Source organism: Ovis canadensis, chromosome 14 (assembly GCF_042477335.2).
Source record: "Ovis canadensis isolate MfBH-ARS-UI-01 breed Bighorn chromosome 14, ARS-UI_OviCan_v2, whole genome shotgun sequence".
NCBI classification, from domain to species: domain Eukaryota; kingdom Metazoa; phylum Chordata; class Mammalia; order Artiodactyla; family Bovidae; genus Ovis; species Ovis canadensis.
In genome coordinates this window covers 60,333,315-60,765,890 of record NC_091258.1, presented here as the reverse complement: position 1 = coordinate 60,765,890, position 432,576 = coordinate 60,333,315, and the positions used below count along the sequence as shown (strand labels likewise).

General features: G+C 39.6%; 13 protein-coding genes, 3 long non-coding RNA genes and 4 pseudogenes across 43 annotated transcripts; 8 read left to right on the top strand and 12 right to left on the bottom strand.

The window, feature by feature from the left end:
* The first annotated feature begins 21,582 nt into the window (after positions 1–21,582).
* On the top strand, positions 21,583–39,615 carry LOC138419531 (WD repeat-containing protein 87-like). Its single transcript, XM_069552408.1, has 5 exons — positions 21,583–21,690; positions 28,195–31,070; positions 32,534–32,796; positions 33,476–38,582; positions 38,844–39,615. Exons 1-5 carry the CDS (start codon positions 21,583–21,585, stop codon positions 39,613–39,615), a joined length of 9,126 nt encoding a protein of 3,041 aa, XP_069408509.1.
* Positions 39,616–48,350: 8,735 nt separating this feature from the next.
* Positions 48,351–52,526, bottom strand: LOC138419529 (zinc finger protein 345-like). Its single transcript, XM_069552407.1, is given in 2 exon segments — positions 48,351–48,522; positions 51,928–52,526. Coding segments are annotated over 2 exon segments (771 nt in total).
* Positions 52,527–57,471: 4,945 nt separating this feature from the next.
* LOC138418795 (large ribosomal subunit protein uL11-like) lies at positions 57,472–83,073 on the bottom strand. 2 transcript variants are annotated; one of them, XM_070289291.1, is made up of 4 exons: positions 83,029–83,073; positions 62,507–62,589; positions 59,389–59,526; positions 57,472–58,310 (listed from the first exon to the last, which is right to left on the bottom strand). In XM_070289291.1, the coding sequence occupies exon 4, from the start codon at positions 57,984–57,986 to the stop codon at positions 57,489–57,491; it is 498 nt and encodes a 165-aa protein (XP_070145392.1). In that variant the 5' UTR covers positions 57,987–58,310; positions 59,389–59,526; positions 62,507–62,589; positions 83,029–83,073; the 3' UTR covers positions 57,472–57,488. The 2 variants fall into 2 exon arrangements, with proteins under 2 accessions (XP_070145392.1, XP_069406775.1); XM_069550674.1 differs by lacking the exon at positions 83,029–83,073 and having other exon boundaries at positions 59,389–59,512; positions 62,507–62,584.
* On the bottom strand, positions 61,222–62,398 carry LOC138418762 (superkiller complex protein 8 pseudogene; annotated as a pseudogene).
* On the bottom strand, positions 70,005–102,874 carry LOC138418756 (zinc finger protein 607-like). 3 transcript variants are annotated; one of them, XM_069550582.1, is made up of 6 exons: positions 102,539–102,874; positions 97,370–97,452; positions 93,376–93,502; positions 92,208–92,303; positions 83,029–83,205; positions 70,005–71,390 (listed from the first exon to the last, which is right to left on the bottom strand). In XM_069550582.1, the coding sequence occupies exons 2-6, from the start codon at positions 97,376–97,378 to the stop codon at positions 70,747–70,749; spliced, it is 1,053 nt and encodes a 350-aa protein (XP_069406683.1). In that variant the 5' UTR covers positions 97,379–97,452; positions 102,539–102,874; the 3' UTR covers positions 70,005–70,746. The 3 variants fall into 3 exon arrangements, with proteins under 3 accessions (XP_069406683.1, XP_069406680.1, XP_069406681.1); XM_069550579.1 differs by lacking the exon at positions 70,005–71,390 and having other exon boundaries at positions 81,630–83,205; positions 92,208–92,306; XM_069550580.1 differs by lacking the exon at positions 70,005–71,390 and having other exon boundaries at positions 81,630–83,205.
* Positions 75,895–79,777, bottom strand: LOC138418772 (nucleophosmin pseudogene; annotated as a pseudogene).
* A 4,920-nt stretch (positions 102,875–107,794) lies between the features above and the next one.
* LOC138418787 (zinc finger protein 607-like) lies at positions 107,795–200,225 on the bottom strand. 8 transcript variants are annotated; one of them, XM_069550658.1, is made up of 12 exons: positions 199,953–200,215; positions 199,740–199,865; positions 186,077–186,203; positions 185,734–185,820; positions 157,117–157,159; positions 123,890–123,971; positions 122,631–122,757; positions 121,775–121,870; positions 114,206–114,376; positions 110,745–110,888; positions 110,039–110,152; positions 107,795–109,067 (listed from the first exon to the last, which is right to left on the bottom strand). In XM_069550658.1, coding segments are annotated over exons 6-12 (663 nt in total). In that variant the 5' UTR covers positions 123,899–123,971; positions 157,117–157,159; positions 185,734–185,820; positions 186,077–186,203; positions 199,740–199,865; positions 199,953–200,215; the 3' UTR covers positions 107,795–109,065. The 8 variants fall into 8 exon arrangements, 4 of the variants coding, with proteins under 4 accessions (XP_069406759.1, XP_069406757.1, XP_069406760.1 ...); XM_069550656.1 differs by lacking the exons at positions 157,117–157,159; positions 186,077–186,203 and having other exon boundaries at positions 121,775–121,873; XM_069550659.1 differs by lacking the exons at positions 186,077–186,203; positions 199,740–199,865.
* ZFP30 (ZFP30 zinc finger protein) lies at positions 147,055–169,369 on the top strand. 3 transcript variants are annotated; one of them, XM_069550491.1, is made up of 7 exons: positions 147,055–147,206; positions 147,516–147,681; positions 152,729–152,809; positions 154,285–154,376; positions 156,245–156,371; positions 158,119–158,217; positions 165,630–169,369. In XM_069550491.1, exons 4-7 carry the CDS (start codon positions 154,368–154,370, stop codon positions 166,997–166,999), a joined length of 1,605 nt encoding a protein of 534 aa, XP_069406592.1. In that variant the 5' UTR covers positions 147,055–147,206; positions 147,516–147,681; positions 152,729–152,809; positions 154,285–154,367; the 3' UTR covers positions 167,000–169,369. The 3 variants fall into 3 exon arrangements, with proteins under 3 accessions (XP_069406592.1, XP_069406591.1, XP_069406593.1); XM_069550490.1 differs by having other exon boundaries at positions 147,084–147,206; positions 147,519–147,681; XM_069550492.1 differs by lacking the exons at positions 147,055–147,206; positions 147,516–147,681; positions 152,729–152,809; ... (1 more) ...; positions 156,245–156,371; positions 158,119–158,217 and adding an exon at positions 160,994–161,081.
* Positions 179,426–182,094, bottom strand: LOC138419528 (zinc finger protein 790-like; the record flags this gene model as incomplete). The annotated part of the gene is given in 1 exon segment (XM_069552406.1): positions 179,426–182,094. A coding segment is annotated over 1 exon segment (969 nt), but the record flags the coding sequence as incomplete, so codon positions are not given.
* A 38-nt stretch (positions 200,226–200,263) lies between the features above and the next one.
* Positions 200,264–212,331, top strand: LOC138418820 (uncharacterized). Of its 2 annotated transcripts, none has more exons than XR_011248730.1 (3): positions 200,264–200,391; positions 201,190–201,262; positions 210,368–211,642. It is a non-coding gene; the product is annotated as an uncharacterized lncRNA (long non-coding RNA). The 2 variants fall into 2 exon arrangements; XR_011248729.1 differs by having other exon boundaries at positions 200,266–200,391; positions 210,365–212,331.
* On the bottom strand, positions 207,232–224,726 carry LOC138418825 (uncharacterized). Its single transcript, XR_011248735.1, has 2 exons — positions 224,131–224,726; positions 207,232–208,767 (listed from the first exon to the last, which is right to left on the bottom strand). It is a non-coding gene; the product is annotated as an uncharacterized lncRNA (long non-coding RNA).
* On the top strand, positions 215,472–218,276 carry LOC138418747 (zinc finger protein 345). Its single transcript, XM_069550537.1, has one exon. It carries the CDS (start codon positions 215,546–215,548, stop codon positions 217,007–217,009), a length of 1,464 nt encoding a protein of 487 aa, XP_069406638.1. The 5' UTR covers positions 215,472–215,545; the 3' UTR covers positions 217,010–218,276.
* A 56-nt stretch (positions 224,727–224,782) lies between the features above and the next one.
* Positions 224,783–242,943, top strand: LOC138418720 (zinc finger protein 420-like). Of its 2 annotated transcripts, XM_069550391.1 has the most exons (7): positions 224,783–224,858; positions 226,076–226,130; positions 234,242–234,311; positions 236,269–236,395; positions 236,661–236,756; positions 236,902–236,964; positions 240,513–242,943. In XM_069550391.1, the coding sequence occupies exons 3-6, from the start codon at positions 234,303–234,305 to the stop codon at positions 236,907–236,909; spliced, it is 240 nt and encodes a 79-aa protein (XP_069406492.1). In that variant the 5' UTR covers positions 224,783–224,858; positions 226,076–226,130; positions 234,242–234,302; the 3' UTR covers positions 236,910–236,964; positions 240,513–242,943. The 2 variants fall into 2 exon arrangements, with proteins under 2 accessions (XP_069406492.1, XP_069406491.1); XM_069550390.1 differs by lacking the exon at positions 236,902–236,964.
* Positions 242,944–254,966: 12,023 nt separating this feature from the next.
* LOC138418823 (uncharacterized) lies at positions 254,967–263,479 on the bottom strand. The gene is made up of 3 exons (XR_011248733.1): positions 263,153–263,479; positions 260,838–261,193; positions 254,967–256,318 (listed from the first exon to the last, which is right to left on the bottom strand). It is a non-coding gene; the product is annotated as an uncharacterized lncRNA (long non-coding RNA).
* Positions 263,392–291,021, top strand: LOC138418727 (zinc finger protein 420-like). The gene is given in 6 exon segments (XM_069550413.1): positions 263,392–263,680; positions 265,276–265,326; positions 275,038–275,124; positions 276,425–276,551; positions 289,098–290,794; positions 290,796–291,021. Coding segments are annotated over 4 exon segments (1,971 nt in total). The 5' UTR covers positions 263,392–263,680; positions 265,276–265,326; positions 275,038–275,115; the 3' UTR covers positions 290,934–291,021.
* On the top strand, positions 263,683–269,983 carry LOC138419527 (L-xylulose reductase-like; annotated as a pseudogene).
* Positions 291,022–310,415: 19,394 nt separating the features above from the next.
* On the bottom strand, positions 310,416–336,596 carry ZNF570 (zinc finger protein 570). 7 transcript variants are annotated; one of them, XM_070289290.1, is made up of 7 exons: positions 336,129–336,401; positions 335,101–335,174; positions 332,840–332,975; positions 330,701–330,827; positions 330,289–330,384; positions 316,109–316,248; positions 310,416–312,602 (listed from the first exon to the last, which is right to left on the bottom strand). In XM_070289290.1, exon 7 carries the CDS (start codon positions 312,589–312,591, stop codon positions 311,248–311,250), a length of 1,344 nt encoding a protein of 447 aa, XP_070145391.1. In that variant the 5' UTR covers positions 312,592–312,602; positions 316,109–316,248; positions 330,289–330,384; positions 330,701–330,827; positions 332,840–332,975; positions 335,101–335,174; positions 336,129–336,401; the 3' UTR covers positions 310,416–311,247. The 7 variants fall into 7 exon arrangements, with proteins under 7 accessions (XP_070145391.1, XP_070145389.1, XP_069406590.1 ...); XM_070289288.1 differs by lacking the exon at positions 316,109–316,248 and having other exon boundaries at positions 336,129–336,596; XM_069550489.1 differs by lacking the exon at positions 332,840–332,975 and having other exon boundaries at positions 336,129–336,465.
* Positions 336,135–371,735, top strand: ZNF569 (zinc finger protein 569). 2 transcript variants are annotated; one of them, XM_069550395.1, is made up of 8 exons: positions 336,135–336,540; positions 343,716–344,584; positions 346,013–346,171; positions 349,212–349,340; positions 349,642–349,699; positions 361,829–361,955; positions 362,263–362,358; positions 368,518–371,735. In XM_069550395.1, exons 5-8 carry the CDS (start codon positions 349,685–349,687, stop codon positions 370,335–370,337), a joined length of 2,058 nt encoding a protein of 685 aa, XP_069406496.1. In that variant the 5' UTR covers positions 336,135–336,540; positions 343,716–344,584; positions 346,013–346,171; positions 349,212–349,340; positions 349,642–349,684; the 3' UTR covers positions 370,338–371,735. The 2 variants fall into 2 exon arrangements, with proteins under 2 accessions (XP_069406496.1, XP_069406495.1); XM_069550394.1 differs by having other exon boundaries at positions 336,338–336,733; positions 361,790–361,955.
* A 26,967-nt stretch (positions 371,736–398,702) lies between these two features.
* On the bottom strand, positions 398,703–410,660 carry ZNF527 (zinc finger protein 527). 7 transcript variants are annotated; one of them, XM_069550457.1, is made up of 7 exons: positions 410,431–410,660; positions 408,679–408,799; positions 408,277–408,357; positions 407,203–407,276; positions 405,212–405,338; positions 404,495–404,590; positions 398,703–400,889 (listed from the first exon to the last, which is right to left on the bottom strand). In XM_069550457.1, the coding sequence occupies exons 4-7, from the start codon at positions 407,233–407,235 to the stop codon at positions 399,316–399,318; spliced, it is 1,830 nt and encodes a 609-aa protein (XP_069406558.1). In that variant the 5' UTR covers positions 407,236–407,276; positions 408,277–408,357; positions 408,679–408,799; positions 410,431–410,660; the 3' UTR covers positions 398,703–399,315. The 7 variants fall into 7 exon arrangements, with proteins under 7 accessions (XP_069406558.1, XP_069406562.1, XP_069406556.1 ...); XM_069550461.1 differs by having other exon boundaries at positions 405,222–405,338; XM_069550455.1 differs by lacking the exon at positions 408,277–408,357.
* Positions 410,661–418,052: 7,392 nt separating this feature from the next.
* LOC138418812 (zinc finger protein 875-like) lies at positions 418,053–431,819 on the bottom strand (annotated as a pseudogene).
* Positions 431,820–432,576: the final 757 nt, after the last annotated feature.

The following is a 432,576-nucleotide window of genomic DNA, read 5'->3' as shown; positions in this document are numbered from 1 at the left end:
TGAAAGATTAGGTGTAAACTCTAATAGGCCCTAGACATTCTAGGGACTTATGATCCTTCCCTCTAGTGATTAAGGAGACAAGAGGGGCTTCTCTGGTGGTCTGGAGTTAAGAATCCTTTTGCAATGCAAAGGACACTGGCTTGATCCCTGGGCTAGGAGGATTCCACATGCCATGGAGCAACTAAGCCCATGTGCCACAACAAAAGAACACACCACAAGAAGCCCGTGCTGACTGCAGCTAGAGAAAGCCTGTGCATAGCAATGAAGACCCACCACAGCCATAAATAAGTAAACCTAAAAAAAAAAAAAAAAAAGACAAGTTAAAGGGAAAGCATTAATAAAGTGGAGGAAGTTGTCACTGCCAGTAATGGTGAGCCTCCCTGATCTCCTCTTCCCACTATGAAGACTTCAAAACTGCCCCTTTCCAGGTAAGCCAAACCAACAGATTCTAGCAAGTAGCCCATCTATGCTATTTGCCACCCTCCATCCCAACCTCTCCTTTATTCTACTCCCTCCACCTGAGTTTGCTTTTGTGGGGAATCCAAGAATAGAGGACAACAGAACATTTTGAGAAGTTGGATTCACCTTGGAGGGCAAGGGTAACAAGAACCCTGAGTATGTAGTTGAGTTCTTCCATGTCAGATTACATACTAGGCCTGGAGTATGGAGTATATGCAAGCTGGGGGCTGAGGATACGGAGTCTCAAAAAGGATGATCAACCCAATAGCCAGGCAAGGTAGCAGAAGTAAGGATGGTCCAGCTGGCTCTGCAGCCCTGACCTGAATCATTTCTCCTTTCTGGCATCTGTTTACTTATCTGTGTCAAAAAGAAGACTATATATATTACAAATACAAGGCATGAGAGAGGAGACATCACTACAGACCCTACAGATATTAATAGGGTAAAGACTAATATGAACAACTCTATGCCCATAAATGTGACAATACAGATGAAAAGGACAAATTCCTAGAAAGATCCAGAAAGGGAATAGTAATACTTATCAAATCTATTTTGCAGGATTTCAGTGGGTCTTCTGGTCAACAAACAACAAATAAAACACTGTGACAAGAAATAGTCTTAACTGTTGCCCCAGAGTCAGGAAGTCTATATATGGCTCTTAAATTCTATGGATGGTACTGGCTATGGCTATGATGACCTGGATATCCTTTTGCCTCTACCAGAATGGCAGAGACCAGGGCTTGTTTGTATTTTCTCTTTATTATGGAAAATTTCAATCACTAAAGTAGAAGCACTATCACAAACCCCCAGATCCCTATCACACCATCACTTAATTATAAACATCTTGCAAAAACTGCTTCATCTATTTTTTCCTTAATTGAAATATTTTAAAATAAATCCCAGACATCATGATGTCTTTAATATCAAAGGACCCTAAGTCCTTTGATACTCATCTCTAAAAAATAAAATTTTGCTATATAAAAATTTTCACAGCTAACAAAATAATAATCCCTTACTATTATCCAATACTCTATGCAAATTTCCCTGGTTGTTCCCAAAAGTGACCTTTTATGCTTAATTTGTTTGAATCAGAATTCAAACAAGGGCTACATACTGGATTTTATTGTTACGCTCCCTAAAAATTTGGCTTAAAGCTCAACAATCAAAACACTAAGATCAAAGCATCTAGTCCTATCACTTCATGGGAAAAAATGGGGAAACAGTGACTGACTTTATTTCTGGGGACTCAAAAATCACTGCAGATGGTGACTGCAGCCATGAAATTAAAGGACGCTTACTTCTTGGATGGAAAGTTGTGACCAACCTAGACAGCATATTAGAAAGCAGAGACATTACTTTGCCAACAAAGGTCCATCTAGTCAAGGCTATGGTTTTTCCAGTAGTCGTGTATGGATGTGAGAGTTGGACTATAAAGAAAGCTGAGCACTGAAGAATTGATGCTTTTGAACTGTGGTGTTGGAGAAGACTCTTGATAGTCCATTGGACTGTAAGGAGATCCAGCCAGTCCATTCTAAAGGAGATCAGTCCTGAGTGTTCATTAGAAGTACTGATGTTAAAGCTGAAACTCCAATACTCTGGCCACCTGATGCAAAGAGCTGACTCATTTGAGAAGACCCTGATGCTGGGAAAGATTGAGGGCAGGAGGAGAAGGAGACGACAGAGGATGGTTGGATGGTATCACTGACTCAATGGAGATGAGTTTAAGTGAACTCCAGGAGTTGGTAATGGACACAGAGGCCTGGCATGCTGCAGTCCAGGGGGTCTCGACTGAATGACAGAGCTGAACTGAACTGAAGACTTAATCTTAAATATTTACACTCCTCTCTCTCTAGTTTTTTTTCACACTATTGATTTGTTGAAGACACTGAATCAGTTATCCTTTAGGTTTCTTCCATGTAGTTTTCTAATTGAGCAGAGTTTTGCTAAATGAGATCTGGTTGTGCTTCAGGGGTGCATGAAACTTCTGAAATTAAATTACTATGTGCAAGATATTCCTCCACCACCTTGGAATGGGAGAATTCTTCCAAATTTGTTCTTCTCCAGGTATTCTTTCTCAGTTCTGGGGTATCCTACAGATTGTTCATATATCTTATAACAACTTTGGGGGCGTTTTAAGGCCTTTGGCTTTTACCCTGCATTTGATGGAAACCATAGGAGGGTTCTGAGAAGATGAGTGATAAAAAAATCTAATTTACATGGAATTTCCTGGCGGTCCAGTGGTTAGAACTCTGCACTTTCACTGCCGAGGGCAAGGGTTCAATCTTGGGTTGTGGAACTAACATCCCGCAAGCCGCACACATCTTGACCAAAAAACCCACATCAATTTTCTTATTCAAAAAGCATCCTATCTGTGGCGAATAGACTGTGGTAAGGGAGTCAGAGGCTGGGGGCAGGAATGGAAACAGGGAGATTAATGACGAGGTTACTACAACAATTTGGAGGAAAGAGGGCAGTGGGTCTGAACCAGGGAGAAAGAGGCAGTAGAAATGAGTATTGGGCAGTTTTGGACCCTTCTATAGGTGGAGCCACTGGAATTTGCTGACAGAATGGATGTCAACAGGAGAGAAAGAAGGAGTCAAAGATGACCCCAAGGTTTGGGGCTTGACCAGTTGGAAAGCTGGAGGCACCATCAAGTTAGTTGAAGATTAACAAAGAGTTGGTACTAGGAAGAAGATTAGGAGTTCATGAATTCAGTTTTGGACAAATTGAGATTGATGTTCCTATGAGACAGTTAAGAGGAGATGTCCAGAAGGCCACTGGATATAAGTCTGGAGTTTAAGAGACAGGTTTGTAGTGGGGTCATAAGTTTGGCACTTGCTGGTATATAGATGATACTTAAAAATGTCCAAGAGACTGGATGAGATGACCAAGCAAGTGGTTGTGGATAAGGAAAGAGAAACAAGGATTGTAGCCTGAGGAGCTCTAACATTACAAGGGCAGGGAGAAGTCAGCCTAGGAAACTGAGGAATGCTAATGAATAGAAAAATCAAGAAACCTCTCACCAGAAACTAAGTGAAGAAAGTGTACCAAGGAGGAAGGAGTGATCAAGTGTGTCAAGTGCTGCTAACAGGTCAAGCAGAAAATAATTGAAAGTCAGTGATTATATTTAGCAAGATGAAGATTATTAGTAACCCTGACAAGAGCAGTTTTGGTAGAGTGATGAGTGCAAAAGTCTGATTAGACTGCTTTAAAGACAGAACAAGAGAAAAGAAATTGGAAGCGAAATACAGATATTTTCTAGTAGCTTTGCTAGAAATGTGACTGTAGTTGATGAGAGAAAGGAAATAAAAGTCACGTGTGTGTATGTGTTTTTCAAGGTAAGGGAATTGCTGGAGTCAAGAACTTGACAGAGAATTCCCTGGTGGTCCAATGGTTAGGACTTGGTGGCTTTCACTGCAGGCCAGGGTTCAATCCCTGGTGGGGAAACTGAGATCCCACAAGCCACTTGGCCAAAAAAAAAAAGAGAGAGAGAGAGAAATTGATAAACAAAAATAGGTGAGATTGGACTTCCCTGGTGGTCCGGTGGCTAAGATTCTGTGCTCCCAATGCAGGGGCCCTGGGTTCAATCCCTGGTTAGGGAACTAGATTCCACAAGCTGCAGCTAAGACTTGGTGCAACCAAATAAATTTAAAATTTTAAAATAAAAAAAGGGTAAGATCTAGTGCCCAAGTGGAGAGACTAGAGTTAGATCAAATCGTGGTTTAGTTGTGGGATGAGCACTAGAGGAGCATTCATACATAGACACAGATGTAGATTAGTAGGTAGGTGGGTGAGTCTGGAGATTCTCTTCTGATAGCTTACATTTTCCCAGTGAAGTGAGAAGCAGGGTTATTAGTTGAGGGAAAGGGAATGGAAGTATGTGTTTGAAAAGTTGGGTATGGCAGTGAATGGACTTAGGGAAAAAAAAGTGCTGGGAAGCATCAAGAATGATTTGATACTGTATCCACTTATACCTAGAGATACTTCAGTTCAGTTCAGTTCAGTCGCTCAGTCGTGTCCGACTCTTTGCGACCCCATGAATCACAGCACGCCAGGCCTCCCTGTCCATCACCAACTCCCGGAGTTCACTCAGACTCACGCCCATCGAGTCCGTGATGCCATCCAGCCATCTCATCCTCTGTCCTCCCCTTCTCCTCCTGCCCCCAATCCCTCCCAGCATCAGAGTCTTTTCCAATGAGTCAACTCTTCTCATGAGGTGGCCCAAGTACTGGAGTTTCAGCTCCAGCATCATTCCTTCCAAAGAAATGCCAGGGCTGATCTCCTTCAGAATGGACTGGTTGGATCTCCTTGCAGTCCAAGGGACTCTCAAGAGTCTTCTCCAACACCACGGTTCAAAAGCATCAATTCTTCGGTGCTCAGCCTTCTTCACAGTCCAACTCTCACATCCGTACATGACCACAGGAAAAACCATAGCCTTGACTAGATGAAGAGTCAAATTCATAGAGTCAGAAAGTACATTGGCAGATGCCAGCAGCTGGGGGTAGGAGATGGGGTAGGGTGGGAAGGGGGAATCAGGAGTTAGTGTTTAATGGGGACAGAGTTTCAGTTTAGGAAGGTGAAAAATTGGGGAGATGGATGATGGTGAGAGCTGCGCAACAATGTGAATGTACTTAGTGCCACTGAACTATACAGTTAAATATGGTTAAAATAGTATGTTTTATGTGACTTTGACCACAATAAAAAAAAAAATTTTTTTAATGATTTGAGTTTGGGTCGGGTCCAGTTGAACTACTTAAGGAGAGAGGTGACCCCGTCGGGCCTCCTGGGAAAGCTCCCTCTCTCCCCAGGGTCTCCAGAGAGCTGTAATTCCCTGGCCGTCTCCAAGAAACACAAGAAGCCAGGCAAGCAGCACACTGGAACTAGTTTCCCAACATTGTGTAGGTCAGGGGTTATGGGTCCCATCCACTCCCAACACCGCCTTCACAGCTACCTACTTATGGCAGGCAACACTAGGCAGGTGGATTGGCCTGATGGCAAGGTAAACCCCAAGGAGCTTCCCCACGAGCATCGCATCCCGGGAGCTGCAGCCGCACCTTCCCACCGCCCCCGCCCCCCACGCCCCCGCGCCGTCCTTTCCCTATTTTCATACGGCCTGGGGTCCCTAGGGAACAAGCTAAGACTGAAGTGAAAGGCGGAACTTAACGAAACTTGGGACGGATGGTATTGGAAACTGCATGATTCAGCAGCACACTGGAAAAATCCAAACTTCTACCCGTCACGTCCCCAGGAGACGGAGAAAGACTTGGCCTAAAGAGCGCTGCATAGACGCTGGGAAATGTCCCGCCTCCGCGGCCCAAACCGGAGTCGTAGTTCACTCGCCGTCGTGGGTGTTGTTCCAAGTCTCCTGCCTGGAGGGACGAAATCTCCCGCCCAGAGAGAGATCGCGTATGACTAGCCACCCTTTCACGCGGGTCTCTCTGTCCCTCCCTTCTGGTGTCTCCGAACTGAAGAGCGGGAAAACCGCGAGACCCGTGGAGAAAAGAGGCAGAAGAGCGCGAGAGGCCAAAAAAGGGCGCCACCGAGCGGGAGAAGGCGAAGCAAGCCTCGAGAAGCCTCAGGTGTGGGAAGCGCGGCGCCGGGTGGAGCAGGGCCTGTGCGTGGGCGCCAGCTCCGCCCCCCGTGCCCGCCCCCTTGCTCACGTGCTCTCCCGCCAAATACTGTGGCCGCGCCTCCCGGCCCAAGCAAGGCGGGGGCGAGGTCCTCTCAGAGGGCCGGCCGGACGCGGAAGGGAGTGTTGGAGTGACTCATTCGCGCGTCCCTCCTCCGACCAACCTGCACAGGGACGGAGCGGGGCCACTCTCTCTAGTTCGCCCTCCAGTTGCCGCGCTGCCTGTTTGCCTGTGAGGGTTAGCGCAGAAAGAGGAATGCTTGGATAATGTTGCTCCACCTTCTACCACTGGTGTTTTTATAAAAGGTTTTGCTTTGTGGCTTCATCTGGCCTGGTGGGGCTCGGGCGCAGGCATCGTACAAGGCGCGAGAAGCCCCTTTATAATCACAAAGGGGCAGCGGCCCCCGCGGCCGCTGATGCCCGGCCTCTGTCATAAAGGCCAGAGCCTCAAATGCGCATCCCCGCAGATCCGGTGACATGGCATAATAGCTAAGAACATGCCTGGACTCTGCCTCAGGCTCTGCAACGTTCTAGCTGTGTGGCCGGACCAGGGCATCACAGTACCTTCTGTGGGGCTGCAGTCAGCAAATGAAAATGTGGAACCTCCAGTTAAGTTTGAATTTCAGTTAAAAGACGGACAATTTTTTCTTTCTTTCTTTCTTTTTTTTTTTTTTAAGCGCATGTCCCAAATACCGTTTATCTGAAATTCGAATTTAACTGGGAATCAAATTAAAGTATAATTGTGTTTTATCTGGCAACCCTGATTTAAGGTATTGTTGGAGCAGTGCATAAACACTTCCTAAAATAGTGCCTGGCATATGTAAACATACATTGAAATTTATATAAAATGGCAAAGCTCCTCTAACTACATCACATCCCAACACAGTGTCTGTAGTCATCTGGCTGTGCTACCTGAAATGGTCACCCTCCGGAAAGCCACTCTGTCGAGCAAGTCCAGTTTACATGCCCTCTCCATCCTACTGCCATATTTTCAAAGGGCCAGATTCTCCCTGCTCCCAGTGCTCCTCAAACTCATGTGGGAATTTTGAGGTTCTCAACAGTGCTGGTGCTGTGCCCCACTGGACATAGTGTGTGGGGGGCGGGGGTTGGGAGATCTGAACCATTATGATGGAGCTAGTGACACTCTTTCTATAGGAAGCTGTGATACAGTCTGTCTCTTCTAGAATTAGGGGCATATTATCTTCTGTGGAGTATGAGCTAGGAGCGAACAAGGAGGGGATGGGAAACCTGTGATGGATGATGTTAGTAAAAATTTACCAACTTGGAGAATGTATATTGAGGGGCATTGAGGTATTTGAGCCACTTAATGAGCCACTGAGCTCATTAAGGTATCTGATATATGTGAGAGAAGACTTTGTTCAGTCTGAGAAACCTAAAGGGAAAAAAGAAGAAACTGAAGTGGCAGAACCTAGGATTATACATGTAAGTCTATTTCATTCTCAAGCGTCATTTTTCATCTTTCCTATTCTCCCTCAATCACAACATGCCCCTTCACTTCTCTCACAATAATAGCCTCCTGAATTTTACTGTATTTTTTTTCTTTTGCAAAATCTCTTGAATTTCGGTATCTCACTTTATTTTTTAAAAGGTTTTCATAGGGAGAAAGAGAGGGGCATTCCTCCTTGAGGCCAAGAGGGGTTAAACTGAAATGCCTCTCACTGCAAACCTGGTGAAATGGAGTGTCAACCTAGGATTTTTTTTTTTTTTTTTCCCCTGAGAGGTTTACAGGATCTTAGCTCCACCACCAGAGGTTGAACCCTGGGCCTATGCAGTGAAAGCATCAAGTCCTAACCACTGGACCACCAGGGAATTCCCTAGCCCAGGATTTGGACAGAAGTATCAGACGTGTTCCGTTTTTTTTAAGCCAGAGCTCCAAGTCTTAAATTACCAGAGAAAACTTCAGGGAGCCTCTGGGATTGTGGGAACCAACCCTCATTTCTCTTCATATCAGCCCAATGTAGCAGCCCATTCTCTCCTGTGTTTGCACTCTCCCTCCTTTGTGGCATCCCCCTCCTGACATTTGTTGTTGTTCAGTCGCTAAGTCGTGTCTGACTCTTTGTGACCCCAGGGACTGCAGCACACTAGACGTCCCTGTTCTTCACCAACTCCCGGAGTCTGCTCAAACTCATGTCCATTGAGTCGATGATGCCATCCAACCATCTCATCCTCTTTTGCCCCCTTCTTCTTCTGCCCTCAGTCTTTCCCAGCATTTGGGTCTTTTCCAATGAGTCAGCTCTTCTCTTAAGCTGGCCAAAGTATCAGACCTTCAGCATCAGTCTTTACAATGAATATTCAGGGTTTATTTCCATTAGGGTTGATTGGTTTGATCTCCTTGCTGTCCAAGGGACTATCAAGCGTCTTCTCCAACACCATTTAACCGTATTTAATTATCTCATTTAAAACAATCCTTTTTTTAAAAAACAGGGTATAGTTCTCTACAATGTTGTGTTAGTTTCTTCTGTACAAAGAAGTGAATCAGCTATATCTATATACACATATCCCCTCCCTTTGGACTTCCCTCATCCTCCCGCCCCCTGCCCCATCCCATCCATCTACACCACCACAGAGCAGTGAGCTAGCTCCCTGCGCTATACAGCAAGTTCCCACTAACTGTCTGTTTCATATATGGCAGTGTACATACACCAGTCCCAATTTCCCAATTCATCTCTGGATTGCCTCATGTCCACATAGCCATTCCCTACATCTAGGTCTCTATTCCTGCCCTGCAAATTGGTTCATCTGTACCGGTTAGGGACCAATCATTTGGTCTTCGGGCTTCCCAAGTGGCCCAGTGGTAAAAGAATCCACCTGCCAACAAAGGAAATGCAGATTTCATCTCTGGGTTGGGAAGATCCCCTGGAGGAGGAAATTCTTGCCTGGGAAATCCCATGGACAGAGGAACCAGCTGGGCTACAGTCTATAGGGTCGCAAAGAGTCTGACGAGACTGAGTGACCGAGCACGCAGGCATTTGGTCTTCCCATGCATGTCCTAGACAGACATATGCAAGATTTCGGAAGGTTTAAAGTTTCCTGGTGGTAGAAACTGAAGTGAGGTAGTAAGAGAGGTTGCTAGGTGGGAGAGAAATGCCTGAAATTGTAGGAATCCCTAAGGCAGTCCCCCTTAGTAATGGCAGCCAGGAACTGTTTGCTCCAGTCCTCAACAAGTACAGAAATTCAGAGAAAGTATTTCAGGACTTTTATAGCAATTTGACAGGAATCATATCTATTGAATTTAATAATGAAAAATAGAGTTAAAAAAAAAACTTTCCTTGACCCTATATACTCTTCTACTTCTCTCTCTCTCTCTCTCGATTTCTCCCCTCCTCCCTCTCTCCCCTTCATCTCCAAGCTTTTGAAAAGCTGCACTTAAGTTTCTTCAGTTCAGTTCAGTTCAGTTCAGTCACTCAGTCATGTCCGACTCTTTGCGACCCCATGAACCACAGGACACCAGGCTTCCCTGTCCATCACCAACTCCTGGAGTCCATGGACCAAACCCATGTCCATCATGTCGGTGATGTCATCCAACGGTCTCATCCTCTGTTGTCCCCTTCTCCTCCTGACCTCAGTCTTTCCCAGCATCAGGGTCTTTTCAAATGAGTCAGCTCTCCACATCAGGTGGCCAAAGTATTGGAGTTTCAGCTTTAGCATCATTCCTTCCAATGAACACCCAGGACTGATCTCCTTTAAGATGGACTGGTTGGATCTCCTTGCAGTCCAAGGGACTATCAAGAGTCTTCTCCAACACCACAGTTCAAAGCATCAATTCTTCAGCGCTCAGCTTTCTTTATAGTCCAACTCTCACATCCATACATGACCACTGGAAAAACCATAGCCTTGACTAGACAGATCTTTGTTGGCAAAGTAATGTCTCTGCTTTTTAATATGCTGTCTAGGTTGGTCATAACTTCCTTCCAAGGATCAAGCGTCTTTTAATTTCATGGCTGCAATCACCATCTGCAGTGATTTTTGAGCCCCCCCAAATAAAGTCAGCCACTGTTTCCACTGTTTCCCCATCTAATTGCCACAAAGTGATGGGACCAGGTGCCGTGATCTTAGTTTTCTGAATTGAGCTTTAAGCCAATTTTTTCACTCTCCTCTTGCACTTTCATCAAGAAGCTCTTTAGTTCTTCTTCACTTTCTTCCATAAGGGTGGTGTCATCTGCATATCTGAGGTTATTGATATTTCTCCTGGCAATCTTGATTCCAGCTTGTGCTTCCTCCAGCCCAGCGTTTCTCATGATGTACTCTTACTTTTCATTTGCTCCTCAGCTCCCTCCAATCTGACTTTAAGAATCACTCTTCTGTGATACTGTTCTCATTAAAGATGCCAGTAGCATTTGCCAATCCACTCTTCAGTTCATCTCACTTGACATCTCTGTTACAGTTGATCTACCTTCACGAAACTCTCCTCCTCTGGTTTCTGGGAGAACATCCTATCTTCCTATAGTTGTTCTTTCTCAGTGTGCTTCCCCAGTTATCTGCTTATCAAGTCCCCTCTCATGCTGCATATTCCCTTGTGAGCACACTCCTCTGGGTGCCTGGCTTCAGGTCTCCCTATGGGTTGATCATTTTCATATTTGTTTCAATTCAGACCTTTTTCCTGATCTCCAGACCCACATATCCAGTTGTCTTCATTTAGATATTCCATAACCATCTCAACAAATCCAAAATCAAACTGATCTTTCTTCCATACCTGCTCTTACTTCTTTAGTCCATCTGAATGCACCAAATTTCATTCACAGCCAACTCAGAAACCCAGGAACCATTATAGATTTCTCCTTTCCTGACCCTCCCCACCAACTAATTTTCAAGATCATAGATTCTGTGTGCATGCATGCAAAGTTCCTTCAGTCATGTCCAACTCTTTGCTACCCTATGGACAGTAGCCTGCCAGGCTCCTCTGTCCATGGGATTCTCCTGGCAAGAATACTGGAGTGGGTTGCCTCCAGGAGAAGCAATGCTTTCCTCCATGGGATCTCCCTGACCCAGGGATAGAACCTTTGTCTCTTACATCTTTTGCACTGGCAGGCAGGTTCTTTACCACTAGCACCATCGAGGAAGCCCATAGTTTCTAACCCCTAAATCTCTTATATTGCTCTCATAATTTGATTTTCCTTTCCCACTGCTCTAAATCAGATAATACATTAATAAAATTGTTTTGAAGTATTTTTCTAACAACTACACAAGATAAAAATTGAATTCCTGGGACTTCAGTGGTCCAGTGGTTAAGAATCCACCTGCCAATGTAGGGGACACAGATCTGATCCCTGCTCCAGGAAGGTCCCACATGCAGTGGAGCAACAAAGCCTGCGTGCTGCAACTACTGACCCTGAGCGCTGCAGCCCGTGCTCTGCAACAGGAGAAGCCACTGCAGTGAGAAGCCCACACACCACAGCTAGAGAGTAGCCCCTGCTCGCTGCAACCAGAAAGCCTGCATGCAGCAATGAAGACCCAGTGAAGCGCCCCCCCCCCATACAATAAAATAAATTTTAAAAATTAAAAAAATGGTAACTCCTATGCAGTTTTGGGCACAAATCATACTTTCAGTGTCTGTACCATACTCTCCTCCTGGAATGCATTATCTGCATGAGCAGCCCCCCTCATACTCCTCTTGCGCTGAGAACCTATGTTTTCCCTCTAGAATCTTCTGTGGCATAGCATGCAGCTTCACGTGCTCCATTACAGCAATCACTGAATTTTAACCACTTAAGTTCCTTGAGGACAGAGACTGCTTTTGATCTTAGGATAACCAGTGGATAGCAAAGTACATGTTATAAAGTAAAATGTCAACAAGTAGTTGTTGACTATTTTGGAACTAGCTTTTTTCTTTTTTGGCTGAGCAGTGCATGGCTTTCAGGATCTTAGTTCCTTGACCAAGGACTGAACCCAGACCACGGCAGGGAAAATGCCAAGTCCTAACTACAGGACTGCCAAGGAATTCCTTTTTTACAATTAGATAAACTGCAGGAAAGTATAAATAACAGAGCCAATACTCATAACCCCACAGCTCAGAATTTCACACTTGAAATTCATTATGATTAGTTTTTCATGTTATTATCCAGTGTCCAGATGCTTTCATGCAGTTATGTAATATTTTAGAATAATACAGTATTTTCAAGTTTCATCCATTTTGCAGCATGTTCCAGTACTCTCCTTCATGTGGATGAAAAAAACAAATTTAATTCATTCACCAGTGATGGAAATTTAGATTGTTTATACTTTGGGGCTATTATGAATAATGCTACTGTGAATACTTCTATACAAGTTTTTAAGTGAAGATTTTTTAAAATCTTTTTTTAACTGGAGGAAAATTGCCTAACAGTTGTATTGGTTTCTGTCATACAAAAAGCAAATCAGTCATAAAGATATTTTTAAAAATATTCTTAGAGCACTTTCAGTTTTATAACAAAATTGAGAGGAAAATACAGAGATTTTCCATATATTCCCTGCCTGCACATATGCATTACCTCTCCTTCAGTATCATCATTCACCAGCATGGTGCATTTTTCATCAAGGATGAACCTACATTGATAGAGTATAATCATCCAAGTCCATGCCTTATCATTCTTGGTGTGCATCTTACAGGTTTGGGCAAAGGTGTATATATATAAATATATTTGGCATCACCGACCTGATGGACATGAGTTTGAGCAGGCTCTGGGAGTTGGTTATTGATATTTCTCCCAGCAATCTTGATTCCAGCTTGTGTTTCTTCCAGTCCAGCGTTTCTCATGATGTACTCTGCATAGAAGTGAAATAAGCAGGGTGACAATATACAGCCTTGACATACTCCTTTTCCTATTTGGAACCAGTCTGTTGTTCCATGTCCAGTTCTAACTGTTGCTTCCTGGCCTGCATACAGATTTCTCAAGAGGCAGGTTAGGTGGTCTGGTATTCCCATCTCTTTCAAAATTTTCCACAGTTTATTGTGATCCACACAGTCAAAGGCTTTGGCATAGTCAATAAAGCAGAAATAGATGTTTTTCTGGAACTCTCTTGCTTTTTCCATGATCCAGCGGATGTTGGCAATTTGATCTCTGGTTCCTCTGCGTTTTCTAAATCCAGCTTGAACATTAGGAAGTTCACGGTTCACGTATTGCTGAAGCCTGGGTTGGAGAATTGTGAGCATTACTTTACTAGCATGTGAGATGAGTGCAATTGTGCAGTAGTTTGAGCATTCTTTGACATTGCTTTTCTTTGAGATTGGAATGAAAACTGACCTTTTCCAGTCCTGTGGCCACTGCTGAGTTTTCCAAATTTGCTGGCATATTGAGTGCAGCACTTTCACAGCATCATCTTTCAGGATTTGAAACAGCTCAACTGGAATTCCATCACCTCCACTAGCTTTGTTCGTAGTGATGCTTTCTAAGGCCCTCTTGACTTCACATTCCAGGATGTCTGGCTCTAGATGAGTGATCACATCATTGTGATTATCTGGGTCGTGAAGATCCTTTTTGTACAGTTCTTCCGTGTATTCTTGCCATCTCTTCTTAATATCTTCTGCTTCCTCTCATTGGAGAAGACTTTGATGCTGGGAGGGACTGGGGGCAGGAGGAGAAAGGGACGACAGAGGATGAGATGGCTGGATGGCATTACTGACTCGATGGATGCGACTCTGAGTGAACTCCGGGAATTGGTGATGGACAGGGAGGCCTGGCGTGCTGCGATTCATGGGGTCGCAAAGAGTCGGACACAACTGAGAGACTGAACTGAACTGAACTGGGAGTTGGTGATGGACAGGAAAGCCTGGCGTGCTGCAGTACATGGGGTCACAAAGAGTCGGACACGACTGAGCGACTAAACTGAACTGATAATGATATATATCCATCACTTTAATATCATATTTTTTAAAAAATATTTATTTATTGGGGCTTCTCTGATAGCTCATTTGGTAAAGAATCCGCCTGCAATGCAGGAGACCCCAGTTTGACTCCTGGGTCAGGAAGATCCACTGGAGAAGGGATAGGCTACACACTCTAGTATTCTTGGGCTTCCCTTGTGGCTCAGCTGGTAAAGAATCTGCCCACAATGTGGGAGACCTGGGTTCAATCCCTGGGGTGGGAAGAGAAAAGGATACCCATTCCAGTATTCTAGCCTGCAGAATTCGCAGAGAGTCAGATATGACTGAGCAAATTTCACTTTTCACTTTCTTTCATTTAGTTACTTGGCTGCTCTGGGGCTTAGTTGTGGGATCTTTAGTTGTGGCATGTGGGATGTAGTTCCCTGATCAGGGATCAAACCTGGGCCATGTGAATTGGGAGCTTAGTCTTAGCCACTGGACTACCAGGGAAGTCCCATCATAGAGTGTTTTTTATGCCATAAAAATCGTCTCTGAGAGACTTCCCTGGTGGCTCAGTGGTTAAGACTTCACCTTTCAGCGTAAGGGGTATGGGTTTAAGCCCTGGTCAGGGAGCTAAGATCCCACGTGCCTCGTGGCCAAAACAAAACAAAAAACCAGAAGAAAAATTCTCTCTGCTCTGCCTATTCTTCTCTAAATTCATCCCATCCAACCCTGACAATGAATCTTTTTATTGTCTCCATTGTTTTACCTTTCCAAGAATGTCATATAGTTGGAATTATACAGTATGTCACCTTTTCAGATTGGCTTCCTTCACTTAATAATAAGCATTTAATGTTCCTCCATGTCTTCTCATGTCTTAATAGCTCACTTCTTTTTAGAACTGAATAATGTTCCATTGTCTAGAGGTATTGCAATTTATTTGTTCACTTACCTATCAAGGATAGCCTTCCAAGTTTTGACAATTTGATTCCAATTTCTCCACATCCTTGCCAACCCCTGTTATTTCCCATTTTTAAAAAGTATAGCTGTTGTAGTGGATATTTGGTGGTATTTTGTTGATTTGCATTTCTTTAAAGACTTATGATGTTGAGCATCTTTTCTTGTGGATATTAGCCATTTGCATTTTTTGTTTGGGGAAATGTCATTTCAAATCCTTAGCCTAGTTTTAATTTGGGTTATTTGTCTTTTTATTCAATTCTAACTGTTCTTTATATATTCTAGATATTATACCCTCACTATACAGATGACTTGCAGATATTTCCTCCCATTCTGTGGGTTGTCTTTTTATTTTTTTGATAGTGTCCTGCCATTGAGTTGGTGATGACATCCAACCACCTCATTCTCTGTCTTCCCCTTATCCTCTGCCCTCAATCTTTCTCAGCATCAGGGCCTTTTGCAGTGAGTTGGCTCTTTGCATCAGGTAGCCAAAGTACTGGAGCTTCACCTTTAGCATCAGTCCTTCCAGTGAATATTCAGGGTTGTTTTTCTTTAGGATTGACTGGTTTGATCTCCTTGCTGTCCAAGGGATTTTCATGAGTCTTCTCTAATACCACAGTTCAAAAGCATCAATTCTTCAGCACACAGCCTACTTTATGGTCCAACTCTCACATCCATACATGACCACTGGAAAAACCATAGCTTTGACTATGTGGACCTTTGTCAGAAAAGTGATGTCTCTTTTTAATATGCTGTCTAGGTTGGTTGTAGCTTTTCTTCCAAGGAGCAAGCCTCCCTTCCATTAGGAAGCTTGCACAAGCTCTTATCCTCATCCATCAGAGATCAAACAGGAGAAGCAAGTACTACAATCCCACAGTATCCAGAATGAAAACCACAACTACAGAAAGCTAACCAAAATGATCACATGGATCACAATGAAGCTATAAGCTATGCAGTGCAGGGCCACCCAAGAAGGACGGGTCATGGAGAATTCTGACAAAACGTGGGCCACTGGAAAAGGGAATGGCAAACCACTTCAGTATTCTTGCCTCAAGAACATATGAACAGTTCATTTCGTAGCTTTGGATTAATATTATACTCATTCTTTTCTTCTTACACATCATTGTCTGAGTTTTCTCAGACTAGTTCTTTGCAAGAGGTTCCTGGGTATGTTGAAGGAGTCTGAGTAGAGTTCCAAGTTAGCTGGTTTTCATAACATTAAAGCTTACTTCTTGGGAGTTGCCTGGTGGTCTAGTGGTTAAGATTTCAGGCTTATACTGCTGTGGCCTGTGTTCAATCCCTGGTCACACATGCATGCATGCTTGTTAAGTTGCTTCAGTTACTTCTGGCTTTTTGAGAACCCATGGACTGTAGCCCACTGGGCTCCTCTGTCTGTGGGATTCTCCAGGCAAGAATACTTTAGTGGGTTGCAGTGCCCTCCTCCAGGAGATCTTTCCAACCCTGGGATCAAACGAGTCTCTTACGTCTCCTGCATTGCAGGTGGATTTTTTACCACTGAACCACCAGGAAAACCCCCACAGCACAGCCCAAACAAACAAAAACAAAACCAAAACTAAAGCTCCCTTCTTGTCTCCCATCATAAACGTGACTTTTATAAAAGATTGAGCAGCCCTCCTTCCCAGTTTCTTGCAGCCGTAGTTACAAGTAGGAAGACCCAAATGACGAGACCCTCACCTTTGGGAAATGTAATTTTCCTCATATTTTTTACATCTGCCTCTGCTTGTCTCTCTTTATGCTCAAATGTTCCTCCATAGTTTCTATTATTATTTTTTAAATTAATTGATTATTTATTTTTGGCTGCCCTGGATCTTCGTTTTTTCCCCTCAGGCTTTTTCTAGTTGCGGTGAGAGGGGGCTCCTCTCTAGTTGCAGTGGGTGGGCTTCTCACTGCAGTGGCTTGTCTTTTGCAAGGCACAGGCTGTAGGGCATGTGGGCTCAGTGCACGAGCTTAGTTGCTCTATGGCATGTGAGATCTTCCAGGATCAGGGGTCGAACCCTTATTCCTTGTGTTGGCAGGCGGATTCTTAACCACTGCTGCTGCTAAGTCGCTTCAGTCGTGTCCGACTCTGTGCGACTCCATAGACGGCAGTCCACCAGGCTCCTCCATCCCTGGGATTCTCCAGGCTAGAACACTGGAGTGGGTTGCCATTTCCTTCTCCAATGCATGAAAGTGAAAAGTGAAAGTGAAGTCGCTCAGTCGTGTCCGGCTCGTAGCGACCCCATGGACTGCAGCCTACCAGGCTCCTCCCTCCATGGGATTCTCCAGGCAAGAATACCAGAGTGGGTTGCCATTGCCTACTCCACTTAACCACTAGGGAAGCCTTTTTTTTTTTCATACTTTCTTGTTTCCAGTTCCTATTTCATTATTGCCCCCAATTTCAGCTGCTTTTCTCAGTCCTTACATGTAATCTAGTCTCTTCCAATTATACTCATCTCCTGGTTTTGCTGAATGTGGAGTTTGCAAAGATCTTTTCATTCTTTTTCTTGTTTTCAGATGATTTTCAGAATAGAAGACCATAGTAATAATGATACTTTAAAGCTTCGATGTTTTTAAATATTTGATTTGTTTCTTACTAACAGCATACAACTATACGTTATTCATTTTTGAAAAAATATAATCTGAAAGGTTGTCTTTAAAAAAAATTATTTATTTTTAATTGGAGGATAGTTGCCTTACCATGTTGTGTTGATTTCTGCCATATATCAAAATGAATCAGCCATATGTATACATATGTCCCCTCCCCTCTTGAACCTCCCTCCCACCTTCCACTCTATCCCACTCTTCTAGATTGTCACAGAGCGTGGGGTTGAGTTCCCTGTGTCATACAGCCAAAAAAAAAAAAAAAGAAAGAAAGAAAGAAAGAAAGAAATCTGTTTTACATATGATAATGTAAAGGTTTCCATGCTACTCTCTCCATTCACCCCACCCTCTCCTTCCCACAGTGTGTCTGCAAGTCTGTTCTCCACGTCTGTGTCTCGACTGCCCCCTTACAAACAGGCTCATCAGTACCATTTTCCTAGATTCCATATATATGCATTAATATCTGTATGCAGGTCAGGAAGCAACAGTTAGAACTGGACATGGAACAACAGACTGGTTCCAAATAGGAAAAGGAGTACATCAAGGCTGTATACTGTCACCCTGCTTATTTAACTTCTATGCAGAGTACATCATGAGAAACACTGGACTGGAAGAAGCACAAGCTGGAATCAAGATTGCTGGGAGAAATATCAGTAACCTCAGATATGCAGATGACACCACCCTTATGGCAGAAAGTGAAGAGGAACTAAAAAGAATCTTGATGAACGTGAAAGAGGAGAGTGAAAAAGTTGGCTTAAAGCTCAACATTCAGAAAACGAAGATCATGGCATCTGGTCCCATCACTTCATGGGAAATAGATGGGGAAACAGTAGAAACAGTGTCAGACTTTATTTTTGGGGGCTCCAAAATCACTGCAGATGGTGACTGCAGCCATGAAATTAAAAGACACTTACTCCTTGGAAGAAAAGTTATGACCAACCTAGATAGTATATTCAAAAGCAGAAACATTACTTTGCCGACTAAGGTCCGTCTAGTCAAGGCTATGGTTTTTCCTGTGGTCATGTATGGATGTGAGAGTTGGACTGTGAAGAAGGCTGAGCGCCAAAGAATTGATGCTTTTGAACTGTGGTGTTGGTGAAGACTCTTGAGAGTCCCTTGGACTGCAAGGAGATCCAACCAGTCCATTCTGAAGGAGATCAACCCTGGGATTTCTTTGGAAGGAATGATGCTAAAGCTGAAACTCCAGTACTTTGGCCACCTCATGAGAAGAGTTGACCTATTGGAAAAGACCCTGATGCTGGGAGGGATTGGGGGCAGGAGGAGAAGGGGACGGCCCAGGATGAGATGGCTGGATGGCATCACGGACTCAATGGACGTGAGTCTGAGTGAACTCCGGGAGTTGGTGATGGACAGGGAGGCCTGGAGTGCTGCGATTCATGGGGTCGCAAAGAGTCGGACATGACTGAACGACTGAACTGAACTGAACTGATACAATATTTGTTTGAAAATTTGTCTTTTACCTAAAGAGTTTAGTCTGTACTTATTATGATGATAACATATTTAGATTTGTTTCTATCACCTTATTTCTATTTACATGACATCTTTTTTCCTTCTTATGTTTTGTCTTATATTTCCCCTATTGGATTGATTTATATTTCTTTTATTTCCTATTCCCTTCCCCCTGGTTAAATCATACAGTCTATTTGCTTCTTTGTTTTTGGTGGCTTCCTTAGATTTTTTAATATACACCTATAACATAATATTAAATATGGCTCAATGTTCTGGGAATTTCATTTGAGAACAGCAGATGTCAGATAACCTCTGCAGAGAATGCTAAGACCTTGTAAAGGAGATTTTTGTTACCCATGTAGCTCATTACCCTCTCAGGTGCAAATTTTAAATAATTTCTTTAGAAAGGATTATTCGTATGCTCTGTGGTATTTCTCCTTCCTTCTCTTCTTTGGGAGATAATGTGTCAGAGAATTATTTGGAGCTTGATGATACCCATTTAGTTATCTCCTGAATATGGAGGTGTGTACATTCTCAACTCATGCATGGAAAAAAGATTTAAAGGTGTGTAAGCTTTCATGAAGCTGGTCATAAGCCAGCTCTGTCTGTGGAAGTATCACTCTCTAAGGTAATGGAGGAGTCTCAGTTCTGGGTCCCTAGCTCTCTTTTCTCTTTATTTATCTATTTAGTTTTGTCTGTGCTGGGTCTTTGTTGCTGCACACTGGCTTTCTCTAATCATGGTGAACGGGGGCTACTCTTCATTGAGGTGTACAGGCTTCTCATTGTGATGACTTCTCTTATTGCAGAGCATGGGCCCTAGGCACACGGGCTTCAGTAGTTGCATCTTGTGGGCTTAGTTGTGGGATCTTCCTGAACCACGGATTGAACCTGTGTCCCCTACCTAGGGCAGGCAGATTCTTAACCACTGGACCACCAGCGAAGCCCTGGGTCCCTCTCTCTCATGGCCCAAGTCCTCTCTCCTCTCTTAGCCAAGGCAGTACTACCCTAATTCCCAGTCATTAGGGTCAGTTTGAGGCCCTGAAAACTACACCTCCTCAGGAGCATCACAGAAGCAGTTTGCACTTATTGTTGTGTCCTTCTCCCTAACCCTTTCTTCATTTCTGGCTCCTGGAATTGAGCTACTTGTTATTCTACCCAGCATCTCTAAGGAGTGTGTAGTAGGAGACTTTCAGCTTATTTCAGTCTGGCATCTTGTTCAGCGTCTGCCTTCTGTGTTGGGTAGTAAACTCGGTGCAGGCAGATAGACATTCCTGTTCACTGCTTTGTCTCTAGCCCTCAGCACAGAGCCTGGCATATACTGAACGCTGAGTGAATCTATGTGGAACAGATGAGTGACTTTCACATACATGAAGGCTTCAGTTGTGATGAGGAAAGAGACAGTTGTGTCTACAAAATTATGTCTTAAGAAATGAGCATGCCAATGAAGAGAGTTACCGGAGGGCTGGAAAGCCGGGCTCCTGTGTTGTTTCACCTGTGCTACAACTGACTCACTTAAGCTCACCTAACAGCTTGCTTTTGCTACATTTTTTCCTATTGCAGATTTCATAAAAACCCCTACTTCATTCCTATCTTTTTTTAGAAACCATATTTAGGTATAATTTGCATGTACTAAAGTATACCCATTTAAGTGTATGTTTCGGTGAGTTTTGACGAATTTATATACCCATGTGACAACTACCAAAGACATGATATAGAATATTTCCATCACTGCAAGATGTTCCCTTTTACCCCTGGCTAGCTGCTGCTGCTGCTGCTAAGTCCCTTCAGTCGTGTCCAACTCTGTGCGACCCCATAGACGTCAGCCCACCAGGCTCCCCCGTCCCTGGGATTCTCCAGGCCATAACACTGGAGTGGGTTGCCATTTCCTTCTCCAATGCATGAAAGTGAAAAGTAAAATTGAAGTCGCTCAGTCGTGTCTGACCCTCAGCGACCCCATGGACTGCAGCCTTCTAGGCTCCTCCATCCATGGGATTTTCCAGGCAAGAGTACTGGAGTGGGGTGCCATTGCCTTCTCCAACCCCTGCGTAGGCAATCCTCCAAATTCTTAGCCCCAAGTAGTCACTCATTTGCTCTCTGTCCCTATAGGTTCAATGATTCCTTTCTAGAATTTCATATAATAGATGGAATCAAATAGTATATGTTCTATAACGTTTTGGGGATTCATCCATGTTGCAAGTATCAGTAGTTCACTCTGACCCCTATTTGTTTTGTTTTGTTTTGTTTTGTTTTGCTTCACTGGGTCTTCACTGCTGCACTCAGGCTTTCGCTAGTTGAAGCAAGCAGGGGCTATTCTTCCTTGCAGTGTGCGGGCTTTTAATTGCAGCAGCTTCTCATTGCGGAGCGTGGGCTCAATAGTTATGGCACATGGGCTTTGTTGCTCCTTAGCTTGTGAAATCTTGGAGCACGGATGGAATCTGTGTCCCCTGCACTGGCAGGCAGATTCTTATCCACTGTACCACCAGGGAAGTCCTGGCCCCTATCTTTCTGAAATAAGAGCTTCTTCTGTTTCTAAAGGACTAATTTTGCTTCTGCCCTTCTCTAAGTTTCCCTGTTGCTCTTCTCTCTCTCAGTTTCCTTATTTTCCAGTCTCACATCAGACATTGTAATTCAGTCATTTTTGCTCCCACAGATTCTATAATCCAAGATGTCTTTTAAGTGCTGGGATATCACAAGAACGTCAACATCACCCAGACTTATTCCTGAGTGGAAGGACTTGAAACCCCTCTTAAAGGGCATCCTGAAGGATAAACAGGTGACGTATATGAGAGATACACGCATGGTGGGCTTCGACTAATTCTCTATCCCTGCCAGGGCAGCCTGTGGCAGAAGCAACATGTGATCCACTTTGGAAGGGCCCTCTCACAGCCCTAAACAACTCCCAAGTCTAGATTAATATGATAACATTAGTTATAATTAGAACATGTGCTGCAAAAACTAAACGAAAACCAGAAAATGGCCTTAAATGGATTAAACAAGCAGGAGGCATCTTTGTCTTACATGGTGTCAAAGAATCGTGTTCCTTTTTACTCCCTTTTTTACCTGTTTAGTATTCAGCTTAGTATCATAAGGGTACAAGATAGTTGCCACATTTCCAGCTTTAAATTAAAAGTAGGTAAAAGAGAGAAGGTCAGAGAGCACAGGGTTGTGCCAGCCTTGGTACCATGGTGCTACTCTGTTGTCACTGTTGTTCAAGTGCTCAGTCATGTCCAACTCTTTGTGGCCCCGTGGACTGTGTAGCACACCGGGCTTCCCTGTCCTTCACTATCTCCTGGGGTTTGCTCAAACTCACGCCCATTGAGTCAGTGATGCTATCTTACCATCTCATCCTCTGTCACCCACTTCTCCTTTTGCCTCAATCTTTCCCAGCATCAGGGTCTTTTCCAGTGAGTCAGCCCTTTACACCAGGTGGCCGAAGTGTTGGAGTGTCAGCGTCAGTACCGCTCTCCAGAATATCTGAGTCCATGATCACCTTAATCAAGTTCCAAGTTTTATTGAGATGGAAGGAGGAGGAAGAGCAAGGAGTGGGGATTGACACAGAGTAGGTAACAGTAGTGCCAGGTACAGACACACTGCTTGGGCTTAAGATATCCTTTTCTTTTAGAGTTCTTCTGTAGATGAGCAGTGACAGTGCTGAATGAGTGAGTAAATTATATTTGTACATGAAGTCTGGAAAGGAGGAGAGGAATGGTGATTAACTAAGGCATAAAGGGTGTGCTGCCGTCTATGGGGTCGCAGAGTCGGACATGACTGAAGCAACTTAGCAGCAGCAGCAGCAGCAAAGGGTGTGTAAATGAGGCTTCTGGTTCAATGAAGAGGGAATATCATGATCAGACACCATGATCCTCTCAACTCTGTGGCTGTCCCTGAATCATGCTTGAAGTTCTCCAGCTCTCTGTATTCTCTGAGAATATACAAAAATCTGACAGTGGGAATTTTAAGGAGGATAGAGATTCTGAGTTATGGATAATGGCTTCAGCACCGTTTCAAAGCCTCTGTGGATGTAGGCAGCAGGCATGATGGGCATTTTGAGTAAAGAAGTATTAATACTTGGAGTATAAAATGAAGCAGGGCAAAGGCTAACAGAGCTCTCCCAAGAGAATGCACTGGTCATAGCAAACACCCTCTTCCAACAACACAAGAGTTGAATCTACCCATGGACTTCATCAGATGGCCATACCAAAATCAGATTGATTATATTCTTTGCAGCCGAAGATGGAGAAGCTGTATACAGTCAGCAAAAACAAGACTGGGAGCAGACTGTGGCTCAGATCATGAACTCCTCATTGCAAAATTCAGACTTAAATTGAAGAAAGGGAAAACCATTTGATCATTCAGGTCATTTGAACATCCAGGTCATCATGACCTAAATCAAATCCCTTATGATTATACAGTGGAAGTGAGGAATAGATTCAAGGGATTAGATCTGATAGAGTGCCTGAAGAACTATGGACAGAGGTTCGTGACACTGTACCATCCCCAAGAAAAAGAAATGCAAAAAGGCAAAATGGTTGTCTGAGGAGGCCTTAAAAATAGCTGAGAAAAGAAGAGAAGCTAAAGGCAAAGAGAAAAGGAAAGATATACCCATCTGAATGCAGAGTTCCAAAGAATAGCAAGGAGAGGTAAGCAAGACTTCCTCAGTGATCAGTGCAAAGAAATAGAGGAAAACGATGGAATGGGAAAGACTAGAGATTTCTTCAAGAAAATTAGAGATACCAAGGGAATATTTCATGCAAATTTGGGCACAATAAAGGACAGGAACAGTATGGACCTAACAGAAGCAGAAGATATTAAGAAGAGGTGGCAAGAATACACAGAAGAACTATACCCAAAAAAAAAAAAAATCTTAATGACCCAGATAACCATGATGGTGTGATCACTCACCTAGAGCCAGACATCCTGGAATGTGAAGTCAAGAGGGCCTTAGGAACCATCATTATGAACAAAGCTAGTGGACATGATGGAATTCATGATGAATTCCGGCTGAGCTCTTTCAAATCCTAAAAGATGATGCTGTTAAAGTGCTGCACTCAGTATGCCAGCAAATTTGGAAAACTCAGCAGTGGCCACAGGACTGGAAAAGGTCAGTTTTCATTCCAATCCCAAAGAAAGGCAACGCCAAAGAATGTTCAAACTACCACACAATTGCACTTATTTCACACGCTAACAAAGTAATGCTCAAAATTCTCTAAGCCAGGCTTCAACAGTACATGAACTGAAAACTTCCAGATGTTCAAGCTGGATTTAGAAAAGGCAGAGGAACCAGAGATCAAATTGCCAACATCAGCTGGATTATAGAAAAAGCAAGAGAGTTCCAGAAAAATATCTATTTCTGCTTTATTGACTATGCCAAAGCCTTTGACTGTGTGGATCACAACAAACTGTGGGAAATTCTTCAAGAGATGGGAATACCAGACCGCCTTCCCTACCTCCTGAGAAATCTGTATGCAGTCAAGAAACAACAGTTAGAACTGGACATGGCACAACAGACTGGTTCTAAATTGGGAAAGGAGTACGTCAAGGCTGTATACTGTCACCCTGCTTATTTAACTTATATGCAGAGTACATCATGAGAAATGCTGGGTTGGATGAAGCACAAGCTGGAATCACGACTGCCAGGAGAAATATCAGTAACCTCAGATATGCAGATTACACCACCCTTATGGCAGAAAGTGAAGAGGCACTAAAGAACGTCTTGAAGAAAGAGAAAGAGCAGAGTGAAAAAGCTGGCTTAAAACTCAACATTCATAAAACTAAGATCCTGGCATCTGGTCCCATCACTTCATGGCAAATAGATGGGGAAACAGTGGAAACAGTGAGAGACTTTCTTTTCTTGGGCTCTAAAATCACTGCAGATGGTGAGTGCAATCATGAAATTAAAAGATGCTTGCTCCTTGAAAGAAAAGCTGTGACCAACCTAGACAGCATATTAAAAAGCAGAGACATTACTTTGCCAAGAAAAGTCCATCTAGTCAAAGCTATGGTTTTTCCAGTAGTCATGTATGGATGTAAGAATTGGACCATAAAGAAAGCTAAACAGTGAAGAATTGATGCTTTTGAACTGTGGTGTTGACAAAGACGCTTGAGAGTCCCTTGGACTGCAAGGAGATCCAACCAGTCCATCCTAAAGGAAATCAATCCTGAATATTCATTGGAAGGACTGATGCTGAAGCTGAAACTCCAATACTTTGGCCACCTGATGTGAAGATCTAACTCACTGGAAAAGACCCTGATGCTGGGAAAGACAGAGAAGGCAATGGCACCCCACTCCAGTACTCTTGCCTGGGAAATCCCATAGATGGAGGAGTCTGGTAGGCTACAGTCCATGGGGTCTTGAAGAGTCAGACACGACTGAGCAACTTCACTTTCACTTTTCACTTTCATGCACTGGAGAAGGAAATGGCAACCCACTCCAGTATTCTTGCCTGGAGAATCTCAGGGACAGGAGCCTGGTGGGCTGCCATCTATGGGGTCGCACAGAGTCAGACATGACTGATATGACTTAGCAGCAGCAGCTGGGAAAGATTGGAGGCAGGGGGAGAAGGAGACGACAGAGGATGAGATAGTTAGATGGCATCACCAACTCAATGGCCATGTGCTTGAGCAAGCTCCAGGAGTTGGTGATGGACAGGGAGGCCTGGCGTGCTGCAGTCCATGAGGTTGCAGAGTTGGACATGACTGAGTGGCTGAGCTGAACTGAACTGAACTTGAGTATTTCACTTGCCAGCCTAGGTGGTCATAGTCCACATTCTAATACAGAGAGACTTGGAGAGTTAAATTCATGGACGATTGTTCAAGAGGCAGGTATAGCATGAGTGTCTGCTAAGAGGGACTTCCAAAGTAAAGTTATTGAGCCTCAGCTTTGGTTAGAATGAGGAGTTCACATATGCTTGTTATAAGGATATCCTTATATAAATAAGGATATATATCCTAGGAAGATGCTACAGTCACTAGAAGGTAGTGTGTATTGTACCAGTAACATGTTGAAAAGAAACAAACTTCTCTTGAGAGATGCATGTGTGTGAAGTGTGTGCACATGTGCACACACACACACTCCACTGGGTCAGAATTCAGAATATTGGAGCTGAAGCACAGCTAACTCTGTGTTGTCAACAACATGTTTTCCATGGATGCCCATGAGAATAGTGAAGGAGGTGCATGCCACAAGGGTCTAGTTGTCACACATGGTGGGCATTCCACGTGTGTGAAGCATGAGTTTCCCAGAGGCTACATATCATGTCTGTGATTGTGACAGGAGTGGTCCTTTGGGTGCAGGCGGGAACTTAAAAGTTTTGGTCCAACTGTGACAGGGAGAGATATTTACCAAGGTTGAGTTCCTTTGTCATTCTCATATAGGATTGTATTTCTTTTGAAGATTTTGTTTTGTATAGTCATTTGTTAGAAGGCTCAGTAGTAAAGAATCTGCCTGTCAATGCAGGAGACAAGGAAGACATGGGTTCGATCCCTGGGTTGGGAAGATCCCCTGGAGGAGGAAATGACACCCCACTTCAGTATTGTTGCCAGGAAAATCCCATGGACAGAGGAGCCAGGCAGGCTACAGTCCATGGGGTTGCAATGAGTAGGACACAACTGAGCAACTGAGCATACGTACATACAAACATATAGTCATGTGTTAGTTGTTTGCTTAGCACCTGTTCCACTGGACTCTTATCTTTTAAGAGCTTAGCCCGTAACTCTTTTGCTTAGCATCATATCCCCAGTGTCTGTCACAAACATACCACCAGCCTTTCTCAAAGGTGGTACCTCATCTGACCCATAGGACACAGACAATGATTTGAGGGGCTATTTTCTCAGTTCTCTTAAGGATGGTACATAACTAGTAGCATTCCTGATGCATAGGGAAGAATTAATACCTATTATATAGAATAGATATGTTGGGGTGTTGGGGCTTACGTCTCTCACAGAACTTTGGTGAAGAAGGCTGGCAGATACTGTGATGAATTAGGATGCATTCTGAGGGTGAGGGAGGAGAGGATAGCTCCCCCAGTTGTGCTTTCTAGGAGGGTGAATAAATGTTGGTTAGTGAAAGAACAGATTACCACTAATCCCTCAATAAATATTCATTAAATGAATGAGTATGTGGGGATTCAACCCTCTTAGCTCAGGTCACTCCTCTCTCTCAGGTTGGTGAAAAGACAGAGGGTGATGTGAAAATGCTGAGTGACTGGACTGAGATTCTATGCCAAGAGTCTCACCATCCTGAGAGCAAACCTTTCATCTGCTTCTACTCCACTGATGACAACTATTTTGTTTCCTTAAACTGGGTGGAACTGTATTCAAAGCAAATGCAGGTAAAGTGACCTCATCCTTTTCCCTCTCATTTAAAAAAAAATTGTATTTATTTATTTGGCTGCACTGGGTCTTTGTTGCTGGGCTCAGCCTCTCTCCAGTTGTGATGAATGGGGGCTACTCTCCAGTTGCAGTGAGCGGCTTTCTCATTGAAGTGGCTTCTTTTGTCATGGAGCATGCACTCTAGTGCACGCACGTTTCAGTAGTCACGCTGCATAGGCCTACTAGTTGTGGCTTGTGGGCTCTATAGCACAGACTCAATATTTGTGGCACACAGGCTTAGCTGCCCCACGGCATGTGAATATTCCCAGGCCATGGAATGAACCCATGTCCCCTACATTGGTAGGCAAATTCTTAATCTCTGGACCCCCAGGGAAGGTCCCCTACCTCGTTCCTAATCCACTTTACATGCATCGTACTTAAACTGCCCTCATCTCAGGATGCTGAGGGTGATTCTAAGCTAGCTCATTGTAATACCCATCTCCGTATACCAATCTGACCTGGATGCAGTGATCCGTCTTCCTCTCTAGTCATCAGGTTGACAGAATTCACATTCTCCATAAAGTAGGCTAAAGGTCAAGAAAAGAGCCTTAAGAATAGTGCTTCTATCACACACCTGACTTCTAGCAACAGGAAACTCCCAAAGTCAAGCTATTCAGTCTTTTCTTAGACCCACAAGAGGGAAAAGGGATCTAAACATTCAACTTTTTTCTACCCCTCATTTAAAATTTTTATTTATTCAGCTGTGCCAGGTCTTAGCTGCAGCATGCAATCTTTGATCTTTGCTGGGGCATGTGGGATCTGGTTCCGTGACCAGGGATCAAATTCAGGCCCTCTGCATTGGGAGCACAAGCCTTAGCCACTGGCCCACCAGGGAGATCCATTTACCCTTCACATTGGGGAGTAGCCTTCCTCCATGGTGAAGCTTTCATCTCTCATCCTATTCTAGGCAGTACTCTGGATACAGAAGAAAGCTGCAGAAATGGAAGGAGTGATAAAAAAGATAAAGTTCCATGTGATGGCTCAGGTGCCACCCATCCAAGCAATGGTCCACATAGCTCCCTATCACATGTTAATTGCTTACTGTGATGACATGTGCCTGTGGCTCTTTGGGGATCACCATCAAGGGTTCATATCTCTGGGTATGGTCCCCTGTCGTTTCTCCATCAGCTGCCTCAGCTATGACTCAGAAACTGAGATGCTTCTCTCTGGTACCCTGGGGGCTGTGGTCACCTGGTTTATCTTGCCAAATGGCAGGGGCCTGCAAATGGCCCAAACTGTGCCTATGCCTGGTGGTGAGCTTGTTCAGGGCTTTTCCCTGAATGGCCCCCCAGGCTTCCTGGTGGCTCATTGTGAGAATAAGCTGAGAGTCTTCACCCACCAAGGTCAGGGCCAGCTGGAAGAGGTGAAGAAGTTCACTCCTATCAACAGTGGCTCCACCATCACCTGCTCCTTCACTTGTTTATCTCAGGGCTACTTCTATGTTGGAAACAAGGATGGAGAAATCCATGCCTGGGGTCTAGACAGAGGAAACTTCCTCCACAGCTTCCAGGCTCATTCCTCATCAGTGATATGTATCCAAAGCCGGTCAGAGACCTATACCTTACTAACAGCGGGTGGTGAAGGTGTAGTGAAGGAATGGAACCTTGCCTTTGGGAACTTGCTGCGGCAGCTGGACATTGACAAGAACATGCAGAGACTGCAGTTCATTGATAATAGCACCTTTTTCTGCCAGACTAACCACAATTTCTCATTGTATCACCTGCGCTGCTTTTATAGCCTCTTCAATGTCTGTGGTTCTGCTCCCCAGGAGGTGCGGCGGGTCTGCTGTGGCCATAATTGGACTCGGATCCTATGTGCCACTAAGGACGGTCTGTTGCGATTCTTATCTCCAGTAACGGGAGATCTCCTGGTTATCACCTGGCCTCTACTTATCATGGATAAGGCTGTGGCTTGGGCCTATGACTCACACAGAGAGGAGCTCTTTGTGGCAACAGATGGTTCAGAGGTGCTGGTGTTTGACGCAACACGCTCTCCTTGCACAGCCAAGTATCTTATGTGTCCTTCAGTAAACCCTGGGGATAGAGTCAGATGCCTGGCCTATGGGCACTACCATTTGGGTAAGGGCCTTGTAGGACTGATGTTCAGTGGGCATGACAGCGGCACTGTGAGAATCCTCTCCCACTACAGTTGTGCCCGAGTAGCAAAGATTCTTCACTCTGGGGCAGTCCTGGCATTGTCTACCCTGGAGGGTCCCCAGGAGTACTCCTTGGTCTGTTCTTATGGCATGGATAATATTGTATACCTCACAGAAGCTGTGCTGCAGGGGAACAGGGTAGTCCTGCAGCCTGTCAGCAAAATTATCTGTGTTTGGCCCCTAAAACACGTGATACTCTTGCCAGGTTCTGTGGGTGCCATCACTGAGAACCACCACTGGCATCTCTGGAGTTATCAGAACTTCCTGACATCTCCAGGATCAAAGCAGAGATCTGACTTTAAAGAGACAGAATGCCTGCACCGGTGTGCCATCACTTCATTTGATGTCTGCCTTTCCCTGAAACTTTTTGTCACAGGGGACACTGGCGGCTTAGTCCGGATCTGGGACTTCCATGGGAAACTCATAAGTGAGTTGGACTCTGCGTTACATTTTGGCCCACTCTGCTTTGCCAATGACCGGGGTGACCTGCTTTTGACTTTCAACCAGAGTCTTTACCTGGTATCCTGCTTAAAACTGCTCCCTCCAGCCCAGCTGATTCACCTTACTCTCCTGAACAATGCAGATGACATACAAGAAGCCCCAAAACCCTTCCTGCCTAGCTTCTTCTTTTCATTCGAAAAAGTATTTGTACCCAAATTTGTCTACTTTGGTCAAGGGTTGCAGGAATTACGGGGGCTAGAGGCCCTTGTTAACAAGCGGATGATTGCCTTTGACCATACTGTGCCCCATGTTGTGGAGGAAGAGAGGCCTAAGTCCTCTGTGATGCAGGAGGGACCCACATTGCATTTTTTGGAAGATAAGTATATTGATTTTCCTATTCTTACTCCCAAGCGTGATCGTCCCCCATTCGTGGTTCCTCCTCAGTTGCGACTGGGTGGCTGGGATGGGTTGAAACCTTACCAGATATTACGGTGTTTCTTTGGTCAAGGGCGGCCTTGGCCCTTTCCTCCAGATGGCTACATCCCCAACTCAGTGATCCGTGCCCGTCTTTGGCCTGAAGGTACCCCCGTCTTCTTGCATTGTGATCTCCACTCATCCTACCAAGATAAGGACTGGGACATGACTGGACTGAGCAGAAGTCAGGCACTGTCACCTGTGACTTCAATAAAACAGAAAATCTCAAAGAGGAAACCAGACCGAAAACCCACGCTGGGAAAACAAACTTTCTTTGATATTCTTGTAAACTTGGCCAGTCAAAATTGGATGGGAAGAAAACTGGATGAAGGACTTATCAATACTATAATTGAGACCATCCTCAACCTCACAGTTTACTGTTCTATAGAGCAATACAAGACGTATATCAGTATCCTGGCACAGATTTTTGCCTCCCATCAAGTATCTCCAAGGTGGCATTCTGAAACTGCTTGTCGCCTCATGGAAGACACAACTCATTCCAATCCAGAGGTCCGGGAGACAGCCTGGGAGGGACTGGAGAAGCTAGGCTTCATGAGCCGTCTCTTTGCGATTCCCCTGGCTGTGGGATTGATGGACAGTGATAAAAATGTGCGGGCTAAGGCCTTATACCTTATGGTAAGAGTCACAGGCATCCAAACTAAGAGCATGCTGATAGCTCTACTGAAGAGACGAGACACTCTCCAGGAAATGCAGTAAGTCAGTAACCTTATCCCCTTCTGTTCCTTCTGGCTCCTAACCTTCAAAATCTGACGCTTCTTTTCCTTTTCCCACAACTTTTTCTGTTCTTTTCCTCTGCCTGTGTTCTTTGTTTCTCTTTGCTTTCCCCCCACACACTGTCTATCCCTTACTGACTTTAAAAAAAAAAAAAGCACAACATGAGAGTCAGGAGTTAAGTTTTATTTGGGCAAAATGAGGATCATAGCTCAGGCTATGACCGCATTTCAGATATTTCTGAGAAAATGCTCCAAAGAGATGGGGGTGGGGGGGAGGTGTGCAGGGGGAGGTCAATATATATGTGATTTTGGTGAAGGCGGAGTTCATACAATCAAGTGCCTATTTTTGCAGAAGGTTTCTGCTAGTCACAAGGAGCAAATGTCACCATGAAGGAATCTGGTGCTTTTCTAGATATGAGGAGATGCAAGAATTGGGCTCATACATTAAAAAGAATGAAATAATGCCATCTGCAGCAATATTGATGGACCTAGCGAGTGTCACACTGAATGAAGTAAATCAGACAGAGAAGGAGAAATATCATATGACATCCCTTATATGTGGAATCTAAAAAGAAATGATACAAATGATCTTACAAAACAGAAAGAGACTCACAGACTTAGAAAATGAACTTACGGTTGCCAGGTGGAAAAGATAGTTAGGGAGTTTGGGATGGTCATGTACACACTGCTGTATTTAAAATGGATAACTAAAGAGGACCTATTGTATAGCACATGGAACTCTGCTCAATGTTATGTGGCAGTCTGAATGGGAGGGGGTTTGGGGAAGAATGGATACATGTATATGTATGACTGAGTCCCTTTGCTGTTCACCTGAAACTATCACAACATTGTTAATTGGCTATATCCCAATAAAAAATTAAAAGTTCAAAAAAGAAAAAAAAAAAAAAGGAATTGGGCACATAAAATCAGTTCCTGAAAATATCTAACCATCTAAAGGTCTGTTCTGCCAGTTTTTCCAGAGCAGACTGCCTTATTCCTGATCTCCACCTCCTGAACACAGTTCAGGGTGTGTTGATGGTCAACAACCACATTTGCACATGACTTAATCCTTGTAGAGGCAGATGGCAAATGTCCTTGGCAAGTGGCAATTTGTAGCTGAAACCCTCTTTTTCTGTCCATTGAGTAGCCTGCTCTTCCATCATTTCCTTAAGATTCTTCGAGACTCAAGTCCCCAAATCACCCAACTAAAGAAGCATCTTGGGTCACTCTGACTACTCTATTCCTTACTGTTGTAGATTTTTACCTCTTTATCCATCTTTTACCTTGAACTACTCTGTCCTAGATGGTTACTTTAGCCCTGCCTCTTCCACTATCCTTAAGCCACTACCTCCTTTTCTCTTCTTCCTTCTTCTCCTCCTTTTCCTCTAATTTGGTTTTATTGATGGCTGGGTATAATCCTTGTTTTACCTTGACTTTTGTAGGGAAGACTTTATTGGAGAAATCTCTCTGGACCAGCTGCTAGGAATTCAACCTAGTGGTATCCAGTACCTGCTTACTCAGGTGGAACAGCGGTTAAATGAGAACCTGACCTTGTCACACAGAGAGGAGAAACCTCCTTTGCTTTTAGTTATATCAAGGGATCGTGAACTTGATGAAAAAACACTCAAAATTTGGTCAGAACCTGCAAAGATCGCCAAACCAGATCAAAGAATGACACGTGTTACAGCAAAGAGCAAAAATCTCAGTATGTATGGGGTAACATATTGGGTATATTTGGGGCCCACTTTAGGGCACCAAAAGGCAGGGTCAATAAGCCCAAGTTATATAAAAAGACACCAGTGGTGACAGACTTAAGAAAGGACTCTTTCACAGAAAGTAACCTTTCTGGGAAAGACCTACGCCATAACAAATTTGTTTTTATTGTTTAGTCACTAAGTTGTGTGTGACTCTTTTGCGACCCCATAGACTATAGCCTGCCAAGGTCTTCTGTCCATGGGATCTCCCAGGCAAGAATACTGGAGTGGGTTGCCATTTCCTTCTCCAGGAGATCTTCCCACAACAAATATCAAGGTCTCATTTCTTTGTGCTGTGCTGTCCTAACTCACTTCAGTCCTGTCCAACTCTTTGGGACCCTATGGACTGTAGCTTGCCAGGCTCCTCTGTCCATGGGATTTCCCAAGCAAGAATACTGGAGTGAGCTGCCATTTCCTTCTTTGGGGGTCTTCCCACAACAAATACCAAGTCTTATTTCTTTAGGGATATGGAAATTGGGATAAAAGAGCAGGCACTTCTGGGCCATAAAGCTTTTGTCGTCTGTACTTTTTGTTACCTTTTACAGTAGTTCATTGAACTAGGTGTGTCAGAGGATCTCACTCAGGACTTCTGTGTTTTTCTCAATTACTTTTCTCCCAATATCTCTGCAGTTAAAAAGGACATGAAAATTTCCAGGAAGCAGGGAGAGACAGAATTGAGCCCTGTGTTGGTGACTTTAGAGCATGAAGGTGAACAGAGAGAAGCCAAGGAATCAGATCAAATTGACATTCAGGATGTTGCCTCAGAGCCAGAGCTGTCGCTAAGTACTCTCAGCCCAGTCACATCCAAAGAGGATGCTGAATCAAAGGAGGTTGTGTTGGAGGCCAAAAAAGTCACAGAACTCACAAAAGCCTTGGAGATCAAAAAAGCAGTGAAGGCCAGAGAGGCAGTGGAGGCCATGGGAGTTATGAAGGCTATAGATCAACAGTACATGAGAGATTATGGAAAAGTGATCCCTGAAGCACAGAGACAAGAACACCTGAAAAAGCTCTGGGAAAGAGCAATGAAAAAAACCCATCACAAAGTAAGTGTGAAGTTGAAAGAGAAGAGAAAATTGAAGGAAATTCCAGAAACAACTGCAGAAGAGCCCAAGAAAGAAGTTATACAGGTTGCTGAGCAAGAAGATGATGCAACAAAGGTATTTAGAAAGGATGGTCGTGGTTTGTCTGGGATCCCTGGCCGCATGACCAGATCAGAAACCAGATCTTGGCGGGATGACATTTGCAATCTTGTGACCTCAAGGATAGCAAGTTCCAATCCAGGAATGTTAAGGGATCTGAGTCAAGAGTTGGTGAACTGGGCTCAGGCAATCCTTGCTCCCCAAGAGCCCAGCTGGGATCTCTTCCAGGAGATTTGTCCTCTTTTAAAGGACTCATCAGAACTGGATGACATGGAGATGGAAGAAACACCTATTGTAACAGAAGGGGTTACAGAGGTTGTCAAGGAAGAAAAGACAGTAGGACTCGGAGAACAAGAACAAAGAGCTAAAAAAATGTTAAAGAAAGGCAAGGTGTCTTCTAAAGTCAAGAAAAAGAAAGTTGCTTACTTAGATGATCACCAAGTATCAGACAAAATGAGATTCCAAAAAGTAAAGATACTAGCTATGCAAAAAGGGAAAATAATTGGGGAAGCAAGAAAACTGAGTAAGCAGGATTTGAAATTAATGCAGGGAAAAGAGAAACTGACCAAGGACAAGAAATCGATCCTTCAAAAAGAAAAAAGAGCTGAGGAGGAAGAAATATCACCCATCTCACAAAAGAAGTTAACCAAGGCAGAGCAGAAGTTAGTCCAAGGAGAAAAGAAGGGAACTGGGAAAGAAGAGGAACTGCTAGGAAAAGGAAAGAGGGTGAACTGGGAGAGGGGAAAGGTCACCCGGGGACAAAGGACATGGTACTCGGAGAAGGTTACGCTGGACCACAAAGAAGGTAGGCAGGCCCAGGAAGAAGGGTTGCCTGCCTGGGAGGAGAGGAAGTTGCTCCATGAAGAGGAGGAGCTGATGGAGGAAGAGGAGGAGCTGATGGAGGAAGAGGAGGAGCTGATGGAGGAAGAGGAGGAGCTGATGGAGGAAGAGGAGGAGCTGATGGAGGAAGAGGAGGAGCTGATGGAAGAAGAGGAGGAGCTGATGGAGGAAGAGGAGGAGTTGAGTGAGGAAGATGAAGAGCTGAGAAAGGAATTGGAGGTGCTGGGTGAGGAACTGGAGAAGCTAGTTGAGGCACTGGGGGACCTCAATGAGGAACTAGAGGAACTGGGTGAGGAAGAGGAGGCGCTGACCCAGAAGGAGGAAATAATCCAGAACCTAGAGAAACAAATTGAAAAAATGATGAAAAGCTATCGCAAAATGAAGAAACAAATGGGGGAAACGGAGAAATATGATAAGGAAGAGGCATGGGAAAGGGAAAAATTGGCCCAGGAAGAGGAACATTTGTCTAAAGAAGAGGAAAGACTGTCTGGGGAAGAGGGAAAATGGACATTAAAAAGACACAGCTTGGTAAAGCAAGAGATGAAATTGATCCGAGAAAAGAAGAAATCGTTCATGATAGAGAAGAAAGAGGCCCGTAAAAAGAAACAAATCCAAGAAAAGGAAAAGCAAGTTGAGAAACCGGAGAACGTAGACCAGGAGAGGCAGGCTAAGGAAAAGGAGGAAGATGCCAAGGACAAGCAATTAGCCAGGAAAAGACAGAAACTAAGCCAAAAAGAGGAGGAAATGTTTGGAGAAAAGGAAAAACTGTCACAACAAGAAGTTAAACAGATCCAGAAAAAGGCAAGCAAAGCTTGGGAAAAGGAGGGAGGGACCCAGAAAGTGGAGAAAATAACTAAGAAAAAGAGACGACAGATCTCAGGGAAAAACTTGGATCTAGGAGAGAAGGGAGAGGCTAGGGAAATGGAGAAACTGTCACTGAAAGAAGAGAAACAGGCCCAGGAAGGAAAGAGACAGGATCAGAAAAAGGAAAAATTGACTCCCAAAGTAGAGGAAGCAGCTGAGGAAAAAACCCAACTAGTCAGAGAAAAAATGAAACTGGTCTCAAAAGAGAAAAGTAGAGAGAAAATTGAGAAAGTGTCCCCCAAAGAAGAGAAATGGGTCATGGAAAAAGAGGACAAAACCAGCAAGGAAAAAAAACAATGGGCCCAAGAAAGAAAACTAGCCCTACCAGAGGAGAAACAGGCCCAGAAAGAGAGAATATGGGGTCAGAAAGAGAGTGAGCGAATAAAACAATGGGCCTGGAGAAAAGAGAAATTGTCCCAAGAAGAGAAGAAACAAGCCGGTGAAATGGACAAAAAGTCCCAGCAAAGACAGGCAAGGGCTTTAGAGAAAAGACTGACTCAGGAAGACAGTATTATGGGCAAGGAAGAGAGGCACATTGCCAAGAAAGAAAGGGCAATAGCCAGGGAAGGAATTGGTGTAACTAAGAGAAAGGAAAAAGCAACTCAAGAAGAGAAAGAAACTATTGAAGAAGAGGGGAAACTGGCCTATGACGTTAGGGCCAAGGAGATGGGTGTTGCTAAGGAAGAAAATAAAAGAATCCAAGAGGAGAGTATACAGGGAATGAGGAAACTGGATATGGGGATGGGGATTAGTTCTGAAGGAAGAGAGACTAGTTCCAGAGAAAAAGATATAAGGAAGAAAGAGAGTCACCTGATGCGGATCCTGGTTAAAATAATTAGAGAAATGAATAAAGTGCCATTGAAAGAAACAGGAATACCTGAGGAAGATCAATTGTTTTCTATGGGAATGAGTGAAACTGATGGCCAGAGGTGGGAATTTTCTAAAGAACCAGAGGAAATAACCAGAGAAGAGAAGCAGCTGGTTCAGAGAGAGAGAAAACTAGAAGACGACAGACTAGCTACTGAAGAGAGAATACTGACTGATGAAGAGGGCTTGGAGGAAGACCAAAGGTTATTAGAGAAGGTCCAGGAAAATATACTATTAGATAAAACCCAGGTAGACAGTATGTTGAAAGAGGCTCAGCAGCAAAATCTGTTAGGAGAAAAGCAGCTGAAGAAGCTTCTAAAGATAATCAAGGAGAAGAAACCAGAAAAGACCCAGGTAAAGTGGTTATTAGAGAATATCAGAGACATACTATTCGAAGGCTTATCAGAGAGTTTGTTAGAGAAGGAAGTGGAAGCTCCAACTAAGAAGAGGATAGATGAGGAGAGGCTCATTGAAGGAGAGGAGGAGGAGGAGATTCTGCCCAAGAAAGAGAAAAGGAAACACCTGATGAAGAAGAAGGAAAAGAAAGTAAGCCTGAGTGAAGAGGAATTGGAGGAGAGTTTGGCTGGGAAGCATAAGAAAAAGAGTTCAACCCAAATAAGGAAAAAGGAAAAGAAACTGACTCAGGAGAAAGAGAAGCTGCATAAGAAGGTAAAAGAGGGCCCACATGAGGAAGAGATGGAGCTCTTCAGCAAGGAGGAAGGTGGGGACCCACACATGGAGGAGGAGGAGGACCTCAGTGAGGAGGAGGAGAGCCAAAGTGAGGAGAATCTGAGTGAAGAGGAAGAGGGCCTGAGTGAGGAGGAGAGTCTGAGTGAAGAGGAAGAGGAGGGCCTGAGTGAAGGAGAGGAGGGCCTGAGTGAGGAGGAAGAGGGCCTGAGTGAGGAGGAGAAGAGCCCGAGTGAGAAAGAGAAGAGTCTGAGTAAGAAAGAGAAGGCTCTGCGTGAGAAGAAGAGTCTGAGTGAGAAAGAGGAGAAAGAAGAAAAAATGGAGAAGGCAGAGAAAAAAGAGGAGGAAAAGAAGGCAAGACAGAAGGATGAGGAGAGTATGAGTAAAGAGAAGGAACAGCCAAGAAAACTTACAGAGGCAATGCTCCCAATAAAGCAGAGAGTATGGAAAACAGAGCTCCCAAAGGAAGGAGTGAACTTATCGAAGCCAGCGACAGTAAGTGAGGTTCTTGCTGAGAAAAGGGAAGACACAGCTAAAGAAGAAATGGCTCCTAAAAGAGACAGATTGCTTTATGGACAGGTAAGTCCCACAGTTAGGGATAAGACTATGTGGCCAACAATTATGAAGAGCCCTCTCGAAACACCATTTCCTGTAGCCCTGGGAAAAGAAAAGGGAATGGTCCTGAAAGTGTTAGGGCATCATTTCGATTTGGAAGGACAGGAAAGTCAACTTCTTAAAGCATACCCTGTGACAACATCATGGGGAAGACAAGAGGATGTGCTCTTGGAGAAAGGCAGGGGCATGTTTTTACAAGTCATGGGAATGGAGACACAGACCCCAAAAGGCCTCCACAAGCCAAAGTCTCACTTACTTGAAATTATCAGAGAATCACAGAAACCTAAACGCAGGCCCAAAGATGGCACCTTGAAGTGGTTCTTAAAGTCTCAGGATTCTCAAAAGGGCAAGACTGAGGGCCAGGCCCCTGCCCCTGCCCCAACCACAGCCCTGTACCCATCCCTTACCTCTATGCCAGCTAAAAGGCTTGATTCCCCAGATGAGGACTGGATTAGTAATGTCTTAGTAAGACTGGAAGCAGGAGAACAACTTTCAAGGGACAGTTTCCATAGACTGAGCCAACTCCTCAAGCACCTCACTTCAAAGGGATATTTGAAACAAACACATCTGTACAGTCTTAAAGCTGTGGCTAAACGCCTCCAGCAGAACCTACAGGGAGGTCACAGAGATATATCACGATGCTATAAAGATGCTTTGAGCCCAGTATACATAAAAGCGATCCCTCCAATCAGAAGGAAAGAAATGGAGAGTTGGGGAGAGCCATTCCCTATCCATGAGCCAGTGTTACTGTCAGCTACTAACAGGACTCAGACCACACAGGATCTCAGCTGGCATCCCTTAGCTGAGTCTTATAGGAAGGAGCAGGAACAGCAGTTATCCACTGCTGTCAAGAAGGTAAAGCACCTTTATCAAACCAGAAAGGGTGTTCCTACAGCCTTCTATCCCTCTATGGATAAAGAGTCCTTGGACATCCGAGCCTTGGGGAGAAGAAGTGAGCTCCCCACATTTCACAAAGCAAAGTCCCGGCCCATCCCTACATCAGCGTTACCATCAATGACCTACAGGGTTCAAGATCCAAAGGCTCTAACTTGGCTTCTTTTAGGAGAGCCTTACAGGAGTGCACGGGCACAGCAGTTATCCCATGTTCTCCAAGAGATGGGAATGCAACACTTTCATGCTGCCACAAGAGATATTTTCACAGGTGCCCATGCTTCTGTGGGAAAACAAACTCTGGCACTGATGTTTCAGAATGATCTCAGGGCTCTGAAGGGTGAAGGTAGGGCCCTCAAGCTGCCCCAGCTGGAAAAGAAGGCACAGCCTGTCTCTAAAGACAAGGAAGAGCTCCCCCAATGGGAGACGTTTGTGGCCTTGTACCATGTTCTGCGGATGTTGCAGAAGCGATATGCGAGAGACAGTGCTGCGTGGATGGAACAGTTTAAACGTCTCATGGACTTGTACCAGCTCAAGTCCCCCCGAATCCAGAGGCTGCTACTGGAGTTGCTATGGGGAAAGAGACTCCAACCACAACAGATCATCTACGAAGACACTGCAAGGATCAAGGAGTTGGTGCCTGGTGAACGGTTACTCTCTGACCTGTTGTGTGGTAGTTCTCGTACCCCTGCAGGTCCCCTTGGGTTCCAGAATGTTGTACCCTTGCCTGGGCAAAACAGAGTGCATACTATTCAACCAACGGGCATTGCCCAGTATGGATTCTTAGAACTTGCCTGGAAAAGGCTACCAAGGGTCAATCCTTACCGTAGGGAGAGGCTGCCCAACATCCCTACCCCCACTCTCTGATTTGGTTGACTATTAAGATTCTGGGGTCTTACTGGAAAATAAGACCCAGCCACAAGTTTTAAGCCTCCTTACCTGGTACCCACTTTAAGGTGAGGATAGACATGGACTCCTTTTCATTCAGCTCCAGAAACCTATTAACACATACTAAATAAAATGACATTTCTCATTTGTAACAAATTTGTTATTCAGTCGCTAAGTTGTGTCCAACTCTTTGAGACCCCATGGACTGCAGCACTCCAGGCCTCCTTGTCCATCACTATCTCCTGGAGTTTGCTTAAACTCATGTCCATTGGGTCAGTGATGCTATCTACCCATCGCATCCTCTGCTGCCTTCTCCTTCTCTTGCCTTCGATCTTTCCCAGCATCAGTGTCTTTTCCAATGAGTTGTCTCTTTGCATCAGCTGGCCAAAGGATTGGAGCTTCAGCTTCAGCATCAGACCTTGCAATAAATATTCAAGGTTCATTTCTTTAGGATTGACTGGTTTATTCTCCTTGCAGTCCAAGGGACTCTCAAGAGTCTTCTCCAGTACTACAATTTGAAAGCATCAGTTCTTCAGCACTCAGCCTTCTTTATGGTCCAACTCTCATATCCATTCATGACCACTGGAAAAACCATAGCTTTGACCATATGGAACTTTGTCAGCAAAGTTATGTCTTTGCTTTTTAATATGGTGTCTAGGTTTGTCATAGCTTTCTTTCCAAGGAGCATCTTTTAATTTCATGGCTGCAGTCACTGTCCACAATGGTTTTGAAACCCAAGAAAATAAAATCTAACAAATACTTTGGCTTATTTCTGTTCCTCCCCACGCTTAGAATCCCCTAAAAAGTAGACAGGGGAAAAAAAAAAAAAAAAACCACCTTTGTCCTAAGAGAAGTAAAAGGCAAAGGAGAAAAGGAAAGATACACCCATTTGATTGCAGAGTTCCAAAGAATAGCAAGGAGAGATAAGAAAGCCTTGCTCAGTGATCAATGCAAAGAAATACAGGAAAACAACTGAATGGGAAAGATTAGAGATCTCTTCAAGAAAATTAGAGATATCAAGGGAACTTTTCATGTAAAGATGGGCACAATAAAGGACAGAAATGGTATGGACCTAACAGAAGCAGGCGATATTAAGAAGAGGTGACAAGAATACACAGAAGATCTGTACAAAAAAGATCTCACAACCCAGATAATCATGATGGTGTGATCACTCACCTAGAGCCAGACATCCTGGAATGTGAAGTCAAGAGGGCCTTAGGAACCATCATTATGAACAAAGCTAGGGGAAGTGATGGAATTCCAGATGAGCTATTTCAAATCCTAAATAATGATGCTATTAAAGTGCTGCACTCAATATGCCTGCAAATTTGGAAAACTCAGCAGTGGCCACAGGACTGGAAAAGGTCAGTTTTCATTCCAACCCCAAAGAAAGGCAATGCCAAAGAATGCTCAAACTACCGCACAATTGTACTCCTCTCACATGCTAGCAAAGTAATGCTTCAAATTCTCCAAGCCAGGCTTCAACAGTATGTGAACCATGAACTTCCAGATGTTCAAGCTGGATTTAGATAAGACAGAAGAACCAGAGATCAAATTGCCAACATCTGCTGGATCATCAAAAAAGCAAGAGAGTTCCAGAAAAAATCTACTTCTGCTTTATTGACTATGCCAAAGCCTTTGACTGTGTGGATCACAACAAACTGTGGGAAACTCTTCAAGAGATGGGAATACCAGACCACCTTACCTGCCTCCCAAGAAATCTGTATACAGGTCAAGAAACAACAGTTAGAACTGGACATGGAACAACAGACTGGTTCTAAGTCAGGAAAGGAGTATGTCAAGGCTGTATATTGTCACCCTGCTTATTTAACTTATATGCAGAGTACATCATGAGAAATGCTGAGCTGGATGAAGCACAAGCTGGAATCAAGACTGCTGGGGAAAATATCAATAACCTCAGATATGCAGATGACACCAGTCTTATGGCAGAAAGTGAAGAACTAAAGAGCCTCTTGATGAAAGTGAAAGAGGAGAGTGAAAAGTTGACTTAAAACTCAACATTCAAAAAACTAAGATGATGGCATCTGGTCCCATCACTTCATGGGAAATAGATGGGGAAACAGTGGAAACAGCAAGAGATTTTCTTTTCTTGGGCTCCAAAACCACCACAGATGGTGGGCGCAATCATGAAATTAAAAGATGCTTGCTCCTTGAAAGAAAAACTATGACCAACCTAGACAGCATATGAAAAAGCAGAGACATTACTTTGTCAAGAAAGGTCCGTCTAGTCAAAGCTATGGTTTTTCCAGTAGTCATGTATAGATGTGAGAGGTGGACTATAAAGAAAGCTGAGCGCCAAAGAATTGATGTTTTTGGACTGTGGTGTTGGACAAGACTCTTGAGAGTCCCTTGGACTGCGAGGAGATCCATCCAGTCCATCCTAAAGGAATATTTATTGGAAGGGCTGATGCTGACGCTGGAACTCCAAACTCTGGCCACCTGATGTGAAGAACTAACTAATTGGAAAAGACCCTGAAGCTGGGAAAGATTGAAGACAGGAGGAGAAGGGGATGACAGAGGATGAGATGGTTGGATGGCATCACCGACTCAACAGAGATGAGTTTGAGTAAACTCCAGGAGTTGGTGATGGACAGGAAGGGCTGGCATGCTGCAGTCTATGAGGTCACAAAGAGTTGGACACAACTGAGCAACTGAACTGAAGAGGGATCAGTTTTCCATTCAGTGGGATACATCCCTTGGAGGGCAGGGGCCAGTGTTTGATCACTTTTTGACAGGAAAGCCTGTCCTTCACTCAAATTCTTTGGTTGTAATTTCCTTTCCTCAAGGGATCTTGGAGGGAGTGTTTGGTACAGGTGGACTTTTATTTAGTGTTAATATGAGAGGAAGGAAAGAAGACCCACAGTTTTGTCCCTTTATAAATGTTGTTTTTAAAAGATTTATGGATGTTCTGGGTCTTCATTGCTGCACGTGGGTTTTCGCAAGTTGCAGCGAGTGGGGGCTACTCTCTAGTTTTGATATGTGGGCTTCTCTTTCTGTGGAGCACGGGTTTTTGGCACGCTGGTTTCAGTATATGCAGCAGGACTCAGTAGTTGTGGCTTAGTTGCTCCACAGCACATGGGATCTTCCCAGACCAGGGATCGAACCTGTGTCTCCTGCATTGGCAGGCAGATTCTTTACCACTGAGCCACCAGGGAAGTCTAAGCTTTGTTCTTAAGTTCTTCAACATTTCTGATTCAGTGTTCTCATGTACATCACAGGGATAAAGAGTGAAATAATGGCTGTGTATCAATTTGAATTCAGAAGAATTCTAGCCCTTGCTTTGCCATTTATTAGTTCTTTAATCTTAGTTTTTTATTTTCTCAAAGTAAAATGGTGACAATAATGTCTACCTAAGTGAAACGCTTAATTCAGTTCCAGGAATTCAGTCCTTTTCCTCTAATGGATAGCTATTTTTAATGAGATATAGTGTGGGGATAAAAATGTAGGTTCTAGATTCAAACCAGGATTTGAATCCCTGCCTTTCAATTTAAAATGTAATCTCAAGTCAACGATTTCATTTCTCTAATCCTCAGTTTTATCATATGCAAAAATGGGGCTCATTATGAGGTTCAAATGAGATCCTCCCTATGCCCATTTTAGCATACTGGGAGCACAGGAAAGGAATTGTAGGCTAGATGAGGGGCCTGAAACCTCAAGAGAGATTGGAGGTACCTTGAGAAAAGGGACAGAGCTCAAGGAGAGGGCCAGCAAGAGCAAAGAAGATGCCAGAGCATGAAGATGCTTAGAGGCTCAGGAGAAAATCTTGGGTGTAGGAATTATCAGAGTTCTCTGGAATATGACAGAATCTAAGCAAAAGCTTGGAAGCCCAGGCGATCAGAATCTTGGGAGCTTTGGGAAGAGACCCTGGAGCAGGAGTCAGATATCATGGGAGAGGTCTGGGAGTCCAAGATTTCTGGATATTGATTTCGCATCTTTTAACTTTACTGAATTCATTTATCAATTCTTTTTTTGTTTTTTGGTGGTGTTTTATATAATGCCTTACCATCTACAAGGAGGCACAGTTTTATTTCTCTTCCAACTTCTCACATTTTATTACTTTTTCCTGCTTAATTGCTCTGGCTAAGACTCCCAGTACTCTATTTAACAAAAGTGGTGGGAGTAGGCATCCTTGTCTTGTTTTGATCTTAACAGGAAAAGCTTTCAGTCTCTCATCATTGAGTACAATGTTAGCTGCAGGCTTCTGATACATATCCTTTATCATGTTGAGCTATGTCTCATCTATACCCACATTGTTTTTATCATAAATAGATGTTGAATTTTGTCAAATGCTTTTCTTTTGCATCTACTGAGATGATCATATGATTTTTATTTTTTATGTTGTTAATGTGGTACATCACATTAATTGATTTCTGGATGTTGAACCATCCTCTTGTTCCTGGAATAAATCTCACTTGATCATGGTGTATACTTTGAATGTATTATATTCAGTTTGTTAACATTTTGTTGAGGATTTTTACATATATGACCATCAAGGATACTGACCTGTAATTTTCTTTTCTTGTAATGTCTTTGTCTGGTTTTGGTATCAAAACACTGGCTTCATAAAATGAGTGTGGAAGTGTTCTCTCCTTTTCTATTTTTGAAGAATTTGGGAAGGATTTGTGTTACTTCCTCTTTAAATGTTTGGTAGAGGAATTAAAGAGCCTATTGATAAAGGTGAAAGAGGAGAGTGAAAAAGCTGGCTTAAAACTCAGCATTCAAAAAACTAAGATGATGGCATCTGGTTTCATCACTTCATGGCAAATAGATGGGGAAACAATGAAAATACTGACAGACTTTATTCTCTCAGGCTCCAAAATCACTGCAGGCAGTGACTGCAGCCATGGAATTAAAAGACATTTGCTTCGTGGAAGAAAATTTATAACCAACCTAGACAGCATATTACAAAGCAGAGACATCATTTTGCTGACAAAGGTCTGTCTAGCCAAAGACATGGTTTTTCTAGTAGTCATGTATGTATGTGAGCTGCTGCTGCTGCTAAGTCGCTTCAGTCGTGTCTGACTCTGTGCAACCCCATAGACAGCACCCCACCAGGCTCCTCTGTCCCTGAGATTCTCCAGGCAAGAATACTGGAGTGGGTTGCCATATCCTCCTCCAATGCATACATGCATGCTAAGTCACTTCACTCATGTCCGACTCTGTGCAACCCTATGGACAGCAGCCCACCAGGCTCCTCTGTCCACGGGATTCTCTAGGCAAGAATACTGGAGTGGGCGTCACTTCCTTCTCCAATGTATGTGACAGTTGGGACCATAAAGAAGGCTGACTGCTGAAGAATTAATGCTTTTGAATTGTGGTACTGGAGAAGACCCTTGAGAGTCCCTTGGGCTGCAAGATCAAACCAGTCAATCCTAAAGGAAATAAATCCTGAATATTCATTGGAAGGACTGATGCTGAAGCTGAAGCTCCAGTCCTTTGGCCACCTGGTGCGAAGAGCTGATTCACTGGAAAAGACCCTGATGCTGGGAAAGATTGAGGGCAGGAGGAGAAAGGGGCAACAGAGAATGATAGTTGGATGGCATCATTGACTCAATGAACATGAGTCTGAGCAAAATTCGAGAGATAAGGAAGGACAGGAAAGCCTGGAGTGCTACAGTTCATGGGGTCGCAAAGAGTTGGAAGTGACTGAGTGACTTAACAACAACAATATATAATAATAGATGTATTATATACTATGTATATAGTAACTTGGAGAAGTACCATGCTGACCTATTGCAGGCTTATTCTATTACAGAACTCAAGTTATTCTGTCTTGTATTATATTTAATTCTAAAACCTAAACATGGAGATGGTGAAGAACAGGCAAGTCTGGCGTGATGCAGTCCATGGGGTCGCAAAGAGTCAGACACTACTGAGTGACTGAACAACAAAACATGTATGGGACAATGATGTTAACCATCAGATGGTGAACAACTGAATAGGGTAGTGGATTCCCCAACTGCAACAAGTGGTTAGAGAGGTATAGGTTATAAGGGACAATCACACTGACATCATAGATGGTGGGCTGACAATGCATAACTTGTAATTTCCATGAATCATTCTTATTTGACAGATAACAATTCTGTTATATGGTTGAATACCAACTATGCAAAAATACACAATATTTTATCAAAACCAATATGATTTGCTGTTGGCACTTCTTTGACATTGCCCGAAAAAAAAAGTGAAAGGTATTTCAAATGACTCATTTCTGACATTTATCTGGTTGGAAGTGTTTGAAAGTAGGTATCCTGATTTTAAAAATGGTCAGGTAGGTGTGTTGAGAGGGTGGAAGAGACGTTCCTTTTAGTATTAATATTAGAAAAACTAATGAATCTAGATCACAGATCAGGAAACTTGTTCTTAAAGGTCAAGAGTAAATATTTTAGGCTTATGGGGTATACATTTTCTGTTATAGCTTTAGATAATATGTAAGTGAATGAATACGGCTGTGTTCCAATAAAACTTTAGAAAACAGGTGGCTGGCCCACAGGGCAATCATTTGCTAACCTTTAACAGTAGAAAGTATCAGACTGGAGACATAAACACACTACCATGTGTAAAACAGATAGCTTAGTGGAAATCTGCAGTGCAGCACAGGGAGCTCAGCTCAGTAATCTGTGATGGTCTAGATGGGTGTGATGGGTGGTGGGGGTGAAAGAGAGGCCCAAGAGGGAGGGGATACATGTACACACAGAGCTGATTCACTTTGCTGTATAGCAGAACCACAATAATTAAACAAATAAATAGAAAGTATTAGATCAATTGCTTCAAACTGGATCATTCAAGATTTAAAATCAAATAAGAATAGTGAAGTTTTGAATATTCTAGATAAATGATTTTTAATTACATAATTCTTTTGGTAGATTCTCAGTTTTAGTTGGCAGGTAATATATTTGGATTTTCTATGCTCAATTTATAAGGAAACTTCATTTAGCTTTTGACTTTTAGGACCTATTATTCTAACAGATTTGTTATAATTATGTAATCCATACAGCAATGAGCTAGAAAGACTGTTAGAAATAATTTCCTTCTTTAAGCCTTACCTGACTATGTGCCATAGTGCTGCCTTTTAAGAGTTGTTTTCCTTTGATTCTTTTTTCTTCCATATTTATGGCTAAATCCCCTTTCTTACTAACAATGCTATAATGTAACATTTATAATTTTTCTTGGCCAGATTCACCAACATTTATTTGATGTTAACATTTTTAAAGAAAAAATTTAAAGTTAAAAAACAGTTTCAAGATTACTGTTACATTTCTAAATTAAAATATATTTTTATATATATTCATTACTTTTCACAGAAAAAAACCCAAACTTTTATTAGAGTATCATTTTGGTTAATAATCAATAAACTGTAATAATTTTAGTTGTATTGATTGCTTCTTATAAGTTTCCAGGTCGCTCAGTGGTACACAACCTGCCTTTCAATGCAAGATACTCGATCCCTGGGTAGAGAAGATCCTCTGGAGAAGGAAAAGGCAACCTGCTTCAGTATTCTTACTTGGGAAATCCCATGGACAGAGAACCAGTCCATGAGGTCACAAGAGTCAGACATGACTTAGCAACTAAAAACACACACACACCACACCCTTACTGAATAAATATTATTATCTTAAATGATAGCTTTCTATGTTCTTTATACTCCAATAACAGCACTATAATATAGGTACTATTACGATCACTTACAAAAGACTCCCACAGGGATAGATTTTTGCACGCAGGTTCTAAAAATCAAATGGCAATCAGGATTTTTTTTTTTCAGATTTGTTAGGTCAACAAGGATTTTCTTTGGCATTAGTTTTTTTCAAATGTAACACGAATTGACTAGGGCTATAGAGCTTTTATAAACAGCATACAAAGCAAGGTCATTTCTACATTCTCTGAATTTTTCTCCATTATAAATATTCTGGTAATCCATAAATAGAGAAATGCTAGTAAAGGCCTTCTGAGTTACAAAAACATAAACTGTAAATTTCTGAATTTGAACATTTGGGTCGTAACTAAAAAATCTGAAACATTATTTACATTCTGAGGGCTTCTCACCAGTATAAATTATTTAACGCCTTAAGAATTGAATCATATCTAAAAGCTTTCCCATGTTCTTTTCATTCAAAATTTTTCTGTGTTATAAATACAATGACTTACTATACATTCTCTACTGCATATATATGCTTTTCCACAGTCCTTACATTCATGTTTCTCTCCAGTACGAATTTTCTGATACACTTTAAGGCTTGAACTAAGCCTAAATGATTTTCCACATTTGTTACATTCTAAAGCTCTCTCAGAGGGAATGATGCTGAAGCTGAAACTCCAGTACTTTGGCCACCTCATGCGAAGAGTTGACTTATTGGAAAATACTCTGATGCTGGGAGGGATTAGGGGCAGGAGACGGGGACGACAGAGGATGAGATGGCTGGATGGCATCACTGACTCGATGGACATGAGTCTGACTGAACTCCGGGAGTTGGTGATGGACAGGGAGGCCTGGCGTGCTGCGATTCATGGGGTTGCAAAGAGTCGGACACGACTGAGTGACTGAACTGAACTGAACTGAAAGCTCTCTCACCACTGTGAATACTCTGAGGTCAAGTAAGTTGTTCATACACACTAAAGGCTTCCCACATGCCTTACATTCATAGGGTTTCTCTCCAGTATGAAATCTACATTGTATAATTAGTTGATGTCCACTACTCACACTCTTTACATTGATGGGGTTTCTCACCAGTGTGAATTCTGTGATGCATTCTAAGGCTTTCAACGTGACTAAAGGCCTTCCAACATTCTTTACACTGATATGGTTTCTCTAAAGTATGAATTCTCTTATGCCTAACAAGGTTTGAGGGGTGATAAAGGCCTTTTCTAGAGGAGCTATCCCACATTGAAGGTCAGGAATGGTGGCGGTAAGGAGATACCCCTCGTCCAAGGTAAGGAGCAGCAGCTGTACTTTGCTGGAACAGCTGTGAAGAGATACCCCACGCCCAAGGTAAGAGAAACCCAAGTAAGATGGTAGGTGTTGCAAGAGGGCATCAGAGGGCAGACACACTGAAACCATACTCACAGAAAACTAGTTAATCTAATCACCCTAGGACCACAGCCTCGTCTAACTCAATGAAACCAAGCCATGCCCGTGGGGCAACCCAAGACGGGCGGGTCATGGTGGAGAGGTCTGACAGAATGCGGTCCACTGGAGAAGAGAATGGCAAGCCACTTCAGTATTCTTGCCTTGAGAACCCCATGAACAGTATGAAAAGGCAAAATGATAGGTTACCGAAAGAGGAACTCCCCAGGTCATTAGGTGCCCAATATGCTACAGTGGAGAAATAACTCCAGAAAGAATGAAGGGATGGAACCGAAGCAAAAACAATACCCAGCTGTGGATGTGACTGGTGATGGAAGCAAGATACGATGCTATAAAGAGCAATATTGCATAGGAACCTGGAATGTCAGGCCCATGAATCAAGGCAAATTGGAAGTGGTCAAACAAGAGATGGCAAGGGTGAACGTCGACATTCTAGGAATCAGCGAACTAAAATGGACTGGAATGGGTGAATTTAACTCTGATGACCATTATGTCTACTACTGCGGGAAGGAATCCCTCAGAAGAAATGGAGTAGCCATCATGGTCAACAAAAGAGTCCAAAATGCAGTACTTGGATGCAATCTCAAAAACGACAGAATGATCTCTTTTCGTTTCCAAGGCAAACCATTCAATATCATGGTAATCCAAGTCTATGCCCCAACCAGTAACGCTGAAAAAACTGAAGTTGAATGGTTTTATGAAGACCTACAAGACCTTTTAGAACTGACACCCAAAAAAGATGTCCTTTTCATTATAGGGGACTGGAATGCAAAAGTAGGAAGTCAAGAAACACCTGGAGTAACAGGCAAATTTGGCCTTGGAATGCAGAATGAAGCAGGGCAAAGACTAATAGAGTTTTGCCAAGAAAATGCACTGGTCACAGCAAACATACTCTTCCAACAACACAAGAGAAGACTCTACACATGGACATCACCAGATGGTCAACACTAAAATCAGATTGATTATATTCTTTGCAGCCAAAGATGGAGAAGCTCTATACAGTCAACAAAAACAAGACCAGGAGCTGACTGTGGCTCAGATCATGAACTCCTTATTGCCAAATTCAGACTTATATTGAAGAAAGTAGGGAAAACTGCTAGACCATTCAGTTATGACCTAAATCAAATCCCTTATGATTATACAGTGGAAGTGAGAAATAGATTTAAGGGCCTAGATCTGATAGATAGAGTGCCTAATGAACTATGGAATGAGGTTCGTGACATTGTACAGGAGAGAGGGATCAAGACCATCCCCATGGAAAAGAAATGCAAAAAAGCAAAATGGCTGGGGAGGTCTTACAAATAGCTGTGAAAAGAAGAGAGGAGAAAAGCAAAGGAGAAAAGGAAAGATATAAGCATCTGAATGCAGAGTTCCAAAGAATAGCAAGAAGAAATAAGAAAGCCTTCTTCAGCAATCAATGCAAAGAAATAGAGGAAAACAACAGAATGGGAAAGACTAGAGATCTCTTCAAGAAAATTAGAGATACCAAGGGAACATTTCATGCAAGGATGGGCTCGATAAAGGACAGAAATGGTATGGACCTAACAGAAGCAGAAGATAGTAAGAAGAGGTGGCAAGAATACACGGAAGAACTGTACAAAAAAGATCTTCACGACCCAGATAATCATGATGATGTGATCACTCATCTAGAGCCAGACATCTTGGAATGTGAAGTCAAGTGGGCCTTAGAAAGCATCACTACGAACAAAGCTAGTGGAGGTGATGGAATTCCAGTAGAGTTATTTCAAATCCTGAAAGATGATGCTGTGAAAGTGCTGCACTCAATATGCCAGCAAATTTGGAAAACTCAGCAGTGGCCACAGGACTGGAAAAGGTCAGTTTTCATTCCAATCTCAAAGAAAGGCAATGCCAAAGAATGCTCAAACTACCGCACAATTGCACTCATCTCACACACTAGTAAAGTAATGGTCAAAATTCTCCAAGCCAGGCTTCAGCAATACATGAACCGTGAACTCCCTGATGTTCAAGCTGGTTTTAGAAAAGGCAGAGGAACCAGAGATCAAATTGTCAACATCTGCTGGATCATGGAAAAAGCAAGAGAGTTCCAGAAAAACATTCATTTCTGCTTTATTGACTATGCCAAAGCCTTTGACTGTGTGGATCACAAGAAACTGTGGAAAATTCTGAAAGAGATGGGAATACCAGACCACCTAACCTGCCTCGTGAGAAATCTGTATGCAGGTCAGGCAGCAACAGTTAGAACTGGACATGGAACAACAGATTGGTTCCAAATAGGAAAAGGAGTACGTCAAGTCTGTATATTGTCACCCTGCTTATTTCACTTCTATGCAGAGTACATCATAAGAAACACTGGACTGGAAGAAACACAAGCTGGAATCAAGATTGCCGGGAGAAATATCAAAAACCTCAGATATGCAGATGACACCACCCTTATGGCAGAAAGTGAAGAGGAGCTAAAAAGCCTCTTGATGAAAGTGAAAGAGGAGAGTGAAAAAGTTGGCTTAAAGCTCAACATTCAGAAAACGAAGATCATGGCATCTTGTCCCATCACTTCCTGGGAAATAGATGGGGAAACAGTAGAAACAGTGTCAGACTTTATTTTTTTGGGCTCCAAGATCACTGCAGATGGTGACTGCAGCCATGAAATTCAAAGACGCTTACTCCTTGGAAGAAAAGTTATGACCAACCTAGATAGTATATTCAAAAGCAGAGACATTACTTTGCGGACTAACGTCCATCTAGTCAAGGCTATGGTTTTTCCTGTGGTCATGTATGGATGTGAGAGTTGGACTGTGAAGAAGGCTGAGCGCCAAAGAATTGATGCTTTTGAATTGTGGTGTTGGAGAAGACTCTTGAGAGACCCTTGGACTGCAAGGAGATCCAACCAGTGCGTTCTGAAGGAGATCAACCCTGGGATTTCTTTGGAAGGAATGATTTTAAAGCTGAAGCTCCAGTACTTTGGCCACCTCATGCAAAGAGCTGACTCATTGGAAAAAACTCTGATGGTGGGAGGGATTGGGGACAGGAGGAGAAGGGGACGACAGAGGATGGATGGCTGGATGGCATCACAGACTCGATGGACATGAGTCTGAGTGAAATCCGGGAAATGGTGATGGACAGGGAGGCCTGGCGTGCTGCGATTTATGGGGTCGCAAAGAGTCGGACACGACTGAGCAGCTGAACTGAACTGAGCTGAAGTGAACTGAAAGGCCTTTCCACATTCTTTACATTCATAGGATTTCTCACCAGTATGAATTATGTGATGCATTCTTAGCTTTCCACCATTAATAAAGGCCTTCCCACATTCTTCACATTTATAGGGTTTCTCACCAGTACGAATTCTCTCATGTTGAATAAGTGCTGAAGCATGACTAAAGGGCTTCTCACATTCACGACATTCAAAGGGTTTTATACCGATATGCATTTACTGAAGCGGAATGAGTTGATAGCCATGACTAAATGTCATCCCACATTCCTTACACTTATAGGCCTTCTCCCCAGAATGAATTCTCTCATGTTGAACAAGGTGTGAGGCACGACTAAAGGCCTTTCCACATTCCTTACATTTGTAGGGTTTCTCCCCAGTATGAATTCTATGATGTTCCCTAAGACCTATACTAAGACTAAAGATCATCTCACATTCATGGCATTCATAGGGTTTTTCACCACTATGAATTAGTTGATGTTCCAGAAAGTTGGATGAACCACTGAAGGCCTTTCCACACTGCTTACATTCATAGGGTTTCTCACCAGTTTGAATTTTCTGACGCACAGTAAGAATGTTTTTAATAAATATGTACATTTTCACAGCTGAGTATTTTATATTTTGAATTCAAATCTAAAAGTGAAAAACATTTTATTTTCCTTGACAAAGAACAGTAAATATTCTACACTACTACTACTACTACTAAGTCGCTTCAGTCGTGTCCGACTCTGTGAGACCCCATAGATGGCAGCCCACCAGGCTCCGCCGTCCCTGGGATTCTCCAGGCAAGAATACTGGAGTGGGTTGCCATTTCCTTCTCCAATGCATGAAAGTGAAGTCAAAGTGAAGTCGCTCAATTGTCTCCAACTCTTAGCGACCCCATGGACTGCAGCCCACCAGGCTCCTCCATCCATGGGATTTTCTAGGCAAGAGTACTGGAGTGGGGTGCCACTGCCTTCTCCAATATTCTACACTACATTCTTTTAAATTAAAAATATCACTCATCAGAGTGAATTACTTTAGATAACTCTAAAATCAGCTATACACTGTGTAATATTAATGACAGTTTCCATAACTCATTTATCATACTTTACTAGAGTGATTTAATATACTCTTTCTTGTATCAGTTTCCATCAAAGACTTACAGAGGTGTTACTGGCCAAAACTGTGAAAACAGCAGCATAAAAATGATTGTGATAGGATGTAACAATATGATAAAAGGCAATGAGAGATTTCCCTGGTGGCTAAGACTCTGGGCTCCTAACGCAGGGGTCATGGGTTTGATCATTGGTCAGGGAACTAGATCCCATATGGCACAACTCATACCCAGTGCAGCTAAATAAATAAATACATATATACTAAAAACCAGCAAATAAGAAAAAAAGCAATGAGTCCACAATGATACAAGAGAAAATAAATTTAAAAAACCATTTTCACATTAAATAACTCCTTAACTGAATATGTTCTAGTACCATCATGGTGATGTAAACCCTTTCAAGATCATCTCCCTCTCTGACTGATTATCAACTAAAAATGTTTGACAAAATAAAAAAATCGAACACTTGAGGTCTGTAAATTAAATGGAAAAGGATTGTGGAGGGAAGTAAAAACCTTAAAAAATGACCTACACTAGACTGAGTTTCTTGCCACTTTCTCTATCACTCACAGCTTTGCAATATGGGTTGGCCTCAAGTATACTGGGGCAAAACTGAGTCACAAAGAAACCCCAGCATATTTCCTACCACAAGAATCACAGTAAGGAATACTACCGAAGAGGAAAGTGAGGGAGGAACCCTAGAAAGGAAACGCTGAGAGAAGGTTCCCTAATCTGGGGAGGAAACATGTACAACTCTTAGCCTAAACATGAATCGTGTATGCATGAAACGGACACAAACCAGTATAGCTAAGCCCAGAACCAGAGAATTATACTACTGCCCCCAAACAGCAGGACAGAACATGTAGCCTAAATTTTATTGCTTCAATTACTTGCTAAAACAAAAATATCAACATGTAAACATTTCAACACAACACAGCACTCCCAATGTCCAAAAAACAACTTAAAAATCATTAATTGTAAAAAGAACAACAACAAAAAATGTGATCCCCTCTCAAGGTAAAAGATAAACCACAGATGCTGAGACAACACAGAAAAAAAGAAACCACATAAAGGAAAACGTTAAAACTATAAAACTGAAATAAGTAACTTCTAAAATGTTGGGGAGAACGGATACATGTATATGTATGGCTGAATTCCTTTGCTCAGCCAGGGCAAAACTACCACAACACTGTTGAAACTACCACAACATTGTTTACTAGCTATACTTCAATACAAAATAAAAAGTTTAAAGTTTGAGGAAAAAAAATGCTGGGGAGCTTGCGGCAGAATGGAAATGACAGAGGAAAAAGTAAATATGACAGATGTATAGAAGTTATTGCAGTAATATATGTAAAGATACACATAGAATCTGAAAAGGAAAGGAGACAGATTGAGGCAAAAAACTGATTGAAAAAAAATTACTACAGGAAGCTATCTCCACTGATAGAATCTTTAGGAATGAAAGATGGCAACATGAAAGTTAAATATCTAGGTAAATATATTAAGGTCATTTATTCCCCTATTAAGTTATTTCAGATATATTTGACTGGAAAGCAAAGCTTTTAACAGTCTGGTGGTGTTTTCAATATATGTAAATGTGATAAACATGACAATTATAATATAAAGTGAAAGGTAAGTATAAACGTATTGAAGCTATAGTTTTTTTCATTTTACAAGAAATGCTACAATATTTGAAAAAATAGACTGTGAAAGCTTAGGTATATTTTATACTGCAACCCCCATAACATACACTAAAAACAAATATTCAAAGAGAAATAGTCAAAATACCAAGAGAAAAACTAAAATGAATACTAAAGAAATATTTCAATACTCCAGTACAAAGCAGGAAATGGAAACAGAAGACCTAAAACAAAAACAGACAGGACATTAGGAAGCGTGAACTATAAAGATACAGCCCCTTGTTCTCCCCAAGAGATACTGAATCAACAGGGTTACATGTACCAAAATATCTTTACTCTAAAAACTAGTTAAGGGGCTCTAGCACTCAGATAAATACATAAACAAAAGAAAAGACAGGCAAGAAATTTGCTTGTTTACAGTTTGTTTGCCCGAGTCCCTCCTGCCACCCAGTATAATGAGGTGTGATGGGAAGAATATGTGCCATGCTCAGTTGTTCAGTCGTGTCCTACTTTTTGTGACCCTAGGAATGGCATCCCACCAGGCTCCTCTGTCCATGGGATTTCCCAGGCAAGAATACTGGAGTGGGCTGCCATTTCCTCCTTCAGGGAATCTTCCCAACCCAGGGATCGAACCTGAGTCTGTTGCATCTTCTGCACTAGCAGGTGGATGCTTTTTCAACTGAGCCACCTAGGAAGCCCACCTACCCCTAATTTCTGGCTCCTTCCTCAAAACAGGAAAAACGTGGAACTTGTGTCCAACGTTCTGACTTCCCTGGGGGCTGCCCAAGGGGCTGGTTTTTGTCTTATCTGGCTTGGTTTGCCAATGGGAATGGTGGCATAGTTTGTACATCACATTGGAGGCTACTGAAAACACAGTTGAGTATTGCAGCATGTTAGGGTGGCAAAGAATATGCATTTCCGCAGGCAGGCAACAGGAGAAGCAAAAGATTAAGCGAAGAGGAATACAAGAGAAACTAAAAGGTCCTCAGAAGAAACAGGAAATTAAGATGTCAAAAGCAGCCATTTATACTAAAATAAAAGCATACACACAACCCCAAAGATGCTTCCCAAGAAAAGGTGGTTGATAGGTTCCAGGACCCCTGGTTGGGCTTACTGGTGAAGGTAGTAAGGCAGTCTCTAAAGACTGTAAGAAGTGGCTGTTTCCACAAAGCCAAAGTCTCAGTGAAAAATCACAAGGGATACAGAGAAACAAAGAAATCAAAGGATCAATACAAAGCGCCAGAAACCAACTCTAAAGAAAAGCAGATATATGAAGTTCCTGAAAAAGAATTTTAAAATTATGGTTTAAAGAGTCTTCCCTGGTGCCTCAGTGGTAAAGAATCTGCCTACCAATGCAAGAGACGCTGGTTCAGTCCCTGGGTCAGGAAGTTCCCCTGGAGAAGGAAATGGCAACCTACTCCAGTATTCTTGCTTGGAGAATCCCATGGACAGAGAAGCCTGGCAGGCTACAGTCCATATGGTCACAAAGAGTCAGACACAACTAAGCAACTGAGCAACAGAATTTGGGATAGTGTTGCCATCTTAACAGTATTAAGTGTTCTGAATTTTCTGATATGCTGTAAGAGCTGAAAGAACAACATAAATCAGAATTAGAAAAACTCAGAAATGAAGTGATAGAGCTCAGCAACATAGTAGAGATAAAAGAAAAAATAATTTCAGAATATTAACCTAGAAAGAAATAAGAAAAACTCTAATATATTAATATTAGGACAAAAATTTTTAATAAAAAATTTCAAATATGTAAAAAGTATATGAGAAAGTAAATAAACAAATAAATTTATATTTATTTTATCTAGACTTCTAAGTCTCATTAATAATAAGGTTTTTGAAATAATGTATTAAAATATATATTAAAAATTTAATCAGATCATGGCTCTTAAATAATCTTAGAAAACAATTTTAATTCTTCTTAATAACACCTTAAGTTACCTGAACTGCCATAATATATTGACTTCATGTTTTGTAAGTTAACCCTCAATAACTCTATTCCGATCTGCCACATACTCCTTAACATACAACATTCATGTTCATCTTCAGGCCTTTGTACGTGTCGTTTATTCTTCTTGTAATGGACTTCCTCATATACTCAAATGCCTCAGGCCCTTACTCTCCATGTCTCAGCTCAAATACCACTTCCTCAGAAAAGGGTTCCTGACCATCTTACCTCATTATCTAAATTTGCCTTATCCTTGGTAGTCTCCTTCAAACTATGTTTCACTATGTGATGTTATTTATCTACTTATTTGCTATTTATCTACTGTTTGTCTTCCCTAATATAATACAAACTCCATTTATTAACCAGATATAGTAATAAATATATTTTTAGTTAATGAAGCCATATTACAAATCTAAGTGCCCTGGAGGTTCTAGAAAATATTTGAGTCCAAAATACATATTAAAAAGTGCATAAGGGGACTTCCCTGCTGGTCCAGTGGCTAAGATTCCATGCTCTCAACGCAAGGGACCCAGGTTCAATCCCTGGTCAGGGAACTGGACTCCACATGCATAAGAGTTCACATGCCTCAACTAAAGATTCCACATGCTGCAACTAAAAAAAAGATCCTTCATGCCAGAACTAACACCTGGTGCAGCCAAATAAATAAATAAATAAGAAGTGCATGAAGGAGGAGGACACTGCCCATCACTGAACTGGGAGGAAAATGTAAGAAGAATAACAAAGGGAGTGTTTAATGAAGTAAAGATAAAATTCACTGGGTAGTTCATGCAAAGCATTTATTTCCACTTTATTTATTTTTTTTGGTTGTCAAATGATCCTTTATTCTCCTTTTTCCTTTGCAGTTCTTAACTAGCAGGGCACTCCACTGCGCCACTGTTGATATCATCTATGATGTCATGAGGGTGGCGGCCATCAACATTGCAGCCCACAGACTGGGCGGTCCCCAGGATCTCTTTAATGGTTCCAGAAAGCTCTCTAGCTAGAGACCGATGCCGCATCTGCCGGGCAATGTTGACGATCTCATCAAAAGTGATGTTTCCACTGTGCTTAATGTTTTTCTGCTTCTTTCTGTCCCTTGGTGGTTCCTTGAGGGCTTTGATGATCAGGGCAGAAGCAGAAGGTACCACCTCAGTCTGGGCTTGTCTGTTCTGAATGGTCAGTTTCACTGTAATCCGCAGACCCTTCCAATCACCAGTTGCCTTGGCAATGTCATCACCGACCTTTTTTGGAGACAGACCCAGAGGGCCGATCTTGGGGGCCAGGGCAGACGTGGCACCGACTTCCCCACCGGTACACCTCAAGTACACGACTTTGATCTCGTTGGGGTCGAACTTAGGCGGCATGGTGGAGGCGGCTGGTGTCGGATGAACCCGGATTCAGGACGACCGAAGAAAGTTGCACCTTTGCCTCCTCCGAGCCGAAAGCCGAAAGCTATTTCCACTTTAGATCAAAGGTATTTTCTCCACCGTGAATGAAGCTTTCCAAGCCAATATTTCAAGTGTGTGTCTCCTTGACAACTGGGCTTTTACTTACATGGATGTGGCCCCATAATTTGACTTGCTCATACTGACCTGTACATCATCTTCTTGTTTCTTCTCTCACAATCATCCATGGCTCTTTTCCTTGTTTCAATAATGTAATCACATCTGGCTTAGAAATGGAATGTCCTGATTACAAAGAAAAAAATGGCACATGATGTAGAAGAAAACATCGCTCAGTTAAAAGGTCAAAATAACATTGAATAAGATTTTCTAGAAGAGACAGCAAGGGAATGAAATACAAGAAATCAGGAAGGGTCAGTTTAAGATATATATATAGATAGATAGATAGATATAGATATATATGAATACATACATATAGACTCACATATTCTCTTTTTATTGAACGCATGTATTAATATCTTAGTTGGAAATACAGATCCTGGAAACTTAGTTTACTTCCTGCTTTTGTACCTTCCAGTTGCGTCTGACCTTGGGAAAGTCACTTAAACCCATCGTGTCTCAGTACTCACTTATAAAATGGGAATAATAAGGAGGAAAAAACAAGTTGATATATGTATGTATATAAAATGCTTAGAGCCTTGCCTATTAAATACTTAGCACAATGTTAGCTATTAACACTATTATCGATATTGTTGTTTTACAAACAGTACACAAGAAGACCTGTCTGTAGGATATTAAATCCATTTAAAATGCAATGTTCATTGATTATAACTTTCAACCACAAAACAGAAGAAACTTCTCCAAAATAGAATGCATGTTCTTCAGTTTTCAATGAATTCCATTTATTTAACCCACTGCTATATACATTGTAGGGGTTCATTTAGAGCAAGTAGGGAAATTTAACACCATGTCCACACGATCTCTCCGCAAGAGGATCAGATAATAAAATGGAACATCTATAGAAATTCCGAGCATAAATAAATAGGAAATTTGGATTCTTTGACAATGATATATAACAAATGCCAAAGACTTCTAAACTACACCCTATTCATAAAGGAAGAGAAGCAACTGTAATTAAGAACAGAGGAGGTATGAATGTAACTGAAGGAGAGGGAGGATAAAGATATTTAATGCAGATATGATTTCCAGCCTGACAAAGCTGAAACCACTTTTTAGTAAAAAAGAACAAGAAAGTGTTAACTAGTTTCCTAAAGGCAGCCCTAAAAATTACAGTGGAAAAAAATACATATCTTAAAGAGCAGATTCTAAATTATTCTAAATCACTTGAGGCTGATTAACATACCCAGTGAGACCAAGTTATCATAGTTCTCCATCATCACATCCCGGTACAAGTTCTTCTGAACAGGGTTGAGACATTTCCACTCCTGCTGGGAGAAGTGTATGGCCACATCCCTGAATGTCGATGTCTGAAACAGCAAACCTATGTATTAATGGGGAAATGAAAGGAATATTTTGAACACAGAAGGAGAGAAGATAAGGATTGTACTGTAGGAAGAGAGCAATATGGCAAGTACATAGGCTAAAAATCTATAATATATGAGGGGACTGAAGCAGAATATATAGGTATTTTTGAAGAAGCTTGCTGAAGTAGACAAAATTTCCTGGTTTGTTCTTAAGTATCTGAACCATTTAACAACAGATAAAATAGTAACATTTGGTTATTAAATAGTGAACATGAGGATAATGCCTGATTGGTATCCGTCATGTAAATTCTCAGTAAACATGAGCTGTCAAGGAAAATGTTTGCCTTTTAAAGAAGGGAAAATTTAATCAGTTTTTTTTTAATGCAGTATAAAGTCCCAATTTAGAAAATACAGTTTATATAAAATTGAGAATTTCCTCAATTATTAAATGCTTCACTATGTCAGATCTCATAGTTTTTTTAAAAAAGAAATCCACCTAATTTTTGGCACATATACATCAGATTTAAGTGAACAACATTTAGGAGGCACAGCATTTGTAAGGTCTTCTCCAATCCTATGATTCTGTATTCACTTACTACTTATGATGATACATTTTCTTTTTAGTGCCTTCTAACGTCTATCACTGAACACTTGGCTTGTGCTGAGTGATTACTTAGGTTACCAATGATCATCTTCTGGTATTTATGCCCTTATGTACTCTCCTTCACATGTGTATGAGCTGAATTGAATGACCTGTTTTTAATAAACACAATATGATTAAAGTGGTGAAATGTTATTTGTGATGGCAGATTGCAGAATAAGACTTTTATGTTGTTTGCCTCTTTTGATGTCTCACTTGCTCAGCCAGGGGTGGCCTCCAATCCTCCCATGAGAAACTGGATCTTGGAACCATCTGAGTGAGCTCAGAAGAGGATACACCCAATATTGGCCTTAAGATGACTGCAACTCTACCCAACAACTTAATAGTCTTGCAAGAGAACTAGTGTAAAGAGATCTAGAGCCAAACTAAGCCATGTCCAGATTTCTGAACCAGTGAAATCATGAGATAAATGTTTACTGCTTTAAGCTACTAAGTGTCAGAGTAATGTTATGCAACAGTAGATAACTAATAAGTAGAGTTAAAGAATATTGAGGAAGGATGCTGAAATATGTCACCCAAATTTAGTATGTTCCATTCAACAACAGAATAGTCTTGATATTTAGCTTTCAGGGATTTCCTGCCAAGATCCATGACCTCCAAGTTTGCAAATCTCAATCATGTATATACACTAATTCACATAAACTATGAGACACTACTATTCACTGAGATTTAAGTCACTCAATACCAAATTTCTGTCTTATCTACCTGGAATCTTACATCTAGAAAATTTCAAAGTCTTCTCTTGAGCAGTCAAATACAACCAAACAAAATTTTGTCTCCATCTCAAACAAAATCCAGACCTGACTCATATAACAAATCTTTAATGGACTTATCTCCTTCACTCCTTCAACACTGCCCTTGATAGATGAATGGGCATGTAAGACATGTTGGGTAATTTCTTAGTAATAACATTAACACTAGTTTTTTTTTTTTTGCATTAAGAACACTTTATGTTAAAGTATGAATGGCATTTACAATAAAACATGAAGAGATTTATATGTATCTACAAGTTTTTGCTAAAATAAATGCAATTTCTTTTAAACAAGCCAGAAAAGTAAGGGATGTCATGCTCAATCTATACATTCTCTTTGCAGCATTAGTCTGGAAGACTTTGACCTTTAAACCAGACAATCATAGACGTGAATTTCCTAGTTGTTTCTCTAACAAACACAATTTTTGAGCCATTTCCATTGTATTTTACTCCCCAGACTTTATCCTGATGATCAAAGAAGGTGTGAACACAAGTCCTCATTCCAACACCCCAAACTTTCACACTTTTGTCAGATCAACTGGAAACCAATTGTGTGTCACCAGGACAAAATGCAACGGTCAGCACCCAGGATGCATGGACACTCAATGTGCCAGCCAAGCTGGCATGTTGTTGGTCACAGATCTTGACGGAGCCATCATCCAAAGCAGTTACAAGGATCTGTGACTCCAGGGAAAAACTCAAGGAGCGAATGGGCATATCATGACCTTCTAGCATATGCAGAAGTTTCCCAGTTGTGATATCAAAAATACTGATGATTCCACCTATAGCTCTACTGGCCAGAAACTTCCTATCAGGACAATATGCAATACTAAGAATGAATTTTCTCTTGTGTCCAAAGAACACTCCTTTTTCCCACTTTCCGCATCAAAAACGTTCACTTTCCCCACATGAGTTCTTGTGGCCAGATACTGGGAATCGGGAGAAAAGGCCAAAGTCCATGCATCCACAGGTCCTGCATCTACAGACTTTATTTATTCGCTCTTTTCCAACTGCCAGAGAAGAATATGAGCATCAGGATAATGGGATGCAGCAATAGGGAGGGTGTGGCTGAAGTCTACAAACAACACACTCAGCTGATGGCTCTCCAGATTCCACTGTAGGTCCAGCTTCTCATCATGCCATTTCCAGACCTTCACTTGGTCATCCAGGGATCCTGTGACCACTGTCTCAGAGTCTTCTTTGTTTGACCCTCAGGCAACTGATCAGATGGCATCATCATGGGTGTGCTCTTGTCTGAAGAGAACACTGTACTGGTTGGTCATTTCCTTAACCAAGGAGGAAGGGTTAAAGGCCAGACAGCTTACCTTACTGCCCGGCTGCACTGCCCTGCAGCTCATCTGACACCCAGCTTTGTGTGACAGCGACATCAACACTAGTTAGTTTAGACTGAGGCACACTGACAGGATGCTGGGTAATTATGTATCACATTTCACTAGAACAAAAGCTGGGAGGCAGGTTATCTCAGGAACCTCTTTGGGTAGTAAACTTTAGAAAAATTAATGAAAATACTCAAATGATCTAAAAAAATACACATATTCGAAGAAGGAGAGAAACATCAACTTACATGAACAATGGTTTTAGACCTGCAAGACTGGATTAGTCCTCAAGGTTTCTCTAACAGAAAAGCACATGTCCAGAAAGCCAGAGCTGGTAGAAGAGAAAGACCTTGAGATCAGTTTGGTGTTCCCAACAGAACATAAGTTAATAACATTATAATCTTCCATTCCAGGTTCCAAACTATTTACCATCACACATGATTTGGGTAGATTAGGATTCTAGATAAACCCACTTCCTCTGCCAAATCCCAGGGGTCTAGGAGGAACAAAGTCATAGAACAGAGGCCTTTCTGCCAGACCCAGATATGTCAGCAGGAAGTTTTCTGGCACTGTATCATTTTGGTGAGGGAGATACAGACCTAGGAGTAGGCAATGCAGTTTTACTCAGAGCAGATCCTCTTCCTTCTATTCCCATCTTCCAAGACTACCATCCTAATAAGGACCTCTTTTGTGGCTTTATAATTATATGAAGTAGGTTAAGACATTGAAGATAGAAAGTCAGTGTTCAGGACTTTGAGTCTAGCAAGACTTACTAGTTAAATATATGACAAACCATCACTATGCTATAAATCAAAGTAGATACCAAATGTGAAGTTGGGAAAATATTTAAGGATATGGGAAATATTCCAGATACACTGTCAGCAAAAGAATCAGATTGACCAATATAAGTATTTCTGAACAATATCTGAATATATCAAGCAACACAGAGAAGCAGAGTCAGAGAAAGAGACCACTGAAATTAGTAGATAATAAAAGTCTGGAAGGTTATATGACCATCTAAAAGCAGTGCTTATTTTTTAATTCTGATCTTGATTTTTCTTTTTAAACTTTATTCAATGATTATTTTAACAATTACCACTTTGGCCATGTGATGTGAAGAACGTACTCACTGGAAAAGACTTGGATGCTGGGAAAGACTGAGGGCAAGAGAAGGGGGCAAGAGAGGATGAGATGGTTGGATGGCATCACCGACTCAATGCACATGAGTCTGAGCAAACTCAGGGAGATAGTGAAGGACAGGGAAGCCTGGCATGCTGCAGTCCATGGGGTCACAAAGAGTCAAAAACAACTTAGTGACTAAACAACAAACTTGAAATAAATGTGAATTATTTTTTTAAAAATTGTTAACAGAAAGATGTTGTCCAAAAAGGAGGAACATTCAAGAAAATTCTTTGTTATCTAAATTTAGATTGTTTTACTGAGCGGCTTATCTTTTGTCTGTTTCTTTGGATCCCAGTATCTACATTCACTCTACCACTTCTTCTCAGGTATGATGGAGTTCTGTCTAGACAAAATAGAGAGCAGTCTTTGTGTAATCTCTTGTATGAAATGATGATGATTTTAATATAGCTTTATTTCAGGTTTTCTTGACAGAAAGGTTTACCTGGTTTCTAAACCTGTCAACTAAGCCATGTCTCCCAGACAGCTGCTGAATTATGATATCCTACTAGGTTCACTTTGTGCCCAACAAAATTAGAAGGAAACTGTAAAGTACAAAAGTCACAGCAAAAAAATCCATTTATTATCACTGATATTTCACAGAATCTGTGCATTCTGCTCAGGTCCTATCTATTGCTACACAGACATTCCTGTGAATTCACAAGGTAGGTCACCTTTGTCTCTCATTTCACACCACCTTACTCCTACTCAGATTTTACCTCATTTTAGATAATAAGCATTTTAAAGGAAGCAACTATGGCTTTCTAGTGATTGTATTACCCCAAGTCTTACAACTTCTAGGTCTAGAATATTGTAGACACTTAATAGCATGTGTACAAGGATGTTCATCTCTCAGGCAACAGGTTAAAAATATGACAGCTTGCAATACGGTGATACATTCAGTTCAGTTCAGTCACTCAGTCGTGTCCGACTCTTTGCAACCCCATGAACTGCACCACGCCAGGCATCCCTGTCCACCACCAACTCCTGGAGTCCACCCAAACCCATGTCCATTGAGTGGGTGATGTCATCCAACCATTTTATCCTCTGTCGTCCCCTTCTCCTCCTGCCCTCAATCTTTCCCAGCATCAGGGTCTTTTCCAATGAGTCAGCTCTTCGCATCAGGTGGCCAAATCAGTCCTTTCAATGAACACCCAGGACTGATCTCCTTTAGGATGGACTGGTTGGATCTACTTGCAGTTCAAGGGACTCTCAAGAGTCTTTTCCAACACCACAGTTCAAAAGCATCAATTCTTCAGCACTCAGCTTTCTTCACAGTCCAACTCTCACATCCATACATAACCACTAGAAAAACCATAGCCTTGACTAGACAGACCTTTGTTGGCAAAGTAATGGCTCTGCTTTTTAATATGCTCTCTAGGTTGGTCATAACTTTCCTTCCAAGGAGTAAGCATCTTTTAATTTCATGGCTGCAATCACCATCTGTAGTGATTTTGGAGCCCAGAAAAATAGTCAGCCACTGTTTCCACTGTTTCCCCATCTATTTGCCATGAAGTGATGGGACCAGATGCCATGATCTTCATTTTCTGAATGTTGAGCTTTAAGCCAACTTTTCCGCTCTCCTCTTTCACTTTCATCAAGAGGCTTTTTAGTTTCGATTCACTTTCTGCCATAATGGTGGTGTCATCTGCATATCTGAGGTTATTGATATTTCTCCCGGCAATCTCGATTCCAGCTTGTGCTTCATCCAGCCCAGCGTTTCTCACAATGTACTCTGCATAGAAGTTAAATAAGCAGGGTGACAATATACAGCCTTGACGTACTCTTTTTCCTATTTGGAACCAGTCTGTTGTTTCATGTCCAGTTCTAACTGTTGCTTCCTGACCTGCATATAGGTTTCTCAAGAGGCAGGTCAGGTGCTCCGGTATTCCCATCTCTTTCAGAATTGTCCACAGTTTATTGTGATCCACACAGTCAAAGGCTTCGGCATAGTCAATAAAGCAAAAATAGATATTTTTCTGGAAGTCTCTTGCTTTTTTGATGATCCAGCCAAAGGCGGCAATTTGATCTCTGGTTCTTCTGCCTTTTCTGAAACTAGCTTGAACATTTGGAAGTTCACGGTTCACGTATTGCTGAAGCCTGGCTTGGAGAATTTTAAGCATAACTTTACTAGCATGTGAGATGACTGCAATTGTGCAGCAGTTTGAGCATTCTTTGGCATTGCCTTTCTTAAGATTTCCTTAATAATTAATCCATATGAAATGATGGAAAACAATATTGACTCAGTGAAGACCAAGGCAGGTTTCAAAAGTATGCAGTCAAATGCTCTACCACTGAGCTATACCCACAGTGTACTAAACAACAAGCAAACAAAAAACCCCAAACAAACAAAAAGCAGATTTGTTGTATACTGTTAAAGTTAGGCTGGTATTAATTCAAACTAGGCTGTCATAAATTTAAGATGCTCATTATAATCCTCAAGATAACCATTAAGAAAAAAACTAAAATATAGAGAAAAATGAGAAAGGATAATCAAACAGGACAGCACAATCAATTAAACACAAAAGTAAGGCAGGAATGGAGGGATCAAGGAACAAAAAAGACAAACAGAAAACAAATGGCAAAATGGCATCAGTTCCTCCTAATCAGTAAGTACTTCAAATTTAAATGGATTAAACTGTTCACTTAAAAGAGATTGGCATAATGGATTAAAAAAAGAAGAAAAGGCACGCATAATATATAATATAATATACTGTTGAAATTAAGACACAAGCTATGTTGCCGGAATTTCAGGAATTGAAAACGAACTTTAAGCTGTGAGAGTTAAAAATTTCTAAGTGCCTATGTTACCTATAACATCAGCAAAAAAGGGATAAGAATACCACCTACAAAAGAGGGCTGTTTTGAAGACTATAAACCATCTAAATGTTGCAGGAAAGGGGATCCTTTGGCAAGGATTATCCCCTATTTTAAAAAATTAATGCCATATTTAATTTTAAATTTTCTTGGGTATCATTATCTACAACTATGAAGATGATTTTTTAAAATATTTATTTGTATTCAGCAGGTCTTCATTGCAGCATATGGGATCTAGTTTCCCAACCAGGGATGTAAAGGGGGTTGGGGGGCTCCTGCATTGAGAGCTAGGAGTCTTGGCCACTGAACTATCAAGAAAGTCCCATATGAAGATGATTTAACATTAGATCATGGCCATTTTTCCTTATCACGACTAACTTTTATAAACAGAAATTTTATTATCTACATAATATCATCTCATGGATGTCATGGGAGTTTCTTAATCATTCTCATTATCTTGATCACTAATTTTGTACAAAACTGTCCCAAGATATAACAAACTTTTATTCTAGATAAAAACCCAGGTCTAAATCTTTTGAATTGTGTATACCTTTGGAAAATGGAAATTACAAATATATATAGTGATTATCTATGAAACTTGGGGGGGTTATGGTTCCCTCTATACCCATAAATTCAATCAAAAGAACTTTGGTTAAGAACTAGACAACTGAATTCTGGCTCAGTCACTTAACTTGCAAACACAAGTCATAATTAACCTGACATTTTTCTTGCTTCTTAGCTACAGAAATCTGCAGGGAAATAATCAGAGTCGCCACACGCTGAGTATTTATTATTTATTACAGTACACCCTCTGTGGCTCCATCGGTTGCGAGCTCATACAGAAAACCAAAATGAAATAAGAAGAGGGTGCTCACAGTAGGTTCACCCAGAAACAACTTTCCCAGGAAGGAACCCCATTCTTCAGTTCAGTTCAGATCAGTCGCTCAGCCGTGTCTGACTCTTTGCGATCCCATGAACCGCAGCACTCCAGGCCTCCCTGTCCATCACTAACTCCCGGAGTTCACTCAGACTCACGTCCATCGAGTCCGTGATGCCATCCAGCCATCCATCCTCTGTCGTCCCCTTCTCCTCCTGCCCCCAATCCCTCCCAGTATCAGAGTCTTTTCCAATGAGTCAACTCTTCGCATGAGGTGGCCAAAGTGCTGGAGCTTCAGCTTTAGCATCATTCCTTCCAAAGAAATCCCAGGGCTGATCTCCTTCAGAACGCTCTGGTTGGATCTCCTTGCAGTCCAAGGGACTCTCAAGAGTCTTCTCCAACACCACAGTTCAAAAGCATCAATTCTTCGCGCTCAGCCTTCTTCACAGTCCAACTCTCACATCCATACATGCCCACAGGAAAAACCATAGCCTTGACTAGACGGACCTTAGTCGGCAAAGTAATGTCTCTGCTTTTGAATATACTAGAGTCTCTCTATCCATTCCTTCCTAGAATCGTGACTCGGGGACAATCCCTAATTTAAAATTCCCATATAAAAGCCAGTCTGTACCTTCTTACCAAAACCCTTCATCGAGGGCTTAGCATCTGGTTTCCCACTTGGAGTGATTTCTCCAAGTAGGTGCTGAAAAGAGAGGAAGCAGCAGGGAGCTCTCAGAGCCATGGGTCACTGAGATATTCACCAGGAGGCTACCGCAATTCACGTTCAGACAAAGGACGTGCACCTTTGATCCCCGTCAGGCAAGGATAACCAGGCACCTCGTCGGGTCTCAAAATGGCACCCACCGCCGCTGAACTGTCCCGCGGCCCTCCGCACGGAGCAAGGCCTCTCACAACCACGCAGCCGTCCAGACTTTCTCTCAGGGCTGCAACCACCCTCCCCGCTGCTCAAGTGCCCACAGGACTGAGGGGGCTGGGGGATTCCCACGACGGCGCTCGGAGCGCCCACGCTTTGAGCGCCTCCGGAAATTCCACTCACCTCCACTCACCGCCTTCCTCGGGCTCGGGCTACCTCACAGTCGTTTCTGGCGACCCATGCCGGATTCTTCCTTGGAAGGGCGCCACTCGCGCGCAGCGCGCCACAGGGACACGGGAAAAATACCTGAGGTCGAAAACACCTCGTCGACTGTGGGAGCTACGGTCTTGCCTAGGAAGTCCCAAAGCTAAGCCGCGGCTCCCAGCCTGCCCGGAGAATTCTGAGACCACCGGACTGCGCGTGCGCACCGCTTATCTCTGCCCGCAGATCTCAGTCCGACCTGAGGCCGAGGCCAAGCTGAGTGGTTCCCAGGGTTACGAAGAGGCGACCCCCGGTGGCGTGGCACGGCACCGGAGAATTTTGAAGAGATGACTTCAGACATCATATTTTACGAGGGCTCAGGACTATGTGTGAGGGTCCACCCTGTTGAGTCAGTGATGGGATGTCCAAGGTCATGGAGTGCCTGACAGGTGAGCACCCGAACTTGGGTTCATAATCTACCCATGCTGTACGTTTGTGTATTTGTGTGTGTATGCATGTTCGGGTGTACATATCTTTCCTAAAATTCCAGTTACACCTAAAATGTTACAGATGCTTAGCATATTTCCATCTTGTTTTTAATCATTTAGTTCACTTTTGGCTGTGTTAGGTCTTCTTCATTGCTTCGCACCTTCATTGTTGCCCACGAGGCTTTTTCTAGTTGCTGTGCTTCGGCTTCTCATTGTGGTGGCTTCTCTTGCCGCTAGTGGGTTCTAGGGCACCCTGGCTTCAGTAGTTGTGGTGCAGGGACTTAGTTTCCCCGTGTCATGTGGTATCTTCCCCCAACCAGGGATTGAACCCGTGTTTCTGCATTGGCAGGTGGATTCTCAACTACTGAACCACCAGGGAAGTCCCTGTATTTCCATTTTAGACCTGAAGCTTCTGAGATCAAAACAGATACAAGTTACACTGTTTAGTAGCAAAGCCATGTTTCCAGGTCTTATTGGATAAAGTGAGATTACCTTTTAGTGTATTCTCATTGTAGACAAGACAGAGTAGCTTTGGGTCCTTTTCCAGATCACTGACTTCAGGAATTGCTGTCTACAGTAATTCTCTTTTCTGGAAGGGGCATACATCATCACGTCATGTTAAACACCAAGAGAACCAGATCGCATCAAAATCACATTCAGTTAGTTAATTTAGTCCTTCCTTCCTTGAGAGCCAGGTAATCTAAGACTCAGGGGCCCCAGTAATATCTGGAATTGGAAGAAAGTACCCAGGACTAAAAGAGGATATTGGGTAAGTTTCACATTTTCTATCTTAAGCGCAGAAAAATGAACAAGAGGACAGATATAGAAGCATTAAGTTGAAGTTATTTTCTCAACACAAGTTTCCACCACGTCTCAAGCATAGAAATTCCTGATACTCCTAAATAATTTTTGAAAACCTATTACTTATTTTGAAGGAGCCAGAATCAGAAATGTGGAACTGTAGATTTTTAGGCAGTTTGCTGGGGAAAACTCTTTCTCCAGACCTCAAAAAAGAGTTCAGTAAGGTTCAAAGCTGCAAGGAAACTCAATTTTCTTGTGAACGTGTCCACATCTATTAGAAATATAGTTTTCTTTGATCAAAAAGTTGGATTGGGGATTTCCCAGGTGGTGGTCAAGTGATTAAGACTCCTCACTCCTAGAGCAGTGGCGGGGTAGGGGGTGTGGGTAAGGGAGAGGGGGTGGGATGCATGGGTTGGATCCCTGGTCTGGGGAACTAGGATCCTGTATGCCAGCAAAGTGCCCCCTACCCCCACCCCTCCAAAAAAAAAGAACAAACCGAAAAGGTTGGATTGGATCTTCTGGAAATTTTTAAATGAGAAGTAAGGTAAACAGTGATTCATGTCAGAAAAACACAAAGAAGCAAAAAATATACTAAAGTAGTTACACACGTGTCATTTCCCTGGGTGTGCTGAGTTCTCTACTTTAATCTGAAGTGCAGAGCTCATGCTGAGAAATCACATACCATCTCCTTCTGTATGCCTATTACATCTTCTAGAGTTTTAAGTTACCCAAAATATGGAAAAACCAAAACATAATTATTTCTGAAGAGTTCACCTAAAATCTTCTATTGCACTTATCTCTATTATTAGTTACAAAAATATTATCATCCTAAGTTAATATTTCTTGCTGATAAATTGAGACATATTATGAATTAACTGACTTTCAGTAATATACATTCAATGTATTATACTTCATACTGATGACTCTAAAGACATGTCTGTATTAATTAAACCAACAAATTTTAGATGTTTTCACTCATAAAATTTAAAAAAAAATTAGTCCTGGGTCATGTGATCCTTCAAACTTTAGGTTCAGTTCAGTTCAGTTCAATCGCTCAGTCGTGTCTGACTCTTTGTGACCCCATGAATTGCAGCACGCCAGGCCTCCCCGTCCATCACCAACTCCCGGAGTTCACTCAGACTCATGTCCATAGAGTCCATGATGCCATCCAGCCATCTCATCCTGTTGTCCCCTTCTCCTCCTGCCCCCAGTCCCTCCCAGCATCAGAGTCTTTTCCAATGAGTCAACTCTTCACATGAGGTGGCCAAAGTACCGGAGCTTCAGCTTTAGCATCATTCCTTCCAATGAACACCCAGGACTGATCTCCTGTAGAATGGACTGGTTGGATCTCCTTGCAGTCCAAGGGACTCTTAAGAGTCTTCTCCAACACCACAGTTCAAAAGCATCAATTCTTCGGTGCTCAGCTTTCTTCACAGTCCAACTCTCACATCCATACATGACTACTGGAAAAACCATAGCCTTGACTAGACAGACCTTTGTTGGCAAAGTAATGTCTCTGCTTTTGAATCTGCTATCTAGGTTGGTCATAACTTTCCTTCCAAAGAGTAAGCGTCTTTTAATTTCATGGCTGCAATCACCATCTGCAGTGATTTTGGAGCCTAGAAAAATAAAGTCAGCCACTGTTTCCACTGTTTCCCCATCTATTTGCCATGAAGTGATGGGACCAGATGCCATGATCTTAGTTTTCTGAATGTTGAGCTTTAAGCCAACTTTTCCACTCTCCTCTTTGATGTTCATCAAGAGGCTCTTTAGTTCTTCTTCACTTTCTGCCATAAGGGTGGTGTCATCTGCATATCTGAGGTTATTGATATTTCTCCTGGCAATCTTGATTCCATCTTGTGCTTCTTCCAGCCCAACGTTTCTCATGATGTACTCTGCATAAAAGTTAAATAAGCAGGGTGACAATATACAGCCTTGACGTACTCCTTTTCCTATTTGGAACCAGTCTGTTGTTCCATGTCCAGTTCTAACTGTTGCTTCCTGACCTGCATATAGGTTTCTCAAGAGCCACGTCAGGCACAATGCAAAGAAATAGAGGAAAACAACAGAATGGGAAAGACTAGAGATCTGAAGAAAATTAGAGATACCAAGGGAACATTTCATGCAAAGATGGGCTCAATAAAGGACAGAAATGGTATGGACCTAACAGAAGCAGAAGATATTAAGAAGAGGTGGCAAGAATACACGGAAGAACTGTACAAAAAAGATCTTCATGACCAAGATAATCACGATGGTGTGATCACTCACCTAGAGCCAGACATCCTGGAATGTGAAGTCAAATGGGCCTTAGGAACCATCACTATAAACAAAGCTAGTGGAGGTGATGGAATTCCAGTTGAGGTATTTCAAATCCTGAAAGATGATGCTGTGAAAGTGCTGCACTCAGTATTATTGTCAGCAAATTTGGAAAACTGAGCAGTGGCCACAGGACTGGAAAAGGTCAGTTTTCATTCCAATCCCAAAGAAAGGCAATGCCAAAGAATGCTCAAACTACCACACAATTGCACTCATCTCACACGCTAGTAAAGTAATGCTCACAATTCTCCAAGCCAGGCTTCAGCAATACGTAAACTGTGAACTTCCAGATGTTCAAGCTGGTTTTAGAAAAGGCAGAGGAACCAGAGATCAAATTGCCAACTTTAGGTTAGCTTCTGTTGTATTTAGAAATGTCTGAATTGTAAGTAGTTACTTTGCTTTCAGTTCAGTTCAGTCACTCAGTTGTGTCTGACTCTTTGCAAGCCCATGGACTGCAGCATGCCAGGATTCCCTGTCCATCACCAGCTCCAGGAGCTTGCTCAAACTCAAGTCCTTCAAGTCAGTGATGCCATCCTCTGTCATCCCCTTCTCCTCCTGCCTTCAATCTTTTCCAGCATGAGGGTCTTTTCCAATGAATAAGTACAGCTCATTTACAAATTAATTTTTGCATAAAGATAGAATCAGATATCTCAGTTTCATTTTAAAACCTAGTCATGAATCAAGTATTTCAATATAAAACTTATTAGCTTATAAATAACAATTGGAATAAGTTTACTCACTTGAGTTTAAAAAGGCCTCTTTTCCCTTTTTTTTCTTACAGTTTCAGGTTCTATTAATTGAGCCAAGGCCAATCTCAGGCAATGTGGGTTGGGTTTGTATTTCAAAACTCTTTTCTGATTAAAAATAAATTTCTTTAATAAGAATAAATGCACTCTCCCACTTAACTACTAAATTGGGGTGGATGTTATTAGCTCTATAAGAAATAGCAAGCATGAGAAACAAATTTTATTAATAGTATAACAACAGTACTATTAAGACTCTTTTATATTTGAGGACATGTAACATCTTCATATCAGTAAAACCAGCTAATTTACACTAATATAATGGGATAAAATACTATTAGGTATTTTATAGAGTATCTTTTTTCACAATACTCATAAGTAGTAGGTGATATTCTACATTTATCAATGAAAAAACAAGGCATTAAGATGTCATAAACACTATGAACTCAGTTTCATATTTTAAAAATCTGACAAGAGACCCTATGATCTAAATTTCAACAAGATACCATCTCCAAATTATGTATGTTTATTTTAAACCTACTAATTCTTCAGCAATTAATGCAGACTAAAATCATTATGACTAACAATAGTATACTTATCTTCATATAGCAGAACCAAATTAATTAATCTGTTGCCTATTGTTAGAATTTTGTTTTTAATGTTTAGTTATCCAAAATATATGTTGAATGTCCTTTCATGTCATATATTTCTACAGATATTTCCCTAACTTGACTGCTAGAAATAGAATTTGGGACAAAACAATTAGACCTTTACTATATTACCTACAGCATACCAGATCCTGCAATTAAAGTATTTGAGGTGACAGACTAAATTGACATAGTTTTTAAAGTGTCTTATAATATAGTAAGATAAGCTCTCAATAGGAATAAATGTATTAAGGATTAGGGGCTGCTAACAAGACATGACCTGGAAATTTGATGTAGTGATGTTAATTCTGATTACAGTTACCATGATCAGATCTTAATTAAATTAAGCCTAACTGATGAGATGAAGGGAAGGAATTTATGCTGTAAATTATACCTTACATTTTTTATTCTAATGATGTTGGATGCAAAGTGAGAGTAATGGGCTAATTTAGCAGATATCTGGAGTGTATCATGACTAACACAGAGAGAAATATTTCTGTAAAGAAGATCTGAAAAAGGATGTAGAAATGAGTCCAGCATCAGTTTTTATTTGACTCTACTCAAGGACATCCCCATTTTATAGACAGAAATCCACATGCATGAACATAATGGTTTAATAAATGAACTTTTTTTTTGGAGGATAGCTTTCTCTTAAAACATAAAAAATGTTCACATTGGAAAAGACTCTGATGCTGGGAGGGATTGGGGACAGGAGGAGAAAGGGATGACAGAGGATAAGATGGCTGGATGGCATCACCGACTCGATGGACGTGAGTCTGAGTGAACTCCGGGAGTTGGTGATGGACAGGGAGGCTTGGCATGCTGCAATTCATGGGGTTGCAAAGAGTCGGACACGACTGAGCAACTGAACAGAGCTGAACACTGGAAAAATCCAACATTGTATGCTTTCTAATGTATACAACGTCACCTAATAATACTTTGGCAACAAGCATTCTTTCTAAAAATGATCAATCAGAACCCAATAAAACATCTTGGTGTAACTTCAAATTTAATGGAACTATGAGTAATTGGATAAACTAAAATAAGGCAAAATAACTCGAGGGTGAGCACCTTTTCATGTTTTGGGGTCTCCTGGATCTACCTTTTGTGAAGTACAGTTCATGCCTTTTCCTCATTTTCATATTGATTTGGAACTCTTCATTCTGGATAGGAAGTCTTCATCAGATATATGCACTACAAGTATCTTTCCCCACTCTGTGGGTGTGCCACCCTCTTGTGTATTATTTATAGTGCCTTTTGACAAATACAAGTTCTTAAGTTCAATGTGATCAGATCATCAATTTTCCCCTCAGTGGCATTGTATTTTTTATATTCTATTTAAGAAATTACTAAATCAACTATATACCAATATAAAAAAAAAAACTTTATCACTACTTGAGAAAAAATTTACTACCTACAATCATAATCTATTTTTTCCCCTACAGATTTAAGTTTATCTCAGATTTAGTCTTTCAAGTCATATGAATGAGGGGGTATGGTTATGAGAAAAGGGTAATGTAGGCATCAAAATTTTTCTCCATAATATATTCAATTCACCCAGCAATACTTACAAGAAAGAATCTTTTCCCAACTTATAACAAAGTGTTAACTCTGTCTTACATGTGTGAGTCTGTTTCTGTACTCTACAGTTCCACTGATCTGTCTATCCTTGACCAAGGCCGCAGGGGAAATTCCAAGGCCACAATGGATAGTAAGAGTTGATGCCTGCTAGTACTTGTCCTCCAGTTTTGTTGTTGCTCTTATCCCTCCCCTCTTCCTCCTCCTGGTTCTTGAAATTTGTCTTAGTTATTCTTCCTCCTTTGCAATCCGAAGTATATTTTAGAATCAGCTTGTCCATTATACACACACAGAGCCTGATGGTATTTTGGGGTGAGTAGTATGCAATAAATATACAACTCAGATCACAGAGAACTGAAATTATTTCAACAATTTCCCAATCTACAAAGTATATATTCTTTAATTTCTTTAAGTATTACTTCATCTCAATTTAGTTCGTAATTTTATGTGTGGAAGTTTTGCATGTCTTCTGTTAATTTATTACTAGGTATTTGATTTTAATACTTATAAACTGTAATTAAAAACAACATTTTAAAGTGTTTGTTGTTGGTACATATATACAATTTAAAAATATTGACATTACAGCCAGTACCCTTACTGATTTCATACATTCCCTCTAAGCTACCTGAAATCCTTTTAGATACCCTATGTACACATAATAAAATTTTAGTTTTTCCTTTCCAACCTTTAAGTCTTTTCTACTTGCCTTCTGCAATGGCTAAATTCTACAATACAATATTGAGTAGTAGTGGTGACCATGGATATCTTGTCTTTCTTTAAGTCTCGGAGGAAAGTTTTCAATATTTCAACATTAAAAATTTTTTTTTCTAGACAAAACTCTGGATCCCTTCTACTCTGAGGACATGATCTGAACAATCCTAATTTTTAAAAATGCATTGAAACTTATGGCTCAACCAAAAATTATGATCAACTTTTATATATTGTTCCATATGCATGGGAAAATAGGTGTGTATTCAGTCATTACTGGGTATGGTATTCTATATATGTGAAATTCATTCATCATGTTACTCAGATATTCATTGACTCTTTTGTCTACTTATTCTCTATGTGTGCATTAAGAGAGGTGCATTAAAGTCCTCCACTATAATTGCCAATTTTTCTATTTCTTTTTTTTGTTATCATTTTTACTTCATATATTTTAAAGTTATGTTATTCGGTTTACACAAAATTTTAAATTGCTGCGTGTTTCTGATGAGTTCACCTTTTTATTCCTCTTTATCTCCGGTTATCTTTATTTTCTTAATTAGCTTTGAGTTAGTGCTTGCATAGCTTGTAGTAAAGGGTTAATACCTCAGCCTTGGTTTGCTCCAATCCTACACATTCTAAGAAGGGATTGATCTTGAGCAGTTTCTGGGAATAACTGGAATATCCCTTGGAATATCTTGCCTTAAAAGTTTTTTGTATGCCTGAGACCTCGTTTTATCAGTTTGACCAGTGTTATGAACCAGTGTTATGTGCCTCCCCCAAGTTGATCTATTGAAATCCTAACCCTCAGGACCTTAAAATGTGACTGTATCTGGCGATAAGTTTTAAAAGAAGTAACTAAAATAAGGCTATTTGGGTGGGCCCTAATCCACTCTTATTAATACTAATGTCACTACAGCAAGATTAGGACATACAGAGAGACCACAGAGATGCGCACACACAGACAAAAGGCCACATGAGGACACAGTGAGAAGGCAGTAATCTGCAAGCCAAAGAGGCTGGCCTCAGAAGAAACCAAACTTGATGACATCTTGTCTCCAGAACTGTAAGAAGATAAATTAAAGCTATCAAGTCTGTGAATTTTTGTTGTTGTATTTTTCAAAAATACATATATCATAAATTTACCATCTTAACCATTTTTAAATATACATTTCAGTGACATTATATGTAGTCATAACTACCATTGAACCCTATAACTTCACTTTTTAACACTAAAACTTTATACTTATCAATCATAATCAATAATTCCCCACTCTCCCCAGGCACTGGCAACCACCATTACAAGCTCAGTGATTTTTGACCAAGTACTTCACGTAAGTGGAATCATTCAATATGCGCCTTTTGTGACAATTTACTTCATTCACCAAAATATCCCCACAGTTCATCTTTGTTTGGCATATTACTGAATTTCCTTCTTTTAAAAGGCTGAGGAATATTCCATTGTATATATATACCACATTTAGCTTACAGACTCTTGGATTTCCTCTATGTTAGAGCTAATGTGAACAATGCTGGTATGAACAGTATATAACTAGCTCTTAAAAGACCCTGACCTCAATTATACCCACAGCTGGATCATACATACTTCTCTTTTTAACCTTTTGAGGAAACTACATACGTTTCCTACAATGGTTGTACCATTTTACATTCCCACCAGTAGTGCAGATAGGTTCCAATTTCTCTATATCCTTTCCAACACTGTTCTTTTTCTGTTTTTTTTTTTTTCCCCAATGTAGTGATCTTAATAGATGTCAGATGGCACCTCACAGTAGTTTTGACTTGTATTTCCTTAATGATTAGTGATGTTAAGCATATTTTCATGTGCTTATTTGCCATGCATATATCTTCTTTGGAGAAATGTCTATTTAAGTTTTTTACCCATTTTTAAAAAATTGTTGTTGAGTTTTAGAAGCTTCTCTACATTCTGGATATGCTTATCATATTTGCAAATATTTCCCCCCATTCTGTGGACTGCCTTTTTACTCTGTGGATAGTGTCTGTCTTTTCTTTATTCCTTCAGGTGACAATGATCTACACATTCTCATCTAATGAAAAAGATACACAGTTATAGAAAAGTAATTTCCAAAAATTACCTATTGAAAATGATACTCCATTAGTTTCAATGATATTGTTTGAATGGACACTGTCTTTTGATACAAATTTTTTTAAAAAATTTCATCAAGTCCAATTCTTTTGCTGTGTCTTTGATGTCATATCCAAGAAAACACTGCCAAATCCAATGTCATGAAGGATTTTTCCTGTTTCATTCTAAAGGTTCTAAGTCTTGTGTTTAGGTCCTCAGTCTATTTTGAGATAGTTGTTGTACATGACATTAGGTAAGGGTCCAGCTTCATTCTTTTCAGTGTAGACAACCAGTTTTCCCAGCTGTATTTGTTGAAAAAGGGTACTTTCTTCATTGAATGGTCTTGGCAGCTTTGTCAAAATCATTTGACTATATATGTAAGGGTTTACTTATGGGCTCTCTATTCTATTCCACTTGTGGATATGTCTGTCTTTATGCAAATGCCACCCTGTTTTGATTACTAAAGTTTCATAGTAAGTTTTGAAATCAGGAAATGTGAGTCCTCTAGATTTGTTCAAGATTATTTTGGCTACTAGAGGTCCTTTTGAGATTCCATTTGAATTTCAGGGTGGGTTTCTGTATTTCTGCAAAAAGCATCATTGGGGTTTTGATTGGGATTGCTTTGAATCTGTAGATAGCTTTGGGTAGCACTGGCATTTTAATAACATTGTCTTCTAATCTATGAACATGGGATGTTTCTTCATTTATTTATGTCTTCTGTAATTGATTTTGTAGCTTTCATTGTACTTTTACTTCCTTGGTTAATTTCACTATTTCATCCTTTTTGATGCTATTATAAATGGACTTGTTTTTGAAATTCCTTTTGTTGTTAATGTACAGAAATGCAACTGATTTCTACATGTTGACTTTGCATCCTGAAACTTTGCTGAGTTCATTTACCAAATCTAACAGATTTCTTTTGTAGTCTTAAGGGTTTTCTTTTTTTTATTAAAATACTGAGTTTATTTCACATGTATATTTGTCTCCCCAGCATTCCCACCTGTCTGACCACCACTACTACTATTCCTATCATAACATTCCATACATACTTAAAACCAAGCAAAGGGTGGAGTTCCATCTTTAAAAACTAAACAGGCATTTTGGACAACATATTCTTGGCAATGGAACGTGGACAACATTTATCAGACACGGTAGGGAAAGTTCTCACTCTGCATTATAAAAAGGACAGCCAGATATCAACTGTTACAGAAATGAAATAAGACGGAAAATTTTTAACAAACTGTTTAAACTATTTTCTTAAAGAGACTTCCTCCACTGCCAGAGATCTTGAATAGTCCTGGTCAGTCATCCGGAAACAATTCTTCACATAATTGAAAAACTTGGCTTCCACTTTGGGAAGGGAACCACCTTTTTCTATACTTGCTTGCATTTTTGCTTTAATGTCTTCTACAGAGCTAGGTCCTTTTGGTGTTTTAGGTGTTTTTTCCTGTTTTTTGAAGGATTCTTGACCTTTTGATCCTGGTGTTGACGGTTTTGAGTCTTTTCCATTTTGGTTTGATTTTTGTGCATTTTTGGCTGGAGTATCTCATACAGATTTCTTTACTGGAGCTTCTTCAACTTCCTCATCAAAATCGTCATCATCATCATCTTCTTCATCATCACTGTCATCGTTATCATCATCTTCATCAGCAGCAAGCTTTACTTTTTTCTGGGGAACCTTGCTACCACTTCCAGGGGCAGAACGCTTTCCAGATATACTTAGGAGTTTCACCTCCTCCTCCTCCTCTTCTTCTGACTCTGCATCTTCCTCCACAGCTACTAAGTGCTGTCCACTGATATGCACAGGCCCTGAACCACACTTCAACCGTAAGACCACAGGTGGTGTAATTTCAAAGCCCCCAAGAGAAACCGTTGGCTGTACAGACATTTTCAAAGTTGCCAGTGTTACTTTAATTGGACTGCCTTCATAATTCATCGCCTCTGTTTCAACAATGTGTAACTCATCCTTTGCTCCAGCCCCTAAACTGACCGTTCTTAAAGATAACTGGTGCTCATTTTCATCATTATCCACCTTGAAGTGATAATCTCTGTCAGCCTTTAGTTCACAACCGAAAAGATAGTTCTGGGGCCTCAAGGGGCTCATGTCCATGTCCATTGAATCCTCCATGGGTTGGCGGCACGCACTTATGTGGGAGAGAAGCCAGACGGAATTAGATGACTACTATTCAAACCAGCAGCGGCACAGGACGGAATCACACCAGGGAAAAAGCAAGGGTTTTCTACATATAATATCATGTCACCTATTAACAGAGATCGTTTTACTTTTTCCTCTCCAATTTGGATGCCTTTGTTTTTCTTGCATAATGATCTGCTGTGACCTTTCAGTGCTGTTTTGAGTAGAAGTGGTACAAGCAGACATGCTTGTCTTGTTTCTTGATGTTAGATAAAAATCTTTTATCAAGTATTATGCTAAAAATTCTCCAAGTCAGGCTTCAGCAATATGTGAACCATGAACTTCCAGATGCTCAAGCTGGTTTTAGAAAAGGCAGAAGAACCAGAGATCAAATTGCCAACATCTGCTGGATCATTGAAAAAGCAAGAGAGTTCCAGAAAAACATCCACTTCTGCTTTATTGACTATGTCAAAGCCTTTGACTGTGTGAATCACAATAAACTGTGGAAAATTCTGAAAGAGATGGGAATTCCAAACCACCTGACCTGCTTCTTGAGAAACCTATATGCAGGTCAGGAAGCAACAGTTAGAAGTGGACATGGAACAACAGACTGGTTCCAAATAGGAAAAGAAGTACATCAAGGCTGTATATTGTCACCCTGCTTATTTAACTTATATGCAGAGTAGTACATCATGAGAAACGCTGGGCTGGAAGAAGTACAAGCTGGAATCAAGACTGACAGGAGAAATATCAATAACCTCAGATATGCATATGACACCACCCTTATGGCAGAAAGTGAAGAGGAACTTAAAAGCCTCTTGATGAAAGAGGAGAGTGAAAAAGTTGGTTTAAAGCTCAACATTCAGAAAACTAAGATCATGGCATCTGGCCCCATCACTTCATGGGAAATAGATGGAGAAACAGTGGAAACAGCGTCAGACTTTATTTTTCTAGGCTCCAAAATCACTGCAGATGGTAACTGTAGCCATGAAACTAAAAGACACTTACTCCTTGGAAGGAAAGTTATAACCAACCTAGATAGCAGATTCTAAAGCAGAGACATTATTTTGCCAACAAAGGTCTGTCTACTCAAGGCTACGGTTTTTCCAGTGGTCATGTATGGATGTGAGAGTTGGACTGTGAAGAAAGCCGAGCACCAAAGAACTAATGCTTTTGAACTGTGGTGTGGTGTTGGAGAAGACTCTTGAGAGTCCCTTGGACTGCAAGGAGATCCAACTAGTCCATTCTGAAGATCAGCCCTGGGATTTCTTTGGAAGGAATGATGCTAAAGCTGAAACTCCAGCACTTTGGCCACCTCATGTGAAGAGCTGACTCATTGGAAAAGACTCTGATGCTGGGAGGGATTGGGGGCAGGAGGAGAAGGGGACGACAGAGGATGAGATGGCTGGATGGTATCACCGACTTGATGGACATGAGTTTGGGTGAACTCCGGGAATTGGTGATGGACAGATGAACAGGGAGGCCTGGCGTGCTGTGATTCATGGGGTCGCAAAGAGTTGGACACGACTGAGCGACTGAACTGAACTGATGCTTCCTATTGGTCTTTCATATAGCTTTTACTATGTGGAGATAATTTCATATATACCTTTTGTTACAATGGAGATGATTTCCTTCTATTCCTATTTTGTTGAGTGTTTTTATTATAAAGGGGTGTTGAATTTTGTCAAATCCTTTTTTTGTATCAGTTGACATGATCATGTTTTTTCCCTTCATTTTGCTGATGTGCCATATTACATTGGTGAACTTTCACATGATGAACCATGCTTGCATTCTAGGAATAAATTCATTTGGTGATTGTGTATAATCCTTTTAATATGCTGCAGAATTCTGTTTGCTAGTACTTTGTTGAGGATTTTTGAATTATGAATAAATGATCATAAGAGACATTGTTCTGTAGTTTTCTTTACTGTAGTGGTTTTTTAGTTTTGTTAACAGGGTTGTGCTGGTCTCACAGAATCAGTTAGGAAGTATTCCCTCCTCTTCAACTTTTTTGAAAAGTTTGAGAAAGACTGGTATTAGTTCTTGTTTAAATTCACCAGTGAAGCCACCAGGCCCAGGACTTTTCTTTGTTGGAAGGTTATTTTTCCTTTTTCCTTTTTTGGCCATGCTGTGTGGCTTGCTGGATCTTAATTCCCCAACCAGGGAACTGGAGGCACTTATCTGCTTTGCAACCTTGGCCAAAGAGCTTGGTCACTCAGTGAATAGTAACAAAAGGGAAATGCCATAAAAGACTTGTTAATATAAAGTACAATATAAATTCTCTAGAGGTGAACAGTATTTGGGTCATAACTGAAAAACATCAAACATTGCTTGAATTCCCAGGAGTTCCTAAATTATTTGATGCCTTATAAGAACTGAACCATATAAAATCCTTCTCACATTCTCTTCATTACAAGTTGTATAATTCCACTGTCTACTATACATATATCCCACAAAGTCTCTCTCCAGTGTGAATTCTGTGATGTACCTTAAGCATTGAACTAAGCCTAAAGGACTTCCCACATTTGTGGCATCTAAAGGGTTTCTCACCAGTATGAATACTCTGGTGTACTTTAAGGCTTGAACTGAGCCTAAAGCACTTCCCACATTTGTTACATTCAAAAGGTCTCTCACCACTGTGAATACTCTGATGTCGAGTAAGTCGTCCATACACACTAAAGGCCTTCCCACATGCCTCACATTCATACGGTTTCTCACCAGTATGAAATCTATGGTGTATAGTAAGTTGATGGCTACTCCTAAAAGCCTTCCCACACTCCTTACATTCATAGGGTTTCTTACCAGTATGAATTCTCTCATGTCTAACAAGATGTGAAGCATGACTAAAGGCCTTCCTGCAGTCTTTACATTCATAGGGTTTTTCACCAGTATGAATCCTGTCATGTTGTATGAGGTTTGAGGCTTGACTAAAGGCCTTCCCACATTCCTTACATTCATACGGTTTCTCACCAGTATGAATTCTCTGATGTATTTTAAGTGTTCCAACATCACTAAAGGCTTTCCCACATTCCTTACATTCATAGGATTTCTCACCAGTATGAACTCTGGCATGTTGAGCAAGGTTGGAGGCACGACTAAAAGCCTTCCCACACTGTTCACATTCATAGGGTTTCTCACCAGTATGAATTCTCTTATGTACTTTAAAGTCTGTAAGACGACTAAAAGCCTTCCCACATTCCTCACATTCATACGGTTTCTCACCAGTATGAATTACTTGATGTACTTTTAAATCTGTAGAACGACTAAAGGCCTTCCCACATTCCTTACATTCATATGGTTTCTCACCAGTATGAATTACTTGATGTACTTTTAGGTCTGTATGACGACTAAAGGCCTTCCCACATTCCTTACATTCATATGGTTTCTCTCCATTATCAATTCTGTGAGGTAGAGTAAGAGATGAACGTTTTTTATAAATATATGCTTTTCCATTGCTGGTTATTTCATATCTTGAGTCCAAATCTAAAACAAATAAGAAAAAAGTTCCTTTGACCACAAAACAAAACATTTTCTAGAATTAAGAGAAAAACTGAAAATTTCACCCAGTAAAGATGGTTTAAAGAACTCTAAAATAGTTATAAAACTTGAAAATTTAAAAGGAGGGCTCAGAAAAAGTAAGTTTATGCAGTACAGTACTGGTAAATGTTTAACAACCAGCTCTACAAAGACACACACCTAACACATCCAGCCCTGATTTATAGTGTTTGCCAGTGTCTATGGTATAAACAGTCCCACCACAGGCAATTTCAAGCTATCAGTGTAATGTAACTGAAATTTGACTTAGGATGATATGCAAAATCTTTTCCCTAGAGAGGCAGTATCAGCCATCTCTAAATAGTATTTCCATCTAAAATATAAATATGTACATATATAAAATTTCAAAAAGCAATTATTTATACCTGATCAGTCTTCAATTACAATTCCCCTAAAAATATGCATTTCCACCACTGTGACACTTTCCCTCTGCGCATAGCCACATTGCTTTTTATTCTTCATATATATAATAATTAAGATACTGAGGGTCTTTGCTTAGTTACTCCTCCCCTGACACTTTATTATTTATCATCCTTATAGATGTTCAATCTCATTCATTCCTTCATAGCTTTTCCCAGGTCCTCTCGAGCTTTCCTTTTTAACCAAGGCCAACCATTCTGGTCAAGGCTTTACCCTGATGGTAAAGTATGTGCCTACCAATGCAGGAGACATGGATTCGATCCTTTATTTGGGAAGATCTTCTGGAGATGGAAATAGCAACCCATTCCAGTATTCTTGCCTGGGAAATCCCAGGGACAGAAGAGCCTGGCAGGCTACCGTAGATGAGGGTAACAAGAGTTGGACACAACTTAGCGACTAAACATCACATCATCATCATCAACCATTCTGGTCATCCCCAGAAAAGTTTGTCCATCAGTTCTCTGATATATACCAGGTATACATACAAGTCATGTAGTATTTTGAACATTTAGGGACTCTGGGCAAAAGAGGGAACTTGAATTATACAAAAGAGTCTAGAAGAGCACCAAGAATTATATGAAAAACAATCAGCAGTTGGAGGCTGAATGATAAAAGTCTCTGTGAAGTATCTTGATCAAAATACAAAGTGTTTAATGAGGAGGCTATGAGTTGAGGGCAAAAAATATTTTCTTGTAACTAGCGTACAGTGTGGTATGTGTATAAAAAATTGAAAGAATATTAACATGTTTCAAAATTGATAACAATGGTAATTAATAAATACTAGAAACCAAAAGCACTTTCATGTGGAAATGAAAATGCCTTCTTGAAAAATGCTAGATCACTACGGGAAGAAAAAACTAAAATAAAAGAATTCTAATAAGTGGACCACACAGAAAACAAACCCATATCTGAATCTTGGGCATTGTTTCACCAGGCAGAGAACTGAAAACCTAAAATAATATCTCTACAAAAAAGTGATTTGAAACTCGAAGCCTAATATGTAAAAAATAAACAACAAACAACAAAGTAGAGGGAGGAAGTAAAATAAAGATAAAAGTAGAACATAATGAGTTAGAAAACAGTAGCATTAATAAATAAAGAGATGGTGCTTTAAAAAAAATCATTATAAGAAGTGTTACATAAATCAATTAAAAAAGACAATTAAAAACAAATAATAATATGAGGAAAACAAGAACCATCAGAGGAATTAAAAGAAACAGGAATTTACATAAACTGTAAGGTACAATTTGTATAAATTTACTACATGACTATTTTTGAAAGTATGGATTACTTTCTAGGAAAATTTATCAAAACTGACCACAGAAGAGAAAGCCTAAACCAATCAGATGCTACAGAAGAAACAAAAAAAAAAAGCTGCCAGAAAAAAAAAAAGTAATAAACATATTTTAACACCTGTATTGTAATTTCTCAATATCTAGATCTAAAAAAATGGATACAGCATAGCTGGACAAAGGGAAAATTTAGGCTCTTATGCCAAAAAGATAGGAAGAATTCAAAGGCTTAGAAAGTTTAACCTGGCCAAAAAATTTAAAAAATAGTGGCATAAAAATGATTATGACAGGTAAAAACCATGCAACAAAAAGCAATGAATCAGCAGTGATACAAGAGAAAAAAACTGTTTCTCATCATTAAATAACTCTAATTGAAGAAGTTCTAGTACCAGTATGGCAGCATGAAGTTCCTATGGCCTGCCCCCTTTCTGACTGATTTCAACAATTAACACTTGACAAAACACAAAAACTAACTACATTAAGGCTGTAAATAAATCAGGAGGGCTTTGGAAAGGAGTCAAGACTTTACAAAACAGCCGAGACTGAGCTGAGTTTCTTGCTTAACTCACTCTCATGTCCGTGTTTCAAGGACAGGTCCCAGCTATTGTGAGGTAAGCATGGGCTACAAAACTTCCAACAGAAAAGCCACAATATTTCTGGCTATAAGAACAATGAGAGGGAGCACTGCCAAACTAGAAAGCAAGGGGGGAATGCTGGGACAAAAATAGCCAGAAAAGGAGATTTCTTAATTTGGTATTTGGGTATGTGAAAGTGAAAGGCGCTCAGTTGTGTCCAACTTGTTGTGACCCCATGGACTATATACAGTGCATGGAATATACCCATGGAATGGGTAGCCTTTCCCTTCTCCAGGAGATCTTCCCAACCCAGGGATCGAACCTGGATCTCCTGCATTGCAGGCAGATTCTTTACCAACTGAGCTATCAGGGAAGCCCATTTGGGTATGGATCAGTACAACATTTACCCTTATCAACAATAACATGTGCATGAGGATATAAATCAGTGTGGCAACACTATACCTACAAACAATTTGAAAACCTCTCCATGAAGAAAATTACAAGCACAAGTGATTTCACTGGTGAACTGTTTCAAATACTTAGTGAAGAAGTACTACCAATTCTAAACAAACTCTTTCAGAAAATTGAGGAGTGAATCACTCTAGGTAGCTAGTTACTGTGATACCAAACAGGAGAAAAACACTGTCAGAAGTGAAAATTACACAGTATAAAATCTTGTAAACATATCTGTGTACATGCTTAGTCGATCAGTCATGTCCAACTCTGTGACCCTATGGACTGTAGCTTACTGGGCTCCTCTGTCCAGGGAATTACCCAGCAAGAATAATGGAGTGGGTTGCCATTTTCTTCTCCAGGGAATCTTCTCGATCAAAGAATAGAACCTGCTTGGCAGGTGGATTATCACTGAGCCATCTGGGAAGTCTTTGTAAACATATATGCAAATACTAAACACTATCTTAACAGAATTGATCAACATATAAAAAAGATACATTATGCCTGTCTTAGTCCATTTAGGCTACTGTAACAAAAAATACCCTGGGTAGCTCATAAACACAGAAATTTATTTCTCACAGTTCCAAAGGCTGAGAAGTCCAAGATCAAGGGACCAGTATGATCATATTCTGGGAAAGGCCTTCTTCCTAGTTCATAGCCAGTACCCTCTCAATGCATTCTCATACAATGTGAGAGGTTTATGAATCTTTGTGGGAACTCTTAATAAGAACACTAATTCTACTCATGAGGGCTCTACCTTCATGCCCTAATCAAATCCCAAGGGCTTTTCCTCCAAATGCCATTATCTTTGGGAGTTAGGATTTCAATATGTGCATACTGGGGTATATAAACATTCAGACCATATCAATGATCAATCTCAGGAATACAAGACTGGTTTAATATTTGAAAATTCCATCAATATAATTAACTATAAAACCCATATGGATCATGTCTAAAAAAAATTTTTTTAAGCATTTAATAAAAGTCATATCTGTCCCTCATAAAAACTCACAGCAAGGACTTTCTTGGTGATCCAATGGTTAAGAATTTGCCTTCCAATGGAGGGGGTGTGGGTTCAACTCCTGGTCGGGAAGCTAAGATCCCACACGTATTGCAGCCAAAAAACCGTAACATAAATAACAGAAACAATACTGTAACAAATTCAATAAAGACTTTAAAAAATAGTTCATATTAAAGAAAATCTAAAAAACAATTACAGCAAACTAGAAAAAAAGAACTTATCCTAATAAAGATCATCTGCCAAAAACCCACAGCTAACATCATATCCAATGGTGAGATAATTATGCCTACCACATATGATCAGGAACAATAAAAAGTTATGCCCTCAGCACTTCTATCCAACACTGGACTAGAAGTTCCAGGCAGTGTAATAAGTCAAGAAAATAGGCAAAAGGCATGCAGGAGAAAAGCTAAGGCACAAAAATGTCATTAATCAAGATTACTTAATCATACATGTAGAAAGTCAAATGTAATTTACAAAACAGCTACTAGAAGATAATAACTAAGTTTAACAAGCCTGAAGCATATACAACCAATGTGTACAATAAATATGAGAGAACACTCAGGAATTCAAACTTTAAAAACTTTAGTATCAAAAATAGGATATCATGAGGAATATATCTCAAAAAAGATGTATAAGACATTTACTCCTTGGAAGGAAAGTTATGACCAACCTAGAGAGCAGATTCAAAAGCAGAGACATTACTTTGCCAACAAAGGTCTGTCTAGTCAAGGCTATGGTTTTTCCAGTGGTCACGTATGGATGTGAGAGTTGGACTGTGAAGAAAGCTGAGCACCGAAGAATTGATACTTTTGAACTGTGGTGTTGGAGAAGACTCTTGAGAGTCTCTTGGACTACAAGGAGATCCAGCCAGTCCATTCTAAAGGAGATCGATCCTGGGTGTTCTTTGGAAGGACTGATGCTAAAGCTGAAACTCCAGTACTTTGGCCACCTCATGTGAAGAGTTGACTCATTGGAAAAGACTCTGATGCTGGGAGGGATTGGGCGCAGAAAGTGAAGAGGACAACAGAGGATGAGATGGCTGCATGGCATCACCGACTCGATGGATGTGAGGCTGAGTGAACTCCAGGAGCTGGTGATAGATGGGGAGGCCTGGCGTGCTGCAGTTCATGGGGTCGCAAAGAGTCGGACACAACTGAGCGACTGAACTGAACTGAAGACCTGTACACTATAAACTAAAAAATACAGCTGAGAAATATAAATAAATAAATAAATGGAGAGATATATCATGTTCATGGGATGTAAAACTTGGTATTATTAAGATGTCAATAATTATTGCTGAATTGATTTATAGATTTAATGTAATTTCATTAAAAAGTCCTAGCAGACATTTTTGTTGCCTATGATGAAACTGACAAGCTGATCCTAAAATTTATAAGGAAACGCAAAGGATCTAGAATAGTTAAACTTTGAAAAGACTGTAATGCAAGGACCAAATAATACTACTTAATTATAAGACTTATGAAGATACAGTAATCAGCAAGACACATCAAACTGACATATAACCAATGGAACAGATTATCAGAAATAGATCCATACATATGTGAAAATTTTACTTTCATCATTTCAAAGGCAATAGTGAAGAAAGAAATGATGCAGGAACAACTGGGATAGCCATATGCCGAAAAAGAAAAAAAGAATCCAGACTTTTATTTAAAAAAATGAAATAAAAAATGGATCACAGACCTGAACGTTAAAACTGTGTAACTTCCAGAAGAAAACAGGAAAAAAATGTGTGATCTTGGGCTAAGCAAAGAATTCTTAAGTTCAGTTGCTCAGTCATATCCGACTCTTTGTGATCCCATGGACTGCAGCATGCCAAGCCTGCCTGTCCATCACCAACTCCTGGAGTTTACTCAAACTCATGTACATTGAGTCGGTGATGCCATCCAACCATCTCATCCTCTGTTGTCCCCTTCTCCTCCCGCCTTCAATCTTTCCCAGCTTCAGGGTCTTTTCAAATGAGTCAGTTCTTTGCATCAGGTGGCCAAAGTATCAGAGTTTTAGCTTCAGCATCAGTCCTTCCAATGAATATTCAGGACCAATTTCCTTTAGATGGACTGGTTGGAATACCAGACCACCTGACCTCCTGAGAAATCTGTACACAGGTCTAGAAGCAACAGTTAGAACTGAACATGGAACAACAGACTGGTTCCAAATCAGGAAAGGAGTATGTCAAGGCTGTATATTGTCACCCTACTTATTTAACTTATATGCAGAGTACATCATGAGAAATGCTGGGCTGGATGAAGCACAAGCTGGAATCAAGACTGCTGGGAGAAATAACTATAACCTCAGATATTCAGATGACACCACCCTTATGGCAGAAAGTGAAGAAGAACTAAAGAACCTCTTGATGAAAGTGAAAGAGGAGAGTGAAAAGTTGGTTTAAAACTCAACATTCAGAAAACTAAGATCATGGCATCTGGTCCCATCACTTCATGGCAAATAGATTTGGAACCAGTGGAAACAGTGACAGACTTTATTTTTGGGGGCTTCAAAATCACTGCAGATGGTGACTGCTGCCACGAAATTTAAAGACGCTTGCTCCTTGGAAGAAAAGTTATGGCCAACCTAGACAGTATATTAAAAAGCAGAGACATTACTTTGCCAACAAAGGTCAGTCTAGTCAAAGCTATGGTTTTTCCAGTAGTCATGTATGGATGTGAGAGTTGGACTATAAAGAAAGCCTGAGTGCCAAAGAATTGATGCTTTTGAATTGTGGTATTGGAAAAGACTCTTAAGAGTCCCTTGGACAGCAAGAGAATTCTTAGATACACCAAAAGTCATGATTCATAAAGAATAAACAGGTAAACTCAATTTTGTGAAAGTTAAAAACTTCTGTTCTCTAAACATTCTGCTACAAGAATGAAAGGAAAAATCACAATAAAAAAGAGAATATTAAGAAAGACTATATTTTAATGTAAAATATGAAAAGTGACTTAGAAGTTCAATAAGAAAACAGAGAAAAGATTTACTGCACCAAAGAAACAGTAAAGAAGATACTCAATATCATTAGCCATTACAGAGAATCAGATTTAAGCCACAAGAAAATGCCACTATATACTTATTTGAAAGGCCAAAATTAAAAAGACTGATCAGACCAATTGTTCACAAGATACGGAGGATCCACCCTTCTCTTAAGAGCTGGTGGAGATGTGAAATGGTATAAAAACTCTAAAAAAGTTTCTTACAAATTTAAATTTATAATCTTATTTATCTAAATTTAAAATCTTGGACTTCCTTGGTGATCCAGTGGTTAAGAATCCACCTGCCAAAGCAGGGGACACAGGTACGATCCCTGATCCAGGAAGATTCCACATGCCACCAGGCAACTAAGCCTGTGAGTCACAACTACTGAAACCCGCACCCCAGAGCCCATGCTCTGCAACAAGAGAAGCCACTACAATGAGAAGCCACACACTGCAACTAGAGAGTAGCCCCCACTTGCTGCAACTAGAGAAAGCCCTTGAGCCTCAACGAGGACCCAGCAATGGCCAAAAATAAATGAATTTTAAGTCTTACATATTTAATCATACATGTCCCATATAATCCAGGCATTCAACTGCTCAGTATTTATCCTAAAGAAACGAAAGCACATGTCCATTCAAAAACTTGTAAACAAATATCTACAGCATCTTAATTTGTCATTGCTAACACCCAAAAATGTCCATCAACAAATAATGAAGAAACAAACTGTGGTATAATCAAATACTTGTATAGTACTGAGTAATACACAGTAAAATACAAATAACAACATGATGAACTTCAACATAATTATGCTGACTAAAGGAAGATGAAAAACTTCACACTATCATGTTTATATAAAACTATAGAAAATGCAATCAACTCAATTGTGATAGAAAGTAGAAAGTAGATCAGTGCTTACCTAGGGAAGTCAGAAGGAGACAGAAAAGGAAGGATTATGAGGGGACACAGGAAATGTCAAGTTTTGAAAAAAAATTTTAATAGACTCAGATAAAACATTTGGCAAAATTGAACGCCCATTCATAGCAAAAACAAACAACAACAAAAAAGAAAGCAGCAAACTAGGAACAAAAGAAAACTACCTCAATTCAACAAAGGTCACAAATTTAAAAATCTTCCTCAAGATTCTCACTTTCTATGCCAACATGAAGAACACAATAGAGACCAGAAATAGACACACACACATATAACCCAACGGGGTGCCAAAGCAATCCAAAGGGGAAAGGAAATTCCTTTTTAAGAAATGGTGCTAGAATAACTGTATCCATAGGAAAACCATTAGTCCTGAACCCTACTCACACTGTAATAAAAAATTAATTCAAAATGAATACAGAACTAAATGTAAAAGCAAAACTTAAAAAAGGTCAAGAAAAAATAGGGACAAACTTTGCCACCTTGGGGCAGACAAAGATTTCTTTTATAGTATACCCCTCAAAAAATCATAAAAGAGGAATTTGATAAATTGGAATATATAAAAATTTTAAAACTCCTTTTAAGATATTAATAAAATAGGTAAGACAAATTGTGGGGAAAATATTTTTAATGTTCCAAAACAACTTCCTTCTGTTGCAAAATAAAGAACAGTTACCCCTCAAGTGTAAGAAAATAATGATTTCAAATGGGTAAAGATTTGAACAAATACTCCTAAAAATATGAATGATCAGTAAATGAAAGAAACTCAGGATTAGTCATCATGGTGTAAATTAAAACCACTAAGATACTACTACATACCAAGTATAGTATCTAGAATTTAAGGGTCTGACAAGATCAAGTGTTGAAAAGGATATGGAGTAAGTGGAATGGAGCAATGTAAACTTTCTAAGATTGTTAAACATGCAGTTACTGGGTTTCCCTGGTGGCTCAGTCGGTAAAGAATCCGCCTGCAATGCAGGAGACTCAGGTTTGATCCCTGGGTCAGGAAGATCCCCTGGAGAAGGATATGGTAACCCACTCCAGTAATCTTGGCTCAGAAATGCCATGGACAGAGGATCCTGGTGAGCTACAGTTCACGGGGTCGCAAAGAGTTGGACATGACTGAAGCAACTTAGCACACATCACTGAGAGGGGGGCTTTCAACTAATGTTTCAGGGATATGTTTACCAAGTACATACCGCCTGGGCTACCACTTACACAAATGACTTCTGCCTGACTGGCTCTTACCTGTACACCAACTTCTTGTTTCTTCTCTCACAACTATCCAGGGCTCTTTTCCTTGCTCCAGTAAGGTAATTACATTTGGCTTAGAAATGGAATGGCCTGCTTTAAAGAAAAAAGAATGCCACAGGATGGAGAAATAAATTGTGACTAGTCTAGATTAAAATTATAATTAAGATTATAAAAGATCATAATAATATCAACTATTTTAGAGAAGAATGAGGGAATTAAAGAACAAGAGATCAGTTGGTAAGGTAAAGTTTTTGTTTTGCTGTGTTTAAAATTCAAACTCATATGTCTTCTAACTCTAGAGATCAAGCATAATGTGGTTAAAAAGATACTCTGAAGCCTGGAATCAATTCCTGCCTTTGGCATAACCTTGAACAATTCATTTAAACCCAATGCACCTCAGTATTCTCCTTTATAAAATGGGGATAACAGTACTGTTGGGGGAATTAAATCAGTTAATACTCAAGTTATTTTAATAAGTTAAATCACATAATGTACCTAGAATAATGATTACTGCACAGTAATCAAAATGTTAACTATTAACTTTATTCTTATGCTCTAGTATCACTAGAGGACACAAGAAAAGACAGCTATAAGATAATCATTCCATTTTGAATGTAATTTTCACCAATCATAACTTTCAACAGCAAATCAGATGAAGACTTTTGTTTTAGGAAATGAACTGCGTTTGGTACAATTTTAAATAAATCCCAATTATCCAACCCATTATCATACAAACTGTGGAGGCTCTGAGAGCAATTCAGGGCCCTGTGATAAGCTAATATCCCTAAAACTGTTTCAAATCATAAAATGAAGTATTAGAGCAATTTGGAACACAAATGAACAAAAAAACTTCAATCCTTTGACCATGTCGTACAATATATGCCACAAATTTCTAATTTAGCTGCTTGGTCATTATGGAAGAGATGCAAATACAAAAAGAGAACACATGGAGATATAAATATGATTGAAGGATAGAAAAGATTAAGGTATTTAATGGTGCTGCCATTTCTAACCTGATAAAGCTCAGCCACTTTTTGGGGAAGAGGAAAAACAAATTTAGTTAGTTTCTTGAAAGGCAGCCTGCAAATCACAGTGGAAAAAATACATAGCCTATAGAGCAGATTCTAAATTAACCTAAATTATTTGAGGTTGATGAACGTACCCAATGAGACCAAGTTACCATAGTTCTCCATCATCACATCCCGGTACAAGGTCTTCTGAACAGGGTCCAGGCATTCCCACTCCTGCTGAGAGAATCCTATGGCCACATCACTGAATGTCAACGATCCCTGAAACCATAAATACATGTGTCACTGAAGAAATTAAAGAAAATACATTGAAAGTAGAAGCAGAGGAATTGATGGACTTCTCTGCAGGAAAAGAGAAAATGAAAGCATGCAGACTGGCAATCTAGAATGTGGAAGGAGACTGAAGCACAATGTATATGTATTTTTTAAGAAGCCTGCTGACACAGGTCGAATGTCTTCCATACTCTGGATACTTCTAAATATCTGAACCATTTGGAAATGGACAAAATAATAATGTTTCCCTCCTAAATTAAAAAGCCTACACAAGAATAATGTTCAAATAGTATCTGCCTCAAAAATTCTCAATAAATATTTCTTCAAATTTTAGAAAACTGGGTAAAATTAAAGATTTCCTTCAAGCATTGTTGTTCAGTCACTCAGTCATGTCCAGCTCTTTGTGATCCCACGGACCGCAGCACGCCAGGCTTCTCTCTCCTTCACCATCTCCCGGAGTTTGCTCAAAGTCATGTCCACTGAGTCGGTGATGCGATCCAACCATCTCATCCTCTGTCACCCCCTTCTCCTTCTGCCTTCAGTCTTTCCCAGCATCAGGGTCTTTTCCAATGAATCAGCTCTTCACATCAGGTAGCCAAAGTACTGGAGCTTCAGCTTCAGCATCATTCCTTCCAATTAATATTCGGGGTTGATTTCCTTTAGGATTGACAGGTTTGATCTCCTTGCAGTCCAAGGGACTCTCAAGAGTCTTCACCAGCACCACAGTTTGAAGGTTGTCAATTCTTTGTCACTCAGCCTTTTTTATTGTCCAGCTCTCACATTCACACATGACTACTGGAAAAACCATAGCTTTGATTAGATGGACATTTGTCAGCAAAGTAATGTCTCTGCTTTTTAATATGCTGTGTAAGTTTGTCATTGCTTTTCTTCCAAAGAACAAGTATCTTTTAATTTCATGACTGTTGTCACCATCTACAGTGATCCTGTAGCCCACAAAAATAAAGTCTGTCACTACTTCCATTGTTCCTCCATCTATTTGCCATGAAGTGATGGCACTGGATGCCACAATCTTTTTTTTTTTAATGCTGAGTTTTAAGCCAGCTTTTTCACTCTCCTCTTTCCCCTTCATCAAGAGGCTCTTTATTTCTTCTTCACTTTCTGCCATAAAGGTGGTGTCATCTGCATATCTGAAGTTACCGGTATTTCTTCTGGCAATCTTGATTCCATCTTGTGCTTCACCTAGCCTGACATTTCTCATGATGTACTCTGTATATAAGTTAAGTAAGCAGGGTGACAATATACAGTCTTGTCATACTCCTTTCCCAATTTTGAAGCAGTCCATTGTTCCATGTCTAGTTCTAACTGTTATTGCTTCTTGACCTGAATACAGGTTTTGCAGGAGGCAGGTAAGGTGGTCTGGTATTTCCATCTCTTTAAAAATTTTGCACAGTTTATTGTGATCTATACAAAATCTTTCAGAGAAGGCAATGGCATCCCACTCCAGTACTCTTGCCTGGCAAATCCCATGGACGGAAGAGCCTGGTAGGCTGCAGTCCATGGGGTCACCAAGAGTCAGACATGACTGAGCAACTTCACTTTCACTTTTCACTTTCACACATTGGAGAAGGAAATGGCAATCCACTCCAGTGTTCTTGCCTGGAGAATACCAGGGACAGGGAAGCCTGGTGGGCTACCGTCTATGCGGTCACAGAGTCAGACACGACTGAAGTGACTTGGCAGCAGCAGCAGCATACAAAATCTTTAGCGTAGTCAATGAAGAAGTAGATGTTTTTCTAGATTCTCTAGCTTTTGCTATGATCCAATGGATGGCAATTTGATCTTTGGTTCCTCTGCATTTTCTAAATCCAGCTTGTATATCCGGAAGTTCTCGGTTCACATATCGTTGAAGCCTAGCTTGGAGGATTTTGAGCATTACTTTGTTAGCATGTGAAACGAGTGCAATTTTGCGGTAGTTTGAACATTCTCTGGCATTGCCCTTCTCTGGGATTGAAATGAAAACTGACCTTTTCCAGTCCTATGGCCACTGCTGAGTTTTCCAGATTTGCTGGCATATTGACTGCAGCACTTTAACAGCATCATCTTTTAGGATTTGAAATATGCATGAAGCACTTCATTATGTCAGATATTGCCATAAGCATTTTTGCTTTGTTCAAGAAATCCATGTATTATTTTGGTATACAACATTGTATTTTATAAGCAAATCAGATTTAATCATTTACACAATTAGATACACAACATTCGGAAAGTTTTCCACAATTCTAAGGTCCTCTTTTCACCAACTACATATAATGATATGCATTGTTGCTGTCATCTACCATTTCTCACTGAATGTTTTCCTTATTCTGAGTGGCAGGTAACTTTATTGATTACCAATAATCTCCATTTCCTGGAATTTATGTCCTCATGTAATCCTCTCCTTTTGAATGTGGGCTGAACCCAGTGAGAGAATTATTTCTGATAGAATAGAATAGAGAAAAGTGATGGAATGTCATGTTCAACGTTAGCTTTTAAAAAACTATGATTTCCACACTGCTTATTCTCTCTTGCAGTCTCACTTGCTCACTCTGTGGAAGCCAGCTACCATGTTGTGAGCTGCTCTAAGGAGAGGCCCATATAACAATAAACCAAGAACAGCTGCCAGTCAACAGCTACTGAGGAAGTGAGGCCCTCAATCCAACAGCCATGAGAACTGCATCAAGTCACAACCACACCAGTGAGCTTGGATGCAGATCCACTCAAAGAGGGGCTTTAAAATGACTGGAAACCTGACCAACACATTGATAACCCTATAATAGACCCAGAGCAGAAGGGTCAAGCTAAGCCACATCCAAATATTTGAATGACTGAAACTGTGAGATAAATGTTTGCTGCTTTAAGATACAGATGAATTAATTATGCAGTAAAAGATAACTCATTTGACTTAAATGATACTGAAGAAGGCTGGTCAATTATACAGATGTTACACAAACACAGCATGTCTCATTCAACAACAAACTAGCCTTAGTATTTATGTCTCATGGCTTTCCTAGCAAATCCATGACTGCCATCTTAAAAGCCCCAATCATAACCTAATCCACAGAAAGCAAGAATTTCATACCACATTAAGATTCAGGTCATTCAACGATAAATTCCACCGCCTCTACCTGGAAATCTCACATCTGTGGAAAACATCAAAGTCTTACCATGGATAGTTAAATGGAACCACTATCTCTATCTCCTAAAGGAAATCAGTCCTGAATATCCATTAGAAGGAGTGATGCTGAAGCTGAAACTCCAATACTTTTGCCACCTGATGTGAAGAACTGACTCATTTGAAAAGACCCTGAAGCTGGGAAAGATTAAAGACAGGAGAAGGGGCAACAGAGGATGAGATGGTTGGATGGCATCACCGACTTGATGGACATGAGTTTGAGCAGGCTCCAGGACTTGGTGATGGTGATGGACAGGGAGGTCTGGCATGCTGCAGTCCACAGGGTCGCAAAGAGTCGGACACGAGTGAGCGACTGAACTGAACTGTCTCTATTTCCAAACTACAAATCTGACCTGCACAGCATAAATCTTTACTTCAAAGAACTTTAAGCCCCATTATTCCATCACTGGCCTTAACTGAAAAATGGGCACTTAAAATATACTGAATAATCTGGGAAATAATTATATGAATGCTAGTTTCGAATGGGCCAAACAGAGACAATGCTAAGTCATCTGACCTCATATTTCTCTGGAACAATAGTTAGGAAACAGGTTATTTGTTTTTTAGGGAACAGGTTATTTGAGCAAACTTTCTCTTACAAAACTTCAGGAAAATTAACGACAATGCTTACATGACCTAAAAAACACACACATATTTCAACAAGAAGAGAAATATTAACTTACCTGGGCCATGGTTTTAGACCTGTAAGAGCTGATCAGTCCTCTGGGCTTCTCTATCAGAAAAGCCGAGTCCAGAAAACCCGGACCTGGGAGAAGAGAAAGACTTTCAGATGTGCTTTAGTTTCCACACTGGGCGTCAGTTAATATCACCATTTATGCTCTTCTATTCCAGATTCCTAATCACTTCCCATCACACACAACTTGGGTAAGTTAGGATTCTGGACAAATGCATTCCTCACTCATTTCCCAGAGGCCTCAGCTGCAGAGTCATTTCTGCACTGAAACCCAGACCCAGACACTTAAGTAGAAAATTTTCTGACCAATGTACCATTGTGATCAGATTGATATGAACCTGAGATGGGGCAGCTGTGTCCTGCTCTAAGTAGATCTTCCTCTTTCTATTGCGAACTTCAAGACATAAAAAAGGCTATGTAATCCAAATTAAAACCTCTTTTGTGGCCTTGAAAGTGGTTGCAGTTGATCAAAATATTAGAGATGGACAAGAAATGTTCAGCATTCTAAGTCCAGCAGAGCTTATTAGTTAAATATATGACAGACCAACAATATGCTAGAATACAAAGTAGTCATTAAATGTTAAATTGCGAAGAATATTTAACGAAGTGGAAAATGTTTCATTTACATCAATAGAAAAGTCAATTTAACTAATATATTTCTATTTATAAAATATAGCAGCAATTAACCAATACAGAGAAAAGAATGACAGATAATAGTTAGGAAACAGGTTATTTGTTTTTTAGGGAACAGGTTATTTGAGCAAACTTTCTCTTAGGAAACTAAGAGAAAGAAGATAGAAATGTCCAGAAATTTGTATGTCTACATACTAAGAGCTCTTATATTTTTGGTTGTTTTGCATTGTTTGTTTTTGTGGGGATGTCTTTAGAAATGAATCACTGTGTATTCAACTGTTTTTAGTCCATACATGAAACAATCAAATAAGACTACTGAAGACATAAAATACACCTTTGCCATGATCAGAATTTGACATGAGCAATCCCTATCTTTTTGCTTAGATCTTGTTTTTTTTTTAAAAGGTTACTTCATAATCATTGTAACAACTGACATAGGAATTTGAAAGATTTTTTTTAACTTAAGGTGAAGACTTCCCAAAAGTTCTTTGTTCTTTAAATTCACATTATTTTACTAAATGGCTTTTGTTACCTTTGGATCCTAATCTCTCATTTTATACTTTTTTCTCAGTTATGTTGGAATTTTGGCTACAAAAAACTTGGAAACAGTCCCTGAGTAATCTCTTTTGTGAACTGATGACAGTCTCAATGCATCTTTATTTCAGATTTTTTGACAAAAGAATTTTTGTTTCTGAACCAGTCAGTTTTGTCATGATACCCTCCAGAAAGCTGCTGTATTATTTTACCTATAATTTTGCTATACATCTCATACTAGAATGAAGTCTACAAGATAAAAATATCCACTTATATTGCTATACAGATCCCATGTGCTCAGTATTACTTGTTTATATTCTTACTGTCACTACAGTCACCCAGATGTCTCCTTTAGGCAGGTCACTTAACTCTCACCAGTGGCCTTTATCACATACTACCTTATAATTATCCCTATTCAGATTTATTCAGATTGGGTTTTTTTATTATTATTAATTTATTTATTTGTTTTTGGCTGTGCTGAGTCTTCGCTGTGGCACTGGCTTTTCTCTAGTTGCAGCAAGCACGGGCTATTCTCTAGTTGTGATGTGCAGGCTTCTCATTGCAATGGCTTCTCTTGTTGTGGAGCCTGGGCTCTAGAGTGCACCGGCTTCAGTAGCTGTGGCTTGCGAAGCCCTAGAGCACAGGCTCAGTAGTTGTGGCATGTGGGCTTAGTTGCTCCGAGGCATGTGGGAATCTTCTTAGACCAGGGATTGAACCTATGTCTCTTGTATTGCCAGGTGGATTCTTAACCACTGAATCACCAGGGAAGCCCTATTCCTATTCAGATTTTAAATTCCTTCACAGATATAAGTACCCTGAAGGAAGCAATTATGTCTTTTTAGTAATTGCATTACCTCAAATATTATACTTTCCAGGTCTGGCATATTTTAAACAATTAAAAGAAGTATGATTTGTTTTTACTACAAAACACCACTTTTCAAAAAATTTTAAAGGAAATAACTATATAAATTTACAAAGTATATACACAAGGATGTTCATCAGAGAGTAATTTTTGATGGTCCACAATTAAAAACATGAAAATCTCACTGCAAGCAAACAGGTTAAATATATTATAGTCTGCTATATTGTGACGTTTATGCCATGCTATTCTTAATAAGGATGATATTAAACCACATAATTGATGGAAAACAATATTAAAAGAATTGCTCAGTGAAGAAGGCACGCATAATTTAGGAGGTGGCATCCCACTGAAATTAGGAAAAACATTTCAATGCCGATTTCCTCATCAGCAAAGGATAAAAAATCACACAAAACTATTTTGAAGACTAGGCAAAATAATCCATATACACACTAAACTGTACATCATGATGACTAATGTAAAATTTCTATCATTACTGAAGAAGAAAATCATTCCATATTCCTTAATCTTTCATTATAAAAAGTTAATTCTGATGCTTCCTGGTTTTATTAAAACTTGTGCTTCTTGAGCTTCCTCTTTCTTATAATTCTAATATTTAATAAAATTTTAGGAGCTACATTTGAGAAAATAGATTTCTGCTTTATAAAATCATTATTTCAAAAAAGAGAGATTTTTAGACAAGAAAAGAGAAACTATGCCTTTCCTCAGTCCCCAGCAGCTATAGAGAGTAAGAAAAACTTTTCAGAATCATAAATCAGTTCAAAGAATAGTATGATAAAATTGAGAATACAACTGGAAAATCAATTTTATTCTTCACATATTTACATAAATATTTATAAATATTATCTTTATTTTCTAGCATAACAACTATGTTTGTAAAAATTGCTTGTACTTGCAAGACACCTGGAAATTAGAGATTAGTGTTATTTTTTCAGAAAGTAAGCTCAAACTTCTAAGTTATTAACTTAGACGAAAAGATGTCTCCCTTAGTAATACGGTGCCCTGGTAATTGTTTCAAATAACATTTGTAATAAATAAAAGGCATAACTGTTTGTAATGCTTTTCACACAAGATTCTCTGCCATTCCCTCTTCTCCTTACATATACAGGGTATAATATCTATTATTGGATTAGATTAGATTTTTTGAACTATGAGTTGGGACTCTTTTGTCTCCTTTACTTGATCAATTTTATTCTGCCAAAACAAAGCCACACAAAAATGGAATAATATATATACACATCAAAATGTTAAAGTGATTATCTCTAGGGAGATTATGGGTTATCCTTGCTTTCTTCTCAATGAATTCCTTAAGGAAATGAACACAGGCTTATTTTTTGGCAGTAAACCTGTATTAATTCCATTATCATAAATAAAATATAGAGGTATTGCAAAGTATTAAAATATTTATAGACATGACTTTGGAAAGAGGTTTTATTTTCCTTATTAAAAAGATCTGTTAATATCAGACCTACGATGAAAAACTCAACATGATTAAAATACCACTTAAGTATATTCATTTCCTGAATACCCTTTAGCTGTATTGCACTGATGATAGAGACATTTCACCATGAGCACTCTAACATCAACGGAAAGGGAAACTGCCTTCACAAATTAATGTGAACATGTATACCAAGTAGATAGAAAAGTTCTGTGTACATAGAAAATGCTCAGTAAATGTAGCTGAACACTCATTCTTCTCTAAAAAACCAATTAAATTATCATTTAGTCTACAATCCTTGCAAAAGTTTTTACAAAATTCTTTTTAAAATGAGCTGCTGATTTCAAATTTTCTTGACTACTGTTTCATAACTATAATATATTAAGATTGCTCAACATTAGATCATAGCCATTTTTTTTCTTGTAATGACTAATTCTTATGAACAGGAATTTTATTATCTATATAATATTTTAATTCATGGATGTCCTGTGATTTTCTTAACCATTCCATTTGTATAATCATTAATTTTGTGAAAAATCATCCAAAAGTATAAATATCTTTCATTGCAGATCAGTTACCCAAGTCTAATCTTTTAAGGTTATGTACACCTTTGAAAAATGCATTTTTACAAATATATGCAGTAATTCTAGACAATTACAAAGACTTTCTGGTCCCTTGTAAGCCCCCAAATACAAAGGACCCCTGGATCAAAACACTCTGGAAAATTAGCTCCATCTAGCCCTTTGATATAGAAGCACTCATCACATTAACTTCATATTTTCGTCATTGATTTATAGAAATCTGAAGGGTGAATGACACCACAATAAAGACAATGTTGAGCATTTATTGTGTTCCATCTTTCAAAGCTACTAAATCAGCCGTGATCTCATACATAAAACCAGAATTAAGTAGGACTGTGGAATCTGTATCAAGGCTCACAGCAGGTTTCTGCCATCAGAGCTCAAGAAATAATTTCATTCTCAAAAGTGTAAATGAGCCCCAGAGAACTTCCAGGAAGGGTAATCCGAGGAAGGATCGGGGTAGGAACCTGTCTCAGGAGCAATTCTTTTTTTTTTTTTTTTCTCCCAATAACAGCCTTTTGACGGCTGGACATTATTTAATTATTAATACAACTTTTGGGAGCCACATAGTGTGCTGGAGGCTATTTAAAGTTCTGGACGGCAGGAGGAAAAATGGGGGAATTTACAATTTAGGGTGGGCAGCGACCAGGACAGACTCTCAGGCCCCTCGCTACAAAGTGGGCTCTCTCAGAACCCTGGCCTCAGGGACAATTCTAGATTTTAAAATTCCGATCTCAGCAGCCGGTAGGTACTTTCTTGCTGGAAGGTGTCTTGCAGGACTCAAAAACAGATTTCCCAACAGCGTCCACATTTTTTGGGAGACACACATGTTTGAGAGAAGCCTGGAAGCAGCGGCGGGGACAAAGAGCTCTGTGTAATCCACGTTCACAGAAAGGACACACACTCGGTGTCTCCGTCACACAAACGAATGACACCTCTCTTAAGTCTCACAGTCGCACTCACCCTAAAAGAGAAAACCAGCGCCCCCCCAACCCCGCTGCTGAACCGTCCACAGCCCCGAGGGGACGCGCGGGCGCTCGGGAGGTCCACGCTTTGAGCTACTCTCGCAACCTCACTCCCACCGCCACTCACCGTCCCTCGCGGGCTCTGGCTAAGTCTGCATAGTCATCTCCGCGGCGACCCACGCTGGATTCCTCCTCAGACGGTGCCACTCACGCGCAGTTTGCAACAAGGGATACGGAAAAAGAACCAGAGGCCAAAGTCACCGGGTCGTCTGAGGGACATGAGGATCCACGTCGTAAAACTCCTAAAGCAAAGTAGCCGCCGGGTGGGGCCGGGAGACTTCTGGGAATGACCGCCGGACTGCGCTTGCACAGCGCATACTTCTCAAAGACGGGAGGCGGGACGTGAGATAGGGGGCGTGTCCAGCGCGTCCCTGGGCCGGGAGGAGGCGTGTCCTAATGGGACCTGATCAGAGAACTGGGAGGAGTGGACTGAGGGGCTCTTCTTTTCCCAGGCTTCAAGCCTGCTAGTGAGAGGTCTGCACAATTAAATCGGTAATATGACCCTCAGGGCCATGAGTGGAAGATCTGGAAGGTGGGTTCATAATCCAAACAAACTCTCCCTTTCCTACAAGGCTCATTCCATCAAAGTGCCACAGATTCCTGTGGTTTTTACAGCTGAAGCCTCTGAGGTTACAAAAGGTGTATAACATTATATTGTTGATTAGCAAAGACGTGTTTCCAGGTGAGAAAAGCTGGATAAAGTGCGTGTGTGTGTGTTTGCTCAGTCGACCGACTCTTTGCGACTCCATGGACTTGTAGCCTGCCAGGCTTGCTGTCCGTGGAATTCTCCAGGAAAGAATAATGGAGTGGGTTGCCATTTCCTCCTCCAGGGAATCTTCCTGACCCAGGGATAGAAGTCTTGAATCTACTGCATTAGCAGGCAGATTCTTTACCACTGAGTCACCTGGGAAGCCCGGATAAAGTGAGACTTTGCTATTAATATATAACATTTTCCCACTGTAGAAAAAGGCAGAATGAATGTTGGTCCCTTTTTCTAGACTACTGACTGCAGTTCTCTGAAAACTAGAACAAAAAGAAAAGCAATACCTTCTTTGCATTTTACAATACTATGTCCACCTGAAATTGTGTTAAGGGATTGTTTTCATCCCTCTCTACTCTATTATGAACTGATGGGCTTGACTGCATTTTAAAAGCCCACAAGCTGAGAAACATCTTTTAATTCCTAATGCCCGGTCATGACATCTCATTGAAAAATATTTTGCTTCTCTTTTGTGTGGACAGTAAAGATAAATCAGGCTCAGAATCTAAGAGGAAAAATCTTCTGGGCTATCAGAAGAATCAAAGTTGCATTTATATAAATTTAGATTAATGAGTAAGACCGGCAAGTGGGAAATGTAAAGTTCTCATCAAAGGATACCTATATGTCAGTTATCATCATTACAACATATTTTAAATATGCAAACCATGAATAGATTAACATTTAAAAGGATATAAAGTTTAATTAAAATGTGATCAACTTCTTTTGCCATATATTGCAGACATACAGTAGCTAATATTAGTATGCACACCATTTTGATTTTAGTGTTTAACCTTACAGATTTTTTTCTCTTCTCATAAAAATAATTTATCTTGACATCTTTTAAAATTTTATTGACATATAGTTGATTTCTAATATTAATTTCTGCTGTATAGCAAAGTGACATTATACTTAGATATAATTATACATAGATATAATTTTTCATATTCTTTTACATTATGGTTTATCACAGGATATTGAACGTAGTTCCCTGTGCTATACAGTAGGACCTTGTTTCAGATGTTATTTTAAAATAAAATATACAGATATTTACACATACACGAATACAAAATATATATGTAATTTCAAATACTATGTGTTATATGCATATGAAAGTATATATTTTTCTTCACACAAATGTGTTTCCTTATCAGTACACAGAAGTGTTATCATTTTCAGCATCTGCAAAGTAGGCCACAGTATGTGTAGCTGAACCTTTTTCTAAGAAATGAAACTCTACAAATAAATATTATAAATTTTCCTACTTTTTCATATCAGTTCAGTTCAGTTCAGTCGCTCAGTCGTGTCCGACTCTTTGCGACCCCATGAATCGCAGCACGCCAGGCCTCCCTGTCCATCAACAACTCCCAGATTTCACTCAAATTCACATCCATCGAGTCGGTGATGCCATCCAGCCATCTCATCCTCTGTCCTCCCCTTTTCCTCCTGCCCCCAATCCCTCCCAGCATCAGAGTCTTTTCCAATGAGTCAACTCTTCGCATGAGGTGGCCAAAGTATTGGAGTTTCAGCTTTAGCATCATTCCTTCCAATGAACACCCAGGACTGATCTCCTTTAGAATGGATTGGTTGGATGTCCTTGCAGGCCAAGGGACTCTCAAGAGTCTTCTCCAACACCACAGTTCAAAAGTATCAATTCTTCGGCGCTCAGCTTTCTTCACAGTCCAACTCTCACATCCATACATGACCACTGGAAAAACCGTAGCCTTGACTAGACGGATCTTTGTTGGCAAAGTAATGTCTCTGCTTTTGAATATGGTATCTAGGTTGGTCATAACTTTCCTTCCAAGGAGTAAGCGTCTTTTAATTTCATGGCTGCAATCACCATCTGCAGTGATTTTGGAGCCCTCAAAAATAAAGTCTGACATTGTTTCCACTGTTTCCCCATCTATTTCCCATGAAGTGATGGGACCAGATGCCATGATCTTAGTTTTCTGAATGTTGAGCTTTAAGCCAACTTTTTCACTCCTCTTTCATCAAGAGGCTTTGTAGTCCCTCTTCACTTTCTGCCATAAGGGTGGTGTCATCTGCATATCTGAGGTAACTGATATTTCTCCTGGCAATCTTGATTCCAGCTTGTGCTTCTTCCAGTCCAGAGTTTCTCATGACGTACTGTGCATATAAGTTAAATAAGCAGGGTGACAATATACAGCCTTGACGTACTCCTTTTCCTATTTGAAACCAGTCTGTTGTTCCATGTCCACTTCTAACTGTTGCTGCCTGACCTGCATATAGGTTTCTCAAGAGGCAGGTTAGGTGGTCTGGTATTCCCATCTCTTTCAGAATTTTCCACAGTTTCTTGTGATCCACACAGTCAAAGGCTTTGGCATAGTCAATAAAGCAGAAATGGATGTTTTTCTGGAACTCTCTTGCTTTTTCCACGATCCAGCAGATGTTGGCAATTTGATCTCTGGTTCTTCTGCCTTTTCTAAAACCAGCTTGAACATCTGGAAGTTCATGGTTCACGTATTGCTGAAGCCTGGGTTGGAGAATTTTGAGCATTATTTTACTAGCGTGTGAGATGAGTGCAATTGTGCGGTAGTTTGAGCATTCTTTGGCATTGCCTTTGTTTGGGATTGGAATGAAAACTGACCTTTTCCAGTCCTGTGGCCACTGCTGAGTTTTCCAAATTTGCTGGCATATTGAGTGCAGCACTTTCACAGCATCATCTTTTAGGATTTTAAATAGCTTAGCTGGAATTCCATCACCTCCTCTAGCTTTGTTCGTAGTGATGCTTTCTAAGACCCGCTTGACTTCACATTCCAAGATGTCTGGTTCTAGGTGAGTGATCACACCATCGTGATTACCTGGATTGTGAAGATCTTTTTTGTACAGTTCTTCTGTGTATTCTTGCCACCTTTTCTCAATATCTTCTGCTTCTGTTAGGTCCATACCATTTCTTTCCTTTATCAAGCCCATCTTTGCATGAAATGTTCCCTTGGTATCTCTAATTTTCTTGAAGAGATCTCTAGACTTTTTCTTATAATGCTCAATTAATATCCCTCCATAAACTTCAGTTTTGCACATATATATAAGGCTTATATGTGAGTTAACTTCAAAAGTAGACTTGCTTTTTGCATGTTAACTTGTGTTATTGACAAATTTCTCATTGTGATTATACCATTTTACATTCTCACAGCAGTACAAGAATGTGTTTCTGCTACCATTTTCCCATTTTAACTCTCAGTTCTTTTTTTTCGCCTCACCCCCTTTAACTTGCAGTTCTTTTATTCTAATGCTCCACTTGCACCCAACCTGAAGAAATAATCTAAAAACGTCCTTTTCTATTTGATTCCAAGCTTAAGGAGGAATCTTTATCTATGATACCTACATTAATTTTAGCCTTATCTGTCTTACAAATAGGGCAAAAGTGTAATATTAGTTTGTAGGCTCAGCAAAATAAAATTTCAATCGCAGACATGTAAGTTGACAACATGATCTAGCATTCCTATTTGAAGGTTAATTGAGCTTCAGAAAAATCTTTCTTGAGACTTTCCTGGTGGTCCAGTGGTTAAGGATCCACTTTACAATGCAGGGGACATGGGTTCAATCCCTGGTTGGGGAACTAGGATCCCACGTGTCAGAGCAACTAAGCCTGCAGAGCCTCAACTACTGAACCTGCACATGCCACAACCTGAAGGCCCATGTGCCACAACTAGAGAGCCCATGCTACAGTGAAGGATCCCACATGATGCAATGAAGATCCCATGTGCCACAACTAAGGCTCAAGGCAGCCAAATTAAAAAAAATTTTTTTCTCAGTGTAGATGCTGACAACTCATGGAGTAACAGTAAAAATGAGTAGGCAGCTTTTGTTTCAGCTAGCAACAATGGAGGGAGTCCTGCCTCAGAGTTCTGGAGATATCTGAATATACACCTAGATACCAGATAGATGAGACTGACAGAAGTCTATGAGTCGAGTATCCTCAAGTCCTAGGGGAGATGCACACAACAGGTCACAGGCTGGTGTCACTCAGGAGCAGAGTAAAACAATAGGAGCAGTGGAAGACAGGAGCTCTGCTAACAAGAAGTTAGTAGATGAGGTGCTTGATCCCTGGTTGTTGTGGAAGGATGGGATTGGCTTCTTTGATTAACTTTGTGACTGACAGGGAGATACGCCCCAACAGGTTGAAGGCCAGGAAGGGTACAGAAGGTTTGGCAGATATGGGAACTAATCAGCTGAAAGCCTTTCCCACTGGGTGGTGGGCATATCTGGTGAGAAGAGGGGAACTCTTGGTTAGACTGTTGAGCCCTGTGAGGTTCAACGATGTTAAGATAACACATGAAAGTTTTAGGCCTTACACTACAAGAGGCTCTCTTCTGCTTTTATTACACAAATTTTAGTAAAATTATCTAAGATATTTTGGGGGAAAAAACATAAAGGAGAATCAAATCATGCATAATATAGTTCTTATAGTAAAACCAGTATGAACATTTCAAAATGTTTGTTACAAGGATTCTTTGATGTACATTTTAATGTACTACTACTCAGTATGTAATATCTTCTGCCTTTGGCACTAAGTATCATAATAAAACAATTTCCACAGTAGATTTTAAAAACTTTTATTTTCTATTAGAATATAGTTGATCTATAATCTACAATATATTTTTTAAAAACCCTTATACAACTTAACAGAAAAGCAAACAACCCAATTTAAAAATGAGAGGCTCTGAATAGACATTTTTCCAAAGAAGACAAACAAATGGCCAACAAGTTCAGGAAAAGGTGCTCGACATCACTAATCATCAGGGAAATACAAATCAAAATTACAATAAAATATCACCTCATACGTGTAAGAATGGCTATTAAAACGAGAAATAACAAATGTTGGCAAGAACGTAGAGAAAAGGGAGCCCTTGTGTACTGCTGGCGTACGTGTGTGTTAGTTGCTCAGTAGTGTCTGACTCTTTGCAACCCCACTGATTGTAGCCCGCTAGGGTACTTTGTCCATGAAATTTTCTAGGTAAGAACACTGGACTGGGTAGCCATTCCCTTCTCCAGGGGATCTTGCCAACCCAGGGATCGAACCCAGGTCTCCCGCACTGCAGGCAGATTCTTTACCATCTGAGAGCCACCAGGGAAGCTCTACACTGCTGAGAGAATGTCAACTAGTTCAGATATTATGAAAAACAGTATGGAGTGTCCTCAAAAAATTAAAACTAGAAACTACCATCTAACCCAACAGTTCCACTTCTTGGTATTTATCCAAAGGAACCAAAATCACTATTTTGAAATATATCTACACTCCAGTGTTCAATGCAGCATTTTTTACAGTTGCCAAGACATGGAAACAAGAGATCATCAAGAGATTTTTCTTTAAATGCGGCATGTATACAATTGAATATTATCCAATAATAAAAAAAGGAAATCCTGCCATTAGTGACAACATGGATGGATGAGGGCATTATACTAAGTGAAGTCAGACAGAGAAAGACATATACCCATACTGTATGACCTCATTTATATATGGACTCTGGAAAAAAAATCAAAAACAAAAAGATGGAACCGAAGTCACAGATACAGAGAACAAACTAATGGCTGCCAGAGGCAGTGGCTGAAAAGTGTGAAGAAGGCCAAAAGCCACAAATTTCCAATTATAAAGTAAATAACTCATGGGGATGTAATATACAGAGTGGTGATTATAATTCATATTACTTGATTTGAAAGTTGCTAAGAGAGATTTTTTTTTAAAACCAGTCATCTTTAATTGGATGTTAATTCTCCATTAGGCTATGAAAGGATTCAGGGGTGCCTGGCAAAGATGATGGTCAGGAATGCAGAATGTGCCCTCTTCAGTGGGACTTGCTTGGCTGCTCTTGTTCTGAAGTTAGAAAGGCAAAATGATCAATTTCTTCAAAAGTATAGTGAAAGCACAGGATGACAGGGAGGGCAGCAGGCTAAGATCACTTGAAACCATCTCGAGAATTCCTTTCAGGAGATGACCCACAACCTGTTTGAGGAATTAGGAGCTAATCTGCCACCTAGGGAGCCTCTTCCTTCCCTAAAGGAACACCCACTCAGAAAAACAGCACCTAAGAGCCCATCCTTCATTGCTCTGGGTGCCAGACTGGCAAGGGTGCAGCCAGAAATGGTCCATGAAACCCAGTCAGTGGCTAGAAGGGAAACAGTTCCTGACCAGGTGTCTCCTATCAGACACACTCCCCTCAAGTCTCAGAAGCAGCCATGCTTTTCCAGAGACTACCAATACTTGATTGTAGCATTCAACCTATTTCCTTATTCACAATGGCTGCTAGGAAGATAAGGAGAAGGTAATGGCAACCCACTCCAGGACTCTTGCCTGGAAAATCCCATGGATGGAGGAGCCTGGTAGGCTGCAGTCCACAGGGCCGCTAAGAGTTGGACACGACTGAGCGACTTGACTTTCTCTTTTCACTTTCATGCATTGGAGAAGGAAATGGCAACTCACTCCAGTGTTCTTGCCTGGAGAATCCCAGGGACAGAGGGAGCCCAGTGGGCTGCCGTCTATGGGGTCACACAGAGTCCGACACAACTGAAGCAACTTAGCCACAGCAGCAGCTAGAAGATAAAGCCAAGTTTTCTACCAACCTTTGCCTGCGGTAACTTAGAGAAAGCTGCCTAAGTATTACCTTTACCCCATCCTCATCTCATTTTCCTGTCTTTGCCACAATTTTCTCACTTATGGGCTATATTCTGATAAGTCCTTTTAGTTCTTCAGCTGTCGGCAGAATAATGGACTTCTTAATTTGACAGAAAACCAATACCACCCTGTCACAGGAAACCCCACGGAAGGCAAAACAATGCGAGACTTACAAAGCTCCTTGTTAGATTGGCAACAGTTGATAAGCATGTAAGCTGCCAGCACCATAGAAAGCCCAGCGACACTCCCTTTCTTCATGTTTAACTTGTTGTAATACTGGCAATAACCTGCAAACAGGAGAGGAAGTCACTTCTCTGAGGGCACGTTCTACGCATTCTAATATGAGAGGACAAAGCTGAGGAAAGGCCTCAGGGCAGGAGGAAATAGTACACAAAAGACAGTCATAGGGTGGCCAAAATTATAATGAAAAACACAGAAGGAAGAGGCCCCCCAAGGATGATGACATGGGTTCCACAGGATTGATCTGACCAGTCATGCACTTTAAAATGCACAGGTCTGAAAGACAGCCAATATCAAATATCCATCTCAGAAGTTTTCTCTGACATGGAGATGAGCATCATAGATTGATGTTCCCTATGTTTCAAACTCATTTTCCTCAAGTCTTCAGACATTTCTTTAATGATGGAGGCAGTGGTACAGATTCCCAGCAACAGAAAAACATTTCCTTGTCCAAAATGCCCCAGAGCCAGCCTTGGATAGGATCCATCAAACATGGAAATTCAGGAGATAACAATTTCACCCTGTCCTTCTCCACATAACTTACTAGTCTAAGAAAGCTTTTACTGGCCAAACTCATTCAGGGCAAAAAGAGACCTGAAGACCCAGAGACTAGCTTTTATTTACACATAAGGCTCTGACCTCTTTGAAACGCTCCAGCAATGCCTTTAGGGATGAAATCTCGCATTAGTATCCAGCTTGGCAGCTCCCTTAATTTGACATCCAGGAGTTTCTTTTTCTTCAGTGGTGAAACTGATGCCATCTTGGAGTCCTGGCAGTCTGCTCCTAAGAGGGAGATCTTAAAAGTTCTCATCACAAGGAAACAAAAAATTGTTAACTATGAACAATGCTCCATGTTAACCAGACTTATGGTGTTGATTGTTTCACACTGTATAAAAGAATTGAATCATTATGCTGTACACCTGAAACTGATAAAATGGTATATGTTAATTCTATCTCAGTTATAAAGAAAAGAAACAAATGGATTAAAAATGGGCACAACCCCTGGAAACCTTACCAAAGATGTACAGATGGCAAATAAGCATGTTTACCATAATATGTCGTTTGTTGTTGTTTAGTAGTTAAGTCATATCCAATTCTTTTGTGACCTCATGGACTATGTAGCCTGCCAGGCTCCTCTGTCCATAGGATTTTCCAGGCAAGAATACTAGAGTGGGTTGCCATTTTCTCCTCCAGGGGATCTTCCTGACCCAGGCATCAAACCCATGTCTCCTGCATTGGCAGGCGGATTCTTTACTACTGAGCCACCAGGGACACCCATCGTAAGTCATTAGGGAATTATAAATTAAAATATGGAAATAGCACTACACACTTACTATAATGGTCAAATTCCAAAATACTGAAAACATCAAAAGCTGGTGAGGAAGTGGAGCACCAGGAACTCTCATTCAATGCTAATGGGAATAGAAAATGCTACAACTATTTTGGAAGACAGTTTGAGGTTTCTTACAAAATTAAACATTTTCTTCACATACAGTCCAGCAATTGTACTCCTTTGTATTTACTCAAAGTAGTTGAAAACACACAAAAATGTGCACGTGAATACATGCTTTAATCCTAACTGCCTGAACCTGGAAGCAACCAAGATATCCTTCAGTAGGTGAATGGTAAATATACTGTAAAATATCCAGATAATGGAATATTATACAGCACTAAGTAGAAATGGGGCTTCCCAGGTGGTGCTGATGGTAAAGAACCCACCTGCCAATGCAGGAGATATAAGAGATGTGGGTCTGATCCCTGGGTCAGAAAGATCCCCGGAGAAGGGCGTGGCAACCCACTCCAGTATTCTTGCCTGGAGAATCTCATGGAGAGGGGAGCCTGGCGGGCTACAGTCCATGGGTTCGCAAAGACTTGGATACAACTGAAGCGACTTAGCACAGACAAGTAGAAATGATCTGTTACATCATAAAAAGACACATAGGAACCTTAAAGGCATATTGCTAAATCAAAGAATCCAAGTTTTAAAAGCCATATACTGTAACAGTTCCAACTGTGAGGCCTTCTGGAAAAGGAAAAACCATGGACACAATAAAAAAATTAGTGGTTGCCAAGGGAGGAGACAGATAAATAGGGGAAGCACAAAGGAATTTTGAAGGCAGTGAATATCCTCTGTATATTGTATTTGTGTATCTACCACACACACACACACACATTAAACTTTGGTATTATATGTACACACTTATTCAGATCAACAGAATGTGCAGTACCAACAGTGAACCCTAGGGTAAGCTATGGACTTTAGGTGATCATGATGTGTCAGTTTAGGTTCATCCTTGGTAAAATATATGCCATTCTAGTGGAGGATGCTGATAAGTATGGGGCAGTGAGTATATGGGAAATCTCTGTACCTCCCTCTCAAATTTGTTCTAAAACTTAAATTGCTTTAAAAAATAAAGTTATACAAAATAAAAAAGATTAATAATCAATGTGGTTTGTTTCCATTTTTGGAACTTACCAAAAGAATGGTGTACGTATCCTGGTTACTATCTTCAGCTTCACTAGATGTTGCTATATTTCCCCCAAAGTAAATAAACTATTCACAGTCCACAAATGTATAATTCAAAAACATCACTTTCTTTTAACAGTTAAGGACTTCCCTGGTGGCTCAGATGGTAAAGAATCTGCCTGCAATGCAGGAGACTGGCTTTGATTTCTGGGTGGGAAAGATTCCCTGGAGAATGGAATGGCTATCCACTCCAGTATTTAAAAATATCACTTAATTTTAAGTTAATACTGCCAAATTTTAAAATAAGCCTTCTGGTGTGTGCGTGATGATGACTGAGTATTAATTTGCCCAGGTTCTCCTTTTATTTTTTTTCTTCCCTAATTGTGCCCCATGTTAGGATTTGTGAATATAGCAAGGGTAGGAGGCTGCCTCTCCAAATTCAACAACTTAGTCAGAATTTCAAGCACACCGGCCACCAGTATGGTCACGGCTCAGATCTACTTCTCAAGACCTCACAACCTAACCATCTTGCTTCCATTTGAGATATGCTCTTTCCTCAATATGAATGGACAATCTCAACTTATTGGAGGGAGCACAAAGTCCTCACTCTCCCTAATCATGGAAATCCGGTAGTTCCACCACTTATGGTTGCTACTCCATTCTCATTACATTAGAAAACTGAAACAGAGAGTTCAGATTTTGTTTTCTTTTTTGTTTAACATGACTAAGTGTAGTGGATATTTCCTGGTCTGTTGCTAAGTCCAGGAGTTTCTTCATTAACGGGACGAACTGAAGGACAATTTCAATAAGTCATCCTTTTATTACCATCACATACATGGAATTCATTAAAGATGCTAATGAGGAGATTGGGTGACATTAAAAGTACAGAGAATGTAGGCGCTGTATCAACTGAAAAGAAAGAAGCTGCAGAAATTATAAAAGCGTCTTCCCGCATTCATTGGGTTTCTCACAACATGAATATTCTGATGTTTTTGAGGCTTGCAATGCATGTAAAAGCCTTCTTGCTTTGTAATATTCAAAGGGTTTCTTACAGCTATGAGTAGTTTGATGCCTGGTGAGTCTTCCATGCAGACCAAAGGTCTTCCCACATTCCTTACATTCGTAAGGTCTTTCATCACTGTGAACTCCATAAAGTACAGTAAGTTGATAGCTGTTAACTAAAAGCTTGCGACATTTCTGACACACAAAATGTGTTTTCACCAGTATGAATTCTCTCCCATATAACAAGGTATGAGGCAGTGTGAAATGCCTTCCCATATTCCTTACATTAGCAGGGTTTCTCATCAGTATGAATCCTCTGTGAAGGGCTGAACTGACACTAAAGCAATTACCATACATGGTACATTTATAAGATTTCTCACCAGTATGAATACTATGATGTTGAGTAAGTCTCTCACACCCTCTAAAGACCTTCCCACATTTCTTCCATTCATAGAGTTTTCTTACCAGTATGAATTCTCAGATGTGGTTTAAAGTTTGAAATGTACATAAAAGAGTTCCCACATTTGACACATTCAAAGGGTTTTGCACCACTACAAATTCTACGATGCAATCTGAGTTCAAGCATCACGAAAGGCCTTGCCACATTCCTTACATATACATGATTTCTCACCATAATGAACTCTTCCATGTTGAGTAAGGTTTGAAGCACAACAAAAAGCTTTCCCACATTCTTCATAGAGTTTCTCATCACCATGAATGATCTGATGCAAAAAAAGAGATGAATGTTTCCCAAATACAAATGTTTTTCTATCGCTGGTTATTTTATAACTTGAATCCAAATCTAAAAAATAAATGAACAAACAAAAATATTGTCATTCCATAGTAAGAAAAAGGTAATGTTCTACAGTATAATTAATAGAAATTTTAAAATCTTCCCCAGTAAAGATGGGTGAGAGAACAGTTGCAAAATTTGAAATACTGAAAGGACAGCTCAAAAAACAATGGTTTTATGGAGTGAAGTGCTGGTTAAACAATCAGCTCTACACAGACACCTCTATTTTGTAGTGTTTACCAGTGTTTACAGTGTTAATACTCCTACCATGGCCAATATCAATGTATTAATATAATTCAGTGAACACAGAGTTAGGAAGAGATGCATATAGTTGGCCCTGCCATGACATTACTGCCTAGCTCTAACACACCACTCCCACATTAAATGTCGGTATATACAAATGTATAAATAAGAAAAGATGAATATCTATGCCTGGTAACATTCTGTATCTGATATTCTGCAATTATGATGTCCTAAAAGTCACAAATGTCTCCTCCACTGTAGTTCATTCCCTCTTACTCACAGCCATGTCTTCTTTTCAGATGATACTGAGCTGTTATTTACTTAACTCCTCTTGAGATTTCACATCACCAACCCATTTTATCCATTTTATTCCTTCCTATCTTTGTAAAGGTCTGGTCCAGCTTTCCCTTTTAACCCAGGCCAACCATTCTTCTCATCCCCAGAAGAGTATGTCAACGAGTTTTCAGACATGCACCAGGTATAAACACCACTTTAATAGAATGCTGACTCTTCGGAGCAAAACAGGTGGACCTGAATTATATAATGTTGTCAATTGCAAAAACAGCAAGAACTACAGAAAAAAGAACTGGAACAAGGGGACTGCAGGATAATAGCCTATATTTTATACAAAGTGATAGCTTGAACAAAATCACGAGTGCCAAATTACATGACTCAAGACAAAAAGTATCATCTTGTAACTACACTCTGTTTTGTGTACAAAATTGAAATAATCTATACACTTCCAGAATACAGGAACAAAAGATATTAATAACATTAAAAAAGTATGAGCCCTTCCATGTAGAAATGGAAATGTCCTCTATATAATAAATACTAGGACAATATGGAAATTAAAAAACTGAAATGGAAAAATTCTACCAGGATTTCCCTGGTGGTCCAGAGGTTAAGAATCTGCCTGCCAATGCAGGGTTGATCCCTGGTCTGATAAGATTCCACATGCCTCAGGGCAACCAAGCCTGCGCACCACAACTACTGAGCTTGTACTCTAGAGCCCATGTTCTGCAAAAACAGAAACCTGCAATGAGAAGCCCACGCACTGCAACTAGAGAGCAGCCCCCACTCACTGCAACTAGAGAAAGTCCACGGGCAGCAACGAAGACACAGCACAGCCAAAAATAAATTAAAATTTTAAATCCTATCCAATCACAATAGAAAAAAATAGCTGCTTTTCATAATCATGGCCATTCATTACAACATTGATGGAATTCAGAGTATTTATTTCAATAAAAAAGAAAGAAAAATTGGGGAGTTCCTTGGTGGCTTAGTGGTTAGGATACCATGGTCAATCCTTGGTTGGGGAACTGGGATCCTGTAAGTCATGCAGTGTGGCAAAAAAAAAAAAAGAAAAGAAAAAGAAAAGGAGAGAGGGAGGGAGGAAGGAAAGAAGGAAGAAAAATATTTTAGAATCAACAAATACTGTAGGATCTAATATTTAGGAAATAAATAGTAAACTATCGGAAACTTAATAAAAAGAGATTGTGATGAATTGGGAAACAAAGTAACATTAACTAATAAACTGAAGAGCTGGTGCTTAGAAATATCATAAAGTAAAATATTGACAGTGTTAGTCACTCAGTTGTGTCCAACTCTTTGTGACCTCTTGGACTGTGGCCTACCAGGTTCCTCTGTCCATGGCATGCTCTAGGCAAGAATACTGGAATGGGTAGCCATTCCCTTCTCCAGGAGATCTTCCTGACCCAGGGATCGAACTTGGGTCTGCTGCATTGCAGGCAGATTCTTTACTGTCTAAGCAGATTCTTTACTCTCTGAAGCCCAAACCAATCAAAACTTGTAAAAAGAAATAATGAAAATTAAAAGAGGAAAATGAAAAATATAAAGGAATTTATTTAAATTTCAAGAAGAATTTCCTGGCAATTCAGTGCTTAGGACTTGGTGCTTTCACAGCTGAGGGCTTGGGTTCAATCCCTGATCGGGGAACTAAAATTCCCCACAAGTCACACAGTGCTGCCAAAAAACAAAACAAACAAAAAACCCCCCAAAGAAAGCAAACAAATAAAATAAATTACAAGAGTACTATATAATGGTATAACTGAATGCTAATGAATAGACATATTCATCACATTTGATCATAGAAGAGAAAGCTAAACAGATTTCCTGCCTATGTTGTAATGACTGAATATACAGTTCCAAAGTATGAATATAGGATAGTTGGACAAAGGCACAATTCAAGAAGGGCACTGGAAGAGCAAGCCTAGAAATCTTAAGTCAAAAGAGGGAAGCATTCAAACGTTTATAGTGATGTGACTGGACAAAACTATGAAAATAGTACCATTAAAACATTTGGAGTTTGAAGTCAGGATTTGAAGATAGAAACACAAATTAAAGATAAATACTAAGGGATTTACTCAGGCAACTAGTCAAGTAAATTATAGTGGGAGTTGGTTAAACACTCTCTGTGAGACTGTTATTTAGTGCGGTGCACAGCTGGGCAAGAAGCTTGGATGTGAAGTGAGAGGAGCAAGGACCTTTAGAGTAGAATTTTAGAAAATCAGTTGGAAGCCATGAAGATAAACTAGAACTTGCACTGACATCTCATGTTCTCCAAGACTCCAGCTTTGACAATGGGGGAATTCTGCAGAAGCTGGCAGCTTTCTTCATGGAGCTAGAGACTTGATGAGTCCCAAGATGTATAGTAGCTGTAAGAGGAGGCCTAGCAAAGACAGGGTCAGCTTTTGACTCAAGCCAACGTAGTTGGCCAGTGGTTGAGTGAAAAAATGTATGACTGTAAGACAATGTTCTGGCCTGCATTCATTTCAAACATAAGAATATGGTTTCTGCTTCATTTTTATCTTGCCAATCTCTAGTGGTCTGGCTTAACTCAGAATTCTACAGAAAAAGGAATACAGAGAAATATTTCATGTTGGTTATGTTAACGTGAGAAAACCCTACCAAGAGAGCAGCCAGAAGTACCTTGTTACAATGTAAAGGCAACTCCCCAAGGTTTACAGAGGTTGGAAGAGCAAAAGCAACACTGCCTGTTCAGGAATTAACCAAAAACTATGACAACTATAGCATAAAAGTTATGTAAGAGAATGGAACTGGATTGGACTATTATAAGTAAAAGTGAAGTCGCTCAGTCATGTCCGACTCTTTACAACCCCATGGACTGCAGCCTACCAGGCTCCTCCATGCATGGGATTTTCCAGGCAAGAGTACTGGAATGGGTTGCCATTTCTTTCTCCAGGGGATCTTCCCGACCCAGGTATTGAACCTGGGTCTCCCGCATCGTGGCCAGATGCTTTTTCATCTGAGCTACCAGGGAAGCTTCTATTATAAGGGCCTTACATATACTATGTAATACTGTCTGAAGGTAGTCTGTGATAGGTTAAGGATGCCTATTGTAAGGACTAGAACAAACATTACCCAAAGGCACATTTTCAATAAATAAACAGTGGAGGTAAAATGAAATATTAAAATATATTTAGAATATTAGAATATATTTATTAGATATATATTAGAATATATTTAGAAATATTAGAATACTTTTAATATTCTAAAGACAAAATATTTAAAAAATTTTTAAATGTTAAAAAAAAATGTTAACTATAAAAAAATATTAAAATGAGCCAAAACAAGTAGAGGAAATAAGGAACAATAGCAAGATGTAAATCTCAACTACATCTATACCACTGGATATAAATGTGCTAAATACTCCAATAAAAAGATCCAGATTGTTAAAACCAACAAAACTAACTAACAACAACAAAAAAAAAAAACAAAGACTGGATTAGTGCTATTTTAATTATAAAGATGTTAACATATAAAAGTTAAAAAGAGGTAAAAGATATTTCTCTACACAAGAACATGATGTAGAAGATGGAATGGCTATACAAATATCAAATTATGGGAAATGATCACTTAAGATACTGAAAAGAAAATAAACATATCTTTCAGTCTAATTTGTTGGCAGTTATTCATAACTTTCAGAGAAGGCAATGGAAACCCACTCCAGTACTCTTGCCTGGAAAATCCCATGGATGGAGGAGCCTGGTAGGCTGCAGTCCGTGGGGTCGCTAAGAGTTGGGAAGAGTTGCACACGGCTGAGCGACTTCACTTTCATGCATTGGAGAAGGAAATGGCAACCTACTCCAGTGTTCTTGCATGGAGAATCCCAGGGGTGGCGGAACCTGGTGGAGTTGCACAGAGTTGGACATGACTGAACCGACTTAGCAGCAGCAGCAGCATTCATAACTTTCCCTGATAATTCCTTTTTCTTTCCTAGAGTGGGAAGAACTGTACCCTTTCATTCCAGATATTAGTAATTTGTACCTTTTCTTTTTACTGGCCACTCAATCCAAAGGTTTGTCAATTTTTCTTTATCTTTCAAAGGATAAACTTTCAGACTAAGTTTCTGTATTTTTAATGTATTTATTCTGTGTTTCATTTATTTCCCTTCTTATCATTATTTCTTTTCTCCGACATACTTTGTGTTTATTTTACCCTTCTTTTCCTTGTTTCTTTAAGTAGGTTAAGAAATATTAGAGATTTCCTTCTTCTTTCATATAGGCATTTATAGCTTCAAATTCTCTTGTAACGTTACTGCAGTCTGGTGCATCCCATAAATTTTGGTATGTTGCATGTTCATTATCTTCTCTCACAAAGAACTAATTTTCTTTTCATTTCTTCTCTGACCCATTGCTTATTTAAGGGTTGTGTTGTTTAACTTCCACATACAGTTAAATTTCCCAAAGATCTTTCCAAAGGTTATGAATTTTTCATTTGACCCAACTATGGTCAAAAAACATGTTCTACTATCAAAGAGAATGTTCCCTGTGTGCAGAATGTGCATTCTGCTATTTTGGAGAGAAGTATTCCACAGACTTCCACCTATTCGGTTCATAATACTGTTCAAATATTCTTTCTCCATAGTGATTTTCTATCCAGTTGTTCCATTCATTCTTTTTTAATGCCGTTTATTTGATTTTTGGCTGTGTCAGGTTAATTGCGGCACACGGAAACTTCATGCAGCACGTGTGCTTCTCTTTAGTTGTGGCTCAGGCTTAGTTGCCCCACAGCATGTGGGAATCTTATTGCCCTAACCCAGGGATCAAACCTGCATCCCCTGCATTGGCAGGTAGATTCTTAACCACTGGACCACCAGAAGTCCCTTCACTCATTATTAAAACCAGGTTACTGTTGTTGCCATCAATTATAGTTCACTTTTCTATACTTTTACTCTTTGATTCCATCACTTTTTTCCTTCATACCTTGTGGGACTTGTTTCTCAGGTAACATACATTTATAACAGTTACATTCTCTCGGTGGGTTGGCCCTCTTATGATAAAATGTCCTTCTTCTTTCTCCTTACTACCATGTTCTGCCTTAAACTCTATTTTCTTCAGTGTTTGTGTAATATATATAATCTGACCCTTTCCTTTTAAAGTTTATCTTGTCTGAAATTAGTAGAACCACTTCTGCATTCTTTGTACTATTTGAATATTCTGATTGCTTGCATCATTTAATTTTACTTATTTGTGCCTTTGACTATAAAATATTTTTGTGGTGAACAGCATATACTAAGAAGTTTTCTCTTTAAAAATCCATTCTGCCATATTTTGTGTTTAATCAGAGTGTCCATTCCATTTTCATTTAGTTAAATTACTGACAGAATATACATCTGATTTGCTCCTGATTCTTTTCTACATATCTTATGTCTTTTTATTTCCCCTGTTTATCCATTATTGGTTTCTTTTCTCTTTCATAGATATTTTCTAGATACCAGTTAAATTCTCATACTTTTTCCTTCCCCAGTTTTAAAATTTCAGTTATTTTCTTATGTTTCCCCTTGTGATTATAATTAATTATTAATAATTTAAATCAGATTCATTATAACTGAATTACAATAGTATACAAATGCTGCATTCCCATATAGCTCCATTCCTTCTCCAGAGCCAAGATGACTAAAACACTTAAATAAAAGAAGAGACAGCTTTAAAACCACAAATCTGGAAACTGAAATGAAAGTCATGGTCCTAAACCATGACTCTTTCCTCATGCTTGAGAAAAACAAATGAATGACAAAAAGGCCTAAGGTCAAATCCCACACAAGAATGCAGAAGAGAAAACAGACTAAATGACCATCATAGACAAGAGAAATACAACTCAAACGAATGCCATCAAACTAGACTAACACTATGCTATTTGATAATGAGGTACAAGAAAGGAAGTACTTAGAAATAGAAAACAACATGAAGAGAAATAGCGAAGCTCACAAACAACAGAGCTCAAGAATAAAGTAGAAATTAAAGAGAAAATGATTTTAGAATACCAAAATAGAAAGAAAGAGGATAAACTCAACCTGTTAGTGTTAAGACAACATTAAAACAAAAGGAAATAAAAGTAAGAGATATGAAAGTGAATAGCTCATCACATTCTATTTATTTAACCTGGATTTCTATGTAAGTCTCAACATTAATACAAAGGCTGACATCTTTTTTAAAAGGTAATGATATAAAAACTTACGTGAGAACATGACCCCTAATCGCTTTTAGAAAACAATCCTAATTTCTTCATAATGAAACTCAAAATCTCATAAGACCTGATTCTTCTTAACACACTGACCTAGTAGTATCTTGTTAGTCACACCTCACTAATTCAGGTATATTTCTACCTGCTTCTATTACGTTGTTTTCATGTGTGTTTTACATCATCCTTTCTATATTACAATGCCCATGATTAGAGGAACATTATCTGTTGATTCAGTATTACTGAGTTAACTGTGCTAAGCATAGTGCCAGGCTCAGGGTACTCAAATACCTGCTAGATATAGAATGATGTACTTTTAGGCAACAGGGCCACATATATAACTCTACATATGAAAGAGGATCTCCAAAGTAAATGAATCCAAAATAGAGGTAAAAAAATGTACCATCTGTGGAAGGATGGTAACTCTCACTAAATTAGGGACAAAACTAGGAGTATAAAATGGCAAGTGGTTAATGAGGTGAACATAAAGCTCACTAGATATTTCTTGCCAAGATATCCTCTCTACATCACAAGCTTTTTCTCCACTAAGAAGTGGGCTTTTCCAAATGATGTTTCAGTGATGTGTTCATTGAGTGTTGACCACCTGGGCAATCCCTTATATGGGTGGTTTCCCTTGCCTGGCTTGCTCACCATACTTACCTGTATTCCAGCTTCTTGTTTCTTTTCTCACAACCATCCAGGGGTTTCTTCCTTCTTCCAATAACACAATTATGTCTGGCTTAGAAATGGAATGGCCTGCTTACAAAGAAAAGAAGCGTGACAGAATATAGGCACAAACTTTAAAAGTCAAAATTAAAATTAAAATTGTAATAAACAAAAGGCAGAAATCATATTGAATATGATTTTTGAGAAGAGTCAGAGAATTAAAGAATAAGAGATCAGTTAGGGAGGGTAAAAGTTTTTATTTTGTTATTTATTAAAAATTTAAACTCTTTTGTCCTCATAACTTTTGAGAGTAAGCATAATATAGTAGAAGACACAGAATCTAGAGCCTGGCATCAATTCCTGTGTGTGACACTTCCCAACCATATATGACCTTGCGCAAGTCATTGAAGCTGAGTGTTTTTCATTAAAGAAGCTCTTTACATGAGAGCAGTTTAGAGTACTTTATCAAGCTAATGTCCCAATAACTGAATCATATAACATAACTGAGGACCACAGCAATTCTGAGCAGAAATGAATAAGAAACCTGGATCCTTTCACAATGGTTACATAATCAAAGGAAAAGAAGTCTAAAGTAGCCCCTTGGTCCTTAAGGAAGAGAGGAAACTAAAAGGAGAACCAAAGGGAGGTGTGAAAGTCACTGATGGATAGAGAAGATGAAAGTGTTTTGACAGAGTTGCCATTTCCAGTGTGAAAAAGGTCAAATCACTTTTGGGGAGTGGGGAGAGGGAAAACAAATTTAATCAAGTTTCTTGAAAGGCAGTCATAAAAATCACAATGGAAAAAACATATAGCCTACAGAGTAGATTCTAACCGAGGCTAATAAACATACCCAGTGAGACCAAGTTACTATAGTTCTCCATCATCACATCACAATACAATTTCTTCTGAAGCGAGTCGAGAAATTCCCACTCATGCGGAAAGAACTCTGTCACCATACCCCTGAATGTTACTGGTCCCTGGAACGGCAAACCTATGGATTACTCAGGAAAATCCAGAAAAATATTTGGAAAACAGAAGTAGATAAAATGAAACCATGCATTACAACAATAAAGTAATTTGGTGAGAAATGTGGATGTCAAATCTTACCATAAACATTACCGTGTGCTTTGAATAAGCAAATAGATTTTATCATAAGACATATGTTATGGATTTATATTATAGATCTTATAATATAGATTCTATTAGGCATAAACATTTATATGTTCATTTACACAATATTTGTAAGGCCTTCCCCAATACTAGGATTCTGTGTTTACCTACTCCTTACAATATTCTTTTTCACTGCCATCTACCATGTCTCATCGAACATTTTTCATATTCTGAGTGTGGAAGATAACCTCAAAGATGGTAATCAGTGATTTCACCATCCTGGCATTTATGCCCTGCATAATCCCCTATCTTTGAGGATGGCATGAACCTACTGACATACTTACTTCTAACAAACAGAATTAGCAAAAGTGAATGAATGACACTTCCAATACCAGAATATAAAAGACTGTACTTTCCAGACTGTTCTCCCTCTCGTGATTTCCCACTTGCTCTGTGGTGAGGCACTCTAAGGAGAAGCCCACATGACAATAAACCTAGAGCAGTCTCCAGCCAAAGACTCTTGAGAAAGGAAGGCTCCCAGATCAACAGCCTAAAGGGAATTAGATCCTATCAACAACCATCCAAGTAAGCTTGGAAGCAGATCCACTCCATTTAAGCCCTCCAGTGACCACATCTCATGGATGGACAAATAGAACAATTGTCTCTGTCTCACCAGAGGACACAACAGACAGGAAATGCATAAACCTTGACTTCAAGTAACTTGTCTGCTTTCCCATCCTTTGGTGTCTTTAACAAAAGAATAGGCACATGGGAGATGTTGAGTAATCTGGCCAATAATGATACTGAACAGTAATTAGCTCAGAGTGGGCCATGTAGGGAAGAAGCTGGGTAATGTGGTGCACTTTATGGGAAGAAAAGAACTAAGATGTAGGCTAATGAAGTTTCCTCCTTGGGTAGGAAACTTCACAAAAATTAAGGACAGTACTTACATGATGTGAAAAACACACAAATTTCAACTGTGACAGAACATTAACTTACCCGGGCCATGATTTTGGACCTGCAAGAGCTGATTGATCCTCAGGGTTCCTTGAGCAGAAAAACAGAGTCCAGAAAACCACACCTGGGGAAAGAGAAAGACCTTGAGACCAGCTGTGCTTTAGTGCTGTGTTTCCCCACTGGATTTAAGCTATTATTATCATTATGTCCTTCATTCCAAGTTCCAAACTGCTATCCATCATAGTTATTTAGGGAAGTTAGGATTCTGGATAAATCCATTTCATCCCCCAATTCCCAGAGTCTGCAGCTGCACAAGGGCATAGACCAGAGGTATTGAAGCCAGACCCAGACACTTCAGCATGAAGTTTTCTGGCCAATGTATCAATTTGTTCAGGTGAATATGCACCTGAGATTGAGCAACTCATCTGCTGTGAGAAGATATTCCTTCTTCCATTTTTAACATTTTAACTTTAAGACTAAATAGAGGTCATATCATCCCAAACAGAACCTCTTAAGTGGCTTAGAAATTGGTTAGTTTGTTAAGATATTGGAAATGGACAAGAATGTTCCACATTTTGAATGTAGCAAAGCTCACTCACTAAATATATGACACACCATTATTATACTAGAAAACAAAGTAGTCATTAATATTACCTTGTGAAGAATATTTAAGGACATGGAAAATATTCCAGATATAATGTCAATAGAAAAACCTGGTTGGCCAATATTTCTTTTCTATAAAATACATGAATATATTAATAATTCGTGGAAAGACTAACAGAGAGGTAGTCATAAAACTAAGATCCTGCATACCTCATGGCATGGCAAAATATTCTTGCCTGAAGAATTTCATAGACAGAGCAGCCTGGCAGGCTACAGTCCATGGGATCACAAAGAGTCTATAACCAACCAACTAACACACACTTTAGTTCTTTGCAGATGTATTGTTCTGTATACTCCTAGAGGAATGGCATGCTGCCCCAAGGCTGCACTATTTTTTTCTTCACTGCTTTTCCCTTGTATATGCATTTTCTCCCTTCACTGATTACCCACTGTTTGAATCTACTCTTGGGAACTCTGGGAAGGTCAAGGATCCTGAATGAAGCCTATTTCCTACAAATAAGAAAAGGGGACACAGAAACAATTTGGACCCCACAGGTACTGCTTGGAGCGCCCCACAGGGTACACTCTCAGTTTCATTATGGCTGGCTACACATAACCCAGGGATTGAATCTCCTGCATTGGCAGGCAGGTTCCTTACCACTGCATCACCTGGGAAGCCCCAGCAACAAGAGAGGCCACAAAAAGGTGAACCCTGCCCATGCAACGAAGAGAAGGGTGCTCACCACAACTGTGCCAAGCCAATAAATAAATAAATAAATAAATAAATAAATAAATAATTTTTTTAAAAAAAGAAAGCCCTTCCCTCTACTACTTGCAAGCACTGATATAAAGAAATCCAAATTTGGCCATAATTGGGTCAGATTACTTCTTCAAAATTAGAGTTGGAGTCCTTTATTTGATTAATTCAGTTCTATAGCAACAAAACCACTTGGAAATGTACATTGATGAAAACAGCAAACATATCTCAAAAGTTTGAAAGTCTGTATTTCTGGGCAGTGGGGTACTGCATTATGCCAACTCTGTTCTCCATAAGTTCCTTAGATAATGAAAATTTTGGAAACAATCCTGCCTTAATTCCATTGTCATAACAAGAACATAAAAATATTTCAAAATATTAAAATATTCAAAAGTGTCATCACTGGAAAAGGATGCATTTTCTTCATTAGAAAAAATTCTGTAAATATAACCATGGCATGAAAACTCAGTGTGATTAAAGCATTTCCTGTTTGTGAACATTTTTTAGTTGTGCAGCATCTGTATAATTAGACACATTTCACTAAGCAACTGTTAATGGAAAGGGAAATTTCTTTGCAGATTTAATGAAGATAGATATTCAGAAGATGGGCCACATGCCTTTGATCTTTCCGTGAATAATCAATTAAATTATCTCTTGGGATATAATCCTTGCAAAAGGTTCTGTTAGGGGAAGCACACTGATTGAAACCGCCCACCCTGGCCAGGCACCATAGTAACCATTTGCATGAGTTGTTTTATGACAGGAGATCCTGATAAGAAATACAGAACTAATAAGCTACCACCAACCAGAAGAGTTCAGGAAAGGTCTAAAGGAGACACTTCGTGTCCATCCACTTCCTGGAATCCCTCTTGCTAGCATCCATCTTGGCTGAGCAATGTGTACGCCAGTAGGAAAGACTCTGAATTAGCCAAATGATTAGCCAAAGACCTCCCAGAAACTAATCCCATCACCATAAAACCCAAGACTGTGAGCCACGTGGCAGAGCAGTTCTCCTGGGTTCCCTTACCCTCCTGCTTTCCACCGGGGTGCCCTTTCCCAATAAAATCTCTTGCTTCGTCAGCACATGTGTCTCCTCCGACAATTCATTTCCAAGTGTTAGACAAGAGCCCAGTTTCAGGCCCTGGAAGGGGTCCGCCTTCCTGCAACAGTTCTACAAAATTCTATCTTTTCAAATGGGATGGCTATATAATTGAAAATTTTCTGGAGAACTGTTTTCCATAAGTGTGGACACGGTTTAACATTATTAGATAACACCATTTTTCCTTATATTGACTAATTCTTTACAAAGGTAAATTTTATTATCTGCCTAATACTTAATCCTAGATGTCTCATGATATTCTTAACCATTCACATAATCTTGGCCACTAATTTTCTGCAAAACCATTATGAGGTACAACAATTTTTCATTTCAGATCTAAAGCCCATGTTAAATAATTTGGGTTATGTACACCCATGGCGGCTTCCCTGCCAGCTCTGCGGATAAAGGATCCGCCTGCAAGAGACACAGGATATGCAGATTCAATTCCTGGGTCAGGAAGATCACCTGGAGGAGGAAATGGCAACCGACTCCAGCATTCTTGCCTGAAAAATCTCCTGCAAGACAGGGGGGGGGGGGGGGGGGCTACAGTCCAAAGGGTCGCAAAGAGTTGGACACGACTGAGCCATTAAGCACGCAGGAGGAACCTGAGAGAAAGGCAAATTTACCAAATACATACTGCCGTGCGCTATACAATTTCAAAAGGTTTGTGTTGCACTTTAATCTTATAAAAAACAGACCAAAAAAAACTGCTAGTTAACAACTCCGGCCTTGGAACAGTTGAATTCTGGCTCACCTTAATTTGCAAGCACACATCACAACTGAGTTCATATTTCTGTTCCTTTGGGTCTACAGAATCCTAAAGAGGAATGACCCTGAATCGTCATATATGGAGAGCTTACGCTTCCCATTCCAAGGTTACCCGCTCCGTGGTCTCTTACATAAAATCAGAATGATTTACGGTGGCTGGAGCCTCTTTTGCTCACTGCAGATTCTAGAGGTCAGAGCTCAAGAATGCTAAATTTCTTAAACACTTCCACGAAGCCCTAGAGAACTCCCTGGGGCACTCTTTCAGGAAGGAATCCCCTTGTTAGAGTCTATCGCGCTCATCTCTGGGCCAATTACTGATCTAACTTCCTACCCTAACAGTGACTCTCTTCCTGGAAACCTTCATCCAGGGCTCAGAATTTGACCTCCCTCTTGTAACCACTTCTCCGTGGCAGCCGCACGTGGCTGTGAGGAGGGCGAAAGAAGCCACAGTGAACCTAGAGCCACCGGTCACGCAAACACTCAAGACAGAACCACAGCAACCCACGCTAACATAAGAAATGTGCACCTTATGTCCCCAACACGCAAGGATATCCGCGCACCTCTTCCGGTCTCAAAAAATCGTCTACCGCCGTCAACAACCCCCGGTCCCCCAACGCTGCCCTTTGCACCAAGCATGGCCTCTCACAACCACTCACCCTTTCCGACTTTCTTTCAGGGCTGCAACCACCCTCCCCGCAGCTCAAGCGCCCACAGCCCGGAGGAGAGGGGTGGACTGCGCAGCGGCGCTCGGCGTCCACACTTTGAACGCCTCCCCTAGCGCCCCCCCCCCCCCCCCCCCCGCCACTCACTGTCCCTCGTGGTTCGGGCTCCCTTTGCACAGTCGTTTCCGTGGCGACCTACTGGTTTCCTGCTTAGATGGATGCCATTCACAAGCCTTCAATGCTTCCAGGAGCAAGCAAAGAACCCGAGGTGGAAGTCATCTGCTTCATCGCTGGAGGTGCCCTATATAGTTACCAGCTCAAAGCGGCCGCCCAACCCAGTCCCAGACACTTCTGGGAGTGACTGCCGGATTGCGCGTGCTCAGCCTAAAATCCGGAATGGCTGGAGGCCACACCTGAGGCAAGGGATGGGGTCGATGCTCTCAAGGTCTGCCCGGAGGGGGTGAGTGCGATTGTGATCGCACTGATTGTAGTAGTAAATTAGGATAAGGCGATTGCGGGGCTGTTTTCCGAGTTCTCAGGCTTCCCCAATAGCTCAGTTGGTAAATAATCTGCCTGCAGTGCAGGAGACCCGGGTTGGATTCTGGGTCGGGAAGATTCGCTGGAGAAGGGATAGGCCACCCACTCCAGTATTCTGGCCTAGAGATTTCCAAGGACTGTATAGTCCACGAGGTCGCAAAGAGTCGGACACGACTGAGCGACGTTCACTTTAACTTTCAGGCCTTCACGTGAGGAGTCTGCCTTGTTCAATCAGTAATATGACACCAAGCATCACTGAGTGCAAGCTCCTGAAGGTGGGTTCATGATCCAGTCAAATTGTGTGTGTGTTATGAGTGTGCAAGTGAACATATAGTATTGTTGCTAGAAGGGAGAGCCCTTCCAGGACCCAAGAGTGGGCTCTTGTGTAACACTCGGAAATGAATTGTCCTAGGTGATAGGTGGGCTGCAAAGCAAGAGACTATATTGGGAAGAGGGACCCCAGGCATAGAGCTGGAGTGGTGGTGGTGTTCAGTTGCTAAGTTCTGTCTGAGCTTTGAGACCTCTGTGGACTGCAGCACGCCAGACATCCCTGTCCTTCACCATCTGCCAGTTTGCTCAAACTCATGTCCATTGAGCCGGTGATGCCATCCAACCATCTTATCCTCTGTCATCCCCTTCTCCTCCTACCGTCAATCTTTCTGAGCATCAGTGTCTTTTCCAATGAGTCAGCTTTTGGCATCAGGTAGCCAAAGTATTGGAGCTTCAGCTTCAGCATCAATCCTTCCAATGAGCTGGAGAGTAAGAGAATCCAAGAGGACTGCTCTGCCATGTAGCTAGCTCACTGTCTTGGGTTTTATGGTAATGTGGTTAGTTTCCGGGTTGTCTCTGGCTAGTCATTCTGACTAGGTCTTTCCTAATGGCACAGGCATTGCTCAGCCAAATGGATTCCAGCCAGAAGGATTCTGGAAGGTTGGTAGCACATATGGACTGGCGGTTCCTCTCTCCTTTTGATCTTTCCTGAATAATTCTGCTTGGTGGTAGCTTGTTAGTTCGGTTACTTCCTGCTGAGTGGGCATAATCCTGCCTAGCAGAGTAGAAGCCTTTCTCTACCTGATCTAAATCAAGGTATTCTGTGCCTGAAACCAGGGAAACCAGCATTCACCCTTGTAGTAACAACAGTTTAGCCTGAAACTGTTGGACACTATTGGAGATAAACTTATGTATTGTAATCGAGAATCAGACTATTTAAAATATGGGCAAATACACAAAAGTTGAGGATTCTTATTTGTTTGTGCCTGCAACATTCACACCATGAGACTTGCTGGATATTTTAATTTAACAAACAACCTTCTTTAATATCTACTCCTGAGCAACACCACTAACATTTACTATCTTTTGTCATTTTTAAAGGTCAGAATTTTGGAAACAGGTGTGCATGCATGGGCGTGTGCTCAGTCACCAGTAGTGTCCAATTCTTTGTGACTGCCAGCCTGTATCCGGTCAGGCTCCTCTGTCTATGAGATTTTTCCAGGCAAGAATACTGGTGTAGTTTGCCATTTCCTACACCAGGGGATCTTTCCGACCCAGGGAGCAAACCCATGTCTCCTGTATCTCTGGCATTGGCAGGCAGATTCTTCACCACTGAGCCACCTGGGAAGCCCTTGGGAATAGGTGGCTGGGTGATTCTGGGCAATTCCCATGAGGTTGCAGTTTTCTCAAGTCTCAACTGGAGCTGGATGGTCCTCTTTATATGCTTAATAAGTTGATACTGGTATGTTCATTTTCTCCACATTAACCTCTCTGCTGTTTGTGTATCCTTCATATTGTATCTAGCATTGTTCCAAAATAAATAGTCCACATAAGAGACTCAGAGAAAGAAAGAGGCTTGAAAGGTACGTATATATTCTATGCATGTCACTTAGGTCAGATCAGCATATAGGATCTTAGTTCCCTGACCAGGGATCAAACCCTCACCCCCATGTTGGAAGTGGAGCCTTAACTACTGAACCACCAGGAAAGTCCCTATTAGCTCCATTATTGACAGTGATGTGTGACACTTAAAATTTTATTGCTCTTAGCTATAAATTCAATTGTAGTCAGACTATTCTATGAAGATACATCTTTGCCCTCTAAATGTTATGCCCATCCTCACATAATTTTGTGGCAGAGTACCTCAGCTCCTGAATCATTCACAGCTTCTCCAGTGCCTGGCTCTAGCAGCAGCCAGTAACAGCCGATTGCCCTAGTAGCTTTCCTCTAGCAGTTTTGTAGTTAATATCTCTGGTGAGACAATAGCTTTCCCAAGCACCCCAGAGGGCAGATTTCCAGTAAGTTTCATCAGCCTGGCATAGTAGCAATGTCTTTTCAGTGAGCTAGTGGCCATGTCCTCTCCAACAACATCTGGGTCTCTGTTGTAGAAGGTGGATCTTCCTTGGGTTCTCAATCTCAACTCACGGTTTGTGAGATTTAATGCTCTTAAACATCTGCTAAAGTTTGCTTTACTTACTTGCTCACTATTATAATCCCCTGTAATTGTTAATACTTACTTAAACATTTCCTGATCAAGTTGTTGTGTGGTGTCTCCCTCCTGATTGGACTCAGTTTGCCATTTCCTGCACCAGGGGATAATGGCAAATTGGAGAATCCAGCTGTTTCTGTCTACTTCTTTCAATTCTACTAGTCTTCATTTATTTTGTTGCTCATTGTCAATGTTTACAATTGTTATATATTTATATACTTTAACACTTTCATCATTGTAAAATGTTCCCTTTTGTCTCTTGTGACTTTTTTTGTTTTGTATCACAGACTATTCTGCCTGACATGGTTGGAAACTCTAGCTATCATGCTATTATTTGCATAGTATGCTTCCCTGTCATTTTACTTCAAACCACCCATCTACCTAAATCTAAAGTGTGTCTCTTGTAAATAGCATACACCTGAATATTGTTTAATTTAGAGAATGACAGTCTCTGCTTTTGATCAGTTAATACATTTCAAATTAAGGCAAATTTTTATATTGTTGAATTTACATTACCCATTTGTTTCTTGTGTCTTTTTGTGTCTTCTTTACAGCTTTTTAATATTTTTTCTAGTGTAACATTTTAGTTTTATAGATTTCTTAATATGTTGAATTATTTTCTCAGTGGTTGCTCTAGAGAAGACAGTATTCACCTTAATGTAGAATTATTTAGATTAATATCAATTTACATCCAAAATATAGAAACTGTGCTTTAATATAGCTCCATGCCTTCCTGTTGTGCAATTATCATATACATCACATCTTTCTGTAAGTTCAACAGTACAGTTTTATAGTTGTCTTGTGAAATTATTTTTTGAGTCAGTTAAGAGAAAAAAACAACACATTTTCAAAGTCATCCAACTGCAATCTGTCCTCCATTGTTCTGAAGGGAAATCAGCTGTTAATCCAATTGTGGTTCCCTTGTACATGATGAACTGTTCTTCTTTCAAGATTTCCTACTTGTCTTTGGCTTTCAGTAGCTTGATTGTGTGAGTTTAAATGTTAATTAATTTTTGTTTATCTTGCTTGGAGTTTGTTGAGCACCTTTGATTTGTAGATTTTTTCCCTATCATATTCAGGAAACATTGGGCCATTTTTTGTTCAAATAATTTTTCTGCGCCTTTCTCCGCTCTCCTTCAAAGTAGCTGTTAGACTTTGGGTACTGTGTATTCTTGATATGCTTGATTATTGTCCAAGTTTCTGACATTGTTTTTTTTTTTTTTAATGTTTCTTTTTTTCAGACAGATAATCTCCAGTGGTCTATCATCAGGTTCACAGATTCATCATTCTGCCAGCTGAGTCTGTTCTTGAGCTTCTCTTGGGAACTTTTCATTTCAGATATTAAACTCTTCCAAGCTAGAAATTCTATTAAGTTCTTTTTAAAAAATAATTTTTATCTCTGTATTGACATTCTTTATTTGATGACTGTCATCATTTCTTTTAGTTCTTTAATTATTGTTCCATTTAGATCATTGAGCATATTTATAATAGCTGATTTTAAGTCTTTTTTCTGCTGAGTCCATCATCTTTGCCCCCTCAGAGATGGTTTCTATTAACTTTTTTCCTATTTATGAGTCACATTTTCCATTTCTTTGTAGTTCTCATTTTTTTGTTGTTGATACCTGGACATTTTATATATGTTGTAGCGAGTCTGAATTCTGATCCTGTCGTCTCCCAGGGATTAATGTTCTTGCTTTTGTTTCAGTTCAGTTCAGTTATTCAGTCATGTCCAACTCTTTGCGACCCCATGGAATGCAGCACGCCAGGCCTCCCTGTCCATCAGCAACTCCCAGAGTTTACCCAAACTATGTCCATTCAGTCGGTGATGCCATCCAACCATTTCATCCTCTGTCGTCCCATTCTCCTCCCACCTTCAATCTTTCCCAGGATCAGGGTCTTTTCCAAGGTCAGTTCTTTGCATCAGGTGGCCAAAGTATTGGAGTTTCAGCTTCAGCATCACTCCTTCCATTGAATATTCAGGACTAATTTCCTTTAGGATGGACTGATTGGATCTCCTCACAGTCCAAGGGACTCTCAAGAGTCTTCTCCAAGTTAAAAAGCATCCATTTTTCCACACTCAGCTTTCTTTATAGTCCAATTGTCACATCCATACGTGACTACTGGAAAAACCATAGCCTTGACTAGACGGAAATTGTTGGCAAAGTGATGTCTCTGCTTTTTAATACGCTGTCTAGGTTGGTAATAACTTTTCTTCCAAGGAGTAAGTATCTTTTAATTTCATGACTGCAGTCACCATCTGCAGTGATTTTGGAGCCCCCTAAAATAAGGTTTGTCACTGTTCTTATTGTTTCCCCTTCTATTTGCCATGAAGTGATGGGACCAGATGCCATGATCTTCATTTTCTGAATGTTGAGCTTTAAGCTAGCTTTTTCACTCTCCACTTTCACTTTCATCAAGAGGCTTTTTAGTTTTTCTTCTCTTTTTGCCATAAGGGTGGTGTCATCTGCATATCTGAGGTGATTGATATTTCTCCTGGCAATCTTGATTCTAGCTTGTGCTTCATCCAGCCCAGCGTTTCTCACGGTGTACTCTGCGTATAAGTTAAACAAGCAGGGTGACAATATACAGCCTTGACGTACTCCTTTTCCTATTTGGAACCAGTCTGTTGTTCCATGTCCACTTCTAACTGTTGCTTCCTGACCTGCATACAGATTTCTTAAGAGGCAGGTCAGGTGGTCTGGTATTCCCATCTCTTTCAGAATTTTCCACAGTTTCTTGTGATCCACACAGTCAAAGGCCTTGGCATAGTCAATAAAGCAGAAATGGATGTTTTTCTGGAACTCTCTTGCTTTGTCAATGATCCAACAGATGTTGGCAATTTGACTCTGGTTCCTCTGCCTTTTCTAAAACCAGCTTAACATCTGGAAGTTCACAGTTCATGTACTGTTGAAGCCTGGCTTGGAGAATTTTGACCATTACTTTACTAGTGTGTGAGATGAATGCAATTGTGTGCTAGTTTGAGCATTCTTTGGCATTGCCTTTCTTTGGGATTGGAATGAAAACTGACCTTTTCCAGTGCTGTGACCACTGCTGAGTTTTCCAAATTTGCTGGCATATTGAGTGCAGCACTTTCACAGCATCATCTTTTAGGATTTTAAATAGCTCAGCTGGAATTCCATCACCTCCACTAGCTTTGTTTATAGTGATGCTTCCTAAGCCTCGCTTGACTTCACATTCCAGGATGTCTGGCTCTAGGTGAGTGATCACACCATTTTGATAATCTGGGTCATGAAGATCTTTTAAATATAATTCTTCTCTGTATTCTTGCCACCTCTTCTTAATCTGCTTCTGTTAGGTCCATACCATTTCTGTCCTTTATTGAGTCCATCTTTGCATGAAATGTCACCTTGGAATCTCTAATTTTCTTGAAGATCACTAGTCTTTCCCATTCTATTGTTTTCCTCTATTTCTTTGCACTGATCACTGAGGAAGTCTTTCTTATCTCTCCTTGCTGTTCTTTGGAACTGCATTCAAATGGGTACATCTTTCCTTTTCTCCTTTGCTTTTCACTTCTCTTCTTTTCACAGCTATTTGTAAGGCCTCCTCAGACAGCCATTTTGCTTTTTTGCATTTCTTTTTCTAAGGGATGGTCTAGATCCCTGTCTCCTGTACAATGTCATGAACCTGCATCCATAGTTCATCAGGCACTCTGTCTATCAGATCTAGTCCCTGAAATCTATTTCTCATTTCCACTGTATAATCATAAGGGATTTGATTTAGGTCATAATTGAATGGTCTAGTGGTTTTCCCTACTTCAATTTAAGTCTGAATTTGGCAATAAGAAGTTCATGATCTGAGCCACAGTGAGCTCCCAGTCTTGTTTTTGCTGATTGTATACAGCTTCTCTGTTTTTGACTGCAAAGAATATAATTAATCTGATTTTGGTGTTGACCATGTGGTGATGTCCATGTGTAGTCTTTTCTTGTGTTGTTGGAAGAGGGTGTTTGCTATGACCAGTGCATTCTCTTTGCAAACCTGTATTAGCCTTTGCCCTGCTTCATTCTGTACTCCAAGGCCAAATTTGCCTGTTACTCCAGGTGTTTCTTGACTTCCTACTTTTGCATGCCAGTCCCCTATAATGAAAAGGACATCTTTTTTGGGGTGTTAGTTCTAGAAGGTCTTGTAGGTCTACATAGAACCGTTCAACTTCAGCTTCTTCTGCAGTACTGGTCAGGGCATAGACTTGGATTACAGTGATATGAATGGTTTGCCTTGGAAGTGAACAGAGATCATTCTGTTGTTTTTGAGATTGTATCCAAGTGCTGCATTTCAGACTCTTTTGTTGACTGTGATGCCTACTCCATTTCTTCTAAGGGACTCTTGCTTACAGTAGTAGATATAATTGTCATCTGAGTTAAATTCACTCATTCCAGTCCATTTTAGTTTGCTGATTCCTAAAATGTCTACCTTCACTCTTGCCATCTGCTGTTTGACCACTTCCAATTTGCCTTGATTCATGGACTTGACATTCCAGATTCCTATGCAATATTGCTCTTTACAACATCGGACCTTGTTTCCATCACCAGTCACATCCACAACTGGGTGTTGTTTTTGCTTTGGCTCCATCTCTTCATTCTTTGTGGAGTTATTTCTCCACTGATCTCCAGTAACATATTGGGCACCTACCAACCTGGGGAGTTCATCTTTCACTGTCCTATCTTTTGGCCTTTTCATACTGTTCATCGGGTTCTCAAGGCAAGAATATTGAAGTGGTTTGCCATGTGGCTCAGATCATGAACTCCTTATTGCCAAATTCAGACTTAAATTGAAGAAAGTGAGAAAACCACTAGACCATTCAAATATGACCTAAATCAAATCCCTTATGACTATACAGTGGAAGTGAGAAATAGATTTCAGGGACTAGATCTGATAGTCAGAGTGCCTGATGAACTATGGACGGAGGTTCATGACATTGTACGGGAGACAGGGATCAAGACAATCCCCATGGAAAAGAAATGCAAAAAAGCAAAATGGCTGTCTGAGGAGGCCTTATAAATAACTGTGAAAAGAAGAGAAACAAAAAGCAAAGGAGAAAAGGAACAATATACCCATTTGAGTGCAGTTCCAAAGAACAGCAAGGAGAGATAAGAAAGCCTTCCTCAGTGATCAGTGCAAAGAAATAGAGGAAAACAATAGAATGGGAAAGACTAGAGATCTCTTAGAGAAAATTAGAGATACCAAGGAACCATTTCATGCAAAGATGGACTCAATAAAGGACAGAAATGGTATGGACCTAACAGAAGCAGAAGATATTAAGAAGAGGTCGCAAAAATACACAGAAGAACTGTAGAAAAAAGATCTTCACAATCCAGGTAATCACCATGGTATGATCACTCACACTCACCTAGAGCCAGACATCCTGGAATGTGAAGTCAAGTGAGACTTAGGAAGCATCACTATAAACAAAGCTAGTGGAGGTGATGGAATTCCAGCTAAGCTATTTAAAATCCTAAAAGATGATGCTGTGAAAGTGCTGCTCTCAATATGCCAGCGAATTTGGAAAACTGAGCAGTGGCCACAGGACTGGAAAAGGTCAGTTTTCATTTCAATCCCAAAGAAAGGCAATGCCAAAGAATGCTCAAACTAGCACACAATTGCACTCATCTCACACACTAGTAAAGTAATGGTCAAAATTCTCCAAGCCAGGCTTCAGCAATACGTGAACCGTGAACTGTTCAAGCTGGTTCAAGATGTTCAAGATGGTTTTAGAAAAGGCAGAAGAACCAGAGATCAAATTGCCAACATCCGTTGGATCATCGACAAAGCAAGAGAGTTCCAGAAAAACATCTATTTCTGCTTTATTGACTATGCCAAAGCTTTTGACTGTGCGGATCACAATGAACTGTGGAAAATTCTGAAAGAGATGGGAATTCCAGACCACCTGACCTGCCTCTTGAGAAACCTATATGCAGGTCAGGAAGCAACAGTTAGAAGTGGATATGGAACAACAGACTGGTTCCAAATAGGAAAAGGAGTACGTCAAGGCTGTATATTGTCACCCTGCTTGTTTAACTTATATGCAGCGTTCATCATGAGAAATGCTGGGCTGGATGGAGCACAAGCTGGAATCGAGATTGCCGGGAGAAATATCAATCACCTCAGATATGCAGATGACACCACCATTATGGCAGAAAGTGAAGAGGAACTAAAGAGCCTCTTGATGAAAGTGAAAGAGGAGAGTGAAAAAGTTGGCTTAAAGCTCAACATTCAGAAAACGAAGATCATGGCATCTGGTCCCATCACTTCATGGCAATAGATGAAGAAACAGTGGAAACAGTGGCTGACTCTATTTTTCTGGGCTCTAGAATCACTGCAGATGGTGATTGCAGCCATGAAATTAAAAGACGCTTACTCCTTTGAAGGAAAGTTATGACCAACCTAGATAGCATATTGAAAAGCAGAGACATTACTTTGTCAACAAAGGTCCATCTAGTCAAGGTTGTGGTTTTTCCAGTGGTCGTGTATGGATTTGAGAGTTGGACTATGAAGAAAGCTGAGCATGGAAGAAATGGGCTTTTGAACTGTGGTGTTGGAGAAGACTCTTGAGAGTCCCTTGGACTGCAAGGAGATCCAACCAGTCCATCTTAAAGGAGATCAGTCCTGGGTGTTCATTGGTAGGACTGATTTTGAAGCTGCAACTCCAATACTTTGGCCACCTGATGCGAAGAGCTGACTCATTTGAAAAGACCCTGATGCTGGGCAAGATTGAGGGCAGGAGGAGAAGGGGATGACAGAGGATGAGGTGGTTGGATGGCATCACCGACTCAATGGACATGGGTTTGGGTGGACTCTGGGAGTTGGTGATGGACAGGGAGGCCTGGCATGCTGCAGTCCATGGGGTTGCAGAGTCGGACACGACTGAGCGACTGAACTGAACTGAACTGAGATAAGAACAAATCCATCTGTTAAACAAACTGAAGTTATTGAAGAAAGCAAAGAGATTTTATTAGTTTATACCTTTGAACAACCTCTTGATTGCACTTAGGTCTCTGACAGATCCCCAAAGGTATCCATTTTTTTCCTTCCAGTGTCAGAAGTGGGAAAGAAAACACTTGTTGATACTCTACTGTATATTTGTGTTTTTCACTGAATAAACTTCAGTTTTTAAAAAATTTATTGCAGTACAACTGATATAAAATATTATATGTTACAGGTGTACAATACAGTGGTTCATGAATTTTTAAGGTTATAACCCACTTATAAAATATTGGCTATATTCCCTATGTTGTATTAATACAATGTATCCTTGTAGCTTGTTTTATTCTTTTAAGATTTTTTTTTTTTTAAGTTGACTGTGTTGGGTCTTAGTTTCCATGTGCAGGCTCAGTAGTCGCAGCTTCTCCTCTAGTGGGTCACAAGGCAGGAACTTTAAAAAATAGGGATCATGAGGGGAGAAAGAGGTTTGGATTTTCTTGGAAAAAGCAGGGTTCTTCCTGGAACTGTGGTCCCATCTTGTTTTGTTTTTGTTTTTTTAATTCCTTCCATATGGTCAGGTGTTTCCCATTAGGCAAATGGAGTCCAATGAGCACAGAATGAGGCTCGGATTCACTAGAGGCCAAGAGGATGATTTAAACCATTCCACTCTGATATTCATTTTTTTGTCTGGTTCTCTCCTTTTGAGGTTTGGTTCTGCCACTGAAGCCTGCACAGTTGGCTTCCATTGCGGAAGGGCAGGGGTACGGTTCTGGGGCAAGTACCTGGAGAACAGCAGGGAGGGTGAACCAGCCTTTCTTTCCTTTGGTTTCTGACAGCCCGGATTTCTAGATCTCTGCTGCTTGTTTGCAGTGGGGTGGGCCCTGGTGGCAAGATGCAGATAGATACTCTTTCTCCCTCATGATTCCTGTCTTTAAAATTCCTGCCTTGTGAGCCCCTAGAGGAGAAGCCTGCACGCTGCAGCTGTTGAGCCTGCACACCACAAGCTCCTGCATGACGAAACTAAGACCCAACACAGTGAGCTTAAAAAAAAAACCAGTCCACATTAACAAAAAAAAACTTAAAAAAAAAAAGCTAGAAAGCTATATTGTATTAATACAGCACAGGGAATATAGCCAATATTTTATAATAAGTGAATTATAACCTTTAAAATTCATGAATCACTGTATTGTACACCTGTAATGTATAACATTTTACATCAATTATACTGTATCTGTGCCACCAAACCTGGTTCCTGGTTCGGGTTATGTGGAAATTACATCTAATGGGAGAGAGGGACAGAGTGGAAACGTGGTAAGGCAGGTCGCGATGAAAGATCCCTGAGTCCCAGCTCCATGCAATGATCCTGTTAATCCTTTGCATTGAAAACACATATAAATCCGCTTTAATCTCTAACGGGGAAAATAATCCTCAGAGTTTTCTGAAAGATTGTCTCTTGGGTTATAATCCTCAGGTTGGCTCAAGTACAATTCTCTATTTGTTTCTTAGACTTTTAATTAAGTTTTCATTGACAAAAAGTACTGAAAGCGGTCAGAAGAAATCAATAGAGAAAAAAGTGGAAATTAATGAAATAAGAAAATTGGTAGCGAAAAGAGAAAAATGGACATAAGAGAAAAACTTCCAGTACAAAAGCAAAATCTTATGATTTAGAAAGAGTAAGAGAGGCTTTCCCATAAACAGAGCCAGTGGATGCATTTATTTTCCATTTTTCCTCTACAAAAAAAAAAGAGAGATTAAAGTGAGCATATTTAGTTGAGAAAGACAAAAAATATTAACATGTGAGAATGAAAGAAAATGAAAATGACAACAGATGAGAACTGTTGGAGAGCTCTGGTTTCCAAGGGCCTACAGAGTGAGACAATTAACTATATAAGACCTCTGGACATTCAGGTATGAAATTTGATGACACTGGAGAGATACAGAACTGGAAACAGGAAACTGGTTTAAAATTTGTGCACAATTAATTTCTCTCTCCCTTTACTTTTTTCTCTAACCAAATATAATACACTAATGGGAGGTTTGATCTCTGGATAAATTGACCTGGAGAGGATGTATACCTGCACAAAGAAAGATAAGCCTGAGGCACAGACAGATGGAGTGAAAAACCATACCCAGGACTTTGGGCCTCTCAGGATCTTCCCCATCCTGGCCCCAGACACCAGTAACGCAAGAGACTGGAGCTGTCCTCTGCTCTAAACTAAAAAGCAGAGAACAGAGCTCTGGCAGTCTCCTGGGGAAAAGGTTGGCTCTAAAGTCTACCAGTTGAGAAGTTTTACCTCACAACTGGAGGCCAGAATCGTTACACATTTCAGGAAAGTATTCCATACAAAAGGGAGAGAATAAAAAAAATTTTAAGTGTGATTTGGACATAGAGAAAAATGGACAAGAAAACTTCAAACAAATCTAATCTCTGAGAGATCAGAGATTATGTTGTATCTATAAGAATAGAAAGCAGTGAAGGAGAAGTTAGATACAACTCATGAAAAAGATTTCAAATACAAATACAAATTCTAGGAAGAGGACGGAAAAGCCTAGAGAAGACTATCAAATAACAAACATATAAGAAACATCTGCAGAACTAAATCCTACAAACTGAAAGTTAATACATTGGAAATATAAAAAGCAGTAAGTATTAGCAGATGAGCAGGAAGGAGGCATAAGATAATATACAAAGGAACAGAAAATAATTGGCATTAGACTTGACAACAGGAGCGACCAGGAAACTTTGAGGTGATGTTTCCAGATTCTGAATACTGGCAAAGTGTGTAGAATAAAGCCATTTTCAAACATGAAAGACTCAAATATTCATCTCTAAAACATGCATATTTTTTCTTTTTTTCTCCTTTTGGCCACATGGCAACCAGGGATTGAAACCTGAGCCCTCAGAAGCACAGTCTTAACCACTGCAGCAGGAGGTAATTTCTTCTTCCCTGGTGGCTCAGAGGTTAAAGCATCTGCCTGCAATGTGGGAGATCTGGGTTCGATCCCTGGGTGGGGAAGATCCCCCGGAAAAGGAAATGGCAACCCACTCCAGTATCCTTGCCTGGAGAATCCCATGGATGGAGGAGCCTGGTAGGCTGCAGTCCACAGGGTTGCTACGAGTAGGACACGACTGATCGACTTCACTTTCACTTTCTAACACGTATCTTAAGGAAGCCATTGGAAAAGGAACTTGAGCAAAAATGAAAAGTTAGCAAAAATCAATTTAATTCTAGGAAACAGGAATCCAATTCAGGAAGACAATGAAAGTAAGTTTCACAGTAAGTGTACAGTCTACTTAGAGCCACAGAATGGAAACCTGAGAGATACCAACTGGATATTTGAACAACGTAAAATGCATGCATTGGAACATCTCTAAAAACTAGCAACAGATACATAGAAAGCTAATTAAGTCCTTTTAAAAAGAAAAAATATTTATTTGGCCACACTGGGTCTTAGTTTCAACATGTGGGAAGTAGTTCCTTGAGCAGGGATCAAACCCAGGCCCCCTGCATTGGAAGCATGGAGTCTTTAGCCACTAGGCCACCAGGGAAGTCCCTAATTAAGTCCTTAATAGACAAAAATGTATCTAAAACAACATTTGGTTTTGAATTTTAAAAAATTTACATAATTATATTGATATAACCAATAACTGAGATTTAACCATATTTGAAGATGGTCAAAAAGAAACAAGAAGTTTTTTTTTCTTTAAATGAAGTATTATTACACTGCACATTTTTATTGCTAATGTGGACAAGAAATATTGCTTGCCATTTCAGTAAACAAAAAATCCATCATCAAACCATCTGCCATTGCAGTCACCCCTGAAAGTGAGCCCTTAGGAGAATTCAGGATGGAGAAAAATAGAATACTGGTCCTAGCAGTTAAAATGCATATCAAGGGAATAATTTCAATGCACTCAGACTCTTGCATCTTTCTATACATAGAAAAGCACTAAAATCATTAACTTGAGATGTCTGGTTTTTGTGATTTGCAGAAATATTTGATGTTTGACTATATGTTCCACCCCACCCCCACCCCCCACCCCCCACCAGCAAAAAATCTTATACATCCTGGCTCCTCCCTTACCTCTTTGGGACAATTCCTCAGAGATATCTGAGAGGCTGTATCCTAGGCTATCACTGTTGTTTAATCGTTCAGTCATGTCTGACTCTTTGTCACCCCATGGACTATAGCCCGCTAGGCTCCTCTCTCCATGGCATTTCCCAGATAAGAATACTGGAGTGGGTTGCCATTTCCTTCTCTAGGGGATCTTCCTGACCCAGGGATTGAACTTGAGTCTGTAGTGTGTTCTGTATTGACAGGTGGATTCTTTACCACTGAGCCACCAGAGAAGCCCCATCTTAGGCTATATTCCTCAATAATAAAATTCTCAACATTTTGGTTGTACATTTTTTTGGGGGGAGGGGCTTCCCTGATAGCTCTGTTGATAAAGAATCCGCTCGCAATGCAGGAGACCCTGGTTCAATTCCTGGGTCAGGAAGATCACTGAAGAAGGGATAGGGTACCCACTCCAGTATTCTTGGGCTTCCCTTGTGGCTCAGCTGGTAGAGAATCTGCCCGCAATGCAGGAGAACTGGGTTCAATCCTTGGGTTAGGAAGATCCCCAGGAGAAGCGAAAGGCTACCCACTCCAGTATTCTGGCCAGGAGAATTCCGTGGAGTTGCAAAGAGGAACATACGACTGAGCAACTTTCAGTTCACTTCACTTTATTTTTTTTAGTTGAAACTAAAAGATATTTTTAACTACTAAAATGAGACTGATCTTTTAAAAGTGTTCAAAGAAACTTTTATTACCCAATGAAGACATTGAGTTTATCCAAGATTTCATCTAGGAGCAGGGGAAAAGACCCTCATCCACAGAGGAATACTATAAGTGCAATTATGGGAGAAAATAAAGTTCCTCTCTCTTTTGTTTTACAAAGTCCTATTAATTTCAACTTTGTGATTACACTGCCACAAAAATAATGAATAAACAATCTATAATAGAAATCAAAAAGAGTTTTGTGTGAGCCACACTGAAAACAATATCTTGGAAGACAGCTTCACAGATAACTTGGAGGAACTGCTCTAGAGAAGCATGGTTTTCAGCACAGTCGTATCTTGTCAGCACAAAGAACACCAAACAAGTCAGGGATACATTCCTTCAAGGTTCAACAAAACAAAACAGATGAGCATGTTCACAGCGCGTGAGTAAGGCCTTGGCACCAAGGAAGGGAGTCTTATCGGAGGAGCTGGTACATTGGCATCTCAGGAAGAGAGGCATTTAATCTTTATCTTTAAAATGGACATTCTTTACTTCTGGTCTTTGAACCTTTTCCCTTAATAACTGAAGCAGATGTGCAGTGTACATTTGATAGGCCACAGACAGCCTGTTTTAGTTAGCATAGAATTTGAGTTAAATAATGTACAAGCCAGAATGACTTCCCCATACCTCAATATATGAAAATCTCTTTCAGTATACTCCTACAATTCTGTCTCAGAAATAACGATAACCTTGCCTCTCCCTTTCCAGTGTTGCTTGTGCCTATAATTATTCATCCAACTAGAATAGCTCCACATTCCTGAAGGCACACACTTCAGACACTGATCATCAAAAACCTAACATCTAGTAACACAAAGACCCACAACACACTGCTCATAGAAAGCAAGAGCCAGAAGTGTGGGCTTATCAAAACCATCCCCAAAATATAATAGGGCTACAATAAAAGAAAAATCTTACCTCTAGCCATCTTAGGTTTCCACCCAGGTCTCTTTCACGAAAAAGATTAACAGGACAAAAACAATTTATTAACTTGTGTGTACCTGTCATATGGGAAAACCTTAACAAGAGCAATTCAAAGTGTGGCTTAGAACTCCATATTATGTGGTATCTTCAACAAAGAACATAAATTTATTGAGAAATGACAGGATAAAGAAAAGCAGTCTTGAACTTCCAAGGGTGGCAAACTGTGGGAGGAAACTAATGGAGTAAAATTTATTTGCACATTCCTCTGGTGTTGTCTATGGGCTAAGAGTTTAGAGTTGTGTCCTGTAAAGGAGAATTTATATCCTGCCTTTAGGCAGAAATGGGTGAGGGTGGAGAGAGTTTTTCCTGCATTTGATGGTTCTAAATTGCCCTCAACTCAAAACTGTTTTTTGTCAAAAAGGCATACGTTGGAGTGACATACTATGGTTTACCTTCAAGGCACTGTCTTCACAGATACACATAATCTCAGGCACTTCACAAGGAAGTAGCTGTACGGGAGCAAATTTTGCCACCCCAAATATGTCTCTTTGGCATGAGGGTTAATTTAGATTGATTATATTTAAGAAAAAGAAGACTCAGGAAATTTTTCTTTTTACATCTCCCTGCAGGAGGTGCAGAAGATGCAGGTTTGATCCCTGGGTCCGGAAGATCCCCTGGAGTAGGAAATGGCAACCCACTCTAGTATTCTTGCCTGAAAAATTCCATGAACAGAGGAGCCTGGCAGGCTACAGTTCATGGAGTTGCAAAGAGTCGGATGCCACTGAGTATGCACACACGAGTTTAGATAAAGGGCTGTTTTCAGAATAAAGCAGTCCAGAGATCTGCAAAGAACACGAGTTAAGTGAGGTGGGAAAACTCTTGGCAGGGCCTAGAGATGAGTCCACTACCTGTTCCATTGTCTCTGAGTAGCTCAGCAAACATTTTCCATCTCTGGCTGAATTGCCTTCCTCCTCTTTGAATTCCCAAATCACAACTCCCAACATCCTCTTTTGTCTTTAGCTATTTTGGCAAGTAACTCAGTTTTCCTGGATCTCTCCCAAGTATGCACGTTATTAAAGTTTTGTCTGATTTTATTCTGCTAACCTATGTCATGTCAACTTAATTCTTAGATTGTAAGCAGATAGGGTAGTGGGTCACTGGAGAAAGAGAACCAGGAATGCTTTTTCTGACATATATGCATATATGTACTAAATTGCTTCGGTTGTGTCCAGCTCTTTTTGACCCCATATAGACTGTAGCCTACCAGCCCCCTCTGTCCTTGGGATTCTCCAGGAAAGAATGCAGAGAAGCCATTTTGGCCCAGCCTCTTTTTTTGACTGTGTCGGGGCTTAGTCGTGACACCTGGGATTCTTGTTGGGGCATGCTTCTCTCTAGTTGTGGTATGGGGGCTCCAGAGTGTGCGGGCTCAGTAGTTGCTGCACATGGGTTTAGATGCTCTGTGGCATATGGGACATAAGTTCCCTGACCAGGGATGGAACTTATGTCCCCTGCATTGAAAGGTGGATTCTCAACCACTGGATCACCAGGGAAGTCCCGGCCTAAGCCATTTTGTGATCTCCTTGCCGTTAAACAGATTTAGTAACAAATGATCTTAAGGGAACAAAGGAACGTAGGAACAGAGAAAAGGCAGTCAAACAATGCTGCTAAATCAAACAATAGTGGAGTGATAAAACAAAGTCCTATTTCCTCTTCAAGGGATATACAGAGTAACATATCTCTGAGTTCTACAGAAACTAAGGCCCCACCACCTGAGGTGGAGGACAGAAAGATGATGTTGACTTTTTCAGACTTTAGACAACTAAAGCTAGGATTCTAGAATTATCGCTGTTCAATGTTGAATTTTCCTCTGCTCAAGCCCCTTCATGAATATGCATATATCCTTAACTTAAAACTTCCCCAATTTCTTTATTCGGGGAGACACTGCTTTGGGAAAGATCCCAGTGTTCTCCTTAAATGCTGCAGGTAATAATCTCTCCTTCTCCCAATCTTTGGCCTAGTTGAGTCTCTTGGTTCAACACCAAAAGAGGCAAACCCAGTTTTCAAGTAACAAGACCAGACAGAAGAACTTGGAAGCTTAAGAGGAAAATTCCCTCCTCTTCAACACTACCAGACACTCCTAAACCTGGTTTCACAGTGCAGCATAATAGTATTCGACCTGTTGCCAAATGCAAGTTCTTGCTCAACCCATAGTGAAGCCAAACAAATCAAGAGATTGGAACAGAGAATGGCTTACTGCAGGGTCAAGCAAGTAGCAGTTTCCCTGGTAGCTCAGCTGGTAAAGAATCTGCCTGCAATGCAGGAGACTCTGGTTGGATCCCTGGGTCAGGAAGATCCCCTGGAGAAGGGAAAGACTATCCACTTCAGTATTCTGGCCTAGAGAATTCCATGGAATGTATAGTCTCCATGGGGTTGCAGAGTTGGACATGACTGAGTGACTTTCACTTTTCAAGCAAATAGAACAAGTGGCTCGTCCTCCAAAGCCCCAAACTCACTAATGGTTTTCCAGGAGAAGTTTTAAAGGCAAAATTTGGGGTGAAGGCAGTGGACTGTGTGACCTTCTTCTGATTGGTTAGAGGTGAGATTACAGGGTAGGGCTCCAGGACTTTTGTGCTCAGCCTCAAGTTGCCATCCTCCACCTGGCTGTGGGCCTTAGTTCCAGCAGAACTCAGATATATTGCTATGTATATTCCTGGAGGAAAAACTAGAACTTTCACTGCTGCACTGTTTGTACTGATCACTGTTGCTTGATCCCGTCTCTTCTGTTTCTACATTTCCCCACTTTTTTTGATTAGCAACTGTTTGAATCTGCCCTTTGGAACTCTGAGAAGATGCAGGAGGCTAAAACCAAACAGCTTTTGTATCAAGGAGGGCCGCAGGGGGTCCTGCCTGGTTTCCTTTCTCCCTGAGTGCATTTCACTCCAGCATCCACGGAGCGGCACACATCACATGAAACTTAATGCATGAAAACACAACTCCATCCACGATCACAAGGCAGGCACAGAGGGCACCACACCACTGTCAGTCCTTTGGCAAATGTCACAGAGACCACGCTTGGGGCACTGGATATAGCAATCAGGGTCACCCTTAAAAATCTAAAGATCTGGACACCCTGGACCAACTGGGAATCCTGGCTCCAATCTTAGTACCCCTCCTCCCCCAGCCCTCAACGTGCGTGGCCCTAAGAGCCTCTTCAGCTGCATTAAGAATCCCCGGTTGGAACACCTCCACCTCCACAAGGGACAGAGACAAAACCTTCCAAGAGCTTGGGCGCTGGGCTCTCGCGCCAGGGGCGGAGCTCCAGGTCTGAGCCCTTTGCGGAGCCGAGAACCGAGTAAGAAAAGCTGGAATATACAGTTTCCCAGATTTTGGACTACAATTCCAACAGGGGAGCAGGGGTGGATTCTGCTCGAGGGCACGAGTCACTCACAAGGTCACCTTTACAGGTGAGGAGTCGGCCTACGAGGGAACCCCGCTCTTCTTCCAAACCCCACGGGCATCGTGCCCCAGCTGTCTTTCCGAGCGCTTCAGGAGGAGCTGGGGGACCGGCCCCCAACACCCACCCAACCCCCTTCGCGCCTGCGCACTCGGGACCGAGAAGGCACTCTCCGGAATTCCGGCGCCGCGGTCTTGAGCGCTGGGCGGTCCCCCGAGTCTGGCGCAGCCCTAGGGCGGTAAGGCAGGCTCGGTGGTAGCCGCTGCTCTTCTGAAGGAAACAAGCGCGAGACCGGCCAGGTTCTGCGGACCAGATCGAGGTTGGATTTGGGGGCCTCAGGCCGGAGTGAGGGCTTTGCAGTCTGAGACTGGGCGGCGCGGGGTTAAGCTCGTGCGGCGGTAATTGGGCGCCGCCCCGGCCTGTTCCCGGTGGTGCTGCTCGTCGCCTTCCTCGCCTCGACCACTGGGGCCTGGCCGTAGGCCTGAGAGGGAAACGGGAGGTGGAACCTCTGAATGAAAGTCCCCTGCAGGGCGCGGTGGCTGCCCGAGCGTGGGTGGCTGTGGTGTCTGAATTACAGCCGACCCAGAGCCGCGGACCTTCTCCCGTCTTTATCTTTCCATTGTGTTAGCAGGTGGTGGGTAGCGACGGTCAAGGGGGCGTGGACGGTGGGTGTTGACCGCGTCCAGAAACGCCTGCGATGTAATCAACCGGGTTTGCTTCCTGAGCCCTGTCAGTCTCCAGAGGCCTATGAAGTGAAGTGAATCGCTGCTGCGTCTCTAAAAACCACGTTCTTTGTGAGTTTCTGCTGCTTCTTTGTTTGCGTGAAATGCACTTGATTTTTGTGACACGAGATTGTTAAAATTTCCTTCTCTTGAAATGTTCTGAGTAAGAATAATCTACTTACTGATTTGGACTTTAGGATTTACCTACGTCCTGGCAAGGAACCCGGTTTATACATTCCCCGTTCTGTTGCCCGCTTAATGCAGTTCTTCAGTTAGTTAGACTCTTCAGGACGTTATGGACTGCAGCCTGCCAAGCTCCTCTGTCCTTGGAATTTTCCAGGCAAGAATAGTGGAGTGGGTTGCCGTTTCCTACGCCAGGGGATCTTCCTGACCCAGGGATCGAACTCGTGTCTTTTGCCTTAGCAGGCAGATTATTTACCACTGAGCCACCTTAGTTAACCGTGTGCTATAAATCCAGTTGCTCTGTGAGCAGTTTCTAATAATGGAAGTAGCCCTTTGGAAGTTACCCTTTATGTTTTCTTTTCAACTGTGATTTGTTAAGTAGTGTTGGGTTTCAGTTCAGTTCAGTCGTTCAGTCCTGTCCGACTCTGCGACCCCATGGACTGCAGCATGCCAGGCCTCCCTGTCCATCACCAACTCCTGGAGTTTGCTCAAACTCATGTCCATTGAATCAGTGATGCCATCCAACCATCTCAGCCTCTGTCATCCCCATTCTTCTCCTGCCTTCAGTCTTTCCCAGCATCAGGGTCTTTTCAAATGAGTCAGCTCTTCGCATCAGTTCAGTTCAGTCTCTCAGTTGTGTCTGACTCTTTGCGACCCCATGAACCACAGCACTGCCAGGCCTCCCTGTCCATCACCAACCCCCAGAATTCATCCAGATCCATGTCCATCCAGTCGGTGATGCCATCCAACCATCTCATCCGCTGTCATCCCCTTCTCCTCCTGCCCTCAAACTTTCCCAGCATCAGGGTCTTTTCAAATGAGTCAGCTCTTCACATCAGGTGGCCAAAGTATTGGAGTTTCAGCTTCAAAATCAGTCCTTCCAATGAATATTCAGGACTGATCTCCTTTAGGATGGACTGGTTGGATCTCTTTGCAGTCCAGGGAACTCTCAAGAGTCTTCTCCAACAGCACAGTTCAAAAGCATCAATTCTTCGGCACTCAGCTTTCTTTTGTAGTCCAACTCTCGTATCCATACATGATCACTGGAAATACCATAGCCTTGACTAGACAGACCTTTGTTGGCAAAGTCATGTCTCTGCTTTTTAATATGCTGTCTAGGTTGGTCATAACTCCTCTTCCAAGGAGTGTCTTTTAATTTCATGGCTATTGGATTGTGTTGGGTTTAGACAGCTTTAATTATTCCACAGTAGGAGTGGGGATTTTTTTCCCAAAGGGAATCCATGAGTGGAACTTTTTGGTACCAGCCTGATATGGTTAGAGTTTGTTAGCATGAGTTTTATTTATTTTGGACAAATGAAAAAGTGTTTAATGTGTACAGCATAATGTTTTGATATATGTAAACATTATGGAACAGAATACCACACCGACTAATTAACCATTACCTCTCAAGGTTAACTATTTTGTGTATGTGACAAGAGTACTTAAGATATACTCTTGGCAAACTTCCACTATGTAATACACTATTATTAGCTATAGTAACCATGTTGTACATTAGGTCTTCAGAGCTTATTATCTTATAACTGAAATTTTGTAGCATGAGTTTGTTTTAGGAGTGTCTTGGGGAGATCCCCTGGGGAAAGGAATGGCTACCCACTCCAGTATTCTTGCCTGGAGAATTCCATGGACAGAGGAACCTGGCAGAATACAGTCCGTGGATGGAAAAAAATCAGACAGGACTGAGCGACTAACACTTTCACTTTTTTGGGATAGAGGAGGAAAGATGTATGCAGTGGTTAAGAATTTTGAACCTAGATTAAGAGGATTTTAATCCTGACCATCACTTAAATCTAAGTGAGTTTGGGCAGTCGAAAGAAAACTGTGTTGCAGTTTCTTCATATGTAAAATTGGAATTATAATAGTATATGCCTCACAGAGTTGTTTTGAAGGTTACCTGAATTAATATCTGTTGAAGCTCTTAAAACATTACCTAGTATAGTAGAATACTGCTTAATTATATTAGCGGTTAGTGATGATTCTTAATCATTCCGTATCAACTTTCTTTATTCCCAAGAATAATGAAAATGTGAAGTTACTTATGATGAATGCAAGCAGAAAGTTCAACAGCAAATGGACCAGAATAGGGATTCTTAACATGAAGTCTTTGGTTTCTGTTTATGGGTTTTCAGCACAAGGAAAAAAAATCAAATATATATATATAGAAATATTGTAAATATTTTTCAGTGGTTAATTTGGGAGGGGAATCTACTTACTTATAATTTCATGATATCAGAGTTGTATAAGACCCAACAAGATTGATTTTCATTGGTCTAGAATCAAATTCTGGAATAAATAGGAATAATTTTGAGGATAATCTTAAAAAACTAGTGTCTAACAATATGGAAATGTTAAGTAATTCACACTTCATCCATATGATGGAATGTTATGGGATAATAAAGATTATAAAGTCATAAGTAAAAACCATATAATGTAATATTGGGAAGTATTTATTGTTCTGAATAAAAATTTTTAAGAAATTGTTGTTACCTATGTATCTTGAACACTAAGGTAAGGAATAATAAGATCTTTTGCAAGGATTTAGTAATTGGTTATTCAGGAGGAGTCAACTCAAATGATTGAGCATTTGCTATGAAATAAGCATTTTTTTCTGTCTGCTGTGCATACTATCTCTTGATCTTTGGAAATGTCGTGAATCAGCACTGTGATCCTTCACAGAAGGGTTTCTGGGTGTTAATGAAATACAGTATTCAAGAACTGGTAAGAATTATTTTTTCAGTGACATTGATTTCCCTGTTGTTACCACTTATGCAGGCCTATGTAATCACAGTTTTCTTAATGACTATACCTGTCTACCCAAATCATTAAAAAATTATTTTTAATGGGAGTAGCTTTTTTAAAATTTCAGATAATGTATTTAATGCAAGTTTGTGAAATATTTAGTAACTAAGGAACCTTAAAGAAGAAAATAAAAATTACAGTCCTCAGCAGGGCCTCCCAGCGATAAAGAATCCACCTGCAATTCAGGAGACTTGCAGGAGACGCAGGTTCCATCCCTGGGTTGGGAAGATCCCCTGGAAGAGGAAATGGCAACCCACTCCTATATTTTTGCCTGGAAAAATCCCATGGACAGAGGAGCCTGGTACACTATAGTCAATAGGGTCACAAAGAGTTGGACTTGACTAAGCATATACACACATACTCCCAACATCCAGAAATAATCACTATTCATATTTAGAGCATAAGTGAAAGTGAAGTCGCTCAGTCGTGTCTGACTCTTTGCAACCCCATGGACTGTAGCCTACCAGGCTCCTCCCTCCATGGGATTCTCCAGGCAAGAGTACTGGAGTGGGTTGCCATTTCCTTCTCCAGGGGATCTTCTCAACCCAGGGATTGAACCCTGGTCTGCTGCATTCCAGGCAGACACTTTAACCTCTGAGCCACCAGGGAAGTCCTATTTAGAGCATATGTTCCCAAAAATATTTTTTACAAGCATTTGTGGTTTTGTATATTTGTATACATATTTGTATATGCTTATTCAGTTTTATTTCTGAATAGGATAACATTAATTGAAAATTTAAAGGAAAGCAAGACCTCTAATTCTTCGTTTAAGATAGGAATTCAGGAGTCTTCCCTGGGGGCTCAGTGGTAAGGAGTCTGCCTGCCAGTGCAGGAGACTGGTTCGATCCCTGATCCAGGAAGATCTCACATGCTGTGGAGCAGCTTACCCCATATACAACTATTAAGCCTGTGCTCTAGAGCCAGGGAGCCCATGTACAACTATTAAGCCTGTGCTTTAGAGCCAGGGAGCCCATGTACAACTATTAAGCCTGTGCTCTAGAGCCGGGGAGCCACAACTACTGAAGCCCGTGTGCGCTAGAGCCTGTGCTCTGTGATAAGAGAGTAGCCTCTGCTCATAGCAGTGATGACCCAGCACAGCCAAAAATAAATAAATAAAATTAGAAAAAAAGAAACTCATTATTTTTTTTAATGAGGATAAAAAAAAAAAGAGGAATTCAGTGTTCTCCTGGATTTTGTAACATTTTTATGGATTTTATATATTTTTAAAACTGATTTTTTTTTCTTTCAGTGTGTCTTGGATATTTTCCATTCCTTAAGTTTTCAAAAACTCAGCATTTAATGATTATTATTCTGTTTGTGGATGTTTTATCAAGTATTTAAGAAATAAGTTATTGGGGAGTGATGTTCAAAACTGCCTGAACAATTCCTTCAGCAGGCTTTCTAGGTCCTATTACTTAACCAGCTTTCACTTCAGGATCATATGGGATTTCAGAGGTAGGAATGTTGAGGAATATAGCATTGACTTCTGCCAACTAGGGATACAAGTGATAACTCTGAAGTATTTGGCTTTATTTCTGAAGGATTGTTAAGAGTATGAAGTGGACAGTTCTGTTATTTTATGCCAGAAGCTTCATCCTCCTGATCCTTCATTTGAATGAGAATTTGAGAAATAAATTAATGATAATTACCTAGAAAATGAATCTTACAAAAAACAAAATCATGTTAAACTCAGAGAAGAAAGGCAAAATAATCTGATTATACTATATAGTTCAGTTGGTAATGGTATTTAAATGGTCATAGTCATGGAAACTGAACATCTGTGTACCCTTTAATAGAACAAAACCGCACGGGGGGAAAAAAGAACATATTGGAAGGATAGGGAGATGCAATTATGCACACATGAAGTGGGAGGTGGGTAGATAAAAGATAGCTGAAGTAGTAATATTAGCATGTGATTTGAATCTATGCTATTTATATAACAAAAGAAAAAGCTAAAAGAGGTGAAAATTGTTGCCTCTAGATTTGGAAGATAGGGGAAAGGGTAGCAGGGATGGAACTGTTGGGGCTTTTTGTGATATCCCTTGTAGAGCTGTTTTAAATTTATGTCCAGGTACAAGTGACACAATTAAAGTTTTCTTTTCTTTTTTTTTTTTTACAGATTAAAAATTTCTTGATTAAAAAATTGAGAGACTCCTGGGAAGAACAAAATAAAGATCACGTGGGATACTATCCAGCAGAGGTAACACAATAAAATCTTATTCCAAGTCCATTTTGACTTTTTGGTCTCATTATAATCATTTTCCATGTATCATTTCATTCTTTTTACACCATACCACAAGTGTCCATTTCTCCAGTCTTAGTGATAAGTGTTATCAGTTTTTAAAATCTGCTAATCCAGTTCCTTTGAATGCAACTCCTTAGTTACTATTGAGTTTTAACTAGTGGGTTATTTCATTATCCATACTCAGGTTTTACAAATTCACTTTTCCCCAGCCTGGGTACCAAGAGAATAGGATTGGTAAATGAGATCATGTAGACAGTATTGATGATTCCTAATAGGAAGATGGTGAACAGTGAGCTCTGAGGATTCTGGGAAAGATAGTTTAGCCTTGAGGAAGAGATCCCAGTATGCAAGTACAGTTTTGCCGTTATAAAGACTGCTAGGCATGGTCTGTGCAAGTGGTTCTTAAATTGTGGCATTTGGATCAGCAGCATCAGTATCAATGGAAATGTTTTCAAAATGCAATTTCTCAAGCCCAACCCTAGCTCCAGTAAATGCCAAACTTGAGGAACGGGGCCCTGCAAACTGTATTTTAATAAGCCTTTCAGATGATTCTGATGCATACAAAGTTTGATTACTAACCTGCCCATTATGATCACCTGGGGAAAGTTTAAAAATTTTGATTCCCGAGTCACAGCTCTCTCTGCTAATTGAATCAGAATGTTTGGGGCATGGGAGTCAGGCATCAGTATATTTTAAAGGTCTTCTAAGACTGTGGCCCCAATGTAGGGGCCCTGGGTTCAATCCCTGATCAGGGAACTATAATAGAAGATCCCACATACCGCAACTAAGAGTTTGCATGCTGTAACTAAAGAATCCTGTGTGCTTGCAATGAAGATCAAAGATCCCAGATGCTACAGCTAAGACCTGGTGCAGTCAAATAAATAAAATGTTAAAAAAAAACACACTAAGTTCTCTTAAAAAAAAATTTGCTGGTGATTCCAATGTGTGGCATAGTTTGGAAAATTCTTCTCTATAATTTTTTCTGTCTTCAGGGTTGGGTAGGCAAGCCAGATTTCTGAGTCTGAGAAGGATATTCTGGTTTAGATGGTGTAGCCACTTCTTAGCTGGGAAAACTGGGAATGAGGGGAGATGGATCTCTGCTCAGGACAGGTCTGGGTAGCCTAACCTTGAGTCCAGATCAGCCTCACTGAGGTGGAGGACTGCCCAGAATCTCTCTTGCCAAAACAGCTGGAAATGTTCTTCTCTTCTGGAGAGTCTTCTCCATGTCTATCCTTGTGCAGTGATTTTCCTGTTGTTTTGGGGAGGGCATGTATTTGTCTAAATTAATTAGCTTTTACCTTTCATAACTTGTCTCTGTGTTGGGAGGGGTGATGGAGGGGTGTTGCATGTAGGAATGGAGAAGTCATGTGAGTTTTTTAAATTTGGGGGCTCTGGGATTTTGTTCTTATGGCTTCATGCTTTTCCTCCAGTTTTTGGCTTCTGTCTGTGGACTCTGCTTCTTCAGTAAATGACCCTTGAGAAAAACTAATCATTTTCTTGCAACTCTGAAATCATGGCTCATGTAAGTTGGTTTTTTTCTCTATTTGGAATGCTGTAATTTTTTTTCAGGTTATGTGAATATTCTCATTAGTTGTCCTGAAACTTCCAAACAGATCCCCATCCAACAGCTTCTTCCTAGATGTTCCCATTCTAGTGAAGGATGGAGCCAGACAGCCTGGCCCTTCCTGTGTGCCCCTGTCTTGTCCATCCATGTCCATGTGTGAGTTGACCAAATTATTCAGTCTCCTGTGTGTTCAGTCTTTGTCTAGAGCAGCGATAAAGCAGAAATGTAGTCCCTTGAGGGAGACAACTGATATGAGAAACTCAGGACTGGAGAACACTTTAGAGCTGCAGTGTCCAATATTAAAAATATAAAATTAGTGCCTTCTTAGCACAGTAGGTCTCATGTCAGTCTCACAAAAAGTGTAGAATAATATGCAAGGCACATAATCTTAAACATTTTAGTGTCACATTTTAAAAAGTAAAAATGAAATGCACAAGTAATTTTAGTGTTTTATTTAACCCAATATAGCAAAATATTATCATTTCAAAGTGTAACCAAAATAAGAACTATTGAGATATATTGCATTCTTTTTTTTTTTTTTTTGTAAAGTCACTATCTGGTGTGTATTTTATAGCACATCTGAATTTGTACTAGCTACAATTCAAATGCTCAATAACCACATTTGTCTAAGATAGCATGTTAGACGTCACAGCTTTAGAAATTTTGTATAACTTAAATTGTAAATATAACTTAGCATATTTAAAAGTATAGAAATATCTAAATGTAATCATTAAGGCCAACATATCTATAAAATGGACTATTTTGTAGTAAGTTTAAAATATTCAATAAAGGGTTTGTTATAATAAGGGAAAATGCTAATGATACATATAGTGATGAAATTGGATCTCTGTTTTAAAAAGTAGAGGTTGCATAAAATTAAAGAATTTTTTTCAGAACCCAGTTTTATTTTCTTGTTATATACCCAGAAGTAGGATTACTGGATCGTATGGTAGCTCACCCAGAAGTAGGATTACTGGATCGTATGGTAGCTCTATTTTTAGTTTTTTAAGGAACTTCTATACTGTTCTCCATAGTGGCTGCACCAATTTACATTTCCACCAACAGTGTAGGAAGATTCCCTTTTCTCCACAGCCTCTCCACATTTATTACTTGTAAACTTTGGGTGATAACCATTGTCACTGGTGTGAAGCAATACCTTGTGATTTTGATTTGCGTTTCTCTTATAATCAGTGATGTTGAGCATTTTTTCATGTGTCTTCTGGCCATGTGAATGTCTTCTTTGGAAAAGTGTCCTTTTAGGTCTTCTGCCCATTTTTTTGATTTTTTTTTTTCCTGGTATTGAGTTGTATGAGTTCTTGGTATTTTAGCATATTGACCCCTTGTTGGTCACATCATTTGCAAATATTTTCTCCCATTCAGTAGGCTGTTTTTTCATTTTGTTTTCTTTTGTGCCCATCAATAGAAGATTGATGGTTTCCTTTACTGTGCAAAAGCTTTCAAGTTTGATTAGGTCCCATTTGTTTATTTTTGCTTTTATTTCTTTTGCTGTGGGAGACTGATCTAAGAAAATATTGCTATGATTTAGTGAAACTTTGATTTACTACCTGTGCATATCTGGGAGTAAACTAGGTATACCACAGTATATAGGAAGCTTTGTCTATAGGAGTAGTAGGCAAAGTGCAGCTTGTGAGCCAGAGTCAACCCATGTCCTGTTTTAGCACAAGCTATGAGTTAATTACTTTCTGAAAGAATTGCTTTAAAAAAGAAGGGAAAGGGAAGGATACGCAAATAGAGACAATATGTGGCATATGGCCCTATACAGAAATAAGTAATTTTACAAATAAAGCATGGGTTTGTCATTTCAGGATTTGGTGATGTTCAGAGATGTGACTGTGGACTTTTCTCAGGAAGAGTGGGAATGCCTGAACTCAAATCAGAGGAATTTATACAGAGATGTGATATTAGAGAATTATAGCAACTTGGTGTCACTGGGTAAGTTTCAGTTCAGTGCAGTTCAGTTCAGTCGCTCAGTTGTGTCCGACTCTTTGCGACCCCATGAACCACAGCATGCCAGGCCTCCCTGTCCATCACCAACTCCCGGAGTTCACTCAAACTCACATCCATTGAGTCGGTGATGCCATCCAGCCATCTGTGTCAAATAATGTAGAAATTCACATGACTGAATTTCAGGGCTGGCTGTCTGAAAACTAGTTGACTATCTGCTTTGTAGTTTGAGAATAGGTGTCTTCAGCTGCTAAACTATTAAATAGCACCGTTAGCTTCCCCCATTGGAGAAGGCAGTGGCACCCCACTCCAGTACTCTAGCCTGGAAAACCCTTGGACGGAGGAGCCTGGAAGGCTGCAGTCCATGGGGTTGCTGAGGGTCGGACATGACTGAGCGACTTCACTTTCACTTTTCACTTTCATGCATTGGAGAAGGAAATGGCAACCCACTCCAGTACTCTTGCCTGGAGAATCTCAGGGACGGGGTAGCCCGGTGGGCTGCCGTCTATGGGGTCGCACAGAGTCGGACACGACTGAAGTGACTTAGCAGCAGCAGCAGCAGCAGCTTCCCCCATAAATCATTGGCCTTTACATTTTCCTTTGCCTTTTCTATTATATAATTGCTTCTCTTTAATGACAGTTGGATATAAATTCTTAGACACTCAGAGCAAAACCATTTTCAAAGAAGTCTGTTTTCATATTGTTGTAGATGGTCTATTATCTATTAACTTACCTGCAGTGTGAGTAGGAAGACAGAGGTGTCTGGCTGTACATACCTATTGAAAAAGTTGATACAGTGTATATGATACTGGGTTAAATCAATAGTTTGTTGAAATTCAAGTGGACACATTCAACTTACTACAACAAACATGTTATCTTTTTAATTGATTTAAACATTAACTTTTATGATATAAAGTTTAATATATATGAACTTTGCATTTGACATTGGGTGAATATATTGGTGAGAAACAAATTATTTTCCTCCTAGCAAAATATTTAAATAAAAGCAAAAATAGTACCTAATGAACATGTATAGTGCTTAGTATGTACTAGGCACTCATCCAGAAACTTAAGTGACACTTCACAAAAATCTTATGGGTATACATTGCTGCCGCTGCTAAGTCACTTCAGTTGTGTCTGACTCGTAGCAACCCCATGGACTGCAGCCTACCAGGCTCCTCCGTCCATGGGATTCTCCAGGCAAGAATACTGGAGTGGGTTGCCATTTCCTTCTCCAATGCATGCATGCATGCATGCTAAGTCACTTCAGTCGTATGCATGCATGCTAAGTTGCTTCAGTTGTGTCCGACCCCGTGCGACCCGATGGACAGCAGTCCACCAGGCTCCTCTGTCCACAGGATTCTCTAGGCAATGCTGGAGTGGGTTGCCATTTCCTTCTCCAGGGTATACATTATTATTTTATATATTTTAATATATTATTTGCTATATTATTATTTACTTATGAGTATATATTATTATTTTTCCAACTGAAAAAACTGAGTCTATAAGTGACTCAAGTGACAGAGGGAGGATTTGAAGCCAGTGCTCTCAATGATTACTTCTAGAGACAAAGCCTGTATCAATTGGCAATTATAATAAGACAATATTCCTACCTCTCTGTTCTTGTGATCCTCAAGTAACTCTAATATGAATGTTTTTCAGTCCAATTACTCTTCTTTGCTCTGAAGCCTTGGTCAATTTTATACTTTCTTTATTATTTTCTTTTTTTTTCAAGGAGGATGTTCCATTTCTAAGCCAGATGTAATTACTCTGTTAGAGCAAGGGAAAGAACCCTGGATGGTTGTGAGGGATGAGAAAAGAAGATGGAGACTAGGTGAGTAAGTGCTTATCAGGGGAGGGTAAGCTGCTGTGGCACAGCATATCCCTGCAGGTTGGGAAGAAACACACTCCTTAGTTGTTGATTATGAAGGAGAGACCTGACACCTGAGAAGAAAACTTAGATCTCAGCATGGACAACCAAAGAAATTTCATCTCTACTTCCATTTATCTCTTCTTTCTTCACTGTCCTGTTTCCTTCTCATTTCAATGGGGGAAAGCTTTCTTCCCCAGTGACCACCATTTTACTTGTATTTTGCATCTAATTTCTACTTAGATCATCTTTTGTGTTTTGCCTCTTACGTATATATTTCTTCATTGCCTTCTTTTCATGATGTTTACATTGTAGTAGGGAAATCGTATAGTAAACAAATGGATTAGTATCATGAGGTGATTAAATATTGTTAAGAAGGGTGAGGAAGTAAGAATATGGGGAATTATGATGGGTTAGTTGGGTAATTTAGATAGGGTAGTCAAGGAAGAGGAACCAGTTGGCAGAGGCTCTTCAGCCTGTAAAAAACAATGGAATCATTTAAGCATCTATATACATAACTGAAATGTATTACAACCACATAAAATATACTTGATTCTGTAAATTCTTTTCCCCCCAAGATCTATTTATTTATTTATTGGCTGTGCTGGGTCTTCATTGCTGCATGCGGGTTTTCTTTAGTTGCAGTGAGTGGGAACTACTCTTCATTGCAGTGCATGGGCTTCTCACTGACCTGGCTTCTCTTGTTGCAGAGCACGGACTCTAAGCAAGGGGGCTTTAGCTGTGGCGTGTGGGCTTAGTAGTTGTGGCTTATGGGCTCTAGAGCACAGGCTTGGTGATTTTGGCACACAGGCTTAGTTGCTCTGTGGTGTGTGGGGTCTTTTGAAACCAGGGATCAAACTCATGTCTCCTGCATTGGCAGGCAGATTCTTTACCCAGCTGAGCCACTGGGGAAGCCCATGTTTCTCTTAAAGTATTCAGTGAATAAATGAAGGATTATAGACTTAGAATATTACCAGTTTGGAACCTCTAGTAAGCTGTTGGATCTAGACACTGAACATCAATGCTGATAAACATCACAGAAATAGAGACAGTCAGATTGTATTTCTTCAAATGAAATAATACAGTATCACCTATGAAGTGGGCCTAAGTCTGATGGAGCTTCTGAATTAGCCAACCACTAATTTATTGGAGAAAGATAGAGGAACATGTTCTACTACATCTTGGGAATACAGTCAGAATATGAGAAATGCTATAGGGTCAAAGTGAAGAGGAACTGAAGAGCCTGTTGATGAAGGTAAAAGAGGAGAGTGAAAAAACTGGCTTAAAACTCAACATTCAAGAAAACTAAGATCCAATCCCATCACGTCATGGCAAATAGATGGGGAAACAATGGAAACAGTGACAGACTTTTATTTTCTTGAGCTCCAAAACCACTGATGATTGTAACTGCAGCCATGAAATTAAAAGATGCTTGCTCCTTGGAAGGAAAGCTATGACCAACCTAGACAGCATATTAGAAAATAGAGACATTACTTTGCCAACAAAGATCTGTCTAGTCAAGGCTGTGGTTTTTCCAGTAGTCATGGATGGATGTGAGAGTTGGACTATAAAGAAAGCTGAGGGCTAAAGAATTGATGCTTTTGAACTGTGGTGCTGGGGAAGACTCTTGAGAGTCCCTTGGACAGCAGGGAGATCCAACCAGTCAATCCTAAAGGAAATCAACCCTGAATATTCATTGGAAGGGCTGATGCTGAAGCTCCAGTACTTTGACCACCTGAGGCAAAGAACCAACTCATTGGAAAAGACCCTAATGCTGGGAAAGACTGAAGGCAGGAGGAGAAAGAGGCAGAAAAGTATGAGGATGGTTGACATGAGTTTGAGCAAACTCCGGGAGATGGTGAAGGACAGGGAAGGCTGGTGTGCTATAGTTCATGGGGTCACAAAGAGTTGGACACAGTTTAGCAACTGAACAATGACAACAAAGAGTTACTGTTCATTTTTTCAGGTTTGGGTAATGGTATTACAATTATTTTTAAAATCCTTTTAGAGATGAATCCTGAAGTGATTACAAAATATATTATGGGACTTGCTTCAGACAATGTGCGGAGAGTGGATAAGGGTCTGCATAGGTCAGTATTGGGCTTGGTTGATGTTGTTGAGGCTGGTCCATAGATAACTTGTACATTTAATATTACTCTTCTACTTTTGTGTATGTTAGAAATACTCTGTAATAAAATTTTGGTTTCTTTTAAAGTTAGTGGGAGATAAAAGGAAAAGAAAGTGAGACAGTGGTGAAAATAAATGTATGTAACACTTAAGAGGAATTTTGCCATAAAAGCCGACACATGGGATACAGGGAAAGTATCTTAAGATGTGAGGTATTAGGACTGTGTATAGGCTGAAGAGAATGATTTCAAAGAGGAGAACTGATGGTATCAAGAGAGAGGGTGATTTCTGTAAGCAGTGACTTTCAGTAAATGAGTAGAAGTAGGAGCCAATTTATGAAGGAAAACCAATGCATATGATAAGAATATGCACTTAGGTGGTTGGATAACATGGTAAAGGGGAGAGTATCATTTTTCTTTCCATTGCGTGTTATTCTTTGATGAAATTAGCAATAAAATTAGCAGAATGTGAAAATTATTTGGAATTCAGTATGGATTATTTACTATTTAATCAGTTTTGACTTTCAGAAGTACAGTTCTTTGGTTATAAGGTTTTAACATTTACAGATCTCTGGATACATTAACCCTGGTGTTAATGTGACTAAAACTGCTTCTGTCATAAATATTCTACATTCATATCGTCTTGTATCAGCAAAGTTATTGAAGACATCATCTCAGGAAACAAATTAACTTTATGACCAGGTAATTAGCTCCTTATTTTCTTTTTAATTAAAGTTGGTATTTTGCCAATGGAAATAACATTTCTCCTTTTATATTGCTCTAAGGTGGGCTAATATTTTGCTTTTGCATTAGTATCATTTACTAGAATAAAGCCCTTTGATTCAATAGACTACAAACTAGTATTTGGTTTATTTTGAGAAGTTAAATATTTTGTATATGTCTTTTGAGGTTTAGTTTGTCCTTTGTTTCAGTGTTGGGCCAGCCAATTTTTCTTGATTAAATCTCATGTATAGTGCATAGGCTATAATTTCCAGTTTCAATTTATTTAAAGTAGAACAAGAATCTAAAGATACTTGTAAAGCAATCTGTGTGCAGAGTCCTTCATGAATTTTTATGTTTTCCATCAATCTTTACTATTTTCTTACTGTCTACTCAGAAACAATGCAGTGTACATCTATGTCAGAACTAGCAAAGCACTGAACCTAGTTTTGATTGACTGAAATGGCTATCTTTTAGTTTCTTGAAGGGGAAAGAACAGGCATAAACGAATTTGGGAAAAATCATGGCTGACTTTTTACAGAAATTGTAAGATTATAGTTCAGTTGTTTATACAGTTGACCCTTGAACAACATGAGTTTAAACTGCATGGGTCCATTTATACATGGGTTAAAAAAAAAATGTGTACTACAGTACTGTGGGCTTCCCAGGTGGTGCTAATTGTAAAGAACCCACCTACCAGTGTAGGTGTAAGAGATGTGGGTTCGATCCCTGGGTCAGAAGGATCCCCTGGAGGAGGGCATGGCAAACTAAACTACTCTAGTATTCTTGCCTGGAGAATCCAATAGACAGAAATGCCTGGCAGGCTACATTCCATAGGCACACAAAGAGTTGGACACGACTGAAGTGACTTAGCACACATGCACAGTACTATATGATCTGAGGTTGGTTGAATCTGTGGATGCGGAACTGCAGGTATGGAGGGCCAACTGTAACGTTATACACAGATTTTCAATGGAGGGGTGGTATTGGCCCCTATTACTCCAGTTCAAGGGTCAACTGTAATATAGTCTCCTAGATGTGAATATTCAGCATGCCAAAGTCTTAATGTGTCATGTCAGGCAGGGAAGCCATATAAAAGTCTCAGTTATAACCCAGCAATCCCACTCCTAGGCATATACCCTGAGGAAACCCAAACTGAAAAAGACACATGCACCCCAATGTTTACTGCAGCACTGTTTACAATAGCTAGAACATGGAAGCAACTTAGATGTCCACTGACAGATGATTGGATAAAGAATTTGTGGTACATATACACAATGGAATATTACACTCAGCTGTAAAAAGGAACATATTTGAGTCAGTTCTAATGAGGTGACTGAGCCTAGAGCCTATTATACAGGGTGAGGTAAGTCAGAAAGAGAAAAATAAATATCGTATACTAACACATACATATAGAATCTAGAAAGATGGTACTGATGAATTTATTTGCAAGACAGCAATAGAGAAACAGACATAGAGAACAGACTTATGGACATGGGGAGAGAGGAGGAGAGGGTGAGATGTATGGAGAGAGTAACATGGGACTTTACATTACCATATGTAAAATAGATAGCCAATGGGAATTTGCTGTGTGTCTCAGGGAACTCAGACAGGGGCTCTGTACAACCTAGAGGGGTGGGGTGGGGAGGGAGGTGGGAGGGAAGTTCAAGAGGGAGAGGACGTATGTACACCTATGGCTGATTCATGTTGATGTTTGGTAGAAAACAACAAAATTCTATAAAGCAATTATCCTTCAATTTAAAAATTAATTAATTTAAAAAAAAGTCTCAGGTTCACTATATCCACACTGGGAATGTTTTGTTTGTTCTTTAAAACTTTCAAATTCTATAGGGTAAGTATTGTAACTTCTACTTTTTTTTTCTTTTAATTGAGTGAATATGGACATTTTGCCCTCAGTGTGTTTGTATTTTTTATTTTGTGCATTGTCTGCTCACTTCCTTTATTCTCTTTCTTTTTCCATTGTTTAATGTTTCTTATACCAGTTTGTATGGGCTTTTGTGCTGTATACACTTTCTCATTTTTCTTACCAGTGTTTGGGCCTTCAGTGTTTATTTTGACTGTTATTTTCCTTTAAATCATTGACTTTTAATTTGCAAGTAAATTGTTTGAAATCACCATCTTAATAGCTGTCATGCCTTTGTAGTTACCTAGTTATTTACTACTGTTATGACTAGCTAATTACTGTTCATTTTATATATCATTTATAACGTATTCACCTTAATGAAGTGTTAAATTTTTTTTCCCAGTAATTTTTACAAAATTACATTAGTTTTACATTGCTTTCTTGAATAGGGAAGATAGACAGGGAGGGAGAGAGAGAAAGAAAAGGAAAGAGTAAGGGAAGGAAGGGAAGATGTGGGGGAGAGAGAGAGAAAGGAAAGAGAAAGAGGAAGGGAAGGAGGAAGGGACAGAGGGATGGGAGACGGAATGAGGCAGATTTCATCAGAGTATCTTCTGTGACATTCACTAATTTGTCTCTGCTTACAAATTATCTACAGTATTTAAATCATTGTTGCCTTTTAACATCTTTTTATTATATCCTTTTAAAGTAAACTTTTTGAAATAGATCCAAAAAACAGAAATCATAATATGCTGCTCATTGAATTTTCACAAAGTAATTGTGCCCAGTTTATCAGTATACTGATTCAGAAATAGTTTTAGTAGGATATCAAAAGCTCCTCTCTCTGGAGAAGGCAATGGCAACCCACTCCAGTATCTTGCCTGGAAAATCCGATGGACGGAGGAGCCTGGTAGGCTGCACTCCATGGAGTTGCGAAGAGTCGGACACGACTGAGTGACTTCACTTTCACTTTTCACTTTCATGCATTGGAGAAGGAAATGGCAACCCACTCCAGTGTTCTTGCCTGGAGAATGCCAGAGACGGTGGAGCCTGGTGGGCTGCCGTCTATGGGGTCGCACAGAGTGGGACACGACTGAAGCGATAGCAGCAGAGGCAGCAGCAGCAGAAGCTCCTCTCTAGTTTTCTCCAGTCATTCCTCCCTATCAAAATTAACTACTAGCCTGACTTTTAATAAGCCCATAGATTAGTTTTAGTGTTTATGAGCTTTATAAAAATGAAATAATATAGTATATATTATTTTATGCCTGGCTTTGTTGGGTCACCCTTATGTTAATGAGAATGATCCATATTGTTGTGTGTACTTGTAGATTATTCATTCTTATTGCTGTTACAGTTTATTCTTATTGTGTTGTATCCATATCTATATAACTTTTCTCAGTCATTCTTCTGTTAATGAATACTTGGATTCTTTCTAGTTCATGCATATGAAAAATAATGTTGTAGATTTTGTTTTTAAATACATTTTTTGCTCAGAATTTTACTAGCATGTTACTATTTTATAAACCTGTTGCTATGACTGAAAAATCTCTAATATACTTTCTAGACAGTAACTAAATGGCACTGGCTATGATGCCTTTAGGAAGAATATAGGAAAGGGTATGAAGAAACAAAATGGGCTGCATATTTGTAATATACATGTGTATAGTTAATAAACTTGAAGATAAATAAGAAGAACCTTTCATTACCTTGGTTGCAAAAGTGAGGTTCACTTACAGCTGTGTAGACAAGCTGAAATGGAGATATCTGCATGTGAAAGTAAAGAGGCCACTGGAGGGATGAGCAGATGTAAAGAAATTTTTCCATTTATGTATTTGATTGAGATAGCATTGGTGTGCTTTTGTCTCCCATCCCTATAGATAGTGCTAGAAAAAGGTGTAAGATTGGAGGCAAGGCAACATATATATTTTTACTATTAACTAATTATGAAAACTTAATAATAAATAGTTTCTCTGTGCTATGGATTTTTTATTCAGTGATAAGTGAAAGATTTTTTCTTCTCGGGAAATTGTTGAGAACACAGGATAAAAACTTGGAAAATTAATGAATATATCACAACAGAATTGAAAAAAGTGCTAAGCAGGGAGCAAATTATTGGGATAGAAAATGAAGGATATAAATTAGATGAAGTCAGCACAGATAGCTTTTCTGATTTTTATCATGATATCTAAAGGATGAAAAGAACCCAACCATGTGGAGAACCCATCAGCATTCTTGGGAGATTTAATAGCCAGTAAAAAGCTCTAAAAAATGGAAAGATTGTGACATATTTTAGTATCTGAAAGGACGCAAGTGTGACAGACGTAGGGAGTAAAGGGGTCTACAGCTTGAAATGACATCTTTTGGTAAACAAATGCTGTGTTATTCATAATAAAGTGTTTGTACTTTATTCTTACTGAAAAAGAAATCATTAACAAGTTTAGGTAGAGATCTCAGACTTTTATTTACTTCGGAATTGTCTGGTCTTAACTCATCATTTTCTTTATTTTGTCTTAGCTTTTCTCAAGTTATGTTAATTTTTAAAGTCCTTTTAAGCACATTTATTTCAACTGGACTTTATTTTCTTTTTTCCTATTATAAAGTTTTTATTTGCTTCTTTGTTTACTTTTTCTAGAAGAAAATAGCATGTGTTTTATCTTCTTTTCTTTCAGATTTGGAATCCAGATATGACACTAAAAAGTTATTTCAAGTAAAGGATATTTGTGAAATGAGTTTCTCTCAGTGGAAGATAATGGAAAGAATTAGAAGCTGTGGCCTTGAAGACTCTTTTTTCAGGAAAGATTGTGAATATAAAAAGTTTGAGGGACAAGAAAGTCCTCATGAGGCATATTTCAGGCAAGTGAAAAAACCCACCTCTGAAAAAATGCCCAAGAACAGAAAACGCACATCTCTTACTTTGTATCCAAGAATTCACAGTAGAGAGAAGCCCTATGAATGTGGGGACTGCGGGAAGGCTTTTAGAGTACGCCAGCAACTTACTTTCCATCAGAGAATTCATACGGGCGAGAAACCCTATGAATGTAAAGAATGTGGAAAAGCTTTTAGACAGTGTGCCCACCTTAGTCGACATCAGAGAATTCATGCTTCTGACAAACTCCTTGAATGTAAAAGATGTGGAAAGATCTTTACATGTGGTGCAGATCTTCGTGTACATCAGAGAATTCATGTTGGTGAGAAGCCCTATGACTGTAAGGAATGTGGGAAGGCCTTTAGGGTGCGAGGACAACTTAATCTCCATCAAAGGATTCATACTGGTGAGAAACCCTATGAATGTAAGGAGTGTGGGAAGACCTTTAGACAATATGCACACCTTACTCGACATCAAAGACTTAATATTGCTGAGAAATGCTATGAATGCAAGGAATGTGGGCAAGCTTTTCTGTGCAGTACAGGCCTTCGAGTACATCACAAACTTCATACTGGTGAGAAACCCTATGACTGTAAGGAATGTGGGAAGGCCTTTAGAGTGCGGCAACAACTTACTCTTCATCAGAGAATTCATACTGGCGAGAAACCCTATGATTGTAAGGAATGTGGGAAGACCTTTAGTCGTGCCTATCATCTAACTCTCCATCAGAGAATTCATACTGGTGAGAAACCTTATGAATGTAAGGAATGTCAGAAGTTCTTTCGTCGTTACTCAGAACTTATTTCACATCAGGGTATTCATATTGGAGAGAAACCTTATGATTGTAAGGAATGTGGGAAGGCCTTCAGACTGTTCTCACAACTTACTCAACATCAGAGTATTCATTTTGGTGAGAAACCTTATAAGTGCAAGGAATGTGAGAAGAATTTTAGATTGCTCTCCCAACTTACTCAACATCAGAGTATTCATACTGGTGAGAAACCCTATGACTGTAAGGAATGTGGAAAGGCCTTTAGACTTCATTCATCTCTTATCCAACATCAGAGAATTCATTCTGGTGAGAAACCATACAAATGTAAGGAATGTAAGAAGGCATTTAGGCAGCATTCACATCTTACTTACCATCAGCGAGTTCATAATGTCACTAAATAGTTATAAGAAAGCCACCCATTGTGAATTTTGTGTTAAGGAGCATTAGAAAATAAAGCTGGAAGAGAAGTGTTTGAATGTAGGAATCCCTTTTGCTTCATGCTCAAAGTTAAAACAAGAGGTTTTAAAAGAGTAGGTTAAATTAATGAATACACAGCAGTGTTTTATCACCACTCAAACCATGTTAAACTTTAGGAAACTGATAGAAATTCATAGAAAGAAACTCTCTTAAAGGAGTGAATGTGAAAAAGCTTTTGATCTTACTTATTACCACCTCTGTTCTTTCATCTGTACATACCAACCTTTGGAGGTTGCCAGGGCACCAACTCATTCTGGACATTGATAAACAGAAGGAAGGAGGAGTGATTTAGCCTGCGTTTCCTGTATAAACTATAGCTCAAGGCAACTAGAGGTTGATGAGGTAAAGTTCTTTATTAGAGAATTTTCAGGACATAGTGAAATAATGGATCTAAGCACGGTTCTCAGTAGAAGTGTTAAGACCTTTAGGTGAATGGTCTATATGAACTTCCCAGTGAATAGATCAGGTTGACAACATCTGACCCACTGATCAACTTTAATCTCATCAAAAATAGGACAAAACATTTTATGCCTCCTTGTATGATACAATAAGACATACCATTGCCAAAAATATTAACGTGAATCTAATTAAGCATCAAGACCTAACTCCCAGTTTAAAGAAAATTCGAGGAACAGAAGAACAAATTACATGATATAACAGGAAGCAGACCAATAAAATGTGGGTAATTCTATGAGAGTAATGACTCAAGCTTCTCACTCAGTGAAATGGATTGGAAAAAGGGAGGTGAAACTCTTAGATGTTAACGAAGTCTTAAGAGATGTATCAATCAAATGCAGTGAATGAGTGTTTTTCATTTAGATCACAAGTTGAACAAGCAAAAGACATTTTTATGACAGTTGGGGAAATGGGACTATTGACAGTACTAGATAATATTAAGAAATTATGTTCTTGTTAGATGTGCTAATAGCATTGTGTTTATGTAAAAGTGTCTTAGAGATAAATTAGCAAGTTTATACACATAAAACGGTATGTGTAGAATTACTGTTAAAATGCTCATGCAAAAGAAAAGTAAGGATAGATAACTTGTTTAAGTCATGGTAAGATAAACCAGGTGCATGGTTTTTGCTTATTTTGTTTTTGCTATTTTCTCTATTTTCATGTATTTGAAAATTTCCATCATTTTAAAATCATAAAACATCTATGAAATTACAGCCAGCTTTAAGTGAATAGTATTTGTAAATGGCTACTTATTAGAACTTCCGGATGTAGCTAAAGTTCTACACATAGGGATATTAAATGTGCTATAAGGTATTTGGGAAATTAAGATTGAGGGTCCAGATTTTCTCTAGTTCACCTAATGCTACATCTCCTGTAGTATCTGTTCCCATAGTACTTCATATATTTCAGGAGTGAGTAAAAAGAGCAGTTGCAGCTATTTGTATAATCAGTGGAATAGAACTGTATTATTTAATAAAGTAGATGCTAGCAGCATGTCGAGCACTTAAAACTGAGCTACTGAGAACTGGAATGTAGTTAATACAAATTAAAATGGTCTTAAGTATAAAATACACATGAGGTTTTGAATACTTCATTCAAAAAAAGAATTAACATCTCAATTCCTCACAGCATTTCTCTGCTGTAGTTGGGAAGCTGTGAAATTCAGTGGATTGCATTACTACATAATACAGAACCCAAATTTAAGTGTGTCTCTGCTGTCAAGTAGCATGTTTGTATCCTGAGATCTTGGTTCTACCCTGAGTCATGCTGGACTTTTTTTTTCCTCTTCATAAAATGTAGCCTGTTTACTGAGTCATTTTCTCAGACTGCTTTTGGCCTGTAGATGTTTTGGCATCCAAAGGCCTTTTTAAAAATTTATACTGTTTCCTATTAAGCTCAAGCTTGCAGTGCATTGAGTACAATTCTCTTTAAGATTGTATTTTCTGTGATTTTTATTAGGGTTCATTCAGTTAGACAAAGGATCAACAGGTTCTTCTCTGTATTGGGTTTCCTGTGAGGCTTCTGTGGGAAAAAGACTTTAAAATTCTTAGAAGCCCTGCTCTTTCACAGAAAGAATGAAAGTGGGCTTTATCTTTACCCTGGAGTCATATTTTTATGACAGCACCACATACTTGATTGTTCCTCCCCTCTCAAGCCCACTGTAATTTTGAGAACCCTTTGCTACCTGTAAACACAGTCATGAATACTCTATACTTCCTTGAAATTCTACTTGAAATATGCACCAATTGATATAATGAATATAATATGTTTTTTTACTGTTAATATGATAGATTTTCAAATATTGATTAAACCTTATATCACTGTAGTAAACTTCATTTGTCTGTAGTGTATACTTCAAATATATATATATATATATATACACACACACACACATATATAGCTGGATTTGCTATGTTTGCTATGATTGCTATGATTTACTAACATTTTCTTGAGAATTTTTGTGTCTACATGAAAGATACTGGTCTATAATTTTGTTCTATTTTTTGTTTCGTTTGGTATCAGGTTGATGGTGGCCTCACATAAGGAGTTTGGAAGTATTGCCTCCTTTTAATTTCTGGAAGAGATAGTGTAGAACTGGTGTTAATTAATCTTTGAATGGTATAATTTTCCAGTAAAACCATTTGGGGCTTGCAATGGACTGAATGTGTCTCCTCAAAATGTGTTGATATCCTAAGCCCCACTGTGACAGGATTGAGATGGGGCCTCTCAAGATAATTAGGTCATGAGTATAGAGCCCTCCTAAATGAGATTAGTGCTCTTAAAAAGGGGGCTCCAGTGAGTTCTCTCACCCTGTCCTGTCATGTGAGGATGACAGGACAAGAAAATGACAGTTTTCAATCTGGAAATGTTCATTAAAACAAAGTCACACACACGCAAAGAAAAGTCACGAGAAGACAGTCACCAAAACTATGCTGGCACCCTAATCACTGACTTCGGCCTCCACGCTTGTGACAAATAAATGTTTATAAGCTACCCAGTCAGTGATTCTGTGTTATAGGAGCCCAAGCCAAATAGGACAAATTTGTACCCAAAATTGATGCTAATCTAAAAAATATCTAAAAACGTGGAAGCTGTTTTGGAACTGAATAATGAGTGGATAAAAGCTGAAGAGCTGAAAAGCATATATTTTGATATGTATGCAAAGAATAATGAATGATAAGGGTAATTCTGGTGAAACCTCAGAAAAGAGGAGAGCTGAAATGAAAACCTGTCTTCTTAGAAAATAAATTAGGAACAAAATGTTGGTAGAAATATGAATAGTAAAGACCATTCTGGTTCATTCTGAGGTGGAAATGAAGAACATATTATTGGAAATGGGAGGAAGGGTCATTCTTTTTATAAAATGGCAAAGAACTTGGCTAAATTGTGTTTGTGTTCTAATGTTTTGCGGAAAGTAGAACTTCTAAGCAATGAAATTGAAGATGTGGCTTTGCTCCTTCCGGCTGATGATAATGAAGTGCAAGAAAAGAGAAATGACTTTAAAAGATGGAATTTCTGAAGCAGAACCTAAAGATTTGGAAAATGCTCAGCTGAATAAATAGTGTTAAAATACTGTGAAAATGAGGGCATAGATTGGGAAAGAATAGCATCTTGTAAGTTGGTTTGGAGATATTGGGAAGACCCTGATGATGCTGGGGACATTGAACTCCTAAGTTTAGAGTCTGCTTTACCTGTGGAAGTGGCATCCCCCACCCAGAGGCAACATTTCCACCTCCATTTGATGGGATAGGCACTGCATTGCTTGGAAAGCATAATAACCCTGAGGTAGAGGCCACATGACTCTTCAGAAACTGTCCCTGCCAGGGACAGTTTATTTCTGGGCCCATCACTAATAGACTCAAGTCCCAGCAGACTCCTAAAGGTGAAGTTCAAAGTGTGACCTGAGAGGAGGTGTGCTACACTTGAACTACTTGAGTTTTCTAATTTGTACACACAGAAATCCAGGGAACAAGTATGGGAATGGATATTAAGACGTGGAATAATGGTGGAAGGAAGATGATTGGAAATCTGGTGACAGTGAAATGTGGGAAAGAGAAGTGTGGATAGGCTTCTCTGGGCAAAACATTTGAAGTTATTTGTGTCCTGTGTAATTGCTCACTGAAGGGTGACCTCAGCAGAGGATTTAATAATCAAGTGGATAGGATGGTCTGTTCTGTGGGTAACTGTTTCTTTTCCCAGTCACCACCCCCCCCCACCATTATCATCCAGTGGGCTTATGAACATAGTGGTGGCAGGGGATGGACATTATGCATGGGCTCAGCAACATGGACTTCCATTCACCAGGGTCACCTGACTGTGGCCACTGCTGGGTGCTCATTCTGGCTGCAGAGAAAAACACTGAATCCCTAACATGGCAGCATTCCCTATTGTTCAGTCACTAAATTGTGTCCGACTCTTTGTGACCCCATGAAATGCAGCACACTAGGCTTTCCTGTCCTTCACTATCTCCTGGGGTTTGCTAAAACTCATGTCCATTGTCCATTGAGTCGATGATGCCATCCAACCATCTCATCCTCTGTCACCCCCTTCTCCCCTTGCCCTCAATCTTTGCCAGCATCAGGTGGCCAAAGTATTAGAGCTTCAGCATCAGTCATTCCAATGAATATTGAAACTGGTCTGATCTCCTTGCTGTCTAAGGGACTCTCAAGAGTCTTCTCCAACACCACAATTCAAAAGCATCAGTTCTTTTTAACACTCAGCCGCCTTTATGGTCCATCTCATCACATCTCATACATGACTACTATAAAAACCATAGCTTTGACTATATGGAACTTTGCTGGCAAAGTGATTTCTCTGCTTTTTAATATGCTGTCTAGGTTGTTCATAGCTTTCCTTCCAAGGAGTGAGCGTCTTTTAATTTCATGGCTGCAGTCACCGTCTGCAGTAATTTTGGAGCTCAAGGAAATAAAGTCTGTCCCTCTTTCCACTTTACCCCCATCTATTTGCCATGAACTGATGGGACTGCATGCGTGAGCTTAGTTTTTTGAATGTTGAGTTTTAAGCCAGCTTTTTCACTCTCACCCTCATCAAGAGGTTCTTTAGTTCCTCTTGAAACTATGAAAACCCATAAACAAAGGTAACTGTCATCCAGTTAAGTAACATTCTACGTGACTTTAGCATTTGCTTCACTTTCTTACCTACAAGTATTTAAGTTTACATTGTCATTGTTTCTGATCTACAGAAAGCTGAGTGGGAATGACCCAGAATTACCACATAACAGGCAATGTTTTCTGAGCTTTTAATATGTGCCAGAGGCTATTCTAAGGACTTTACACTATTAACTCATCTAACCCTCATAACAATGCTATGAAGTAGGTATCTTCCGGTTAGGAAACTGGCACAGCCACCTTGAAAGACAATTTGGTGGCGGTTTTATAAAAGTAAACAGACTTTTTTTTTTTTTTTTGGACTACGCTGTGCAGCATGCAGGATCTTAGTTCCCTAACCAGGGACCAAACCCAGGCCCCTGCAGTGGAAGCATGGAGTCGTAACCACTGGATGGCCAGGGAAGTCCAACATACTCTTTCTTTATCATACAACCCAGCAATTAAGATCCTTAAGTAGATGAAAACTTAGGTTTAAACAAAAACCTATACACAGATACAGCAGCTTTATTCATAACTGTCAAAACTTAGAAGCAACCAAGATGACTTTCAGTAGGTGAATGGATAAAGTGTGATACCTCCAGACAACGGACTATTCACTACAGTTCAGTTGCTGTCATGTCCGACTCTTTGTGACCCCAGGGACTGCAGCATGCCAGGCCTCCCTGTCCATCACCAACTCCTGGAGTTTACCCAAACTCATATCCATTGAGTTGGTGATGCCATCCAACCATCTCATGATCTTTCGTCCCCTTCTCATGCCCTCAATCTTTCCCAGCATCAGGCTCTTTTCAAATGAGTCAGCTCTTCACATCGGGTTGCCAAAGTATTGGAGTTTCAGCTTCAACATCAGTCCTTCCAATGAACACTCAGGACTGATCTCCTTCAGGATGGACTGGTTGGAACTCCTTGCAGTCCAAGGGAGTCTCAAGAGTTTTCTCCAACACCACAGTTCAAAGCATCAATTTTTTGGCACTCAGCTTTCTTTACAGTCCAACTCTCACATCCGTACATGACTACTGGAAATACCATAGCCTTGACTAGACAGACCTTTGTTGGCAAAGTAATGTCTCTGCTTTTTAATATGCTGTCTAGGTTGTTCATAACTTTCCTTCCAAGGAGCAAGCATCTTTTAATTTCATGGCTGCAATCACTATCTGCAGTGATTTTGGAGCCCCCCAAAATAAAGTCAGCCACTGTTTCCACTGTTTCCCCATCTAGTTGCCATGAAGTGATGGGACCGGATGCCATGATCTTAGTTTTCTGAATTTTGAGCTTTTATTCAGTGCTAAAAAGAAATAAGCTATCAAGCCATGATAAGACATGAAGGAGACTTAAATGCATAATACCAAGTGGAAGAAGTCAATCTTTAAAGATTACATAGTGTCTGATTACAACTATAGGACATTCTACAAAAAAGCAAATCTATAGACAGCAGAAAGATCAGTGGTTGTTAGGGGTGTGTGGAGATGAATAGGCAGAGCATAGAGAATTCTTCGGGTAATGAAAGTACTCTGTGGGGACTTCCCTGGCAGTCCAGTGGTTGGGACTCCACACTGCCACTCCTTGGTTGGGGAATGAAGATCTGCATGCAGTATGGTGTGGCCAAAAAATAATTAAATTTTTGGGAAAAAAAAAACCTCTATGAGGTTGGAATGGTGGCTATAAGTCACTATACATTTGTCCCAAACCACAGAATGTACAACAAGGTAAATTATGGCCTTTGGGTGAATCCTTGGTTTAAAAAGATTGTAGGACTCTGGTGGAGGTTTTTAATAATGAGGGAAGCTGTGTATGTACTGGGGTGGGCAGTATGTGGGAAATCTCAGTATCTTCTCAGTTTTATTGTAAACCTAAAACTTCTCTTAAAAATAGTCTTTAAAAATATTTTGAAAAGAAGAGAGAGAAAAACTATGGCAAGGAGAGGCTGAATAAACTACTGAAGCAGCTCACACACCTAGCAAGTGTTAGTGCTAGAATTTTAACCCAGGTATTAGATCTATGCTCTTACCCCTTATACCATCCTGCTCACACACCACACAAAAAGGAAGTCTGAAACAAAGTTATGCAGACAAACCAGAAATTAGACCTGGTCAGTACTACAAAATTCCTGTGTTAGGTGTTCTGATCTAGAGGTGTGGTGGTGTACCCACCCTAGTTGAAACAGACCTCTCCACTGACTGGATTCCTACTCTTAACAGTTTCACAAAGCAAAGTCCATGTCACTGATCGAAATGAGTCAAACCATCTCCTACCCTATTTGCTTTTGATCACAAGCCTTTGTAGAAGATTAAGAATATCCAGTGTGTGATTCCAAGCAGGTATATTCTCTTCTTTAATAAGAGATTGTCTGAAATAATGGTCTGTAATCCTCCAGATTTGCTTTTCTACACCCAAAGGATGTTTAACAAAAAGCCAACAGGAAGAATTATTTGCATAATTAAATAATTAATCAGAAGGATTAATTAATTATTAGGGTGCATTGGGGAATGGGATCTGTGCCTAGAACCTCTGACTTTCCCTGTGGAAGGAAGACTTAGGGGTAAATCAGTGAAACTGTTTCAAGGGGACACCAGCTGTTTCCATATACTGAAAAATGAAATGCATTTCATGGAACAAAGAGGAAGTACAAATTCTTCAATTTGATTTTTTCATGTACAGCAGCAATTCTCTCCTTTTTACATGCCTTCTGTGGGGAATGGCAGTTGCCAGGGAAAGAGGTGCATGAGACATCTGGTGTTTTTGAAGATGGGTCAAAATCCAGTCTCCACTACCATCCTGGTCCCTCAACTTTCACAGGCATACAAAGAAAGTAGAATACGAGATGTCTGGGTTCACAGCTCTGGATACGCAGTAGTTCTGACACTGCCGCTGGTCACCACTGAGGCTGTCCATTGCCTCAGTTTCTCCAGAAGGTAGGCTGGGACCTGGACCCCTCTACCAGAGTGCTTGCACCAGAACAAACATCTTGAGCAACATAATAACAAACTATAAGGGACTAAAAATAATTGCACATGTGCACAGTTGGGGCAATTATGAACAACAGGATACAAAACCAACTGCCATTTCTGAGGTTCTGGGAGTAAAAGCATGGTAATGTGCATGATCCCTGCACAGAGCACCACCAAGGGGCTGGACAGCTAAGTTAGGCCTCCTGCCCACTAGTTGTGCCATGTCTCTAATAATATAAACTTTGTACCTGTTTTTACAGTTTTTGCCTCCTTGAGAAATTCATTTTTCAACCCGGGCAAGAGCCAGACCAATTTTGCTTCTAGCCTCTAGCCCATGGTGGTCTAATGGCTAGAATTCCTGGTTTTCATCCAGGCTATGCAGATCCAATTCCTGGATAGGGAACTAAGATGTTGCTTCAAGTCATGGCGCACAGCTCTCTCTCGAAGATCAAGAACACAGTGGCGCCACTATGCTAGTTGATCACCATGCTGTTGACGGTTGTTAATCATAGCTCAGCGAGGGAAGTGCTCCTCTACCGGTTTCCCTGGAAACTCATAAGCCCACCAACATCCATTCCTCCTCTAATAGGTAACTTCCTCCTTCCCCCAGAGTGAACACTGCTGCATAAGTCCTGCCTGCTGTCTGCCATACACAGCGGGGTATCACCCTGGGAACTTTGCTTCAGACTTGAAAGATTCCCTGTTCAATAAACCCTTGATGTCTCTACCACTGTCTCCAGACTCATTCTTACAATGCACTGCTGCTACTGCTACTGCTGCTAACTCGCTTCAGTCGTGTCCGACTCTGTGCGACCCCGTAGATGGCAGCCCACCAGGCTCCCCTGTCCCTGGGATTCTCCAGGGAAGAACACTGGAGTGAGTTGCCATTTCCTTCTCCAGTGCATGGAAGTGAAAAGTCAAAGTGAAGTTGCTCAGTCATGACTCTTGGCGACCCCATGGACTGTCCATAAAGAATCTGCTTGCAATGCAGGAGACTCGCGTTCAATCCCTGGGTTGGGGAGTTCCCCTGGAGAAGAGCATGGCTATACACCAGTATTCTTGCCTGGAGAAGTCCATGGACAGAGGAGCCTGGCAATCTAGCCTATGGGGTTGAAAGAAACAGACACGACTGAGCAACTAACACTTTCACGGTTTTCAACACAATAGCTATTTAAATATATTAAAATTAAACAAAATTTAAAATTTCATCCCTCAGTCAAATTAGTCTCATCTCAGGTGCTCAGTGGACAAATGTGGCCAGTGGCTACAGTAACGGATAGCACAGACATTGAATATGTAATTCAGTTCTGCAGAAATTGCTATTGGACAACACTGTATGAATGTTAGCTTTGTTTTACAGGTGAGGACACTGAAGCTTAAAGACATCACTATTACACAGAGCTGCATGATGACACAATCATACCCATTCTTATAATACTCTGCACACATTCACTGCCTCAAATGAACTCCCCATGTATCTTTCACTTAACACTTCTATAATTTCACAGGAATCTAAGTACAGAACCATGCAAATAAAGAAAAATCATTTTATTAACGAGTTATAAAATAGTCATAGACTGATTAATCCCAGACCTCACCCTTAAAGCTATAGTCACACCACCCCCAGACACTTTAACAATCCCAGATAGATTATATGATTATCTACTAGCATTTCTCAGACTCAAGCACAGTCTTCCCTTCCCCAGTAGAGGATACTTGTGTGTGCGCCTGTGCACACACACGGACACACATACCCACCATGACCATAAAGCAAGAATCACATCCTTGAATCCCTTTGAGCAGCAACCCGGTACTCACCGTCACCGCATCTGAGCCAGAGCTCCGTCTGAGAAATCTAGACACTACTTGTTAGACTTCTGCAGCTTTTTCAGTCCTGGACTTCTATTTCTCTGAAGACATCACTGCAAGACTCAAGCTCTGGTAACCTCTGAGGTTTTCTAGAACCTCTGAGGAGCCACTTGAGTAAAGTGAAATAGGTTATTAATACCCTTTACTTTCCACAGCGCCGGATTGTGTGCACGTGTGCTTTTGTGGGGGTGTGACAGGCGCACCTGCCGCCTTCTAACATCCTTGGCTGCTGAGCCCTTTAGTGACTGTATCCTCACGCTGTGAGGTAGGGACAGAGCCCTCTCCCTACTGTTGTTTCATTTTGATTATTTTTGAAAGTATAGGCATATATAGCATTCCTCTTTTCCTTTCACAAATATTAGAATATACATATTATTCTCCACATACCTATGTTCTTCTTTAATGTATCCTGAAGATAATTCCCTATTAGAATACAGCTACATGATAGCCCACTGTTAGATAAATATGAAGTTAATTCATCTAGTTAATGTTGGACATCTTATTTCTAGCCTGCTTCACTCACATATAGCATTTTTTAAAAAAATTGTGCATACCACGTTTTGTAACTTCACCAGTGTATCTTTAGAAGCAAGGGTCTCAGTCTTAAGGTATATATATATATAACACATGGACATTGCTCAGTTCTCTCCTATATTAGTTCTATTATTTTACATTTTCATCAATGTGAGAGTCCTTGTTTTTCCAGTCTTGCCAATAGAATATTTTAGTAAGTTGTTGGATTTCTGTCCATCTGGTTGGTATAAAGTGTTATTTCAGTGTAGTGGTCTTATATTCTCATCCCAACTTTTAGGCTCTTTAAGAATATGAGTTTGTGGTATAGTTGCAAATATCTCTAATTTGCAATTTTCCTTTATCTTTGTTGATACTGCTTTAGTTCTATAAAAAATTGACTTCTTCCTCATTTCTACTGGATTTTTGAATCACAGTTATTGATATCTCAGTTCCAAAGTTATAAAGGAATTCACTCATGTTTTCCTGTAATAAAGTTTCATTTTTTCCCCTCCTTTAAAAATATTTAGACCTTTTGTTGGGAATTTACCCTATTTTATACTGCCTAGCATGAATCTAATTCCCCCCCCTACATTTTATCCAGTTGTATTAAGACTAATTATTAATAAGTTCTTTCCCAAAATGGTCCTAGTTTAATGGCTCCTGCAAAGAATGGTGGTTAGGAAAAAACTAAGGGCCATTCTGTCACCTATAAGACAGACTAGAGAAGACATTATCAATATCCGCAAACATATCAACAGAGTTCAAGAAGCATGTACCTCAGTAATTCAATGAGATCCAGAAATTCACCACGAAGGAGGTAGAAGCAAGATAACACACTCAACAAGGCAGTCTAGGCCAAAGAAAAAAGGAACGCCTCCTACTTAAATGTATACGGATGTCCAGAGAGCTCTAAATGTTATTTTTCTTGTCACCTTAAAAATAATTCAGTCAGCGTGAATGGTTTATTAATAATAAAGCCATGTAATAAAATTTTCATTTTCTCCATGAGTTGTGAAATTCCAGAAAAGACAGTGATTCAGGAGGGAATGACTCTTCCCTAATATTGTTTAACTACTGCTAAATAACTGAATTATAAATGCACTAAATATAAATACACATATTCAGCATTCCTTAACTCATGTAATACTAAAAGGTACTGAGAAAGTGCAAGTAGAATAAACCAAGTACTAAATTGAGAAGGTACGTTTTCATCATATCTTGCTGTTGTTTAAACTGCAGAATTACCACCTATCCAGATCAGAAGTTAAACATTTTGAGTAAATATCATTTGACTATCATATTATTTTTTCATGTATAAGTGGCATTATTCTGGAATTTTTTGTTCAAGGGCTACTTTACATCTAATTTTATTATCAGAATTATGGTAGTCGTTTAGCATGAGTGAACAACTTTTTCATAGGATTTTCTGTTCTTTCAGGGGGCAGCCTATATAATTATCTGGTCTGACATGACTTAAAAAAATTTTTTTTTCCAATTAGCCCTTTTCATTTACTCTCAAATTTTAATCATTTAAGAAAATGATTCATTTAGAAAATAAACTTAATTTTCTAAATTTAAAAAAATTGTGTCTAGCAGTTTACATATATTTACATGACCTTTAAAAATTCCTTTAAACATATAGTTATATCACAGTTCTCCTTTCCTATAATGTGGAGGCACTCTAAAAGTCTAGTAGAGAAGTTTTCTTCAAAGAAACATTTTGATTTAAAATACAAAACCTGTTTTAGGGACTTCTCTGGTGGTCCAGTGGCTAAGACTCCATGTTCCCAATACAGGGGCCCTGGGTTCCATCCCTGGTCAGGGAACTAGATCCCACATGCCACAACAAGACCAAGTGCAGCCAAATAAAAAAAATTAAATAAATATATATTTTTAATAAAATACATAACCTTCACTTTTAAAATAAAAAAACTTTTGTTCTTTATTCCATGATTTTGGCTTTATTTTCATTAAACATTTTCATCAGTTTACTCGGGGGCATTTGCTTATTTTAGCTTGAGTAATCGTCATTTAACCTGACAAATATTTGGACCCAACAATATGACAGGAATTGTTCTAAGAGCTAGAGATACAGTGGTGACAAGAAATAAACTGCCCTCAATCTTCTTGGTTTTATACATAAAACAATTTCCATTGAGAAGTCTATGGTTACAGTCATAAGATTTTTATTTACAGTAGTTTCATTATCATTCACATCCAAATAGCTGTAATTTCACTTTTGATTTACTTATTAATCTGAGAATTGTTTCCACCAGGGAAGCCCTGTTTATATATGTAGTAGACCTCAATTGTAGACCTCAGTTTCCAAGAGGTCAGAATTCATTCCACTATTTTCTAATTTGCAAAATTTAACTGTGGTGATAAAATGGATAATGACACTTGGCTTTAGAAATTTGTTAGAAACAAATCATTTCCAAATGCCTTAAAAAAATACTGAGCAGTCAACAACCCCACTTTCACTAAACCATAAGGCTTTCTTTATAGTATAAGTTTATGTAGCAAATGAAATTATTACTGAATCAAAGCTTGTTTTGCTTCATTAGATTTTACTGGTTTATCTTCAGAATTAAAATTCTGCTCTTCAATAAGACATACATATAGATGGCATATTTGTCTGTAATTATTATACTCTTAAGGTTTTCTTCTCATAGAAATAGTCTAATACTAGTCTTAAAGATGATCATTAAGTCATTTAAATCCTCAAACTCATTTAACCTTTACAATCTCATAAGTAAGCAAACAGACACAGAAATAAGTTACTGCCAAAAAAATTAGGAGGTAAAAGACACCAGAACTAAGACATGGCAAATAAGTTGTATGACATAGCTCAAGGCTTTTCCAGATTAATTGCAGGACAAATTTGCCTTTGGTATGATTTTGGGGAAGTGCAACAAGATTTAAGTAGTAATGCAAAGTTTCCCTATATGATTTGGGCTTTAAGCTATGTAGCATAAAATGATGTGGAGAATCTTTTAAGAATCATTCAAAAGGATTCACGCTATCATCTCATTTTCATGGCTTTACCCTGATAGCTTATAATTGATGACTACTCAGTAAATGCTTTCCTCTATTAATATACACTGCATTAGGAATTTTTTCTAATTCCTTTTGTTGAATGTGTTGTGTGCTCTGTCAAAAGGTCTTCCCATATTATTTACATTACAGGCATTCTCAAAAAAAAAAGGAATTAACTGAAGTCAATTAACAATTAACATGAATAAAGATTTTCCCTACATTTTTATATCACAAGATTTCACAAGAGTGAAATAAAGTGAGAGCCTGGAGAAAATACCATCTCAAAATCTTTATGCTCACAGGATTTCTCAAAAGTGTAAATATTCTGGTGTTGAGCAAAGTCACAGTCATGACTAGTGGTGTTTCCATAATCTTTCCATTGATAGAGATTCCCATCATTGTGAATTTTCTGTTCAGCAAAAAACAAATGGCGACTAAAGATCTGGCCACTTTCCTTACATTTATAGGGTTCTGCATCATTATGAATTTTGCTATGTCATGTTAGCTGTGAACCCCAGATAAAAGATTTCCCACTGACTTTACATACATAAGGTTCCTCAGCAGTATGTATTCTCCGATGTCGTGTAAGTTGTGAACTCAATAGGCTTTTCCACACTCTTCACATTCATATGATCTCTTTCCAGTACGGATTTTCTGATGTCGATTAAGTTCTGAACCACGAAAAAAAGTCTTTCCATATTCCTTACATTTATAGTTTCTCTCACTGATATGAATTTTCTGCCAATTAAATTCTGAACCATGAAGAAACGTCTTTCCACATTCCCTACATTCATAGGGTTTCCTTTCATTATGAATTTTCTCATTTTGAGCAAGGTATGAGGCCCATATAAAAGTCTTCCCACATTGCTTACATTCATGAGGCTTCCTACCAATATGAATTCACTGATGTCGAGTCAGGTGTGAACTCCAGATATAGGCTTTCCCACATTTCTCACATTCAAAGGGTTTGCTACCAACATGAACATTCTGATGTTGAGCAAGATTTGAACCACGAATAAAGGCCTTTCCACATTCTTTACATTCATGAGATTTCTTACCAGTATGAATTCTCTGATGTTGAATAAAGTGTGAGCCACGGGCAAAAGCTTTCCCACACTCTTCACATTCATAAGGTTTTTCACCAGTGTGAATTCTCTGATGTTTAGTAAGATGTGATTGCTGACTAAAGGCCTTTCCACAAACATTACATTCATAGGGTTTTTCACCAGTATGAATTCTCTGATGTCTAGTAAGGTCTGAGCCACAACTAAAGGCCTGCCCACATTTCTTACATTCATAATATTTCTCACCAGTATGAATACGCTTATGGACACTAAATTGTGAATGAAATCTAAAGGTCTTCCCACATTCTTTACATTTAAAAGGTTTTTCACCAGTATGAATTCTCCTATGACCAGTAAGACTTGAACACAAACTGAAAGCCTTCCCATATTCTTTACAGTCATGTTTTCTTAGCAATATAAACTGTCTGATACAGAATAAGTTCTGAATCAAGATAAAAGGTCTCACATTTCTTATCTTCACAAAATTTTTCACCAGTGTGAATTAACTGATGTTGAATACAGTTGAGTCAGAACAAAAGGCTTTCCTACACTCTTTAAATTCATTCAGTTTCTTTATTGTGTTAAATCTCTGATGAAGATGAAAAGTGGGACTTATTTTTACAATTGAGTATAACTTGCTTCAAACATTCTTCCTGATTTTCCTATTGTCTTTCAAACTGAACTTTGCTTTGCCAATCACCTCTAAAACATAAACATTCAGGGCTATGTCTTTTACAAATTTCCATTATTTCCCATTGAGATATTTCTCTGTCAAAAATGCCATTTTTTGGTGATAACTTCTTGGTCTGATACCTGGATTGCATGTCTGAAAGATAAGAAGATAAATTCATACTGTTTTTCTGTTCAGAAAGAATTAAGGCTTTCAATGTAGATATAGGAATAAATCCTAAAGTAAATAGAGCATATAAAATATTAGTGGCTTAACAAATCCATAAATTTTGGACAATTTGAAAAAAGGGAAAGAAATAAATAGAAATTTAAAAGAACTAAAAAAGCCAAGGCAGGTGATTAGATATACAAAGTTTTGTTCAGGTCAAATTCATCTGAGGAGTAAATAAAAAAAGATTGTTCTGGTACTATACCAATCATGGGATATCAATTTAAAGACTTAAAACTATTTTACCCAGTATGGTATAATCAACATTTAGCACATTAGGCATTAAAAAAATAATTCTGTTAAAAAAAATATACTACAGATCAAAGAAGGGCAAAGGGAGTCAAAGGATGGAGTAAAGGATAATACCAAAAAAATCAGGAACTAGGAAGCACAACTGGGACAATGTGATAACAACGTACTAATGATACACCTCATTATCTAATCCCTTTCATCTCTACTGAAATGAGTACACATAATTCTATATCACTTTCTGTACAGGTAAGAGCAAACAAAAGCATATCTATGTTCAGAGAAATGGAAAATCATACCTACTTACTCATTTGTCTTTGCACATTTAAATACTTTGCCTTGCTCATTTTCTCCACTGGGCTTAGCCAAGTCATATTTTGTCAGATGATCCCAACCAAGGTGTTTTTGTTTATTTCTTGAGTTTATAGCACTTCTCTTCCATTTGATTTTATGCTTTAAGTTCTTTCCCAGATGACCTTTACCAAACCTCCATGGGATATCAAACTTACTGGTAAAATATTTTAGAAGAACAAAGCAAGAAAATACTACAACTACTACTATGTGAATATACTGAAGGGCTTATCCAATTTTTATTATTGAAATTATACTGGTATTAGCATTTGACTTTGTTGTTGTTCAGTATCACAGTCATATCGGACTCTTTGCAATTCCATGTCTTAGTCGCTCAGTCATGTCTGACTCCCTGAGACCCCATGGACTGTAACAATCCAGGCTCCTCTGTCCTCCACTATCTCCTGGAGTTTGCTCAAATTTATGTCCATTAAGTTGATGATGCTATCCGACTATCTCATTCTCTGCTGCCCTCTTCTTCTTTTGCCTTCAATCTCTGCCAGCATCAGGGTCATTTGACTTAGAGACTGATAGAACATACAACATCTCTCAAGGCTAAAGTAATAGAGATTGGTATCTAGGGTTGGTCTACAGGGGGCGTCCTAAACATTTCTCACGTTGACTTGAAACTCAAGGACCATAACCTAGGAATGTGGGTAAAAGAGAGGCAGACCTACACAGGAACTACAGATCAGTTTCAAATCATCCCAGTGACCAAGGAGGGCAATGGATTGAGATAACAACAAAAATGTTTCAGAACTTGGTAGCATACAAAGTTCTCTATAAAAGAAGATAACCTAGTCATTAGTTTCACATTTTACAGATAAGTGTTGCACAAAATTAAAATAACCATATAACACGAATGCAGAAACTATAGAAACAGCAGAGAACCGAAACGGATCTATAGGGATTCTAAATATTGGAGTTATGAGACAGAGTTTAAAAATAATTATGTTTGAGCTTCCTTGGTGGTCTAGCAGTTAAGAAACTGCCTGCCAATGCAGGAAGCACAGGTTCAATCCCTGATCCAGGAAGATCCCACATGCCACAGAGCAACTAAGTCCACGTACCACAACTACTGAACCTGTTCTGTAGAGCCTGGGAATCACAACTATTAGCCCACAAGCCACAACTACTGAAGCCTGCACCCTAGAGCCTGTGACCCGCAATAAGAGAAGCCACAGCAATGAGGAGCCTGTGCACCGCAACGAACAGTAGACCCTGCTCACTGCAACTAGTGAAAAGACCATGCAGCAATGAAGATTCAGCACAGCCAAAAATCAATCAATCAATAAATTTAATTTAAAGAAACACATCAATATGGGTTCAGAAATTTAGAAGTGTTAGTCACTCAGGCATGTCCAACTTTTTGTGACCCCCATGGATTATAGCCCACCAGCTCCTCTGTCCATGGAATTCTCCAGGCAAGAATACTGGAGTGGGTTGCTATTCCCTTCTCCAGGGGACCTTCCTGACCCACAGATTGAACCTGGGTCTTCTGCATTGCAGGCAGATTGTTTACCAACTGAGCTACTACATGACTCCAATAAGGAATTAAATTTCCTTCCTTGATATTTCAAATAAATAAGAAGCTTCAAGAGTAAATTATTTCAACTTGATGCTTGCCTATAATAGAAAATTCACCAATTACCATCCTCTTGCCAAATATACCCCTTGCTTCCTTTTGACAGGCAGGACTGGCTTTTTATGACACTGTATTCTCTGCTTATTGTCTTTCATTAGCCCTAACCTCTCTTGCCATTTCCTCCTCACTGTAACCAGAAACCATAACAAAGCAGCCTATGAGGCCTTCTCTTAACATAGAGACTGCTTTGCAGAAGTTAATGAAATTGTTCCAGTCACAGAAAAGAATACATTTCTTAATTGATTACAGATTCTTTGTTAACCCTTCTTAACCTAAAATGAAATTAGGAAAATTAATAAACATTGCTTAAAAGAAAGAATTAATTAATGAAGGAAGTGTAGCAGTAAGCAAAAACTATGCAAAATAAGAGAAATTCAAGAGGTAACAGGTAAAATGAAAAATAGAGTCAAAATTTTTTTTTTAGTGAGTGAAGAAATTTACAAATATCTAAACGGGGTGGGGTAGGGGGGAGAGAAATGGGAAGAAACTGACCCTAAACCATTGACCATTGGAGAAAAACAATGGCACCTACCTTTCTGTAACATGAAGGAAAAATGAGAGCACTGAAATGGAGTGGTATTTTGAGGTGAAGAGATTTATTTGGAACTTCACATGGACTTCCCTGGTGGCTCAGAAGGTAAAGCGTCTGCCTACAATGTGGGAGACCCAGGTTCAATCCCTGGGTCAGGAAGATCCTCTGGAGAAGGAAATGGCAACCCACTCCAGTACTCTTGCCTGGAAAATCCTGTGGACGGAGGAGCCTGATAGGCTCCTACAGTCCGTGGGGTCACAAAGAGTCAGACACGACTGAGTGACTTCACTCACTCACTCACTCACATGGAAAAGGTTACTTTTATTTCTAGGTTTTAGGCCTTTATCCACAGGCTTTTGGCCTCTGAGGAGGAAACTCTAGACCAATATTACAGAGATGCTGCTGTCTCACTAAACATCTGGGCTATTATCTGCAGTGATGGCTTCCTTGTTCAGCCCTCACTCACCTGGGCAAGTCTCATCCTTCAAAGCCATCCAGGGTTCTCTTCCCTTCTCCAGTAAAGAGAATACTTCCGGCTGATAAATGCAAAGTCCTGGTCAAAAAATAAGAAATAGGAAATTACCACCTGGTAAGGGTTTCCTAAGTCCCTTAACTACTAGGAAGGGCAAGAAAAAGGCATAAAAGATGGGGAAGATGGAAGTTCCCAAAGATGATAACTTATTGCCAAATGTACAAAGCACACACCATTTTCCCAGATATAGGTCAGAAATCCCGAGACACTTGAAAGACAATCCAAAAATTCACAATGTAGAAATCAGGGATTTCTGGGGTGAAATTCTGAAGTTTACCCAGTGAGACCAGGTTGCTGTAGTTCTCCAGCATCACATCTCTGTACTGATGTCTCTGTTCTAAGTCTAGGCACTCCCATTCCTCTTGAGAGAAGTCTACAGCTACATCCCTGAATATCGTCAGCTGCTGAAATGACAAACCCAAACATCAATGGTGAAGTAAACCTTTTAGATAGGCAGGGAAAAGATGGAAAAGGGCACTGCAGGAAGAGGTATACACATTCAGCAAAAACTGGAGTTGGCTGCCTCTAGGGTAGGGGAGGAAACAACAGGGAAATTAGTGTCCCTTAAACCAAGTGCCTATATGCTCTTAAAATCTCCTGTTGTCAGTCACAACAATGTTATGACCTTCCTGTAACAAACACCAAGACAACTGGATGGTAGCCCAGAAAAACAGGTATCATATGAGTTCTTTGTTGATACCACCAAGAGGCTACACCAGCCTGGAATAATTAACTTCAGATTTATTGTATGAGAAAAGTGTTTTTTTTTTCTTTCACCTTCTTTTATTTGAATTTTCTATTAGTTGAATTTGAAAGGATTCTTAAGAGATATACTCCCTAGCTGAATTCCATTTTTTGTGGAGATGTATAAAATCTCTAGGCTATCAGCTAAGTAGCTGACCATCTGCACTTCTTCTTAATGATATTAATCTCTCATTGGTTTCTTGGCAAGATCCCACATCTCTCTGAACTCAACCTCTTCTTATATCCTCTATCTAAAAGCATGACAAAGTGCCACTACTAAAATAAATACCAACTAACACTGACTCTCATCTTTCCTAAATGAAACACCCCATCATACAGGGTAAATAAAAGCTTTCATATAGTGTGTCCTTTTTAGTCACTCAATTCCACTTTGATGAGCCACAGTTGATGTCTTTTAACATTTTATTTTACATTGGAGTACAGTCAATTAACAATGTTGTGATAGTTTCAGGTACATAACAGAATGACTCAGGAGCCACAGTTTGATCTTTAAAAGTCTCTACTATTTCCTTTAAGGGAATATATTTCTCCTCCTTCAGTGCTCTGTCAAAATATTAGGATACAAGAGGTATTGAATGCCATGTTGGGAGAGACAAGGGACATACAGAGAAGGCACTAAACTGTTTCACAAATATCACTTACCATGTTGAATAGTGAGTCAGGTAAGCAGTTTAAGGATAAGGAATAAAAATATTCACATGATGTAATATAAATGGTTATCTTATTACAATTATGCGTGCGTGCTAAGTCACTTCAGTTGTGTCCGACCCAATGGACTTTAGTTTGCCAGGCTCCTCTGTCTATGGAAGTCTCCAGGCAAGGATACTGGAGTGGGTAGCCATTCCCATCTCCAGGGATCTTCCTGACCCAGGGATTGAACCTGGGTCTCCTGCATTGCAGGCAGATTCTTTACCATCTGAGCCAGCATAGAAGCTCTATATTATTATTATAAATAGTTACATTTTTGGAGAGAAGCAATTCCAACTCACATGGGCCATAACTTAAAATTCCAAGAGTCACTAGTCTTCTGGATTTCTCATGTAGTTGAAGCAGTTTTGAGAAAGTGGAGCTAGAGGGAAGGAATCCTAAGAGGTCAGGCTTTCCTCAGAGCTTTCAAATGGACTAAGAATACCATTTTATTCCCTGAAGGAAGGTCAGAGGCAATCTGCATAAATTCTGGCCCTATCCAAAACCCAAGAGACTAAACTACAGCAGGATGAACTTTCAGTCCAACCAGTTATGATAAATCATGACATGGATCAGAATATTCAGATATGAGATAAGGCCATTCTGACTTGCTCTGAATGGCCCCTTTAACAAAAAGGACCCCAAATTAGATATCCCCCAGGGGGAATTTTCCAATCTGGGAGCCCCGTGAGTTTGCCCAGGGCCTTCCTGTGTATCCCTGTATGACAGTGGCCTTTCATCTCCCCCATGTCCAACCAAAGTATATAAAACTTACTGACTCATTTTCATCTAAAGCACTCTCATGACAAAACTAAGGGCAACGATAAACAAAATGAAAAGACAACCTACAGAATGGGAAAAAAATATTTGCAAACAATGCAATCAACATGGGATTGATCTCCAAAACATATAAACAGCTCAATATCAAAAAACAAAAACCCAGTCAAAAAATGGGTAGAGGATCTAAAGAGACATTTTCTCAAAGAAGACTTAAGAAATATTCATTCTTATGAGGAGTATACCATGCTGAATGAGAGTTTCTGTGAGCAGAAATCCTATGAAAAGGAGGTGATTGATGGTGCAGGTAGTAAAAAGAGGCATGGAGATGACAGGGATTCAAGGTGGAAAAATTCAAAATACACAGGCTGTATTCTTTTATTTTTTAAGCAGCTTAACTGATATAAAATCCATATACCCTACAATCAATGCATTTAAAGTAAGTTCAGTGTTTTTGGTTTTTTTTTTTAGCAAATTAACATATGTGCAACCACCGAAAGTCAATTTCAGAATATTTTCATCACCTCAAAAAGAAATCCTGTGTCCTTCAGCTGTTACATTAATTAATTTTTAGATGTTTAGATAACCTTGCATATGTGGGATATATTCCACCCAATCATGTTGTATAATTCATTTTATACATTGCTGAATTTGGTTTATTAGTATTTCATTGAGGATTTTTGTATCATATTTATATGAGATAGGCTTTGCTTGGTTTTGGAATCAGGGTAATGCTAGCTTCATTGAACTGGGAGCTTGATGATATTTTTTAATTTCAGCAAGAAAACACTATCAGAGCTGATAGTAGGAATCTTCCTGAACCAGGTTAGGTCATAAACAGCAAAGAAGGCTTGACTATTCAGAGGGGCTAGCTTTTAAAGAAACTATCTCTTACTGCAGAAACAGAGGAAGTAACTCTTGAGCAGAACCTCTGCCCCATTTGCCTTTTTGAAGGGAAGTGCCAGGGACACATATACCAAAAAAAAAAAAAAAATCACATCCCAAAACAAAATTAGAAACACCGTGTCCAAAAATATAGTTAGATAAAAGTTTGAAGAGTGCCCCAATTCCCCATGTATAAAGAAAACTCACTAAAAATTTCAGAGAAGATTAAAATTATCACCCAACATTTCAATATGAATTTTAAGAATTTATGGCACAATCACAGCTTAGAAGCAAGACTACATGGCCAAATGGTACAATGATTTCAGGAAAGAGGAGGAAGTGATAGGCAGACCACATATGAAAGCTAGTAGAATTCAAGAATGAAGGAGAATATTAGGCAAAACCACTTCAGACTTGAAAAATAAACTACAAAGAGCAAAAGGTATGACGAATCCTACAGAAAGTGCAGCATGGAACAAGAGATATAAACATTAGCAAATGGAACAAAATGAAACAAACAGATGACAACTATTGGAAGAAAAAAATGAAAGTCAGAGTGGTTCAACTTGCAGAGCCACATGTAAATCAACACAGAACACACCCCCACACCACACACAAAATAAATCGAAAATGGCTTAAAGACTTAAATATAAGACAAGACAACATAAAACTCCTAGAAGAGAACATAGGCAAAACATGCTCTGACATAAAGCATACCAATGTTTTCTTAGGTCAGTCTCCTAAGACAATAGAAACAAAAGCAAAACTAAACAAATGAGACCTAATCAAACATATATGCTTCTGCACAGCAAGAAAACCATAAACAAAACAAAAAGACAACCTACAGACTGGGAGAAAGTATTTGCAAATGGTGCAACCAACAAAGGCTTAATTTCCAAAATATACAAACAGCTCATACAATTCAATGACAACAAAGAAAATCAATCCAATTGAAAAATGGGCAGAAGATCTAAATGATAAATCTTCAAAGACGACACAAGCACATGAAAAGATGCTCGTCATCACTAATTAAATAGAGATGGAAGTCAAAACTATAATGAGGTATCACCTCACATCTGCCAGGATGCATGTGTGCATGCTCAGTCGTTTTGGACTCTTTGCGACCCCATGGACCCCACCAGGCTCCCCTGTCCTTGGGATTTTCCAAGCAAGAATGGGTTGCCATTTCCTTCTTCAGGGGATCTTCCTGATGCTGGGATTGAACTCACGTCTCCAGTGTCTCCTGCATTGGCAGGCAGATTCTTTACCACTGAGCCACCTGGGAAGCCCCCCAGTTGGAATAGCCATCATTAAAATCTACAAATAATAAATCCTGGAGAGGGTGTGGAGAAAGAAAATCCCTTTTACACTCTTGGTGGGAATGTAAATTGGTGCAGCCACTATGGAAAACAGAATGGAAATTCCCCAAAGAACTAAAAACAGAGTTGCCATATGATTCTGCAATCCCAACCAGGGCATATACCCAAATAGAATTATAATTTGAAAAGATACATATCCCTGCCCCCTGTTCATAGCTGCACTATTTACAATTACCAAGACATGGAAAAAAAATGCAAGTGTCCATCAACAGATGAATAGATAAAGAAGAAGTGGTACATATATATACAATGGAATACTACCCAGCCATTTCAAAAATGAAAAAAAGCCATTTGCAAAGACATGGATGGACCTAGACATTATCATACTAAGTGAAGTTAAGTCAGAAACAGAAAGACAAATACTATATGGTATCACTTATATGTGGAATCTAAAATATGACACAAAAGAATGTATCTAACAAAACAGAAACAGATTCACATAAAGAATAGACTTGTGGTTGCCAAGGGGGGTGTAGGGGAGGGTAGGAGAGAATTGGGAGTTTGGGATTAGCAGATGTAAACTATTATATATATAGGATGGATGAACAAGGACCTACTGGATAGCAGAGGGAACTATATTCAATATCCGATGATAAACCATGCTGGGAAAGAATGTGAAAAAGAATATATGTGTAACTGAGTTACTTTCCTGCACAGCAGAAATTAACACAACACTGGAAATCATCTACACTTTAATAAAATTAATTTAAAAAAAAGAGAAGTGATCCAACTTGCAACTAAGCAGAGCCTCTAGAGATGGAATACAAATCAAAGGAGAGAATTAAGATTTCTTAACAGGGTACAGAGAGCACAAACCACAGAGGGAAAAATAATTCAGATTATATATTTTTTTCAGACTATATTTTAAAAAGTAATTATTTCAGAAAAGGAGTGAAAATGGACTGGGAGATATTATTTGCAATACACATAGCTGATGAGGATTCATATCCAAACTACAGAACTCCAAATAAAGAACTCCTAAGAATCAACAGTAAAAAGGGAGACAAGCTCCCCAAAACTTGAACAGACACTCCACAAAGGAAGGCCAAAGGACTTAAACAGGTATTTGCCAAAGGAAGATATCCTTTGGGAAGGATATGGTCAAGAGACATTAAAACAAAAGCACTCAACTTCATTAGTCATAAGTTAAGAAAACCACAACGCAATACCACTGCATATATATCCACCATATTGGCAAAAATTTTATAGTGGCAAAAATAATACCACATGTTAATGAGAAAGTGAAGAAACTGAAACTTGCATAAACTGTTGATTGGAGGACTGATTTTGTGCATTTTGGAAAACGGACTGTATCTGCTTAAGCAGATTCACATACCCTATGATCCAGCAAGTTTCTCTAGAAATAGACCTAAGAAACAAATACATATGAACAGAAGATGACAAGTGGAAGAATGCTCCTAGCATCATTATTCGTGAAAGTCCAAATCTGGAAACAGGCCAAATGTCAACCAACTGTATAACAACTGTTGAATGGACAAATATAGTTGGTATATTCATGCACTGGAATACCAGTGCATTCAGCAAGGCAAACAGTAAGCTAAATTTACATAAAACAATATGGATGAATCTCACAAACATAATGTTGAACAAAGAAGTCAACACAAAACGCTCTATACTGTATGACTCCACATATACATATGTTCAAAAACAGACAAAACTGATGTTTGGTGGTTACCCTGGGGAATCTACTGACTGAACAGGAGCACAGCAGGGGCTTCTGTTATGCAGGCAATGATTTATTTCTTGATCTGGGTGCTTATTACATGGGTGTTCCCTTTGTGGTGATTCAAGGTGTATTCAAGGTGATTTTGGTTTTATTGGTTGTTTGCATCACTGTGTATACACTTGTCTATATATATGATAAACTTCAATAAAAGATTTATTTTATAAGTTATGAAGAAATATATACAAGGCAAATGCAAACAAAATAACCAAGGGCTATGATCTTGAGGATGCTAAAACACTAAAGTTTACAATTCACAATAAACATATAATAATTATGAATATCTATATATCAACTAACAGTGGAACTTTCATAAAGCAGAAGTTACAGGCTGATACAAGGTAAAATTTCACTGATAATTAATTTCATTGATAATTCATATTAAAATGAATTTTAATATATTTTCTCAATTTAAGATAAATCAACTGCAAAACAAATACCTATAGACTGACTATATATTAGATCACAAAGACATATTCATTAAATTTCAATATCATAATGCAGCAAAACAGTATATTACAAGAGGGGGCCTATGTGCTTTACCTAAAGTCCTACATTTTATCAATAAGCGTTGAGTTCCCCTCATGACACATGGCTCAAACCATGATGCTGAGTCTAAGAAACTATACCACTGTATTAGTTTTCTACTACTGAGTAACAAACAATCACAAGTGCAGCAGCTTAAAACAATAAAACTTAATCACCTTACAGTTAGATAGAGGTCTGCCATGGTTCTCACTCAGCTAAGTAAGAGCAAGGTGTTGGCAAGCCTGTGTTCCTTTCTGCAGGCGCTAGGGGAGAATTAATTTCCTAAGGTTTTCCAGTTCCTAGAGGCCACCAACACTCCTGGGCTTGAGGCTAACTTCCTTGATCTAACCAGCAACTTTGTATCTCTCTAACCATTCTTCTGTGATCACATCTCCCTGCAACTCTAAATTCAGCTGGAAAAAGTCCACTGACTTTAAGGATCCAAGTGAATAGTTTGGGCCCAAAGGGATAGTCTAGGATAATCTCCCCACTTCAAAACCCTTAATTTAATCCCACTTGCAAAGTTCCTTTTGCCTTGTAATTAACATATTCATAGGTGCCCAGCTTCTGGACAGGGACATTACAGGGACATCTTTGCAGGGACATTATTCTGCCTACTCCAACCATTCCTAAATGTTCTATCCTCGACTTTCCTCTTTTTAAGGGAATACTCAAAAGTCCACCTCATTCTACCCTAATACTACCTCTCCAACAGAGCTGTGAATCCAATCAGAACAAGCATCAGTATCCCCTGTACCCATGTTTATGCCCATCATATTGTAATAAGCCCTAGGCTCCTTGGTGACCTCTCTTTACAGATATTATATTCCCCATCAGTTGGACGTCCCATTTTCTCATCCCTCAATTCCTGAGACTTTCCAGTATATCCTCTGGAATTCAGAATAACAAACCCCTCTTTTATCTTCAACCACTCCCCTAAACAATCCTTTCTCCTTTCTGGATCTAACAGAAACTTGGCTTTCTCCAGAGGACTCCTGAAGCCCTCTCAATGTTTTCCGCCCCCAATAGCCTCTTGCCACTGGGTCTCTAAGCGGGGCAGGTGTCCTCCTTGCTCTTATTACTTTCAGACTTTCTCCCTTCCTCCTCCACAAATGCTCTACCTTTGAATTTCATGCCAAGAGACCATATATAACTCCCATAACAGCCATACTGTTGCTGACATCTACCAAGTACAGGGTATTTCTTTCCCTTTTTTTTTTTTTCGCAAAACTTGAGCTCATGGCTTACTCTGTACAATGCTATTTGTTCAGTTGCTAAGTTGCGATTTGTTGTTCAGTGGACTCTTTTGCCACCCCAGAGCCTGCAGCCCACCAGGCTCTTCTGTCCACGGGATTTTTCAGGCTAGAATACTGAAGTGGGTTACCATTTTCTTCTCCAGGGGATCTTCCCAACCCAGGGATCAAACTCGTGTCTCTTGCATTGGCAAGAGGATTGTTTACCACTGAGCTACCCAGAGGAGCCCATAGTCTACCTCCCTTCTTTTATTCTTACAATTTCAGGACACCTACAGATAAGCCTGGCTTACTCCCTACCGGTACAACCACTTTTCCTTCTCTCATGGCTCATTCCCGCTACCATACTGATAGGTTGTTCTCTCTCCCTCCCCAGCTGCTGTTCTATTTCTTCACTCAATTTACAGAAAAACTCTTCGAATATGTGGTCTATAGTCTCCCATTCCTCTCGACTCATTTTACCTTATCCTACTCCAATCCAAGCAGCTCCCACAGAAACTACTCCCCACACCTTCACGAAGACTGTGAAGGTTACTAAACGCAACGCTGAATTCCTTGTCTCTGGCCCCACAGCTGCTGCCACATTTACCACCTTTACACACACGTTCACGACTTGGTGACACAGTCACAATCATACACGTGCACAGTCACATCTAAAAGGTCCATTACAATCACATACAGCTCTCGTCCCCATCGCACTATGCACACATATCCCTCCACGGTTCCCATACCTTGCTCCTGGACCAATTTCACACAAGCACCCAAGGTTGGCTGCTAGGATCCCTTGCGCGCGTGGATACACACATGCAACTTCCCACCATCGTCCCTCCCACATCCCATTGCTGGTAAAGCCTCAGACTCTGAAAACTTTAGCCTCTCACTGCCCTGCCTCGCGGCCTGGGCCTCTCAGGGTTCACTCCGCTCCCGGGTCTTAGACTCACTCGACTTTGAGGTTCCCTCAAGCTGTGGATATTCCCCAGGGACTCGCGGCCGATCCCTCCTATGGTCCTGAACCGAAGAGTGTGCGGACAGATTGTTGCCTCGGGTACGCTGGACACTGGGAAATGTAGTCCGGAGCCTGGACAACCTTTTAAAAGCCCAGAGGTCTCAATTCACAGACCTTGGTCTTGGACCTTATCCCTTCGCTCGTCAGAGACCGTCGGCCTCACATCGCCTCACATCTGTGGCAAAGCGTCAACCAGTTCCAGGCCGCGTCTAGAACACAAGTTTCAGCTTAGGACTCCGTGCAGCTCTTCCTCTACAAACTGGTGACCCTCTGTGGGAACTGGGACAAGAAGCCCAAGCGATCTTTCGACGGAAAGTAGCTGTGCCCCCTGGGAAATGTAGTCCAGAGCTGTGGAAATACTTCTGGGAGGAGGGTGTAATTCTCATCACAAGCTCGCCTCTTGGGCATCTGACAGATTGGTTGGCAGAAAGGTCCTGAGTCTCGGCCTGGCCGGGAGGACACTTCTTATCCCACAAGCCCTGGCTTGAGGGTTGGTTGAAGGGGAGGATTTATGGGGCACCACTGGAAAAGGTCAGTTTTTATTCCAATCCCAAAGAAAGGCAATGCCAAAGAATGCTCAAACTACCGCACAATTGCACTCATCTCACACACTAGTAAAGTAATGCTCAAAATTCTCCAAGCCAGGCTTCAGCAATATGTGAACCGTGAACTTCCAGATGTTCAAGCTGGTTTTTGAAAAGGCAGAGGAACCAGAGATCAAATTGTCAACATCCGTTGGATCATCGACAAAGCAAGAGAGTTCCAGAAAAACATCTATTTCTGCTTTATTGACTATGCCAAAGCCTTTGACTGTGTGAATCACCACAAACTGTGGACAATTCTGAAAGAGATGGGAATACCAGACCACCTGACCTGCCTCTTGAGAAACCTGTATGCAGGTCAGGAAGCAACAGTTAGAACTGGACACGGAACAACAGATGGTTCCAAATAGGAAAAAGACTATGCGTCGTGGCTGTATATTGTCACCCTGGTTATTTAACTTATATGCAGAGTACATCATGAGGAATGCTGGGCTGGATGAAGCACAAGCTGGAATCGAGATTGCCAGGAGAAATATCAATAACCTCAGATATGCAGATGACACCACCCTTATGGTAGAAAGTCAAGAGGAACTATAAAGCTTCTTGATGAAAGTGAAAGAGGAGAGTGAAAAAGTTGGCTTAAAGCTCAACATTCAGAAAACGAAGATCACGGCATCCGGTCCCATCACTTCATGGCAAAGAGATGGGGAAACAGTAGAAACAGTGTCAGACTTTATTTTGGGGGACTCCAAAATCACTGCAGATGGTGATTGTAGCCATGAAATTAAAAGAAGGAAAGTTATGACCAACCTAGATAGCATATTAAAAAGCAGAGATATTACTTGGCCAACAAAAGTCCGTCTAGTCAAGGCTATGGTTTTTCCAGTGGTCATGTATGGATGTGAGAGTTGGACTGTGAAGAAAGCTGAGCACCAAATTGATGCTTTTGAACTGTAGTGTTGGAGAAGACTCTTGAGAGTCCCTTGGACTGCAAGGAGAGCCAACCAGTCCATCCTAAAGGAGACCAGTCCTGGCTGTTCATTGGAAGGACTGATGCTGAGGCTGAAACTCCAATACTTTGGCCACCTCAGTGAGAAGAGTTGACTCCCTGGAAAACACCCTAATGCTGGGAGGGATTGGGGGCAGGAGGAGAAGGGGACAACAGAGGATGAGATGGCTGGATGGCATCACCAACTCGATGCACATGAGTTTGTGTGAACTCCGGGAGTTGGTGATGGACAGGGAGGCCTGGCATGCTGAGATTCATGGGGTCGCAAACAGTTGGACACGACTGAGTGACTGAACTGAACTGAACTGGGGTGAGGGGGGTGGAGGGTCCCCTGTCTGAGAAGCCACGGGAGCACCTCCTCCAGTATCCTTCACAACAGCAAACACTTACCTTGTTCCAATTACACTTAAATTGGTTTAAATTAATTTTCATGGTTATATTAGTATTTTGTAAATGTTATTCATGTCTGAGCTATTATTTTTGCTGAAAATAATACTTGCCAGCTGTTTTTTACTTTGTTTCTTTTTTATGAGATTATCATTTATTTTTAAATTTTTAATTGGAGGATAATTCCTTCACAATGTTGTTGGTTTGTGCTGTACAGCATGAATCAGCCGTAAGTATGCATGTGTCCCCTCCCTCTTGAACTGTGCTTATCATTTAGATGTATGTCTAAACTTTCTGATGGAGGAGTAGTTCTTTCAACATTTTCAAAATCATCAGGTAATCTTTAAATATTTTAATTGTGAAATCAAAAATACTGGAAGAAAAGGACATAGAATGTGTAAGTTCAGGGTAACGTCATACAAGCGGAGAATCTTGGTATGTTGGTACCTTATTGGTACCTCAAGAAGAAATGCCCACCCCCTGTGATCATTTCTGACCCCAAGATACCAACTGACCACTGTCTTGTTAGTATAATATCTTGATTTGTCACTTAGCTATCTTTGAAATTTACATAAATACAATGAAACTGTATGAATTTACTTAGTTGTTTAAACTCCTAACTAGATTAACTCAAAACTCCACACTAAAGGCTTTACAAAAGGAAATATATGCCAATTCAGGTATAAAAATTATTTTCCTCGGTTTCTATGGTGTTGCCAGACTCCAAGATCAACCCTCCCTCCAAGCTTCAAGGATTCACTGGGAGAATTCCAGGAAAACAATACAAAGCAAAATCAGCAAAAAGAAAAGGTACACTGGGCAAACTTCAGGAAAACCAGCCCCATGTTTCCAAGGATCCTTTCCCAGCGGAGTCACAAAGGCCATTAATTCCCCAAGAACGAGTTTTGACAGTGCATGTGAAATGGTAACAACCAGGGGAGCTCGTTAGAAACTCAGTATCTAGTATTTTCATTGGGGCTTGGCTGCATAGGCAGGCTCTGCCTGGCACATACCAGAATTTCAGACTCTCAGAAGGAAAGCAAGTATTTAGCATAAATTACATTGTTTGAACAAACATTGTAGACATAGTGAGCCATTCTTATCAATTAGGATAATGGCAATCTTCTCAAAATCTTAAATTCTAGTTGTAAATTAAGAGCCAAACTTCAAGCAGGCCTTTAAAGGATAAGTTTTCCCAACTCTGCTATGTTAACCTTTTCCTGCATACTACTGTCCTAAACAAATGGCTTTCAACAACATCAAAAAAATTACAAAGTTTGTAAAAAGCCAAGAAAAATCAAGGCATTCCCAAAACACAAGGCAAAAATCAGGAATACTTCAGATGTTCTTAGGTTGTTGCTGCTTAACTTCAGTCTCTGCCTTTTCCTCATATGGCCTTCTTCTATGTCTTCTCATCTTCTGTTTATTGTAAGTGGATTTACATCACATCCAGATAACCCAGGATAATCTCACCTAGATATCCTTATCTTAATTACATCTGTAAAGAACCACCTCACTTTTTTTTTCCCAAATAAGGTCACATTCACAGGTCTTGGGAGTTAGGATGTGGACATATCTCTAGGATGCCACCACTTAATCCCAAACAACCTGTTACTATATTTAGTTTTATCTTAATAGATTTCCACAGAATTCTCATCTTGCCTTACTGATCTCAGAGGTTCAGCAGAGCAAAGACAAATGACCTGCCCACTAAAACTTGTTCATTCTAGTTTTATCTCAGTAAATGACAATTCTGGTTTCTTGATCTAAAAATATGTGGGTTGGCCTAGGTTCCTCTTTTTCTCTCATTTCCCTCATCAGATCTATTACCCAATCCATTTAGCTCTATCTTCAAAATGCATCTAGAATCCAACTAGTTCTCATAACTACCACTGCCATCACCCTAGACTGAGTCACCATTATCTCTTATCTGGATTATTCCACCAGCCCATTGGCTAGTGTCCCCCTACACCCTACTCTCTACTCAGCACTCCAAATGATTTCTTTTAAATATAAGATCATGTCACTCTTCTGTTCAAAACCCACTATTGCTTTTACATCTCACTAAGACTAACCAAACTTCATAAAATATTTTCCATAATCAGTCTTCTCATTAGCTGTTTTACCTCATTTACTACTCTCCACTTTGTCCCACTTTCCTAGTTGCTGCTCACTGAATATACCAGGCTTATGGCTTGTTGTTATTGTTCATCACTCAGTCGTGTCTGACTCTTTGCAACCCCATGAACAGCAGCCTGTCAGGCTTCCCTGTCCTTCACTATCTCCTGAAGTTTGCTCAAATTTGTGTCCATTGAGAGGCTTATGTCTCACCCACAGCATTTATGTTTAGTTGTTTTCTCTGCTTGGTGCTGTTTATCCAAATATCTTCAAATGTCACTACTTCTGTTTTTGACCAAATATCTCCATTTGAAGAGGAAATGCGGCTGAGAGGATTCAGATTTTTCCACTATCTCAGCCACCCATACAGTGACCCACAATCATGCATCTCTCTCTCTCTCTCTCTCTCTCTCTCTCTCTCTCTCTCTCTCTCTCACACACACACACACACACACATACTCCCAACCACACAAGCCCACAATATGACCCTCTATCCTCACAAAACCACTCAATCTTGATGCTACCTCTCCCTCACCGCATGCAGTCTCTCTTTCATTCAACTAACCCCTAAATGTAGTCACACTCGCAATCTCATCATGGTCTCACACTAGGACCCTCCTTTACCCACTCTCTCATGTGTCTGGACTTGTGAATTTCTCCCCTTTAAACTCCCGAGGCTGCTTTGGTCCCAGACACTCATGTTCCACATTCGGGTTCTCTCTTCTGGTTCTCCAACACGTTCCTCAGCAGCTTGTCTCAAGGGTACTGAGCGCTCCCAGATCAAAGCGTAACCTGGAGCCGCCTCCTGTGCATTTAGCTGAGGCCAGGCCCCGCCTCCGAGCCTAGGGAACGCAGTTTACCTTGGCCGAGTCCGTCCTGCCGTTGGCGAAGTCCTGGACTACATTTCCCGGGACGCCGTGGGGCTCACTATGTTGCAGAGTGAGCGCCAAAACCTGCGAGAGCCTCAACAGAAACTTGAGACTGGGCTGTGTCAAAGAAAAGTTGCACCAAACAAGTTATACACATAAGGAAAGCGTTATTAAAGACTATTGCAATAGGGAAGAGAGATTTACCTCAACTTGGTATATAACAGTCGCTCGGGGTTTATAGCCAGTGGACAGGGTGATGGAGTCAGTGGAGTCGGCTTGACTAAAGCTTGCTCATGGAATTCTTGTCAGTTGAGACTCGCGGAAGCCTCAGGTGCGCTGCCAGGTCCAGGTTCCTCGCCACGGGGAACTCAGGATAGCTTTTAGAGCCTCTCTCTAAATTGGAGATAGCTCTTAACAGCCTCTCGCTCTCGCTCTGTCGCGCTCTCTCTCTCTGGACTACATCTCCCAGAGGCCTCTAGGCCTGGTGCTCCCTCCCGCGAGAAGCAGACCTTCTCCTGAGGAGTGGGCGGGTTTTTCTGGCGGGTAGGGGCAAATAGCCTCTGGGTGCTGTGGGATCTGCTGGGCTCTATTTGTTTCAAGTACAGTGGAGCGGTGCTGACCAGACAGACCTGAGGAATCATAGGTGAGATGGGTTGGAGCTGGGCGTGTCTGGAACCTCCGGCCTCTACGGGAGCCAGCCAGCTGGGAAGGGGAGATTGTGAGGAGTGTGTGTCTGATTGTGATTGTGTCTCTGTGTCTGTGTGACCCTGTACCAAACTGTAAAGGCGGGGAGGCGGGCTTGATCTGCAGTTATAATGGTGCATGTGTGATGGAGTTTAACTTTGTGACCGGGTGTGGCACTGTTTGTGAGTGTGAAGTTCTTTGACTGCGGTTGCAAAGCTGTGTATCCACTTTGTGTGTGTATTTATGAACATTTGCTGAGCGGTGGGCGTGGGTGGCTTAACTGTGAGATTTCTAACTATTTCCCCTTGGGGGTGTGTTTGTGATATTGTTGATGGGTAGGGTGCGTCTGAATTTGTTGTCATTGTGTCCCCATGATGGGTTGTCAATGGGAATGTGAGTACCTGGGGGTGCCTTTGACTGCGATCGTGACTGACTGTCCCCAGAATGTATATGATTGAGTGGCCCTCTGGGGTGCCTGAGTGCCCCGTGGTATGAGTGAGTTTCTATGATTATGTATCTATATAGCACTGTAGGTGTGGGCCGCCTTTGTCTGTGTCTTTGTGACTCCAGCGCTCTGTTCCCAGGAGTTGGAGCCCAGGGGCAGAGTCTGCCCAGAACTGCAAATGACCCTGTGCTTCTGTCATGCTGGTATTGAGCAGGATGCACAAGCCTTTTCTGGGCTAATATCTGTAGGTGGTAGATTGACTTGGACTCCCAGAAGAACCTGATTTTTCCTGACTCCTTTCTCCCTCCCCAGCTCTGCTCTACTTGCACAGTCTTCCAGAGTGGAGTAAAGAATGCCTGTTGACCATCTACAAGGCACCTGCAAGGTAGCTTATCATTTCCCCTTGTTTCCCGAAATCCTCTTTTCTTTGTCAAGATATGACTTGCTTTCCTTCTCTTGAAAATTTCTTGCCTGTCAGGTGACCTGATCCATGGAATTTTTTTCCTTTGAGAAATGTGATTTGCTCTAAACCCCAATCTACACACATGACTTTTCTCTTCCTAATTTGTCAAATGATTTAATTTTTCTTTAAGCTGTCTTAAAAAATCTTTTTTATTATAAAAGTGAAATTATCTTTAATTATAAACATACAGCTATCCTCAATGAAGAAAATTAAATTTCCAGTTAAAACCAATGCTACCTTTTTATAGTATGTTTTATGTACACATATAAAATGTGGTTTTTAAAATTGAATTTATTTAGTATTTACCATTTGTAGTATACATTTTAACATAAAATTATATTTAAGTATTGAGAGGGTAACAGGCAGGAAGGCTAGGGTCCCCCAAGCAGAGGAAATAGACTGCAAATGTCGGACCTTTTTTTTCCTTCTCTGTACAAAATTAAAAGGAGGTTTCTTTTAAAATTCTGTGTTGCCATGACACCTGTTTCCACCTGAACTTAACTTTTCTCAAACCTTGAGCTAACTAATGTGTTTTTATTATGGAAATATTTTTCTTAAGCTATGTTTAATGAACTATATATTTACATTAGACTCTGTCTTTTTTCAAGTCGTTTCCACCTAAGACTCAGAACCTATAATGGCTCAACAAAACAGTATGTTTTACTCAAGGAAATGTTCTCTTAAACTATGTTAACGAGACTATGTATTTGCTTGGAGCCCTGCCTTTCTTCAAGATTCATGTCAGTCATTTTATGGCCCAGGATGACTCACCCTGTGCCAGTGCTATCTCAAAAATTCATGTTATGGGTGAATGGCCTGGTGCCACTCTCAGAGTTTTTAGACATTTCCTTTCTCTAATTAGCAGCTTGCTAACAGGTATATTAGGGGGCAGTCTCTCTGCCCACTTCTGATGTCTATGTCAAAAGCTTTCTCTATCTGTTTTATACTTTAATAAAACTTTATTACACAAAAGCTCTGAGCTATCAAGCCTTGTCACTGGCCCCATATTGAATTCCTATCCTCCGGAGGAGGCCAAGAATCCTGGCATCATTCATGGCTCATAGCAACACGAGCCTTTCATCTTTGGGGCTCTTCAAGTTTGGGACATATGGAACAGTACACAGTAACAGCATAGATCACAAATCTCTTGAAAGTCTATGATCCAACAGATTAGGTTAGTAGTTCTAATTCTCAGGAATTTATGAAATGGTCAAAGAGACTAGAAAGTTTGACTGAGAAAGGAGAGTTTGGTCTACATGCTTCATCCATCTCTGGCTGCTCCCCTGGAGGAGACATTGGGTGCCTCTTGACATTAGCAGGTTGCTATAATCCCCCAACAGGGTTTCTGCCATAAGCCATGTGAGGTCACTGTGGAACTGCAGATTGGAACACAGCTCTTGGTTCACACATGTGTGTCTCTTTCAATCAGTCACACACACAAGCACACTGTAGAGCTAGTAAAGTATGGCAGAAAACGTGTTTGCTAGGAGAACAAAGAACTAGAGCTGCAAGCATCCTTATCTTGTCCTGAAGAATCACGGATGAGCCCCCAAGATGTCAAACATTTGACATGAATCTTGAAAAAAGACAGGTTTCTAAGCAAATACATAGTCTCATTAACATAGCTTAAGAGAACATTTCCATGAATAAAACATACTGGTTTGTTGAGCCATTATAGGTTCTGAGTCTTGGGTGGAAACGACTTGAAAAAAGATAGAGTCTAATGTAAATACATAGTTCATTAAACATAGCTTAAGAAAAACATTTCCATAATAAAAACACATCAGTTAGCTCAAGGTTTGAGAAAAGTTAAGTTCAGGTGGAACCAGGTGTCGTCATGGCAACACAGAATTTTAAAAGAAACCTCCTTTTAATTTTGTACAAAGAAGGAAAAAAAAAAGTCTGACACTTGCAGTCTATTTCCTCCACTTGGGGGTCCCTAGCCTTCCTGCCTGTTACCCTCTGCCAGGGTCTAGCCCCGGTGGATCCAGGGTAATTCGAAGGGGAGACAGAATCGGCATCCTAGGAAAAAACTTCTTTAATTACAGATATAGAGAGAGATTAGAAATGGATAGTGTAGTAGGAAATATTAGTGGAGAAAAAGAGGCTGAAAACTTGGTTTACATGGGATACCAATAAAACTCCAAGACAAGGAGTTTGCACCATCTACGTTGGGCCACTGGCGCCCATTTGAATATTGGAGGGTGCCCTGCCTTGGGCTCCCTCTCTCACGGATCTTAGAAGCCAGGGCAAGTAAGTAGATGTGGCGAGCACCCACGCTCCAGATGGGAATTCAGCCAGAAAAACAGGGAGCAAGAAAGAAACAACACAGGGGAATCAGTCTTTCCATAAACTGATCTGATTTCTTTATTTTTCAGGTTTGCTTATATACTTTTTGTTATACATAGGGATGAATACAGAGTCACGCGGGGGTCAGCAGACCTGACCCTTGTCAAAACCAGGTGCTTCATATAAAATTATACAAAGGTCTTATGGGTTTTACATCATCTTCTGGCCATGAGGCCTGCTGACATTTTATGGCCCTTTCTGATAACGGTCAGTCAACCAGAAAACTTATTTTTTCCAGGGGTGATTTTTTCTTAAACCAAGCGCCACCTTCCAAATGGAGTTGCATTCCTTTAGGGTGAGGGTGTAGTGGGTTACAATCAAGAAAGGAATTTACTTAGCCTAAGGTTTAACATGATTAATCTTAAAGGTTAATACTTATTTTTCCTATATGCTAGTTATATTCATTATAAGGGCAAGGAATATGGAGATTGAGCAGCAAATATTGGCTCAACAAATGAAAACCCTTCACCAATATAATTTCTAATCAATCTACTATACTATACTAATAATTTTCTAACTTCTCAAAAGAGTCTGTATATAGAAGGTTTAAAGCATCTCATGCCTCTCACGGTTGGGAGGCTGTAAACAATCACATGTGGCCGGATGAACCCGCTCAGGCAGGCTAGAGAACCTTCAGAGGAGTTTGTAAGTTGAAACACTCTTGTCACGCCCAGGAATTTTTATTAACTGGAACTGCAAGTTAACTCCTTCTCCGAGAGAGGTGGTGGTGGGGGAGAGCCCCCTGTAAAGTCAGAGGTGTAGGTGAGAGCATAAAACAGACTCTGGTTTTGGCGGCAGATACTCGGGAACAGGGGGTTTCCTGAGGCTCGATCCTGCCTTTGCGTATGCTGAAGCCTCCTTCCTCATGACCTTTGCCATGGGTGGAGTTCCTCACACTGGCTCCCAGAAACCCTCTCAGTATCTTCCCACATAATTTAATATTTGAAACATTTTTAGAGATGCATATTTATTTGAAGGCCTATGTCTTCATTTTTTCAAATTATATATAGAAATGGCATTTGATACCCAGTTGTGCAAATAATTATAAACACCCATGTAAGGAATCAAGAAAAAGAATACAGCCATCTATAAAGCAGCCTCTGATATACTCCTCCACAGTCATAAACAATTATGCTCTTCTGGTGATAACCACTTGATCATTTCTTTGTCTTTCACTTAGAGCTTTGATATGAATTCCAAAATCATGTAAGTTAGTTTTTGTCCATTTTCTATCTTTGTATGAACAGACATTCTTTTGTCTTTTTTTTTCATTAAAAATATTTGTGAACTTCATTCATATTTCCCATAACTATAGTTCATTTTTTCAATTGCTCTATACATACTGTCTCACTGTATAATAGTATCGATTTACTAATCTGTTCTATTCTTCATGGACAATTGACTTGCTTACAGTTTTTGAATGTTATAAGCAATGTGACTGTGAATATTTTGTGCAGATATTTTGGTACATGTGTGCTTATATTTCTTTAATATGTAATAAAATTGTAATTCACTTGTTGAGGACTAGGGTTTGTACATCTTCAGTTTTACTGGACAATGCCAAACTGGTGTCTAAAGATACTGTGCAAGTTTTTTACTTGTATCAGCAGTAACAAAGATTCCTTTTGTTTATAGTCATGCCAGCTCTTGGCACTGTCACACTTTAAAACTTTTGCCAATTAAATATCTAGTATTACCACATTTCACTGATATGCCTATATTATCAGTGAAATTGAACATCAGTTCTTGCCCACCTGTGTGCTTAGTCACTCAGTCATGTCCAATTCTTTGCAAACCCATGGACTGTAGCCCACCGGGCTCCTCTGTCCATGGGATTCTCCAGGCAAGAATACTGGAGTAGGATGCCATTCCCTTCTCTAAAGGATCTTCCTGACCCAGGGATCTAACACAGGTCTCCTGCACTGCAGGCAGATTCTTTATTGTATGAGCTACAGGAGATATCCCCTTTTGCAAAATATTTGTTCAGATATTTTGCCAGTTTTTAACTGGGTTGTTTTTCTCTGACTGATTTATAGCAATTGAATATATATATGTGTGTGTGTGTGTAATCTATATACATAATACATATATTATGTATCATCTGTATTTAGTTTGGGCTTCCCTTGTGGCTCAGTGGTAAATAATTCACCTTCCAATGCAGGAGATGCAGGAGATGTGGGTTCGATCTCTGAGTCGGGAAGATCTCCTGAAGGAGGAAATGGCAGCCCAGTCCAATATTTTTTCTGAGATAATCCCATGGATAGAGGAGCCTGGCAGGCTGCAGTCCATGAGGCTACAAAAGAGTTGGACTTGACTGAAGTCACTGGGCGCACAAGCGTGCGTGCATATTTTAATTTACTGGCAGTTGCATATGTGACAAAAAATATCTTCTGCTCTGGCTTGGTTTTTCACTCTGCTGCCTTCTGGTGAGTAGAGGTTTTGGATTTCAATGTGATGAAATCTTTTTCGGTAGTTAGTGCTTTTTAAAGAAATTTTCTGCTACCTTGAGGTAATGAAGATTTTCTTGTGTTTGCTTCTAAAAGCTCCCTAGGTTTTTGCCTTAACATTTCTGTCTTTACACTTCGTGGAATTGATTAGCGTAGGGTAGGGATTCAATTTCATTTTATCCCCTAAGTGGGTATCCAGTTGCTCCAGTATCATTTATTGAAAAGTTCATCTTTTTTACACTGAGCTGCAGTGCCATTATAGTTACAAAGGTGGTGCTAGTGGTAAAGAACCTGCCTGCCAATGCAGGAGACATAAGAGATGTGGGTTCTATCCTTGGGTTGGGAAGATCTTCTGGAAGAGGGTATGGGAACTCACTCCAGCACTCTTTGCCTGGAAAATCCCATGGACAAAGGAGCCTGGTGGGCTACAGTCCATAGGGTCGCAAAGAGTAGGACATGACTGAAGCAACTTAGCACACGTTATGGCTACGTCTTGTTTCTGGACTTTATATTTTGTTCTATTGCTCTGTTTGTCTCCCCTCACAACAATACTATGCTATTAAGATAGCTGTTAAGTATTCACTGTGACTTTGGAATATTTGGAGCAAATCCTCTTACCTTCTTGTTCCTTAAGAATATCTTGGCTGTTTGTGTTCTTTTCATATCCATATAAATTTTTGAAATAGCTTGGTTCTGCTCAAACATCTTTTGGGATTTGATTGGATTGCATTGTATCTATAATCATGTGAGTATAAATTTGAGAAGTCTTCTAATAATAACATTAACCTCTCAATTGATATTACATCTTCTACATGTTTTTCAGCAAGGTCTTGCTTATCTCCTAAAATAGTACTTGGCAAATAGGAAGAATTTAATCCATTGTATATAGTATTTCCCTTCTGCACTGACTGCCACGAATTTGAGCACTTCACACGTGATCAATTATAGCATATCTTAGCCTGAGATTTGATATTGAGTACCTATGATATATGACCTTTGTGTTTGATTTTTTTTTCTTTTATTCTTAGCCTCCTCAAATACATTTTTGAAGTGAGGGATATAAAAAGGAGATATAAACTTAGAATCAGATATGTATTGTTTAATATTTTTATTTTAATAACATTCAGATCCAATCAAGTCTGTTGTGCATGGTTCCTTTTACTGTTCTCCCTATATTATATTTATTTTTTAAATACCCTTTCCACTTCTCTTTCCCAATCTCCTCAAAACCTCCCCCCCTCCACAACTATCCTCCCTCTTTGCCATCTATTCTCAATATCACTTTAGTTTAAAAATAGACTCCGTCAGAAAAAAAGAAACAAACCATCCCTTGGGTTTTGTTTTTCTTTTTTTTAAATTTACACTAGTCTCTGTAACATGGTGTAAAAATTATGGGCTCTAGTGTCAAATGTTGGAGAAGGCAATGGCACCCCACTCCAGTACTCTTGCCTGGAAAATACCATGGACGGAGGAGCCTGGTAGGCTGCAGTCCATGGGGTTGCTGAGAGTTGGACATGACTCGGTGACTTCACTTTCACTTTTCACTTTCATGCATTGGAGAAGGAAATGGCAACCCACTCCAGTGTTCTTGCCTGGAGAATCCCAGGGATGGCGAAGCCTGGTGGGCTGCCATCTATGGGATCGCACAGAGTCGGACACGACTGAAGTGACTTAGCAGCAGCAGCAGTGTCAAATGTGGTCTCTGATCTCAGCTACACCACCTGTGAGCTGCTTAACCTGTGAATGAGAGGTTCTCATTCTCAATGTTGAGAATGAAAGATGTGTAAAACACTTGGTTGTTGTTCAGTTGCTAAGTCGTATCTGACTTTTTGCTACCCCATGGACTACAGCATGCCCAGCTTCCCTATCTTCACCATCTCCCAGAGTTTGCTTAAACTTGTGTCCATTGAGTCAGTGATGCCAATGGTACACTTGGTACACATCAGAAATTCAGTAAATATTAGCTTCCCTTTCCTTTATTTCCCATTCTTGGGATCTCTAAATCAATTATGGTATAAAGCAGTTGCCCAGAAGTCTTTGGGTAGGTCTTGAAGGATTTTTTTGTTGTTGTTGAGGTTAAATCAACATATAACATTATATTTGTTTCAGGTGTACAACATAATGATTCAATATTTGTATATACAGTGACCCTTAATGTGGGGGTTAGGAGTGCTGATTCTGTGTTAAAAAATCTTCATATAACTTATAGTTGGTCCTCCATATCCATGGTTCCTTTGTATCTGCATTCTCAGATTTAATCCACCACAGATCCTGTTCTATTTAGTTCAGTTGCTCAGTCGTGTCTGACTCTTTACAACACCATGGACTGCAGCACGCCCGGCCTCCCTGTCCTTCACCAACTTTACTCAAACTCATGTCCATCGAGTTGGTGATGCCATCCAACCATCTCATCCTCTGTCGTCTCCTTCTCCTACCGCCTTCAAGCTTTCCCAGCATCAAGGTCTTTTCCAGTGAGTCAGTTCTTTGCATCAGGTGGCCAGAGTATTGGAATTTCAGCTTCAGCATCAGTCCTTCCAGTGAATATTCAGCACTTATTTCCTTTAGGATGGACTAGTTGGATCTCCTTGCAGTCCAAGGGACTCTGATCCTGTAGCATTGTAGTATTTACTACTGAAAAAGACACCACATATAAATGGAACTAGTCAGTTCAGACCTATGCTATTCAAGGGTCAACTGTATTATAAAGTGATCACCACAGGGAGTCTAATATCCATCAGTATACATAGTATAAAAATTGTGTTTTCTTATGACTTTTAAGATTTTCTCTCTTAGCAATTTTCAAATATGCAATACAGTAGTAACTATATGCCATACTATACATTGTATCACCAAGACTTATTTCATAACTGGAAGTTTGTACCTTTTGACTTCCTTTACCCATTCCCACTATTGAGAGTCCCTTGGACTGTCACTCTCGACCCCATTTCTGGCAACCAACAGTGTGTTCTCTATATCTATGCACTTGGTTTTTATTTGTTTAAATTCTACATATAAGTGAGCTCATACAGTATTTTTCTTTCTCTGTCCTCCTTACTTCACTTAGCATAATAGTGGTACATTACATTGTACATTGCCTACTTGTTAAACTATTTACATAGTTTGCATTATCAATTTGAATTTTTTTAAATGTATTTATCTGGTTACGTTGGGTCTCAGTTGCAGCATGCAGGATCTTCATTGCATCATGCAGGATCTTTCCTTGCAGCACACAGACATTCCAGTTACTGCTTGTGGTGTCCAGTTGTGGTGTGTGGGCTCAGTAGTCCAGTAGTTGCAGCACCTGGGCTCTTTAGTTGTGGCGTAAGGGCTCCAGAGCACTTGGTAGTTGCGGCATGTGGACTTAATTGCTGCACAGCATGTGAGATCTTAGTTCCCTGACCAGGGATTGAATCCAAGTCCCCTGCACTACAAGATGGAATCTTAACCACTGGACCACCAGGGAAGTCCCTATATATTTGAATTTTTAAAATTTATGTCTCTGTGCTTACTTGTGCCATGTTTTGATCATTTCTTTTCTTTTAAATCTTTGAATACCTGCTCAAATATATCACTATTCTGAATATAGCTGTATTTGCTATTCCTTTCATTACAAAAAAAATATTTATTACAATAAATTTGAAAACTATGGAGAAGCACAAACAAGTAACAGAAGTTATCTGTAATCCTGTCAATTAAAGACAACTGCTGTCAACACTTAGAATTGTTTTCTAAATGTGATCATATTCTGGCTACTGACTTATAACCCATCTTTATCATGCCAAAACACAATGTGAACAACTGTCCATGTTGTTATACATTTATCTTTACCATGAGTTGTAATGGCTGCATCATGTTACCATTTTACCCAGCTCCCTTTTTTAAACATGGTTTGCTTATAAATTATTGCCATTATAAACAATGAGCAGCTCTTAGGCTGAATGATAGTGTTTTCCTTTTTAAATTTTATTTTTAGTTAAATGATAATTATAATATAACTAATAATTTTGTTATAAAAAATTTTGTGTTATGAAGGGCTTCATATCCATGTAACTACAATCCCCAGTCCTAGGAACCTACCCAGGCTCATCACTGCAAATGGTGACTGCAGCCATGAAATTAAAAGATGCTTGCTCCTTGGAAGAAGGCTATGACCAACCTATACAACGTATTAAAAAGCAGAGACATTAGCCAACAAAAGTCCGTCTAATCAAAGCTATGTTTTTTTCAGTAGTCATGTATGGATGTGAGAGTTGGACTATAAAGAAAGCTGAGTGCCAAAGAATCGATGCTTTTGAACTGTGGTGTTGCAGAAGACTCTTTTGAGTCCCTTGGACTGCAAGGAGATCCAACCAGTCAATCTTAAAGGAAATCAGTCCTGAATATTCATTGGAAGGACTGATGCTGAAGTTGAAACTCCCAATACTTTGGCCACTTGATATGAAGAACTGACTCATTGGAAAAGACCCTGATGTTGGGAAAGACTGAAGTCAGGAGGAGAAGGGGACGACAGAGGATGAGATGGTTGGATGGCATCACAGACTCGATGGCCATGAGTCTGAGTAAACTCTGGGAGTTGGTGAAGGACAGGGAAGCTTGGCATGCTACAGCCCATGGGGTCACGAAGAGTCAGACACGACTGAGAGACTTAACTGAGCTATCTACCCAAAGTACCCAAAGGTAGCTGCTGTTATCAATTAATTATTTATCCTATTAAAAATGTATATACATGAGTAATTCCTTTGTGGTCCAGTCATTAGGACTCTAAACTTTCTAACCACTGCAGGGCATCTAGGTTGATCCCTGGTTGAGGAACTAAGATCCCACATGCCTCAAGGCATGTCCCTTCCCAAAATGCATACACATATAAATGTGTATGTGGTACTGTTTTTCATTGAAAAATATTTCTGTATAAAAAGAATTATAAGTACATCCTGCAAAATGTGGAAAGTAACTGCATTATAAGATTGGTCCAAGGATTGAGTTGGTTCATGTAAAGCCCTTAAAACAGGGCCTTACCACTTAGTGTCATTTAGTAGTTAAAAAACCTATGACAAACCTAGACAGCATATTAAAAAGAGACATCACTTTGCCAACAAAGGTCCATAAAGTCAAAGCTATGGTTTTTCCAGTAATCATGTACGGATATGAGAGTTGGACCATAAAGTAGCTGCTAAGTCACTTCAGTCGTGTCTGACTCTGTGCGACCCCATAGACGGCAGCCCACCAGGCTCCCCCGTCCTTGGGATTCTCCAGACAAGAAAACTGGAGTGGGTTGCCATTTCCTTCTCCAATGCATGAAAGTGAAAAGTGAAAGTGACATCGCTAAGTCGTGGACCCACAAGCTGCAGCTACTGAGCTGTTGTGCTGCAACTACTGAAGCCCACTTGACTAGAGCCGCTGCTGCACAACAAGGGAAGCCACTGCAGTGAGAAGCCTAGGCATTGCAACTAGAGAGTAGCCCTTGCTCAGCGCAATTAACAGCCAAAAAATAAATTAAAAAAAAAAATTAAATACAAGATCATCTGATAATTCTAGTGTGCTGTCACAGTTGACAATGACTTAAGCTCATACAAGATGACTAGACAAACATTAAGATTTAATTGGTCTGGAGTGGGGTTCAAGTCTTAGAATATTTTTTTTAAGCTATCCAATTGATTCTAATAGCAATCAGAATTCATAACCACTGGCTTAGACAAAGCATGATTCATTTTCTGGAGCTGGTGGAAAAAAATTCTTGTAGCAAAGTAGGAGAGGGATGATGTTGAAGGAGGCAATCAGTAATATCTGTCATACCTGTACTCTTGCCAGCAGTTAACATTATGAAACTATCATTGTTTGGTCGTTTTAATGGTGTTTTGGGACAATACCTAAAGGAAATAGCATACATATATGTTTAATCAGCAGTCTTCATATTCTTTTCAAAAGCAAGGTTTGAGTTTTCTGAATCTTACGTATTTTAACATTTTTATATTGTTTTTATCTTCATTAATTTTTTCCTGCCGTGTTTTGAGTTTCTTGCAGTGTTGAAATCAAATCAGTTTTTTTTTTTAAGAGTTTAATGTTATTAAATTTTCTTTTGAGGGGGATAGTTTTCCTGTGTCCAGGTTTTTTCTATGTATTACTCTCCTTTTCACTTTATTTCTAAGTATTTTATATTTCTATTTAGGCTCACATTAACATGAGAATTACTTAGGACTGTGTCTTACTTTGTTTTCAGTAACTTTTAAATTTTGATTAATTTAAATTTTTATTCAAATTGCAGAAAAGTTACAAGAATAATACAAAGTATTCTTGGATACTCTTTGTTTAGAATCACCAGCAGTTTACATTTTGTTCCATGTGTATTATCATTCCTGTGTGAATTTGCAGTTGTTCTGTGTCTCTGTGTATGCATGCATCAGTTCAGTCGCTCAGTCGTGTCCGACCCTTTGCAACCCCATGAATCGCAGCACGCCAGGCCTCCCTGTCCATCACCAGCTCCCGGAGTTCACTCAGACTCATGTCCATAGAGTCACTGATGCCATCCAGCCATCTCATCCTCTGTCGTCCCCTTGTCCTCCTGCCCCCAATCCCTCCCAGCATCAGAGTTTTTTCCAATCAGTCAACTCTTTGCATGAGGTGGCCAAAGTACTGGAGTTTCAGCTTTAGCATCATTCCTTCCAAAGAAATCCCAGGGCTGATCTCCTTCAGAATGGACTGGTTGGATCTCCTTGCAGTCCGAGGGACTCTCAAGAGTCTTCTCCAACACCACAGTTCAAAAGCATCAATTCTTCGGCGCTCAGCCTTTTTCACAGTCCAATTTTCACATCCATGCTGCTGCTGCTGCTAAGTCACTTCAGTCGTGTCCAACTCTGTGCGACCCCGGAGACGGCAGCCCACCAGGCTCCCCCATCCCTGGGATTCTCCAGGCAAGAACACTGGAGTGGGTTGCCATTTCCTTCTCCAATGCATGAAAGTGAAAAGTGAAGTCGCTCAATCGTGTCTGACTCCTAGTGACCCCATGGACTGCAGCCTACCAGGCTCCTCCGTCCATGGGATTTGCCAGGCAAGAGTACTGGAGTAGGTTGCCATTGCTTCACATCCACACATGACCAAACACCCACACACAAAATTGTATATTGACTATAATGCACTGTTGTTAAAATCTCTTATTTTAGTGACTATATTGTGGTTATGTTAGAGAATACTCTTGTCCCTAGGAAACAACACAGTGAAGTTGATTTTGTCTGTACTAATTAGTTGGTATTCGACTGTGAAGGAGAGCATTCCCTTATCACTCACTTATGTGTTCATTTGTTATATCACTATATATTTGTAGATTTTCATTTATTCAGTGTGTTATATAATGTGTTACCATTTATTTTGATACTCAAATTGTCCCAGATTTGGTCAATGGGAGTCTATTCAGGCTGGCTTCTTTGTACTTTTGATTTTCCTCATGATTCTTTGAGCATTTCCTCTCTTTCTGGCCCAAGATGTTACAGGCTTATTTCTAATTACTCTCCTGGCTCCAGCCTGAAGTAAGTAATTTTTCTAAATAGCCTGGTTTCTTGCTGTAAAGAATATTTAGAAACCAAGATCTGAGTGATGGGACTACAGTATTCAGTCTGGTCTGAATCCTGTTCCAGATTTGTATCTCCCTTCTCCAGTAGTTAAAAACCTGACTCTCATTATCCTCATTATATTTACTAATTTGTTCAATTCTATAATATAACATAGTTTTCAATTTCCTAACCTATACTACAGTAACTATCAAACCTACTAAATGGAGCTCAGTATTTGTTTATAGTTCTCTTCATCTTCAGAATAAGGGTACATAGTTAAAATACTGTCTTCAAATTTATTTGAATTCATTTCTTAATCCCCTCCTTCAGTGTGGCTGTGTTATTCATTTGAAATACTTTGAGGTTCATTTGTTCCTGTTTGTAATCTGTTTGATTTTTTAAATTAATTTTAATCCATTCTTGTTGATATATGAACATGGTTCCAGTTAGAGCAGTATCACTCTGCTCCTAAGACCCTTGCTTTAGTGAATATTATGTGCTCAATTGTGTCCTCTCGTCTCTAATTCATATGTTGAAGCTCTAACTCCCCAGTGAGGACTGCATGCGTATATGCTAAGTCACTTCAGTCGTGTCTGACCCTTTGCAACCCTATGGACTGTAGCCCACCAGGCTCCTCTGTACATGGGATTTTCCAGGCAAGAATGCTGGAATACGTTGCCATGCCCTCCTCTAGGGGATCTTCCCAACCTAGGAATTGAACCCATGTCTCTTACATCTCCTGCATTGGCAGCCTGGTTGTTTACCACTGAAGCCCCAAGACATATTTAAACAAGCTTGTTGTTTGAGTAGTGCAGAAAAAGACTGGAGCTGAAATATTTTTACCTCTGGGGACTTGAGTTGTTTATTTGTTCAAGGTCTTAATTGATGTCTCTGAATCCTTTTCCAATCACTTTTAGGTCTTCCAAAATGATGGCTACCAAACACGGTGGCATTATTTTATACAACTGTGTAGAAACATTATATGTGATTTCAGAATCATTTCAATAACCACTGATGTTCAGAGAACTCATCTATCTGCATCCTTCTTGTAATTTTCCACAAGTATCATATAACCTCCTATCTTATCATTCCTTTTCTGTGACTTTAGAACTAAACTCTCAATTACTCTGCTGTGGCCTTTGCAAGTCCCCTTTTTTGTTCTCCCAAGATTAACCTCATAGACTTTCTAAGTAAACATGGATTTTATCAAATGGCATAAACAAACTATATTCTAACTACAAAAGAATCTTCCTCCTTTATTGCTAATTCCAGACTTATTCAGTTCATTAATCTTTCATCAAGATGCTACTATATCTAGAGTAACTTTCTCTTCTGTCTCCTTCAGGGATGCAATTTATGACCATCTATCCTAGAAGTTTCCTTCCTAGTATAGTTACTTAAAGCTCTAAACAACCCTAAGAAATGAGTTAAATGACAATTATGCTCATTTTTAAATTTATTAGGATTATCCTCTAATAAAATTGGGGTGGGGCCTGGACATATTTATAATTATTTAGATCCTTACTTCTTTAGGTTGTTTTTATCTAAATCACTATTCAGGAATGATTGACTTAAACTGTTTTCCTAAATAAGTCTTTCACCTTCTAGTGTTTCTTCTCATTCCATTTCCTTATCTGTTTGTCTAGGTGTTCAATCATAAATGAGAACTGTATAAGCCACTTACTGTTTATGAAAATGAGTTTAAGTCTTTTCATATCTATTATAAAAGCTTAATTCTCCCAGAACACACACACACAAAAAGTGAATGTTTTTATATTTTCTTTCAGACTCTGAATCAAAGTTGAGACCAAGAATAATATCTGAAAAAGGATATTTATGGAATAGAATCATCCTGGTGGGAGATAATGGAAAGACTTATAAAAAACAGCATTGCGTACTCACGTTTCAGAGGTGATTGGGAATGTAAAAGCCAGTTTGAGAGAAAACAGGAATCTCAGGAAGGACATTTCAGTCAAATGATATTTACTCCTGAAGACATGCCCACTTTCAATACCCAGCATCAGAGAATTCATCCTGATGAGAAACTCCTTGAATGTAAGGAATGTGGGAAGGATTTTAGTTTTGTATCAGTCCTTATTCGACATCAGCGAATTCATACTGGTGAGAAACCTTATGAATGTAAAGAATGTGGCAAGGCCTTTGGTAGTGGTGCAAATCTTGCTTACCATCAAAGAATTCATACTGGTGAAAAACCTTATGAATGTAATGAATGTGGGAAGGCCTTTGGTAGTGGCTCAAACCTTACTCACCATCAGCGAATTCACACTGGTGAGAAACCATATGAATGTAAGGAATGTGGGAAAGCCTTTAGTTTTGGATCAGGCCTTATTCGACATCAGATAATTCACAGTGGTGAAAAGCCTTATGAGTGTAAGGTATGTGGGAAGTCGTTTAGTTTTGAATCAGCCCTTACTCGGCATCACAGAATCCACACAGGTGAGAAACCTTATGAATGTAAAGATTGTGGAAAAGCCTTTGGCAGTGGTTCCAACCTTACTCAGCATCGAAGAGTTCACACTGGTGAGAAACCTTATGAATGTAAAGGATGTGGAATGGCCTTTAGTAGTGGTTCAGCCCTTACTCGGCATCAGAGAATTCATACTGGTGAGAAACCATATATATGTAATGAATGTGGGAAAGCATTTAGTTTTGGATCAGCCCTTACTCGACATCAAAGAATTCACACTGGTGAGAAACCTTATGTGTGTAAGGAATGTGGGAAGGCTTTCAATAGTGGCTCAGATCTCACTCAACATCAGAGAATTCACACTGGTGAGAAACCTTATGAGTGTAAGGAATGTGAGAAAGCCTTTAGAAGTGGTTCAAAACTTATTCAGCATCAAAGAATGCACACTGGTGAGAAACCCTATGAGTGTAAGGAATGTGGGAAGGCCTTTAGTAGTGGTTCAGACCTCACTCAACATCAGAGAATTCATACTGGTGAGAAGCCTTATGAATGTAAGGAATGTGGGAAGGCTTTCAGTAGTGGCTCAAAACTTATCCAACACCAGCTAATTCACACTGGTGAAAAACCCTATGAATGTAGAGAATGTAGAAAGTCCTTTAGTAGTGGCTCAGCTCTTAATCGGCACCAGAGAATACACACTGGTCAGAAACCCTATGAATGTAAGGAATGTGGGAAGACTTTTGGTACTGGCTCAACCTTTACTCAGCATCAGAGAATCCATACTGCTGAGAAGCTCTATGAATGTAAGGCATGTGGGAAAGCTTTGGGGAGGGGTTCAGAAATTCAGCAACATAAGAAAAATCATGCTGGTGAGAAGCTCTGTGAATTAGAAACTCCATAAAGTTGGAATTATATAGTTAAGGAAGCATACAATAAGAAAATTCATACTAGTGAGAATGCCCACAAATGTAAGTACATATACCTTACTTATACTTTACCAGTTAGTCAGTCTGAGAAAATTCATATATAAAAAAAATTATTTAAACCAATCTGAATAAAATATTAGAAGATTTTAATCTAAATTCATTCCTTCACTATTTTCAGAAAATTCATACTTGTTAATATTAAAAATTGAAAAATCTTTTATTGTATATTGCCTTTATTTTAAACATTGAAATTTATTCAGGGGCTAACCTTGCTACTTTGTTTTTAATGTTCTTATTTTTTTGTGTATTATACAGAATTGCTGATCCATTTCAAAATTATTTTAAATTATTATTGAGGGTCTAAATTTACCCTTTTTCTCTCTCCCCCATTTCTCATACTAATATCATTTATTCAATAACCATATCTATTTTTATATTTTTATTGTTTGATAGTATATTTTTATACATATAAAGCTTAAATATCACTTATTTGTTTTCAAATTTGCATATCTGCGTTTGTATCTGTTTTTCACGCTGTTTGTGTTAAGTTATGGTTACTTTTACATATCCTTTAATGTGTTATGGATATATACTTTTTGTTTTGAAAGGTTGTTTTATTTTTCTTTTATAAACTTTATACTGTTCTTTTTGCAGAACAGTTTTCCTACATAAAAATGTAAATATGAGTTAATAATAGATATAGTTATCTGTAATCTTACCAGTCATAGATAATCACTGTCAAATTTTTGGAGCAAATCCTTTAAGATTATATCTGGCATTGCTTTTGAAAGAAGTATGATCATGCTATAACCTTCTTTTAATATTCTTTCTCTGTAAATATATTGTTACAATTCCACTGGCATTAAAGTATTTACCTGTTTTTATCAAACTCTTATTTTTGTCAAATACAGAAAAAATTTTTCATCATAAAGAGTTACTTTGTTGGCCCCTTTTGAATGTGTCTGCTTTATTTGTTGTTCATTTTCAAGATAATGTGTGGATCTCTTCTGCTTTACATGATTTATACATCATCCGTAAAATCTTACTTCCCTTTGGCTAACATCCCTGAACTTAGTTACTTCCCCAGCATTAACTAACTTGCTCATTCTTCCAGATCCTTTTATGTGCATATGTGATGTGTTTATGGTACTGTGGTCATAATTAGTGTGGTTCTGAAGCAAATTATGGGGATTCTACAGTTGTGCCTATCACATAATAAATACTTGGTTAATTTAGCCATCATCATTATTATCTTCTCAGTCTTTGTTATTTATGGAAAAAGTTTGAACGGTGATCTCTACCTTATTCAACATCAAAGACATTACGAGGAAAAGACATTTATGTAAGTGAACATAGGCAAAGTTTGAGCAACATGTATCCCTTATTGAACAAGAATGATTCATCTTAATGAAGAATAAAGAATGTAAATTTAAGAAGGCAAAAGTAAATCATAAAACTTTAAAAAATAGGATAGCTCTTTCATAAAAATCTGAACACTGAAAAATAATATTAGCCTTATAGTGGCATAAGATGCCCACAAGTAAACTTGGCATATATCCACAAACAAATTGCCTCTGAAGTTGTTGTGGGATCCAGCACTATAGCCCAGTGGACTTGAGAGGAGTCTCGCCCACATGTGTATATCATGTAATAGGCAGATAGTTCTTGGTATATGGGCTGTTGAACCAGCAGGAGTCTATAAACTGGCCCCAGTCCTTCTTGGCTGCACTTAAGGTAAACCTGGAGAGTGCTGACTTCAGCAGACACCCACAGGTGAGAGACACTTTGTAGATGTTCAGATTTCCTGAGGAGAGATTCCAGCTCTCTGTTGAAGAAATAGGGAAGGGGAAAAATTGACTGCATTGGAAAGACTAAGATGAACTTTGCCAGCACTCAAGGTTTTATCTAAACAGAGTGAGGGAAGCAATTGCTGGTGTGTGCATGGGCAGCACATTGGAGACAGCTCAGACCTCTGTAGCTGACATGGGCCCCCTTGCAAGGCCCTCTTGCTCCAGGGCCCCCAGCCTGAAGTGAGGGGCATGGTTCATAAAACAGAACTAGCTTGGGTCTGACCCTCAGGACTTCTGCTCCAACAACCTGGGATCAAATTCTGCCCTGAGTAGGGCAGTGACAACTCTTGAGCCGAGGACACCTTACTCCCGACCCAAGCTCTAGCCCCTCCATCTCCAACCCCACCTCCTACAAGAGTTATAGCTGTCAGCACACCCTAAAGAAAGATATTACTTGTGCCCATGAAAAATCCAGCTCTCCAAACAAAGGCATTGGGTACCTGCAGAATCTCTCGGGATATTCTCACATAAGAACATCCCTTCAAGGCTGCAATAGGTAACTTTCTTCTAAATTTATAGAGGCAGAGAAAGTTAAGCAAAATGAAAAGTCAGAGGGACTGATTTCAATTGAAAAAGCAAGAGATTCATTCCTATACACTAACAACAAAAGATCAGAGAGATTCAGGGAACAGTCCTATTTACCGTCACATTGAAAAGAATAAAATAATGTAGGAGGAAACCTACCTAAGGAGGCAAAGACCTATACTCAGAAAACTAAGATATTGACGAAAGAAGTCAAAGATGACAAGAATAGATGGAGAGATATACCATGTTCTTGGATTGAAAGAATGACTATTATGAAAATGACTCTGCTATCCAAAGCAATCTACAGATTCAATGCAGTCCCCAACAAATTACCAAGGGCATTCTTCACAGAATTTTTAAAAAATTAACATTTTACATGGAAACAAAAGACTCCAAATAGCAAACGCAGTCTTAAGAATAACAGAGCTGGAGGAATCAGGCTCCTTGGCTTCGGACTATACTACAAAGTTACGGTGATCAAACTGTATGGTACTGGCACAAAAACAGAGATATAGATCAATGGAACTGGATAGCAAGCCCAGAGATAAACCTACACATCTGTGGCCACCTAATCTATGACAATGAAGGCAAGAATATATAATGGAGGAAAGTTGTGGTTCAGTCACTAAGTTGTGTGTAACTCTTTGAGACCCCATGGACTGTGGCACTCCAGGCTCCTCTGTTCTCCACTATCTCCTAGAGTTTGCTCAAATTCATGTCCATTGAGTCAGAGATGCTGTCTAACCATCTACTCCTCTGACACCCCCTTCTGCTTTTGCCTTCAATCTTTCCCAGCATCAGACAGTCTATAAGTGGTGCTGGGAAAACTGGACAGCTACATGTAAAAGAATGAAATGAGAAAACATTCCTTAACACCATGAGAGAGTAACAGGCAGGAAGGGTAGGGGTCTCCAAATGGAGGAAATAAGCTGCAAGTGTCAGACATTTTTAATCTCTCTCTTAAGCAGCAGGAGGAAACAAACTACATGTGTCAGAATTTTTTCCCTTCTCTATACAAATTTAAAAGGAGGTTTCTTTTAAAATTCTTTGTTGCCATGATGACACCTGGTTCCACCTGAACTTAACTTTTCTCAAATCTTGCCCTAACCAATGTGTTTTTCTTATGGAAATATTTTTCTTAAACTTTGTTAATGAGCTATGTATTTATCCTAGATGCTATCTTTCTTCAAGTCCGTTCTCCTAAGTCTCAGAACGTGCTTGACAAACCAGTATGTTTTACTCATGGAAATGTTCTCTTAAGCTATGTTAATGAGACTATATATTTGCTTGCAAATCTGCCTTTCTTCAAGATTCACGTCAATCATTTTATGGCCCAGGATGACTCACCTTGTGCCAATGTTATCTCAAAATGTATGTTGTGGGTGAGGGACCTGGTGCTACTCTCTGAGTTTGAGACATTTCCTTTCTCTAATTAGCAGCCTGCGACTGGCTATATAACTTCCTGCCAAAGACTAGCAGGGGGGCAATCTTTCTGCCCGCTTCTGATGTCTACATCAGAAGCTTTCTCTATTGCCTTTATACTTTAATAAAACTTTGTCACTCAAAAGCTCTGAGCCATCAAGCCTCATGACTGGCCCCAGATTGAATTCCTCTCCTCCAGAGGCCAAGACTCTCGGTGTCTTTCACAGCTCAGCAACAACCTTTCATCTTGGGAACTTGTCCAAGTAGGGTGTCCAAAGATACCTAGAGCAACAGGCAAGTTTGACCTTGGAGTAAAAAATGAAGCAGGGCAAAGGCTAACAGAGTTTTGCCAAGAGAACACATTAGTCATACAAACCAGTGCAAACCCCTTTTCTAACAATACAAGAGATAACCTTACACATTCACGTCACCAAACGGTCAATACTGAAATCTGATTGATTACATTCTTTGCAACTGAAAATGGAGAGGCTCTATCATATCAGTTCAGTTCAGTTGCTCAATCATGTCTGACTCTTTGCAACCCCATGGACTGCAGCATGCCAGGCCTCCCTGTCCATCACCAAATCCCGGAGTTTTTGCAAACTCATGTCCATTGAGTCAGTGATGCCATCCAGCCATCTCACCCTCTGTCATCCCCTTCTCCTCCTGCCTTCAATCTTTCCCAGCATCAGGGTCTTTTCCAATGAGTCAGCTCTCCACATAAGGTGGCCAAAGTACTGGAGTTTCAGCTTCAACATCAGTCCCTCCAATGAGCACCCAGGACTGATCTCTTTAGGATGGACTAGTTGGATCTCCTTGCAGTCCAAGGGACTCTCAAGAGTTTTCTCCAACACCACAGTTCAAAAGCATTAATTCTTCTGCACTCAGCTTTCTTTATAGTCCAACTCTCACATCCATACATGACTACTGGAAAAACCACAGCCTTGACTAGACAGACCTTTGTTGGAAAAGTAATGTCTCTGCTTTTTTATACACTATCTAGGTTGGTCATAACTTTCCTTCCAAGAAGGAAGCGTCTTTTAATTTCATGGCTGCAATCACCATCTGCAGTGATTTTGGAGCCCCCAAAAAATAAAGTCTGACACTGTTTCCACTGTTTCCCTATCTATTTGCCATGAAGTGATGGGACCGGATGCCATGATCTTAGTTTTCTGAATGTTGAGCTTTAAACCAACTTTTTCACTCTCCTCTTTCCCTTTCATCAAGAGGCTCTTTAGTTCTTCTTCACTTTCTACCATAAGGGTGGTGTCATCTGCATATCTGAGGTTGTTGCTATTTCTTCTGACAATCTTGATTCCAGCTTATGCTTCATCCAGCCCGGCATTGTGCATGATGTACTCTGCATGTAAGTTAAATAAACAGGGTGACAATATACAGCCTTGACATACTCCTTTCCTGATTTGGAACCAGTCTCTTGTTCCATGTCCAGTTCTAACTGTTGCTTCCTGACCTGCAAGGTTTCTCAAGAGGCAGGTCAGGTGGTCTGGTATTCCCATCTCTTTCAGAATTATCCACAGTTTATTGTGATCCACACAGTCAAAGGCTTTGGTGTTGTCAATAAAGAAGTAGATGTTTTTCTGGAACTCTCTTGCTTTTTCAATGGTCCAGCAGATGTTGGCAATTTGATCTCTGGTTCCTCTGCCCTTTCCAAAACCAGCTTGAACATCTGGAAGTTCACGGTTCACTTGTTGAAGCCTGGCTTAGAGAATTTTGAGCATTACTTTGCTAGCATGTGAGTTGAGTGCGATTGTGCCGTAGTTTGAACATTCTACTGCCAAATGTTTGAACATTTGGCGCTGCCTTTCTTTGGGACTGGAATGAAAACTGACCTTTTCCAATCCTGGGGCCACTGCTGAGTTTTCCAGATTTGCTGGCATATTGAGTGCAGCACTTTCACAGCATCATCTTTTAGGATTTGAAATAGCTCAACTGGAATTCCATCACGTCCACTAGCTTTGTTCATAGTGATGCTTCCTAATGACAACTTGACTTTGCTTTCCAGGATGTTTGGCTCTAGGTGAGTGATCACCTAGAGCATTGTGGTTATCTGGGTCATGAAGATCTTTTTTGTATCATAGTTCCATGTATTCTTGCCACCTCTTCTTAATATCTTCTGCCTCTGTTAGGTCCAGAGGATTTCTGTACTTTATTGTGCTCATCTTTGTGTGAAATGTTCCCTTGGTATCTCTAATTTTCTTGAAGAGATCTCTAGTCTTTCCCATTCTGTTGTCTTCTGCTATTTCTTTGCATTGATCTCTGAGGAAGGCTTTCTTATCTCTCCTTGCTAGTCTTTGGAATTCTGCATTCAAGTGGGTATATCTTTCCTTTTCTCCTTTGCCTTTAGCTTCTCTTCTTTTCTCAACTATTCTTAAGGCCTTGTCAGACAACCATTTTGCCTTTTTGCATTTCTTTTTCTTGGGGATGGTCTTGATCACTGCCTCTTGTACACTGTCACGAACCTCCATCCATAGTTATTCAGGCACTGTATCAGATCTAATCCTTTGAGTCTATTTGTCACTTCCACTGTATAATCATAAGGGATTTGATTTAAGCAAAAACAAGACCTGGAGCTGGCTGTGGCTCAGATCATCAGTTTCTTATAGCAAAATTCAGTCTAACTAAGAGGGGGAAATCACTAGGCCATTCAGCCATGACCTAAATCAAATCCCTTATGATTATACAGTGGAGGTGACAAATAGATTCAAGGGATTAGATCTGGTAGTTAGAGTGCCTGAAAACTATGGACAGAGGTTCATAATACTCTGCAGGAGGCAGTGAACAAAACCATCAAAAAAGGAAAAGAAATGCAAGAAAATTCACCCAGCTCTACTCTAATGATTTAGGCACTATTTTTTTTTTTTGCATGTTATGTTCAAAGAGTATTTAAACACTTAAAAAAAATCATAAAAACTTTCTCAGGCAGGGGAAGGAGAAGGTGGGACGAATTGAGAGAGTAGCACTGAAACATACACATTACCCATATGTAAAATTAAATACCCAGTGAAATTTGCTTAGGATGGCAGGGAGCTCAACCTGGTGCTCTGTGACAACCCAAACAGGTGGGATGGGGAGGGGGTGGGTTGGGAAAGTTAAGAAGAAGGGGACATATATATACTTAGGGCTGATTTGTGTTGATGTATGGAAGAAACCAACACAATATTATAAAGCAATTATCCTCCAATTAAAAATAAATTAAAAAAAAAAACTGTCTCAGGAACAGCTACACAACCACCAACCCCACTCCACCTAAGGTCACAAACTGAAGCAAATGTACTCACACCAGCACTGAAGGGTCACTCTTCTCATGCCCTCCTACAACAGGCCAGGCTGCGCTTAGTGCCTGGGGATTCCTCTCCTTCCGTTTCCTCAGAATCTGCTCTATCTTCCCCTCCACCTGCCAGGACCTTCGGACTCTAGTACTCTTTGGCGGCACCCATCGCAGCCCCGCCCAAGCTGGGACTGAGGACAGGACGATGCCACTCTGCCCTCTGGGGCTCTTAGTTCTAGGGGTCAGTCTCACAGTCAAGTCCGACTCTTTGCGACCCCATGGACTGCGACACGCCAGGCTTCCCTGTCCATCACGAACTCCTGGAGCTGGGGCTCTTAAACACACTGCAAGTCCCAGAAGTCCCCATGGCGGAAATAAGCTTCCCTCCAGAATGCCCGTGGAGGGTCCTCTTCACAGTCTGAACTACAGCCGAACGGAGTGATTCTCCCCCACCCTTCCCTGCCCTCGGGAGTCAGCGGAGGACCACAGATCGTGCCTGATACCCTTGCAGGATTAAGGTACCGAGGAGGGCTCGAAGAGGGCTCTGGATTGCAGGCTCTCTCGGGTCTTTCGGTGTTGGACTACATTTCCCAGAAACCTGCGGGTGTTACGCCACTTCCTACCAAGTTTTCAGCGCTGCTGTATTTAAATCAGTTGAGCGGCCCTGCGGCGTGGGGAGGGCGGAGTGTGAAACTACCTTGTTCGCTGGTACCCTGCAGGACGCCGGGGAAGCTGAAGGTGAGGCGCTGTCTGAGCCGCGGTGCAGAGACCGGCCGTGTCTAGAGTCTCAGGCGTTAGCGCGCCTCTGTGTGTGTGTGTGTGTGTGTGTGTGTGTGTGTGTGTGTGTGTGTGTGTGTGTGTAACGTGATGTGCCTATGAGATTGCATGATTTTGTGTGTGAACACTTGCGAGAGTGGTAATTGTGTCTTCAGCCATCAGTACGGTTGTGTGACTTTGCGCGAATGACCAAGTAAAGAACTTGTCTTCAAGTCAGAGACCTGATCGCAGAATAAGAATTTTAGAGCCAGAAACAGAAACGGAGGTAGTAAGATTTCAATCTCGCCCCTCAGTAATCCACCGGGTGAACCTGTGGGGATTCTCCACTTCCACCCTGGTTCCCGGAAAGGGAGGGCGTCATTGCTCAAGTCACTCACCAACTTTCTGCTGAGTGTCTTTTAAAATTCAGGAATGAGGGTGCTGTTAGGGAAATTAAATGGAAGTAGTCTTGTTCAGACCTCAGAGACAAGAAAGCAGTGCTTCTGACCTGCCAGCACACTGCCCTTACTACATGCCCGTTCCACAGTGCACCGGTTGTTCCAAAGAAGCCGAGGGGCACATAGATAAGATAGGGAGCGGGTCTTGGGATTTTTGAGTCCTTGGAGATCTGAGATTCGTTAACCCCGCGTTAACGAAATCCTTTGACTCGCTAGATAAATAAACGGCATTGTAAAAAAGATTGAGTTTCAGAGCTGCAACTTGCTAGCAAACTGATGATGGTATCGGTTTTCCCCCGAAATTATAAGCAGGAACTGCAATTTTGAATTCTCACCAGTGGGTTGAACGCACCGCCGGGGACTGTTTCGAAACTGTGACTCCAGATTGCTGTTAGAGGGGATTTCCCTGTGCTGTTTGGTTCTGGATGCTAGTAGACTCCAAGTAGATGATGTATATGCTGTTACAGTTTTACTGTTTCCGGTTTTTTTTTTTTTTCTTTTAAGGATTGTGTATTGAAAGTAAGTTAGATAATTCTCTATTAAATATTGAAATTGTTTGAGTGGTTTCTTTTGTTAACAAATCCTTGGACCCTGAAATGGAAATTAAAACTTTGAGCAAAACAGGAGCATGGGGGTCGGGCAAGGGGAATAGAAGATGTTGTTTCTAACAAATCAGTCTTGCCTGAAAGAAAGGCTTGGTGTCTGAAGATTTTTTAATTCTTACCAACTTTTCTTACACAGGTGACCAGAGACCAAGGGAAGAGCAGCTGTTGGACAATCAAGCATTTTATCTAAGGTAAGTTGTTTTTGTCTTTTTTGTATCTGTATTGCTTTCTGGATTTTCAGGATTTATTTTTCTATATCTTGAAAATCCACAGCAAGGATCCTTTCAGTGATCTGGTTCTTGGGCCTTGCTATTCCAAAGAGTAATTAATCAGGGTTGGGGGAAGGGTAGAGGAATGGACCCAAAGAAGCTGTTCCACTCCATATCTCTCCTTTTAACCTGAGGTACCCATATTGATGTGCCAAATATTTTAATACCACCTGTATGCTTAGTCCTTTTCTATGAATTTTGAAGAAATACAATAAATCCCACAGAGTGAAACTTGAAGCCTTTCTTTTAGTATTTTCTTCTCAGGTTTGTTAAGAGATGATACTATAAGTATTTAAAATGTTCAAAAGAGTGTTCAGCGAATTCTCTCTCCCAGCTGTGCCTTTTGTCATGTAGATTTCCCACTTCAAAGGCAAACAGTGTGACCAGTGTCTTGAGTACTTTCAGGGGGATCCTCTACCTACATTAGTATTTGAAGGGTTACTCTCTTTTTATAGCTGAACTGTATTTCATACTTCTATAATTTAAAAAACTGATCCTTATTAACTTTTAAGTGTTTGTCAGTCTTTTGCTATTGTAAACAGTGATGGGATAAATATCCTTGTGTAAATGCTCATTTGAGAAGTTTGTTGGTAGGATGAATGCCACTTTCTGGGCCTACTTACGTGTGAACTTTAAATTTTAAATGTTCTTGCTATATTTTCCCTCAGAGAGGCTGTGTCATCACTTTACTAATTAATTTTTTCTGATTTTATGTTTTCTTCAAGGTGCTTTTCTGGTTGTTAGAAAACTTAAGAAAGTTATTAATGTGCTATTGTAGAGCTTTTCAAACCATGGGGTTGTTTCCTTATTTGTGTGTGTGTGGTAAAATCAATTCACTGATCCATGATCAGCATTTTCTTTAACTTTTTATTTTGAAAAATTCAAACTATACAAAAATAGACAAAATATTAATGAACCTCTATGTACCATCCTTTGCTCATCTCCAGTAATGATTGACTCATAGCCAGTCTTGTCTAATTTATACCTCTGCCCACCCCAGGGGCATCCCAGGTGGTGCTCATGGTAAAGAACCTACCTGCCAGTGCAGAAGATGGCAGAGACAAGGGTTCTATCTCTGGGTCAGAAAGATCCCTGGAGGAGGGACCCACTCCAGGATTCTGGCCTGGAGAATCCCTTGGATGGGGAGCCTGGTGGGCTACAGTCCATAGGGTCACAAAGAGTTGGACCCGACTAAAGCAACTTAGCATGCACACAGGCTGCCCACCCCACTGTTATTCTGAAGCAAATGCCTTCATTTTTCAAATATGTATGATTTCAGGCATAAACATTTCAGTGTATATGAGAATGATGAGTCTTTTTAAAAATTTAATCACAATACCATTATTTTCCCTTAAAGTAAACAATACTTGTTTAATAATCAGATGTCCAGTTAGTACTGAAAGGTTGTTGTTGAATCACGACGACGGGATTCTTGGCCCCCAGAGGAGAAGAATTCAATCCGGGGCCAGAGACGAGGCTTGATCGCTCAGAGCTTTTGTGTAATAAAGTTTTATTAAAGTATAAAGGAGATAGAGAAAGCTTCTGACATAGGCATCTGAAGGAGGCAGAAAGAGTACCCCCCCTGCTAGTCTTCAGCTGGATATTACATAGTCACCAGCAGTCTGTTAATGAAAGAAAGGAATGTCTCAAAACTCAGAATGGCACCAGGCCCCTCACCCATAAGATGCATTTTGGGATAATCTTGGCACCAAGTGGTTTATCTTGGGCCATAAAATGATTAACTTGAATCTTGAAGAAGGGCAGATCACCGTACAAATAGTTTCATTTACATAGATTAGAGGAACAATATCTGAGTATAACATACTGGTTTGTCAAGTAGGTTCTGAGCCAAAAGGAGGAACCAAATTGAAGACAGAGTTTGGGGTAAATGTATAGTATATTAACATAGCTTAAGACAAACATTTCCATAAGAAAAAGGCATTGGTTAACTTCAGGTGAAACCAGGTGTCACTATGGCAACACAGAATTTTAAGAAAAACCTCCTTTTAAATTTGTATAGAGTTTGTTTCCTCCTGCTGCTTAAGAGAGATAAAAATGTCTGACACTTGCTGGCTATTTCCTCCATCTGGAGACCCCTGGCCTTCCTGCCTGTTACCCTCTCAGTACTTAGACTTCCCCTCAGGGCAAACATGAAAGTGCTGCACTCAATATGCCAGCAAATTTGGAAAACTCAGCAGTGGCCACAGGACTGGAAAAGGTGTTTTCATTCTGATCCCAAAGAAAGGAAATGCCGAAGAATGCTCAAACTTCCACACTATTGCACTCATCTCACATGCTAATAAAGTAATGCTCAAAATTCTCCCAGCAAGGCTTCAACAATACATGAACCGTGAACTTCCAGATATTCAAGCTGGTTTTAGAAAAGGCAGGAACCAGAGATCAAATTGCCAACATCCACTGGACCATTGAAAAAGCAAGAGAGTTCCAGAAAAACATCTATTTCTGCTTTATTGACTATGCCAAAGCCTTTGCCTGTGCAGCTCACAATAAACTGGAGAATTCTGAAAAAGATGGGAATACCAGACCCCCTGACCTGTCCCATGAGAAATCTGTATGCGGGTCAGGAAGCAACAGTTAGAAATGGACATGGAACAAGAGACTGGTTCCAAATAGGAAAAGGAGTACACCAAGGCTGTATGTTGTCACCCTGCTTATTTAACTTACATGCAGAGTGCATCATGCAAAATGTCGGGCTGGATGAAGCACAGGTTGGAATCAAGATTGCCAGGAGAAATAGCAACAACCTCAGATATGCAGATGACACCACCCTTATGGCAGAAAGTGAAGAAGAACTAAAAAGCCTCTTGATGAAAGTGAAAGAGGAGAGTGAAAAAGTTGGTTTAAAGCTCAACATTCAGAAAACTAAGATCATGGCATCCGGTCCCATCACTTCATGGCAAATAGATGGGGAAACAGTGGAAACAGTGTCAGACTTTATTTTGGGGGGCTCCAAAATAACTGCAGGTGGTGACTGCAGCCATGAAATTAAAAGACGCTTACTTCTTGGGAGGAAAGTTATGACCAACCTAGATAGTGTATAAAAAAGTAGAGACATTACTTTGCCAACAAAGGTCTGTCTAGTCAAGGCTGTGGTTTTTCCAGTAGTCATGTATGGATGTGAGAGTTGGACTATATAGAAAGCTGAGTGCCAAAGAATGGATGCTTTTGAACTGTGGTGTTGGAGAAGACTCTTGAGATTCTCTTAGACTGCAAGGAGATCCAGCCAGTCCATCCTAAAGAAAATCAGTCCCGAATATTCATTGGAAGGACTGATGTTGAAGTTGAAACTCCAATACTTTGGCCACCTGATGTGAAGAGCTGACTCATTTGCAAAGACCCTGATGCTGGGAAAGATTAAGGGTAGGAGAAGGGGACGACAGAGGATGAGATGGTTGGATGGCATCACCAACTCAATGGACATGGGTTTGGGTGGACTCTGGGAGTTGGTGATGGACAAGGAGGCCTGGCATGCTGCAGTCCGTGGGGTCGCAAAGAGTCGGACATGACTGAGCAACTGAACTGAACTGAACGGTGCAAATAACTTTTGAAATTTTTGAGGTTTCTTTGAATCTGGATTCAGATAAGACCCATGTTTTGTGATTCATTTATAACTCTCCTAGTAAAGTCTTTTTTGGAAACCATGATTTCTTATTCTCCTTTGTCTCTCTCTGCTTGCAATGTATTTGTAAGAAACTAGGTGATTTGTTCCATATAGTTTCCCACTGTATAATTAACATGTTTTTCTGTATTTCCGGTAGATTAAGAGGCTTAACCTAGGAGCACTAATTTGAATTTGCTGGAACGGATCAGAAAGAGAGCTCAGATTTATTTCCAAACCTTTATAATCCAAATATTGGGCAAGGTTTCCTGGGGAGGGAAAGTTAGGCTCAAATGGATCACATACTAGGTAGACAGATGCTTCTCCCATGGGACAGTTAATGAGTCTGAAGAGAGTATGTGCCCTCTATCTGACTTCCAGCCCTGATGAAATGACAGCAGTATTGAAAAATCCATAAAGATAGAGGGAGACTTTATTATTAAAAGAGTTCATATGTGATGTCTTCATGTGTGTGGAGGGTGAGACATATTCCCTTCTAAATATAGAAAATTGCCAGAGTTCAGCTCCAGCAGCCAGGAAATCAGCCTGAAGGGGTGAGTGGTGTCGGCAGATGATAATGTAGCCTCTGACTTATAGTATGGAACTACATGTTTATTTCAAGCTTCAGGTTTTCTTTTATACTTTGACAAAAGCATTAGGTCAGAGGTTTGACATTTTTAGTTTTCCCCACCCAGATTTATTGTCTCCAGAAATCACTGTTGTCCTACAGAGTTCCTGCTTCAGCGAATCAGAATTGGCTTTACTATCTATTATCTACTTTCTCTCTTATGTGTCCTATACTTAACTTGTGGTTACATTGTAACTCATGTCACATTCCTCAGTTTATTTCTTATCTTTCTAAATCCTGTTTGCCCCTAGCATCTTAAGATCACTATCTCCTAAAAAGGCTTCTAGCTATTCTTAATTATTCCTAAACCCTAAACTGGCAAACTTCTTTTGCCATAAACATTCCCCTCACAAACAGGTCTCAGATAATAATCCTTCCCCTGGCCTCAAGCTGTGGCCTATGTGCTCATCCTGGAACATTCTTTGTAAAGATCCTTGAACAAATGTCAATGGTTATTTTATAGATTATTTTCTGGGCACAACTGTAGAAGGCTTTGTGCTTTCTCATGCTTCTCTCAAGCACCTTAACATTCTTTGCAGCCAACTCAACTGAAGAAAGGAAAGAACAAGGCAGAATCACAAGGCCTAACTCCTTCATCCTGGGGCCATGCCTGCGAGATGAGGAGAGGGGGTTGGGGCCCTGCCTCCATTTTGTCAGTAATGCCTAACATGGCTCCAGACAGAAAATAGTGATAAGGAAGTTCCCTAAAGTGTCTTTGAGATGTGAGTCACCCAGTGGGCCTTAAATTAGGAGAGATTAAGGCTTGGGGTAAGAGAGAGACACATGTAGGGGGTCCTTTTATACACTGCCATTTAAAAGGGAGCTGTTGAAAGAGACCATTATGTCTCTTAAGTACACCCGCTGCCTGGGACCTATTGGGAAATGAAAGTTCCATTGAATGCCTTTCCCAGGGGCCCAGCATTGTGTATTATGAGAAGTTAAATGTGTGCCTTGGTCACTGTCAGTAATGTCTGGAACTCAGAAGGGAATCAGGATTGTCCTGGAAGGGCCTTGTATATGCAGAGATGTGTGACTTTGATTTATGTTTCAGTATCTGTAAGGTAAGAGATTCCCTGATTTCTTTACACGTAAAGGGGAAACTCTTAAGCAGTGGCCCAAGAGTTTGTAAAAATATGCAGATAGAACCACTTGTTGGTCAGGACATTTGTGCAAAGATGACTTCCTAAAGTTTGACCCCTTGTTCTGCCCCTTGGGTCCTGTCCTTTATGGGGAACATGGTAGTTAAGGGATGGAAAGCAGCAACATTCCACTGACTTCCATCACTCATGATGGTGGTGGTGCTGTCCAGAAAGTCTGTGAACTGCCATTGTTGTCTACTCAGTTAATGCCAGGCGGATTCCTAGTCAAGGACTCTGGGGGAAGGGTGACTTCCTCTAGCACCATCACATCCAGCAAGGGACTAGGGATAGGGAAGACCAGTCCCTCCTGTAAATGGAATATTCTAGAGGCCTAGAATTTGGCTACACCTACAGGATGCATCAAGGAGGCCTCAGTACTTGCACTTAGCTTGTGAGAGTGCCAATTCTATGATCCAAGGCATAATAGGCATCTTGGTTCAGCGATTCCCAGGCTTAGGGTCTTTGAAAGCCTTTATTTCCAAGAGACCTTAGCATCTAGCCAGCAGTTGTCACTCTAATGATGTACAGCATAGGGCCAAAGGGGGGCAGTTTCTTGCATCATTAGCCTGTAGGTGGACGCCATAGTTGGTCCAGAGGCATGAGAGATTGCTGTGGCCTCTACAAAGAGGCAGTCTCTGAGGCCACTAACAGGAATGACTGCTGATTTTAATTTGAAGAGATTGTGGAGCCTTTTGTTGGATGAGTTCTTTTCACGGTGGGATGGTTTATAAGTAACAGCATCAGTGAGATTAAAATTTGTCAGTAAGGAGATATGTTGCTTCCAGACCTGAATAAGACTTGACTTTATGGTCCCTGAGAGATTTCACAGCAGTTTATGGACAGTGTCTGGGATAGAGCTGTCCAGTTTTACCAATACTTTTCAGGAATTTTACCACAGTGTAAGGGCTTTACATTACGCATGAGGCAATGGCCTATGACTCTTTTTGTAAGCTCTTCTGTGAGTATTTTTACGTCCTTAATGAGCATGTTAAATGAATCTCCATTTATGGAGGAGGTCATCCATATAATGTCATACCTGTGCTTGTGGAAGAAGGTAGATGTAGTGAAAATTACAATGGCAAGGCTACTGAGGTATCCATGGGTAGCCCAGCAAAGCTATATTGTGTTAGACCTTGATAAGAGAAGTATATAAGGAGGGTGTTTAGCCAACTTCCTGTGAAGAGGAAGTGAGAGTTTTTAGCCATAACATCAGTGTTGAGTCAAGATAGCACTTGTGAAATATTTATCACAGGCTCATGGTACCTCATGCCACACACAAAAATGCACCATCAACCTAAATGTAAGAGTATAAGCAGCCAAAGGGAAAAAAAATATACATAAATTGGACTTCCTCAAAATTAAAAACTTACCAGCTTCAAAGGAAAGAAAGTGAAAATATAGCCCACAATGCATGTACACTAGGTCACTACAGTTGTATCCAACTCTTTGCAACCCTGCCAGGCTGCTCTGTTCATGGGATTTTCCATGCAAGAATACTAGAGTGGGTTGCTATTCCCTTCTCCAGGAGATTTTCCTGATCCAGGGATCCAACCCACGTCTCTTATGTCTCCTGCATTGGCAGGCAGGTTCTTAAATATTAGTGCCACCTGGGAAGCTCCAGGTGTATAGCCTACAAAGCAGGATCCAAAATTTGAAAATTTCATGTTCAAGAAGGAATTAGATTCTTTTAGAGTGTGTGAGGAATTATTACAACTCAACAATAAAAAGACGAATATCCAGTTTTTCTTCCTTTGGCCGAGTCATGCGGCATGCCTGATCTTGGCTCCCCCACCAGGGACTGAATCTGTTCCTCCTATGATGGAAGCACAAAGTCTTAACCACTAGGGAAGTCCCCAGGCAGTTTTCTGTTAAAGAATGTTCCCCACTTCCACTCCCAAGAGCCCAGGTTTCAGTCCCTGGTTGGGGACCTAAGATCCTACAAGCTGCATGACCAAAATAAATAAATACAATTAAAAATAAAGGTCAAGATGGAGGGAATATATGTACACTATGGTTGACTCACATTGTTGTACGGCAGAAACCAACACAGCACTGTAAAGCAATTATCCTCCAATTAAAAAAAAAAAAAAAGACAGAAAAGGATGCTTTGGGTTTGTTCCTTGGTTAGTGGATGAGTCTAGTGTGACTTCATGTGGCCTGAATGAAACTTTGAACTCAAAATACTTCTTTCACCTGGAACATGAGAACAAGTCAGGGAGGCACGCTCTGGTATGTAGTGTGTTGGAACTGGGGAAAAAACACAGATCTTAGTTCTATGAAATCTTTGTTCCAGGATTTGGCATACATGGATATAGTGCACTTCTAGGGCTGAGGGCCCCGAAGCAGGCATGACTTGGGTACATTTTGAATCAGGGTCCCCTAGTCTGAAAAGGTGAACCACTCAGGTCAGAGAACCCTAAGAACATCATAGGAATTGGGTACTGCTCTAGCATAAATTAATTCTGTATCTGTGTTTTTTGGAGGAAGGCATTTGATTTTTTAGATTTCTGCAAATCTCAGTATGTGTATTGGGGCATGGAAGGGACCAGGTGCCATGAAAAGGGAAGGAAATATTTATCTTAACTTAGTCATTTAGAAGCAAGCCTGTTCTCATGGTTCCTTTTACTTCCTGACTCTCTCTTCTCAGGACTCTGCACTTTTCCACAAGAAGAAGCCAGAGGAGGACTAATAATTTGCCATTCTAAGCCATGCCCCATGTGAGTTGATGTTTTTCTTCCCTTCATCAAATAGTCTTGTTTTCTAGGATATGAATGCTCAATATTCTTACCTCCAGATTTTCTGCCTTACTAAGCCCCAGCTGTCTTCTCTAGCCATATTTGGGATCCATTCTGCAAATCAGGAAACGTATTAAGAAAAGAGTAGGACCTCTCCTGTCATTGTGGTTTGATGAGATGGGACTGCATATGCAAAATTCAGTCTTTGTCATTGACTCTATTTTCTGGATGATTAGGATAGAAATTGCTGTTTATCTCAGAATGTGGTGAGATCTTTGGTCTGTGAGGCTTTTAAGATTGGAATGTGATCAAATGCAGGACTGAGAACAAAGAGAGTATCATGTCGGTGAATACCAGTGACAACGTCCGTTTTGAATCTGAATAACATGTGTAAGTCAAGGACCATGTCTGTGTGAGTTTAGGTCATCTTTCATTGGCTTTCTATTGCTCAGAATAAGCGATGTGTACAGTGAGCAATGATGACTGGTAACAGAGCCAGAGAATGAGGTATTTGAGAATTTAGAAACGGAACTGACATTAGAGAAGGAATACAAACTAAATACCAAAAAATAAGAAAATGATTGCAGGGAATTCCCTGGTGGTCCAGTGGTTAGAACTCTGCACCTTCACTGCCGAGGGCTGGGGTTCAGTCTCTGGTAGGGCACTAAGATCCCATTAGCTGTACATTGCATGGGATAGGAGGAGGGAAAGAAAGGAAAAGAAAATGATTACAGGGCTTCTGTGGTCCAGTGGTTGGGAAGCCACCTTGCAATACAGGGAACACTGGTTCAAGCCCTGGTCTGGGAAGATCCCACATACCACGGGGCAATTAAGCCCATGCACCACAACTTCTGAGCCTGAGCTCTGAAACCCACGAGCCGCAACTACTGAGCCTGTGTTTGGGAACTACTGAAGCCCACCTGACTAGAGCCTGTACTCCGCAACAGGAGAAGCCACCACAATGAGAAGTCCACATACCACAAGGGAGAGTAGCTCCCATTCTCCACAACTAGAGAAAGCCCAAGTGCAGCAACAAAAGTCCAGTATAGCAAAAAATAAATAAAATGTTTTTTAAAAAGGAAAGAAAATGATTACAATCATAATATGATATATTATATCATATACCTTGTAAAAATGATGACTATGAAAGGATTTGCCAGGAAAGGGAGAAAATTATTGCTAAGTTATTCTGAGACTTAAGTTGGAAATAAACCCTTAAATTATATAAAAATCTTATTTTCTAAGATAAATATTTTAAAAGCTACTTGGATGGGCCATCAGGTTTGTTATTCTATTTTCTCCCTTCCTTCTTTCTTCCATCCTCTCCTTCTTCCCTCCCTTCTATCCTTTCTCTTACTTATTTTCAGTTCTTTAAAGAGAAGAGGGGAGGAAAGAACTTGCAACTTATTTGGGAATTTGCATGTGTTATATGCTTACACAGGCTTTTCAGGTAGTGCTTGTGGTAAAGAACCCGCCTCACAAATGCAGGAGATGTAAGAGATGTGGGTTTGAGCCCTGGGTTGGGAAAACCCCCGGAGGAGAGCATGGCAATCCACTTCAGTATTCTTGCCTGGAGAATCCCATGGACAGAGGAGCCCAGTGGGCTATAGTACATAGGGTTGTAGTGAATCAGATATGACTGAATCGACAGCATTCATGCATGGGCTTGCACAGAGTATTTCATTTAATCAGAGAACTCTACTCACCTGGCTTTTGTTCATTCCTGTAACTGTTCATGAGAAGCTGTAACAGAGTAATAGGAATGTTTAGAAACTAAGTAGGTGCTCTACATTTATCACATAATTTCCTTTCCATTACTTAACCTTATTGCAAACTCTTTTCTCTCTGGGCCACTTTATGTAACACTTTTCTTCTCTCATTACTTCTAGAAAATATTTTTTTGTTTGTTTTACCATTAACACTGGGTTTGTCATCTCAGAGGTTAGTATTGTTCAAGGATGTGGCCATAGACTTCTCACAGGAGGAATGGGCATACCTGGACTTGGAACAGAAGGATCTGTACAGAGATGTGATGCTGGAGAACTACAGCAACCTGGTCTCAGTGGGTAAGCTTGTCTGTTCCTAATAATTCAACCTTTGTGAAATTTAGAAAAGTTTCGAAGTGCCTAGCTGAATTTCAGACCTCTAGTCCCAAATAAGTTTTTTGTGCCTTATAGACTTAGAAATGGACAGCTCCATTGGGCATCTATATCTTCTGTATTCTTCATAGATCCTTCATCTTAATCTTTCTACAATTGACCTTGTTACTTGCTGAACAATGTGCTCCATTTTAAACAGAGTGTAACCATATCCATTTCCACTTATAAACAGGAGTTTCCATTTCTAAGCTGGATGTGCTCTCCTTATTGGAGCAAGGGAAAGAACCTTGGAAGGTTGTACAGGATGTGACAAGAGATCTGAGCCCAGGTAAGTAGTTGATGATCAGGCAAAGGGAGGCCATTGTTAAAATTACATAATTTTAACTTTTTTTGGCCAGTTGCTTAATTGGCCACATCTTTGAGTTATTAGCTTGGAAGTTCTCAAAGACCCAACTAATGCCTTTTCCTCCTAGACCTGTGAAGTAAAAATCCTGAGCCCTGGAGGACAAAACTGTTTACCTAAGGAATACCCTAAGGTAATTTTAGGCTTACGGAAAAACTGAATAAAGCCCAGAGAGTTCCTACCTGCCCCCTTTCCAGTTTTGTTCCATTTACCACTTTCCTGATTTTCTATCATTTCTCCTGTATTTTCAAACAGGAGATTGCCTTCCTTTTCCAATGGTATTCATTTTACTATTTTATATTTCTGATCCAGTGACACCTGTATGAGAGTCTATCCAGCAAATATTTTAAAATACCCTCTGTATTCTAAGTATTGAGAATATAGCAGTAAACAAGAAAAATTCTCTATTCCCATTGATATAGCAGAAGAAATATAATAGTAGCAAATAAAAACATACAAAGAATGATGATTTTAATGAAGCAAAACAAAAGGCAGAGAAAATCACAAAGTAATGGGGTGGGTGTTCTTTTAGAGAGAGTGGTTAAGGATGACTCTCTGAGATGCTCGCACTTGAGGGGAGACATGAGTAAAGTACATTCAGAAAACGAAGACCATGGCATCTGGTCCCATCACTTCATGGGAAATAGATGGGGAAACAGTGGAAACAGTGTCAGACTTTATTTTGGGGGGCTCCAAAATCACTGCAGATGGTGACTGCAGCCATGAAATTAAAAGACTTACTCCTTGGAAGAAAAGTTATGACCAACCTAGATAGCATATTGAAAAGCAGAGACATTACTTTGCCAACAAAGGTCCGTCTAGTCAAGGCTATGGTTTTTCCAGTGGTCATGTATGGATGTGAGAGTTGGACTGTGAAGAAAGCTGAGTGCTGAAGAATTGATGCTTTTGAACTGTGGTGTTGGAGAAGACTCTTGAGAGTCCCTTGGACTGCAAGGAGATCTAACCAGTCCATTCTGAAGGAGATCAGCCCTGGGGTTTCTTTGGAAGGAATGATGCTAAAGCTGAAACTCCAGTACTTTGGCCACCTCATGCGAAAACTTGACTCATTGGAAAAGACTCTGATGCTGGGAAGGATTGGGGGCAGGAGGAGAAGGGGACAGAGGATGAGATGGCTGGATGGCATCACTGACTCGATGGACTTGAGTCTAAGTGAACTCTGGGAGTTGTTGATGGACAGGGAGGCCTGGCGTGCTGCAATTCATGGGGTTGCAAAGAGTTGGACATGACTGAGTGACTGAACTGAACTGAACTGATGAGTAATTAAGCCATGCAAATTCTAGGATAACAACAGTTTTTTATTTTGTTTAGTTTTCTGGGTTTTGTTTGTTTTCTGGCCATACCTTGAGACTTGTGGGATCTTGGTTTCCCAGGGTCTGAACACAGGCCCCTGGCAGTGAAAGTGCAGAGTCCTAAGGACTGCCATGAAATTCCCAAGAAGACTTGTTTAAGGCAGAGAGACTAGTAATAGTAGAGGAAGTCAGAGGTAGGAATGAGTTTGATGCTTTTGAGGATCAACAGTTAAACAAGTGTGGCTAAGGTGAGTTAGGGAGAACAGAAATAAAGTAATGTATCAATATAGATTCTTCAGTTTTAACTAATGTACTGAACCAATATAAAATATTAAGTTATAACTAATAAGGGAACCTGGAGGGACAAAGAAAGGGGGTATGTGGGAACTCTCCGGACTTTGTTCGGTTTTTCTGTAAGCCTAAAACTACTCTAAGAAATAAAGTCTTTATTTAAAAACAAAAGATAAACTATAACATGAGTTCATACCAATTCAATTCTAATCTAAATTATAGGCTTTTTATTTAACCCTTTTTAAAAACTTAACAGCTGCATCTATTTTCTTTCATGCCAAGAGTCCCAGTTATCATGGACACTAAGAATAGTGGGATTAGAATATCATGATTACCTACTCTATTCCACATTATACAGGAAGCCTCTAAAATAAGATCTATACTACCAGTAATAATATGATTACTCAAAACAATTTGAGATAATTGTTTTGCCCATTTTTGATTCCCTTCATAGGGTATATCTCACAAATTGCTATGTTTTAAAGTTATGTGAAGTAGTTTCCTTCTATGGTTATGCTACCAATTGTAAATATGGGTTATATTTTTTGTTGCTGTTTCGAATTTTTAAGCTACGCTTTCTTGTAATTTAATTTTGTTTTACAATTATGCAATATAATTATGTACTACCAAAGTCAAATGTCCGAAACAGATTATATTCAAAGAAATCTGACTTCTATCCCTGGCTTCTTCACATTTCCCACCCTGTAACTATGGGGTTTACTCCTCCCCCCTTTTTAAAAATAAGCAAATGTGTATTTTACATTTATACTTCTTCCACTTTCTCTCCTTCCTAAGATAAAAAGACCATAGCTAAAAAAAAAAGAGCATAACTGTACATACCTCTGTTGACATTTCTTTTACAATTAACAGTGTATTTCAATTGGCACTCCATATTAATATGAAGAGATATTCCTTTTTAACGGCTTCGTAGTATTCCATGATGTGGCTATGCCGTGAATTATTTCCAACCAGCCACCTAGTGGTGGACATTTGGGCTATTTTACTCTTTTTCTGTTAGTGCAATTAAGTAATTTTTTTTTTAATTATTTTTTTTGTTTTTTGGCCTTGCTATGCACCATGCAGGATCTTGGTCACCTGACATGCATTTGAACCTGTGCCCCCTGAAGTGAAAGTGCAGTCATAATCACTGGACTGCCAAGGACGTCCTGCTAGTACAATTTTGAGATAGATTTAACATAAGTATAGATATCTTTAGTTTTCTGTTTTTTCCCAGCTTGTCATTTTACTTTTCTTAATGTATTTTTGACATGCTAGCCTTTTTTTTTTAACTCTAATGTGATTCTTTTTTTTTTTTTTAATCAAGTTATGGTTTGGAAAACTTTCCCCATTCCTTGGTTATAGAAAAATCTCCTAAGTTTTATTCTAGTTATTTGTATGTTTTCATTTTTGTAAGGACATCTGTTCCATTTGGAATATATCCTACATAATGTCTAAGGTACTGATGCAATTTCAACTTTTTTTTAAATTTTTTAATGTTTATCCTTATGCTATATGGTGGGCTTTTTTGTTGTTTTTATTTTAAGGGAGAAGGAAAGTTTAATTCTTTGCATCAAGTAAGAACCCTGGGCTCCCCAGGTAGCACAGTGGTCAGGAATCTGCCTGCTAGTGCAAGAGACACAGGGTTCAATGCCTGGGCTGGGAAGATTCCTTGGAGTAGGAAATGGCAGCCCACTCCAGTGTTCTTGCCTAGAAAATTCCATGGACAGAGGAGCTTGGTGGGCTACAGTCTACGGGGCTGTAAATAGTCAGAAATGATTGAGCATGCACAAGGAGAACCCTGGGGATCTTTCTCAGATCAGTGTCGCCTGTGTTTATCCGTATGTTTATTGCTTTCATTTATTAAGAAAGAGTCCATCTCTTCCCAACTGATTTTGGCTGCTACCTTTATTGTGGGCTAAATTTACACTTATAATTGTATCTATTTCTGGGTTTTTCTTTTCTGTTCCATTGGTTCCATTGACATTTTATGATACTGAGTTTGAGTTGGCTGTTTATAACCATAGAAATTTCATTTTTCCAAGAATCTGAAATTAACATTTGTTTACTTGTTATCTTATAGACTGGGAATCCAGGTGTGAAACCAAGAAGATACCATCAACAAGAGAAATTTATGAACTAGAAGCATCTCAGTGGGAAATAATAGAACAACTTACAAGCCATAAGTATGAGTACAAAAGTTTTCAAAATGATAGGGAATGCAGAGACCAGTTTGAAAGCCATCTAGGAAATAAAGAGGTTTCTAGACAACTAGTAATCTATGAAGAAATGCCTAATTTTAGTCAGACTATATCCCTTACTTTACAACAGAGAATTCATTCATCTGAAAAATTTGATGAATGTAAAGCATGCAGAAAGTATTTTATCCTTGGCTTTCAACAAACTGAGCATCAGAAAAATCATTCTGATGAAAAATTCTGTGAATGTAAACAATGTGGAATGGCCTTTATTAAGGACTCACAGCTTACTTACCATCAGAGAGTTCATGTTCCTAAGAAACTCTATGATAAGGAATGTGGAAAAGCCTTCATTTGTGCTTCGCAACTTATTTATCATCAAAGAATTCATACTGGAGAGAAACTTTATGAATGTAAAGAGTGTGGAAAAGCCTTTATTTGTGCCTCACAACTTATTTATCATCAAAGAATTCACACTAGTGAAAGACCCTATGAATGTAATGAATGTGGGAAGGCCTTCTTTTGTGGCTCGCAACTTACCTACCATCAAAGAGTTCATGCTGGTAAGAAACCCTGTCAGTGTAAGATATGTGGAAAAGCTGTTAATCATGGCTCCCTCCTTACTCAACATCAAAAGATTCACATTAGTGAAAAACCCTTTGAATGTAAAGAATGTGGAAAGACTTTTATTTGTGACTCAGAACTTACTCAGCATGAGAGAATTCACACTGGTAAGAAACCCTATGAGTGTAAGGAATGTGGAAAGTCCTTTATTCATGGTTCACAGCTTACTCACCATCAGAGAAATCATGCTGGTGAAAAGCCGTATGTGTGTAAAGAATGTAGAATGGCCTTTACACAGAGTTCATATCTTTTGCAACATCAGCAACGTCACACTGGTGAGAAACCCTACATATGTAATGAATGTGGAAAGTCCTTTATTCGTGGCTTTCACCTTACCAGACATCAGAGAATTCATACTGGTGAGAAACCCTATGTATGTAATGAATGTGGGAAAGCCTTTCGTTATAGTTCACAGCTTTCTCTACATTATAGATTTCATACTGGTGAAAAGCCTTATAAATGTAAAGATTGTGAGATGTCCTTTATCCTTGGCTCACAACTTACTGAACATCAGAGGATCCATACAGGTAAGAAGCCACATGAATGTAAGCAGTGTGGAAAAACCTTTAACTATGGCTCACAGCTTATTCGACATCAGAGGACTCATACTGGTGAGAAACCATATGAATGTGAAGAATGTGGGAAATCATATGTTTCTGGTTCACACCTTACTGAACATCAAAGAATTCACACTGGTGAAAAACCCTTTGAATGTAAGGAATGTGGGAAAGCCTTTATTCGTGGTTCATATCTTACTCAGCATCAGAGAATTCATACTGGTGAAAAGCCATATGTATGTAAAGAATGTAGAATGGCCTTTACACAGAGTTCACAACTTTTTCAACATCAGAGACTTCATACTGGTGAGAAACCCTACATATGTAATGAATGTGGAAAGTCCTTTATTCGTCGCTTTCAACTTACTGAACATCAGAGAATTCATACTGGTGAGAGACCGTATGAATGTGAAGAATGTGGGAAATCATTTATTTGTGGTTCACACCTTGCTGAACATCAAAGAACTCACACTGGTGAAAAACCCTTTGAATGTAAGGAATGTGGGAAAGCCTTTTTTCGTAGCTCATATCTTACTCGGCATCAGAGAATTCATACTGGTGAAAAACCCTTTGAATGTAAGGAATGTGGGAAAGCCTTTATTTGTAGCTCATATCTTACTCGACATCAGAGAATTCATACTGGTGAAAAACCCTGTGAATGTAAAGAATGTGGAAAGGCCTTTGCTTATGGCTCACAACTGTCTCGACATCAGAAAAATCATACAGGTGAGAATCCCTAGGAATGTAAGCTGTGTGGGAAGATCTTTATTTTGTGCCTCACAACTTAAGCTACATCAGATATTTCATACTGGGAACCATATGAATGTAAGGAATGTGGTAAGACTTTTATTTATAGCTCACAGCTAACTTACTGTCAGAGAGTTCATACTGGTGAGAAACATACAAATGTAACTAATGTGGGAAGCCCTTTAATTGTCAATCACAACTTAACATCAGAGAATTCATTCCGGTGGAAGCCTTATAAATGTAATGCCTATGGTAAGGACTTTAGATGTCATTCACACCTTACTCAACATCAGAAACCTCATAATGGAGAAAGACTGTGAAAAATTAGTAAATCCTTTCCATGTTTATCCATAACTTTTGACTTTGAAATATCAGAAAATTCAAATTATGAATACGAGTATCCTTTTTTTATATAAACTCATGAGTAACTCACCTTCAGAGAATTTATAGTTTAAAAAGACTAGATTAATATAAGTGCAGAATTACTTTCCATCATATTTCAATCTTTGCTAAACAGTGATTCATATGAGAGCTCAACCCTAAAAGGTAAGGTTCTCTCGTTCAGCATCATTCTTTTGTTCAGCATCATTTCAGCTCCACCATTTACTGTCTGGGTGTTTCTTTGGGAAAGTTACTTAACCCCTGTTTGTTTTAGTTTCTTCCTTACTAATACATTGATATCACAAATTTCATCATTGTTGTCTGCAGTTTAAAGGAGTAAATACATATAAAGCCTATAGAAATGTGTACTACATAGTTAATGCTTAGTAAATGTTACCTTTTATTGTAAAGATTACTTTTATTTTGTGTTTTAATCATATTACAGAATTCAAAAGAGAAGGAGACTTTACAAATACAGTGAGAGTGAAGTATTAGTTATTCAGTCATGTCTGACTCTTTGCAACCCCATGGACGATAGCTTTCCAGGCTCCTCAGTCCATGGAATTCTCCAGGCATGAATACTGGAGTGGGTTGCCATTCCCTTCTCTGGGGGATCTTCCCAACCCAGAGATCAAACTCAAATCTCCTACATTGCAGGCAGATTCTTTACCATCAGGGCCACCAGAGACAAATACAGTACACAAGGTAAATCTTTCATCACTTTTACTAAGTGTCAGATAAATCATTTTAGAACAAAACATTCTAGTATAATTAATGTGCAATTATACTTTGTTCTGAATCAAAATTCTTACTAAAAGGGAACCCTAAGGGGAGAAAAATATTTTGCTCTTAAAAATAAAGCTGCTTTTGAACATTTTTGTATAAGTTTTTGCATGAACATAAATTACCATTTTTCTGGTATAAACATTTAAGAGAGTAGGTTTAAATGAATGCTTCTCTTGCAAGAAATGGACAAATCATTTTCCAAAGTGGCTTTTCCATTTTATATTTCTATCAGGAACATGAGTGACCCAGTTTTTCTCAGTAGCTCTCCCAGCATTTGACTTTTTCACTTTTTATCTTAGTCATTCTGATAGGTGTATAGTGATAATCTCTTTGTTGTAATTTCCATTTCCCTAGTGGCTCATGATGATGTGCTTTTTTTGCCATCTCTACCCAGTGTGGTGATATGACTTTCTTTTACGCCTTCATTTTTTAGTTGAATATTTAAAAAAAAAAAAACTGTTGGGATTGTGAGCATACTTTCTTTATTCTAGATGATACTAGTCCTTTGTTAGATATGTAGTTTGCAAAAAAATTTCCCAGTACATACCTTATCTTTTCATCCTTTTAGCAAAGTCTTTTGAAGAGTAAAAGTTTCTAATTTTGATAAGGTCTGGCTTATTACTTTTTACTTTTAGGGATCTTGGTTTTGGTGTCAAATCTAAGGACTCCTTGTCTAGCTGACAGCTCTTGAAGGCGGGAGGAGCTTCTGTTAGTGAAGGGTGATTGTTTGAATAGTTGTAAGTGTGGATAAATATTGCTGCTGGTTCCCATCAATAAGGACCTTAGATTTGAAAGTCTGGGAAAAGGCTGGAGTCAAGTTAAAGAACATGCAAAAGGAACTCTGCTCCCTGTTTCTATTTGGAGTATGTGGGTGTTAAGTCAGTCAGTACTGGAATCTTTGCAGACTTCTGATTCTTTTGATGAAGGTGATGATGACTCTTGAAAAACCTCAAAGTCCAAAATATGTGGAGTCTGAGGGAAATGGCAAGTCATCTGCAAAACCTTGCTCCCTCAGCTCCCGAGGAGGATGATGAGGGATTTTTTTTTTCCCTCTGCCTCCTTCCCCTTGTCCTCCACCACCCACCTGCTTTTGCAGGGAACATCTTCAGTCCAGAGTCTATGCCCTCTCCTCATCTTTCATCCATATAGAAAGGAATTTTGCCAGCACAACGGGAAGGAGATTTGAAGGCTTTTCGTACTGCCTTTCCCGTGACTATTCATGGGAGCTCCTGGTGTCGATCTAACAACCCTAATGGAGCCTACGAGGTTATTTATGAACCTTTTCCTTTTAAAATCCTAAAGGAATTAAAACAAGCACTACAAAATTATGGTGTGAATTCTCCATTCACGGTGGGAATAGTTAAGGGTGTGGCAGAGGGCAATCGCCTCATTCCAGCAGATTGGTTGACATTAGCAAAAACACTTAGCCCCAGGGGAATTTCTTCAATTTAGAACTTGGTGGCAGGATCCTGCTGAGACTCTGGCTACACATAATCAGACTCATAGTATGCCTATTTCATTGTAACAACTTACAGGGATAGGTTCACAGGGGAGAGTGCAAGATCAAATACTTATGAATGATCAAGCCATAGAACAATTGTGAAGGTGTTGCTTGGAAAAAATAGAATCAAAAAGCCAGACTTCTGTTTCCTTTCAAAAAATTCTCCAGGGGCCTAAGGAGCCCTATACTGAATTTATTGCCTGATTACACGAGGCAGTCCAATGGCAAATTACAAATGCGAGGTGGCAGATGTCATATTATGGCTTATGATAATACTAACACTGATTGCAAGAAAGTAATGAACCCTTTTAAAGGAATAGCTAGTTTGAATGATTATGTTAAGCTCTGCCAGGGAGTGGGAACTGAATCCTTTAAAGCTGATTTATTAGTTCAGGCTATCACTGGATTATGACTCTAAATTCCCCCAGCACTTGTTTTAATTGTGGGAAACCTGGACATACAACAGTTAAATGTAAGTTCAAAAAGGCAGTTCACAAAAGGGGAATGTCCCTGGCCTTTCCCAGAATGTAAAAAAGGAAATCATTGGGCAAATCAATGGCATCCTAAATTTCATATGGATGGCTCCCCACCTTTGGGAAATGGCTTCTGGGGCAAGCTCCCAGCCCTGACAAACAAGGGAGCCTATTCTGTTCAGACTCTTCAAATGTCTCCCAACTACTGCCAGCAACAATCAGAATTACCATGCCATGTCATGGAATTATCCCCAGCAACCCTAGGAAACAGCCCTTGATATAAGTAGTAGTCAGGATTTTATTGTTACTCCTAGAGAGACACCAACTAGTATTTCAACAGGAATATTTGGACCACTTCCACAGGGGACAGTTGGATTATTGTTAGGAAGATCGGGACTGACTTCCCAGGGAGTTCAAATTCATACCGGAGTTATAGACAATGATTATGAAGGAGAATTGAAGGTTATGGTCTCTATCACTCTTCCTTGGAAGGTTTCTAAAGGGGATAGGATTGCTCAGCTTTTAATTCTACCTTATGTGGGTATAGGACATTCAAACAAAAAGCGGGGCTCTGGGGGATTTGGAAGCACAGGCCAGGCTGTTATTTTTCTCACTGAAAATATTTTGGAATCCAGACCCACTTATCAAGTCAATGTAAGTGACAAAAACTTCCAAGGTTTAATAGATACTGGAGATGATGTTTCTATCATCTGTTCTCAACATTGGGCTAAAGCATGGCCAACTGGGCCTGTTCCAATATCTATTGTAGGTCTGGGACAGGCACAAGGACTAAGCGCTATGGTATTGTCTTGTTCAGGGCCTGATAAACAACCAGCTACTATCTAACCTTGTATTGCTAATATACCTATCACGCTATGAGGTTGTGATCTTTTGGAACAATGGCATGCTGAGATATATATTCCTCCAAATCAATATAGCGAGGTCAATCGCCAAAGTATGTTCAATCAAGGTTATATACCAGGATTGGGACTGGGCAAAAATCAAAAAGGAAGAATCTACCCTTTGGCTGCTCAAGATTTTAAGCTGCCCCCTTTTCACTAGTGGCCACTGCTCATATTAGTCTTCCTCCACCTATACCCACACCTCTTAATTGGAAAACTGATCAACCTATGTGGATAGAGCAGTGGCCCCTAAAACAAGAAAAATTGGAGGCTTTACATGAATTAGTTAATGAACAACTTAACAAGGGACATATTATTGAATCCTCTATCCTTTGGAATTCTCCAGTGTTCATTATACAAAAGAAATCTGGTAAATGGAGACCACTTACTGATCTGAGCACTGTTAATGCTGTTACTGTTCCAATGGGTGCTTTACAGCCTGGCTTACCTAATCCTAGTATTGGCATTTATTTGTTATTGACCTCAAAGATTGTTTTTTCACTATTGCTTTATACCCTGATGATCAATCTAGATTTGCCTTTTTAGTTCCTTCCATTAATTTAAAAGAGCCACATAAAAGATTTCAATGGAGTGTATTACCTCAAGGTATGCTTAACAGTCCCACTATTTGTCAAAATTTGTAGCCAAGGCTTTACACCCAGTGCCACAGCAGTTCCCTCATGCATATATCATTCATTTTATGGATGATATACGATGTGCCTTACCTGAAATTGATAACCTGCAGGAATTGTTTTTAAAGCTAAAGGAATGCTTGGAATGTGCTGGCTTTTATATAGCTCCTGATAAATTTCAATACACTGAACCTTTTCAGTACTTAGGAAATGTAGTCACCTGTATTATAATCAAACCACAAAATGTGCAAGTATACAGAGACTCTTACAAAAATTACTAAGAGATATTAACTGGATTTGACCTAACTTAAGGATTCCAACCTATTTTTATCCCATTTATTCTCTTTATTAAGAGGAAATCCAGAGCTTAATAGCTCCTGACAGCTAACTCCTGAGGCTGAGAAAGAGCTAACAATTATAGAACAAGCTGTACAAAACTGCCAAATAGAATAGACCTGTTAGAGCCTTTCCAGTTGTTTGTCTTTCCTACCCTTCATTCCCCTACTGGGTTGATTATGCAAACTCCTTTAATACTTGAATGGATATTCTTAGCTAATTCACAAACAAAATCTGTTACCCCTTATTTAGATATGATAGCCACTATAATTCTAAAAGGAAGAGAGTGTGTTCAACAGCTTACTGGACAGGATCCCTGCCTTATTTGCACTACACTAACCTCCAAAGAATTAAAACATTCTCTTCAAAATTCACTATCTTGGCTACTAGCTTTAGCTGACTATGTTGGACAAATTGACAACCACTATCCTGATTTGCCTATCTTGCAGTTTTTAAAACAAACGATGGATTTTGCCTAGAATTACTAGTGTCAACCCTGTTCCATCCACTCCATTTTTACAGATGGCACTAGCCCAGGAAAAGCAGGATATACAGGCGCATTTATGCTAATTATTGAAACACCTGAATATTCTGCACAACAAGTAGAAATTCTGACTGTTACGCACGCATTACAAAATATTCCCCTAGCAGTTAATATCTTACCTGATTCTCAATATTCTGTACATGTCACTAAACATAGAAACAGCAACTATTAAGGATACTATCCCATCCACATTGTATACACTTTTTACAAATTTACAACAGGTGATTAGACACTTGACAGTTTCCATTCTACATTACTCATATTTGGGCTAGTACTAATTTTCCAGGGCCTTTAACAGAAAGAAATGCTCAAGCTGATGCCCTTTTACTTCCAGTCTTTACAGAGGCATCAGCCTTTTATGACCTGACACATTGTAATTCAAAATGTTTAAAAACCAAGTTTCATATCACTTTGGCTCAAGCTTAACATTGTGCAGACTTGTTCTAAGTGTCAGATGGTTGTGATAACCACCTCTCCAACAGAAGCCCGGATGGTTAATCCCCGTGGCCTGAAGCCACATCAGATCTAGCAGATGAACTCACATTCCATCCTCTGGAAAGCTTGCTTATGTGTATATCATGGTTGATACTAACTCGAAATTTATCTGGGGAACTGCTTGCTCTGGAGAATCTACAAGACATGTTATTTCACATTTGTGTAGCTACTTTGCTACTATGGGCCTCTCACAAAATATAAGAACAAACAATGGCCTGGCTTAGGCTAGTTCTGCTTTTAGGGATTTTTTTAAAGTCTTGGTCTATAAAATATACAGGAATCCCTTATAATCCCCAAGGACAAGCTATTGTAGAATGAGCTATATCTCTTAAAGAAATGTTACAAAAACAAAAAGGGGAAATGGAGTGTGCTTCCCCCACAGCAAAAGTTACATAAAGCATTATTCACTCTAAATTTTTTGCTTCAAGATAATGATTTTACTGCAGCAGAATGGCATTTTACAAAGGAACAAAAAGAAATTTGCCCCAAACCACCTGTTTGGTGGTATGATCCAGTAACGCACACATGGCGTAGGGGAATCTGATAACCTGGGGAAGGGGTTTCACTTGTGTTTCACCAGGTGATTCAGAAGAGATGCTTTGCATAGGATGTAGAGCCCCCCAGTAATGAGTTTCAAGGATCTGAGTCTGAAACAAACATAACAATTCCCCTCCCATTGACAAATTGGAACAAGATCCCCACTTGGGGACAAATTAAAAGATTAACACAGAAATCAGAGGAGATCTTAGAAAATAAAGGGAAAGCTGTCACTCCTAACAATCTGGCTGTTGCCATGTTTGCTCTTACCACCACCACAGTGAGTATACCCTTAGCAACAGCTGAATCTAAAAATTATACTTATTGGGCATACACACCTAACCCCCCATTACTAAAACCCATTGGTTTGGGGGATTCTGTGATCCCCATTTGATTCTTCCTGGATACCAGGACCTGAAGATACACACCTTCCTCTTTTTAAACAAGAGGAAGGGACTCCCTTCAATATTACTTATAGGTATGAATCCTGGCCAATTTGTGTAGGACCAGCTACAGGATGTTGTAAATTATCTATGCAAGCCTGGCTGTCCACTAATTCTTTAAATAGCAACTATACTAAGGTTCAGTTGCATCTTCTCTCTGGTCTGAGTTTTGCTTGTAACAACTCAGAACCCAGTAATGACACCAAATCAGACAGACCTTTATGCAAGCATCACAAGCTGTGGACTGAAAAACAAGATTGTATTAAGTGGGATAATTGCCACAGGACTGAGGGAGTAATTTTGATTAAGAGTTCCTATGGAATTATATGGGACTGGTCCTCTAAGAAGTCAGTGAGTCAGTTGGTTCAGTCGCTCAGTCGTGTTCGACTCTTTGCGACCCCATAGACCGCAGACGCGAGGCCTCCCTGTCCATCACCAATCCCAGAGTCCACCCAAACCCATGTCCATTGAGTTGGTGATGCCATCCAACCATCTCATCCTCTCTCGTTCCCTTCTCCTGCCCTTAAGTCTTTCCCAGCATCAGGGTCTTTTTAAATGAGTCAGCTCTTCACATCAGGTGGCCAAAGTATTGGAGTTTCAGCTTCAACATCAGTCCTTCCAGTGAACACTCAGGACTGATCTCCTTTAGGATGGACTGGTTGGATCTCCTTGCAATCCAAGGGATTCTCAAGAGTCTTCTTCAACAGCACAGTTTAAAAGCATCAATTCTTCAGTGCTCAGCTTTCTTTATAGTCCAACTCTCACATCCATATATGACCACTGGAAAAGCCATAGCCTTGACTAGACAGACCTTTGTTGGCAAAATAATGTCTCTGCTTTTTAATACCCCTAAGAGGTATGCAGTCTCTAATTGCTCTCATCAAAATCAGTTCTGCAATCTTCACAAAAGGCTGCATTGGCAGGTGCATAGTCTTTGACTATGCTAATATTACCACTGATTCAGATCATCCAATTATATGGCATGGTAATGGAACATCACCTCCCTTCCCACAATTGGATCAAGGAAGAAGGCAAGGAGAGATTTGGAAATTGGCTTTAAGTCTTAAAAATTCCAAATTTGGGATGGGTATTATTCCAATAAAACTATTCATTGACATTTAATATCAGTACAAACTGGACATTTTATATTCAGATTTGCATGAGAGATCCTTATGTACTCTTGAAAGAAACAATTTCTATCAGTGAAAGCGTACAAGAACTTTCTTGCCAGGATTGCAAATTATATACTTGCTTAAATTCTTCACTTTATAATTCTAATCACGCATTTGTTATATTAAGGAGATTGGGAATATGGCTTCCAGTAAATCAAACCAGACCTTGGGAAAACTCCCCTGAAACATACGTTCTTTTAAAGGTTACAAAGAAAGTACTACAATGTTCCAAAAGGTTTATTGAACTCTTTATAGCAGCTATTGTGGGAATTATTGCTATAGCCACAACCACAGCAGTAGCTGGGATGGCACTGCATGAAACTATACAACCGACTACATTTGTACAGCAGTGGCACCAAAATGCAAGTTCTGCCTGGGGAAATCAAACCCACATAGACCAAGAAATTAATGAACAATTGATTTAGAAAATGCAGTTCTCCTACTAGAGGATGAAGTACAAAATTTAAAATTACAAATTCACCTTAAGTGTGATTGGAATATCTCTTCATTTTGTGTCACACCTCATAAGTATAATCAAAGTGCGTATACTTGGATCGATTATCTAAACATTTGACAGGACCCGTTCGTAATAATCTATCCTTATATATTTCCCACTTACAGGCTACTATTTCTAATATGCAGAATGCTCACTTATAATTACTCCCAGAAACTGACTTATTTGAAGAAATTGAGGAAAGCTTACATAAACTTAACCCCATGATGTGGATTAAAACTTTAGGAGGAGGATTGCTTGGTACTATAATATCAGGTTGTATATTTTTAACTGATTTGTCTCTAGTCCTCAGATGCATGAGAGAAACCATCCAAGAATTGATGAATAAAGAAGTTGCTTGGATGGCATATCTACTTCTGCAGAAACAAAAAGGGGAAGATGTAGTGGGAATTCCTAATAATGTACTTTCACAACCTTGAGAAATTTCACAGAAACAGCACCTGGAAACACAGTGTGTTAGAAACTGTGTTAATAATTATCTTTCATGTTTTAAGAATAATCACCTTACTATAAACCCCAAGGCCAGACCCAGAAGGGAGTATGACTGGGTTCATGAAAGCATGGATCTTGGAACACCAGCTTGGCGCCAGGCATGAACGCTGCCTATGGACTTGCTAATTGTTCCTAAGACTAGCCCAGAAGGGAACTGCCTGGGGTAAAACGCAAGGAGATCTGGACTATGTCAGTGTAGTCCATGACATTTAGGAGTATGTGATTAACACATCATGTGTCTTGAGAAAGATAAGATCTGAGAAAGTCTTGTAGTCTTGTAGATTAGGAATAAAAGCTGGACTCAGAGTGGACTCTGCACCTTAGTCTATTAGAGGCTGCAGGTCCCCTGACCCATTGCACCAGATTTTGTGTTCTGCCTTCATTCTCATCGCTTGCTCCAGGACCATTAGGACTACACAGTTGTTCTAGTACTATTTGTTATATAAAGGCTATCTTTATTGAATTGATTCTGTGCCTTTATATTTGTTTTATGTCTGCTTCTGGATTGTCTATTCCTTTCTCTTGATCTATGTGCCAATTCCTCTGTCAATACCACCCTGTCTTATTTATTGTCGTTCTATAGGATGTCAATATTGGGTAGAGTGACTCATCCTCATCCCACTTCACCTTTTTAAAATTGACTTAACTACTCTAGGTCTTTTCATATAAATTCTAGAATAAACTAACCTATATCTATCAAAAAAAAAGCTTGCTGAGTTTTAATAGAATTTCAATTTGGGGATAATTGATGTCATTACTATCTGAGTCTAACAATCCATGAACATGTCTCTCCATTTATAGGTCTTTATTGTGGGTTTGTGTTCCCCCAAATATTCAAATCTTAACTCTCAGTACCAGTGAATGCAATCTTATTTGGAAATAGAGACTTTGCAGATACAATCAAATTAAGGTGCGATTGTATTGGATTAGAGTAGGCACAACTCTAATAACCAGTATTCTTATAAAAGGGCAGTGTGACCACAAACACATAGGGAAAGCCATGTGGAATGAAAGGCAAGGTTGGAATGATGCATCAATTAGCCAAGGAACACCTTGGATTACTAATACCCATCAGAAGCTGGAAGGGGCAAGAAAGAATCATACCCCAGGGTTTTTAGAGAAAGCATGGCCCCAGCAATACCTTGATTTTAGACTGTGCAAAAATAAAGTTTAGTTGTTTTAAACTAAATTTGTGGTAATTTGTTATGGAGCCCTAGAAAACTAACATAGTCATTGATTTATTAGGATTTGCAATTTTGGGCATACACATCTCATATATGATTTATCAGTGTATAAGTGTTTCATTTTCTTTGGAAAAGTTATAAATGGTGTTTTTGTTTTTACCTATTCATTGCTAGTACATACAAATTGTGTGTGTACATATACATATATACAAATCAATATACAAATTATTAATATAATTAGTTCTACAGCAAAGTCATAGATTATAATATCAATATAATTTGTATATGGACTACAAATAATTTGTATATTGATCTTGTAATCTATGATCTTGCTGCAGAACTCATTAATTAGTTCTTAAAAGCTTGTTTTTTTAGTACATTCCTTGGAATCTTCTACATAGACAAATCATGTTGGCTGAAGTGGGGACAGTTTTTTTTCTTCTAGTCTATATGTCTTTTTTCTTTTCTTGCCTTCTCTTGGTGGCTATTACTTCCCGTGCTATGTTGAGTAAGAAGTGGTGCAAGCATAGGAGGAAACACTCAGTCTTTCACCATTATGTTAGCTGCAGGTTTTGTGTAAGTGCTCTTTTTTAAATAGAAGGAATTCCCTTCTGTTCCTAACTTCCTGAGGTATTATGTTTTTTTTAATCATGATTAGATGTTGGATATTATCAAATGCTTTTTCTGCGGCAATTGAACTTTTTCTGAGGCAGTTAATCATAGTATTTTCCTTTTCAACCTGTTAATATGGTAGATTATATTTATTTTTGAAAATGCCAAATCTGTCTTGTATACCTATAATAAATCCCACTCAGTCATGTTGTATAACTTCCTTGCTGTATTTGATTTGCTAACATTTTGTTGATGGTTTTTGTGTCAAAAATTATGAGTTTTTCCCCTAGTCTTTGTCTCATTTGGGAATCAGTGTAATAATGGCCTCATAAAATGAGTTGGGAAGTGTTCCTTATATTTTCTGGAAGAAGTTGTGTAAAATTTGTGTTCATTCTTCAAATGTTTTTGAAAAACTTCCAGTGGAGACACCTGGGCCCAAGGATTTCTTTTGGGGGAGCTTTACAATACAAATTCAATTTTTTAAATGGTTATTTGGGATAACTTTCAATTTAGTTGAGATTTAGTAGCCTGTGGGGTTTTGTCTTTGTTTTGGGGAGTTTTTTGGTTTTTTTTTGTTTTATTTTTTCCCTGCCACGGGGTTTGCAGGATCTGTTTCCTAGCCAGCAATTGAATCTAGGCCATGGCAGTGAAAGCACCAAATGCTAGCCAGTAGACCTCTTCCTTAGTAGTTTGTGTGTTTTGAGAAATTTAGTGCAATTAGTTCTACACTTGAAAATGTTCAACACCACTCCCCTAATAAAATTTTTGAAGTTCATTCTGTGAGGCTGGTAGCATAGCCCAAGTTTCAAAGTCAAACAGGAGCAGATAATAATAGATTTTTGCTGTAAATGATAATAAATACTCTAGGTTAAAATAAAAATAACATCTAACATACAATTAAAAGAATACAAAGGAATACCACTTTCCAGAATATCTTAAGATTAAGCTTTTCTAGATTAATTCCAGAGTTTAGGAATTATCTTTCCAAGAAATGTTTATGATGGAAAATTGACTTGACACAGCCTCAAGTCATTTTCATTATCTTAATGTGTGGTTTTGGATTATGACAAGTTTTTCAAGCTTCTTTGAGGGTGACCCAAATAAAGAAATACATTTTACATGTTATTTGCAGTACAAAAAAATTTTTAATTAATATTTCAAATAATACTGTTTCTTGGAGAAGTTCATTAAAACCAGATTTGACTGAATGCTTAATACTTGGCTTAAGACAAATGCACACAATTAAAAACAATTCTGGTATAAAAAAATCTGAGAAATTTTTTCTTTTTTTGATAGATTTTGTTAAATGATTTCAAAGTTTTTTTCATCATGAAATTTGAGGGGTTTTTCCTTGAGGTAGGAACTCTATTTTCTTTTTAGATATAACTGATATAAGTGCTATTTTAGTTTCAGGTGTATAACATGTTTATTCAATACTTGCATATATTTCAAAATGATCACCAAAATAAGTCTAGTTAACATCTGTCACTAGATGGAGAAATTGTGGGAAAAGGGAACCCTTCTACACTTTTGGTGGGATGTAAATTGGTGCAGCCACTAGAGAGAACAGTATGGTGGTTTGTTAAAAAGAACTAAAAACAGAGTTACCATAAGATCCAGCAATCCCATTCCTGGGCATATATCCCAAGAAAGCTCTAATTCAAAAAATACATGCACCTCAATGTTCATAGCCAAAATGTTTACAATAACCAAGACATGGAAGCAACCTAAATGTTCACTGACAGATGACTACATAAAGAAGAAGTGGTACGTGTATACAAAGGAATACAACTCAGCCATAAAGAGAGATGACAATGCCATTTGCAGCAACATTGATGGACCCCAAAATTATCATAGTAAGTAGGTCAGAAAGAGAAAGACAAATACTATGTGATATCTCTTATATGTGGAATCTAAAATATGATACAAATGATATACAAACCAAACAGACTCAGAGAGAACAGATTTGTGGTTACCAAGGGGCAGAGGGATAGAGGAGGATGGAGTGGGAGTTTGGGATTAGCATATGCAAACTATTATATATAGAGTGGATAAACAAAATGGTCCTTCTGTATAGCAAAGAGAACTATAGTCAATATCCTGTAAAAGGGAATTATCTGGCACTCCAGTGGTTAGGATTCCATGTTTCTGCTGCAGGGGCACAGGTTTGAATCCTGGTCGTGGAACTAATATATGGCAAGCTGCACAGTGCAGTCAAAAAAATAACAATATCCAGTAATAAGCCATAATGGAAAAGAATATGAGAAAATATATGTAGACATATAATTAGGGCTTCCCTGGTGGTTCAGATGGTAAAGAATATGCCTGTGATGCAAGAGACCTGGGTTCGATCCCTGGGTCAGGAGTATCCTCTGGAGAAGGGAATGGCTACTCACTCCAGTATTCTTGTCTGGGAAATCCCATGGATAGAGGATCCTAGCAGGCTATTGCAGAAGGCAATGGCACCCCACTCCAGTACTCTTGCCTGGAAAATCCCATGGACAGAGGAGCCTGGAAGGCTGCAGCCCATGGGGTCGCTGAGGGTTGGACACGACTGAGTGGCTTCACTTTCACTTTTCACTTTCACACGTTGGAGAAGGAAATGGCAACCCACTGGTGTTCTTGCTTGGAGAATCCCAGGGATGGGGGAGCCTGGTGGGCTGCCATCTATGGGGTCACACAGAGTCGGATACGACTGAAGTGATTTAGCAGCAGCAGCAGGCTATATAGTCCATGGGATCACACAGAGTTGGGCATGACTAAGCAAGTAACAAGAAAGAAAGAAGATACATATAACTGAATCACTATTGTACAGCAGAAATCAACACAATATTTTAAATCAAGTATACTTAAAACTTTTTTTTAAAAGCATAAAAATTAATTGCCTAATTATCCAACTTAAAATGTGGGGGGAAAATGGCAATAAACCAAAAGAAAGTACAAACAAGGGAATAAAAAGATAAGAATAAAAATAAACCTATATACTGGAGAAGATTAACAAGGTCTCAAGTAGGTCTTTGTGTTATCATATACCAAAACTTATGTTAATCAAGAAATCAATCCTGAATATTGATTAGAAGGACTGATGCTGAAGCTGAAGCTCCAATACTTTGGCCACCTGATGTAAAGAGCTGACTGATTAGAAAAGACCCTGATGCTAGGAAAGATTGAAGGCAGGAGGAGAAGGGGATGACAGAGGATGAGATGGTTGGATGGCATCACTGACTCAATGGACATGAGTTTCAGCAAACTCCAGGAGATGCTGAAGGACAGGGAAGCCTGGCATATTGCAGTCCATGGGGTCACAAAGAGTTGGACACGACTGAGTGACTGAACAACAACAATCAAGATCATGTACATATTACAGGGAATAATAAAGTAATCAACAGATTGAATAAAGACCCTCCCCCATCAGTTCCATACATATATGTTAATCTAATTTATGACTGTCAATAAGAAGGGAAATGATGGCCTTTTCATGTTCTGGAACAATTGGTGTACACACACATAAATTATACTCTTTTATCTTTCAGAAACAGATTGATTACAAAAGATTTTATAACAACCAAAAATGTGGAAGGCAAAACTATAAACTTTAAGAAGATAATGTAGGAGACTAAATTTAAGAGCTTGGTATAAGATAATGATTTCTTAAAACACACAAAAAAGAACAAATCTTTAAAACTTTTAAAATAAATCTGACATTAGAGAACTTCTGCTTATTGAAATGTTCCCTAGAGAATGAAAAGACAAGCTTTCAATACATATGACTAACACAAGATAAACATCCAGAATATTTTAAATAAAATTTCTATAAGACAATTTAAGGAAAAAATGAGCGCATAACTTTAATATGCATTTCATACTAGACAAATGGCCAGTAAATATTTCCAGATAAAACCTTAGCCTTAATTAGAGAAATGCAAAGTAAAACCAAAATGAGATTTCCTCTCATATCCATCTACCAGATTGACCTAAACTTAAAATTCTGACAATTTCAAATGTTAGTAAGGAATAAAAATTGAAAAATCTCCTTTGAAAAATACTGCATTGTCTAGTAAAGGTGACAATATTTGCATGTTCCAAATACCCTATGTTCAGTGATACAACATTCATAATACACATCCTAGAACAAAGGCTGACAAAAAATAGTCACCCCCCTCCCCAGCTAAATCCTGCCACTGCCTGTTTCTGTAAATAAAGTTTTATTGGAACACAGTTACACTCATTCATTTTTATACATATAATTTTTATTTATTTTTGGGTGTGCTGGGTCTTCACTGCTGTGCAGGCTTTTCTCTAGTTGGGGTGAGCAGGGGCTGCTCTCTAGCTGTGGTGCACAGGCTTCTAATGAAGTTGCTTCTCTTGTGGATCACAGGCTCTAGGGTGCACAGGTTTCATTAACTGCTGCACATGGGCTCAGTAGTTGTCCTTTATTGTGTTCATCTTTGCCTGAAATGTTCCCTTGGTATCTCTAATTTTCTTAAAGAGATCTCTAGTCTTTCCCATTCTATCGTTTTCCTCTATTTCTTTGCACTGATCACTGAGGTAGCCTTACTTATCTCTCCTTGCTATTCTTTGGAACTCTGCATTCAAGTGGGTGTATCTTTCCTTTTCTCCTTCGCTTTTCACTTCTCTTCTTTTCTCAGCTATTTGTAAGGCCTCCTCAGACAACCATTTTGTCTTTTTGCATTTCTTTTTCTTGGGGATGGTCTTGATCCCTGCCTCCTGTACAATGTCACAAACCTCCGTCCTTAGTTCTCAGGCACTCTGTCTATCAGATCTAATCCCTTGAATCTATTTGTCACTTCCACTGTATAATTGTAAGGGATCTGATTTAGGTCATACCTGAATGGTCTAGTGGTTTTCCCTACTTTCTTCAATTTAAGTCTGAATTTGGCAATAAGGAGTTTATGATCTGTGCCACAGTCAGCTCTCAGTCTTGCTTTTGCTGACTGTATAGAACTTCTCCATCTTTGGCTGCAAAGAATATAATCAATCTGATTTCGGTATTGACCATCTGGTGATGTCCATGTGTAGAGTCTTTTCTTGTGTTGTTGGAAGAGGGTGTTTGGTATGACCAGTGCATTCTCTTGGCAAAACGCTATTAGCCTTTGCCCCGCTTCATTCTTTGCCCCAAGGCCAAATTTGGGTTGGAGTCTACCACACAATTGCACTCATCTCACATGCTAGTTAAAGTAATGCTCAAAGTTCTCCAAGCTAGGCTTCAACAGTACGTGAACAGAGAACTTCCAGATGTTCAAGCCGGATTTAGAAAAGGCAGAGGAACCAGAGAGAGATCAAATTGCCAACATCCGCTGGATCATCAAAAAAGCAAGAGTTCCAGAAAAACATCTATTTCTGCTTTATTGACTATGCCAAAGCCTTTGACTGTGTGGATCACAACAAACTGGAAAATTCTGAAACAGATGGGAATACCAGACCACCTGACCTGCCTCTTGAGAAATCTGTATGCAGGTCAGGAAACAACAGTTAGAACTGGACATGGAACAACAGACTATTTCCAAATCAGGAAAGGAGTATGTCAAGGATGTATATTGTCACCCTGCTTATTTAACTTATATGCAGAGTACATCATGCACAATGCTGGGCTGGAGAAGCACAGATGGAATCAAGATTGCTGGGAGAAATATCAATAACCTCAGATATGCAGATGACACCACCCTTATGGCAAAATGTGAAGAACTAAAGAGCCTCTTGATGAAAGTGAAAGAGGAGAGTGAAAAAGTTGGCTTAAAACTCAACACTCAGAAAACTAAGATCACAGCATCTGGTCCCATCACTTCATGGCAAATAGATGGGGAAACAGTGGAAACTGTGACAGACTTTATTGTTTTAGGCTCCAAAATCATTGCAGATGATGACTGCAGCCATGAAATTAAAAGATGCTTGCTTCTTGGAAGAAAAGCTATGACCAAAGTAGACAGCATATTAAAAAGCAGAGACATTATTTTGCCAACAAAAGTCCATTTAGTCAAAGCTATGGTTTTTCCAGTAGTCATGTATAGATGTGAGAGTTGGACTAAAAAGAAAGCTGAGCACCGAAGAATTGATGCTTTTGAACTGTGCTGTTGTAGAAGACTCTTGAGAGTCCCTTGAACTGCAAGAAGATCAAACCAGTCAATCCTAAAGGAAATCAGTCCTGAATATTCATTGGAAGGACTGACGCTGAAGCTGAAACTCTCAATACTTTGTCCATCTGATGCAAAGAACTGACTCATTGGAAAAGACTCTGATGCTGGGCAAGATTGAAGGCCGGAGAAGAAGGGGACGACAGAAGATGAGATGGTTGGATGGCATCCCCAACTCAATGAACATGAGTTTGAGTAAACTCCAGGATTGGCAATGGACAGGGAAGCCTGGTGTGCTGCAGTCCATGGGGTCACAAAGAGTAGGACACGACTGAGCAACTGAATTGAACTGATGTGATATAATAGGATGCATACAGCACTGCCTCTAGTATTCTTGTCAAATATATTTAAGTGTAACCTAATCATGACAGAACAAGGAAATTCAGAATGTTAGGCTTACCATTCTAGCCTCTTCAATTCTTTAAAATGTCATTGTAAAACACAAAACAAGTGAAGGGAATGCTGCTGCTGCTGCTGCTCTAAGTTGCTTCAGTCGTGTTTGACTCTGTGCGACCCCACAGATGGCAGCCCACCAGGCTCCGCCGTCCCTGGGATTCTCCAGGCAAGAGTACTGGAGTGGGTTGCCACTGCCTTCTCTGGAAGGGAATACTGCTCTACATTAAAAAGATAGGCCCTTTTTTCACCATGTGAGAAAACAGCAAGATGGTGGCCATCTGTAAACCAGGAAGGGCTCTCAGAAGGAACAAAATCTGCCTGTATCTTGATCTTGGACTTCCCAGCCTCCAGAACTGTGAGACATAAAAGCCGGTCCACTGCAACGTGAGATTTTGACTTGGAGTATGTATCAGTTTTTAAAATGCACACATAGGGTATCGGGGAACAACTGGAACAATGTAAAAGCAGATTATATATTAGATGATATTATGAATCAATGTTAAATTTCTTATGTATATTCATGGTGTTGAATACTCACAATATTGCACTTATGAAAAATAATTATAAAAATACTTGAGAACCTGAGATCACCGAATAAATGCCTGACTCATATGTACTGAGTCAGGCATATGACTCATATGTACTCATATGTATAAACCTCATCTATTGCCAGCATTGATAAAGAGTCTTAAAGAAAATGACCCAATGCCAGGAAAAAGAATATACTTACCAGTAATGTTCATGGTACGTGACTGAGTGAGTGAACTGAACTGAACTGAATGTTCATGGGACATTCACTACCACAGGGCTCTAGTTGCTGGGCTCAAGCAATAACTAATCCTTGAGGGTCTGGGCCATAACGTAAATCTAAAATTGCCAGCTAATAAACAGGGCACCTGGGGCTTATGAAAAATTATTGCCTGTGCATTCTTTCCCCTTTGCAGTTTTCTCCATGGTTTTTCTGGATTTTATCTTCTTCCACAGAATTTAGGTTCCTTGACTCATTTCTTGCTCCACAGTCTTCAACATCTCCATTTCCTTTTGACTTTTAAGATTAAAATTTACATACACGAGTAATATGTTTTCCTTGTAAGGAAAAAAGAGATATTATCATTAATACCTAAAGTCCTCTTTGACACTCTCCCCCTTTACCATAAGTCCTCGCTTCTTGCCTCAAAGGTTACTACTGACAGAGGGGCATATCCTTCCAAAAATATATACTATTTTTTATATTAAATATATCAATATAGTATGCTGAAAAAAGGTCCTCCTCAGCTCCTGTGACCTTTATTTCTAAAGGTCTTTAGTTCTGGGGGAGGGTCAAAGTACCTCTGTCAATCTGATAAAGGTGCCTCTACTTTCTCTGGAAAAGAAAAATCACATTTATACACATACAAAATGTCATAAGTTTAATATACAATAAGAAACCCAACTACATAGAATCTATTCATCTCAGGTTACTAATTCCTGTTTTTTAAACAGTAATTTCTTTTCTCTTGCAAGCAATCATCACAACTATTCAAAAGCCAAAAGAGACAACAACAGACAATCAAGATGTAGCTTGAGACCTATGCATGTCTGTCCAATTTGAAACCAGAATGTGTCACCTCTTAAAAGACCAAAAAACTACATTTCCTATGTATCCTCTTGACAAAATTTTGGTCCACTCTGACATTCTGACCCACTCTAAGTCAGAGTGATTTAACCATCTCTATTTCACATAGCTATATTGGATCAAGCACACAGGTTCATTCACTCAACAATCTTGGTCACCAAACTTGCTACTCCACAAAATTGGGAAGAAATCAAAGTATTTGGTAAATGGTCCTAAAAATCAGATAAGCTTTATTAGTTCTTGCTCTTCCATCCCCCAAGGAGTGATGAAACGACAGCTCTATCTCTTTTGGGCTGGACGTTCACAAGTTTGTGATTTTTTTTTAAGAACAGGAGGTCATGAAGTAAGTGAAGACAAGCTGAGGCTTATCAACAGACCTACATTAAGTTCTTTTCTCTCTTTGAGTCAAGGTATGCTCATAGAATGGAGAAGGAAATGGCAACCCACTCCAGTATTCTTGCCTGAAAAATACCATGGATGGAGGAGCCTAGTAGGGCTATAGTCCATGGGGTCACAAAGAGTCGGACACAGCTGAACGACTTCACTTTCTTTCTTTCTACAGTTTCTTTTGGAGAAGTAAATGGTGACCCACTCCGGTGTTTTTGCCTAGAGAATCCCATGGACGGAGGGGCCTGGTGGGCTGTGGTCTATGGGGTTGCAAAGAGTTGGACACGACTAAGTAACTAACACACACATGCTCATAGAAAAGGGGAACAGGGTTTGACCTAGAACTCAGGAAATTTGACCAATGCTGGACTCTACTGAAATTTATGTATAATTATTTTATTGTTTTATTAACTGGATGGCCTCTCAACCTTACCCAACAAAGTCCCTTTAATAGTAGAAAAGAATGAATGCCTACTTTGAAGGGCTGTGGTGAAGGAAAAAGCGGTTACCCTAAGGTTGCCTTTGAAAATATGTTTCTTAAAAAAACAACAACAGCTGACTAAGTTGATTTTGCATTCTTCCCCATAATTACATGTATTTGATCCAGTAGAAAAATCAGGCCTAAATTATTTGCCAAATGAACTGATGACCTTTTCCAGACTATCAAACTGGTGTTCAAGGAAGAATTAATTTGACCATCCATCGTTTTTTCACAGTCGCATATGTTCTTTTACTAGTCACACTCCTACAGATGTTCAGATGTAGGCATAATAAAAGTACATTTATATAAGACAAATCATCACCAGTCACACAACCACTCTCAATTATGGACACAAAACAAACGACAAAGGCAGAGTTCCCTTAATCTCTCAGACAATCCCACACAGTTGTAAAATGCTATTACTATGCAGCTTCTCCTACGAATCACCTGACACCCAGCAGCACATAGAATCACACACAGGCAGAAACACAGTCCTATACCCGGTCACTGAGGGACTCCTAGTCCACCCGCAAATGTCTCGCAATGTCTCGCACATATTCACCTGCTCCAAAGGGACACACAGGGTCTCGTGTCAATCTGACGCTCAAGCTGATTCCCTGCACCTGCCCTATCTGCCTGTCCCACTTTCTCCTGATCGGCCATGACCCGCGAGACCACTCAGCAGCGGCCGCAGTCTTTGCCCCAAAGGCTAGAGCCAAGCGCGTCCCACGCCTGCGCAATGAAAGCAGGCGGGCTCTCCCAGAAATCTCCGGGGCGCGGCAGTTGGAGCTAATTGGTTCTAGCAGCAGTGGGGTCCACGAACCCCGCCGGGAGTTAGTGAACTAGGTCTCCTAGCGTCCTGGCCGGCCAGCCACAGCCTGCCCGGAGTTGGACTACATTTCCCAGAGCCACTGCGTCCCGAACGCGGCTCCATTTCCGTTTTTTCGCGTGATTTGGGGACGTCGCGTGGGGAGAGAGCTGCGTCCCTGGTGGAGTTTGGCCTGGCTCCCGCAGGGCGGGCGAACCCGAAACCCGGCAGGGACTCCGGGCACTAGATCCTGGGCCAGGACTGCATGCACCCTCTGTCGAGGTATGTCCGGAACGCCAGGGCGGAAACGCTCCGAGGAAGCGTCGGGGTGTGTGTCTGTGTGTGTGTCAGGCAACCTGGTATTGGTTACCGTATTGGCGAATGGGCGTGTACTACTGTGGTTTTGTGTGTAATCATTTGTGTGAGTGTGAGTTGTTTTTGACTCTGAGGATGTGGTAGTTCTGCTTTGACTGTGTACCTGACCGCGTGCTTCCCTGAGTGGAAATGTGCTTATGTGACAGTATAATTGTGTGTGGACCGTTTGTTCAAGCCTGCGATGTGCGACAGTGTTGTTGTGACAGGCTGTTTGGAAGTGCTTGTGTTACTTTGAGGTTGTGTGTGTGTTACTGGGGTTTGCCTGTTAATTTGAGGTGTTATGATCGTGTTTCTGTAACACGATGTTTGTGATTGCTTGTTTCCTTGAAGTGGTACTTGGTTGTGTTTTTCTGACTATCTGATTGAATGACTGTGAAAAGAGTAAAGTGTTGTGAAAGGTTATTTTGGGCTGTGTGTGTCCCCCGCAGGGTGCTTGTATGTGCTTGAGTGATGTGTATGTTCAGTATAGGATTGGATTTTCAGACCAGATGGTCAGACAGTGTAGTGTTAACTTGGTGATTGTGATTGGCTGTGAGACTGTGGAAATGTGATTGTGTGTGACTCTGTAAGTCATTTGTATGTTTCATAGCCTGTGACCTTACGGAAATTTAGCTGGATACAGAGGTAAAATTGCATATTGGTATTTCTGGATTCATTCTGGGGCTGAGTCTGCCTATGGATCAAGAATCCCATGTGGGTACCTCCCTGGTGATCCAGTAGCTAAGACGCCCTGCTTCGGATCCAGGGGGCCTGGGTTCCATCCCTGGTTCGGGAATTAGATCCCACATGCTGCAACTGAGGATCCTTCATGCTACAACTAAGACCTGGAACACCCAAATAAATAAATATTAAAAAAAAAAAAAGAATCCCTTGTGGTCCTCTGAGGATGACTTCTTTCTCTTTTGATCACAGTGATTCATTTCCCCTCTTTTCACACATTGGCTGTGGTGCTTCATTTTTCATATTTATCCTTAGTTTGCTGTGGGGTTTAAGATGTAACTTCCCTACTGCTTGCTGGTGTCTTCTCACCTTATAACCTTCAGGGTTTTTGAATGCAGAAAAGTGACAGGAAGGAATGTCAGAAATTAGAACTCCTGATTCAAGAATATTAGTTATTTCTAAAGCACAGATTCTTGAGATGAGAATTTTAGAACTGATGGCACCTTCAAGACAGGTCACTGGGAAATGTAATGGAATTCCAGGAGTGGGAATACTTCCAGAGAGTGTGCTAGAAGAGTCAGTCAGAGACTTGGGAAACTGTACACTCCACTGCAGTTTGTCTCCAACAGACAGCTTTGAATTCAGAAACAGATTCTAGCCCAAGATGGCTGTGATCTTGACCCTTCTTTCTAATACAGAAAGTGCAGAACTGTTCTAGTCTCCTTCTGATTTTCTTCTATATTAAATGAGGGGTAGATTAATGGGATGGGGGTTCTAATTTAGAGTATACCCTCAGAAAGGGCCAGTATTTCATGGTTCTTTTTTTTCCCCTCTGAGAGTAGCACCCAGAAGAAGGAAGAATGACTGTCGTACAGTCAGAAGCAAGCTTCAAGGTGTGTATATGTTTCCTCTTTGTTTCATGAAATGATTTTGCTTTTTCGGGATGTAAGAATCTTTTCTTTTTGAAATGTCCCACCTAAACTTTCTCAAATGATGGAGGGGCCAGGCAATTTTCTGTAGACTGGGAGCAAGGAATATATGTGCAGTTAATTGTGATGGATGCTTCCTGCTGCTGCTGCTGCTCAGTCGCTTCAGTCGTGTCCGACTCTGTGCGACACCATAGACGGCAGCCCACCAGGCTCCGCCGTCCCTGGGATTCTCCAGGTAAGAACACTGGAGTGGGTTGCCATTTCCTTCTCCAATGCATGAAAGTGAAAAGTGAAAGTGAAGTCACTGAGTCGTGTCCAACTCTCAGCGACCCCATGGACTGCAGCCTACCAGGCTCCTCCGTCCATGGGATTTTCCAGGCAAGAGTACTGGAATGGGGTGCCATTGCCTTCTCCAGGATGCTTCCTAGTAGTGGTTAGACTGAGGAAGAAGGACCTTGAGATCCATAAATTTAAAAAGGAAGAGCTCTGTTGTGTTATTTCTGACATAGCAGCATTCTGTTTTAACTTTTTTTTGTTATTTTTCAGAGATACACAAAAGTGTAATGAACTATCACATGCCCACCTTAAAAGTTATCACTTGGTAATCTTTTTTTTTTTTTAATAATTATTTATTTGGCTGCGTTGGGTCTTACTTGGGTCATGTGGGATCTTTTGTGGTGGTGCAGGGACTGTCTAATTGGGGAGCATGGCCCTGGAGCCCTCAGGCTCAGTAGTGGTGGTTCACAGGCTTAGTTGCCGTGAGGCACATGAGATCTTAATTCTCCTACCAGGGATTGAACCTACATCCTCTGCGTTGCAAGGTAGATTCGTAACCACTGGACCACCAAGGAAGTCCCCACTTGGTAATCTTATTTCAGTTATTCTGCCTTCAGTTCACAATCCCTCCTAATTTGCCTTTTGATTTCTTGTTTGTTGTATGGGGTTATTTAGCAACACTTTATTTAGTTTTCAAACATTTTAAGGATCTTCCAGGTGTTTTTCTGCCACTGATTTCTAATTTCATTCCATTATGTTCAGAGAATATACTTCATATGACTTGAATCGTTTTAAATTTATGAACATTTATTTTATGACCCAGAACGTGTGGGCTCTCCTATAAATGTTTGGTGTGCACTGAAAAAACTGTATTCTGCCACTGTTGAGCAGAATGTTCTGTGAATACTTGCTAAGACAGATAGATTGGTAGTGTTTAAATCTTCCGTGTGCTGTACTCAGTCGCTTGAGTTGTGTCCAGCTCTGCAACCCTATGGACTGGGGCCTGTCAGGCTCCTCTGTCCATGGGATTCTCTAGGCAAGAATACTGGAGTGGGTTGCCATGCCCTCCTCCAGGGGATCTTCCCAACCCAGGGATTGAACTCACATCTCCTGCATTGCAGGTAGACTCTTTACCCCTGAGCCATCAGGGCTGCTGCTGCTGCTGCTAAGTTGCTTCAGTCGTGTCCGACTCTGTGCGACCCCAAAGACGGCAGCCCACCAGGCTCCGCTGTCCCTGGGATTCTCCAGGCAAGAACACTGGAGTGGGTTGCCATTTCCTTCTCCAATGGATGAAAGTGAAAAGTGAAAGTGAAGTCGCTCAGTCGTGTCCGGCTCTGTGTGACCCCATGGACTGCAGCCCACCAGGCTCCTCCGTCCACGGGAGTCTTCAAGGCAAGAGTACTGGAGTGGGGTGCATTGCCCTCTCCGGAGCCACCAGGGAAGCCCCCTTAAATCTTCTGTACTGTTACTGAGTGAGTTGGATTTACCTCTTTCTCTGTAATTTCTATCAGTTTCTGTTTCATTTATTTGGAAGCTGTATTATTAGTTACATAAATATTTCAGACTCAGATGTTGAATTGACCCCTTTATCATTCTGAAGTGGTTTCCTCTTGTTACATTCTTTGCTCTGAACATTCATCTGATATTTAATATAGCCACTTCAGCTTTTTTTCATTAATGTTAGCATGGTATATCTTTTTCTGTTGTTATTGTTCAGGTGCTAAGTTGTGTCTCAGTCTTTGAGACCCCATGGACTGCAGCATGCTAGGCCTCCCTGTCCTTCACTATCTCCTGGAGTTTGCTCAGATTCATGTCCATTGAATTGGTGACGCTATCTAGCCATCTCGTCCTCTGCCACCCGCTTCTCCTTTTGCCTTCAATCTTTCCCAGCATTAGGGTCTTTTCCAGTGAGTTGGCTCTTCACATCAGGTGGCCAAAGTATTGGAGCTTTAGCGTCAGTCCTTCCAGTGAATATTCATGGTTGATTTCCTTAGGATTGACTAGTTTGATCTCCTTGCAGTCCAAGGGACTCTCAAGAGTCTTCTCCAGAACGCCATCAATTCTTTGGCCCTCAGCTTTCTTTAAGGTCCAGTATTTTTCTATACTTTTAACCTATTTGTGTCCTGATAAAGTACATTTATTGTAGGCAGCAGTTCTTTGGATCCTGTGTTTTTATCCAGTTTAACAATATCCATTTTTTAATTGGAGTGTTTTTACTATTTGTATTTAGTGTGGTTATTGGTATAGTTTGGGTCAAATCTATCATCTTGCCATTTATATTTGTTCTATCTGTTCTTTCTTTTTCCATTTTTTTTTCTGCTTCCTTTTGGATTGAGAGGAAGAGTTTCAAAGTAACAAGGCCAACATTTTTACTAATCTTATAAATACAGAAAACAGCCCAGACTTCATGTAGTTCAATAGGACATAACCCACTAAAGGATCTGTAATCAAATTCTGTGTTTTTAAAGTCACCTATAATAACCTTTCTTATAGGTAAACCATCAACTTGAGAGACACAGGCTCCTTTGTTTCACCTTGCTTTCTAGTTTTAGGGATTGTCTTCCCACCACTTTGATTTAATTTTGTTTTAAAATCACATAAAATATTTACATATTTCTAAAATCAAAACTATAGAACAAGGTGAATTTAGAGAAGTCTAGCATCCATTCCTGTCCCTTTCACCTTGTTTCTTCCCTCTGTAGATAACTCCCTGTACTTACCTTTATTCTTCTACTTTTCTTTCAAGTGATATATATGTGTAAGTGTATGTGTTTGTATGTATCTGAAGTAGTGAATAACATTTGGTTGTTTTCCTTTATATGATGTTAGCAGCCATTGATAATCTTTCCTTTAGAATCCATTATTTCATCAGAAGTTACAGAATATTACTTAATTCTATAATTTCTTCTGCATTTATTAGCTGGGATACTTGTGCAAAGGGAACCATCCTCTCATCAGTGTCTTAGTTACCCTGAAATATAGCTTATCCGAAAAAAGTAGAATAGGGAATTCCCTGGTGGTCCGGTGTTAGCATTTGGTGATCTCACTGCCCAGGCCCAGGGTTAGTCCCTGGTGGGAGAACTAAAATATGGCAAAAAAAAAAAAAAGTAGGATGAAAGCTTGCTTTTACATCTCATTATTTTTCAGTATCTTTCAGAATTTATCCTATGTTTTTCTTTTAAATTACCATTAAGAACTTGTCGAGGAGATGGGTACCCTCACTCATCCGCGCTCCTCGCAGGAATCGGGCACGGCACTGTCGAGGCGCTACACGAGACGAGTGCCCCGGGGTAGAGACCGTGTGCGTGGACCTAGCTGACTGGGAGGCCACGGAGCAGGCGCTGGGAGGTGTTGGCCCTGTGGACCTGCTGGTGAACAGTGCAGCTGTGGTGTTTCTACAGCCCTTTCTGGAGGTCACCAAGGAGGCATATGACATGTCTTTCAATGTGAACCTTCGGGCGGTCATCCAGGTGTCCCAGGCTCCACTAAGGGTGCCTTGGACATACTGACCAAAGTGATGGCTGTGGAGCTCGGGCCACACAAGGTGAGCCCCAGTGGGACGCCTCCCCTCACCCAATCCATGTGCTCAGAGAGCCTCAGTCCCCCGAGCTGCCCCCCTGCCTGCGCCAGTGCAGATCCGTGTGAATGCAGTCAACCCCACGGTGGCGATGACACCCATGGGCCAGGCCACCTGGAGTGACCTTCAGAAGGCCAAGGCCATGCTGGACCACATCCCCCTTGGCAGGTTTGCCGAGATGGAGAACGTGGTGGACACCATCCTCTTCCTGCTCAGTGACCGCAGCAGCATGACCACAGGCTCCACTGTGCCAGTGGATGGGGGCTTCCTGGCTACCTAAGCGCCCCCTCCATCCCCACACACCCCTGTTCCATGCTGAACCCATCTTTACCCCCATCCCCCTTCCCCATCTCTTCAGTAAACATGATTCTTCCGTCCAGCCTGCACACTCACACCTAGGCTGCAGTCATGTGGCTGGAAGATGCAAAGCTCAGAGCTGGGCATGGGGACGAGTCCCAGGTAGCGACACCCTTTCAGCTCTCATCCTGGGTCAGTGGCAGCCTGGCTCTTCTGCCAGAGTTTTTCGGGCCTAAGTCCCTGGCAGACATGTAGGACCTTCCAGAAGGCCAGCTTCTAAGGAGGGTAGTGAATTTGACCGAGGATGGCTTTCGGCCCTGTCCAGAGGCCTCTAGGGTGGAAGCGGTGGTGTTTTTAACGTGAATGTTCATTGGTGTTTCTTAAGTCAGCGCAGAAAACAAAAGTGAGCTGAGCAGGCTGCATGCTGGAACTTCACCGCTTTGTTCACTATTGAATGACTTCTTTGCTGAATCAGGTGGTGGTTTTCAGTTACGGAGAGAATATTCCCTCAGCGTTGTGAGTCCTTCACCATGTACTGGGCACAGTCCAGCGCAAGATCCAGCTGTAGAATTTGCCAACTTCCATGGTGACATATTCCCTCCTGTTTGATGTCCTTGAGGTGGAGCTGGCACAGAGATGCCTGTCCTCCACTTTTCCATGCTGTCCTCCACTTTTCCATGCTGTCCTCCACTTTTCCATGCTGTCCTCACCACACAGACACAAAAGGCTTACACCCCAAAGCACAGCTAACAGTATATGTACAAAAATGTTTAGGAAGTCATGGAACAAATGTTGAGTATTTGTTAATTTCATTTTAAAATACAACTGATTTCAAGTTTAAAAAAAAAAAAGAACTTGTCGATTCAAATATGTTTGGTATGTTCAGTCTGTAGCAGTTATTCTTATTAAAACTTAAATTATCTTTTACCAGTGGGATCCTCTTTACTACTTTACTACTTCTGATTTGGCTCCTTTTGAATTCCTTATGATGGCTTTTAGAGTCTGGTAGATTCCAAACTTTCTGGTGTGACAGGATGTTCTAAGCCCATCTAATACATTTTCCTGTGTTAAATATGAAATCAGCCACTTCTATATGGAGCTGTGGTTCCTTTTAGTGGTAAACTGTTTTAAAAAGCCACAATTAGGATGATAGTTTTCATTGTTTCTGGTTGTTATTGCTTGTAGGTTTTTATAGAGCTGGTTACATATGTATTTTTTAGAAGGAGAAAAATAGATCCTGAGTTTATACTGATATTTCCAATGAATTTAAAGGTTACAGTTTTTCTTAATTTTTACGTTTGTATCTCTTTTTGTACTCTGAAAATCTTTATTCTTAATAACATTAAGATATTACATATTTGCTTCGTTTTCATTGATATATGTGTACCTGATGTAAATATTTTAGAATGTGAATGTTTTAGAATAACAGTGCCAAAATCATTAATAACAGTATAGCTGCTGAAAAACAGTTTATAGTTATTTTGTCTGTAGGTTATATTGCACTAGGAATCTAATGTCAAATGTATATATTTTATTTATTTATTTTTTAATGTATGTATTTTAAAGTTCCTTGAAATAAACACTTCCTTTCTGTGTTTACCCTGCTAGAATTATGAACAGATAAGTTTGTTTCAATTTGCTTATGGTTCTTTGGGATGTTTTTTTCCAGTTTGATTTAATTTTGTCTTATATGAAACACAGTTCCAAAGTCAAATGGAGTCTGTTTGATATTACCTTACAATTTTTTGTGTGTCTGTGTTAATGAGAGATATTGAACTATAATTTTTTCTTGTAATATTTTTGTCAAGTTTGGTATTATGGATGGGTTTTTTGCCTCAAAATGTAAAAAAGAATGTTTACTCTTTTTCCTACTTTCTGAAAAAGTTTATGGAAGAATAGTACTGTATCAGCCTTAAATGTTGGTAGAATTTACTGGTGAAGTCATCTGGGTCCTCTCTGTGGACAAGGTGTTTTGTTTTTTACTGAAAATTCAATTTCTGAAATATCTGTGGGGCAGTTTATTTTTTGTTTCTTCTTCTGTGATTTTTAATAATTTGTCTTTTAAGGTATTTGTCCATATCATTCATGTTGTCAAGTTTATTGGCATAGAGTTGCATCATCCTTTTAATGCCTATGAATTCTGTAGTGTATTCTCCTATTGGTAATTTCTTTTTCTCCATAGATTTGCTAGAAGCTTATCAATTGTATTAATCTTTTGAAAGAACACATTTTTTACTTTGTTGATTCCCTGTTAATCCATTTTGGATTTTAATGGATCCATTTTGAATCCATTGTGGATTTTGTGTTTATTTCTTTATTTCTTTTCCTCTTACTTTGAGCTTCATTTGTTCTTTGGCCAGCTCTTGAACATGGGAACCTAAATCACTGATGGTATAGCTCTCTTTTTACCTATCATTTAAAGCTATAAATTTTCCTTTAAATACTGGTTTTGCTACAGCCCACAAAATTTGGTAAGTTGCAGCTTGTGGAATCTTAATTCCCTGACCTGAGATTGAACCCATGCACCCTGCAAGAGAACCGTGGAGTCCTAACCACTGGACTTCCAGGGAAGTTCCAATAAATTGTGTTTTCATAGTCATTCAGTTCAATCTATTTTCTAATCTCCTGTGATTTCTTATGGGTTACTTAGAAATATGTTTAATTTGCAGATATTTGGAGTTTCTACTAAAACTTATTGTTATTTCTAATTTAATTGTGTGTGAACCAAGACCAGAAAATATACTCTGAATGACTCAAACTTAAAATATTTTTAGTACTTTGGTCATGGTTATCCTAAGGGAGTTGCAGTCCAGGACTCAGGCCCCCTCGCCAGTCACGCTCTTAACGCACATCTGCCTTTCTAACCCAAGTGCCTCCATTATAATCTCTCTTTTTAAAGAATACATTTAAGTTATTTACTTATTTGGTTGTTGCTGTACACAGGTTTTCTCTAGTTGCAGAGAGCTTTAGTTGTGGCGCTGTGCTTAGTTGCTCTGTGGCATGTGGGAATCTTCCCAGACCAGGGATTGAACCTTTGTCCTGTGCACGGGGCAGGCAGATTTTTATCCACTGTACCACCAGGGAAGTCCTTCAATACCTCTTTATCAGACACCTCTGCCAAGAGTTCCTTATCATGGATAGGGAGGCAAACCTTGATACTTTATCTCCATTGTAACTTGGTACTCAATATTCTAATACTCCTAGCCCTTCCCCCATCTCCCTCTCCATGAAATGGGAGGGGCCTCTTTTTTGAGTACTCCTTTGGCAGTGAGATGATTCCATGCATCTGTATTTATCCTTCTGACCCTCTATAGGTGCTGTTTCATGGGGAAAATGGAACAGTAGGAGAGTCAGCACTTTCTCTTGGCTAGCCTCTTGCTTATACTAGCTGATTAGTAAGTGATTAAAGATTAAGGGCTTGACTGGTACTTTATTTTGGCTGTTGTCTTCATTAGCTTTTCTAACAACTGGCAGCTCAGCATATCTCAGCTTTTGACAGTTGAGTGTGATGTTCTTGACAGTTGGGTGTGATAGCAATTATATCACAGTGCTTGATGGTTTTGAATAAATCCTCTATATTGTTACTAATTTTTAAAAATCTTTGTTGTATCAGTTATTGAAAGAAAGATGTTAAAATTTCCAAATCTGATTGTAGAGTTGTCTGTTTCTTCTTTTAGTTCTGTCAAGTTTTGCTTTCAGTATTTGATTTTTTTTTCTTAAGTCTCTATACATTTAGGATGGCTATATTTTCTTGATAAATTTATCATTTAGTTCCAGTATTACTCTTTGTCTTGAAATCTATTTTGCCTTATATTAATATGAGTACACAAGCTTTCTTATACTTAGCGTTTGTATGATATATATTTCTCCATTTAACTTTTAACTTATCTGTGTTTGTATTTAAAGTTTGTTTCTTATAGACAGCATATAGTTGGAATTTGCTTTTTGTCGTTTTGATATTGTCCTTTTATTGAAATAATTGGATTATTTACCTTTAAGGTAAGTAAAATTTAGTTTAAACCTGCCAGGAATGGGAGCATCCACATACGTTTTTTTAAGAAAAACTTGGCACTGTTTGGAATTTAATTAGTTCACTTAAATTTGTATCTTTAGCTCTGTGATGAATTTTTAATTGTGATTTTCATTTCACCTGAATTCTCTTTTATTGTTATGATGGGCATAGTTACCTATTGCAGCTGGAAGAAGTGGAGTTTCTAATTATTTGTTGAGCACCTGTATCAGTGATTTTCTGTAGAGGCAGTGACTTTCTGCAGGGATGTTTTAGAAATATAACTGGGTGCTTGTCAATGTTAAGATAACTGAGGTGAAGGCTTCTGGCTTTTGAAAGACTGAAGCAAACCATGAATCTAGATCATAGGTTTGACAGCTTTTCTGTATAGGGCTAGACGGTACATATTTTAGGCTTTATGGGCCATATAGTCTCTTGCAGCTCTCAACTCTGCCATTATAGTGTGGAAGTCACCAAAGACAGTGTATAAATGAATGAGTATAGAGTATAGATGTATTTCAGTAAAGTTTTATTTAAAAAAATAGTTGGTGGGCAATAGTTCACCCAACTCCTGATCTAGATGTCCTGCAATGCACAATAGAAAAAATTGTTCAGTGGCCTACAAAATGAGGACCACAGCTGGGGGCAGGGTGAAATGTGTTTTTTATTATTTGGGTCTAGAATCTCTCACATACTTTTCAAATTGTTCAACTTTTCTCTTTTACTACTAATTGCATAGTTTTGCTATTAGCTAAATCTTCCAGGAATGCTATCATAGTTTGATAAAAGATTGTACTTTGTTTTATTCAGAAATTTACCGAGTTTTTAAAAACCATTTTAAAAAGTTACAGCACTGGTGGCAACGCTGCTTGTGATATTTGACTTGCCAATTATCACATACTTGTAGAATTCTCTGTTTGTAGTTAATGCGTTTCCTTGATTCTACAGACACAGACACACATACACACACACATATGGCCTTTATTTTAAAATGTCAACTATAAATAAATGATGTCAACAACATGTTTTTTGTGGTTGTAAGCATAAGTATTTAACTGTACCTTCTGTGTTTTTGTGTATGATCATTAACATATTAAAATGTAACAGGTGGACATTCTCTCTTATTTTTGGTATGAGTGAGTGAAGTCGCTCACTCGTGTCCGAGTCTTTGCGACCCCATGGACTGTAACCTACCAGGCTCCTCTGTCCATGGGATTTTCCAGGCAAGAGTACTGGAGTGGGGTGCCATTTCCTATACTGTATATAAATGTGTCTTATTGCCTACAAGTTTCATTTTATAAACAGAGAAGTTGTAAATATTTTCTTTTGTATATTGAGAGAGCATTGAGTTTGACCAGGGTAACAGCTATCACCTACCTGTATCTCCCCTGCTTAGTGTGTATTTTGTGGATAGTAGAAAGAGACAGGAAGAGGAAAACAACAAAGATAACTCTGATTTATCCATATGGAGCTTTGTACAAAGCATGGGCTCATGGTTTTGTTTTTTCCTCCCCAGCACTACCTTTTCCAGACTGTGCTTCTCTAAAATAGGAATCTAGAAGATGATCAATCATGTCTCGCAGCTCTAGAAACCATGGCTCAGGTAAACCAGTACCCTCTTTAAATAATCACTTTTTTATAGAGTATGTGCATGTTTGCATTGCTTATTCTGAAAACTTCCTTCCTGACTCACCCCACTCAGGAATGTGCTTTCTGGTTTGTTCCATTGTTATAAGTGATAGTGTTTTCCCTAAGCATGCCTTTCTAATCTAGTTTATACTCACATGCTTAGGCAAAAATCCAGTGAGCATCTTTGACTGGGAGCACTGATATAACAAAAGCAGAGACACAGAGATGTTTATACACCACACAGGAGAAAACTTTGAAATTCTCTTTAGACCTTAGTTTCCTCGTTAGACAAGGTAGGATTTGCTCTTGACTGGGCTTAGTGTCCATACATAGCAAGACCTCATGCTTTGTGAGCTTTTAAGATTATCAGCATGATTAGTTAGGGATTGAATACAGAGGGATCAGGGATCTACCCTGGGAATCCATGATTGACCAGTACCAATAACATGGATCATTTTGAGATTCAGCATGTTGGGCTAATCTTAAATGTGTAAGTTTAGATTATCCATACCACCTTTCTGTTGCTTGGAATAAGGAACAAGGTGAGTTTTTCAAGTGATGAATAGTAACAAGAAAGATCATTATTCATATGATGATGCTGTTGAGAATTATAAACTCCCAAAAGTAAGAAATGCTTACGAGGTTTTTATATAACCTAAAGTGTTTAATGATGCACACTTACTAAGTCAGATATATTCATTATATGGAGCTATTGTACAGCCTATTTTAAGTATTTATTAAATTGTTGGTAATAGGAAAATGCCTATGATGTAATGTTCTTTTTTTTGATGTAATGTTCTGATATTAATATAATGCACCTGAGGTTTCAGTAAATTCTTTCATTTTTTACAAATCTTATAGAGATTTTATAAGATTTTACAGAAAAATTTACCAAATTTTTTCCTTCTTAAATGGAGAAGAAAGAGAAACTCGCATTTATTGAGCATGTATGGTATATAAGATACATATTGTACAGGGTACTTTGTGTGCTATTTCTTTTAATTGGGATATTGTATTTACTTCATGAATTTCCAGATTTATGTGCATAATGAGATATTCTATATGCAGCAACATAGATGGATAATCTATCTATAGCAATAAGCATAAAAAGAAACTTGAGAAGCACCAATTTGTTTAGTGTCTCATCCATGTAAAAGACTGCCCAGCCAAATTGCTCTGTTCCCTTCTTTGTAGAGAGCTCTCTCCATCATCTCCCCTTCCATTGAAAAAGTATTTTCTTTATTTTCACAACTACTATTATGTTTCTGTTTCAGAGATCAGTGATGTTCAGAGATGTTGCCATTGACTTCTCTCAGGAAGAGTGGGATTGCCTAGACTCAGCTCAAAGGGATTTGTATAGAGATGTGATGTTGGAGAACTATAGTAACTTGGTATCACTAGGTAAGAACATCTACCCCTAGTATTTCAGGATCTATCTTTGGAATGGCTGTTGTCGTTTCCAGTATTTCAGGGTTGTTTTTAAGTAATTAACTGCATTTTGTATTATTCTCAAAGGAATAGTTTTAAATTGCTAGAAGTAGAATGGATAGTTTCATTCAGTTCAGTTCAGTTGCTCAGTCATGTCCAACTCTTTGTGACCCCATGGACTGCAGCATGCCAGGCCTCTCTGTTCATCACCAACTCCTGGAGTTTACTCAAACTCATGTCCATCATGTTAGTGATGCCATCCAACCATCTCATCTTCTGTCGTCCCCTTCTCCTCCCACCTTCAATCATTCCCAGCATCAGGGTCTTTTCCAATGAGTCAGCTCACCACATCAGGTGGCCAAAGTATTGGAGTTTCAGCTTCAGCATCAGTCTTTCTAATGAATATTCAGGACTGATTTCCTTTAGGATGGACTGGTTGGATCTCCTTGCAGTCCAAGGGTCTCTCAAGAGCCTTCTCCAACACCACAGTTCAAAAGCATCTATTCTTCGGCCCTCAGCTTTCTTTATCGTCCAACTCTCACATCCATATATGACTACTGGAAAAACCATTGCCTTGACTAGACTGACCTTTGTTGGCAAAGTAATATCTCTTCTTTTTAATATGCTGTCTAGGTTGGTCATAACTTTTTTTCCAAGGACTGTGGTCTTTTCCTTTCATGGCTACAGTCACCATCTGCAGTGATTTTGGAGCCCCCCAAAATAAAGTCAGCCACTGTTTCCCCATCTAATTGCCATGAAGTGATGGGACCAGATGCCATGATCTTAGTTTTCTGAATGTTGAGCTTTAAGCCAACTTTTTCACTCTCCTCTTTCACTTTCATCAAGAGGCTCTTTACTTCTTCACTTTCTACCATAAGGGTGGTGTTATCTGCATATCTGAGATTATTCATATTTCTCCCGGCAATATTGATTCCAGCTTGTGCTTCAGCTAGCCCAGCGTTTCTTGTGATGTACCCTGCATATAAGTTAAATAAGCAGGGTGACAATATACATCCTTGATGTACTCCTTTTCCTATTTGGAACCAGTCTGTTGTTCCATGTCCAGTTCTAACTGTTGCTTCCCGACCTGCATATAGGTTTCTGAAGAGGAAGGTCAGGTGGTCTGGTATTCCTGTCTCTTTTAGAATTTTCCACCATTTGTGGTGATCCACACAGTCAAAGGTTTTGGCATAGTCAGTAAAGCAGAAATAGATGTTTTTCTGGAACTCTCTTGCTTTTTCCATGATCCAGCAGATGTTGGCAATTTGATCTCTGGTTCCTCTGCCTTTTCTAAATCCATCTTGAACATGTGGAAGTTCATGGTTCATGTATTGTTGAAGCCTGGCTTGGAGAATTTTGAGCATTACTTTACTAGTGTGTGAGATGAGTGCAATTGTACAGTAGTTTGAGCATTCTTTGGCATTTCTTTTCTTTGGGATTGGAATGAAAACTGACCTTTTCCAGTCCTGTGGCCCCTGCTCAGTTTTCCAAATTTGCTGGCATATTGAGTGTAGCACTTTCACAGCATCATCTTTTAGGATTTTAAATAGCTCAACTGGAATTCCATCACCTCCACTAGCTTTGTTTGTAGTGATACTTCCTAAGGCCCACTTGACTTCACATTCCAGGATGTCTGGCTCTAGGTGAGTAGTCACACCATCATGATTATCTGGGTCATGAAGATCTTTTTTGTATAGTTCTTCTGTGTATTCTTGCCACCTCTTCTTAATATCTTCTGCTTCTGTTAGGTCCATACCGTTTCTGTCCTTTATCGAGCCCATCTTTGCATGAATTGTTCCTTTGGTATCTAATTTTCTTAAGAGATCTCTAGTCTTTCCTATTGTATTGTTTTCCTCTATTTCTTTGCACTGATTACTGAGGAAGGCTTTCTTGTCTCTCGTTATTCTTTGGAACTCTGCATTCAGGTGAGTTGGAACTCTGCATTCAAGTGAGTATATCTTTCCTTTTCTCCTTTGCTTTTCACTTTTCTTTTCACAGCTATTTGTAAGGCCTCCTTAGACAGCAATTTTGCTTTTTTGCATTTCTTTTTCTTGGGGATAGTCTTGATTGCTGTCTCCTGTACAGTGTCATGAACCTCCATCCATAGTTTAATTGGGCACATTTATCTCCTCTATCCTTAAATATAATTGCTTATCTTCCTTCTGTCTTCCTTCCTGTCTTCCTTGATGATCAGGGCAGAGAAATGAATTCTGGGACACTTGCAGTATTGCCAGAGAAAGCAAGCTATGATTCATTGTTACAGTTTAGATCTACCAAAGCAACTCTAAATGTTTTTTAAATAGGTGTAGAAATGTATGGTTTTTCTGACAATAGAAGAGCTTATAATTAATATAGTGAGACAGAGGATCAATGCATTTTACTAACTATTCAAGTAAACACAGTTCATTACAAAAAAATTCTCTTATTTGTGTTTTGTAGTTGAATATCATATTTTAAGAACTGTGTATTTTACAAAGAATGAATATACTAGAACTGCCTTTTATTGGAAGTTAGCTCAGGAAGAACCTGTGATTGTCGAAGAAAGTTGATTTTTTTCCTATAGCAAAATAAGGAACAGAGCCTATATCAATGAGAACTTTAATAAGTGATTTTCCTACCTAAATAATGACTTTAGTCCTTGGACTCTTCAAGTCACTAGCATATAATTGTCTCTTGCCTCTTCCCTCCCCTTCCCCCGCCCCATAACAACCCTTTTATATAAATTTGAGGGTCAGTTACTTTCCAGACTTTTCTGTGTTTAGATTTATTGTCTCCATTTCAAAAAATATGTTTGTTTATTCAAAATATATTTATTTATTGGGAAGACTATTCTCTGCCAATGATTGTAGTAGGCACTGGAGAAATAATGATCTAAACAAGGACCTATTCTGCTGAAACCTACATTCTTGAATGTTTTGAAATACAAAACAATAAGGAAATAAAAATATGTGTGTATGTGTGTGCATGGATGTGTACATATATTTATTTAATAAATATAGCAATTGCAGGTACCAATAAAGAGTATGAATAAAGGTAAAGTAGAATAGACAAATAACTAAATGGCAATTGGAGGGGTGCATTATTTTAGGTAGATTTTGGAAAAACCTCTCTAAGAAAGTAATACTTGAAGAAAGACTTTACCTAAATAAGGCCGTGAGTCAGGGGGAACAGTATTCCAAGTAGATGGAGTATTAATAGTAAGTATAAAGGGCTTGGGGTGGGCATTAACTTTGTAGGAAGAATAGGAAAACATTTGTCTCGAGAAAAGTGAACGACAGAGTAATAAGAAATATAGTTAAAGAATAGAAAAAAAAGAGTTGACATTTTATTCTCTAAGTTGATGCCCTCTGAATCCTGGCCGAAGCAAATGCATATTGTCTCTGAGGCAAAGTAAGAGGGCTTTAAAATTCTCACAAATTAAGATCAACAAAAGATGAGCTCACAAATATCATCAAACTCACAAGGAAACAGGTCACAGGTGAGTGATAGATAATCTAAGGAAACAACAGATTATGTGGCAAATGATTTCACATATTGGAATTTTTTAATGTAAGTATAAACTAGTGGTGAAATAGTCGAAGAAATAAACTGAATCACAAAAATGACAAGCAATAAAAGGTTTTTATAAAGGAACAGATTTGGAGGAGAACCAAATTGAATATTTCTAAATGTTCTGTTTAGTTCTTTTAAAAAATATAAATAATCATTCTAAGATTGATAATTTGCATGGAAATTATTCTCGTTATAAAAAGAAAAGATAAGCCTTGAATTTGGTGAAGATACTTGCAATGCATATTCAGAAGAATTAAATTAGTATGTGGAATATAAAAATCTTATATAGATGGTTAACAAAAAGGTAAAAGACATTTATAGACAGTTCAAGGAAAAGGGAATGCAAATAGCCAATGATCATGAAAAACTTTAACCTCATTAGCAGTCCAGAAATGCAGATTAAAACCAGTGAGATAATTGTTTCACACACACTAGATTGGCCGAAATTAAGAAGTATGACAGTATCAAGTGTTTACAACTATTTAAGGCAGAAGTATTATATACCTCATTATTCACAATAGGAAAAAAAAATGGAAATGACCCAAATGTCTGTCAGCTGAATGGATGAGTAAAACTGATATATCCTTATAATGGAGTATTAGTCAGCAATTAAAAAAGAATAAAGTTGTGATACATACAACATGGATGAACCTTGAAAATATGCTAAATGAAAGAAGCCAGACACAAAGACTGTTTATATGATTGCAGTTAAATGAAATGTCCACAGTAGACAAATCCATAGAGAAAGAAAGTGTATTAGTGGTTGCCTAGCCCTGGGGTGGGGGCTGGGAGGTGAGGGTGGATAGAAAAATGAAAATGGGGAAGTTGAAAATGGCTGCTAATTGATATGGGGTTTCTTATTGAAATGATAAAAACGTTATAAAATTTGATTGTGATGATTGTTGCACACACAACTCTGAATATAGTAAAAACTGTTGAGTTGCATGTATGCTAAATGAATGAATTGTAGGTATATGAATTATACATGAGTAGATCTGTTTCTTTTAAGAGTTCTATAGCTTACTGACATTGGTATCAGTTGGCATAACCACTTTGGAAAACTATATAGAAATTATTTCCAAACTTACATACACTTTGGAAATAGCAGGGTTCCTTTTAAAATTTCAGGTCCAAAGCCACACCCCAGACCAATTAAATCAATGAATACAGGACACCGATATTATTTTTTTGAAGGTTCCTTAGGTTGTTCAAATAAATGTTCTGACATGTTTGGTAACTAATATGATATTATCTGAGAATTTATGTTTTAAATTTAACTGTTATTGTCAATATGAATATGTTTGGGTTTATTTCTCTCTTGTTTTAATGCTTTAGGTTTACTTTTTTTTTTTTTTTTTTTTTTAGTGTGTGGCATGCAAGGTCTTAGTTTTCCAGCAGGGATTAAACCTGTGCCCTCTACAGTGAGAGCACAGAGTTTTAACCACTGGACCAGCAGGGAATTCCCTTGGCTTAATCTCTTGATCTTCTTTGATTCCTTTTAAAATCTTTCCTTAATTGGGATGGGTAGAGTTATTTTTTTAGGTCCATTTCCTCCCTTCTTTAGTTTAGAAGACATATACCATTTATATGCTCTTACTGGTTATCTTTAATTTTTTATCACATGCACTTTATTCATTTTAATGCAGATGCAGTTTTGTAGTTTTCAGTAATTGTAATATTTGAAAAATTTTACATTTTAAAGGAAGTTAAATATTTTACTAGATATTAACTTTTAATTAATAATAAAACATAGTTATTCTTTCCACATATAATATTTGGTTTGCATACTGCTTTGCAGAGGTCTTGTGATAAACTATATGCCTCACTCTCATACCGAGGATTTCAGGGCCGACAATTAAAAACCACAGATATAAAGGGTTGTTCAGTTCAGTTCAGTCACTCAGTCATGTCCGACTCTTTGTGACCCCATGAACCACAGCATGCCAGGCCTCCCTGTCCATCACCAACTCCTGGAGTTTACCAAAACTCATGTCCATCGAGTCGGTGATGCTATGCAAGCATCTCATCCTCTGTTGTCCCCTTCTCCTCACACCTTCAATCTTTCCCAGCATCAGGCTCTTTCAAATGAGTCAGCTCTTCACATCAGGTGGCCAAAATATTGAGTTTCAGCTTCAACATCAGTCCTTCCAGTGAACACCCAGGACTGATTTCCTTTAGAACGGACTGGTTGGATCTCCTTGCAGTCCAAGGGTTTTCAAAGAGTCTTCTTCAGTTCAAAAGCATCAGTTCTTCGGTGCTCAGCTTTCTTTACAGTCCAACTCTCACATCCATACATGACTACTGGAAAAACCATAGCATTGACTAGACCGACCTTTGTTGACAAAGTAATGTCTCTGCTTTTAAATATGCTGTCTAGGTTGGTCATAACTTTCCTTCCAAAAAGTAAGCGTCTTTTAATTTCATGACTGCAGTCACCATCTGCAGTGATTTTGGAGCCCCCCAAAATAAAGTCAGCCACTGTTTCCCCATCTAATTGCCATGAAGTGATGCGACCAGATGCCATGATCTTCATTTTCTGAATGTTGAGCTTTAAGCCAACTTTTTCACTCTCCTGTTTCACTTTCATCAAGAGGCTCTTTAGTTCTTCTTCACTTTCTGCCATAAGGATGGTGTCATCTGCATATCTGAGATTATTCATATTTCTCCCGGCAGTCTTGATTCCAGCTTGTGCTTCATCTAGCCCAGCGTTTCTTGTGATGTACTCTGCATATAAGTTAAATAACCAGGGTGACAATATACAGCCTTGATATACTCCTTTTCCTATTTGGAACCAGTCTGTTGTTCCATGTCCGGTTCTAACTGTTGCTTCCTGACCTGCATATAGGTTTCTCAAGAGGCAGGCCAGGTGGTCTGGTATTCCCATCTCTTTCAGAATTGTCCACAGTTTGTGGTGATTCACACAGTCAAAGGCTTTGGCATAGTCAGTAAAGCAGAAATAGATGTTTTTCTGTAACTCTTGCTTTTTCGATGATCCAACGAATGTTGGTAATTTGATCTCTGGTTCCTCTGCCTTTTCTAAAACCAGCTTGAACATGTGGAAGTAATGGTTCACGTATTGTTGAAGCCTGGCTTTGAGAATTTTGAGTATTAGTAGCGTGTGAGATGAGTGCAATCCCTTTCTTTGGGATTGGAATGAAAACTGACCTTTTCCAGTCCTGTGTCCACTGCTCAGTTTTCCAAATTTGCTGGCATATTGAGTGCAGCAGTTTAAAAGCATCATCTTTTAGGATTTTTAATAGCTCAGCTGGAATTCCATCTCCTCCACTAGCTTTGTTTGTAGTGATACTTCCTAAGGCCCACTTGACTTCACATCCCAGGATGTCTGGCTCTAGGTGAGTGATCATACCATCGTGATTATTTCGCTCATGAAGATCTTTTTTGTATAGTTCTTCCGTGTAGTCTTGCCACCTCTTCCTTATATCTTCTGCTTCTATTAGGTCCATACCATTTCTGTCCTTTATTGAGCCCATCTTTGCATGAAATGTTCCCTTGGTATCTCTAATTTTCTTGAGGAGATCTCTAGCCTTTCCCATTTTACTGTTTTCCTCTATTTCTTTGCATTGATTGCTGAGGAAGGCTTTCTTATCTCTCCTTTCTATTCTTTGGAACTCTGCATTCAAATGGGTATACCTTTCCTTTTCTCCTTTGCTTTTCACTTCTCTTCTTGTCACAGCTATTTGTAACGCCTGCTCAGACAGCCATTTTGCTTTTTTCTGCATTTTTTTCCCATGGGGATGGTCTTGATCCCTGTCTCCTGTACAATGTCACAAACCTCTGTCCATAGTTCATTAGGCACTCTCTATCAGATCTAGTTCCTTAAATCTATTTCTCACTTCTACTGTATAATCATAAGGGATTTGATTTAGGTCATACCTGAATGGTTTAGTGGTTTTCCCCACTTTCTTCAATTTTAATCTGAATTTGGCAATAAGGAGTTCATGATCTGAGTCACAGTCAGCTCCTGGTCTTGTTTTTGCTGACTGTATAGAGCTTCTGCATCTTTGGCTGCAAAGAATATAATCAGTCTGATTCCCGTGTTTACCATCTGGTGGTGTCCATGTGTAGAGTCTTCTCTTGTGTGTGTTTGTTATGTACCTTGAAATGAATTGGTGGCTGCTGTGGCAGTGAGTAGAGATTTATAAAAAGGTGAAATTGACATGTTTATGTCAAATACACATTTCATTTTCACAAAATTCTTATTGGGATTGTACCAGCAGTGTGTGACTGTACTGTTTTTCTACACTTTGATGAACACTGGATGATCATTACATAAAAATACGTCAATTTGTAGATAAAAAATTGAATGACATGAGTTTAAATATTTTGGGAGTATTTCTGTCTATTTTGGTCATTTAGTCATTACCATTATTGTTTGTGTCACTTAACAAATACATCCTTAAGAAAACTGACAATATCTCCCTTCTCCCAGGACAATATAAAGAATGTTAGAATACTTTCATTTTGATTAATCTTTCCTATCTGATATGTTATTGTTGACTAACATTTTAATTGTTTCCTTTAACCCCCCACAGTGGGCATTAATTTTGTTTTGTAGTGGTAGTATTTGGTTGTAGATTTATTTGCATGATTATTCTTTTATTTGCACACTGTTCCTTTTCCATCATACCTTCCTACTGGGATTGTTTTATTTATCATTAAATACATTAGGCAAGACCAATTATTAGTAAATACTCTTCATTTTATATTTTTTGCTTCACCTTTATTTTTACCTGATGATTTAAGTGGGTATAGAATTATATGCTGACAATTATTTTTTTCTCAGCACTCTGAAGATATTATTCCACTGTCTTCTGGCTTCTGTTGTTGCTCTTGAGAAGTCTGCCATCTGTCTCATTGTTGTTCCTTTTGTAAGTAACCTGTATTTTCTCTCTGTTTTAAGATATTTTCTTAAGATCTTAATATAATTGATTATATTGTTTTCTTTATTTCTAGAACTTTGTTATTTTCCCTCTCCTTTAGATGTTTTTGTTTCTTCTATATATTCTATTCCTCTCATTTTGATTTTGTGTTTTTATATATTTCAAGCATTTATGTTACATGTATCATTCAATAATTACAGTTCCTGGGAAACCAGTCTAATTCTTCAGTTTCTTGCAAGCATGGGGGCTCTTGTGTAATGAATTATCCATAGTATTTTTTCTTCATATGATAGAGATTTTAGGGCAAGATAAAAATGTTCCTTGTCATTTTCCTTTGAGGTCAGATGGATCTTTTTCCTTTCCTTTCTCTGTAGGCCTTGGATAGTTTTGATTTTGTGAAGAGAAGCAGTGCCAGTCCTTGACCTTTTTGTCTCTTGGGTTTTTTCTGTACCGTTAAGATACAGACATTTAGGCAAGTGAAGTCAGCAAATGTCCCGAGGGTAGCTGTGACTGCAGAGCATGCTAACCTCTGGCTTCTGATGATCTCTTCATTTTGCCCCCTTTGGATCTGCTTTCCTTTTTTTTTTTTTTGAGGACTTCCCTGGTGGCTCAGACAGTAAAGCCTCTGTCTATAATGCAGGAGACCCAGGTTCGATCCCTGGGTCGGGAAGATCCCCTGGAGAAGGAAATGGCAATCTACTCCAGTACTATTGCTTGGAAAATCCCATGGACAGAGGAGCCTGGTAGGCTACAGTCCATGGGGTCGCAAAGAGTCGGACATGACTGAGTGACTTCACTTTCACTTTACTTTTTTTTAAACTGTGGAATACTTGTAAAAGGAATACTTGTAATACTTTGTGGTATATTACCTAGCATTTCTTGGTGTTTTGGGGAAATCTGACCACTGTTCATATACTTGCAGTATTGAATCCTTCTACCTTTGAACATACTATATCTACTTTCTTTTTATGTCCTCTGTAAAGTTTCATTGCCTTTTTAAAAGATCTTGCACATTTCTTGATAAGTAATTTCCTTAGTACTTCATAAATTTTTTTCATATTATAAATAGAAATATTTTGTTCTGTGAAAAAATTCATAGATATAAATACACATACATAGATAGAGTGAAATATTCATGTCTGTAAATTGATAGTAACCTTACAGAAATATCTAATAGTTTTTCAGTGGATCATTTTGGATTTCTAGGTTGATAATTTGCTCTCCACCTATAATGTATGATCCTTTTCTTTTCTATATGTATCATTAAAAGAAAACTAATCAGTAGAAGGAGCTGAGTATTTGAGTATATTACATTTTTAAAAGTTATTTTTGTTTTTCAAACTAATTGAGGGTGCTTCTAATGTTTAATTTAAAAATTTTCTATTAAATATGTTTATGTAGGTTTCTGGTAAATACCCTTAATTAGGTTAAGGAAGAGCTATTTGGTCTTAGAGGTTTAAATACAGTCTTAAAATACATTTTCTGATGTTGAACTATTTCTGCATTTGTAGGATAAACCTTATTTGATAATGATGTATTAGTCCTTAAATACACAGCTAGATTATCTGTTGCTAATAGTTTACTTTAAAAAATTTACCTATGTTTATTTGTGAAATTGGATTGGTTTTCCTGAGTTTTCTTTGTCCAATTTTCTTACCTGAGTTCATTTAATTTTGTAAAATGACTTGGGTGGATTTCTATATTTTTATATGTTCAAGAACAGTTATACGTGATTTTGTCAATAATACTGTCAGTCATCAGTATCTATTGCCTTTTAGGAGCATAGACATTGAACTCATTTTAAATTCTAATGTGGTTATTGATGTATATTCATATTTTCTATCTTCATGGGTCATTTAAAAAATTATTTTCATCCATTTCATCATTTTTATAATTTACTATTGAGTTATATATAGTTTTTTTTGTCATAAGCACTTTTTAATTCCTTTGGGTTTGGGGGACTTAAGGTCTTTTCTTTTCCAAGTTTTTGGATTTGTGCCCAATCTGATTTTTTTCCTACATGTCAAAGTTCTATATCATGTATTGGTGTTTGCAAATAATTAACTTGTAGTTTTGCTAGCCATTTCTATTCTTTCTGCATTCTAGTTTACTTGTTTATTGATTTTTAGATAGCCAATTGTTTTATTTCTCTCTCTCCTTGAGTTGAACCTTAATTCTCTTGTTTTTAACTATTTCTTATCTTCTATTAAATGGATTTAAGGCTATAAGTTTTCTGTGGTACATTAGCTGAATCTCATGGGATTTCACACAGAGTTGCTCTTGGTAGTTTTAAATTGTGGGTTTTATTTTTCTTTCATTTTCCTTTTATGATAATCATTATATGGAAGTATCTTAGTTACAGTAAATATTTTTTGCATGCTTTTGTAATTTCTAATTTTATTGTAATGTGTTAACATGTCATCAGTTTTACCCATCTACCCATCTTATGTTCCAGTCTTCTCTGCCTTTATTTCTTGTCTGTTTATATTAGGTCCTAAAAGGGGGAAAGATACTGTTCCCTTCTACATACACAACACTTTTGATCCTAGATGTGTGGATTTTCCCATACCAAGCAATTCTCTAGTTCTTGGTGGATACCAACTGGGTATTCTACAGTTTAACTCTGTTCTGACACTGACTCCCCAGAGTAGTACAGACACCACAAGTTAAGGGCTCAGTCCAATGAGATTGACCACCACTTCAGATGACAATTCCAAGTTCCAAGTTGTCACAGGTACTTCTGACTGACTGGCTGTAAATCAGGGTTTCTCAGTGGCTATAAATCTCAGGTTCAATAATTTCCTAGAATGGTTCACAGATCTTAGAGAAACATTGACACTTAGCAGTTTATTATAAAGGATACAACTCAGTAGCAGCTAAATGAAAGAAATGCGTAGTTTTTAATGTTTATGCTGGAATCAGCCTATCAATAATCAATATTGTGGCCAGACTAGCCCTTGTAGTTCTTACGATGATTGCAAGTATGTTTCAGTAGTATGTATCAGGAAAACTGAGAAAAAAGAAGTTTATTTACTTACAGGACCTGGAAATTACACAGCTCATCTGAGGCCATACAGCGAGGTTGTTAGGGAAGAGAGAATGCAGGAGAGAAAAAGAGAGCCAGTACACAGGCATGTGTGTGAGCCTGGGGTTCTGCTTTAACTGGGATTGAAGGTTTCACAGGCCCACTCATTAGTGAATTTAAAAGGTGGAATTGGGAGTCTAAAGCGTGGGAAGATAAAAAACAAGTGGCCCAGATGGTCAGTTATTGAAATCAACTAAGATCTCTAAAACAAAGGAGCTTACTGGGGGGATGTAGCCTGACTCACCCTGCCTCTTTACCTAGTTGTGTGGCTGGCAGCATGTTTATTGGTCCAGACATGCTTGAAATGAATGCCTTGACAATCAAAGTTTAACTCATACTCTTGCATTACAGAAAAGGAAAAAAAAAAAAAACACATGCCAGCTGTAAGGCTTATACCATAGGAAGGTATGGAGAAGAGTTGCAGAGCTTCCATACCCTCTCCAGGTATACCACCCTTTTAGCACTTCAGTGTATTCACTGACTCAGAAGCTCTCTGAATCCCTTCCCTTCTGTTAGGGTTTTTCATGAAGGCTTCATTACATAGGCGTGATTGATGAACTCATTGGCCATTTGTAATTAATTCAACTTCCAGGGGATCTTCCTGACCCAGGGATAGAACCCACATCTCCTGCATTGGCAGATGGGCCATTAGGGAAGCCCCAGCAACACGTTACTGTGGCATGAAATCAGTTTAGTGGTTTTTGACTCTGTGTGTGAGAGAAAGTGGAGTGGAGAGGAAAAAGATGACTAAAATAGTCATCTTTAGTAGTGTAGAATAGAATAGAAACAGAATAGGCATTGTTTTATAAAACTAAATATATATCAGGTTCTTATGGGAAAGGTAAGTAGTACACAATATTTGGAAAACACTGAGGTTATTTCCTATGGATATTATTTTCATATATATATTTTCATATACAGTCTTTTCTACTATGGAAGTTCTTTTGAAATGACAGCAGAAAATTTTCTCTTACCTTTCAGACTTGCCCTCAAGGGGGGCAAACAAGCGCTTATCTCCAAAAAAAGACATTTATGAAACAGAATTATCCCAATGGGAAATGAGTGCCGGACTTGAAAACTGTGATCTTGAGAACTCCAGTTCCAGAGATTATTTGGAAGTCAAAGGCACATTGGAAAAGCAACAGAAAAATCAGGAATATTTTAGTCAAGGAATGATCATATATGATAAAATGTCTATTTTCAACCAGCATGCTTATTTATCTCAACATCCCAGGTGTCATTCTACTGAGAAACCTTATAAATGTAAGGAATGTGGGAAGGCCTTTAGACGAGCCTCACACCTAACTCAACATCAGAGTATTCATACTGGTGAAAAACCCTATGAATGTAAGCAATGTGGGAAGGCCTTTAGTCGTGATTCACAGCTCAGTCTTCATCAGAGACTTCATACTGGTGAGAAACCCTATGCATGCAAGGAATGTGGAAAGGCCTTTACTCAGAGCTCCCAACTTATTTTACATCATAGAATTCATACTGGTGAAAAACCATATAAATGTGAAGAATGTGGGAAAGCCTTTATTCGAAGCTCACAACTCACCCGACATCAAAAAGTCCATACTGGGGAGAAACCTTATGAATGTAAAGAATGTGGGAAGGCCTTTACTCAGAACTCACAACTTACTCTGCACCAGAGACTTCATACTGGTGAGAAACTCTATGAATGTAAAGAATGTAGGAAGGTCTTTACACAACTCTCACAACTTATTCTTCATAAGAGAATTCATACTGGTGAAAAACCCTATGAATGTAAGGAATGTGGCAAAGCTTTTATTTGTGGCTCACAGCTTTCTCAACATCAGAAAATACATAATGGGGAAAAGCCATATGAATGTCAGGAGTGTGGAAAGGCCTTTATTCGTGGCTCATTACTTATGCAACATCAGAGGATTCATACTGGTGAAAAACCCTATAAATGTGAAGAATGTGGGAAGGCCTTTATCCGTGGCTCACAACTTACTCAACACCAGAGAATTCATACCAATGAGAAGCCCTATGAATGTAAGGAATGTGGAAAGACCTTTAGTCATGGCTCACAACTTACTCAACATCAGAGAATTCATACTGGTGAGAAACCCTATCAGTGTAAGGAATGTGGAAAGGCCTTTAATCGTGGCTCCCTCCTTACCCGACATCAAAGGATTCACACTGGTGAAAAACCCTATGAGTGTAAGGAATGTGGAAAGACCTTTAGTCGTGGCTCAGAACTTACTCAGCATGAGAGAATTCACACTGGTGAGAAACCCTATGAGTGTAAGGAATGTGGGAAGTCTTTTATTCGTGGCTCACAGCTTACGCAACATCAGAGAATTCATACTGGCGAGAAGCCCTATGAATGTAAAGAATGTAGAATGGCCTTTACACAGAGTTCACATCTTTCTCAGCATCAGAGACTTCATACTGGTGAGAAACCCTATGTATGTAATGAATGTGGGAAGGCCTTTGCTCGTGGCTTACTACTTATACAGCACCAGAGAATTCATACAGGTGAGAAACCATATCAGTGTAAGGAATGTGGGAAGGCCTTCATTCGTGGTTCACAACTTACTCAACATCAGCGAATTCACACTGGAGAAAAACCCTATGGATGCAAGGAATGTGGGAAGGCCTTTAGTCACGGTTCTCAACTTACTCTACATCAGAGAATCCATACTGGTGAGAAACCCTATGAATGCAAAGAGTGTAGAAAAGCCTTTACTCAAAGCTCACATCTTTCTCGACATCAGAGAGTTCATACTGGTGAGAAACCGTATCAGTGTCGGGAATGTGGGAAGGCCTTTACTCGTGGTTCACAACTAACTCAACATCAAAGAATTCATATCAGTGAGAAATCTTTTGAATATAAGGAATGTGGGATAGACTTCAGTCATGACTCACAAGTTTATATATGAATTACCTGATGCTTGTAATTAATATAGAGAGCCTTCTCTGGTCATTAATTCATTATCATCAAAGAATTCTTAAAATGTGAACATGTAAACACATTTGCTTCATAAAGTTCAGAATCAGTGAATTTGTATGGGGGAAAGATAATGCTAATGTAATCCATGTAGAAAAACCTGTCATTACTGGAAACCTCAACTTTAACAAATTATAATAGACAATAATTCTGTTCATGTAAATATAGGAAGACTTTTAGCCATAGACATATGTCTTTTTCAAAATTATCTTGACTCTTTCAGTTGCTTTCCTTTGTGATGTTTAACATGATAATTAACTGCTGCTTTGGTTTACACAATTATCAGATAGACCTAAGAAGAATGCCTTCCTTATAAGATTCTCAGAAGTATTACATGTTATTAAATGCAAGGTTCTTAGACCAGTGCCTTCAACACAGCATATTACAAATATTAGCTATCATTATTACTGGTGTTATTTTAGAGAATTTGCACGAGAAGACATTTATGAGTATAATGAATATTGAGAAATCTTTCATTAGCACTGAACCTTGATTATTTGAGAGGAGGGCACTGTAATGAATATGAGAATGCTTTCAATCACATTTTGTCCCCTATGCTGTAAGAGGAAATTCATAATGTAAAAAAGAACCCTGTAGATTTAATCAGTGAATCGTTGAAGAGATTTGAATTGTAACAAAAGTCCAAAAGCTCTTATTTTCTGCCATCTCTGACCACTAAGTATGAGTGTTACTTAGGAAAAAAAAAATGGATAGCCAAAATAAACCTTTCTACTAAGAAATTTTTAAAAATTTGAATGCACAGCTTTTGAGTTAAACTAAAAAAACTGATATTATAGGCTATTTTGCAATTAAAAATGATGTGAATCTGTATCAGAAAGTATTTCTCTATCTGAAATTCATTCTTTTTTCTTCAGTAATAGAATTCTTGGCTGAAAAACATTCTCAGCCTCCCTTGCAGATCTATAAGCTGGAAGAAGTGTTTGTCGGAATAGGACATTTAAGAAATAATTTCCTTTTTTGCACTTTTTTGTTTCACTACCTACAATGTGGATATTTAAATCTGCAGCTCTGGCAATTTTGTAGGAACTTTGAGAATGGTATTGAGTATTAAGGATGATGGAGCAGGATTACAGAACATGTCTGCACTTATGTTGATTTTATGGAACAGCCACCCCATTTTGGGTCTGCCTGCCTTCTGTATTTCTTTATATAAAATTAAACTTGTTTGTTGATGCTGTTGTCATTTTGTTATTGACACTAAAAATTATAATGGATATAAAAGTTTGTACCTGAAAGTGGAATGCTGTGGGCAAAAGAAATCTCAAATATGGCATTAACTTAGGTGATGGGGAATGAGGATATATGCTCAATTCTGCTAGAGAACTGAAATGAGCAGTCATCTTACAAGAAAGGTCTTGTACCAATTAAGGCTTTAATGTTAGAGAAAATGGTAGAAGTGACTCAGTGTGTGTGTGTTGGATATTTTTTGCTGCTTTCTTTCAGTAATATCCTGTGAAAGACATAAGCTTAGTGTAGAATTAGCTAGAGAGAGACTGCTAGCAGAGATTGAAAGCAATATTGCTTTATTAAGAGATGCTGTCTCAGGCCTGCAGGAGCTCAATCCAGGTTAATGGTAACTTCTTAATTTTGGAACTTGTGGGATTCAAAACAAAATTGATTCTCTACTCCTAACTGAAGCCACTTTAGAGTGGTCTTCAATAGCAGTCTGAACAAAAAAATGAAACCATTGCCCCATCCATAGAAAGACACTGAGTCTCCTTCAAAGAATTTAAAATATTTCCCCCCTCAAGCCTGTCATTTTAAATTTAGTCATAACATTCCAGCTACTGTCATAGCTGTTTAGGATATATTAATGAGAATTCTAGCAGGAGATGGAATAATAAATTGTAGAGTATGTTAGAATAAATGGTATTGGATGGGGTCTTTAAAAAGGAGTTGGGAGGAATATGATAATATTTGTTGCTGTATGAAATAGAAAGTGAAAGCACGGGCGAGAGGAGCTACTCCATGTCCGAGGTCCGGGGCAGCAGCCGAAAGTGCCAGGCTGCGATGGCACAGGAATGGCCGAGAGGAGCTACCCCACAACCGAGGTCAGAGGCGGCGGCCGGGAGGAGCTACCCCACGTCCAAGGTCAGTGGCGGCAGCTGAGAGGAGCTACCCTGCGTCCGAGGTCAGGGGCGGTGGCCGAGAGTGCCAGGCTGCAACAGCGCAGGAGCAGCCAAAAGGAGCAACTCCATGTTCAAGGAGCAGTGGCTACGCAGGCGCAGGAGGGCCTAGAGGAGCTATTCCACATTCAAGGTCAGGAGGGGCGGCAGTGAGGAGATACCCCTCGTCCAAGGTAAGGAGCAGTGGCTACACTTTGCTGGAGTAGCTGTGAAGAGATACCCCACGTCCAAGGTAAGAGAAACCCAAGTAAGACAGTAGGTGTTGCAAGAGGGCATCAGAGGGTAGACACACTGAAACCATACTCACAGAAAGCTAGTCAATCTAATCACACTAGGACCACAGCCTTGTCTAACTCAATGAAACTAAGCCATGCCCATGATGGAGAGGTCTGACAGAATGTGGTCCACTGGAGAAGGGAATGGCAAACCACTTCAGTATTCTTGCCTTGAGAACCCCATGAACAGTATGAAAAGGCAAAATGATAAGATACTGAAAGAGGAACTCCCCAGGTCAGTAGGTGCCCATATGCTACTGGAGATCAGTGGAGAAATAACTCCAGAAAGAATGAAGGGATGGAGCCAGAGCAAAAACTATACCCAGTTGTGGATGTGACTGGTGGTAAAAGAAAGGTCCAATGCTGTAAAGAGCAATATTGCATAGGAACCTGGCATGTTAGGTCCATGAATCAAGGCAAATGGGAAGTGATCAAACAGGAGATGGCAAGAGTGAACATTGACATTCTAGGAATCAGCAAACTAAAATGGACTGGAATGGGTGAATTTAACTCAGATGACCATTATATCTACTGTGGGCAGGAATCCCTCAGAAGAAATGGGGTAACCATCATGGTCAACAAGAGTCCGAAATGCAGTACTTGGATGCAATCTCAAAAACGACAAAATGATCTCTGTTTGTTTCCAAGGCAAACCATTCAGTATCACAATAATCCAAGTTTATGCCCCAGCCAGTAACACTGAAGAAGCTGAAGTTGAACGGTTCTATGAAGACCTACAAGACCTTTTAGAACTAACACTCAAAAAGGATGTCCTTTTCATTATAGGGGACTGGAATGCAAAAGTAGGAGGTCAAGAAACACCTTGAGTAACAGGCAAATTTGGCCTTGGAATGCGGAATGAAGCAGGGCAAAGACTAATAGAGTTTTGCCAAGAAAATGCACTGGTCATAGCAAACACCATCTTCCAACAACACAAGAGAAGACTCTACACGTAGACATCACCAGATCGTAAACACTGAAATCAGATTGATTATATTCTTTGCAGCCAAAGATGGAGAAGCTCTATACAGTCAACAAAAACAAGACCAGGAGCTGACTGTGGCTCAGATCATGAACTCCTTATTGCCAAATTTAGACTGAAATTGAAAAAAGTAGGGAAAACCACTACAACATTCAGGTATGACCTAAATCAAATCCCTTATGATTATACAGTGGAAGTGAGAAATAGATTTAAGGGACTAGATCTGATAGACAGAGTGCCTGATGAACTATGGAATGAGGTTCGTGACATTGTACAGGAGACAGGGATCAAGACCATCCCCATGGAAAAGAAATGTCTAAAAGCAAAATGGCTGTCTGAGGAGGTGTTACAAATAGCTGTGAAAAGAAGAGAAGTGAAAAGCAAAGAAGAAAAGGAAAGATATAAGCATCTGAATGCAGAGTTCCTAAGAATAGCAAGAAGAGGTAAGAAAGCCTTCCTCAGTGATCAATGCAGAGAAATAGAGGAAAAGAACAGAATGGGAAAGACTAGAGATCTCTTCAAGAAAATTAGAGATACCAAGGGAATATTTCATGCAAAGATGGGCTCAATAAAGGACAGAAATGGTATGGACCTAACAGAAGCAGAAGATATTAAGAAGAGGTGACAAGAATACACAGAAGAATTGTACAGAAAAGATCTTCACGACCAAGATAATCACGATGGTATGATCACTCACCTAGAGCCAGACATCTTGGAATGTGAAGTCAAGTGGGCCTTAGAAAGCATCACTATGAACAAAGGTAGTGGAGGTGATGGAATTCCAGTTGAGCTATTTGAAATCTTCAAATATGATGCTGTGAAAGTGCTGCACTGAATATGCCAGCAAACTTGGAAAACAGCAGTGGCCACAGGACTGGAAAAGGTCAGTTTTCATTCCAATCCCAAAGAAAGGAAATGCAAAAGAATGCTCAAACTACTGCACAATTGTACTCATCTCACATGCTAGTAAATAATGCTCAAAATTCTCCAAGATAGGCTTCAGCAATACATGAACTGTGAAGATCCAGATGTTCAAGCTGGTTTTAGAAAAGGCAGAGGAACTAGAGATCAAATTGCCAACATCTGCTGGATCATGGAAAAAGCAAGAGAGTTCCAGAAAAACATCTATTTCTGCTTTATTGACTATGCCAAAGCCTTTGACTGTGTGAATCACCACAAACTGTGGACAGTTCTGAAACAGATGGGAATACCAGACCACCTGACCTGACTCTTGAGAAACCTATACGCAGGTCAGGAAGCAACAGTTAGAACTGGACATGGAACAATAGACTGGTTCCAAATAAGAAAAGGAGTACGTCAAGGCTGTATATTGTCATCCTCCTTATTTAACTTATATGCAGAGTACATCATGAGAAATGCTGGGCTGGAAGAAGCACAAGCTGGAATCAAGATTGCCAGGAGAAATATCAATAACCTCAGATATGCAGATGACACCACCCTTATGGCAGAAAGTGAAGAGGAACTAAAAAGCCTCTTGATGAAAGTGAAAGAGGAGAGTGAAAAAGTTGGCTTAAAGCTCAACATTCAGAAAACTGAGATCATGGCATCTGGTCCCATCACTTCATGGGAAATAGATGGGGAAACAGTGGCTGACTTTATTTTGGGGGGCTCCAAAATCACTGCAAATGGTGACTGCAGCCATGAAATTAAAAGATGCTTACTCCTTGGAAGGAAAGTTATGACCAACCTAGATAGCATATTGAAAAGCAGAGACATTACTTTGCCACCAAAGTCCATCTAGTCAAGGCTATGGTTTTTCCTGTGGTCATGTATGGATGTGAGACTTGGACTGAAGAAAGCTGAGCACCAAAGAATTGATGCTTTTGAACTGTGGTGTTGGAGAAGACTCTTGAGAGTCCCTTGGACTGCAAAGAGATCCAACCAGTGCATTCTGAAGGAGATCAACCCTGGGATTTCTTTGGAAGGAATGATGCTAAAGCTGAAACTCCAGTACTTTGGCCACCTCATGCGAAGAGTTGACTCATTGGAAAAGACTCTGATGCTGAGAGGGATTGGGGGCAGGAAGAAAAGGAGACGACAGAGGATGAGATGGCTGGATGGCATCATGGACTCGATGGACATGAGTCTGAGTGAACTCCGGGAGTTGGTGATGGACAGGGAGGCCTGGCGTGCTGCAATTCATGGGGTTGCAGAGTCAGACATGACTGAGTGACTGAAACGAACTGAAATAGAATGATGAGAGTAGACCATGGAGAAGGAAAGATCTGAGTAAAGATTTGAAGGTGTGAGGGAGTAAGTCTGTGGTTATCTAAGGGAAGAGCATACTAGACAGAAAAAGAGCAAAGGCCTCAGAGTGGAACTCTGCTGGTGTATTTGAGGAATATGGGGGAAGCTATAGTAGAGGAGTGTGTAAAGCGATGATTGATAGAGGAGGTCAGGTAACAGGGCCATATCTTGTAAGTCATTGTAAGCATTTTGTATTTTATTCTGAGGGAAATGGGCAGCCCTTGGAGAGTTTTGAATGGACGACTTAATTTGACATGCTGCTTTTGTGTTAAAAAAAAAACAACACCAAAACCTAGGTACAAGACTATGGTGTTAATTCAGATAAATGATGGTGGCTCAGACCACGGTGATAACAATGGTGAGTAGTGATTGGATTATCAATACATGTTAAATATGATGGAGCAGGCAAAATCTGTTTAGGGAAAGGATGTCAGTTGTGAGAGGAAGAGAAAAGCCCAAGGTGACATTACCTCAAAAGTTTTGGTTCCAAGCAACTGGCAAGATATGTTCCCATCTGCTGTGATGCGGAAAGCTACTGTTCCATCAGTTTTATTGAGTAACCACTTGGATATTCTAGCTTGTACTAGTCTAGAGATTATATTAATTTGTAGTCATTGCCTATGAGATGGCTGGATGGCATCACGGACTCGGACGTGAGTCTGAGTGAACTCCGGGAGATGGTGACGGACAGGGAGGCCTGGCGTGCTGTGATTCATGGGGTCGCAAAGAGTCGGACACGACTGAGCGACTGAACTGCACTGACTGAACTGCCTATGTTTATTTAAATTAAGGAGGCAGGCTAAGATTATTAAGGACCTACATGTAAATGAAAGAATACCAAAGACTGATCACAGTGTGTTCCAACATTAAAGAGTTCATGGGTAAAAGCACAGACCAGTAAAAGATGCTAAGGAAGACCAGTGAGATGGAAGGAAAACCGAGACTGACATTACAGAAGCCAAATGAAAGTGAGTCAAAGAAAGAATAATCAGAGATACAGATACCTTTGGCAAGTTACATAATTGTGTAAGGCTTGAGAATTGACTATTTTATTTAGCAATATTGATGTTACTGTTGACCTTGAAAAGAGCAGGGTTATTTCTGATTTCTCTGTTTTGGAGTGAAATGAAAGCCTGATAAGAGAATAGAAATTGCAGACAGTGAGTACAGAGATAACTGTTTGGAGGTGTTGTGCTGCAAAAGAAAACAAATAATAATTAGTTAATAATTAGTGTAGCAGTAGGAATCGGAGTGTTTTGTTTTCAGGATGGGAGAAGTAATAGCAATTCTGTATGCTGATTGGAATAATCCAGTAAGGGACAAGGGTGGATGATTTAAGACAAAGAAGAAAGACTTACTGGAGCAAAGACCATGTGTAGGTGAGAAGGAATAAGATTAGAGGATGAGAGGATTAATTTAGGTAATACCATGGGAGACTTATTCCTGGCAATAAAATGGCAGAATATGGAGTGCAGATGCTGGGAAGTGAGTAAATGATGTTGAAATCTTCAGAAGTGTTCTTCTGCTCCCTTCAGTGCATTCACGAAGTGGTAAGCAAGGTTAGCTGGAAGTATGAGAGATAAGTTTGGGGTTTAAAAGAAGAGAGATTATGAAATAGTCACTAAAATGAGATACTTAATGTACTGTGTAATTGATGTGAAGTCGCTCAGTCGTGTCCAACTCTGCGACCCCATGGACTGTAGCTTATCAGGCTCTTCCATCCATGGAATTTTCCAGGCAAGAGTGCTGGAGTGGATTGCCATTTCCTTCTCCAGGGGACTGTATACTTAGGAACATTAAAAGGCAAAGGGGCTAGTAAAAAGAATCATAAAGCTTAAAACTATGTTAACATAAGACCTTTGGAATTGCCATTAAACAGTAGCAAATAGTTTGAAAGCTTACTGTTTTTGAGGAAATTGTTCTGCTAATTAAACCCAGTCGCCTGCCACAGTCTGACTCAAACCCCTCAAACAGTCCTCAGACTATCATACAAACCCATCAGGAAATTATCCATTTATGTAAATTTGTCCATAGGAAACTATGTAAGAAAAAAATATATACATCTATACCTCATGTGGTCTTTCTTCATTTGCTTTTTAAAATATATTAACTATTACATATATATTTTTTTAAATGTGCTTTGCTTTTTCATTTATTTTGGCAATTGTTCAAATTTTCTGTTGCTGCATTAACAACTGCCCCAAACTTGGCTTAAAAAACAACAATCATTTATTTAATTCACACATCTACAAAAATTTGTCAAGACTTAGCAGTGACATCTCAAGTGGAGTAACTTGAAAGCTAGGAGTCATCTAATGGCTAAAGGCTAGAATCACCAAAAGACTCACTCACTCACATGCCTGGTATTTGATTCTGGCTGTCATCTGGACCGCAGAATCGTTGGCCACAGTACCTACATGTGATGTCTCTATGTGGCTGCCTAACCTGTGACTTGAGTTCCAAGAGTGTATCCCAAAGAAGGTGGAAGTGCATACAATTATTATTATCTAGCCTCAGAAATCACATAACATCATTGTATCATATTCCTTTGGTTGAGGGAGTTTTAACTCAATGAAGTATCATAAAGTAAAAAGAGCTTGTAGGATAAGATATATTGTGCTATATTTGGAAAATACAATATGCCCCAAAGATGCTTCCATATGTAACTTTGGAAGTCACATAATCTCACTTCTGCCATTCTCCATTGCTTTAAGCAGTTGCATCTTTTTTTTTTTTTAATTTCTTAAAAAAAATTGGCTGCACCAGGTCTTAGTTGTGGCACATGAGATCTTTAGTTGCGGTATGTGGGATCTAGTTCCCTGAGCGGGGATCAAACCCAGGCCCCCTGCATTGGGAGCTTGGAATCTTACCCAATGAACCACCAAGGGAAGTCCCTCAAAAAAATTTCTGAAGCACTGATTTTTTATCATTGATATATAATTGATATACTCTTATTAAGTTTCAGATATATTACATAATGATTTTGTATTTGCTAAACAACCCACTCCAGTGTTCTTGCCTGGAGAATCCCAGGGATGGGGGAGCCTGGTGGGCTGCCATCTCTGGGGTCGCACAGAGTTGGACACGACTGAAGTGACTTAGCAGCAGCAGCAGCAGCAAATGATCACCATGATAAATCTAGTAACATCTGTCCCCATACAGTGTTATTACAGTATTATTGACAGTATTCCTTATGATGTGTATTATATTCCCATGGCTTATTTATTTTATAACTGGAGATTTGTATCTCTTTATCCCCTTCACCTATCCCCTGCCCCAAATACCCATTCTTCCCTTTGGCAGCCACCAATTTGTTCTCTATGAGTGTTTTCATTTTGTTTGTTTTTTAGACTCTACATATAAGTGAAATCATATGGTATTTGTCTTTATTTTACTTAGCATAATACCCTCCAGATGCATACATTATTAAAATGGTAAGATTTCATTTTTATGAAATGAGTAATTCCATTGAGTATATATACTGAGTTGAATATATATATATATGTAAATATACATACCACATAGTCTTTATCCATTCATCTATTACTAGACACTTAGGTTGCTTCCACATCTTGGCTTGTAAATAATGCTGCAGTGAACACTGGGGAGCATATATCTTTTTGAATTAGTGGTTTTTTTCTTTGGGTAAATACCCAGAAGTGAAATTTCTGGGTCATATGGCAGTTCTATTTTTAAGTTTGGAGGACCTTCCATAATATTTTCCATAGTAGCTGCATCAATTTACAATCCCGTCAACAATGTGCAAGTGTCCCCTTTTCTCCACATTTTTGCTAAAACTTGCCATTTTTTATCTTTTTGATGACAGCTATTCTGACAGGTGTGAGGTGATATCTCATTGCAGTATTAATTTGCATTTCCCTTATTAGTGATGTTGAGCATCTTTTCATATGTCTGTTGGCCATCTGTATGTCTTCTTTGGAAGAATGTCTCTTTGGGTCCTCTGTCCATTTTTTAATTAGGTTGATTTTTTTTTTTTTTTGATGTTGAGTTGTATGGGTTCCCTGTATATTTTGGATTTTTACCCCTTATTGGAGATATCATTTGCAAACATTTTCTTACATCAGTAGTCTGCCTTTTTGTTTTGTTGATAGTTTTTACTTTCACTGTGCAAAAGCTTTTGAGTTGAATGTAGTAGCATCTGTTTTATTTTGCCCTTTGTTTCCCTTGCATGAGGAGGCAGATCAGAAAAAGTATTGCTAAGAACAGTGTCAGAGATTGTACCATGCAGATACGTCTTAATGGGATGGTGTCATGTTTTAAGAAAGCATATAAGATGGGATATATTTTAGTAGCATTCTTGGAAAATATATTTTGTCTGGGAGATTCTCTCAGTTATGAAGAGTTTCTTTGTGTTTATGGTGGTATATTATTATTATAGCTGTATATTATTATTTTGTTGATGCACTTTGGCAGAATTCCAAAATTCTCATTTTCTTCCTGGGAACCTGGCTACCAAGCCCTGTACCAAATTTCCCATTCTCCCCTACCAGTTATGGTCCTGTGACTAAGTGAAATGTCATCAGAAGTGATACACAGTTCCCCTCTCATTTGCTCAAAGAGTAATTTCCATGAATATAGAAATAAATCTGAATGCATCATTAATTCCAGTTAAGATAAATATTTAATGTGGCTATTAAAGGATACATTTTACTTCTGGTTCTGGACCAAGATGGGGTATAAAGAATTGTTAAACTATGGTAGAAAAGTAACTATAAGATATAAAAACACTCTGTTGTTTTAGTTGCTAAGTTGTGTCCAACTCTTTTGCAACCCCATGGACTGTAGCCCACCAGGCTTCTCTGTCCATGAGATTTCCCAGGCAAGAATACTAGAGTTCATTGCCATTTCCTTCTCCAGGGTATCTTCCTGACCCAGGAATTGAACCCATGTCTCTAGCATCTCTTGTATTACTAGGCAGATACTTTACCACTGAGGCAAGGGAAGCCCAAAAGAACTCTGAAGAATACCTAGAGGCCGAGGGAGAATATCAAAGGAAAGATAAATTTTGAAGGCGAGTCCCATCTTTTAACTCTGGGGTTCAGTTCAAATTTCACAGAAGGTGTGGTTTTAGCCCCACTGGATGGTGGAGAATTTTGGTGGGTTTCCAGGGCCAGAGCTGATCTATAGTCATTGAGCAAGCAGGAGACAAACCTTTGGGACACAATTGAATTGCAGCTGGTAGAGTTGAGGTGCAGGTACACGGTTTAGAAAACAGTGTCTGCATTGAAAGGGACATGGGAAATTGCCAGGGCATAAGTGACTGACATCTCATGTGTGGGCACCTAAAGCTGCTGTAGCCCAAGGACTACAGTTCACATTATGTACATCAGGAAGGAAGTTTGTTGGCTTTGGTTGGGCTGTAGAGTTGCCAATCACAATGGAATGAAACTATTAGAAATAACAATAGCAGTAGGAAAGAGGGAAATCCACAAAAAATGTGGAAATTGAACATACTCTTAACCAATATATCAGATAAGAAATCACAAGGGAAATTAGAAAATATCTTGAGACAAATGGAAATAAAAACACAAGATACAAGGACTTATGGGATACATCCAAATCAGAGGGGAATTTATAGCTATAACATTTACATTAAAAAAGAGCTCAAACCAATAACCTAACTTTACAACATGTGGAACTAAAAAAAGAACAAGCTAAACCCAAAGCTATCAGAAGAATAGAAATAGTAAAGATTAGAGCAGATATAAACCAACAAATAGATTCATGGGATTAGATTTGATAAGACAGAGTGCCTGAAGAACTATGGACAGAGGTTCATGACATTGTACAGGAGGCAGTGATCAAGACCAGTCCCAAGAAAAAGAAATGCAAAAAGGCAAAATGGTTGTCTGACGAGGCCTTACAAATAGCTGAGAAAAGAAGAGAAACTACAGGCAAAGGAGAAAAGGAAAGATACCCATCTGAATGCAGAGTTCCAAAGATTAGCAAGGAGAGATAAGAAAGCCTTCTTAAGTGATCAATGCAGAGAAATAGAGAAAAACAATAGAATGGGAAAGGCTAGAGATCTCTTCAAGAAAATTAGAGATAACTAGGGAACATGTCATGCAAAGATGAGCACAATAAAGGACAGAAATGGTATGGACCTAACAGAAGCAGAAGATATTAAGAAGAGGTGGTAAGAATACATAGAAGAACTGTTTTAAAAAAAAAAGGTCTTAATGACCCAGATAACCACGATGGTTGGTGACTCACCTAGAGCTAGACATCCTGGAATGTGAAGTCAAGTGGGCCTTCAGTTCAGTTCAGTCGCTCAGTCGTGTCTGACTCTTTGCGACCTCATGAATCGCAGCACGCCAGGCCTCCCTGTCCATCACCAACTCCCGGAGTTCACTCAGACTCACATCCATCAAGTCAGTGATGCCATCCAGCCATCTTAGGAAGCATTATTATGAACAAAGCTAGTGGAGGTGATGGAATTCCAGCTGAGCTATTTGAAATCCTAAAAGATTATGCTTTTAAAGTGCTCACTCCATATGCTAGCAAATTTGGAAAACTCAGCAGTGGCCACAGGACTGGAAAAGGTCAGTTTTCATTTCAATCCCAAAGAAAGGCAATGCCAAAGAATGTTCAAACTACCACACAATTGGATTCACTTCACATCCTAGCAAAGTAATGCTCAAAATTCTCCAAGTGAGGTTTCAACAGTATGTGAACCATGAACTTCCAGATGTTCAAGCTGGATTTAGAAAAGGCAGAGGAACCAGAGATCAAATTGCCAACATCTGTTGGATCACAGAAAAAGCAAGAGAGTTCCAGAAAAAACATCTGCTTTATTGACTATGCCAAAGCCTTTGACTGTGTGGATCACAACAAACTGGGAAATTCTTCCAACGATGGGAATATCAGACCACCTGACCTGCCTCTTGAGAAATCTGTATGCAGGTCAAAAAGCCATGTGTAGAACTGGACATGGAACAACGGACTGGTTCCAAATTGGGAAAGGAGTACATCAAGGCCGTATATTGTCACCTTGCTTATTTAACTTATATGCAGAGTACATCATGCAAAATGCCTGGCTGGATGAAACAGGAGGTAGAATCAAGATTGCTGGGAGAAATAATCATAACCTCAGATATGCAGATGACACCACCCTTATGGCATAAAGTGAAAAGGAATGAAAGAACCTCTTGATGAAAGTGAAAGAGTGAAAAAGCTGGCTTAAAGCTCAACATTCAGAAAACTAAGATCATGGCATCCAGTCCCATCACTTCATGGCAAATAGATGGGGAAACAGTGGGAGACTATATTTGGCGGGGCTCCAAAATCACTGCAGATGGTGACTGCAGCCATGAAACTAAAAGATGCATGCTCCTTGGAAGAAAAGTTATGACCAACCTAAATAGCATATTAAAAAGTAGAGACAGTACTTTGCTGACAGAGGTCCCCTAATCAAAGCTATGGTTTTTCCAGTAGTCATGTATGGATGTGAGTTGGACCATAAAGAAATCTGAGGACCGAAGCATGGACGCTTTTGAACTGTGGTGTTGGAGAAGACTCTTGAGAGTCTCTTGGACTGCAAGATCAAACCAGTCAATCCTAAAGAAATCAGTTCTGAATATTCACTGGAAGAACTGATGCTGAAGCTGAAGCTCCAATACTCTGGCTACCTGATGTGAAGAACTGACTCATTGGAAAAGACCCTGATGCTGGGAAAGATTGAAGGCAGGAGAAGGGGATGACAGAGGATAAGGTGGTTGCATGGCATCACCGACTTGATGCACATGAGTTTGAGCAAGCTCCAGGAGTCGGTGATGGACAGAGAAGCCTGGTGTGCTGCACTCCATGGGGTTGCAAAGAGTCAGACATGACTGAGTGACTGAACTGAAACTGAGAATTCTATATAAAAATAATCAATAAACCCAGAAGCTGTTTTTTTGAAAATACCTGCAAAATCAGCAAATCTTTCTCTATGACTATACATATCGACAGAGATAGAAGACTTAAATCACTAAAATCAGAAGTGAAAGGAATACTATTAACAGTTGTAGACCAACATACTGATAATCTTGATGAAATAGGCAATCTTCTAGAAACACATGAACTACAGAAACAGTTCAAGAAGAAATAGATCTTGCTGGGAAAGATTGAGGGCAGGAGAAGAGAGCCCTTCTCCTGAGGGCTCCCTTCAAAGGATAAGATGGTTGGATGGCATCACTGACTCAATGTACATGAGTTTGAGTGAACTCCAGGAGATAGTGAAGAACAGGGAAACCTGGTGTGCTGCAATTCATAGGGTCACAAAAAGTCGGACATGACTGAGCAACTGAAAAACAACAAATAGGCCTGTAACAACAACAACAAGAAGCAATTAAATCAGTAATCATAAACCTCCCAACAAAGAAAAGCTTAGGACAAGATGGCTTAACTGGTGAATTTTAGAACACCACCAATACTTTAACTCTTCCCACAAACTGAATTAAATAGAAAACTAACCAACTCATCCTAAGAGGTCAACATTACCTTGATTTCAAAGCCAAAACAAAACAACAAAAAAACAAACCCAAAAAATCTACTGGGGAACAAAAAACAAAACAAAACCTGAAAGCCAGTAACCCTAATGAATAGGATGCAAATATCCTCAAAACAGTACTGGCAATAATAATATGCTAGTGAATTCAGCAAGCTATTGAAAGGATTAACACTGTGGCCAAGTGGAATTTATCCAGGTCCTGTGAGGGTGTTTCAAAATAGGAAACCAATGTAATGTGCTACATTTATAAAGAGGAAAAATCTAAATAATAATATCAACTGATGCAGAAATGTCTGAATTAAAACTATAAAACTCTTAGGACAAAATATAGGTGTAAATCTTTGTGACCTTGGATTAATGGTTTCTTAGATATGATTCCAAAGGAAAGAAATAGACAAATTGGAATTTATCAAAATTAAAAACTGTTTTGCTTCAAAGGGCACTGCCAAGAAAGTAAAGAGAGAACCTAGAAAAATGGGATAATATTTATAAATAACATATCTGATAAGTGACTTGTCTGAGTCCTTTTGCTGTAAAGAATACCATAGCTGAATGGCTTACCACAACAGAAATGTGTCACAGTTCTTGAGGCTGGAAAGTTCAAGATGAAGGTGCTGGCAGATTCCATGTCTGGTGAGGGTCTACTTTCTGTTTCATAGTTGGATATCTTTTCACTGTGTGCTAACATGGCAGAAGGAGCAAGTGAGCTCTTTGGGCACTACTCCCATTTGTGAGGGCTCTGCTTTTATGACATAATTGTCCTGTAAATGCCCCGCCTCCAAATACCTTTACATTTGTCATTAGGGCTTGACACGTGGATTTTTATTTGCGGGGGTGGGGGACACAAACATTCAGACCATAGCAGAACTTGTATATAGTGTACATGGAACACTCTGATAGTTCAACAATAAAAAGAACCCCATTGTTAGGGACTGAGTATGCATATGTTGAAATCCCAACCCACAATTGGAAGGTGCAGCCTTTGGGAGGTAATCATTTCATAGTGTATAAATATACCAAGTGGGCTTCTCTGGTGGCTCAGAGGGTAAAGCGTCTGCCTGCAATGTGGGAGACCCAGGTTCGATTCCTGGGTTGGGAAGATCCCCTGGAGAAGGAAATAGCAACCCACTCCAGTACCCTTGCCTGGAAAATCCCATGGACAGAGAAGACTGGTAGGCTACAGTCCATGGGGTTGTGAAGAATTTGACACAACTGAGCGACTTCTGTTTCTTTTCTTTTTCTTTCTAAATATACCAAAACATTACATTGTACATTTTAAATATATATAATTTTAATTTGTCAGTCATACCTCAGTAAAGCTGGGGGAAAAAAGAATGATGGGGAAAAAAATGTGTAGTAAGTAGGCTATAAAACTCTCAGCATAAAAATACAGTCATGCTCAAAACACTGATCCCTAGAGGAAAAGTCACCGGATTAACAGTGATTGCATTTGGAAGTCGACTGTATGCAAATTTCTTTCTGAAGAAAATGGTGACTATGGGTTGAATGAATGGTAAATGTGGCATGTCTGAGGTACAGTGAAGAAATAACTGACAAAAGCAAACATTAAATGTTTTTTTATTATGAAATAGTTTAAATATACAGAAAGATACAGAGAATAAAACCCCACAACCAGCTTTATTATTTTAGAAGAATTGGCCATGATTGCTTATTTTTTCAACAAATGATTTCTCATTTTTCTCCCTCTCCAGAGGTCATCACAATTTGATGATTATTTCCATAATGTTATTACACTATTTTCATATGGTATTCAGCCATGAAAAAATATGTAATTTTGATTTGCATGTTTTCAAACTTTATATAAATAAGTAGAACCATATCATACAAAATACCCCCTAGTTCAATTTCAGTATTATCTCTCAGATGTATCCATGTTGATAGAAATATCTCTAGTTCCTTCATTTCAACTTCAAGTCTAACATTTAAACCCCAATGATTTTTTTGATTGCCTAAAACTTTTCATTTCTACAAACACTGAAATGGGTCTTCATGTACATCTCCCTGAACACGAGAGGCCCCGTAGAGGTTTAAGTTGAATTTCTGGGTCAAAGAGTATCCATATCTTCAACTTTACTAGATATTGACAAATTCTTTTTTAAAAACTACAGTAAGTCCCCTACACAGGAATGAGTTCTGTTCCAAGAGAATGTTTTTAAGTCCAATTTTTCCATGTCCAACTGTTAGCCTGGGTACCCAAGTGACACAATTGGCTATATAGAACTCTACTGTCGGAGAAGGGAATGAATGGCAACCCACTCCAGTATTCGTGCCTCGAGAATTCTGTGGACTTTTCACACAAATAATACATAAAAAGCAAAAAATAAAGAGCACGTTTTCAATCTTATAGTACAGTACCTTGAAAAGTATAGTAGTACAGTAAAACAGCTGGCATACAGGGGCTGACACCAAGGGAACAGGCAAGAATTACTGACTGAAGGAGGGAAGTAGGATATGGTAGAACTGAAGGATTGTCAGCAATAGAAGATATCAGCTACATCACTGCCTGCTTTTACACTTGCTTCTGGACATTCTGGACTTGAAATAAAGATACTGTACTACTGTGCTCTGTACTGTGAAGTACACAAAAGCACAGCTACTTGTAGAGGATGGAAGCATGTCACAAGGTACGCCAGACATGTAAACTAACTTACATGACTGAACATGTGAACGCACATACACATCTTTGAAAGCTTGCAACTTGAAGGTTTGTATGTAGCGGACTTACTGTATTTTCAACTGCATTGTATGATTATTTCTATTGCTCCACATCTTTCCAGTAATTAGTACTGTGATGCTTTTGAAATAGTTCATTGTGATTTTGTTTCCCTCACTGCCATGATGTATATTGTCAATTCTTTTACTACTCCCAAATCCATTCTTTCTCTACTGGTATTTAAACCATCTTTATCATACGCAAATTTTCTACAAATAGATTTGATTCAACAATTTTATTGCTGTTCTTTAGAATTCACACTTCATAGGTTAATTTTAAGTTTTAAGATTTGATGTGAAATTAAAGGGCAAAAAGGCCTATTGAGGAATTTTGTTGGAATTGCAGTGAATTTGTTAATCAGAAATAATGGATAACTTTATTATCTTGAGTCTCTTCAGCCTAGGCTACATAATACCCTTTGATTTATTTTATTATTCTTCAGTTTTCTGGACCTAGAAAATCTATTGTTTTAACTCCTTGAGGATCTGGTCTTTGTATCAAACATGTTGTCTCCTTATGTCTAAATCAGGGTGTGGCAAACAGCAGCTCTCAATATTCACTGAATGAATGAAACTGTATATATATATGTGTGTGTGTGTGTGTGTATGTAGTTTGTAATTTTCTTCTCTCAATCCCCTTTGGTTTCAGTTTTAAAATCACCTGATAAAAACTTATAAACTTGGTATTTTTTTCTGTAATATGAAACAGTTTAGATGAAATCACCTAGATTAACCCATACTATTACTTGGGACTGATGTTGTTTTATGCTGCAGTATGAATTTCTTGAGGTTTTGGAGTTAACTGCAATATTCTCTGTGCTTGATCTAAATAGAAGTTCTGTATTTTTCTCAGTGAACCTTCATTTTCTTTAATTACTTTATCTAATTCTTTCTCTCTAGAAAACTCCTAAAACCAGCTGTGTTATATAGTTCTACTTCTATTACTTGCCTATAGTAAAAACACTCCTACATATATTGTAAAGTTTTTAGGTTGTCCCAGTTGTGACCTGCTGCTTTCCATGGATATCCTTCTTTGTCTACTAAGGAATCTTATTTTAGCTGTAAGGATTAAATGAGTTAATATATGTTGAGTATGTAGAATAGTGCCTGGTGCATAGTAGGCACTCAATACATGTTAGCTATTATTATTTAGTTGAAGATCTGCTATATTTGATGCACTAGGTGAAGTACTTTGCATGCAAATTTCTTAATATGCACCAATCTACAACAGACACTATTTCATTTAATACTCACATTTCTATACTACAGTATCCTTTATTATCCCTATTTTAAGAATTAAAGAAAACCCTGAGTTTCAGATAAGTCAAGCAAATTACTCAAATTCACACAATGCCAGAATAGTAGGAGCGCTATGATTTTCCAGAATCTAAGCTCTTAGTCCTGGTAAGTGCCTAGATCTGAGAGAGAAACAAATAAAATAAGAACTAGATAATGAAGTTCCTCATAGACAGTTTTAAAGACTGTAGATGTTAAAGAACAACAGCAAGGCAGTGATGTATTATTATACTTGAAAATGATCATTTTGGGTGGATGGTGGGAAATGAATTTAAGGGGACCAAAAGTTGATACAAGAAGATCTGTTAGAAAGCTACAGAGTGATCCTCATGATTGGTCAACAGAAACTAACAGAATTCTATAGCTGAAACTACCATTTAATAATCACTTGAAAATCCAGATGTACATTAGAAATATCTTGGAAATTTTTTAAAAACACAAATGCCCAGGTATTACTTTTCCCCCCAAAACTCCAGATGTGACTCTAATGAGCAGCCATGTTTAAAAACAACTGGACTATATGATGATCTTTTATCTAGTTTCACTTTTTCTATTTCATATTCAGTTCTCCCATTTCATTTACTTGGTTTTCCAATCTCTGTCTCATTTTTTGTTGTTCTTTCTCAAGCCTTTATCAAATGTAGTAGAAAAGCTTTTGTATACATACATACATATACAATATTATAATATATATTTTAAAAATATGAATTTTTGCTTAGCTAAAAAATTTATGACATTTTGGCTCCACTTGTTTGACTAAGTATGAATAGAACGCTAGATTTCTAATTTGTATTCACTCAAAACTTTGATATAGTCCCACTTATTCTGGCATCTAGCATTACTGCTAAAAGTCTAGAAAGCTTATTATTTTAGTGATTTAAAAAATTTTTTTTGAATGATGCTTGAAACTTCAATTCCGAGAATATAAAGAAATACTATGTTGTTAAAAAAACAAACAAGAAATTAACATGTGATACACTAACTATAGATTTGGTTCAAATTTCACAAAATTTTATGCTAGAGTCCATTATATCTTCATATCTTACTCGATTCCACACTGTATTTAGTTGCATTGGGCATGAAACAAATTCTGATAAATTCTCTTTTCATTTTTATTCTGTTACAAATATTTTCTAATTTTCATTGTTATGGTTTCTGAGATACACACATCATTTAAAAGTGGACATTTAATTTCCAAATACATGTTTTTTTAAAGTATCCTTGATATTAATTTCTAATTTTGATATTAATTTCTCATTTACATGCTTTCTTCTGTGCAATCACCCTCTGTGTTTTTCCAGTCTTTTAACTTCATCGAGGCTTTTGATGGCTAAGTCAAAGATCTCTCTTGGTAAATGTCACATTGCACTTGAAAATGTGTAGGTTATTTTCAAATATCTTTTCATATTGATTCCTAACATAATTCCACCGTGATAAAAAAGAACAGACTCTGTATGATTTCAATACTTTTAGACCATGAAACTTTTGCACCTCATTTTACATCCCTGGATATGTTACAGAGTCTCTTGGTTTATAGTCTATGGGAACTTCAATAGAACTTATATCCTACTGTTGTGTGAAAATTATATAAATCTTAATTATGTTGAATTGGTTCATAAATAGTGCTTTTCTATTCTACTATATCCTTCCACTTTTCTGCCTATTCACTCTATTAATTTTTGAGAGTTTGATATTGAAACTCCAACAAAAAATCTTAATTTATCTATTTTAAAAAATAACTGTAATATATAGTGGAACTATATAACTTTGTTTTGTATTTTCCAAGTCTCCTGTAAATGTGTTATCATACTTTGATAATTTAAAAATTTTAAAAAAGAGACAGCTATAGAGTGATCCATGTGAGATGAGTCTTAAACTGGGATGGCAATATTAGGGATAGAGAAAATTGAGTATAAATTCCAAAAGTATTTATGAAATAGCCTACAGGACTTGGTGATTGACTGGATTGGGTGGTGAGAGTGACTCCCCAAGATGGATTCTCTGATGATGAGCAAGGTGTGCATGCTGCCTGAAAGTTTTCTTGCATTCCTTACATTCATAGGGTCTCTCTCCAGTATGAATTCTCTGGTGTTGGGCAAGGGATCCACAGTAACTAAAAGCCTTTCCACAAACATTGCATTCATAAGGCTTCTCTCCAGTATGAACTCTCTGATGTTGAGTAAGGGATGAATCATTGCTAAAAGCCTTCCCACATTTAATACATTCATAGGGTTTCTCTCCAGTATGAACTCTCTGATGTTGAGCAAGGTAGGCAATCTGGCTGAATGCTTTCCTACATTGCTGACATTTATAAGGTTTTTCTCCAGTATGAATTCTCTGATGTTGAGCAAGGTGTGAATTCTGGCTGAAAGCCTTCCCACATTCCTTACATTCATAGGGTCTCTCTCCGGTATGTATTCTCTGATGTACAGTAAGGTATGCACGAAGGCTAAATGCTTTCCCGCAGACATTACATTCATAAGGTTTCTCACCAGTATGAACTCTCTGGTGTTGAGCAATAGATGATCTATTGCTAAATGCTTTCCCACATTCAATACATTCATAGGGTTTCTCTCCAGTATGGACTCTCTGATGTTGAGCAAGGTAAGCAAACTGGCTGAAGGCTTTCCTACACACCTTGCATTCATAAGGTTTTTCTCCAGTATGAACTCTCAGGTGTTGAACAAGGTGTGCATTCTGACTGAAGGCTTTCCTACATTCCTTACACTCATAAGGTTTTTCTCCAGTATGAATCCTCTGATGTTGAACAAGATTTGATCTCTGGCTGAATGCCTTCCCACATTCTACACATTTATAGGGTTTCTCTCCAGTATGAATTCTTTGATGAAGAGTAAGGGATGAGCTCTGGCTGAAGACTTTTTCACAGTCATTACATTTCAAAAGTTTCTTCTCTGTATAGATACTCTTGGGCTTAATGGCAATTAATTTTTTTTTAAAGCTTTTATGTGTGTTATGTTTATATACTTTCTCCTCTTTGGGGATTATCTGTTGTGTATGAAGTAGTGTGTTGGGATGGAAACTTCTCCAAGTTTTGTTATATTCTTGTCCTCTTTCATCAACAGGGGCTTCTTCATGAGTGATTGTCTCTACCTTGAAACATGCTTTCTGATTCATTGGTTGCCCTTCAAGATGACCCTCACATTTCCATTCTTCTTTCAAACTGGAGTACTCAAGGCCATAGCTTGTAAGTTTTTCTATTACCTTCTGAGATGATTGTGGTTCATAAATGTCCTGCTTTGGGGTTAATTCTTCAGTCTCACACATAGATTCCCAGTCTGAAAAATAATAATAATAAAAGAATTCTCCTCTATTAAGTACAAGAAGGTACATTTATAAAAGTGCATCTATAAAGGATGTGCATTTAACAGCAAATAAGACCCATAAGAACACTGGTTTTTGTAGTTCTGAAGAGTGCAAAAACAATAACTGAAAATAAGTCATGGAGTAACTGGAGGGGAAGAGTGGAGAAGACTTTTCAAAGTCCCTTCGACTGCAAGGAGGTCAAACCAGTCAGTCCTAAAGGAAATCAACCCTGAATATTCATTGGAAAGACTGATACTGGAAGGTCCAACACTTTGGCCACTAAGAGTCAACTCACTGGAAAAGACCCTGATATTGGGAAAGATAGAGGGCATGAGGAGAAGGGGGCAACAGAGGATGAGATGGTTGGATGGCATCACTGACTCAATGGACATGAGTCTGAGCAAATTCCAGGAGACAATGAGGACAGGGAGGTCTGACGTGCTGTTGTCCATGGTGTCACGACCGAGTGGCTGAACCACAACGACAAACTTGAGGAGGAATGATTAGAATTATAAGGAAATCAATACAGTAAATCATAGGTCAATAAGGATTTGTGTAGGTGGTTGGACCTGGTTATAATTTTATACATGTATGAATAATACAGGAACTGAAATAATCTCCATTCTTACAGTTACTTCTTTCAAGAACATTCACTGAACCTTGTGCCAGATACTATTCTATATGCTTGCAGTTTCATTTCAGAAAGAAATGAAGATCCTTACCTTCATGGATCTTACACTCTTGGGGAGACCAGAAATAAATGCTAAATAAGTAAATTTTATTGTATGTTAGAAGGTACTGAGTGCTATGGAAAAAGAAAAACAGGATAAGAGAGATCAGGAGTGATGGTGAAGTCAAAGGAGGGAATCATTAATAAGTTAACACTGAAGCAAAGAATTGAAGAAAGTAAAAGTTAGTCACTTAGACATTCAGAGAAAGAACATTCTGGATAGAAGAAACAGCCTAAAAGCAAAGGCATGTTTGGTTTGTCTGAGGAATAACAAAAAGGTCAATGTGGCTAGAGAGGGCTGAGAAGAAGTCAGAGGTAAAGGATAATTAAGATTATTTAAGCTTTATAGGCTTCTTAAGGAACTTGGCTTTTACTCTGAGTGAGATGGAGAGCCACTGAAGTGGTATGAGTAGTATGAGTGGTATGAGCCAATGAAGTGGTATGAGTACAGAAGTGACATCTAGTTACAGTTTAATGAAATTACTGGAAGGTAGAGAGCAAGAAGGGAAGAAAAGGGACCTACTACTGTAGCAATCAATGTGAGAAATAATAATTATTTAGACCAGAGAGATATCAATGAAGATATAAAGAGGTGGTCAGATTCTATTCAATTTTTCCTCTTGGAAAGGCCAAGAAGATATCCTTACAGATTGGATATAGAATGTAACAGAAAGAGATAAGATAAACATGCCTTCCAAGTTTATGGTTTGAACAATGGAAGGATGGAACAGTTATCAACATTGGCCAGTGAACCCTCCCACACTGCTGACAGAGAACAAACTAGTAAGGAGAGGGACACAGGGGGATGCAAGATAGGGGCAGAGGATTTAGAGGTACAAACTGCTATGCATAAAATAAGCTACAAGAATATATTGTACAGAGCAGAGAATATAGACAGTGTTTTATAATTACTATAAATGGAGTATAATTTATAAAACTTTTGAATCACTATGTTGTATACCTTAAACTAATATAATACACTAAATCATCAACTATGAGTGCATGCTCAGTTGCTAAGTTGTGTCCAACTTTTTGCAACTCTACGAACTGTAGCCTGCTAGGCTCCTGTGTCCATGGGATTTCCCAGGCAAGAATACTGGAGTGGGTTGCCATTTCCTCTTCCAGGGGATCTTCCCAACCCAGGGATCAAAACCATGTCTCTTGCATTGGCAGGCAGGTTCTTTATCCTGGAATCACCAGGGAAGCCCATACTAAATCAACTGTACCTCAAAATAAAAAGAAGTCTAGACTTGAGATTTTTGAATTGGGAGTTGCCAGCATATAGATGGTATTTCACAAGACTATATTATCAAGAGAATGAGCATATATATAAGAGAAAGGAGCAAAGGAATAAACCCCAGAGCACTCCAACATAAAGATATTCAGGATAAGAGGAAAAACCAAAAGATATTAAGAAGGGCAAATGTAAGCAAGAAAAAACCAGAGGTGAGAACATTAATACCACATGATATTAAAGGTTATAATAAAAATCAACTTGTTCAATGATTTATACCAAAAAAGAATACAATACACTTTTAAAATAACATACACAGTTTGGAATATATTATTAAGAAATGACACAAAGGGAATTCTCTGGCTGTCCAGGGGTTAGGACTCCATGCTTTCACTGTGGAGGGTCGGGTTCAATCCCTGGTCAGGGAACTACAATCTTGGAAACCAAATACAGCAGATAAAAAGAAAGAAATGTCATGAAAATAATTAATAAAATAATGGCTAATAACAGTAACCATTAATAAGAATTATCTTTCTTTATATATAAAGTATACATTGGGAAGTTGTGTCCAACTTTTTGCAACTCTATGAACTGTAGCCTGCTAGGCTCCTGTGTCCATGGGATTGGAAAAGACTCTGACGCTGGGAGGGATTGGGGGTAGGAGGAGAAGGGGACGACAGAGGATGAGATGGCTGGATGGCATCACTGACTCGATGGATGTGAGTCTGAGTAAACTCCGGGAGTTGGTGATGGACAGGGAGGCCTGGCGTGCTGCGATTCATAGGGTCGCAAAGAGCTGGACACGACTAAGCGACTGAACTGAACTGAACTGATACATCAGGACTTGCAAAACACCACATAGATAAATAAAAGGCACATAATAGAACATAGAAGCTATGTGGGAAAGTACTATACTATTTATGCTTCTTTTTTCAAATAAGAATATTATCTTGCAATTTTAGAATCAATTTTAAAAAGCAATAGAAGAAAGCATAAGGAAAAAAACTTTACAATTCTAATAAGGGATTGCCCCCTAAAAACTGAATAAACGGAGAAGATGCACACCTTGCTTTTTATATATGAGGAACCAACATGGTAAAGCCACAAAGTCTCATCAAATTTACCTATTATGTTCATTCAATTACAGTCAGAGCCTACTGTGATTTCTTAAAAGAACTATGCAATAAAGAATGTGGCAGGCCTTTGTCCCTGTTTCCAAAGAGGTAACCTCTAAGTCATCTGAACTCCTGGAAGGAAGTCTTTGGTTATTCATGGTGAGCCTCTTGGACTACACCTGATAGTTAACACTAATAAGGTGACTCATGATGACTCCTTGGAGAAGGCAATGGCACCCCACTCCAGTACTCTTGCCTGGAAAATCCCATGGACAGAGGAGCCTGGTAGACTGCAGTCCATGGGGCTGCACACAGTCAGACACGACTGAGCAACTCCACTTTCACTTTTCACTTTCATGCGCTAGAGAAGGAAATGGCAACCCACTCCAGTGTTCTTACCTGGTGAATCCCAGGGACGGGGGAGCTTGGTGGGCTGCCGTGTATGGAGTCGCAGAGTCGGACACGACTGAAGCGACTTAGCAGCAGCAGCAGCAGCATGATGACTCCTTAGGTAGTTTTTGCTAAGGAGATGACTCAGGCTGGAGGCAAACCATGTTGGAAAGACCAACCATATGATCAGAGAGTTGGAGCTTTGAGCCACCATATCAGTCTGACTTTTGGGAAAGGAAGAAAGGCTTGGAGATTGAGTCACATTGGGTAATGATTCACTCAGTCATGTCTACATACTGAAACAAAACAAAACTAACCTCCCCCTGCCGCCCTGCCCACCCCCCTCCCCCACAAAATACAAAAAACTCTAGACACTGAAGCTCAAGAGAGCTTCCCTGGCTGGTAATATTCTTTCGAATACTGAGATACCCGATGGGCTCTTATGACAATAGAAACCTTACATCTGCAACTCTCCCAGCCTTCCACCTTTGGTGCCTCTCCTTTTGGCTAATTCTGATTTTCAGTCTTTGTTACAGTAAAAGTGTAATCATAATAATATGCTTGAGTTCTGTGAGTCATTCTAGTCAATTATCAAACCTGAGGGTGACTGGAGGCATTCTCAAATGTGCAGCCAGCTGGTCAGAAATGAGGGTGGCCCCAAGGATGCCCCAACTTGCAGCTGGTGTCTGAAATAAGCACAACCTTGTAGAATGCTGTCCTCTCAGATTTTACAGTTTGGCAAACTCTTTGCAAGATTTTTTTTCTTTTTTTGAGGAAATTCCCTGGTGGTCCAGAGGTTAGCACTTTTCACTGCCATGGGTCTAGGTTCAATCCCTGGTTGGGGAACTAAGATCCTGTGAGCCAAACTGTATGGCCAAAACAAAAATATTGTGACTTTAAATTTTCAAAGATTGAAATCATACCAAGTATCTTTTTTAATCATAATGGACTGAAACTATAAATCAATAGCAACATAAAAACTGGAAAATCCACAAATACATGGAAATTAAACAGCACACATTTACACAATCAATGGGTCAAAGAAGAAATCAAAGAGGAATTTAAAAATATTTTACAACAAATGAAAATAAAAGTGCAACATACCAAAATTTATGGGATGTATCAGAAATAGTTATAGCTATGCAGGTTTACATCACAAAAGAAGAAAAATATCAAATAAATATTAACAAACTAGAAAAAGAGCAAATTAAACCAAATGTAGAAGAAAGAAGAAAAAATAATAAAGATTCAAGCAGAGATAAACCAAACAGAAAAGTTAAAAAGCAACAGAAAAGATCAATTAAACCAAGAGTTTGTTTTTCAGTAAGATCAACAAAAACTGATGAACCTTTAGACTGACTAATAAAAAAGAGAAATTCAACTGAGGTCAGAAATGACTCCAGTCAGAGCAATTAGGCAAGAAAAGCAAATAAAAAGCACTGAAATTAGAAAAGAGGAAATAAAATTATTTCTGTTTGTAGACAACATGATCTTACACACAGACATTCTTAACACTCCACAAAAGAAAAACACTTGTTACAACAAACTCAGCACAGAGTCAGAATACAAAATCAACACATACCAATCAATTACATTTCTATACATTAACAATGAACAATCTGAAAAGAAACTTAAGGAAACAACTCCATTTACCACAGCAACAGAAAGAATAAAATACTTCAGAATTAATCAAGGTGAAAGACTTATACAATGAAAACTATAAAACATTGGTAAAAGAAATGAAAAGATAACTGTAAATAAATGGAGACATCCTGTGTTCATGGATTAGAAGTTAATACTGTTAAGATGTCCATACTATCCAAAGCTATCTACAGATTCAATGCAATACCTATCAAAATCCCAGTGATTTCTCCAGAAATAGAAAAATCATCCTAAAATTCATACGTAATCTTAAAGGAGTCTTGAATAGTCAAAAGAATCTTGAAAAGGAAGAAGGTAGTTAGAGGTATCACATTTCCTGATTTTAAAACATATTACAAAGCTACAGTACACAAAACATTGTGATGTGACAAAGATATATATGTGTGTGTGTGTGTGTGTGTGTAGCAAATAGCTCAGAAATAAATCCTTATATATATTGTCAAATGATTTTTGATGAGTGTGCCAAGACCTTTCCATGGGGAAAAGGACAGGCTTTTCAATAAATGATGCTAGAAAAATTAAATATCCACATGCAAAACAAAGAAGTTGTTACACCACACATAAAAATTAACCCAAAATGGATAAAAGACTTAACCTAAAACTTAAAACTAAAATACTCTTAGAAGGAAACATAGGGAAAAATCTTCATGACATTATATTTAGCAATTATTTATTGGTTATGATATCAAAAGTATAAGTAATAAAAGAACAAAGTAGACAAACTGAACTTCATGAAAATTAAAGACTTACTGTGCATAAAGGACAAAATCAACAGAGTGAAAGGCAACCCACAGACATTGTGGGAGAAAATATTTGCCAATTATGTATCTGAAAAGAGGTTAATATTCAGAATACATAAAGAACTGCTAAAACTCAACAATAACACAATTAGATTATGAGACTGGACAAAAAAATGTTTAGCTATATACTGTTCACAAAAGAAACACATAGAAAGTAAGAGAGTAAAGAAGTGAAGAAAACTACACTAAAGAAATAGTAACAAGAGAAGGCCTTTATAAAGTTCTATCAAGCTAAATAGTTAAGGGAAGAATCATCACTAAAGAGTAATAATAATAGAACAACTCACCAAAAGATAATCTTTCTGGGATTACCAGAAAGATAATCCCCAAAACATATTATAAAACACTTTCATAATACTGCTCAAGGAGATTTTTTTATAAAATCAGTAGACTCAGAAGAATTGACCAGCACAGTTAATGAGCTTAATCCAATGAACATATATCAAATGCTGTACTACACAAGCAGCAGACATTTTCCAGAACACATAGTTTATCAAAATTTACTCCCTAGAGAGAAGGCAGTGGCACCCCACTCCAGTACTTTGCCTAGAAAATCCCACGGACGGAGGAGCCTGGTAGGCTGCAGTCCATGGGGTCGCTAAGAGTCGGACACGACTGAGCAACTTCACTTTCACTTTTCACTTTCATGCTTTGGAGAAGGAAATGGCAACCCACTCCTGTTCTTGCCTGGAGAATCCCAGGGACGGGGGAGCCTGGTGGCTGCCGTCTATGGAGTCACACAGAGTCAGACATGACTGAAGTGACTCAGCAGTAGCAGCAGACATAAAATAGGCTTCAAAGTACTTTAAAGCATGCATATTAAACAGACCGTATCCTCCACCTGTAATGTAGTTAAAACAAAAACTTAAATTTGGAACTTAAAGCTTCCAAATAATTCATGGTCAAGACAAAAAAATTAGTGGAAATTAGAAAATGCTAAGACATACATGATAACAAAAAGACTACATATCAAAACGTGGACTATATTCCTAACATAGTCTTAAATGCTTAGAAAAGAGAAAGCCTCAAAAACACTGAATTATCTAAATTTAAAAGCAAAAAAAAAAAAAAAAGACGACCCTGGTAGTATAGTGGATTTGAATCTGCCTACCAATACAGAGGACATGGGTTTGATCCCTGGTCTGGAAGGATTCCACATGGCTCGGAGCAACTAAGCCTGTGTGCCACAACTACTGAGCCAGTGCTCTAGAGACTGTGAGCTGCAACTACCGAGCCCACACACCACAACGACTGAAGCCAGTGCGTTCTAAGGCCCACAAGCCCGAACACTGAGCCCACATACTCCAACTACTGTGTGCCTAGAGCCTGTGCTCCACAACAAGAGAAGCCACCACAACAAGGAGCCTATAGGCACAAAGATGAAGAGTAGCCCCCACTCACCCCAATTAGAAAAAGGCTGCATGCAACAACAAAGGCCGAGCACAACCAAAAAGAAACAAAATTTTAATAAATATTTTAAAAGAGAGAAAATAGCATAAAAATGTAGGAGGAATAAAATAGAGGAGACCTACCTGACAAAAATTTAAAGATAAATTAGAGATAATCAGTAAGGTAAAAAATGCCTGAAAACATTAATAAATTGAAAGATTTGTTTCTCTCTTTTTAGAAGGAAAAATAGGTCATGATTACATATACTGCTGCTGCTGCTACTAAGTCGCTTCAGTCGTGTCCAACTCTGTGCAACCCCATAGATGGCACTGGAATGGGTTGCCATTTCCTTCTCCAAGGCATGAAAGTGAAAAGTGAAAGTGAAGTCGCTCAGTCGTGTCCAACTCAGCGACCCCACGGACTGCAGCCTACCAGGCTCCTCTGTCCATGGGATTTTCCAGGCAAGAGTACTAGAGTGGGGTGCCATTGTCTTCTCGGATGATTACATATACTACCAACTTTAGATAAGAGAAAATAATAGCTTTAATAAATTTAAAAACTTACATGAGAAGTATAAATCTTTAGAAAAATACTGTAACTCCACAACTATAGGAGAAATAAAAAATAGCTTCTTATAACAGAAATTGAATCATTAAATTCTTTTCGTACATAAAAAATCCCAGGCCAAGATGAACAGACATCCAAAAACAAACATTTTTTATTTTACCCAAAATCTTCTAAGGAAGAAAAATATTTTTATGAGATTAGGACAACTTTGATTCTAAGATCTGACGAGGAATACACAAAAGGAAAATTGAAGGCCAATCTCACTGACAAACACAGATGCAAAAAACCTAAAGAAAATATTGGCACATAGCAACTAGCTATGAATGGAAAAGATAAAGATAGGTCTGTCTCAGGAATACAAGATTGGTTCAACACTAAAAATATAATTCACTACATAAAAAGAAAACATCATCTAATCACCTACAGATATAGAAAAACATTTACTGAAATTCAAAAGCTTTCTACAATCAAAACTCTTAACAAATGGTAATGAAAGGGTATCTACCAGAAACCTTTAAACATCAGAATTATTAATAACAAAATATTACAGCCTAGGTGGCACAGTGGTAAAGAACCTGCCTGCCAATGCAGCAGACGTGAGTTCAATCCCTGGGTCGGGAAGATCCCTTGGAGGACGGCATGGCAACCTACTCCAGTATTCTTGCCTGGAGAATCCCCATGGACAGAGGAGCCTCGTGGGCTTACAGTTCATAAGGTTGAAAAGAGTCAGACATGACTGAAGTGACTTACACTTCAGTGTATATGCTTTGAAGCATATACAAAGCACTTCAATTGAGACCAGAAATTGATAAAAATACCTGCCATCACTACTTTGATTCATACTGTATTGTCGATCTAAGGATAATAGAAAAAAGAAATTAAGGATTAAGAATTTAAAGTGAAGAAACTGCCATTATTTACAGACATACTCACCCACAGAAAAAGTAAAGGAAATCTAAAAATTATTAATAGTAATCCAAGTTTTCCAATGTTGCTAGATATAAGGTCGAAGTATAAAAGTTAATTTTATTTCTGTGTATGAGCAACAAACTGAAAACACAGAGAACATTTAACACAGGAACAAAATTTAAATGTCTAGAAATTAATCTAATAGAAGATGTGTGTGGCCTTTATAGAGAAAATTATAAAACACATTGAAAGAATTAAAAAATCTCAGTAAACAGAAAGATAAACTATGTTTACAAATAGAAAAAAAAAATCCAAAATCAGTATGTAGAATAAATAAAATTTAAACCAAAAGCCAATAGCTTTTTGTTGTTTTCTGGTGGAAACTAACACGCTGACCTAAACTTCAGTGAGATGTCCAAAGGGCAAATTCTGAAGAATGTAAAGAAGGTATAGGCACTTACTCTAACAAATGTTCAGTTTTTACATTAAAATATTTTTTTAAGATAGTGTGGTACTTTTAAGAGAGAGGGGACATACGTATACCTATGGCTGATTCACACTGATATATGGCAGAAACCAACACAATACTATGAAGCAACTATCCTCCAATTAAAAATAAATAAAATTTTAAAAAAGATAGTGTGGTACTGGTGAAAGGAAACAGAATCAATGGAATGGAACAGATATCAAAATCAGATTCATAAATATACTATTATGCTGGCCAAAAAGTTCATTTGGGTTTTCTGTGGCATCTTACTAAAAACCCAAACGAAGATTTTGGCCAACCCAATATAACCTGATATATTAAGAGGTAAACATTCAGGACAATAAGCAAAGAAAGCTCACTTCTTCAGTAAATGTCTAGGACACTTGGTTTTCCATAAGGAGTAGAAATTAAATACTTCAATCTCAAAAACCAATTTTTAGACTATGGCACTAAATGTAAAGAAGAATCTTTAGAGGACAGTTTGAGAATACCCATACGACTTCAGAATGCAGAAAGGTTTCTTAAAATATCAAAAATCATAGGCTACACAAATCAAAACTACAATGAGATATCATCTCATACCTGTCAGAATGGTCATCATTAAAAAGACCAGAAATAACAAATGATGGTGAGAATGTGAAGAAAATGGAACCCTCTTACACTGTTGGTAGGGATGTAAATTGGTACAGCCACTGTGGAAAACAGTACAGAGGTTCCTCAGAAAACTAAATATGATCAGAAAACTACTGTATGATCTAGCTATTCCATTCCTGGGTATATATCCAAAGAAAATGAAAACATCAATTCAAAAAGATACAAGCACCTCAGTGTTCATAGCAGCATTGTTTACAACAGCCTATCTGTTCATTAACAGATGAATGGATAAAGATATGACATACTGGGAGCGTAAGACTTAGTGCTTTCACTGCCATAGGCCCAGGTTTGAACCCTGATTGGGGAACTAAGATCCTACTCGTTGCACAGTGTGGCCAAATAAATAAATAAAAGCAACAAGGATGTATTGTATAGCACAGGGAGGATAGTCAATATTTTATAATAACTTTAAATGAAGTATAATCTATAAAAATACTGAATCACTATGTTGTATACCTGAAATATATGTATATCAACAATACTTCATAAAAATATATATATCTAAAACTGAACAAAGGACTGAGCTGGCACTTAACAGAAGAGGTGTAGGGAACAAGGTATAAAGAAGGTTGAGAAGTGCTTGCAAACGAGACTCTCAACCAGGGCTAAACATTTTTGCAAACGAGATGTTCTGCCCAGTGTAGGGAACTAGGTTTAAGGAAGGTTGAGAAGTGCTTGCAAACGAGACTCTCAACCTGAGCTGAACATTTTTGCAAACGAGATGTTTAGCTAAAAATCTTGTTTGTTTCCATGGGAAAAAACATTGCTTGCACACAAGGATGTTTCTCTGATTCCTCAAACGGAACAGACCTTGGGACAAAACGGATTCTAAGTTGATAAGGAAGTTCCCCAAAATAAAGTCTTAGCTGCAGTAAATAAGTCAAGGTAAAGGTTATCTCGCCCTGTGCCTGCGCACTGTATAGTCTTTGAATCATAGTGCTTGGCAGCTTGCCCTGTAGGTTGTTGTGCAAGGGATATAAAATAAAGCAGCTGTAAGAAGCAAGTGTTAAAATATAAAGATTTAAACCACTCTGCAGTGTTGGTGTTTCATTCCGTCGCCAGCATCTGGCGCCCAACGTGGGGCTCGACGGAACAGAAAGGGTAAGCACCCAGGAGCAAAAGGCTAAAAGGGGGACTTTCAAAAAATAGTAAAAAAGAAAAAAAAAAGAAAAATCCAAAAGGGTAAACACCCCGAAACAAAAGGCTGAAAGGGGGACTTTCGAAAAAAAAAATAAATAAATAAAAATCCAAAAGGGTAAACACCCGAGAGCAAAACGCTAAAAGGGGGACTTTCAAAAAAATTAAAAAAATAAGAAAAAAAGAAACTATGGAAAATTCCCCATCTTTAAAGTCACAATATATGGAGCTGGTTAAGGGGCTCCTGCATTCTATAGAAATTAAAACGTCTACTCGCCGCTTGAGTGAGTTATTCTGTCTTATAGAGCAGCATTGTTATTGGTTTCAATATCAAACAGAAGTACAGCTAAATTTAAAGAAATGGAAAGTAGTGCAAACAGAGTTAAAAAGGCAACATCAAAAAGAAAATGTGATTCCTTTAAGACTGTGGACTCTATATAGCGCTATAATGCAGGCTTTAAAATTAATGGCTGCTAATAGTGAGGCCGCCTCATGTTATCTTGAGGAGGGGGCTTCACCTCGGCCTCCGCCCAAACCTCCAGATGATAGTACAGATTCATTCACTGAGCCAGATAGAGATGTGAGTTCTGGGGAGGATTCAGATTCTGTAGAGGCAATGACTGCTGCCTTTTAAAAGGTTTTATTAAATAAAAAGCAAACTTCCAAGGCTGTTAACCCTTCTGCACCACCTTATGCATCCCTATTTCTGGTAGCTGCCAACAAGGCTGAGGTAGGGAGAAAAAGTCAATGGTTTTGGAAGTACGAAAAAAAGTATATTTTAAAAAATGCTTATTAATGACTCTCGTCCTTTAATGTCACTGATTATTAAAGGTAAACAGTTTGAAGGATTAGTAGATACAAGAGCAGATGTTTCGGTTATTTCTCTCCAACAGTGGCCTAATGACTGAAAAAAAAAAAAATTCCTCTTGTTTTAACAGGCTTAGGATCAATAGCAGATGTGTGAAAAAGCGCTCAACCTTTGTCATGCCAATTGTCTAATAAAAAAAAAGTATTTCTTTTTACATTGTTAATATACCTATTAATATCTGAAAAAGAGATCTTTTATTTTCTTTAAAAACAACGCTCACCATCTCGTCAAAAAACTTGTAGCCACTGCTCAGATTCCTCGAGCTCTCCCATTAAAATGGTTAACTGATGTCCCTAAATGGGTTGAGCAGTGGCCATTTCCAAAAGTAAAGCTCGAGGCTTTAAAACAATTAGTAAAAGAACAGCTTCAATCTGGCCATATTAAACCTTCTACGTCTCCTTAGAATTCTCCTGTTTTTGTCATTAAAAAAAAATCTGGTAAATAGAAAATGTTGACTGATTTAAGGAAAGTTAACAAACATATAGAACCTATGGGAGCTTTACAATTAGGTCTCCCTTCTCCTGCTTTGATTCCACAGGATTGATCTTTGATGGTTTTAGATTTAAAAGATTGTTTTTTTTAATATTCCTTTGCAAATAAAAGATGAAAATAAATTTGCTTTTACTATTCCAGTGTATAATCATGGGCAGCCCGTAAAACGTTATCAATGGACAGCGTTGCCTCAAAAAATGATTAATAGCCCTACACTTTGTCAGGAGTTTGTTAATCGTGCTCTTATTACTGTGAGACAACAATTTTCTAATTGTCTTCTCTATCATTATATGGATGATCTTCTATTGACAGCTCCTAGTAAAAAAAAAACAAGATAAATTTTTTATTCATGTAAAAAAAACTTTAAGTGATTTTAATCTTCAAATTGCTCCTAAAAAAATTCAAACTGAATTTCCTATTTCATATTTAGGTGCTATTTTAAAACTACAAAAAATAAAACCTCAAAAAGTCCAAATTAGACGAGATAATTTGAAAACTCTTAATGATTTTCAAAAGCTTTTGGGTGATATTAACTGGTTATGTCCCATGTTAGGGATTCCTACACATCAATTGCGTCATTTATTTTCTACTTTAGAGGGTGATACTGCTCTTAACAGTCCTCGATCTCTTACTTCTCAAGCAAAAGAAGAATTACACTTTGTAGAGCAACGGTTAAATAAAGGGTTTCTTACTTATCTACAACAGGATCAACCTATATATTTCATAGTGTTCCATACTCCCTATTCTCCTACTAGAGTTATTGCTCAATCTGCAGGGTTGATTGAGTGGGTATTTTTACCCAATAACTATACAAAAAGGCTTACTACTTATATAGATAAAATTGCTTTCCTTATTTTAAAAGGTCGAGGCCATATTACTCAGTTAATTAGAAGTGACCCTCAAACAATTATTACTCAACTTACTTCCACCCAAATTTCTAATTGCTTATAGTTTAATAAAAATTGGCAAATAGCTCTTGCATCTTATTCAGAGACTTTTTCTAATCAATATCCTCAATCTAAAATGATAGATTTTCTTCGACATACATCAATGGTTTGTAAATCTCCTATATCTAATATTCCAGTTGAAAAAAAACCTATTTTTACAGATGCCAATAAAAATACTGCTGGCTATTGGACTGATACTACTTCTAAAGTTGTTCCACATTCCTTTTCTTCTGTGCAGCCTGCTAAACTTTGGGCCATTTGTTTGGCATTACAGGATTTTTTTGATATTCCTATTAATATTGTTTCTGATTCTAAATATGCAGTCTTTTCATGTATTTATCTTCCTGAAGCCACTCTACCGGTAACTTTAAAAACTAATATTGATAAATTATTTTTTCAGGTTCAACAATTATTAATTAGGCAAACTAACCCTGTCTTTTTTACTCATATTCGAGCTCATTCTTCTCTCCCCGGACCATTATCTCAAAAAAATAAAACTGTAATATGACAACATTTTGCATTGGCTCCACCTCAATTACAAATGGATGGACACCCTCAATTACAAAGAGATATATAAAAATTATGGGCAATCTCAGGTGACCTTACTATATGGACAAAAAACTTTACTTTAAATATTAATGATCCTAAGGGGCCATTTCAAGTTCATTTGCATATTAATAAATCTTACTCTGCTATAGCATGTGTAAAATTTCCTTATTCTTTACTGTATGGGCAATGGATTTAAAATAAAATTTTGGGAGTTATATCATGTTCTGATTGTAACTTGACTCAATGTATAAATCGTTCTTGGTGAAAAAATGTTAAAAACAAGATGGTCCATTCCAGTAATTATTCTTTGGTCATTGTAAAAGCACGGACTGAACTTTGGTTGCCTGTTAATCTTACTCGACTTTGGTCGGACTCTTTTGCTGTCACTCATCTTGTAAATGCTGTACAAACTCTTCTCCATCGATCTCAAAAAATGCTTGGCATTGTCATCTCATCAATTCTCACTGTGGCTTCAGTAACAGCAACAGCAACTGTAGCAGGTCTTGCTTTGCATCAAAGCATACAGACTGCTGATTTTGTCAGAAAATGGCATAAAGATGCTCATTTATTGTGGCAACAACAGCATGATTTGGACTCTCAATTGGCTACTGATGTATTAAATTTACAACACACTGTTTCCTGGTTAAGAGATCAAGTGACTGTGTTAGCTACAAAGAGTGTGTTAAAATGTGATTAAAACTCATCTCACCTATGTGTAACCCCTGTTCCCTTTAATATGAGTGAGGGTTGGGAAAAGGTGAAAAGGTCTTTAGTGGGACACCAAAATTTAACTGCTGAAATTATGGAATTAGAACAAATTATATTGTCAACTTTTAGTAAGACGCTGCCTGATACTCTTGGTTCTGATATACTAAAAAGTCTTCAAGAAGGATTAGATAACCTTAATCCTTTAGGGCATATATCTACATTGTTAACAACATCCTTTGTAAATACTTTGTTAATTGTTGCTTTATGTTTTATTGCTTTTTTAGTCTACCGGTGCTGGCAAAAAGGGAAACAATTGAAAAAAAAAAAACTTTGCGTATTCAAGCGCTTATTCAGCATCTACAAGAAAAGAAAGGGGGAGATGTAGGGAACAAGGTATAAAGAAGGTTGAGAAGTGCTTGCAAACGAGACTCTCAACCAGGGCTAAACATTCTTGCAAACGAGATGTTCAGCTAAAAATCCTGTTTGTTCCCATGGGAAAAAAACATTGCTTGCACACAAGGATGTTTCTCTGATTCCTCAAAAGGAACAGACCTTGGGACAAAACGGATTCTAAGTTGATAAGGAAGTTCCCCAAAACAAAGTCTTAGCTGCAGTAAATAAGTCAAGGTAAAGGTTATCTCGCCCTGCGCCTGCGCACTGTATAGTCTTTGAATCATAGTGCTTGGCAGCTTGCCCTGTAGGTTGTTGTGCAAGGGATATAAAATAAAGCAGCTGTAAGAAGCAAGTGTTAAAATATAAAGATTTAAACCACTCTGCAGTGTTGGTGTTTCATTCCGTCGCCAGCAAGAGGAAGTCAAAATAGCCTTTTATAAATATAAAAAGATCCCAAATATTTTTTAGTAATCAAGGAAATTCAGATGACAAGTATAAGTAAATATTTCACATATGTCAAATTTGCAAAAAATTTTAAATTTGTTAATTCTCAGTCTGGAGCAATGAATACTCTCACACACAGCTATTACAAATGTAAGTTAGTACAAGTAATCTGGAAAGTAAAATAGCATTATGCAATAAATTCCTGGCTATATTCTCTACATGAACTCCAGCATATGTGCACCATCAGTCACACGTAATAAGGTTCATAGCAGTAACATTTATAATAACAGAAGACTGAAACAATTCAAATGCCCTTCAGTGGATAAATTAAGATTTTCACAGTGGAATATATTATATTTCACCAGGAAAAAAAATTCAATGAAAAATAGTGACTAAAATCAATATAGGTGAATCTGAGGAATATAATTTTGAGGTGAAAAAGTCAGAATTACCAGCACAATGTATTTCCATTTTCATCAGAAAATTGAAAATATGCAAATATAAATATTTTGCTTAGGGATATATGTCGCAAAACTACAAAGAAAAGTCAAGAAATGATAAGCAAAGTTGTAGGATAATGGTTACTCTAGTGAGGGGTAGGGATGGGCTAAAAGTAGGGAGTGATACATCACTAAGAAGGGACCCTCAAAGGCCTAAAATGGCACTGATAATCTTCTATTTCTTAAGAAGTAGGTACATTTTTTTGTTATATTATTAAACTACATATTTAGGCCAATATATATTTATGTGTGTATAATTTATTTAACAATAATAATTAATAAAATTTAGCCATGTCTTCTTTGACACTACAGTTCCACATCAAAATTTTTTCTTAGAAACTTGAACAAGAACATAAAATTTGAGGAGAGGTAGTTGAGATGGGGGTGGAATGAGATGGGGAGTAGTGTTGACAGAGATATTTACAGAGACCCTAATTTTCTTCTGAATTTTAGTCTTCCATTTTACCTGAATGCATCCTATGTCTGTATGAAAATCATTCCTACATCACAAAGCTGAACTCTTAACCTCTTCTCTCTTAGATGTTTTCTAGCTTCTAACTTGTGTTTTTGTTAAAGACTATCTTCTCAATTAACCAGATTCCTCTCTCACCTCTCTCTGAGCTTCCTTTATGTCAGCTTTCTTTTTATGTATGCTGTTTACAGCTATATTGTATTTCTTCTACAAGCTTATCAGTTATTTGATTTTTTACATTTTTGTATATCACCTTAGCATCTTGCAAGTACTCTGTTTAAAGTACAAATTCAATAACCTTGATTAAAAGAATGAATGAACTGACCATTAAGAGAAAAATGAGGCATTCACAGATAAATTACCAATATTATAATACTAGTAGCTAACAGCTTTTGAGCTCATAATATGAGATAGGAACTGTTGAAAGCACTTTAAAAATATTATCCTAGTTTACAGATGAGAAAACAAAGGCACAGAGGGATTAAGTCAGTTGCTCAAATTTTCACTTCATGTAGGTGTCAGGGTTTGAACTTTACCTTGGTGTTACAGCTGTGCATAGAGCTCAAAAGGTCATCAGATTAGGAAAAGATTCTTTCTTTTTTTTTTCCTTTGGATGTTGAAAGCTTTATTTTGAAATTTCACGCAGACAGAAGATGGAGAGCCAGACACAGGGCTGCGGGAGGCTTGTGCACCTGAGCTTGGTAAAGACTGGAAGAGGGGACTTCCCTCGTGGCCAAGTGGTTAAGAATCTGCATTCCAATTCAGTGGATGCAAAGATCCCATAGGCTGAGGAGCAACTAAGCACCACAGCTACTGGGCCCATGCTCTGAAACAAGAGGAACCTGCATACCGCAATGAGAAGCCTTTGCACTGCAACAAGAGAAGCTCTTGAGCCGAAACTAGAGAAAGCATGTGTGCTGCAACAAAGACCCAGCTCAGCCAAAATTAAAACAAAACAGAACAGAAAGGCTGGAAGATGCTTATGAAACTAGAAAAGGAAGGAGACTCAGAGAAGAGGGGGTAAAGTGGGCAAGGAGAGACAGTTCAGAATATCAGCTTTCGGAGAACAACCTCAAAGGACTCAAGTTTCTACTAAGACCTAGAACATTTGAGAGGAACATGCCAACAGCAGAGTGAAGAGGTGCTACCTTTGAGTCAAGCTGGGCTGTACCCTGCAAAGGTTTTTGTGTGCCTATTTCCTCTTCACTCACCTGAGCACAAGTCTTTTGTCATCTCCCTCTTCGCCATCCAGGGCTCCTTCCCTTGTTCCAACAATAATATCACACTTGGTTTAGAAAAGCAAAGTCCTGCGTATATGAAAAGAAACCAAATTTGGTCATGCTGTAGATATCTGAGAACTCACATCCAGTTATTTGATCATTGGGGAAGAGGGGGCTTACAGTAAGCCAGAGAAAAATGTGATGAGGACATGCATACAACGGACAGGGAAACTGAAACTTCCAACACAGATTAATAACAGACCCCTTCACCGCCAACTCACAAATATTAACCTGTTACTTTGGCACAGGCAGCAGACATTAAGCCAAACACTACAGATGCTAACCCCCAAAATCACAATGATACCCTTATGAGTAGAAGCTCAGTTTTACAAGACATTCTTACCCAGTGATACCAAGATCCTGTAGTTCTCCAGCATCACATTACTGTACAGATGCCTTTGAGAAGGATTTAGGTAATCCCACTCCTCTTGGGAGAAGTCTACAGCCACATCTCTGAAGGTCACCAACTCCTGAAATGAAATGAAATAACCTTTTCTCTTCCCATACTCACCTCATTCATTCTGCCCCAGGTACACGGGGCTCCCAGATACACCTTCAGATGTGGAGAATGTTCCCCCTAGGGCTTTTGTACTTCTCAGATCATTCTGTATAAAAACAGCAGTGTTCTTATCCTAGTTCCCTATTCCCCTGACCCTGCTTATTTTTCTCCATGGTACTTAATTATTCTGTTATTTATTGTCTGCTCCCCACCTCCACTAAAATATAAAGTCTATGAGGGCAGAGTATGTTTTCGTTTTGGTCACTGCTATATCCCAGTTACAGAACAGTATCTGACACAATGAGGCTTATTTAACTATTTGCTGAATAAACTGAATTAATGAGTGAATGTTTTGCAAAAGTCAAGAAGCTGTAAGAGGATGTAAAATGAGACCATAAAGTGCTTACTGTATCTCCCAGAATTGTATTATACCAAGCAAAACAAATCAATTCCATTAAAATGCAAATACTTTAATCCAGAATACTTAAAATTTTGTGTGAAGAAATGAGTCTTCCATTCATAATAGTATTTTGGCCTATAGTGGCTAAGCAAAGTTCTTAAAAACTTGGAGTTATGCTATGATTCATCTGGATTCCAGGTTTCCATAATGTGACCATCTAATGAAAACTAATATACATAATGTGTTTGTGTGTGGGGATACATACACACATGTAAATTATTTTCTGTTTGTTTGGTTTTTTTTTTACAAAATTAGAAGAGGTGAATCTGACAAACCAAGAAGATTATTTTATTGGGCATTTTATTCAATTTTGTCGTAGTTTAAAAAATTCTCTCTGCAAAATAAAGTTTGAGCAAACTCTGGGAGGTAGTGAAGGACAGAGAAGCCTGGTATGCTGCAGCCCATGGGGTCACAAAGAGTTGGACACAACTTAGTGACTGAGCAAGAAAATTAAGTATTCTTAAAGTGTTTTTCAACACTCAGTAACTTTTTTTCTTAATGAAGTAGTTTGTGAATCTCTCCCTCTTTGACCTAGCAATCAGTTCAGTTCAGTTCAGTTCAGTAGTTCAGTCATGTCTGACTCTTTGCAATAACATCCCTAATATACTGCAGAAATGTTCCTGTTTGGTTTGGTCATATACATGCTTCCAAAAATGTTTTCCTTAGCTTACATAGCTATGTATAATAAACACATAAATTTTTTATATATGATATACACATTCTTCACTGAGTCCTTCATTTATACAGTCAATGAAAATAATTACAGTGTCAATACAAGGAGCTTAAATCCTAACCTTCAAATATCTGACCTCTAACAAAGAACCTCTGAAAATATTTGACCTCTAACCAAATACTTGGTTTCAAAATCCATTCATAATTATAATCAAACCCATCTGAAGAAACAGTTCCCTTGACTTTTTGCCTTACAGACACATCATTCTCAGCAGAGAAGACAACTTCCCCTGAGGCCTTGTCATGTACTGACTGACTTATTTCTCACATCCCTTGTACTACAGCACATGGAGCTGAGGTAAGTGACCTCTTAGCTCCTTATACTTGCTTTCAGACCACTGTCCCACCCTCTTCCCTAAAATATACCTAGTTTTCCATCTCCTGAAATCAGGCTGTAGCTGTGTACGATCCCTTCTTTTAATTATCTATCAGTTTCTGGTAGATACCAATTCTCTGTCATTCCTTGAACACTTTAGTATCTTGTCTCACTGTCACTTTCTCCAATGCTGCTCCCATTATACATAATCTTTGGTCACTTCAATATTCATATAAATAACCCTTCCAACAACCTGGCCTCTCAGTTCTCTCACCCCACCTTCTCCAATAAGCTTGTCCTCCACACTTCTACAGTCACTTTCATGATCATACCCTAGACCTTGTCATTATCAGTACCAAACCCCCCCTAATCTCAATTCTTCTACTCTCACTTTTACCTCTTATAGTGCAATTTTCCCACCCTGGTACCCTAATTAGGATGGGCTTCCCAGTGGCACTAGTGGTAAAGAACCCACCTGCCAATGCAGGAGACAGAAGAGACATGGGTTCAAGCCCTCGGTTGGGAAGATCCCCTGGAGGAAGGCATGGTAATCCACTCCAGTATTCTTGCCAGGAGAATCCCATGGACAGAGGAGCCTGGTGGGCTATAGTCTATGGGGTCGCAAAGAGTAGGACAGGACTGAAGTGACTTAGTATGCATACCCTAATTAGGATCATCCTTTGACCCCACTAGAACCTACAAATCATTAATTTTACATTTTCACTGCTCTTCATTCCCACATACCCTCACATCCGAGAACAACCATTTGTTATAATCACACCCAGGCATATCCTCTCAACTTCTCTGCCCCCTTTTCACTTAACTATACTCATCTGGGCCACAGCTATCACTGAGCATACTTGGTTTCTGTACCCTGCACACCTTAATTTTTTTAGAGAAATAATTCTAATTGGTCTCATTTAAAATTCATGATCACTAACTTCAAGTGAACCGCAATAATACATTTCTGTCTACCTCCATGATACAATTCTCTAGTCCATTCATTTCCCCTACCCTCCCAAATGACCATTTGATATTTTCTTCCCTCTCCTCCATCCTTACTCTCAGCTAAATATCTTGCTTTGTTTCACTGGGTTAAAAAAAAAAAAAGCCATTTTAAGAGGATCTCCACAAATTCCCACAACATCTATACATTTACTTGTATGTGGGCCATACATTCTGTTTTTTAAATCTCTCTTTTTTTTTAATGTTTATTGAATTTGTTACTACTTCTGTTTTATGTGTTGGTTTTATGGCTGCAAGGCATGTGGGATCTTAGCTCCCCAATCAGGGATGGAATCCATACCCCCTGCATTGGAAGGCAAAGTCTTAACCACTGGACCACCAGGAAAGTTCCTGGCCCATATACTCTAACTTGATCCTATTACTGTAAATGAACAGCCCACTTACCTAGCAAAGGTCAACCCTTCCATTTGATCCTAGACCTCAAATCCTCTCAGCTACTCAAGCACAGTCTTCCAGCAATTCCCTCCTCTCTCCTCTTCATCTTCAATTTCCCTTTCTGCTGCATCTTTAAATCAGCCCACAGACACATACCTGTCCTTAAAAAACCTTTTTGACTATAGTTTTTCCTCCTATATTCCTACCACCTATTTCTCTTGTTTCCTTACAGCTAAACTATATGAAAGAGTGGTCTCTACTTTTCATCATTTCTCTCCCTGTTCTGAAGAGGAATGACATAATGTGATGTGTAACAGGAACACTGTGGCTGCTCTTTTGAAAACAGACTAAAGACAGTAAGAGTGGAAGTAGAGGGACAAGTTAAGAGAGCATAGCAACAATCCAGGTGAGGAATGATAGTTTACATCAGAATAGAAACTGGTGGTAGTAAAAAGAGGTCAGGTTCTAGATATATTTTGAAGGTAGGACAAACAACTTCCTGATGGAAGACTTTTAGCTTGAACATCTTAGATGCAAAGTATGTAAGAAGTTTCTAATTGGTTTTCCTGTTTCTATCCTTGTCCCATTCAGTTTCTTTTCAATAGCAGCCAGAGTGATCCTATTAAATGGGAATCAGATCATGCCATTCCTATGCTCCAGAACTTCCAATGGCTCATTTCACTCAGTTTGAGAAATCTGAATTTGAGGTATTCATTCCACAATCAAATGAAGATGCTGAGTGGATAGCTGGATACATGAGTCTGGATTTCTGGAGAGAGTTCTGGGCTGCATATAGTTTGGTAGTTGTTGGCATATAGATGGTATGTAAAGCCATAAGACAGGGTGCAATCAACAAAGGAGTGAGTGTAGATAGAGCAGCAAAGAAGGACTAAGCCCTCTTAGGTAACAGGTACTTAGTAAAAAGTTTGTGGAATGAATGAACATCTGGATGGAGACTAGAATGAAGAAGTTATTCTGTTTCTAGGGGAACAGAATTTTAGGCAGAGGGAACAGTAAGTGCAAGGCGATGAGTCCAGAATGTACTCAGTTCACTGCAAAGAAGTTACTGTGGCTGCAACTGAGTGAGTGAAATACAGAGTGAGAAAAATTAGATGAGGTCACAGGGATAGCCAGGGACCAGATTATGTAGGGCCTTGCAGGTCAAGGCAAAGACTTCATCATTTGTCCAGAATGAGGTGGGAATCCACTGGAGAGTTTTAAAAAGTGACATGATTGGTCACCCAGAAGTTTCAGCAGAAGGAAAATTAATGTCCGCCTGTTTTCAAAAAGGAGGAAAATACTTCAGGAAAAAAAAAAAACACCACACCAACTCACCTGGTACATGGCTTTAAGAAGTCCAACAGCCATTCTTTACTTCCCTTGACTCTTTCCTGGGGAATGGCAATGTCCTTAGATGAGTGAGATGGGGAAGAGAACATGAGAAACTAGGCTTTCCTTGCGGCATCCACAATCATCAGCTGAGAATTTTTCTGCTTTTCATTCCTCTGTTGCACCCTTCCCTCCACTAGAAAGCATAATGGAGACCTAGGAATCTGCATGCAAACAATTTAACCTGTGCCCAAATCACTTCCTAATTCATTATTTAAACAAGAAATGTTTCAGATTTTACAGTTAAAAACTCCAAGTGATGCAACCATTTGCATAAAGACACAGCTAATAAATAACAGCATTAAGATCAAATAAAGGTCTTTCTGACTCCACTTTCCTTCTCCTCTCCAGTGGTGATTCTGTCTCCCCACCACTGCGCGGTTTGGGAGATCTTAGTTCCCTGACCAGGGATTGAACCCTGGCCAGGGCAGTGAGAGCACCTAGTCCTAACCACAGGACCGACAGGGAATTCCTAGGTCAGCGGGTTCTAAAATCTGGTGACACACTGGCATCACCTGGCCAGCTTTAATAGATATTGGTGGCAGAAGAGTCTCATTCGGTCCCCCTGCTCCTAAACACACACACACACACACACACACACTCACAGATAAACTACAGCGCCAACCACCATCTTGCACAGATCACAGCAGCCATGGGTACCGGCAGTTTCACCGTCACCCTCACCCATAGCCCCTAGTCGCAAATACTGCGATGGTCTCACTCACACACTCCAGTCACAAAGAGGCCGAGGACAGAGGAACAAGAGAGGCAGAAACTATCCTTCTGCCTCAACTCAGTCTCACTCTCTGTGGCACCAACCATCGCTCACTCGCACACACAGTCACATAGATATGATGTGTACAGGCACCGCGGGTGACAGGCTCACACACCGTAAGGTAACAACCACCGTCTCACACGAAGAGTCACACAGAAAGCCAGGGGGCCAACGTCCGGGTGACCCACTTCCTTCCTACCTGCAGAACCGAACTGCCGGAAGACCAGGTCCCAGCCCGGAAGGCTCGCGTAACCTCCCCTCGGGCCCACGTCCTGGCCTGAATCTGATGGAACCCAGCCTCCGCGAGCCCGGAAAGAGGCGACTCGGCCTCCGGAGGACACAAAGGGGCAACGGGCCCAGTGCTCGCGGGGGCCACTGGGAAATGTAGTCCTGACCAGAAGAAGCCTCAGCGCTCTGGAGTTCAACTGCCCTGGGAGTTTGTACCACCACCTCCTCTGCCCAGGCTTTTGCCAAGCAGACCTCTCCCTGGACTTGGAGGAGGAGCCTGCACGTCTCGATCGATTCCTCTCAGCTCTGAGGCTGGGTCCACCACAGAGACTGCGTCGAGCGTCACCCTAAACGGTCGAGATTGAAGGGCGCAGACATAAGGGGTCGGTCCACCTTCCTTAGCTACGCGTCGGAGAATTACAAACCGCTTGTTAGGCTCAGGGCGGGGAGGGAGGGAGCGAAGTGGGCGCGCTCTAGTGCACGCGCGTCTGCACAAAATGCAGAAGTGAGTTCCTCTGTTTGAGCTGGGGGACCTGAAGAAAGTGTGTATGGGGCAGTTGGAAATGGAATGCGCAGGTACGTTGTGCTTCATCCAGTCGCTCCTTCCCCAGGGCGTTCTTTCTCAGGGAATGGTTTGCCCTGAAGACAGGAGGGGAGAGGTCAGGGTAGAGAGTGTCATCTTTTGCATATGATTCCTGAGTTTGTGATTTAGTGATGGTGGATGTGAATGTGACCCCTCTTCCTAAAACGGCTCCTCTGTCGGGTATCTTCAAAGTTTCTTTACTCCCTACATTCAGATACAAATGTTAACTCATGAGGACTTAACCTGATTACACTCCTCCCCACGACACTTCATGGCTCCTTTGTTGTTGTTGTTGTGTCAGTCGCTCAGTCGTGTCCCAGTCTTTGAGACCCAATGGACTGTAGCCTGCCAAGTTCCTCTATCCATGGAATTCTCGAGGCAAGAATACTGGAGTGGGTTGCCATTCCCTTCTCCAGGGGAACTTCCCAACCCAGGGATTGAACCTGGGTCTCCTGCATTGCAGGCAGACTCTTTACAGAATTGCAGTCAGAGCCACCAGGGCTCCTTAATCTGCCTCTATACCTGCTTAAAACAACAGTGTTTGTATTTTAAGGTTTTTACTTTTTTTGGCCCTGCTAGGTCTTTGCTGCGGCAAGGGCTCAGCAGCTGCAGTGCAGGGGCCCCATTGCCCCACGGATGTGGGATCCCAGTTCCCCTCAGTTCAGTTCAGTTGCTCAGTCATGTCCTACTCTTTTGGACCGCACAGACTGCAGCAAGGCAGGCCTCCCTGTCCATCACCAACTCCCAGAGCCTACTCAAACTCATGTCTATTGTGTCGGTGATGCCATCCACCTATCTCATCTTCTGTGGTCCCCTTCTCCTCCCGCCTTCAATCTTTCCCAGCATCAGGGTCTTTTCCAATGAGTCAGTTCTTCCCATCAGGTGGCCAAAGTACTGGAGTTTCACCTTCAGCATCAGTCCTTCCAATGAATATTCAGGACTGATCTCCTTTAGGATGGACTGGTTGGATCTCCTTGCAATCCAAGGGACTCCCATGAGTCTTTTCCAACAGCACAGTTCAAAAGCATCAATTCTTCAGCGCTCATCTTTCTTTATAGTCCAAATCTCACGTCCATACACGACTACTGGAAAAACCATAGCTTTGACTAGACGGACCTTTGTTGGTAAAGTAATGTCTCTGCTTTTTAATATGCTGTCTAGGTTGGTCAAAGCATTTCTTCCAAGGAGCAAGCGTCTTTTAATTTCATGGCTACAGTCACCATCTGCAGTGATTTTGGAGCCCCCCAAAATAAAGTCTGTCATTGTTTCCATTGTTTCCCCATCTATTTGCCATGAAGTGATGGGACCAGATGCCATGATCTTAGTTTTCTGAATGTTGAGTTTTAGGCCATCTTTTTCACTCTCCTCTTCCACTTCCATGAAGAGGTTCTTTAGTTCTTCACTTTCTGCCATAACGGTGGTGTCATCTGTGTATCTGAGGTTATTGATATTTCTCCCAGCAATCTTAATTCCAGCTGGTGCTTCATCCAACCTGGCATTTCGCATGATGTACTCTGCATATAGATTAAATAAGCAGGGTGAGAATATACAACCTTGACGTACCCCTTTCCTGATTTGGAACCAGTCTGTTGTTCCATGTCCAGTTCTAACTGATGACCTTCATACAGATTTCTTAGGAGGTAGGTCAGGTGGTCTGGTATTCCCATCTCTAAGAATTTTCCACATTTTGTTGTGATCCACAAAGTCAAAGGCTTTGGTGTAGTCAATAAAGCAAAAGTAGATATTTTTCTGGAACTCTCTTGCTTTTTCAATGACCCAACCCGCGGCCCTTTCATTGGAAGGTGGTTTCTTTACCACTGGCCCACCAGGGAAGTTCCTATATTTTAAGTTTTTGTTTAAGTTTCTGTCAACTGACTGTGACTTTGTGGGTGCACTACCCTTTGATTCTGTCACCGTGTGTTTTATAGTGAGAGTCAGTTAGTTCAGTCGCTCAGTCGTGTCCAACTCTTTGTGACCCCATGAACCACAGCGCGCCAGGCCTCCCTGTCCATCACCAGTTGCTTGAGTCTACCCAAACCGAGGTCCATTGAGTCGGTAATGCCATCCAACCATCTTATCCTCTGTCGTCCCCTTCTCCTCCTGCCCTCAATCTTTCCCAGCATCAGGGTATTTTCAAATGAGTCAGCTCTTCGCATCAGGTGGCCAAAGTATTGGAGTTTCAGCTTCAACATCAGTCCTTCCAAAGAACACTCAGGACTGATCTCCTTTAAGATGGACTGGTTGGATCTCCTTGCAGTCCAAGGGACTCTCAAGAGCCTTCTCCAACACCACAGTTCAACAGCATCAATTCTTTGGTGCTCAGCTTTCTTCACAGTCCAACTCTCACATCTATACATGACTATTGGAGAAACCATAGCCTTGACTAGACGGACCTTTGTTGACAAAGATGTAAAACTATGTGTGTTGGGGGGGTGAACATGGTGCATTTCTGTGACCATGTGTGTGATTGTGTTATTGTGTGTGACATTTGTGATGCTGTGAGAATGTGCTATAATAGAAAGTGACTGGTGGAAAGTAGAGGAAGTGTGTGGTATGATAGTGCATGAGAAATGGTGAGGACTAGGCTAATGGATGTGGGTTTGTGAAAGGAATTCTGCTTAGTGGCATGTGATTAGAAAGCACCTACTGTGTGCCAGATGCTGTTGCTGTTTGTCATGCCACGATAGACCTAGAAAAAAATTAGCTTTAAAAATGGAAAATCAAAAATCAGAGTAGAAGGGCAATTTCAAGAGACCTATTGTATGTGTATTTGAATAACAAACAGATATCTGGATCAACACAAAACAGTGAAGAGCACCAAAGATGGAAACTACAGGGTTAACACATAATACTATTGTCTTTTTTTAATATTTATTTATTTATTCAGGCTGCCCCATGTTTTTGTTGTGGCATGTGGGATCTAGTTCCCTGACTGGGAATTGAACCCTTGCCCCTGCATTGGGATATCAGAGTCTTAGCCACTGGACTACCAGAGAAGTCCCAGTATTTTATTATTTAATTCTTGCCAAAATACAAATTACTATTTAAACAAAAATAAAAACAATGTAGTCACAGTTTTATATATTCTTAATACATAAATTAACAGATATAGAAGCAAATTGTATGACAACAATAGCACAAAGGCCAGGAGAAGAGAAGTAAATAGAAATAAACTATTGTAAAGGTTCCAGTATTCTATGGGGAGTAATGTAATATCCCCCATGCAATTTCCATTTGGTGTCAATCAAGACATACCATTGTCCATGATTTAGTTTTTAAAAAAGCGGTATATTTATGTATACACCAGTTACTGTATAGACAATAAAGGAATGGGGAAGAGGAAGATGAAAGACTAGAGAAAACTGTCCTGCAGTAGTTAGGATATAGTAGAACCAAATTGCATTTTTCTAATTGAGAATGTCCTCTTGGTAGGTAAGAACAGAATTTTAGAGTAAAGTAGCAGGATTCTGTTTTAGTAGACACCTCTCTGTTGCTGGAACATACCAACTGTATCTTCATCCTTCATTTCCAACTGTCTAGGTGAGTATGTCTCATTGATTGGCTGCCCATCAAATTGTATTCTGATCTGCCTTATTGACAAACTCAGTCATTCACTATAGACTTTCATTAGTTTACTAAGTTGTTGTATGCCTCTTAATCCTTTTTAAAAATACTTATCTGTTTATTTGGCTGCATCAAGATTTAGTTGTGGGCAAATGGACTTTTTAGTTGTGGCTGGTGGACTTAGTTGCTCCACAGTATGTGGGATCTTAGTTCCCTAACCAGGGAGCAAACCTTCATCCTTTCCATTGCAAGGCGGATTCTTAACCACTGGACCACCAGGGAAGTCCCTATGCTTCTTAAAATGCACCACCTGCTACCTTCAAATTAATATGATCATTGTTCTCAACCTTGACTCCCCACTTGGCCTTTTTGTCAGCCATGGCGAGAACTAGTCTCCTCAGCTGCTGCTTCACTGGATCCACACCAAACACACACACACAAGCAGCAACAGGAGCAGCAGCAGAAGCTGCTCGTAGCTTTGAGCTTCACTCCTTCTTCTTTTTCTTATATCCCCAAGCTGGGCAAACTCAGGTGCTCTCTCCTTTGACACTAGCAGGAGATTTAAACCACACAAGCCTCTGCCATAAACACTCCAAGCCAGTTTCCTTTCCTTGCTTTCACAAGCCATTTGCAGACTTTCTTGGGATGACTGCTTTGCTTTTCCTAGAAAGCTTCATTGTGTGAGTGAGAAAATGTTCATTTCTTCTTGGTGTGTGTGTGCGGCTTCATCCATCTCAATATCCTAACCAAATTTGGGGTTGGGGTCCATCATGTATTTGCCGATTTTAATAGGAATAGACACCAATGTCTTTTTTCACAGGTGACATAATCATCTCTGTAGAAAATGCAATGGAACCTCTAAATACTCTAGTAGAAATACTAAGTGAGTTTAGCAAGGTATCAAGCTACAAGTTACAAAAATCAATTGTATTTCTTACATACAGTTGGAAATTGAAATTTTAAAAAATACCAATTAAAATGCATCAAAAACTCTGAAATACTTGGGGGTAGACCTGACAAAAGATTTTGTTACCTGTACACTAAAAATACAAAACATTACTGAGAGGAATTTAAGAAGAGATATATTATGTTGCATAGTTATGAGATTCACCATTATAAAAATGTCAGTTCGCCCCAATTTATCTATATACTGAATATAATCTCAGTGGAAATGCCAGATAGATTTTTTAGTGAATGAACAAATTCCTTCTAAAACTCTTCTTGGTGTTTGAAATGAAAAAAAAAATTGTATATGAATGTATATAGCAGCTTTAGTTGTAACAGACAAAAGTTGGAAAAGCCCATATGTCCTTCCATGAGGGAATGGCTAAACTGTAGTATGTTCACATGGCATTCTACTCAGCAATAAAAAGGAATGAATTACACATACAACAACATGTATGAATCTCCAGGGAATCATGCTGAGTGAAAAAGTCAGTACTCCAATTACATACTTTATAATCTCACTTATGTAACATTCTTGAAAGGTAAAATTACAGAAATGGAGAACACATTAGGGTTGCCAGGTCTTAAGGAGAGGGTTTCGGGAAAGAGAGAAGTGGGTGTGGCTTTAGAAGGACAACATGAAAAATTCTTATGATGATGGAAGTATGTTGAGAGTATCAATGTCAATGTTCTGATTCTGTGTATAGTATTGCAAGATGTTACCACTGGGGGAAACTGGATAAAAGGTATACGGGATCTCCCTGAATTACTTCTTAAAACTACATGAGAATCCAGAATACTGGAGTGAGTTGCCATTTCCTCCTCCAGGGGATCTTCCTGACCCAGGGATCTAACTCTAACAATCTCTTGCATTGGCAGGTGGTTTCTTTACCACTGCACCACCTGGGAAATATTCTTGCCTGAAGAATCCTATGGAGACAGGAGCCTGGTGGGCTATAGTCCATGGGGTCCCAAAAGAAAACAAATTCTAAGGTGGTAGAACAAAACCCAACTGCTTTATAAATGTAAATTTACTAAATATGTCAACAAGTAAGACTGTCATTTATTTTAAAAATAAATATTATTTAATGAGACATACTACAAAAATAAAAGTTAAAAGAAAAAGTATAGAAAAAGATAATGCACTAACCAAAAGAAGCATGGTGAAGCTATAGTAATATCAAAACAGACTAAGACAAAAACCAATATTATAAATAAAGGGTAAATTGCATAATTTCTTTTAAAAAAGTATTTATATTTATTTGGCTGTGCTGGATCTTCGTTGCGGCATGTAGGGTCTACTTCTCTCACTAGGGATCGAACCCAGGTCCCCTGCATTGGGAGCACAGTGTCCTACCCATTGGACCACCAGGGAAGTCACAAATTACATAATTTTTTATTGGATCAATTTAACAGGAAGCTAGTACAACTCTAAATATGTATCATCAACAAGAGAGCTTTAAAATAGATAAAGCAAAGCTTTACAGAAATAAAAGGAGAGACAAATCTACAAGTATAAAAAATGAAATCAGGAAGCTAGATGGACATAGAACCAGCTCTATTCTCTTCTCATCTTTTAACAAAATATTTAGCAAAAAATAACTCTTACAGGTGACAGAAGAAATGTACTGCTGGTAAACACACATGAGACAAATAATTAAGACTTATTTAGAGGACATGTTCTCTCTATGCAGTGTTTAGGAGTCTCTTTACCCTTTCCAGAAAGAGATTCACACTATTCTGAAACAGTGCTGGTTATCATCTAGTGAAATGAAGCCTGGAAAGGAAGACTATTTTTTTCTGCTTCCTAGAGATAGCATAGTTCTTTAGTTTTGTGGCTTTGTATAGCTTTACAGTAAGCTTATGAGCAAGAAGCCTCTCTGATACCTTCAACAACTTCAAGTTCCTGATATTTAGCATGCTGTAGTCTGCAGTATTCTGTTCTCTTTGCCAACATACTATTACATAAAAGCATCGTGTTTTCATAGAGATTTTCTCCATTTTAATCTCTACTGCAAAATTACTGTAGTGAGTCTTCAATTTTCATTGAAAACTTTTTAAATTCTTAAATCAGAGTGAAACTCAAATGAAATGTTGAAAAAAAATCAGGTCTTTATGGCAGGAGTGACATTAAAGTCTGGTTTGCTAGATTCTTAGGTTTTTGCACCTAGTTACTTCTCTGCGTTTCCACCTACACTTTTCACTCCTGATGTCGAGGCTACTTTGAATTATTGACATACCCTTTCATTTGATGGCTCAAGGTCTTTGCCTTCTTCAACAACATCTTTCTAAATTACCTGTATTATCTTTGTCCATAAAACACACATGGATGTGGAATAACACAGTGTAAAAGAAGTAAGGGTGTTTCCAGCAATATACATTCACAAAACTACGATTTTTTTCCATTTAATATTTTGGTGACTGTGGGGTGTTGACTTAATCATGTAAGTTTCAATATTTTACCAGGTGCCCGTCAGAAAAACAGAAACACAATGAACACAAGCACACTGTCTCTCAAAAGCTGCAGGGTCAGAATCAAGAGGTCCCTAAAACAGACGACGCGACCATGGTCACACGAATCAAATTCGCACGACTCCAAAATCACTGGACCTCAGAGTCTCTCGACCCGCTAGGCACCCTACCCCAAATCCCACCGCAGAAATCTTTCACACTGGATCACCCAAGGGCACTCCTCCCCTCTCTGACTGCCGCCCGGAGCTTGAGGCTCAGGCTGGCCCACCTCCTCCTCACGGTGCCCAGAACTTTTCTCTTTTCCCACCTTCACCCCACTGAAGTCCAGTCCCAGGTGTGGCCGGGATCAAACGGAACTAAACCGACTCAGCGGTGCTTCCTTCACGGACTAGATACCATAATGCCGAGAACCCGAAGATAATAGCCAACTGCACGGAGCAAGCGACTTTTTGCAGAAAATAGATTTCGACCGAGGAGGCCTCTGGGAAATGTAGTTCTGGGCCTCAAAACCGCGGACCTTTTCAGATTCTCCTCAGCGCCAAGTAGCACTCCCAGGCTCCGAGTGCTAGACTCATGGGAGGCAGCTGCTGCAAAACTCAGCTGAGGTCCCTCGGCAGATCTGAGAGCCCCTCCACGGTGCGGTGGGTCATTCCGGTTACCCTGACAGCGGGAGGGCCAGTCCCTCCCGGCGAGCCGCGGGGGCCTCTGGGAAGAGTTAGCTGCATCTAACGGACCTGGGCTGGTGCTACCTACCGCCACGGTCGGCGCTGACCTGAGTGGCACCCCTCACTCGGGCCGCACCGGCTGGGCCACTCGGGCGGTGTTGAAGTGTGGAACTGTGGCCTGTGTCTGCGGGTTCGCCGGTGAGTCTTCGGGAAGCCTCGAGCTCAGAATCCGGGACTCTTTGTGCTGGGTGGAGCAGGGGCCTGCGGCCCACTAGGTGCCTCTGTTGCTGGAGGAGGACGCCGGGCAGGGGCGGCGGGTTCCCTGAGGCCGAGGGAGTGGAGGGTGAAAAACTGAGTGTGTGACTCGATAGGACTTTATTTTCCAGACATTTGTCCGTGACTCATGTGGCCGTGGAGTCGTGTGTGTAGGCGGATTTTGTGCATGTGTTTTTTCCCTTTTCTATTTCCATATGAATGTGGCTTCGAACTACAAAGCCTGTGTGTGATTTGTGAGACTGTACCAGTGCTTCGTTTCTTTGGTTCTGGTCATAGTAAATATGTTTTTCTATTAGACATCAGTAGCCCCAACACGTTGTTTTAGTATTTGTTTCAAATTGTATTTTCGTGTATTCGCCATATTTTGTGTGCTTCATGCTCCTTGCCCCCCACTCCCAGCCCCAATTCAAAATAAAGAAAAGCTCCAAGAAAACAAGAATCATTCATACTTCTGCCAGCCACTATCAAATTTTATTTCCCATCTTTTCATTCCCTGTGAGTATATTATATATATATATGCACAGTAGCTTGAAAGTTGGAAACACACTGTACATACAATTGTGTAGTCTACCTATGGTATTTAACAATGTGCAATTAATATTTTTACATTTAAACAATTACACATCTATGTGATCATTTAACAGGTTTTTTATGGTATACATGTTAATGCATTTACTCTTGTTGATGCGTAATTTGGTTCTTTTCAACTTCTTGCCATTGTAAAGAATGTGTTTATTAGCAACTGTTTGGCACATTATGATGCACTTTATTAATTTTCGGGGGCAGGCTCTTAGAAGTGGAACTGAACAGTTGAAGTGTATGTGCTTATTAAAGACTACCTGCATTTGTGCTAAGTCGCTTCAGTCATTTCCTGACTCTGTGCAATCCTTTGGACTGCAGCCTGCCAGGCTCTTCTGTTCGTGGATTCTCCAGGCAAGAATACTAGAGTGGGTTACCATGCCCTCCTCCAGTGGGTCTTCCCAACCTGGGGATTGAACCTGTGTCTCTTAGCTCTACCTGCATTGGCTGGTGGATTCTTTACCACTAGCAACACCTGGGAAGCTCAAAGACTCCCTAATTCTATCCAATTATTCTCTGGTAAAGTTCCATCTAATCTACAGTATTATTGGCATAGTATTAGACTGCCTATATTTATACACCCTTGATAACAATGGTTATCATTAATATTAGTAATCTTTGTTAACCTCATAGATGTAAAATTATTCCTTTAATTTGCAGTTATTTGATTACTATTGCAGTCAACCATTTTAAAAATAATTTTTTTGTGAATTATGTGTTTTCTAAGTTATTTTTCTAAAGCAGTGTTCTATTTTCAAATTTCTTTTCCAGGTTCTTCAGGTATTATGGATTTATTCATTCATCTACTCACCATTTATTGAATGCTGCATGTGACAGGAGTTAAAAGATGCTTGGGATATAGCATTGAACAAAGTAGACAGACTCTGCTATCATGGTACTTAAATTGTTGTGGGTCAGATAATAAGTGAGGTAAGTAAATTTAATATAACATACATTACATAGTGAAAAATTCTAAGAAGTAAAGAAGGAGAATATATAGAATCAGGGATAGGACTTTTAGGTGGGGTAGCTAGAAATGCATCCTGAAAATGTAATAATAAAGATATGAAGGAAATTAGGAGCTAATTATGCACAGCATATGCATATAATTAAGGGAAGAGGGAACACCAGTTAGAAGAGCCCAGGTGGAAATATACCTGTTACCAAGAGGCTGCTGCTGCTGCTAATTCAGTTCAGTCGTGTCTGACTCTGTGCAACCCCAGAGATGGCAGCCCACTAGGCTCCCCCGTCCCTGGGATTCTCTAGGCAAGAACACTGGAGTGGGTTGCCATTTCCTTCTCCAATGCATGAAAGTGAAAGTCACTCAGTCGTGTCCGACTCCTAGCGACCCCATGGACTGCAGCCTACCAGGCTTCTCCGTCCATGGTATTTGCCAGGCAAGAGTACTGGAGTGGGTTGCCATTGCCTTCTCTGAACCAAGAGGCTGCTGCTGCTGCTAAGTTGCTTCAGTCGTGTCCGACTCTGTGTGACCCCATAGACGGCAGCCCACCAGGCTTCCCCGTCCCTGGGGTTCTCCAGGCAAGAACACTGGAGTGGGTTGCTATTTCCTTCTCCAGTGCATGAAAGTGAAAAGTGAAAGTGAAGTAGCTCAGTCGTATCCGACTCTTCACGACCCCATGGACTGCAGCCTACCAGGCTCCTCCATCCATGGGATTTTCCAGGCAAGAGTACTGGAGTGGGGTGCCGTTGCCTTCTCTAACCAAGAGGCTCGGGTGGCTGAAATAGAGCAAATAAGAGGGAGAGTAGTGAGAGATGAGAGAAGAAAGGTAATTGAAGGGCCAGAGGCCAGATCAAGTTGGTCCTTGTGGGCCATGTTAATGATCTTGACTTTTACTCAGAATGAGGTGGGAAGTTGTGGGAGAGTTTTGAACATGTGATTTTATCTGCTTATGATTTAAGAGGATTGCTTTGGTTGGTCTGATGAGAGGATTAGGGGAAGAAGACAAGGACAAGGGAAGAAGTGGAGAGACTAATTAGGAAACTGTTGCATTAATCTAGGGAAAAGATGTTGGTGACCTGGACGAGAGTAGTAAAAATGGTGAGAAGTAGTCATGTATGTCAATTTGCTGATAGAACTGATGTGGTGTATGACAGGATGACACAGTATTTTTTAATCTGAGCAATTTGAAGATTGGAGTTATTACTGAGAAGGGAAAGAGGGTAGGAAAAACCTGAGGCTTAGGGAAATAGTGAGATTTCAGTTTGGAATATTATATGTGAAGTATGAGGTGCCCACTGGGTATTTAGGTGGAAATATTAAGTTGGCAGTGGGATATACAAGTGTACAGTTCTAAAGAAAGGTCTCAGATTGGAGACATACACTTGGCAGTTATTAGCATGTAGATGATGCACACGTGTGTGCACGCACGCACATGTGCTCAGTCATCTCCAACTCTTTGTGACCCCATGGACTGTAACACACCAGGCTCCTTTGTCCATGGAATTTTCCAGGCAAGAATACTGGAGTGGGTTGCAATTTCCTACTTTTGAGGCTTTTCCTGACCCAGGGATTGAACTCCTGCTGCTCCTGCATTGGCAGGCAGATTCCCAGGCACTACACCACCTGGGAAGCCCCTTTTAGGTGATATTTACAACCAGACTGGATGAGATCACGTTGTAGGGTAGATGGAAAATGACAGAGGTAAAGGACTAATCTTTGGGTCACTTCAACATGACAAAGTCTGGGAAATGAGGAATCAGCAAAAGAGACTGAAAGGGACCAGCTAGAATGATTGAGAGAGAACTCTGTGATATCCTGGAAACTGAGGGAAGAATGTGTTTTAATGAAAATTGTGTCAGATGCTGCTGATAGCCCAAGCAAAAGAGGACTGAGAAAGTGATGTTGAATTTAGCAACATGAAAATTGTTGGTCACCCTGCAAAGCAGTTCCAGTGGAATAAGGACCTGTAGAGAAAACTGGACAAGAAAAATTGGTGATAACAAGTATAAACCACACTTTAAGTTTTTTCCCTTAATGGAAGGAGTGAAATGGAGTGGTAGGTGGAGTTAAGAGGTAAATAATAACCCTGTTCATATACTGAGTGAAATGGTTCAACAGAGAGAGAAACTTGATAAAGGAGGAAAGGGGAGAAATGCTATAGACATGTCCTTAAATGGAAGAACAAATGTTAGGGTCTGAGGATAAAGGAAAAGAATAAAATAATCACTTAGGAGACTGGGACAAAGAATAGAGAAATATAATATGATCTCCAGACAGCACTGAAGACCCACTTGCTGTTAGTTTTCATGAATTTAAATTGAGCCTATTCCACGTGGTTGATTGTTTTCCTCCTGCACTGTTCATACGTGTGGTTGTCGCCGCAGACAGGGGAGGGGAGAGTAAAATTTAACCAGAGTTGTTGGTTTCATGAAGTAAGAAAAAATGATGTGAGAGAAAGGGGCAAGGGAGTCTAAGTTAGCAAGAATTAATTATACTAATTGACCGTGGGTTCAAGGCCAGGTAAGTAGAAAAGTGGTGGGAAGAGGCTGAGGGAAAATGAAAAACTGTAGAATGAAGAAATGGAAGTTCCTGATGGTGGTGAAAAGTGGTTGAGTTGAAATGCGAGAGGAAGTAAGGTGGAAAGACAAGGATATTTTTCCCTTTAGTTGCCAAATGTTCAAAATAGGATAATCCCTCTTTTAATCACCATATTTGTTGTAGAAAATGTGGAATATTGTTAGCTATATTTCGGTAGGGATTACAAAATGGTGATATTCAAATCCCATCATTCTTTCTTCATTTACTAGCTGGAATATTTTCCTAAGGAAAAAATGTCTGTCATCAATTCTGATTACTTTAAGATACAGTTTGCATTTATAAGAATTTGTTGTTTTCTGTGTAAATATTTAAGTCAATAATTATAGTAGCTGATGTAAAGTATGCTTGTATATGTATGCATGCATGCCTGCTAAGTTGCTTCAGTCATGTCCGACTCTTTGCGACCCATAGGCCGCCAGCCTCCTCTGTCCATGAGATTCTCCAGGCAAGAACATTGGAGTACGTTGCCATGCCCTCCTCCAGGGGACTATCCTGATCCAGGGATCGAACCTGAGTCTCTTACATCTTTTGGATTGGAAGGCAGGTTCTTCACCACTAGTGCCACCTGGGAAGCCCCTTCTCTGATACAGAGCTATTGATAAGTTCATGGGACATCTCCTACATATGCACTCCTATTCTTGTTCACCAAATGTGCTTAAGCTCTCCATAATGTAGTAGTCATCTTTATAGCTATCAGCATCTTTGGGGAATGTATATTCTTGGCCTTTCTGATGGCTCCAAGTATCATTTTGCTACAGAGTGACCTTTAATCTGCCTTGTGGGTACAGGTTTCTGAAACCACAAAGCAAACCTTGTCTAAGGTTTTTATTCTCTTTTTTAGCTCTGCCTTCTCAGGCCTAGTCCATTCCCAGAAAGAAGAGGAAATGAATGAATTCCAGGTAAATTTTAAATAGCATATTTGTTCCCTGCCTGATTTTAAAGAGCAGTTTAAGGGAATTGTAGTAATCCATACACTAAACTGGAAAATCCTATACAGATAAAACATATTTTCAGAGGAAACAGAGTTGGAAGATTAAGACCAGGAAAGTTAAAATATGATTATGCAAAAATGTATTCACTTAGAGAGATTAAAGTTGGGCTTCAGTTTTGAATTTCATTACTATAGGTAAACAAGAGCAGAAATTCATTATATATTTAAGTAAGTTTTTCATTGGCACCTAGGTCAATGAATATATTATAATATATATAGGGAGACTTTCTGTAGTTGGTAAAACAGCTTTTCTGATAGTCTGGGGTTTTCTTTATAATTAAAAAAAAAAATCTTGGCTGTGCTGCATGGCTTGCAGGATCTCAGTTCCCTGACCAGGGTTTGAACCCAGGCCACAGCAGTGAAAGTGCTGAATCTTAAACACTAGACCACCAGGGAGGTGGTCTGTTTTGATCAGGGATAAAGCAAAGATTATATGTTAAAATATCCCAGCATTGGAAATAACACAAATCAACATCAACAGAAAAAGAGACAGTATTTCATGCAGTGGGATAGTATACACACACACACACATTCTCTCTCTCTCTCTCTCTTCATGCAGTGGGATAGTGTACACACACACACACACCAAAACAGAGTACTGCAACTTACAATATGGATAATCTCACAAACATGTGACATGAAAGAAGCCAGATAAGAGTACATTCTGTGTGGTACCTTTTATATGAAGTTTGAAAACTGAGAAAACTAGCCTCAGTGTTAGAGAATAGTGGTTACTGAGCAGGTATTTACTGGACCGGGATATGAGGGAATCTTTTAGTATGCTGAAAATGTTCTATATTTTGATCTGAGTGATGGGTACACAAATATGTAAATGTATAAGAATGTCTCAGTTTGTACTTTTAAGATTAGTGCATTTTACCACATTATTCTATGTATGCCATACCTCATTTAAAAATAAAAAAACAGACTATCTGAAGAAATAGATGGGATATGCCTTTCAAATGACCCTATATAATTATCTTTTTCCATGTATGTTTGCTGCGATTTGGCCACAATCTAATCATTTATGGTGAATTCTTATACTTTCAATCTACTAGAATGTGAACAGAGTAAAAGTTTTATTTGGTTTACTGCTCTATCCACTGGAGAAGGCAATGGCACCCCACTCCAGTACTCCTGCCTGGAAAATCCCATGGACAAAGGAGCCTGGAAGGCTGCAGTCTATGGGGTCGCTGAGGGTTGGACACAACTGAGTGACTTCATTTTCACTTTTCTCTTTCACGCATTGGAGAAGGACATGGCACCCCACTCCAGTGTTCTTGCCTGGAGAATCCCAAGGATGGGGGAGCCTGGTGGGTTGATGTCTGTGGGGTCACACAGAGTCGGACACGACTGAAGTGACTTAGCAGCAGCAGCAGCTGTATCTACAGCCCCTAGAACAATTCTTGGTATACCTGGTTTTGTGAATGTGGTTGTAATGAATCCATGGTTCCTTATTTCTTCATTTTACCCTTAAAGTAATGTCTGTTTCCTCTTCAAGGAAATTTCCTCAGAACTTCATCCTTTTTCTCCAAACTTCCTTTGGAATCTTTCTCTTTCAGATTTTATCCTGTACTCTTAGCTACTAAACATATTTCAATTTACTGCCTTTTCACTCTCAGCTCAAAGATTTGCTTTACTGAAACATACCTTTCTTTGACCAAGTGCCCCTATCTCATAGCTTCTCTGTATGTCTAGTTTTTCCCTCAGTTAATTTTCAAAGTGAACACACGTGTGTAGCCAGCATAAGCACTGGATCGAGAAATAGAATATTACCCTAACACCCATTGGACTCCTTCTGCACCTTTCCAAGTTATTACCCCTACTCCAGGGGTAACCACTGTTTAGTGTATATCACTATGGATTATTTCTGCATATTTTTAAACTTTATGTAACTTTATGTACTTGGTGTCTGACTTCTTTTGTTTAATATTTTGTCAGATCTGTATTGAATTGCTGCATGTAAGCTGTAGTTCACTCAACTTTATTATTGAATAATTATATATTATTCAATTATATGAATAAACCATAATTTTATATATCCATTCTGTTATTGATTGGCATTTAGGTAATTTTTATTTGGGAATAATTAAAATATTGTTCCTGTGAACTTTCTATTAGATTTTTGTTGCACATATGTGCATATCTCTTTCTACCAAAGCAGAATTGCTGAGTCATAAGTTATGTGTAAGATTACCTTTTATTGATACTGCCAAACAGTTTTCCAAAGTGGTTGTCCAAAATTATACTCAACAGTACATGAGAGTTCTCAGTTATTCCAAGACAACAACATCTTGAGTGTATTCTCTATGGTTACTAGCTTGTTTTTTGGTATAATATGAAACTCATAGGTAGTAAAACAGAATCTTAACTAAATTTGAGTACATAAAAATTACATTCTCCTGTTGATACAATCACCATAAATAAAGTAAATTTGCAAAACCTAACAACAATTTTAGTAATACATATGGCAGACCAAATCTGGTATTTAAATATTTACAAACTAATTAAAATCCAATAGAAAACTGCATATAATACATGAAAAAAATCCACAATTGAAAAAATAAAACAGAACAAATGCCCAGTAAAAACTGTAAATAATAATATCTATTGTTAATCAAAGTTTTACATAGATTACCTTATATAGTCTTCATAAAGAGTCTCTCTTTCCTATTTGTTTGTTTTCATTTATTTCTCTCAACTAGTATGTAAGTTCCAGGAGGACAAGAACTTATGTCTATCTTCCAGCTATAACCTTGGACTGTAAACCAGTGCTGGGCATATCTAGTAACTCAGCAACTTACTGAATAAAAAACTATAACTCTAGGGCTCAAATATGAATTATTTTCTGATTCTCTTTAGTGGCAGTTAATATTCATAATGAAAACCTCAACTACTATGAGACCCTCAAATAGTCTCTGAGCTATCAAAAAACAAACAAAAAAAAGGTTCAGTTGTTTAATTCTCTGGTTCTACTACTTTAACATATAGAAGAAATAGAAGAGCTGAGATTTCATTGGTATTGCAGAGACTGAATCAAATGAACTTATTGATACATTGTACCTGGGTGTTGCAGAAGAGTTATGAATCAAAATATATGCTATAGTTCCATTTTTGGGAAAAGGGGGTTAGTGTTGTTATTAAGAAAGGTAAGAAAGTTAATGGCAACAACTTCTGAGTATTATATTACTTCTTACAAACTTAATACGGAATAGGTATCAGTTCAGTTCAGTCGCTCAGTCGTGTCCGACTCTTTGCAACCCCATGAATCGCAGCATGCCAGGCCTCCCTGTTCATCACCAACTCCTGGAGTTCACTCAGACTCACGTCCATCGAGTCTGTGATGCCATCCAGCCATCTCATCCTAGGTCGTCCCCTTCTCCTCCTGCCCTCCATCCTTCCCAGCATCAGAGTCTTTTCCAATGAGTCAACTCTTTGCCTGAGGTGGCCAAAGTACTGGAGTTTCAGCTTGAGCATCATTCCTTCCAAAGAAATCCCAGGGTTGATCTCCTTCAGAATGGACTGGTTGGATCTCCTTGCAGTCCAAGGGACTCTCAAGAGTCTTCTCCAACACCACAGTTCAAAAGCATCCATTCTTCGGCGCTCAGCCTTCTTCACAGTCCAACTCTCACATCCATACATGACCACAGGAAAAACCATAGCCTTGACTAGATGGACCTTAGTCGGCAAAGTAATGTCTCTGCTTTTGAATATACTATCTAGGTTGGTCATAACTTTTCTTCCAAGGAGTAAGTGTCTTTTAATTTCATGGCTGCAGTCACCATCTGCAGTGATTTTGGAGCCCCCCAAAATAAAGTCTGACACTGTTTCAACTGTTTCCCCATCTATTTCCCATGAAGTAATGGGACCAGATGCCATGATCTTCGTTTTCTGAACGTTGAGCTTTAAGCCAACTTTTTCGCTCTCCTCTTTTCACTTTCATCAAGAGGCTTTTTAGTTCCTCTTCACTTTCTGCCATAAGGGTGGTGTCATCTGCATATCTGAGGTTATTGATATTTCTCCTGGCAATCTTGATTCCAGCTTGTGTTTCTTCCAGTCCAGCATTTCTCATGATGTACTCTGCATAGAAGTTAAATAAGCAGGGTGACAATATACAGCCTTGACGTACTGCTTTTCCTATTTGGAACCAGTCTGTTGTTCCATGTCCAGTTCTAACTGTTGCTTCCTGACCTGCATACAGATTTCTCAAGAGGCAGGTTAGGTGGTCTGGTATTCCCATCTCTTTCAGAATTTTCCACAGTTTATTGTGATCCACACAGTCAAAGGCTTTGGCATAGTCAATAAAGCAGAAATAGATGTTTTTCTGGAACTCTCTTGCTTTTTCCATGATCCAGCGGATGTTGGCAATTTGATCTCTGGTTCCTCTGCCTGTTTGAAAACCAGCCTGAAAATCAGGGAGTTCACGGTTCATGTATTGCTGAAGCCTGGCTTGGAGAATTTTGAGCATTACTTTGCTAGCATGTGAGATGAGTGCAATTGTGTGGTAGTTTGAGCATTCTTTTGCATTTCCTTTCTTTGGAATTGGAATGAAAACTGACCTTTTCCAGTCCTGTGGCCACTGCTGAGTGTTCCAAATTTGCTGGCATATTGAGTGCAGCACTTTCACAGCATCATCTTTCAGGATTTGAAACAGCTCAACTGGAATTCCATCACCTCCACTAGCTTTGTTCGTAGTGATGCTTTCTAAGGCCCACTTGATTTCACATTCCAAGGTGTCTGGCTCTAGATTAGTGATCACATCATCATGATTATCTGGGTCGTGAAGATCTTTTTTGTACAATTCTTCTGTGTATTCTTGCCACCTCTTCTTAATATCTTCTGCTTCTGTTAGGTCCATACCATTTCTGTCCTTTATCGAGCCCATCTTTGCATGAAATGTTCCCTTGGTATCTCTAATTTTCTTGAAGAGATCTCTAGTCTTTCCCATTCTGTTGTTTTCCTCTATTTCTTTGCATTGATCGCTGAAGAAGGCTTTCTTATCTCTTCTTGCTATTCTTTGGAACTCTGCATTCAGATGCTTATATCTTTCCTTTTCTCCTTTGCTTTTCACCTCTCTTCTTGAATGCAATTTCAAAAACGACAGAATGATCTCTGTTCGTCTCCCAGGCAAACCATTCAATATCACAGTTATCCAAGTCTATGCCCCAACCAGTAACGCTGAACGGAATAGGTATATGTTACCTGAAATAGTGAACTATTGATGGCAAACTGCTAACTGGATTCTAAGTAGTAAATAAACATGATAATGAGAAAAGCAAAATTTTCTCTTAGAAAAGATTATTTCTACAGTCTTTCATAAAATCCAGGATTCGTGAAAGAATCTCATCATTTTCTTTGGATGAAAACTCCATATGTGAGACACTGTGTGTGCATGCTCAGTTGTGTCTGACTCTGCGACCCCATGGACATTATAGCCCTCTGGACTTCTCTGTCCACGGAATTTTCCAAGCAAGAATACTGGATTGGGTTGCCATTTCCTTCTTCATATACATTATTTTTTAAATATTCTTTTCCATTATGGTTTATTGCAGGAGATTGGATATAGTTTCCTGTGCTGTATATAGTAGGATCTTGCTGTTTATCTGTTCTAAGTGTAATAGTTTGCATCTGCTATCCCCAAACTCTTTGTCCATCTCTCTTCCTCCCCTGCTACCCCTTGACAACCACAGGTCTGTTCTCTATCAGTGTGTCTGTTTCTGTTTTGTAGATAAGTTCATTTGTGCCATATTTTAGATTCCATGTATAAGTGACATCATATAGTATTTGCCTTTCTCTTTCTGACTTAGTATGATAATCTCTAGTTGCATCCATGGTGTTGCATGCAAGTGGCATTATTTTATTCTTTTTTTATGGATGAGTAGTATTCCATTGACTGTGTACCATATCTTCTACCCATTCATCCAAGACAGTAAGCTTTAAACAAACAAACAGAATGTTACTTTAAAATGCCAATTAGTGCATTAGATAATAAAGATAAATGGTTAGGACTACTTCTGCATCAAACTGCAGAAAATTTATTATAAGGAATACTGTGAAAAATAAGAAACATATCAGTGGGAAACTTTTATTGATCTGTCTTAGCTCATGATAGACACATAGACAAAATGAACATAACTACCAATAATAATTTGATAGAGCTAATTGATTGTCATAGCTTATAGCCTGGAAACAATTAATATCCCTTTTTTAGATATGGAAAAACTAAAAGACTGACCATATATTAGGCCCAAGTTCAATAAATTTCAAAATACAAACTGTATATATTCCACAGTGCAATTACATAGGAAGTTAATGATGAAACTTCAGAAAGAAAACATTTCCACATCGAAATTTTAAAACTAGCATAAGGAACTTAGGATCAAGAAAGACAGAATTTAAGATCATGTTTCAGGCCCTAATACCCTAACCATACTTAATCTTAAGCTAGAAAAATAGCCAGTAGTGGCTTGAAAATAGGATGGTCTCAGCATGAATGCAGTAGTAGAACTAAAGATAGAGAAGCTGGAGATTGTTCATCGATGATGCTTCTCATAGCTGGTTCTCCTGAAGGGGATCTAGGAGCATATTTTCATGGCTGCCAGAAAAATAGCACTTTGAAAAGTTCTCTTTCTGGCATGAGCATTTATCTGTCTTAATAGATTTACCTAGTATTATTGACTGTCTGTGACAGAAATCTTACATAACAGTTGCTTAAACAGGACAGAATTTTGTCTTTGTAGGAATTAGGTACCTTAAACAAAACAAAAGATGAAAACACTTGTCCTGTATCTCTAAGGCACAGGGAACCAGGATTCCTCTATTTCATTTTCTATGTGTTGACCAGCATCTTCCCATTACCCCCACCTCTTAGCCCCTGGCAACCACCATTCTATTCTCTATTTCTATAATTTTGACTTTTTAAGATTCTACATATAAGGGATATCATAGTATTTTCTTTCTTCATCTGACATGCCCTGACCTGCCTCTCCATGGGGTTGCCAATCGCAGGATCCCATCTTTCTCATGGCAGAGTAATATTCCATTATATATGTATGTATTACCTCTTCTGTATGCATTCATCTGCTTTTTGGTCTCTGCTTTTTAATACACTCTCTAGGCTGGTCAATAGCTTTTCTTCCAAGTAGCAAGTGTCTTAATTTCATGGCTGCAGTTACTGTCTGCAATGATTTTGGAGCCCAAGAAAATAACGTCTGTCACTGTTTCCACTGTTTTCCCATCTATTTGGCATGTAGTGATGGAATCAGATGCCATGAGCTTCGTTTTATGAATGTTGAGTTTTAAGCCAGCTTTTTCACTCTCCTCTTTCACTTTCATTAAGAGGCTCTTTAGTGCCTCTTCAGTTCAGTTCAGTTCAGTCGCTCAGTCGTGTCTGACTCTGCGACCCCATGAGTCGCAGCACGCCAGGCCTCCCTGTTCATCACCATCTCCCGGAGTTCACTCAGACTCAGGTTCATCGAGTCCATGATGCCATCCAGCCATCCATCCTCTGTCGTCCCCTTCTCCTCCTGCCCTCAATCCTTCCCAGCATCAGAGTCTTTTCCAATGAGTCAACTCTTCGCATGAGGTGGCCAAAGTACTGGAGTTTCAGCTTTAGCATCATTCCTTCCAAAGAAATCCCAGGGTTGATCTCCTTCCGAATGGATTGGTTGGATCTCCTTGCAGTCCAAGGGACTCACAAGTGTCTTCTCCAACACCACAGTTCAAAAGCATCCATTCTTCAGCGCTCAGCCTTCTTCACAGTCCAACTCTCACATCCATACATGACCACAAGAAAAACCATAGCCTTGACTAGATGGACCTTAGTTGGCAAAGTAATGTCTCTGCTTTTGAATATGCTATCTAGGTTGGTCATAACTTTTCTTCCAAGGAGTAAGCATCTTTTAATTTCATGGGTGCAGTCACCATCTTCACTTTCTACCATAAGGGTGGTGTCATTCGCATATCTGAGGTTACTGATATTTCTTCCAGCAATCTTGATTCCAGCTTGAGCTTCATCTTCATCCACCCCAGCATTTCACGTGGTGTACTCTTCATATAAGTTAAATAAGCAGGGTGACAATATACAGCCTTGACATACTCCTTCCCCAATTTTGAACCAGTTCATTGTTCCATGTCTGTTTCTAACTCTTGCATTTTGACCTGCATACAGGAGGCAGGTAAGGTGGTCAGTATTCGTTCTTTTATTTTTTTTTTTAATAATTTCTGAAATTAATTTTTGGCTATGCTGGGTCTTCATTGCTGCATGAACTTTTCTCTAGTTATGACAAGTGGTGGCTACTCTCTAGTTGCAGTGTCTGGGCTTCTCATTGTGGTGGTTTCTCTTGTTGCAGAGCACAGGCTCTAGAGTGTGCAGGCTTCATTAGTTGTGGCACATGGGCTTAATAGTTGCAGCTCCTGGGCTCTAGAGCACAGGCTTAATAGTTGTGGCACATGGGTTTAGTTACTGTGAGGCACAGCATGTGGGGTCTTCCTGGATCAGGGACAGAACCCATGTCTCCTGTATTGTCCTGCAGATTCTTTACGACGGAGCCACCAGGGGAGCCCCAACAATATTAATTCTTTTGATCCACGAACATGGAGTATCTTTTCACTTATTTGTATTCTCTTCAGTTTCTTTCATCTCCTTGGTTAAATTTATTGCTAAGTATTTTTGTTGTTTCTGATACTTTTGTGAATGCGTGCATATGTGCATGTCAAATCATGTTTGACTCTTTCCAACCCCATGGACTGTAGTCTATCTGGCTCCTCTGTCCATGGGATTCTCCAGACAAGAATACTGGAGTGGGTTGGCATTTCCTCCTCCAGGGGATCTTCCTGACCCAGGGATCGAACTCGCATCTCTTATGTCTCCTGTTCACTATTGTGAATTGGATTGTTTTATTTCTTATTCAGATATTTTGTTGTTAGTGCATACAAACAGAGCTGATTTCTGTCTATTGATTTTATATCCTGAAACTTTACTGAATTTTTTGATTTGTTCTAACAGTTTTTTGGTGGTGATTTTAGGATTTTCTGTATATAAGATCATATCATCTTAAAAAGACTTTTCTCCTTTCTTTCCTATTTGGATTTTTTTTTTCCCTTGCCTGACTGCTCTGGTTAGGATTACTCACACTATATTGAATAGGATTGATGAGAGTACCTTGGTCTTGTTCTGGTCTTAAAGGAAAAGTTTTCAACCTTTTACCTTTGGGTATGATGTTAGTTATTGGCTTATCATATATTGCCTGATTTATGTTGAGCTACATTCCTTCTATACTCAATTTGTTGAGAGTTTTTATCACAAAAGGATATTATATTTTGTCAAATGCTTTTTCTGCCTCTGTTGAGATGATCACATAATTTCTGTCTTTCTATTAATACATGACATGTATAGATTTGCATGTGTTGAACTGTTCTTGCATCCCAGGATTAAATCCTTCTTGATCATGGTGTTTTAACATGCTGTTGAATTTAGTTTGCCTATATTTTATTGAAAATTTCTGCATCTACATTCATTAGAGACACTGGCCTATAGTTTTCTTTGCAGTGTCCTATCTCCCTTTAGTATCAGGGTAATGTTGGTCTTATAAAATGAGCTTGAGAGTGTTCCCTTCAGTTCAACTTATTTTTTTTGTGTGAAAGTTTGAGAAAGATTGGCATCTATTCATCTATAAATGATTGGTAAAACTCATCAGGGAAGCCATCTAGGTTTTGGCTTTTCTTTTTTGGAGGGAAAGGAGGATTTTCTTTATTGGAAGATTTTAATTACTGATTCAGCTCCTTGCTCATTATATCTGTTCTGATCTATTCCATGGTTCAATCTTGGTAGGTTGTGTGTTTTTAGGAATTTATCCATTTGTTCTAGGTTATCCACTTTGTTACCATATAACTGTTCATGATAGTCTCTCATGGTCATTGTATCTGTGGTATCTTTCAGATATCACATGCCCCCTCTTTCATTTTATTTATTAGACTCCTCTTTTTCTTGACGGTGTCCTCAGCACAGTTAGTACGATCTGCTTCTCTGTAATGTCCTCTGAGAATGTTATCAGCTGCTCTCTCAGACTTTTCAGTCATGAAGCTCAAAATTCAGTATGCTGGATATGATGAGAGAAAAATCAGCCTCTTTGGCACTGTCCCATTTAGCTGAGAAAACAGGGTACTCACACATTTTTACTTTCCTTTGTGAATGAAATCATGGGCCAGGATTTCTCTTGGCCCTAAGCTATGTTGCCTTGATGGAGGAGTGATGTAGGTAAAAGTCATACTGTTCCTCTTACCCTTTCTGATGAGTCCAGACTTGCATTTTTTGCTCCATTGGTGCACTGGAAATTCTTTGCTGGAGACTTGCACTTTCACAAAGTCTGTCTTTTGTTGGGTGCTTGTCTCAGACAGTCATTTTCTGGGGGCTCCTGAGCAGTGGCCAAAAGAGGCTAGAGTCAGTTCACATGCCTCTCAGGGGTCTACAGCAAGAACTGAGGTCTTTATGCTTATTTTGCAACATTTGGGTAGGCAAGACTCCTTCTGAGTCCCTTGCATATGGTGCTGGATCCCACAGTTCCCACGAGGGCACTTTTGTCCATGGATGGATGCCAGATTATTGTTTTTGCATTGGGGACTGAATGAGGGATGTCTTATTTAGCCATGATTACCTTTGGTTTCTTAAGCCTGATTATTTACAAGTCCTTGCTCTTCAGTAGGAAGGGCTCCAGAAAAGGAGTTTCCATTATTCTCACAGCATACTCTGAACCTTAGTGAATGTTCATGTTCATAGGGTCCTTTTAGGACCTAGAAATAAATGATCAGAAACATTTTTTGTGAGTTTGCTCCTGGTGATTTCATTTTATCTTACCCCATCTGTCACAGAAATTCCTGAAAGTATAGGAAATATGGACAGCTCCCTTTGTTCTAGTGCTGTTTTTCTTATGTTTATATTTTTGGGATATTTTGGTTTTTAACTAGGAAAAGTGCATTTGATTTCTATGTCTAAATCACACTGTTTTGAAGAAATTTGTCACCATTCCTCATTTCTGACACTTTAAATCTTTCTTGGTACTATTTTCTCATAGTTCTGGTTGTAATTCAGATTTAGAATTTTAAAATTCTAAAATTTAAATCCATTTAAAAAAACTTCATTAATAAATCTTTTTTTCTATATCTTTTGGTATTTGTAGGATTCTGTTTGTGGCACTCTTTTTTCAGTATATGTGAACTCTGCAGTTTTCATGGCTGCAGACATATAGGCTTATGAACAATAAATCTTCATTTTCAATTTAGGTTTCTTCTGACCTAATGAACAATATGTGCAACTGCTAAATCAATGAATATCTCCAGTTGGATGTCCTACTATGCTTCAAAGTTTGTATACCATTCTCTCCCCTTTTATGCTTCTTTCCAAATACTATTTTCATGTGTTAGTGAATCACAGGGATCTAGTGAGTTCCCAAACCAGTTAACTTTGAGTGAAGTTTTATATTTCCCCAGTTTTTACAGTCAGTATAAATCAGTACCCAAGATCTCTTTAACCCACTGCTGCTACTGCTACTGCTAAGTCACTTTGTCGTGTCTGACTCTGTGCGACCCTGTAGACAGCAGCCTACCAGGCTCCTCCATTCTTGGGATTCTCCAGGCAAGATCGCTGGAGTGGGTTGCCATTTCCTTCTCCAATGCAGGAAAGTGAAAAGTGAAAGTGAAGTCTCTCAGTCGTGTCTGACTCTTTGCGACCCCATGGACTGCAGCCTACCAGGCTCCTCCATCCATGGGAGTTTCCAGGCAAGAGTACTGGAGTGGGTTGCCATTGCCTTCTCCGCTTTAACCCACAGTAGTTATTAAAGATATGTGCTTGCTAAATCAATGAATGAACACAAACTGACAGGATATTGCTAAAATGATTTTTCTTTCAGACAGTAACAAAAACATAAAATTTATTTTATAATCTCTTACCTTTGTGTATTACCTGAACAAGCTTCAATATGTTTTGTCCACAACATTTAAGGTGGATGACTTCAGATTGAGTGGGAGTATGTTGTTACAGGACACGGTGACATTCAAAGATGTGGCTATTGACTTCACTCAGGAAGAGTGGCAGCAGTTGGATCCAGCTCAAAGGAACCTGTACCGGAATGTGATGCTAGAAAACTATAACAACTTAATCACAGTGGGTAAGGGTAGTTTCCTATATAACTCAAATTCTGGGAGTAAAGTTCCCTTTTTTCCCCCAGTGTTTCTGAAATGTGTGCAACCTTCAAATGTTAGACTGAGTTTGGTCTTTAGATGCCTTTGCTCACATGCACATCAGTGCTGCAGCTTTCAAAGCAAAATGTCATCTATGGTTATGTTTCAGGGGGCAGCATCCCTAGAAACAATGCTTTTCTTATCCTTCAGAAGGCCTTGGGCTAGCCTCAATTCTTGAATGATTCTTTTTTCCTACTATTTGTGCCCAAATCTTACATCCCTTCCCCTTCATAGGATGTCCATTCACCAAACCTGATGTGATTTTCAAGTTGGAGCAAGAAGAAGAACCATGGGTCATGGAGGAAGAAGTGTTAAAGAAACATTGTCCAGGTTAGTGAGAGGGAACCATACAGGTGAGGAAGGGCCAAGGCCCTTTAATAGCTAATATGTAAGTTCTTGATCCCTCTGAACTATTCCAAAGGTATATTTTTTTAAGGCCATAGAATTCCGTAATGACAATTGGTGTGAATTTTTTATATATGTAAGATGTCATTTTTGAAACTTTTTTTTGAAAAATTCACATTTTTGTTGTGAATTTAAATATCCTAACTCTGTCAAGCTTTGAAGTCAGTGGTACACTGGTTTCATAAGATTTAGAAACTTTCCTTCACATTCTTCACAATCTGTATAAAATTACTCATTGTGTTATTTATGTCTTCCATTAATTATACAGCATTCTCAGCATCATTAAATATTAGCTCTCATTCATTGTCTTAACACTCTACCACTGAAACTCAGATAGATCCTAGACCTTTTTATTTTTTCCTCCATGTTTTTAAATCTTCTGTTTTCTTCCTTTGTAGCTCTCTGTTGCCTTCTCAGTAATTACTTTAAACATCTCTTCCTGTTTACTAATTCTCTCTTCAATTGTGTTTATTTTATTTTTAACTCATCTACCTTTTTAAAAAAATTATTTACTTTTGGCTTTGCTGGATCTTTGTTGCTATGATGGGCTTTCTCTATTTGTAGCAAGCAGGGCAACCCACTCCAGTGTTCTTGACTGGAGAATCCCAGGGACAGGGGAACCTGGGGGGCTGCAGTCTGTGGGATCACACAGAGTTGGACACTACTGAAGCCACTTAGCAGCAGCAGCAGCAGCAGGGGCTACTCTAGTTGTGGTGCACAGGTTTCTTATTGCAGTGGCTTCTCTTGTTGCAGAGAACAGATTCTAAGTGCACAGGTTTAAGTAGTTGAGGCATGTGGATTCAGTAGTTGTGGCTCTGGGGCTCTAGAGCTTGGGCTTATTAGTATTGTGCCACACAGCTTTATTTGCTCTGCAGCATGTGGGATCTTCCTGGACCAGGGATTTAACCCATGTCTCCCGCACTGGCAGGTGGATTCTTTACCACTGAGCCACCAGAGAAGCTTAACTCATCCACCTTTGGAAAAAACTTTTAGTATAAGTATTTTGTATTTTTAGAAATTCCTTTTGTTTTTGCAAAAATTCTCACATCTTTCTGATTCTTCCTAATAATTTCTATGGCTTCTTCAGATTTGTATTTTAATTTTTTCCTTCTTTAAAAATACTGTACATAACTCTTTTGTATTGTCTTCAGGTTTAAATGTCCTATTTTTGAGGACTCGGTGTGTTTTGGTTCTTCATGTGCTCGATGATAGCTGATTCCAGTTTGAGTTTTTTTAAATCTTAATTTATGATAATCTTCTTGTCCTAAATTGAGTTGCTTTCTTCTGAAGATGATTTACATGTGTTTCTGGTGGGCACCAAGAGGCGTTTCCAAGTAAGGATCAGTTCTTTGAAGGTCCTGGCTTTTGGTAGGAACCTCAATTGAACTTTTCTTCTTTACTGATAGCCCAAGAGCCTTACATTTTACTTAATAAGGCTTTGCATAGGTACTCAAGTCAGATCCATATTCAGGCTGCTTTCAGTTCTGCTCTCTTAATCATCGTTTTGGCTAATACTTGATTTTGTTTTGTTCACTTTTTGTGTGTGTATAGTGCTCAGGTTGTTGGAGAATACTGCAGTGTTCTTGGAGATTTAGGCTGCTTCCTATAAGCCCAGTAGTGCTTCAAAATTTCAGCTTTATCCACTGTCTAATTTTGCAAATGAGGCTACCCTATTTTAATTTCAATGTTAAAAATCCTTATGTAGTCTGTCTCTTTTATTCCCCTGACTTACATGGTGTTTTTTGTTTTGGGTGGTTTTATTTTGCTCTGTATTTCTTTCTTGGTTCTGCTGGTTAATCTTTTTTTAGCCCTTTTTGTTTTCTCATTGTTTCTTCCTCATGCATTTGTATTTCTATAAATATCTTTCTATATTTTTAGCTCTTGATTTATACCTGGTATTTTCACTAAGGTTTATCATTCATGACAATACTCAGTCAAGATTTTCATTCTATATGTCATAATTTGCTTTAGCTTGAATTTTTGTCTGCTTTCTTTATATCATGTTTCTTTTTTTCTTTTGTCTTACATTTTTTAAGAGATATGATTTCAATACCTTCTTATTTTTGAGTGAGGATAGTTCCTTCTTAACCTGATTTTTAAAGAAGTATAATGTTAGGGAAGGAAAGACAGTTCTCAAATCTAGAGCACAAATCTGCAAACTAAACTGCTAACAAAACTGCAAAACTTTCTTTTCTGAGGAAGAAAGTTCTCTGATTTAGAGCACAAACCTGTTGGCCAGCCACTTGTTTTTGGAAATAAAGTTTTATTGGAATACATTCATACCAAGTCATTTACATCTTGACTGTTACTATTACAGAGGCAAGGTTGAATAGTCATGTCAAAGACTATATGACCCATGAAAGTGAAAGAAAGAAAGAAAGAAAGTGAAGTCACTTAGTCATGTCTGACTCTTTGTAACCCCATGGACTGTAGGCTGCCAGGCTCCTCCATCTGTGGGATTTTCCAGGCAAGAATACTGAAGTGGGTTGCCATTTCCTTCTCCAGGGGATCTTCCTGACCCAGGGATCAAACCCCAGTCTCCCACATTGCAGGCAAACTCTTTACCATCTGAGCCACCAGGGAAGCCCATATGACCCATGAAGCCTAAAATATTTGCAATCTGACCTTATTTAAGAAAAAGTTTGCCAACTCTTGATGTATAGGAATACATCTGTGCTTCATACTAAAGCCTTTTATTCTGCATGGTTGTGTGAATATAAGTATGTTTAGGCTTTATTTCTTCTCATCCAAAAAGGAACTGTGGCTACAAGTCTTATAACTCTGATCTTATACTCTCACCCGAAGATGTCTTCCTAAAAAGATAGTATTTCACAGTGTTTCCTTGCTCAGTCCTGGTTTCCTTGACATAGTTAGGGATGTCAAGTCTCCTGTAGTCAGTCTGCACTCCCAAATTTCCATGTTGTAAACATGGGTTAATTAATTCTTCCCTTCAAGATGTGATGTCCATTTTGACAGTGCCAGCTGTTTGCTCTGCCCACAATCGGCATGAACAATTGTCTTCTCTTAGAATCCTTTTCCCCCTGTTCCACCCTTCACTGTATTTGTCAACATTAACTCATTATAATTGGGGTTATAGCTACCACCTAGGATCACTGAAGCATCGACATTTCAATTCTTGTTTGTATACAGAGAAAGAGATTAGATAGTTTTTCATTCTACCATCTTAAAACATGGAGTCCTTTCTGTCACATTTGGTATTTTGATCTTGCTCCTGGAATTTGTCACTTCTACTTGGACAGTACCTTAAAGACCTGATCTTGCCTTCTCCCTCAACCTCTTTTGTTTAATTGAGCTTTTCTGTTTCCCTAAACTGAGGTGACTCAAAAGCTTAAGCTCAGTATACTGGTTTCTACCAAGTCTCTAACTACCTGCTTTCACAAGAATCTTTCATTTCCTTTATTCTCAGTCTGGCAGAGAGGAAAATGGAGATTATTTTTTCCTCCCTATTTTTGAGCTAAGCAGCCACTGGGGACTGGAAGTCTTACCCTTTGGTAGGTAGATTTTAATTTAGTCTGTTTGAGCCAGTTCCTTATCTCTGAATTCCTCTGCCTGGTGTCCTTGTTGTAGAGCTATTCTGCTTATCTTTCTCAAGAGAGTAACCTCACATATTCTCTAGGATGGAAGAGTAGTCTTTGTCTTCATTAGTTAATACCTTTTTTATACTTTGCCTCATTTTCATGTGGTTTTGGGTAGGATCAGAGATAAATTCATATGTCAATTGGGCCATATTTAATTTCTCATTCTTTGTTTTCCCTTTTGCTCAGTTGTTGTTTAGTCGCTAAGTCATGTCTGACTCTGTTGCAACCCCATGTACTATAGCCTGCCAGGCTCCTCTGTCCATGGGATTTCCCAGGCAAGAATGCTGGAGTGGGTTGCCATTTCCTTCTCCAGGGGATCTTCGTGACCCAGGGATCTAACCTGTGTCTCTTGCACTGGCAGGCAGATTCTTTACCACTCAGCCACCTGGGAAAGCCCCCTTTTGCTCAGTACTTACTCCCTTTTCAGTCATGCTAGGTAGGCTTTTCTGCTTTTATATTCTGATTCTTTTATCCTATTTTTACCTTCCTGTTGTTTGCTCTCATTTTATTAATTACTGTAGTGTTCAGGTGAATTTTTTAAAAATATGTAGTACATGCTTACAGTACAGATTTTTAAAGTACAAAAAGATACATATTGAAAACTAATTTTTCTTCTCTTACCCATGTCTTCCTCTATGCTGGCAACCTGTAGTATCATTTTCCTTTGAGCTATTACTTATTTGTATTTTCAAGCATTTTTATTGAAACCACTTTAAGTTGATAGGTTAACTTGTGAATAACTATCATCTCTGCTGTTGAATGTTCTTTTCCAAGAATGTGATAAGCCTTTTGTCTTAGTTTCCTAGGGCTGCTGTAACAAAGTAGAGGCTAGAAATACAAAATCAGGGTGTAAGTAGGGCTCATGTTCCTACAGAAGATTCCTTGCATCTTTCAGCTTCTTTTATCCCCAGATGTTCCTTGGCTTGTGACAGCATAACTCCAATCTGTGTCTTTAACGTCACATAGTGTTTCCCTGTGTTTCTGCCTCTTCATGTGGCAATCTTCTTTTAAGAACACCAGTCAGATTAGGGGCTTACCCTACTCCAGTGTGACCTCATCTTAACTAATAACATCTGCAATGACCTTATTTTCAAATAACTTTGTGTTCTGAGGTAGTGGGCATTAGGACTTAAACATATTTTAAAGGTGGGACACACAATTCAACCCATAACACTGTTTCATGTGTTCAAATCTGTGTGTGCATGTAAAGTTTTATAATTTGTGGAACGTTCTAATTAAATATATTCCCCATTTTTTTGTATTTTTATTATAAATGTAGTCTTTTGTTATCTTTTCTAAATAGCTATTTGTATATATGAAGGTTACTAAAACTGAGTATTAATTTGCTATAGTGAATTTAATGAACTTTCTATAATTTTTCAGGTAACTCTTGATTTTGCAAAGAAAGAGTTTTAATATTGACAAATAATGTGAAGTTTTCCTTTCTATGTTGTTTGTGTGTGTGTGGGAGGGTGACCCATGCTGTGCAGTACCTGGGTCCCTATTTCCCCAACCAGGGATCAAACCCATACCCCTTCATTGGGAGAGCAGTCTCAACCACTGAACTGCTAGGAAAGTCACCCTTTCCAAGTTTATATATCTCATTTCTTTCTCTTATTTAATGCTCTATCCTGTACTATAATAATAGTTGTTATAGTACTCATCTTTTTCTTTTTCCTGACTTTAATGTAACTGCTTTGGGATTTTTCCCATTAGGAATGGTACCAAGGTTTAAATTGTACTGTGATTTTTCTCTAGTTAAATATGTTTCCATTTTATAAAGTTATTTTTATGGAAAAATGGGAATATCTTTGGAAATGATTACTTGACTTTTCACTTTTGACCTATTTACTATTACTACTATTTACTTATATATTTCTCTAATATTGAAACATACTTCTATTCATGGAAAAAAACCACATATGTATGTCTTATATTTAATATGCTTCTGAGTCACTTTCTTTTCCTTCTAGGTCATTTTGAATATAGGGTTTTTGCACTGATATTCAAAAATGAAGTTGATGTATAGTTTGCGTTTTGGGTTGTCATCTTTATCTGGTATTGGTATTATGTTTGTCTCATATACAAAAAAGAATTCTTTTTCTTTCATAATATTTTGGATAGCACATGCTTAACAGCTGTCCTTTAGATAGTTGTTTAAATTCCCATGTAAATATCTATGGGCCTTGTCTATTTATTTTGTTTGGGGGGATTTCTTTTCATAATTTTATTTGTGGTAATTGGTCCTTTTTTTCTACATCTTGTAGAGTCAGTTTAGGTAAGTTATATTTTCCAGAAATTATTTCTATCAAGCCATTTATGAAAGTTTATTTCCATAGGAAATAGGAGCTATATATAAACCTAGAATTTGCTTAATAGGAAATGAGACTATAAGCTAAGAATCCCATACATGTATTTTTTTGGTTTTAATTATGTATAATTTTGGAAAATTTTACAAGTAACATTTATTTGCAATTTCTTTTAGGAGAAATATGGGGGATGGATGAGCAGCTGAAAATTCAGGACAGACTTTTGACACAACTTGAAGATAAATTCACAAAACCATTGACTGAAGAAAAAGTCAGTGAATGTCATAAGAAATTTGCAAATGCATTTCCTCTGAACTCAGACTTTTTTCCTTCCAGTCACAGTGTCTATGAATATGACTTATTTGGAAAGTGTTTAGAACATAATAATTTCAACTATTATGAGAGAATCTTTATAGGAAGAGAAGACTGTGAATATAAGGAGCCGATGAAATCATTTGGCAATAGCTTATCCCATCTTGTAGTAACCCCCTTTAAGTGTAATCATTGTGGAAAAGGTTTTGATCAAACTTTGGACCTCATCAGACACTTGAGAATTCATACCGGAGAGAAACCCTATGAATGTAAAAAATGTAGAAAAGCTTTCGGTCACAAGGAAAAACTGATTAAACATCATAAAATTCACAGTAGGGAGCAGTCTTATGAATGTAATGAATGTGGGAAAGCTTTCATTAAAATGTCAAATCTCATTAGACATCAACGAATCCATACTGGTGAGAAACCCTATGCATGTAAGGAGTGTGGGAAATCCTTCAGCCAGAAATCAAATCTAATTGATCATGAAAAAATTCATACTGGAGAGAAACCTTATGAATGTCATGAGTGTGGAAAAGCATTCAGCCAGAAGCAAAGTCTCATTGCACATCAGAAAGTTCATACTGGGGAGAAACCTTATGCATGTAATGAATGTGGTAAAGCCTTCCCACGAATAGCATCTCTTGCTCTTCATATGAGAAGTCATACAGGAGAGAAACCTTATAAATGTGATAAATGTGGAAAAGCCTTCTCTCAGTTTTCCATGCTTATTATACATGTGAGAATTCATACAGGTGAGAAACCCTATGAATGTAATGAATGTGGAAAATCTTTCTCTCAAAGCTCAGCCCTTACTGTACATATGAGAAGTCATACTGGTGAGAAACCTTATGAATGTAAGGAATGTAGAAAGGCCTTCAGCCACAAGAAGAACTTCATTACACACCAAAAGATTCATACTAGAGAGAAACCTTACGAATGTAATGAATGTGGGAAAGCTTTCATTCAGATGTCAAATCTTGTTAGACACCAGAGAATTCACACTGGAGAAAAACCCTATATATGTAAGGAATGTGGCAAAGCCTTTAGCCAGAAATCAAATCTCATTGCTCATGAAAAAATTCATTCTGGAGAGAAACCCTATGAATGTAGTGAATGTGGGAAAGCCTTCAGCCAAAAGCAAAACTTTATTACACATCAAAAAGTTCACACTGGAGAGAAACCTTATGATTGTAATGAATGTGGTAAAGCCTTCTCTCAAATTGCTTCCCTTACTCTTCATCTGAGAAGTCACACAGGGGAAAAGCCTTATGAATGTGATAAATGTGGGAAAGCCTTCTCTCAGTGCTCACTGCTTAATTTACATATGAGAAGTCATACAGGTGAGAAACCCTATGTTTGTAATGAATGTGGAAAAGCTTTCTCTCAAAGAACTTCCCTTATTGTACACATGAGAGGTCATACAGGTGAGAAACCTTATGAATGTAACAAATGTGGAAAAGCCTTCTCCCAAAGTTCCTCCCTTACAATACATATACGAGGTCATACAGGTGAGAAACCCTTCGACTGTAGTAAATGTGGAAAAGCCTTTTCCCAAATCTCATCTCTTACACTTCATATGAGAAAACATACAGGTGAGAAGCCTTATCATTGTAATGAGTGTGGTAAGGCCTTCAGCCAAAAGTCACACCTTGTTAGACACCAGAGAATTCATACTTATTAGAAATAGAAACTTTATGAATCTTGTGAATATGGAAAAAGACTTCAAAAGGAATTTGCATTTCCTTGCACATTACATAATGGGATCTAGAACAGAAAACTGTGAATGTGGGAAAGCCTTTTTAAGAAGCCACCCATGTGTGAAACATAATTCTTACTAAGGGGACAAAATGTATGAGAAAGCTGATCATCAAAAACCTTCAGTAGACATCTTACCTAATGATATTTATCCAGCATTCTCACTAAAATCTGAAACAAGATATTTGCTATCAGCTTATCAACATGATACTTGAGCTCCTAGCCATTGCAGAAAAAATAAGTACTCTTAAAATAACCTTTTAATACTAGAATAGTTAATTAGAAAATATGTTGATATATGAATAAACATGATAATGAATTACAAGACATATGTATGTAGTTAAACATTTTGAAGGTCACAAAACACCTGAAATTTTGGGGAAAATAACATTGTCTAAAAAGACACACATATATATATATAATTTCTCACAAATCTCTAAAGTACTTCCACTCAAAGTTGTTTTTTTAAAACCAGTTTCTAAAAATTTCACAAACTGATTGAAATTTTATATAGGAATGTAAAGGGGCCACAAATAGGTGAAATATGTAAAAAATACAAGAGAGAAGATACACCATTAGATATCACATTTATTTAAAGCTGGTGTCATTTTTTTACACAATATTCTTAATGAGTATATCAGTGGAAACAAATTGAAGATTGGAGGAAGGCAATATGGGAATTTTGTGTATTATAGTGCTATTGAAATCACTGGAGAGAAAATAACCTATTCAATAAATGGAAGATTCATATTAACAAAAAATGTTAGCTCTCTACTTTTTATCATATACAAAAATAAAATCCAAACAAACAAGACTAGAACATAGAAAGCAAAATTCTATATGATTAAAATAGACTATATTTACTACTTCAGAGTAACAAGATTTCTTTAACATACATAAACGTGGAACATTCAGTTCTATTTTGGTGCATTGGCTTCAGAGGCACCCACATATGTCACAGAGATACATATATCTTTGTATTAACTGGATCATGGTTTGTATTCCTCTAAATAGAATATATACATTTCCATTAATGGAGGGATAGAGTGATACAATATGGTTATTTCTATGATAGAACATAATATTTAAAGATACAAATTTGACATAATTACATGGATAGACTACATAATATTGACAGAAAAAGCAAAATGTACAATGCAATAAAACATTTCTATAAATTTAATAAAACAATGCAAAGAACAGTACTGTGTGTTGATCATGGATACATATATGACATTGCCTTTTAGGAAGTGAAGGCAGTTGTTATATTTATCTGTAATGTTTTTTTAATAAAAGACAAAGCAAATATGACAGTAGCAATGAATCTGGTTGTCAAAATTATGTTGTAGTTTTTAAAAATTACTATTTCTTGTCTGTATTTCCCTGTTTCTCTAAAATAAGTGGATAGAGAAAAGCTGGACCTATATGGATTCTTATTTTTGATCAGATATAACATTTATAGAAAGTTATTAATAATGATACATAAACCAAACCTGAATTAAGATATTTTTGCTTACCACCTCATGTTAATTACCATATACAAATCAGAAGTATACAGCATCTGTTTGAAGAGAGCTTTAATTTTTTTCATTTTTTATTTTAAACATGAGTTCCTCCCTATTTGAAACCAGTGAAGAAACAAATATTCAGTTATTGGGATACATTTGGGAAAAAAATATCACCTGCTTTTGGGTTGTTTCAAACTAAGGGGAAAAGACCACTCATGCATAATGTAAAATGTTAATGTTGTAACATATCAAGACAAGGATAGTTACTCATATTGGGACAGAAGAAGTTTCACAGCATATCAACAAATCTTTCTTTGGCTTCTGAATTTTTAAATGGGAATTCAGATAGTGGTTATTTTTATGTGTCAGGTAAGAGCTCAGTGAATGTGAAAGTTCACTTCTTCCTATACCACAGCTGTTTTATATTAACGCCTTTCAATTTTTTTTTCTAATTTTTTTTTATTGGAGGATAATTGCTTTACAACATTGTGCTGGCTTCTGCCACAAATGAACTCAAATATTTATAGTACTGAAACTTCTTTCCTCTGAATCAGTTCAGTCCAGTCACTCAGTCACGTCCAACTCTTTGCGACCCCACGGACTGCAGCACACCAGGCTTCCCTGTCCATCACCAACTCCCGGAGCTTGCTCAAACTCATGTCCATTGAGTCTGTGATGCCATCCAACTTCTCCTGCCTTCAATCTTTCCCAGCATCAGGGTCTTTTCCAATGAGTCAGTTCTTTGCATCAGGTGGCCAAAGTATTGGGAGCTTCAGCATCAGTCCTTTGAATGAATATTCAAGACTGATTTCCTTTAGGATTGACTGGTTTGATCTTGCAGTCCAAGGGACTCTCAAGAATCTTCTCCAACACCACAGTTCAAAAGCATCAGTTCTTCAGTACTCAGCTTTCTTTATAGTCCAACTCACATTCATACATGACTACTGGAAAAACCACAGCTTTGACTAGACGGGCCTTTGTTGGCAGAGTAATGTATCTGCTTTTTAATATGCCATCTAGGTTGGTCATAGCTTTTCTTCCAAAGAGAAGAAATTTCATGGCTTTTAATTTCATGACTCCAGTCACCACCTGCAGTGACTTTGGAGCCCAAAATAATTTATCTGAATAGTCCATATATTTTGTCTTTTTCTACTGGAACTTCCAAAAATACTTTTATTTAGAAATTATTACAGATTTTTACAAGTTGAAGATATAATACCCTAAAGCAGGGGTCCCCAACCTTTGGGATCTAATACCTGATGATCTGAGGTGGAGAGGATACAATAATAATAATAGAAATAAAGTGCATGATAAGTGTAATGTGTTTGAATCATCCCCAAACCATCTTTTCCCACCACCCACCCCACCTCTGGCCCATGGAAAAATTGTCTTCTGTGAAACTAGTCTCTGATGCCAAAAAGGTTGGGGGCCAGTGCTCTAGAGGACGTTTAGTTTGTGTACCCTATATCTGCATTCCCCTAATGTTAACATTTTACATGACTATAGTTACATATCAAATTTGACACTAATTAGATTTATAGGCCATACCAGATTTCACTGATTTTGCGTGCATTTGTGTGTCTCTTGTTACAATTTTATCTAGTGTAAATTTTTGTAATGACCATTACAATCAAAATGTAGAACTTGAAACACCACAAGTATCACTTATTCTATCCCTTTGTAATCATACCTTCTTTCCTTCCCTTGAACCCCACTCCTAATCCCTGCCAAACACTATTCTCCTTAATTTCACTATACTAGGAGTGTTCTATAAGTGAAATCACTGTATTACCTTTAATATTTACATTTACCTACCTAATTACTATGTAACCTTTTAAGGTTGGCTTTTTTTCACTCAACATAATTCTTTTCAGATCAATTCCACTTGTTGCAAGTACAATAGTTTGTTCTACTTTGATCTACAGAGTTCTTAAGTACATTTCTTTGTATTAACTTTTTACTAGTTTAGAATTTCTAGGTATTACTTTATACATACATGACATCACAGTCTACTTTCATTAACACTGAACCAATTCAAAACCTTATTTCTCTCCTTTGGTTGTATAGTTATCATAAATATTTCCTCTATATACCTTAAGAACTACATAAGATAGTGTAGCCATCTTTTTATTAAACCATCTAACATAATTGGGAACTCAACATTAAATGTACCCATATGTATACTTTCTGTCCTTTCCTCACTCCTGATATTGAAGAACTTCTTAGACCTCCTGACAAATTCTCAGTTTTCCATTGTCTGAGCATGTCTTCCTTTACTTCATTCATGAATATTTTTTGCCAGTACAGAGTTCTGGGTTAACAGTTTCTTCAGCACTTAAAAAATGTGCTACTTCTAGATGTCCTGTGTTCTGATGAAAAATATGTTATTTAAGTCACTGTTTTTCTGTAGGTATAGATCATTTCTAACACTGCTTTCAATTTTGTTTTGTTTTTAGTTTTGTGAAGTTGGATTATCATGTGTCTTATAGATTTCTTTGGGTTTATCCTAGTTGGGATTTGCTCAGTTTCTTGAATATGGAGGCTTACATTTATTGCCAAATTTGAGGAGTTTTCTGCCATTATTTCTTTGTATTCCTCTTCAGACTCACACTCTCTCTTTTCCTTTTAGGACTTGGCATATTTCTCCTCTCTTTTGCTCATATTGGGTAATTTCTCTTGTTCCATCTTTAAGTTCCCTGATGGTTTCCACTGTCCTCTCCACTGTGTTCTTGAGCATATCCACCAAGTCTTTTATTTCTGCTTCTGTATTTTTCAGTTAAAATATTTCATTTTGTTCTTTATACTCTCCCTTTCTTTGCTAAGATTTCCTACTTTTTTTTTCATCTCTTTAAAGTGTGTTCACAATTTGTTCACTGAAACATTTCTATGCTGTTTTAAATTTGTCGGGTAACTTAAATGCTGCAGTTCAAAAGGTGGCACATGTTCTTCTTTTAGCTAACACCATAACTAGACAAACTGATGAAATAGAGGATACTGAGGTGCAGCTCTTAGGATTAAAGAGTCACTGTGATACACAATTCAGGTTGAGTAGTCTACTAATGTTGACAACAGGCAAAAATACTTGCTTTTATGAGATATATTTGTCAGGAGGAAGTGTCATGGTATTTGGTTGCTCAGTTGTGTCTGACTCTTTGTGACCCCATGGACTGCAGCATGCCAGGCTTCCTGTACTTCACCATCTCCTGGAGCTTGCTCAAACTCATGTCCATTGAGTCTGTGATGCCATTCAACCATCTCGTCCTATTGTCCCCTTCTCCTCCTGCCTTTAGTCTTTCCCAGCATCAGGGTCTTTTCTAAAGAGTTGGCTCTTTGCATCAGGTGGCCAAAGTATTGGAGCTTCAGCTTCAGCATCAGTCCTTCCAGTGAATATTCAGGATTGACTGGTTTGATTTCCTTGCAGTCCAAGGGACTCTCAAGAGTCTTCTCCAACACCACAGTTCAAAAGCTTTGATTCTTCTGCACTCAGCCTTCTCTATGGTCCAACTCTCACATCCATACATGACTACTGGGAAAACCATAACTTTTACTATATGGACCTTTGTTGGCAAAGTGATGTTTCAGCTTTTTAATATGCTGTCTAGGTTGGTCATAGCTTTTCTTCCAAGGAGCAAGCATCTTTAAATTTCATGGCTGCAGTCACCATCTGCAGTGATTTCGGAGCCCAATAAAATAAAGTCTGTCACTGTTTCCCCATCTATTTGCCATGAAGTGATGGGTCCAGCATGGGAATAGTGAGGGCGGCTGCGACCAGCACACATAGCATGGCCGAGAGGAGCTACCCCAAGTCCGAGGTCAGGGGCAGAAGCCGGGAGGACCCCATGCTCGAGGGGCGGTGGCCAAGAGGAGTTACCCCACGTCCAAGGTCAAGGGCAGTAGCCAAGAGTGCCAGGCTGTGATGGCGCAGGAGCAGCTGAGAGGAGCTACCCCAAGTCCAAGGCCAGGGGTGGCGGTGGGGAGGAGCAACCCCACGTCCAAGGAGCGGTGACTGCACGGATCCAGGAGGGCCTAGAGGAGCTATTCCACGTTCAAGGTCAGGAGGGGCGGTGGTGAGGAGATACCCCTTGTCCAAGTAAGGAGCAGCAGCTGCACTTTGCTGGAGCAGCCGTGAAGAGATAACCCACATCCAAGGTAAGAGAAACCCAAGTAAGACGGTAGGTGTTGCAAGATGGCATCAGAGGGCAGACACAGTGAAACCATAATCACAGAAAATTAGTCAATCTAATCACACTAGGACCACAGCCTTGTCTAACTCAATGAAACTAAGCCATGCCTGTGGGGCCACCCAAGATGGGCAGGTCATGGTGGAGAGGTCTGACAGAATGTGGTCCACTGGAGAAGAGAATGGCAAACCACTTCAGTATCCTTGCCTTGAGGACCCCATGAACAGTATGAAAAGGCAAAGTGATAGGATACTGAAAGAGGAACTCCCCAGGTCAGTAGGTGCCCAATATGCTACTGGAGATCAGTGGAGAAATAACTCCAGAAAGAATGAAGGGATGGAGCCAGAGCAAAAACAATACCCAGCTGTGGATGTGACTGGTGATAGAAGCAAGGTCTGATGCTGTAAAGAGCAATATTGTATAGGAACCTGGAATATCAGGTCCATGAATCAAGGGAAATTGGAAGTGGTCAAACAAGAGATGGCAAGAGTGAACACTGACATTCTAGGAATCAGCAAACTAAAAAGGACTGGAATGGGTGAATTTAACTCAGATGACCATTATACCTACTACTACAGGCAGGAATCCCTCAGAAGAAATGGAGTAGCCGTCATGGTCAACAAAAGAGTCCAAAATGCAGTACTTGGATGCAATCTCAAAAACGACAGAATGATCTCTGTTCATCTCCAAGGCAAACCATTCAATATCATGGTAATCCAAGTCTATGCCCCAACCAGTAATGCTGAAGAAGCTGAAGTTGAACGGTTCTATGAAGACCTACAAGACCTTTTAGAACTAACACCCAAAAAAGATGTCCTTTTCATTATAGGGGACTGGAATGCAAAAATAGGAAGTCAAGAAACACCTGGAGTAACAGGCAAATTTGGCCTTGGAATGCAGAATGAAGCAGGGCAAAGACTAATAGAGTTTTGCCAAGAAAATGCACTGGTCATAGCAAACACCCTCTTCCAACAACACAAGAGAAGACTCTACACATGGACATCACCAGATGGTCAACACCGAAATCAGATTGATTATATTCTTTGCAGCCAAAGATGGAGAAGCTCTATACAGTCAACAAAAACAAGACCAGGAGCTGACTGGCTCAGATCATGAACTCCTTATTACCAAATTCAGACTTAAATTGAAGAAAGTAGGGAAAACTGCTAGACCATTCAGGTATGACCTAAATCAAATCCCTTATGATTATACAGTGGAAGTGAGAAATAGATTTAAGGGACTAGATCTGATAGATAGAGTGCCTGATGAACTATGGACGGAGGTTCGTGACATTGTACAGGAGACAGGGATCAAGACCATCCCCATGGAAAAGAAATGGCTGTCTGGGGAGGCCTCACAAATAGCTATGAAAAGAAGAAAAGTGAAAAGCAAAGGAGAAAAGGAAAGGAAAGATATAAGCATCTGAATGCAGAGTTCCAAAGAATAGCAAGAAGAGATAAGAAAGCCTTCTTCAGCGATCAATGCAAAGAAATAGAGGAAAAGAACAGAATGGGAAAGACTAGAGATCTCTTCAAGAAAATTAGAGATACCCAGGGAACATTTCATGCAAAGATGGGCTCGATAAACGACAGAAGCAGAAGATATTAAGAAGAGGTGGCAAGAATACACGGAAGAACTGTACAAAATAGATCTTCACGACCCAGATAATCACGATGGTGTGATCACTCATCTAGAGCCAGACATCCTGGAATGTGAAGTCAAGTGGGCCTTAGAAAGCATCACTACAAACTAAGCTAGTGGAGGTGATGGAATTCCAGTTGAGCTATTTCAAATCTTGAAAGATGATGCTGGGAAAGTGCTGCATTCAATATGCAAGCAAATTTGGAAAACTGAGCAGTGGCCACAGGACTGGAAAAGGTCAGTTTCATTCCAATTCCAAAGAAAGGCAATGCCAAAGAATGCTCAAACTACCGCACAATTGCACTCATCTCACATGCTAGTAAAGTAATGCTCAAAATTCTCCAAGCCGGCCTTCAGCAATACATAAACCTCGAACTTCCAGATGTTCAAGCTGGTTTTAGAAAAGACAGAGGAACCAGAGATCAAATTACCAACATCCGCTGGATCATTCAAAGAGCAAGAGACTTAGAGAAAAACATCTATTTCTGCTTTATTGACTATGCCAAAGCCTTTGACTGTGTGGATCACAATAAACTGTGGAAAATGCTGAGAGAATACCAGACCACCTGACCTGCCTCTTGAGAAACCTATATGCAGGCCAGGAAGCAACAGTAATATTGGACATGGAACAATAGTTCAGTTAAATCGCTCAATTGTGTCTGACTCTTTGCGACCCCATGAATCGCAGCACGCCAGGCCTCGCCGTCCATCACCAACTCCCAGAGTTCACTCAGATTCACGTCCATCGAGTCAGCGATGCCATCCAGCCAACTCATCCTCTGTCGTCCCCTTCTTCTCCTGCCCCCAATCCCTCCCAGCATCAAAGTCTTTTCCAATGAGTCAACTCTTCGCATGAGGTGGCCAAGTACTGGAGCTTCAGGTTTAGCATCATTCCTTCCGAAGAAATCCCAGGGTTGATCTCCTTCAGAATGGACTGGTTGGATCTCCTTGCAGTCCAAGGGACTCACAAGAGTCTTCTCCAACACCACAGTTCAAAAGCATCAATTCTTCGGCGCTCAGCCTTCTTCACAGTCCAACTCTCACATCCGTACATGACTACTGGATAAACCATAGCCTTGACTAGACAGATCTTAGTCGGCAAAGTAATGTCTCTGCTTTTGAATATGCTATCTAGGTTGGTCATAACTTTTCGTCCAAGGAATAAGCGCCTTTTAATTTCATGGCTGCAGCCACCATCTGCAGTGATTTTGGAGCCCCCCAAAATAAAGTCTGACACTGTTTCCACTGTTTCCCCATCTATTTCCCATGAAGTGATGGCACCGGATGCCATGATCTTCGTTTTCTGAATGTTGAGCTTTAAGCCAACTTTCTCACTCTTCTCTTTCACTTTCATCAAGAGGCTTTTTAGTTCCTCTTCACTTTCTGTCATAAGGGTGGTGTCACCTGCATATCTGAGATTATTGATATTTCTCCCGGCAATCTTGATTCCAGCTTGTGCTTCCCCTAGCCCAGCGTTTCTCATGATGTACTCTGCATAGTCAAGGCTATGGTTTTTCCTGTGGTCATGTATGGATGTGAGAGTTGGACTGTGAAGAAGGCTGAGTGCCGAAGAATTGATGCGTTTGAACTATGGTGTTGGAGAAGACTCTTGAGAGTCCCTTGGACTGCAAGGAGATCCAACCAGTCCATTCTGAAGGAGATCAACCCTGGGATTTCTTTGGAAGGAATGATGCTAAACCTGAAGCTCCAGTACTTCGGCCACCTCATGCGAAGAGTTGACTCATTGGAAAAGACTCTGATGCTGGGAGAGATTGGGGGCAGGAGGAGAAGGGGACGACCTAGGATGAGATGGCTGGATGGCATCATGGACTCGATGGATGTGAGTCTGAGTGAACTCCGGGAGATAGTGATGGACAGGGAGGCCTGGCGTGCTGCGATTCATGGGCTCGCAAAGAGTCGGACACGACTGAGCGACTGAACTGAGCTGAACTGAACTGACTCTGCATAAAAGTTATATAAGCAGGGTGACAATATACAGACTTGATGTACTCCTTTTCCTATTTGGAACCAATCTGTTGTTCCATGCCCATTTCTAACTGTTGCCTCCTGGCCTGCATACAGATTTCCCAAGAGGCAGGTCAGGTGGTCTGGTATTCCCTTCTCTCTCAGCACTTCCCACAGTTTATTGTGATCCACACAGTCAAAGGCTTTGGCATAGTCAATAAAGCAGAAATAGATGTTTTTCTGGAACTGTCTTGCTCTGAGATTTTCCACATTCATTACATTCATAGACCTCTCCACCATGGCCCGCCCGTCTTGGGTTGCCCAGTGGGCATGGAAGCAACAGTAGAATTGGACATGGAACAACAGACTGGTTCCAAATAGGAAAAGGAGTATGTCAAGGCTATATATTGTCACCCTGCTTATTTAACTTATATGCAGAGTACATCATGAGAAACGCTGGTCTGGAGGAAGCACAAGCTGGACTCAAGCTTGCTGGTAGAAATATCAATAACCTCAGATATGCAGATGACATCACCCTTATGGCAGAAAGTGAAGAGGAACTAAAAAGCCTCTTGATGAAAGTGAAAGAGGAGAGTGAAAGAGGAGAGTGAAAAAGTTGGCTTAAAGCTCAACATTCAGAAAACGAAGATTATGGCATCCGGTCCCATCACTTCATGGGAAGTAGATGAGGAAACAGTGGAAACAGTGTCAGACTTTATTTTTGGTAGCTCCAAAATCACTGCAGATGGTGACTATAGCAATGAAATTAAAAGACACTTACTCCTTGGAAGAAAAGTTATGACCAACCTAGATAGCATATTCAAAAGCAGAGACATTACTTTGCCAAGGTCCATCTAGTCAAGGCTATGGTTTTTCCAATGGTCTTGTATGGATGTGAGAGTTGGACTGTGAAGAAAGCTGAGCGCTGAAGAATTGATGCTTTTGAACTGTGGTGTTGGAGAAGACTCTTGTGAGTCCCTTGGACTGCAAGGAGATCCAACCAGTCCATTCTGAAGGAGATCAACCCTGGGATTTCTTTGGAAAGAATGATGTTAAGGCTGAAACTCCAGTACTTGGCCACCTCATGTGAAGAGTTGACTGATTGGAAAAGACTCAGATGCTGGGAGGGATTGGGGGCAGGAGGAGAAGGGGACAACAGAGGATGAGATGGCTGGATGGCATCACCAACTAGATGGACGTGAGTCTGAGTGAACCCAGGAGTTGGTGATGGACAGGGAGGCCTGGCGTGCTGTGATTCATGGGGTCGCAAAGAGTCAGATACGACTGAGCAACTGAACTGAACTGAACTGATGGGACCAGATGCCACGATTTTCATTTATTGAATGTTGAGTTTTAAGCAAGCTTTTTCACTCTCCTCTTTCACCTTCATCAAGAAGCTCTTTAGTTCTTCTTCACTTTCTGCCATAAGGATGGCATATCTGCGTCTGAGGTTGTTGATATTTCTGGCAATCTTGACTCCAGCTTGAGCTTCATCCATCCCAGTATTTCATATGAATATAATCAATCTGATTTCGGTATTAACCATCCGGTGATATCCATGTGTAGAGTTGTCTCTTGTGTTTTTGGAAAAGGGTGCTTGCTATAACCAGTGCATTCTCTTGCCAAAGCTCTTTGTTAGCCTTTGCCCTGCTTCATTTTGTACTCCAAGGCCAAACATTCCTGTTACTCCAGGCATCTCTTGACTTCCTACTTCTGCATTCCAGTCCCCTATGATGAAAAGGACATCATTTTTTGGTGTTAGTTCTAGAAGGTCTTGTAGGTCTTCATAGAACCATTAAACTTCAGCTTCCTTAGCATTAGTGGTTGGGGCACAGACTTGGATTACTGTGATACTGAATTCTTTGTCTTGGGTATGAACAGAGATCATTCTGTCATTTTTAAGACTGCACCCAAATACTGCATTTCGGACTCCTCTGTTGACTATGAGGGCTATTCCATTTCTTCTAAGGGATTCTTGCCCACAGTAGCAGATGCAATGTTCATCTGAATTAAATTTGCCTATTCCGGTCCATTTTAGTTCACTGATTCTTCTAAAATGTCAGTGTTCACTCTTGCCATCTCCTGTTTGACCACTTCCAATTTACCTTGATTCATGGACCTAACATTCCAGGTTCCAGGAAGTGCATGAGGATATGTTATGTGCACTTTTGTTGCCAATCAACACCCCAGCCACAGAATCTTTGAATGATTACATATCAGGAAAACTGAACTGGTTATTTTGTGTTGGTATACATACGGACAGAACTGCTGCCATGACTGAACAAGCTTTCTGGTTTCACTAGTTGGGCCAAAAAGGTCACTTCTGAAAGTGAATCTATGCACTGTGTCATCCATAAAGAAATGCTGGATAGCCAAAAAATGTCACCTGAACCTAACAATATTTTATGGGATGTGATCAAAATTAACCACATTAAAGTACATGCCCTTAATTCAACATCTGTTCTTGCAGCCCTCTGGGGAGATGGATGCAAAGCACGCATGTTTTATATACAGAAGTGAGATGGTTTTCTAAAGGTGGATCTCTGGCTAGAGTTCTTGAGTTACAAGAGCTGCTCCAGAGATTTCTTTTAGAAAAGCAGTCATCACTGGCAGCACATTTCATTGACACAGAACAGGTGGCAAAACCTGCTCGTATAACATACTGAACAAACTTAATCTGTCACTTCAGAGAATGACAACTGCATTCAAGTTGGCAGATAAAGTGGCTGCATTCAAAATCAAACTGGAATTATGGAGGCAACAAGTGAATAGTGGAATCTTTGACACATTTCAAACATTAACAGAGATTTTAAGAGAGACTGAAAAGAGCAGCTTCCTTCTCCCAGTCAGTGCATGATCACCTATCTCAGCTTTCAAAAGAGTTTGAGCATTACTTCCAAGCCAAAAAAAGATCCCAAACTGTGACAGGATGGATCCATGACCCACTTACGAATAAGCCAGGTGAATCAACACTGTCCGTGCTAGAAGAGGATCAACTGCCTGCAATCGCAAATGACAGTGGCCTTAAAAGTATGTTTCTGACAACTTCAAATCTCCTTATGTTCTGGATTAAAGTCAAGGGAAAATATTCTGAGATTGCCACAAAAGCAAAGAAAAGCCTGCTTCCATTTCCAACATCCTCTTTGTGAAGCAAGAGTTTTCTGTAGTGACAGTAACCAAAATAAGATTACAGAGTAGACTGGACATAAGCAACATACTTCAGGTGTCAATGACTCTGAACACCCCCAGATGGGACTGCATAGTTGGAGGAAAACAAGCTCAGGGCTCCCACAAATTCTACATTATGCTGAGATGTTTAACTATTTCATTATATATCACAATGTAATAATAACAGTAATAAAGTGAACATTAAATCTAATGCTCTTGAATCATCCCAAAACCATCCCTCCCCACCCCACTCCATGGAAAAATTATCTTCCATGATACAGGTTCCTGGTGCCAGAAAGGTTGGGAACTGCTGATCTACACTATCAACTAGAATATGCTACTGAACTATACAAATCAAATCAAAAGGAAAAAAGTAGATACCCAAGAAAAAGTAAGAAAAAGATACAAAGTCATTTTGCAGAAAGGAAAAATCAAACATTTTATGTCAAAGTTAACAATATCAAATTTAAACAAGATACAAATTTATACATAGATGATTGTGAAAATTAGAAAGCCAGATAATGCCAAGTGTTGGTAGTAGTGTGGAGAAAGAGGAACTCATACATTACTAACAGGAATATACATAGTGGAGAGTTTTTGGTCAAATTAAGTACAAGTGAGCCCTATGACACAGTAATCTCATTCTCTGGGGTATACATCCCAGAGAAATTTTCACATTTCCATAAGAGATATGTATAAGAATGTTAATCATAGTCTTGCTTGTTATGGTCACTCCTTTTGTCACTCTATGTTTGTTATGTCACTCCTCTTGTTGGAGGAGTGAAGTTTTTTGGTGGGATTAGAGGCAATCTAGTATCCTTCACTCAGGGAATGGCCAAATAAAATCAGTCGAATATTATGGAGCAGTATAAACAAAAGAACTAGACATGTTTTTTGCTGACTGAAAAAAGTTTTAATAAGTCTATTGTGCCATATTGCTTACGTAAATTAAAAGAAACAGAAAACAGTAATATTTGCATTTTATTTTGTTAGAAGGAGACACTTAAAGACATAGTGAGTTTGAAGGGATTCGAGATAAGGATAAAAGGGAGTTATGTAAAAGTTATATTAAAATAATAATAAAAATTACATTTGTGTATTTTTAATGCTACAAACAGCATATATAATTTCAAAAAATTACTTTAAATGGAAAAAGTTAGATATATGTTTTAAGATAATAGAAGGCTTTGCGAGAGCAAACAAAAGTACCTGACCTAGCTCTGAGGAGGGCATAAAGCCTTCTCTGAACAGACAGATTAAATAAACCCCATATTAACTGGGAATACAGTAACAGATATTTTAATTTGAGGTAAAGGGAAGTGGCATAGAAGTGGCAGAATGAGTGGAGTTTATGCAGCCTACAAGAAAGTTATATGGAATCCAGAGATAACTTTACATAATCAGAGGCCTAATGATGAAGCATTGTGTACAGAAAAGGTTAGGTTTTATCCAATGGGTAAAGGGAAATAATAAAAAATTTAAGCTGGAAAGTGACTGATGTGGACAGATTCTGGAACCATGAAGTGGACGTGCTGCAGTAAAATGTCATTTTAAAAAATGGTGTAAGTAGCTTTGGAATTGGGTGATAGGTAGAGGCTGGAAGAGTTTTGAGGTTCATGTATGAAAAAGCCTAGTTTGCATTGATGGGACTGTTGGTAGAAATGGGCGCATGCATATGTGGTAGAAATACAATCGTTAAAGGTGATTCTGGTGAGTTCTATGAACATGCTGTTGGAAACTGGAACAAAGGAAATTAATAGAAAGTGACAAAGAACTTGGCAGGACTGCTCTCATGCTTTGTGGAAATAAGTGACAACCTTGTATTAGGTAAGAAGATTTTTAAACAATGTGTTGAAGGTGTAGCCTAGTTTCTTCTTAAGGTTTATTATAAAATGTAAGAGGACAGGAAGATAAAGGAATGGTTGAGCAGAAAAGAACCAGATCTTGAATATTTAGAAAATTCTCAGTCTATCCACATTGCAAATAAAGAGAAAATGAGTTCTGGAGGCAACAACAAGAGTGTAGCTGGACACTCTATAAAGAATTTACCAATGGATTTAATCAGCCATCTCAGTTGGAGCCAGTATCAGATAGGATTATAACAGAAAAACTGCCACCTGGAACTAAAGGGAATAGAGAAAATGGGGAAGAATGAAGAAAGTCTGTTTTATTTCTAAGATTTCACAGAACAGGCAGGTCAGTCGAGCTATCTGAACTTGGATGTGCGCAATCCCTCGAGAAAAATGATGGGATGAGGATCTAGTGTAAGATGGCAACATAGGGGAATCCTGAACTCATCACCTCCTCCTGCAGACACAATGCATCTACAGCTACACACAGAACAATTTCCTCTAAAATGAACCCCAAACCAGAGGAGGAACTCCCACACATTTGGCAAACAAGGGAAAAACCCACATCAAAACAGGTAGGAGAGGCCGAGAGACAATTTCACCGTAAACCCCACCCTTGGCACAGCGACCTACAACTGGGAGGAAACTTCACAACTCTGAGCTTCTCCCTGAGGAGCAAAGGATTTGAACTTCACATCTGGCATCCCAACTTTTAAGACCTGCATCTAAGATGAGGCCCTCAAACCCTCAGCTTTGAAAGTCAATGAATGGGATTTGCATTCATGAGACCTACAGGACAGGACAAACTGAGAAACAATTCTTAAAGGGCTCCAGTAGACCCACCTTGCTACCTCCAAGGGCCCAGCACAGAGGGAGCCTAATTGAGACAGCAGTGAAAGGGGCAGGACACAAATTCCAGATAATGAGGAAGGGGCACAGCTGTTTGGATGCAATGAAGAGTGGCTGGAGGCGGCTGAAATCAAGGTGGCTTTGAGAACAGTCTGGTCATTGACCTTTACCTCATTATACCTTCACTATAATACTAAAAATTACTCCCTCTTGTGCAAACTCTAAGTTGGACCATAAAAGCCCCCAAAAATGGACAGTGGTCCAATTCCTGGGAAATCCTCACATTACATCAAAATAACAACAATGTTCCTCCCACTCATTAGCCTATGAAATTCCTTAACCTATAAAAAGCTACAGCCTGTCTATGGCCATATCACCCTGAACACACCCAATCTTGTCTGATCTTGGAAGTTAAGCACGGTCAGACCGGGTTAGTATTTGGATGGGAAACCTACTACCCCATGCCCCAGGGCCACTATCACTTAAGACAGTTTGCATTCTGCCTATGGGAGGTGTATCTCTCTAAATTAACTGGTTTTCCCTTTACTCTTGAGTTCTTTCCTGCATGAAGCCAAGGACCCTCACTTGGCAGTCTGTCCTAAGGACTCCTGCAGGTCCCAGGATAGTGACATTTCCCTCCTACAACATAATGAGTATCCAACTTTCTATGGAAGGAGCCAATCTGCAAAGCTTAAGCCTGAGGAGCAGGTACCTAATTTAACACGTCTCCAGTGCCTACCGAAATACTCTCCAAACGACCAGCAGGGCTTATGTTTCTAGGTCCCAGAGAGCTGTAATAAACAGAGAGGTTTTGTTTGTTTGTTTGTTTTTACCAGCTACCCACCTCAGGGTACAGCGGAGAGGTAGCAGACTGAGATGCCCAGTCTTTCTATGAAAGAGACCTGTTAGCTTATCTTCTCAGCTGTGGCCTGAGGGCCCAGTTGTTTTTTGTTTTGCTGAACCACATAGCCTGTGGGATCTTAGCTCCCTGTGTGCATGCTAAGTCGCTTCAGTCATGTCCGACTCTTTGTGACCCCATGGACTGTAGCCCACAAGGCTCCTCTGTCCATGGGACTCTCCAGGCAAGAATACCAGACTGGGTTGCCATGCCCCTCTCCAGGGGATCTTCCCGACCCAGGGATTGAGCCTGTGTCTCCTGTAGCTCCTGCATCGCAGGTGGATTCTTTACCGTTGAGCCACCAGGGAAGCCCCAAACTCCCTGACCAGGGATCAAATCCAAACCCAGTCCCACCACAATGAAAGCACCAAGTCCTAACCACTGGATGCCGGGGTCCAGCCCCGGTGGATCCAGGGAATTCGAAGCGAGGACGGCGTTGGCGAGGAAAACTTATTTATTTATTAATATAAGATTAGATAGGAAGAAATAGTGTAGTAGGAAAATTAAGTGGAGAAAGAGGGCTGAATAACTTGGATTACGTGGAAGACCAATAAAATTCCAGACAAGGAATTTGCACCATCTACATTGGGCCACTGGCGCTCGCTTGAATATCTAAGGGTGCCTCGCCTTAGGCTCCCTTTCGTGCGCGTCTTAACAGCCAGGGCGAGTAAGTAGACTTGCCGAGCCTCTGCGCCCCAGATGGGAATTCAGCCTGAAATTAAAGTAAAGAGGAGAGGGAGGGAAAGGGAGAGAGAGACACGGGGGAAACCAGTCCAGCGACTGGCTCCGTCCTCTATTGTTCAGAAGGCCTTTTATACTTTTGATAAAACATGGAGATCAATGGGTAACACAAAGTTATGCAGCGTTAGCAGTCCAGACTCTTATCAAAACCAGGCTTTTCTCTCTGCATACCTAATTGTATACACAAGTCTTAGGTAATTTACATCATCTTCCAGCCAAAAGGGCCAATTAACATTTTACAGCCTTTTTTCTGATAAGGGTTTGTCAACCAGAAGTTATTTGTGTTGATCTTCCCAAAGTCTGGTGCCATTCTCAGAAAGCACTAAATAAAGTTACATTCTTACATAGCAAGGACACAAGAGGAGTGCAGTGATTGTATAACAAAAGAAGTAATTAACTCAAAAGTCTAGTGTTGCTAACATCAGAACTACTATATATCTTTTTCCATATCCTGTTTACATTGATTAACATCCTCCCAGGTGCCTAAAAGATAAAGAATATGGAGGCGTGGCGGCAATCATTGAGTCAACAGTGAAAATCCGTCACCGATATGATTTTTAACTCTTTAGAAAAGGCTCTGTATCTTTAAGATGCTTTAAGCTCTGTGCCTCTCGAGGCTGGGGGGCTGTAAGCAATTCACAAGCTGTAAGAGGTCCGGGGGAACCTGTTAGGCAAGCTAGAGAGCTATCAGAGGGGGTTTAACTGAAACATCCCTTTCAAATGCAGAAGACTAAAGCCCTGAGTTGACTTTTTCCCAGAGAATATCAGAAAAGTGGAAAAGCAGATTACAAAAGCAGGCAGATTTTTGTTTTTTTGTTGGGGTACATGCTCAGGAAATTCCAGGGGGACCCCTGAAGTCTGATCACGACCTTGCGTATGTCAGCTTCCTTCCTCATGACCTTGTCACGGGTGGAATTCCTCACGCTGGCTCCCGGCAACTGGACCCCCAGGGAATTCCCCCAGCTTCTAATTAAACACATATATTAGGGCTGAGTTTAATCCTCTCCGGAGACCTGGGAGGCAGGCACTAACTTTATGCTGTCCCTCAGTCTCCCTCCAGTTAGCCTGAATCTCCCAGAATGGAACTTGTGCACACATTTGGTGCCCTGATTCTTGATGGCTGCAGGGTACACCCCCTGATCACCTGGCTCTTGTGGCCAGCAGGGCTTAAGTTTGCTGATCCCATTGGACTATAACAAACAGAGAAAAGTAACCAAGCAAGACCCTATAAAGCCTTCCCAGGATAGACCTCCACCTATGTCCTCTGCCTGCCTTCTGTCTGTAGAACAAGCTTAGTCAAAGAATAAATTCAATCAAAGAAGTGAGAAAATGCAGAAAGAAAGGAAAAGACAAGCAAGACAAAAATACTTTAGCCATTAAACAAAGTCAAGGATCTTTAGTTCTTCCTCAGGGATTATAGATAATATTCTGAGCCATGTCCTTTGAGCTGTCTGCAGAGACCGAAACCCCCACCAGGTGGAAGAAGTTAACTATATACTGCCCACAAGCATGTAGAGTCCAAACTATTTGGAACCAGAAGGCTGATGGTGCTGACTCCCAATTACCACACCACCAACCAATGAAGAGTGTCCACGAGCTGATCACACAGCCCACAAACCCCCTCCTTTACCCTGTCTTTATAAACTTTACCCTGAGGGACTTTGGAGAGTTCGGGTCTTTTAAGCACTAGCTGCCCTGTGCTCCTCGCTGGGTGCCCAACAATAAATGCTGCAGTTTACTTCACCACAAGCAGTGTCAGAAGATGGGCTTCACTGCACACAGGCAAGTGGACCATAGTTTGCTTTGGTAACAGAAACAGTTACTGGCTACTCTTAGGGGAAACAGCACAGAGGTAGCAGAATGGCATCCACCCCCGTCTTTTGTCTTTCGGTGAAAGAGGCCTATTTGCTTATCTGAAAGCTTCAGCCTGAGGGTCAGGCTTCTGATTTCACACACCTCTAGAGGTCTACTGATGGAGAAGGCGATGGCACCCCACTCCAGTACTCTTGCCTGGAAGATCTCATGGACGGAGGAGCCTGGTGGGCTGCAGTCCATGGGGTTGCGAAGAGTCGGACACGACTGAGCGACTTCACTTTCACTTTTCACTTTCATGCATTGCAGAAGGAAATGGCAACCCACTCCAGTGTTCTCCCCTGGAGAATCCCAGGGGCGGGGGAGCCTGGTGGGCTGCTGTCTATAGGGTCACATAGAGTTGGACATGACTGAAGCGACTTAGCAGCAGCAGCAGTAGCAGAGGTCTACTGAAGTAAAGAGCAGAAAGACTGGCAGTCCACATTTGCACTGGCCCCCTGCCTCACTCCATATTGCTGGCATCTCCCAGAAAAGAGCTTGTGCACGCACTTAGAGTCCCAGATTTTGCGGCTGCTACCAAAATCTTCATTACCTGGCTCTGGTAGCCAGCAGGGCTTACATTCACAGGTTCTATAGGACTGTAGCAAGAGAAAAAGTTTGTAACATGCCCCTTCCCTCCCCGGGCACAGTGCAGAGGGAACTGACTGAGATGCTCAGTCTTTCTGTGAAAGAGGCCTATGAACTTAGCTTTATAACAGTGGCCCAAGGGCTAGGCTTCTAATTAAACACACATCAAGGGGCCAAATGCAATCCTTTCCAGGGACCACAGAGGCTTGCAGCTAATATGGAGGCCGATGGCTGCCAACTTCATGCCCTTCTCTGCCCCACCCGGCAGGTATCTCTGAGAAAAAATGTGTACACACACTGAATGCCCCAGCTTTTGTAGCTGTCGCCCAGAGGCACATCCCTTCATAGCCTGACTCTGATGGCCAGCGGGGCTTGTGTTCACCAGTTCAACATGTAAAACACTGATAAACAGAAACCTCGATTAAAGAGTCAGGAGATCAGAAGGGGGAGCTCTCACACCACAACCCCACAATGACAGAGCTCAACAGGAAGCAAGACTCTTCTTGCCTAGCTTTGTTTACTACAGCCCTTTCAACATCCTTTCCCCCTCCATTGCCATGGGGGCTTCTTACAAAAGGCTCATGATGATTGCAGACCCAAACTGCAATTCCCTGCTGATTCTGAATACATCCATTTGGGGAAACATCTGGCAGTCTGTTTTAGGTCAACATTTTGGTGGCCTGTGTGGGGACCAGACAAGACCCCCCCACACACAACCCCCGCAAAGACTACAAGGCTGGTGTATCTTATCCCGTTTTTTGTCCTGAATTTCTTCCAGTCAATTGGTGGGCAACAATGTTTCATAGTACATATATTTATAAGATCTTTAAAAATGTTTATACTTTTCTCCTGATGCTGGGAAAGATTGAGGGCAGGAGGAGAACGAGGGCAACAGAGGACAAGATGGTTGAATGGCATCACCAACTCAATGGACATGAGTTTGAGCAAACTCTGGGAGACAGTGAAGGACAGGGAAGCTTGGTGTGCTGCAGTCCACAGGGTCACAAAGAGTTGGACACAACTTAGCAACTGAACAACAACAACACACATTTCTCCATAAATACTACTTAAAAATAATTTAATTTCTGGAGTAGTCTGGTTTATTGCTGTGTATGTCATCTAATATTTTCCCTAATGATACTACTTATTTTAAGTGATTTATTTCAAAAACAGGAAAAATATGTCAAGAGAATGAGAAGGCAAGCTGCACATCAGAAATATTTGCAAAAAATATATCTGGTAAGAGAGTTACTCAAAATATACAAACAACTCTTAAGAATCAAAATAAGAAAAAAACCTCATTTAAAAAGACAAAAAGATCTGAACAGACACCTCACCAATAAAGATAACAGATGGTAAATAAGCACATGAAAAAGATGCTCCATATCGTATGTCATCAGGGAAGTGAAAATTAAAACAAGATACCACTACACGCCTATTAGGATAGCTAAAAATCTAGAAAACTGACAAGGATAAGCAACACCATTCATTGCTGATGGCAATGCAAAATGAAACAGCCTCTTCAGAAGCTAGTTCAACAATTTCTTACAAAACTAAACATGCTCTTACCATCGATTCAGCAATCACTCCTTGGTATTTACCCAAATGAACTGAAAACTTATGTCCACACATGGATGTTAATAGCAGCTTTATTCACAATTACCAAAATTTGGAAGCAACCAAGATGACCTTCATAAGGGAATAAACAAAACTGCGGTATATTCAGACAATGGAATACTATTCAGTGCTCAGAAGAAATGAGCTATCATGCCATGAAAAAACAAGGAGGAAATTTTAAATGCAGGGAAGTGAAAGAAGCCAATCTAAAAAAGAAAAGCCATAAACTGTATGACTCCAGTCATATGACATTCTGGAAAAGACAAAACTCTGAAGACACTAAAAAGATCAGCGATTTCCGGGGATGAGGGATGTGGACGGGATGAACAGGTGGATCACAGAGAACCTTTAGGGCAGCAAAAATACTCTGTATGATTATACAACAATGGATAAATATGTTGTACAACACAAAGAGTGAACCCTAATGTAAACTACTGACTTTGGGTGATTATCATGTGTCAATGTAAGTTTATCAATGGTGACAAATGTACCACTCTGGTGGGTAATGTTGGCAGTGGGGGAGGCTATGCATGTGTTGGGGGTAAGGGGTATATGACAAACCTCTGTACCTTCCTCTTAATTTGGCTGTAAACCTAAACTGTCTCTAAAAGTCTTTTAAAAAGAAAATTATCTACCTCTACCTTTAAAAAACGTTTTTATTATGAAAATTTTCAAATATACAAAGGAGAGCAATAAACAAGCACATACTTATTACCTATGTTTCATGATTGTTTACAGAGTGCCATATTTGATTTATGTATACTTTGCTAACTACTGTTAAATTAGGTATGTGTACTTCCCTGGTGGTCCACTGGCTAAGACTCTGCGCTTCCAAAACTGCACCCTCCCACCCCTACCCTTGGGTCCTTGGTCAGGGAACTAGATCCCGTGTTCCACAACTAAGAGTTTGCACGCCAGCAGCTAAGACCAGGTGCAGCCAAATAAATACATAAAAATTAAAATTAGGAAAAAAAAAAAAGTGGAAAGGAATGAGCTCCGTTTAGAGAAGTGGGGAAGGTGAGAGGGAGAGGAAGATGGAGGTGAGACAGGAAGAGGTCAGGCTCCAGAGGTGGGAGGGTCTTCCTAGGAGAGGAGGGCTCAGGTGATGCTCGTCCAAGGGGAACCAACAAGCCAAGGAGCTATCAGTTCACGTTAATTTTGGTAGTGTATTGCATTATAAGGAGGCTCAGAGTTGAATGATCAACTGTGACAGGCTCATTTTCCCTGTTATCACTGTTTGTCTCAGGCCAAGCAGAGCAGGAGAAAAAAACTTGTCAGGGCTGCAGAACCAATGAGAATGTCTTCTTCGATGAGGTAGAGCTTATGTTCCAAATAGGAAGGAAACCCTTGAGGAAACAGTATGCCAGGGCAACCCATGACCCAGTTACAGTCTTTCATGGGTGTTGGACACCTGGGGGTGGTGGCGGAGGGGGACTTTCAGCACCAGGTCTCACCAGTCTTTACCCCAGATACCACCCAAGGCAAGGCAATGGCTTCCTCTAGCCAACGCCCATTATATGCTCAACTTTTCTAGAATTAGGGGTATTCAATGTATATCTTGGGATCAGAATAAGCTAAATAACTGGATGGATGGGAAGGAAAGGATTTTTTCCCCTTGATAACACAGAGAAGGGGTTACCAAAAAGGACCATGAAGAAGTGGTGCAGATCATGGTGCTTCCCAACCTTTACCAGGGCAAGAACAGAAAATGGTAATACATGGTACACTGGACTTATATAAGTTAGAGTGTAGATTAAGCTGGTATAAGAAAGACCCCAAGATATTATGATCTGAATATCATACATTTATTTCTCCCTTATATAAGAGTCCAGGGGTGAGGAGTCCAGGAATGGTGGGATAGCTCTGTCTTCCTGAACAAGTAGTTTCCATCTTTGGGGCAAAGGTGAGTATTAAAATTCTCATTATCTCCCAGGTAATAGAGTAGAGGAAGGGCAGAGGAAGCAGGCACAGAAATACTAATCATCCCTTTTGCTCACATCTCATTGGTTGGGTAAAATGGACTTCATAAAAATAAAAACTTTTAAAAAACCCTTTTGTGTATCGAAGGCCATTATCAAGAAAGTGAGGGGCTTCACTGGTGGTCCAGTGGTTAAGAACACACCTTCCAATGCTGGGGGTGCGGGTTCCATGCTTGCTGGGGGAACTAAGATCCCACATGATGTGGGACGATTAAGCCTACGTGTCTCAACTAGAGAGTCCAGACGATCCGCATGAAACAATGAAGATACTGAATGTCTCAGCTAAGACCCAACTCAACCAACATTAAAAAAAAAAAAAAACCCTTCTTCAGTTGTACAATATAAAATATCAACCTGGTCACCCAGCTCTTCATCTTTTTCTCCTGAGAATTTACTCTCTTACATAGTATAAGACTTCCTTATTTTTTTAAATGTTTATCTTCTTCACTAGAAATTAGCTCCATGAAGGCAATGATTTCTGTTTAATTCTGTTAAACACACAAAACTGTTATCTCTAAAGCCTAGATTAGAACAAAGGCTGGCACACAGTAGGCACTTGATACAAAAATTTTAAATAACACACATACACACACGAACACAAATACAAACCTTCTGCTTAATCAAGAGTAAATAAAGAAAATCTTATACATGACAAGCAAAAATTGCATAAACTGTAACAGAGCAGAAAGATATTTTCAGCACAATAACCACATTAAAAAGGAAATCCAAAAGTTCATTGCCATTTATCACACTCAACCAAGTGGAAAAGGTCTAATCAGTGTGCCCTAAATGAATTAGTTCATGTCCTAAAGGGAATTAACAGCCAGACTCAAACTCTCATCTTCTTAGGATGGGAAGTCTCTAGATGGTCCTAACATCTACAAACTACTAGTAAGGCATGAGTTTTTAACAATGCTACAAGATCAAGCCAATATATCACAATAAGACAATGGGTTATATAGCTGCAGATAAACAAAATTTAGTACCTCATTATGAGGGACAATTTTAGCTTCTTCAGTGTTACTGGTTGGGGCATAGACTTGGATTACTGTGATATTGAATGGTTTGCCTTAGCTTAAAGCTCAACATTCAGAAAATGAAGATCATGGCATCTGGTTCCATCACTTCATGGGAAATAGATGGGGAAACAGTGGAAAGTGTCAGACTTTATTTTTTGGGGCTCCAAAATCACTGCAGATGGTGATTGCAGCCATGAAATTAAAAGACACTTACTCCTTGGAAGGAAAGGTTTGACCAACCTAGACAGCATATTAAAAAGCAGAGACATTACTTTGCCAACAAAGGTCCATCTAGTCAAGGCTATGGTTTTTCCAGTGGTCATGTATGGATGTGAGAGTTGGACTGTGAAGAAAGCTGAGCGCCGAAGAATTGATGCTTTTGAACTGTGGTGTTGGAGAAGACTCTTGAGAGTCCCTTGGACTGCAAGGAGATCCAACCAGTCCATTCTGAAGATCAGCCCTGGGATTTCTTTGGAGGCAATGATGCTGAAGCTGGAACTCCAGCACTTTGGCCACCTCATGCGAAGAGTTGACTCATTGGAAAAGATTCTGATGCTGGGAGGGATTGGGGGCAGGAGAAAAAGGGGACGACAGAGGATGAGATGGCTGGATGGCATCACTGACTCGATGGACATGAGTCTGAGAGAACTCCGGGAACTGGTGATGGACAGGGAGGCCTGGCGTGCATGGGGTCGCAAAGAGTTGGACACAACTGAGCGACTGAATTGAACTGAACTGATGAGGAATAACATCAGAGTATAAAGTAAAAACACCTGTGCTAGAGGCATAGGTGTAAAAGATTTTATCAACATTGCAAGTGAAGTTTAAACTGGACTTCCCTGGTGGTCCAGTGGCTAAGATGACACACTCTCAATTCAGGGCACCAGGTTTGATCCCTGGTCAGGGAACTAGATCCCACAAACTGCAATTAAGGATTTGTATGCCACAACGAAAACTGAAGATGCCGCATGCTGCAACTAAGACCCACCTCAGCCAAAGAAATATTAAAAACAACAATAAGTGAAGTTTAACTGTAAACACAGAATCACTGGCTTGGATTGATATCAGCTTGGAGTAAGAAATCAGGTACCATACTTAGATCAAAAACCAGTGAATTCATCACTGGTCTGAGTAATTTTTTTTCTTTAGGCCTAAGTAAGTTTAGAGTAACCCTGGGGAATTTTCTGGAATAAGTCATAACTTAATCCTTAGAAAGTATTAAAATAAGTATTCTTACACCTCCAGAAAATGAGAATAAAGGAATGATGATGTGAATTTGTCTTACAATATTAATATATTTTAGATTAGATATAATGCAAGTTTGAGTGTTTTAAAACCATTACATTTGTTTGTGTTCAAGGTTTGAAGTATACAATTATACTAAATCTCTTAAGTTGTTCAGAGGGAATTTATCTTGCTCAGAAGGTAAAGAGTCTGCCTGCAATGTGGGAGACCTGAGTTCGATTCCTGGGTCAGGAAGATCCCCTGGAGAAGAAAATGGCAACCCACTCCAGTACTCTTGCCTGGAAAATCCCATGGATGGAGAAGCCTGGTGGGCTACAGTCCATAGGATCGCAAAGAGTCGGACATTACTGAGTGACTTCACATTAAGAAAAATAATTTTCAAATTTTTAGTAGATATAAGTATTATCTTATATATAATTTTATATATATTATAATAGTCAATCTATTTGTTTTATTGACTATGCCAAAACCTTTGACTGTGTGAATCACAATAAACTGGAAAATTCTGAAAGAGATGGGAATACCAGACTACCTGACCTGCCTCTTGAGAAACCTGTATGCAGGTCAGGAAGTTAGAACTGGACATGAAACAACAGAAAGTGAAAAAACAGTGAAGTCTCAGTCGTGTCCGATTCTTTACGACCCCGTGGACTGTAGCCTACCAGTCTCCTCCATCCATGGAATTTTCCAGGGAAGAGTACTGGAGTGGGTTGCCATTTCCTTCTCCAGGTGATCTTCCCAACCCAGGGATCGAACCTGGGTCTCCCACACTGCAGGCAGACGCTTTACCATCTGAGGCACTGGTTCCAAATAGGAAAAGGAGTATGTCAAGGCTATATATTGTCACCCTGCTTATGTAACTTACATGCAGAGTACATCATGAGAAACGCTTGACTGGAAGAAGCACAAACTGGAATCAAGATTGCTGGGAGAAATATCAATAACCTCAGATATGCAGATGACACCACTCTTATGGCAGAAAGTGAAGAGGAACTAAAGAGTCTCTTGATGAAAGTAAAAGAGAAGAGCGAAAAAGTTGGCTTAAACTTCAACATTCAGAAAACTAATATCATGGCATCTGGTCCCATCACTTCATGGGAAGGAGATGGGAAAACAGTGGAAAACAGTGGCTGACTTTATTTTTCTGGGCTCCAAAATCACTGCAGATGGTGATTGCAGCCATGAAATTAAAAGACACTTACTCCTTGGAAGAAAAATTATGACCAACCTAGATAGCATATTAAAAAGCAGAGACATTACTTTGCCAAAAAAGGCCCATCTAGTCAAGGCTATGTTTTTTCCAGTAGTCATGTATGGATGTGAGAGTTGGACTATAAAGAAAGCTGAGTGCAGAAGAATCAACGCTTTTGAACTGTGGTGTTGGAGAAGACTCTTGAGAGTCCTTTGGACTGCAAGGAGATCCAACCAGTCCATCCTAAAGGAGATCAGTCCTGGGTGCTCATTGGAGAGACTGATGTTGAAGCTGAGACTCCAATACTTTGGCCCCCTTATGCGGAGAGCTGACTCATTGGAAAAGACCCGGATGTTGGGAAAGATTGAGGGCAGGAGGACAAGGGGATGACAGAGGATGAGATGGTTGGATGGCATCACTGACACAATGGACATGGGTTTGGGTGGACTCTGGGAGTTGGTGATGGGTGGGGAGGCCTGGTGTGCTGCGGTTCATGCGGTCACAAAGAGTCAGACATGACTGAGTGAGTGAACTGAACCGAACTGATTATATAATTTGACTATTAAATTATTGCATTAGTAGTTGTTTCATTCCATGCATATACATACACATGTGAATCTATCACTTTTCTTAATTCATTTTCCTGATCTACTTTTATAGATTTCTCCAGAAAATGCCCAAGATTCTAACTGGTTTTAACTGTTCAGAGTGGCAAGTTCTCCATATCAAAGTTTACCTTCATATATCCAGTCAGATAAAACAGGAATATATTCCCCACACCTTTCTGTTCTTCATTACTCTGAATAAAAATGATTCACACTCTAAAACTTTTAGGCTCCAATTGCTTTACTTTAACCGAAAATGCTTTACTTTAGTTGAAAATGGCACCTTCTTTCTGCCAGCAATGTCTTTCTTACCTAATATCTCCGATTTCAAATAAGTTACCCATAAGCTTCTTAAACCAAGTTTACAACCCACCCACAAAAGAAGACCTCATTTACAATTCTATCTTATTATATTCTATCATATAATGTTTAAATCCACACTGAAAGTAGAAAACCAAATAATCCCTGTAAGATGAAGAGACATTCATTAAACTGAAGGATCCATTATTCTCTTAGCTGGCCAATCTTTATTTTAAAAAACTATTTCATTGGAGTTCCTTGCTGGTGCAGTGGATAAAACTTCTGCCTCAAAACAACAACAATGAATCCACCTGCCAATGCAGGGGACATGGGTTCCATCCCTGCTCCAGGAAGATTCCACAGGCCTCAAAGTGATTAAGCCCCTGTGCCACAACTACTGAAGCCCACACACCTAGAGCCCATGCTCGGCAATAAGAGAGGCCATCACAATAAGCCCAAGCACCTCAACAAAGAGCAGCCACTCACTGCAACTAGAGAAAGCCGTCACACAGCAATGAAGACCCAGTGTAGCCAAAAATATATTAAAAAAAATTTTTTTATTGTGACATGCTGGATCTTTCATTGTGGTGCACAGGCTCCAGAGGCATGGGTTTCATAGTTGCAGCATGCAGGCTCTCCAGCTGAGGTATGCTGACTTAGTTGTCTCATGGCATGTGGGATCTTAGTTCCCCAACTAGGGATCAAACGTGCATTCTCTGCATTATAAAGTGGACTCTCAACCACTGGACCACCAGGGAAGTCCCCCAATATTTCTTTAAAGGTCTATAGCAAGCCCCTGCCACAAATGATTTTAATTCCCTAGGAGAAAGCCTGGTAACAAGTTTTATTAAGTGAATTTTAAAAATTCTTATTGTGAAACAAACAAATACTAGTTTTTTATCAACAAATAAAACATAACAATTCTTTCAGATTTACGAAGGGTGTATATTTAACTTTCATGTACTTGTTATGAGGTTTCTCCTCAGGATAAATAATTATGCCATATAAAAGATTTAAGGCCTTTTCACATGTGTAGCAAACATGGGATATACACATCAGGACTCTAATTCCAAGAGGCAAAAACTCAAATCAAATTAACTGAAGCAAAAAAAGAGGAAATTTATTGGATCACAAAAATGAAATTGTGAAAGATGGTGTAGGTTTCAGACATGACTGGATCCAGATCAAACAACATCCTCATACTTCTGTCTGTTATCTCCAATTTCTTTGTATTGGATTTATCTTGGGAAGGCTTTGTGTGGTAACAGAAAGGCTACTGGTGAGTTTTTATCAAATCCTTGACATTTGCAATTCCAGTGGGGGTGGGGAGGGTGCAGAAAGAAAAGATCTTTTCTCATTACCCGTAACAGTACCTTCCTAGGGCTCTACTGGTCTAGACAGGGCCATTTGAAAACCCCTCATTTCTAGATAGGTCGAGGAAAATAATTGATCACTGCTCTCCCTGATTAAATAATTTCATCAGAATGATAGGTACTGAGGATGAGTTAAGCCTCAAATGCAGCATACGACAGATCCAAAAGTAATAGATGGCTACTACTCAGGTTATTTCAAATAAGGGATGCTTGTGAACTGGAGACTTTTCCATATTTACTACATTCATATTAGTAGAATTACTAACTGAAGAATTCATTGATATTTATTTGATAAGGACCAAGTGGTGACTACATGTTTTCTTATTACACATAATCAGAGAGTTTTTATATTATGAATTTTCTGATGTCGTCTAAGGGTTGAAGCACGGCTAAAATTGTTCCCACATTCGTTACAGTTATAGGGTTTTTCTCCGGCATGAATTCTCTGGTGTAGCCTAAGGGACAAGACCTGATGGAAAGCCTTCCCACACTCATTACATTCGTAGGGTTTCTCTCCAGTATGAATTCTATGATGTTGATTAAGGTATGAGCCACAACTGAAGGCCTTTCCACATTTGTTACATTCATAGGGTTTCTCTCCTGCATGACTTCTTTTATGATGAATTAGAACTAAAGCATCACTGAACGCTTTCCCACATTTATTGCATTCAAAAGGCCTCTCTCCAGTATGAATTCTATGATGTCGATTAAGTTGTGAGTCAGTCCTAAAAAACTTCCCACATTTGATGCACTCATAGGGCTTTTCACCGGTGTGAATTCTCTGATGTTGATTAAGGTGTGAGCGATAGCCAAAGGTCTTCCCACATTCATTACATTTAAAGGGTTTCTCTCCTGTATGAATTCTCTGATGCAGAGTAAGGGCTATGCGTCTGCTGAAGGCTTTTCCACATTGATTACATTCATAGGGTTTCTCTCCAGTGTGAATTCTCTGATGTTGATTAAGGTGTGCGCTCTGTCTGAAGGCTTTGTTACATTCCTTACATTCATATGGTTTCTCTCCTGTGTGAATTCTCTGATGTTCAACAAGGAAGGCATAACGGCTAAAGGCCTTCCCACATTCATTGCATGCAAAGGGTTTCTCTCCAGTGTGGATTCTCTGATGTTGAGCAAGGTGTGCACTCTGTCGGAAGGCTTTGTTACATTCCTTACATTCATATGGTTTCTCCCCAATATGAGTTCTCTGATGCTCACTGAGAAAAAAGTCATGGCTGAAGCCCTTGCCACAGTCATTGCATGCATATGGTTTCTCTCTACTGTGAATTCTCTGAGGTTGAGTAAAATACGAGAAACAGCTAAAGGCATTGCCATATTCATCATATCCATGGGGTGATTTTCCAAAATGAGTTGCTTGATGTTGAGTAAGTAATGAATGGAAACTTAAGATGTTTGAAAAATCATTACTTTCATAAGATTTCTCCCCAGGAGAAATTTCTACATCTTTACTAAGGTATGTGCTCTGGTTAAATTCTTCACATTCATTACCTATCAAAGATTCCTTCTCGTCATGCAGTCTTTTATGTTCAATTAGAACTGAATTTCGGGGGAACATTTTGTTAAAAATATCAAATTTATGTACTTGCTCTACTGGGGGAACTCTCTGTTGTGTTAAAAGTACCGACTTCAAGAGAATGTTTCTCTCAGAATTATTATATTCATTGTCTCTCTTCACAGCAGAGATTTCCTTAAGAGTTGCCACTTGCCTGAAATGCCTCTCCTGATTTCCTTTATGCTGCTCAAATTCAGCCTCATATTTCCAGGCTTCTCTGAAACTGGAACATTCAAGGCTATAACTTGTAAGTCTTTTTGTTATCACCCCCTGTGACATTTCCTCTTCATCAGTGTACCACTTCGGAGACAATGCCTTGATCTCACACCAAGACTCCCAGTCTGAAAAATATCAAGAAAACAAATGTCTCCTTTTCACCTTTGCAAGGAGAAAGAAAATCATTATAGAAGGAATTAAAGAATTTACTTGAGGGAAAGAGGACAGAAAGCAGTGGTTCTGACGTTTTTTATCAATTTACATTTCTGTCAGCAACATGAAATACATGTCTTCAAACTGATTCACACTGGCTACCATCATTCTAAAAATCTTTGCCCCTACAAGTAAAGAGTACCTCATTATTGTGTTACTTTGCAAGTCTCTGAAAATTGAGCATTTTCATATACATTTTTGTACGTTTTATATATTTTTGCATATATTTTAGTTATACTGGCATCTTTTTTTAAGTGGTTTATAGAAGTCCTTATAAATAAGGTGGTATGGCTTTATAAGTATTTTTCTCCCTGAAATCATCACTTTTTATTATCACAGGTCATCTTCATTTATAATGCTTCTGATAAAGTTTGAACTCAAATCTCCCAGTCTTTTCATTATAGAGTCTGGCTTTGCAGTCATTTTAAGAAAGATTTTTCCAAAATCCAATATTATGCAAATATTATCCGTAACTTTTACAAAAATCTTTTTGTACCACTAATTTGAAAAGCTATTTTTATCAAATACCAAATTCTCATATATACATGGGTGTATTTTTGAAATTTCTTTATTGTTCCACTGACCTATTTCACTGTTCTTATATCAGACCAGTCTCATAGATAAAAAGCACGATTCTTAAATATCAAAACTTGAATCAGGTAGTATATTAAATGAATAATACACATAACCAAGTAAGCAACTGAGAAATACATAAATTGTTCATCAGTAGGAAACCCTTTACTATATTATTATATTATTCTCTATATTTCCATGTTTTTTAATTCATCAATAAAAAATAAAAAAATATTTCCTGAAATAAAAACTCAAATCTCCATCCTGAAAGAGAATATATCTACTAGGAAAAAGTGACCCAAAATGGTCAAGACTGAGACATGCCCCACTAAAATGACTTTAAAATGAAAAAACCTTCTAAGAGATCAGAACAAAATATAAAGGTACTTACACAAAAGAGAAAATATCAAGCTGGCATCAGGATTCTTTGTAACAACATTCAATACCAATACACTATAAGAAACTTAAGACAAGAATGGCCAACTATGAACAAGGTAGAGCTTAGGGGACATCATTTGCATGAACTCTTTTTGAGGAAATTGCTAAAGAACAGATTTCAGTCAATCAAGAGATGTCCAGAGAAACTTCAACAAAAGAAACTAGTGGAAAACACTAAATATATTTAGCTACAGAAATAAAACAGAAGAAAAAGTTAGGATAAATTTGACAGAAAAATAAGTGAAAGAAAGTGAAAGTGTTAGTCGCTCAGTCGTCTTTGCCTCTTTGAGACCCCATGGACTGTAACGTGCCAGGCTCCTCTGCCCATGGAATTCTCCAGGCAAGAATACTGGAGTGGTTTGCCATTTCCTTCTTCAGGGGTTCTTCCTGACCCAGGGATTGAACCTGGATCTTCTGCACTGCCAGCAGACTCTTTACCATCTGAGCCACCAGAACATGTAAATATAATATGCCTGAACAATGTAAAAACCATACAACTAACAAAATTTGGGAAGAGAGGGGGAGGAATATAATAAGGCTACTTTTTGACTCATCTGTAAAGTGAAAGTCACTCAGTCATGTCCCACTCTTTGCGACCCCATGGACTATACAGTCCATGGAATTCTCCAGGCCAGAATACTGGAGTGGGTAGCCTTTCCCTTCTCCAGGGCATCTTCCCAACCCAGGGATCAAGCCAGGGTTTCCCACATTGCAGGTGGATTCTTTACCAGCTGAGCCACAAGGGAAGCCCAAGAATACTAGAGTGGATAGCCTATTCCCTTCTCCAGTGGATCTTCCCGACCCAGGAATCAAACCAGGGTCTCCTGCATTGCAGCCAAATTCTTTACCAATTGAGCTATCAAGGAAGCTTTTTACGAAGGAAGGATAACTTACCTTTTTCATCTGTAAAAGGTTAAAAAAAAAAAAACAACAAAGGCTAATTTTTAAAGCTGACCAATCAAGTAATAGAAGGAATAAACACTGTTTAAAGAAACATGAAGGTCTCTTTATGTTTTTCTTTAAACACTGTTGAAAGAAACATGAAGGTAAACACCAGATCAAAAGAAAAATCTAATTATTATAAAAACTACAGTATTACACGACCAAAAAAAGGCTAGGAAAACAGACAAGTGAAAGTCTTTTTTAAAAACTAAAAATCAGAAAATATAAAACAATACACAGAATTAAGCCTAAACATACAAAAAAATGTGGCTGGACTTTCACTTATTAAATTGAAATGATATCCAGACTGATATACTGCCTGTAAACCCCACGTTTAAATCAAAGTGATTTTACACAGTTGAAAATAAAAAAATGGGTAAAGGCCCTAAAGAAAGCATAAAAAAAGCAAGAAACAGATTCTCCCCAAGGGCCTTCAGAAGGAAAGCAGGCTTCTAATGTTTTGATTTTAGCCCTGCAAGATCCATTTTCAACTTCTGACCTCCAGAGCTATAAGATAATAAATCTGTGTTTTTTCAGCCACCAAATTTATGGTAATTTGTTACAGCAGCCATAAGAAACTAATACAGAAAGCAGACTAGTACAACTTTTTGGGGGAGGAATTTGGCAATTCCTAATACTACATATCCACTTACTTAGCAATCTTACATCTAGTAAACGACCCTGAAAATAACACTTCAACAACAGGAAAATATATATGCACACGGTTAGTTTTTGCAGCATTGTTTGTAATTGTAAACTACTGCAAACATCCTAAATGTCCACATACTAGAGAGTATTGAATAAGTTACCATAATATCCACACGATGGGGTATTCTGCAGCCATTAGAAAAATGAAGAAGCTCTCTAGGAGCTAATATGGAGTGATTCCCTGTACAGCTGACCCATGAACAATGCAGGGGCTAGGGACATAACTTTATAGTCAGCCCTCCAAATCTGCAGTTCAGCATCCATGGATTCAACCAATCTCAAATTGTGTAGTATTTATTGAAAAAAATCTGCATGTAAGTGGATACTTAGATGCAAATCCTTGTTTCTTCAACTAATGTGCATGTATAACTTTGATAAAAACTCTATAAAGAAATCTAGAAATGAAAAAAAAAAGAAATCTAGAAATGAATATAATTCTGTCCATAAACAGGAAAGAAGTGTAAAGGAAGAAGATTCAAGGTTTAGGTAGAAGTAGGGGGTCCCCAGTGGCTCAGTGGTAAAGAATCCACCTGAAATGCAAGAGATGTGGGTTTGATTCCTGGGCAGGAAAGATCCACTGGAGGAGGGCATGTAAACCCACTCCAGAATTCTTGCTTGGAGAATCCATGGACAGAGGAGCTTGGCAGGCTACAGTCCACAGGATCACAAACACCGGACACGACTGAAGTGACTTAGCATACATGCGTACATCCTTGAGAGTATAACTTGACAGAAATAGAGCAGGAACAATCCCCTGATGCCCAGGGCAGCCACCTCAAGTGCAAGGCAGTCTTTTCATGACCACTTTGGCTGCCACCTTACAACAGCCCTCCCTGCCCAGTCCCCTGTCACTCACCTGCATGTTGACCATCTGACATCTCTCTCTCCACCATCCAAGGCTCCTTCCCTTGTTCCAATAAAGAGATCATGTTGGGCTTAGAAATGGAGAGTCCTGTTGGAAGAAAAATGAGAACAAGCAAGAGACAGACAGATAGATAAACAAATCCACTTGCTATTGCTGTTCCAGTGACTCAATCCCTTGGTCACTAGGCAAGAAAGGATATTAGAGAAAGGGCCAGAGAATAAAAAGAAGCTTGTAAGGAGGATGAGAAAGACAAAGCTTCTGTTATAGCAGCAATTCTCAAAGTACTAAAGCAGAAAAGAACCGCTGTCTTAGAACCAAACAGAAATGCAAATTCTCAGGCTGCCCCAACCCAGACCCTACCGAATCAGAAATCACAATGGTTCTCAAATATTAATGAGCATCAGAACCATTTGGAGGGCTCATTAAAACCAGACTATTGGGGCTATTTCCAGATACTGTAGGTCTATAATGGGACCCCATGATTTGCAATTTTAAAAATTCCCACGACATACTCATGCTGCTATTTCAAACCATCATTCAGTAGCAAAAGGAACTACATTTATAACTCTGTGAAAATACTTCGAATAATTTCCTGGGAACAAGAAATAGAAATCCAGCTAAGCATTTCAGATGCCCTAGATATTCCCAATGGAGGAAACTAATACACCTCATAGGGAAGATTTGAATTATGGGGGTATACATCCTTACCAAGCCATACCAAGTTCCTGTAGTTCTCCAACATGACATCTCTGTACAAATCCTTCTGAGATGAGTCCAGCCATTCCCATTCCTCTTGGGAAAAATTCAGAGCTACATCCTTGAAGGTCACCAATCCCTGAAATTAAAAAAAAAAATTCTTGAGACTTTCCAAACAATGCAGTGGTTAAGACTCCATGTTTCCAGTGCAGGGGGTGTGAGTTTAATCTCTGGTCAAGGAACTAAGATCCCACATATTACATGTTATGAACAAAAAAAAAAAAAGAAAAAAAAATTTTTGTTTACCAAGTATTCCCAGACAGTCCAAGCATCTTCCTCCATCTCTGTCAGAAGAATTTAACTCAATTGATCATCTCCTCCTTGAAATGCTTTCTCCTCTTGACTCCCAGGACCCACACACTCTTTTGGATTTCCTTCTACATCAGTCCTTCTCAGTCTCTTTTGCTGGTTCCTCCTCTTCTTGTCAGCCTTTTGTCAGCCTTTGAATGCCCTAAGCTCACTCCCTAGACCTCTTTCCTACCTATATTCATGACAACCTACCCTCAAGATAATCTTAACCTGTCCCATGGCTTTAACTACACTGTGTTCAGTCAGTTCAGTCATGTCCAACTCTGTGACCCCATGGACTGTAGCCCGCCAGGCTCCTCTGTCCATGGGATTTTCCCAGCAAGAATACTGGAATTGGTTGCCATGGCCTCCTCCAAGGGATCTTCTCCATCCAGGGATTGAACCCAAGTCTCCTGTATCTCTGCATTGCAGATGGATTCTTATATCACTGAGCCACTGGGAAAGCCCTTAAATACATTAACAACTCTCAAATTCACATCTCCAGTCCTAAACTCTAGATATATAACCAATACTCTACTTGGTATCCAACAGGTCTCTCTAATTTATCTGGAACTCAAATCTTGATTCTTATCTCATCCCAGCCCATCTTCCCATCTCAGTAAATAGCATGACCATATACACAATTGCCCAGGTCAAAAATCTTTGTAGTTATTCATTTCTTTCTTTCTTTCTCTCACACTCCACAACCAAACCCTAATCAAATGCCATATTTCCTATCTTCAATAGATACCCAGAATCTCACAAGCTCCAATGCCACCACCGTGATCCAAGCAGCTATCACCTTCCACCTGGATTACTAAGCATCTCCTGACTGGACTCCTTGCTTCCACTCTTACTTCCTTGCTTTTGATTTTCCTTCCTTTCAAAATATAAATCAGATCACATCACCAACACTCTAGTGGTTCTCCTTCACCCTTAGAACAAAAATCAAAGCTCTGGTCACGACTTTCAAGGGCCTGCTTAATTTGGTCCCCAGCTATTCCCCTAATCTCAAAGTGCATATTTTCCTCTGATGGTACTGGCTTATTGCCATCCCTGAAATACATCAAACATGCTCCCACCACAGTAACTTTGCACTTGCTATTTCTTCTACCATTTTTTGTCTTTTTAAAATAGGAATTTAATTGCTTTACAATACTGTTTTAGTTTCTGTTGTACAATGGAGTGAATCAGCTATTTGCATACATATATCTCTTCCCTCTTGGACTTCCCTCCTGCCCCACCCCATCACACCTTCTACTTTTAAAGCTCTTTCCCAGATCTCAACCAAACTTCCCCCCTATGTTCACTGAGGTTTCTCTTTGCTTAAATGTCACTTCCAAAAACAAACAAACAAACAAAAATTCCTTGACTTCCCTCATTAAAAGGGCACTTGATAATCACACTCTATCCTTTCATTCCAACACAACAAATCACAATCCATCTAAAGATGAAACGTTCTGTTCCATTATACATTTCAGCACAACACTGAGTTTAAAAAAAAAAAAAGATACTAAATGTTTTGTAGAAGGATTATCTGAACAAACAGTGGAGAGGGAGAAGTGAAGAGAGTGCTCACCAGACCACCTGGGACTCTCCAAAGTCCTAAAAACGGACATGGAATTTCTGAAAACAAATCGAAAACATCAACTTACCTGGGACATGGCTTTACACAGTCCAACAGCCATTCTTCCTTCTTCTTCAATTTTCTCTTTTGGAGAAAAAAGTCCTGAAAAGAGGAGTTATAAGAACAACAACAACAACAAAATGGAACAGCAGTCCTATGCTGAGACTCACAGAGAGGTTTCCTGCCCCTTTATGGTCCCTAGTTTCCTTATATGAACCAGTCTGTGCATCACAATGGAGGGAACTCCCTATTTTACCTAAAGAGAATCTCCTTCCCAGTTACTATTTTTCCTTATCTTGATTTTTCTTCTTAGCATTTAACATCACTGCACGTTACTTTCTTTTTTTTCTGTTGTCTTCCCAAATAATAGTACCAGATTTAAGAGAGCCAGGATTTATTGGGTTCACTGTGTATCTCTGTGCTGTGCTTAACTGCTCAGCTGCTTAGTTGCTCAGTTCTTTGCAACGCCATGGACTGTAGCCTGCCAGGCACCTCTGTCCATGGGGATTCTCCAGGCAAGAATGCTGGAGTGGGTTGACATGCCCTCCTCCGGGGGATCTTCCCAACCCAGGGATCAAACCCAGGTCTCCCACATTGCAGGCAGATTCTTTGCTGTCTGAGCCACCAGGGAAGTCCCTATGTATCTCCAGGGCTAGAATAATGCCAGAACCACTGCAAGTGCTCAAAACAGATTTGATAAACAAATAAATAAATCTCAGTGAGGCTCCTGTAATATAAATAGCAATGTTACACATATTGTATATGTCATTATCTTAGTTAATCTTCACAAAACTGCCAAGGTAGGTATTATTATCCCTATTTTACAATCAAGTGAAACTGAGGTTCAGAAAGCTTAGACAGCTTACTCAAATTCATAAGAGTCAAACTGCAGGGTGACTCAAAAACTGGTCCTCCAGACTTCCCTGATGGTGAAGTGGCTAAGACTCTGATTCCCAATGTAGGGGGCCTGGGTTCAATCTGTCAGGGAACTAGATCCCACATTACACAACTACGACCTGGCCCAGGCAAATAAATAAACAAAATAAATATTAAGACTCTGAGAGTCCCTTGGATTGCAAGGAAATCAACCCTGAATACTCACTGAAAGGACTGATGCTGAAGCTGAAGCGCCAATACTTTGGCCACCTGATGTGAACAGCTGACTCACTGGAAGACACTGATGCTAGGAAAGATTGAGAGCAGGAGAAAGGGGCAACAGAGGATGAGGTGGTGGGATGGCATCACCAAATCAATAGACATGAGTTTGAGGAAACTGCAGGAGTTAGTCAAAGATACAGGGAAGGCTGGCGTGCTGCAGCTCATGGGGTCACAAGTAGTCAGACACTACTTAGTGACTGAACAACAGCAACAATAAATATTAGAAAAAAAAAATTGGTCCTCTTTCAAGAGACCACAGTGTTTGCATGGGAAATAATCAACATAACCTGAGAAATCAGTGCTATATGTTTTTTAGAGAAGCATATTTGGAGGTGGAAGATGTTACCTTAATTTCTCCACAGAAATTCAGCCTGAGGTAAACATGCCAAATTTCAACACCAAACCAATAAGAAACTGCACAGCCTGAAACAAGTTCCTTGTCTTCTCAGAGCCAACATTTCTTCACTCTGAAAACAAAGACAGTTGTGTTTGACTTAGAATTTAAGATATATAACCCCCTAATTCTGGGCTACTCTGCACTAGTCAACTCAATCTCCAAGAAAATTATTTATTTCCTTAGTGCAATGCAGCCTGAAATTGTCCACAAAGGCCTTCGCAACCTGAGAAGAAAATCAACGAAGTCTTTTCAGAATTGGGGAGCTCTAAGTAGCATCTACATAAAAAAAATATCTTTTAAATTTCTGTTTCAAATAGCTGTGCATCACGAATATTTTTCAAGTTTGAAAGAACCATCAGTCTCTGAAAGAAGGTGATGAAAAAGATGTGGGCTTTATATAGTCCCCAGGCACACACTGACTCTCCAATCCTTTCCTTACTGGCTAGGTGACGTTGGGCAAATCAATCCAACTGCCAGAACCTTTCCTCGTTGTTAAAATGCCTGAGCCAATTCCTGGCACAGAGAAGTACCACCCTTGTTGCCATTTAGATTTTACACACACGTCTGAAAAGGAAATGAGAACATCTTTCTTTATTAAAAAGTCAGAACCAAAAACTTAGTTCACTTAGTATGTGAGAAAAAGAGCCATGGATTAGCCTCTCTCAGCACTAAACATGGAAGAGTTTTGACACAGACAAACCTAAAATCTCAAAATTGATGGCCTAAGGATAGGAAGGCTGGGCTTTCCTCCCCGAAAGGCAGCCAATGTGAGAATGGTCTCACTACAATGCCTTTAGACTGGGTTCTGTGACTCAAAAGGGGACGGAAGGAAGAGATCCAAATTAATTTCCATGTCCAGAAGGTCCTGGGCCAAGACCACAGACAATCCTCTCCTACACCCTCAGAACCCAGGGCTCCCATTTTTCACTCTCACAATGTGGAAAAGATCAAGAGTTGAAAAAGGCAAAGACTCTGGATCTAAACAGCCTGGGCTAAAGTCCCAGTTCTGTCACTTAGTAACTGTGTGAAGGTGGGTGAGCAATTTTAATCTTCCTGTGTCTCACAATCACATACTAGGTCTGACCTACACATACAAATTCTCTCCCAATCATATGCATACCAACATGGCCACACAATCGCAAACATAATGTCACATATACACACCGTGGCATTAATGCAAAGAGAGATGATACACAATTACTGCAACAGAGACAGTCACACATAACCTCATACACAGTGCCATACCACACAAGGTCACACATCCTGCCACAATTACTCATACAAAATTATGCCTGCAGAGACTGATGATCATGGGTACATAACCACACCTTCAAACGCAGTTACACCCACAGGGACAAGTGGTCAAACAGTCACACACACATCCACACAGCAACACACACACACACAATGTCACACCTGCAGTCTCTCACAAACCCATACACAAATAACACAACTACACCTGCGGAGACAGTCACACAGAAACACAGACTCAGTTTTATGCCAGAGACAGATGGTCACAGTCGTGTTCAACCATACAGTGACAGTGAAGTTCACACTGTCACACACACACTGTCACATAGCCATACACGGTGACACACAGTCTCCCCAGAGGTGCCCGCCTGGTCCCCAACCCGATCTCTGCCGGTCCACCCCAAGCCCGGCCCTGATCTCTGGCTCTCGCGCCAGCCAGGCCCAACTCACCTCCCGGCGTCCCTGGCTCTGGAAACCCGCCCAGCGACCCGAGACCCGCGACGTCGCCTCCCAGCATCCCCCGCGGGGCGGAGCAGGACGCGGACTGACGCTCACCGGACCCCCGGTTCGGCTGGGGAAACATCTAGCTGCGAGGAACTAGACCAGCGACTCAGTTTTTCATTCCGATCCTGAGGACCACAAGTCCCAGACGCTTTGCGCCTCGACCTCCTTGCTGAATGAACTACATTTCCCAGAGGGCCCCGAAGCACGCCCCAACATCACGGCTGCACTACGGGATGCCACGGCCACAGGTCCGAGTAACCAGAGAACTGTGTGATAACCTGGGATATGGTGAATGGGCATTTAAGTGACCCTGGGCAACTGTGTGTAAGGGAATGCTGAAGCTCCGCGTGTCAGTGACTGTTACTGAGTGCTCAGGGGTGGCGATTTGTGACTGTCGCTGCACACTTTTGTGCACGGGGTGACGTGTTCCGTCAGTTGTAGTCAGCTTATTTTATGTGTATTTTAAATCATGCCCCATGATTGTGGGTCATTGTGTGAGATTGTGGATTTGCCAAGAATGGGAAAGTGATTATGGATGTGTAAGGGACTGTGGCTGACTTTGGGCATGACGTTTCTGTAACTGTGTTCTTAGCCCAGAGATTCACAGAGGTTTTCTCACAATTGGCGGTGGAGCTTTGTTTCTGGGCTTGTCTTTGAAGTTGAGTCCATGGGAGAGGATTCTGTGTGTCCTGTGTGTGTGTGTCTGTCTGTCTGTCTGTCTCCAGGTCCAACTGTTCTCTCATCCCCGCCCAACCTCTCACCCCGGCCAGGGCGGGGTCAATATTATCCTTATTTTTATATCGTGTGTGTGTGCGCACGCGCGCACCCGTTCAGTCACTCATTCATGTCAGACTCTTTGCGACCACATGGACTGACTGTACCCCACCAGTCTCCTCTGTCCATGGCATTTTCCAGGCAAGAATACTGGATTGGGCTGCCATTTCCTACTCCACGGGATCTCCCCAAGCCAGGGATGGAAGCTGCGAGCCTGGTGTCTTCTGCATTGGCAGGCAAATTCTTTACCACTGTGCCACCTGGGAAGCCCGTATCTCTTCTCTACTTGCCGCTAATGTGATGGCAGGCACAGAGAGTAATTATATTCCAGTTGAAGGAAGATGCTCACTTGTATCAAAGCCATTTATATTGTTGTAGCCAGGAGCTCTGGGGTTTCTTTTGTTACTGTTCCTAACTTTATGCTTTACAACTTTAATTTGTTGTTGTTTTGGTGTTGTTCAGTCACTAAGTCATGTCCAACTCTTTGCGACCTCATGGACTGCAGCATGCCAGGCTTCTCTGTCCTTCACTATCTCCCAGAATTTGCTCAAATTCATGTGCATTAATTTGGTGATGCTATCTAACCATCTCATCCTCTGCTGCCCTTTTCTCCTTTTGCCTTCAATCTTTCCCAGCATCAGGGTCTTTTCTAATGAGTTGGCTCTTCGCATCATGTGGCTAAAGTAGTGGAGCTTCAGCTTCAGCATCAGTCCTTCCCATGAATATTCAGGGTTGATTTCCTTTAGGATTGACTGGTTTGATCTCCTTGCAGTCCAAGAGATTCTCAATAGTGTTCCTCAGCACAACAATTTGAAAGCATCAATTCTTTGGTACTCAGCCTTCTTTATAGTCCAACTCACATCCAAACATGACTACTGGAAAAACCACAGCTTTGATTATACAGACCTTTGTTGGCAAAGTGATGTCTCTGCTTTTTAATATGCTGTCTAGGTTTGTCAAAGCTCCAATATCATTGTGGACAGTAACTGAAGCCATGAAATTAAAAGACTCTTGCTCTTTGGAAGGAAAGCTATGACAAACCTTGACAACTTTATTTAGGGCCCAGCTTTAAGAAAACTATCCACAGTTAACAGGCCAACAATGTAAACCAGTGAGTAATGTTAAAGAAAACAAGAACTGAGTGGTACTTGAAGGGGCCCGTTTTTTTGTTGTTGTTGTTGTTGTTGTTTTTTAATTCAGGAGCTATTGCCGTAGGAGATAAGAGACTTCAGCACAGAACCAGCTCAATTCCAAATATAGCAAAAGAGGACTTATAGACAAGGAGCAAGTTAGGGTTGGGGGGGGGTGGTCATTTTATGGAAAATTATAAAAAGGAGACATAAAGGGACGGGGGGAATTCTTGCTAGGCTGACTAATAGGATTCTTGCTGAGGGAAGGCCAGAGTGATCACATACCATCTGGGTGGATGAGGAATTTAAATACTGAGTGATCAGATATCAAGAACATGAGCTAAACTGACTTGACAGAATTCTTGCTAAAACTGGGTGATGCAAAGACAAACACTGAAGCCCAAAGGTTGGAGCCTAGTTGAGAAGAGGGTTCTGAGGAGTCTGATTAAAGTTTGGTCAAGGAGAGTCTTTGTCAGTGAAGGTTAAAAAAAAAAAATCTGGAAGGTGCACCCAAGTCAAGATCTCGGTATATGTGGAAGTAAAGAGAAGTTCTTGAAATAAAAACACATCTCTGGAGATCCTCTCCAGTCTCCTCCTAGAAAGAGTCCTCTAATAGCTGAAGCCCCAGTGAAAGAGTTCGAAGTGTTTGTCGCTCAGTTGTGTTTGACTCTTTGTGCCCCCATGGACTGTAGCCCATCAGGCTCCTCTGTCCATGGGATTCTCCAGGCAAGAATACTGCTTGGGTACTGGAGTGGGTTGCCATGCCCTTCTCCAGGGGATTTTCCCAACCCAGGGATCAAACCTGTGTCTCTTACATCTCCTACACTAGTAGGCAGGTTCTTTACCACTAGCACTGCCTGGGAAGTCCCTCAAACATATAATATGAATTAATAAATAAAAATAAAGACAGATCATTAATACAAGACAAAAGGAGAATAAAATAACTATATAGAAAATATAAAATTTTACAAGTTTGTGTTAATCTTGGCGTATTATTAAAATAGATATGTACACACTCACATTAAATACTTTAAGATTCAAGCTTAATCACATTCAAAACTACACTTTATGAACTAAAATGGAAGAAATCACAAAATACATTATTACAATGCTATAAGATAAAAAGATGAATACTAAGATATTGTAAAAATGAGTATGTCCATCTAGCCCCTTGTAAGCACTCTGAAACAGTAATTCTTATATAAAAGAAAATGAAAACTATATGCCACTTAGAAATGAACTGACTTTCAGGACAGTAAAAAGGCAATAAATAAACCAAATTATGATTAAATAAGATTGAAAATGCAATATAATAAAAAAGCTTGAGATTAGTAAATATTAACAGAAATTAATAAATATAAAAAAGACACACTGAAGAAATGACTGAAAGCATAAAGCTGGTTCTTTGACTAAAAAAAAACAGAAAAAAATGATTGCTAAGAATAGTTAAAAGAGACATAGCCACAAGCCTAGCCATTAAGTAATCATATCATTTAGTTCTAGAAATGAATATGGCCCGTGTTTCATTGTTCTGTCTAGATAGAGCAGCATACCTCAGACTGTAGGTTGACATCTGTCAGTGGATGTTAAGCATTTTTCTGCATTTGTTTCTTCTATGCCTATTTTAAATTATATAAAGCACAGATGTTAATAAAATCTTTGGCATTATAACACATAACTTTTTTCTGGTGTGTGTGTGTACAGTATCTTCAGTATGGGTTATAGACCACAAATATCTAGAAACAACACACTTAAAGGTGAAAAACAAAGGGTTTGACTTTCACTTGGGTTTGAACAGTTTCCATCATAAAAAAAAGGGTGACCTTTTATATGTGTTTACAAATCTTTAATATTCAGTTTAATAGAATATACTTGGTATTTTATATGTGTTCCTGCATTTAATGTGTTCACATAAATAAAATCTGGCCTCATGCAGATATATAGTAAGAAAATGGAGGAGTGTTTTAATATTCTTTTCAGGTAATTGTCAACATTATCCTTTGATAACTTCATCAAAAATCATGGAATCCAGCTTTTATCTTGTTAAAATCCTTGTCTACCTTATACTTTAATATACCCACAGATGATTTTGCAGTATTATGTACTAATTGTTTGCAAAATACTGGTTCAATGAATTAGGAAGATCTTCCATCATCATATTTCATTATATGGTATTATAAAATCATGCTCATTAATATCATCACCAATCTTAACACAAAGGGCTAAGTACTGGGAAACTGTCAAGTTCATGGTGGCAGGTAACTTGTTTTTCAATATTCTGATCCTTTGTTTGAAAGTCAAATTAACAGAAATTACCATCAGTTTTCTTCACTGGCAGATTTTTTTTAAAAATCACTTCATTTTTGACAAAATGTCTACCAAACATCCAAGTCTGAGTCACCTTATCCAAAACTTGTCAGCTGATCTTTCAAATAAAATTGGTGTCCATAAAAAGGTGGCTGGTTTAGCTCACAAATTAAACAATCATACAAGTGCATCTCCTTGAAACAGCTTCATACTTCAGCTTGAAGGACTTTACATGTATTTCTCTTTTCATCACACAAAATGTTTAAAAGATGTATACATACCAATTTTAGTATCATGGCTGTGATATTATAGTATAATTTTATAAGACAATACCATTGGAGTAAACTGAGTAAAGAATACATGAGATTTCCTGATATAATTTCTTGCAACTGTGCGTTAGTTATCTCAAAATTTAAATTATAATTTTAAACTGCTGTACTCAAAGGTCAAGATTTAACAAAATTCTACTATTTTATGAAGAACATTCTTAAGTGGAACTTGCATTTTTTACCACAAATGGGGGTGGTTAAAAAATACAATAATGCTAGTAGTACAGTTTGCTGTAGTCCATGGGGTCACAATTTGGCACAACTGAGCGACTGAACAACAGTTTGGTGTCACCGCTTTGATTCATGCTAAGAGACCAGCAGTTTTACCTACGATTGCTGACTGATTTTGCACCATCAGTACAAATTTGAGCAAAAAGTAAGTAATGTCTTAGTGTTATAATGAAATTTGTTTTGACCATGCAGATCACTTGAAAGGGCCCCACACACTTAGGGAACCAATGATCCATAAGAAGAAGTCAAAATTGAATTAAATGAAACAGTTCCATTAACATTTACTGCTACTCCTTTTAAAATGGAACATTTCCATGATGACTGTAACAGACTTACAGATTTGAAACAATATTCATTGTTTCATACTGTTTATCATCTTTTCTTCACAATTTTCTGCAATGTAGTCTACTACTTACCAGAAGGTTGGCAGGATGGGTGGTGATTGCTCTGGGGCAATTTTTCTGTCTGTTTTAAACACTTGTTTTAAATCACCTCAAGTTATGAAATATGGGGCAGTAGTGAATAGCTAGGCCAGACAAAGATTAGAAAAAAAAACCCGCAAAAACAAGACTGAGGATTCCCATATCTGAATACCATGTGGTGTTTTATCTTCTAATCAGTTTCCAGATTTGCACAGATTTTAATGCTAGGCCCAGGCAGACACCTCAGGTTACCTGTTTAACTCTTGTCTCTTATGAGAGGTTCTAAGCAGAAGGCTCCGATGTAGGTTTAAGAATCAGTGGGCGTGGGGAGCACCAAAGTATAGGGCTTCTTTCTACCCCTTTCTCAGAACATTTCTAGGACTTTCTGTTTGGTTGCTGCTCCATAAAAATGTTTCCCAAGGTTTGTATCTATTTTCAATCTATTTAAGGCTTCATACACCAGCAGTGCTCTATTTTTTCCTGTTGAGAGTTTTAAACAGTTTGTGGCAAAAATCTTTCATTTTTATGAATCAATTACACTGAAAATGGAAGTGTTCCTTCTGAAAGTTAAAAAATAGTAAAAGGTATGTTTAATTTTGGAATCCTTATGTTTGTGACATGACATGATTTTATGGAAAAGAGTAATTAAGTTCTAAGACCTAAAGTGATTAAAACTCAAAAGATATTTTTCTGTTGAGGAAATGTAAGAGCATGAGGTCAAGATTTACCACAGGGAGGGCTAAGAGGGGGAGGCCAGGCCAACTGCTCCATCAAAGATAGTATTTCATAATTTTTCACCAGGTTCTGCTCACTCCATTCAAACTTAAGATTTTGAATAAAAATTAAGACTTTTACACCTCATATTATTTGAGACAGTGAATCTAACTCTATCTCCTTTGGCTATCAAGGCTTTGAGACCACTGTTTATTTTTTCCATAAACTGAAAGTCTCTTGAGAGTCCCTTGGACAGTAAGGAGAACCAGTCAATCCTAAAGGAAAACAACCCTGATTATTCACTGGAAGGACTGATGCTGAAGCTCCAATACTTTGGTCACCTGATGAGAAGTGCCGACTCAATGGAAAAGACCCTGATGCTGGGAAAGATTGAGGGCATGAGGAGAACAGGATGACAGAGGATGAGACGGTTGGATGGCATCATCAACTCAATGGACATAAGTTTGAGCAAACTCTGGGAGGTAATGAAGGACAGAGAAGCCTGGCGTGCTGCAGTCCATGGGGTTGCAAAGAGTTGGACACAACTGAATGACTGAACAACAACAAAACTAAAAGCCAAGCCCTGAGTACTGAACTTGAAATCCTGCTTCACCACTTTCTAACTACCCATATACTTTGTTTTTCTATGGCTTTCAGATCTATTCTAAATACCTGTACAAAAATGAAGAAAATAAGTTATAATACAATTCATATATTTTCCTATCCTTAGAAAACTTATTTTCCAAATATCATTCACAATCATTTAGTCAAGTTTCATGAAAAAAAAACTGGACCTTGGGACAAGATTCTAAGGAAATTTGTGGGACACTGCCATTTCCAAAAAGAGACTATTCTCAACCAAAAAAGTAGTATATTTTACAACAGTTGGAAAAATTTAAACCAAATAATTACTAATGGGATATTGTAACTCAAAAAAGAATAGAAAATAATTTCATTTTACATTTCTGTATATGTGTGCATATTTTCTTTATAACACTACATAATACATTTCTAGTCTAAATATACCCAGTCAACAAAAGTATCTACAGTATGGATTCAACCTGGAAACCAGAGAGTCCCAGGAAGTAAGCAAAGAAATGATATTTCCAAAAATGTATAACTCTTCCCAAACTCAGAGCTAGAATACTTACAATCTTTCTTACCTGCCAGCCCTTTGTATAACAAAACCCTCTACCCATGCATTATCTCTTATCCCCATGAGCTGACCATATTTCAAACTTTCACTGAAGCTGACTCTGCTGGGTCATGCTCTGTGGAACGAGCATTAAATCAGCCATGGTTTCTGTCTCTTGTTCTCAAGTCAAACAGACATCAAGACATGGGCTTTAAAACTGCTGTTACAACATCCAGGATACTGTGGAAGGAGTGTTCAAGTATACTTGGGAAGTATATTGGAATCATATCAATTCTCTAATTTCAACCTACTTAAGTACTCTCTCCATCAAGTTACCTGAGAGATCTTCCAAAATCTACCATCCCCAGTAGGGAAAACCAGAGCCGCTGAAAACAGGCCAGCAACAATTCTCCTTCAGGTGGAATGGAGATACTGACCCTTACCATTAGTTTCATGAACACACCCATCACACATAGATGTCTCTGTTTTAGTGTCAGCCAATGGCTGACTTATTACTGAAGCTATAGCCCTGGATGGGACTTCTGTTGTCTTGTGCAGTGTGACTACTGGCTAAAGGTTTCACTGCTTGTACACACAAGGTTTCTCTTATGAATGTGTCCTCTGATGTCTGATGAGGTTTAATTTCCAACTAAAGCCTTGCCCACACTTATTACAAATTTAAGGCTTCTCTCCTGAATGTATCCTATGATGGCTAATGAGGTGTGACTGCCGGCTAAAGCCTTGCCCACACTCCTTGCATACATGAGGTTTTCCCCTCTGAGCGTGCCCTCTGGTGTATAATGAAAGTTAGCTTATCATAAAACTCTTGTCCATACTCCCTGTACACAAAGGGGCTATCCCCTGAGTGTGCCCTCTTGTGCCTAAACCGGTCTGGCTTCTGGCTAAACCTTCTACCACACTCCCTGCATATGAAAGGTTTTTCCCCTGAATGTGTTCTCTGGTGTGAGACAAGAGTAGACTTATCATTAAAGCCTCGCCTGCACTCCCTGCATACAAATGGCTTCTCCCCTGAGCGTGTCCTCTGGTGTGTGATGAGGGTTGACTTCCGGGTAAAGGCTCTCCCACATTCCCTGCATACGAATGGCTTCTCCCCTGTGTGTGACCTCTGGTGTTTGTTGAGGTTTGATTTCAGACTAAAGTGCTTCCCACACTCCAGGCACATGTAAGGTTTAACCCCAGAGGTGGTGTGTCTTGAGGTTTGATTTCCAGCTAAAATGACTCCCACATTCTGTGCACACATAAGGTTTCTCTCCTGTGTGTGTCCTTAAGTGTCAAATGAGGTGTGACTTCTGGCTAAAGCCTTGCTCACACTCCCTGCAAACATAAGGCTTCTCTCCTGAGTGTGTCCTCTTATGTCTGTTGAGGTGTGAATACTGGTGAAAGCCATGTCCACACTCCTTGCAGATGTAAGGCCTCTCCCCAGAGTGCGCCCTCTGGTGTGTGACAAGATTTGACTTCAGGCTAAAGCTCTGGCCACACTCCTTGCACACTTAAGACTTGAGCCCTGAGTATGTCCTCTGATGCGTGAAGAGGTTTGATTTCCAAGTAAAGCCTTGTCCATACTCCTTGCACATATATGATTTCTTGCCAGAGTGTATCCTCTGGTGTGTGCTGAGGTTTGACTTCCAGGTAAAGCCTCATCCACATTCCGTGCATACATAAGGCTTTTGCCCAGAATGTGTCCTTTCGTTTTTGATGAGGACTGATATACTGCTGAAGTTTTGTCCCCCCTCAGTGTACATGTAAGCGGTCTCTCTTGTGTGTGTCTTCTGGAGGCTGAGCTGGTTTGACTCCTTAATAAAGCCTAGCTCAAACTCTCCATATTTGATTGCTCCAAATCTTGAGATTTCTAAATCACATAATATTTTGTCTGTTTCCTCGAGGTCTGTCCTCTGGGCCAGGTTGGGCCCTTTATACACCACTGTGTTGTCTTCCTTGGATGTTACTGGCTGTTCTTCCAGGGGGCTGGAGATTGCCTTTGAAGTGCTGCTTTTGCTTATTCTCCTGAACAAAAGCTTGGAATCTTCTTCTCTCTCTCGAATTTCTGCTTGGTGGCTCGAGCAGGTTTGATCAGAGAGTTGCTCCTGCTGCTGTCTGTGATCTTCTGAACAGTGTTTCCCTGAATGGAGATGATTTCCTACACCTAAGCTTGAGAATAACTGAGGGAGATGACTGAACCACACATGCTGGATGAGGGCTTGCTGGCAAGAGAATGCCAAACGACAGGTGAGACAAGGCTAAATTTCTAGCTTTGATCCTGCTAAACAAAGGATGCTTTCAGTCATAGGCAGAGCTGCCTTGGCCATTCTGCTTTGCCCACTGGTCATTCATAGTATGTTTACATCACAAGCTATCTCCCACTCAGCCATCCTTCCCAAGATCTATTTTGCATTTCACTTTATGCATCACATTTTTATTCTAGGAAACAGTAAACTTGATCAGTGGACCAAATCCAGCCTGCAATCTGTTTTTTGTATGGCTATAATATAATATCTACTATATCCAGTTTTCAAAGAAACAGGAAAGAGTGACATAGTTAAGAAAAAAAATTGCAGCCAATAGAATACTGATTTAGGGAGAAAAAAAGACTTCAAAGCTGATATTATGAATATATTCAAAGAACTAAAGAAAATAATATGTGAAAAATTAAAGGTAAGTACTATAACTTAAAATGGAGAATATCAGTAAAGAATAAGAACTTTTTTTTTTTTTTTTGCTGTACCATGCAGCAGACGAGATCTTAGTTCCTAGATCAGAGATCAGACCCAATGCCCCTTGCACTGGAAGCATGCAGTCTTAACCACTGGACCACCAGGGAAGTCCCAAGAACAGAAACTATTAATAAGAAACAAAAGGAAATTCTGAAATTAAAAAGTAAAATAACTAAAATTACAAAGTTACTAGAGAGATACAACAGCATATTTGGCTTTGAAACAGAACCAGTGAACCTGAAGATAAATCAATAGAAATCACCTAAAAACTGAAGAGAAGAGTTAAAGAAAGGCGGAAGAAAAACAAAGAGTCCCAGAAACCTGTAAGACACCATCAAGTAAACCAAACCTATGTGTAATGGTAACTCAAGAAAGTGAAGACAGAGAGAAAGGAGCAGAAAAAGTATCTGAAGAAATTATAGCTTAAAAAGTTCCAAATTGAATGAGAAACATTCATCTACATATCTAAGAAGCTCAACAAACCCGAAAATAAACATAAAGACAGCCCTAGGTAGATACATCATAGCCAAAATGTTGGCCATCAGGGAAAAAAAGACAAAAGGAAAATCTTGAAAGCAGCAAAAGAAAAATGACTTAACATGTACAAGAGGAAAAACAATATGACTAGTGTTAACTTCTCATCTTTGATTACCTGATATGAAGAGCTAACTCACTGGAAAAGACTCTGATGTTGGGAAAGATTGAGGGCAAAAGGAGAAGAGGGCAACAAAGATGAGATGGTTGGATGGCATCACTGACTCAAAGGACATGAGTTTGAGCAAACTCAGGGAGATAGTGAAGGACAGAGAAGCCTGGCATACTACAGCCCATGGGGTCACTAAGAGTTGGACATGATTTAGAGAGTGAACAACAACAATTTCTCATCAGAGACAATGGAGACCAGAAGGCAGTGGAATAACATATTTAAGGTGCTGAAATAAAAAAGGAAAGACTTCTATCAATGAGGAGAAGGCAATGGCAACCCACTCCAATACTCTTGCCTGGAAAATCCTATGGATGGAGGAGCCTGGTAGGCTGCAGTCCATGGGGTCGCTAAGAGTTGGACATGACTGAGCGACTTCGCTTTCACTTTCTATCAATGAAGAACTCTCACAAACCTAGCCTTGAAAAATGAAACTGATATAAAGATATTCTCAGATTAACAAGTACTCAGAATATCTGCTGCCAGCAGACATACCTTATAAGAAATACTTAATAAGTCCTTCAGGCTGAAAAGAAATTGACACCAGATATACTGATACTAAGTCAAATCCACAAGAAGAAATGAGGATCACTGAAACTATTAAATATCTCTGGGTAAATATAAAAGACAATGCATGTATATTATTCTCTTAATTTCTCTAAAACACATAAAACTATTATAAAGGCAATAAATATAATACTATATTGTGGGCTTTATAATATATACATAAATATTTTATTGGAACTAAGTTAGTATTAATTATAAGTAGATTGGGATAAACTAATGTGTATATTTTATTTCCTAGAGCAGCATTAAGAAAATAACTGCAGAATGGCATTGAAACATGTATATTATCATATGTGAAACAGATCACCAGTCCAGGTTCGATACATGGGACAGGGTACTCAGGGCTAGTGCAGTGGGATGACCCAGAGGAATGGGATGGGGGGTGGGGTGGGAGAGGGGTTCAGGATGGGGAACACATGTACACCCATGGCTGATTCATGTCAATGTATGGCAAAACCACTACAATATTGTGAAGTAATTAGCCTCCAATTAAAATTAATAATTTATAAAGAAAAGAAAAAGAAAATAACTCCAAAACAAATTTAAAATCAAGAGTGGAATTAAAATAGTACACTTAAATTTTAAAAAAATATGCCGTAAAAGGGGGTATAAAAATAGACCTGAGACATATTTTTTAAAATAGAAAAATGGCAGATTTAGCTATATTAATCATTATATTAAATATGAACAAACTGAACACTCCAAACAAAAGGCAGAGGTTATCCCACTAGATTAAAAAAGCAATATCAAACAATGTGTTATTAACATGGGACACATTTGGGATCCAAAAAACACAAGTAGGTTAAAAGTAAAGGATGAAAAAAGATATACCATGCAAACAATAATCACCAGAGAACTGGAATGGCTACTATATTAATAACAGACAAAGTAGGTTTCAAGACAAGGATTACTGCTAGAGAAAAAGGACACTTCATAAAGACAAAAGGGCAATAAATCAGAATGATTTAACAATTATAAAGGTATATACAATTTAAAAGAGCCCCAAAATACATGATACCAAAACTTATAGAACTAAAAAAAAGAATTTGATAATTCAACAATAATATTGGAAATTTCAGTATTCTATTCTCAATAATAGAAACAATTAGACAGGGAATTCCCTGGTGGTCCAGTGGTTAGACTCTGAGCTCTCAGTGCTAACTAAAATATCACAAGCCATGCAGTATGACCAAAAAATAAAATCAACTAAAAGTGGATCACAGGCTTAAGTGTAAAAGCTAAGAGTATAAAACTTCTAGAAGAAACCAAAGGGGAAAAAAAAAATGTACGTGGCCCTGAGTTAAGCAAACTTCTTAGTTATGCCACCAAAAGCACAATTAATTTAAAAAATTGTTAAACTGAACATTATCAAAATTTAAAACTGAACATCATCATCATGAAGCATCAAGTTATGCTTGAAAGGACACCATTAACAGAATGAAATGCCACAGAATTTAAGCCACAGACTTAAATTGATAACTATACCATGGTTATATGAAAATATCACCATTCTTAGAAAATCTTTTAACACACATCCATATGTGAACCTGCATACCCAAATATATATACATAAAGATATATATAAATATATACACACACATATGGTGGGGGGAGAAGGGAGAGCATGCTCACAAGAGACACATATGCCAATGATAAAGCAAACTGGGTAAAACAGTAAGTGATTTTATGATGCCATTTTGTATATATATATATATGCCATGTGTGTATGTAAAGGATAATATGTAATATGTGTGTCTAGAGGATATAAAGGTGTTTTTTGTACTATTTTTGCAGAATTTTTGTAATTTCCTGATAAAAATGAACTTCCTTACAAAACAGAAAGAGACTCACAGACTTAGAAAATGAACTTATGGTTGCTGGTGGGAAGGGACAGTTAGTGAGTATAGGATGGTCATGTACACACTGTTACATTCAAAATGGATAACCAACAAGGACAGCACATGGAACTCTACTCAGTGTTATGTGGCAGCCTAGATGGGAGGGGTGTCTATTTAGAAAAAAACAACATAAACTACAGGTGAATATTTAAACTACAAAATAAATAGAGAAGATGAAAAAAATAAATAGGACGAAGCCCTTTTCTGAAAATGGCAGCAGACTGAATTGGTCACAAGTGTCCCCGGCAGAACACAAGCTAAGTGAGAGGAAGGCAGGCCTTCTGGTGGAGGAGAGACAAAGAAGCCAGAGAAGTCCCCCTCCCTTACCTGAAGATGATATTCTGGAAAGGAGGTCATGCCAGGCAGCCTTACCAGGGCCAAGAGGCCTAGAAAAGCTCTACCTCCCAATACCTAAAAGTACCTCCTCCTTCCCTACCTGCCATGCTGTGGACGGTCCCAACTACCCTGTTGCACTCACCTGGACACAGACCCAGTGAACGTTGCCTCTCCTCTATCCAGGGCTTTTCCCCTTGTTCCAGCTGACAAATGAGTTCCAGTTTGGAAAACAGAATGTCTGCTCATAAGGAAAGAAAACAAAGAGATTTCTGGTTATGCATTTAAGGGGGCCATTCTAGAACCCAGCCAAAATGGCAGGGTGGGGTGGAAAGAACCAAGAGGGTGGGACAAAGGGCCCATGAATAGTGAACTTGCAGCAGTCGAAGGGTTGAGTTCTAAAAGGAAACTCCAATCAGAGAAAGAGCCTATCAATCATTACTAAATGAAAAATCTGCTAGGTTTGGGGCAAGATAAAATTTAAAAAAAGAAAAAAAGCCCCTGACTTGGGAAAGAGACCTGAAAATGCAGAGTGGCATACACAATATGAATAAATCTATCTGTTTTCAACTCTACTGAATCCAGATGTACCGTGAGGACAAAGGTAAATTGTTCTTTTTAAGCTCAACCCTAAGACAAAGCTGCATTGTGAGTAGCCTTTCTTCATGATGTATAGAAAATATTCTGAAAGCCAGATTTTAAGTGCTAAGGGAAAGCCATTCTTACCTAGTGAGACCAAGTGGTTGTAAGTCTCCAGCATCACCTCCGTGTGCAGGGTCCTCTGAGCAGGGCTCAACAATTTCCACTCCTCCTGGGTGAAGCCAACAGCCACATCTCGGAATGCCACGAATGCCTTTTAATACAAAACACACCCCTGTTCATCCAGGAGTCCACCCAGTCCACACTGCAGGATGAGGGGACAAAAAGCATCTCTGAGGAGGTGGGGAAGATTTCTAGACTTTACTATGTGCTGCGCTAAGTTGCTTCAGTCATGTCCAACTATTTGTGACCCTATGGAGAGTAGCCCATCAGGCCCCTCTGTCCATTGGATTTTACTATGGATGATGAATAAAGGGTAACAGAATACACCAGTCCCAAATATGCCACTTTGGCATAAAACAATTATTTTGAGCTGAAGGCAATTAATAAGCAGACAGAAGAAAAGCTCTCTGTGCTTTCCCATTTGCCTAAAAGCACAACATTAATTTGTAAAGGTGCCCCTTTTCCCAATTTTATGAAGGACAGAAATTAATCATCAGAGACAACTCTAGACCCTTATCAGCCCACAGACCCCACCAGAGGAATCTACATAGCAAACATTTACTAACTGGCCCTTTTCTTCCATTAGTTCCCCCATATATTTATTATACCTTCCCACAATTGCTGCTCTAGAAATTCAAAGTCCTTTTCCTTTGTCTTGTCACATCTCTAAAAAGTTATTGTTATTTTGTTAAGATGCTATATAAGCTCAAGTCCTAACCATCCCTTCTGAGTTACCCATCACTGAGTACTCCCATGTGTATACATGATGCACATATTAATAAACTTCTGATTGTTTTTCTCACAAAAATGTCTTTTGTCTAATTTATACCCAATGAAAAAAAGAATTTTTCTCCTCCCCTACATGTCCTTGGTGCCAAGAATTCAGAGACCATTATTCTCCCATCTCTACCCAGCCAGCATCATTGTACACCTATCACTGTCAGCATGCTAGGCTTGCTGCTACAGGGGATAAAAGCAAAACAGAAGTTCTTTCACATTGGGAGTTTTGAATGTAGGCAGGAAGAGGAGGAGGACATCATACACAAAGAATTAAAGTAAAAATATAATCTTGCTGACTTTGAAGAATGTGAGAGACTATTTGGTCTATGCATTAATGTTCTACATGAAGCAGCTCAGCCTCTAGGGCAAGGGTGAATGACCCAGCACTATGTATACTCCATGGCAGGGCTCAGTCCTTCCCGCCACTGCCTCACTTTGCCACTTGCTCTCCCCAAGCCTGAGGAATGGAAGTACTGGGTTGGCCAAAAAGTTTGTTGAAGTTTTTTTGGAACATCTTACAGGAAGTTATGGTTTTTCCAGTAGTCATGTATAGATGTGAGAGATGGACCATAAAGAAGGCTGAGCACCAAAGAATTGATGCTTTTGAATTGTGGTGCTGGAGAAGACTTTTTGTTGTTGTTGTTGTTAAATTTTTATTTATTTATTTATTTATAGCTGCACTGGGTCTTGCTGCACACAGGGTTTCTCTACTTGTGGCAAGTGGGGGCTATTTTTTGCAGTACACAGGTTTCTCATTGAGGTGGCTTCTCTTGCTGCAGAGCACAGGCTCTAGACACTCAAGACTTCTGTAGCTGCAGTGCTCAGGCATGTGGAATCTTCCCAGACTAGGGATCAAACTATATCCCCTGCATTGGCAGGCAGATTCTTAAGCCACTGGACCACCAGGGAGGTCCTGGAAAAGATTCTTGAGAGTCCCTTGGACAGCAAGCAGATCAAACCAGTCAATCCTAAAGGAAATCAACCCTGAATATTCACTGGAAGGACTGATGCTGAAGCTGAAGCACTGATACTTTGGCCTCTGATCCAAAGAGCTGACTCATTGCAAAAGATCCTGATCCTGGGAAAGATTGAGGGCAGGAGGAAAAAGGGACGACAGAGGATGAGATGGTTGGATGGCATCATCAACACAATAGACATGAGTTTAAGCAAACTCTGGGATATAGTGAAGGACAGAGAAGCCTGGTGCGCTGCATGCAGTCCACGGGGTTGCAAACTGAGTGACTGAACAACTGATTGTAATATCAAGTGCCCCCAGCATGGTCCCACTGCAAATCAATAAAATCAGACTCTTTAGGGATACGACTTTTATACTTTTAAGAGCTCCTAAGAATAGTCATGGTTGTGAATCACCACGTCAGACGAATCTCAAGAGAGAGAGGTCACTGTAGGATAGAGAGATCAGAGACAGTGTCATGAGAGGGCAATATGATCTTAAAGGACAGGCAGGATTTCCTGGATCAAGGAGACAGATTTAGAGAGCAACAGATTCAGTCTTCCCAATTCTCACTCACTTTCAGGCATAAAGTCATTAGATGATAAAGGATAGAGTCATCTGAATGACTTGAAAGTTATTTTTCTCTTTTTTTCCAGCCAAGTGCCTAAAAAGTGAATTTATCTAAATTAAAGATGTATATGATGTATATGTATATTCCACTTTGGTGTCAATAAACATGCTTTCAGAATGAATAATTAGAACATGATGTCAGAAACAGAATACATTTGAAGTGACGACTGCCCTGAATATCTAAGACACTGTTATGACATACCAAAGGAAGTATTCTGAACAGAAAACTGATATAACTTTAATGTTCAAGGGGAATGAGGATTACAGATACAATGAGTAACAAAGGAACATATCAACATGGGGAAACAAATTGGGACATTATGGTGAACACTCACACGAGAGAAGAAAAAGATCTATACTAGCAGGTCTATCCTGAGAATGTAACACTGCACAGCATAACAAAAACAAAAAAAGTGCAACATGTAAAGCAAAACGTGATGTGAAAAGGGAATCTCAAACAAAGAAGAGATAACTGATAAGATCAAATGTTTTAGAACAGATGGGGTTAGAAAGCTCCAACTGCCATGAGTGGTCACTGCTTTAAAACATTGATTTCTCTTTACCTTGTCATATTTTTGAGGATAAATACCAATCTATAAAAGAATTTCATGCACAAAGTTGATCACAGAAGCATTATCTGCAACAGTTAAACACTGGGAACAAGTTAAATGTTTCCCTCAATTGGGAAACAGTCAATAGGATCATTCATTCAAAGCACTATTACAGAGATCACTTTCAGTGGGATAAATTCTGGCTGTTCCTTCACCTATTAGAAAATGGGTCTGCAGTTTTCCCTGGAGGTCCAGTGGTTAAGGATCCACCTCCCAATCCAAGGGACACAGGTTCGATTCCTGCTCCGGGAAGATCCCACATGCCGAGTGGCAACTAAGCCCATGCACCACAACTCCAAAGCCTATGCATCCTAGAGCCTGTGCTCTGCAACAAGAGAAGCTACTGTAATGAGCCCATATATCGCAAGAAAGAGCAGCCCTGCTCACTGCAAGCAGAGAAAGTTCTCGCAGTAACGAAGAACCAGTGCAGCCAAAAATAAATAAACCTTAAAAAAAGAAAGAAAGAAAATGGGTCTGAGTAGATACACCGTCAGTAGCTTTAAAACAATAGGATCTTGTCATTAAGATTTGTCAAAATGTATATATGTAGGGATGTGTGTGTGCATGTATGCTCAGTCATTCAGTCCCATCCAACTCTTTGCAATTCCATGGACTGTATCATGCCAGGCTCTTCTGTCCATGGAATTTTCCAGGCAAGAATACTGGAGTGGGTTGCCATTTTCTCCTCCAGGAGATCTTCCCAACCCAGGAAATGAACCCATGTCTCCTGTCTTCTGCGTTGGCAGGTGGATTCTTTTATCACTGTGCCACCTGGGAAGCTCCATCGGTGGGTATGTGTAAAATTAAACCAAATCCCAACATTAAAAAATCTAAAAATAAAATGGAAGACTCATAGAAGTGCAGGCTGTATTTTACCTGTCATTGAATGTAGTCTATCTAGTTTCTGTAAACAGTATACATTCAGCAAATTTGTTCAACAGAATCAACTGAAAAAATGCTAAGAATTAGTAACATCATGTGCCTACCAATCCAACTCATTTGTTACAACGTCTAATTTATCCTCTCAGGTGGTGATAATTAACATCCTACTGTGGATTTTCTTAAGTTGTTTTGTGGAATTCAGATGTCATGTATGTTAGAATACCTGGAATTCCTCCCAACCCCCCTGATATGCCCCAAATAACATATCAAAACAAACAACAGAAACTCCCTTGTGACTTAGTTCCTTCAAATTAATTTATTTAAGGTTATGCACCAAACATATCATGTGTGCCAGGTACTCCTTTAGGAACAGAGGTTTCATCCTAAACGACTTATCCATTCAAATGCTTGTGCACTTTGATCAAGTTTTCATAATGCTTTTTTTTAAGTCTTCAGTTCAGTTCAGTTGCTCAGTCATGTCCGACTCTTTGCGACCCCATGAATCACAGCACACCAGGCCTCCCTGTCCATCACCAACTCCCAGAGTTCACGCAGACTCGCGTTCATCGAGTCAGTGATGCCATCCAGCCATCTCATCCTCTGTCGTCCCCTTCTTCTCCTGCCCCTAATCCCTCCCAGCATCAAAGCCTTTTCCAATGAGTCAACTCTTTGCATGAGGTGGCCAAAGTACTGGAGTTCCAGCTTTAGCATCATTCCTTCCAAAGAAATCCCAGGGCTGATCTCCTTCAGAATGGACTAGTTGGATCTCCTTGCAGTCCAAGGGACTCTCAAGAGTCTTCTCCAACACCACAGTTCAAAAGCATCAATTCTTCTTCAGAGTCCAACTCTCGTATCCATACATGACTACTGGAAAAACCATAGCCTTGACTAGATGGACCTTAGTCGGCAAAGCAATGTCTCTGCTTTTCAATATGCTATCTAGGTTGGTCATTACTTTTCTTCCAAGGAGTAAGCATCTTTTAATTTCATGGCTGCAGTCACCATCTGCAGTGATTTTGGAGCCAAAAAAAAAATAAAGTCTGACACTGTTTCCACTGTTTCTCCATCTATTTCCCATGGAGTGATGGGACCGGATGCCATGATCTTCGTTTTCTGAATGTTGAGCTTTAAGTCAACTTCTTCACTCTCCTCTTTTACTTTCATCAAGAGGCTTTTTAGCTCCTCTTCACTTTCTGCCATAAGGGTGGTGTCATCTGCATATCTGAGGTTATTGATATTTCTCCCAGCAAGCTTGATTCCAGCTTGTGTTTCTTCCAGTCCAGCGTTTCTCATGATGTACTCTGCATAGAAGTTAAATAAGCAGGGTGACAATATATAGCCTTGACGTACTCTTTTTCCTATTTGGAACCAGTCTGTTGTTCCATGTCCAGTTCTAACTGTTGCTTCCTGGCCTGCATACAGATTTCCCAAGAGGCAGGTTAGGTGGTCTGGTATTCCCATGTCTTTCAGAATTTTCCACAGTTTATTGTGATCCACACAGTCAAAGGGTTTGGCATAGTCAATAAAGCAGAAATGCATGTTTTTCTGGAACTCTCTTGCTTTTTCTATGATCCAGCGGATGTTGGCAATTTGATCTCTGGTTCCTCTGCCTTTTCTAAAACCAGCTTGAACATCAGGAAGTTCACAGGAAAAGGAAAAAGTCAGCTCATACAAATTTCTGGCTTTTCCCAGAAAAATCAGAATGCCTCCCTATTAACATTATGAGTGGTGAAGAAAGTACACATAAAAGATTCAATGTTACCTTTGGAAATGCCCCCAGATTTTTTACACATTCTTGGTACTGACACTTTTCAAATGAATAAACTATTTTAAAAATGAGAAACACAGAACTCTCAAAGTTGTTCTGAGAATGCCTAGGAAATTGTAAATCTTTACTACAGAGACCAAGCTTAAGAATAAATCAAGACAGTGAAGGCAGATCTGAAAAAACCAAGTTAGTGCATATCAAAAATGATAGTAAACCAGTGTGGCAACTGTGTTGGTGCTCAATAAGTGTTAGTCACATTCACTTAAGTCTAAGTCATCACAGTCACCATTCTCTGGGGTTAGACAGTTTCCCCTTCAGTTCCTATATGCCTATATCTCTGATTTCCTACATCAAATTCCTTCTCAACATCTTTCAAAACCCATCTACTCAAAGTCTACACTCCTCAGCTGGGCACTCAACCTGGCCACCCAGACTCAAAGGTGGAAAATGAAAATCCAGGGGCCAAGTAGGTAATGAATATGAGAGAGACAGGCAAAATGTTAGCTGTCAACAGTTTCAACTTTTGTATGGAAGATACTACGGAAAGTACAAACAGACTCTGCAGGACCTGTCCAAATGATGGAGACACCATTCAGCTCAAATTCCCCTACACCAGAATACAATGCAGTTTATTTTCAGAGAGGCAAGCAATCCAGAATTTTTAGCGAAATCTCCCTACTGCCAGATGCTGAAAATGCTCACAAATGTTAAACTCAGGTCAGACTATAGCAAACTCCTCTCTGTTCCAAGTATGGGTGGCTAGTCTGTATTTTCATCAGTACATATTTTAATATCAACCTAAAATACAATCTTCCCACATTGTGTTAAGGGCAGTGTGCTTTGTGGCCCAGCCTTAGACTAACCAGCCCTTCCCACTGGTATGTCTTCACCAACCCTTCAATTTAACAGATTCTGAGGGGTTGTTCAGACAGCCCTACTCCTAGAAGTCCTCCTTAGCCACTTCAGGCCACAGGCTACTATGTTGTCCCTGCCTTTCATCCTTATCACTGCACAATTAAGCCTGGACGTCCGTGTGTGTGTGTGTGTGTGTGTGTGTGTGTGTTTTGTAATACCCCCTGTGAGCTGTTCACAATTAACTTAATTAGAAAATGACTGAAGCATGGATGGGGCAGAAAGAAATGTTGAGGGACTCCATGTATTAATAAGCCACCCCTCCAGGACCCAGAAAGTGAGCTTTGCCCAGCTACCAATAAAGCAGCCTCCAAAGCAAGAAAAGGGAATGTATTCATTCTCTCGACAGCCAAGATGTAATTTTACACATATTCTCACCTCTTTTTTGGCTTTCAGGAGCTCCGTGGTCATTTTCCTGGATCTCCTGAGTGCTCTCCCTAAAGAAGGGCAAATCTCAGAAGGCTAATCTGAGGATGTGAAGAGAAATGAGAGCACGTCTAGTTGGAAAACCCTTCCCACGTGCAGGCTGGGTCTGCTCCCGAGGCTCACTACTGAGGGCTGGGAGTGTCACAGAAACCACCAGCACAAACCCATTCCCATCCAACGCCCTGGAGAAAGGGCCGAGGGTGACCGAGCCTCTCAAGTTCAGCCCCAAGCTCTGGCCAGAGAGTGAAACCCATGTCCCCCAGCAGCAGAGTAAGGGTTTGTCTCTATCCCTGTGGGTTGGAATGAAAGGAAGATGGATGGTCTTGAGGTGCCTACATGAGAGCTTCCGAGTTCAGACGCAGCCTGTGCCCTCGTGAGTAAAACAGTGACAAGCAGAGGAACGTCCTGAATGGACGAGGCCGTGACTGTAGGGCACTCACGGAACTCGGGGTGCACGCTGCCAATCCTGCGGATGAAGCTCGGGAACCAAGAGCAGAGCTGTGGGAAATACCCGAATGGCTACCAACAAACCTAATGGGCGGGATCCACCAACCGGAACTGTTCCTGCTTCGTCAGTTCCACACGCTAAGGGGCGAGCGGAAGGGACGGCGGAAGTGGCCGCGGAGGGTTCCCGGGAGCGTAATCTTGGGATAGAGAAGAGGCGAAGGTTGCTCCCACGGAAGGTGCCACGGCAGTTTGCGCCTCTTCTTACACAGCCAATGTTAGGAGCCCATTGTTAAGGTGCCTGGACTGCGGGGTTCACAAGTTCCTCCACTGAGGGTCAGTGAGATCTACACACCGGCTGGGACACGCCCGAGGATTCTAGCAAAGACGGTCCTGCAGCCGGGTGGCCAGAGTGTGCACGCTGACCTTTCAGCGATGTGGGGGATCCAGGTTCCCCTACTCAAGCCTCTGCCGGTGTCCGCTTCCGGGAGCTGAAACCAGGGGCGTCACGGGCTGGGCCTGAACCGAGTGGGTGTAGGAGCGGCTCGGAGTAAAGTACTTGGGGGTTAGGGCTGCGGGGTGATACTCCATTGGGACTCCCGGACAGGAGCGACACCGGCTTTGCGGCCCCGACGGTGGGAGGGTGC

Bases quoted from the DNA above. Each gene is read 5' to 3' on its own strand.
- ZNF527 (XM_069550457.1), bottom strand. From the start codon at position 407,235: ATGGCTGTTGGACTGTGTAAAGCCATGTCCCAG. The intron at 404,591-405,211 runs GTAAGGATGTAT...TTCTTCCAACAG, and splicing joins CAGGAACTTGGTATGGCTTG to GACTCTCCATTTCTAAGCCC. The intron at 400,890-404,494 runs GTGAGTGACAGG...GATATTTTTCAG, and splicing joins GTCAGATGGTCAACATGCAG to ACTGGGAGTCTTGGTGTGAG.
- LOC138418747 (XM_069550537.1), top strand. From the start codon at position 215,546: ATGGAAAGACTTATAAAAAACAGCATTGCGTACTCACGTTTCAGAGGT.
- LOC138418756 (XM_069550579.1), bottom strand. The intron at 92,307-93,375 runs GTACGTTCATCA...TTTTCTTTAAAG, and splicing joins TGGTAACTTGGTCTCATTGG to CAGGCCATTCCATTTCTAAG. The intron at 83,206-92,207 runs GTAAGAGCCAGT...TATTTGTTTTAG, and splicing joins AACAAGAAGTTGGTGTACAG to ATTTGGACTCAAGATATGAA.
- LOC138418795 (XM_070289291.1), bottom strand. From the start codon at position 57,986: ATGCCGCCTAAGTTCGACCCCAACGAGATCAAAGTCGTGTACTTGAGG.
- ZFP30 (XM_069550491.1), top strand. The intron at 156,372-158,118 runs GTAAGTTTCAGT...TTTTTTTTCAAG, and splicing joins TAGCAACTTGGTGTCACTGG to GAGGATGTTCCATTTCTAAG. The intron at 158,218-165,629 runs GTGAGTAAGTGC...CTTTTCTTTCAG, and splicing joins GAAAAGAAGATGGAGACTAG to ATTTGGAATCCAGATATGAC.
- ZNF569 (XM_069550394.1), top strand. The intron at 361,956-362,262 runs GTAAGGGTAGTT...TCCCCTTCATAG, and splicing joins TAACAACTTAATCACAGTGG to GATGTCCATTCACCAAACCT. The intron at 362,359-368,517 runs GTTAGTGAGAGG...AATTTCTTTTAG, and splicing joins GTTAAAGAAACATTGTCCAG to GAGAAATATGGGGGATGGAT.
- LOC138418787 (XM_069550656.1), bottom strand. The intron at 110,889-114,205 runs GTGAGAAATCAT...TCTCCCTCTTAG, and splicing joins ACATGGAAGAGTTCATTATG to GAGCAGACTGCCAGGACTCC. The intron at 110,153-110,744 runs GTCAGAGCCTTA...TCCTGTTTGCAG, and splicing joins TGCTGGAGCGTTTCAAAGAG to GTTATTGCCAGTATTACAAC.
- LOC138418720 (XM_069550390.1), top strand. The intron at 236,396-236,660 runs GTAAGCTTGTCT...ACTTATAAACAG, and splicing joins CAGCAACCTGGTCTCAGTGG to GAGTTTCCATTTCTAAGCTG. The intron at 236,757-240,512 runs GTAAGTAGTTGA...GTTATCTTATAG, and splicing joins GACAAGAGATCTGAGCCCAG to ACTGGGAATCCAGGTGTGAA.
- ZNF570 (XM_069550488.1), bottom strand. From the start codon at position 335,133: ATGGCTGTTGGACTTCTTAAAGCCATGTACCAG. The intron at 330,828-335,100 runs GTGAGTTGGTGT...ATTTCATTTCAG, and splicing joins TTCTTAAAGCCATGTACCAG to GAGTTGGTGACCTTCAGAGA. The intron at 330,385-330,700 runs GTAAGAATGTCT...TCATATACGCAG, and splicing joins CAGGATCTTGGTATCACTGG to GACTTTGCTTTTCTAAACCA.
- LOC138419531 (XM_069552408.1), top strand. From the start codon at position 21,583: ATGTCTTTTAAGTGCTGGGATATCACAAGAACGTCAACATCACCCAGA. The intron at 32,797-33,475 runs GTATGTATGGGG...ATATCTCTGCAG, and splicing joins AGCAAAGAGCAAAAATCTCA to TTAAAAAGGACATGAAAATT. The intron at 38,583-38,843 runs CCCTATCCATGA...AGCAAAGTCCCG, and splicing joins GAGAGTTGGGGAGAGCCATT to GCCCATCCCTACATCAGCGT.